Source organism: Patella vulgata, chromosome 5 (assembly GCF_932274485.2).
Source record: "Patella vulgata chromosome 5, xgPatVulg1.2, whole genome shotgun sequence".
NCBI classification, from domain to species: Eukaryota; Metazoa; Mollusca; class Gastropoda; family Patellidae; genus Patella; species Patella vulgata.
The window spans coordinates 59396058-59957302 of NC_065883.2; the positions used below are offsets into that span (position 1 = coordinate 59396058).

Below are 561245 nucleotides of genomic sequence, written 5' to 3' on the forward strand. Positions count from 1 at the left end.
CACAGCTGTTTAGTGACATGATTACAATAACTTGCGTCAACGTAAATGTCCCTGTTGCTCGCTCACACACGCAAGAGTGTATAGAACGAGGAACTGTGTACTTCAATATACGGTGAGCAAAAATATGTTTTAGTTTTATTTAGAACACACGATTAAAGGGGTTCAACTCTTGTTTAATTTCCATCGAGCAACCGCAAATACCTAAAAGCATGAAATAATAATATATAAGATTTTCTGTTTTTCGAAGATGGCAGACAAAAATCAACTTTTATTATTTTCATTGGAAAATAGACTCACTGACATACTAATGGAAGTTGGTATTGGTGGCATAGTACATGTTACTTCGAAAGTCAGCCTTTGAAACAAATACTTCATCTGCAAAACTGCATTAAATCAACGGAGCTGGGTGGTGGTTAACCTTTATATTTGAGGATCAGTTTTGCATTGATTCAAATAAAGAAAGTAGCTACTGATATTTTCATTTTTAATTTTTTTATTTGCATTTTATATATATTTATATACCGGTATATCAAATGAATAAAACATTTGACATGATAATAATAACTACATAATTCACTTATAAACAACATATTGTGTGCATCCATATAATACCTATATATAGTGCATATAGTATTAAATATGTACATATCTACATAACAAGATTATATTAAACTCACTTTCTTTATATACAATCACATTTTATTAAAAAAGATATACACTTTAATAATAAAACAAAAACACTGACAACACTGCAAACAGCAATATCAAAAAATATAGAACCTCAATATTTAATCTTCCATTGGAAAATGGAAGGTCAACACAATCTTACTGAATACTCAGTACAATTTAAAAATTGGACAACTTTTCTTAATATTTCAATTAACTATATATAAGAGAGAGAGAGAAATGGGGTTTAACATCCTCGACACAAACTAGGTCATTTCGGGACTAACATATGGTTTAATTTTATTTCAATAATTCGCTTGCGCATAGGGGTCTTTATCAGTGGGAGGAAACTGGAGGACCCGGAGAAAACCAACGAGGTTGGACAGGTAACCCTACTCCTTGTCACGTACAACCGGGGATAACGATATATGACCTCATTAACTGCTAACTCTGGTCTAAATATATGAATCATAAATGATCTATTTGTTTGAAATTGTAAGAAAGAAAGAAATTTAAAATGTACTAAAGTATTCTAACAAATGATTTATATAGAGTTATAAGGACAATAGCGTTAAAATTTTTAAATTGATTCAGTTTGAGGTATTTTTCTTGGTTTGAAATAAGGTGTCATTAAGTGGAATATAACCTCATCTAGACAATTAGGAGCAGATATGAATTGGGTTTTCATAAAATAAGAAATTTAGACATCATAAAATCATGAAAGGTTCATATCACTGAAGTGCCAGACTTATTTTATGTTTAAAATATTAGTAAAGAATTTATATTCGAATAAACAGGTATACATTGCTAAAATAAATTGACTGTAATTTGTTTGTGAACAGTATTTTGTATACAGTTATACCCATGGTCCCATTTTTCTTTGCAGTGCTAGATTTCACATTTCTCTAATAAAATTAGAGCGTTGTCTGAAATCACACACAAAGTAATATACTCAGCAGTTTTGATAATAAAATCACCTCAAATAGATATTAGTACCAGGGATCAACATTGAAAGACCCTCTTGTTTGAAAGACTAAAATTGTTTCGATCAATTGTGCTATTAAAGTTCAAGACTAAAGAAAACATGCTGCATAGCATAATACTCCCTGAATCATATTATCAGCATTTTACATCAAATTACCATATTGCATATGAAAACCAACCATTTTTACACAAGTAGCATAACAAATTAATTGAAAACCAGCATCAATTTTTAAGTACGGTAGAATATATGTGTATAATACAGCTGATGGCATAGCACTCTCTTAGCTAAAAGTACTATTCAAAGTGCTTAAAGCCACTGATCGTTAATTGAAGGATTTAAATCCCTTGCGAACTAAAGGAATATCCTGGTTCAATTCCATTCAGTATTTACAAATACATGTATATGATGCAATGAAAATTTCACATCTGACATCCTCTGAATACAATATAAACAAGCCACTGTCAACTTAAGTGTTTGGTAAAATGTTTTGAGGAACCTTTTTTTAATCCAAGCTGGGAGATTATTCATAACTGATATTTTGTTTTCATAATGAAATGTGAAATAATCAATTTGAGTATATTTTAGTGTCAAATAACTGAATAATAAGAAACTGTCTGAAAAAAAAGCAAATGACATAAATTGTATGACTTTGTAATTATTGTTATATAACTGATAATGTACTTGTAACAATATAATGGATAATGAGAATATTTCAATACAAAACTGTTTAAAAATATTAATAAATTTGAACATTTTATAAATAATATTAATAGCAGTGGTGGCAAGAAAAGACTGGACAAATTAGACTGTAGGTGTAGTACGTCCAGATGGTGGTAAAGAACCTGAAGCTCTAGGTGAATTACTCGTACCTGAAATAGAATTAAATAATAAGCATAACCAAATGAATACTTAAATAAATAAATAAATCAATAGTTAAATATCTATGTTGTATATACAACAAATATAAAGTGTTTCCCACGTAATAATTTACCACCGAAAAAGGAAAATCGACATTGAAACACAAAATAAGGCAAACAAGAAATACAGTGAACATGACAAACACTCACAGTTACTTTTATTTCATAATTTTATAGACAGTCTAACATAATAATAAAGAATTTTGCAAATGTGAACTAATTTTTGCTGTGGAGTAATATTCTATACTGTTTTATCTATGGTTTGACAAGAGATGAATACACCAATCTAAAGTTTTGGTGCTTATCGGGCTAGCAATTTTGCAAATGGCTATCTTTTCTTCAGTAAACTTACCTGTCCCAGTAAAGTTATAACCATAAGCTGCATAGGCTGCTGTTAAACCAGCTTGAGCTCCTGCTATCTCTGCTGCAGTCATAGCTTTCTTTCCCCCACGGCCTCGAGGTTTCCTCCCAACACCAGAACCCTTTGGTCGTCCTCTACCTCGTCCTTTCTTTGGTATCGGTGTTGGCGTGGAAACTGAAATAAATCAGGAACATTATTTAAAATAACTGCAGAAATACATTATTTGAAATACTAATAAACATTCTGTGATTCCGTTCACAAATAATAACCCCCCAATAAATTAAACTGGGAAAATAACATTCAAAAGTTAGAACAGTACATTAAATTTTAGGTTTTTTTTTAGTTTAAACAATATGAATCCAACAAACACTTAATTTTACTTTTTGTGTTCCATATTGTATGAAATTCATTCTATTACAAACATTATAAAAACAAGAAATAGGGTACGGCTAAACATCACAATAGCTCGGTCATTTTCAGGTTTGCAAACAATGTAAGAGGAGGATTTTGATGAGGAGCAAAATTTCAGTATAAATTTTCATCTGATGCAAGTCATAGAGATGCTTATTTCTAGATCCTTTTAACAGATACAAATGGTGTGTATAAAAGTTACCTGGTGAATAAGAAGAATGAGCATCATCCACTATAACAAGACCACCATCATTACTACTATCATCTAATATAGCTGTAGATATAACTGATGGTGTTAATTCACTTCCTACAGACATCTAGAATATATAACATTACCATTAATACAAATAACATTGTTTTGTGTAACAGCTTCACAGAACAGAAGTATTTTTTAGCTATTAAGCAATGCATCTTATTTTAGGAATAAGACAAAGGTACGAGCGTATCACTAATGTTTTAAAGCCCAGATATGCAAGCACAGACTGAGTATTAAACTCCCTCTAACTACCCTAAATCATTGGTAAAACCATCATACTATTACACAAACTATGAGTTGTCTATCTGTATTTACTTGTTGATTGGATAGCTCAACCGATATATTATTTATAAGTATACTAACCACACTTTGAGGACTAGCTGGTATAGAAATAGAATCTACACTAGCTACAGATTCATTATCAATAGCTGGTACAGTTACATTATTCTCTTCTAATTTTGATTTTTTCCCTTCTCTTTTCTGAAATATAAACAGAAACCATTTAATATGATGTATTATTGGTAATAATATAAATCTAAATGATTTCATCCAATCTTAATATCAAAATACAAAACTCACATTAATTGCATGTTGCATAATGTCAATGATATACGGTGTATATGAGCTGAAGAACCGTTTAGACATTGATCTTGAATGACATTTATCTAAATTTTAAAGAATTACCTTATATTCCCGTTTTCTTTTACGATCATCTTTGTATGTTCTCTTGATTTTCTTCTCTGTTTGACGAACTTTCACTACAAACATTAAAAGCACTCCTTAAGGAAATTGCAGTCAAACCTTGTTAATGTGTACATTTTTGTTCCCATAAGGAAATTCTGAATCATATACAATTTTAACAAGGGTTATTTCCCTTTTTGGCTGGAATATTTTTGAATGTTGACCTATAAAATAAAAGATAAGCAGTTCCATCTATAGGAATCACATGTATGACAACCCTCAACTAACAATAACAAATAGTACTACTTACATTTATGCTCCATTTCGTCATCATCTATAAGAAGTGAAACTACTTCTTTGGGTTTAAGAGTATCTGGTTTAAAATTACCCCCAGATATAACCATTCGCTGAATCTCACTTTTTTCTTTGGCTCTTTGTACAATTCTCTCTTCTATAGTACCTTTACAGATGAGTCTATATACTGTTACTTGCTTAGTTTGACCTAAACGATGTGCTCTATCCATAGCTTGTTGATCTACTGTAGGATTCCAATCACTATCATAAAATATTACCTACAATAAATATAAAACATTGATCATTAGAAAACCAAATCAAATACAGATTATTAATAAAGTAATAGTTACTGTAGTAATAATAATGCTACTTTATTGCCTTCTGTTTACTGAACAATTTTAATTATCTCTATCAAGTAGAACAGCTTTTACGTTTGTCTGGATGGTTTTGTTTCACAATTTTTAATTTACATCCAGTTACATCCAGATTTAAAGAGATCATCTAACCTAATCATCATACAATATAAATAATACTTTGTATCCCTTATCTCTCGAGAAAAATGTATGGCCCATTTGCTTTGTCTAGAATTTACATAATTTAAACAGTATGGTGTATTTGTTTTGTCTAAAAATTATATACTTTAAACTGTATGGCCCATTTACTTTGTCTAGAATACTTTAAACTGTATATCCCATTTTTTTTGTATAAAAATTAAATACTTTAAACTGTACAGCCCATTTGCTTTGTCTAGAAAAATTTAAACTGTATGACCCATTTGTTTCGCCTACAATTTAAATAATTTGAACTGTATGACCCATTTGTTTCGCCTACAATTTAAATAATTTGAACTGTATGACCCATTTGTTTTGTCTAAAAATTAAATACTTTAAACTGTATAGAACATTCGCTTTGTCTAGAATAATTCAAACGGTGTGACCCATTTTATTTGTCTAGAATTTAATTCAAACTGTTTAGTGCATTTGTCTAGAATTTGATTAATTCAAATTGTATAGTGCATTTTTTTTTGTCTAGAAATTTAAACTGTATAGTGCATTTTTTTTGTCTAGATTTTAAATAACTGAAACTGTATGATGCATTTGTTTTGTCTGTTGAAATTAAAGAGGAATACTTACAGTATCAGCAGCTGTAAGATTAATACCTAATCCACCAGCTCTTGTACTCAACAAGAAAGCAAATATGTCAGCTTTAGTTTGGAAGTCTGCTACCATATCTCTACGTTCAGATATCTTTGATGATCCATCTAATCTCATATATGTATGTTTTCTGTGCCACATGTACTCCTACAATATATATTACATTCATTAAAAAGAATTTCTAAATAGATGCAGATTTGGGTTCCATTTCAGAAAGGCAAGTAAAACTTACAAGTAAATTAAAGATTTTACTACATAGCTCTATTGTAACTTTCAGGGCTATCAAATTTGATGTCAAAATGACATAAGATTCATCACAAGCAGAACAATGATATTGTCTCTTACCTCTAATAAGTCAATCATTCTTGTCATCTGTGAATAAATTAAAACTCTATGACCTTCGCGCTTTAACTTCTGTAGCAGAGAATCTAATACAAACAGTTTACCAGCATCTGTTACCAAACTTTCTTTATCTGAAAAAAAAAAACAGTTTTAACTTTAAGCCATAAGCTCTTAGAGCAGCTGAATCTACTGCTACTTCTAACCACCTAAGTCAACTGAATATATGTAAACTAGTTCCAGTTCTATTAAATGAAATGAAATCGGTTTAATGTCCTACTGTTCTGCTCCAATCTGGGCATAGGCCATACAGTGTGCTATGAGGTAAATTTTGCCTGGACAGCGGCACTACGCTTATATCGAATTCCAACAGTCAAGGGATCTTTTAGGTGCACACCAATGTGTACACGGGACCTCCGTCCTGCAATGCTGACAAGGGGGAACCACAATGAAAAATCTGGATGAACTTTCTCGGCCAATGCAGGGATCGAACACCCGACCTCCAGGATAGCGAGCCTTGTCTTACCTACTTAGCCAGCGTGACCCCCTCTAGTGCTATTTACTCCAGCAGTTTAAGCGGTCTAGTTTTGGGTGGTTCCAAAAATGAGTGACAAAAACTCAATATAAAAAACACATCTTTTCTCTTATTTTTTTTACTGATTATTTACATTTACCAAGTGCAAACGGGTTGAACAAAACATTATTACCCAAAGTAATAACATCACTAATAACACAATAAAAAACATTAATAACACCAATCATTACTCAGAACTTGCATGTTGCGTATTATTGTAGCTTTTTAAGCGAGTAACCTTTATAAAAAAATAAAGATCACTGAATCTATAAAGCTGGTTTTAATCTTCCAGAACATAATTATAGATGAACTTTAAATATTTTCATCCATACTCAATGTCTGGTTATGCTTACAGGAAAGAAAAAATTAATTACTTGTCCTATGTTTGTGAATACTTCAAATACCTCTGGAAATTAGGCTTAGAAATAATGATTTTAATTGTGTCTGAGAAAATGACAAGCACTGATCAACTAGAAACTGGTGTTTTCATCTTTGTGTCCGATGTGTAATAACGGTATCAATAAAAGACAAATCAGTTCCAGAGAGAATTTCGGTCCCCAGATTTCACAATTGCTGGAAATATTTTAAAGATTGTAGTTTATAATATATATTTGTACCTGGTATAAAGATGCCTGACCAACCATGTTTAGGTTTAACACTATGTATACCACCTAGAGTAGGACTGGTAAAATAGTAGTTAGACCATTTAACTTCTTCTCTTATTTCTGGTGTACCATACCATAAACTATTTCTACCATCTAATGTACCACATAGATTAGCTTTCATTATCTGCCATGCTGCACTTCTATCTTCACACCACCATGAACTAGAAGCAGCTTGAACCTTTAGTAATGAGAGTAGTCAAAATAATTTCAATTGTTAAATTTTATACAGAATCAAGTCAAAATGAGTAACAGTATTTTTTTTAATCAAAAGTATAAAATACTATAACTCAGAAGAATTACCAAAAAATACAAATAATTTGTTTATAAATCATTTACTGGTACATATGTTTAATTACAGAGACAGTAAGCCTATGCAAGCCAGAATAAAATGTCATTATCAATCTGTTTTTAATCATGCTGATTGCTAAATATACATATTAATTTAGAGTCTTGAGTAATACCTCTATTTTGTCTCTCAATAAGGTCACAATTAATAATGTAGGAACATACTAAAAACGTACAGTGATAATATCAAATTGATATTTACCTTAGGTATACAGTTATATAGAAAAGGTGGATAATCTGTAGGTTGTAGTGTAAAATATCGTTCTGGTCGTAACCTATGATGATGTATAGGTAGAGAGATTTCTTCCATAGGAGTTATAGGGTGTCCAACTTTCTTAGGTGAATGTGAAAGACTCTGCAAAAAAACGTTAATTTGATTTAAAGATATATTTCTAAATACAAAACCATCATTTGGAAAATAAATCTGATGTAAAAACATATTTCAAAAGATACTTCAAGTGAAGCTCAGAAAGATGTGAGTCAATCTGATTAGAATACAGATCTATATTTACTTTGGTTTTTTTTTATACTTTTGATGGCCTCTACTACATGAAGATCTGACCAGTTGTAGAGGGAGGTCGTGTCAGGTCACACAAGTGGCTTTTGACCCTATGAAGGTAGACAATTAATTAACCAATCAGCGCTGATGTTTCTAGTGGGTTACCACAGTTCCGTGCAACTCACACCAAAAACTTGCCGTAACAGACCGTTTCATTGGCTAATCCCTCACATAAATGCAGAACGCTGGTTATGTAACAACTCTTCCAGATCCTAATGTAGTAAAGACAAGTAGACTGAAATTTTGAACTATAAAAAAATAAAACAAAATAGGATCTGTGTTTTAATCAGATTGGAAGCGAGTCAACATTTTTTACTTCTCCACGTCATTAGAAATATACTGATATAATTTTGATTGGTGTCTTAATCAACTCTGCCTATAATTTCAACTACCAATTTTTAAAAGGGACCTGTTATTGTCCGAACAACTAGTCACACTTTCCATTGGTGTTAACCCTGTCAAGTCTAACATGCTAACCACATGGTTACAATGGCCGTAATGGCCTCTATATTAATTATAATGTTAACTTACTTTAGTAGGAGATTTTGGTGGACTCATCAATTGCCGTGTAGCTGCCATATGATCTCGTTTGTTTTTTAATCTGACTTGTCGATGTGCTATTGTTTCTGGTATATAATGTAAGATATGCTCATCATGTGCTCGGAATGAGGAACAAGGATTTATGAACACCATTTTTTTTAAATTCCGACTCTCTGCTACATTAGGAAAATAGGTGACTTGAATAGGATTCATTAGAAAGCACTTGTTGGAGCTAGGGCTAAAAAAAATAGAAAAATAAAATATTAAAGTGACAGTAAGTCAGAATGATTTCTCATTTAACAGCCTTTAATTGTACTAATCATTGAATATGTTGCAGAGAATTTCTAACAGTTAAAGCTCTGTTGCTTGCAATATTATCTAATTATATCCATTGTTTATCGCTGATTTTGGTAGCCAACTAATTTAGGAATGACCATAATATACCGGTAGTATATTTTGGTAGCCAACTAATTTAGGAATGAAGTTGTAATATACCGGTAGTATATGTTAACTCTGGACATGCAGAAACTGAACCTTGTTTGTTTTAATAAATTAATATCAATATTGCTACTTTAATGATCAGGTTTGCTGAATTAACTCTTATCACAATGCAATGATCGGGTGAAAAATCTGTCTGCTAAATATATGTTTATTCTCACAGCTGTCATAACTTGGCTATCTGAATGATTATTAAATTGTTAAAGATATCCACCTACTAAAGACATATCACCACCTGATGAAAATGGCAATCTCCTGTGTGACATGCAAATGTGAAATTAACCACAAACGTACGTCAAAATAGTTAGCCGGTGAGAACACACTCTCCTGGTTTAAAATCACCAATGAGTTGCAGCTAACAAATCTTTAACCATGTTTTCCCCATCAGAGACTGAAGATCTCGACAAGCATGGTCCCCAGTGTATAAATTAAACTATATCTTACCTGTGAGAATCTTCTCTCCATACAATATCATGGTGTATCCGATATGCCATCTTTAACCATAAAAATAAACCTAACCATCTACAATACAAAAATTATACAGTTTGACAATAGATCAGATTCATAAAGTTATCATCCTCTGCTAGTTTTCTTTACAATTTATAACAAAAGTCTAAAACAAAGGAGGCTTTTTTTATGGCAATAATGTGGTCAGACCTTGCTTTACATTGTCTTAAGAAAATAGATCAAGATCAAAGGACTGTACCTCTCAACATTGTATTTTACGATGAGTATCACACACTACACAGTATATAGTTTATACACTAGCCACAGACTTAACAAGACCCAAGTCGAGACAAGTGAATGGATGCTATAATATTTCAATATCTAAGTGAATTTATGTCACAGCCAGTTATTCCACGGGGTATTATAAAGAAGATGTATATTACCTTACTAAAAGTCCACCAAACATGTAAGAATACATCTCAGCTGGTGACATATCAATAAAACGTAGAAAAGAGAAAGCACTATTTACATGACCATCTGAAATAAAAACAAATAAAACTATAATCATCTAAACATACAAAACCAACTCAATCAAGATTTTAAATCACAGTATTTATGAACTTGAAAATAAACGATATGAAATGAAATGGGGTTTAATGTCCTAATGTTCTGCTCCGAACTAGGCTAATGAAGACGGGCATACGCCATACAATGTACTATGTGGGAAATTTTGCCTTGACAGCGGCACCACAGCCTACTCATATCAATTTCCAACTGTCAAGGGATCTTTTACATGCATGCCAATGTGTACACGGGACGGTTTTTCGTCCTATCCTAACGACTATACAGCTGTCCTTGTCAGGCCCTCCGTCCTGCATCACTGACAAGAGGGAACCACGCCGGAAAATCTGGATGAACTTTTTCAACTTTCTAGGCCAATGCAGAGATTGAACACCTGACCTCCAGGCTAGCGAGCCAGTGTCTTTCCCACTTATCCACAGTGACCTCTGAACTTGAAAATAAATTAGGATTTTAAATCATAGTATTTGTGTTGTTCTTAATTCAGATTCAATTTTTAAGCTATGACATTTTAAACAAAACACTGTTCACCACGGACTCGAGTGACTGTTTATCGAGACTCCACAGAACTAAACATTATATTGCTATAGACTTGAAATATATTATTACAATTAATCAAAATTGTGCATATTCCATGACAGGTATTGATAAAATGTCTTGAGTGTACATACTTGTTTGTGAAGTGAGAGAAGAGTGTATATGATGAGGTGAATGAATATACAACAGATTGTAGATTATCTTAGCTTTACTAGGTAACGCATGTTCTAATATACCTGAAAAACATTAAAATAGCTCAAGTCATTACAGCAAATATGTATAAATGATACAGTTAGCACAAAACAAATAAATTTTCTTTCAATAATATTTTACTCTGAAGTCAAGCATTAACCTTACACTCTGCATCAAATTATACATGTATATAGAAGAAGGTGTAAAAAAAAAATTTTTAAAAAAAATTAACATTTCTCTTAAACTATCGCCTAAATCCATCAGGGCTCGATTCCTAGAAAATTCTTAAGCACGTTCTTGTGCTTAGATTTAAGTAGACTTTGCATTTAAGTAAACTTACCTTATTTTGCGTTCCCAGAAAATTCTTAAGAACGTTCATGTGCTTAGATTTTAAGTAGACTTCATTGTAAGCACAAGAACGTTATTATGCGTTCCAAGAAAAAACTTAAGCACAACTTCGTTCTTAAACATAGTCAATCTAAGCACAAGTCCCAAGCAAGGTATACGGCTTGCTTACCAACCTTAAGTCTGTTTCCACTTCAAAAAGATGGCTGACCGTAGAGTTATTCGACGGCATTTCCGACAACTTTTGATACCAATGAGACAATTACAAGGCAGAGAAAATCCTTCTCCAGAAGAAATTAAGAATGCTATAGAAAATTTCGCTTCTACCCTGAAACCATTTTATTTTTTCGCCAATTAGTAAACAATAGGCTACAAACACACGGGCTACTTAAGATCAGGCGCTCTCACAATTATTCAGTTAGTTTGTATGTGACTGCGGTTTTTTTATCTTGTGTCACATTTTGTATGTGTATAGGGGACATGTCAAATGCATATAAATCAACCATATTATATATACTATTCAAAAAAAGTAGGGGATATTTGATTTTGGGGGCATAATACTAAAATATGCAAATGACTACGAAAAAAGTCACTATAGAACCTAACAGAAGAAACATTTCCAGTTACATGTGACGCCCAAACGCACCAATAGCTACCGCATGGAATGCAGGTGATGCTTGGGATCATCATGGGGGTCCAACCCAAGATTTGCACGACTCTGACTTTGAATGTTACAGTCATTGTGGCATTGAATTCCAGGGTGGAAACATCAGTTTAATTGTTTTAGTGACCAGAAAACAAATTTTGATATGCGTCGGCTTACCCAAGGTTACATGCCCTTGGCATGCTACAGATCGGCACAACACAGGCGGTTGTGGCGCGGACGATGAATGTTTCTCAGTCTGTCATAAGCAGGCTATGGTCCAGATACCGTGATACACAATCTGTACAGGACAGACCACGCTCAGGTCGACCAAGGGCGACAACTCAAGCCCAGGATCGATTTATCCGTACCTTGGCCTTGAGAAATCGTGTCATCACAGCAAATCAGATCAGCGCTCGTCTTCAAACAGACACTGGTGTGAGAGTGAGTGGCCAGACGATTCGGAATCGACTGCATAGGGGTCACCTTCGCGCCCGACGTCCTCGCGTGATCCCTTGTTTGAGAGATCATCACATTCAGGCAAGACGTCGTTGGTGTAGGGATCGTCAACACTGGGATAATCGACGCTGGAGCAATGTGATGTTTTCAGATGAGTCAAGGTTCACTGTTGATTTTTGGGACAGACGTAGGAGGGTGTGGCGTCGTCGAAACGAGCGCTTCCAAGACGTTAACGTCATCAGACATGATCGATTTGGGGGTGGATCTGTTATGGTGTGGGGAGGCATCACTGTTGCTGGAAGAACGGCTTTACATGTTGTTGCAGGGCGTGTTACAGGCCAGTACTACCGGGACAACATCTTGGCAGTCCATGTTGTGCCGTTCGCACGACGTCATGGCCGCCGTTTCATCTTCCAGGATGACAACGCAAGATGTCACAGGGCCAGGATCGTTACAGGTTACCTCCAACAACAGAACATCACCACATTACCTTGGCCAGCACTGAGTCCCGACCTCTCCCCCATCGAGCATGTCTGGGACATGCTTGGACAGAGGTTACGTCAACGTCAACAACGTCCTGCCAATGTCCAAGAACTTGCTGCTGCGTTGCAACAGGAATGGGACAATCTGGACCAAAATGACCTTAGACGTCTCATTAGGAGTATGCCACGTCGGATCAATGCTTGTTTGGCAAACAGAGGAGGATTTACCCGTTACTGACTTGGTTGTGATGCTGTGGTAACTTTGCTGTTTGACCCCGGGTATCATTTTACCCTTATAATGGTCAGTATGTGCCTTACTTAGTCTAACGATCATTTGGAATAAATCGATGAATGTGAACTTCATTTCATTTTGTCATTTGTTTCTTCGTCAGTTTCATTAGGTGACTTTAATAACACTTAAAAATCAAATATCCCCTACTTTTTTTGAATAGTATATATATGACGTCAATGAAGCAGACGACAAATTTATGACGTAGCCTAATTCGCATACCAAAGTTGTTTTTGTGACGTTAAAGAGCATCGCAGTGTCAGTTTATGGTAAACTTTACCAGTCACAATGTGCTTAGACTTATACTTGACTTGTGCTTACGTAAGAATGGTCTTGAGAATTTTCTAGGGACGGTATTTTTATAAGTTTCTTACGTAAGAAAAAGTGAAGCATGCTTACTTTAAGAATTTTCTAGGAACCGGGCCCTGGTGACAAAGTCAACCCACACTTTATGTCTTAAAAATCGTAATACATTTAAACTTATACCCAGTAATATATGGTAAATTGTATCAAAAAGCAGCTCTCCAGGTTATGTGAATCAATAAAACAGTACTAATGCTTACCACATCTGTAAATATGTTTAGGAACATAATATGGTTCCATCTTCATAAAGAAAGGAGATTTGGGTTCATGCCTTTCAAATAAATCTGGATGGTTACACACCTACAACAAAGATGAATTTCATTTGTACAAATGTTTATTAACACCATTTTGTATCTTTCACCGACATAAATTTTAAGTTAATCTAGAGTATCAGACTGCAACAAACTGTCAAATTCTAATGTAAAATACAAATTGATTGGTACATGAATGATAAAACTTTAAGTATAAATATGTTTTACCTTTCTAAACTGCATAACCAGATTCATAAGACTACTAGTAGTAGATTGAGCTTGTGTATTATTATCCATAGCTGTATGTAATAAATCTTCTATAGATATCTTATTCTTAATACCCTGATATAACATCTTCTGTCTTCTAGTTAACGGACAATATACCAGAATCTCTATCTATAAAAAAAAACCAATATATATTCTTAGGTCATGTAAATATTTTGTTTCTTTGATACAGCCAAGACACATAAAAAGGGCCACATGATGCAATTTTATTTCAAAATAAACTTTATTCAGCTTATCATGAAGTGACATTTTAGATAATGCAATACAAGAATTATTAATTATGTAAATGGGATGTTTGGGGAAAGTCATTTGGCCACATGATCCTTTGGCAAAATAAAAACACAAAAGTTAGGCAAGTATTAAGGTAACCACTTACTCTACTACTTGTCACTTAAAATCACTAAACTCAAGATAGATAACAGATACAAAATCTCAAATCGACTTCAGTAAAATATTTCTAGGTACCTTATCTGAGAGTTCATTCTCCACATCCTTCTTTACTCTTCTTAACATGAAGGGTTTTAATATCATATGAAGTCTCGACAACTGATCTATAATAAAAAATAAACAATAAATATAAGAACCAATTCCTACAGTAAAGTAAACATTTCTGGTATTTTGTAAAATAAAATTGAACAGGGTCCTTTATTTTCTGCTATATATAATTTGACAGGGTATAAGTTATGCAAAGAAACAAATGACTTACTTTCATCTATACCAGACTGTTTTTCTATATGACTTTCTATATCTTTAGAGAACCATTCATTAAACTCATCATGAGAATCAAACATAGTTGGCATAATAAAATGAAGGAGGGCCCATAACTGTAAGAAAGTAGTAATAAGTAATTTTTTGAGTCACCACATTGATCATCCTCCTCGCAATGTTTCGTTTGATTAAAAATAATCACACTCAAACACTGCCATACTTTGAGTATATTACATATGTTGCTAATCTGATCAGTCACGTTAATGAAAAAATCAAGCACAATTGACAATGACTGAATTCCAATTGACTATTTTGGCAAACTTCACTAAAAGAATAGCAAGAGATGTGCATCCCATGAAAAAAAATAATACTAGGTGTTCATAAATGGTAAGCATGTCCCGCATCTCGTGTGGAGTATTAACTATTGAAGTAATATAAAGCAGTTTTAATAATATTTTGGGGTTTTATTTAAAAGATTGCAACATTCAGACTTTTGTATTTTATAATATTAAGCTTGATCTACCTACCTCTGCCATACTGTTCTGTATTGGTGTACCAGTAAGTAAAAGACGATTTCTACAGTTAAAACCTAATAATATCTTCCATCGTACACTGTAAATCAAATAAAAATTTACTAAATCAAAAATAGAAACTATTTTTCAAATAGGCCAATAACTATTCATTTATTCACAGAAACTTGACTCTTCACTAATGGACAAAATCGAGGTACAAATCAAAAATATATTGAAAGCTTGAGAATTTATTAAGCAGTAAGTGCTCTATCAAAAAAGCTTGCAGTTTGTATCAAGACCAAGAGGGTACATTTTATTACCTTGTACTACTTTTAAGAGCCTGAGCTTCATCTAACACCATGTATTGCCATTTTATTCTTTGGAAATATTTAACATCCTGAATAACCAGTTGATAACTGGTAATGACAACATGAAAAGATGCCTCAGCAGTATGCAAACACTTCTGGTCCCAGAATTTTCGAAGAATTTTTCGATCCTGAGCATTTCCCCAATATGGCACAACTTTAAATTTAGGTAGAAATCTTTGACATTCCTGCTGCCAGTTGTGTAAGGTAGATGCTGGAGCTATGATTAGAAAAGGGCCCCAGATACCTTGTGCCTGTAAAAATATAATAATTTGTCTTAATACAAATTTTCCATTCCTGTATATTTATGTACCTAATAAAATATATCAGAAATCGTATTATGCCGATAAAAGATAAAATTAATATTCCCAATTTAGAAATGAAAAGGAGAAAAATAAAAATGTCTCGAGATCTAGACACTCATACAAAGGCAAAAAGGTGATCCTCCATTCAAAATTTAATTATACAGAATAGTACTTATAGAAATTACCTCTGCTAAATGTGCCAGGAATGCTATTGTCTGCACTGTTTTACCTAATCCCATTTCATCAGCTAGGATACCATTTATACCTTGATTATATAGATTAGCCAACCAATTCATACCCTTTAATTGGTAACCCTTTAATTTACCAATAAATATAGAAGGTTGGGGTTTTTCAGCATCAGTACTTATAGCTGGGTTAGCCAAACTAGAACCTACAAAAAAATATCAGTAAGTAAAAATTAAAATCTCAACATGCCAGAATAAAAGTTCATAAGCCAACAAGTGAATCTAATTTCTCCTGCCCCAATTTCAAAATAATCAGATGCCACATATGCACTACTTGCATATTTATCTTTTTACAAAGCATCAAGCAATCAAATTGTTTATCACACTGCTAACTGGAGCATAAATTGTTCATTATCGAATTTAGTCAAAGTGCACATGTAATGAAACCATACACCAAGTTTTATCAATCTCCTTCAGTTAGAATTAAAATTATCGCATTCCAAAGCATCAACAAAACAAATTGTTCATCTTGTCTAACTCCCAGAAAAGTTATTGGCCCCTGAATTTGATTATCTTGCTTATATGAACATGATCATCGACTTAACGCATACTAAGTAGCCTCAACTTCCTGTAATTTTTTAAAGAGATTTTCCATGTTACGAGCGCCTGTAAATACATACAATTTATACATCTGAATATAAAAGACCATCACAAAGAATGGGCTGGTTTATACAGAAAAGATATTACTTGTTTTGTTTATCCTACATATAAATCATCATGACGATGCATGAATTTTATAGAATTTAAAAAAGTTCTTTGATTACGTACCAGCAAATAATCCTGTTGCTCGATCAAACTCATGTCTCTGAAAACATTATAATTGTGTCATTAATAATCAATTAAGATTTGAACAGTTAAGCTGCTTATCAATTGGATTTAAATCAGATGCTAATTACATTTCATTGTATTTTTAAATAGATATTGTATAAAGTTGGCGTTTAGATCACAAACATTTCTGGACTAATCAAATTGTTTCTATAGGTATACAGGATGCATATTGACCCATTAAATCTTGAAAGCAATAGTATAACTGGCTTACTTTTGTTTCATGGGTTTTGTAAGCACCTTCAGCATTTTTACACACTAATCTACGTATTTCAGCACTATCTGTAAAAAGAAATAAAACCTACTTTAATACCATAATTATATTACTGCAATTATCTCGATAATAATCCTTTAATTTTACTTAAAGTTCCACAAGCGTTATGAAAGACAGAATATGACAAGGGCAATGGTAATAATGGTTCTGTGCAGAGTCATTTCTTTTAGTTCAACCACCAATGTGTGTAAATGAAACCCACATTTTGTAAAATTTCAACATGCCTTATCAAGTTACACAATTTGAAAACTCCTGACCAACATTTTGGAATTAAATTAAAAGGCAAAAAAATATTTAAACCATTCAAAACTGAGCGATAATTACCATAATCATCATCTTCTATATCATACAACATTCCACCACTAACACGTTTTTCTGATTTCTCTATACAACTCTCTTCATCTAATCTATGTAATATCTTCTCTTTAGCTGCTTCAGATTCACCAGTTATTTTACGTGCCACAAAGTGAGCAAACAGTTCAGTTTGAGTAATGAGAAAGTTCAGTTTCCTTTGCTGTCTTTTAGCCTGGATAATAATCAAATTTTACAATATATATTATTCAATGAGTTATAACAAATCTAAGTTTCGAAACTCAAATATCTAGATCTATATTTATCTTAATGTGTAGTGGTAAGAAAGAAGGCTGGTATAATTCCTTGGGTTTCAGCAATTATTACTTGAAATAAATAATTAAACATACCTCGCGTAATTCCATATCTAGTTTTCGTTGTTCAAGAGCTTCTTTCTCAGCTCGTTTTCGATGTTCTTTTTCCACTTTATCAAATCTTTTCCAGTAGATTAACATTTCTCTTGTTAATCTTCTAGCACGGGATGGTATTTCTTTTGTTGTTTTCTGGGAGTGAAGAGCAGCCCTACGACTGTCTTTCATACATTGTGTAGCTAACTATAAATTCAATGAATATCAATTCAAACTTGTGCATGTTCGTATTTTTTCATGTTAATTTTTTTCGCCCCACAACAAAACTCATTAAAATTGATTGTGAGAAAAATAAAACGTATGTCATTAATATTTAGACATAAACACCTACAAGGAATTGTTCAGTTGCTTTTGTAAAATTGACACTCGACAGTAAACATTAAGATCTAACGAAACAAAATTAATATCTCAATTCCTTACTTACTTTTTTAGCATTATTCAACATTTCTTTTCTGGCTGAAGCCCTTTGTTTCTGTACCTGAAATCATAAAGTGATACTGTACAATAACTAGACAAATACTGACTTTGCTGGTTGGCATGTTATTCAACAGCCAAGACTTCTCCATTTTACACTCTTCACATAACAGTTTTATGTTGTTTCTGTTGGCATAATAATAATATATTCATTAGATTTACATACTCGAAAAACTTATGTACAGATGTGAAATAGGTCTAGGATAAGTAACATATTCCAAATAGGTCTAGGATAAGTAACATATTCCAAGTGTTTTATATATATAATCATTCAAATATTGGGTGGGTTTTTTTTGCAATTCTTCAAAAATCAATCTTACTTTGATAATTATTTCATAATTATTTCACTTTGATCAGTTCCAAACATAAATATAGGCCTATTTTCTTACCTTTGGTATTTCTTTTTTTACTATCGACATCCAGATCTTTTTACGTTTAACATCTGCTTGTTCTGGCGTTAGTTTCTTTGACTTGCCAGATTTACCAGCACGTTGATGATGCTCTATTATTGCCTTTAACACCTCAGGATCAATCTCATCACATTCCTTGAATATAATAAAAACTTATAAATATTTTCTATTTTTCTAATCTCAATGTAAATAATTATAGACAAAGTATTATTAAATCTAGTACCAGCTATGCCAATTTATATCTAAAGAGAAATATTCATGACTATGGAAAAGTTTATTAATATAAATAGTTAACAGATCCAAATACCTCTTGATCACCATTTTCAATTTTCTTCTCTCTTTTCAGTTTTTTTAATTTTGCTGTAAAAAAACAAAAAAATCAAAGCGATAAAGTTAAGATTTTATTGCATCAATAAGCCCATTAAGAGCAGCATACATAATAATATTTGGGGGTTCTGGGTGACTGTGAGTGATTTAACACATCAGATTGTAAGGAGTCACAGTAGCTCTGCGAAAAAGGTGCTGGCTCATAAACAGGCACAGAAGATCAAGAGGCCAATACAGACAGGTGTGGGCTGAGAAAGTTCTTTTCAATTTTTTAGCATGGTTTCCTCTTGTCAGTGGTGCAGGACAAAAGTCTGACAAGTAATATTGGGACAGAAAACTGAAGTGCTGTGTAAACATTGCCATGCACAGAAAAGAACACTTGACAGATGGAGTTGGCAGAAACCAGAAACACCTGTCTAAGCAAAAATTCCCTCATAGAATGCTGCATGGCACATGCCCTTCTTCGTCAGCCCAGAAAATCCAATTTTTCCATCTGTGTATAAAGACTGGTACTGGTATATGAACTAAGTAGTAAAATATTATTAGGACAACTAGTGTAATTAACAGTTCTGTTCAATTCACTTGAGTTGTATTTACAAAAAGGAAGAAATGTGTTTTAATGTCGCAATTGGAAAATAAGATACTAACCCTTCACTTTACGTTCTAGTTTTTTCTGTTCTTTAGAAATTTTCTTCTTTGGCCCACCAAATGCTTTACTATGTTCAGGATATTTATCATGATTAGAAAGCAAACCAGTACTGTAATACTGATACTGATGTAGCTGCAACAGATAAACAATGAGACAGAATTAAAACAAATAAGCTTTAAACCTATCAAATAAAAATTTAGGATGTATTGCAACTATTATATAATGCTAAAGAATTGGATAAAATTCTTACATAATTCAGATATTATTACCGGTAGGCCTACTGCCATTAGTGGCTGACCTAATTCTAAGATGGTTCTATCACTGCACAAGAGTCTGAGCTATTTTCCTATTGTGTAATTCCAACTGTACGGGAGTATAATTGTTTGTTTTGAAATGTAATACCGTATATTGCAAGTGAATATTCAATACTTTAAATTAAGTATGAGTAATTCGGATAGCAGAGTATTTGAACTACACATCAAATTTAATAATAGCAATAGCTGGGATAAAATATAAACTAACCTCTGGGTCCTGATAAAAATGAAGTTGATGTTTTTTCTCATATTTATGGACTTTAATCATCATCTGTAAATCTTCATTAGTGATTGGCCGCTCTTCATCTTCATCAGATGAACTATCACTCAATAGTATGTTCTAGAAGATAAACAAATGTATCTTTTATTAATCTATATACAAATATCTAAACTGAACTACAATTACTGTGGTTCAACACCATTCACCATAAGTAAAATCAGTGTCCCTGTTACAGATACATTGGGTATTTTGTCTTGCAATAAAACCAATTATTATTGTACTTTGTGGAGCAAAGAAATTTAATATATCCTATCCTTTACTCGATGGCATGTCTTCTTTCATCTCTGCCACCTTCCCAATTCATTCCATATTGGCAGACGAGGGAAATTAGAGTAAAGGGAAATAACTCCATTTTAATGCAATTTCTCACCTTGAGCCATCTTCTACTTTTCTTGACCTTACCAAAATTGAATAATCTGGTTTTATCAGCTTTTCTCTCTGTAACACAGTATTCAAAATATGTATCCTGTGTTTAATTATATTAGCCCGATTTAAACTATGATTACCAGCATGAAAGAAGTCAAAGTTAACAGACTTTTGGAGTCAATATATTGTATAGAAATTACTTCTTCCGAGGGCCCAATTACATAACCATTGGGCTCAAAATACAAACTATTCAGATACATATACATGTATTTGTTCCTAAAACCATATCTTGAGAGATTTTAGCTCAAGCAAATATTATATAATACCAAACGTAGGGGTCATTATGAATGATTAGTCCCTCTTTTTGTAAGACAAGTGAATAAATGTCCTGAGTATGAGCATATAGTTACTATGTGAGATGCTACCACAATTAAAATATGCTTTGATATTTTAGTTTATTAATTTATTGTCACTAATTCTTCAATTTGTATCTGTAATTTTATTTTTCTGGGTCATTAGAAATATTATACTTTCAGATAACCAGCGGATGCCAGGCAAGATATGCCCACATTTTTCGTACAATCAGGGGCTATAATCCAGGAAGTTATGGTCTAAAGTGCATGAATATCAAATGCGACTAAGATATTTCAAGGGATATAAAGATATATTTTAAGTTTCATCACAATCGGTAAAAATTGTGACAATCAGAGACCATAATCCAGGAAGTTACAGTCCGATATGAGAAATTTCAAAAGGAACCAAGATCTCTTGATTATAATCATACATTTCAAGTTTCATCACAATCAGATAAAAATTGTGACCTGTAGAGTGTCCACAAACAAACTGTGGACGGACGTCCAGATAGACAGACGGACAGGGGCGACGGCATAATTAGAAAACATGAAAATGTGGGCATAAAATAAAATAAGGTTGAAGAGAGTAAGTCATACAACTGATGAATTAAATTTCTTAAATGAGTCATTTATCCCAGTTGTGCAAATTTGGTGATCACTTCTGAATGGCTCAATATTGTTTTTTTTCTAAATTATTACATTTTGGTGTTTTGTTTACATAGTTAACCCACTGTGAAATCTGGGAAAACCCCTTTATGATAACCTTATAAAGTATGAGACACCATGTTCCAAGTTAAACTTACCAGCTTTGGTAATCGTAATACCATTAAGTATTTTATTTTCCTCGTCATCTTTTACACAAGGTTTTAGATAGTCTTCTGTTTCTGTATCCGTAAAATCACTATAAGAAATTAATACATTTAAAACATCATTTATCAAAACTGAAAGGAGAAGTCACAAACTATTGCAGATTTTTTTTATATTCTATTCATTGTCTAGTATAGAAATAGTTTCAAAATAACAACCAAGCTGTGACTTTGATGGCAGCTAGCTGTTATCTTCAGTGTAAGTGTAAACAGTGATGGGCTATAACACTCTTCAATGTAACAACTTTCTTGTTTTAAAAGAGAAATGGGGTTTAACGTCCACTCGACACAAACTAGGTTTTTTCGGGATTAACATATGGTTTAATTTTATTTCAATAATTCGCTTGCATGTAGGGGTCTTTAGCAGTGGAAGGAAACCGGAGGACCCGGAGAAATCCCACGAGGTTCGACACGTACAATCCGGGATTCGAAACCACGCCAGTTGACTCAATGACAGGCATTATGATACAGCTCTCACGTGCTAACCATTCGGCCATCCAACCCCCCTGTTTTAGAAGAGCAGCTATTATAGCACACGAATATAGTTTAGTATATAAACTCAACTGTGATTACTGTTACCCTGTGACATTACACCCTTATCTTTATATGTTAATTAAAATCAAAATCAATTGCATTTCAAGCTCTGCATTATGATAATATTGGATAAGCAATCAAATTTAAAGAGTCTGTAATGGCTGGAACTTTCATTTAATGTAAAAGTCACTCTCTTATAAAATCAAATATAGGCATTTTCTTTCCCTCTTTTTAAAGAATCTTGGCCATTGACACATTTAGCACTGTACATGAAGCTCACAATAAAAGATTACTAAAAAAATAATAATTCATAATTTAGGCATAACATTTTTCTTCATAAGCATTCTTATTGAACCTCTATTGTTTGCATTAAGGGGGGTTGGATGAACGAATGGTTAGCACATGCCCACTGTATCATAAGGTCTGTCATTGAGTCATCGGGTGTGGTTTTGATTCCCTGGTTGTACGAGACAAGGAGTAGGGTCGCCCGTCCACCCTTGTGGGTTTTCTCTGGGTCCTCTGGTTTCAACTCACTGCTAAAGACCCAAATGCGTAAGCGAATTATTGAAATAAAATTGAACCATGTGTTCCTCCAGAAATGACCTGGTTTGTGTCGAGTGGACGTTAACCCCACTTCTTTATCTCTCTGCTTGCATTAATTTCAAAACACTTAAACTTTGTTTTAGAATTTTTTTTATACACTTGACATCATTCATACCTTTCAGCTATAGGTTCAGTTATAATTTTTTCAACGTAACCCAATAACGGTTCAAGATAGAGGGCATGCTCTAATCTCTGTATATGAGCTGGTTCTGCTAACTGCTGCCCATAGTTGTGTTCCAGGTTGGTGACCGTCGACATTTTACATGATTCTATAAAATAGAAAATGAATAAATGAAATGGAGTTTAACGTCATACGAAGGATGAAAAAAAAGAGAAAAAATAAAAGCCTGTTTATAAGAATTTTACTCCATTCAAACTCAAACATTCACTAATTGGCTAATATGATTATCGAAAATACAAACAAAACACATATGGTCAAAATTATACAATTTTGTTTCCAATGTGTATTTTTGCAAAACATTTAAGCCTGGGCACATTATGCGACGACATAGCCAATTTCTGTCGCCGACGATGAAAAATCTAAAAATCGCCTAGTGTGTGCACTCAGTCGCTAGTGATATATTGTTACAAATGAAATGAAATGAAATGGGGTTTAACGTCCTACTGTTTTGCTCCGAACTGGGCTAATGAAGACGGGCATACGCCATACAGTGTGCTATGAGGGAAATTTTGCCCGGACAGCGGCACTACGGCCTACTCTTATATCGAATTCCAACTGTCAAGGGATCTTTTACGTGCACGCCAATGTGTACACGGGACCTCGGTTTTTCGTCTCATCCGAATGACTAGACAGCTGTCCTTGTCAGGCCCTCCGTCCTGCATCACTGACAAGGGGGAACCACACCGGAAAATCTGGATGAACTTTCTCGGCCAATGCATATATTGTGATGAAGTGACGACTTGAGCAATCATATCAAACATGTCAGATATCTGTATATTGTTACAGATATCTGACATGTTTGATATGATTGCTCAAGTCGTCACTTCATCGACAACAAATCGTATAATGAGCTCACCTCGGTAACAACCAAAGAAATCAAATCTCCTATTAAACCAATCATATTTGGTTATTTTCCTCAAGTGACATTAAACATAACAGGTTTCTCAGATATTTTGTCTGTTGCAATTTGCATATAAATGGCTCAGGTACTGTAAATTAGGCCTAGCTGACTTATTGAAATTTAACTAAACGTGGGAACTGTAAACTTCATTTTGTTAGACTACCATAAAAAAAGAAACATGTCCGATACATATGGTAGGCCTAGTGGACTGTTCTTTCTATATAACAATCATACGTTACAAATGCTCGAAAACTATATGATACATGTAGCTAGCTGGGTTTTTTTCTCTTCTCTGCAGGTACATGTCGTGTCTGTTGTTCAGATTGTATAGCAATATATGCAATAATAATATAGTTAGGATTTTTAGATGGTTATGAGAAGTAGCATTGTTTTTTCCATGCCTGTAGACAGAAAACAAAAAGTGACAGCCAATCGCTCTCGTGGCCTTCTTGATTCTACCATTTTGGCTGTTTTGTTTGGTAATGAGAGGCCTAATTATATTTACGACATTCTGGAACATTTCTGGGGTTATCCTCATGTAGTTTATGAATACATACAAGAATTGGGTTCATTAATTCATACAGGTACTAAGACAACTACGCCGCCGCCTCATGCACAAAAAACGATATTTATTGAAGTATTCGATATGCTGACCACGAAAATGCATTTTGAGGTGTCATATGATGAAATTTAACATGTGACAGTTTTAATTTTGTGTGATCGGCAAAGTCGTTGTATAGTGTGCTCACTCCCCCTCAATTGCCCAGACATTTGTCGCCAAACTTGTCGCTTAAAAAGTTGTCGCGTAGTGTTCACCGGGCTTTTTCATTTGGAAGCAACTAGTCAACTACCGTGCCTAACAACAAGCTATGAGCTTGGTCATTCCACTTGAATAATAGCCTAACAGAAAACTTTACTACTATATGTTGGGTTGTTAGTATAAACTTAATTATTGTTACAGTTGTTTCTTTTCCTTTAAAGGTCTATGCCAAACCCTTCCTTAAGAGTTGTGAGGACCAAGATTTGATTCGACAATGATCCACAATGGTTGCTCAATTAATTCAATAATTGGCATCAATTATCAATGACAATCTATATAATTTTTTAAGCAAGAATTGGATTTTTATGTTTTTGGGTTTTATTATCTTTTCTGGACAACAACTTGCATTGTACTTTATTAATAACTAGACCTGGCATAATTTCGTGCAATTTCAGATTCACGAGACAATACTGTGTGCTGATCCTAAACCACGTGTTTTTAGTTGCCGACGTCAATTAATACATTAAAAATGTAAACAATGCGATTTACAATAATTTCTGATCACGGATAAAATGGCAAACACACACTGTCTATAAAACAGGCCCTATGAATACTGTGCCTAGACTGACTCGCCTGCCTTCTCATCGAACAATTTGCATGCATAGTTTCGGTTGCGTTTTAAAGGTTGTTGAAAGTTTTCCTCAAGAAATATGACATCGAAATGCTGCGACAGCAGACGAAATAAATTCCATGGAGGGACTGGGAGGGGTAACTGAGCATAAAAATATACCTTTTGAGATATTTTCCCCAAACAAATATTCAACGCATCCCGACCAAAGTCCTCGTTACAAGAATTAACAAGATGGCGAATACTAAGCAATCGCGGGCTATGGCTGGCAGCCGCAAATAAAACCGGAGTCATGACTTTCCTCTCACGATGCAGGGGGTCTCCCGCCATTATTCGTTTACATCTCAAAACCAAATTGGTTATAAACGTATTTTGAAAAATAGCCGGTCTTTATCAATATCATAGAAATGACAGGTCCGCTGGTTCAATATATTGTCTGAAAACTATTTAACTTTGTCACATCAATCAGGAATAATGACACATCATATTTATTTTAATTGTGTTATTGGAGGCTAAGTTCTACTTTCGGTTTTACGGAAATTAACGAACTTTATTAATTCGTAATACTTTTCTAAGAAATTTTTATTATTACATATAAAACACGGTTTTCATTATTTCTTTATTTGCTTATCTCGTATAAATTGTAAAAACAAAAAAACAAAATTTGTTTTGAAATCCAGTGTGTAAACCCCGTAGCGAGAAGTGCGCGTGCCATTTCAGATTTGCACGAGGTAAACGAAAGAGGTTAATAATAATGTAGGTGTATTACTATTGCAGTATTGGCGTACACAAAGATTAAGAACTAGATTCCTAGACTGACGTCAGTGGCGATTCTTTTTTGATTACAATAATTACTTATACTATCGCCATAGCGTTGGGGTATGTAGGGGTCAGAGATTGGCTAACGATGGCAATTTTTTTTCTTGGGTGTCAGACGCAGTTGTCGGTTAGGATTTCTATCGTGATATCGCAGCGCTGTGGAGTGGACGCTTACTTACGGCTGGCCCCCGGATCCATTCACTTGATTTGTTTGTTGCTTGCTATTATTTCTGTGTAATTTATGGCCTGTTCACAGGTTTACCTTATCGGATTTGTTTGTAATTCTTTGATGAATAAGACTATTTGAGTATATTCATACAAATTTTTCTATCAAAAGTTTGTTTCAACTTCAATTCAAATCCCTCTGTTGAAACAGTTTAATCGGATGGAAACTACCCAATGCCCTAGTTACTTTAGTAAGGAAGTCTTAGAGACCCCTAGTGCATTCTCTTCGTTACTGGGGCATCCTTAATGACAACTAATATGAAAATAAGTCTTTTTCCTTAGGTTATTTTGGGATCCTTAGAGGCCTTACCGGGGCTTAGGCCTACCGTCTATTTTTGCAAGTGATTCTTCTTGGATATCCAAATGGAATTATTTCTTGCCACATCTGACACAAATAATAATCCAACACTATTTTCATGTAGAATTGTGCGCCACAAAAACATAAACAACATTCATTTGAATCGGTCGGCCATTATCAAATTGATGCCTGCGCAGACTGGTTCATATCTGCGCTCAGCCAATATTCCAAATTTATAAATGGAATTTTACCGTTATTGAAAATTCTGGCTGTACTTAATTACATATTAATCAAGTTTATGTATGTTGAATACGTCAATTTTAGTGGTATCGCCATTGACAGTACAGCAAGAATTTTCGTTTACGGTAACATTGCATTCTTAAATTTGGAATATTGGCTGCGCTCAGACGTGACTTTCACAATGGCGGATCATTTCATATTAATTCTGATTGTGTTTTTGGATCACTAAGTTCTACACTCGATGCCAAATTCAAAGTTTATTTACTGCAAAAACAAATGTACATAACAATTGACAAAATTGAGATAACAATCATCTGTGGATAATTTCATGAAAGAATTCACTACAAATGCACAAAACTGAAACATCAGAACCATGAAACAAAGCAGGCGTCAGTTGAAGTCAATATCGGGTTTGTCCAACCTGAGCTCTTACACATGCCTGAAGTTGCTTTGGCATGGACTGGCACAGATGTCTCGCTACACGCTGTGGGATTGTTTGCCAATGATTTTCGAGTGCCTGTGCCAACTCTGCAACAGTTCATGGTGGCATGGCTCGAGTTCGAACCCGTCCAAGTTCATCCCAAAGGTTCATGTCGGGATCGAGGCTAGGCCCAAAATTCTCGGTTAAGATTGGACCAATTTGACTTAAATTTTCAGCAAATTCCCTTTACATTATCTAGTAGGAACTGCCAGCTCTTATCTAATCTCCCATAATGTATCTTTAAATTGTTTGATGAATATAGACAAAATAACAGTATTTATATTTATAATACCATGTTCCGATGGGGTCAAAGTTGAAGACAATTACAAGGGAAGCGAACACGTGTGTAGTAAATTCCTATGAAATTGCGGACATTAGTGACATGTTAAGTAATCTAACTTATTTTGCATTTAAATTTTGCATTTAAAAATCCAAAGGTTTAGTGTTCAATATTTACATGTATGTCAGAACAATTTATCAACCTGATTGGAACAGTTCATTTGATGACCTGTCAAAGTAGGGAAAAATGAAGTAAAGAAATGGCATGAATGAATGTTAACTTAAAAGCATATCACTAATAATTTAGACCTTTTATTATGATCAAGTCTCAAGATGCCTGGCTATTGTTCAACAAATATTTTAAACTATAAAAATTTATTAAATGTGAATAAATCACAGATGCATTATATTGCTGAAATAGAAATGGCATTAAACTCAAAAAAATATTCCATCTCAATAATTAACAATTACCTCCTGTATATTTCACAAACACAGGTCACAAGAAAGTTCATTAACCGCTGCCTAATCCCCACAACCTCCCCATCCATGAAAGGGCACCAGTATTATCATTTCTATATGGTTATTGCTAGGTCATCATTTGTTCTGCCACAGGTTGTTTGTTTAAAGGTCAAATACATTCAGTGCAATTTCCGGAATTGTTAACCCAAACTTTATGAACAGCAAGAAATAAAACTCGAAGTTGGCCATAAACCTCAGTTTTTGAAAATGAAGTAATATTAATAATATAGTGTGAAAATGCATAAGAGAATTTTGCCTTAATGGTAATGTTTTATTTAATGGTATTTAAAATATTTGCCACCTCGGTTACCACTGATTGCTGTCAATACCAGTTAATATAATTATCTATAGATATACTGCATTTTAATCTTTCAGAAATATGGGAACCAGAATATATATTGGAAGGTTGTCATATCACGCAAGGGAGAAAGATGTTGAAAGATTTTTCAGGTCTTATGGAAGAATTCGGGATGTAATGCTTAAAAATGGATACGGTTTTGTGGTAAGTTTAATTTTGATTTGTATCTAAGAAATATAAAAAAAAAAACTTTAATGCTATTAGTAGGCTATGCATAATATTTTTATTAATTAATTTTGATGCCATAAATATGTGTCTTGATTTTACAATGAGTAAATGTTGCGGCAGAGATTTGTATGGGGCGCTAAATTCGGTTAATCATTTATTTTACAGACCCTAGTATCTAGTCTAAATCTGTACCAGGTACATCATATAATATATTTTCAGGAATTTGAAGATCATAGAGATGCTGATGATGCTGTTTATGAACTGAACGGAAAGGAGTTGTGTGGAGAAAGGTAAGAATCGGATGACCATAAATGAAAGATTTTTGTGCTATTTTTAGAAATAGATGAGATGTTAGTGAGTGGTCAGATGTGATGCTAGACGATGATGTAATTAAAGATGATGGTCGAAGTAAACCAATAATGAGTAAGATTATTTCATACTGGTAAAAGCAAGTACCTAATATTTTTTTCCAGGGTATTTCTTGAAATTGCTCGTGGATCTCGGCGATCAAGTAGTAGCAGCAGCCATAGCCATAGTTACCACGGAAGTGGAGGTGGTGGTGGTGGAGGCGGCGGTGGTGGTTATCGAAGAAATAATACGCCATCCTGGTTGACCAAGTAAGATACATACCTTATGCTTTAATGTCATTTTATTTCAGGGTGACACTAGAGCATGCTAGAGGTGTGAGAGGGGAACAACAACACCGGGACAGCTACAGTAGGGACAACCGCAGAGGGGGATATTCAAGAGGTAGAGGTGGAAGGGGAGGATATGCTGACAGAGCACGTTATGCTGAACGTATACAAAATAGAAATGAAAAGTAAGGTGCTCTAGAGTAGAATGCTCTGATTAACAGGTTTATAACAATCTTAAAACTTCAATATATTAACTGGTTTAAAATCTTAAATTTTACCATTTCATGTAAAGTATATACAGTCTAGACTCTTTATCATAATGTCTATCAACGAATTGCTTTCTTCTGTTCAAATGTGGTTGATTTTTGTGCCTTGTTAGAGAAAGCAGGGGTCTTTTAAAATGTTTGTCTATTGCCACTTTTGGAACACAATATTTTGCTCGGGTTAAGCAAATTGATTGCTTGATACATAAGAAAAGATTACCGGGTAATGTGCAAGTAATTGATTTTGAGTTTGAGGCGGAAGACATAAGCCTTGCTGTTTTGTAAGTAAAATTTATTGATGGAATAAATTGATCTTATGTTATTAGATATGGTCCACCTACAAGAACTGAGAATAGAGTTATCGTTGAAAATTTATCATCAAGAGTGAGCTGGCAGGTATGTGTGGCCAAGTTATTGTTTAGATTAGTTGTAAAGTAATTATTTGTACATGATGCATAAATTCACTTCCTTAACCATTGCTTTAGATTCATTATAATCATAATTTCATGTAGTAATAGTATTATAGTATTTTATCAGAAAATAAATGTAATATATTTGTTGTCTTCTTGAAAGATATTGAGAGATGAAACAGGTGTTGAGGGAATCCAAGTTGACCTGTGGTCCTTAGACGATAATTATATGCACAGATGAGGTACATAGCCCACCTACTGTGTATGGTCCTCTGATGACTCCTCCTTTACGGACGGCACTTAGATGTCCATAGTAGTTTGGTTTATTCTCGAACACCAGATGTTCTCTGAAGTCAGACGATCTGTTTTTGGCACAAGTTTTGCAAGCTTAGAAAATCTTACTGAAGTCTGGCTGTTAACATGAGAAAAGAAATCGGATGATAGATTTGAGATGTCACAGGCTTTAGAGTAGATGCTATCTCAATGATGCCCTAGTTATGGTTATTTCTGGAATTGGCCAGCCTTTCAACTAATAGAGACCACTGTCTCAAAATGGGTTAATGTTGCTGGTTGTTGAAGCTAGCGATGATGTACTCGATGTTAAGATGTAGGCAATAAATGGGTCGCTCCACCCCCCTGACCCTCCCTTGAGGATGATCATGAGTAATAAAGAACCATTGTAAGAGGTAATTCGATATGTAGTGATTTTATAGGAAAATTTATAAGCGGTCTTTTATTAATTCTTGCAGTTACACGATAAACATATTTAGAATGGTATGGTTTTTCACTCCCAAGACACAAAATTTGAAGATGATATACACTTATCAATTATTTTGAACATAATCTTGTAACATAATTTCATTTGTCTCGAATGATTTGTATTAAATTGACAAGTTCAATGTTTGTGGTGTAGGGAGGCTGATATATGCCCAATCGAAGGAATGAATGCATTTTGCAGTTAGTAGTAAGCATTTTATTTTACAGCAAGTGGTAAGTTCTTAATCTTGAACTTATATTTTGAAAGGTTGTTTTTTTTATCAGCATTGTATTATCTACATTATAGGATCTGAAAGATTATATGAGACAAGCTGGTGAAGTAACTTATGCTGATGCTCACAAGAAACATAAAAATGAAGGGTAAGTAAACAATACTTCGTATTTTATAGGCGTTTTTACGAGAAACCAATTAGGGCTAATCGATTTGCATTTCCTTTCCAAACACATTTACGACAAAAATTAGCCTAATCGGTTTCACCTAATTGTCGTATTTACCACGACGATTTGCCAAATCGATTATGCAAATGTTCCAACTTGCTCGCCTGCCAGATTGACGATTCGATTTCCAAGATGGCGTCCCCAACAAGGTATACGACGTGCCCGACGTTAGATCATTTTCTTTTGAAATTCACGTTAAAATATGAATATTATGAACATTCCTAATAAAAATACGGGGCATTTGGGGACAGTCAACTGGTACAACTTTTCGTTTTTATTTTTGGGCGGTGTCGCCAAGAACATAAAGAAAAGTGAATTTTTTTAACATTTTTCCTCAAATTCTTCAGGCTTCAGCCATCTTGCGAGGTAACTCATCGCGTTTACGAGAACCAATTCGAATACCAACTCGAAACCTATGTCTTTGTACAAAATGAGATAGGTAATCGAAACCAATTTGTTTTCTCGTAAAAACGCCTTATGTCTTGTTCCGGACATTAACATAGTCTTGGTAAAAAAATAAAAAAAAAATATGCATAGTTGAAAGTCAAATGCTTGATATAAATTTGAGAATATTGCCAATTTCAAAATAATTCAATGAATACAATTGCACCAGTATTTTGTTTGTTAACTGTCAAGCTTGTATCACATTTTTCTACCAATACTAATAATGCTTCATATTTTTTTTTCTTTTTGGTCATGGCAGAATTGTGGAATTTGCTTCCTCAACAGATATGCGTAATGCTATTGAGAAATTGGATGGTACAGAAATAAATGGCAGAAAGATACGAATTATAGAAGACAGACCAAAGAGAAGAAGGTATGTTATAGCTTGGGTGGAAGGGGGGGGGGGTGAGTTAATGAGATTTGGTGTTATGATGTTCTAATATCATCTTTCGGGTCTGAAGACCTTGATGACAACATAACCATTGCTGAACACCATTTCATACCCGTCTATATGAACCCAGAATTGCTTCAATTTTAAATTTAAGGTGAAGCCACCATTGAGACAACATAAATTATAATTAATTTTAGTGACTGAGTTGGATTCACCTATTTAGGCAGTGTTGGATTCACCTATTTAGGCAGATCTTTTAGTATTGTGGGAATCCCAGAAAGATTGATTTGGTCTTGATTGTCCCCCACCTTTCGATGAAAGCAGGGGACTATTAAAATGGGTCCATCCGTCTGTCTGTCCGTCAGACTTTTTGGGACAAAATAACTTTCTAATTGAGCTAGAATGTTCAAACTTGGTGTAGGTGTTTATTAGGTTAATGCCTTGGATTTCAAAGATGAGCATTTTCTACTTAGGGTCAGCAAAGATGAGCAATTTGATTGGTTGATGCTTTGGGACACGATAACTTTAGTTCTAAGTGAGTGATGAAACTTGAAGGTATAGTTTCATTACATCAATACCTTGACTAAGTTCGATGATGAGCATTTTCTGCTCATGGTAAGCCGAGTGATAAGCAATTTGATTGGCTGAGACTTCGGAACACATAACTCTCCTAATTGAGCTAGAATGTTCAAACTTGGTGTAGGTGTTTATTAGATCAATGCCATATGGAGTTCGAAGATAAGCATTTTCTGCTTAGGGTAAGCAATTTGATTGGTTGATGCTTTGGGACACGATAATTTTAGTTCTAATTAAGTGAGAGTGATGAAACTTGGTGTATAGTTTCATTACATTAATGCCTTGACTAAGTTCGATAATGAGCATTTTCTGCGTTAAGCAATTTGATTAGTTGAGACTTTGGAACATAACTCTCATTCTAATTAGGTGAATGTCTTGATGAAGTTTGAAGATGAGAATTTTCTGCTTAGGGTAAGCAGAGATAAGCAATTTGATTGGTTGATGATTTGAGACACTTTAGTTCTAATTGAGTGGGGACACTTGGTGTATAGCTTTATTACATCAATACCTTGACCAAGTTTGATAATGAAAATTTTCTGCTGAGGGTAAGCATAACGATAAACAATTTGATTGGTTAAGACTTTGGAACACAATAACTCTCCTAATTGAGGTAGACTGTTCAAACTTGGTGTAGATGTTCATTAGGTGAATGCCTTGATGGAGTTCGATGATGTACATGGTCTGCTTAAGGTAAGCAGACACGAGCAATCTGATTGGTTGATGCTTTGGGGCACGATAACTTTGGTTATAATAAAGCGAGAGCGATGAAACTCTGAATATAGATTCAAAGAGCAGCTTCGGTTGGATTTTAGGACATTATGGTGATGGTGAGAATTTTCTGCTTAGGCTAAGGAGCGATAAGCAATTTGATTAATCAAGACTTTGGAACATAACAACTCGGCTTTTAATTGAGGTAGAATGCTTAAACTTGATGTATGAATGTCTTGACTAAGTTCAATGATTAACATTTCGAGGTGAAGCTGAGCAGAGCTAATCAATTTCATTGGTCGATGCTTTGGACAAGATAATCTTGATTCTACCTGATAGTGATGAAACTTAAGAGTATAGTTCGATTGCTCGATACTTTTGAAAAAATAAATGTGCTATTAATGTGTCATCTATTTATTTTGGGATTTCGGCGGGGGACATCAGCCTTACTGTTGGCTTGTTTCAAATACAAGGGCACTGACTTAACAAGAATAAAGTAAATTTTCAGTATTTATATTTAGCCTAACTTTTGTTCCGGTGGGATTTATTGAGCATTATGACGTTGTGATGTTCTAATATCATCTTTCGGGTCTGAAGACCTTGATGACAACATAATTTTTGCTGAACGTCGCTTAAAATATTTATATATGTGTATATGAAATTAACGTTTTCTACTATCAATTTAATTGGCTTATTAATTTGATTTTTACAGCAGGAGCAGGAGTCGTAGCCGATCTCGGTCTAGAAGAAGTCGCTCGCGCAGTCGATCCCGGTCTAGGAGTCGTTCAAGGAGCAGAAGCAGGAGTCATAGTAAATCCAGAAGCAGAAGTGGGAGTAGAAATGGCAAAAGAGATTCAAGATCGCATTCAAAAAGCCCACCTAGGGAAAAGTCTAAATCAAGATCACGATCTAGATCACGTTCTTATTCACGTTCCAAGTCTAGAACTCCTGCTAAAACAAACGGTGAAGAAAATGCTACTATTCATGAACAAGATGATTAAATTTTATGTTTTTAAATATATTAATATACACATTATACAATATGTGGATAAAATAAGTTACTACTTGTACATAAATTGTGCCACATGTAATGAAACTAGACATTTGCTTACATTGAAAACCTAAGCAATTGGTAGTGAATTTAATATTGTATGAGTAAATGGTTGCTGGTGCAATCTGTTATGTTAAAACTAATTTTGAATGTATATACTAAACATCCCCATTGTCACCATTTCACTTTTATGTAAATAAAATCATATGAAATACTTAGCTTTTCACAGTGATACTGACCATATTTATCAACGCCAGGCAATATGTCAATTCTTCATTAAAAATGCAGTATGTAAGATTTATAGGAAGAGCTGGCTGTTCTTGCTATAATAACCGTAATTGAAAAATTCATTCAATTTACTTTTATAATCTGAGTAGTTTGGACAAGATCCTAGCATAGATTATTGATCATTATGAACAGTATTTGATTTTTTATTTTATCCTCCAATTTTTAAATCTCGACCTTCCAATGTCCTAGAGAGTTGATTATGGGATTGTCATTAAGTAAATGTTTAAATAGTTTTTATAACATTGAGGCAAGAAAAGACCAGCAATAAGCAGATTTAGCGCTTACATAGGAAAAAATATAACCTACAAAGGGTAGCTTTCTTAACTGAAATACTGATGTCACTTCTTATGGGGTAGGGGAGCTTTTGTTGGACTTGCGTCTTCTGCATGATCATTCACCTGAAATGGTACATCTTCTGGTGCATCCAACTACAGGACAAGGCCATACTTAAATTGCATCCAAATGGCAAGTCAATATATCATTTCCAGTCAAAAATCTTTTTATTTAGGGGCCTGAACAAAGTTCCGTATACATGTATATTCTTGACATTTTGGGAAAGGTAGATGGTCTCGTGTTCATGGGAGCATTCATTCACAAGACACTTAAAACTCAGAAGTTTTCAGGTATTCCCAGATTTGTCAGAATTCTTGGCAGCAAAAAAATGTCCGTTCGATAACATCAACGAAGACGATAGTAGCGCATCCAGAAGCTGGGGGAGGTTGACACATCCAGAATCACACCTGCAATGAATGTTCACAAAATACTGGCAATATAACCTGAACGTCCCGTTAAAACAGATCGTAATGATAGTTGTTCACCGGAAAGCAGTTTTTTCAAGTTGGCATAAAGTGAAGTCATGATTTTATTTTATTAAATTTTTGTTAACCTTTGGGGCCAGTGACAACCATGAGCAATCAGAAGTGGGGGGGGGGTCTCTTCCCTAAGAGAATTTTGAAAAATTGAGTCGATATTCTGCCATTTGAAGTCATTGCTGGGAGCAAATTGTGAACGTAAGGGATATAAATGAGGTCATTGCTGAGAGCAAATCATTGTGAACGTGAGGGACAGAATCGCCGCGCCCTAGGCATTTGCCTCTGTTGCCCTCGCCATGGTCCGTCACTGGACCACAGAGGAGTGAAGGAAGGTGCTATAAACGGAATCCAGCGCCGTAGGCATAACATAAAAATTATGGCAAATTCTAGTAAACGAGAGGATAAGAAATGGTACAGAATCTCGAGGCCCGTTTTCTGAGAGTTGCCATAAAATCTGTAATCTGTCGATCTACTCACTAGCGGTACTACTGAGCTACGGTATTAACTGTGACCGTGAATATGATAGTGGTGGTATGATAGACTACTAAGACAGAGGAGTGGAGGCGACGAGGGAATTTCAGATAGGCTAACTGCATGCATGAGCGTCTCAATTTTTGGGACTGGGCTTGAGGGGACTTTGTTTCATGGTGGGGTCGCTTACTAATTGGTCTCATGGGGCCCTTGCCTTTACGCCTACCTTCCGCGCCCGGCGGGAGGGGCTGGGGACGATCGGAACGCCTATCCAATTTTCTGGTTTTCAGTCAAATTTGATATGGGCCTCCTCTTGTCAGTTAATGATTATTAATGTCTGTGAACTATCGGGTGGAATAGATCAATGGTGCTGTTATTAAAATATTGTTTTGTTGAAACAGTTAACTTTTCCGAGGAAATGTTTAGCCTGTGGATTAAGTTTTGAATAGGATTCATATTACTCCATTAAGTTGGTACCATTCAACAGTTGGTAACATTGATTCGTGATCCCATGGTTGACTTATTTAAAAAATACCAAGCTCCAGGGCTCTACTCGTGTAGCTCGGTTTCGCTCATAAATCAATAAATGTGGATTAACCACCAATTTAATATTTTGATTTAGGTTCTAATCGCTGAGATGATCAAAACGTCGCCCAAATAATAACCCCCGTGACGTATATTAATTATTATACTATTTGTAGGGGACAGTCTTCACACTGATCCGCAGTGAATATTTGCTTGGCCGCGACAATCACTGATAAGGATGACATTGATGCGGCTTAATGAGCTAGAAATATTAACTTTTTTCCTGCGACAAATTAAATTCTAAAACATTTTTTGTATGTATTGAAAAAATTAATAAAGGCGTTTGACGTATTTGTAGGTAAAAATTATTTCCGATTTAGTGTAAATGGGTATTAAATTGACTAAAATGCAGCATTCTCTCCGAAGCAGTTATGTCTTATGTAAACAATGCACGCGCCATTCAGCCAATGATTCACACCGCGTGCTGTGACAGCACGTGTTAAGGCAGTCATCTATGACAGAGATATTATACGAGACTCGTAATTCTCTGTGAAACAGATTGGACAGTCTTGTCTTTCAATTATAACCTACGTTCCCGAATCTTAAGGTATAGGGGAACATTTCATTACGAAAAAGGGCAGGGTATGTCAAGAAATAAATTGTGCTTTTTATACGGCTATAGATTATAGGCTAATATAAATTATGAATATTTTCAATATTAAATACAACACAACGTCACAAGTCAATGACTGAATGAGAATGATTATGATAATCATTTTATTTTTCTCGCCACTTCCCATCCCATTTAAAAGTGCCAACGTCCACTACAATCCACAAGTGTGATATCTCAGACAAGGTAAATTTGGAATGCAAAAATTAGTAAGTACATAGGGATTGACGTCCGCTTCTCACTCGGACATGGAAGTTGAATTTCTACCCCGAAGATGCAATTAACGGAGTCTGCAACAACGAACAGGTGTGACGTCAAACAGCGCACGCGCTAATATTACTTCCTTTAGGCACGATTAACTAGTTCTTGCAACTCCTGTTCATCACCATCATTAAAAGCGTCCTGTTGATTCTGACTCTATTGCTTCGTGTAGCATTTACAGTGTTCCATTTGTCGATTAGGAAGTCTTCACATACAAATTTTGTAAGTTTAACAAAGGCTAAGTATTAACTCTTTGCTGTTTTTAGACGAAATTAAACCGTACATGGTGTATTAATTAGTATTATGTCTTGCTTAAAACAGCATGTTGATGTCTGTGCTAGAAAATGATACACATTTATTTAGCCGAGACCCTACCGCATGACCCAATTTCTTGGATAAGCCGCCATTGTTAATGTTTCTGGATAAATCTATGAAAGACTGTTAGAATCGTTATCTAGAAGTGTTGAATCGAAGATAGGGCTAAGTAAAATCAGGGAGTTTTTCATCGAAAAAAAAGAAATGTCGCTTGAATGGTCATACTCGGTCAACTCGATGAGTAATTTAATTAATATTATTTTAATAATCATATAAAATAATTTCTTGCCAGTCACGAATCGGATTTTTTTTCCCGTCATTCACTTTGAGACGAAATTTATTAAATGCTATTCCTTGCCCTTGGAGCTATCCTCTAATTCTATTTTTAGCGAAATATATGATATACAATTAGCCATTAAAAATAACTGGTACCATATTTGATTAACAAAGATTTATTCAAGTTCAAGTTATTAATTATTTCAATCCCTGTGGATATTTGTCCATCAGATCTAAATCACTAAATGTCCCTATAACCAGTTGGTCCATGGTTTGCCAAAATTGCTAACCCGAACCTCACTATCATTAATATATAAAACAGTGAAAAAGTTTTACGCGATAGACGATACTCGATGCATGAAAACCTGGATTGAACCAGGACTTCTTAGTTAGTGAATCATTTCCTGGTCAACGTAGCATTGTGACTTTGTGTTAAAAACAAGTCAAAAAGGAAGTATTATATTTGATATGAAATAGGCATGGCCTAGAAGTACATTGTAGAAGTTTGCTAATGTTGGTAAAGCCAAAGGGAATGATTGTTAAAATTTGTTGGGGTTTAACATTGCTACGCATACTGGTACCCTTTTCCTATTCTTCATATTCATTTTCTTTAATTATTTTATAGGAAAATGGGAACTAGAGTTTATATTGGTAGATTATCCCATCATGCTCGAGAGAAAGATGTTGAAAGATTTTTCAGGTCTTATGGCAGAATTCGGGATGTTATGCTGAAAAATGGCTATGGATTTGTTGTAAGTACATTTAAAAGAAATAATTTCTTGTTTAGAATATAGATTTAAAGCAGCTAAATCGCTAATATTCCTAACCTAGAAATTGACACATATGGGTCGCAGCGCATATTATAATGTAATATGAATGTATATGAACTGATTTACATTCAATCGTTTCCGTTTTTACTCTTGTTTCAAATCAGTTATGTTCGGCGAAATACGTCAGAAGTCTAAATTGAATTGCAATCTCTACCGTCTGGTTATTCCAGTCTACACTGATAGTATTTATTGCACATACTCTCCAGATAACAATATGGTGTCACTGTTTGACATGAATTGTGAAATATGTCTAGCCTTCGTTCTTCGAGTCCCTTGTTACAAATAGTGCTGAAATGCATTATGGTACACGGTTCGTGTACCAATGGTAAAATGGTTATTTTGTCTAAAATATTGGATATCAGAAGCCCATCTTTTCCTGGTAAGATCACAACATCAATTTTTGATTTAAATTGACAATTAATTTGTGTTTTCAATGTCAAAGACTTTGGATGATATTGATTTAGAGACTTAGCTACTTTAAAATTAACAGCCAGACATTGATTTTGGCACAGCATTGTATATAAATTTTCTTTACAAAATTTGTTCTCACATTGAAACAAAATTCCAATCTTTTCAGGAATTTGATGACCATAGAGATGCAGATGATGCTGTTTATGAATTAAATGGAAAGGATTTGTGTGGAGAAAGGTAAAAACATTTTTGTGGTGAAACCAGATTTGGATACATCCAGAACCTGAATATGGGAATTCTGTGAAATGTGACTTTGATAATAACTGTCAACTCTGTTAATGTAGCTTCTTTATCTTTCAGAGTTATAGTCAATCATGCTAGAGGACCAAGGGGAGGTGATGATTATAATCGTAGAGGAGGAGGAGGGGGTGGTGGGAGTTATTCCCGTGGAAGAGGTGGTCGTGGATTTGGAGGAGGATATGGTGATAGAAGGGGTGGTGGAGGAGGAATGAGGAATGATAAGTAAGACTGATTGATTCCAATGCTATTCAGATTATATTTTAAAGTTTTAATGTTTTTCTGTGGCTTGATGCACTTACAGGTCAGGTATGTTAACATCATTTAATTATATAGGAAGAATACTTAACCTGAGAGTGAGATAGAAGTGTCGTAATTAAATAATATTTTGATTAGCAAAGAAATAATGAAATTTTGTATGGAATAGGTACGGACCACCAACCCGAACTGGTTACAGAGTCTTAGTTGAAAACCTTTCATCACGAGTTAGTTGGCAGGTATGTTTGATGTTGATATATTGATTATTGTTTGACTTGGATATTCTTAATTATGGCACCCTTTTTTTCCATGAGATATTTCTATATTTCAATCTTGTTCATTTGCTTCATATTCATGCCATAATAATATCATGATTATTTTATTTTGTAGCATATATGAATTCTAATTAAATGATACATATGTTATGAAAGGAATTAGAGAGAGGAAAGGGTGATTTGCGGCTCTAGCTTGGAGTCTTTAAGGTCCCGAAATCTGGGTTCTTCCTGTTTCAAATCTGAAGGTTGAATATTTCACTGGCAATATTGATGTCCATCCTACTCCTAGCTTGGTTCATTTCGAACATCGGATGTTCCCCAAGATCACAAGGTTTTGAGAAAAAAAATACCAGATCAGAATTATTGAAATAGGAGAAGCCGGGCCATGTTTTCTTGTAAAGAATTGGTGTTATTTCTTGTGATGTCCTACTCGTCTTTGACTTGGTTTGGTCTGCTCTTGTATCATGAAGTGGCTTAAAAATCACTGGTCTTAAGGAGAGTTAACTATGAGTGGCTAGATGTTTGGAAGTATTATTGGGCATTATAAAGGGGTCAATCCACTCTCTGACCCTTCAATTGAGGATCTAAATTTGAATTAAACAGGCTATTGTAGAGGTAAATTGATCATAGACAAATTTATATTTACATACTTAGTAATATAAATCATAGCTTAAATAATTTGATTTAGTTAAGAAAAAACTCACCATGCTGTACAAATTTATGGTAATTAAAGAAAATTTACAAAATGAACATGAGGATGAGGACTAGATTATATAATTACATTATATGCAAATGTTATATTTTGAGACACAGATTTGAACAATTTTACGTAACTAAATCATAATTTATGTTATATTTTGAGACTATGATCAGAAATATTTATTTGTTGAAAACCTTGGACAATAATGAAAGTGTAAACTTGTTTATAGCTCTATAGAAGTGCAGAAGATATTTTGTAAAGTACTTTATTTTACAGCAGTCACAGTGTAAAGTTTAAAATCTGAATCGACAAGTTTTTTTCCACTTCTTTAATATTATCTTATCTACATTATAGGATCTGAAAGATTATATGAGACAAGCTGGTGAAGTAACATATGCTGATGCTCACAAGAAACAGAAGAATGAAGGGTAAGCATTTGTGCATGAAATATTTTGCACATAGGCACTACTGTGAATGTATGCACAGCTACTTTCGGTATTAGTATTTGCAACAAACAAAAACTGCTTTTCCAATTTTGTGAAGTTGTCATTGAAATAAAATGGGGTTTTATTTTACCACTGCACGTTCTGAACCAACTAGGCTAAACCACAGTTTTTAATCCCATCCGATCGATTAGACACCGTTTCTTGCCAGGCCCTCCTCCCTTCCTGCACCATGGAAAAGTCTGTAGAGCTTTCTTGACCAACACTGGATAGAACCCAGAACCTCTTTGACACTGAGCAACCATGACTCCCACTCCCAGTTTTCTTGGAACGCGAGCTATTGCTTGACCGGCTATAGGTTGATTGATTGCTTCTCCCCAAATTACTAAATGATGAAAGGCATTAACTATTTGTCCTTTTATGTCTAACATAATTTGTATTGCAGTGTTGTAGAGTTTGCCACATCTTCAGATATGAGAAATGCCTTGGAGAAACTAGACGGTACAGAGATCAATGGTAGAAAGATCAGACTCGTTGAAGATGGTCCTAAGAGGTATTTAAATAAATTCATTTTATTCCGTAGTAGTTATGTCTTTATAGAATTGTTATTGTACAACATATTTCATAACTGTTCAAGGATATACAAATAGAATTTATTCCAGTAAATTTGTTAATGTATCAAAGTTACTATCCTGAAGATAAAGAAGTGTGTAATTTGTTGGGCATTTAAAACAAAGTGCTGTTCAATATACAAAAAAAAATTAATTCCTATTGCAGGGGTAGCAGAAGTCGTTCCAGGGACAGGCGAAGTCCTTCAAGGAGTAGATCTCGAAGTGATAGTCGTAGCAAATCCAGGAGTCGAAGTGGCAGTAGAACTGGTAAACTGGACTCCAGATCTCGTTCAAAGAGCCCTGTGTAATAATCCTTATCATTGACTTTAAAGGAGTATATTTTTTAACTACCGTTGAAAAGTATTAACAAATTGCTATGAATAACAAGTGTAAATATTCATTGTCCTCACGTTTTTTTTTTTATTATCAATGTTTGTTTCACCTTTGAAATAGAATATTAAATTAACAACCAACACTCGGTTGGTAATTATATATTGATGATTAAATATAAATGACCAAATACAAGGTCTTTGATAATTAATCTTCCTTAATCAAATGTAGTAAATATATGTAAATGACTGCTTGAAGAGACGATCATGTAACTTTAATATATTTGTTTTTATTTTAGTTTTGTTATATACCTTGTCTAGTAAATCTTGCTGTTCATTTTATTTTTACATGCAATTTCTTCATTGAATTTTGATCATCTTTTTTCTTTTGTTTAGTCCATTGTCATTGTATGAGTATGTTGTCTGTGTTGAAAAAGGAGCGTGTATAAAATGAGATTTCAGTGCTGAGACAAAAGGTGTATAACTATTTGTATACATTTTGTAGTATTTATGTCTTATAGAAATAAACGTTTGTTTGGACAAAATGTTGTTTTTTTTTTTACTGGTGTTAGATTGCATAAGAAAAAAAAAAGTCATAAGTCCTTTCTGTAAATATTTTGGATATATTATGAATGCAAAGTAATTTTTTTCAACTAGCAAATAATACATCATCATCGAGTGAGAGAGCAAGAAATTGGGTTTAATGTCCGCTCAACAGAAACTAAGTCATTTCAGTACTAACATGGTAATGTTTATTTCAATAATTTGTTTGCGTATCTTTAGCAGTGGGGGGTGTGGGGGGATGAATTGGGATTTATCGTGCTACTGTTCTGCTCCGACTTGCCTATTGATGACGGGAATATGTTATACAGTGTGCTATGAGGGAAATTTTGCCCTCGGCAGCACTACCGCCTACTCTTAAATGGAATTCCAACAGTCATGGGTTTTTTTATGTACATGCCAAGGTGTCATGGGACCTTGGTTTTTCATCCATTGTCCCTTGCCATTCGCCCTGCGATGCAGCACTGACAAGAGGGACCCATGCTGAAAAATCGTGATAACCTTTCTGATTGAACACATGATCTCCAGTCCAGGTTAATGAGCCGTCTTACTTACTGAGCCACCATGGCCCCAGTGAAAGGAAACTGAAGGACCCACAAAGTCAGGCAGGGATCTCTACTCCTTAACCTGTACAAGTGTGTGATCTAAACCATGCCACTTTATTCAATGGCGGATCTTATGATCTAAAAGTCGACAGTCCTACAGTCATCTGTCTCCAGTAGTTAATAGCAACACAGGCATAACAACACCGATCGTGTTACTGTGAGAAGTTTAAATGAAAGGTTATGGGTAACAAGTGCTTTTCGCCACACTTTGGGTGTATATACAATGTTTCATAATGTCATGTTTTGAAATAAAATATAGGATTTATGGGTTACTTTAAATTAAGTTTATCTCCCTTTCCTTTTGGACAATATTACAATCATTAGCTGGGTTGAAGCAGAAAAGTTGGATGTTAAACATGTGCCATGTGAGGGCGAAAAAAATTTCCCCTAAGCAGAATTTCAACCTACTCTTCTTTTTTCTTACCAGGACAATGCTGTAATGATCCTGAAGATTATTTTTGGTTCACACCAAGCACAGTACCTGGGGTCATGACATATAATAGTAACCTCCGCTTCCCAAACATTGCCCCCATCCCTTAAAATGTTTCAATGTCATACCTTCTACTCAATAGATTCAACCTGAGCCTTTGACTTCAACTTCCGAAATATAAATCCAAACCATTGCACCGATTAGCAGTAGGCTAAGTAGTGTCAGTGTTAAGGCAGGAGCTCAAGTGCTGATATAACTTCCAAGGAGTTTTTCAGTAAGCCAAATTTTTAGTCATAAATGTGCTGCAGTTTGTTACACTGGTGGTTCTACCAAATCCAACAGAAATACAGCTAAATCCTTAAACTGAGCGAATATGGTAATTCACGGTAGGAAGAATCTAACCAGACAAATTTTTCTTCATAAAGCCAATTTATTCAATGAGGCTGTCATAAAAGCTACACTAATACAACATAAATTTAAAATACATGATAAATTAATTCTTACAAACTGCAAGAAAGTATGTACAAAATGAAGTCTTTAAAAGCAATACTATATCAATATTTTAAAATTGTATATATGTTTTAATACGGTACTAAAAATGCTTTTACAGATATACAAATAGTTATAATAAATTTACTACTAAAATATTGAACTCAAATGATATCAACAAATAATATACTCATTGATTATCAATTTAACATTGCTGCTGCAGCATTAAGATAGATGTATTTCACTGACACATTTCTTTCTACTTGTAAGATTTTAAGGTTTTTTGTTCACAAAGCCATACAAATAATTATATAACACACCTTTACAGTAAAATGTCAATAATTTTTATATAAAAACTGTCAGTTTTATTTTTATTGGGAAACCAGTGTTGCCATTCATTTATTTGATTTACTCTCTAGCGAATAGTTAGTTCTCACAATACAATCTAACAAAATACAGTTTATTAGACCTAATTTATTTAAATCTTGTTGATATTGATGCAATAATATTATCTAAAAAGTGGAGGGGGGGAGATTGGATCAATCTCACACTTATATATGACAAGTATTAAAGTTGCCAGTCTTATCTCATGAGGCTTACCCCTCTTCTAAAGCTTTCTACAGAAAAGTGTTCATTACGTTTGCTCAGAAATTACCCAGTTTACCAAAGTTTCTCTCTCTTGCTCGCATTATTTGAATTTGTATTGGTTGAACTTACTATATGAAACTATATGAGAAATCAATGAATTTTGTTCCTGTTAATGTTTGCAGATATATTGTGTAAGTTTCGCATTTATTTACATTTATTGGTTTTCAAGTATTAGCAAGTATCTTTATAAATTAAATAGCAATGACAAATGACAATCTGATTAAAACACAGATTATTTTCGTTTCGTTTTTTATAGTTCAAAATTTCGTTTCACTTGTCTTCACTACATTAGGATCTGGAAGAGTTGTTATATTACAGGCGTTTTGGTTAAAGTGAGGGATTAGCCAATGAAAGGGTTTGTTACAGTGACTTCTTGGTGTGCCATGCACAGAGCTGTGGGTAAACCACTAGAAACGTCAATGCTGATTGATTAATCAAAATCTGACGGCATAAGGTCATCTTCCAGTCATCTTCATTCATGTAGTGTAGGCCATCGAAAGTATAAAAAAATGAAATGAAATATAGATCTGTATTTAAATCCGATTGTGACAAATGACAACTTGTAAAACCTAGTATTTTAACTACAAATAAGCTTAAAACTATTATGCAATAAATGTTTACAAATATCATAAATTGGCAAGCTAAGTATGTATATCAAGAATTAATCTAATATAAAAGTAATAAGTAAACATTAGATTTTCTAAATAATATCATTCCGGATTTCCCTCAGATCAAAAAAATCTGAATTTTCCAACAATATCCTCTGAATTTTCCAACAATATCCTTGTCAAGATTAACCTTATTTTATTTTACAATATTGAAAAGAAATATTTATATAAATATTTAATGCAGATGAGTATGTTTTAATTCAATTATCAATTGTTCTTTCAAAATTGGTGTCTCTATTTAATTTTTTTCCCCATAATCATTCGTTTTAGTGTTTTAACTATCATTTTGTTAATTTTTAAATCTGTTTTACACAACAAAGTTTTATATACAAGTCTATAGAATTACATACAACAAAAGCAATTATACATATGACCAGTAACAAGTGACTATATTTATGCATTATTATATTGTGCTGCCAATAATCATAATATACAAAGCATTATATCTTTAATTATAATAATTTCAATATTTCTTTATAGTTAATAATATCTTTAAATAAGTATTATTTACAAATAAACAAGAAGTGAATATCACTGTTGTTATTAATATTCATACTTCTAATTCATATATTCGGTAAACAATGATTGGAATATGTTCCGATTTGAATTTGATTGAATTTCTGTTTATCCGAGATTCTCCCAGAATAGTGGATACAATGATTATTGGCTCTTTTTTTTCTAAATGTATCACTAAAAGATCATTAATTTAAATACATTTGATTCATTTATTTGATTACCTATTATATTTTCTTACTGATTACTATGAGTGTTCTCAGATGTGATTAGTTTGGAAATTATTTTTGATGGTTTCTTTGATCTTTGATTTTCTTTCCATTATAATTTTGATTGAGAATTCTATTTTTGATGTTAAATAATGTTATGTTATTTTCTTTAGGGTTTTTTTTTTGTTTTTTTTTTAATTTTATTTATTTTTTTACAGATAATTATACCCATCTAATAAATGCAAATTTACACAGAAACTGCAGTTTGATATTTCTAAATGAAACTTTGACTATTAATATCAGTTATAAAATGCTAAATATAAATCATCAAATCTAATAATATTAGTTTTAATATTTGATCACTAATAGCCTATCTTTACAACTAGTAGTGTATCTTCAATTTTGTATGAATTTTATTGGGTTTTATTAATCCTCAAATATTTCACAAAACTAAGGTTGAAAGACAAACTGGACTTTGGGGTCAGTGAGTCATTTCATGTCCTGCATACAATTAATTATTGAATTAATAACATTATAAATGTGCAGATGAAAAGCATGATTCTATATAGGTTTTAATGAAACACTTTATTTATACACCTAAAACAAATCAATACTGACCATATTCCTTTATTTGAAAGAGTTTCATTATGCTTTATCTATAGTGTATAACCACACATTGTTCATTACTATATCATACTAACAACAACACATTTGTATATTATATTGATTTTAACAGTTAGGTTATTATATTTGCACATTGCCCTTACACTAAATTATCACTATATATATTGATAAGCCATTATAGAATTGAGACATTGTTAAACAGCTTCACACACACAAGTGTTCACATGCTAAAAACATTAGTGTCTGATACTGGATACATGGAAATTTCTATCATTAAATAAATGAAATTATAGTTCTAGCCAGACATTTTATCCTAGATATTGCTTACCACTGACGAGTCAGTTGTAAATTGACTGACTACCAAACAGGCCTTTATAACATCATCAATTAACCATATCTTTGGCCGCTATTCTCAATATTCACTGATTTCTACAGATGTAAGTAATTAAATGCGTGTAAGTTTAAAACCATTTCTGCAATTATTTACACACTGACATATATTCCTTAAAATATACACCTAGTAGACATATACACAATTTAAAGCTTTTCTAATACTTTTAATATCAACATTGGAATAGATAATCCATTCTATTCCAGAGTAAAAGTCTAACATTACTGGAAGCAGCATGGTGTATTTAAAATATTATATATATGCACAATGGTTTTGCGGGTCATATTTTGTGGTTTTCAATAACTAAAATATGTAACACTTAATGATAAAGTACTTAATTTAACAACGACAAGCTATATATATATATATATATATATATATATATATATATATATGATAGAGAAACTTAAGTTATGAGTTTTCTGTTGTCAACCTTTATGACTTTCAAACCTTTATGACTTTCACATCTTTTTTATTCTACTAAATCAAGTTTACTATACTTTCTAATTTTATCCTCAAAGAGTAATCTTCAACAGACTATTTATGAATGTTACAGTTTGGCAATTTGATCCATTATTTGCAATTCAGATTTTGTACTAATTTCTATAATTATTGTGCTCCTACATATATATTTCTTATGATTACCTAAGCTAGAGTTTATAATACAAATATACAAACAATATATCTCACTAGATTTCACAATAATTTATACCATCATTTACAAATAACATATCCGAATCCAGTGTCATAAAAAAAATTTTTCATTCAACTTAATTACTCAATTTGTTACTCACCCTAAAATAGCTTCAGCACATTTTTTTGATCTGTGTTTATGCAATTTGTCGAAAGAAAATGATCAATACTGTTTTCAATTGTAAATTTTAAGGTGATCACTATTATCAAGTGATTTAAATTTGAGTTGAAACTTAAGTTGAGTAAAAACAAATGTTTAAGGTAAAAAGGTGGGGGAGTTATTATTCCCCTAGTAATTTGTAGCAATCTTGCATTGCTCCTAATATGAATTGTGTAATAATAATAATAGAATCATCATATTGGTTATTAATATTTAAGCCATGCTATATAATATGCACTATGGAGAAAATTTTCAGAAACAACCAACCACATATTACTGTTTATATACTCAAGTATACTGTAATTATACAACAATTAAAAGAAAATTGACATAGATTTTTTTACAGATAACCTTAAGAGAACTGATTTCATCATTTCAAATTTATTAACTCATTAATAAGATAAGATAAATTCATCATGACCTGGTGTTTTCATTCCATCAGTTATCCAAGATAAGTATGTAGATATCTTTCAATATTTCAGACGTGAATCTCTGTGATAAAATACCCTTCACAAAATTAAACATCAACCATACATCTACACTGAAACACTTACAAACCCATTAAGTATTGTATCAAATAAAAAATGAATTATGTAGGTAGATAAATAGAATGGTATGTACAAAAAAAATTGATGAAATTGTAAAAATTTTCATGAAAACAGATGATAAATGAAAACATTTATAAATTTACATGCAAATTTTGATATTATGTTTTAAAATTTAGTTTAATATTTTTTTTTTTTTTTTTTTAAATTATATTTAGATTGGTAAATAATGACTCATGAGTGATATTTTTTTTTTCTTTTAGAAAATCAAACAATTTTTCATATCAAATACATTTAAGCAGTATTAGTCCTGACCACAACACACCCTTTGACAGTTGTACAAAACATCTATAGAATTTGAAACACAATGAGACAATAAGCAGGGGTCTGGTTTATATGTAGAAAAAGCTAGATCACTACTGTATCATTAAGCACTTTCAAATGTCTTAATGTCTTGATTAACACTGACATCACATTGGCACCCATAATGTAGTCACATTTTCATATTACTACAGTTATAATAAATCTTCTCATTACGTGGGACATAGAACTGAAATATAAATTTCAACAATTATTAAACTAGTTAGTTTGCTATTTCTGCTACTCTAATTTAAACATTAACAATTTATCAAAGATAATAAAGACTTAAAAGCTTGTGGTGTAGTTTATTCAACGAGAGATGGGGGTGTAACTTCTAATCTAGACCAATTAGGCCGTTTTGGAACGAACATGGCATTTTCTTATCTCAAATGGAGATTCTAAATAATTTATTAGGAAACAATAAATGTATGCAGACAAAGATTGTGCCTTGACTTTATAGAAGGATCAAGATATCTTCCTTTTTCAATCTAAACAACAAGACAAACTTTCTTTACGAATTTCAACAAGCCAACAGTGAGGCTGATGTTCCACGCCGAAATCCCAAAATAAATAGATGACACATATTAATTAATCGCACATTTATTTTTTTCAAAAGTATCGAGCAATCAAACTACACACTAAGTTTCATCACTCTCTATCAGATAGAATCAAGATTATCTTATCCCAAATCATCGACCAATGAAATTGATTAGTTATGCTTAGCTTTAGCTCGAAATGCTAATCATTGAACTCAGTGAAGACATTCACCTAATGAACATCTACATCAATTTTAAACATTCTACCTCAATTAAAAGCAGAGTTGTTATGTTCCAAAGTCTTGACCAATCAAATTGCTTATCGCTCTTTAGCCTAAGCAGAAAATTCTCACCATCGAACTTATTCAAGGTAATGATATAATGAAACTATACACCAAGTTTCATCACTCACTTAATTAGAAGTAAAGTTATCGTGTCCCAAAGCATCAACCAATCAAATTGCTTATCTCTGCTTACCCTAAACAGAAAATGCTCATCTTCGAACTCCATCAAGGCATTGACCTAATAAATACCTACACCAAGTTTGAACATTCTAGCTCAATTAGAAAAAGAGTTATTGTTTCCCAAAAAGTCTGACGTACAGACAGACAGACAGACGGACGGACGAACCCATTTTAATAGTACCCTGCTTTCTTCGAAAGGCGGGGGACAAAAATGGAAACTGGGAGACATTCCTCTACCAATACCATAAGTTTCGTTGCCATTGATCTTTCATGTTTCTGAAGCAATGACAACTTCTAGCCGTTGCTAGTTTGGTAAAATTCACAAACTTTAAGGTACATTATATCCCTTTACAGCAAACATGTGAACAATAATGGGATACAAACACAAAGGAATAGAATTATTTTTTTTAAGTTGGAAAAACTTTCCAACTCGATTATCACAGGTAGACATTTCAGTTGGAAAGTGCAAGACCTAGAAGGCCTTTTAGAGATGATATTTTCTATAGAGGAATCTGAGAGGTCTAAGGCTGTGTCCTAGAACAATCGAAATTAGTAACAAAAAATGTAGAGTATTACTTGAAGGCCTTGATAAGATGCATCAGGCCAAAGTGAGATCAAGCCTTCTATTGAAGATCTTGTTATTTGTCAATTATGTTAATAAATTATGGATAGTCAATATTAATTGTAATTTCACCTTTTAGAATGTAGTCAGTAAGAAGTGTGGGTACTGTTGAACTATCTTCATTTATTGCCTGTAGTACTAGAAACACAAAGAAAATAATGTTTACAGTTAAATAATTTATTGCATGTAGTACAAAAATAAGTTCAATTTGCAGGCAATTTCAAGAAATTCAACGAAAAATATTTACAAGAAGTTTGCATTCATGGTTCTATGAATGTTTTATTACTATTTGGTCAAAAGACAGATTTCACAAATTTATAGATATTTGGTCACCGCCCAAGTTAGCCAAATTAAATAATGTTAAGTAATAAAATTTAATACACTTGTAGAGTGCCTGAATGATGTGCTACTCAGTGGCACTAAAAGAACTAAAGAACAATTCACATTATTTCAAAGTTAACTTTTTTTACTGTGACAATCAATGTTTATTTATCTCTTCTCAGTACTTACTTTTAATATATATCTGTAATTGTTCAGAAGTTGGGGGACCTTGGTTAGGATGATATGGAATCACTGTGGTTAGATGCTGAAATGTAAGAGTCACAATTATTATACAACATCTATAATTTAGAATACATCAAGAACATTTATTGAGGTTTTAAAATGAGTTGAAATACAAAGACTATCATCACACCCTATAATAATTAAACCAGATGAGAACCAGAAACAGAGTGCATAGGTGTGACCCACTCTATCTGTCTGCCAAGTTCCTAGTGAATTACAGGCACTATTCACTTATACTATTATAGAAACATGCCTTGTGATTAACTTGTGAAACAAATTTTAGAATATGTAAACTAATGTACCAATGACTCAGTCCTGATTATTTTCCGGTCTTATCTAACCATAATGAATTATTAACACCTGTCTTAAAGGGAAAGGGCTCTAGAGGAATGGGGTTTAGTATCTATTTGACACAAAATACAGTTCAATTTTATTTCAATAATTTGCTTGCATGTACGGGTCTTTAGCAGTGGGAGGAAACTCAAGGAACCAGAGAAAACCCACAAGGTTAGACAGGCGACCCTACTTTTGTAATGTACAAACAGGGAGTATAAACCACGCCACTTACTTAATGACAGTATTGACAGATCTTGTGTTTCAACGTGCATGCTTTAAGCCATTCAGGCCACCCAAACCCCCTGTCATAAAGGGCATGTATCAGTAGTGTCAATAGTGAATGGCACCTACAATACTGCACCCCTGATTTCAAAATCTATTTGTACACCCAGATTCTTCATATTTTATTTTTTACCTGTGTTGGCAAAAAGTTTTAGACATGCAAGAAAAAACCTAACAATTTTCTATCATTGATATTCTATTTTTATGAAAAGAACTGGACTCATAATAAATAAACTTACTGCATTTACAGGTGATTCAACTGCTCCATTATTGTTGTTATTACTAAAAGTTTTAGATCGTCGTTTTTTCTTATCCACATTATTGTCTCGTCGTTTTTTCTGTATGGTCAGCAGTAACGATATAAACTGATTCTTTAATTCCTTGTCATACTCCAGTTCATCCCTTAGTGCCAATTCATGGACCAACATTCCTGATAATTCTTTGATTGTTAGCTCATACTCTGTTAAAACTTCATTTATCTGACTACTTGTCATGTCTTTCATTTCTGAAAAAATATTAAGATTTATTGATCCTAGAAGTATTTTTATTCAAAGAGTGTAATTGCCATCATCTCTGCAAGTCTAATGTAAAGAAAAGTTTGTTTAAACAAGTGAAGAATGTGTTTTCAGTGTTAAGTTCTGAACATTTAAAGCAATATTGAGCACTTCAAGCACAAAAATTAAACACGATGAAGATATTTCAATATCATCAAGTGTTTTAGAGTTTTTGAGTACTGGATTATCTTGTGTCATTTCATCTTTGTACGCTTATACACAGGGCTTGTTCACCAAGGGTGGAATGTGGACATGTGATGTGAAATCATGATTCTATAGTCACATAAAATTTCTGGTGTTTTTGCATTTTATAAATGTTTTGTAGCATATCTTTTTCTAAATAATATTTATGATTACCCGGCTAGTTTTAAATCGGACCCATACAATGGCATTGAGAGTTGATTATGGTCTTGTCATGTTAATAAATGTTTAATTAAAAGTTTATATAACATTTAAGGCCTAAAGAAAGACCTGCAATAGGCAGATTTAGCTCTTGCATAATGACTGTTTAACTAGCTGTTTGACTCTTCGAATATACAGTTCATTCAATGACTTATGGGAAATGTTCGATCAATTCAATACCCCAGTTATCCTTTTAGCAGTTAGACTGCCCCAAAGCACCCAAACTATGACTTCTTAGACCATCCCATGCTGCCCTGTCAAGTGCACAGATGTGGCACCCTAGTAAATGGTCCTAAAATACGAAAAGCCATTCCTTGACAACTGAGGCTGTCAAGGAACAACAGTTTCAGACTTTTTCGGTTTATCCAGGGATGGACCGGTATTAATCATATTTCTCCAAGTACTAAAGGGTTAACAATGCATTCTGCATACGTTAAGCTCAATGAGAAGGTCATTTATGCTAATAACAAATCATAGGATGTAAGCCTTACATAACATTGTAAGGACATTTCTGTATTACACAATATAGACAATTCATGCTATTTTGAAGACCTGGCTAAGACAATTTGGTCTGCAGTGATTTAGACTATTAGGACATAGTCTGTAAGGATATGGTCTGTAAGTTCATTTCGGAAGTGATAAAAGTATATAAAATTTCATGGTGAAAGTATCATTTTCTCTTTAATAATCAATATCCTTAAACATGATGTCTTATTACCATCATATAAAAAAATACAAATATCAATTTGATATCTTCATAAAATGATGCCTAAAGGCCATAATGAATGATTATGAATATTACCGAAATTGATAGCTAAACATATCAAAAGAAAATTCCTGATATTTAATAAGCTAGTCAAAGAAGACACTTTTTGCACAATTAATTGAAACAGAATTTCTGTAGTCATGTAATATGAGTACATGTAATAACTGATAGCATTAAAATTGAAGATTATGTTCTTTATTTGTTGATTATCATGTGAAACCACTTCAAGAATTTTCTCGAAGCAATTTGCAAAAAATATTGGCATCACATGAGATTAACATATTTACAGGATACTGAGATTACTGCAACTTTTTGGTTTGGAAATTGGAGCATTAATTTTTTTTTTCTATTTCATTTTTCAAAATTATGACTACAAAAAATAATACAATGACATTTTAATGCCATTTGTAATGCACTAAATAGACAGAGCTTGCTCAAAGAGCCAGGCTCATCCTAACATACAAAGTTTCATACACCACAATTTATACTAATATCTAGTCCAATATTTATCAGAACTGCCAGTTGGAACAACACCTTCAGCCAAAAGTGTAAATCTATTACATAAAACCATAATATTGAGATCATGTTATGGCTAGCTTTATGTTTTATCAATACTAATGATATTTATAACCATCATAAACTCTGATGTCTGAAAAATAAGAACTGTTGGCTGCTGGGGAATATATTTCATTACTGATTTAATATCTTGTCATTTATTGGTATACGAACTGACAAGAAAACTTATTAATAATTCAAATACAGGCTTATATACGATAAAATTGGGACTTGGCTACAGAAAGACTAAGATTATATTTTAAATATCAGTAATGTAAGAAAATAGGTTGCCAGGCAACAACACATACACCCACAGAAGCTGAGTCATAAAAATCTGTCATAATCATCTCTTTGTGATTAATTATTTGACTATTGGGAGTTGGCCCTAACACCAAATAATGGCACAGTTCTATAAATTTATCATGGTGTATACTATTGTCTTATATGATTTTTAGATTTTGATGTAATTTAGGTCAATGTGCTAAGTGGGGACAATCCTTTTACAAAAAAATGCTCATAATGATACCCCACTTTCTTCTTTCAAATTGGCATCTAGTATATTTACTGTCTGGAAGTATAAAGTATTGACTAAAGAACCAGTAGTTATTCTATACATGTGTCTATTTCCGGTATAGACAACAGCTGACATTGTTTAAGTGAAATCTATTAGGTTTCATCTAACTCCTGTTATATTATGTCTAGTTACATTAGGAATCGGTGCCCAAATAAGATTTTGTAAATTATTCTGATTACTTGTATAAACACCTGTCATTTAGGACTCTATTCCTGAATACTAATAAGGGTTGTCAGTGTTAAGATGTTCTAGAATAATTTTGTTTTTAGGCTATAATAAATGTTTTAGAATTTAAAGGCTAATATTCATATCTACATGAATATAATGGAATGAAAATGATGATTTAATTCTTTTAATGACTAATGATTTACTTAAAAGCAACAAAATGCCAAAACTGTATTATTGTGTCATTTTCCATTTTATGGATGCAAATACTGATAGTACTATTACACAGTACCAACATTGTAATGATCGGTAAAACAATTGTCTACCTAACTAATAAATATCAATAGAGTTAACAGATGCCATCTGTATGTATTTGGTAACCTAATAACTTCAAAGGCTATAAAAGTAAAAACAAAGACATGACCCATGGTGGAAGCGAACGTAAAACCACAAAAACGAACACATCAGTACTGCTGTGACACTTTAATCCGAGAAGATGAATGGGTCCAGTGCACACTATTTTGAACTTTTTCTAAAAATTTATCAATATCAAAGTTGCTCACCTGCTTCAGAATACTGTGGAAGTTTTGCAAGATTTTCTTTGAATTCAGCATAATGTAAATCTTCTGGTGTCTCTTCTAATTCAACAGGTCCATCTTCAATATTAGTTTCCTATAAAATAGAAATGTACGTAAATTATGATAATTATTACATTACCAAAACATACATACATGTACAAACATGGCACCAAAATCTTTTTTTTTTAATTTGACTTTGAACATCTGTTGTGGTAGGGGCAACTTTTATTACCTGTGTGTGTAAAGTTTTCAATACAATGAAATGATATCTAGACCAATAACTATCTGAATCAGTTATTATCTGAAATCATTGAAAATCCTTCATCTGATGAACATAAACACTGTGTATGAATTAACAAGCAATTGTGGACAACGAACCGACAGTGATAATAATAATACAGCCATATATGCATGTTATGAAAATTAACCGAGATCTCTTCACTTATTTTTGTTAGGCAGACATTAATGTATTACAGATAGAAGATAAATAAGACCTTATATTCTCCTACATGAATCTCATTTCAATGTTTGGACGAACATGACTGACAATATAATTTATTTATTGTTATTATCAGCCTTGCAGCAAATCTCAGACTAATTTATCACAACTTACAACCTTAGAACACAAGAACATGTTCAGTACACAATATTCCTGCAAACAAATCATAAAGAGTAGAACGATGACCTCATCGCCAATAGTTACAACCTTTATAGGAAGCCGGTCATCCAATCAATAATCAATTGGGAATGATTGGAGAGCAGGATTTTAATGGCTAATATCTCTCCTATATATGGAATATTTATCATCCATAGTATTACTGTAACTGTATAGTGATTTCATAATTTAATATGAAATTTATATGATTTGTCAAAAGACAGTTTTCTTTTTCATCTGAAAGCTGACAAATGCACGAGTCATTAATTCAAATGAATCACAATTCTATACTTTTACATGTTTTGTCATGCACACAGAGTTATTTGATTTTCTGAAACCTGACAAAGGAAGCTGACAAATTGATTCATCTTGGCGGATCTTCGTTTTTATTAGGCCTCATTCTACTAAATACATTTTGAAAGTTTGAAAGTGTTATAGAATTTTGCTCCATATTCTGGAAATAAATTCTGAATTTACCTGCATCATTGTTTCAATCTCACTGATGACCTGGTCAGCGGATATAATGGTGTCATCATCCGACAGTCTGTTGATAATTAGAGAATGCATATCAAATGCTTGGGCTAGTTCTTCATCATCAGATAGATCTAAGTCTTGACACTCTTGTTCCTGAAGAACATCAAATATGAAAACATTTAAAATCATTTCTTAATCATAACAATGAAGAAATAATAAAGCATTGACACATAAATTAAAATTCATAAAATACAACTAGCATGCAAATCTGGGTCAAATACACCCACCCCTTCATGAACATTTTACTTAAAATTGTGGAAGGGTTCGCAAATCCTCATTGGTCAGTTCATAGTTTCTGAACTAAAAGGACAATTTCTAATCAACTGGAGTGATTCCAACAACTTGCTATCATGAAACCAATCTAATAGGGACCGGCAACAATTTATCTGACCACTATAAAACACTCATGATTAATGTATGGATATAGCAATAAATCTGAGAATAAGTTCTAACCAACAAGAAAATAATCCCAGAGAAACCGATCCAATAGAAGCCTGTTTCAATTCATCAAACCAATGGAAATCTTGTCATAGCAGCCATGATCAGTGCATGAGTGTAATTAAGATGGTAGTCTTTTTTAAGAAATCCAAAAATTTAAGATTCAAAAATACTTATTTAAAGACTAAAGTTTACACGTGGTGTTTAAAGCCTATTGACTTTTACAATTTCTGATTTAACTAGAATAGTTATTGTTATGATCTGATTACTGGTACATGTTTTCTATACCAAATATTAATTAGTTCATGTTTTGTTATTCTTGATCATATTTCAGGGTCTTTTACCTACATAAGGATAATGTGACAACATTTGCAGGAGAGAAGGGGGAGCAGGGGAGGTGGTTTTGGAATGACCTAATTGTAATGCCCCTAAATCTAGATAGCCGGTGATCCTCTGTTTTTCCAGTTGTGGTTTCGATACCTGGTGTGAACATACATGGCTTAGTAGGCATGGGGGTTGGGGTGTGTGAGTGGGGGGGGGTGTTACTTCTCAACCTTGTAGATTTACTCTGGTTTCCTCCCACAGGAAAGATCCCTGCACATACACTAAACATACTAAAACAAGACAATCTGTTTGTGACATCACCTTCGGTGGAAGTGGAAGTAAAACCTAACAAACAACAACAACCTTCGTGAACGGCTGAAACAACTTAGCTTCTGTGGGTGTACATTTTGTTGCCTGTAACCCATCCTCATATATTATTTAATCTGGTGTCCAAATAGCCCATGTTTATAATTATCTGTAAAACCTATTTTGAATCTGTTTTAATAAGCCAGTCTGGGACCATGTGAATAAAAGAAACATTTATTTACATCTTCTACCAGTGTGTTTGAGTCAAATTCAACCATCAAAATCGATTAAGTATTCGTCTTGAGTTCTAGAATTAACTGTCTACAATGTAAAGCTGTCTATTCTGTCAAGTATTTCTACCAAAGGTCTAGAAATTAATAGACTTGGGTCAGTTTGGTTTAACCTGAAGCAAGAGTCACGACACCGGTCATTCTGACTTTGGCTTAATTCCATCATAATATATAAATGAAGTTTTCATGTCATTGATAACAGGTATGATAAATATAGCACATGCATTAATATTTAACATGGTTTGTGTTTTTAACAACGAAATCTGACATTTTTTATAAAATAAGCAAGAGCGTACTATGGAACAGAAACCTAGCATGGCATTATCGCAGCCATCTTGTAACTGTGACTTTGTATCAAAAATCAAAGTCTGTCAATTGATGTGCAATTATCCAAGGAACGTGCATGCCAAGTTTCATGTCGATTATACTTTAATTACTTTGGGTCAGGAGGGGGGGGGGGGGTCAAAGAGCATTGCTTCCAAGAAGAACAAAAATAACTTCTAACCTTTTGCTCACAACAAAGCAGACTGGCTTCCACGATTCCCCATTTTTGCCTGCGAAATGTGTAAATTCTGCAAGGTTCTACTTATAATTTGACACACTATATACACCTTCTTTAGAACATTAAAGCCGTGTTTACACCAAGAAATAATGCATCACTAAGCATTTACACTACAATAAAATACACCTCCAAACAAAGATATACAGCACTACATAAGTCTGGACCAAACAAGCATGGCCAGTTTAGTGCTCCAAATGTTTCTGTGCATTTAAACCACCCTGGTATATTCTAGACTTTAAAGTCTCGTATTGTATGTAGTGTTAACACAATAAGCACCAAACTGGCATCAAGTAGTTCAGTTACACAGCAAAAATTTCCACTGTGTCATTGCATTTGTTAATAATTTTGCAGTTAATTTAGAAGATGACGCACCACTTGTTCATTTAGATCCATATTGCAGTGTAAACATTTGGTGCCGAATACAACACCCAATTGCCAAAATAAGCTGTTAAACAAATATGACACCAATCTAGCTTTTATAAGGTTTATACTCACAGCACCTTCCATATAATACATACAAAAAAATTGTGCTTAAATATCATGAGAAAACATTCCTAAATAAAACAAAATATTTATCTTCTGGCACTTTAACAAAACCTAATCTTCTAATAGCATGTGAATAATGTTAGTTTATACCTGCAGAATTCTTACTTGAGATTATTATAAAGACATTTCTACAGTTGATTCATTCATGTACTACGAAGATCAAAGATTGTTTGCAACCTCTTGGGTATCATAGGTGACAATGTCAATGGACACAATTCATAAACTACATTGACTGAGGATGAATTCATTATTAATCAACTGTCAATAAAGCATCTTTTCTTTATAATTTTGTTACCTTTTTCAAAATGAACAAAGTGTTGTGTGGACAAGAGGTGTACCATATTTTCTTGACTCAATGACAGACATTATGATCTAAAGAGCATTCGTTAAACCATTTCCATTGTTTTGGGTGCTTTTTTTCAGATCTCTAGAGATTGTAAATTATTAAAATCGATATATTTTTTATGCCTTTTTATTTATTTTTGAATGTTAGTTGATTACACTGAATTAATATTATTAAATATTTACTACATAAAGACTTTTAATTGTCATTGAATAACAAATACCAATAAAATAGGGGGATCACGGTGGCTAAGTGGGTAAGACACTGGCTCGCTAGCTTGGAGGTCGAGTGTTACATCCATGCATTGGCCAAGAAAGTTCATACAGATTTTCCGGCGTGCTTCCCCCTTGTAAGTGATGCAGGATGGAGGGACTTACAAGAACAGCTGTCTAGTTGTTTGGATGGTACGAAAAACCGAGGTCCCATATACACATTGGCGTGCACGTAAACGATCCCTTGACAGTTGGAATTCGATATAAGAATAGGCCGTAGTGCCGCTGTCCAGGCAAAATTTCCCTCATAGCACACTGTATGGCGTATGCCCGTCGTCATTATCCCAGTTCGAAGCAGAACAGTAGAACGTTAAACCCCATTTCATTTCATTTCCAATAAAATAGCCTTGAAAAACTAGTTGAATGCAAATATTCTAATTAAATGTGGGTTTTAAGAATCATCATATTGTTTGGTTTTTGGCCTTTCAAAAATACCCTAACCCTTTTATAACTCAAAAACGGTCATTAAAATTATAGACAATTATATAGAATGTACAAGTTGTTTTTGCGGAACTTTAAATGGAACTATTATCTTTCATTTACCCCAATATAAATTAGGAACACGATGAACTATATAATCAATACTGATAGCTATTTATTAGTTATACGTTCAATGCTGATGAACATCTGCCAAGGCTTACAGACCCAAAATCTCCAACATACGTAAGAATACCAAAATATGAATAGAAGCTAGTTCCAGGGTTTAGTGATGCCATCTTAATGCCAACTCACGTTCTTTACACCAAGCTAATTTACTCCAATTACCTAGAGATGAAGACTTCGTAACATTGAAACACGATATAAATAACATAAATTACACAAATTCATTCTTTGACACCTTTTAACACATGCCCTAAGTATCCAAGTTAATTTGTCCAATTATCATGGGATTTTATTGCCCAACAGTTGGTTCTAATAGACCTGATTCCACCACTGTACAATAGAGACTCTGAAAAGTACATCCATTACTAGCCATCACGATAATGACTTATGCAACATTTCCAAACACTTTTTTTAATTCCCACTGCCATGAAAAAATGTGCTCACTATCTGTCAGTTGAATATTGACAGACCACCTCTCTTTCTAACTGTGGCATGTGGCCAACCAATTATGTCGCAAAAATACTCTAAACATACATGGAGTAGATAGATTACATTAAATTCTAGGTTAACAAGAAAAATTTTAAGCTATGAAAAAATAATGACATCTGGACCACAAAGGAATTTAAAGAGTTAAAACAGATAAAAAGACAGACATACCGTTAATACAATTAAGAGATAAAAAAATCTATGTTTTCAAATCACAGGGAGATTATTGACATTCATTCATTATTAGGATCCAAGAAGCATTGTATGTGGTCAAAAAATTGCAAGAGGTTTCATTGTCACTGAACTTCCTCTGACTGGCCAATTAAATATCAGGAAATTTTATTTCTGCGCTACAGTTTTGCGACCTAACTGGTTGTGGCTGTATAAGAGGCGTTAGCACTTCAGAGATCTTCACCTGTTTGTTAGAAAATAATTTTAGATTTTATGTGATTTAACTTAAAAGTAAGTTATACTGAACATATTCGAATTAGAATTATAAGACAAATGCATCATTTCCGCTAAGATATACGTTTTAACTTTGTAATTTTTAGTGTATTCATGAAATTTAAGCAGATCTTAGTTTGGATAATTAGTTAAGTCCAAGTTTTCTCTGAATATCATATTCAAAAATCTATGTATTTCATGGTGAGAATAATAATGCCTCTTTAACAACTTTCTTTGTTTACTGTGTTTGTATTAACAGTAAAACATGGTGAAATAATTTTTTCTCTGTGATTGGTGAGAATTGCACACAAGAGATATTGATTTGTAGTATTATAATACCATAAATTAGCAATCTATAATTAGTTCTATCTATACAACTTATAATATGGTATTGATTTACTACATGTAAATAACAATTAAACTGAACTTATTATTAGTTCTTCATCTTTTTACTTTCCACATACATGTATATGACAATTTTGTGAATAATGATCAACACAAAATTATAGAATTCCTATTTACCAAAATAATTAAATTCTTTCATTTTAATTCATGATAGACTGTATGTCATGTGGATAACGAAACTCACAGAAATTTAAACCAGACAAATATTATAATTCAAATTAGACAATACTTTTCGTTGAAATTCAAATTAGAAACTCAGTCGATTATTAACTAAAATTCAAACTAGGTATTATTCACAGAAACTCAAACAATATACTTATATCTGCAGAAATTCAAACTATGGTAAGTAAAGTTAATAAAAGAAATTCGCAAATCATCATTCCATGATATTTTCTCACTTTATTTTGTATGCCCAAGGTATCTGAATTGCATTGCTGGAAAATTTTTTTTGCATTACTACCTTACTATAACTTATTTGAAAAAGAGAGAGAGAAATGGGGTTAAATGTCCACTTGACACAAACTAGGTCATTTTGGGACTAACATATGATTCAATTATATTTCAATAATTTACTTGCACCTAGCGGTCTTTAGGAGTGGGAGGAAACCAGAGGACCCGGGGAAAGCCCATGAAGTTGGACAGGCACCCCCTACTTCTTGTCACGTACAACCGGAGAATCAAAACCACGCCGGTTGATTCAATGACAGACCTTGATACAGCGTGCACGCGTTAACCATTCGGCCATCCAACCCCCAATTTATTTGAAAGGATAATGGATTGATCTAATGGTCTTCCTGATGTATGTAGCTCTGAGTTGCTCTTTTCAGACGAAAATAAACATCTTGACTTCTGTTTGAGTGGTATCAGCCTATGATAAATTCTTTATTCAATTTCCTCCCTGGTAAACTTATCAGTTGATTCTTGATACACAGTCCCTATAAGGGAGTCTCAATCGTGATAGTAGTAAACCGTCAGATTATAATCTAGTGACAGTCAAGGTAATCATCATCCAAGAGATTAATGTAGCTTGTATCCCCGGATGAGAAAAAAGCAAAGGATTGCAGAATGTTGTGCTGAAACGATTCACTTGTGTATCTGTAAATGGGTAAACCAACGAACACTGTTTAACAGGATAAAAGTAGGCTCATTGATCGATCTGTTTGAAAATAAAAAACAAAACTTGTCTTCCAGCATCTTATTTCCATCTAAGCTTCTTCGATTTCTGACCCACAAGAGATTTTTTATTAAATTATATACAGGCTCGGACAAAAGGCACCTGTCACAGCCTTTGTCAGACACAATTAATGCATGCACGACTGGATCTTGTTTTTCTGGGGGGTTGGATGGCCGAATGGTTAGCAAGTGTGATATCATAAGGTCTGTCATTAAGTCAACTAGCAGGGTTTCGATTCCCCGGTTGTACGTGACAAGGAGCAGCCTGTCCAACCTCAAGGGTTTTCTCCAGGTCCTCGAGTTTCCTTCCACTGCTAAAGACACCTAAGCGCAAGCAAATTATTGAAATAAAATTGAACCATGTGTTAGTCCCGAAATGGCCTAGTTTATGTCGAGTGGATGTTAAACCCCATTTTTCTCTGTCTCTCCTATCTAAGTGACTAGACATACTTTTCTTGTCAGTCATCCATAATAAATGAAGACAGGCTTGAAAAATCCTGGGGATTATTTTTGGCCCATGCTGGGATTTAAAACCAGGACATTTTGGTTGAGAGTACAGGGCCCTGACCACTTGATTACCATGGCCCCGCCCAATACTGTGGATTGATCATCAGAATTGTTGCAGCTAAACATTTTTTAAATATGAATTTTGAATTTCTGGAATTTTTTATCATTCTGATATAAGCATATATGAAGACCTTCACATTAATGATTCATTAAACAATTGATATTTTCAAATTAATCCTCACATAATAATCTATCATTAAACAACTGGTATATTCAAATTCTAGCACAAAATACTACCGGACTAAAGAATACCTGAAATAAAAGGTGTTTTCAGATGTTTTAGATAGATGATGAACCTGAACAGATAGATATCTGCATCAAAATTGCAAATGGTTTTGTTTCTTACAATTTGAATATGAAACAAGCCCATTGGAAATTAAACTACATCAAACATATTGGTGAAATTGCCACTTTTTAAATTAACCAAATAATATTCACATTTAATTTGAATCAGCCTAAACAGTTAAAAGTAGTCTTACAAGAGAACTTGTAGAACAGAAAAACTAATTATATTGTAGATGTTAGAATTCGAAGATTGATTCGCCCAGACCAGAAACTTCATAACCACAGCAGAATGGAATTATGTAGCACCAGGAATTGAATTGAATGAGAATAGATTAATCTATTGCAGAAATTCTCACTGTCTTGAGTTGATAAGTGACTTAATGTGAGAGAATTGAAAGGAAATAAGGGATTTTTACTTAATTGCAACCAGGAAATCACCTTCAGTCTAATTGTTGATATAATTGAAGCCGATTGATATCTCTGAATTCAAAATAGGTTTTCTTCACACATTCTGTCTAATAATCTATATATGTATTTTAAAATAAGTAGAAATTGAAAGTTGTATAAATTGGAAGTTAGGACCTGTATATCTCAGCAATGGCTTGAAAGTTTTGGCTACAATGTTACATACGATTCTTTGGAATAAGCTGATGTAACCATATTAAAAACTCACGCTATTTCTAATCCAGAATGGCATCTGCATATTTGGGGAGTTGACAAAATAGATATGGTAATTTAGTATAAATGCGTCTAGTTAAATGGTCCTGAACATTTATATATTGTTCATGTCTGATCTTCCATGCATAAAATAAATGCATCTGTGAATAAATTCGAAGCACAATCAAACAAAATAGCATTTAAATTCTTCTGCTATACACAACATTCCACATTGAAAAGTCCTACAGTATCTATAAAAGAATGAATCCTACGTATTCAAAATAACTACCTTTTGATTATTTTTATTTTGAATCCGAAGTAGAATGTAAGATCTAAAGCAGTGGACCAATGAATCTTCAATAGTTACATTTATGTCATAATTTTTGCAATACTAAAATAAACTCCTTAAACCATCATTTGAAGTTTTAACACCGCAACTATAAAATCAGAAATAGAAAACTTACTGATGCTTAATATCAATAACTCAAGTAATGCTCAAGTCAAAATAGATAAAGCACTGGATCATTTATTCCTATAAATTTATTAACAAAATTAAATTCGATAGAATATAACTTTTTAAATATGGTAAATTGCAATATGTAGGACCTATCATGTGATAGAATAAAATCAACAGCCATGGTCCCAGGTGTCTTTTGTCATATCTAATATTCTGACTTCGATGACTGGTAATGAGCAATATTAAAATACAGGTTGTTAGTATATCATATCCATTTACAAGATCCGATAACAAGCAAATTATTGATCAAATAAATTCAAGATCTTAGAAACTGATACCTCATCAACAACAGACTGCCACCATTTTTGTTTTTTTTATCCTTTTTCTTTTTTCTTCTACTTAAAGCATAGAACCCAGCAACAGACATTAAGTCACATAATCATACATTACAACACTTACCATATATGGATCCTTGTAACTTTAAATTCCATTCAAAGAGACGAAAAGGGATTTCACCTATCTAGATAATCACGAGCATGCGATATGTTGTTTTGAAAATAGCCCTGCGTGACGTCAGCCATATTGTTATTGCGCTAACATGGCGTCAATACTATGTATGTTGAAGCTAGAGTCGTATAGTTGGCATGGCATGGTCCGAACGATCAGCACCGACAAAAAATCAATACATTGGTGGAACTCTACAATTTTTACTACGCAGAAACTGTGAAGAACCACTCAGATATGACAATTAACAACCCTCCAATCTTATTAAATATTACCTCAGCGCTTCAATCAATGTTTATTTTAGATTTTCACTAAGAATCTATATTCGTTCTTAACAAAACATAAAGGGACACAGTTTTATCAAGAATAAAGAAGGGATTAAGAAACTTATCCCAAAAATCTTTTATTGGCATGAAGCCCAACATCAATTTAAAAATCATTTATAACACAAAAAATATTTTAATTATAAATCTAAATTTGAATATCTACCCTTTATGAAAAGTAAAATTATGTTTTAGATACTGAACTATAAAATAATATTTGTTGATTAGAGATAAGGATTAAAAGGTGTATTGGAACCTACACAGCAAGATGTTTTTAAAGAGACATTAGTGCTATTGGGGGTTCATAGATTCTTTATTAATAGCTTTTGATTTGACATAATTTGACAACAATTTATACTTGCTTTTTGGTTATAAGGAGTCTAGTATATTTTCAATAAGGCACCATTCAATATTTAGTGTATTTATTTTCTTGGTAATAGTGATAATGCTTCTTAAAACCCTCATCCTCTACCCCTTCCCTACCCACTAAGAATAAATAGCCTATATAAGTTATAACACAACACATTTTATTTTTAATTGCACAAAATATTTTATCTTTCTTACTGGTACTAGACACAATATTCTAGATAAATAAATTTGTTTTGAAATCAGTTATTGGTGTCAGAAGTGCCAATAGTGATGCCAATTAAGCCAACCCAAAATACTTTATATTTCATCTTGAAGGCATATTATCATCATTGATTGCTGACATTGCACTCGACTTTGAGCTACAAGATTTATCTTCTTCCTGTCATTATGGTTGGCGAAAAGCACGGAAAATTATAGCTTATCAACTCAAAAACGTCTCAAACACTGAAAATTATATGCAAATCATAGCCTGATACATATGATACACTACCATTCCGTAATCCAGAAATCTCGAAATACATAGAAAGGACACCTTTATATAAATATTTAAAAAGAGGAAATAAAATATCACCAAGAAAAAAAAATGCATTTAGTTCTAAATATCATAACAAAATAACCTTCGAACCACTGTAATCACTTATTATTGAACATCTAAAGGGGGGGGGGGGGCCTCTATGTCCTAAATAGGCCACTGTTCTCCAATTTCAATGATCATCTTCTGTTCCAATTTACTGACTGATATAATAATCAGGATATCAAGGTAATGAATACTTGTATAAGCTACATAAATTGTTCCACTCTTTTGGGGTTTTTTTTTCACATGATTTAAAGTGGATGCGAGCTAGAAGATGTTTAAAATTTGACACGGCTTATATAATATTAACACTGATCTTGAACCAGGCAGGATATTTTTTAAACAGAATTTTAAATACTTATTATATGCACCTGAAAAAAGATAACGGTATGTTAAATTTACCTTAGCAGTTGATATAAACGGTTGCTAACATATGTCTCACATTCTTGATGCTATAAACACTGCATATGTTAAAACATTCCATCTGCTATGGACAAATTTGCCTAAAGACTGAGACTTGTTGGGGCCCATACATACAAACCATTAGCAAAGTCGTCCATGCTAAATCAACAAGCGGTTGCCATGCAATATACGCCCAAATTTTGCAAGATATGGATAGAGAAGCTAAAAAAATAAATGTGATTTTTCGTACCATCAGGGGCCATAATCCAGTAAGGAACGCTCTGAAATGTGCGAATACGGAAAGGAACTGAGATAATTGGGATATAAACAAATATTTTAATTTCCATTCAAAATCGGACAAAAATTGTGACCTCTAGATGGTCCACAACCTTCATATTACATACTTTCACACTATTTGCGTACAAGGAGCGGCCATTTTGTCGTGCAGTTTCGTTTTGATTTTCCCGAAATTCGAACGCAACCTTCATTACGGTGCAAAGGTTATATATTTAAAAGGTTTTTAAAATTGAATAAAAATTGTGACCTCTAGAGGCTTCACTAGCTAAAAATGTGATTTTTCATACAATCAGGGGCCATAATCAATGAAGTTATGGCCTGATGTGCCCGAAGATCGAAAGAAACCAAGATATTTGGGATATAAACATATTTTTTAAGTTTCATCAAAATTTGATAAAAATTGTGACCTCTAGAGGGTCCACAACCTTGGTATTACATACTTTTACACTATTTTCATTCAAGAAGCGGCCTTTGTGTTGGGCAGTTTTGGTCCAATTTTTACGAACTTCAAACTCAACCATCATCAGGGTGTAACAATGATACATCTAAACAATTTTTAAAATTGGATAACAAGCAGTTGCTATGTAAGATATGCCCAAATTTTACAAGAGATGGATAGAGAACAAGCTAAAAAATGTAACTTTTGGTAAAATCAGGGGCCTTAATCCAGGAAATTACGGTCCGATATGCACGAATATCGACAGGAGGCAACATATTTGGGTTATAAACATACATGTCAAGTCTCATCAAAATTGGATCAAAATTGTGACCTCTAGAGGATCCATAACCTTGATATACCATACTTTTACACTATTTGCATACAAGGACCGGACAATCTGTCTGGCAGTTTCGGTCCTATTCTGACAAAATTCGTACACAACCGTCATTATGGTGTATCAGTGATATAATCGAACATTTTTTATGAATCGGAGCTAAAAATGCAATTTTTCACACAATCAGGGGCCATAATGCAGGAAGGTACAATTCGATATGTGTGAATATCGAAAGGAACCAAGATCTTTGGGTTATAAACATAAATTTCAAGTTTCATCAAAATCAGATTAAAAGTGTGGTCCAATAAAATAAATTCTATAAAGAACCTTGTAATGCATCGTGTAAGATTTCATAATGGGGATATAACTCTTGACATTTGCCTTCGAAAAATTCTATATTTCTGTATCTGGTTCTTAATTATAGGCATCCCAAAACATTTCAAACAAACCCCGTTCAGAGCAACTGGCAGTCTCGATAAACACATCAATCAAAAATATACAAATAACCATAGTTAAACAAGCAAGCAATCTCATAATTCTCTTAAATTATAGATTGGAAAAGGAAAAAAGACATTCACTAATACCTTTGTGAAGTATTTAATATGTCAGCAAAAGGTGATTTTGAATCAGCACACTTATAAATATACTCTTCACAAAAAGTAGGGGATATTGAAATGCAAATACCTATGCCGGTTGTGATATGATAAATAGTCATGGACACTTGACATGCTTTGAGAGTATGTTCACAGATGAAGAACTTATCGCTCCAATAGAACCACTTAGCGGTACGTGCGACATGAATAGTGCTTTACACGTGGGTGGGGTTCATTGTCAAATTTGACACTTCAAGGAAGGGTTTGTTTAGCGTATCTTTGCTTTAGTGTGTTACGTTTAATTTGCAATGAGACATCTTCAACATGATGAACATCTACGTGCTATTGGCAAGCTTCAAATGGGTTCTACACAGCGAGCAGTAGCCAACATGCTTAATGAGGATTTTACCGATAGGTGTGCTCGCGTTTGGAGGCGTGTAAATGAGCGTCATGCCAACGTTAATGTCAGACAGCATGACAGGTTCAGGCGTGGGTCTGTTATGGTGTGGGGAGGAATCACCATGACTGGCAGAACGGACTTGCATATTGTTCAAGGAAGGGTCACTGGTGTATAATACAGTAACCACATCCTGGCACCGATGGTTCTGCCCTTTGCTCAATGTGCAGGTCGACGTTTCATCTTTCAAGATGATAATGCCCGTGCCCACCACGCTCGTGTCGTGAATGGCTACCTCCAGTGTCACCATATTGTCCATACGCCTTGGCCAGCCATGAGTCCTGACCTTTCCCCTATACAGCATGTCTGAGACATGATCAGGATACGTGTTTGTTGATGTCAATGTCAACCGACAACACTGAAAGAATTGGCCGTGGCACTGCAACAAGAGTGGGTCATATTGCCACAAATCATGATTGGATGGTTGATTATGAGCATGCCACGACAAATTGCTGAATGTCTGAGGATTGGTGGACCAATTACTCATTATTAAGACAAAACTCAAAAATGTCCATTTTCACTTTCTACAGTGTACCTCTTTGCGAGTGAAATGGGGCTGTCAGATAAGCTGCCCATATGAACTGTTTATGTTCATGTGTAGGCAATTGGCCTGTTATTAACATACACTGGTTACCTCTAATAAAAACAGCAGTGCATTTCCGCATTTTTCTATTGTTTCTGAATATCCCCTACTTTTTTTAAAGAGTATAATAATGAGGAGTAGTTAAACATGGATAAAATACATGTTTCTTGTCTGTCAAGATTTTACAATGTATCTTATAACAAAAGCTGGACAAATCAATATTCATAACATCACTCGACCGACCTATCATAAAATTTCTATTACAAAACCTCTTTGATTGTTCTCTGCATACAATGTCACTGTCCGTTTGTTTTACATACAGTTATCTCTTCATAGTAAACCCCTCCAATAACTAGTCACTCATGATGAAATTGGGGAAGAATTTTAGTTTATTTAGAGATATCCACTTAACCTATCACCAGCAACTTTAGGTGCAGAAGTTGGTGGAAATGGTGCTAAATGGCACATTTGTCTGTTAGTTATGTAAATTATACACCACACAAGTTGAAATTTAAAGAGTATGTATTGTTAATTTTATAACTCTTGCTCGAGATGTCTCTTTATAAGCCTATTGGCACCCAAAGATTATAACAGTCAAGGCCATTCTTCATTAAGGCAATTAGTTTATAGACTTTTAATTCAAACTACTAACATATAAAAGTAATGACAGGCAAGCTGATAATCTTAAAGTCAGCCATATTGTCTGTATATGTGAATATAGAGTTAAGAAATAAATTATGCATTCTTTAAATAAAATTTGAAAAAGAAATTAAAATTAGTATCACTATTCCATAATAAAATTATCAATTATTATATGACCCAAGTCAAAGAAGCTATGTAACAACAACAGGATGTTCACATTAAATGGCTTCTTTAATTATTTCTTGAGATTTAGATTCTAGTTAGTTACATTTCAATATTCCTCTTTCTATTCACCCTTACCCCCCTATCTCATGAACTTATTCGCTTCTGAATTCCATTTCAAAGATCTGTAGTAAACTCACTTACAAGATAATATTATGACTGGCTGAAGGGGTTTCCTTATAATGTCCATTACACAGCTGTGTCAAACTGCCATTATTTTTTAAATTGTATGAATCACCCAATAACACATTAACATCGAAAAGTTCATGCCACACTAAGGCTGCGATCACACTGACAAAACAAAAATAGATTACCCAAATCAAATAAATTCAGAACAATGTTTGAGTTTACACTGTCACGATTAGAATTCAAGTTAGCACACGGTACTGCAAACACTTCATCTGGCACAGGTGTAATGAGAAGAGATACACTTTTGATATCCTACTTTCTACCTAAAGCATCTGCATTCACATACACCAGAGAACTGGTAATGGAATGGGGTTTAATGTCTCATCAATGCAATATTTGGGTCATTTTGTGACAAACATGTTGTGACTTATTTCTAATGTACAATGAGGTCGAGGTAAGTGAAATTTGTCCAGTTATTTATCAACTTCTCTTTACCAATTTCCAACTATCAAGGGATCTTTTACATTTGCATCAATGCCTAACAGGCAGCATCCGTGACAACTTGAGGCCAGGCTTGAAATATTTATACCCTTCTTCTCAGCTCGGCTTTAAACCAAGGACATTTTAGTCACAAGTCCAGTGCTCTCACTGCTCGACTATCAGTAACCAAAGTAACAAAATCCCAATGTGAACGCAGCTTTAGACTTAAATTTCTGAATTATCACTGCCTATATTTTCAAACTTTGAACATGATTTTATAGATTTTCTGATTTGATTTATAGATAATGTAGGAGGATTGTTTTAGTAGGAATAATATAGTTTCATGTCAGTATGACTTGATAGTGTTCTATGTAATGATATAAGAATAGACATTGATCAATAGGTAACTTAGTAAAAAAAAGGATGACACGGTACAGAAGGTAACAGGTACAATATGGATTATTATAAATACAAACTAAATGTCAATCATAATGAGCAAGAAATGTTTGACGTATATTTCAATTTGTTTTAATAATAAATAATTTAGTAACGCACATCTAGTGTATTCACATATAATTCTACTATAACCATGGGCGTACGGGCTCGATGAATGTTAGGGGTGGGGGTAGAACCTGAAATGAACGGAAAAATTTGGTGATAGAAGTGATAGAAGTTTCAATATTGCTGCACCTCACCTTTGGAAACAGTTACGATAAACATAAGAAAATCCCAAACTTTCACTGTTTTCAAGTCGCAGCTAAAATTTTGTTTCTTACATATCCAGAGTAAGACTTTTGTTTGCATTTTAAATTGTATAGAGATTTGCTTACCTTAGTGCTTTGAGCATTTGTAAATTGATAGCCTATGACTACTCCAGAAATATACAAAAAATCTTTTTACAGTGATGATAGGAAAGGGGAACTTCATTAAGATGCAATAAAGCATGACCATTCTTAATCTTTCAACTTTCCACAATAATGAAATAAGAGGAAATTGTACAATATCTTGTTCTGTTTCACTGTTTGTCTTTCTGCTACGGGAGGTAATGACAAAAAAATTGCAGAATAAATATTCAATGTGGATTTAATTCAATCTATCCATTCCTAAAAACTAAATCATGTGGCTAATGTAGCAAAAAATATTAGAGGAAATTGTCAAATGAATTTAACAGTTGCCGCAGATTACTTTATCTAGGACTAGAGATTAGTTTTAGATCATGTTAAAAGCATAAAAACAATATTTCGCAGAAACTGACTTTTCATCCAATTTCCAATTGATTAAAAAATGTTGTTCAAAATTTGTAGCAACGATTGTCCATGACAGATTTTGTCAGCTTAGTCACAAAATGTAGAGAGTTACATATTAGGGTAAAAACAATATATAAACCTTGGTTAAAACTGAAACTAATATAACTGCTGAATAGAAAGCATTCGCTCCTAAATCTTTAGAAAACATAGTCTGGGATAATTTACCTCCAAGTGTTTTAGACATGCTATTGTCATTAAACCTATCTGAATGTATTAGTAGCCTCCATGTGAGACAAAAATTGATTCCTGTAATTCTGTGGCATCAAATTCATGAATATCCAATATCATGTCTTATAAAACACAAGAATGGAAAAGGTCACAGCAATTCTATTTTACTTGATTTATTTAATGATGTCTGAGAAAGGATAAGGATATTCACTTCAGTAAATTTCCTGGTCAGCATTTTATTACTGATTGAGATTCACAATAAAAAAAAAGTTACTTCCAATCATTAATGAATTATAGAACCTAGCAACTTTGTTAAAATTTATCCTTTTGGCTTTTGTTCTGGAACCATAGATGCTAAAATGTTTTTTTTTTCCCTATTGTCACTTCCTATTTCTAGATTTTCAAACAGGATCTTTAATCTAAACCAAAAGTTTATAACAATTTCCGGAAGAATCCTGAAAAGTCTCATGCATTAATTTCATACTGATGTAAATCTATTAACAAGAATTTAAAATCTACCTATTTAAAATGTTTCTTTAGATCTTGACTAAAAGAATACCAGTACCTCCAATAGTGCAGATCATTTTATAAAATGGAAGCCAGAATTTCCTGTCAATAAACCATATCACTAACCAATCCACAAGCTTTAATTAAAGGCTTTTAAACAAAAACTAAGAAAATCGATCATTGCTTATTTGATGGCAGAAGAAAATAAGAAGATTCCAATAGATTCCGAGTATAAAAACACCATCCAAGATCCAACCTTCTATTGGCATATTAAAAGGTATTGACCAAAGTCTTTAAGATTTATATTCTATAAAATTTGTAAAAATGGTATGCTCCAATACTATTTCCGACTATTTTGGACCGCATATATTTTCAAGTTTTCACATTTCCATGATTCTTATCCTATAAATAAATACATGAAATAAATTATAAATGGCTTGAGCAGCTAATATGGTCTGTATGTCTTTATACAGAACGTAAAGTCTATTTCAAACTAATGACGCACAAAATCTGCTCACAGCAAAAACAACACTCAAATCCAATTAATTTTGCTCTTGTAAGTGAAAGATGGCTTTGATGCTTGAGGCTAACATATTTCCATCATCAAATGTATTAAATCAGGATTTCATGCCCAAGCTTAGTTCTTCATGACATCAAACAGTTTGTTCTTGGACAGAATGGGTCGTTTTATTTATTAAACTCATACAATTTTCTGAGTTTATATGACAAAGTCAAAAGTCTTTTATAAGATATTTTTCTATACATAAACGTAAAATTCAAGAAATTCACCTTCAACTTTCCCACAGCTACTAGTAATCAACAAGAGTGCATTTATACAGAATTCTTGCACCCTTTTGACTTTCAATTTCAGATCCAAACTTTTCAAACTATTTTCAACAAGCGGTTGCCATGCAAGATACGCCCACATTTTGCAAAAGATGGATAGAGAACAAGCTAAAAGGTAGGTTTCCAGGCAAGGAAACATACACCCACAGCAATTAAATCGCCCGAGCGGTCGAAAAGGGTTGTCACATATTTTTTTTTTCTTTTTGTAGGTAATTTGGGGCATTAAAAGACAATTTCATACAGATCAAATTATAATTTTTATCATTTGAGGATTCACAAGGTTCTACAAACTAAAACAAGGGCCTTAACTCTGGAAACAATTTACAGAAAATTTAGAAATCTGACAGGCTTTTTCTTTTTGCTAATTTAAATAATGAATATAAATTTCATACAGATCGAATGACAACTTTTGTCATTCGAATGTTTACAACGTTCAACAAAGTGAAACAAGGGCATAACTCTAGACGTAATAAACATAAATTATTGAAAATAAATAGTCTTTTTCATCCCATTAATGTAAACAACATATATCAATTTTAAAACAATCAGATGATAACTTTTGGCGTTAGTGCCTTCACAAGAAATTGTGGACGACCGACAGGGGCGATAGGAATATATTCATACAATCAGGGGACATAATCCAGGATGTTACAGTCTGACATGCGACAATATTGAAAGAAACCGCGATCTTTGGAATCTAAACATATATATTTAAGTTTCATCAAAATCTGACAAAAATTGTGAACTCTAGAGGGTCCACTACCTTCGTATTACAAGCTTATTATATTACTTGTGTAATTAGAAGTGGTCATTTTGTTAGACAGTTTTGGTCACAAAATTCAAACTCAACCGTAATTATCGGATACAAATTGTGACCTCTAGAGTGTTCACAGGCTAAAAATAAAACAGGAGCCAAGATCTTTGGGATATAAACCTTTATTTCAAGCTTTATCAAAATTGGAAAATGAATTATTTTGAAGCATTTATCAAAATCAAAATCATGGGCTATATTTTTGTATTTTAACTACAACATGAATTTATCTAAATTATAAGCAGAACAGTAGGCCGTTAAACCCATTTCATTTCATTTCTATATTATTAGAATGACAAAGACAGACTGGATGAGTTAAGAAGATTATCTTCGAATTTGAACTAAAGACTGGAATGGAATAATAAAGGGTTTAATAGTTTAATACCTTGTCAACATAATACTTCAATCATTTTAAGACTAACATCTGGTAGGGAGCCTACCTTTAATTTCTATACTGATGTATGAGGTAGATGAATTTTACCTGGACAATGACATTTTGGCCTACTCTTCTTTGAATTCTAAATGCCAAGTTTTTCTTTTACATGTACATAGGTGGACCTCAGTTTTCAGCCCCATTTAAACAATATGAGACACACTTGGCAATTGGGAACACTGAGCATTTAAGTCAAATGTGCAGTCCCCTACCTATTCAACTACCACAGCCCCTTTAGCCAAACAGAAATAAGGACTTTTCCTATTGTATGGCAGGTGTTCAATATCTGAGCATATTGGATAGTGTTATCACGTCTTCAATAAATCAACTCGTATCTCATAAAATTAACCATAGGCCTACTAGAAGTCAATAATAATGATGGAGATGAGTAATCTTGTACTGACCACTTCCAACACATCACTGACCATTACTAAACTCATCTTCAACCTAACTAGATTCACTAAGTCACCTTCCGCAAGCCTGTGTATAACACCTACAGGATTTGATCAATAATGGTAGAATTACCATAGAGAAGACAAACTTAATTCCTGGTGAAATGACCAATTTGCTAACTGAATGGTACTGTACTGAAAATATTTCACAACAGTCAGAGTCAATCTATGGATGATTCAAAAGAGACTGATGAAATTATGATACCAATATACAACAATACATGCTATACTTTAACCTAAAATAACAAATCAAGTCTTTAACAATAAGGCCGCCCATATACATATTTATTAATACATGAACACATAAATCAAAGTTTTTGTGGTACATATCTGGTTATCTTTGGTAAGGAATGATTGATCAGTTCCTTTGGTACATGTTTCTCTATCTTGAAGATCCTGGCTACAGACTATACATGCCAGAATCAATATTTACATGAATATTAAGCTGATACAACATGTCAAAATATAATAAAAAATATTTATTCTAGCTTTAGCATTCATTTGCATACAGATGTACATAAACATAGATGGAGGTTTTCCAAACAATTTGTATATTATACACCCACAACCAGCTAAGTCGTCCTGTCTACCAGCACCTATAATTCTGTATTTTGTTATTAAAAAAGTATAATTTTTGATATGGGTCAACCCCAGACATGCTCCATCAGAAGGAAAGTGGCCTTTTGTTGTTTGAAAACAGGGACTGTTTCACGAAATTGTTTATCCAAATTTTAGTAATTTGATTGGATAATATTAGATTGATTTTAATGCTTAGCCAATCAAAACTGAAGTATCTACTAAAATTTGGATATCATCTTTTGTTAAAATTTCGAGAAACAGGGCCCAGCTCTTTTGTAATAAGGAATAAAATATGTTGCAAGATGCTGAAGATGGGTCATAATAAAAGAACATAGAGAGTTTTATGTTTCATAAAAAAAAAACATATACATTTACATTATTCAATCCAGCACAAAATCGATGTAAATCATAAATGTAGAAATTGTCCTCACTATAAGGAAGATTAAAGTATAATGTGGGTGAATTATAGTGAACTTATGTAGAACTTAAATTTGATTGACAAAACTAAAAGAAATCTTGATTCCTGGAAGGAATTCAGGTCATTTTAACATAATCAGATGTGAAATATATAAACATTAAAAAGCATCTTATATATTATTCAAACATGCTTGGAGATTGTATTCGGACTGTAGTCGCATCAAGGCCATTGACTAGACACGCCTTTGGTTTTACTCCATGCACTAACCTTTACCCCGTAGGGACTTCGTTAAAATGGTCAAATCAATTTGGTTAGCCAATGTTTGCATGCATATTGAAATTGGCAAGTCCTCTATTAAACTGACATGTACATTGTATATCTAACCATCTAATCTCTACAAAACCCTATCTTCAGTACCATTCATGTAAGAAAAATCTGGATACAGGAAAAAGCTTATAAAAGTTGGATTTAAGCCAAAAGCCCAAGTTCCTATATACATCTAGTTTCCATGCCTGTTTATTATCAATAATTAACAAAGGAAATCTTCAATAAGTGTAACATGGAGTTGTTTTAATAATTAACCAATCACGGCACCATTAAACAACAAACAGTTCTATGTCCGTGGGTAAATTTAAGTGAGCACCAAAATATCAATCTTCTAAAGACTGATATAGAGAAATTTAGCTGTGAATATTTTTACCAAAATCCCATGATTAATAGTGCAACACACCTACGAAAAAATTAAACAAATTGAGTGGGTAATTTCTATAAACTACATGTACTTTGATTATTGGAAAAAATCCAACTTTGGTGGAACGACAGACATAGTTCTACAGATTACCACAATTCACCAAGAAAGATAGAGGCAAAGCAAGAGAGAGTATTGTTTAATGTTATATTTACTTGTACACATAGAGGGGCCTTCTTCTTGCTAGCCTGAGGTCGAGGCCCATTCATTCTCGATGTGGGACCAGGGCGGTAATCCCATAAGTTTGAAGGTGAAGGACGAACAGTGTCCTTTCCCTTAAATAACAAGTGAAATACCCATAAAACATTATTTGTAATAATGCACTACCAAAGCACGTACACCACAAACAACATTAAACATCATAACGGAACATAGCAGGATAAATTAATTTTATCGGTGTTATTGTCTGTTATTGTCTTCAGCTAAAAATAGATAGAAACCAACAAATTTCTGAGAATCATGCTTAAAATGTCTTGTTTCTCAGATTTCCATGGCTGTCATCTAGGTCATGTTTTGCTATTAAAATCTTGGTAATATTTTTCCCCCAATGTGTTTTAACAAATTGTGATATCAATTTGGAACTCCTCTTTAAAGGTTTCAGGTGACTTGAAGTGCATCTGGGATTAACATTCTATTTTAGTGCATTAATCTGTTTGACAGCACTTTTAAAATCTAATTTATAACGGTCTACCATTAGGAAGTTATTTGGGTTAATACTGTGCTTGTACTTAAAACTAAAACACTAAGGATTATGTTTGTGTAGTATTCAAAGCAAATAATGGTTTCCGTTTAAAGGTTTGATCTTTTCAAGCCTTAGAATAGACAACCTGTTGATAAATATGCTTAGAGGGGGGAAAAATGACATAGCAAACACTTAAAATCGGCTTACATTTAATTTTGTATTTATTTTTTAGACCTGAGGCTGAGATGAGAGAGAAGTTCAAAAAGGATGCGATTTGTTCATCCATAATCTTTCTTGGCCATCTTGTTTGCTGGCTACTTTTGGAGGGAACAAATTTAATTTAGTTGAATACCAAAGCAAAATATTTTTTCTGATTTTCAAAATTAGCTCATTCTGCTTTTATTTCTACAGAGATGCACCCAACTACTAGAAAAAGATTAGCTGCATCCAATCAAAGACCTTAATTAATTATGCTAGATTCGATTCATGTAGTATCTATAGAAATTACAAGTTTTAAACTTGAAAACAACACTTCATGTTTCAAGTTGTTATCTTTATTTGCACAATTGCATAACTTAAATTCCATGTTAAATATGACCATTTTTATGTCACAAACATGGAAAGAAATGAAATAGCGTGTGCAATAAGAGAAGTTCTCCAAGAAGGCTGTTTCTGCCTGATCTTCAAATTCGTTTTAGTATAGGCCAACAAGTACCAAAGTGTACCTCAGTTTTTTGTCCCATCTAAACAACTAGATGAAATTTCAATGCAGGCCCTTAATCCCACACTACTGACAACTGGCAACCACCCTGGAAAATCTGGAGAAACTTTCTCGGCTGACACCAGGATCGAACCTTGCACATCCTGGTTAGTGAGCCAACAACTTACTAACTGAACCACTTTGGCTGCCCATATCTGTATGGTGCATTACACATAAGAACTAAATGAGACACCTATGATCCACCCACAAACTTGTAATTACCATAAATATAACATGATTCGAATGCAGCAATACGCCAATAGTGGTATACTGAGCTATACACAACTAACCTTAGAATAATCATATAATTATATCCCATTTAGTGATTAACAACAGAAAAGCATAGATACTGACTGAAAAAAATTGTAAGTTTTTGTGTTAAAAGAGAAAGATGGTTAAATAAATTGTATTTGGTACCTACCCTTTTCTCTCCCAGGTTAAGAACTTTGGTATGAAGCTGCCGTGTATACGAGGTTGACCAATCAATTGGAAGCAAATTACCAAAATTACCAGTAATTGTCCACCACATTCTGCAAAAATAAAACAAAAGTTCTTGACAATAACCAGAAACTATTTATGTAGTGCTACCCAATATTCATCCTACTGTTGCAAAAAATTTACGATTTAACACTTTAAAGATGTATCATGGTAGATTTAGATAAAGAGCTTGCCATTCTTGCGATACTACAGTAGAATCTGTAGGAGCAGCCACTCCTATTCAGTGGCATCTCCTTGTAAGTGGTCACAATAAATTCCCGCCCCCCCCTACAAATTCTTTTGTTTCATCTCTTTAATCAACAGTCACTCCTCCAACGCGGCCAGCGGTCACTATTTTACTAATAAATTTAGCAAAATAGCGCTTATTCAATGGCCATTGTTCAAGTTTCAACTTCGTAGCACCTCCTCTAATCCTGTGATTAATAGTTAACTATCTGAGAGATGATATTAGGCTTGCCATGTGAATAAATGTCTAAATAATAATTTATGTAAGATTTGAAGCCAGACAAAAAGACCTGCAATAGGCACATTTAGCTCTTACATATTGCATCTTTAAACAACTACACACCATACCATTATTATCTGACCAAATAATTTAGTCAGAACTAAATCATGTAAGTAACGATAAAGTAAATAATGTATGTAAATTATTAACATATATATAAATCAATAAAGTATAGAAGTGTAATAATGTAATATAACAGGTGGTATTGACAAACATAAAACCTGATAAAATGTATCAATAAAATAACAATAACAACACAATTATTGCTTTGACTTCAACTGAAATTTTCAGTCATAATAATTAAACAAATGAATGCCCTTCCTTCGATATTAAAATATAAACGTAGGTGTGTTTTCTATTTGATGGATACATGTGGTTTTAGTGGGTCACCTTCTACTTGAAAAATCTGAACCACAATAAACTGACTGGACTTTTTGATGGACTGGTAACTTCATTTGAATCCCAGTCATGTTTACTCTGTAGAAGATAGATGACACAACAACGGTAGTCTAGATTAACCCTACATAGAACTACTAAAATCAACATTGCTTTCATGAACATCTAAAATTGGCAATGCATTAATGGAAACTTGTTTCCTGTGTTTACCAGCTTCTAATATGTATTTCACATCTGTATGGTGACAGGGGGAAAGCAGACTGGATAATCTAAAGGAACTTTCTCAGTGGGGTATAAGTTTGATATATAGCATTATTTTCCTATAAAATTTTATTTCCCAGAAGCCACAAGCTTAAATGATAAAAAAAATAAATGAAAGGCCTCCAATCGTAGCCAAAAACACATTCATCCAATAGACAAATGCTTTTAGCACATTCTCACTAAGCTCAGTCAACCACTGCTTTATTCAATATGCTGAATTCAAAGTTCATAAATTTAAAATCAGTTCTGTAGACAGCTGTAAGTGCGAATTGAGTATGCATTAATTTCATATCTGTACAATTGTACAATCAGATATTTGGTATATTTGAAAATTATGCTTATAAAGAGATTTGTAAAGAAGGTATTATGTACAAGATGTGCCATCTCTGCATGCAACATTTTACTCAAACCTGGAATTATTCAAAACAAGCATCAGGCGAATACCATTAAAGATACATTATGGGAGATTCGATAATGAGTTAACAGTTCTCACTATAATAGTTAGAAACTAGATAATGTAAAGGCAATTTGGTGAAAATTTCGTTCAAATTGATCCACTATGAACCGAGAACAAAGCGATTGAATTTCCGCCTAGCCTTGATCATCATTACTAAAGTCATTACGATAAACAGCATAGTCTCGATTATCCATTTAATCGTTAAATCGTGGAGGAAAGTTATGCAGTAAATCGGCTCACAATCCACTAAAGATCGCAGGCAAGCAATGCCATCTAGAGTTGATTATGGTCTGGATAGGTTAATTAATTTCTAATTAATAATGTAGATAACATTTCAGGCCTAAAGAAAAACCTGCAATAGACAGATTTACATGTAGTTCTTGCATAATGTATGTTAAATATTCTTTAGTAATTCATTATTAATGTAATAAACTTTTTTGCACAAAGAAAATTAGACAGTTTAATACATGTGTGAATACTGTTAACGCCTACTATATCTGGTTAAATCCATTGATTAGTTTGAATATAACATTTTATTATTGAGCTTGGAAACGTTATTCATAGAATTTTCAATTTATATATAAATGTGTCCTACAGTTAACTAGTCAAAGGTAATAAAGAATTTTATAGCCTGCATACTATTCAAAAAAAGTAGGGGATATTTGATTTTGGGGGCATAATACTAAAATATGCAAATGACTACGAAAAAAGTCACTATAGAACCTAACAGAAGAAACATTTCCAGTTACATGTGACGCCCAAACGCACCAATAGCTACCGCATGGAATGCAGGTGATGCTTGGGATCATCATGGGGGTCCAACCCAAGATTTGCACGACTCTGACTTTGAATGTTACAGTCATTGTGGCATTGAATTCCAGGGTGGAAACATCAGTTTAATTGTTTTAGTGACCAGAAAACAAATTGTGATATGCGTCGGCTTACCCAAAATGAAAGGTTACGTGCCCTTGGCATGCTACAGATCGGCACAACACAGGCGGTTGTGGCGTGGACGATGAATGTTTCTCAGTCTGTCATAAGCCGGCTATGGTCCAGATACCGTGATACACAATCTGTACAGGACAGACCACGCTCAGGTCGACCAAGGGCGACAACTCAAGCCCAGGATCGATTTATCCGTACCTTGGCCTTGAGAAATCGTGTCAGATCAGCGCTCGTCTTCAAACATACACTGGTGTGAAAGTGAGTGGCCAGACGATTCAGAATCGACTGCATAGGGGTCACCTTCGCGCCCGACGTCCTCGCGTGATCCCTTGTTTGAGAGATCATCACATTCAGGCAAGACGTCGTTGGTGTAGGGATCGTCAACACTGGGATAATCGACGCTGGAGCAATGTGATGTTTTCAGATGAGTCAAGGTTCACTGTTGATTTTTTGGACAGACGTAGGAGGGTGTGGCGTCGTCGAAACGAGCGCTTCCAAGACGTTAACGTCATCAGACATGATCGATTTGGGGGTGGTTCTGTTATGGTGTGGGGAGGCATCACTGTTGCTGGAAGAACGGCTTTACATGTTGTTGCAGGGCGTGTTACAGGCCAGTACTACCGGGAGAACATCTTGGCAGTCCATGTTGTGCCGTTCGCACAACGTCATGGCCGCCGTTTTATCTTCCAGGATGACAACGCAAGATGTCACAGGGTCAGGATCGTTACAGGTTACCTCCAACAACAGAACATCACCACATTACCTTGGCCAGCACTGAGTCCCGACCTCTCCCCCATCGAGCATGTCTGGGACATGCTTGGACAGAGGTTACGTTAACGTCAACAACGTCCTGCCAATGTCCAAGAACTTGCTGCCTCGTTGCAACAGGAATGGGACAATCTGGACCAAAATGACCTTAGACGTCTCATTAGGAGTATGCCACGTCGGATCAATGCTTGTTTGGCAAACAGAGGAGGATTTACCCGTTACTGACTTGGTTGTGATGCTGTGGTAACTTTGCTGTTTGACCCCGGGTATCATTTTACCCTTATAATGGTCAGTCTGTGCCTTACTTAGTCTAACGATCATTTGGAATAAATCGATGAATGTGAACTTCATTTCATTTTGTCATTTGTTTCTTCGTCAGTTTCATTAGGTGACTTTAATAACACTTAAAAATCAAATATCCCCTACTTTTTTTGTATAGTATATGTCACTGCAGAAAATTTAATACAAAAGCACAATAGATAGATGATAGATTCACATTTGTGCTGATAAGAATAAGCAAATTTAAAATAATAATGTAAGGAAAGTGTCCTTATTGTTCGCAAAACAGCAGTGTTACATTACCCAATGTTAATTTAATACCTTGATTGATGATTCATGTGACTAAATACGAGGAGACAGAATGATATATAGAATGTGGCTAATGTCTTGATTAGTGGAATATTCGCTGACTGGTGAGAAAATGCAAGACTGTTTTAAATGAGATTCAAGGATTTTTTTGAGGGATGAAATTAAATAACGAGCTTTGAATTAAGTTCAATGTTCCAATGAAAGTACATGATTATATAACAATGTATATCATATATTTTATAAACCATGGTTATGAGCATTATGAGCACCAATGGAAAGTGGTGTTTCTGATTAGCTATAGTTCCAATTCCTATGGATAAACACGATATACAGTATTCTGTCAGCAAACCTAGTAGACCAATGAAAACAATTGCCAACAATAACTCCCAATAATGCTTTGAGATTATACATACTAACAATTGGGTTTAGGTAATTAAATAATCCAGAAGGTAGAATATTATTAATGATAATATTTTTGAATAATTTATATCATACAGTACAGTACTTTATTAATAGAACTTTTAAGTGACACCATTTTATTGATCTATCATAAAGGTTAAGTTATATGGAGCAACAAAATAAAGTTTAAGATCGATAATAGCTTTGTTTACTAGTTTTCTTGTGGTATATACAATAATGTATATTTTATGTATTAGATGAGATACCATTAGCTTTAAACCAATCAAAAGAATCAACTGTAGTCACTCAGTATTGATCTTCTATTTGGACATGGCAAAGCAAATTATTTTGTCAAACTCTCAGCAATCACTTTATAAAATAGGTTTTTGGTCAAGTATAGAAATTCATTATAATAACCCTTTGATAGAGAGAGAGAGAGAGAGAGAGAGAGGGAAGGTTTAACAGCTACTCGACACTTTGGGATTAACATATGGTCCAATTTTATTTCATTAATTCGCTTGCACCTATGGAATTTTACCATTGCAACGAAACCAGGGGACCCAGAGAAAACCCATAAGGTTGGACGCGATCCTACTCCTTGTCACGTTCAAGTGAGGAATCTTTGGCAAAAAGATTGATAATGATTAACAATTACCAGCAACATATCCAAGTTACATGTATCTAATGTGGTGTGCATTTAGTTCTTGTGATTTGACACGCATGCGTTAAATCACTAGAACCCCCCCCCCCTCCCTTTCAAAGATTGCATGTTTAGTGATTCTAGGTATTCAGATAAACTTAATAACGCTACACTGTTATTGACATGAGATTTTGAAAGTAAGGAAGATCTTTGAATTAAAGACAAAATCTAACATCAGTACACACTGTAGATGTAATAATCTATCATTTTATCGAAACAAAACATCAGATCGACCCAAATGAAACAGATACATGTAATAAATGCTAGAACCAAAGAAATTCTATTTATCTAATTCATGAAAACTTATATTCCCAAAATCCATTAAATGAAAACCAGTTTATAGGGATAGTGATAGAAAACTTGCCTGTTCATTAGCCTAATAGCCTTTAGCCTAGTACCCTACTAGTAATAAAAGACAGATGGATCAATATAACAGTAGAATTTATAAGAACTACCTCCCAATACTATCAACTGGTTCTGATTTACATCCCTCTTCAACTAATTCTAGAAGGTAAATTTCCAACAATTTGCCTTTAATCTTTAAAAGTAAAGAACAGGCTGGCACAATAAAAAAAATATTAGACAAAACTTTATGGATTTACTACTTATTCTATTGGGGGGGGGGGGGATGGATGGCCGAATGGTTAGCATGTGCGCACTTCGATTCTGAAATGACCTAGTTTGTGTCGAGTGGACGTTAAACCCCATCTCTCTCTCTCGCTATTGATTTACTACTTCAATACACATTACACTGGTACAGTAATCTTGATCTTGCTTGATAAAGAATGATGTAAGGGTATTGAAATGTTTCGTGAAATAAAATAAGAAGTACTGACAGTAAATACATTGTAGAGATCTAAGAACATTCTTACTGATATGACTCCCAAATTTCCAATCTCCAGTGTACCTTGACTTAGCTGAGAAAACTAAAACTGGATAACCTATATCAAAGAACATGGTGGCATCTCCAAAGCATGAAATTCATTGAAAACAAACAGAACATAACCATATACCTTATTGTGTAGGTTACATGAGTTAATCCTTCTCAATGTGGGTGGCAAGCAGACATATTTTAAAAGCGGGTTATTTGCGTCATTCATTCTTTAAATTATTTAGTAATTTTAGCGACATTTAACCGAAATTTATCATATGCTGTCTGATTCAGGTATACAGACAAAAAATTTATATAAACTGCCTTTTAAACAGCCTAAGGTTACATCTTCCAGACTTTCATAATAAATAATTGGGATAGGAAGTGTTGAACAGTTTAAAGAGCTAGTAAATTTGCTGGAAATTGATTTCAGGTTGAGGTCGCACATAAGTCTACAAAGGACTAGTGAATAAAGAATAACCTGCTATTGGCGAGTACATGTAAGTTAATCGAAATGAGATGCAGAACTACTTTAGCATGAGATAAATCAATCAATGACTCATGATGAAATATAAAGAGAGACAGAGTTGTTATATATGGACATTACATCATAGAATACAATTTTATATCTTTATTTAATGATACAGAAGTCTCTAGGCCCTATGTCACATTCTGACATCATGGACAGTAAAGAAAGGAATTTAGCATCTTGTACACATAAAAAGACACTTGGTACTAACTATAGAACTGAGAATTTTTCCAGATAGTGGAACAACAGAACATTCATTCATGGCCAAATAATTTTTGAATAAATTTAACTAAAATGCTGTTCAGATGCTCATATTAAGTTGTTTTAAAAGCACTTCAAATGTTAAAATATATAACCAACCAATGGGTGTACAGTGTATACGAGCTTACATTTTGGGGGACTTGTAAACTAATGTACCCACCGGACTTGTCTTTGTCCAATTATGATAAATTATTAACATTAGTCTTAAACAGCAACATATCATGAGTTAAAAGGTTCACCTTCAACATGTAACTGACTTCTGAAATGCAGCTTACAATTTCTGTTCTGCATTTAGTAATTAATTTAACTTGATCGTTTATCAAAGGGAAACAAATTTAGGCTGCTTTTAGTTACGCAAGTCAACAGCTACATGAGCATACAAAAGCCTATAACAAATTCTCTCTTGGTAACAATAAGCTTTATTATCACATCAATGCCACTACCAGTATATACATGTATACCAAGCTAATAAATTATTCAACATACTTCATGACAATACATATTGCATGTACAATAATAATAGTCAAGCCAAAAAAATATCAACAAAGTTTAATACAGCTGATAGTTAATCCAAAACATACAGTAAACAAGAAAAGCAAACAAATACTACAAATTTCACAACCTTTATGTACACTTTTAGAAATTCAATTGTATTGAATTTGAATAACAACTATTTTAACAGATACTCAAAGTCAACCAATGGCAAATAGCACAAATAGAATGTTAAATCGACAATTTCCTCAAATAGGGAGGTTCACATAAGGTCATTTGGTAAAAGTTATTCAAACTGTCTAGACTCCTTTAACCAGGTGAAATGAAATGAAATGGGGCTTAAGGCTTACTGTTCTGCTCCGAATGGGCTAATGAAGACAGGGACTGCTTTAACAGTCATTTTTTGATGAAAATCACTTATCCATGAATATTATCAAATGATTGGTCATTGGATATATTTTGTTTTTATAAAATCAATCTAAAAATAGAATACCACGCACTGATAATTTGGGAAAATTTTTTGGGCCACTCAAATGTTTCCATGCTATTACATTTATTAAGAACTAAATGCACACCACATTAGATACATGTAACTTCGATATGTTGCTGGTAATTGTTAATCATTATCAATCTTTTTGCCAAAGATATATAGAGTACCTGTATGAACTAAATTAATCAATACATGAACATCTGTGTTTAGCACACCTGCTATAGTGTACCATGTTGACCAGAAGAAATAAAGTGTGTGTTAACTGTATTTTAGTCTGATTGGGTTTGTTACATAATTATCATCTGCTGGCTTTTCAGGTCGAAATCGTGGAATAAATTTTATTTTGAGGGTTTTGATGTTTAATGATAGAAAACCAATGTTGACATTTTTTCTGAGTAGGTCTTCATAGTATGGGAGGCCACTATTGGTTTAAAAACTGTTCTGACATACAATTGATCAGATTCACAGTAAAGAAATAATTGGTAAGTAGACAAGTATGTATCCAGGAAGTATTGGATGGGGGACCAATACAAGAAGGGCATACTAGCTGTATTTTCACCAGACTATGACAACAAATTTACCCTTAATATTGGCAAATATCTCATTACTTTTTTCAATTAGTTAATTTCATTTTTAAATGTAGATAAAAATGGGAATTTGATTTTTTTAAGGTGAGACGTCTGTCTATGGTAAAGATACAGGCAGAACATCATTAAATCTTTTTCTAAACAAGCATTTCATTTATTTTCATATCAATACCTTTACAGAGTGTACAAAAATAAGACTATTGATTGTTTGGACCAAACATAATGTCCTTCACACGCCCACAACAATTATTAATCATTAGACTAATCAGTGTAAACAGATGGTCATACCTAATAAATAATTGCATAATCTGTACATAAGTGAACAAAGTACCCTTCTAAATATATATCATATTGAAAAGAACTAGACAACTGAGATAAATACTGGTACTTTTGTTGGGGTTAATAACAGTTATTATTATAGTTTGTAAATGGAGAAATAAAATATTTCTGGACAATTTAAGAACATTTACTCTGTAATGATTATTGTAATGGAAGATAGAAATGTTGATATATTATAGAGAATCTCATAGTCTTTTTTTATTTCAAATATACTATTCAAAAAAAGTAGGGGATATTTGATTTTGGGGGCATAATACTAAAATATGCAAATGACTACGAAAAAAGTCACTATAGAACCTAACAGAAGAAACATTTCCAGTTACATGTGACGCCCAAACGCACCAATAGCTACCGCATGGAATGCAGGTGATGCTTGGGATCATCATGGGGGTCCAACCCAAGATTTGCACGACTCTGACTTTGAATGTTACAGTCATTGTGGCATTGAATTCCAGGGTGGAAACATCAGTTTAATTGTTTTAGTGACCAGAAAACAAATTTTGATATGCGTCGGCTTACCCAAAATGAAAGGTTACGTGCCCTTGGCATGCTACAGATCGGCACAACACAGGCGGTTGTGGCACGGACGATGAATGTTTCTCAGTCTGTCATAAGCAGGCTATGGTCCAGATACCGTGATACACAATCTGTACAGGACAGACCACGCTCAGGTCGACCAAGGGCGACAACTCAAGCCCAGGATCGATTTATCCGTACCTTGGCCTTGAGAAATCGTGTCATCACAGCAAATCAGATCAGCGCTCGTCTTCAAACAGACACTGGTGTGAGAGTGAGTGGCCAGACGATTCGGAATCGACTGCATAGGGGTCACCTTCGCGCCCGACGTCTTCGCGTGATCCCTTGTTTGAGAGATCATCACATTCAGGCAAGACGTCGTTGGTGTAGGGATCGTCAACACTGGGATAATCGACGCTGGAGCAATGTGATGTTTTCAGATGAGTCAAGGTTCACTGTTGATTTTTTGGACAGACGTAGGAGGGTGTGGCATCGTCGAAACGAGCGCTTCCAAGACGTTAACGTCATCAGACATGATCGATTTGGGGGTGGTTCTGTTATGGTGTGGGGAGGCATCACTGTTGATGGAAGAACGGCTTTACATGTTGTTGCAGGGCGTGTTACAGGCCAGTACTACCGGGACAACATCTTGGCAGTCCATGTTGTGCCGTTCGCACGACGTCATGGCCGCCGTTTCATCTTCCAGGATGACAACACAAGATGTCACAGGGCCAGGATCGTTACAGGTTACCTCCAACAACAGAACATCACCACATTACCTTGGCCAGCACTGAGTCCCGACCTCTCCCCCATCGAGCATGTCTGGGACATGCTTGGACAGAGGTTACGTCAACGTCAACAACGTCCTGCCAATGTCCAAGAACTTGCTGCTGCGTTGCAACAGGAATGGGACAATCTGGACCAAAATGACCTTAGACGTCTCATTAGGAGTATGCCACGTCGGATCAATGCTTGTTTGGCAAACAGAGGAGGATTTACCCGTTACTGACTTGGTTGTGATGCTGTGGTAACTTTGCTGTTTGACCCCAGGTATCATTTTACCCTTATAATGGTCAGTCTGTGCCTTACTTAGTCTAACGATCATTTGGAATAAATCGATGAATGTGAACTTCATTTCATTTTGTCATTTGTTTCTTCGTCAGTTTCATTAGGTGACTTTAATAACACTTAAAAATCAAATATCCCCTACTTTTTTTGAATAGTATATAACAAAATCCGAATAACAAATTCAGACAACAAATGTTGAACTGGTTTAAAATCCCAGGTGATCGTTAAACCAGTTCAACTTGCGCATCTGAACACAAAGGCAGGGCATGTAAACAAGTTTAAAAACCCCAGCTCTAGTCGGTCTTAAAATCCCAGGATATTTTGAGAGAGAGAGAGAGAGATAGAAACTAGGTCATTTCTTGACTAACATATGGTACAATTTTATTTCAGTAATTCGCGTAGGGGTCTTTAGCTGTGGGAGGAAAACGGAGGGACCCAGAGAAAACCAATGAGGTTGGACAGGCGACCCTACTCCTTGTCACGTAGAACAGGGGAATGGAAACCACGCCAGTTGACTCAATGACAGACCTTATGATGCTAACCATTCGGCCATCCAACACCCCAGATGATTTGAACTACATGTAACTGGGTGATAAAGTAATATTCTTGACAAGCCCAAAAACATTTTAATATCAAGAACCCAGGATTGGTTAAGAAACAGCCATATTCCATCATATTAGGAATAATGTATGTGTGGTTGACAAGGAAAGTATGTCAATTAATCAAGACTACTGGTGGAATGAAATGAAATGAAATGGGGTTTAACGTCCTACTGTCCTGCTCCTATACTGGGCTAATGAAGACGGGCATATGCCATACAGTGTGCTATGAGGGAAATTTTGACCGGGCAGTGGCACCATCACCTACTCTTATATCGAATTCCAACTGCCAAGGGATCTTTTACGTGCATGCCAATGTATACACAGTACCTCGGTTTTCGTATCATCCAAAGGACTAGACAGCAGTCCTTGTCAGGTCCTCCGTCCTGCATCACTGACAAGGGGGAACCACGCCGGATAATCCAGATGAACTTTCTCGGACAATGCAGGGATCAAACACCCAACCTCCAGGCTAGCGAGCTAGCATCTCACCCACTGAGCCATTGTGATCCCCAAGACTACTGGTACATTTATTTTGGGAATAAGACATTTCAGAGGAAACACAAGTCATTCAGCAATTTTGTTAGAGAAAATTAATATGAAACATGAAGTCCAACAAATATTGTCTGTATGGAATCCAACTCAATCCATTTGCTGTTGTTTCGTTTTGTAATTATACATATATAACTGTAATAAAAATATTACCTTACAAACAACATTTTTATTAATTTCTCAAAGCCTGCAAAACCTTTAAATATTTTGGCAGCAGCAGATATAACAGTGACATATCAACACATATTCAATAAATTCAGGATATATGACAGTAATTCTATTCTACAGGGGTTTAGACCAAAAGGTTTTATCTAAATCATTTCAGAGTAATGTTGATAGATGTATGTTGATATTGATCTATAATTCAGAAAAGCATGAACTTGTCTTCCACAGATAGAGCCAAGTAAATATTTAATGTATGAATATAGAATAAAGGATGTTGACAATTATGATTATTGTTCGATCTATGTACTATAGATAAGATATCCAATTCTCTGAAAGACAATGAGATCAAATACATCTGTACCTGCTACTACATGTACATGTATATGTAAGTTTGTTGTTATGGTACATGCCTCTATCAATCAGTTTATCTAGTACAATAATAGCTGTCTGATACAATCTAATGTACATGTAAGTTGTTTGTTCTCTTGTACCAAGATTGTCAATAAATGTGAATTCCATGTCTCAACAAATTGTTGATTGTAAAGACATTTTGGTGTAGTGATTTTATTTGTCATTTCAAAATTCGATTTTTTAAAAAAATTATTTAGTTACCTATAGTGGTATATAATGGACTAATATTAGCCCTGGGTTATTCCTCAATTCCTATTAATTCAATGCTTTTATGAATATACAAAAATAGAAATAAAAGCTCACTTCGACACAGAGTGGGTCCAACAATAGTAGGCTATCTGCTATCTATATTCTTGTTACATGCCCAAGACAATTACAAACCTTCCAGCACATTCCAAACCAATTTGACCTTTCAAATAGGTTTCTTAAAGTGGCTATCCAGATTTTAAAGGATTTCCAAAATAAAAGATGTACTGCAATGATATATAAAACAGAAGTCGGGAGGGAGAGAGGGGGAGGGGGGATCCAACCTTTCTGAAGTGGGAAATTTGAAATACGATATCGTAATAATAATTTGATTCTTTTTTTTTGTCTTTTGCAGAATTATTCATGGTCATTGACATCTCAAAACATCATTTAATGATGTGATCTGAATAGAGACTGTTTTCCTTACCAATGGCAACAGAGTCAACCAAGAGCATATTTTGGACCAGATCTGGATATCAAATTCCATCACTGTGCAAAAGGAAGAGTCATGATAAAGTTTGAACGTAAAAACAGAATGAAAAAAAAAAACACAAAAAAAAAACCCTGAAAAGATGTATTAATAAGATATGTAACAACTGTATACATTCTAATATAAGGGCTAATGAATATAATATGCAATATGAATAAACAAAATGTATGAAAAACAAAAATCAATGAGATGAAAGGTTTTGAGTGGGAATCTATTCAGCTAAATTGAGTAGGGTCATAAAACAGATGCTCACTATCTACAAACCCATGATGGTTTCACATCTACACAACAATCAGATAAGACTAAGTAATACAATCTATATTTTGACCTATCAGTCATGCTAAAGTGACCAGATAACATTATGGCTCTGAAAGAAGAATTTGTTGGAGAATCTCACACATGATTCATTGTTTGTAGTAGATCCCATGTAACAATGCTAGCAATTTGTGGTAGATTTGCATCTAACAATGATTGATCATCAATACCATTAGTTGCTGTTTTTCCTCTATCAATGTTAAACGGAACAACAGACCAGCTAATTCTGTTGGATTTCTTTTCAACAACAACACATTATTAAACAAATCTTTTCGTCATTCATCCAAAAAAGGAATTACTGGCACAAATCGTTTCTAATAATATAAGGCGCTAGTAGTCCACTTGTTTAACTTGGCATTAGGAATTTGAAAATGTCTTGAGGAGTAATTGCCACCATCCAGGAAAACTTGCTTCCTTGCACTGCATACTTATCATTAGAAATGATAATTACCTCAAGCTTGTCTCAAAAAGATAAAACTATTCTGTTAATGAGACATCAAATCTCATTGCATTTCAGTCACAAGATAGTGGAAATACATGAGTATAGTGAAAAGTGGTTTAACACAAAATGTAGATTTGTTAGATTTTAAAATGATGAAAATTTTAAACTGATCGAACAGTCAACTAATATAAACATATCAAAGCCCACAAACGATACTAATAGATTTATAAAGATGACAATAGGATTATATATCAGTGAAATACATGTTAATAATTAGTTTTATTTTCTCTTGAGTACATGGACCGTGTACCTCAGTCTGTTTTTATTCACAATATGGAAAATCAATAATAGAGAAACCTGTCTAGGCTGTGGTGTCTCAACATCACATCCCTTTTTCACTTATTATTCATATGGAGATTGATGTTGTTCCAGTGGCAGAAAGTAAAGAGCTAGAGACATGTACCCATGACCTCAACATAATACACTCTGTGGTTTTTAATAGTCTACAATTACCTAGTCTGATCCTGACCCTTCATTGTCTATTTTTTCATGTAGAGTAATATGACCAAGCATAATGACCAGTCAGTTTTAGATAGTATTTGAATTCTCATGGTTAATATAAATCAGGATAGAAGCTAATTAGTTAAGTATTTAATCCATTATTGTTTATTTATGTTAATGTCTCTAGTGATAATCCTGTATAGTATATGTTTTGATGTCAACACGTGAGCTTATCCAATTATAGTTAGAATATAAAAAGGCTAATGTACATCAATAGGGGGTCATTAGGTCACCCGACTTAGTAGCAGCTACCTCGGCCATCCACTGTGCTGTAAGTGTACATTGTATGTATTGAATTATTGTCATTTGTAAGAGATAAGTTCCAGTAATTAAAGGATTGAAGAACCATTCCAGACTTATTAGTTATTGAAGAACCTAGCGGTTATAGTAATATAAGATAGGAATGGAACTGAATGAATGAATACTGTCTGGTCCACACAATATTTTGAACATAATACAGTTTATTCTTTGTATGGTCATGTGCCATGAATTCGAGAAAGGGCAATTCTGCTCAGTTTCCACCTACTGATCAATAAATCCCAACTATTAAGGTGTTTTTTCCCACATGCATGCCAATATGTACAAGGTGGACCTCCGTTTTTCAATTAAATTATTTCACAAATGGGGCATGAAAACATTTCTTGTGCAAAAATACAAAACAAATTAATAACAAATATGTAAAGTTTTCAAATGAGAAGTGGTATCAATTATCAAGTCATCTAGTAAGTTAATGAGTGGGAATTAACCTCTGGGTCAAAGGCTATCGGCATACCAGTATCCATACAATTAAAGCACAGCGCAGTGGACGGAGTAGTTTGTCGTGTCAGCAGGTTTATCTTGTCAGTTTAGTTTTGCGTGTCCTCCTGCACTTACTATTAGAGAAGAGTTTTAGCCCTTCTACTGCAGAATGTTCTCATTAATGGGCTTTGCGCTCCTGTTTGCTCACTACTCTTTATTATTTTATTTTTTGGCATTTTCAGAGATTCTATCTGGATTATTGCCATTATTGTTAAATTTGTTTGACGTTGTAACTAATGACGTCAACCAACAGACTATCCTCATTCAAGAGACAGCCACCTTCAAAATCGATCACATTATTTTTGTTTTGTCTCTCTCGTAAATAGTTGGTGGTTTTTTATTGTCATTTTGAGTGTAGCCTGCATGGTTACAGGCCCGGGACTTTACAGCACAGTGGACACTTACGGCTGGCCCCCAGATCCATTCACTTGATTTGATATTTGTTGTTTATTTCTTGCAATGTCTATACATGTAGTTTGTCTTGTCCGCAGGTTTATCTTGTCAGTTTAATTTTGCGTGTAGTGCGGTCCTCCTGAACTTACTATTAGAGAAAAGTGTTTATTTAGTTTTATCAATATTGTCTATGAACAGAATGTTTGTAATGGATTTATCCCATTTTGGAAAGAAACCCCTCATCAAAATACTCTTGAGATTGAACATTTGGTTTGGGTGTAACTTGAAAATATTTGTCTTCAGTTAAGTCTTTTTATTCCAGTGATTCTCACATGTGTTTCACCAAGTGACTTTAAGATGACAGTTTCAACAAACGCATTCTTTAATTTAGTTATTCTGCTGCATGCACTTTTGGCATAATTATACTGTATATTGTCCACTACCTCTTGACTATCTAGGCACTTTAATCTCTCAACAAGGAGAGACACAATTAACATCAATCACCTCAGAATGGAGAATGCTAAATCATAAATTTCAAAACACAAAGGTTATTGGCACAAATCGATTATAATATTAAAGATACATTATGGAAGATTAGATAAAGAGCTGGCAGTTGACACTATAACAATTAAAATTAGATGATGTAAAGAGAATATGCTGAAAATTTCAGTCAAATTACTTCCCTCTAAACCAAGTTGACTATGGTCTTTTCATGTTCATAAATGTCTAATTAATGGTTTATATAACATTTCAGACCTAAAGAAACCGCCTGTAATAGACAGATTTACCTCTTACATAATGCATGTTTAAGTATTAGTGTTGTTTTCAGCAGTCAACAAGAAAAATGCACTTTAGAAAGCCTTGTAGATTCTGCCTTATAAACCTTGCAGTTACTAGGTCACTATGTACAGACAGCAAGTTGTAAAAGAAATATGAAATGTTTCACCTTCTTTTATAATTGTTATGTATCAGCCAGACAAAGAGATATGTTTCCTGATCATTTATTATGTTGATGAAACTTCCTAATGGTATAAATATTAACATACATATTATTAGGTTTTGGCAACATGTATCTTTATATGAAATATGTACCATTGTAATTACCAATACTTTAAAATATATAAAAACTGTGCTTTAATAAATGTCATACTGCAAAGTGCAAACTATTTTTTCTTCCACTGTAAATGTTACAGCAGATTTCAAAGTTGCAATATCTAAAAAAACATTTTTGTTACAGATATGTTTGTACTTCATTTGTGACATAATAGCAATGCTACTATTGACCCTTCTTCATACACACTAGTATTTTGAAATAATTTGTCAAACATTTTAAATGTAAAATAAAAAAAAGTTAATTTATAACTGTGGATTTATTGCAACACGTCATTTTGTAGAGCAATGAATGCAATCTGAATTTTCCAACTTTTTCCTTCGTGTCCTATATCACTATACATGTACATGTTAGGTTCTTATATGCCTACAATTTTGCAGGCAAAAGAGAGAGAGAGAAATGGGGTTTAACGTCCACTCAACACAAACTAGGTCATTTCGGGATTAACATATGGTTTAATTTTATTTCAACAATTCACTTGCTCGTAGGGGTTTTTAGCAGTGGGAGGAAACCGGAGGACCCGGAGAAAACCCACGAGGTTGGACAGGCGACCCTACTCCTTGTCACATACAACCGGGGATTCGAAACCACGCCAGTCCACTCAATGACAGACTTTATGATACAGCGCGCGCACGCTAACCATTCAGCCATCCAACTCCCCAATTTTGCAGGCAAATCTGTAAGATGAAAGAAAAAATTGTTAGTCTCTGTCATTTATGGGAAATTTAATGTCTCTCAAACTACAATAATTTGAATGTTGAATAAAAGGAATATCAGTGTAGAAATGCTTCAATTCGATTCAATATTTGCAATATTGAAAATTTGTCAATACTTGGCATCCATTGCAGATAATAGAAACAGGATATTGTATAAACATCCCAGCACCACCTATAGGAATCCAAGCTTGATTTAATTTCCTTAATCAAATGTTAGATAATATATTTGGGTACATTTTGGCATGGTTTAAGCAGTGAAAATGCAAATGATGATCAGTGGCCAACAAATCTTCCACAAATGGAACAGGCATGTTCGTACATGTATGAAATATTAGATTATGCAAAAATACATGTACAGCTTTCCGAATATGCTGTTTCAGGGATGTGGAAGAAACTTAAATCCCCCGTCCTTCAAGGGATTGGAAAATTGCTCAAAACTGAAGTCTTATTTCTCTGATTCTAACCTGACAGATCTCACTGCTCTTCATGGTTGTACATAGTACAAGAAATACTTTATTTAGAATTTCAATAGTCTAAAGCAGATCATCTATTATAAATGATTCTATCATACATCTATATTGATATAATACTACCATAGTAGATGCGAGCATTGCAGTGAACGTGAATAAATATATTATGCATGTCTATAGCCAACAGCTGGTGTCATGTGGACATTATAAATATTCATATATAAATGACCAGTGTCTGCTACAGTAAAATACACTCAACACATTGCATGGATAAAATAATGTCTTTAGTGTTTTTATTTCATGTATTATAACATTTTAAGGCATCCCTGAATACAAAAAGTAAGGGGCATAAAGCCTCTATCCCTTGCATAAATATTCTTAACAATGGTTCATCTTACAACACAGATATTACAAAATATCTCCAAGTTCCTCATTCTAGCACATATATAAGGAATGCCCTCAAATCAATGTGAAAATATCATATAAACACATAATTACCTACATAAATAGATTTTTATTACACCGATCAATAAATAGGAGTTAATGTTAGGTTTATTTTATATTCTGTAGTAATTTAACCTTCTGGTTGTAGTTTATAAATTTTTACAAATTATTTACATTAATAACAACTTATTTTGTTGCACTTTACAGCAGAACATAAAACAGAATATTTATTTTTAATATTTAAATAGATAAATATAATATATTGATCCTTATAAAATGGCATCTATAGTGTTTTTAATGTAAGAAGGAAAGTAAAATATTCATAAAAGAAAGAAATAAATCAAGCAGAAGTAAAATACAAACACAATGGTCAAATGTTAACAAGAGCGTATGCAACTCTTTGAATTTTAATAATTTTGCTAAGATAATTCATACATATATCATTAAATTTTGTACTGAAACAAAATACTACGGAGATCCTAATGAAACCTAATTCTTCACAAATGTCTGATAGATGAATCTTTCGCATCATTTGGTTTTGATATGTTGAACTTGAATTCAGATAAAATTGACATATTGTTGTAGTACTATAGATTTTGTGATGTTATTATGTCTGTGGTAAAGACAACAGGATTATTATAAGTAAAATCAATACTATACTCTGTTATACATGAATACATTAGGTAGACTACTATTATTTTCTGTTCTTTTACAATGTAGTTCTATAACCATAATAATATTATGTACATGTAGACTGCATGAATAGTTTTACTATCATTGTTTATTATTTAAAAGATATGTTTATTCCAGCATATGTAGGTCATCTGTCCGACCCTCTGCACATATTTTTCTTCATCTGTGTAAGTATAGTATTTGTAATGACTACCCAACGAAAAATAAGATTATAGATGGATCCAAATTTCCCAATAAACCCACAATAAATTTTAAAAATTCACTATACGGAGTGTTTACCACGTTGTCTGCATGCAGTTGTCAATTTAGTGTACAATATTCACAGAATCCCTGGTAAGGGCAGTATGCTCCCATTCATCATCTAGCAAATGTACTAACCTCTACTAAGGCTAAATTTGTAAAAGAGCTTCCCTTAAAGTATCTTGAATTTGTTTGGTAAGAAATATATTTCCCAACAGACAGAATACCTCAATCGAACTGAACTCTTTGAAATGTATACATACTGCATCCTAAATCATCTATACTACGGTATAATCTCATCTCAGGAATGGATCAACTGATCTGTCTAAATTTTGCATACAATTAATTTGAACACCCCCACTGTAAGTTTCCAGTAAAATCAAATAATTAAGCTTAGTATGGGTGTGTGAATTTGGCTATGGCAGGACAGACAATTTATTCTATATCAATAATATTAAAAATGTTCCACTCAAAGACAAAATCATTAATATATCAAATTTCTCTTCTTGACCTTATAGCCCCTTTGTCACCACCCCTCTACCTATTCCTAAAACAACCCCTGCTATAAACCATCATATTACAGTTCATGATTAATCTTGACCCCATGGCCCCTTTGTCCCTTCCCCTCTACATCTCCCACCTATAAACTATCATTTATTAAAGTTTAATGCTCTAAAAAGAACTTTACATGTGGTAATAATTTGACTAGAAAATCTATATTTCAATACATCAAGTCTTCCTATTATCTAAGAACGCAATCTATACATAAAAGAGAATGAATAATTAGTCTTAACCAAAGTGTAGTATATGACTACAAGTACTGTAAGCTTATTTCAGAAAGTATGTAAAGAACTATTAATATTCATCTACCTAAATGTAAACATAGTGTGATTCATAAACATTAAAAGAAAATGATTTAGTCTTATTTCCTTAAAATAAATGAAAGGATTCAGTTTATAATTATAATCACTGTTGTGGCTGGTTGTGGCATGGGTAATATGATTTATTATAACTTGTGTTTACATTAGAATTAATTCTCTTTTCTTTATCCTACTGATGTCATTAGATGAGAACTAAACCTTATTTTGTTGGCATCAAATCTTAGTCATTAATAGCAGCCTGTCCATAACATTTTACAAGTCAAAATATAAATTGATACAAGCATTCATTTTTTGATGTTAAAAAAAATAAGCTTGAATCATAATGAATCATCTCATTTAAAATGAAGATGAGGGAAAGAACACATTTCAATATTCACTGAAAATAATTTTCAAAGGGAAATAAACTGTTTATAATATATGGTATAAAAAATAAACAAGTTGATTATGACACCATACCTCATATTTTTCACTGGGGAATATTTATGTATTTTTATATGTAATATGCATGTAGATATCCATAACATGGTAATACACACACATGAATGGCTACTATTATACCACAGTGTGAATTACAGTAGTAATCCCTACCAAATAATACACACCTTTAACAAATATTTCACAGTCATGATGAACAATGTGTATTTTAGAAGCAGCAATAATATTTTATGAGTAATTAAAGCAAAATATGTTGGATTCTAATATCTCATAAAGTATTGATTATATGGATAAAGAAATCAAAAGATGAAAATAGGACAGATGTACAGTATACACGAAAATCAAATTGTAGCTTAGATATAACCATTTGTTATAAATAATTAATAGCACTGACACTGAAAGAGTACCACGGTAATATCCGTGGGCGTGCATGACATAAGTTTGTGAATGGGTCGAACTTTGACATTATACTTTGTGAGAAACAGGCTTGTAAAATGAAAATGCCTATATCAGGAATATGAAAACTCTAAAACAACATTACAATGCCACGAAACCACACAGAGATATGTAATGAATTATATTACAAACAGTTGGAAGTAAGGTACAGCATTATGTTTCCACTTGACACATGTTAATGTAATGAAAATGGCATCGCCTGATTCTGACAGTCTTTGAATGTAATTATCATTTGCCTTCGAGTTTATATTATGAATGATGTACGTATAATATTATAGGTTTACTTACTGACAATCGCTCATTATTTCCTCTTGTGTGCGAATTTGAACTGGGGCAAATTTATCCGTTTGTTCTTCTAAATTACAAAAACAATTGTTAATTTTTTCATCAAACGAATTGACCAAGTCTTCCAGTGAGCCAGTGAACGTTTCGGCGAAATTTTCTGGCTGGCTATTTACATTTTTGTCTGAACACACACTGGCAGAGGTAGAATTATCCATTTCAGAATTGTTCTCGCCTTTATTGGCCGTCTGAAACTCGTTATACTCGTTCCATTCCTCGTTCTCAAACGATGCCAATGGAGCCTCAAACTGCAGCTCCGCCATTTTCGGAACTATCATTCTGTCTGCTCTGACAACCTTCACCTTGAACTTTAACCTTTGAACGTCAAGTTGATTTGACTCAGTCTTCGATAAACTTCTACTTCTATAGTAACTGTATGATGCACCACCAATCGATGGACGTGTTAGTACCGGAATCAATCCACTGCGTTGTTGTAATGTATCGGTTGCAATTTCATTCTGGACTATAATACAATGTATATTTTTATTAAAGGGACACAATCCCAATTTTTATGAAAATATTTTTGGTTGCCTCCCTTAAATATTGAAGCTCGCACGAGAGAGAGAGAGGATGGGGTTTAACGTCCACTCGACACAAACTAGGTCATTTCGGGACTAAAATATGGTTCAGTTTTATTTCAATAATTCGCTTGCGAGTAGGGGTCTTTAGCAGTGGGAGAAAACCGGAGGACCTGGAGAAAACCCACGAGATAGGGCAGGCGACCCTACTCCTTGTCACGTACAACCGGAGAATCGAATGGACCTTATAATACAGCACACAAACTAGCTAGGCGCTAACCACTCAGCCATGTAACCCCCCGAAGCTCGCCTAGACGATTTATTAGCGCATGGAAAAATAAATATATACTCCAATTAAAGCTATTGAATTTAGTACTAGATCTAGTTGGGGGTGGGGGCCAACGAGGGGAAATAATTGTCCCCATAGGCCCCACATTTTCGTTTGAGTACAAGATCATTGGATGACCTACAGATTCTAATTTAGAGTTGAAAATATGAAGGTCATAATGTGGGCCCTCATTTGGTCCATAATCTGCGCCCCATTTTAACACCTGGCTGTTGCATTCGATAGGGCCTGTTTTACACCAAAGGGCCCCTTTTACACGAAGTCTGGAGGAGATTCCCACCCTGCTTGGGGGGGGGGGGGGGCTTCGCGCCTAGCTCACTGGACCTTACGTCCCGAACCCCAGCCCGGTTAATCCATGCCTGGCTATATAGATGGACAGGAAACATTCTCTGCCCCCCCCCCCCACTCCCACCACAAACACCTTTCGTAGCCAGCGCCCCCAAAAAGCGGGGTTATAATGTGGCCATCAATTGCATGACTTATATGCTATGAGTATGAGTTTCACCATTTACAATCGCCTTAAAGTAGGTCCGGACACGCCTAAGAAATGGTGCATGTTACATGACTGGGGCCTGTTTCACGAAATTTTAACTAAGATAAAATCCAAATTTTAGTAATTTGATTGGATAATATTAGATTGATTTTAGTGCTTCGCCAATCAAAATTGAAGTATCTACTAAAATTTTGATTTTATCTTTAGTTACGATTTCGTGAAACAGGCCCCCGATAAGATGTGGTTTTTGAAAATCGAACCAAGGAAGCCCTATTGAACTTTATAGAAGAAGAAGAAGAATTGTTTTATTTATGTGTCACACATTGTACAATAACATTAAAAATACAATTTAAAAAAATAAAAGAGTACAGTACAATGTCCGGCCTTTAAGGCCCACGAGACACAACAAGAATGATGAATCATTTAAATATCTCAGCCACACTCCACGTCATCCCTATGCAAAGCTTATATATTCTTCAAAAAAAGTAGGAGATATTCAGAAACAATACAAAACTGCGGAAATGCACTGCTGTTTTTATTAGAGGTAACCAGTGTATGTTAATAACAGCCCAATTGCCTACACATGAACATAAACAGTTAATATGGGCGGCTTATCTGACGGCCCCATTTTACTAGCAAAGAGATACACCGTCAAAAGTGAAAATGGACGTTTTTGAATTTTGTCTTAATAATGAGTAATTGCTCCACCAATCCTCAGACATTCAGCAATTCGTCGTGGCATGCTCCTAATCAACCGCCCAATCACGACTTGGGGCAATCTGACCCACTCCTCTTGCAGTGCCATGGCCAGTGGCGGCGTCAGCCGTCGGTGGTTGGAGGGGCAAAGCTAGGGCAAAGTCCAAGGTTAAGGGGGTAAAGGCACGAGCTTCAACTAGGGGTAGGGAGGTCTCCCACAGACAATTTTGAAAAACAGGCTGCCGGAAATGCAGCCTGGCAGTATTTCATGCACTGATCGTTTAGGTTTTTAGTGTCAAACTAACGAACTTGCGAACTGCGACAAAGCCCAATCACGAGCGCCAAATTGGGAGACCTTCCACAGACAATTTTGAAAAACAGACTGCGGGAAATGCTCTGACAGTATTCAGTTCGGCACCGATCGTCGTGATAAATAGATCTGACCAGATACCGTCCGTCGCCTGATCACTAGTTTATCTGACCAGAGAACAAAATATCAACGAAGTCCCCTTGTGAGCGCCAAAGTAGCGAGTCCTTGTGGGGGTATTGGGGACTCCCCCCCCCCCCCCCAAAAAAAAAAAAAAAAAAAAAAAAAATTTTTTTTTTGTAAAAATAAACTGTCGGAAATGCATTCTGAACATCTGAGACACGCTACCTGCGGAGAAGTATCTCAGACCCAGTCAGTAGCCATGATATCCATATCACGTGATCTACACATCACAGGTCATGACATTGGCGTCGACAATGGGTCATGAGGTCAACATTGTAAACAATAGGTTTATCTTCAGCATCGTGTCCGTTGCACCCATAAAGACTATATAATTCGTACAGTCCCAACATGTTCTCTCTTCTTCCAATGATTTTTCACAAAAATAACATCTACAACTCATAGAATTGACGTTGTCTTCAATGACAGCGTCTGCGAGGGTTGTTCAAAGAGGCCGCCATATTGCACTATTTTGTGCGTCGGTCGGGTCTATTTCAGATATACACAATCAATTCTGTTGATGTTTTTAGCGTTGGGATTGACTAATAGTTAATGTGTTTCAGTTCTAAAACAAATATTTTAAACTTTAACGCAAATTTAGAAAATAGCCAAATTCTGGCTGGGATTACTGAGCAAAATGGCCATTCACTGTATACGTGCGAAAAAAAAGCTAGCCGCCAATTAATTTTCGTACGTTAGTTATGTACGTCGGAAATGCTGTCTGACAGTATTCATGCACCGATTGTAGAGATAAATAGAGCTGATCAGATGCAGTCTGTCGCCTGATCACTAGTCTATCCGACCCCAGAGAGGAAATTGTCAAATGAACGGACTTGCGAACCTCAAAGAAGCCCCCGAAAATTTTGAAAAATTGAATGTCGGAAATGCAGTCTCTCAGTATTTCAGGCATTGATCGTCGAGATAAATAGAGCTTACCCGATACCGCCTGTCGCCAACTACTTTATCCGACGGACGGAGTGAGTGACTTAAAGTGGATGAATATTTTCGCCACGATATTTTGTGACATAGACTGCCGGAAATGCAGCATTTCAGACACTGGTCGTCGAGATAAATAGAGCTGACCAGATACTGTTCGTCGCCAAATCACCAGCTTATCCGAATAGAGAGGGTTGTGTCAAACGAACGGAGTGAGTGTATCAAGTGTATGCATATTTTCGCAGCGTTGACCTATAAACTATAACCAAAAAAAGCACTTCCCAAGTGATTCACGTGTTATTGTTTATAGTAGGTCTACAGCAGGATGAGCTTGGTAAGAAATCACTCCGACTCTACAACATGCAAGTCTATGACTGAGTGGGAATGTGGGGTTTAATCACTGTAGAAGGTATTGATTACCGAAACCTATCACAAATACTTTTTTTTATTTTCTAAAATTATTGGGGGGGGGGGTGGACAAACAGAGGGCAGACCAGATTTATGGGGGTGCCGCCACTGGCCATGGCCAATTTTTGCAGTGCTGTCGGTTAAAGTTGACGTCGACGAACACGTCTCCCGATCAAATTAAACGTAACGCACTAAAGCAAAGATACGCTAAACAGTAAATCTTATGCAAGAACCCATAGGAAAGCAAACATGGATAGATAAACTAGCACGCGGCAGTTTTCATCAACCCTTCCTTGAAGTGTCAAATTTGACAATGAACCCCTTCCACGTGTATGGCGCTATTGCGTGTCGCATGTACAGTTGAGTGGTTCTGTTGGGCGATAAGTTCTTCATCTGTGAACATACTCTCAAAGCATGTCAAGTGTCCATGACTATTTATCATATCACAACCTGCATAGGTATTTGCATTTCAATGTCCCCTACTTTTTTTGGGAAGAGTATATTAGAGTCCGGTTTAGTGCAGACAAGTAGGACGTTAAACTCTATTTCATTTCAATTTAAACATTGTGACAATTTGACTAAAAATAGCGTATTTAGTTTTGAAAAATAATTCATGCAAAACTTTTAAATTTTGACAGCATCACACTGAATAAACGTGTCTCAGGTTTAAAAAAAAACCCAATATTTATCGTGTACAGTACACACGAAATTTTTTGGGGAAAATAAAACGACCATGCGTCTTTGTTTGCAACATCCTTGGTGTACCTTTATAACCACAAGCGTTTTTCATGATATGAATACTGATGTTTTTCTGTGAAATATCTCCATTATTTACAAAAAGTATATCATTTCAAATTCACTCATTCCTCTTTCTGCCTTGACGCACACGTCAATGCTTCTGATTTGCTGAGAAATGTTATATATTACAACAAAAGGGGCGAAGTAAATACGGTGGCTGGTTTATACGGTGGCTGATTTAGGACACGCAAAATTAATTCAAGCGCCGAGATACTAAGTCAATAAGCGCACGAGATAATACAATCGAACACGTCTCAACTGATGTTTTAAGTTCTATAAGTTTGTGCATTATTTAATGATAAACTTGCAGAATAAAGATATTCATTTGTTCGTTTTTACAGCCCATCCAAAGCTGCAGTGACGGAGCGGAATATTTAGCAACAGGAATATATGTGGTGCCAGGGATAATTTGCAAATTTATTAATAATGACACATTTCATTAAAGAGCGTTCTAAGGTTTCCTCGGGTCACACCTGTTTTAATAGTGCTTTTAAAAATCTGTGATTGAGGGCAGGACCGCCAACTCATCATACATACTGTATTTATTATCCGGTTTTCTTTCATTGCTGTTTTGTTTAGCATATTGCTTTGGTATTCGCGAACTGAATTACAAATATTATATGTACATAGGCGTACGGGTCCAATGCATGTTAGGTGGGCAGACCTGAAATGCCCGAAAAAAATCTCCGTCAAGGGTCTTCAGACGGAGCTTACCTTGTGTATAGCCCCCCCCCCCCCCCCAAGAAATTTTATAAAAATTGTGACGGTTGCAAACGCGTTTTTCTGCTATTCCAGCCCATAAATACAGAAACTTCAATGTGGTCCAGTGTAGCTGAACTTGCTGAGCAGAACTTAAGTGGCTGACCTGAATCCCAAACTCGCCCTTTGCCAAAAACCTTGTGAGCGCGATAGATGCCTTAGTTTTTAATGAATTTCTGTTCAAATTGGTTAGAAAACGTTGGGGTTTTGAGAGGATGAACCCTGTCGATATTCAGTGTTCTGCAATATTTCGTCTCGGAGTTATCCTCCCTTTTAACGGATTTCTTTCAAATTAGGTGGGAAGAATTGGGGTCATGAGAGCATGGAGCCTATCGATAAGAAGCGTTCTGCGACTTTCAGTTCCAGTCGTCAAATTTGATCAACATCCACGTTTTCTTTTCGGATAGCTGTTTAGTTGAGACAAAGCTGCTGTGCAGGCGTATTTCGACGCTTTGCATAACTATCTTTATTCAAATGATGGTATAAGTTCTACGGGAATATAACTGAATTATTATATAAAAGCAATAGATAGAATTGATCTATTAATAGAATTTTGGGCCATACTTTTAAAAAAACCAAAAAAAAAACAACCAATACATCAGTAGTAAAAAGGTGTCCCAGTTAAGAAGTCTGCGTTTGATTGTTTATGGTTTTATAATAATATAGGCTTACTTTATATTATTTAACTTTTATTCTGCGATGTACGTGCTTAACTCTATATTTAGCTTTTATTCTTACATGATGGGGCTTTAAGGGGTGGCTATTTCGAATAAGACGTAACAAAGCAGTTTGTAGCTTCTTTTTAATTTTTCGAGGATATTATTTGTTATGCAAAGAAAACAAAGGGATATTATTATGGTGTTGAAATATGGAGTTATGTCCCTTTAATTGATTCATTCGCGTTGTATTTTCTGCACTATTTTCGGGTTGTGGCTCTTGATCTCGATCCGAAATGAATAAATTAGCAAGCTTTAGAATTGTGGCACCACATCCATCACAATTTCGCTTCAAATATCCTGATATCCCATACATAACATTAAATGCCCCATTCTCTTTACCATGTTTTGTAAATAATGTATGTTGGTCAGTTTAAGTAGGCCGTACCAAAGATTTCACATATTTATGTAATATATTTTTGCGTATTTGGAATTCTACGTAATCACGAGTGTTTTTGTAATTAGAGAGACAAATACGCACTGAATTATGTTCATTTTGCGTAAACAAAATAACAGTTCTTAAATAAATCAGTCAATAAGTATTCTTTTATCCAAAAAAAAAAGAAAGAATAACATAGGGCCTACCCCAAACTGACTTCACTTGTGTATAGATGTTTTAAGAATCATGAAATGTAGGAATTGTGTAGCTTTTTGTGCTACAGTGCCAAGATGGGTTTCAACATGTTTCCGCATGCTTAGCAATATATCTAATGACCGTTTTACCTTATAAAGGTAGACTTTTCCCTCCTTCTCTGGATAATTAACAGTTTCTGCTGTATAATTTTTGAAACTATATTAATAAAAGAATATTAGAAAAAATTACTGTATACAAGAAGCGGATGGATGGTTTATATTAACATGATAAGCAAAGTTAAATCAAGTCTAGGAACTTTAATCATATCTGTAACTCCGATTTTGTTTGTGTTAAAATCAGATAAATATTGCATTGAGTTCGAGAATGTTCTAGCCGTAAACGTCCCAGTAAAGGAGACGAGGCGTTTCAACTGAATTTTGCTGGATAAAATCAATAGATGGTGGCTAATTTAGAACGGCTGTTGACTCGATGAAGATTATAACTATAGAGAGATCAACCGTTACACACACAAAATCAATCGATAAAACCAGAGACATATAACTCTAGTTTAACTACACATAGAACATAGAATAGGTTCTAATACCACGCTTGTTTGTCTCATCTCCACTCTCAACTATGCACGGCTGATTTTCTGATATAAATGTTTATACATATCCGTGTGAAGCAAAACATTTTTTTAAATAGATATAACTTTTTTTTATGATTGGTGAATAACATGTAACAATATATAGATTGTAAACTTTCCTTTCAAACAATAAAAAAAAATACGTCATTATAATAGGATGCTACTATATTGTCCAAAGGTTGGTTGTGTTTCGATACAAAACGTCGAAATCACCTCTCTTTGAAGCGAAGAAGGTACTAAACAGATTTCAATTTGTGCTGAAGATGTTACTCTTTTTTATACACTTAATTAGGTTTCTAATCGCAATGTATCCCCCCCCCCCCAACTCCCTTCTCCCATGTGGCTCAGTCTGTAAGGCGCTAGCTCACTAACCAGGAGGTCCCGCGCGGTTTCCCCTTGTCAGTTGTCCAGGACGGGTGGTCTGGCAATGAACAGCGTCTAATTATTCGAGTGGGACGAAAACCCGCGATCCAGTGTACATGTTGTCGAGCATGTAAAAGAACCCTTGTGGGGAAGGGGAGACGGAGATAAAAAAAAATGTATTTTGTAAAAGTGTGAGGTGAGAATACCAGCTTTTGGTGAAGTTCGGTGTACCAGGCATTTCAACAGATCGTTTGACCGTCTTTCTCTCCATCCAGTATGATTAATAATCTGAAGGACCAAGATTATAAATACGTTTCCTATTCCAAGTAACTCTCATTATATATTCAACCCAAATATTTCAACCTCAACTTGTCCTTGTACGACTGATGCCACTGCTGTATTTGACCTTGCGGCCACGCGTTTAGTAAGATTATGACATGTGATGGAAAGTATGGGAATGTCCTAAAGTGAAATATCCTTCTTTGCGAACGAAGCCTTTTACGAATTGTTAGATAAAAATGGTAAACAGAACGATATGCATAATCCCATTCGAATGTTCAGAAATATACAAAGCTGTGTTGTACTGGTTTTCGTTTGTTTTCCTCTATGGAAATGTGGGTGGGTGTGGGTGCGTGTTTTGGCGTGGGGCGGGGTATATGGCAACTCTGTATTGTTGAATTCCTATACAACCTTTATTTGCTTGCATCTTACATTTTCATATATATATATATATAATCATTCCATTCGGACTTTTACCTTTAAATGAAAGAGCAATCATATGATAACTCCCACACTCTATAGTCCGGTAGCACTTACATTTGTTTGTATACATACATTTTCATTTCGATCTTTTTTTCAATACTTTTAGTCGGTTCGTTTATGTTTTTTACCCGAATCAAATGTCATCATTCTTCTGAAGAAATATTTATTGTCTATATGTATCTCACAAGTGGTAATAAAGCCTTGGTTCTTTAAGACCTACGCGCGTTTTATTTATGATCTTGTTTCTATAGTAATAACAAATATGGAAAGATTACGTATAATGCAGACTTGAACGCCCCTCAGCAAATCAATACATTCCAACGATTTCAGATATTATGTAACGGTTGCTCTTATAATTACATCAATTGTGCAATGATATGAGCTTTAATTTGTGATTAGACGCGCCAAAAGGAGATAACCGTTGTTAAATTCCATTTATTTTGAAAGATTGCTTTGAGGATGCAGCTTGAAAGTAAATTGTCTTTGAATCTTCTAATACCAACAGTTGCCCACGGTAAATAAAACACAAAATTCATGCATTAAGAAACAACTTGACAGAGATAAATTACAATTAATATGAATTGAAAAGAAATTGAAAAGGGGTTTTAACGTATAGACTATACTGTTTTGCACCAATCGGATTAATGATCAAGAAAACGTTTTATGGTTGTTTCCTGTAGTATATTGTTCAGACAACAACATATCAAAAGTTGGCTGAAATTGAGCTACCGCAAAGAGTCTACGTCAAAAAAAATGGGCGCCATTTGACCAAATCCATTTTTTCTGCTTATATTCTATTCAGTGCTGTTGTTTTAAAAGGTTTAGGTTTAAAACAATTATGAGTGTTGTGTAGTGTGTCCAAGTGACGTCATGGCGTCATAAGGAGTCGGTATGACGTCATGACGAAAAAATTTCCTTTTTGATGGTTTGTTAGCCATTTCATTTGAGGTTGTAGATGGATGGGTAGCATAAGCATGGACAGTTGCTGCAATAGAAATGCCGACCACAATTTATGGTCTGTCTAGACCTGTATTATCACAAAAAAAAGTCTCAATCCGTGCCCAAATGGGTCAAATTGGCTAGTAAATTCCAATTCCCACCCAATTATCATATGATCGAGTTTGGTATTAAAATATACGTTTTCGGGGTAACTGAATCCATTTCCATACACACTTTTGTGACAAGTGTTACTGCTGAGTCAATATTTCTATTTTTCTCGTGTTCTCTTATCTAATGACATTCAATTAGACTACTTCATTGAATTGTCAGGTATCCTCTTACAGTCCCATATAGGCTAAAAACTTTTGGTCTTCGAAGAAATTATTAATAAGCAGAAATACGGACGTGTATCTTTTATCACTCGTCACATCAGTCAGTTATATAGAGGTATGACTCGTGTTTTCCTTTGGCGTTCGTCACTTCCGATTCAGGAAACGTGTATTACTCAGCTATCGTAGCAATGATCTCTGTGTTAAAATTATATTTGGAATGTGTTTAACCAGCTCTATCACATATGTGATAATGACTGGCACCAATATTGTCCTTTAAGGTCTAAACGATCCGTGGTGCCAAAATTCATTTTTGCGTACCGTTGTCGTTACATGGCCTGTAAGAAAGACTATAGCAGACTGTCCATTTCAAGAGATATAATAGGTGATCGCTGGACATGCCAAGACAGGACATTAAACTAGTTGTATTTACAAATCAACTTTGAGGCTGGTGTACCTAAATAGATGATACTCATTAATTACTTGCACATCTAGCATATTTATAAAGCATCTAGCATGAAATTGTTCATCACTTTGTGTAACCTAAGCAAAAAATCTCATTGCAGAGGCGTACTGGGCAGGTAGTCAATCGCCTAACATGCCCTCATAAATGCTAAAACTGGAAATGGTTGATAACGCTCGAATCCGATAAGATTTCTTACCACTTTAAATACTCATGGAAATGCCCACCATGAAGAAATCTGCTGCCCTTCCCTTGTTCCAACTACATCCAACTAAAAAACAATCGCACTCAATTTACGTACAGAATATATCCGTTTTTCATACATGCCCCATACAAGCTCAATCAGACCCTGATTTGCACGGATGACTTCCAGAATAGATATCACAGCCGGATTAATATTTCCATAATATGCAGAATCAATTAATTTGTCTTAGTTGTATTTATTTATCTAAATGACCCCTTGTCAGTGATGCAGGACACGGAAAGCTGTCTAGTCATTCGGATAATACGAAAAACCGAGGTCCCGTGTACACATTGGCGTGCACGTAAAAGATCCCTTGACAGTTGGAATTCGAAATAAGAGTAGGCCGTAGTGCCGCTGTCCGGGCAAAATTTCCCTCATAGCACACTGAATGGCGTATGCCCGTCTTCATTAGCCCAGTTCGGAGCAAAACAGTAGGACGTTAAACTCCATTTCATTTCATTTCATTTATCTAAATGAATGTTGGAAAATTCCAACACGGGCGAAGGAAACGCTTTTGCCGGTTAGCATACTCTAGGCCAATACGCTAACCGTCCCCACGAACTCTATTGACATTTAATCAGTCACCAGTAAATTCCTTGGCCTGACTTAAATTGTATTTTGATCGTCTTCTCGTTCTTGGGGTGGTCAGGCTATTTTCAATTCTTCCCCTTACCCCTCCCCTCATTGGGGAACAGAATCGAATGAAACTTGACAGGTACCCTTCGTAAGGAATACCAGTCCCTGTTGATTCTTGTTTTTCTTTACTCACAGGTCGATTTCTTGATTTCAGCTAACTATGTTCATGTTCATAACTTTAGAACGTAATCATAATCCCTTAACCGAATGTCAATGTCTGGTATGTCATGGCTCACATAGACACCAAATCGATTCTACCATGTGGCACAGAACTCAAATTTTCCAGATCCTTGCCCCTCTCCTCCTAATTCGGAATCCCCCTAGCACGCCCTTGGCTCATTGTCGAACTTTGTCATGACTTTATACCAATTTCCATTATGTCCTAAATTTTCTATTAAAACTATCTCTGCTCAGGGATCTTAATCGGCTCATTATTGTCGGCCTCCGACATCCGTTGTCTTTCCGTCATTTTCGGAATGACAGTAGGCAGTTCATTATCAAATAGTTCACTGCATATCGGGATCAATCTGTGTCTCATCATTTGAATCATTTTGTGAAATAAATTCGCTATGCGCTTCAATAGGTTTGGCCATCTTGGCTCAATTTTCGAGGTTGGTGATCGAAATCGGACACAGTGAGCTGAGAGAGGTCCCTTTCTATACGCTGCTTCCACAGTGAGCAGTGGTCGGCCAGAGAGTCTAAATGAAATTTAGTTGATGCTGGATGAATGCAATAGTATTAGATATGTGGCATACTCGATTACTCTTACTCTTAATCCCCAAATCTCCAATGGGATTTCCACATAATTTGAAAAGGGGGAAAACGTATATTTTGACACCAGATGTGGTTATTTTGTAAAATTCGAATTTTCCCGCCAAAACTGACCGCCATCTGGAATTATTTCCCAATATTGACCCAGCGGTATAACTAATCACCAAAATGTGTATGGAAATGGATTCAGCTACCCCGAAATGATATAATTTGATACCAAACTCGATCATATTAGGATAAATGGACAAAAATTGGCATTTTCCAGTCAAAACTGGCGGTCATTTTGGATTTTTGCCAATTAATCATATTTGGGCACGGATTTCGGACTGGGACTTTTTTGGGGTGATAATATACGTCTAGACTGACCATAAATCTTGGTCGGCATTTCTATTGCAGCGACTGTCAGAAATGGTGCGAAATTGAGTTAAAATGCCTGGACAAATTGGGGATTTTGGTCAAATGGCAGCCATTTTTGTACGTCATAATTTGACCTCTTGTGGTTTTTCTATTTCAGCCAACTTTTGACATCTTGTTCTTTTGACCAAATACTATAGGAAAATGCAATAAAACGTTTTCTTGCAATTTCTTTCTTCTTTTTTTGAGGGGTGTGGAGGGGGGGGGGTATTCTGCAATTTGACGCTACTAACTACCCAGGGCTCGTTTACGTGCACCCCAACGTGTACACGGGACATCGGTTTTCGACCCATCCTGCTCCTCTGACAAGGTGAAATCACGCTGGAAAACCCCTTGGAACTTTCTAGACCAACACCGGGATCGAACCCCGGACTTCCTAATTAGTTAGTCAATCACGGATACGACGAAAAACCAATATCCACTCATATACACGTTATCGTGAACGTAAAAGAATCCATGACATTTGGCATTGTAAACGTGACCATAAACAACAAATTAATGTATGCTAGTCACAAAACGACTGAGGTATGTTGACGAGACGTTAAACCCATTCCATTCTATATTTCTTTTTTTTTAAACGTCGTTTTATACCCTCTCGATTTCTCACTTGTGGATTTAGTATAGCTACTGTGTTATAGTAACATTGCGGAAGATAATCGTATTGAAAGTTTCGAGTACTTCGGACGTATTTCGTGACATTACTTGCATAAAAGATTATTCAGCAGAATATTGTTGAGGTGTTGACATTAAAATATATCTATAGCATGTAGGGTATGAGTATACAATATGTGACTCATGGATACATAGATAAAATAAATACATATTTAGGCTATGAACTGTACAATGAATCATCTTTGACTAAATTAAATCATTCCACATGAATCTCTTATTTGTCATTATGAAATTAAATGAGATTTAACGTCCTACACCAAGCGGGTATTAAGATACAAACGGGCATACACGCATGCAGTGTGCTGTGGCGGATATTTTGTCGGACAGCGGCGTTTCCGTCTATAAGGTTATTTTACGTGCACACGGGACCTCGATTTTCAGTCCCATGAACGACTAGACGGTGTTTCTTACTAGGCCATGGATCAGGACTGTTATAGCGGAAGCAAATTCTAAAAATATCTAGAATTGAATCGATTTATCTGGTTAGCACGTGCGCGCTGTATCATAAGGTCTACCATTCAGTCAACTGGCGTGGTTTCGATTCTCTGACAAAGAGTAGGGTCGCCTGCCCAGCCTCGTGGGTTTTCTCCGGTTTCCTTCCACTGCTAAAGACCCCTGCGCGCAAGCGAATTATTGAAATAAAATTGAACCATGTGTTAGTTCCGAAATGACCTAGTTTGTGTCGTGTTGACGCTAAACTAACTCTCTCTCTCTCTCTCTCTCTCTCGCGTCTCACAACGTTTGGATTTATAAGTCTAGATTTGAGATCTGTTAAACTCTACTAAAATGCAAAATCAGTTATTTAGGTTTGGTTCTAGACTTTTACGTTTATCGTAAAATCTAGGTTATAAACTTATAAGGTATTTATTGCAAGCATAAAACTTTGACATTCCCATATTTTTTTTAAAATAAATTATTGGCAGTAATGAAAAATGTACTTTTTTTTTATGAAATTTTTAATATCATCAACTTTTTTCCAGTTTAACATAATATCTTATATTGTGTAATTTAGTGGGTATTAAAATTAAAAGATGAGTTTACACCGGAATCAAAAATTAAAGACCACTTAATATAAAGGTGAAAGAACCTGTAAACGAAGAAAACTATACAAATATAAAGACGGCTAAATGTTGTAGCCTACATATATCTAACATAGTCATAAACTATGTACCGGATGGCCCGAATTCTCCATGTACCAAGTCGGTTCTAAAAATACAATGTAAGTATGTAGGTTGTATATGTGGGCTGATCACTGACTTACTCGCTCTTTGTATGGTGTATTATACGTTATAAGTTTATAAGACATGATATTAACTCCAACATTTCACCATGTAGTAATTATATACTTACAATAATGGCTAGTTTATAGGAAAACAAAGAAAACAATGCGAACATTGTTACATATAAAATAAAGGCTACCATTAATGTGTTGAAATTTACACAATCATAAAGTTGAGAAATTGTAAATAATAATGAAATAGAACGTTATGTTATACTCATCCGTCATTTTTGAAATAGATTAACAATGCGCATTATAATTTATCACAACGATCTTGGTGTATTCTGAATTTTTATTTCGATTTTAAAAAATAGATACTTTTTCGCAGATGTATTTTACCTAAGACATGTTTAACTTTAAGGAGATTAAAGAAAATTGAATATTGTGCATATTGCAGGTAACTTTTTTCATTCATATAGCAAGACAAGAACCTAAATACGTGTGACACCCCAAGGTAAACATTTTGCCTCCTAATTTTAGACCGCTTAGAATCATAATATATGAAACACCGCTGCCCTGACAGTCCAACAATTCGTGTATAAAGGATGCGGTGGGCCCTTATGTCTGTGGGCTTTTGCCCGAATTTATCTTTGCACATTCTCCAAATATCCCACTTTTGCCTGAAAAATGTTTACATATTGGCCGAAAATAGTAATAACCGGGAACTATTGATCAGCAGTTTTCACGTTGTAACAAATCAACTCGCCCAATTTCGTCTCAGTCTCAAACTGAAATTTTGTCCAAATAAAAAAAAAAGATTTGCCTTAGACTTTTCGGTTATTTTAATTTTTTTCTGTTTTGAAATTCCTACTATAAGATTACGTGCTCCATGTCTTTAATATTCCTCTGATCAAACTATATACTAGAAGGCTATTAATATATCAAATAAATTGTCCGGTGTATTATCGCCTTCCTCAAAACGACAGCGTTTAATACAAATAAAGACAAACCTGCTATGATAAATACCTAGAATAGCTGTGTTATCTTGTATTGTTTAACCTCAAATCTAATCAAAGCCTATCATTATTATAATGAAAGTTTGTAAAAAAATAAATAACATCAAATAGATGTCATTTTTTGTTTCTTTATCAGATTAAATTATGTAAAAAACAAATATAATTGGAGCGCATTACATTTTTTTTTTTAAATATATCTAATATTAACCCAATGTTTGTATATTTAAAATGTGGTATATAATATAACTATACTATTTGACAAATTATAAACGCACCCTACAAAAAAAACCCCTTAAACAAATGTGTCAAGGCGACCGGTTTGTGGGCCTAATAAAAGAAAATTAAACCGGAAATTGATCAGTGGGTGTGATTAAAATCTGATGCCATTTACGTTTCATTTTATTATGCTGTACTCCAGCAACATGTGAGATACTTTCTTTGAAGTCGGTGTTCAGATCGCCTGAACGTTCTTGACGAATCAAAAGTCTGTAATGAAATATATAGCTGCGTATTGTGGTGAATTCTGGGGAAGCGTGAGAATGATTTTAAGTGGTTTTGGGGTTGCATTGTTACAACCATTTTGAATATGATTGTATATAGTGTGTTGGTTATTTACAATTTAGTGTAAAAAAATCAGCAAAACGAATTGAAACTCTAATCAAATTTTAATTAGATGGGTTGCGGTTCCTTCAGCTAAATTAAAATATGTGTATTCAGTGTGGTAATCGTAAAACAATATAAAATCTATAGGATAAAGGATACTGTGACAAAGATTCCGTTTAACAAATCACACTTTACTTACTCGTTCGTTCGTTTGTTCTTGGAGGTTTACGTCCACTTCCGCAACACAATTACTTACTCGTGGAACATTTTACTATACCACTCTAACCTTATGTCAGATGCGTGAAAGGGGCAATTAAAAGCGATAGTAACTCGTCGATTAATCGTCGCACTAACCCAACACTTCTACAGGTATATTGACTAATCCATGGTTATTGTCTTGGTCATCAAATCATTTGACAAGGGCAATAACTTTGTGATTAATCAACGCACGACTCTGTTCTGTATTTTGACAGTTTTAACTTTATCCAACTCATTCAAGTAGCAGGGTGTGCTCAAGTGAACTGACGGGCGTGATTTTGATGACAAGGGCAACTAGATAAATGACACGTGTATTTTCTTAAATCTTAAAAATCAATGCTATTAGCCTACAGTGTTTGAAAGTTTCGGTGATAGGCTACCTTCGCGATTAATCTTCAAATTTCGATATCATATGGGTTTTAGCCATAACTCATCGATCACGGTAATGAATCAACTAAAGAGGATTACAATAACCTTCTTCAACAATTCGAGCTTCATCCCAGGTCATCCCAAAAATACCTGTGATTACTGTTGTCCAGCCAACTCCTTTCTTTTTTTAGCCGGGGGATCACGGTGGCTAAGTGGGTAAGACGCTGGCTCTCTAGCCTTGAGGTCGGCTGTTCGATCCCTGCATTGGCCGAGAAAGTTCATCCAGATTTCCCGGCGTGGTTCCCCCTTGTCAGTGGCCTGACAAGGACAGCTGTCTCGTCGTTCGGATGGTACGAAAAACCGAGGTCCCGTGTACACATTGACGTGCACGTAAAAGATCCCTTGACAGTTGGAATTCGATAGAAGAGTTGGCCGTAGTGCCGCTGTTCGGGAAAAATTTCCCTCATAGCACACTGTATGGCGTATGCCCGTCTTCATTAGTCCAGTTCGGAGCAGAACAGTATGACGTTAAACCCCATTTAGCCCAAATCGCCGACTCTAAACTTTCTTTTCTCATTTCTCAGGGCCTATTATTTTTTGGTCTTGGTGTGGTTTTCTGCAGACACGGAAATTTTGGCACACTTTGTGTTTTGTTCTGCAGTGAAAATACCCCCAAATTAGCCCGATCAATCGAAATAGGCCAACTGTCAATTGATATTAATTATTTAAGCCTATATATATACCGGTATAGGATCTATTGAGATGTACTGTATATGACTAGCCACGAATCTTATAACTTTCAAGGATTTAGAAAATTCCATGACTTTTTTTAAAGACTGGGGGTAGTAGGAGGGAGAAGGGGCGTAAAAGGACCAAAAAGACACTTTATTCAATGTCTAAAGCATTTTACCCGACCGAAACAAATGTCCTTCCTTGTCGGCCTATTATGAAACACTTCTAAAATAATCACTGAGTTGACTGAGATTATCGCAGCATCTAAAAAATATGTTTTGTTTTTGCTTTCTTTCGAAAAATAGGTTTACAATGTTATATTATTTTTTGGTATCTTTGTCTCGCTTATTTATGTGTTCGATGTAACCGAACGGAAAATAACAATTCTATTGACATTGAGGTCAGTCTCAATGTTGGCCAATGAGCTACATTGTTTGTCAGCTGTTTTGTCCAACAGGTACATGGCGACAACTTCCGTTATACCGCATAAATTAAATATTTTACAGATATTATACGTTAAAGAACTAAATTCTGTATTGGAAAGTTGTGATTTTATCTGTTGATGTTGCATAAATTTCTTAATTCTATTATTTAGATTTTTTAGATTAAAATGAGTTAAACATTATTTATTTATAGCCAATGATAATTCTACAAATTCTAAAGCAGGTCTTGTGACGTCAGCCTGCTTCAGCTTTCAATGTCCGGGAGAAGTTCGTCGCTTCAGGAAGGATTGCCTTGTATTACCAAGAAAGTTTGAATTATGATCATAAAGTAGATTCTGGAAGATTAGCTGTAGATTTGATATCATCAGGTCTTGAAATGAGTATCGATAATCGGATGAACTGAGCCCATCTTTCTTTTGATTTGAGGTAAGAATTAAGTTAACTTGACCCGTTATAAAACCGGGGACTCCCGAGAACGCACACTTGTATCGCATCTATATTATCTAGGTCACCGATGTAGAAATAAAACCATTTATTTACCGTAGAATATTTGACTGAAGTCTGATGTTTTCAATTTAGAAAATAACTCGAACATGCATTTTGGTGTTGTTTATTTCACTGATATGAATTGTTAGTTATTTTGTGGTTTTATAAATGTAAAACAGGCAGAGCTCAATGGAGCGTTTTTCCCGTTATATGGACAAAATGGCCGTAGTTTATGCTGGGTCAATTTTCAGAATCGATTTTTAGGGGTCAGCCGTGTTTTTGTTATTTTTTTCGTTTTAGTTTAGACTTCTCTGAAAATATTGAGACAAGAACAAGCCCACGCCATGTTACATGTATGATACAAGTTTTCGTTTCGATTTCCTCAATCGTGACAAATCAAACTGACAAATGAAATCACCACCTTGGCTCGGCTTTGTGTCAGTGCGTGGTTTATTCGCCATTCACTAGCGCGTAGGGCTATTTATAGTAACAATTGCAACGAGGGAGATTCCCAAATTTGTGTTCGTTTAAGGATCTAGATCTATTGTCCAACGAATCAGATGTCGACACTTGTTGCAATTAATACGTAAGATTATAAATTTAATGATTACGATCACAAATATTTATGATTAAACTCTTCCACGTCGTATTCTCAAGACCCATTGTATTTCAGATAGCCAAAATGACCCGGTCAGTGGCGAAGCATAAATGCGCGCCAGAAGTGACAGGAGGTCATCAAAGTTGAACTGAAGCTTGATAAAATGTAAGATCGGTAATGAAGTCTGTGACAACTAATTAGTTAAAATAAATATTTGTTTTAAGTCTTAGAAAAATGTAAATTAGTTTAGATCTAGATGTAGAATTTTATCGAATTTTAATAGTTAAAATTTATAATTAGTTTGTTTTAATGCTTTCGTAATCAACATGATCATTGATTAAGGACAATGTTTTAGTAATATTTAGTATTAGTAGCAATCCATCAATATTTAAAAATAAAAATTAGGACATTTTTATAGGTCCACATAAAAATGTGATTGTATATTGCTGTCATGTCCTTCCTAGTCCACAGTTTCTTGTGAACTCTCCACGACTACATTTATCATCTGATTGTTTTGAAATTGATATATATTATATATATGTTGTTTACATGAGATGAAGAATCCTATATAATTTCCATTAAGTTCTTTTGGAGTTATGGCCCTTGCTTCATGTTACAACCCCTTGTGGACGCTCTAAGTCTAACGACAAATTTTATCATCCGGTCTGTATGAAATTTATATGCATCCTTTAAATTAGGAAAACGAGGTACGCTATTGAGTTTGAGCAATTTCCGTTAATTACATCTCTATAGTTATGGCCCTTGTTTGACTTTGTTGAAAGCTGTAAACACCCCAACGACGAAAGTGAAAGGAAGAATTGTGTTGAATTTCAGTCTTTTCCGTTAATTATGTCTGAAGTTATGGCCCTTGTTTCACTTTGTTGGACCTTTTGAATGCTCAGATGACAAAAGTTGTCATCCGATCTGTATAAAATTTATCTGCATTATTTAAATTAGTGAAACGAAGAAGTGTATTGATTTTCAGCAATTTTCATCTATTGCTTCTAGAGTTATGGCCCTTGTTCTACTTTGTTGAACATTGTGAACCCTCAAATGACAAAAGTCATCATCCGATCTGTGTGAAATTTATATGAATTATTTAAATTAGTAAAATGGAAAAGGCTGTCGAATTTCAACAATTTTTGTATATTACTTCCAGTGTTAAGGCCCTTGTTTCAGTTTGTAGCACCCTGTGAACCCTCAAAGGACGAAAATTATAATCTGATCTGTATGCAATTGTCTTGTTAATGCCCCCCCCCCCCATTACCTAAAAAAGATTAAATATGTCACTTGACAACCCTTGTTGACCACTTGCATGATTTAGCTGCTATGGGCGTATGATTCATTGCCTGGCAACCTATATTTAGTTATCTGTTATAGAAAGCAAATTAGAAAAAACTAGGATTTATAATCTTACTAATTATTTATTAAATCTATAATGTGATTATTTTATTCTTGAGGAGCGAAGTTGAGGAAAATTGAAATAGTTAAGCTTTTAATGATTTCAAGTAGTGTTATTATTTATTACAAAATGATAAAGCATACACAATAATGTATTTAAAAAAAAATACTGATTTTCTTTCAGATAATGCCACCACATGCACCGTTAGCAATGAAGCGGAAACTTGATGATTTTATAGAGGATGAAACGTATGGGACGCAGAGACAGTCAGTTTTACACATGTCTGTAAGCAAGTTGAAAGGTCCAAGAATAAACAGAGTTGATCCTGGATTGCGAAGATGGGTCCTTATTTTAAACACCTTAAAGCACATCGAAAATGAACTTCAAACTGAAGGAGTAGTTTACCATCCACCTCAAGATTCTAATTTTATTTCAAACACAGCATTGAATGAGTTAACACTGGATCCTTTACCCGAAGCGAACTCCAATCATTCTCCGGTTGTTTCTCGGATGGACATTGTCACCTTGCCAAAATGTGTACCGGTGTCAAAAGATGTAGAGATGTCCCCTGTGGAGGAAAAAGAAGAAAGAACTGTATTAGATTTATTACCATGTCGCCTACCATCAGAATATAGTAATAACCAATCTGAGCTCAAAACCAATCAAGATTCGAACAATAACCTAGTGCCATTGTCATCCCCTTCAGCAACATCATCAGATCTTGGCTGGGATCATGATCCCCTACATGACATCGATATCTCTGTGTGTGACTTTGATTTTTCAACTTTTGCAAATTCTGTCAAATTAGCCCCATTAAGTGCAGAAGATGTTTTACATACCTTTCCCTGTCCTCCTCACGATAGTGCTTCATCTATAATTAACTCACAGTGTGGCTCTTTCTGTAAAACAGACCATTTTGAAGACTTAGACAATATCATTCAAATATTAGTCGGTATGTGACAGGCTGAATGATAGAACAGATATTTATATTATATTTATATATTGAGAATATGCGGAGAGAGTGAAAAAGCCATAAAGACTTAATATTAATTAAGAATAGACTATTAATTATTTAAGTTTTATATAATGCATATATTTATTATTACATTATTACCAAAAATACATATTCATATGTACATTTACTCTGGCCATATAATGGCTGTATATTATTTTATTTATTGAAGGTGAAAAAACTATTTATACATTAATTTGTAACATTTTACTTGACTTACAAAAAGAAATTGTTACCTCCATGGTATCCCTAGAGGTTGTGACCTACAGGAAGTGCAATGTTCCAAAGAAAATATATTGTGGTCCAAAGGATTTTATTCAATGTGCTATGACATACAAAATATTATTTTAAGTCATCACTAACCTGTCATCAACCATTGAAATATTAATATCAACCAAGTAGGTCTGATTTCAGATATGAACTGAAAATGCACCAGTACATACTAGATGTACAATTTGTATACATGCTAATAATGGTACTGTAGCCTACAAGTAAGTACATGGGCCCCACCGGTAGTCAAGAATATGAACATTCTGTCTCTGCTCTCAACTTTTGCAAGTATTGTATCATCACACCATTCCTTTTAAAATAAAAGTTGTATATTGGGGATTTACCCACACTTTTAGAACTTGTGGACAATATTTATAATACCAGTACTGGTAATTGGTTTGCTTACATTTTAAGAAATTAATTTTGTAGCATGTGAATGTTTTTGAAATCTGCATAATTCTGAATAATGCATACATTAAATTTGTGGTTTGGTACCATGTGGAAAAAGCAAACTACTTCAGTAGTAATGAAATAAACTTTTTCTTAATGCATGAAACCACATTATGAAAATGTATTATCCATTATGCTAGTACTCTAGTAGTTATACAAACAATATCAATGTATTAATTGATATAATCAAAATGTTTCAACCAAAAATGTGCATTTAATAACTGCTGAACTTGAACAGAGGTAACAGGTAGCAAAATATGCATCTGCATGTCAACCTAATGAAGAAAGAATTAGTTGAATTATGCAGTGTATTTGTATGATCAAAACAGTTCAAGGATTTATGAACTGTTGAATTTAAAATTTCAGCAAAAAAAAAGGTTATGAGGTTTCTCTAGGTATATAGCTAGTTTCATGTGTAAATAAAGAAACAATTGATTGAATTTTGTTTATAGCCTTGATTTACACAGTATAGCGAGAGAAAAATGTATACTTCCACAAAATGTGTAAAACATATATTACTGTTTTATTTAATTAACAAAGGAAAAAAAAATCTTTTAAAACTGATTGTGACTTATAAAATTATATCATTATTTAAAGAAAGACAAATTAGTTACTTACTACCGCAACATTATGATTTTAAGAGAAATGAGTTTTCATGATTAAGGGGCCTGAAATCTCCAATAATTTGTTTTCACATACAAGTGGTATGTATTGCCTTTTTGTTTGAAATGTGCCTTTTTGCAGCCCAAGTATTTATGAAACACTGGATGAATCATAGTCATATCTTTCTATCATGTTGTCTTCTCATCATGATATATATATTTATGATACATACAGTAAAAGATTTAAACTTTATTTAAATGTTTATAAATTAAAGGCACTGTTTATTGAGGACACTTAAGACAAAATTGTTCAATCAAAGCTTGAATAACATAAAATAAAAATAATTTGGATTGATTTTGTAAATAAATTGTCGAAGATTTTCATTTAAGGTGCATTTTTACCTTTTCAAACATTAATTTTTGTGACGGACCAGTGGAACCCACCAAAAAATACACTATATTTTTAATATTGTGTGTCATCATGTAAATATTCTTTTAAATCATGTGTTAAATGGCATGTACACATTTCTAATAACTTCTCATAAATACCATATTAATCATTTTGATAAATTGACATTATACAGCTTTGATTGAATATATTCAACAATTTCATTACGAAAGTGAAAACCATTTGTTATAATAAACTTATATTATTTTCACAATAAACCATATTATGGGATTCTAAAACTTGTAAATATTTTGAAATGTTTTTAAAAATATCAGACTTCTCTTATAAATAGCCACTTGTTGGGCTAAAATTACTCTTAGACAGTTCAACATTTATTTGTCACATTTGTTTCTTACAATTATTTGCCCCTTTTGTTTCGTAAGCAAGTTTGAACAATGAAATGAATTGTTTGTGCACTGTACTATTAAAATATTATTGGTTTCATTTACATGTATCAAGATAATCACATAGTCAGAATTCAAGCCATGTCAGTGAAATATAATTATTTACCTATTTTTTTACACTGTATCCTATATTATTTAATACTTCTGTACGTAAACCAGAGATCTCTTAAGACCGTAGCTCCTTAAAGTCTCTGTGCGGCATTTGCATTTTACGTAAAATATCAAATTTTCCAAAGCTAACTTCCATGCTAAAATACACTCCGATTGATTCTTTAACATTTAAATAAGAAAACAAAATCGAAATATCAAGGGTAGATAATCTCTGGGCTTGGATTCACTTGGATTAAAAAGAGGCCCATTTTGGAATGATATTCACTTCAGAGACTCAACTTTTCCAATATTGTAGTTTGCAAGGGATTCAAATCACTCAAATGACCTGGAGAGACTTCATTAATAAAGTAACATTTAAACAGATGCATGGTTATATTAAAAAATATGCATATATGTATATGATATTATTTAAATATGATATAATTTATATACTCTTTGTATCTATCTTGTCTGAACCTATCCAATTTATACACCACTACTTGATTACATATTTAAGTAGGGATGTCATTGTGACATGACCTATATTATTGATATAACTATTATGTCATAGACAACATGGCTATCTGTCTACAACTCTAGACTTTGTTTAATCAACAGATCAAGCTTATATTTTAATATATTGTGTAATGCATCAGATTTATTCAAAACAACAGTAATGATGATTCAAGAATCCCTCAGTTTATTAAATTTAAGTTATTTTATAGAATATTCTCTTTCATATTTCAATATTCAAAAGTATGAAAAGTAAAAAAAAAAACATGTTATGGTCTGCTATCATCATTTATGTTATATTTTACAATACAATATGTTTTTTTTACAAAGGCAAGAAAAATAAACTACCAAAATCACAACAATATTGAACTTTATATACCTTATTTATTACCGCCCCAATTATAAATTATGTTATTTATTTTAGAGAAATTGACTAGTCATATCATTGTCACCGTGGAATTTTCTTAAGATAAGACTAGGTTTGTCGAACATTTAACTATTTAAAGATATATTTCTTCATCAACTTAGACTGATTTTTGTGTTGTAATCCATTGAAGATTCTACATAACAAATTTGATAGAAATACATTTTTGGATCTAATACCATTGAGGAAATCAATTTTTAAATAAATGAATTTTAAAACTATGAATATCAAAATAATGACATCTTATTGAAACTCGGTCATTTTACATATGCTACTGTACATGTAAGCTATAATCATGCCTTTTAAAGCTACTCAATGAAGAACAGATCTCAAACATTGTCATATTTATAGATATATTTATTTATATATGTAATATATTAATAAAATATTTATTCATAGTGAAATCTGTCCACTATTTAGGGAGACTGTAGAGAAAGTTAGTATTAATTAGGTATACCGGTAGTTGTTTTAACTTGGCATTTAGATCAAAATGAACATCACGCCAAAAAAGCCAATATTTTTTTACTTAGGCTAAACTTTGAAGGTGTTGCCTTATTAATTCATTAATATTCAAGAGAAATCAAAGAATAAAATAGAGGAGTATTTAATCAATTTTTTATTATTTATTATTTGAAATTGTATCTTGCCAATGTTAGTCTCTGTTCATTTCATTTACCGGTAAACATGTACAGAGATTTATTTGAAATTATATCTTGCCAATGTCAGTCTCTGTTTATTTTATTTACCGGTAAAAACATGTAGGATAGTTTGGAAATGCAGGATTATTTTTTCCAATAGCTATGCTTGGCTTGCTATTTAGCATTTCTTAATTGAATAAATTAGCCTATAGAGAAATTTTCCAGGCCAAAATTTGATACTTGCTTAGCATTGATAAGAACCAAGGTTTTTCTTTATAGATCAAACTGTTTGGTTGATTGTGTATAAATCCTTTGTAATTAGATAAACTTGTTATCGAAAAGTGCAATGGAGTAATACTTCCATAAAAGTTCTAAGCAATACCCAAAGGCAATATTTTGTTAAATTGATGAAAATGTTAATTGTACAATAGTTTTGTGTTTTTATTTTGTGTAAATAGCTTAAAGCCACGGTTATTTAGTTCCCATTTCATATTTTCAGTATTTCCACGAAATATGTTCGGGAAACTTTATCCGGTTTTAATATTCATGTATATGTATCAATAACTAGTATATGTTTTACATATTCTGATATATCAAGATTTGTATATCAAAATTTAAGTTAAATTGATTTTGATTGATTCAGGTGAAACAAATGAATAAATGATAACGGTTTGCTTTTTAGCTTTCAAAAATATATTCTTCTATCAGGAGATTTAAATTAATTTCAGTGGTTTCAGGTAAAAAGCATATTTCTTTTTAAATACTACTATCATGCCAGAAAAGAGCAATGTAATTTAAGAAATAAAACCAAAATACAGATCTTGAAATTTATATTTAATTGGGATAAATTAACTGGTTAAAAGAAAAAAATAATAATTTATAGGTATTTAGATAACAGGTTAAAATATTGATATCAGCTGAAGGTTAGATGGTAATTATTTCACAATATTCAGATATAAAAAAAAAATAGTTGAACCTTTGTTGATAAATGACATAACAATAATTTATGGGTCATACATATATATGTACTCAGTAATAAAGCTTTGTTAGTATATGCTAAATGTAGAATAATAGCATTTACTAAATAAATATCATTACTTTCAACTATACAGCCTTACAACTACATTATACCTTAAGTTTGAATCTATGCAACTTTAGTTTTGATATAGTATTAGGAATTGGAATGTAGTATTAGGGAATAAAACATGTTATGTCAGTTTTAATGCACTTTACATGTATCTCGAAAACTACATAATTATTAAGAACTTTCGGAAATATCATTGTCATTTTAATCGATTTTGACACTTTGAAACTGCACTCGGCATTATAAAGCCAACAGCATTCTTTATCTGAAAGTATTATGTAGGCCTAATGTGAATTTAAATTATAAAAAAAACTGTACAAATAATGCTGTATAGTTTTAATTGCGGTTTTAGGTGGAGTCGAATGTTTTATTTAAAAAATAGATTTAAGAACGGTTTCTACGAGACGAAACTGGCAGTTAACAACCACAAAATTTTTGCGTCTTTTACTCTTTGGCTGAACTTGTTTTCAATACATCGACAATGACCAACTTACAGCTTCGTCTGGGCACGTGGCGTGATCGTGATTAAGTAGTCATGGCAACTGTGTAAATCGGCTGTGTTGAGAACACTCCTATGTTATGTAGGTCATGTGACGTTAGCTCGAAGTAGGGCGCCTTTGCTCAAGTCTGGGCAGATATGTTTCATCTGAATTATTTTTGTCAAACATAAAATTAGTTCAGTATATTTCCTATTAAACCATAATCGTGTATAATTCCATCTCAGATTGTTATGTTTGTTATAAATGCTCAAGTATAAATAGTTCATCGAAAAATTACGTACTGTATTATATATTATTAAAACCGTTTCAAAAATTAATTTAAAAAATATATTTGATTTTTTTTATGGTTGGTTATTTCAGTTCGTAATCAATTGAAGTCAAAGCCCCCCCCCCCCCAAAAAAAACAAAAGAAAAAAACAAACTAAGAAGTGGAAACTTACGTGGAATACCGAATGTGTACAATTAAGTACCTTATAATATTACTTGACCTTGTTTTTATTTGAAAATGATGTATATATAATTCTTCAATTTATTTTGTTGTATACCTAAAAATCACAAAATGTTAAATAAATGTGTCTTAATGAAAGGCCTACTTATATATTGTTAATATGTTGAATATTTTATGTTATAGATTTAGTCAGTGGTAGACCATTATATAAAAATATATATCAATGTAGAATACTTACTATATATATCAAGACATATACATTTTGTACAGACCAAGTAAATCCTTATTTTCATAAGAATTATGCATCTTGTACTTTTTATAGTATTTTCCCGCCATTTCTGTGAATTTCCTTCTCAGACTATTTCTATTACTTTCCGATATACATTGTAGGTAATCAAATATTTATAAAATATACATATATCATATTTAAAAACAATGCAATTAGTTGTGTTTACTTTTCTTTGACCCCACGCCAAGTACATATCTTTTGCAATGGCTGTGCCAGGATTTTCCGGAGGTTGGGGGTGGGGGATGTCCAAGAAATCTTTTTAGGGAGTGTGTTTATTCTTCCCGTTCAATCAAATCTATCCCTAGTACAGCAACATGACAGCCCTTCGTTTAATCTGGGGTCTTCCCTAAAAAAAACGGCGAAAGTCTTGTTCGTCTACATACAGTATTGTTTACATTGTATACGTATTGATAGCCTCGTTTGTCACGCAATTAGTTTTTCTGCAATATTCTGTTATGCACTGGTTAATTGGGGATAATGAAATCGTGAGTCATGACGTAACGTTATGTAAACACATTTGGTCCAATTTGGAGCTTTGTTTAAAGCGTAATTATATTGTTACGCAGTTAGCTATTGGTTGCTAATCGGACTATTGACCAGTCATAATTTGAAACAGAAATTTGCTTCCATTAAAACAGTGTTTAGTGGGATTAGCTCTAATCAAACGAAACACTGCGGGGGGGGGGGGGTGCTGTCCGGACGTCCGTCCATTATTTGTTTGTGAACACTACACAGGTCACAATTTTTATACGCCCACATTTTCATGTGGACGTATATTGTCGTCGCCCTTGTCCGTCCGGACGTCCGTCCACAATTTGTTTGTGGACTCTCTACAGGTCCCAATTCTTGTCCGATTTTGACGAAACTTAAAATATAGCTTTATCCCAAAAAAATCTCGGCTGCTTTCGATATTGGTATGTATCGGATCGAAACTTCATGGATTATGGCCCCTGTTTGTACGAAAAATCATGTTTTTAGCTTTTGGACCCTATAGAGGTCACAATTTTTATCCGATTTTGTTGAAACTTGAAATGTAAGTTTATAACCCAAAGATCTCAGTTCCTTTCGATATTCGCGCATATCGGACTGTAACTTCCTGAATTGTGGCCCCTGTTTGTACGAAAAATTGCGTTTTTAGCTTGTGGACCCTATAGAAGTCATAATTTTTATCCGATTTAAAAAAACCGTATTATTATATCACCGTTACACCCTAAGGACGACTGAGTTCGAATTTCGTGAAAATCGGCCCAAAATTGACAGACAAAATGGCCGCCGTTCGTTCTCAAATAGCGTAAAAATATGGTATATCAAGGTTGTGGACCCTATAGAGGTCACAATTTTTATCCGATTTTGTTGAAACTTGAAATGTAAGTTTATAACCCAAAGATCTCGGTTCCTTTCGATATTCGCGCATATCGGACTGTAACTTCCTGAATTATGGCCCCTGATTGTACGAAAAATCGCGTTTTTAGCTTGTGTACCCTGTAGAAATCATAATTTTTATCCGATTTAAAAAAACCGTATTATTATATCACCGTTACACCCTAAGGACGACTGAGTTCGAATTTCGTGAAAATCGGCCCAAAATTGACAGACAAAATGGCCGCCGTTCGTTCTCAAATAGCGTAAAAATATGGTATATCAAGGTTGTGGACCCTATAGAGGTCACAATTTTTATCCGATTTTGTTGAAACTTGAAATGTAAGTTTATAACCCAAAGATCTCGGTTCCTTTCGATATTCGCGCATATCGGACTGTAACTTCCTGAATTATGGCCCCTGATTGTACGAAAAATCGCGTTTTTAGCTTGTGTACCCTGTAGAAATCATAATTTTTATCCGATTTAAAAACCGTTATTATTATATCACCGTTACACCCTAAGGACGACTGAGTTCGAATTTTGTGAAAATCGGCCCAAAATTGACAGACAAAATGGCTGCCGTTCGTTCTCAAATAGCGTAAAAATATGGTATATCAAGGTTGTGGACCCTATAGAGGTCACAATTTTGATCCGATTTGATGAAACTTGAAATACATATTTATAACCCAAAGATCTTGGTTCCTTTCTATATTCGCACATATTGGATCATAACTTCCTGAATTATGGCCCTTGATTGTACGAAAAAATCACTTCTTTTTTTTGAGCTTGTTCTCTGTCCATCTCTTGCAAAATGTGGGCGTATCTTGCATGGCAACCGCTTGTTAACTGATTTTGACGAAACTTGGAATATAGGTCTATCTCCCAAAGATCTCAGTTCCCTTCGACATTGGCGTGTATCGGACCATAACTTCGCGGAATATGGCCCCTGATTGTACGAAAAATCACGTTTTTAGCTTGTGGCCACTTTAGAGGTCACAATTTTCATCTGATTTTGACAAAACTTTGATGAAAAAGCGCGTTTTTTTTTAGCTTGTGGTCCCTCGAGAGTTCACAATTATTTTCCGATTTAAAAAAGAATGTTCGAATATATCACCGTTATACCGTAATGTCGGTTGAGTACAAATTTCGTGAAAATCGGGCCAAAACTGCCGGACAAAATGGCCGGCCCTCGTACTCACATAGTGTAAAAAAATATATGGTATAACAAGGTTGTGGACCCTCTAGATGTCACAATTTTCATCTGATTTTGATGAAACTTAAACATGCATTATGCAAGAGCTAAATCTGCCTATTGCAGGTCTTTCTTTAGGCCTGAAATGCTTTATAAACTATTAATTAAGACATTTATTAACAAAACAAGATCATAATCAACTCTCGATGGCATCGGATACTCGGGATTTTAACTAGATTCGAACGTTGCGCCATTTAAAAATTTAATTTAAAAATGGGAAAGCGAGGCTAAGTCGCGAATATACCAGTGCCCTGGTTACCACTATGCACACATCTAGTCCAAACTTCCAACAGTGACAACTCCGTTCAGAAAAAAGTAATTTGACTAAAATTTTCAATATTTTCTTTTTTTTATCATCTACTTTAGAATTATTATAGCAAGAGTGACCAACTCTTTATTAAACTCTTAACTAATGTATCTTTAATATGCATGTGGGCGTATCTTGCCTGGCAACCGCTGTTGTTTTTTTTCTTCATAGTACCACTGACATTGTTATCAACGCTAATTATAGTCTATTCTTTGAAACTGTTATACATATGTACAGCTCTCTCTGTTACGAAACTATCCTGTCCTGGGTATTTTCACTGCACTACTTTGAGAACGTTTTTTGTTGATTCGCTTCATAAAATATTAATGGGACAATAAATACATAGTGAGTTTGCAGCTCTAACGAAATGGTGCTCTATATTTGCAGAACTGATGATGTCGGAGATAAAGTAGGGAGGGTGACACAACTTAAGTTTTAAACGGTCCCCATATATAAATCTATATGGTTTTGCAAACAAAAGTATTAAAATATATATATTCCCAACATTGTTATACATTGAAGAAGCAGAAATAGTGTTAAAGTCAACATTTTTGGACAAAGGCAGCGCAGGACACTGAAGATAAGGTTGTGGGGCTCTTTCGGATTTTCTACTAGGCCAACTTGCATTTTGGTTTCCGTGTTTGGGGCCTTCTGTTAAAGAACTATAACGGGAATTTGTCAGACCACCAACGGCGAAGTCTTCCGAATTGCATTCACAAAATTTGGAATCACTCGGAATAAATAAAATGGGGCTTAGCGTCCTACTTTTCTGCAATACTGTACTAATGAAGATTGATTGGCGTCGCAGTGTGCTATGAGAGAAATTTTGTCCAGACGCAGCAGCGTTTCCACCTGCCTTCTTTCGAATTCCAACTATCAAGTCATTTTAATACGCCCAAATGGAAATGTGTTCGTATATTGCCGTCGTCCACAATTTGTTGTGAACACTCTACAGACTACATTTATCACCTGATAGTTTTAAAATTGATATTATGTTGTTTACATTAGTGAGATGAAGAATCCTATTTAATTTCAATTATTTATGTTAATTTCTTCTTTAGTTATGGTCCTTGTTTCACTCTTTTGGACCTTGTGAACGCTCAAACGACAAAAGTTATCACCCGATTTGTGACACGAAGAAGCCTATTTAATTTCCGCAATTACTACTAGAGTTATGGCCCCTGATTTACTTTGTTGAACCGTGTGAACGCTCGAACGACAAAAGTTATCACCCGATCGGTGTGAAATTTTTATATATTTTTTATATTAGTAAAATGAAAAAAGCCTGTCGAATTTTAACAATTCTGTAAATTACTTCCAGAATTAAGGCCCTGGTTTCAATTTGTAGAACCTTGTAAACCCTCAAACGAAAATTATAATCCGATCGGTATGAAATTGTCTTGTAAATGCCCCCCCCCCCCCCATTGTCTACAAAAGAATACATTAAACATGCATAATGCAAGAGCAAAATCTGCTTATTACAAGTCTTTCTTTAGCCCTGAAATGTTATCTAAATTATCAATTCGACATTAATTAACTTATCCAGACCATAATAAACTCTCGATGTCAAGGCTAGCCTTCGATGTTGGCTGGATTAGATTCCTATATGCCGTTTAACGGCCATTGATAATAAAATCAAAACACTGGATAATCGAGACTATGCTGTTTATATTAATGATTTTACTAATGATGACCGAGACTGTGCGAAAATTTCACCCGCTTCGTTCTCGGCTCATAGTGGATCAATTTGACTGAAATTTTCAGCAAATTACCTTTACACTATCTAGTTTTTAACTATTATAGCGAGAACTGCCATCTCTTTATCTTATCTCCTATAATGTATCTTTAATATCCGACAACCCTTGTAGATCGTCCGGACAGCTGTTGTGGGCGTATGTTTCGTTGCCCGACAACCTATCTTTTTATGTTTACACCAATATTTAACCTACACGGCCCCACCCGATCGACTAGCCACTCCTCCTTACATGGTAAAACACGCTGATAAATTCCGTCAAACACACACGCACTCTCAAATCTCATTTGAAATATTTGGAGCGGGGGGGGGGGGGGCGTCTGTGGGTTGAAAAAATGTCCATAGCTAACCCCGGATTTATAAATGAACGGTTTATTTTTTCCGAAAATAAGCCCCAACATTATTTTGAGGTGGGACGCATAATATGGGTTCTTCCATATGCATTAATAAACAATCCTATGAATTTACATCGATACAGTCACTAATTATTTTCCGCGCCTAGCTGCTAGGCGATATATTGCCAGTACTTCAAACCATGGTCCCAACGCTCAAAATGGTTACCACGAGTCTGCCTACCACCGGGAAACTAGCTGGACAAGAAAATGAAATGGATTTTAACGTCCTACTTTTATGAAGCATGTGGGCCAACGAAGAGCAGAATTTTCTTGTCAGGCCCCCCGTTCTGCACCACTAGCAAGGTCAAATCCCGATCGGGACCCCCTGGTTGTAGTGAGTCAGCGCCTTACTCAATAAACCACGACGTCCCACTGTTACGAAGCAAGTGGGGCAACGAAGGGCAGCATTTTCTTGTCAGCCCCCCCCCCCCCCAATCTGCACTTGCTCTGCCAAGATCGACATCGAACCTCGGGAACCCCTGGCTGTTGTGAACCAGCGCCTTACTCATTAAGCCACGGCCACCAAAAGAAATGTAACGAAAATAAATTCGTCTGCAGGGAGAAACGAATAAAGGGGGGAAACTCCATTGAAGAATAATCTTATTTGAAATAGCATCACGAGCCAAATAAAAAATAAAGCAGTTTGGAATGAATAAATAATTCTACATTCAGACGAGAGAGCGAGAGCCCCAACAAGAGAGAGAGAGAGAGAGAGAGAGATGGGTGTAACGTCCACTCGACACAAACTAGGCCGTTTCGGGACTAACGTTCAATTTTATTTCAATTAATTCGCTTGCTTATAGCAGTGGGAGGAAACTGGAGGATCCGGTGAAAACCCACGAGGTTGGACAGGCGACCCTACTCCTTGCCACGTACAACCAGGGAATCGAAACCACGCCAGTTGACAAAATGACAGACCCTATGATCCAACGCTCACGCGCTAACCATTCGGCCATCAAAACCCCCATATTTAGACGAAGTAGGCCGATTGTCACGTCATCTAAGCTCACATTTTCATATCGACACTGGTCCGATTGATTAGAAATTGCGATGTATGGTGACTAAACCCATTTGCAGACTGTCGGCATCGTGTCGTCTACCAAAAAGCATACCGCGGGTGACCGATTATTGTCTGTTCACTCAGACTTTCCATATGAAATGTTTTGACACGTTTGTATAGATATGTATAAGATTTGTGCCATAACCTAAATATCATTCCAACTAAATCCTGGCGACAGATATAACCCGAATATTACTTATCCATATCCTTATATAGTTTATAATTTAAAAGAATTTCAGACGTAATTTGTTATCTATAAATACTATTGTGGGAACAGTCTAGAATGCACATGTTCTGAGAGTAATTAATTTATGAATGTCTCAAAACTTAATAAACTGAGACGCAATTAAAACGGTCCAGTTTTTAAATAGATTATTTTAACAACCTCAGATCACCACGATAACAGGTGAAAATGATGTATTCTTGATCAAGGAAATGCACCCCAGATCAGTTCTTTCAAACAGAAAAAAATAAGTTGCCAACCAACGAAACATACGCCCACAGCATCTAAGTCGCCCAGTCAGTCCAGAGGGTTTGTCGCATATACTAATATACAAAAAGCTGATTTAAGAGTAACAATCCATTCAATAATTATCAAAAATCATTAGAATTTGATAATAGCTTTTTGGTCTCTTGAGCATCCACAATATTTTTCAAATTGATCAAGGGTGACAACTCTGACAGTTATCAAAAATTATTGAAATTCAATGTGGTTCTTTGTGTCATGACCTTAAACACTGTATAAATTTATTGTGAATCGGATGACAACTTTAGTCCACAAGATTTTGATCTTTAGTCCACAAGATTTTAAATGATGATTAGCCATAAATATCAGAAATCAATAAGCTTCTTCGTCTCATGACCGTAAACACTGTGTATAAATTTAGGCTCTAGAGTGTCCACAAGTATTTTTTAAGAGATCAAGGGGGCCATCATTCTGGTAGTAAGAATTCATTAGGCTTCTTTATAATCAATTGGATGATAATTTTAACCAACAGTGTGTACACTAGCAATGAACTGACACAATATCAATGTGGGCATATTAAAATTGAATTTGCCAAAATTAGAATTCTGATAATCACAATTTTATGGTGCAGACATGTGGTTCAAAATGTGGTTTTTAAAATATTAGGATCAGTACCAGAGCTGTAGCTCGATAATTTTGATGCCATTTCACTACTATCCTCCGAAAGCCAGGGAATGGACGGCAAAGACCAGCACATATTTTCCAGCAATCTTGTCTTGTATAATCCAATCTGGCTATCAAGTACACTCATCTCCATATTAAAATTGAAACAAAACTACACAGCGCTTTAGAATGCTTTAATGAAATTAACCAACCTTTACTTTCTATGATGAAAATGCATTATATATGGTGGTGTTAATATTAAACCAACAGACAAACGATATTTAAACTAATATCTATATACAAATGGTAAATATCTCCTTAAATAGCTAACAAAATTTACACAAAGATTTTAAGATCTTTTACAGCCTAATTCATTAAATCAAATCTTGTATATATATGTATACACATATACATAAACAGTGTTCAATTTCAAATTCTTCTATCCAATTTACACAAAATGACGCTTTCATGAAATGACCAAATAAATAAATATTGAGAAAGTGAATGATTTAATCTTCTGGGTGTAACTGCTCAACAAAACTGTATATCATAAGTTGGATATTTTAATCATTGTTCAATATTCCTTCTAGAAAGTTAATACTCTGAAAGTATTCTCATTCCTTCAAAGTTTTAAAACCTTACTTACACTAACATGCATCCTTATAACATTAATAAACAATAGCCAAGAGACTAATTTAAACATTGATACTATATTACAATATTGAGAAGTAAAACATGTCAAAAATAAAATACGACATTGATATAAGAAACTTATTAAAAGTTGAAATACTGCCAACCCTAAAATTCTCTGTAGACAAAAATAATTTGGTATCTGATCACTGTAAAACGATAAATTAATGAAATAGCTACCTAAATAGGGTTGACTGAAGGGTGGCTACTTCAACGAAAAAGTAGGACACCATTTATGAAAACAGAATCCACTAAATGCACTCATGGATTACCGATTATGAGATACCAAAGACAGTGGTTAGCCCAATATCAATGTACCATCTGTTATTATTTTATTGTTTGGATAGGGTGTTTGACAATAGCTATCATTTATGGGGGTAACTATCAACATCTTATTTTGTTGTTTTATAGAAGAGAAATTCTTCTAAGCATCAATCTCCTTTTTAACACATTCATTTTTTGTCTCATGTTTATGATGCTATCATCTCAATAGTTGAGATAGTGCAGATGGAGAAGAAAAAGTAGAATGTCAAACCCCATTTCATTTCATTTAAAATGTCATGCATTAACATTTTAATGGATTTGATTTCCAATAATCACCCAAAAATAGTTGAAGAGAATTTGTACAAAACAAATTTTTCTATGGGTAGTTTTCCAAGATTTGATAAGTACTTATATCCATCAATATAAAGTAATAACGAATCTTCATAGCACTATGATGTGTACAATATTTCCAAATTAACTACTGAAAAAAACATTCGTAGATTTCATATTCATGATTAAAAATAAAAAACACAAACCATATGAACATGAATATTGCAAATGACTTAAATAACACTTTTCATTTTAATATACATGTACCTCAAGACACTCCATGGCAATTTATTCTTGTCATTCAACTTGCTCCAAACAATAAAATAAACAAGTAAAGATGGCTGAAAGAAGCTAAGTCCAATAACAAATCATTAGTTTCAATAAGTATATATTTACAGTGTTTTATTTAAAAACTAATTACATATTTAACAATAAGAATACTTTTTTACTTCTGTCTAGTTTAAAAATCTGCTCTTATAAAGTCTTCTCCCTTTTGTTATATTCTAAAAATACTCTCCCATTCTCTGTGTAAAATGTGTCAGAGCTTTAAGAGCGAGCCATATAGTGGGGTTTAATCTATTTTAAATACACCACAATAACCTGTATTCATTATCAGTATTTAAAGCTCCAGTTTTACTCTGATCTCATAATAGACAAAAATGGTCTCTATTATGATTATGTATTTCTATGGAAATGCATCATCGCCCATTCAGTTGAATATACAGGTTGTTAAAATTGGACATAAAACAGGTCTGTTCTATTTTCTATCACCCACAAATATTCATCATCAAGTATGGAAATTGACAAGTATGATTTTCCAGTGTGAAATGAAACTCAGAAATGTGCCTTTAAACTCGACATGTCAAGTAAGATAGGTGGTCAGTTGTAATTTTAAAAGATAAAATTTCAACAGAATTTGAATGTCTTATTTTCAACTTATCAATTGGCAAATGCTGTAAACGGTACATGTAATTTATTGTTAATGCAGAATCTACGTACTACATATTCTACATGCATAGGTAAATGTGGACTGTCAGAATAATAAATAAATTAAAATAGCTGCAACTGGAGGGAATCCTTATTTGTAAATGACAACAGTGTAAGAAACAAGGAACAAACCTTCACACCTCCCATCTCATCTTGACAGATTTTCTGAATTACCTAGATTATGAACATGATAACAATTCATAAGCCAGGTCAATCAAAATATATTTAACAACAATTAAAACATATTTTCATGTAAAATATCTACATCAAACAAAATATTCCATAACAATATACATATGATGTAGATCAAATTCATTTGAGTTAATTACTGAAATAAAACTAGTGAATGTATTAGGCGGTGGATGCTTACATACAATCACTTTTATTTTCTAATTTATAGTTAATCTGAATCACTTCCTTTTGTTCTAATTGTACTTGTACTACATACATGAAGTAAGAGATACATTTTTCAAAAAACAATGCTTATGTTCACCTGTTAGTATGACTTGCGGAATCTTTATGTTTTATTCATTGTCTACTATCAATAATAAACTCTACAATGCAACTCGTATCATCTTTACATAACAAATTAAAATTCCAGAGTTATGACATCAGGGTAACTGTAATTCATTTTTTATAAAGAAAAACATTTTCTTATACTAAAATAGCTACTCTTTCTATTCTGTGAACATGTGGCTGTAGTTGAATGTACTATGATATTGATGGTTCAAGAGAGAGAGAAATTGGGTCTAATGTCCTCTCAACACACACTAGCTCATTTCGGGACTAACACATGGTTCAATTTTATTTCAACAATTCGCTTGCACGTAGGGGTCTTTAAAGGTGTGGTAAAACCCACAAGGTTGACAGGTGACCCTACTCCTTGTCATGTACAACCAGGAATCGAAACCATGCCAGTTGACTCAATGACAGACCTTATACTAACCATTCGGCCATCCAATCCCCCTTGATGAATCAGAGACTATTTATAACATTTACTTTAGCATTTGCACCACCTTGTTTCTTTACAGTGGAATATAAATACATTCATAATGTGATAATCACCTTTTTAATTTGTTAATTAAAGTGCACGGTTGAAATAGTTCAATATTAACTAATGAATTAAATCTGAAATAGTTGGACCTCTCCTCAAGAACAATATGGGAGATATTAATGTATAGTCATAATCCATAGAATATATAAATACTCATATTGTAAGCCTCTGAACTATATCAAAGTGTCAACAAGACCCAGTAGGCCTATTACTTCTGAACTTGATCAAAATCCTTGATAATATTCTAACATACATGTATATAGCATCCAGTGTTCATTTGAGTTATTAATTTAGTCTGGTATTCATAGCACTATTTTTTTTTTCTTATTTGAAAGGTGGATGAATTATGGTTGGTGAGTTTCTATAATAGATGTCTAATACATAATGTATATAAAATAAGATCAATCATTAAAGAAACTAAATAAAACAAATAATTTAGTTTTAAATTACCAAAATATATCTGTGTTAATACTTTAATTTCTATAATTAAATGAGGATTTGAGACAGCTCAAGGTCCATATTAATGATCACATCAAATCTATGAAAACAGATAAATAAATAAATGTCATAATTTCTGAATATAACAACAGATGCTGGTCAATAAATGAGAAAAATTTCATGTAAACAAATATCAGTCTGTATATCAATAACTATTTTTAGCTCATTAAAACTAAACCAAAAAATGGATTAATATTATTTTATTTGTCAATATATGTATTTATTCATAATGTGGAAGGCTTTTAGAACCTTTTATTCTAGGCCCATGCAACTATCTAAATCTCTGTGATAAGTTTTCAAAGAAATAACAAAGGCCTATTGTCCAATGGAATTGAATGTGTCATTCTTGCCTGGTTAACCCTGTCAATAATTCAGACAAGTGTACAGTTAAAAATTTCCACTATACTTTCGTTTTTGTTAATTTTTTCTCCAATACCAGTAAGCAATAAAAGTTGCAGGACATTGCTATGCTTGAATTCACCAAAATTCATGTGTGGTGATCTGTGAAACCAACAGTCAGTTCTCATCATGTGTAATGAATCTTGGTGTGCTACTGGATTCCTCATTAACCATGGAGATACAGGTTGAACAACTTTATTGCACATGTTACTACCGCCCCCATGTATTGGCAATATTCGACACTTCTTGACATTGCAATAGTGCTTTGATTGGAATTCCCCAAAACCTATGTGCAAAACTCAATTTTTTTTTTAAAAACGTCGCTAGAATAATAACAAGAACACAAAAGTACTCTTACAATCTCACATCTTAAAATCACTACATTGGTTACCAATCCATAGAAGACCTGATAACTTTCAAGATTCTAACATTGGTCTAAATGTGTCAACACGATCCTTCACCATCTCACGGCACAAACCTCATTCAGTCAACCAAATCGACCATTTCGCTCACAAAATAAGCCCTCATTGATTGTGCTGCAAGCTAAACTGAATCCTATGGGGATAAAGCCTTCAGTGTCTGTGGAATAACTTACCATTGGAGATACAGATAGCTTAGTTAAATCCAAACTCAAAACCAATTTGTTTGTTACTTATTATTAGAATTAGCTATTATTTACCATGCACTTAGAGCATGCAATATGGATGGAGTGAGCGCAATTATAAATGTACATTATTATTATCATTATTAATAATCTCTTGGCAAAGTCAGGTTTATCAGGTCACTAATGGAAATTTGGAAGTGGTCGCTTATAAACCCTATAAACTGTTTTGACAATCATTTCCAAATGGTAAATAACCTATTTCTTCTCATTTTGACCTTACTTAAAGAAAATAATTTGTTCAGTGCAAACTGGGAACTCTCCTTTAATGAATTACAAGTAATCAGAATTCTAAAGATTGACTTAATAAACTAGAACAATGATAACTGTAAAAGTCAGTAAACATACAGTACACCGGGCAATTTAAATACATGATTAAATTTAATGACTAAAGTTTCAAAAATAAAATACAAGCACCTTTAGAAAGTCATCCAAAAATAAAACCAATCTGTTAAAAGAAATGATGATGAATGAAGTATGTTAAATAACAACTGATTAATCAAGCAAGTTAAAGTGGTGGTATGATTTGTGAAAACAATGACGAATAAAATATTTAAACCCTCTTCAGTACAAACATTAAAATGAACTATACACTAGTGTACTAAATTAACCATTTTTCACATAGTGAAAAAAGCTCACAATTTTTCACATAGTAAAATGTTTAAACAATTTTTAATAGTGACAAAGAAAGGTGACTGACTATGTCCGAGATAAAACTATTTACATCAAAATTTAAGTCCCAATTTCAAAATGTAGTTTTTCTCCTGTCTGGGAAGTGAAATTTGTTAGATGATATTTATGTACTACTAATATAAATATTACCTATATTAAGCTGTACAGTACTAAACATACATGTAGTTGAACTATTTACAAGTGGCAGGATTCATTTTAATAACAAGATTGATTGAATTAGGACTTGTGGTTGGTGACTTAAAAACAAGAACACAACAAAAAATATAATAATGGAGAAAAACAAAACAAAATTAACAGTCTATAACAGTGTGGTGTTTTATGTCACTTTACTCGCGTCGTGTCCGCTTTCGTACGGTGCTTGATATATCTCCCTCCCCTCCTCGTTTAGAATGTTTCATATGTACTTGAGACTGAGCTGTAAGTTGCAGCTTGATTGCACTCGCGTTCAGTTTTGCTGAGGTGAAGATTTTTTTCAGTCCTTTCATTTTCTCGCTGCGTAACACAAGGGTCACAGGTTTGGCCCCTGCTAAATAATCTGTGTTGGTCCCGTTGTCAGTAGCGGCGACAACATCAGAATCTTTACGACATAACATCATGTCTGCCGGACTGTCAGCTTTTAACATAGAGTCCATTGTCAAGCCAATGAATGGTGTACCATTTGATTTCGTGCTCAAGAAATCTTCAATGTCCACACTACGTGAATCAGTAGTAGTATTGTTTATAGTGCTAGATGTAGCAGTGGTGAACGGCTCACCACTACCCAATAAATAATCTTTATTTAATATAGATTCTCCACATGCCTGGGATAAAGCTTGTATGTTTGGATTTGGAGCATCATTTTTACCCCCCTCCCCTACTTTAGAAACTATATCTTTGATCGCAGATTGGATTTGGTCTTCTTTTGAGTCTCCATTTAGTTTAGAATCTACCCCATCATTATCACCGTTTTCGTTTTGATTCTTAACTTTATCTGTCAATTGTGATTTACGTCGACCGCGAAGGGATGTTCGAGATTTAGAATCACTCTGAGATCCTCGTCTTGTTTCCTTTTCATCTGTTTGATCATCAGAATCATCATCATTATCCTCACTATCTCCACCTTCTGAGGTAACAGTTACAAATTCACGAACATGAGAATCAAACTTTGATAATGAGAAAACCATGTGATGTGCCCATGTGATATGTAAAACTGGTGTAGAACTACCTTCCTCCCATTCACAAATACCATCGTAAAATTGTAGAAGCTTCACATAAACTTCAGGATCGCGTAAAAATGGTAATTTCAAGGGATCCGAGCTATTCTCATTGGAGACAGCTTTCACTATATTAGGAATAAAATCATTAGCTATTTCTAGAAACTCTTTGTAGATTTCTTCATCTTGACGATTATAGTTGAAACTGAAATAAAATATTCAAATGAAATTAGTGATCTTTTAAAAGATGTTAAAATTTCAAAATTTGTATGAGGGCATAAAACTGAGAATACCTTGAGCCTAGATCGCTTACTATGTTAAAGGGGTATTTGTGCTTTGGAGATCATCACAGATTATTAACTGCGATTGTCCACGAGTTAACTAATAAGCATTTACATCAGGTTTAAAAAAATTAGATTGTATAAAAAATTTGAGACAGAATTGCCTATCCAATGAAATATAGATCTAAGGTTATTTGAACATGATATATTAAAGATACATTATGGGAGATTAGATACAGGGCTGGTAGTTCTCTCTATAATAGTTAAAGGCTAGAAAATGTAAAGGGAATTTGCTGAAATATTCAGTCAAATTGATTCACCCTGAAACTAGTATTTAGCGATTAAATTTTGGGCCTAGCCTCGATCATCATTACTAAAGTTGGTATGATAAAAAACATAGCCACGATTATCCATTTTTTGATTTAATCAGAAGCAGCAGACCAGGTTCTAATCCAGTAAATATTGCAGGCTAGCGATGCCATCGAGAGTTGATTATGGTCTGGATAAGTTAATTAATGTGTAATTAATAATTTAGAAAACATTTCAGGCCCAAAGAAATACCTGCAATACGCAGATTTAGCTCTTGCATAATGTATGTTTAACAGAGTCATATAAATTCTTGCTTTTAGTGCAAATATGGAAATGGAGCGAGAGAGAGACAGAAACATATGGTTCAATTTTATTTCAATAATTCACTTGCACGTATGGGTCTTTAGCAGTGGGAGGAAACCGGAGAAAACCCACAAGGTTGGACAGGCGACACTACTCCTTGTCACATACAACTGGGGAATCGAAACCATGCCATCTGACTCAATGACAGACCTTATGATGCAGCACGCACACGCTAACCATTCGGCCATCCAACCCCCCATTTTGTTGACAATGCTGCACATACATGTACCAGCAACTGGGAGCATTTTTCATTGTATTTTCATTTGTATTGTCTATGCCATATTCTCTTACCATTTCTATCAGCACAGTTTAGTATATCAACTATTACAGAGTGCCGGATTGATTAGTATCTGAGCCCGGGTTAGTTTATTTTTTATTACAGAATACAGTGAATAATCTGGGATTCAATTTCAAATTTATCGACAAATCAAACAATCTGATTAAAACACAGATCCTATTTCGTTTTGTTTTTTATAGTTCAAAATTTTGTTTTACATGGGTTTACTACATTAGAATCTGGAAGAATTGTTATATAACCGGCGTTATGGTTGATGTGAGGGATTAGCCAATGAAATGGTCTGTTGCATCGAGTTCTTGGCATACCCATGCTCGGAACTATGGGTATCCTACTAGAAACATCAACGTTGATTTATTAATCAAATGTCTGACATCATAGGGTCACGAGCCGCTGGTATGACCCCTGAAGAGACCTCCCACTACAACTGGTCAGATTTCATGTAGTAGAGACCATCACAAGTATAAAAAATGAAATGAAATATAGATCTCTGTATTTTAATCAGATTGCAAATCAATCAAGATATTCAACTGCCTCTTTATGTCAAAAAATAGAAGTGTTGATTTATTTAAATTTGATGAGTTGATTTGTTTTGTGAAGAAAGGTATCTTAACTATGCTTAAAACATTTGGCCTGCAGATAGTCGTGACAGTTGTGACATATATGATGTTTAAGCCAAAATCTATACTGCAGTTAATATACAAACTGAGTTTCAAAACAAGAACTGAATCTTGTATATGAGACAAAACCAATATTTTACTTTTACCTAGATAAAAGAGGTGTAACAATTTAAATTTGGAATGTTTAAATCCAAAATAACTGAGATTGTCTCTCATCAAACACACCTTATGACTAAAAGGATTTTTGTAATATGAAAGAATAATATTACCCGCTAACTACAGCTGCTGCTTCAGCCCAGGCCATGACAGCTGCCTTATATTGATGTTTACGATATAGATAACCTCCTAAATATGTATATGGATACACATGTTGATTGTTGTAATATTTCTTTGAAGCTTCTATAGCTTCGGCGTATAATACTTTACACGGTTTTCTGTTTGGAATGGGGTTTACCTCTTCCAAGTCTCCCAAATTACCAAGAGCCATTGGATACCTGAAATTGAATATCTGAGTATTAAAGACACTGATTGTCTTTGCATTGTCTCTAATTTTTCACAGCTTAAAATGTGCTCAAATTGCTTATGTAACATTTAATGAAGAAAGCATAACAAAAATATCAACAGTAGATCATCTACGTTCTTGGATTCAATCGATTTAAAAACAGGCCCATCAAAAGATTTAACCATATTCTATATATAATTGGCAGTGGATGCCAAATTTTGAAAAGTTTTCAATTGATCATATATTCCTTTTTGAGATTAAACTCTCACAATATTGTAGTATGCAAGGAATTCAAAATCAATCTATTGACGATCACTGACTTACATCTGCTCACAGCAGAACATAGAGCATACCAATCTTAATTGCTAAATCCCTAGTCCCAACTAGTGTCTTATTTATCCCACATGCAATACAGTAGATATTTTGAAAAGATGGTCTAAACTAAACCTAGCAAAAATTGGAATGCCCTATGAAAAGTAAGTGTTGCTAACAGACAATTATAAACACTGATCTGGATCTTCCCCCCGCATTCACAAAAAGCTGATTTGTCGACAAAGCCTAAAACATTTATACTTGGCATGGACAGCATGCAATGGTCATTGTAGGGTAATACATGTAAGTGTCTTTTTGTCTACAGAAAAGAACCAAAAGTGGCATAAGCATATATCAAATAACAAAATTTTACAAATCTTCATCTTACTTTTTCAAATGTTGTTTGTCATATAATGCCCACAAAAGATCCTAAAAAATAAATATAGAATAATATATATACACTGTAAATCGTGTAGTAAGAAAAGCTATAGACCAGTGAGAGTCAAGACTATTGTTTGTTGTTCAGTACTACGCACAATTCAGAAAAGTAACTCAGGTTGAATTTCAGAAAGATTTTTTTTACTCCTGTCAACGTAATCAAATTGTAGTCAATGCATCTTTCCTGCGGCCATTCTTATACAACACATCAAAACTCTTACTTTTTTTTTAATCAGTCACAATGTTTAATTATGAACAGTAGACAGTCCTATAATCATCATTTTATACATGATTTATCAAATCATTGATTAATTAATAATGAGTTGTACATAATCAATCCTCTATCTACAATAATTTCATTTTTAAAAAAAATTCTCTATTTTAACAATCTTTACAAACATTGTTTTTTAACAATCACTATCTATAACAATCATTTTATAATAAATTTAAGAATGTTGTGACATCACGATCATTGTCTATATAAAGACGTCACAAGATCATTAAAATCATTCATCTAAAGGGTGTCTCGACCCAAAACGTTTGAATTAACCATCTCAAAACTTACTGCTGTTGAGTGGGAATTTTTATAAAAATCTACTTGTATAACATTTCTAATGATTGCTGACAGTACGGTATTTGTATAATGTTATTTTTAAAGAATGTGCAACCCTAGTTCAGAAGATAACAATAACCACGCAAAGTGTGGAATACGCCCATACAGCAGCTTTGTCTTCAAAAAAGATTGTAGCATCTATCATGTTCACAAGCTATTCGAAAAATTTGAAATACCCCTAAAAAAGAAGTGTGTGAAACACTGAATATTATACTGGTTCGATCTCTTATAACCTCAATGCTTCAAACCTGATTTGAAAAAAATCTGTTAATTTATATAGACTCTATCACGTTCACAAGGTTTTCGGAAAGGTTTGACGAAAAGATATAGGCAGCGGTGCACAATTCCCGTCGCCCGGGACAGGTTAATCATTTTGTTGGACAGCTGATATTTCGCATTCCGCCCGCCAGCTGACAGGATGATTTTCTCTGACAAATTCTTTGAAATTGAACAATACTTTGCAATCATTTAAAGCATTTTAGTTCCTGTTGGCACAATAATAATAGCCGAATAGACTAACTTCAGTTACAACTAACTTACTAAGCACATGATAGTCCTACCGGTAATAGCTTCCGGTACTAAAAATAACTTTTCTAAAATAAACGAGCATTGTCGAATGACAACATTCCTTACCGAAGATACCGCAATTGTTTTTACTCTATTTTGTGAAAATATGTCCTCCTTTCAATGTCATTCACAGCATTTTATTGTTGAATGATAAATAAACAGCAAAAAATAATGTTATAAGTGTTCATTTCACAAAGATTTCAAAAGCCGTATAGCGTTTTTACATCACATGACTTCTCGCTCACTTTTCCTCACGATCGATGGTACTGTTAGAATTATCCCTGTTTCTTCACGAATTGTGTATACCCACACTTTGATTTTTCAAAGGAATCATTGATTTTCTGATTAAAATATATTTTATGTAGGCAGAAATGTGAATAAAGCTAACTATACTGAGAGGTACCGGTAGACTGATTATCAATGACAATGTGTCATGGTGGTCCGTAAATTGCATGATCCGATAAACTGCTATTTATTTGACTTGGTTAATGGGCAGTTTTTGAGACAGCACTAATATTGTATAACTTAATTTACATGTAGCATTCTTGTATTGTAATATTTCATTTCCAATACGGCATACGCTTGAATGAGAAAAAACGAGTTTGCAAGGGTAAATTATGAATATCTTCCTGTATCGAACCCGGCCATAGCTATCAAAACGGCCGATAGAACAACACAAACTTTTTCTGATGCTTTTTCCTTTTTATCCCTCCATTTATGGTTCTTATTGTCTATTACAATTATAACGTCCTATACATTATTGAAACAGAATTGGAACATTTGGATGCTTAAATATATGTTAGGCTACACAAAATAAATGTCTTGTTTCTCGGGCAACTGACAGCTGTAACTGTAGGGTGGGAGGGTGGTTTATTTTTTTTTTTACCTCATTTCTGGCTAGAGGATGGTGCGAAATAAAATTTGGCTATTGTTGAAAATTGTTGGGGCGGGAGGGTGGCCTTGTATTTTTTTTTTTTTTAACGAGAAAGTCATTACTTGTCTACGGTTTTGCTTTCAGTTATATATTATATACTATTCAAAAAAAGTAGGGGATATTTGATTTTGGGGGCATAATACTAAAATATGCAAATGACTACGAAAAGAGTCACTATAGAACCTAACAGAAGAAACATTTCCAGTTACATGTGACGCCCAAACGCACCAATAGCTACCGCATGGAATGCAGGTGATGCTTGGGATCATCATGGGGGTCCAACCCAAGATTTGCACGACTCTGACTTTGAATGTTACAGTCATTGTGGCATTGAATTCCAGGGTGGAAACATCAGTTTAATTGTTTTAGTGACCAGAAAACCAATTTTGATATGCGTCGGCTTACCCAAAATGAAAGGTTACGTGCCCTTGGCATGCTACAGATCGGCACAACACAGGCGGTTGTGGCGCGGACGATGAATGTTTCTCAGTCTGTCATAAGCAGGCTATGGTCCAGATACCGTGATACACAATCTGTACAGGACAGACCACGCTCAGGTCGACCAAGGGCGACAACTCAAGCCCAGGATCGATTTATCCGTACCTTGGCCTTGAGAAATCGTGTCATCACAGCAAATCAGATCAGCGCTCGTCTTCAAACAGACACTGGTGTGAGAGTGAGTGGCCAGACGATTCGGAATCGACTGCATAGGGGTCACCTTCGCGCCCGACGTCCTCGCGTGATCCCTTGTTTGAGAGATCATCACATTCAGGCAAGACGTCGTTGGTGTAGGGATCGTCAACACTGGGATAATCGACGCTGGAGCAATGTGATGTTTTCAGATGAGTCAAGGTTCACTGTTGATTTTTTGGACAGACGTAGGAGGGTGTGGCGTCGTCGAAACGAGCGCTTCCAAGACGTTAACGTCATCAGACATGATCGATTTGGGGGTGGTTCTGTTATGGTGTGGGGAGGCATCACTGTTGCTGGAAAAACGGCTTTACATGTTGTTGCAGGGCGTGTTACAGGCCAGTACTACCGGGACAACATCTTGGCAGTCCATGTTGTGCCGTTCGCCTGACGTCATGGCCGCCGTTTCATCTTCCAGGATGACAACGCAAGATGTCACAGGGCCAGGATCGTTACAGGTTACCTCCAACAACAGAACATCACCACATTACCTTGGCCAGCACTGAGTCCCGACCTCTCCCCCATCGAGCATGTCTGGGACATGCTTGGACAGAGGTTACGTCAACGTCAACAACGTCCTGCCAATGTCCAAGAACTTGCTGCTGCGTTGCAACAGGAATGGGACAATCTGGACCAAAATGACCTTAGACGTCTCATTAGGAGTATGCCACGTCGGATCAATGCTTGTTTGGCAAACAGAGGAGGATTTACCCGTTACTGACTTGGTTGTGATGCTGTGGTAACTTTGCTGTTTGACCCCGGGTATCATTTTACCCTTATAATGGTCAGTCTGTGTCTTACTTAGTCTAACGATCATTTGGAATAAATCGATGAATGTGAACTTCATTTCATTTTGTCATTTGTTTCTTCGTCAGTTTCATTAGGTGACTTTAATAACACTTAAAAATCAAATATCCCCTACTTTTTTTGAATAGTATACATACTTAGAACATAAACCCAAAAATCAAGTCTACTCAAACACTGAACACTGACTGAAAGGAAAATAATTTTCCATATTTAATTCACGTAATGTAGCTTACTAATGGTAATGGTGACAACCATAATTGAAATTGGTTTAAAATAAAATTCCGTACGACTATTAATAGCCGTCCATAATAACGACAATATTATAAAGAGTAAGCCTCTGTCAGCATGTGTATCAAAAATAATCATCACGGTAAACGACACTTAGATCTAAATCTAGTATCTCTGGTTTATAATGATTGACCTAATTCCAACCAATGCATGTCACGTGTCATCGGGCTTCAGGAAATGACTGTTTCCCAGGATATTCGGTTTGTTTCTCAGGATATTCGGTGTTCTATCTGGGGTTTATATCGAATGACTATTTAAATTTAACTAACAACTCGTCAGTAAAACCATCAAATGTGTAATCCAATTATTATTTTCCGGATTATCAAAACTACCGTTAAATGTGCTAATGACCCAGATTCTGACTAAGGTATGGTGACTATCATCGTATATTTTTCGTAGCCACAAGTTATAATATTAACCTGTTCTACGATTCATTGTTTTATAAGTAGGATTTTTTCAAACATGGACCGACTGAAGCCGGCAATAATGAGCCGATTAAGATCGAATGATTGAAATACATTGCATTGTTGTCAATGACTTTCGGTGTTTAACACGAATCAAATTCTAGTTCACAATGAGAGGTAATTAAAATCATGTGATACAAAAATAGAGGTTCTTTCGATATCAATAAAAAAGACCCGTAAATGAGCGTTTACATCTGAATCAGTTTAATACATTTGAATGGATATTCACGTATGGGGCATGTAGATACATGCGGCATATTCTTTTTATGACTTGCTTATCGATGTTCGGGCGGACGTTACATATTTTTTATTTTTCATCAAGACTAATAAATAGGCCACATGCGCAACCAATTTTGCGGGCGGGCGGTGCCCGAGAAACAACTTATTTTATTTGTGTTGCCTTACTTTGTTATTATTTGTATGTCATTAAAATAAAGTAAAAACAAAAGACCTTATTTTTATATTGAGGGCAGGTGTATTTTTCTGTAGGGCTAGCAAATTTTGGCATGACACCTGCCCATGGGCTAGTTTCGGTAAAAAAGGGGCATAACTCTAAACTCTAAAAATATTAATCCGATTTGATAAAAAGAAATAGAGATCCTTGTCTTATCATAATACAAGTTTCCTAAAAGTTTCAGTAAAATGTAATCAAAATTCTGGCCTATATTTTGCTGATAAGCATTGTAAGCAGTTTGGACAGGTTTTGGCAAAGATAGGTTGCCAGGCTAAGAAACATACACCCACAGCAGCTAAGTTGTCCTGGCAGTCAGCAAGAGTTTTCAAATATTTTTTCTTTTGTCGGTAATGGAACATTTATAATACACTAAAATCTGATTAAGAGAAACAACTCATTAAGTAAATATCAGAACATCATTAGAATTTGTTTGGAATCTTATTCTGCCCCATGCCAATGTCAGCATACAAAACATTTAATATCATGGATTTATCTGTTCAAGTTAACAAAAATCATTGAAAATCAATATACTTGTTCGTCTCGAAACCGGTAACACTAAGTAAGAATTTAAAGTCAATCGGGCATTAATTTTAGCCTCTAGAGCATCCACAAGATATTTCAAAGTGATCAAGCGTCAGAAATCGTTCTAAATCAAAAAGCTTCTTTGTCTTATGACCTTTTAAACACTGTGTATAAATTTAAAGTCAATCGGATATTAACTTTAGCCTCTAGAGCATCCACAAGATATTTCAAAGTGATCGAGGGCCATAACTCTGGCAGTAATTATCGGAAATTTCAATGCAAGTGTATAAAAAGGGGCATAGCTCAAAAAATATTAATCTAATTTTGATGAAAAGAAAGAGGGAAACTTGGCTCATCATAATACAAGTTTCCTAAAGTTGGCAGAAATCAATATAAAACTGTAGCCTCTAGAAGACTGACAAGAGTGGAAAGGTTGGGGGTATAAAAAGTGAGTGTTATGGTTAGTACCCTCCAAAACATGTAAAACTGTTACAATCCCATTTTATGACATGATTAGTGAACATGAAACGATTTTCACTCTGCTATTTTATAATGGGATTTCATTCATTTATGAAACACTGTATTAAAATCTTTGTCTTCTCTGTATCTTTATGAGTTCTACAAACATTCTGTTGACATACTTTATGCATTACAGTTAACAATTTACCTGTTGAAGATTTCCCATTTCTGAACTATCTAATGTAACTGTAATTGATGGATTTATACCAGATACCATAGCTGATACTTCCATTTCTCTTGTACATATAACAGCTTGACCACATAGATATAACCAACTTTTCTCTGTTACTTCTAAACCTACAGGTTGTCCACGTTTATCTTCATTACCTTTACCTATTATATACAAATATACAAAACTATAAATAATATTTACATACATTAGCCCTATTGAATACACAACTCAGATATTAAATTGTTTGTCAATGACACCTGTTCATATTGCATGACCATGGCATTCGCTTGCAAAGGAAAAGTCTCTCTAGTTAAGCATATGTTATTGTTTGCTATGATATGGAAACGATGTAGCATTATTTATACAGTGCAGACTTGATTGCTGGCTTAGTTCTGGTTTGCATAGTCACATCTCGTATTTAATTTTGTTTGTCCTATTACAATAACAGTCTGCCATTTTGTATTTGCAACTCCAGTTCAGGTCTATATCCAATGTTTAGTAATTGGATTAATACGTTTGTTGTTTATTGCTTAAATGCAATGTCTGTGTCTTGTTGCAAGATGGTTTTATGGGTTTTGTTTGTGTGTGGTGCAGTCCGCCTGTACTCAGTACTAGAAAGGTATATACTGTATTAGTCTATTTGAGATTTCAAACAATCTTATTCACTTCTTATTAATTTAATTCATTCACTTGTTTACGCACTTGTACGATAATGATGTTAAATGTTCCATGTCCATCATAACAATGGGAAAGCAATATAAGCCTGAGGGACAAAATATTAAACTAATTATACTTTATACACAAAATTCTTGTCAACTACGTTGATTTCTATTCGAAAATCGTAGATTATCATCCTCGATTATTCAAATTTAGTAATCATGTGAGTATTAGGCTTTATGTCCTCCATCCATACACGGTATTGTGTGGATTTTTGTTTAACTCTTATGGCTATGTATTCATTAAAACTACATAATTATGCTATGCTTTTACCGTGCCAAGTTACTTCTGCTGTTTCACTTCCATTCTCTCCAAACACAACCCAGGCATGATCTTCTGATAAAGCTAAATGAACATCATTATACCCAAGGACTTGAAAAGCTGCAACAACTGCAAAAGCTACCCCAAAACAATCAAGTTTGTTTCCTGAAAAATTTTAAAATTTCGTTAACAGTTACATTATGTCATGTACTATGTTAATTTGTAGTAAATAATCATTCACAACCACATAAAGTACATGTAACCCGTGGCAAATTAAGGGGGATGACTGATAGACTGAAGTCACTGGAGGTCCACAAAATTAGTTAACAGAACAAAAAAGTTTGTGTGTGAACAAATATCATAGCTAGATAAATCAGATGAGGAGGGGGGGGGGGATTCCGACTGTCAATCATGCAATATGTGGGGGATAACTACATGTAGAACTCTCCTGAGATCTTAGTGGGGCTACAGTGTGACAAAGTTTTCCTGAAGTCACACTAAAGAGAGGAGAGAGAGAAATGGGGTTTAATGTCCACTCAACACAACTTTGTCATTTTGGAACTAACATATTGTTCAATTTTATTTCAATAATTCGTTTGCGCGTAGGGGTCCTTAGCAGTGGGAGGAAGCCAGTGGACTGGAGAAAACCCACAAAGTTGGACTGGCGACCCTACTCCTTGTCACATACAACCGGGGAATCAAAACCATGCCACTTGACTCAATGACAGACCTTATGATACAACACTCAGTTACTAACCATTCAGCCATCCAACCCCCCTAAAATTTACTAAAATTAGAAGATGTCAGATTAAAAGTATCATTTTGATGGAATGGCCACTGTTTGAATTAGCTAGACCATCTTGGCATGTACCAGGTATTTTCCCCAAAAATTGAAAAAAATAAAGAAACAAATTCACAGTAGGAGTAATGGATATGGATAAATTTTCATAATAAACTAAATGTACAATGCATTATAGTACACATGTCATATTAATATAAAATGTAAAAAGGAATCTGTTATACACCTGTCTTTGTTTAGACAACAGCCCATTGTCATATAATTCAAATATTTGAATTCTGTCCTAGAAACACAAAGAAATTCTTGATGCGTCACATGCTTTTTATTTAATGAGCAACCTTTTAAAAAAAACATAAAATTACAAAACGGAAACCCCCTTATAGACTTTTTAGATGGCCCACACATACTTTTACTAAAAATAAAACTAACCCTAGCTTCCTGGATCATAAATAAGTATACAACAAGCTTTACTTTTTTTTTTTACAAAAATTTCACCAGCTTTGAAATATTACAATCAGAACTGTGCTTAATGTCAGCAGTAAATCTGACAAAATTGAAATAAACTTGTGTCAGGTTGACATAAGGTCACAACATTTAAATGAAAGGCAGCCCTTTGCACCCAATGACCCAACCCAAAATACATAAATTCTTAACAAAATAAAGTGACCCACTAACATAGTCAAGGAGTTACTGTTCGCCTTCGACAGATTCGCACGTGCAACACGTGGTATACGTCATGACAAGCACGCGCCTACCGGTGCCAGTCTTCAGTTTATGTCATGTGTAATCATTGCTGCTGCGATACCGCTTTTTGACTCACCTGTGAGATAACTGTATAACGACTGGAGATGAGCTTTATCTTTGTAATAACTCCTCGTTAGTCGACTCCAAATAATGTCTGACACTCTTTTGACTAGTTCCCGTGTAGCAATATCTTTTCGGTATAATGACAAGTCAACCCCACTCTTGACATCCGTGACAAATTTTGTATACAAAGCTTCAACCATCGACAATTCGATCACGGGGAAGATGGGTTCTAGTATTCTTGAACGGTCCGTGGTCGCTGACACGTTTCTGTTGACTGTCAACTTGTTTTCTACTGCTCCTATAACTATAGATAACAGTGCTAAATTAGGTCCATCACTATTCTCGAGTTGGTCTATGAATAAATCGACCACAGCTTGACTACTTTCAAGCGGGAAATGTTGTTTTTCACGATCTCTAAAGCCCGCCATCTTGTTGCATTTCTCACGTCAAAGTTAACTAACCTTCAAACAAAGCGGATTTCAAGTGGTTTTTGATATTAAACCCGTTTTTACGTGTTATTACTATACCACCCAACTGCAGTACTAAATGGCGATTTTTTCCTGGCAATAAGAGGACGTAGAACTTGATGATTCAGAATCTTATCAAGATTGTGTCAAGTGCGCAGTTATTTGAGGCTATTTTTACTTATCCAACATGGCTGACGAAAGTTCTGTAAATGAATCGGCTAACGCTGTTTCTACAACTACAGACAATGGAAGTGTCGTACAAGAACAAAATGGAACTCAAGATAATCAGGTGCATACTCCACTTTATTGTAAATTTAAAAAATAGTGATAGTTTACACGCGGAAACGGTAGTTGGTGTCCTTATAACACTGGAAAATCCACGTGTAAAAATAATTTAAACGGCTCAGTTATCATGAAATAATGAGATTCAAGACTTGATGCGCTGAAGCCATTACAGAATAATTTCATGGGTGAAGCCATGATGTGAGGAATAATGATTATGACTGTTCTGATATCCCAGACGTCTATCCAATATTTTTAATATCAAGGAAAAGTGGTTGAATCACTGACTGTTTATCTACTATCTAGGCCTAATCTAGTTGGTGAACTTGGCCCTGATGACTGACTCGGGGACAAGGAAACGATTTGACACTTAACATATGAGGCAAGATTTCACTTCATCTCCTGAATTTCTATGAATTTTAAATTTTAAAAGTTAATGAGCTAAATCAATGTTAGCAGTAGTTACAGTTTTTATTAGACGAAAATTGCATTCCTTTAACACTATATATCCAGGAAATCTTGTATAAATTTATAAAACCAGTATGACCTTGCTAAAAAAAAAAAGGTACGAATCCATTGCGTTAATAAAATCACGTCGTCACAGCACAAACAAAGAAGGGGGGTTGGATGGTCGAATGGTTAGCACGTGCATGCTGTATCATAAGGCCTGTCATTGAGTCAACTGGCGTGGTTTCGAATCCCCGGTTGTACGTGACAAGGAGTAGGGTCGCCTGTCCAACCTCGTGGGTTTTCTCCGGGTCCCCCGGTTTCCTACCACTGCTAAAGACCCCTACGCGCAAGCGAATTATTGAAATAAAATTAAACCGTATTTTAGTCCCGAAATGACCTAGTTTGTGTTGAGTGGATGTTAAACCCCATCTCTCTCTCTCTCTCTCTCTCTCACAAACAAAGAATTGACAGGACAACAATTTTTTCCATTTGGTAAATAATGGGTAGGTCCTACAAACACATGAATAATGTGTTATAATTAATAAGTGAAATAAGTCTTAATTTGAAAATATTTATAATGACCCTACATATCCTTTTTGCAACATATTTCATCTATGCCATATAGGGTATTTCATTCTCCAAAATAAGTACAAATATGTCAACTGGAAAAAGTTATCGTTCTGTATTCTGGACAATCACACCGGCTGCATATTGTCTGTGTGACGTACATGTAGTGCTAGCTAATTTTAGGTGAAAAATAAAATAATTTTTGACCTGAAATGACCCAGTTGAGTTAGTGATGTTAAACTCTTTCTGAAGAGTTTGAAAAAATATCTTACCACCCCCCCCTCCCCTGCGAAATAAAAATAAAATGAATACGTCATTCATTTCATTTTCACTAGTAATGTTATTTGTTTATATATAACTACTACTTGCATAATTTCATTGAAAATAATTTCAGGTTGAAGGCACTCCAGCTCAACCCGCACCACCACAGGGTTTCAATCTTTGGACAACTGTTAAAACTTTGCTGGTTCGAATGCTATTCATTTACATGATTTCAAGCTTTTTCCGTAGATCACCAACCAACCCTGCACCAGATACAACTGGAGAGAAGAAGGTTGCTGGGATTTCAGTTCCAGCAACAAATCTCTTTTCTAAAGGAACTGTCCTGGTAATTTATTCATTCCACATTTATAGATATATTCAGATGCCCTACATATCCAAGCTACAGTGAAAGCTAGAAGCATTTTTAACGACATCTTTAATCATTTTCGATTTTCTTTTAAAGATACTCAAGATTATGTTCACAATATTGAAAATGTTACATGTAGGTGATTATCCAGTAGTACTAGATAAACATGCTTTTACTAGCAATCTGATTACCTTGAAACAAGGCTGCTCAAATTTAATAACATATATGCAGCTTACCACATGACTAATAATTATCACACATCAGATCAACTTAATTCAATGCTTTATTTTAACTTACATCAAACTAGTTTAGCTTCATTCAATTTTTCATGTAGTTTGATTAGATATAGAGTTGCGAGGAATTGTATTATATGGTTTAGAGATGTTCATGTTGGTCAAGATGTTCCTATATATTTCAGGATTTGTATGTATATTTATCAGAACAAGAGGATTTTACGGATTTCAAAAATGAAGCTGCTTTATTCTGGCGGAAAAAGAATTTGATATATGGTGATTGGGATGCTGGAGAAAATGGGGATGGTTCTTTTATTCAACAGAGTAAAGTCACAGCTTCTCATGTATGTCTTAATCTACATTGTTAGTCTACACAAGAAAATTATCATATCTTGTCATATGTGAGCTGCTCCCACAAAACTAGGCTCTTGGTCATTTTTATAAAAATAGAGCTGGCAGCATATTTGAATAGTCCACAGCCTAAGCTTTCCAAAAATGCAATTCCATTTAAATTTGTCGTATCATCTGGAGTTGAGTTCGGCTCATTCACAGCAACAAGAAGGCATACAGTTTATGCTTTTGTGCCTGTAGTACAAAATGAAGTTGTGCGACAAGCACCTGGTTTTGTGGGAGCGGGTCACATATAGGTTACACTATGAATATCAAATGTGTCATAGGCACATATTTGGAGTATCTAAAGAAAATTTCCTTAATAAGAACCTTGAAATTAATCATCCTAATTTGTGTGAAAACAGAGCCATATGTTGTATGGTGAAGTACTAATTTTACAGTAATGTAATAATTCACAAGAGAATATTTATAGGAAGATGTTAATTTCTATTTCAGGCTGTACAGAACAATGGATCATTATATTTACATGTTTATTTTGTGAAAGAAGGAAGATCACCTGATCCAGCAGATAAAGGAAGATATAGTAAAAAGAATACAGTTTCTAGATCTAAGCGTAAGTTTTATATCCTTCCCTCTAATAATCCTTAACACAAAATATAAACCAGGAAGTTTCTATGTAATTCACATATTAATAATCATACAAAATAAATACTGATAGATCACTTCCTTTTATGTTAAACTAGCTGTCGACCCATTGTAGCACAGGTATAGCCATGAAACGGAAGTAGCATAACTCCGAAACCGGAAGGGGTAATCCATCGCCACCAGACCTATGTTACTCCCTGGTCCAAGCTACCCCATTAAACCAAATGTCAGTCTTGAGACAGCCCTAATGTAGCCACCAATCCTGAACAGAGAGACGAAAGTCACTAGTATAGATTCTTATTGTAAAAGAAAACATTAGTAGTGTCTCTAATTTTCTTAAATTCAATCCAATATTATCCCAATGTTGAATTCATTTAAAACAATTTTCTAGGTTTAATTTTTTGAACAGGATAATAGATCGCTATTTTAATGGGGTTCCCCTTTATCATAAGATGTCATTGATATCTAAGAACGGACAGAAATTCACTTGGAAAAAAACAATTGTTTGTTAGCTGGAATTCAATTGTTCACTTTAAAATGTTTTATACTGAGCTATGAACATCCTTCAGATTAAGTCAAACTTGTCACATTTTAATATTTTGTAACATGCACACTGTGGATCATAAGGTCTGTAATCTATGCAGATGATGGATTTAATTCCACAAGAGTTAAGGATACCTGTCTTAGCTTGTGGGTACTCTGGTTATCTCACACTTCTAAAAGGATCCATGTATACAACTGAATTATTAAATAAAATTTACCACATGTTCATCCCAAAATGACTTTATTACGGTTATGTGAACTTTAAACCCATTTCTACCTCTTACCTTTTTTCTTCAATTACTGAACTGATTTAATCATATTAAATTAGAATAAACATAACAACCAAAGTTATTATTATCCTTTAATTTCGATAAAATAGATAAAGTTATTTTCAGATATTCATATTTATTTTTAGGTCTTAATAAATTTAAGAAGAGAGTATTCCACAAATCTGTAAACCTATTAACAGGTGAAACAGATGTACATCCAGATCTTATTATGGTTTGTAGTATATATTATAAATTCTAATTTCATTAACAAAAACAAAAGAAATACATCTCCCCAAAAGTAAGAAGGAACTATGAAAACAATGTGATAAAGAACCTTATATTGTTGGTTAGTCATTGTAACATATTTTATTCTATTTCTTTCATCACTTTTCAGAGGGATAATTCATCTTCATTTGAAATTCTTTCTCACTGGCATCCTAATTTAACCTTGAATCTCCTTGATGATCACTCTCCATGGATGAGAGGGTCGGTACCACCTCCACTTGATGAATGTAAGTACATATAGTTTATTCTCTTCTGTAAACATACGTCAATGGGGTATAACCATATTAAAACAAAATAAATTTAAATGAAAATACGATACCTGTGTACCATCCTTATTCCTTAGGCTACATCTGTATACATCATCTCACGAAGCAAGATACTCATACCATATTAATCAAATGCAGTAACATAATAAACAATATAAAAAAGTCAACTATTGAATATTGGTATCAGCACGCCATCTATATGACTAAAACAGTTATTCCCCTTAACTAGTCTACACTTGAATTGTCACTATTATGTTTGGGAAATTGTATAAAAAAAACTGAGAAAATATTTCTGTGTAATATCACAATATTTTATAACAAAAATATTAATTGTATAAATTTTCCTTTTGTCTTTCAGTTATTGATTTTGTACCTGATAGTAATGAGTATTATCCTGTTGTATATTTCAATGATTATTGGAATCTACAAAGAGATTATCTGCCAGTAAATGAAACAACAAAGTAAGGAAATTATTTATTTCCATGCATTTGTTTATTATTCAACTTAAATCAAAATTACTAGTCATGCCAGGGGAAACCGGAATACAGCCTTGTCCTACGTTCAAAGAGATTTAGAGGTTTTTTTCCCCCGATGTAAAATCAAGAAGGGGGCATCTTTCTTTAGATTGAGTTGATCATTCCTATGGAATGAAAACATTCAATTGCCCATTTATGTCTTTGCAATTTAACAGCTACATTAAACATACACTATGCAAGAGCTAAATCTGTCTATTGCAGGTCTTTCTTTAGGCCATAAATGTTATCTAAATTATTAGACATTAATTAGCTTATCAAGACCATAATCAGCTCTCAGTGCCATCGTTAGCCTGCGATTTTTAGTGGATTTGAATACGTTTTATGATAGATGATTTAATGTAAAAATGGATAATTGAGACTTTGTTTATTATCGTTCGAACGGTAGTAATGACGATCGAGACTAGGCTAAAATTGAATCACTAATATCTTGGTTCAGAATTAAGCAATTTGACACTAATTTTCTGCGTATTCTGTTTTCATTATAGTGAGAACTGTCGTCTCTTTTATCCAATCTTACCTAATACTCCTTTAACTTTTCAAGCTGAATAATGTGTACGCTTTAATATTTTACTGGTAGGCTCATCCCATATTACTTTACTATAATTTTGCTATTTGTTTTTTTTGTAGAGTTTTAAACTTTACACTAACCTATTCACCAATCTCCTTGTTCAAATGGCAAATGTATGCTGCTCAAAGTATGAGAAATAAATGGTATAACTTTATGGGAAGCGATTTAATGGAAGAATCTGATCAAGATCAGGATTCTTTGAAGGTACTTTTATATATTATCTAAATATTTCATATTTGGTTAGAAACATCCATTTCTAATTCTATATTTTATGGCAGAACAGTATCTAGGAGTAAAAGCGTATTGGACTGAAAAAACTTCTCTTCATATGTAATTAATAATTCCTTTTTTTGGCATTATTAGCATTTTATTTTATTGATATATATATATATATCAATCTTTAATTTTTTCAGACAGCATTTTTAGAGACGAATCCTTATCTTTTGGGTATGACGATTGTTGTTTCTATTTTACATAGTGTATTTGAGTTTCTGGCATTTAAGAATGGTAAGTCTCATTGAAATATATTCAGATTATTCATATTTATTGCAGTAAAATCTACTGTGCTAGTAAAACTGATAAAGGATTTTAGTGATACATACAAGTGATTCCATGCTCAACCCAAGTTTTAAACAGTGTTCGGGATTTGTTCTCTTTGTCTTCAGTTTCAAAGTCTGTCATTGAGTCGACTGGCATGGTTTCTAATCCCCGGTTGTACGTGACAAGGAGTAGAGACACCTGTCCAACCTCGTGGGTTTTCTCCGGGTCCTCCGGTTTCCTCCCACTGCTAAAGACCCCTATGCGCAAGCGAATTATTGAAATAAAATTAAACCATATGTTAGTCCCGAAATGATCTAGTTGTGTCGAGTGGACGTTAAACCCCATTTCTCTCTCTCTCTCTCTAATGTGATTTGATATACTGTATACGCTTATTGAATCATTGTATACATGTTTTAAACAGTGTTTGTGATTTGTTCTCTTTGTCTCCAGTTTCAATGATTTGATATACTGTGTACGCTTATTGAGTCATTGTATACTTGTTTCTGTTTTCAGATATTCAATTTTGGAAGAGTCGTAAATCCTTGGAAGGTTTATCTGTCAGATCTGTGTTCTTCAATGTCTTCCAGTCTCTTATTGTACTGTTATACGTGATGGACAATGAAACTAATACTGTTGTTAGAATCAGTATCTTTGTAGGACTGGGTATCGAAATCTGGAAAATACACAAAGTCATGGATGTCAAGGTAGGATACTGTAGAAATGCTGGAGTTTTATTTTAACCTTCTTTTGAATAAATTAATACACTGTGAAACTGAAAACTTTCATCTATAACCTAGGCCTTTTACTAATAAAGGCATTAAATTATACAAGTTGTCATTACGGTACTCTAAACTAATGTTTAGTATTTGTAGAAAGTGGTATAATTCAATTAGCAGGCGTGTAACTAGCTGTAAAAGCATGACTATTTCTCTTATGTATATATACACCACTATGGTCTATAACACTTATTAGCCACAGTTTTAACATCTTCGTTAAATAACACCTACTTTGACTACTGTCTTATTACTATTTTAACATTATGCATATAACATGACAACTTAGATCTGTTTGTAGCAGATATTTACATTAATAAAAGTGATTTGTTCATAAGTGAGAAATATCAACTTTGCAGTGTGAGCTTATGTAATGATTATCTACTTTTGATAAGCCCCACATTCTAATAACAATAGAATAAAGTGCAAATCAAGGTTTCTGTCTTCTGTTCATCAGATTCCAAACCCCAGATTTCTTTAACATGGACACCAACATGTACATGGAACCTCATTTTTTTAAAATCTCATGGAAATGTTCCATGCTAGCCCATCCATTATGCACCAATGACAAGGGGAAACCAGGCTGGAACTTTTTTATGCCAACAAATGGGGATTGGACCCCGCACCTCCAGGTTTGTGATCAACAAAATTAAAACATTAATTCCATGACATATTTATAGTATTATTAGAATTAAATATTTCTGTTCTTTTTATAGTTGGATCGAGAGCGTAAATTATTTGGATTTTTACCAAGAATAACTATAAAAGATAAATCAAGTTATACACAGTCTAATACTAAACAGTATGATATGGTTAGTTTAAATTTTTATTCAAGTATATTGACCTATAAATTTTAATGTTTACATTCTGAATAGTAATGTTAACGTGCAGTTATGAAATATCCTCAATATATGTTATTTTTACTCCCTATAGTTGTTAATATACCACATATTAAGCTGTTAAAATGTAAAATTATGTTCTTCAATAATGAAATATCCATTAGATTCTTCGAAAGACAGGGGGCTATTAAAATGGGTCTGTCTGTCAAACTTTTTGGGACACAATAACTCTCATACAAATTGAACAAGAATGTTCAAACTTAGGCTTTTTTATCGAATTGCCAAATCGATTTGAATTTAGTGGAGATGTCATGTGACAGTATAGTCGATTTCAAAGTACTTTGGCGAGTTCGTTAAATGCTCCGATTAGCTGTAAACAATCTTGTGGCTGGCCACAGTTGAAAAAAACATGTGATCACCCGATCAAATCGTTAAATCGCACCCTGAAGTGATTTGGCGATTTGATGTAATCGCTTTGGAAATCGGTGTCGATAAATTCGTTGATTAGGGTAACCAATTTGAATTAGATGGACGTTAAAGATGAAAATTTGATTGAATGCAGATCACTTTGGCTAATCGGTGGTCGATAAAAACGCCTTTGGTGTAGGTATATATTAGGACACAATAACTTTAGTTATAATTGGGTGAGGGTGACACACTCAGGGTAAGCAGAGCGATGAGCAATTTCATTGGTCGAGACTTTGGAACACAATACCTATCCTTCTAATTGAGGTGGAATGTTCAAATTTGATGTAGGCATTCATTTGGTGTGTGCCTTGATGGAGTTCGAAGATGAGCATTTTCTGTTTAGGCTAAGCACTTTGATTGGTTCATGCTTTGGGACACGATAACTTTGGTTCTAGTTAAGTAATAGTATTAAACTCAGTGTATAGTTTCATCACATCTATACCTTGACTAAGTTCGATAATGAGCATTTTCGGCTCAGGGTAAGCAGTTTGGAGCTTGTTTCATTACATCAATACCTTAACAAAATTTGATGCTGGGCGTATTCTGCTTAGACAAAGTAGTGACTTCAATCTGATTGGTCGAGAATTTGGAACACAATAACTCTCCTTCTAATTGGGGCAGAATGTTTAAATTTGGTGTAGGTGTCTATTATGTGAATGCCTTGACAAAGTTAGATCATCCGCATTTTTCATGAAGGCTAAGAGAGATAAGCAATTTGATTGGTTGAGACTTTGGAACATGATAACTTTGGTTCTAATTCTGAGAGAGTGGTGAAACTCCAAGTATAGATTGATTATATCAATACCTTGACTTATGTTGGATGATGAAAATTTTCTGTTTAGGCTAAGTAGCAATAAGCAATTCGATTGGTCAAGATTTTGGAACATAACAGCTCTGCTTTTAATTGAGGTAGAATGTTTAAACTTGTTGTAAGTGTTCATTAGGTGAATGGATTGCCTGAATTCAATGATTAACATTTCCTGCTAAAGCTAAGCAGAGCTAAGCAATTTCATTAGTCGATCCTTTGGGACAAGGTAACTATGAATCTAATTGATGGAGATTGATGAAACTTAATGTATAGTTTGACTAACAGGTACTTCAAAGCCTTGACTGCGTTTGGTTGTGAACATTTTCTGCTTAGACTAAGTATAGGTAATAAGTTTGATTGCCCGACACTTTTGAAAAATATAAATGTGCAATTAATTAATGTATCATCTATTTATTTTGGGATTTTGGTGGGGGACATCAGCTTGTTTTAATAGGCTTCTTGTTTAAATATATTTTGTTATGCAATAGTTCAGTTTTTTCTAATTTCAGCTCGCATTTAAATATTTATCATGGTTATTGTATCCATTAATCCTGTGTTATGCTGTCTATTCGTTATTATATCAAGAACATAAAGGCTGGTATTCATGGGTATTAGGAATGATGTATGGTTTCTTACTTACATTTGGTAAGTTTCTGTATGCAGATCTCCATTTCTTCTGGTCAGAACTGAATGGAGAAAAAATAGCCCAAATTTAAAGGAGCCATCCTAAATTCCACAAGGTGGCGTAAATGAAATTGGGTTTAAGTGATGATGTAGCCAATTTACAATTGTACACAAATGGATTATTAAAAAAAAATGGATTTAGAAAAGTTAACCAAATTTATCAATGGTAGATTTTTTCCCAACATAGGTGACACTGTCTTGTTTATATTTTCTGCAGAGGAAGTTGAATATTGCAATATCATATCATATATCATTGATCATATCATAAGGTCTGTATTGAGTCAACAGGCGTGGTTTCGATTCTCCAGTTGTACGTGACAAGAAGTAGGATGGCCTGTCCGACCTCGTGGGTTTTATCCAGGTCCTCCCACTGCTAAAGACCCCTACGCGCCAGCGAATTATTGAAATAAAATGGAACCATGTGTTAGTCTCAAAATGACCTAGTTTGTGTCTAGTGGACATTACACCCAGTTTCTCTCCTTTTAGAAATTCACAATAATGTTTGCAAGGGATTCAAAATCCCTCGAATCACATTGATCAACTTTTATTTATTTACCATTCTAGGTTTCATTATGATGACACCACAGTTATTTATAAACTATAAACTGAAATCAGTGGCACATCTACCTTGGAGAATGTTAACTTATAAAGCTCTCAACACCTTTATAGATGATATATTTGCCTTTGTTATTAAGATGCCAACATTATATAGGTTAGGTTGTCTTCGAGATGGTAAGTAAATGAATTCTATTCTCGTATATAATATAGAGAGGGTTAATTCTTTGCATGTAGTCTAATTAAATTGTCTTTCGTTTTTACATTCCATAATTTATATTTTAACAGCTCTCAGTCTTACTTAACATCTGACAAGTTCTATCATTGTTTTTACTTGTTTACCATAAACAGCCAATGAAAATGCAACCATGGACACTATTTTACCTATAAAATCTCACTTTGACAAAAATGGAAAGTTTTACAGAAATAAAAAACTTGGTTTCTTTGTATATTTCATTTGTATATCATTACAGGTAACTATTTATTGTATAATCATGTACCTATTTATTGTATATTACAGATGTGATATTCTTTATTTATTTGTATCAACGATGGGTTTATCGAGTTGATCCTACTCGAGTTAATGAGTTTGGGGTGAGTGGAGAGATGCTAGATCAAAATGGAGATGCCAAAAGTTTGGAGGATAAACCAGATGAGGCTACGCAAGCTATCACTGATTCTGATCCAAAAACAAAGCAAGAGAAGAAAGATGATTAAAAATAGATATAAATGCTTATAAATTATAATATAAAACTTTTCATCAGAACATTTTATTTGGATGGTGATCTCAGAGTATTAGAATTTAATGCACCAACGATTTTGTGTTCATTTACTTCATCAAAGGGATGTTAAAATTCTGACACTCGAGTCTACTAATTGTTTTATATATATTGTTTTGTAAAGATAGTTCAGTGTGTGATGTGGTCGTATAGTTGATTAGAGTTTGTATGATCTGTGTGTTTACATATTTTATATATAACATTGATCCATATATATTATGCTATGAATGATCATGTGGATTGATCTGATATTGTAAATGATTGTTGAACTGATATCAGTTAATGTATTTTTGAGAAAAGCAAAATTCTTCCATGCAACAAAATTGTGTGAAAGCCATGTGTAACAACAGAATTTGTGATTATTACTTAGTCTATGTTAGAGAACAATTATAGCTTGATGAATAAATTCATTGTATATAATAATTTGATAGATTTCTGATTTATATTTATTGTGAATATTACTGAATCCAAAAAAAAAGTTTGTCTAAAATTATTGACTGCAATGCTGTTTTTTTTATTATTATTTTATTAGCTTTATAAAACTTTATTAGCCATACAAAAAGTTACTATTTACACTCTTGTCAAAAAAATTAAAACAGAATATTATTATTGCTAATTCAGAGTATTATGAATCATTCAAATATATAATCATGATTTGATCATTATTATTTCTTTATAAATCTATTTAATAATTCATTGAATTTTTTTTAATCATGAAAGATTTAATTACATTGTTACATAAATCAATAAATTTTGTGTCCATTTAATGTAAATACTGAGCCATAAAAACCCACCTTTCCTTATATCCTGCATGTTTACCCTGGAGATTAGAATTTGGTAGTAGTATTTATTGAAGGGGAAAAAAAGAAAGCAATGCTCTCTGATCAAGTATGTGGTACACTAAAGTATACATTAACAACTACAATAAAACCACACTCCATACTACATTGTACTTTTGAAATCCACATTTGTATTTATTTGCCAGTCTTATCAAAATTGTGTAATTGAGATTCATTTTTAGAAATATTAAATTAAAATTTTTATTTGAGGTGGGTTTTTTTCTTTGTGGAAAAAATTTAAATTACCTGACAAGATTAATCAGTGTATCATATACTTCTACACACCCGAAAAACCAAGGTCTTTGTACACATAAAAGAGTCCTTGACAGATGGAATTCATTATCCCAGTTGGTGCAGCAAAGTAGCACTTTAAATTTCCCTGCATTGTAAGGCCCTCCCACCCACCCAGACTGGGAAATTCAGAGAAACTTTCTTAGCCAACACCTACAGGTAAGCAAGCCAAAAAGATTATATAAGTGTGGTTGAGAGCATATATTGATACTGCATAAGGGAGTATCCTGTGTGTTGTATTGTACCAATGTATTACATAATGTCGTGTGCGAGGCAATTACTCTATCCTACTTATAAGTTCATTATAATTAAAATACAGATGTTGGCGTACCATTCTTTCCAATGTATGGGGGGCAACTTGCCAATCGTACATTATCTATACTAGATGAAATATTTGACTCGCGTGACATATTCCATTGAAAAGCATGTGCAGGATAGTGTCTGTATTTTAAGCTGTTTAATGGTCTCCAGCTAAAGACATTGCCTCGTGCAGTATCATTATATTACTTAATGTCATGCTCTCGACCATTAAACCATACATAATGTAGGCTACTATTGGTATGTTGATCCCTAAATTGACTAATAGTCATAGAATTGTTTTTGGCTTACTGCCCTACTAAGCCTATAACGAAACATCAGATTGATTTTGAGAAAAAATGAGTTTATAAAGAGATTTTCACTTTGGCAAAAAGATCTGTTGGTGAAGGGATAAGCTGAGCATTTAGTTTATTGACAAGATCTGTAATTTGAACGTAGTTGAGTGCATTAAAGAGACTATCCCGATTTGAACAGAGTCTACAAAATGAAAGTCTGAGTACGTATGAAATTTAAACGCCAAAATATAGAGGAATGTTGTATATACCCTTTCTCAAAATTTTAGCTCAAAATATTGAATCGTTTGGACGTGAACTTCAAAACTGCTTATCCGGACACGTAACCCTTTTAAAATTTCGGGTCAATTTTTCGACAGGTGACCTGATAATCGATTCCCATTCCTTTTGAGGTTTATACAGTGAATGACCCATGTGCTATACTTGATAACGAAAGGTAAATTTCACCGACACATTATTTTTATAAAATAAAAGTCTTGGTTTTATCCAGACACCGCATAATACAGCTTGGGACGCTGGTTTCCATTTCCAGATGAAGATGGACGGGTTTAAGTTGTTTGAAAATGTATCACATATATTGCGTTAGTTGCTCGGCCCTAAGGTAGAGGCTTTAATGGGATTTTAACCCAAAATTAAGCAGTTTTATTCTCCAAAATATTATCGGGATTGGCCCTTTAAACAAATTGCAAAAACTAAACACTGGTAGATAATGGATCAGGATTTTAATAGTTTTTGATTTGTGTAAATTAACCCAATGTACATTAGGCTTATGTCTTGGAGTAAGTAGCTGTGTTTTATTGCCCATATATGGCTGTAAAACTTGTGGTATATCAACACTTCCATCCTGAAATAAAATATAATCCATCTATTATTTCTCTTGATATTAAGTTAAATAAGACGGATCATTTCAAGAAATTCCCAAAAAAAAATTCAATCTCATTAGTTTTAATAGGATTTTCTTATACCAGTAACAAACACATCAAAATATAGTGTGATGTATTGTACAATACTGCCCGTCTTAATTAGCCCAGTTGAAGCAGACTAGTAGGACATTAAACCCCATTTCAATTTATCTGTAAAATACCATATCTTGTGAATAGTATCTCACTCAATACTAATAATATTTCTAATGGCTATAATAATAGAATACTAAGATATTAGCGTATTGGTTATTTCTGAAACAACTGCTTCCTAGACTGCCTGAGTCACAGAACTGATATACAGTCATTAATAGTTCACAGCTATTTATCATGTGATTTATGCAACTTGGGGCACCAGAGGGAGCAGTAGTTTCTTGTAAAAGAGAAGAAAAAAACTTACTTTCCGTTGATAGTTTTCCAAGATAGCCATTATCATTCTCGGCACAGCACATGCTGTTCCATTAATCTACATTATATATATATTCAGTTTAAAAGAGCTAAACCGCTAACGCAATATTTTCAATAATATTAAAAACTAACAAGCCAACAGTGAGGCTGATGTCCCCCGCCGAAATTGCAAAATAAATAGATGACACATATTAATTAATCGCACATTTATTTTTTTCACTAAGTTTCATCACTCTCTATCAGATAGAATCAAGATTATCGTGTCCCAAACCATCAACAAATGAAATTGATTAGCTCTGCTTAGCTTCAGCTCGAAATGTTAATTATTGAACTCAGTCAAGACATTCACCTAATGAACATCTACATATACATCAAGTTTAAACATTCACCTAATAGACACCTATGCCAAGTTTGAACATTCTACCTCAATTAGAAGGAGAGTTATTGTGTTCCAAAGTTTCTACCAATCAAATTGCTTATCACTCTGCTTACCCTCAGCAAAAAATGTTCATTATCGAACTTAGTTAAGGTATTCATATAATAAATCTATACACCAAGTTTCATCAATCTCACTTAATTAGAACTAAAGTTATCGTGTCCCAAAGCATCAACCAATCAAATTGCTTATCTCTGCTTACCCTACGCGGAAAATGCTCATCTTCGAACTCCATCAAGGCATTGACCTAATCAACACATACACCAAGTTTGAACATTCTAGCTCAATTAGGAAGAGAGTTATCGTGCCCCAAAGTATCAACCAATCAAATTGCTTATCTCTGCTTACCCTAAGCGGAAAATGCTCATCTTCGAACTCCATCAAGGCATTGACCTAATAAACACATACACCAAGTTTGAACATTCTAGCTCAATTAAAAGTTATCGTGTCCCAAAGCATCAACCAATCAAATTGCTTATCTCTGCTTACCCTAAGCGGAAAATGCTCATCTTCGAACTCCATCAAGGCATTGACCTAATCAACACATACACCAAGTTTGAACATTCTAGCCCAATTAGGAAGAGAGTTATCGTGTCCCAAAGCATCAACCAATCAAATTGCTTATCTCTGCTTACCCTAAGCGGAAAATGCTCATCTTCGAACTCCATCAAGGCATTGACCTAATAAACACATACACCAAGTTTGAACATTCTAGCTCAATTAGGAAGAGAGTTATTGTGTCCCAAAAAGTGTGACGGACAGACAGACAGACGGACAGACAGAAGGACAGACAGATGGACAGACAGACAGACAGACAGACGGACGAACCCATTTTAATAGTCCCCTGCTTTCTTCGAAAGGCGGGGGACAAAAACACAAATTAGAACATTTCAATCAATATTGATGTTATCTGGCAGTTAAAATATGGAATCCTTATATCCAATATTTAAGACACAATCAACATGTATAATGATTAATCGGTACACAAGTTGTGTCTTCTATGGTTTCAGGTGCCATTTGTAATGAACAAAAGAAAAAAAATCCTACAAGATAACGCAGAAGTAATTAGTAGTGGCTGATTCACAAACGACAAAATATTAATAAAAATAGGTGTAGACTAAGTAGTTGTAAACAACTGTCATTTAATTTGAACTGTTAACATATTTCACCGAACATAATTGATTAGAAATTACGATAAATATTTTTTAAATTTAATATAAATGACTTCATATACATTAATATGTGCTTTTGCACCAATTTTCATGTATATAAAGATTCCAAAGAATAGAGCCATACGTCCTTTAAATAAGAAGATAGCTGAAGCATACAGACTACTTACAGTATGGACATGTCTATTTTCATGCTTCTTGTCTGTATATTTTATTCCTAGACGTCTACTTTGATAATCTGTACAATTTGAAGCACTGGAGATCTGAATGATGAGATTTTTATAAGTTAGCCATCATAGTTTATATACTATTTTGAAATGTTCACATTATCATCCCCATCAATATTAACTTGTGAAAATACTGACCTATACATTTATCATCTGATATTTAGATCCTTGAGATTTAAATTAATTATGTTTACGTAGTTATTGCACATGAAATTGACTATGTAATCAATAATAGCTTGCAAATTCATCGGGTTACTTGGTATGAAACTTTATCTATGACATATTGGATCATTATTTCAATTACTCAGTGTGTTCTTGCCTATAACAAAGCATAAAAATCTAAAAAATATACATATATACACTGGAGTCTTTAATTTCTTTTATGTTCAAATGGTTGCATTTACACTGAAAATCAAACATGCTTTTGCTGCCCAAACGAAGTAGTCATACCTGCAATGGCAGACACTTGTTTACATATTATCTTTCAGATTTTTGCGGTTCTACTATTTCATAAAATGAGTAAATACCAGTATTTAGATTTAAGCCTACTGGTACTTGATAATAAAAGGTTTAAATTGTCTGACTTCTCCACAATAATAAACAAAGCTTCACTTGCATACCTCTCCCCAGAATTGTTTAGCTGGCATCCAGGCTTCCATATCATATTTTCTATAAGCTGGAGCTCCTAAACACTGTGTCGGCATCTCCAATATCCTTAAATAATAAATTTAATTTTATCAATGTACATCTTCTATATGCAAGGATGACAGTCTTTATAAATTATAAATGTTGGTTTAAACAATATCTGATTCTCAACCTCATCATTAGTAAATATATTATGTCAACTATATGGGATGAAATGTAGTACAGGATCTACACTTGTGTGTACTTGGTCAGCAGGTTGGACATTACATTTGTTTTCCATACTAGAGGTTTGAATTCCCTGCAAAACTTATCTTATCACTTATTTCAATGCCTTCTTTGTATTTCAGTTTATTAATGTATTTAATTTTTGTACTATATTAGTCGCGGTAGTTGTGCGCTATAAAATGTACAATAATATTGGTAGTCTGGATACAATTAACCAGTCTGGATATACAGACTGCACATAATTCACATATATAAAGCGGACGTAAAATACAACTAACACACACATACCGGTATACCGCTGGACAGACCAAAACTTGGCTGTTATTCCTTGGACCACATTTGAAGGAGGGTGGGGGTGTACAGCTGTTCATGTGACCCACCCAGGTGGTTTAAGGGGGGACTAAGGAGTCCTAGTTAGGACAGTTTCAGGTGGTCTAAGTGCTAAAGGGTCTATACAAGCGTTAATGATGATAGTAAGTTAAAAGTAGCCAAATCTGTATCATACACAGTCTTTGACATTGCAAACATGACTTATTGGTCAATTTACATCAACATTGATGTTGTTATCTTAACATGAAACAATGGGGCTTCTTGTATCCAATATTTAAGACACATTGAAAATTTTAAACTTGGCTTGCAAGTGCCATTTGTAAAAGGTTAAACATATCCCACAAGGGAAGACAACCGGAGTAGACTGGAATAACCAGACACCAAAGACTGCCGTTGCGACCCATTTGTGTCCATTTCTAGTTGCCAAAGAATAGCAATTTAGCTCCATTAACATTACCTAAAGTGAAGTCCTAATTGAGTAAAAAGATTTTTCTCTATTTGTAGGAAATGTTGTAAAAGTTGATCACTTTCTTCACCAGTTTTATTTTCTGTTACACCAAACATTTCTATCTATAATATATAATAACTTGCATTTTATCACAATAATTAATAAATAATAATGTTTGTAATTTTAATATATTAAATTTAGTATTTAGAAGACTGCTCACTGATTTACAGATTTTTGTTCCTATTTATGGATACTCGTCAAGTTTTATTACCTCTGATAGTGATTGTACAGCAGTCTTTGTTGTTTGTATTTTAGAGTAGAGCCGAAAAAAGCTCCCCTTAATGAACAAATTGAAAAAATTGCTCCCCTAAAAAAGCTCTCCCAGTTTCAATAAAAAGAGTGATTTAGAAATTAAGGAGAGTGATCTGATATTAAGGAGAGTGATTAGTTATATGTTAGGCGGGTCAAAGTAACATTTGACGTAGAACAAATTGCAACAAAAGGTTTTTTGATTTCTATTGACCCATTATGATGTCCAAAGTAAGGAAAAGAAAGTTTACCAAAATCGAAGTCCAAATAAGGCCAGGGGGCATGGCCAAATCCAAGATGGCGGTTGTCGATCAAAAATTGCAAATATCTCTAAAGCTATTGGATTTAGACACCATAAATGTATTGCGGACAGATAGGAAGTCGGTATCAGCGAGTCCAAAAATTGCTACGTTATGTCTCTATGACGTCACAACAGCATACCAGACGTCGCATTTCTTCCAAAATTAGTTCATTTACGCATCCTAACAGCAGAAACGAATGCTGATGCAGAAAAGAGTGTGTCCCCATTACGTTGGGTTGATAAAGGAGAACAATATGTTACAAGTACGGAGAGGGGGGCTAAAAGAACTACTGCTGGATTGCCGATATGTGATACTATTAGAGTAGCTGCAGGAACACAGATTCATTTCAATTGTTGAAGAAATGAAATGAAATGAGGTTATACATCCTATTGTTCTGCTCCGATTTGGCTTCCTTAGTTTACTATGAGGGAAAATTTGCCCTGCAATGGCGCAACAGCCTTCTCGTATATAGAAATTCATCCGCCAAGAGGTCTTTTACTGGAGAAGTAGTGCACCAAAGGGTGAATGGGTGGGGCTGATCAATTTTGACATTTGGCCCAAAAATCATCAGAGAGATTTATATTTTGACACCGGTTTCGTAGATGTACCCGAGATGTGTTACAAAACCAATTTTCGCGGTAATGTGAACAGCACCCCCTGGCGGTGTCCCCAAAAGCATTACTTTATATGTGGACAGATAGGAACTCGATACCAGGGAGTCCAAAAAGGTGAAAATCGGTCTGCCCTGTCCATGCAACATTCAATGCACTTCCACAGTACAAGCACAAAATGGGTGTCAAACATTGAGTCCCTGAGCTCCTTAATGTTGCTCCTTCATGGCCTGTGACAGCGAGATCCAGGCCCTGGGACAAGCGTCACTTGGCGTATATCTGGGGTAACTGGAGGTCACTTTGCTAAAACACATTGGTGTGAAAAGGGTCCTCAATTTGCAAAAATGTCGAAAAACCTCGAGATTTTTAGCACCTAACAAAACGAAGACGAAAGTAGAAATTTCGCTTTCAGTTTCGTTCTTAATGATCGGATACCAGTCAGCCGACCTAGAGCGATCATTCATTCATTGTAGCGTTCTACAGACCCGGATACCCTGACGATGACGATAGCTTCAAACGAAACGAGAACGGGTCGGGGCTCCAGGGCACTAAGGCTGGGGCAGGTGATTTATAGTTTTAAATTTACCAATTTTTCCAAAAAAGTAGAAATGACAAAATCCGATTCTAATCTTCCCCATGAAACTAGATACCTACATTCAGAAAAGTTACCTGTTTTCTTCTGCTTTACAATCAAGTAACAGTGTGTTTTTTTTATTACTTTATACCAACAAATGTATTTTTTTTAAACATTACCATTACGCGGCATACCTCCGGGACCCTGGACAAATGTCGCAGTTGCCCCCACCCCCTCTCTTACGGGCCCTGCTTTATTTCCATTGCAAGGCTTAACCTGGTGTTTGACTACCGGACTAGTACCATTAGCCTGGCTCATCAGGAAAAATACATCCCAACAGACTTTCAGCTAGAGCCTGTGGCAAAACATAAAATGTCGGGTAGACTGGTTTTCATCTTTTTGTACGTATTGACTTCCTGTCTGTCCACATATACGGGGCCCCCAAAACTTAATTCTTTAAGTGATGCTTTAAGGAACACTGCCAGGGGGCGCTGGTCGCATTACAGCCAAAAATTTTTATTTTTTGTAACACATCTCGAATACGCCTGTGTCAAAATATAAATCCTTCTGATGATTTTGTGGATTAACCTACTTCTGAGTGGCCCAAATGTCAAAACTGGTCAGCCCCGCCCATTCAACCTTTAATGCACTTCTCCAGTAAAAGAACCTTTTGCATTTGGAATTCGATATAAGAGTGCCTTTGCGCCACTGCACGGCAAAACTCCCCTCATAGCACACTGATAGAGCCCAGTTGGAGCAGAACAGTAGGACATATATGTATCACCCCATTTCATTTTATTTCTTTTTATTGATGCAGGCTATTTTTGTCGACAATTGAAATGAATCCGTGTTCCTACGACCTACGGTTACTGTAATAGTATCACCTTTCGACAATGCAGCAATATTCATATACTATTAGCTTCCTTCTACATTATTTTAACACATTGTTCTTGTTTATCAACCCATAATGGGCATACCCTCTTCTCTGAATCAGCATTCATTTTTACTGTTAACATGCATAAATGGACTAATTTTGGAAGAATGCGATATCTGATATGCCGTTGTGACGTCACAGTAACGTCATGACATCGTAGAGACATAACGTCGCCATTTTTGGACTCGCTGGTACCGACTTCCTATCTGTTCGCAATACATTTATGGTGTCTAAATCCAATAGTTTTAGAGATATTTGCAATTTTTCATCGACAGCCGCCATCTTGGATTTGGCCACGCCCCCTGTCCTTATTTGGACTCCGATTTTGGTAAACTTTCTTTTCCTTACTTAGGACATCATAATGAATCAATAGAAAACAAAAAACCTTTTGTTGCAATTTGTTCTACGTACGACATCATTTAGCCGTCGTTTGACCCGCCTATGTATAGAAAATGGTTCTGAAGATCAATAACTGCATGTAAGGGGTCATTACCTAAATGATAATAAACATCCTCTGCTAAATAATAGCACTCGTAGTCGTACGGTCAAGTCAAACTTTTGTTACCGTCTAAAACTACTTACTGTATTCCAATAGAAATACTTGTCGACATTTCTAAATATTTATAGCTTGTATAAATTTGGTTTAAAAACATAACCCATATTCAAAATATAATCATAAACACTCAAAAATTCCATCAAAATATAATATATTTTTTCCGGAATTATTCTCATTAGAAATTTTCATGTGCAATCTCTCGTAATTTGTAACGTCTCATGAGAGTTCAACTGTACATTTCAGTTAAATTAACCAATGATGCATAGGTGCCATCTTTTTTTAGCAACATGTTCATCAGAATTTTATTAGGGTGCGATCACATTATACACTAATCGAATACACCAAATAAATGTTCACAATGACAGCACGGCCGCGATGGGAATGTGAGTCTTTTACACTCTTTTTAAAAAAAAAGGTGATTTACAAATAAGGAGAACGATTTTCAATTTTAAGGCGAGGGAGAAAAACAATGACTTTTGTACAGGGGATTTCTGCTCATTTACAGGATAATTATTCCTTGTTTTATTTTCTAACGGTATTTCCTATTTTATCGGTTGAGCAAAAACAATTTATGGAATGTCAACTGTCATGTGCACACCAATGAGTACACAGGATGCCCTTGTTTCTCTGTTCCGTCCGAGTAGCTAGATGCTATTCTTTGCCAAACCTTCCCACAGGGTGTCCTTGGGAAAATTGAAGATCTTATGTTTCAGAAGTACACTTCTTCTGATAGAAGCAAACATTGCTGGCCCCCAGTAAGAAGCAGATGCCAATATATATATCTATACGAATATTTGTGACTGTCGTTTGTCTGTCTGTTTGTCTGTCAGTTCGGGGTTGGCGGCTACACTAGGTCTGACCCGAGTCTGAAATTTGGGGTATAGGGGTAGCTCGGACCGGGGAGTAACATAGGCCAGGTGGCGTTAGTCTACCACTTCCGGTTTCGGGGTTATGACCCCCGAGAGAAGCGGGCATTCTTCTAGTATACATATAAATTATACACACCTTAGTAAATTGATGAACTCTATAAATACCCTTTTCTTCATAACTATCAGACCCTTCTCTTCTATAACATCTACTAACAGCTGTTAATCTAAATAACATATATCACAATTTTAATAATAACAGTTCTTATAAATTAACATATATACATGACTAGAACCAGAGAGAGAAATGCAGGTTACCAGGTATTTAGGTCGTTACAATATTAACACGTGGTGTATTTGCAAAAGAGTAGGAATCTTTGCCAGTGGAAAGAAACCAGAGAAGGTAAGGTAGACGACCCTACCCTTTGCCACAAACACACATGGGATCATAACCAAAGCACTTGCATTTGTTATTCATACTGCATGTTTGACCATTTAGACTACCTAGCACTATATGTATTACACTACAACCACATTTTAAACATTATATAGGCAAAGTAAGGAAAATTTTTAAAGAAAACATAATATATCAGATAAATCAATCAAAAAATGTTTTATTTCCGTATATGAATGTTGAAGTTGAAGCCCTTTCCTGTGTTCAATCATCTGTTGAGAATCAAGTGATCAGGGGCAGAAGTTCTCCGCAGAACACCAGGCATGTAGTATCTGGTTATTAATTGATAACTTTCCTAGCATGATCATCAAGTTATCTAATATTAACTCCACTTACTTTTTTGGCATATCTTGAGACGTTAAGCACTCATCAGCCATATAGCCTAAAATAAGCATTTATTAGGTTATAAATTGAAAATATTTCATAAATAGAACGCAGATCATTATTCCATACTTAACATCGTAAAAGTACACCAAATAGATCAGCAGCATCCGATCGAATTTACCATAAGCTTTACAGACTATAGGCTCTCTACTACAAGGCATAATATGTTGAACTGTCCTGATATTGATAAATATCAACTCATTTACTAATAAACAAGCCAACAGTGAGGCTGATGTCCCCCGCCGAAATAGGAAAATAATTAGAGGACACATATAAATTTATCACAAATTATCTTTTACAAAGTATTGAACAATCAAACAGTATATCTTTACTTATAGTCTAACAATCAAAGTAGGAGAGTTATTGTTTTCCAAAGTCTCGACCAATCAAATTGCGTATCGCTCTGCTTACCCTGAGCAGAAAATGCTCATTATCAAACTTAGTCAAGGTATTACTGTAATGAAACTATACACCAAGTTTCATCAATCTCACTTAATTAGAACTAAAGTTATCGTGTCCCAAAGCATCAACCAATCAAATTGCTTATCTCTGCTTACCCTAAGCGGAAAATGCTCATCTTCGAACTCCATCAAGGCATTGACCTAATCAACACATACACCAAGTTTGAACATTCTAGCTCAATTAGGAAGAGAGTTATCGTGCCCCAAAGTATCAACCAATCAAATTGCTGCTTACCCTGAGCAGAAAATGCTCATTATCAAACTTAGTCAAGGTATTACTGTAATGAAACTATACACCAAGTTTCATCAATCTCACTTAATTAGAACTAAAGTTATCGTGTCCCAAAGCATCAACCAATCAAATTGCTTATCTCTGCTTACCCTAAGCGGAAAATGCTCATCTTCGAACTCCATCAAGGCATTGACCTAATCAACACATACACCAAGTTTGAACATTCTAGCTCAATTAGGAAGAGAGTTATCGTGCCCCAAAGTATCAACCAATCAAATTGCTTATCTCTGCTTACCCTAAGCGGAAAATGCTCATCTTCGAACTCCATCAAGGCATTGACCTAATAAACACATACACCAAGTTTGAACATTCTAGCTCAATTAAAAGTTATCGTGTCCCAAAGCATCAACCAATCAAATTGCTTATCTCTGCTTACCCTAAGCGGAAAATGCTCATCTTCGAACTCCATCAAGGCATTGACCTAATCAACACATACACCAAGTTTGAACATTCAAGCCCAATTAGGAAGAGAGTTATCGTGTCCCAAAGCATCAACCAATCAAATTGCTTATCTCTGCTTACCCTAAGCGGAAAATGCTCATCTTCGAACTCCATCAAGGCATTGACCTAATAAACACATACACCAAGTTTGAACATTCTAGCTCAATTAGGAAGAGAGTTATTGTGTCCCAAAAAGTGTGACGGACAGACAGACGGACAGACAGACGGACGGACAGACGGACAGACAGACGGACAGACAGACGGACAGACAGATGGACGAACCCATTTTAATAGTCCCCTGCTTTCTTCGAAAGGCGGGGGACAATAAAAATATCAGTAATATATACAGCATACAATGTATGAGAGAGAGAGATGGGGTTTAACGTCCACTCGATACAAATTAGGTCATTTCGGGACTAACATATGGTTTAATTTTATTTCAATAATTCGCTTGTGCATAGGGGTCTTTAGCAGTGGGAGGAAACCGGAGGACCCACAGAAAACCCACAAGGTTGGACAGGCGACCCTACTCCTTGTCACGTACAACCAGAGATTCGAAACCATGCCAGTTGACTCAATGACAGGCGTTATGATACAGCACGCACGTGCTAACCATTCGGCCATCCCATCCCCCCATACAATGTATGAAGATGAATCTACCTGCTAATGACATTTCTGAGGTTCCAGCTAAACAAACATCATTATAGGCTGTATTATCTATCTTATAAACCTGATTCCTTTCACCACTGGTTTTAAAACCACATGCTTCCTGCAACAAATTTTATTACATGAATTAACTGCAATAAATAATTTCATTCAAGGAGTTAAATTCTCTTCGATGAGAATAAATAATCCAATATAGCATTGTCTGAGCTTTTCCATTTGGCAACCAAACTTATAACTGTGCTCCAAAAAATCTAAATCAAAACCTTAAATGTATCCAATCCAAAATGAGTTACTACTGATATTTCAAAAACATGCCCATTTTAAGGTGTAAATAAGGTGTAAGTATGGTTTATTCCACTTAATACTCCACATTTTAACATCTTGATTATCAAACCTATTCTTATATTTTAGGAACACCACTTTATTTTACTGATCATACTTGTAAATTGTCATTAGTAGTAAAAAAAATATGGAAAACTTACAATTACTGGAGAATAAATTAGATCTGGTACAGAGACTAATGTAAAACCCTACAAATACAAACAATAAAAAAACCGTTCAATTATTGTATATTAAACAAATTTTGTTGAATTTTTTATATTTTGGTAGAATCTTCAAAGATGCAGATGGTTAGATCTGTAAGAATATTCACAGAATTACCAATCTGAGTTCATCATTTAGATCATGAAAATTTAATCTCTAATATGAATATCGGCCCAAAATTTGTTCATTTCAGTTTAGTATTTAATAAACTTTGATAAATAGAAATATCATCAATCTATAGCGGAGGAACCTGATGGGGCTAGTTTAAATCCGATTGAATCCAAGCAGGGAGATCATCTGGTGTTGGTATTTTGATTTTGTTTTCTTAATTAACTGTTGAATAACCAATCTGAGGACATTTAGCAAAAATGCAAATAATGCACTGAGCCTTTAAGAAATTTAAAACAGTTCAACTGAATATGTGATATTCGTACCTGTTGTTGTAAATACTCTAATGTAAACTGTATTAATGCATCTTCTAAATTAACTAAATCATCCATAAAATAATAGGTTCTATGTCCAGTTGCTGCCGTTACATTGCTGAAACAAAAACAACTCTTGTATAATATAATTTTGTTATAGGTTAATAGCAGACTATTACTGATTAACCTGCTGTCATAAATTATTTTCTTACAGTGAAACATATCATATGTTTGGTATTTCTTAGCTCTTGTAAAATTAATTTTATTATAAATAAAATGAAATGGGGTTTAACGTCTTACCGTTCTGCTCCGACTGGGCTAATGACGACAGGTTGTATATGAATATGTTTGGAATGTTAAACAAATATTGTAGATGCATTAAATTTTACACTGCTAATTTATTGTAGTGTTAATTTGAACTACTTGATTGTACTTACTCTGTTCTAAGTATGTGTAAATCTTCACCTAATTCAACAACCGTCTTTGGTTGAAATTCAAATTCTGCAAAAAAGCATAAAAAACATTATTTCAAAGAAAATTTCTTATTTGCAGTTCAACATGAGCTCAATATTACATTTGGAAGGGGGTGTGGGAGGTGTGGAAGTGAGAGACAAACTCTATTGCACACGAAACAACAGCCAACTTGTCAGAAGAGTTGTAGACATACTCTGAACTGTGGCAGACCACAAGTTTTTTTAAAAGATGAAATGTAAATTGACGTAACTCTTCATTTTATGGTGAATTTTGATGGGGATCATATTTTTATAAACTATACCTAGTGTCTTTATAAAATATATTGCCCTACCTTTTAACATTCCTACAGTTTCTACTAGTCTGGCATTACTTTCTTCTCCTATAGGCTGAAATATAGCATATTCAATAATAACATCAATTTGACAATTCTATAAATATTGATATACAGTGATTGAAACAATCTGGTTAAAACACAGATCCTATTTCGTTTCGTTTTTATAGTTCAAAATTTCGTTTTACTTGTCTTTACTACACTTGGATCTGGAAGAGTTGTTATTTAACTCGTATTCTGAATGGTGTCGGGGATAAGCCAATGAAACGGTCTGTTACGGCGAGCTTTAGGTGTGTTTTCCACAGAACTGTGGGTAATCCACTAGTAACATCAATGCTGATTGGTTAATCAAATGTCTGACATCATAGGGTCATAAGTCGGTCTTTTGACCCCTGACGTGACCTATCGCTATAACTTGTCAGATCTTCATGTAGTGTAGGCCATCAAAAGTATAAAAAAACGAAACGAAATATAGATCTGTATTTTAATCAGATTGTGACTGAAATGACTTTAGAACAAATCTGAAAGATCTACCAAAAAGAATAAACAGCGTTAAAAGGTCAGTGAACAATAACCACCATATTATATAATCAAGTGTTGCTACAGACTAGTGAGAAGTGTGCTTAAAAAATCTAGAAGATACTCTTTATTTCATGCTAAGGCTTGACCCGGGATATTAAGTCTACAGTTCAGTTGCTCAAATACCACAGCCTCTTGTTCTTCTATAACTGACTTGACTTCTGCCAAAAAAAACCCTAGGAAACAGGTGACATACACATAAGTAATGGTAATTAGCATATTGACTATTATATGAATCATATAACTTACTGTTGATGTATGATGTGTATTTGGTAAATCAGCAGCAGCTTTTATTAAATCTTTCCACACTACTTCTTTATTTGCAACCTGGAAAAGAAAATGTATAATTAAAATTAATCAATAATAAAAATTACTTAAACTGGGAAAGAAATCGTCACCTTATAAGTTAACACATCAATAAGTTCATATCACTGTTTCAATGGCATTTAGTAATTGAACTAGAGTATACAGGTCACAATTCTATGGAATACAATTACTGCTTATTACTCAGCGACGTTTCGACTAGGTTTCTCTACATGTAATTAAAGGGAGATCTCTGGTTTGTCATCATTAACTAAGTATTGTTGCGTACATGTATATATTGTCCTGTCATATTATCATTTTTTATCATAGCTTGATAATGACTAGAGAGAAGCCTAGTCGAAATGTCGCTCAGTAATAAGCAGTAATTGTATTCCATAGAATTGTGACCTGTAAGTTCATATCACATTGATTTTTAACAGAAATCAGTTAAACAAGCTAATAAATTTTTTTACCATAATCTCTTTGTTGTATCTATCCCACAAATATAGCTGAAAAAAATAAAACATATTGTATCAATGGAAATTCACACAGTTTATCATATTTATTGTGTCTCTCCCTTGCTGTACATTATTGTTAACTCAGTTCTTGACAGAATTTTTTAGTCACCAGGAAGAACTATGTTGAAATTATCTTTCCTTTTTTATTAAAATTTATAAAAGCATGGAAATACAATAGAGAACTAAGTTCTAGACCAAATTTCATTTGGGTACAAGGAATTTGACATTATATGTCCTAATACAGGATCAAGTTCTCTGTGGGATTTTGCAACACTTGGTGGAAATGTACTTTTCGACCCTATAAATTTCCAGATGCTAGGTTTGAAACACCAAGCAATCCTTTAATCATCGATGTTGAAAATTTGTTAATGTTTTCTCACTGGGTCATAAATAATTATTAGACCATGATATTTAGATCTAGAATGGACAACTTTACTGCTAGTGGGTTCATCAGATATACATACCACTTTTTGAATATCTCCAACACCTTTTCTATTCTGGATATTATTCTCAATAAAAGATAAATTTTTAGAATTACATAAAAAATCCCAATCAAATTCTGGATTAGTCGATTCAAACTTAGTCTGCCATTCTTTTGGATTTTCTGGTACTTTTCTCCTCTTTGCTGACAAGGAGAAGTACCTACAATCTTTACATGGTTGAAAGTGTGGTGCTTGATCAATAGATCGTTTCATCACAGTGGTAAGCGATTTTCGTAAAGATTTAAAGAACATTTGTCTGGCAGGAAGTGTCATTATGATTTCTGTCAACAACATCTTTACAGGAAAAGTTTGGTTATGATGTGTAGACTGACCTGGAACAACAACCATTATAAAAATTTGACCTGGATGCTTGTCCATAGGAATAGATTTAAAAATCATCAGGTATGTATGTATTTGGTTCAATTTTATATGATAAATTTTAAAGATATTTCATCAAAATGAAATGGGATTTCACATCTTACTTATCTGCACCAACTCAGCTAATGGAGTTTGGCATACAACATAAAATGTGTGTGCTATGAGGTAAATTTCAAAGACATCAGTCTTTCCACCAGATCTTCAAATTCCAACTGCCTAGGGATCTTTGTGTAGGCTACACACCAATGTGTATATGGGACCGCAGTTTTATCATGTCATCCAAATGAAGTTCCTTGCCCAGCACTGACTGATCACTCCATTCTGAACCACAGACAATTGGACAGAGAGAGAGAGAGGGAGGGAGGGAGAGAGAGATGGGGGTTAAGGTCCACTGGACACAAACTAGGTCATTTATTCCAATAATTCCCTTGCGCGTAGGGGTCTTTAAAAGTGGGAGGAAACCGGAGGGCCCAGAGAAAACCTGCGAGGTTGGGCAGACGACCCTACTCCTTGTCACATACAACTGGCGAATCGAAACCACGCCAGGTTGACTCAATGACGGACCTTATATGATTCGGCTATCCGAATCCCCACCCCACAGACAACTGGAAACTCGGCTTAAAGATCAGAAGGACAATTTCCTGGTATAATGGTTTTAAATTTTGATATGTATTTCTATTAATTCAAAACGGTAGTCCTATATTACATGGAATAGCTCAGTTAAAGACATCACCATTGTAATGGTCGAATGTTTCATATTGGACTGACTCTTCATGCTGACAAAGCATATTATCATCCAATGTTGGCATACCTCAATTGGTTCTAAAAATTAATATAAGACTCCGTGAGTACAAGTATGTGTTCATTTGGCCATGCCCTTGGTGCATCTGCAAATGACATTTTGATAACATAATATTTTTATATACTATAATATAGTAAAAAATGGAACTACTGTAGCCTACTTAGTACTACATAGTACATGTATGTAGTAAATCAAAATGAAATGTGCCAATGTGGGGGTTGACTGGAGCGTCTTTCATGACATTAGCAAGACGTGTTTCTCATATTTTATCCCCAGTGGCTAACCTTACGTGTAGGCTTTCTAAAAATTGTCCAATTACCGAAATATCTACTTGTCTTGTGTTATGAAAAATTCTTGCACATGGAGGCTGACATCTTGTAATTCAGTGCCCTCTACCTCAAGGGAGATAACTTCAAAGATATCTTCTGATTCACTTATTTTCAGAATTTATTTCAAAAGATGGTTTGTTTCTCGATTAATCTAGATACACAATGTCAATAAAGTTTTTTTCAAAATGCACCTTGTTAAAGTCTTTGAAAAGCATGGATTTGAAATACACGAATTAAAAATCAACTGCAGAAGTATCTTCAATAAATGTCAGTGGTGTGATGTAATCTTTGGAAGAAAAAAAACAAAACTCAAAACATCAGGCTAAAAACTTTCAAACCCATGGAAGGGCTAACATTTTATTTCACATCCATTACATATATATTATCTTTTAACACTCATATTGAAACAAATTTGTACCAAATGTCCCTGCAGCCTTGGTAGCCTACTTCTCTTCATATAAAATTATGAAATATTATTGCATCTTCAAAAAGGTTTTTAAAATTTTACTGAAAATAAAATTCAATTAATCTTTTGTCAATTGCTAGGGCGGGTACAAATATTGTTCAAATTGTCGACTCATTCACTTTGCTCATTAAAATCAATACAGTTTATTTTCTTTAAAATGAGCTCAAGCTCTTATAGATAGCCTCACAAGTTACAATTAAATTCTGCGAAAAATACTGTAAAAAAAAAGGGCAATATGAATGTGTATTGAAATTAATGTGATCCTTTTTATGTCATCAAAAACTTCAATGTCTGTGTGTTATATGTGTGATGTGTTTTGTCCGCCGGTTTTTCTTATTTAACTTCATTTCATGCTCAGATTTAATTTCTTTCTTACAAACTACATAACGACTTTTGTTTGTAACAATGAAACGTTTATGCTAGGTTCCCATTACCACCATTCGAGCTGCGATTGAAATCGTGGTTTTAATCATGGTGATCCTATCAGTCGCAGCAGTTGTGTTGATCATATCTAAACTTATCCGTACGTATCTGCATGTACCAGTTCGTGGACTCAATAGGCACAATTCTATCGTAACGCATTGCACGACAGTGGGAAAATAGCATTACACTTTCCTTTCACGGAAATTTAAATATTAGTTTATTAAAACAATGCCCTCAATCAATGTATGACTCCATACACACAGTGTTACCATAATCTTTTTTATTCTGTACATAAAACAACAGGTACAGGTTATAATTTTCCCTCCCGTTGTTTCATACTACATTGAATGAACCTCTTTAATTTTGCATAAAAATGAAATGGTTGGTTTCAATGGATTCTATATCTTGATGTGACAAAATTTAACCTAAAATTAATAAATAAGAAACAAAATTGAATTGTATAAAGCTCCATCACAAATCGAAATAACACATCAGATCAATCCAATTCTGTACTTCATTTTGGCCTAAAGAGGTTTCGCTCCTTTAAATTAAAATCTGGATTCAAGAAAACATTTTCTTTAGAGTTCAATGGGCTAATATCTATACAGGGAAGATTGACAATGAATATGATGAGGTTATGTGAAGATGTATAAGATATAATGTTTTTCTCTCATTCTCTTCTTTTCTTTTTCTCATAATCTCGACTAGATCTAGAATCATTCTCTTCTTTTCTTTTTCTCATAATCTCGACTAGATCTAGAATCATCATTTGATCGTTTTTGTCCAGTTTTTGCTTCTTTAAAGAATTTATCAAGACCAAACAAATCCTCCTCCACATCTCGTTCAAACTGAACAGGACCCTCTCTTCGCCGACTTCGATCTGTTCCTTCAAACTCTTTGTCTGGAACAAACCTGAAAAAGAAAGAAAATGCCAGCATTTTTATTGTTCAGACATAAAAATTCTTCAAACCTGAACTGTCATGGTGCTAACTGTGCTCCGAATCACAGATTCTGGGGTTTTGTACTATTCTTGTCAGACATTCAAAATTGGATACAACAACATCCTTTAGGGAAATTTCTTTGCTTGTGTTCTTCAGTGAATGTAATTTAAATTTTGATGTTGTCTGATAAATATGGAAGTTAAAATTCAATGACAGATAAATTCCTTGAAAGTCATGCATATTGGTTGCCCGAACAACATATATAACAAGTTACAATTGGGGAATCCTATTCAATTTAAAAAATACTGCCAATGCAATCGTAACAACTAACTTGTAAGCATAATAGTACAAACAGGTGTCCGTAAAATAGCAAGTCTATTTCTTAAGAAATACCATATTGTGCTAGATGATCTAATTAACCATGAGTAAATATATCTTTAATATGGGGTATAACATTTATTCTGACCTTCTGTTCTTCATCAAAGAATCCAGATCACCACCATATGTATCTTTGTCCAGATTTTTAGATGGTTTGTAAATTGAGTTACCAATTTTATTTTCATCTCTCCAAGCTTTATCATAAACATTATAGGCTTCATCATCAGCAAAACCACTGTCCATTCCCTGAAAAATAAACAAGAGTTTATTATCCAAGCAAAATATAAATATTAAAACCATTCATTTGTTGATTTTCTGTCAGCATTCTTTATACTTTCAACCGGTTTCACTGAAGGGAAACAATATTTGAACAATCAATTCCTACTTGCCTACAGTGTGCAGATTTGGCATTAAGAGATCGTACATAAGCTCTCCTCAAATGAACAAGGTGTCTTAAACTAAAATAATTGGAGGATGCTGCCTTTCGATTTGCTAACAGCTAAAAATTTGACTACGATTCCAGTTCTTGGCCAATGGAAATGATGCAGCCAGCTTAAACATTGGGACAAAGTGTCTCTTTCACGGAGACAAGGATTCAACACCAAAGCAGTGGGGAATGAATATGCATCCATGTGGGTTTAGTTCTATCTAGCTAACTGTTATATCTTCAGATCTATATTAAATTACCTTAGATTGATTGAACAATCTTTGATCAAACTGTGTTTCTTGTGAACCTCCAGCATTTGGTAAACCAAGAGCTATTAATTCACTGACATCCCTATCTTTTTCTCTCTGAAGACGATTCCTTAAATAAACAAAGTTTATATATGGTAATCTGTCTGTGTATAAGTCACCATAAAACTAATTCAACTATATGCAAATGTTCTTGCTTTTCATGGATAATGTTTTCATTAAAAAAAAAGAAGTATTTGGTACCACTGAATAGTTTCTACAAAAATCTTTGAAAAATATTGTTGTTTGAATTGGTCTAGAATTAAATATAACTATGTTAGAACATATAATCTTCTTATTCTGTCTACCTACCTCTTATCTGGTGCAGCTCTTGCCAAATTTCTGTCTCTCTGTCTTTCTTTTTGTCTGTCTCTCCTAACTTCATCTCTTTCTCCAACATCTTCATCTTTATCTGAAATAACACACACATTTAAACAAACAATCTGCAACATACATAAAGTTTTTATTCTTCTGGACCAATTTTTCTTTCGATTGAAAAATTATCAGGTAAACATCATAATGATTTGTAACAATCAGATTTCATGCATACTGGAGATAAAGATTTTATTAAGTTTTTATAGCATGGAATTTTCAATATCAATTTTAAACTTACAAAAAAGTAGGACGTTGATCCCCATTTCATTTCATTTAATTTCATTTCAAACTTACAAGAAAGAAGTATTTTCTAAGAAACTAACTTCAACACTCGAAATTAATCCAAACAATTGGCTAATGACATTGTGCTGTAGCAGCTACAACATTTTTTTCATTTTTGGTGTCACAGTAGAATCCTTGGACTCTTGTTTCTTTAACCATTAAAATAACCAGAGACACATCCTTTTCTGACTTGCAGATGTTACAAATTACAACTGTACTTTAAAATTTGTATTAGGACTATAACATTAGACACCCCAGCTATAAGACCACTGTTCCGAATTCTTTAGGGCAATAGTTTATCTTAATTCAGCTAAAACAAAAGTGAGGATACTTTTTTACTCGTTCAAAACTTCTTTCACTGAAATAATAATAAATCATAACCTACCATCTCTATGTCTAATACCAGCTCGTTCTTCCCTAGCTTTAGCAGCCAACATACGTAAACCATCCTCTCTCTTTTCTTTCTCTTTTTGAGCCATTTTCTTCTCTATTTGAGCTCTCATTTCTACAGCTTCTCGAGCCTAAATATAAAAAAATACTTCTAAAAGACACAAATAATGATGTAATTCTTCAATCATGTCTTACAATTAATAACGATGCTGCACAAATAGGTCTGCCAGAGTGAAAACATTTCAAACATCGGCTTCCATCTAAGTAACAAAGGAATATCAGATGAACAACGTGCATTTATAGAAGAATTAAAGAAGAAATTTACATTGGCAAGTTTCCTTCTTCATATTCCAGCTTCTTGAGAATCTCTTAAGCTTATCACACACAAAAACAAGCCTAGAAATCATTTTCCAAAATATTCCTAAACTTTCTGTCTTAGGCCCTCTATATTCAAAGATAACATGAAAAATTCAACTTACTTTTCTATCAGCAATATATAAAGCTTCAGCTAATTTAGCAAAGTTCTCATTAACATGTACACCTTGTAAACCACGCCCATCAGCAGCTAATCTTTTAGCTAAGGGAATTGTATAACCCTAAAAACAGAAAACAATTTCTACAAGACACAAAAATAGATTATTTATTCTCTTTTATCTTTCTAATATTGATAATCTAAATTAACAAATATCTAAATCCATGTACTTTACAGTAAAATGACATTTAAACAGTATATTATAGAATAAATTTCAATACATATGGCAGATTCCATAAAATTTGTTTAACATGACTATTTACTATTGCTCATTTTTTTATTTATCAACAGCCACTGCTGTATTAGGAGTGCCATATTATATGCAATTTTAGAAATAAAAATTTCTGGTTGAACAGAGAGAGAGAGAGAAATGGGGTTTAATGTCCACTCCACACAAACTAGGTCATTTCGGGACTAACACATGGTTCAATTTTATTTCAATAATTCGCTTGCGCGTAGGGGTCTTTAGCAGTGGGAGGAAACCGGGGGACCTGGAGAAAACCCACGAGGTTGGACAGGCGACCCTACTCCTTGTCACTTACAACCGGGAATCGAAACCCCGCCAGCTGACTCAATGACAGACCATATGATACATGCTATGCCATGTATTTAATACTTACTCTGTTGTTTTTCCAGTTTGATATACATGGTGGAATCTTCCATTCCTGTTGTTCTTTAACTGTAACCTTTAATAAAATACAATATCTAAATTTGTAAAACATTATTATGTTGAGTGTAAAACTACTAATTGGCTTGTTTACTAATTTTTTTTTTTTTTTTGGCTCACTGTTTCGAGAGCAGAGAACCCAATTGCTTATATTTCATCTTGTCAATTATCACCCATTTCATACTATTGGCTAATAATAAGTAAATCAGCGGAGGGCATTGGTGATCGGTTCATCACTTAAAGAAACTTACTTTTCTATTTGGTGAATGCATAACTGGAGCAGGTGGAGAGGGTGGACCACGGGGTATTTTTTTGTTTGTCCTGAAATAAACAAACATGATCAATTATTTAATCTTTCAAATAAAGTTCAGTCTACTTTCAATCATTGTATAATATGCCCTTTTCCTGATTTACAGAGAATGAAATGGGGTTTAACGTCCACTTGACACAAACTAGGCTATTTTGGGACTAACATATGGTTCAATTTTATTTCATTAATTCATTTGCGCGAAGGGGTCTTTTGCAGTGCGAGGAAACCGGAAAATCCAGAGAAAAAACACGAGGTTGGATAGGCGACCCTACTCCTTGTCACGTACAAGTGGGGAATCAAAACCACACTACTTGATTCAGTGACAGACCTTATGATGCAACCATTTGGCCACCCAATCCCCGATTTAGATACAGTAACTGCTTGACAAATATTATTTTGTATAATTTGAGTTAAATAGCACTTCAGAGATCTTTGTCGGTCATTAAAAATCACATTTTCAATATAGTGTGATTTGACTAAACAATAACACACAGGCAATTTGATATTCATTAAGATTTGTACACTACATACTCTCAGCCTGTAGCAGCCTTTCAGAAAAATTGAGTTACGTTTAACATGGCATTATGTAAAATTAATTATACTGTATTTTATTTTCTTGATGAAAGTGACAGTTAAAAATTCACTTCAATGTAATGTATGCTTACTTAAATCGTGGCGGTTCCATGGGATCTTTTTGTGCTTCTACCATTCTAATCACCCTCTGTTTAGCACCAGAATTAAATGCTACTCCTTGTTGAGAAGGAGTGTATCTGAAATAAACAAACTCATTATTTGTAACATCTTATTGTAACACTTTAACTAAATCTTGAAGGACATTTTTTTGATAAATACAAGAATCACATTATTGTTATAAAACCTGTTGTAAAGACTCCTGACCTCAAATTTATCAATACCCATAATGAATGTAACTTTGGTACATGTTCTTACCACCTTCAAAGGACTCAACAGCATTACCGTAAGTACTATATTAGACCTTTATTGTTCTACCATCAGACATTCATCATTAATTATCAACACAACACTCAGTATAATCTGTTAACAACTATGTATACAACTCTATATATAAGAGCAATCATCAGATTATGTGGTTTCTTATTCTATATGTGTGCATTATTCTGTACAGGCCGTAGAATTTTATAGTTACTTGACGAAGGTGGATCATACCCATGTCTGAAAATTGGGTTTGAAAAACTCGCCATTTTTCTGACGTACAAAATGACCGATGGTCAGATTAAGTTTCAGCCCTCAGTCTTGACCGGCATATACGGCCAACATGGAACCCATGATTTAAATACAAGGAAAGGGAATGCTAGAAACTTAATCAAGTATTATACATGTATATTAAATGTAAAATTACCTGATGTATTGAGCAGGAGCTTGTTTTTCTGCCATTCTAACTGGCATAGCTGCTGCTATTTTACTGTTTGTTAATTTTTCTAAAGCTAATCTAGTTTTCTCTGTAGTATCTGCTATTGCATCGTCATCTGGTCTCTGTAGATCTGGATCAGCCTCATCCATAACTTTAGGAACCAAATCTTGGGGTCGGGAATGAACAATCTAAAAACAACAGAAATTTATGTATTTTAAATATATTATCAAAGTGATTCTAATCATTGTATTAAATCTTTTAAAAACGTTTTAGGAAAATATTTAAAACAAATGAATTTCTACTGTCAAAGCCCCTTGCCCTGCACTCCATACTGAAACCAGTCACTGACGTGGTGAAAGCATGCCAGAAAGCACTGAGGAACTCTCTCGAGCTCCGAACCTCCTGGTTTGTGATCCAGCAATGCGGCTCCCCAAAACCAATGCCTCAATATAAAAGCACAAAGTAAGTGTCTCACCTTGTCCTTGTAATGTCCCTGTCTGGCAATAGCATCATATTTAATCTTTCCTTTCTCATCTAGAGATACAGCTAAGGAATTGGAAGTAGTCTTTTTTAATCCCATACTCAATGGATACTGAGCTATGTGAACTTCTGGGAAGGCTCCACCATCCCCAAAATCCTGAAAGAAAGTGCAAGTAAAAACCATTATGGCAGGAGAAGAATACAGGATCTGCAATTAATGTATCAATAATTAATGTCTGAAACAGACAAGACCTCTTTCATTTGGGTTAAAAATATAATTGTCAATCAATTTGTTTTGTGGGATGACAACCTTTGTTCAAAACTGGAGATAAAGCCAGTATTGATTAATCAACTTTACATTTCTGTGTCAATCCAGTAAACCAAAAATCAAAATAAATGAACCTGAATTCTACTTTATCTTTCAAATGAAAAATTGTATAATATGGAGCTTGTCTCTCTCCTCCCCCACTCTAATCAAAATAACACATCAGATCAACCCAATCAAATACTTCATTTTGGTCAGGTCAATTATAACACAAAACTTAAATATGTTGTTTTCCTTAATTAAAGAGGCATTATGGAAGTTTAGATAAAGAGTTGAAAGTTTTCGCTATAATAGTTAAAAAATAGATAACGTAAATAGAATATGCTGAAAATTTCAGTCAAATTGCTTCACCCTGAACTGAGATATTAGCTTTTGATTTTTAGGATAGCCCCAATCATCATTACTAAAGTCGGTATGATATCATTATCAAACGAAGTCACGATTATCCATTTTTACATTTTATTATTTTTCAAAAAATGTATTCCAGTCGCAGGTTGATTATAGTCTGGATAAGTTGATACATGTCTAATTAATCATTTAGAAAACATTTCAGGCCTAAAGAAAGCTTGGCAATATACAGATTCAGCTCTTGCATATAATGTATGTTTAAATGTAACCCAGATAAAACTAATAAAAGTATGACAGAATTTTAATTGAAGGTGGACTTATCACAGATTAACAATGGTAAAAGCATGATCAAAAGTAATGCATAATAATTGATTAGGGGATTACATCATTATTTTTATTACCTCTTGGGTTCTTGGAATCCATCCTTTTCTATGTCCATATGGAGGTGCTGTTCTTTTACTAGAAACAGGTGCGACCTAAGCAATAATAAAAAAATATTTTTTTCTACAATTTTCTCAAGGAAACATAAAATGCACCAACATTTTTTTTTTATCTTTTTATATTTTATAATATTCTCAAAAGATAGGGTTGGCATCACAGAGATACTTTAGGGGGGCTTTATTTTGTAAATGGAAGCTTCTCTATGTTAAGAATAATTGTAAATCTCACCTGAAGTTGAGATCTATATTGTTGTTCATCTTCTCCTCTGTCATAAAATTTCTGCGACGGTGCAGGAAGTATACTATGAAATAAAAATGTTTTTAAATTGTAAAAAAAGTATCAGCAGAATTAATAAAGTAAAAACAGCAATACAAATACAGTTTGCTATGATGATAGAAATATTGCCCAGACAACATTTCCATCTACCAGGTACTCTTCACTGAATTTAAAAGAAGCTATTAAATTTTCCATTAAACCAATCCCATCTCTCCCTATATGATGGAGAGATTTCCAAGCTACGAGAAGATGATTGGTCTGATGAGAAAACAATCTCATTTTCATCAATGTCAACATTCGCTGCAAGTATGGATCAGGGTAAACACCCAGAAATTGCTATAAGTACATTATAATCGAAGACCGATTGTTGGACTTGAAAAGGCGACTCACACAAGAAAAGTTGGGCATGATGGAGTATGCGGATGCCGCTTCCTACTTTTAGCACAAGGACTAATTTGCATATAATACATGTACGATATGTGTTGTAAATTATTATAATAAAATGTACAGCAAATGATTATATATAATCCTTTAAAGTGGAGGCAAACGATAATTGGGTATAATTGGATTAAAGTACTTATAAGTACACATAAGCTTACTAATCCTATTGTTAGTTTCAATTCCTTAACTCACAATTTTGCAGGAAGAAGTAACACATTTTTAGATTTTAGATCATCACTAAAAAATGACTTTATGGTTTATGCTAAGTTAACAAAGTATTATACGGTACGATTTGTTCTTTGTCAAGAAAGTCATCTGAAACTAATGTAAATGATGCCAAGTGAAATATACAGAGAAACGTTAAGTATCACATATCAGCAGTTATGCTAGTCATCCAAAATTAACTATTAGGCCTACACATAGTTTTTTTAATGGGAATTATTGGAGTGCTGAACTGAAGTTTTATATTAATTTATAGATTTTTTTTGTATACTTTTGTATATTTTATACAATAAAATTCCAATATATTCTTTGAGTGAGTTAAATTTTACAGTGTTTTTAATTTTAATATCCAATGACATGAAATCATGACTTTTTTTCTCCAGTCCTGTTGTACCGTAGGCCTATTAGCTTGCAAAATACCATTTTTAACAAGGCATAATGCACATAATATAATATGAAAAACAATTAAATGGTAAAATATTACACTAGTATAATTTATTACTATATTTATTTTTTATATTGCAGTTAGATCTACTATATTATAATTTAGTAGGCCTACAAAGGCTACATTAGTACATTAACATACATTCATAAAAAAAAGCAATCTTGATTTTACTCAAATCAAGTGCTTGTTATTGAAGTCATATATTGACAATTGGGGTAGGCCTACTTCGTTTAAAACAATACATATTGCTACCGATCATTGATCTCTCGATTCCAAAACACGTCACGGTCAAGACTTTAGTTTAGCTTTAACATAATGACTACCGGTGGCGGTGTTTTATCCGACAGGACGTGAAGACGGTGAAGCATGAAACGTAACGGTGTCTGTTTTTGTTTTATCCTGGCTAATCTAACGTATGGATTTTGAACATGAAATATGAAGAATCATATACTATACTCTTTATTAATGGGGATAGACTTAGGTGCAAATGGGCACTATGTTCCAGACAATTGTAATTTTGTTACAGATATTTTCAACTTACTGAGATAACGACGCCATATTGGTTCCCTCGTCGGATTTTCTTTTTCGATTATCCAGTCCTTATTCGTCATGGATACATTCGGGTGGTGAAAAGTAGATGTGGAATCATAGATCGTACCTGATTGGTATGCGGGTATGTTGGATGGGTGTTTCGCTACATTTTATCTTAAAGGCTCAATACCACTCTTGTTGTAACTGAATAATATGTCCCAATCTTTATTCTGGTCAACAAATTGCACTATTTTACAATATTCCAATTAATTGATGATACAAATTTCATCTGAACACACCTAATTAAAAAAATTGGAAAAATTCAACTAAATGATTTGAAAAGCCTGACGTAAATTAGTCCAGTTCTGAACGTAAGTCTCATTACACTCACGTGTAGAGGTGAGTGTAATGAGACCTACGTTCAGAGCTGGACTAGACGTAAATAAAAGCTTTTCAAATGTGACTTGGATTTAAAAATATTTTTGAACCCTCTGGACAAGTAAAATATGATTTAATGGATAATTTACACTACAGGTAGGACACTAACACATCTAGTACTTGGAATAAGGCTATTTTTTTATTTTCTGGAGCTGTCAAGCCAGCAAACGTGTTATTGTCCCTTTAAGACACCCAATGACAACGGATTACTTACAGATCAAAATTCTCAGAGTAAATAATGTATAGCCCTTGGCAAGCTCGAAATCAGGATGGTAGTGCATGCCTATGGCTTATTTACACAAATGACGTTACATTGTTAATGCGAAATATTTGTATTTGGTCCACTGGCACTGTTTTTATCATAGACAGCAGACAGGCACATAAATGAAAACAACCAAAAGAGCGCCCGAAGTTAAGCAGCACAAATTGTATCCCTGTTATCCAGACCATGGACATTACAATAAATCAATAAATTAGACAGTAGAAAAATAACAAAATTCTTTTAACCAAATATTCAAATTAAATTAATTATCACATGTTATGTAAGTCTATTTCAGAAGCTTTGCTCTATTGGTTGTGGTTGTTGTCATTATTTATTAAGGATTGAAATGATATCATTTGGACACCAAAATAAGATTATATACTGCCCATCTTAATCATTGCCATTAATTAATGTGTGGTTTAAAGGACAATATTGGTGTCAGCCATTATCAAGATAGATGCTTAACGCAGATTTGAAGAAACGAAAGTGACAAACGCAAAAGGAAAACATGAGTTACAGTATCCTTCTTGATAACTGACTGAAGTATATATATAATGAGCAACATAGCCTACACGGGCAAATTTCTGCTCACTAATAATTCCTTCGAAGAACAAAAGTTGTTATACATGTATGAGACTGTGAGCTGAGGATATCTGACAATTTAAAAAATTAATTGAATGTCACTAGATTCAAAACGAGAAAAAAAGAAAAAGCCCGTACATTCCCTTGTTTTTATTCATTCTATTAATAAAAACATGGTAATGCACAGACTTTTTCTATTTTTCTCGTTTTCTCCTATCTTATGACAGTCAGTTCTTTTTATAAATTGTCAGATATCCTTTCACAGTCTCATATAACAATTTTTGGTCTTTGAAGGAATTAGAGCGAGCAGAAATTCACCTGTGTATCTGTTACCACTCGTTACTTCAGTCAGTTATATAAAAGGATGACTCATGTTTTTCTTCAAATCTTCGTTACACATTTATCATAGCAATGATATCTGTGTTAAAATAATATTTGGAACTTGTTTAACCAGTTCTATCACCTATGTGATAATGGCTGACACTAGTGTTGTCCTTTAATTGTCGAGTTCGAGACATTAGATACTATATTGAAGATACATTGTCTCAGATACCGGGCAAACTCCCCCCTGCAAAAATTCCTGGATCTGCCCCTGGCACGAGGACATTACTCCAAGGGCTGTTTCAATGCTCAAGGCCATTAAACAACAGATTACTATCCCGCACATGCATTTCAATGAAATCATCAAGCAATCCATCATCTAGTATAAATTAATGTACTGTTGGCACAACCCACCCACCCTACCATTATTTCAAATAATGGTACCCCAACATCAAAGGATGATGTTACATCTGTATTTTGATAACAGATACTACCACCAGATGGCCCCTGTTCACTGTGTAGAATCTTGCATTGACTCTTTCAGAGGCAAATTTCATCATGTCCAAGCAATTGCCCTTGGTTTTTTGTTAGAATCTTTTTAACACTCCAGTAATGTTTTTTCATAAAGTGATTTTCATACTTAAAGAATTACAAAATGACAACCATGATGAACTGCTTGGATGACTTAACTGCGGCTGGTGTATGCTTGGTTTTATTAATCCGTTAAAATGATAAAAATATCCCTCAGTTATATGATGAAACAACAGGATTAACACAGTCACATGCATTACTGCATGGATTTTACAACAGAAGTTAGAAGGTATTGACACAATGTTTATTAGTGAAAAACACATCATTTTAAGTTGCTTAATTTAAGCCTTTCCATTTTACATATTATATTTTATATAGATTGATGCAAAATGGAAGCAGGAGATAGTTTGAACAGCACACTTCCAGTAGAATCACTGATTGATGATAGTGATGACGATAATGATGCTAATAATGATTGCAGCAAGCTATCTAGAAAGAAAACTATTTTATTGAAGGAATTTCCTTTAAATCGTCATGGGTCTTCTGCAGAATCACAGTACATTGTGCTATCACAAAATGATGAGGTTGTAGATCAAGCATCATTAAATTACAGAGTGGAGGATTTCCTCAGTGAAGATGATAATGATGAGGAGGACATTGAAGATGATAATAATGAGGACGCTGATGATGATAATAATAAGAAAGACACTGATGATGATGATGATAATGATTGTGGCAAGCTTTCAAGAAAAAAAACAATTTTAAAGAAGGAATTTCCTTTAAATCGCCAAGGGTCTTCAGTAGACTCACAATATGTTGTGTTATCACAGAATGATGAGGTTGTAGACCAAGCAACATTAGACTACACCATGGAGGATTTTCTCAGTGAAGATGATATTAAGGATGATGATGATGATAATGCACACAATGACAAAGACACTGATGAAGTGAATAAGTGTACAAAAAATGATGAGTTGTCTAATACTGAAGAATTGATCAACGATGATGATGAAGATACTGATGTTGATTGGGATACAGAAATAAATGACGAAAGTGTGAAGAAACCTAATAATAATGAAGATAATAATAAAAGAGAAGATAAAGATGCCACAAACAAAGTTTCACCAATTTCACCAAGTTCTTCTAAAACAACCGAAGCTGTTAGTTCCAATAATAATGGAAAGACAGATACTCCGGGTTTATCAAAGTTTGAATCTTGTTACAGAGATGCTAAGATTATCAACAATATTGTTCCTAAAGATATTGATACAATTTATGATAAATTAGTAGAGAAACGGTCCAACCCTAATCGTATGGATATTGTAACAGCAACACTTTTAGATGAACCGGACTCCACCACTAGTGATGATATATTTAAAGATGTGAAAACAGTCATTAAAAATGTTCAAGATAAATCAAATGATAAACTAAATGAGGCATATATTTTATCTTTACTGCGATTAAATGAAAAAAAGAAAAATCGAGTAGATGTGGTTACTGGACAATTACTTGTATCTCTACAAGATACAATTCCAAGCAGAGATTCTCCAGATGAAAATACTCCAAAACTCAAGAAATTTGATACTGATTCAGATGATCCATTGGTTAAAAATGATCCAATATTTCAAGATATGAGAGTAATTTCTAAAATGTTTCCAGATATAGATAGAAATGAGATATATGCTTATCTCGAGGCACATCACCATAAAAGAGATCGTATCCAAGTTGTGATTGAAGAACTTTTAAAAACTGGCAACAGTCAAGGTAGTCTTGATGAAACTGACCACTCTAATCCTACCAGTAATCCTCTTACAAACAGAAGTCGGGGGGAGTTTGAAAATCTCTGTGATATCTTCCCAGATTGCGATCCAAATTATATTTTTGAACAATTAGAACTTAATGCAAAAGATACTGACAGAATGAATAACCTAGCAGCTAAAATGTTCGAGTCGCGAGACTATCCAAAACTAAAAGATGTTCTTGATAAACAATCTAAATATTCCATTAAAAGAAAGATTCAGAATATGGAGTTTAATTTAAAACAGTTCGTGGCGAAGATTCCTGATCCTAAATCAGTGTTTGAACTGAACGATAAAGCAGTGAGTGCAGGCTATAAGGAACATGTTCTCATTCATCTGAAGAATGATTTTCATCAGTTTAAAGATGGCTATGTCAAAGAAGTTTTGGAAAGAAATAACCATTCATTAATTAAGTGTCATAGAGAATTGAATGAAGAATTAGCTGCATTATTAGGTTAGTTGATTACCAGTACTTTTTTTGAGAATCAGATGGCTATATACATAGTTTTTTTCCCAAAAGTCAAGGGTACCTATTGCAGAAGTGACAAAGAAATTATGTCGGGTCATTGAGGGGATATAGAAAAGTGAGGTCCAATACACAAATTGTTAGCGCACGTAAAAAATCTTTACAGAACTTGGAATTCGAAGGTGAGTAAGTAAACATGTTGTTGTCGAAGGAAAACCCCCTTCTTCGCGTTCCATAGCAATAATAAACAAAAAAGAAATTAGTATTTAGTCTCAAAATGACTAAAGTATTAGGTTGGCAAAATGGCTTTGCCTTTTGATAAATGATTAATGTAAAGACCTGCCAGAAAAGATAATTATTCCCATGTAATATTTTATGATGTTTTTCAGGAACTGGAAGGCGTTCTAAGAAGATGCGTGTAAATCCAAGAATGACAATGATACCATATCCAGACAATCCTGATGAATTCTTTTTTAATGAGCTGCTTTACATGAATCATGAGTTGGAAATCAAAAGTAAGATTAAGTTGTAAATTGGCAAATACTGTTTATATGTAACATTTTACTATAAATAAATTGAATTGCCAAATCCATCCACAGTGTTACATAAGCCAATAATTAGACCTAGTTGTTTTAATATCTATAAGTACTCAGTTTGTTTAGACCACCTTATCTAATTACTCGCTATTATTCTCTATTTTTCAAGTGGATTAAAATGGTGGGGACATGATGGATGGGGACATGTAGCTGGGAGGAGAAATGGGGTTTAACGTCCACTCGACACAAACTAGGTCATTTCAGGATTAACATGTGGTTCAATTTTTACTTCAATAATTCGCTTCGGCGTAGGGGTCTTTAGCAGTGGGAGGAAACTGTAGGACCCTGAGAAAACCCACGGGGTTGGACAGGCGACCCTACTCCTTGTCACTTACAATCAGGTAATCGAAACTACGCCAGTTGTCTCAATGACAGGTAGTAGGTGGTCTTGGGTGTGGGTCACTCACAATTTCAATGGATTTTATGTATTGTTTTTTTTTTGTGGGGTGACAATCTGTCTATGTTTAAAAAAAATCGTATCTATAGAAAAAGGCTTGTGTTAAGATATATCTGATTTTTTCCCACTGCTGACACAGTAAGCCAAAAATGAAACTAGACTTTAGCTTTATCTTTCGAATGTATAGAGCTTGATTACCCCATTAGTAGCAGTAATCAAACCAGCTACTTTAATACTTTATATAGACCTACATGAAGGTTCAGTTGCTTTAAGTTTAATATCTATTTTACGTTTTATTTAAGTGCACTTAAAGAAGTTAGAAGATGAGAAGAAAAAAAAGATAGAAGAAGCTAAGAGTAATGGAGAACTGTATGAATGTAGTTGTTGTTTTGATGATGAAGTTTTGTTTGAGGATATGGCAACATGTGCAGATGGACATTTATTCTGTAAAGAATGTGTTAAACGTTCCACAGAGGCAGCCTTTGGAGATGCCAAGACCAAATTCCCATGTTTAACTGGCACCTGCGAACATGATATTCCACTGTCAGTTCTACAGTCAATTGTTCCTCCAAATCTCTTTTCAAATATTATACGAAAGTTACAAGAAGAAGAACTTCGACTCGCAGATATTCCTGATCTTGTTTCCTGTCCATTTTGTAGTTTTGCTACAGTTATGCCCGATCCAAATGACAAAGTATTTAAGTGTCTAAATCCTGAATGTTTGAAAGAAACGTGTAGGTAAGATGCATTGTCTGGAATTATTAATTTTATTGTCATAATTGCAATTTGTTTCAGATTCAAATATCATCATTTTAATTTATGTGCAGTGCTTAATGGAAAATGCATTGGCTTTTGGAATTAAATGTAATTTTAACATTTAAGTTCTTTGATAAAATAACCTTTCTTTAGATTAAAGGTCGTAAGGTCTGAGTCAAGTGACATTGTATTAATCCTTAGCTTGTATGTGACAAGGAAAGGGATTGTCTGCCCAATAAAATTTACCAAAATGACTTAATTTTTGTCTTGTGGACACTAAACCCAGTTCTCTCTCTCTCTACGGTATTTTAGTGCTATATTAAATCTAACTTGCACTATCTCATCAGTACGCAGATATAGCTGGCTAGATTGTAATACAGTGGTAAAGTATCTTATTCAAGTGGACAACACAAAGATTCGACATTCAGATAAAACATTGAGTCGTATGGTTACAGATCTAGCTTGTTAACCATTTTTCTGCTTCCTAGAACATTATGTGAAAAGAGTTTACTATCTCAAGACAAGATGTTCTCTTTCATTGTACATGTAGTCAAGTATTATTCTCAGCGAACAATATTAACAAAACATTAAATCCATGTTCATTACAAATGTTTTAATGGTGTGTCTGTAGATTGATTTATTTTATTTCAGATTCTGTCAAGAACTAAATCATGTTCCTTTGAAATGCAGTGAAGTTGAAAAGAAAACTGAAACTGATATGAGAACATATATAGAAAATAAAATATCTGAGGCCATGTTGAGAACTTGTTCAAACTGTAAAAAAAGATTTTTTAAAGATTTTGGATGTAATAAGATGACATGTACATGTGGTACTACTATGTGTTATGTTTGTAGAGCACCCAATATAGATTATGACCATTTTAATGATGCAGGCGGGTAAATATATATTTAAAATATTCAAATATGGTTAATTTTAAAGGGGAAGACCAACGATTTTCAACAAGGTTTCCATCAATCTTATATATTCAGAAATAATCTCCTCTGTAAGCGAGAAATTAATTTTTATACGCCCACATTTTCATGTGGACGTATATTGTTGTCGCCCCTGTCCGTCAGTCCACAATTTGTTTGTGGACACTCTACAGGTCACAATTCTTATCCGATTTTGACGAAACTTGAAATATAGGTTTATCTCCAAAAGATCTAGGCTGCTTTCGATATTGGCATGTATCGGATCGAAACTTCATGGATTATGGCCCCTGTTTGTACGAAAAATTCTGTTTTTAGCCTGTGGACCCTATAGAGGGCACAATGTTTATCCGATTTTGTTGAAACTTGAAATGTAAGTTTATAACCAAAAGATCTCGGTTCCTTTCGATATTCGCGCATATCGGACCGTAACTTCCTGTATTATGGCTCCTGATTGTACGAAAAATAGCGTAAAAATATGGTATATCAAAGTTGTGGACTCCATAGAGATCACAATGTTTATCCGATTTTGTTGAAACTTGAAATGTAAGTTTATAACCCAAAGATCTCGGTTCCTTTCGATATTTGCATATATCGAATTGTAATTTCCTGAACTATGGCCCTTGATTGTAGGAAAAATCACTTTCTTTTTAGCTTGTTCTCTATCCATCTCTCGAAAATGTGGGCGTATCCTGCCTGGCACCCAGTGGTTATTAAAACCGGAAGTGATGTTGTTGGTTCAACATGCTCGCTGGTCTCTGTAAGAAACATACATAATTGGCATATGTTTAGCCATGTATTATGTTCACAAATCGTCGTTTGAATGTGAATCCGACCAAAAGGACTGTTTATTTGGATATTTTCAATATGAAATTATGTGTTTCTTTACATTTACTTCACAAATCCGACATGTAAATTCACTCATACTGAACAGTACATTGCGGCCCAATTCACGCCACATGGCTAATTGTTTACATCACATGGTTTGTTTGAAACCCGGCAAGTGAGAGATATTTCATCTGTTTGAACATTTTTGCTAAAGTGCACTATATTATATGTCTCACATTCCAATAATTTTGGTCTGTTTAAGTTGAAAAACACTGCCAGGAAGCACAAAAACATTGAAGCAGACGAAATAGATGTCACTTACAAGCTGTCAAACAAACCACATAGATTGGATCGCAGCGTACTGTTCGGTATGAGTGAACTTACTGACGACTTTGTGTACTAACCGTTTAAAAAACATAAATTTGTGTTTATAACATCCTAATAAACAGCCCATTTGATCAGATTTTTGGCCAAAAGACAACACATGAACAAAATACAGCAGAAAACTTATGCCAAATCTGTATGCTTACTATAGGGACCAGTCCTAGGTTTCATAGATTGTAATTAAATTATCATCTATGAAACCATGGACATTTTTTTCCAGTACCTGTACCGAGAAAACAGAGGGTGACAGTCAATCGCTGTCCTGAGCTTATTGGTTGTCTCAACTTGGTTGTTTGTTTGTTAATATTTAGGATACTCTGGAATATTTCTGGACTCATCCTCATGTACATAATTTGAACTTGTAACCTAGATTACTATAAACACACTGCACTCTACCGGCTTTGTACTAAGACGACTACGCAACCACCCGATCATCAAGTACAAAACAACATTAATTGAAGTGTTCAATGCGATGACGACTAAAATGCATTTAGAGGTGTCACAGTGTTTGTTTAGTGATCGCCAAAGTTGTCGTGTAGTGTACTCATTCCACTTATATTGCGGCGATATTTGTCGCCAAACTATTCACTTATATGAATATGAATGTAATAGACTTTTAGCATATATACTTAGCCTGTTACCTTGAAAGAAATTTTCGATTTTACAAGTGCCTGTGCCCAGTGGTATTTAATCCATGACATTCTTTTGTATGGAATTCTGTGATTTTCAATTTTGATATCCAAAACCAATATAGACGTCATAAAGACATAGCCAATGTTTACAATTTGTTTGGTTTTTATGTATATAGTGCTCCAAATATTCTAATTAAAGATACTTCCCAGAGTACAAATTAATCTATCAAAAATTTGCTTCAAATCAAATCCCTGACAAAACATTGTATTTGGGAAGAGATACTCCAAGCTATAAAAAAATCTATTTTTAAAAGTCCATTTTTCAGAACATACGAGTGTTTGTCATTACTTACTGTTCATTTACCATATATATTGAGGCCTATGTAAATTCTGGAATTATTTTCTGCCAACTTCTTTTTCCGCCTATGATACATTTACACCCCTCAATGTTTCCAAAACCAACTAACTATTCGATCAAGAAATAACAACCACTCCCTAAGTTGAGCTGACAGACAATAAGCCATCGGGTTACCAGTTAGTGATACCCTGACATTTTTGCTGAGTGCTTGCCCCATGGTTTTTTTTTTGGATAATTCAGTATTTCTCTAGTAAGATTGGGAATCTATACTTTCAATATATACTAAATTTGCCATACTTTTATTGGAAATAACCACCCGATAAATACTTTTGTGAGAATGTAACTTTAATGTTGAAATTGCAAAAATCGAAAAAAAAACTATTATTAGGATTCCCTAATTATTGGTCAATCCCTAATATTTTCATTTACATTATATGTTGACATTTTGATTATCTGCAAACTATTTTTTTTTTTTAGTTGTTCAAATGCAGAGGACGCAAATAATTTACATATGAAGGAAATGGAAGAAGCTGCTGTGACTGCCAAGAGGAAATATTTAGAAGACCATCCTGAAGCTGCCAACATTGAAATGAAATATGATCCACAAAGACTAGTGGATGAAAGTAAGTATATTTATACATATTTTTTCAGTAAATCGTTGTTTAAATATACAGATAAATAGTCAAAACAGTACCTTTTGTGTATTGTTTATTCAGTTACTAATTTCATCAATTTTCAAATAATTCAGGATTCAATCAAGCACTTGCCATGCAAGATACGCACACATTTTGCAAGTAATGGACAGAGAACAAGCTAAAAATGTGATTATTCGTACAATCAGGGGCCATTCCAGGATTTTACGGTCCGACATGCGTCAATATCAAAAGACACTGGCTGTTATCTTTGAGATATAAACATCTATTTTAAGTTTCATCAAAACCGGATAAAAATTGTGACCACTAGAGGGGTCAACCGTTATTATGGTGTAACTGTTATATGTATGGAGGCTTTTAAAATCAATTTAAATTGTGCCCTCTAGATGTTCCAGAAACCTCTAGATGGTCGATAGTTCGATATGCGCCAGTATCGAAAGGAACCAAGATCATTGGGATATAAAACATATATTTTAAGTTTCATTAAAATCGGATAAAAATTGTGACCTTTAGAGTGTCCACAAACCAAATGTGAATGGAGACAGGGGCTAGGCATAATGGTTCCACATGGAAATGTGGGCGTATTAAAAATAATGACCAGGCTATCTGAATAGATAGTTAATCTAGAATATATTTGTTAGACTGGAAAAGTGTTCTGGGAATGTCAACTTACCAATCAGGAATTTTAAGTATCTTTTATACTTGATATATTATGTTTCATCATAGAATGTTTTTTTGTTTCAGTGAATCAGAATGTAAAACGTCCAAGGTAAATATGTTTTGAGAAGCCTACATTTAATGTTGTGTCCTTTTTCTATTATTGTCTGCTGATAAACTTTTAATAAACATAAGATTTGAATTTTTATCCAAAAAATATTTGTAATGATCCAGAAAAACAAAATCATATAGTCAGAATGAATACCTCTTAACTATTAATTTATTTAGAACTCTGTGAATGCTGATTTTTTGTTACGAAATCTAAGAAAGTACTTAAATAAATCACAGATTTTTATACGCTCACATTTTCATGTGGACGTAGGCCTATATTGTCGTCGCCCCTGTCTGTCCGTCCACATTTTGACGAAACTTAAAACATATCTTTATATGCCAAAGATCTCGGTTGCTTTCGATATTGGCATGTATCAGACCATAACCTCATGGATTATGGCCCCTGACTGTACGAGGTTCCAATTTTGATCCGATTTTGATGAAACTTGAAATGCATGTTTATAACCCAAAGATATTGGTTCCTTTCGATATTTGCGCATATCAGATCGTAACTTCCTGAATTATGGCCCCAGATTTACAAAAAATCACGTTTTTAGCTTATGGTCCCTCTAGATGTCACTATTAATATCCCATTTAAAAAACCATTTGAAGATATCACCATTACACTGTAACGACGCTTGAGTCAGACAAAATGGCCGCCCCTCGTACGCCAAATAAGGTAAAAATATGGTATATCAAGGTTGTTGACTCTCTAGAGGCCACAATTTTGATCCGATTTTGATGAAACTTGAAATATACCTTTATAAACCAAAGATTGTAACATCCTAAATTATGGCCCTTGATTGTATGAAAAATTGCTTTTTGTTTAGCTTGTTCTCTATCCATCTTTTGCAAAATGTGGGCGTATCCTGCTTGGCAGCCGCTGGTTTAAAACTTTGTATCTTTGTAGACTTGAACATGGTGATTCTGATGATGGTTATGATGATGAAGATGAATATCGTGATGATGACGAGGATGATGAATATATATAACTGTACTTCTTGGAAAATTTTCACACATATTTATTCTTGGAACTACGATTGTGATAACATTAATGTTATTAAATCAGCAAAACACGTCAGAAATATATGTAGAAACATAGATAAAACATTCATTTATTTAAAGCATTTATTTTGCAAGTGTACTGTGACTACTGTCAATGCAAAAGTGTCTTCAGAAATAAGTATAATTTTACTAGAATATAAGGCATTTATATATTTGAATGGAAGAGGAGCAATGTATTCTTAAATATAGTAAAAGAGAAGTTAGTGGCACAATGAGGATCAATTCTGATTAACCATCAATTCAAATTCAGTTCCATTTGATATTAAAACATTATTATATTGTTATTACTGTCTGTCAACAGTTTCTTACAAAAATCTATAAGTCAAATATTTTCATAATTACAGGGATTTTAGATTGGATGATTTCAATCATAGGGAACCTTAGACAATTTCAGAATTGTTCAATCTCAAATCCCAGGGTTATCTCCATGTTTACTTTCAAACATGAAACAAAATCAAGTTGTTATAAGGAAGAAACCTATTGAATTTTAAAGTATTTAATTTGAGACAGTTATTTTTCTGTTGACATTTTACTTTTGAAGCTGGTATAAGTAATGTACAAGAGACCCCCCTGGTTCACTTTTAATGAATTGTTCATTTGTGTTTAAGAAGGAACCCTATTGACCACCATTAAATTCCACCATCATGATACCCACAAATGAAGTTCCTTCTATTAACAGTCTCTCTCTCTCTCAATCTCTTTTCTCCCATTTTGCATGACATTTTATATACCCAAATTGAAATGTGGTTATTGTCACCCTAAGCAATTGCTCTAGAGGCTAAAGTAAATCGATAGATCTTAAATTTATACAGTTTTTATGGTCATAAAACGTAGAATCCTATTGATTTTCAACGATTTCCGATATTTACTGCCATGGTTATGGCCCTTGATCACTTTTTAAAAATTTTGTGTACACTCTAGAGGTTAAGGTTATCATTCGATTGACTATAAATTTATCCACAGTGTTTTGGTCATGAAATGAAAAAGCTTATTGATAATTACTGCCATAGTTATCACACTTGATAACTTTGAACAATCTTGTAGATGCTCAAGATTATAAATTTATTTTTTGAGTGCCTTTATTTTTACACAAATGATGAAATCTAGAATTGCTTTCTGTGGTTATTACCATTGATCAGTTTTTAAAATATTGTGGTTTCCCTAGCAGTTAAAATTATTTTGTTATTGATAAGAATATAATACACAGTGTTTATGTGATATTCTCAACTATTTCCAATAACTCGAACCACTAAATTTATCATCATTCCGTACATTTTTTGTATTATAATTAGCATCTTAAAGAAATAGTAGACAATCACATTTTAATTATTTTTGATAATTACTTGGGTTGTTACTCTTGATCACTTTTAATGTCTTGTAAATGCTCATATTACCTTCAAAACAATAAATATTCGTCAATCTTTGTGGACTGCTCCGACGACTTAGCTGCTGTGGGTGTATGTTTCGTTGGTAACCTATCTTTTCTTGACCTTTTGGTTATAGTAAGCTTCAAGTTTTGTATCTTTAGATTGCAGTGGTCAACCTCATACAAACTTTGTGCATATAACCACCAGGTCTTTTCAAAATTAGTGGCTATAGTGTTCAAGCATAGGCCTAAGGGGCTTGGACAGTGGACTCTCGACTAGAATGCCCAGGGTTCAAATCCCAGGATGAGCTAAGAAGAATCTTCAGGATTTTTCCTGGTTCCATCTCGAAAGAGGTAGCACCTGCTGGACTGACATGGAAAGTGTGCCTATAGACCAGTAATTCTCAACCAGTGTGCTGCGAAATTTTGAACAGCACACTCAGAAAATGTGAAAAAAAAAACACCACTGATAAGTTCATAGCCTATTTTTTCTTATTTAGTTTGTCATTCTATGTGTCTATGACTAGTCTCTATCTCCGGTTGTATTCCGTCTGACTTACCATGTTGTTATTTTGAAAAATTCAAATAGTGTCATATATATATAGCCAGGTGTGCCGCTATTTTTTCATGTGTTCCAAGGTGTGCCGTTGGCAAAAAAGGTTGAGAACCACTGCTATAGACATTTAAATGTGACAAGAATTCAAAGTTTGGCTGCTGAACTTTAACAGTCATTAGCATGCTTAAAGCCTACACATATCAAGAATTAGTTGTTACAGAGTCTAATTTTTTGTCAGCACACTAATATTCTGTTACCAACCCTTCGTTGGTAAATGTACAATGTACTGTTTCTTAATTGTTCCCCAAATCAGTTATTTATCCAAAGCTCGCAAAAGCTTAAAGAAACCATCTTTGCTATCAATCTGTTCACTTTATTTAGCCATGTGGATTGTATGTTGGAGACCAAATATCTGTCAGTAGTAGCGCACATACAGCACATACAATATGTCGCACATACAGCACATACAATATGTCGAGCTGTATAATTTACAGCAGCCCAATAGTTATTCATCAGGCCTTTAAGCTCATTATTTACACTATATTAATATCTCTATTTTGATAACACTAGCACTTTATAATAGTAATAATTTTTCAATAAATATACATAAATCAATAATTAAAAGTCTTTAACAATAATAACAGTTATTATTACTTTAAAAAGTTATTATTACTTTAAAAAGTTATTATTACTTTAAAAAGTTATTATTATTTTAAAAAGTTTTTATAAAAAGTTCAGTTTTAAGTTTTGGTGTTGTCTGTTCCACAGAATTGGGGCTGCCAAAAGCAATTGCCAATTAAGTTCTTGGTGTTACAAGCATTATAACACAATTTCATTATGTTGTATCCATCATTTCCATACTCTCATGGTTCATCAAATCAGAACATTCTGATATTTTTGATACACCCTGTTGGATATCAAACACGCTAGTATACAATACGGGCCTTACTCCCCAAGGGTTATTTCTATATATTCCCATATAAGTATATGCATCTGGTTTATAGCACATCTGTGTTTTGATGCCAATATTTCGAATAGCATTTTCAGTTATATAAACTTCATCTTTATCAGCAAAATTACTGTTATATATTAACACAACATGGCGACCAGTACCATCAGCGGCTGAAACCTTTGCAGATATTGCTGGATGCAATGCTCCAGATGCAATATTGGTAGCTACTTTTTCCCATAGATAGTCCACTTTTGCTCCTGTATCAGTAAAAAACATCCATTTTCCTACACAAACATTGAACATTTGTGCCAATTCAGTCAATGTTTGTGTATTAATAGGTCGACCAGAGGCCTGTAAACAATCAAATGACTCTATTAATCCATCTAAATTACTTTCATCATCTTCACTTTCATCATCTTCACTTTCATCTAGTCCACATTCCTGGGTTGTTGGACATCGAAGAGAAAGCCAGCGAATACCACTATCTCTGAAATATTAAAACATTATAATAATTAAAATAGCCATTTCCAAATACCAATAAAGCATTTTAAAACAGATTTAAAGATACATTCCCGCATACAAACTGGGTGATTTAATGGTATATATGGACTAAAAACATATTCAAACAAAACAAATTAATTTGTCATAATTTTGCTTTAAATCCTTCGCAAACATTGTAATAGAGAAGAAATGCCCGGCTATAAAAATTCGATCAAACCAGGTCATCTTTACGTCACGTGACTTATCTCTCTTGGAAGTCAGAGGAGAATTCATTGCATACATAAGACGATGTTGTCTTTAATCGCTTACTATTTATTACAAATATCGAATCCTAATTAAATTCTCGGATTATCCACTACCCGCGTCTTTTTTATCTCAGAAAGTGTTGTACGTCTAACTCTTCATAAAGTTTATCAACTTGTACATCAAGCACTCAATCAACACCATAATCAACACTTGATGCAATCGGATGGCTCCGATTTTAAATAGATTAGAATGTTTCAGCCATTTAATGATTTAATTTTAAAAGGCGAGGCTAAGACTAGAAAGAAATGGGGTTTAATGTCCACTCACACAAATTAGGTCATTTCGGGACTAACATATGGTTTAATTATATTTCAATAAATCGCTTGCGTGTAGGGGTCTTTACCAGTGGGAGAAAACCGGACGACCCGGAGAAAACCCACAAGGTTGGACAGGCGACCCTAATCCTTGTCACGTACAACCGGGAATTCGAAACCACACCAGTTGACTAAATGACAGGCCTTATGATACAGCACGCACGTGCTAACCATTCAGCCATTCAACCCTCCCAAGACTAGAAAGACAAGTGCGGTGGTTACAATCAATGCACACACCTTGTCAAAACTACAACCATTGATAACTTCACTCAAAATAAAGTAATTTGAATGAAATTTCCAATATATTCATTTTGCATTATCTATTTTTGAAATATTGTAGCGAGAATGGCCAGCTCTTTATTTAAATCTTACATAATGCCCCTTTAAGCCATGACAAAGACAAATCTGTGTCAGGCAAAATGACAGAAACTACAGTAATTGTGTCTTAAAGGGGCTTTATGTCGACTTTGCAACTAGTTCCAGTCAGTTGCAGATGTGGTTATGTCCATCATATAAGCAAATGAGGACAACTGAGAGCTACTGAATTTGAAACGATAACACTTAACACATGACTTAATTTATTTATCATGTGATCAACAAAATGGTAAATACCTTAGAAGAAGCACCCCAAAGGCATGGTCAGTCCTTCCACAATTCTATTCATGCATTATTGTCGACATCATCAACATTTGAAAAGTGGGTGTCTTCGTTCACTTCCATTTTTGTTATTTATAAAGTCACATGTCTCTTATCATGAGATGTTGTTTCGATGGAAATGAGTTGACACCAGTTGTACAAGCGCTCATGTCAACGGCAACTAAGTGCCGCTAGTTGAAGCGAGTTGCAGAAAGTTAAACATGGGCAATTGACTGGAACTAGTTGAAGTGGGTTGTAAGAGGCAGTTGCTCCCAGTTGCCGAAATGCCAGATGCTTTCAATTGTAAGGTCGACATAAGCCCCCCATTATATCCAGGCTTGGTGACAGCTTTATCACGAAGCACTCTGGTCTATGATAGTTATTTCTATAATCAAAACTTTTAAAATGGATGAAAACAATAACAATAAAACTACATGTATTTATCAAGGGTCTTTGATTAAGGGCCCAAATCTGGGTTCACATGGTACAACAAGGAAACAATTAAATACCAAGGCCATATAATTTCAACAAATAAAAGCCCACGGCAGCTAAGTCATCCAAGCTGTACATAAAGGTGTCAAACCACGAATCTTTATACTGAATAATATCATTGCCATGTTGACAAGATTCTGTCATAATCAAGGGCAATAACTCTACAAGTAAAAATAAGAAATTATTGTAATTGTTATTCATTGCAACAATCGAAACAAAGAACATAAATTTAAACTATGGTGTAGATTATAGTGAAACAAGGGGTATAAATCCGGGAATAATTGAAAGTGAAACAAGGGGTATAAATCCAGGAATAATTGAAAGTAAATTAAACAAGGGGTATAAATCCAAAAGTATTTGAAAGTAATGTGAAATCAATTGGCTTAGTCGCTAATTTTTTTTTACTGTTTATCAGAAAGAGAGAGATATAGATAGAAATGGGGTTTAACTACTACTTGATACAAACTAGGTCAATTTGGGACTAACATAATTTTATTTCAATAATTCACTTGCACATAGCAGTCTTTAGCAGTGGGAGGACCCAGAGAAAACCCACAAGGTTGGACAGGCGACCCTAGTCCTTGTAGTAAGATGAGATGAATTACTGATTAATCTGTGATGGTCTGAATTCCTCCAACCATGTATGGATACTTCCTGTATAATTATTTGGGTTGTACACTATCCATCCTGTTAAAAGATCATCAGCCATGGAGTGGATTATTGCAGTAAATATACATATAATTCTAGATTTATTTTATCTGAAAAAAAAAAAAAAAGAATATTACAATATTGGAGGACATAAGCGTAAAAATGAAAATATACTCTTAATCTGTGGTGGCGAAACAAGTGGCTGAATTGTGATTATTGGCATGCTTGTAGACTGGAATTTAGTGACAAGAAAATTGACAGCAACTGTAGCAATATTTGTAGAATTTTTGCTCTTTAAATTAATGATATATTTAATAAGTAATTTAGTTAACACATTGTATAGAAGTTATATTGTCTTATATGTACTTAAATCATATTAGTGAATGAATTTGTAAACAATATTTTATTTCATTTGAAAATCGATTGGACTGGAGCCAGGCCATAATTCAGGAAGTTACGGTCCGATATGTGCGAATATCAAAAGGAACCGAGATTTTTGGGTTATAAACTTATATGAATATGAAAATACGGTAAAATACTGCTATTCTCAGGCTCTTTTAGAACCCTAACCTTCAATTTTTCACCCTGATTCTTTATTTTCTGCCAAAAGGAATCATTTCTCACTATATTTGACACAAATTTATAATAATTCAACACCATTTTCAAGTAGAATTTAGCAATGAAATAAACATGCGGTTTGCACATGTTTGAGTCTGGCAATGGCTGATCAATTCAAAAGTATTTTGTGTATGTTTTTAAACGCAGAATTCTACTTCAAAATAGTGTTGAATCATTATAAATGTGTGTCGGCTGTGGCGAATACAGTAGAATCAAGGTCAAAAATAGAAATGGTTCCAGTACTGATGTCTTCCTTCTTGCTCCAGCCACAGTAATGGTCCATCCTAAGGCCTTCCATTGAGCAAGTTTTGTAGTCATCTGACTACAAAAAAGTTACTGACCTATAACTCCTTAATTTCCAATTACACTCACGCCAAACAGTACTGTACATAACTTAAACATACATTATGCAACAGCTAAATCTGATTATTGCAAGTCTTTATTTAGGCTTCAGATGTCATAGAAATTATAAATTAGATATTTATTTACACAACAAGCACAAAATCAACTCTGTAGACCCACGGATTCGGCTTTGATTTAAACAGGATTTCATTGATTGATTAAATTTTTAAATGGCGTCGTAAGCGGAGATGTTGACGTCATACTTCCAGAAATTTTAGATCGAGGCTAAATGATTGAGTGAGGCCGCATGTCAGTCAATTTGATTGAAAGTTCGATATATACGGCCTTGATATTATGTTTAGTTGTGGTTAAAATGAGAGTTTCGATGTCGGTAGTATACGCTCTTTTGTCACTTGTGTTTACGGAAAAATTATGGAAATTGATAAACATCGTAGCTAACATCACCCCAGTTGAATTGCAGCCCCAGTGGATCACTGTTTGCTATTTATAATAGCAAACAGGGAGTTACAGGCCTACCAGTTACAGTACAAGAGTACCCCCAGGCTAACAAGAAGTCAGCAATAATTATGCCTCATTGATTTGGTCCATTCCTTTCAAACTTTCGCTTCTTATCTATAAACCGGATTACAGCGCATGCGCCAAATGAACCATGACCTTTTCCCCCGCAAACTTTGACAGTTCTGTCATCAGTTCTGTCAAAATGGCTGCTCAAACTAAATCAACCATCATAATTGTTTTCATCTGGATAATTTGTATAGGGACTGAAATTAACTTTTCTGTGAAGAGTTCCACATTTTGCGTGCTTGGCATGGTTCTGAGACTGGTTATTTTAGAGTAATGTAAACGGGTCAATCTCTTGAAATTTATCGCGGCCTGGTACCGTGCCCAGAACGACACGCTTATCGCGGCCAAGTGTAAACGGGGCTTTAATATTAAAAGTCTCATTTTTAATTTGTAGTAAAAATAATTGTCATATGAATTGAATTGCAACCCTGTCTCAAACCAAATAGGCTAACGGTACCACAGCTATTGAAAACGTTACTTGATAATCGAGATTATGTGGGTGGAGTTAACGCCTATCAATCAACCGATCGATACAAAACTATTCGTTAAGATGAGATTAGGATTTCAGTGTTCCACCTTCACTATTTGTGACATAATTACTTGTTTCCATGCAAACTGTGATGATATGTGTTGAATTGTGTGTCAATTGTAGCCGTGAATAAGAATTATCACTGTTAATAAATATTGCAGCTAAGTGAAAAATAGTAGGTAAGGATTCCAAAATAGCCTTAGAACAGAGGTGGGGAAGAATGGTATTTTCATATTGCAACTATAGGAAGTATAGTCTTCTAATGGTAGCACGTCATTTCGGACTTAACACAAACGTTGTTTCAGACTCAATACAAACGTCGTTTCGGACTCAGTTTGACGACTTTTCGGTCCCCGTCTGGGACTTTTCAGACTCGGACTGGTGACATTTCAGACTCAATAAAAGTTTAAAGACTCTTTATGTATATATTAGTAATAACTGTTTTTTCTTTCGTTTTATGTGAGGCTCAAGACAGATATCATTCATGTGTTTTATTTATCCCATAGAGACCTTATGATGCAACTTGAAGTAAAACCAATGTTACTTGCCTTTTGTTTTATTTAATTGATTTTGTTGTTTATTAAAGATTTAACATCCTATATTATACATTACTAGCAGGATACCCGGCTTCGCTCGGGGGTCATAACTCCCCAGTCCGAGCTACCCCTATACCCCAAATTTCAGACTCTGGGCAGACCTAGTGTAGCCGCCAACCCCGTACAGACCGGCTTCGCTCGGGGGTCATAACTCCGAAACCGGAACGCCATCTGGCCTATGTTACTCCCCGGTCCGAGCTACCCCTATACCCCAAATTTCAGACTCGGGGCAGACCTAGTGTAGCCGCCAACCCCGAACAGACCGACTTCGCTCGGGGGTCATAACTCCGAAACCGGAAGTGGTAGACTAACGCCACCTGGCCTATGTTACTCCCCGGTCCGAGCTACCCCTATACCCCAAATTTCAGACTGGGGGCAGATGTAGCCGCCAACCCTGAACAGACAGACTTCGCTCGGGGTCATAACTCCGAAACCGGAAGTGGTAGACTAACGCCACCTGGCCTATGTTACTCCCCGGTCCGAGCTACCCCTATACCCCAAATTTCAGACTCGGGGCAGACCTAGAGTAGCCGCCAACCCCGAACAGACAGACAGACAGACAAACGACAGTCACAAATATATATATATAGATGGACAGGTTGATTTAATTAAATGATGTCAGAGGGTTCGCTCAGACGGCACCAGCGAAGCAGGTATCGACATATAGAGGGCCAACTGTTGAAAATTTGGGACGAATATAACCACCATGAAATTAGATCAGTCATTGTATAGCCCACCTGTTCAGTAAAGAAAAACCTGTATCAAAATATTTTTTTTTAAATAATTCTGATTAGAATTAAAATAATTGGAAAATTTGGAATGTGTCCGTTTCTAAATGATAAAATAAATGTATGTTCAATGATAAAATAAATATATGTATGTTTGATAAAATAAATGCATGTATGTTTGATAAAATAAACATCGAGGGGCATATTATTATATTTTGGAGTCCGAAACGACATGTAATCCTTCTAAGTTTGTTGAGACTGAACTGAGTTAGTTCAGCTCTGAACAATGAGACCTACGTTCAGAGCTGAACTAGAACTGAGTGAGAGTCAGTAATTGTTCATGATTTTAAAGAAGATGTAATAATCCAATTACATCAGCATACAAATTTCTAAACTTCTTCTTTGTTGCCACAGCTGACAGTTCGTGACGTATAGTTTCTGGAGTTCATCGCACACTTCCGCCAAGGGTAATATGGTAATCGACTCGTTCGATTCGATCCGATCTCGCGTTCTCCGGAAAGATAACTCTATAATATTTATATTGACGTGATGATCCGTTGGAAAAATATTGGAGAGGGAATTCTTTCATTTATTTCTCTGTATTACTTCCACAAACAATAAGTAAGAGTTTAGATATTGTTTATTTAATGATCTTACGCGGATTAAAATAGGCGTTTATTTAAAGTTGATAATATTTGGGATGTACGCTTAGTGGTTGAGTTGGGTGGATCATCACATGAAATGTTTTGGGCGTCCTCATCAACAACGATCAATTATGAAGATGTTAAGAGTTTACAGTTCAGAATCCAAAGAAAATGCCTTGAAAACTTCACAGTTGCGCTCATAAAATTATTTAATTGATATACATATGAATCATACAAAGTATCACTATTAAATATGGCTCATGTTAGAGAGACTATAAAATTGCTTTCCAAAATACTGCTGCAAAATGGAACGAGTGAAATTTCTCCAGAAATGTTCAGACAGGCAAAATTCAACAAAAAAGAGGCTGTTAGTTTTGGTCATTTTATTTCCCTTTTATTTTTAAAGAGACTTTAGAACTTTGGGGATCTCTGCTGGTCGGTAAAAAAAAAACAAATCAGACCATCCGAGTTTCCAAGCTAATCTTAAGAAGGTCACCATTGATTTTGATGAATTGATGGTTTTCAGCTTTTCTCAAAATTAGTTCCTGACTTGAGTTATTGCCTCTGAATTTCATGATTGTTGATAAATACATTATGTACCATACAAACTATCTCTCAACTCTGGCTTTATGATTTATCTAGCTATGGACATAGATTTTCAACTTTTAGCTAGTATAGATTACTGTAATCTATAAAATCCAATACAATCAACAATTGCTTTTTCTTATAAATCAATAGCCTTAGCATTATAATAGCCTAGAGTAGTTTTCAAAATTGAATTACATTTATTTTCTTGTTGAAAGCTCAAATGTCTCTTTGAAGTTCTTTCTTTTTTCCATAAAGATAAAGACGCCACTTATTGTCTGAAGTGAACCATCGTAAATTTTAAAAGGATTTCTTCGATTATGAACAAGCTACTTAACTTTGGTTTTTATAAATTTACCTGTGTGTTTGAAATCAACTCCTGTTCAATCAAATCCATTGCACAACTAAATATCCCAACGAATAAAAAAGTTCTATTCATAACAAAACACAACACAAGGTATATATGGATGTAACTACTTCTCTATTATTTAATAACAACATTTCGTAACATATAAAGGTCATGTTTTCAAGTTAATGATAAACATCCATCTAGTCAGCCTATTTATACATATTAAAGCTTACACCAGTTTAATTCCAAAAACCAAAAGAAACCATTAACATAATTAGCAGTACCTAAACCAACAATACATAATACAAACAGTAATAATGAAACTAACTGACCCTTAGTAGGATCATAACAGGTAATCAGTACTAAAGATCAAAGACCACATTGATAGGGTTTCACCAAAAAAATATATGATGCAAACATTAATAATAATAACTGACCCTTTAGTAGGTTAATAACAGGTAATCAGTGCTAAAGGTCAAAGACCAGCCTTAATAGGGTTTCACTAATAACATGTTAATCAGACCAACCTTACTAATCACAACTTAATAACTGTTAATTTAGATATAGGCAGTAATAACGAAAAACTAATATGTTACAAATACTAGAGACAGCTCCTTCAACCCATCATTCCAACTTAATAGGGTTATACAAATTACAATCAATTATAAGCATTTAATCATATAACAGACCACACTTTTCCAATTTGATATTTGATTGAGTCCTATGTGTTTATGTTTTTTATGTTATTTAATTACTAAAAATAATGATAATATCGTCATTTATAAAGCATGTTAATACTGAGAGATACAGTTTCTAAGGCGCTGTTGGTTTTTATATTCACTGATTATTTACAGATCAGGGTTTTGAAATAACAACGTTTTGAGTTGAGATTTGAAATGGCCCACAGACGGTGATTGTTTTATTGATTGTGGTAGTCTATTCCATAGAAAAGGACCAGCATAGGAAAAGACACGTTTTCCAAGTTGTAAGTTAATGGCTGGAGATTTTAGAAGATATTTTTTCTAAATACAGATTACACCAGGAGAAAGTAAACTCTCCCATATTATTAATTTATCACTAGGCATATTAAGCCTTAAAAGTCGCTATTAACTTGTTAAAGTATACTAGTAAATAAACCGTTAATGAAGTGCAAAGTTCTAACAACACATAGCACACAATCTTTAAACTATCACATCATCCCAAGCCTTAGATATAAACAGACCATTTCTCTCTTGACAAATTTGACATACCGCGATAGTTTGAGTTTGGGCAATGAAAAATATAAACTGAAGGCAATTACATAGGAGATTTATATTGAAACAATTGATCGCCAGTCTATCAAATTTATTCAAAAAGAAAATATCACTGATTGCACGGATACTCACAAAAATAAAGTCATATATAAACTAAAAATATCCTATCTTCTTTATGTTATAAATAATTTAACAAGGATCATGAAGCTGGCCTCAGAAGTTTCCGAGTGTATTGTTAATTTGATTGCATTCTTTCGATCAAAATAACCGCATCAAATGATTAAAACAAAATATTTCAAAAGGTAAAGTTATGAAATTTGCAGAGATTTTACTAGAATGTAAAAGACCGTAACAAAATAAAAGAATACAGACAGATTAAGAGCTGTCAGTTCTCACTATTATAGTTAAAAACTCAATGTCGAGCCGAGACTTATAGCTAATTCTTAAACCAAACATGATATGTTGTAAAAGTAGCGAAAACCGCTTCAATTTGCTATGCTGTCACCCCCTTTTACGAAATAATATCTCCCAAAGAGTGACGTAATCAGCTTCCATATTGGTATTTTTCTGTGTCAGAACTTTGTGGGATTTCAATTTTTCAAGAGAGAACTTTTCTATTCGTTGGGATAATTAATTGTGCAATGGATTTTATTTAATGGGAGTTGATTTCAAACACACAGGTAAGTTTATAATAACCAAAGTCAAGTAGTTTGTTTATAATCGAAGAAATCCGTTCAAAATTTACGATGGTTCAGACAGTAAGTGCATTTCAGTTGAATAAAACTGGTTTAATTCCCAGAAAGAATTTCTGGCTCTTTATGTGCTTTTTCGTAAATGATTTTGATGCAGGTATTGGCAACCAGTAGATGGTCAGAAGGATTAAGTCTAAAATATTAAAATTCTACCAAATTCCATTTCATTTTTGGGTTGTTTAAACCACTTCATCTTGGTCTAAAGACATTTATTGATAGGGTGCTATCACTATTTAAAAGATTCTGAATGTAAACCTCCATATACTCGACCTAGTGTCAAGTGTAAGGAGGTCTACGTTCAGAGCTGAACTGGGGGTTTGGATGGCTGAATGGTTAGCGTGTGCGCGCTGTATCATAAAGTCTGTCATTGAGTCAACTGGCGTGGTTTCGAATCCCCGGTTGTACGTGACAAGGAGTAGGGTCGCCTGTCCAACCTCGTGGGTTTTCTCCGGGTCCTCAGGTTTCCTCCCACTGCTAAAGACCCCTACGCGCAAGCGAATTATTGAAATAAAATTACACCATATGTTAGTCCCAAAATGACCTAGTTTGTGTCGAGTGGACGTTAAACCCCATTTCTCTCTCTCTCTCAGAGCTGAACTATGTCAACACCCGATTAACTTATCAAATAAAACCTGTGATACAGAAATATCCAGAAAATGTTTTGAAAACCAGGATTATATGTTAATGGGACTGACCATCTGATGAAATGAACAAAAAATTACATCTTTTTTTTAATTAGATTGAACATTGGGTCAATTGGGTGCATGATAATTGATATCGAACTATGTGCAGTTTGAGACCAGCTTGTCAGAGTTAAAACATGTAGGGCTAACAGTGAAAGTTATTCTGGTTGTTTAGATGAGATCAAATTGGTTGTGTGGTGTGCTGTTTGATTGTGTCTATGGAGATGGACACAAAGACTTACTATCTTGCAGATACATTATGGGAGATTAGATTAAGAGCAATTGAATTTTCGGCCTAGCCTCGATCATCATTACCGAAGGCGGTACAATAAAAAACATAGTCTTGATTATCCATTTCATGATTAAATCGTGAATGAAAGTTGAGCAGCAAATCCGATCCTAATCGCAGGCATAGAGAGTTGATTATGGTCTGGATCAGTTAATTAGTGTCTAATTAATAATTTAGATAACATTTCAGGCCTAAAGAAAGACCTGCAATAGGCAGATTTAGCTCTTGCATAATGTATTTTGAATTGATCTAATTTTTTTGTTTTATGGTGTTCTTTATTCATAATTTGTTTTCCTTCATACAGGCACCAGTGTTATGGAAATTAATGTTCCAGTTGGTATATTTTTGTAACTTTGGAATTATTGATGAATCCGCAGTCAAAGCTGAAACAGAGTTAACACAGGGTTAGTACAACTTTAAGCTATTGTACTATATTGCCCTCTCCTGTCGGTTCGATAGACTTTAAATTTATCATGAGACAAAGAAGCCTATATATTTTCAACAATTTCTGATAAATACTGCCAGAGTTATGGCCTTTGAACTTTGATCACTTTGAAAAATCTTGTAGATGCTCTAGAGTCTAGAGGCTAAAATTAATATCCGATTGACTTTAAATTTATACACAATGTAATGTTTGAGGTCATGAGATGAAGAATCCTATTGATTTTCAACAATTTCCGATAATTACTGCCAGAGTTATGGCCCTTGATCACTTTGAAATATCTTGTGGATGCTCTACAGACTAAAGTTAATATCCCATTGACGTTAAATTTATACACAGTGTTATAGGTCTCATTGTTCATACTATTCGGCAGTCAAACCCTTCATATGGCCGCAGAATGATCTAACAGCCATTTGTTATAAGTTGAGTCTCAAGACAAGTTATAGTTGGTCAATTTCAGACTATTATAAATTTATATGAATGTGCCTATCGGGTCATATTCAAAATACTAAAGATAAATCTATCTGTTTATTTGTTTATTTATCTCAGAGGAAAGGTGTGTGTATGTAAAACAAGAATTACAAAAATGGGGATATCTATTACCAGATTTTGCATGTTTATCACCAGACGGCAATACTGGAAGTCGTGAGCTATTATTAGCTCTAGCCTGGTTGATCTGTAAGGAAGATATTATGGAGAAATTTATGAACAACTGTACTTCACCAATAGAGTATGATTCTAATTTACTATTTGAGGTATGTAGGATATACATGTATCTTAGTTTTTGAGGAATGGACCATGGTTTGAACATACTGATAATCTAAAGTTTGGTTGGTCATAAAAATTGTATTCTGAATTTTTATAGAAAATACCCACTGTAGTCAGCTACAGTAATAAACAATAAAATAGATTATACAGAAAAAATTAGGCCCATTAGAAATGTGATTGGATGATCTGGAGGCTGGTTGTATTTCAAACTCTGCAACAGACCAACTCGCCTTCCAAAAATGTTTTATTGCTTAGACACTTAACACCTGTATCATGTTCATGTTAAATTATGTAGTCTACCATTTGAATATATGTATATAATATGTTTTTTAAGCTGATTGATAGGTTTATATTTTATTTGAGCAATAAAAAAAATGGTATTCAGAACATTATTTTAGTGCTAATATCAAATCATAGTTTCATCTTTTCCAAAACACAAAGGTCGGAAGTGTCTATGTTAAATATTTTCTGTCCTCAGCCCGGTTGGTGCAGAAAAGTAGGACTTAAATGCCATTTTATTCATTTTAATTTTATTTATTTTTTTATACTGATCAAAAGGAGGAAATGAAATTAGCACCGTCTGTTAAGAAATGTGATATAAAAGAACCAAGTTGTAAAGTACAAAAGCTGCTGATGTTAAATGGTAAACTACAGTTAAATCTGAGAAGATTATATTCTTTACAGATTCAAGATGTTAATCTTAGCCACAAGGTGAGAACTCTTTTGCTCTCCCTATTCCCTCTCTAATAACTAAAGTTTACAAATCTCTGTTCATTGTGGTGTAATTCATTTTGCAGTAATCTTGAGTAAATTTTAAAGGGAATTCAGCTTTGAAGGTCATAATTATTTGAAGAACTGATGGGATAATGAGCTTTTTATCAATTTGGAAGTATATATTCATCACTTGCACTCATTTGTCCACAATTCTTGTAAATGCTCTACAGGTCAATGTCTTTTAGGTTCCTTTTCAAACTCACTAGGGTTGTTCAACTAGTCCCGAGGATAAATCCTGTTGAAGTTCATAGTTGCATGATTATTTTTCACGGAGTTCAGGCTCCTGTCAGCAAAACCTTGGCTTGTAAATGTTCTTGCTGGGATTGTTTGGCCTGTAATGCTATGTTTCAAAGATTCGATTAACATACCTAAATATTTCATTATTTACAGGTTCATGAATCTACACAGGGTGTATCAATGACATCTTATAGAAACCATTTAACACCTATGGAAGTTCGACTACTCAGACATCCAGCTCACTTAAAAAAGGTATTATACAAATATTAGTAACAAACAATAATAGTATATACCATCTGAAGTTGGGATGGGAGAGGTGATTATTCATAGGATCTGTCTGCTATCTAAGAACAGGGTTTGATCCCAAGCTTGTAACATTACAAGTAGTAGGTTGCCTTCCTAACCGTGTGGATTTCCTCCACATACTCTATTTTCCTCTCTCCTACTTCCAGCACATTGTTTGGAATATTTTTTATATGCCCACATAATTTATGTTGGATTTTTTTTTTCAAATTTGCTGGGATTTTGCTAAGGAGGTTCCTATCAGAATTCAGAGTTCTGCAACATATTTTTCAGTGTTATTGCCCTAACCACTGAGTCCTATATAAAAACAAACTACAGTTCAGAGTTTTGGAATTGTCTGTGATATCACAAACGGTGGAATCAGACGTTAAACACTAATAGAAAAAAAAAGAGTTTTGGAACAATTGTTATAAACTTGATTGGATTGTCATGTCAGCTTTAATGTTTATTGTTTTTCAGAGTAATTGCATGTGCTATTTAAACCTTTCTTAAGGTTATTGCTACTTTGACAATTATTAACAACAAACAATGACGATATTTGTCTCCATTTATTCAAAACAGCTGGTGGGCATATATTCTTTCAATGTAGCTATCATTTAACATGTTTCAGATGCTGCATTTATTAGAAAAAGACAATGAAAGAATACAGAATTTATTATTATGGAAAGATCAGGAACATATATTTTGGCATTGGATGGTAATTATCTTTTATTTTATAATAGACAAACAGTATTCTTAGTTCACTGGACTTCTGTTATTGAATAGAAACTCTACTTCAGTTTATAAATACCAGTTAGAACTATTCTAAATGGAGTTGGTTTGTATTAGGTTTCATAATGCAGTTTATTTGATGAAAATTAGTGTATGTTAGCCTTGCACTAGCTGCTATAATCTTGTGTTCCCAAAATGATTGCATTTGTGATTTAGCATACGGTTGCTGTTGCTCTAAAAACGTAAGACTTTGATCACTGAAAAATTTTCCATTTTAAAATATTGCATTCAGTTATCTTTAGAGAATATAACTTTTTCCATCTATCCTAATATGTGTTTGAATTGCATTACCAATCAGCTGACAGATCAAGTGAAATGAATTAAAATAATGATTTGTGCAAAATATCAGTATTGATTTGATTAAATTTGATTAAGCCTAAAACTAGTAAACAAAATGACCTCCACTTTAATCATGTCCCATGACTAATCAAAGTAACACATCAATCCAATTCATCACTTTTATTTAGACCAAATTCAAAAAGTTTTAGGTCATTTTAGTGAGATGTATAATTGAATTATATCTTGTTTGTTTTGTAAACTGGTTCCTAGACAGTCATTCAGATCTACATGAAATTGTTTAATCAAAATCAACAATAGTAATACATGGTTATTTGTTCGGTCTGTTTTGAAGGAAAGTGTACTTGAATTAAAACTAAGTGAAGAAGATATCTCTACATCGCATAGAGGAATACCTGTATATTTAAATCTACCATCTGATTGTAATGAAAGAATAAACAGTACAAGACAACATTTAGTAGAAACTATTTTACAATATGAAGATATAATAGATCAATTAGAAAATCTATGGACAAGAAAGGTTTGTACACTATATTAATTTTGTTTACCACCCACAACCAGTTTTGTTCATTGAGTATTTTTGTGACCCCCAGTACATGTGACTCTGGGTATAAAGAGCATTTTATTCAACGTACTTTTCCTATTGAGAAGGGTTGTGTGGCCGAATGGTTTAAAGTGTGCTTATTATATCACAAGGTCTGTCATTGAGTCAATTGGCACGGTTGACAAGGAGTAGGGTCGCCTGTCTAACCTTGTGGGTTTTCTCCAGGTCCTCCAATATCATCCCACTGCTAAAGACCTTATTGAATAAGATTGAACTATGTGTTAGTTCCAAAATGACCTAGTTTTGTTGAGTGTATGTTAAACCCCTCTTCCTATTGGATAGATGACACAGTTGGCTATTGATTTTGAAGGTTAAAGTTCAAGATCATCATTATGTTTTGTTTAAATGTAAAGTTAAAAACTCTAGGGAGAGCTCGATTGTCGTGTAACAGTTCTTAAAACAGATATGGTGTGTGTAGAATCATGAAGTGATCAAACATTTCAGCTATAATGATTGCTTGAGATAGTATCATATACAGTTAGAGCATGTCTTGTTATCCTAAATTATTCTGTTTACTCAATCGACACCTTTCCTGGGATTGAGAAAATTCGATTCCGGAACATTCATTTGAGCATCCTCTAATGAATGAAAACTTTCTGATCTATTTCAAACTTGCATTCTTATTAGACACAATACGAATGCAGATGTTCCAAGGTGAACGTTTGTTCAGAAACTTAAATTTAATTGGATTATTATGTCGCAATTATCTCCTTAAATCTCTCGTATATTGTAGCATGAAGATATCAGTGAACAAGATTTAGATAATTTATTGACATCCATCAATATGGAAATAGCACTACAACGAGCTAACTTATCACTATCTGCTACTGAAACTATGTTAAAACCTCCAAAAGAAACCAGATTTATTCTACAAGACAGAACAAAGAAAACTGCTGCCAGACAATCCAAACATCTGGCTCCTGCTTTTTCAATTGGACAAGGAGATGGTCAAAGTGTTGATATTAATGTAGCTATTGTTGATATTGAGAGACGTATAGAAAATTTAGAACATGATTTATTGGTTGATCAAGGTATTTGTAAAACAGAAGTGGAAAATCTGGCCAGTAAAATACCAGATACTATCTGTATTCCACCTCTAGCATTTAAAAGACGGGTTTGAATCTCAATTTTTTAATTGGAAAACCTTACATTCCTCAACATGATTACTCTATTTTACAAAAATCAAAATGTATAATTTTTAATTTATTTGTTTCTTGTCCATTGTTGTTGTTGAAATATTTTAGGTTTTTTAAACATTAAATGAAATTTAATATTGTAGATAATATTTTCATGTAATAATATGGAAGTTGCATTAATTTAATTTCACAACCTAGTTAGTTATTTAAATGAAATGAATAGTAGTATGTCAACCATAGAATTCACATTTTATTAAATTCATGGTTCAAGTCTCTGAATGTCATTTAAAGAATCCTTTGCAAACTACATATTGTGAAAATTGAATCTCTAAAAAGAATGTAAACCTAAAAAAACAGTCAGTATTCGCTATCATCGGCAGAAGATATAAAATGGGATATGGTAAAAAGTGAGCACCACCTGCTATTGTTTTTATGGCCGTCTTATTAATCCATTTGAAACCAAGTTGGAAGATTATCAAGTGTTGATGTTTTGATTTGTTAATTAAATGTTAAATAATCATTTTAAGTACATTTTAAAATGGATTAATCTGTGAAATATATATTTATATATATACATGTATATATATTTTTTTTTCTAAAAATGCAAATGATGTATAGAGACTTTCCATATTTTTCTGTATATGTTTTAGATTTTAATTACGAATAGAATTAAATATTTTAACAATTTAGGTAGATATTGCTTTGGATTAAAGATACATTATGTAAGATTTAGATCAAGAGCTGACCATTCTTGCTATAATAATTAAAAAATGGATAATGTAAAATGAAAATATTACAAATTTCATTCAAATTACTTCATTCTGAGCCAAGTTTGTAGCTTTGGCAAGATGTGTGCATAGTGGCAACCAGGGCACTGGTATATTCGAAACTTGACCTCGCTTTCCCATTTTTTAATTAAGTTTTAAAATGGTGAACCGTTCTAATCTACTTAAAATCTTGAGTATCCGATGCCAACGAGAGTTGATTATGGTCTTGTTTTGTTAATCAATGTCTAATTAATAGTTTATATATCATTTCAGGCCTAAAGAAAGACCTGCAATAGGCAGATTTAGCTCTTGCATAATGTATGTTTAATTATCATACACATTTGTATCATTCACTTTTGGTTTTGTACATAATCTAGTCAGCATTTTGCTCAACATAATTCTCACAGGAGTGTTAATATATTGTGAGGTTTTAAATGATGATTTTAAAGAATTCTTTTTGCAAAGAGTTTTCCATGTACCAGTTAGCATAAACCTTGATGAATATCCGTCCATGCACTCTTATTCATTGTAGTATGCCTTACACAGCCGTAAATGAACACTAATATCAGTTGAACTTACTTAAAGGGGCATTATGGCAGATTAGATAAAGAGTTGAAAGTTCTTGCTGTAATAGTTACAAAATAGAAAACATAAAGAGAATATGCTGAAAATTATTTCAGTCAAATTGCTTCACTCTGAACCGAGATATTAGCGATTGAATTTTAGGCCTAGTCTTTATCATCATTACTAAAGTCGGTACAATAAAAAACTAAAGTCTTGATTATCCATTTTGAGGTTAGTCATTCATCACAAAATGTATTCAAATCCAGTAAATATATCAGGCTAGCGATGACATAGAGAGTGGATTATGATCTGGATAAGTTAATTAATGTCTAATTAATAATTTAGAAAAGATTATAGGTCTAAAGAAAGACTTGCAATAGGCAGATTTAGCACTGGCATAATGTATGTTTATGTGAATGTTCAACCTCAAATGAGTATGTAACAGCTATCATTTATGTGCTAGTATTTGATTATAAATAGTCATGAATGTAATGTTCTCTTTTTATCTATCAAATAATGAAGCTCTTTAAAAAATCTGAATTGTAGTAATATTTATCTCAAGTATTAAAATGATCAAAAAACACAAAACTTTTTTGGGGGATGCCCCGCCAATCTATTTTAGCCATCTACAGCTCTGTCTGTAGTTGCCATGAGTCACAATTGTTTTTGTTATTATTATTGTTATATTTATTGTATTTGTTTTATGGAATATTATTTTGAACAATAAACATTCCAAAAAAATTGCAAAGTTATTCTCTTTTAGATAATGTTTGTCTTTTTTTTATTATAAAGCCCTGTTGTTACTGATATGCCATTAAACTCTGTCAATTCATTATAATTCTTAAGAAAATGAAGTCTAAAACTACAATCATGATGTTTATATGTCAGAAATCGTATCTATATTCAAGTTATATGGGAGGTTTAGAGAACAATTTTCTTATGAAAAAAAGGATTGTGTGATTTACAGAAAAATTCAACTAATTCATGTGGTGGAGACAGTAGGTTCAATTGCTAAAAAAATCCTTTGATTATAATTGTCAAAGATTATAGTAGGCAATTGATAGGGAATTATAACACCTCCATTCTTCCTAATGGATAACTTAATGTAAATCAGACATCTCATTAAAGAAAGTCCCATGCAAATGCCAATGGAATACAGTATTTCTATCTCACTTTTAATGTTCTTGTGACTTTAAACTCACCTAAAAGTCTTCTTCCTTGAGCATATATTCATTTTGATCTCTTTCTTGCTAAACACAAAGCAGCAGCAAAGAAATTTACATTCAAATAGAAAAGTCTAAGATTAAACTATATGTAGTTTCTCAATATTATGTCAGGTACACAAGGACTCGTTTTAACTATGGCATTATTGATGTAAAGGACACCTTGACAATTATAGGAAGTTCACTATACAAGCATTCAATTACGGTAAGCAGATTTCAGCTTCCCTTGCATTTTGATATGCTTGGTTGACTGAACAAGTATTAGCTGTTAGTTGAAATTTGAATATATTTAATGCACTTTCTGGATTAAATGGGCTAGTATAATGATGAATCCAATGGAGATATCCTGAAAATGACACAGATTGCAACATTACACAGATTTGTGGTTTGTCTTCTGGGTATCTGTTTCTTGAGTGTGGTGTTTTTCTCATGCACTTACTAGCAGAAGAAATGGACAAAATTTACTAATGCATATAAACATTTATGTCTTAAGAAAATAGCTGTTTATTATATAGATATATTCCATGTAGAATTTTGGTCAAATAATACATACATAAATATTATGAATTAAATAACAGACAAGTACTCTAATAAATAGTGTTTGTATCAAAAACATGTTTGCTTTTTGGCCATATTTAGGGTATAGGAGATTACTGAAAGTAAAACAAATTGGACATTAAAATCAAGCTAAAGAACAAATCAGAAATGTAATTCAAAAATGACAGCAGTTATAAAATACATGAGCAAATCATATATAAATGGGTTGGTGTAAAAGGCTTTCCTGCCCTCTGCTGTTCCCAAGCTCTGAACTAATAAATTTACAGGGTTTGGACTAAGACTGTCAAAAAAGATAAATCCTATCACAGTACAGGTTGTTTGCAATAAGTATTACAATACAAAATTTGGCATATTAATTGCTTAATTATAATATTTTCTGTTTGATTTTTAAAAATAATTTAATTGTATGGAAACAACTTTCTTTTACTTTCTTCATTAAATTTCATCAGCACAATGGTATAATAAAAGGATTTTGATAATAGACATCTTTTTTCTGTATTTTAATTTTAGTTTCATATTTTATTACACCATTCATTAATCTAATTCCAAAATTTTTAAAAAGTCCCCAGTCTTCATAGCCCAGTAGGAGCAAAACAGTAGGATGTTAAACCCCATTTCATTTAAAAAGTCCATAAATACATGCAGAATTGTTCCCATTCTAGGCTGATCTAATCAAAATAATGTTTTTCTTCCAGAAATGAATTTCATAATAGGCCTTCATGTTGCTGATCTAATCAAAATAATGTTTTTCTTCCAGAAATGGATTTCATAATAGGCCTTCATGTTGCAATACACCTGGTTATATTGCAATAATATATTGCAATACAATTCTGGGCTGCAATACACAGTTCAACAGCTTGGGGGTACTCGATTGAACATTCCGGAATTGAATTCCTTCAATTCCAAAAATAGTGACAATCGAGTGAAAAGGTGGATTTCGGGCTACAGTGCATGCGTCGACTGAATAAGTAAATATCTCAACCAACCGTGCAGCCGAAACCTTTTAATTACGTCATGATTCTACTCACACCACTTCCGTTGTTGGGACTGACAGAACTGTGACAGAACTGAATTCCGCGTTACTCGATTGCAATTCTGTCAATTCAGGACGTTCTTGACTGTGAATCGAGCATCCCCCTAGTAAAGGTTTGAGATTTGATCATCCAGTAAATAAAGGACCTACAGATGGATAGGAAATAAATGACCTAGTAGCCAGTTGGAAAGGAAATAAATAATCTACTGGATAGGAAAGTATTTTACACCAACCAGATATAAAACTATTACATTTTCCCCAAAATTTTGTTTGTATATACATTTACATATGCTTTTGATTATAAATCAACATTTATATAGAGATATAAAAGACATCTTTTGATAAAATCTGTAAACATTTCAACGAGAAAAAACAAAATATAACAATGACAAGTTATCTGTATACAAATAAATAATTATGAATATTCTCATTAATAACAAATTTTAGATTTCATAAATATAAAGCTGTAACATGATTTAAATATATGAATCATAGTATTTTGCGAAGTTAAGAGGTCTGTTTCATTCAATGAAGAGAACATGAAAATATCTCTTGCATTGTAAAACTATGGTTGAAAATTTATTACTAACTCTTTAAATTCTAGCTGAGGTATACCACAAACCTATTTTAGCATTGTAAGACAAAATAAGCCTCTTATCTCTTAACTTTGCATAATATATTGAAACCACCGGCACACATCATTGACAATGAATGCATGTCTGTAATATTTATATAAAGCTTCATGACAATTAAATGGAAGGTTTTATTGAAACAAAATGAACACAGAAGTGGTTCACAAGTTAAACATAACAAAAATGTTTTGTTTCTGAACTGCAAAATGATTTTACAACAGAATAATAACCTTTGAACTGGGGGTTTTCAGTTGATTTTATTTTTTTTTATTTTTTTTTTTTAACAAAAATTGCATATATATTTTCTCATCACATGACCACATACACTAAATTGCAAACCAACTTACACATATCACAATTCATTTAGAAAAATATATTACAAAAATATTTCATTTTTTACAATTTGAAAGGCATGACTTAATTGTTATCAATCCTTGGTGAGTTAGTAAAAAAAGAATTATTGGTTGCCAAGCATTAAAACTGGGCATTTTTATTCTTTTGTAGCCACTAGAGTCATTTAAAAGACACTAAAAACTAATCAAGGGCAACAAATAAGTAAAATTTGATAGGGTTCCTCGTAACACTATCAGAAACAAAATATGTACCGATGATAATCAAATATTGACGTCAACTATTCACATAATCAGATGTCATTGAAAATTAAAGGCTTTTAGGTCTCATGAACATAAACACAGCATAAATTCCAAGCAACTGTGGACAGACAGACAGACACAAAGTGGTGGCAACAATATCAGACCATATTTCTATAATTAGGATACATACATAGGCCAAGATATACATACATTGGTAGATTAAATTGAAAAAAACCCAAGATTTCCAGCTATAAAAATCTAATAGATCTACTACCAACAATACGCTATAAACAGTAAACATTGTAAAACGTTATAACTAAACCCTTACCAATAATATCTACATAAAATAAAATTAATATTGCCCTATAAACCTAGTTTATTTACATGTACATAATGTATTAAAAATCACTTTGACTTAAAGCCACAAATCAACATTTGCATTTTTCAAACACTATCTAATTTTTCGTAGCTTAAACGATTATGCTTAATCCAAGCTCAAATGTATTCAAATTGATTAATTATTTAATTATAACATCTAAATAAAATCCGAGTCAGATTGGATTCAATCATATTATGCTGTTTATTATGCTGAAGTTGCAAAATGTTCAATTGATCATAGTTCTGAAAGCAGAATTGAACCATTTTTGGTCTGATATTCCTTTCAGAGACTCAGCTTTCACAGTATTGTAGTTTGCAACGGATTCAAAATCCCTCAAATGACGATCGGTCGCTTTAATAATATTATTGTTATTATGAGGAATTTCTGAGGAGATATAAACCTGAGACTTAACTACTGCATCCAGTACAGTCTTTTGTTGTAGTAAGAGATATATTTCCATATCCTTTCAAAATTAAAATTGAGCCAAAATACTGTCAGAAATTCTACAAAAATAGTGACTGAAAAGAAGAAATTAATGAGGTCAGTTTTTATATATGAAGGATTATTCAAAACGTACATTAATATAATGTAATATTATTTTAAAAAACAGCAGATTAAACTTCAACTTGCAAAAGCAATAAAACATATTATGGCTGCATGAAGCAGAAGATAATATATGGCATTAATGTACATAAAGGCTGCGACATCCATTAAGTGAATTATTTTGAATAATCACCTTGGATCATGATTATTCAACCATATCAATAGAAAATTATTATTATTACAGATGCAAATATTGAAACTGATTCCTGCAATATTTTTGTATTGGTTTAAGGAATAAAGCCATGAAAACAACTTTTCTACTCCTGTAACATCTACTTTGGATCTTCTGTTGATCATCATGTAGGTTACACAGACAACACTCAAAAGATTTTGAGGTGAGAAAATTCACTAACTGGACAGTGGTCTAATAGGAAAGTATTTGACCTTACTTAATGCCATTAATAACAAGTAATGAGATGAAAACTGAACACACTTTCTATTGTGACTCAACCTATACAAGAATAATTGTGGGACGACATCTAACAGCACTAACAAAGGAGAATTCAGACTTTATCAGTATTGTTTCAATAGCATTTAGTAATTGAACAGGAATACATAGGTCATAATTCTATATCGAATACAATTACTGCCCATTATTGAGCGACATTGATAAAGATTAGAGAAGTCTAACCGAAACGTAATAAGCAGTAATTGTATTCCATATCATTGTGACCTGTGTATTATCAGTATAGATTGGGGCTTTTCGCATCAAAATTTTGCCAGGTGGTCAATTTTTGATGTATTTTGTTTAGAAAGATATTTATCATAGATTTTGGCAATTTTAGCATTATTCCAATTTTCTAATATAAATTTTTAAGTGTTTGTTCGCATAAAAACTATAAATTTAACTGTATTTATTGTATTTTAAGGTTAATTGACTGACAGGTAAGTTCTCCTGCTGGTCAATTTTGTTGCCGGTCAGTCAAGACTGACAAATATGACTTTGTCACTAAGAATTATGGCAAAGGTACCGTGAACGGATAATATGCACCAAAATATAAATGGATTAATAAAACAATGGAAGAGATTATATGAGGAAAAACAAATTTTTATAAACTATAATTCATCTTTCATTGGTTCTGTTTTATCTGCTGGATGTTGAGTTGTTTTATCTGCTGGATGTTCTTCTGTTGGTGTTTTATCTGTTATTGTGTCATCTGATTTCCTATCTTTAGCTGTATGATACAGACGTGAGTTACCCAACTGTATTAATTCAGCTCTAGCTTCTAATTCTTCAGTTTCCACTTCTTCAGGTCTGGCTTCTTGATCTCCCTCATAAGCTAAAAAATACAGGATTATATTTTATAGCCACATGTCAAATATTATAGATTTCTTCTTTTTTTTTCGTGATATACAGGAGATAAATGACATGTTTAAATATGACATTTTTCTCTTGTATATCAACCCGAAAAATGAAATCTAATTAATAGAAACAAAGCTAAATTCTTATATTTTCTTTTTAGATGAGAATATTTTTAAGGATTACAGTAAAAAGCCATTTATTAGTTCCTTTTTAGGTCCCAATTTCAGAAGTAAACTGTCAGACAACATCAACTGAAGATTATTTTTAATACATTGTGGGCCAATGGAACTGCATAACGCAGTGACTCTCATAAATTTTGGTTACTTCATAACTACACCCCACAACCACTGTCACCGATCAGATATTGTTTGCTGTGATTTCTACTTCCTTTGGAGGATTATCTCTACTTCCATTTCTACTTCCTTCAGAGGGGATAATATTACTTCAGGACATTGTAGGTCTTTCATAACTAAGATACCATATCAATTTAAAACCATAATGGCTATCCGTTTTCAATCTGATCGATTAGATATTTCCCACTTGCAAATATTTGAAGAAATTAGGAGGGATTCTGTGGTTTTCTTGTACAAAGTGAATTGTATATATTGGTATTTACCAGCATCTGATTAAGACTTCCAAATTAACTATGTATCTTGAAATAAAATCTTGCATAATAAAACCCTAAAGGGGAATCACATTCAAAAAGTCCAAAATACAGCATGACTTAGCAATATAATTGTAGGTGGACTTTACCAGTGTTTTAGAAAGAGTAAGTATAACTGCCATCACTATAAATGTAGATTATGAAAGAGAAACTTGGGTTTGATAGACTTACCATACCCTTAAAGTGCACATAAGATGGTCCCGGAAGATTTGAGATACGTGTAGCCAATGGTTACTATATCCACTTTACGGCAAGTTCACGCCAATCTGGTTGAAATTAATTCAGTTATCTTCATTCAAAGTCGTAAAAATAGACCTTCTGTAAAAACGGCTTTGCCAATTATCGAAAACACTCTTAATCCCCTCAGACGCCAGTGACGTCACAGTGACGGCGTGTGTATTCTTTAACGCCTGAACGATTCCTTAATCCCCCTAATTAAATAAAACAATTGACTACGGAATAATTTGTTTTGTAATTCATTTTAATTTAAGATCCAATTTAGAGTGCCTACAACTTTTAAACTTTGAAGTCCTGAACTCTTAATTAATTTTTTACAATATGGAACTTATTGGACGAACTTTTCCACATAAAGTGTAGTGTCGTTAATATCTGTCATTAATTAATCAATCCGACTATAAAAGTTATACAGGCATGGGTCATAAATAAATTTCAAGTTGGTGTTAGCAGTGAGTGTTAGTGGGATTAAGAATGTTGATTAGGTAATTATCTTTTTTTACGCCGGCCAGATCAAAGACATCACTCTCAGTGGAACGTGTGCGTAATACCTCACGAACGAACTAATGGTAGAATCATACACACACACATTAATTGTATAAAATAAATTAAGTTTTACTAATAAGTTGTTTAAAATTACAAAATACCCAATAATTATTGCTCACCGGTGTTTTTGTAATCAAGTAGCCTCGTATTGTTTGTTGATTGGCGTTTAAACAACATTTAATTGATGGATGGATTAACGTTTTTGATACGATTAGGTTATAATGTCTAACATCGGTTATCTTCTTTATAATAAAAGTATTTTACAATTGCATCTCCTATTTTAACTTTCATTATGACAAAGTGAGAAGATGACCCGCCCTCTCTTCCCACGACAACGATTTTCAAGCCATTTTTAAAACCGTGTTTTAAAGTGATTTTTAGATATACAAGAACTTTTAATTATTTTAAATCTGTTTTAAAGTGACGTTTAGATAAACAAGAACTTTTTATTATTTAGTGTTTTTACCTAACTTCTATTTTTTATTTAAGTAAATAACTTAATCAAATCAACCTGTCCATAATATCATGCATTATGTATTGGACGTTAAATTTGTAATAAACAACAACAACAACAGCATTGACAGTTTAATCACTCACCAAACGGCACCAGGAACTCCACGAATAATCCCGTGCAATTTTCGCGGCGAAGTTTAACCTCATTTACTACACCCGTAGTACATGGAACGGTACATGATAATAAGATACCAAGCGTTGATTGGCAGAGAAATGAGTGCGATCTATTGTACATGTTATGCATGGTCATCGGAAAATTCCATATTCACTGTAGTTGTTCTTTATGTATAGAAATGGTTATTATTATTATATATAGCTAATAATCAATATATCGACAAATGACTGGCACCATTTGTATTTCTGTACTTAAGTTTGGGATATCAAGTATTACGGGGTTATCCAAATTACCGGTAAATGCGCTAATTTCTTGAGTCATCTTCATTTGACACGTGGCCTTTTTAAACAAAGGCAGCTTAAATTGATCTACGGCATGATACGGCATTTTAAATTCACTCTAAAATATTCCAATCACAAATGTCTAATCTATACCAATGAAAGACGATAATTCGGTGATTATGATTAGGCCAGTCACGTGGTAATTGGACCGTCAATAGACGCTTGCCCAGTTGCCGTGTGTATTGATAGTGCTATATTGTACATACGGTGAGATATTGTATAGATAATGTATATCCAATGTGTAGTGCCTGTGACGTCATCAGCCAATCAACCGGATTAAGGTCGTAATTGAAAAATCGAAAAGCGTTTTGGCGTGTCGGATACTTAAACGTTAACAGCGGACTTAATTTTAATCAGATTGGTGTGAACTTGCCGTAAAGTTGATATAGTATCCATGGGCTATACATACATGAAATTTAGATTTTTGATCTTAAGTGGTCTTTAAGTAATGTCCTAGGATGCCCTGGTGACAACCGACCGTAAAACTTTTTAAATGAAAATTTAAGCCTGTTTGGTAAATAACCAAGTATCAGTAATTTAAATGTCAACAGAGTCCCCTCTACTTATAGAAAGTCCACGAAGAATGTACAAGCTCTAGCATAAGGATGAGCTCAGAAATATAAATATAAGCTGGCAACTGCACTTATTGGGGTATGTTACTGGCATACATCACATATATTACAGTAATTGTGTTAATAATGCTGTGTTTACACTGCCAACTTGTTATCAGTAAATTGGGTCCAACTTCCTGATTTGATCTGGTGGTGAAATGTTTCTCTGTCGATGACTTAGATTATTGACATTTAGTCGGAAAATACGACAACTTTAAAATCATACCAATTTACTGACAACAATTTATAGTCTAAACCTAGTAGAACCCAGACATCTTAAAGAGGCTTAATCTATATCTTACATATTTCTTCATTGTTAATGAGTTCAGGAGGTTGACCATGTTCAGCTTCATAATCCATCATAGATAAAAAGTCATAACTACGACCAGATGGTTTCCAGTCTCCATTTGGTAATGTTTCTAAAATATACAAATAAAAGCCTGTCTCACTTAGTTCTGTAATTTATGGTCTTGGGTGCCAGGCAGCAAAAGATACATTCACAAGTGTTATAAAAATATAGTTGCATCTCTACTTCCCCAAAAATTGGTTCATAATATTCAAGCTTCTGTTACAATGACAAGATTTCAAAACAGGAATCATAATTCCGGATGTAATCATTTAAAATCATTGAAAAGTATCAGGTTTGTTTCTCTCAATACCATTGATACGTATTCATTCCTTGTTTGTCTTGAGAGCTCTGCAATGAACATTGGTCGGGACAAAATAGCAAACATTGAGTAAGTGGTTGTCTGTTTATGCATACTGTTTCCCTTAAGAACTTCTAGAAAATATTATTTGAGTCTATCCGTTAACAATACATTCTGCATATTTCGATGCAATATAAAGGTTATTTTTGTCTCAACCAATAGTAAACTCAGTATGACTCTTCTGACTGTATAAGCAAAGGGCACTATTTTGTTCATCTCAATATACATTGTAGTCGAAGTGGAGATAATTTTAGATGGAAAGATCAAGACAATACAACCACAGATTTATGATGATAAGGGGAAGATGAGTTAGTTATGAAAACTTTTCAATCAAACTAGAATCAAGTTTTGACTAGCACTTACTTGATGGTTCAACCATTTTTGATAAAACTTCATTAAACCATTTTATTAATTTACTCTCTGAAAACTCAGTGCTGGCACCAGGATAATTATATACATCACCCTGTTTCATTGAAAAATTATATCTTTTATATGTTTTAAAGAAAAAAAAAGAAATATTACTCCTTGAATGCTTATATAGCTATCTGAATATTGTAACTCATTATTCAAATGTTATTCCAATATTCATTTCAATTCAAATGATCAAACATTTCTTAAGCATTTTTCAGATGTCTAGAAATTGTGTTTCATTCAAATCAATGTAACTATTATTTGATTATTTATTTATATTATTAAGTTTGAATGAATAACAAATATTTCTTTAAGATAACAACAACAACAACATCATAAGATTATCATTACTTTTATGTGCCACAGAATAAATTAAAAATAAATTCAAAACCAAAATATCTACTTGAATTTTGAATATTCATACACAAAATGATTAATATATTTTTTTTTATTTAGCAAAAAAAATTACACAGTAGCTTACATAATCTTTTACAATTAAGAGAAATATCAAATGAATATAATATTATTATTACCTTTTTATTATTTACAATAGATATAGCAGGTACTCTACTAGATTGTGTATATGAATTTAATATCTTTTCTCCTATACCACGATTTGATGTTCTGCAAAATAAAAACATATCTCATAAAATAGTACTAACTATAAATAAAGCATGGAAATTAGAAACTAGTTGAAAATCTTAAAACAACATATTTACAGAAACAGAGAATGACATCGTCGCCACTATCTTGGTATTGTGACATCAAATCAAAAATTAAAGTTTGTCAATCAATGTGCAATTGTCCAAGGAATAAGCATGCCTAGTTTCATGTTGATTGTGCTTGCACTAGTGGAGCCTTAGGCATTTTTCGAAAGAGCATTGCCCCCAAGAACAACAACAGCGAGTTAAGTAGCACTTGGGACCTAGTTCCAGGACCAAAAATCTTTATACAGAAATGACAGAAATTTGATTTCTTATGATTATTGAATCTTAATTGATGGTTTATACTTACATATCCATCCAGCAGAAAGTAAATTGCGTGAATTTACGAGATTTAGCTATATTGGCTAATGTTTCTTTTATATCACTACTAACTGGTTCATCTAAAAATAAAATAACTAATGGCTTTCCTCTTTTAAATAAATCTGGGAATCTGTATGCTGTTAATTCTGGCTGAAATAAGAAACCAAGTCACATTTAGTAGTATATACATCAACAATATGTAGAATAAAGTCAGTAATCTTAAAATGATTGATCTTTGTCAGGTTAATTCTCTATCCTAACCTATTTGTACTAAAAACAAATTTTTCAAATTTAATATATTATATGGACATAAATACATCTATATATATATATAAATACGGTATATAGCTTGTATGTATGGGTCTTTAGCAGAGGTAGAAAACCAGGGGAACCGGAGAAAACCTACGAGATTAGATATACGACTCTATTCCTTGTTACATACAAATGTGGTTAGACCTAAGAAAGAAACTTATTGTGTTGGGGGATATTTCTGAAAATACATACAGACAGAGAATTTATGATCACATGATGTTTACCTTTTACAAAAATTGCCTCACTTCCACATAATGTTTCCTATATCTTAAATATATCTTAAAGACGCATTATGATGTAAGAGCTAAATTTTCCTATTTCAGGGCTCTTTATTTCGACAATTGTTCTCATGATAAGCCCATAATCAACTCTCTAGGCCATTTGATGGTTTATATATTGAATGGATTAGAACCCACTCGTCATTTAATAATTTAACAATTGAGACATTGTTTATTTTCGGAACAATGTTACTATTTTGTCCAAACTTCAAACACTCATAACTTCGCACAACATCAAGTAATTTGATTGAAATTTTCAATATATTCATTTCTAATCATCTATTTTTTAACTATTATGGCAACAACGGCCAGTTCTTTATCTGAATCTTACATAATGTATCTTTAACAACTAATAATTTCAAACTTCCCTTTAATGTTTGATATTAAATATCTTTTAACTTACCAAAACAGGTAATCTATTATTTTCTATAAATTCTGCTATACTATCTGTACTAAAGTCTGATGTAAGACTGGAATCTTTTTGGAATGGGTCATTATGTCTAATAATAATAATAGCTGGAGATTTGGTTTTAGCTGTAGTACTATCAGTCACTCCAAATACAATAGTTTTCATGTATTGTTTGGCTATTTTAGAAAAGGCACTTAATTCTGAAATTAAAGGAGAATATCTTTTAAAATATATTTGGCTTTGGGGTGGCTGGCTACAAAATTTGGAAATCAATTAAATCAATTTTAAAAACTATATGGGGTGGGGAGGCCACAACTCTCCAGCAAAAAAATATCTTTGGAGTTAAATTTTGGTTGACTAATTCATATATTGGGTGAGCCTAGTAACAAATTAAAACAGTTTGTATGACAGCCCACAAGGTTATATCAATATTTTACATCAAAAGTTTCAATCGATACATCAAAAAGGATTGAACAGCCTTTAAATGTTGTTTTGTCGAACTTTGTATTCATCTTGACATTTGGGTTAAAATTGTCCTTCTTTTATTTCTTTATAATAGGCTTTCCACTAACTTTGATATTTTTTATATTTCTCCTTTTTATTGATAGACAGTTCTGTTCAATAATTTGATACATATTCAAATGTTTTCAAATGGTAAGTGGCAGTAGACTAGTTCCCGAAGAGATTAAATGAATAGAGATATTCAAAGTGTGTACACAGCTTTCTCCATCGCAAAATCTTGGCTATATCACTGTTTAAGGATATAACTTTGCATAAAATATTAAGATTCACAAAAAAATTCACTGCTAGAAAAGTACAAATACAAATTAGATAGTTCAATGAAACAAAATTCAATGAAAGAATAAAAACCATTTATACATGTAGATTAACTATTTAGTAGGACTGGAAAACGTGGAGGGGTACGGCAACACTCCCTTGAATAAGTAGAAAAGCTGGACAGGCTGGTACATCTGCGTAGGATCTGGATCAACAAGCCAACAGTGAGGCTGATGTCCCCCGCCGAAATAGGAAAATAATTAGAGGACACATATAAATTTATCACAAATTATCTTTTACAAAGTATTGAACAATCAAACAGTATATCTTTACTTATAGTCTAAGCATACAATGTTTTTGATGGAATAATTATAGCATATTAAGGGGAAAACATGCTCTATGCCTACAGATCTAGAGTTTGGTTGTATCAACGGGTCTATTTTCCATCTTGCTGCAAGTTGTGCAAAGTTCACTGTTTTCTTTCTGTCATTAAATGTCAATTCATTATTGCATACTACATATTTAATTAATTTATAATAGTTTCTTTTTCAATTTGTTTTTTCCATTTATTTGTTTATTTACCTTGCCTATATTCATTGTATTGGATTGTATTGGAATTGCTCAATTGATGCTTTTATCAATACCTGGTTATAATAATTTTGAACATTATAACTCAATTCGAAGGAGTGTGACGGACAGACAGACAAACAGACGACGGACGAACCCATTTTAATAGTCCCCTGCTTTCTTCGAAAGGCGGGGGACAATAAGCATACACACCAATTTTGAACATTTTAACTCAATTCGAAGGAGAGTTATTGTGTTCCAAAGTCTCAGCAAATCAAATTGCTTATCGCTCTGCTTAATCTGAGCAGAAAATGCTCATTATCGATCTTAGTCAAGGTATTACTGTAATGAAACTATACACCAAGTTTCATCACTCTCACTTAATTAGAACTAAAGTTATAGTGTCCCAAAGCATCAACCAATCAAATTGTTTATCTACTTAATTAGAACTAAAGTTATAGTGTCCCAAAGCATCAACCAATCAAATTGTTTATCTCTGCTTACCCTAAGCGGAACGGACAGACAAACAGACAGACGGACGAACCCATTTTAATAGTTCCCTGCTTTCTTCGAAAGGCGGGGGACAATAAGCATGAACATTTACTCAATTCGAAGATCAACCAATCAAATTGTTTATCTCTGCTTACCATAAGCGGAATGGACAGACAGACAAACAGACAGACAGACGGACGAACCCATTTTAATAGTTCCCTGCTTTCTTCGAAAGGCGGGGGACAATCAAAGTAGGAGAGTTATTGTTTTCCAAAGTCTCGACCAATCAAATTGCGTATCGCTCTGCTTACCCTGAGCAGAAAATGCTCATTATCAAACTTAGTCAAGGTATTACTGTAATGAAACTATACACCAAGTTTCATCAATCTCACTTAATTAGAACTAAAGTTATCGTGTCCCAAAGCATCAACCAATCAAATTGCTTATCTCTGCTTACCCTAAGCGGAAAATGCTCATCTTCGAACTCCATCAAGGCATTGACCTAATCAACACATACACCAAGTTTGAACATTCTAGCTCAATTAGGAAGAGAGTTATCGTGCCCCAAAGTATCAACCAATCAAATTGCTTATCTCTGCTTACCCTAAGCGGAAAATGCTCATCTCCGAACTCCATCAAGGCATTGACCTAATAAACACATACACCAAGTTTGAACATTCTAGCTCAATTAAAAGTTATCGTGTCCCAAAGCATCAACCAATCAAATTGCTTATCTCTGCTTACCCTAAGCGGAAAATGCTCATCTTCACACTCCATCAAGGCACTGACCAAATCAACACATACACCAAGTTTGAACATTCTAGCCCAATTAGGAAGAGAGTTATCGTGTCCCAAAGCATCAACCAATCAAATTGCTTATCTCTTACCCTAAGCGGAAAATGCTCATCTTCTAACTCCATCAAGGCATTGACCTAATAAACACATACACCAAGTTTGAACATTCTAGCTCAATTAGGAAGAGAGTTATTGTGTCCCAAAAAGTGTGACGGACAGACAGACGGACAGACAGACAGACGGACGAACCCATTTTAATAGTCCCCTGCTTTCTTCGAAAGGCGGGGGACAAAAAATGATGCCGGCGGGGCGGAGTAGTAGAATATTTTCCCTCCAAATATCTTATACTTTGGGAAGCCGCACATCAAGATTTCGGAAAAGCACTCACGAGAATCCTATCCAACTATTGGAAAGAAAGAAAAACCGACTTTTCCCTCCAAACAACTTATACTCTGGAAAGCCGCACATCAAGAATTCTGAAAAGTACTAACTAGAATCCTCGCCAATTATTGAAAGGAAGATAAATCAACACACACTTGGATTTTATTTAGAAAACCTATTTTCCTCCCGAAGAAGAATAAATATCACCAATACGTACCAGATTGAGGAATATCTATATAAAACCTAATCGACACCCTAATTCTACAGCATTCATTTTATACGCTAGATTCTAGATAAACTGTTTTTCGTACAACCTCGCCTTTAAGCCTCAACTACCTTATCTTCACTTAGTATATCCTTCTCCCGTGGCCCTCTAACTACAGAAACTATATTTCATAGAGGTGACCAACAACCCATCTATTTAACCTGAATACGATCCACCACTCATCATTATCACCGATTTCACGATCCAAAAACTACATAATTACTCCTTTTAACTCTATACTCCGCTAACCACACAACCTTCAGTCCAATCGTAGCAAACCCCTTACGTATTCTAGTCTTTTATTCCTCCTCTGCACGTTTGAAGACTAGGAGGTTCCGGATGACCGAGACTATACGTATCAACTTATCCTATCAATACAGAAGAAGATGAAACAACCACCGCCTCAGCCATCCTGGAGTACATTATCTACTATTCATTTTAAATCGCTCCATAATTAGCAAAGAAAAAGAAGAAGAAACAGCCGTAGCCACAGCCATCCTAGAAGACATCAATGATAATTATTTTATTTAAATCCGCGATAATCGACCTATTCTTTGTTATTTTAAAATATTAAATCTTTACTTATTTTTATAATTATATTAATAATTTTACTTATTTAACAATCTTTAATTTAATTTTTAAAAATCCTTTTTGTACATACAAATAAATTTAACGATCCTCGTTTTTAACAATCCTTAATTTTAACGATCCTTTTCTTTCAAACCAATCATTGTACATTTATAAATTTAAAAATCCTGTGATGTCATCTCTTTTGTTTGTATATAAGGCGTCACAGGATTCACAAAAAATCATTCTCGAAAAAGGGTATTGCACCCGAAACGTTGGATTGATATAAAGATCTTTTAAATCTACAAGTCTGTTGCTGGTTCTGTTTGGCGGGGATTCTTTAATTTTATCTATTTAGTAGGACATGCGGGGGATAGGGGAAGGAGAGAAATATTTTGATTGTAATAATACCTACCTGTTTTATGAGAAGAATCAAAGACACCCAATATACTAGTATTAGTTAGTTGACTTATGTTTGCTGGTAATCTACCGTCTATAAAATCCATCACCTTTTCAGATGAATGCAGTTTTATTGGACTACCAATTTGCAATCTGCAAAGAGAAAGTTCGACATTTCAAAAACATTTCCAAATATAAATTCCAAGTTGTCTTGATCTATCCTAAAACTTGATATGACTGGACCTCTTTAATTTTGGTCAAATATAAAATTATCAACTTCACTTCATTCGTTTTGTAGGATGACAATTAGTCTTTGTTGAAAAATCTACATCTATTGATAAAACCAGTGTATAAATATAACCAATTTTATGTTCCACTATCATAGGTTTGCAGTCAAAGAAACATGCACCCACAGCAGTTAGTTCATCCATGCAGTCCACAAGGGCTGTCACATATTTATTGTTTTGTAGGTAATGGGAGCATTTAAAAGGCATTCAAAAAGAGTAACAATCCATTAAGTAATATTGCAAGAAATAATTACAATTTGATTGGCTGCTAGTTCTTCAAGATGATAAAATTTATCATACAAAACATTCACTGGCAATGATGATAAATCTAGCTGTTTGATTTGACAGAAATCATTGAAAATAAGAGGTCTGAGTATTAATTTCAAATCAATCAGAAAATAACACCACTAGAAGGCCCATAAGATTTTAAAAACTGATAAAGGGTTATAACTCTGAAAGTAATTCTAAACTTTTTATTTCTTAAAAATATATTTATAATCTTTGGTATCTGCAAGTTTTTTCAAGGTGGTCAAAGGCAATAACTCTGGAAGTAATTAATGTAATGATCACTGTCGGATAAAAATAACATCTATCCACAAGATTTTTTAAAGTGATCAAGGGTCGTAAGTCTGGCAAAAAGTATCAGAAATCGCTGAAAATCAATGGGAGTCTTCTGCCTATGTCCTTAAACAGTGGGTATCAATATTACGGTAGTTATCAAGATTTTTCAAAGTAATCAAGGATCATAACTCTGGCAGTAATTATTGGAAATCGTTGAAAATAAGTAGGATTCTTAGTCTCCTGGCCTATAAATTAAAGGTCAATCGGATCATAACTTGATCCGACAGAGCGAGAACAAGCAAATGTGAACAGGGTGACGACAGTATACGACCACATTTCAAAATTATCTTTAATTCAGATTCAATACAATGCAAAAGAATAGCAAATAACTGAGAGGTGGTATAAAAGGTTCTAGAAAAAAGTAAGCATACTCTGCTTCATCAACAACACCAGTCACTACAGCCAAATGAAGCAACAGTTTAGACTTGAATATATACAATTAAGAGAGAAGTAAAGTATGTATTTCAGTGCTAATTGATTCCTATAAACTTCAGGCAATTCTCTGCTGAATACAAGATATTATTTTTTATGACTGACTGGTCAATTGGATGTTTAGGAAATATGAATATCAGAAATGGACAGTTCACTTATAAAACTAATATCACTTGGTAGTAAAATTTGTTGAAGAGTTAGATAGCTAGGATAATACACCCACCCTAATATTTCTACTTTTAATAATTAAATAAAATGTATATGAGCATTAATATATCATATATTCCATATATAAAACAAAACATGGTTAGTCATTTATCTATAACACAAAAGAATTTGTGAGGCAAGCAAAAATATTTGCATCTAATGAATTCATATGGTATTGTAGGTACAATTTAATAGCTTTCGTTTTACTTTTTATTTTGTGCTATATTAAAATTTGACATACTTGTTTAAAGTCGCCATACAGATGATGTGAACTTCTTTAAATATGGTATTGTCTGTATTGGTTTATTGTAGTAAATTATAGGAAAGAATATATGGGAATGTTTTTGTTCGGTTTTGGAATATGCTTTTTTGATAGACATGTTACTCTTGTAGGAAGAGAATCGTTTCAGTAGAAAATTAGTTAGATAAAAATGCTGTGTCAAAAACAAAAACCTCAATTTAATTTTTAATAGTTATAAGCAAACTTTGTATATTTATTAATTTATGGATCCAGACCATGTACTTTATCTTTTTTAATTTATATATTTCAAGGCTTCAATTCATTTGTGTTGTACTTTGCATTCTAAATTTTGTTTGGACAGTGTTGCCTCCATAAACACTGGCCAGTTTTGACCATATAGCTGTGATGGGTGTCATGAACAAATTAATGTATGCTTATTCTTTCCCAAAACCAGCGGCTGCCAGGCAGGATATGCCCACATTTTCGAGAGATGGATAGAAAACAAGCTAAAACGAAAGTGATTTTTCCTACAATCAAGGGCCATAATTCAGGAAATTACAATTCGATATGCGCAAATATCGAAAGGAACCAAGATCTTTGAGTTATAAACTTACATTTCAAATTTCAACAAAATCAGATAAAAATTGTGACCTCTATAGGGTCCACAACCTTAATATACCATATGTTTACGCAATTTGAGAACGAGGGGCGGCCATTTTGTCTGTCAGTTTTGGGCCGATTTTTACGAAATTTGAACTCAGTCGTCCTTAGGGTGTAACAGTGATATAATAATACGTTTTTTTAAATCGGATAAAAATTATGACCTCTATAGGGTCCACAAGCTAAAAACGCGATTTTTCGTACAATCAGGGGCCATAATTCAGTAAGTTACGTTCAGATTTGCACGAATATCGAAAGGAACCAAGATCTTTGGGTTATAAACTTACATTTCAATTTTCAACAAAATCGGATAAAAATTGTAACCTCTGATATACCATATTTTTACGCTATTTGAGAACGAAGGGCGGCCATTTTATCTGTCAGTTTTTGGATGATTTTCACGAAATTCGAACTCAGTCGTCCTTAGGGTGTAACGGTGATATAATAATATGATTTTTTTAATCGGATAATAATTATGACCTCTATAGGGTCCACAAGCTAAAAACGTGATTTTTCGTACAATCAGGGGCCATAATTCAGGAAGTTACGGTCCCATATGCGCGAATATCGAAAGGAACCAAGATCTTTGGGTTATAAACTTACATTTCAAGTTTCAACAAAATCGGATAAATATTGTGACCTCTATAGGGTCCACAACCTTGATATACCATATTTTTACGCTATTTAACAACGAACGGCGGCCATTTTGTCTGTCAATTTTGGGCCGATTTTCACGAAATTCCAACTCAGCCGTCCTTAGGATATAACGGTGATATAATAATAAGTTTTTTTAAATCGGATAAAAATTATGACCTCTATAGGGTCCACAAGCTAAAAACGTTATTTTTCATACAATCAGGGGCCATAATTCAGGAAGTTACGGTCCGATATGCGCGAATATCGAAAGGGACCAAGATCTTTGTGTTATAAACTTACATTTCAAGTTTCAACAAAATCGGATAAAAATTGTGACCTCTATAGGGTCCACAACCTTGATATACCATATTTTTACGCTATTTGAGAACGAACGGCGGCCATTTTGTCTGTCAGTTTTGGGCCGATTTTAACGAAATACGAACTCAGCCGTCCTTAGGGTGTAACGGTGATATATTAACACCGTTTTTTAAATCGGATAAAAATTATGACCTCTTTAGGGTCCACATGCCAGAAAACGCGTTTTTGCGTACAATCAGGGGCCATAATTCATGAAGTTACGGTCAGATATGCGCGAATATCGAAAGGAATCAAGATCTTTGTGTTATAAACTTACATTTTAAGTTTCAACAAAATCGGATAAAAGTTGTGACCTCTATAGGGTCCACAACCTTGATATACCATATTTTTACGCTATTTGAGAACGAATGGCGGCCATTTTGTCTGTCAGTTTGGGGCTGATGTTCACGAAATTCGAACTCAACCGTCCTTAGGGTTTAACGGTGATATAATAATACGTTTTTTTAAATCGGATAAAAATTATGACCTCTATAGGGTTTAACGGTGATATAATAATACGTTTTTTTAAATCGGATAAAAATTATGACCTCTATAGGGTCCACAAGCCAAAAAACGCGTTTTTACGTACAATCAGGGGCCATAATTCAGGAAGTTACGGTCCGATATGCGCGAATATCGAAAGGAACCGAGATCTTTGGGCTATAAACTTACATTTCAAGTTTCAACAAATTGGATAAAAATTGTGACCTCTACAGTGTTCACAGGCCAAAAACGTGATTTTTCGTGACCTGTAGACTGTTCACAAACAATTGTGGACGGACGGACGGGGGCGACGACAATATACGTCCACATGAAAATGTGGGCGTATAAAAACTAATACCACTTGCCACTAGGATTATCTGTGAGAGAGATGTCCTGTGACATGTTTGTCTGACTGATAGATTTGTATTTGTTTATTCTGGTATTTTGGTAACAGTTTTCTGTTCTGTATATTTGTTAATACTAGGGTGGGTGGTGGGGTAATTTCAGTCATACATTTGTACAAAGTAAAGTAAAAACTACATATCTTCGGCGAGGAATTAAAAGGTTGTACCTTCAGAACCAGAATTTTTTTGCGCATCTTTCAACATAGAAATACAACATTTTGACATGATGATTTAATTTGATATCATGTATCTTAAAAGCTGTTTGGTTTTTGGTTCTCCTATACAAATTGACAAAATTCAGATCCACATATTGACTCTGCAGTAACGATTTATTTCTTTTACTTACAATCTTATAGTTCTGACAACAGCTTGTGTGTCTAATAACCCATTATAGTCTTCTATGTATTTTCCCTTTTTAAATACACGTATAGTAGGGTAGGTAAATACATTCTCTTTACCACAAACATCTGTCCAATCATAACAATTCATTCTAGCTAATACATTCGGTGTAGAATTGTCAACTAATAATTCAGAGGCTTCTCCATAAGCTCTTAAAAAAGCCATACTTTTAGCATCAACTAAAAAATAAAATAAAAGATAAGCTGTCACAGCTGCAGGACAGAGAACCTGACAAGAAAAAGTACCTAGTTTTAAGGATGGAATGAGAAAACAAGGTCACTTGTATACCATTGACAGCAGTGGCTGCCCTCTGTTTGTCCCCCCCCCCCCCCCAATAACTTTAGAAAATAAAAAAAAGTATTTGTGGTACGTTTCGGTAATCAATACCTTCTATGGTGAATAAATCTCACATCCCCACTCAGTCATAGACTTGCAGATTGTAGAGCATTTCCGACAGTCAATTTTTCAAAATTTTCTTGGGGAGGTCCCCAATACCCCACACAAGGACTCGCTACTTTGGCGCTCATAAAGGGAATTCGTTGAGGTTCGCATATCTGTTCGTTTGACATTTTGTTCTCTGGTCAGATAAACTAGTGATCAGGCGACGGACGGTATTTGGTCAGATCTATTTATCTCGACGATTGGTGCCTCCGTAAAGACTCCATACTTTGATGCTCGTGAGTGGGCTTCGTCGAGGTTCGCAAGTCTGTTCGATTGACACTTTAACTCAACTATCAGTGCCTGAAATACTGAGGCTGCATTTTCGGCAACCTGTTTTTCAAAATTTTCCTGGGAGAGCCCCCCCCCCCTCTAGTTGAAGCTCGTGCCTTCGCCCCCTTAAACTTGGACTTTGCCCCAGCTTTGCCCCTCCAACCATCGACGGCTGGCACTGATTGACAGTACATTAAAGATCCCCTTTATATGATTGATAACGACTTGTGAAATCTTGTTGAAACATCGCAGTGAAATAAACCATAGTAATTGTTATCCATAAATAGTGTGTTATTTGATTATGTTCCAATTACTAAATGCCATTTAAAGAATGGATTTTGTAGGTTGATTTGATTTGTGAGACATGTGCAGATAAAGCCAGTGTTGAGATATAATTGATTCTGTGTTCCACTACAATAATATTGTATAAACTGTTGAAGCAAAAGTTGAATTCTATAAAGCTCTATCACTAATGTAAACCAGCAGCTGCCAGGCAAGATATGCTCACATTTTGCAAGAGATGGATAGAGAACAAGCTAAAAACAAAAGCGATTTTTTGTACGCCGTACAATCAGGGGCCATAATCCATAAGTTATGATCTGAAATGCACAAATAGCAAAAGAGAGAGAGAGAGAAATGGGGTTTAACGTCAACTCGACACAAACTAGGTCATTTCGGGACTAACATATGGTTTAATTTTATTTACATAATTCGCTTGCGTGTAGGGTTCTTTTAGCAGTGGGAGGAAACCGGAGGACCTGGAGAAAACCCACGAGGTTGGACAGGCGACCCTACTCCTTGCCACGTACAACCGGGGATTCAAAACCACGCCAGTCAACTCAATGACAGACTTTATTATACAGCGCGCGCACGCTAACCATTCAGCCATCCAACCCCCCAAATAGCAAAAGAGACTGAGATCTTTGGGATATAAAGATGTTTTAGGTTTCATCAAAATCGGATAAAAATTGTGTCCTCTAGAGGGTCCACAACCTTCGTATTACATACTTTTACACAATTTGCATACAAAGTGCGGTCATTTTATCAGGCAGTTTCATTTCGATTTTCCCGAAATTCGAATTCAACCTTCATTATGGTGGAATGGTGATAATAATACACTTAAACGGTTTTTAACATCGAACAATAAATTATGACCTCTAGAGAATCCACAAGCTAAAAATGTGATTTTTCGAACAATCAGGGGCAATAATCCAGTAGACGTGGCGAACTGGATGTATGAGATGTGTTGTTGACGTTTGGGAAAGTAGGACGAGGGGAAATGTGTAGGGAGTGAAGTGCTGTAAAGGGATAGTTAGATGTATTATGAATGGTTAGAGTGGCTGTGGTGTTACGGTGAAATACTATGCCGCCACCGTAACACCACAGCTTTATGATTTGTTAGACAGGAGTGATGTAATGGGTGTCAACAACTGGGTATGCTGGTACCGTCGCAACGTAGCCGTGAAATATATATTGTGGGGGGGGAAGGGCGGAAACGGAAAAATATACAATGTTGACAGTATGTGCCAGGCATGAGGCTGCGCAGACCGAGCGGCAGCTCGATAGGGAGTGTGTGGGAGGGTCACCCTCATAAAAAATTTTTTTTTTAAATTTCAGTTTTCTGTAAGCAGTGAAAACACTATTTTGGCATTGTTTGCGGGGTTAAACCTAAAAATCACATTAATACACCTATTGCACGATATTGTGAAACTAGCTGACGAAGACAGCTCGGGCGGCGATTGTTCGACTCGGGGCTGCTCTGTCAGTATCTAACAAACGCATTTAGTTCGCGTATTTCTCACATAATTGGTTATCGCAAAAACAGAGTAAACTGAAAGCGAGTAATCTCGACTCAAACCTATAGTCTATAGCCTACTTACTACACTCGTCACTAGGCTTCCTATATTATTGTTTGTGGACGGTTTACTACTCAGTGATAAGCCTGCGCCGCAAAAAGAGGTCTCGCCTTTTATTATTAGTATAATGACTTCCTCATGTGCGGCAGGTTAGTTTGCTTCTAAAAACACTGTTTTCCGTTCCCAAAAATACAAAAGTAATTTTCTACCAGATGACCATGGTTCTTTTCACCGAGACTAGATAATTTCTCTTGGTGTAAGGATATAGCTATGGATAAGTTCATACAAGGTCAATAAATCCGCGGTCACTTCGGGTCACACTGTTGAGAAAATAAACCGATGGGTTTGTTTAGTAGCAAATCGAGCGTGAATCAACTGAGTTTGTACTGAAAAATTTTTGAGTGATATGTATGAACTGTCTTCACATATTCGGTTTATAATTAGCGATACACAGGTACAGTGGCAAGTGTTGTACTTCACAGACTGTTTACCTCCGAACTACCTCCGCACGAAATCCCCGATTTGGGTACTTGTTAAAAGAAAAAGAAATAGTACCTGTGCGCATGCCAGTAAAAAAAACCCAAGAGTTCGCGCATAAAATGCCCGAACGTACCAGGCGCCAGGTCATCTAGGACGTTACATTTGGAAATGCTCGATTATTTAAAGGAACCAAGATCTTAGTGTGTAACTGTGATATTTTTACACATATTTTTAAATGAGATAAAAATTGTAACCTCTACAGGGACCACAAGCTAAAAACATGATTTTTCCTGCAATCAACAGCCATAATTCAAGAAGTTACGATCCGATATGCGCGAATATCAACAGGAAGCAAGATCGTTGGGTTATAAACATGTGTTTCAAGTTTCATCAAAATCGGATCAATATTGTGATCTCTAGAGGGTCCACAAACTTGATATACCACATGTTTACATTATTTGCATACGAGGGGCGACCATTTTGTCTGGCAGTTTTGGTCCGATTTTCACGAAATTCAAACTCAACCAACATTACGATGTAACAGTAATATATTCAAACATTTTTTTTTAAATCGAATAATAATTGTGACCTCTAGAGGGACCACACGCTAAAAACACGATTTTTCATACAATCAAGGGCCATAATTCAGAAAGTTACGATCCGATATGCGCGAATATCGAAAGGAACCAAGATCTTTGTGTTATAAACATGCATTTCAAGTTGTATCAAAATCGGGTAAAAATTGTGACCTCTTGAGTGTCCACAAGCTAAAAACGTGATTTTTCGTACTATCATGGGTGATAATCCATGAAGTTATGGTCTGATACATGGCAATATCGGAAGAGACTGAGATCTTTGGGAGATAGACCTATATTTCAAGTTTCAGTAAAATTGGATAAAAATTGTGACCGGACAGACGGATGGACGGACAGGGGCGACGGCATAATACATCCACATGACAATGTGGCCGTATAAAAACACATCTGATCAATCTAATTCAGAATTTTATTTTTACCTAAATTGAAGAAGTTGAGCTCATTTAAAAACCCATATTAATAAAGATAAATGCAACAACTGTTGTAGACCTACAGTTTGTTGTAGTAGTAAAAAAAGTGTTCATAGTTAAAAGGGACATAGACCAAAAATATTAGTGTTCGACACTTCATGTTCTTCTGTGCCATCAACAATTTATTTTGGAGAAATTATATATATACTTACATGGTATATAAAATAGAACCATAAGTAGGCTAGAGTTTGTTATTGTTTGAGAATAAGTTTGATCTGTTAATGTTGATACAGTATTTAAAGACATAGCTTGTTTTGCTAATCTAAATACAGAATCCGCAACTTGATCATCTTGGGTTTCCACTGAAAATAAATCAAAACAATAGAATTTTTTATTGATTGCATGAATTTACCATTTGTGAACTATCATCATTTCAAATAATGGGTATTTCTACATGTATTTTTACAGGACTCCTTTATATAATGTAAAACACACAGAAAAAAAAAGTTAAATCAAATAATGGAATTTGTTACTGATTGTATAGTACTATCTTGTACCAGCAATGAATTCACCATTTCTGATCTTTTCTTAATAAAAATGTTTAACTATATCAATTTGTTAAATAATAGTTATTTCTATTTTCTAATGTCACCTTTTTTATCACTAATGTTAAACATAGACAAGCTAAATCAAAATAACAGGATTTTGTATTGATTGCATTATACTATCTAGTAGCAGTACTAAATTTACAATTTCTGGACTGTCATTACTTTTGATGAAAATTCTAAACTATATCAATTTATTAAACAATGGTTATTTCTATTTTTTTATGATTCCTATTTTAAATTTCACGCAAACGAAGAATGTTCAATGCAACAGACCAACATTTGTTCAAAAGAGACAGACGATGATGTCACATGATTGACCCAAACATCATGTGCTCACAAAATGGCCACGTCAGCCATTTCTGTACAACGTGATTGCAAACATTGTTCGGCCAACAAGTGTTTGTGATGAGATCCAACGCACACTGACGTCAGAAAACATTGTTTGGTCAAAAGATGTTAGCTGTTCTGTGGTGAGCTAAATGTTACACACAGAAAAAAAAATCCAATAAAGCAAAATAAAAATAATACAATTTTTTTTTGATTGTACTGTCTAGTACTGATACTAAATTTACCATTTCTGAACTATGATTATTTCAAAAGAAAATAACATTTTATTTTTTTATTTTTACATGACTCCTTGTGTACTATGAAAGTTAAACACAGAAAAAAAATCCAATAAAGCTATATCAAAATGATGGAATTGTTTATTGATTGTATTGTACTGTCTAGTATTGGAACTAAATTAATTACCATGAATATCAATTATTTCTATTTTTATATGACTCCTTTTTTATTACAAATGTTAAACACAGCTTTATGAATATAATGATTAATATAAAAAACTTGTGTAGTCTGTACACATTTTTTAAAAAATTTCATTGATATATTTCACTGCCACAGATTCTGTATTTATCGTACACTTTTCTTCATAAAGCAGATAATTTTATCATTATTGTGCTCAGCAGTGTAGTAAATAACTGTTTTGAATTAGATGAAACATTTCAAATTGCATGCTTGCCTATGGTGACATATTGCCAAATCTCTTTTATGAAAGATTAATCAGACTTATAGACATGATAATATTGACATTTTTATCAGTAGTAATGACTAAAATGAGAAATTAACCACAGAAAAGAAAAACTTAAGAAAGCTTTGCACACCTTTAAACTACCAGTAGCCATCTTCAAGTATGTGCTGACTTGGTGATTCCAAAGGCTATTACATGAATTTGTACATACTGTTTTAGAACAAAGTCAAACACTTTACAGTTCAAAATAAGGATGATAGTACTATATGGTCCAGGAATCGAGAATGACATCTTGGAATTGTGACTTCATATCAAAAATGAAAGTCTGTCAATCATTTCGATCCTACATGAATTGGTAGGGGCTAAGGTTTTATTTTGAAATACGTTGCCTCTAAGATGAACAACATGGTAAGTAAATTCTGGTCCAAAAATCCAGAATAATAGTGCAACAACTTTGTATAAAATTGGATTATTCTCATACAATATAATAAAATGTCTCTCTAAAACTAATAATTAAAACTGACCATCTTCAATTGACGGTAGATTATATTTTGTTCTATCATTATTATCATCATTTTTCATATCAATATATTCTGTATCTGATGGTGGAACACTTGCTTCACCATTAAACTCAGGTTTTGTATAAAGTATATTTTCTGTTATAAATTCAGCCACTGTGTGACCTGACCATTCACTTGCCATAAATCCTACATCATCCTGAAAATAAAGATGAAAGAAAAATACATATATACTAATAATACGTGCAAGTATACCTGTAGTAAAAAGTCTTGTTAGGAAACCATTTTGGGCCGCCAAATGATATATTTTCAAATCAATTCAAGAAAATGTTGACCATAATAAAATAACATTCCGTAATAGACACTGTGGGGAAATTACACATTGTTGGGGTTTGTTTTGTAGCCAAAATGCAAGATTTGGGTGACGTTATTATTTATTTTATTCTCAGTAATCTACATTTTATTACCAGTCTAAGAATACCAATCTGTCCTGTATCACCTTCATAAGTTTCAATTTAAACTGGGAGTTATCTTAAAATTGGTTGTTTTTGATTGTAAACTTTTTATTTTGCTTGCATTCTAAGGGCCTGTAGAGCTTTCACAAGACCCAATGGATTGCAGAGAGATGTGGTTACAACATAATGCCAATATTAGATTTGAGTCACAATCTGATTAAAACACAGATCCTATTTCGTTTCGTTTCTTATAGTTCAAAATTTCATTTTACCTGTCTTTACCACACTAGGATCTGGAAAAGTTGTTAGATAAACTATGTTCTGGTTGATGTGAGGGATTAGCCAATCAACCGGTTTGTTGTGGTAAGTTCTTGGCATGCTGTGCACAGTTCTGTGGGTATCCCACTAGAAACATCAACGCTGATTGGTTAATCAAATGTCTGACATCATAGGGTCAAAAGCCACTTGTATGACCCTTGATGTGACCTCCCACTACAACCGGTCAGATCTTCATGTAGTGGAGGCTGTCGAAAGTGTAAAGAAACGTAACGAAATATAGATCTATATTTTAATCAGCTTGATTTGAGTCACTGCATGATTTATCTTGGTAAATAAAGAGAAATGTTTCTAGTACAATGTCCATATTTGATGTTATTGTGGGTTTCTGCATTATTTATCTTGGTAAATAAAGAGAAATATTTCTAGTATCTAATACTCACTTCGTCTGCTCTTTTCAAACCAATACCAGGTAATGTCACATGACTATATTTATTTTTAACCGGTTCTTGGACAGAATTCCTAAGAACAACAAAATTTTAATAACACTATATAATAGAAAAACGATAGAGGCCTGTGTTATGGTAATCTTTCTAAGTTTTTTTTTTCAAAAGTTCAATATCAAAACGGTTACACCAATCACACCTGGAACAATTCTAATCTTTCAAACAGAAAACAACTATAAAATCTAATTGCCAAGCTAAAATAAAATGGATATTTGTGCGCTTACTAGTGATTAAAATATAAATTTTGTGTTTGAAGACAAAAATCACCCCAGCTGATATATAAAAACTAATCTTAAACATTTAACCATTTTTATGCAAGCAAAATAAAAATTATTTTGTGTACTAGTATTTTTACTTACATGTTTACAAGTACTATTCCTACTATACCATGAAAGAAATACTTATAGTTTTGTAATACTCCGTCTATTTCTTTTTGTGTGGCTGTATCATATACCAAATAAAGACAGTCTAAATTTTCTTTTGCATATGGTATCATCTCATAACCATTGTTTATAGTAATCTACAAACAAACATGTATCAATATCAATATCAATCAACAAACCAACATATATGAGTATTAATATTGATCTACAAACCAATCATGGGTTTCCCTATCAAAGAAATCATAACAAATAGTATTTTGACTACGAAATAAATAACTAACGATAAGACAGAATAAATTCTTAAATAGTGTGATAATATTTAAATAGCATAAGCTATGACCCATTTTGATAGAAAATTGTGACTAACGATTCATGCCCCCAATATGAGAATGAAGCTGGTGTATGGTCTGTCGACTGGCAACCTATTTTTAAAAAGCTATACAAGCACAAAATAAACTTACAAATTTAGGAAGAGTCATGGATCGTAAATATTTAGCTAACGATGGTAAATCCATTTTGCCTTTATATTTAACATCTATACAATTTCCATAGCTTTCTGTTATATCCTTACAATGTAATGCCCAAATAGCTGCCATAGATGACTGACTTATTTGGTCAGATTCTCTGTAAAAACAATAGTACATTTGAAAATAGATCTGTTTATAACATTTTTACTACCCTTGCTTTGTTCCTGGATCAGTGCCGTATTATCCTAAAGGCTGACTATTGAAATATTTTTTCAAACAGGTGGAGCCATGTTGGCTCAGTGAATATTGCGCTGGCTCAGGTGCTCCTAGGTTCCCCCTTCTCAGTGGTGCTGGACAGGAGCAAGGAAAAGGTAAGACGTTTCATATATATGAATATGGTGGCATCATTATTGATATGTTTGAAGATTTGTGGTATAGTTGGCAACCTTAGTTCTGGGTATATGTTATAGATTCTTTTTAAAACAAGCCAACAGTGAGGCTGATGTCCCCCACTGAAATCCCAAAATAAATAGATGACACATATTAATTAATAGCACATTTATTTTTTTCAAAAGTATCAAGCAATCAAACTGATTATCAACTATTGATGTAATAAAACTATACACCAAGTTTCATCACTCTCACTTAATTAGAACTAAAGTTATCGTGTCCCAAGGCATCAACCAATCAAATTGCTTATCTCTGCTGACCCTAAGCAGAACATGCTCATCTTCGAACCCCATCAAGGCATTGACCTAATAAACACCTACACCAAGTTTGAACATTCTAGCTCAATTAGAAAGAGAGTTATTGTGTATCAAAAAGTGTGACAGACAGACCGACGGACGTCCGGACAGATGGACCAACAGACCGTAGGCAGACGGACCCATTTTAATTTCAAAGAAAGCCGGGGGACAAAAAGTACTAAACGATATTACGCAATACACATGATATTTTGCGGGGGAAATCATGTTTAAAGCTTGTTGACAAGAACTAAAATGGTGTGTACTATTATATCCACACCTCCAATTTATATTAACAACACAGGTAATGGTTATATTCAACAATAACACACAGAGGTCAAAGATACAATGATGTAAAAGTTTAAAAACAAATCTAATTGATCATGAATAACCATAAATATCCTATTACCAATAAAAGAACCATTATTTCTTTGTGAGTGATATTCAATACTATAAACAAACCAATTAAGAACTGTCAAACAGAAATCCTACACAAACAATAATTTCCTACTCTGTGATTTTTTAAAATAATTTATTGTTTGGATTTTTTTTTAGCAAATCCTGAATAAACATGTCTTCCCACATCTGTTTTTTTAAGTTTATTTCAGGAACATTCTAATTAAATCAATAGTGACTATTTGTCTTCTCATATTAGATTTGATTTAACAATTGTTTACGGTCAATAAAATACAATGGAGGACGGAGTCAGCCTAGCGACCCGGTCTGGTTATCACAACTGTTCATTATTTAGTCGTGAGATTGGAACTAACCATGGTAATTGAGATCTACTGGAATAAATGTTACATGAAACAACCTGGTTTTATCACAGGGCTACTTAGAAAATCTGATTATCAGACAAATTGTGCAATAATTTGATAATCCCCAAACACGAACAAAACAAAGATATTAGATTTTTCCAATCAATAGCAGCCTAGAGAATTGTAGTTCCAACTATATTATCATATACATCATTAAACTAAAGTATGATCAGTTGTGAACACTATCTGCCGAGGGTTGTAGGAACTGATATCAGATAAAGTCTGATAGATCATTGTGTCTAAGCGAGCATAACTAAAACCTCATTTCCTTGATAACGAAGCTAATGTAATAATTATACTTGATAATGCAAAGATCAGAAGGAAATTACATGTGATTATAGAGAATTAACATCTAGTTCACCTTTCGTTTATAGGTACAATATAAATAGACCATTTATCATTTTCAAAATAAGTGAAAAGCCTTTGCATTTTTAAAACCCCAGTGTCTTAAAAGAACATTAATTCAATGTCCAAGTTAACGAGTGGGTGAATTACTTCTCTTAAGACAGAAATAAAATTCATTTTCTTATGACGGTAAACGTGCAGTTATATCCTAATGATGCGACAAAAGAATCAGTCACAGGCTAACATAATACATATAGTTTGTTCTCGGAATAGATACAAATGAGGTACATGTGAAATTTTTAACACCAAAGATTGATGAAGTGCTAATAGCTCTAACTACGTATTGGTATCATATACTAGGTATATTAAAGACATATATTCCTGAACATATTATGATTTGACCAAACTAAGTGTGTCAAATAAACTGTCGAAATTGTACAATTATCTAAAAATAATTTTTTTTATAGTTATTGTTTTAAGAATGAAGACCAAGAAATACTTTTATTTATCATTCAGTCTCTGACAAGTTAATGACTTTTATTTTAGGAGAAGTCCAAAGCTGCTGGTCTCTTGGTACTTTTCCCGATACGCGTATTCCCTAAGGTACTGTCTGTTGAATAAGAAACCTATTGTCAGACGCTATTGGAATTCAATAACTCTTGGAATGATTAACAATAAGTGCTACACCCCGGGACAAACAAACTAAATAATTAAATACTATATCATTAATTACTGATGCCTCTACAAATTAATGGGTTTATCGTGGGCTCTAACTTATTCGCCCACAATGTTCTGTTTAAATGTTCTGTTTAATCAGAATCATTTTAGCCGCAGACGCATGAAAACGTTTAAGCGTAAATCAGATGACTTCTAACAGTAATAGAATTGTTCTTAATGGTTGAAGTATATCTGTCACATGTGATAAATTGCATTACAATTTATACAGCTAACCAGAATATATCATTTCACAGTGGAGACGTGCTTTTGCTTAAAGGGACATTTCTATTTTACATAACTGACACTAAATTTCTTTGAAATACCTAATTTTCTGGCATATACATTTAATGATAGTTAATAACGTCCTCAGTTTTTGCCTATTTTACTAAGCCGATATGTGATCATAAAAATACAGAATCTAGGATGAAGTATTTTCTAAATTAGTTTAATAGACTATATTATAATACTGACCGAAGACTTTCCACTGCATCTCTTTCAGTTGTTACTGCAAAGGCATATTTGTCTTGATAAGCAAAGGCAACTTCCATAAAAATTCTATGTTCTAGAAATATAATATACATACATACAACTTTGATATTGATTAAAGGAGCTCAATCGCTAATATTTTGGACCTGGAAATTGGCACAAATGGGTCGCAACACATATAATAATGTAATATGAATTTATATAAACTGTTTTACATTCAATCGTGTCCGTTTTACTATGAATTGTCATCAGTTATGTTCAGCGAAATACGCCAGAAGTCTTAACCGCAAGCCAGTTTCTAGCGTCTGGTTATTCCAGTCAACACCGATATTATTTATTGCGCATGCTCTCCAAATAAGAACAAGATATCACCGTTTGACATGACTTGTGGAATATGTCTAGCCTCATTCTTTGAGCACCTTGTTACAAATGGCGCTGAAACGCATTATGGTACACGATTCGTGTACCAATGGTAAAATGTTTATTTTGTCTTAATTATTGGATATCAGAAGCCCATCATTTCCAGGTAAGATCACAACACCAATGCTGATTTAAATTGCAAAAAAATTTGTGTTTTCGATGTCGAAGAATTTGGATGATATTAAGTTACAGACTTAGCTCCTTTAAATGATTTAATAATAATTCAATTTTAGGAAATTATATTTAGCCAAAGTTGTGATACAAAATGAACACTTATGTATGTGAATTTTAGACTATGACAATGTATATTTCAAGGAAATATCATCACTTTATCTTCTTTGCACCAAAGGAGCTTTGCGCTAGACAGTACTTCAATGCCAAAGGCTGGAGATTGCCCCTATAGGCATGTCTGACCAAATAGATGCTACCTTTTCCTATTACCATGCTGTCATTGACATAGCCTTTCGATCAAAGACAGCGGATAATATGGCGTATTACAGTTTATATGTTCTTTTTACCATAGACACAAATCTGTCTCCCTGGAGCCAACTTGTAACAGAAGAGATAGTTTTTTTTAAGTATTATTGATATCTCAAATACCATTAATCATGAACTGAATCTCCAATATTTGCTAAAGTGAGATTAGCTTTTGTTTTAATTTCATTTATAACCAATAATCAATTTGATAGTTCTGTTTCTTTCACCAATTTTATTTCACGCCATAGAGATTCACAGAATGATATTTAATTAAAGTTTTAACACAATGTGGTAGGTGCAGATCTTATTGTGAGAAAATAATTTGCAATGTGTAAAACAAATGATGAAAAATGGAAACTTGTGAAACATCTGTGTCTGTAGGTGGACATTTTCACTGCTAATCTCTTTGGTGCGATGTTCGAGTTTTGGATGTTAACTAGATATACCGGTATGCCCACTGGCAGCAATTGTCTGCACAGTCAAGCTGGTGCAATGTTCTCATGGAAGATTATCCACTGATCAACTATATAATTAAACTACCCAAGGTTTGAAAAGATAGGTTGCCAGGCAACAAAACATACGCCCACGGCTGCTAAATCGTCCGAGCGGTCAACAAGTGTTGTCGCATTTAATCTTTTGTAGGTAATGGGGGGAATTTACAAGATAATTTCATACAGATCAGATTATAATTTTCATCCTTTGAGGATTCACAAGGTGCTAGAAACTGAAACTATGGAAGGAATATAAACAAATTTTTGAAATTCAACAGTCTTTTTCGTTTTATTAATCTAATGCATATAAATTTCATACAGATCGGATGATGACGTTCGTCGTTTTAGTGTTTACAAGTGCATTTCCGCAGTTTTGTATTGTTTCTGAATATCCCCTACTTTTTTTAAGAGTATATATAAAAGGTATTCATAGATAATGTATCTTTGATATGTGATTGTAAACATTGTGAATTTAATGGGTATTGGTTACTAACTTGCTACCCTGTATTGAATGAACATTAGCCAATATTGTGTTTTTACTGGTTTCCCTAGTGTATTTAACAGCTACTAACTGATATTGTGTATTTAATAGCCATTAGCTAATATTATGTATTTAATGGGTATTGGTTGCTATTGTGTACTTGCAGATAATGTGCATTGAATGTGTATTAGCATATATTGTGTATTCAATTGTTGCTATGGTGTATTTGATGTGTATCAGCATATATTGTGTATTTAATATTTGCTATTATTATTATTATTATTATTATTGTTCGATTTATATAGCGCTTCATTACACGTGAAGTGTTTCTAAGACATATCACAAACATATACTTCAAACACACAGAAACAATCAAAATCAGGAGAACATAATTAAACACAGCTATTGTGTATTTAATGTGTATTAGCAAATATTGTACATTTAATGTATATTAGAAGATATTGTGTACTAATGGGTATTAGCAGTTATTTTGTATTTAGCAGTCATTAGCAGATATTGTGTATATAATGGGTATTTGTTGCTATGGGTATTTAATGGGTATTGAATGCTTTTGTTTATTTAAAGGGTATTGTTCTCTACTGTGTATTTAATGGGTATTAGCATATATATTTGTGTATTTAATGGGTATTGGTTGCTATTGTGTATTTACTAGTTAAGAGTTATTGACCAATATTGTGGTTCCACTAGGTATCGGTTTCTATCATGGGTAGGTATTAGCTGATATTGTGTATTTAGTGGTTTTTGTCGTCAGAGGTTCATATATACTTATAATAGTATAGGCACGGAAGTTATGGGTATCGGTAGTGATTGTTATATGATTTTGTTATTGTGTACACAATGGGAACTGATTAATAACTTAATTAGCCAAAAAACTTGAGGATATCTGACATAAAGATATATTGCTGAATATTTACTGTTAAAATAACACAGATAACATAAAGGACATACCATATGTTCCAATTGCTTTTTGATAAGAGAAAATAACATCTGTTTTGCCTTTGTTTTTGTCTATCATTTCCTCCATATCTGCTCTATTCTGAATAATGGGCACTTCATGTAGTAATACAAGCCTATAACGTACAAAAATAACATATCATTAATTCATTTATAGACACATGTAACTAAATATTCAAATCATATGTGTAATTCATTTCTGAAATAAAAGGAAATTAAATATAAAATAGACCAACTGGGAATTCTGAATGTATATAATTAATCTGAAAAAAAAGAAGCCAGTTTTTATAACACAGTTACAGGATAAACTGTAAACGATACTCAGTGTGACGCCAAAGAATATCCAATCTGTTAATAAAAGTTAATCTTTATTAGATGTTGGTTTGAAAATTACATATGGCTGTCTCTGGATTCCTAGTAAGCTGTCTTATAATTATGAATATATTTTATTACAAATAAAATATTGTTTCAGTCAGATATGCATTACAAAATAAATCAAATTTAAAAACAATATCAATATGGTATAGTGAATGTTTCAATTTGCAACAACTAAATAAACAGATTAACGATTAGACATTTTAGCATGCATTTTGTACATGTAACAGATCATTAATCAACAATAATAATTGACTGTATATTACAGTAAATAACAACATTGTTTTGCGACTAAAGCTTAAATTACACCGAAAAACTAGAATATACCCTTTTCACATTAACAAAGTTTGCCTTGCCATGGTATACATACCAATATAAGCTGAAATTAAGAGCATATTAAAATCATTTTTTTTTTAATTTTGACCATCCTCGAATTCAGACATGTTTTGACACTAATCTAATATTTAAGAGAGTTCAAACTGTAACTACTATAACGAAACAAAAAATCAATTTTGAAAACATTGATGAAAAATAAGGGAAAAAAAACATTTAAAAAATGGAATTAAGTATTGTGCAGATTGTTCAACTGAATTGGTGGTTCCCCCTTGTCAGTGATGCGGGACGGAGGGTCTGACAAGGACAGCTGTCTAGTCGTTTGGATGGAACGAAAAACCGAGGTCCTGTGTATACATTGGAATGCACGTAAAAGATCCCTTGGCAGTTGGAATTCGATTTAAGAGTAGGCAATAGTGCTGCTGCCCGGGCAAAATTTCCCTCATAGCACACTGTATGCCGTATGCCCGTCTTCATTAGCCCAGTATAGGAGCAGAACAGTAGGACGTTAAAGCCCATTTCATTTCATTTCATTTCAACTGAATTGGGATATTTTGCAGAAAATGTTATATAATTGGCTTATTACCAGGAGTTTTATTTGGCATGGGTAAACATTTTTATTATCCATGTATTATAATGTATCATCAAAACAAAATTGTATAAATACTAAGCACAGATGCTGGACCCACATGGGAATCTGTTACTTAACACTATAGAGCAAGAGAGCAAGGGCAGACAGTTGGACATGGGTTAGTGAAGCAGTGGAACCCTTTGTTATAAAAGTCTTAATTTAATTTAATAATTGTGTCTAGTCAGTTATCAATAGATCCAAATTCATCTATTTATTTAAATGTCATTAACTGTTACTTTATATAATTTAAATCGTAGAATTACATCCTAATAGCTACAGTGAGTCTCTCTACGAACTAGTTACACTGGTTTCAAATATAGTGCATCTGAATATAACTTTGGTTGTTTTAGCTTATTTGGGATCAAGAAATACTGTGTACAGGCGAATGACTATTTTTACCACTCGAAAATGCTACCAAGCACTTCTTCAAACTTTCATTTATTCAGAATTTTATTATCATTTGTGAAAAATACCACAAGCCAATTATGCTAAAGGACATATATTTGAATGATTGTGAAATCTACAAACAAAAAAAATTGCTTGATAATAAAGTAATCTGCAATACACTAAAATTATACTTTTGAAGAAAAGTAGTAGACATGGAAGATCTATGTTTCTTAAATATGCCCCCAAAACAAAAACCCAGGTGCCCTATCAGATATGACCAATCTATGCCCGATAGTACTTTGAGTTGTTGTTAGTTAGTTGTATTTTACGTCCCGCTTCCACCGAGGTGATATCGCAGACAAGTACTTTGAGTAAGAAATAATAAATATATAGATCAAGAAGTAAGTTCACCATACTGATCATATCTAAATATTTAATGTTAATCTGATACGGATCAATTTTCTAGACAAATTTAAAGTACTTCTTAATCAGCTTTTATATCTCTCAAATTTCTTTGACCTATATTTTGATTATCTGTTAATCAAATAAATCTGTATTGTAAAGGTCAGCATATTATGACATATTATACATATGTATAGATATAGTATTAAAATTCTATGAATATTTTATTAATATAGCCCGAACAGTGTTTACTACATGTGGCAAATAATAAAATTCATATTTTACAAGGTTTTCTGATTTGTCCTTGGCACAGATCATAATATAAATAATAAAGATTAGTGCAGTCTTCTGGTAGAGAAAATAAAAAACTACATTTGATATCGATACATTCCGGTCATAATAACAAGCTTTGGTACATGAGTTAATGTCTGATAGTGTAACAGTTGTTTAATCTGATTCAGTTAAACATACATTATGCAAGATCCAAATCTGCCTATTGCAGATCTTTCTTTAGGCCTGAAATGTTATCTAAATTATTAATTAGACATTTATTAACTTATCCAGACCATATTCAACTCTCGATACCATCGCTTGCCGGCGATATTTAGCGGATTGGAATACATTTTTAGAAAAATAATTAAATCAATAAATGGATATTCGAGACTTTGTTTTGTATCTTACCGACTTTAGTAATGATGATCGAGGCTAGCCTAAAATCTAAAAGCTAATATCTTGGTTCAGAGTGGAGCAATTTGACTGAAATTTTCAGCATATTCTATTTACATTATCTATTTTTTAACTATTATAGCGAGAACAGTCAACTCTTTATCTAATCTCCCATAATTCCCTTTTAATTAAATAAAATATCGCTTGAATCAAAGTGGCACCAGATGTTATGAATAGGGTAAACATTCTTTGAGTGACAATCAATGACTAATAATAAGAAAATGAAAGAACACTAGCAAAGTTGATGGTGAAAAACTTGTTCAAGTTTAGTTTTACCAATGAATATTTTATTCTACAAAAAACAAATGGCCAACACAATGCTAATAAATTCTATTGCAATCATTATTAATTAATGTATCATTTACAACCATAAAACAGTTCCCTTTTGTTTGCAAGGGGGCACCCCTGATTCCTTCACAAGTGATCAAATTTCAAAATTGACCTGTACAGACTTCCACTAATCTTTGAATGTGAGAAAATAGAATGTATAGAGGTAATGATCCAGGACAAAATCGAAATTGACCTACCCCCCACTCCCCCTATGGTTTGGTTATACAAAATGCTCTTTTTAATGCAAAACATGTGATATTCACATTTGATATTCAGAATATCTTTGCTACCATGAAAATACAATCTGAATATATCTAAATGACTTAGGTGTCAACATAGACACCATAATTCCCATCATAAAAGGATGAGTAGTGTTTTATTTGACCATGTATTTTTAGCCAGAGGTGGTTTTCTCAGATACCAACAGGTAAACTTAGTGTTAGACCTTTTTCAGACAATAACTTTTTTCCATGTCTGTGCTGTATTGAAATAACCTGACCATCCCAATTTCCTATAAGTATTGTCATTTGTATTATGTAATACAATAAAATAACTACCATATTATCTTATAATGAAGATATTGTAATATAATATATTGAAGGAATCTATAGTTTACTTACTGTAAGACATTAGACATAATAGAATTAACATCAAACATTGTCTCAAGGTCCAATATAAGTAATTCTTCTCCATCTCTGAAATGATATTGTTACAAATATATATTTTTTTTTTATAGAATTAAGATTTAAAAAAAATCAAATCTAAAGTCATTCACCCTGTGTATTGAATTATATTTATTGTACATATTTCATATAGTGTGTGTGTGTGTGCCTCTAATGTGTATTTATTGAATATTTTGTAGATATCTTGTGTATTTGAATCTTGTGTACCTACACACAGATCAGCAGTGAATATGCTATAATCACTGATAGGGATGACATTGGTGTGGCTTGACAAACTCTCAATATTAACTTTTTTCCTTCTGCAAATTAAATTTTCAAACATTTTTTTCAAGTATTAAAAAAATTAATAAAGGTGTTTTAAGTATATCCAGATAAAAAAATATTTCCTATTTAGTGTAAATTGGTATATAAAATGAGTAAAAGGCGCCATTCTGCCCAAACCAATTTACATTACAACCATGAAGCCAATGATTGATGCCTCATGATCTGACGTCACATGTTGAACTTATAAAGTCAGTCATCTTATACAGAGTTATTGACAAGGTTTACATTAATCATCCTTAAAACCAAATTTAGCAAACTCATCACGAGACTTAAAACAATAGATGTAGTCAAAGACTACGCCTATACACCAATCAAATGCCCGTGTGGACATATTACAAATTGATAGGAAGGGGAAGAACACTCTGTCTCAATTCTCTCCTTTCTCCACCGCCAGATGATAGATACTGGACATCTCAGCTCGTCTGGGATTTCATTGAGGATATAGGTATGACCAAACACATATAATGATAAAACTAATCAATTAAAATACACTCAGTAGGGCGGAGCGCAAAAAGGTCCCCTAGAGGGTAACGCCAATCGCCCAACACTACTAATAACATTGTACGCAACAATGTCTCCTAGAGAGAAGAGTGACCCATTTTGGTAACCAAACTAATTAATTAAAAACAGAGAGCAGGCGGGACGCAAAACGGTCCCCACGAGGGAAATGTTCTACCCTGCACAAACCAATTAAATTAACCTAAGCAGGGTGGTGCGCAATAATGTCCCCAAAAGAGGGTAACGCAAAGCACCTTGCACCCCATATTATTATATTATATCAAATATATACTTAAATAATGATTGATTTTACATCCATGTCATTTTTTATAATGTTGTATTGTACTTACAAATGAAATTGAAATAAAGAACTTTTTTTTTAACTATTTTTATATACACGATCGACCGTATGAATTTACAATTAAGAATGCCATATTGAATTTAGTACTTTACTTTACTTTACCCTATTTTTATTTTATTTTTACTTTACTATTTTTTTTTTTACCTAATTAGTTTATTATTAGTTTCTACCCCACTCCTCCCCCCCCCCCCCCTTACTAGACGAAACATAACCATTATAAGACCAGATACTCTCTTTCTTCTTTCTCTCTTTTCAGGTGCTGGATTCTTCCTTCAGAGAAACAATAAACAAAAGGAACGAATAACAAAATGAAGACGAAATCAACCACATACCATGTCTAAATGTTCGTCTGCTTTGTCAAATGTCGGTATTGCGTGCATGTCTGTAAATGTTTGTGCTTGTCTAAATGTTTGTCCATATTCATGTCTGTTTTGTCACAAATTCGTCTGTTGTCAATGTCTACTGGCACTTCTTTATTCTTTGCACCACTTATCTCATGTCTCGTCCTGTTATCTATTGTCTTCTGTATATACAGTGCACTCTGTCACATCCGACATCGTACGGGATCGTTACAATATGTCGGATTACGCAGAGTGTCGGAATACCCAGTTTTCTCAAAACCGGAAAAATTGGAACTTATAATGTAGCCTTCGAATATAGAACTTCGAATCACCAGAATGTTATTCCCTTTAAAAATGATAAACCTTTCTGTACATTCAAAATTTTATTACATTACTTTTTATTTCATTTAATATGCGTAGGCATTTTGAATAGGTCAAATCTGTCATTAATTTGTCTTCTTCGCCATCTTAAGTTGATCGCACGCTTGTCTTTGCTATCACGTGTTCATTGATAATTGGGCGTACTCAATTGAACGTTCCGGAATTGAATTCTCTCAATCCCAAAAATATTGACAATCGAGTGAAAATGGGTACTTCGGGCTACAACGCATGCATCGACTGGATATATAAATATCTCATCCAACCATGCAGCCGAAACCTGTTCGTCGTGTTTAATTACGTCAGAATTCTACTCACACCACCTCCGTCGTCGGGACTAACAGAACTGTGACAGGACTGACTTCCGCGTCACTCGATTGCAATTCTGTCAATTTGGGACGTTCCGGACTGTGAATCAAGCATCGTCACACGGTTCGAAGACATCTGTAGGGTGACCAAACTTATAGGTTATTCAGGTTCAATCGGCATGCGCAACGAATGTTTCCAACAGGTGCGAGGAATATTTTTACGACTGTGAATTCGGGGGAAAATTCGTGGATATTCTTGAGTATTTGTCACAACTGTCGTACAAGAGATAAAAATTATCAAAGTAATCAACAAAGACCCACGGTAGCGTATATATATATAAACCTAACTATCCTTTTTCCACTAATCACAATGTAAATATTTCACTATGTATATATAACATGTAATTGTCTGCGATATCACCTCGGTGGAAGCGGACGTTAAATAAAGCTATTTCACACATACAGAGTTATTAGAAGGCTTTTGTAATACGTCTGTGAAACAGATTGGCGTAACTAATGTGTATCTTGTTTACCAGATATTTTTATATTTTGTTTATATGACGTTTATTTTGTTTATCTAATGTGTATCTTGTGTACCACATATGTATTTTGTTTATCTAATGTGTATCTTGTTTATCTAATGTGTATCTTGTTTATCTGATGAGTATTTATTTCATCTAAATGTGTATCTTGTTTATCTGATGAGTATTTAGTTCATCTAAATGTGTATCTTGTTTATCACATTTCTCAATGATTTATGAAAAGGAGCATTGTCTTGGTGGAACAGGACGCCTTTAATGAGCATTCCCCCGTCGCTTAGCTTTGATAGCTTCACGCAACTGTCTCAGTAGGTCACCATAATATCTTCCATTGATAGTCTGGCTCTTTTCAAGATAGTCAATCAGCAGAATACCATTGCAATCCCAAATGACTAAAGTCATCACCCTCTCAGCAGAAGGAACTGACTTGGCTGGTTGAAAGTGATGAATCCAGGTCTCATCCATGGTTACAAATCTGTCCCAAAATTTATCAGCATCGATTTAAAATGGCACAGATTGTCACGTGAAGTCGGGAATCTGACATATTTCTGATCCGGAGTCAAGAGCTTTGGCACCCATCTTGCAGAAACCTTTGTCATTCCCAACTTGTTGGAGATAATGTGGTCAACCCTCTCATGAGAGATGCCCACAACACTGGCAATATGTGAGTGGTCAATAGCCAGTTTTGTCCATTTCTGGTGATTTCAATGGGTAGGTTCACAAGACGGTCTGTTAGGAAGACAATAAAAACACTACATTTGCAGTTCTTATGTCTATGATTCATTCATTCATTGAACTTGTTGGTGGTAACAGTTTGTTTCAATCTAATTGATTTATCCTTTTTAGTTTAGACTTAAAACTTTCCAGCAAGCCCTCATAATTGAAAAACAAAACTGTTATCTATAACTTGAAGAGAACTCAAAAACAATAATTTTTCTTACTGATGGGCAAGGTTATTGTATAAGCCTTCCTGCTCTTATTAATGAAAAACAACAAACCAAAAGATAGCTTGCCAGCCATCCATAAAGTTTGTTGCATTGCAAACTTTAGGAGAGTGAAAAGTAAAATTTTTATACTGTATAACATCATTGACGTGTTGGCCTGGAAGTAATCCACAGAAATTGTTGAAGTTCGTTAAGATTCTTCTTAACAATAATCGAAACAAAGCAATCAAATGAATGGGGTTTAACATCCTTCTTTTCCAATGCTGACTTGACTAATGAAGATGCACCTCATACAGTGTGCCATTAGTGACATTTTGCCTAGACAGAAGAACTACTGCCTACTCTTATTTCGAATTCCAATTGTCAAAGGCTCTTGACGAACATTCTCAGCCAAAACAGGGAGCGATCCAAAGACCTCTTGGTTAGTTAACCAGCTAGTGGCTCTCTTGATACCAAGAGCATATATTTAAAAGAGATAAAATGAAATGAAATGTGCTTTAATGTCCTACTGTTTTGCTCCGACTGGAACAGTCATAACATATTACAAAGAGATGTAAACCGGATGATAACTTTTGTCGTTAGACAATTCACATGATTCTACAAAGTGATCAAGGGCAATAACTATGGCAATTATTATATACAATCATTGAAATTCAAGAGGCTTCTTCATTACATTAATGAAATGAAATAAATGAAATAAATTTTAAAATTTCAAATGATAATTGTATTCTGTAGATTGTACACAAGAATTGTGGATGTTGGACGTACAGGGACAATGTATGACCGCATTTCCATGTGGGCGTATAAAAATTATATACCATTAGATTCTCACTGCAGAAACAATGTATCAATTTACTCTTCATACTAAATTGGAAAATTGTGAATTTTCATGATATATTATTTTTTTGTGAATGAACGTGATCAGACCATAATTGAACAGGCTGTCATGTGAAAAGTAATTACCAAAGCTGACAATTCCCCAATGGCCTCTATAGTTACTACGTGGAAAATCATTTAAAATGGAAATCACAGCAAAGGTCACGAAGCATCATCAATAACCATTTATGAAAAGACACTTTTGCTAATGTGGAAAAAAAGGACAAGAAAATTAATGTGATCGGCTAAAAATGGTAATAGATTGTGTACCATGTGGGTTAAATGCCTTTTCTGTCGTAATCCTTTTAATCATCTCAATCTTATTAGAAGGACACTCCATGCTTTATATTTAATCTCTGAATGCTATATCATTAAACCACTTCAAATAAAATGTTTATTACCCAAGAAGGAAATACTCGGTTCTAATAGAGAAGCAATAAAATGCAGATGAACATGATGTAAATATTGATTGACTAAATCAATTTGTTCATAGAAAAATTTAAGCTTTACTGTCCACCTAATCCCCACCCTGCTACTCAAAAATTTCAATATTTTAAAAACTAATATGGACACTAACAATTGGAAATACATAAAATGGTAAATTAACTTTCTAAATCTAATTGTCAATTATGTCATTTCATGATGAAAAGGTTCTTTTACTGGCTTGAATTTATGTGGGAGAATGAGACTTTCAAATTCAGTTCACTTTAATCCATTATTTGACATACCATGATCAGAGGCTTGAAAGTCACAAAGAGAAATGCCTGTAGAAGGATGACTTAGCACTTGAGAGATGTATAGAGAGAGTACAATTAGTTAGAAGAATAGCTACTGAATGCTTTGAATTGAACATTTATTTCCTCAGTAGCCATACTAGTGTCAGTACTTCATCTTTAATGTTAGAGTGTACTTAATCTGTAACTATTATGGGCTAATGCTTTTTATCATGATCATGCATTGTTTAATTTGTATATGAACTTGGTTTAGGAGCTTGAGACTAATTCATCTAATTCTTGTTAACTGTACTCATATCATAGTTCCCATTTAGAAATTATTCTACCCATGTAAAAAGCAGATACTACTGAAATTATTACAGATGAGAAATTTATTCACGACACTAACGAAATTCGTTTAATATTGGTCTAATAGAGCTACTATAAGGTTTGATTTGTGTTTTAAGGTAAAACAATCTGTATTTCAGGTCAGGCAGTTTTGAGAACATTTCACTATTAAATAAGGGAAAAAAAATGTTCTTTAATCTCCTGTATCAAAGTCCTGAATTTTGACCACATTAAAGATATATTATGTAATATTTAGATAAAAAAAATGACCATTATAGTTTAAAAATAGATAATGAATATATTTAAAATTTCATTCAAATTACTTTATTCTGTGTGAAGTTATGACTTTTTGAAGATGTACTTGACAATCCAGGCTAAGTCTTGATTATCCAATTTATTATTAATTCTTTAAATTTCACGGATGTTCTAATTCAGCCATCGATAGTCTAGAGTCATGTCATACATTGAATAAATGTCTAAATATTAGTTTATATAATATTTGAAACCAAATAAAGACCTGCAATAGGCAGATTTAGTTCTTACATAATGCATGTTTAAGTAGACATTTATTTAATCTCGTATCACTTTACTTTATCCAACTATTTTACTGCTCAACTTCCAAATATCCGTAATTGATCTATTTGTGACAAACTTTGAAAGATGAGGCTTATAAAAATCTTTTGGTCTAAAAACACACCTATCTATTATCTCCATAAACGAGATTTTAATATCACACATAATTTAATATCATAAATATTTGATGATTAAGGATATTGATTTCCATCCAACAAACCTATTAAATTTTCTGCTTTGCATCTAATATCATCTATTATAGTATATATGCATGGTGCCATGTAACTCTATATGACGCACTAATCAGATATATGCTTATAATCAGTGTATGGGGATTTGTAAGGCAATGTTCCCTCCATGGCATTTTGTCCAGCATATAATTCTCTTTTATTAGGGTTTTTAAAATAAATTATAAATGTCAGTTACTGACATTTTGTCGGGTTACTCGGGTACATCTGATTATCAGATTATGAAACATTATTTTGTCATTGCATAAAACATTATTTTGTCATTTGCATAAAACATAATATTTTACAACATAATATTAGGTATTTTAATGACAAGTGATATGTCTAGAAATAGTAAGCCTGTATCCTCGTGTTTGTTGTTGTACCTTACCTGTACGTATAAATAGAGTGTTCAATGCCATTTTTTTGACATATTGTTGGTAAATTGGTGCCATCGACTCTACAATCCACCTGGAATTGACATAAATAAGAATCAATAAATTATTTTAATATATTATGATTTGTAAATGGCAGAAACATAGCCAAATATCTCTCCTACATTAATTTTATCCATAAAAATTGAATAAACAATGCCTGGGGCATAATGGACTGTCGGATTATTGACAATTAATGTAACAAAATAGATAAACACAACAAAGAACAACATGACAGATCACTGAAGCATAAAAACGGTTTCAATCACTTACTATTCCAGACACAACACCATATACAGCTAAATATTCGGCAGATTTATCAAATTCTTTAAAAAAGTGACGTATTCTTGCTACTTCTGAAACCCAAAATTAAACATAATTAAACCAATTGTATTTTAACAATGCACTACAATTTCATGATAAACAAGCCAACAGTGAGGCTACTTCCCCCTGTCGCAATCCCAAAATAAATAGATGACACCGATTAATTAATTGCACATTTATCTTTTTCAAAAGTATCGAGCAATCAAACTGATATCTGTACTTAGTCTAAGCCAAAAATGTTTCCCGATCAAACTCAATCAAGGTTTTGATGTACCTGGTAGTGAAACTATATACTAAGTTTCGTCACTCTCCATCAGCTAGAATCAAAGTTATTTTGTCCCAAAGCATCGACCAATGAAATTGCTTAGCTCTGCTTGACTTTAGCGGAAAATGTTAATTATTGAACTCAGTCAAGACATTCACCTAATGAACATCTACATCAAGTTCAAACATTCTACTTCAATTGTTATGGTCCAAAGTCTTGTCCAATCAGATTGAAGTCTCTACCTAGCCTAAACAGAAAGTGCTCATCATCGAACTTAGTCAAAGTATTGATATAATGACTCTATACTCTGAGCTTCATCACACTCACCCAATTAGAACCAAAGTCATTGCGTCCCAAAGCATCACCCATTCAAATTGCTTATCTCTGCTTACCCTAAGCAGAACTCCATCAAGGCATTCACCTAATAAACACCTACACCAAGTTTGAATATTCTAGCTCAATTAGGAGAAGAGTTATTGGGTCCCTGACAGACAGACTGACAAACGGACGGACATACCCATTTTAATAGTCCCATGCCTAATCTGGAATAGATAATGACTGAGGATGTTTTCTTAATCTTTAACAATTGCACAAAAAAAGATTTAATCACGATTCATAAGCCTATGATAGAACGTTATTGGAACTATGACATTTTATAAAAAATTGAAGTTTGTTGATTGGTGCACAGTTGTCTACAGAACATGCAAACCATGTTTTATGCCTATTGTACTTGCATTGGCAGAGTCTTAAGCTTTTTGCACAGAGCATCTCCCCCAAGAAGAAGAATAACAACAACAACAGGATGAGTTCCTCGTCCAGAAATGAATTTCGACAAAATTGTTTGGATGTTACATTGCAGATGCTAATGAGGTGGTAGTTGTAATGGTTTAACAATATCAAATTTATGCTATAAATGTGGGTGTAGTTTGTTCATTCCAATATCAATCCTACAGAGAACCAATGTATATTCTCAACCCTACCATTGCAAATTAATAGGATTCATAATATTGAGAAATGTATATACCCCAAAAGCTATTTATTCCCTTATTAATATTCAAATACTTTGAATAATTGTCTCAATCTTTATTTCTGTTTCTGATTTGTTGTTTTTTTCATTGCATGAATAACTTAAGAAATCTAAATCTCTTGATACACAAATGATTAATGCAACATCTTTATCTTATGAATATTTCATATTTTTACAATACATGTGCATGTACAATCATATTTTGTCACAGGGAATTAGTTTTTATTTTCTAAATAAATATCTGGTTCTGAAAAGTCTTAAGTGGCTAGAATTTTGGTAGAGGAGTGGAAGCAGCCACATATGTTAGGGGAATAGAAGTTCTTGTGACAAACAAGTTAGGATATTTTTGGTTCTTTACGGCCTTGAATTTCAGTTTGGCAAAAACTTGTTAAGCAATTGTTCTCATTTTTATTAAATTTTCAACACACTTCTCATGGATCAAGCACACAGAACATTGAATCTTGATTATCCAAAAATAATTAAAACAAAGTTCAGTGAAATTAAGTAAAAAAAAAAAGAGCAAATGTTTTTAAATTATCAATATCCAATGAAACGAATGTTCAAAAACATAAGACAACTACAAATAATGCCATTTTTCAAATGACAATCACCAATTGTTGGGCCTAATTTTGTAACAGATTCGATCACAGTCAACAGATCTTAAAAGAAAACAGACAGAGTGGGCAAAGAAACTGTAGAGAAAGAGAAATGTCATTTAACGTCAATGCCAAGATTAACATATGGTACAATATTATTTCAATACTTTGCTTGAGCATACAGGTCTTTACAGGTGGGTGGAAAGCAGAGGATGTAGCAAAAACCAATGAGGTTGGGCAGACAAACCTACTCCTCTTTACGTCCAAGCGTGGAATCAAAATCATACCACTTGACTCAATGACAGACCTTATGATCTAAAGGACACTCGTTCAAAGAAACTGGAGACTACAGACCACAAGCTAACAATATCTCAGACTATCAATCTGTCATAGTTTGCCTATAAGAACCAATAATAACAATGCTCCGACTATTTCTCATAATGAAATAAAAGCTTGCCTCAATTCTTTCAATTCTTAAGATGAGAAAAATAATGGAAACTATTTTTTATTATCTCATATCTATTTTGAATAATCAATTTTGCAATTTTCTTATTTTCTTTAAGACTCTCATAGAGTTCATCCATCAACATCAATATTTATTGTGAAACATATCCCAAAAACTTTTGGTAAAGCAACAATTTTGTCACACAACAATTGCATTTAAGTGGACATTAACAAATATAAATGTATGCTTTTCTTGAGAGGAACTAAAGAAGGAAAAGTATTAAATTAAATAGACTTGGATAGTTTGACTTGATTTAGATGGAGATCAATGTTTGCTTGTGGAGATTTAAACCTATATATCAAGATAAATGACCTGGAAGTACATTAATCTGACTATCATTGCTCTTCCTTGTGTTTTTTCAATTCTTATTTGACAGACTCAATAACAGATTCAATTTCAAATCTCATTTCAAGATGAAAGTTTAGATGGTCATTCATTATAAGCCGACATAATAGATTGGGAACACACATGTTGGAGTGAACTTTTTGTCTCAATAAATCACGCAAGTTATTAAGTAATCATTAAGTTTTGCCTCTTCACCAAATATGGGGTAAACACCAACTGTTACCGTGAAAAACATTCTATTCTATGGTAATAAATTGATAAATTGCATTTATTCCCCTATGAGTTAGATAAAAGGCAACAAAAAATGATTACATCAATTAAATGTGAGGACTTATTCAAATATCATTTATAATATCATCAAATGTCATTCTTATTGAGGGAAGTGGCGGAAACTCAGTGAGCAAGATGTTGTTGTCTTGTTAACCTGGAGGTCCATTGTTCATTCCCGGTGTTGGCTGACACAGTTCATCATGATTTTCCAGCGTGGTTCCCCCTTGTCAATGGTGCAGGATGGGGAGGGCCTGGTGCAGAACAACATATAGTTGTTCAAATGGGACAAAGAACAAGAGTCCCATGTACACATTGGTGTGCTCATAACATAACCCTTGACATAGTAGGCTGTAGGACCACTGTCTCGGCAAAGTTTCCCTCATAGCACACTGTATGGTAAATATATTATTCCCATTGACTATTTTTCTCATTATTTTGATATCATGGTGTCAAATATAGCAATTTCATTCTGCTTCATAGATAAGACAGTGTTCACAGGCGTATAATGAAAAAAACTGATAAAACTGATCAAGTTATGCCAGTCTTCAGTTACCTTAGTGATTTAAAAACACGTCAGAATTAGAAGTAATCAATTCTACTAATCCCTCTCCAATCTCTTGTCATAAGATAACTGTAACAATATGAAAGACGATGATTCATTGCATGTCAGTTTTGTTTGAAACAGAAAGGGACCTGTTGTAGTTAGTATGTGTAGTAGCGTAGTAACGTAAAACAATTTTTCACGCAATATATAACTTGTATACAAGACAAAAGAAACTGTCAATGGCCATAGTGTTGCTTATCTTAAAGCCTACACAGTCATGTTATCCTATAATAGATCTTGACTACCTCTGGCAAATAAAGCTCTGCTAATTGTACTACACAAGCGTGGTTATATTGATTGGGCTATTTTCAATAATTAACAGATTTCTTAAAGGAGGGGGCTAAGGATACCTAAAGGCTCCGAAATTTACTGTCTGTATATGTATATTCCGGGTGTATATATCAATTGACCTTATATTGTACAGAAAATAATACCTCCACAGAATAAATGTTCATATTCCTATTTATTTATAATGATTGAAAATTTTTCTTTTAAATTGACTTTCTGTTTTCCGGCTAACCTATTAAATCATCTCAAAAGAAACTGTGTAACAATGCTTGTTCAAGATGTAGAATAATTTTGCCAGAGAGTGTCAGTCAATTATTTGTCACCGACTTTCGTCTTTATTGATAAAATCAGGATTGGCAACAATGCATTTTTATAGTCAGAGATACTTTTCTGTAACTTAATTGGGTGTTTAATGTACAAATGCCTAATACAGTAAAGACAGGTTGCCAGGCAACGAAACATACGCCCACAGCAGCTAAGTCGTCCAGACAGTCAACAAGTGTTGTCTCATAATTTTTCTTTAGTGTTTACAACACATGAAAATCTGATTACGAGCAATAACCCATAAAGTAATTATCAGAAAACATTAGAATTTGTTTCGATTGTTTGTCTCATGACCTTAAACAATTTATATTAACTATAGTCTCTAAAGTGAATGAATGAATGAAATGGAGTTTTAGCCTCTAGAGCGGCCACAAGTTTTTTTTTAAAGTGATCAATAAGGGCCTTAATCTGGCAGTAATTATTGGAATTCATTGAAAATGAATAGATTCTTTGTCTCATGACCTTAAACACAGTGTGTAAGTTTAAAGTAAATGAGATATTAACTTTAGCCTAAAAGTTTCTTCAAGATATTTCAAAGTGATCAAGAGCCATAACTCTGACAGTGATTATCAGAAATCGCTGCAAATCAATAGGCTTCTTCGTATCATGACCATAAACACTGTGCATAAATTTAAAGCCTCTAAAGCGTCAAAAAGCAGACGGACGGACGGACGGACAGGGAGCAAGGACATCACAGGATGGTGCTTAATTAAAGAAGCAATAACACCTTCTGAATGCAGAGCAATAAATTTGTATAAAATTAATGAATGACTCTGAATTTTTATTGGATTCCTCCTTATGACTTAACAAATAATTCTTGCAAAACCCCTCAAAAACACTGACCAGCAAAACATTCTGAATGGACCGACAGATTGAATGGGGTGATGACAATATACTCCGACATTAATGATAGCTTATAAAATGCCTTGGGAAAGAGACATTTCCAACTAATTATTAACAAAACAGGATGGGTTTCGTAGTTATGACAATGTACAGGCAATAAAATGTTTCTCTTATTTATTGTTTTATAATGCTCTGTATCTGGTTTTAAATTGAATACAATATTATAGCTCTGTTGGTGCACAAAAGTAGGGAGTATAACCCCATTTCATTTCATTTCATTTCAATAAATGAAATCTGATACACTGTACATCTAATGAAATTTATTATCATATCAAAACATTCAACCAAAAATTATTACTCTTTATAATAAATGAATTATGTGAGTGAAAAATTGAATTGCTCTCCCAGCAAGCAATTAAATGAAAATATCACTCTGTACAGTAGAAACAAAAAGAAGGGGTTAAACAGCATTTTAAATAATTAAATAATATATTTTGCTTTTTGGTTAGATTTTGTGGAGAATGATAATAAGATAAACAATCAGTGAACATTAATTCCCTTTCAAATTATGAACAATACACCATGAATGTGATGTCTGAGTGTCATTCTACTTTCTTAATGAAGAGAAACAGAATTTGTGAAATTTGATTATTTCACTCAAAAATTGACAAAACAGTAATACCTTATTGTTAACCATCAAATTAGTATAAAAATGACTGGGGGGAAATCTGACATTTTAAACTAGTTAAAGATAAGTTGCCAGGCAATAAAACTTAAGCCTACAGCAGCTAAGTTGTATCAGAAGTCCACGAAGGTTGTGGAATTGTGAATCTTTATGTAAATTAAATGCAAAATCCTTATACTGTATGATATCACTGGTGCGTTGACAAGATTATATGACATAATCAAGTGAAATAACTAAATACCGGTAAGTAATTATTATAAATCGTTGAAATTTGATAGAATTCTTCATTTCAATAGTCTGAACAATAAATCTCACTAAATTTTACAAAGTGAACAATTGAAATCATTGGAATTCAAGAAGATTTTTCATTGCTCTAATCTAAACAATGTGTGTGAATTTTAAACAGGATGATATTTTTTGTCAGTAGCGAGTTCACAAGGGCCACAGCCAAAATTTGATATTCTTTTTCATTTCACAGCTAACCTTGAATTCCAAACAGATTGGATGACAACTTTTGTTCTTGGATCGTCCAGGATTAAAGGGAAAAACTCTATAGACTTTGTTATCAGAAATCATCATCTTATTAATGTTAACATCATATAAAAATTTTAAAAGATTAGATGATAAATAGTCTGTACAGTTTTCACAAGAAATTGTGGACTACATACAGAAAGGCTGATGGAGGTGGGGTGACAACAATATACTAAAATATTTCAGATATTCTGGGTGATGATTGAAAAAATGTCTTATGTGTACTGGTCTACAATCATTACAGTATTGTTATACTGTGGACGACAGACCAAGAGGCCAAATATTTCAGTGAATCTGTGTGATGACTGAAAAATCATCTTATATGTGTACCAGTCTACAATCACTACAGTATTGTAATATTTGGGTTTTTTGGTTTTTTTGTTTAAGTATATAACGAGAGAGAGAAAAGAGAAAGACAGAGAGAGGGTCATTTCAGTTTCAGGACTAAAATACAGGTCAATTTTATTTCAATAATTCACTGGCATGTAGCAGTGAGAGGAAACCAGTGAGAGAATTAAAACCAGAGAAAGGTGACACAATGTCACATACAAGCTGGGAATCAAAATCCCGCCACTTGACTCAATGACTGATGCACACACTCTAGACATTCGGCCACCCAACCCTCCTTAAATTAATAAAACAAAGATAGGTTGCCAGGCAACGAAACATACGCCCACAACAGCTAAATCGTCCGAGCGGTCAACAAGGCTTGTCGCATATTTATTCCTTTGTAGGTAATTGGGGGCCTTTACAAGACTGTTCCATACAGATCAGATTATAATTTTTGCCGTTTCTACAAACTGAAACAAGGGTCACAACTCTGGAAGTAATCTACAGAAATTATTAAAATTTGACAGGCTTTTTCGTTTTACTAATTTAAATAATGCATATAAATTTCATACAGATTAGATGATCACTTTTGTAATTCAAACGTTCACAAGGTTCACAACCACCATAACTCTTGAAATTATTGACGGAAATTGCTGAAATTCAATAGACCTCTGTTTCACAAATCTAAATGATGCATATAAATTTCATACATATCGGATGATAACTTTCATCAATCAAGCATTAACAAGGTTGAACAAAGTGAATAACTCTAGAAGTAATAAATGGAAATTGCTGAAATCCAATAGGATTCTTCTCTTTACTAATCTAAATGACGCATGTAAATTTCATACAGATCGGCAGATAACTTTTGATGTTAAGAGTGTTCACAAGGTTCAATAAAGTGAAACAAGGGTCATCACTCTAGACATAATAAACAGAAATTGCTGAAATTCAATAAGCTTCTTCGTTTCACTAATTTAAATAATGCATATAAATTTCATACAGATTGGATGATAACTTTTGGCGTTAGATTGTTCTCAAGGTTCAATAAAGTGAAACAAGGTCCATAACTCTTAGACGTAATGAACAGAAATTATTGAAATTAAATAGGATTCTTCGTTTCACTAATATAGATCATGCATATAAATTTCACAAAGATTGGGTGATAACTTTTGGCGTTAGAGCACTGACAAGGTTCAAAAAGTGAAACAAGGGCCATAACTCTAGACGTAATAATCGGAAATTATTGAAATTAAATTGGCTTCTTCATCTCAATAATGTAAACAACATATATCAATTTTAAAACAACTGGATGATAACTTTTGGCGTTAGAGCGTTCACAAGAAATTGTGGACGACGGACAGGCGGACGCGACGGCAATATACGTGCACATTTCTATGTGGGCGTATGAAAACATACTGTAATCCATCACAAATTTTGATCTAGAAAGACTTAAGAACTTATTGAGCATTTAACATAACTCTTTGTCCTTTATGATTACAGAGGTTAACTGGGATGGTATGTTAGTGACAGACAATGGGTTTCCAAAAATAGTATATAATAAATTAATTACTGTCTGAGCCAACTATCGGTTCTTCTGATGTTCCCTAACTATAAATCTTAAAGTCTTGGAATCTAATTATAACAATAATGTGGATTTCTCAATGAACAATTGTATCTGGTGTCTTAAGGTGGTTTTGGTCAACATTGCAACAAAAAGCAACTAGTTCCCATCATGTGTGCTTTTGTTGATCATATCAGCAACTGAGGAAAACTGAGAGCAACTGAATTCGGAGCTAACTCACTTCAATAAATTATAATTTGAAACTCAAATTAATATATTTTCTGTGACTTTTTTGGAAAGGATATAAATTAATGCTTATAGAACATGTCCTATAATAAATTTTGGTAGTTGAATTATACAAATAGACATTCTATTAAGGGAGTTATGACTAGATTAGAAAAACATGTTTTTCTGTCAAATTTTCAGAATCACGGTAGACATGCGCATCAAAAGCACTGAAAACTTACACAATAAAAATGTGATCTTTAGAAATATTATATTACTTTTCAATGTGCAATTCTAAAATCTAAAATATTTTTCATTCATTTGAATTTGAAGTTAATTTTTTCACTTTTTAAAGGTTACGGACACTACATGTTTAGTGTCCATAACCAATAAGTGACCATACAGTGACCCATACTTAAAAAGCTTCACAAAAGTATATTTGTAACAGCTGCTAAAGAGAAAAAAGTATAAATTTTAATGACCAAAATATTGAACTATTGATACTTAGAATTGCAAGGCAATTAGCCATTTGTTTATCTACAAATCATCTGTTCCAGTTTGTATCTAAACCCACAGGAAAGTGCTCCAAATCTCATCTACGGAGATGTCATTTTCAAAATTTTCTGACTGGAACTAGTTGCTTAGGTCGACTTTTTACAATTGCATTCAGTTGCATTATTCATCACATTAGTAAAATGTACAGCTAAATAATAGTTTATTGTAAAAAGTGCCGACTATTCATAAGCTGAAGTGAAAGCGAAGCATAAAATCGAGTATCCAGCCTTTAAATTATCAAAATTTGTATTCAATTCAAACATCTTATACCGGTAGGCATTATTTGAAATTGAGTTTCCATAAAAAAGGCATATATAAAGCATGTTGTAGGTATGAAGGTAACTTTCGTTATCAATAAATAATTTGAAGGAGCATTAATATCATATATTGGAGGTGAATATGATTATAAATAAAGCCGGATTTAAAGTGTAGGAGCAGAAGCATTCAACAAATATACAGGGGTCATGATATCAACAACAATATGTGTAGGCCTACACATTTATCATAAGAAAGTGCTGACCCATGAAGATTCTAGTGTAGATTAAGTATGCATAGAAGTCTACTTCAGAAATATTCAAATATTTTGCTAGGTTATCACTAAATCAAAATGTTAATATAGTAAAGAAATCAAGAGATATATATTTTGATCAATTTTCACTACAAATAACAGTTATTTTTAATAAGAATTCAATCAATAATATATTTGGCTATCACAAATATATATATATATATATATCTACTTATGTAAAACATCTTCTGTTGTTCTTTTAAAACTGAACTAGGAATATAATTTTTTTTGAAAACAGACATACTAATCAGTCTTGGGCGTTTTTTTTTCACATAAAAAAATCCAACCAAAGTAAGCTTATTTCTCCATAATTTTGAGCTTTCAATTTGCCTTCTAAAATTGTAGATATCTAATTAAATTGTATGTTTAATGAAGGAAATTATTCATTTTTCGATCAGTTAAAAACGCTCATTTGATTTATTTAGGTTTTCTCTTAATCAATAAATCTATTTTTTAGATAATGAAAATTTTTTTTATAAAATATACACTATTTGAAGGTCAATATTGTAGTAATAGGTATAATAAACTGTCTAAAGTTTAAACAATATACAAGTGGATTAGTAAACAGATCCTTTAGATACTGTCATATAATAGGGATTTAACATAACTTACGTGACATACCACATGTATCCTCAGTAATTAATATAGCAACAATGTATATCATGTCCCCCCCCCTCCTTCTATATATGTTGTCTATTTTCTGTTACTTACCTCTTTTATAATAATATACTACTGCAACATGTTTAGTGTTTATAAGGTTTTCAAACTCTTCCTGGTTTTGTAGTACCATAACTTTGTTAAAATCATGTGGAATTTCTGTCAGGACATTTACTACAAGACTGGTAAAAACTACCAACACTAACCAGGAAACAATGTTCCTATCCATTATTTTTTTGTTATTTTTAACTTGTCCTCGGAAAATCCGGTATACTATTTCATTGAATATCGGCTTAGGCAAGTTCTTCTCAACTCCACACACACAACTGGCATCTGGATACGTTTATACGACTTATTTATTTCAATATTTGTGGCAAAGACACTGATAGGCCCGACCACCGTTGTTGACCTTATCTATATCCGGGTTGTATTATAATTTATTAAATGTACTGTGTTATCTTTTGTGGAGTAGTCACAGATTTAGGTCTCTCTACGCCAACACAACTGTTTCATTTTTTGACACATTCCTTTGTCATTGTTAATTGCATCCTGTTAGAAACTCTTCGTTTCTGATTATATTTCCCACATTTGTATTGATTTTATTTACCCAATTGGAATCGTCTGCTAGAAAACTGATCAAAATGGCCATTATTGATTGTTTCGGTAATTTCAATAGATTCTTACTCCGGTGGTACATACTGATAATATAATTTTACAGTCAGTTTGTTCGAAACCAGGCCTACCATTTCTAAAAAGGCCCCTTTTGAGAGACTGTTTCCATAATAAAATATGAAACCTGTTATTAAAATAGTTCAGACGAAACGTGTAAAGTTGACCGATATCAGCGAATTTTTACAGCAGATTGTGGTATAAGGGAGGTAACTTGTCTCGACGAGAAAAATATATATCCAAGGTAGACAACTCTCTTTTGAATCAGGAATCAGACTAGTAATTCTCTCTCGTGTAAATCAATATTTCTTGGGCTATAACATTTTTTTCAACGATAAAAATATTAAAAGGGGGTAACCATTTCGATTTTTTTGCTAGGCCTGTTTAAAGAAATCTATATGCATTGATGTTATTTTAGTAGGCAATTTCCTCATTTCATTTCTCTTTACTTCCTGACCCCTTTGCCTCAAAATAATGAATATTTACCAATTCATGGCAGAGAAATGTAAATATAAACACTCTTCTTTGATTCTTACGAAGGCCCATTTGTGCCAAACCAAAAAAAATATATTAATCCATTTGAACGAGTTAGTATCTTGTTTGAAAGAGTTAGTATGAGTCACACGTTGGATATGGGGAGTTTTTGGCTTATGGGCTTCCCAAATCTACCCAGCGACTCATAGAACCCATAGTGTTACATATATAACATTGGTGTCCAAAAGAAAAATCTGCAATAGGCAGATTTAGCTCTTACAAAATGCATCTTTAACTATTCCCTGAACAAACCCATGCTCCATTTTACTACCAAATGATTTCTGATCAGCCCAATCTACTTATTGATCTTAATCAGACAAACGCTAGAGAAAAATCAGTCTGCTAATGCACAAAAGAAAACTAAAATTACATTCTTGGGAAGAATTTATTTACTTCATTATCAATATTTTCTGAGTTAAAACAAATATACATTAGACAAAATTATACAAGAATAGACTACATGTCCATAATTACAGAAACATGATAGACAAGTGTAAATAAACAGAATTCTATTTATTATATCATGTCATGAACATTTTATAGAATTACAGAAATACAGCTGTTTGGTCTCTACCTAATTATGCTTAAAATAGCTGCAAGTGCAATATAGAAAAACAAAATTAAATCTTTATTAATAAAGATACAAATCCACAAAAAACAATATCAAAAATTCTATACCATAAAGTGTATGGCTTAGCCTAGCTATAAAATATAACTTTTGTTATAAACAAAACCTGTGTTGCACATAAAATAGCATGAAATAATTGCTTAATACACATTCACTATTATGTTGCTTCAGACTAAAAATATATCGGTTAACTAACATAAATAAAGACATCACAGAAAAAAAAAAAAATTTGAGCAAGCGCACTAAATACAAAATATGCACATAAAACATTACAGCTTCAAAAGCATTATAAATAGATAGAAATAAAATTGTGAGTATTTACAGAATACCTAATAAAAGACTAGTTTAAACCAAAATCATCAAGAAATATTTTTTACAAAAATGTTCTATTTGCATTTTGTGATTTGAATTCTTTTATTTCAATTTATTCCAAATTTGGAGATAAGAGTTATACAATGATTTGTATAAACAGTCATATTAAACATACAAAAATAAAAATCTGATATATAATATTTTATACAAACAATGCTCATATTAATTATTTCCCTTCTCAAACTTTTCTTTTTCAGTCATCAACAACAGTTGCATATTATTTGTAAAATACTTAAACTTACAGATTATTATTATTATTATACCAAAAGAATATTAACAAAATTGTTTATTAAAGAAAACCTATAAATAATTCAAGATAATCAATGTCTATGTTATTGTATAAAACTACTTTGAATATGGCAGTAATAAAAGTTGAATGTCATTGAATAAACACACAGTTTCTCAGTTAAATGGAAACACATAGCAGTTGTATATCATTATCTCCACATACGATATAATGTGGGTGGCTGTAAAACTGTAACCGGTACTAAGCAAATACTGTAACATTAATTGAAATTTTTCAGATTGTGATTGCGTCAATCAAATAGAGTCTAATACTAATATATTAACGAGTACAACTAAAATATGTTTGCAAAGAGACTGAAATTTGTTTTTATTTAAATATTTGAAGAATCAATTATGTAAAGAAATTGGCTATCTGAATTCTGAATATAGGCTATAATCTCCACAAAGTGCCAATTGGCTGGATGTTATTTGAATATATCTATTACACAAACCCATGCGTATATAAACAAATAATACTTAAATTACAATTATAGTAAATATATGATCGCCATTCAAGTAAAAAAAACAAATAATAAGGTTATAGGCTGACTAGTCCAAGTTTTAACAATTTTTTTTGTGTATTGTAGTATATATATACACTTTCAAAATAATCCCCTGATTGCGTAATCCAAAACATGAATAAATATGGAGATATATGATTTATAACAATAACAGCACTAGATGACTTAAATGATGGTTATTATAGTAAAGTATTAAATATGGAGGGGGAAAAATTCAAGTAATATATGAAATAGTACATGTATATTTCAATCCATTTCCCGAAATAGATTCTATGTGGTTAGAAGTTAAGATTACAAAATCTAAAGTTTGAAAAAAAAAAAATGAGAAAGTTTTTTAAGATTGTCAAATTCTATGATTACTGTGATATAATTCTGTCTGGCATAAACAGATCTGTAATATGCAATTATCAACTTTAGACTTAGATTAATTCCCACTGCATAATTGCCATGTCACGACCTCCAGCTGTTATCAATCTTGAATCATCAAACAGGAAGTTGACGGCAGTCACATGGCTACTATGTGCTTTATAACTATGACAGGAAGACTGAAATAAAACAAAAGCATTTTGTATGAATTTTGATGAAAGCCAACGATATAACATTACTTATAATAGGAACAATGGGGGACTCAATCCTGAGTTGTCAACTGCTTGAAAAATACATGTAACTTATCGCTATTGGGATTATTTATCATTATCTATTAAAAAACAGAAACCAGGTGTACCTTCGTCTTCAAGTTTGCTCATCCTAGTTTTCGTATCATTGTAAAACATTTCAAAATACAAAGAAATAAAATGAAATACATACCCTAGGTTTACAACAAGGATACTTATACAAATTAACTTTTCCAAAATCGTCTCCAGATGCAATAACGGTGTGGTTTTTTGTTCGTCCACATGTATTTACATCTGTTCCATCAGCACCTTCTGGCCATATTCCTACAAGTAAAAACAATACTCATATCTGAATCTGTTGAAAATATATCCATGTCATCATAAATCTGGAATAAAACTATACAAATAATAAACTTGTATAAGTTTATTCAGAGTCTAATCATGTAAAACAATGGTTTCTTATTTAATAAAATTACAAGAAGCCATTGCATGCTAGACTAGAGTAGGATAGTCTGGTTGCATTAACTTAAATATGCATCTATGTTCCTTATCTTAGAATATTTGACAACATTAAGGTACTCTCCTTTCCACACTTGTTTACCTAAATATCTGCTTTTCTAAGAAATGTATGCATATTTGTTCTACCTTTATGGTAGTTGATATTTGTATGATAACCATATCTTACCTGCTACATTAAAACCTAATGTACATGTTTGTGTTGCCCACTGAACATTTCTAACATTATCTGGTGATGTAACTTGTCTACAGTTTGTTGTCCCTGTATAAAAAAACATGCAAATTTATTCAGCTATTACTCTAGATAATTTTATTGATTTAAATGTACGCAAATACAAAATTATTATTAATTTACATAAGAAATAATGACTGAAAAGTGTTATTTATATAATGTCAAGACCTTGCTGTTAGTAGATACTGCTTGACAGCTTGAAAATAATAGAAACAAAGTAAACTTGATTTGAATAATTTTTGGAAAGATGTGAAATTTTGATAAAGTACATGGTCTTAAACTCAATCTTTGCTTATAAAATTTAATAAATGAAAGACTCAACTTACAATATAATACTTCGTAATCACCCGAATTACTGACCAAATACTGACCATCTTCTGACCAATCAACATGTGTTATAAAACTTGAGTGACCCTGTAATAAGAAACAACAATATTTTAATATTCATCAATGTCGCAGAAACAGTTTTATCTGCATCAAAAAGACAAATATTGTTATTTTATTTTTGTGTAAATCTTTATTCTACATATGCAATCATTTGTTTAATGTCACAAGTTTCTTGTAATCAGATACTTAAATCTCTAGGATTTATATTAAGAAAATACTGTAAAATGTTGGATATCTAGAAGCTTAAACATGCATTATGCAAGAGCTAAATCTGCCTATTGCAGGTCTTTTTTTTTGGCCTGAAATGTTATCTAAATTATCAAGACCATAATCAACTCTCGATGCCATCGATAGCCTGTAATATTTTGTGGTAGTAATGACGATCCAGACTAGGCTAAAATTTAATCACTAATATCTTGGTTCAGAGTGAAGCTATTTGACTGAAATTTTCAGCATATTGTGTTTCTATTATCTATTTTTTTAACTATTATTTCGAGTACTGTCAGCTCTTTATCTAATCTTATATAATGCCTCTTTAATGTATTATAATTATATAATAAATACTTACAGAGCATCTACCAACTTTGGTATATTTAGTTCCTCCATCACTAACTTGATATAAATAAATATAATTATCTCTTGATCCAACAGCTAAATATTTACCATCTGTTAATAAAAACAATATTACACAATGATGTAACAATAAATAAATGATTAATAAATGATGCCAAAGAAAAAACAAAAAATCTTCAACAAATATCAGCAAATACTAAAACCAATGGCAGAGATTTTGAAGTAATAAACATAATTCCAGTCATTATGGCTTACAATTTATAGCTATGAATAAAAAATGAAACCAACCCTTTCACTTTTCATGGGAATGACCATATCCATGGAATTGATTTGATAATGCTTTTATGACTTAGTATGTCTATGTTTTTGGTCTTGTCTGGCTTCTAGCTCCTGCACTTACCATAAGTAAAAATTTTAAACATTGTTGTATGAACTTACCAGGAGAAAATTGCAAACATTCAATCTGCTCATTACCATCTGTATGAGCTGTAATGATGTCATGAGTATTCAGATCTATCACCAACCAACGTGCGTTATGTGTTCCAACAACTGCTATATTCCCTTCTGGATGGAAACAACAACTGTGGGCTGGATCCTGTAATGCACAAATATTTAATTTTAGAATTACCAAGCCAACAGTGAGACTGATGTCTCCCAGACCTAATCTCAAAACAAATATATCAAACATGCACATTTATCCTTTTATAAAGCATTGAACAATCAAGTTGTGTAGAGTTATTGATTTCCAAAATCCTAACCTATCAAATTGTTTATTGTGTGAATGACGGACAGCTCATTGCATATGCAAGTAATGCCCATCATAAAGCTTTGTTAAGACTTTCACCTAACGAACATCTACACCATGTTTGATGAGGTCGTTAAGCCCCACAAGTGAACAAACAAACCAACGAAGTTTCAATATTCTACCTCAATGATTAGCAGAGTTATTGTGTTCAACCAAAAAGTGAGATACAGACGGATGAACACGACAGATACACTTTTTCGGCTAAATACAATATATTGTTTCTTACCGTTATTTCTTTACTCCACACTACAGAGTGTGACATACTGTCCCATAAATAAACATGTTTATCAGATCCACATGACATAAACTGATGCTGGGATGGATGGGGTGCCAGACCCCATAGTTCATCAAGATGACCCTATAAAGTATTTTAAAATAATTAATATGGATCCTCAATTAATTCAGAAACTACTTTGTATGATCAATGCTAAATGAAATTTCATCAATTGTTCCAGGAATGATGTTTGAATTGTGAGATTTTTGATGCCATAACGAAATACAAGTTGGTTTTTCCTGGATATAACAGTCAAATAAAAGTGGGAGCAAAATAAATGTAACTGCAAGAATTATTTGTTTTGCGAAATTACTGCAAATGTACTGATGTGTACAAAGCGTGACAACATATTACATAAAACTTTATAGAAAACAATAATGTTCCATAATGGTCTGTGTTTTATCTAATATGACCAATTACTTAAATGCCACTTGAACAACTTGTGAAATAACATTGCTTCTACTATAGTTCTAAACTTGCATCTTGAATCCAAATTCTACATAAAATTGAGCACAAAGGAGTCATTAAGAATTTGTAAAACATAACTTTATTGCTTTCTACACAGCAATAACAACACTCAGTGACTAAAACCTTCTCAATATCATCAATTTCCAATATATAAAACCGCTAACAATGGTCTGTTCATTTTAAAACTCAATTTTTTTAAATCCTAACAGTTTTCAACCCCTTTATTAACATACAAGCATGTTACTTGCCTTAGAAAAACAAGTATTTGGCTGAGAAAAGTGTATGTATTTGTAAAAATATAGGGTACCACTAATGAAAACTGAAATGGGGTTCAACGTCCTACTTACCAATATTGCAGATATGTGCAGATGTGCATATATAAATAATTGCATAAAATGGTAGAATTTGGTGGTGTGAAAAGGGGAAGAAAAAATAAAAATCTAAGTCCACTTATAACAGTCAGAAATTATAAATAAATTTCAACCTAAAACCAAAGTTGATATCTAAAGGAAACAAGTCCCAAGGATCTTAATAGCACAACGGCTAAAAGTATGTGTGCATTGAAGATTTTACTAAGTGAAAATACGATTTGTCAATTGGTGGGAATTTTATGAAATAGGCAATGATCAATGTGTGTCGCCAATTTGATTTGATAACTTCCAAAAAATAAAAGTTTAAATTAAACTTCACTACTCATTAAAAATATGTTCACCTGATCTGTACAGCTAAGACAATGATTCTATGAAAATATATAATTTCTATATTATAAGCTAGTTTCATATGTATCTTTATAATAGAATCCTATGAGAGCAATTTTCCTATGAGCCAATTCTGAATGTGGAACAATGTTCAACTCGATATATAATATTCAAAACAGGGAGATTATTCTAAGCTTTATAATTCATAAAAATATCTAAAACTCTCCTCTCTTTTTAAGGAAAAAAAAGGGGTGGTTTATTCTGCAATTACAATTCATCTGCAACGGAAATATTACTGTTAAGGCTCAACCGAGCAAAATATGAGATGAATTGCAGATGATCAGTCTGCACTAACACATGGGGCATGTAGAATGTGACCATATTGGCTATAACAATACAAATATACAGTACATGCAAGCATGCCCACAGATTATATATATCAATTCATATTTAGGATATTGATAATAAAATATATATAACTTACATAAACAATAGGATTAAGTTTAAGATCTAGAGTTCCTTGTAAAATTGAGTTTCTGGTTGTTCCAACTAAAATCAGATTTCCATGACCTTGACTCAGGGTTCGAACAGGACCAAACTCCTCTGATATCTAGAAATAAAAAAACAAACACTATTCTAGAAACCTTAGGTATATATTATGATAATCAATTAACCAGTAATCACGCCAACAGTTAAGTTTTCATTATCTATTCTCATTTTTTTTCAAACACAACCAAATTTAACTTCTTACTAATCTTAAATGTGAGACAATTTTACAAACAAAATTTTTTTTGATATAAAAACTCACTTCTGTTTCTAATCCAGTTCTCTTATAATTCTCATCAAACTGGTACACTTTTCTATCTTTACCACCACCAGACAGAATAGTTCCATCCTTCATTACACAAAGGGAGAAAACTCCACCATCGTGTGCACCATTAACAGCATGAGAAATTCGGTTTGTGCCTACAAACAAGACAAAAAATAATACCAAAGTAGTTATGATCAACATTTGTCGATGCCAATAGTATAAAATATTAAAGTCATGGATCTTGATTGGGGTCTCTTCCTTCAACCTGTGGATGTTCATAATAAAGTTTATCTGTCAAGGAGTGGAAAGTGCAAAACATTTGAAAATTTAAGCAAAATAAACCTATACCTGTCTGCTGAGGATGCCGAATGTTGTGAAATTCAAAATATTTTTGTAAATACTGAACAAAAATAAAACAGTCCTTTTAGAATATTCTAAATGAAATGATATGAGCCACTGACAAACTATGCGAGAAAATCCTGAGGAACTTTCGTTGCCAACACCAGGATTGAATCAAACCTGTAACCTCCAGGTTAGTCTTCAAGCACCTACTCGCTGAGCCACTTGGGCTCCCTTTAGAATATGTAGTTGGTGAGGGATTACATATGCTCAAATGATGATCAGCAGCATTAAATAACTACCTTCATTTTTATAGATAGATATACATTAAAACATTTTTTATGCACGTACCTCTTCCCCACACAAAAATATTTCCATTTGAATCACCTGACAGGACATCCCCATTTTCAGCAAAAGCTAAACACAACACAAATTTGGGTTTCTCCATTTTCTGTTGGAAATAGAATATTTTTTTATATTAGAATCAAATTTCTATGTCGTTAGTACAAATTTCACAACCTGCTCTGTAATGCCGTTACATTTGACTATTCTGTGTGTAGATCCTCAGACAAAAATTTCAAGAATGCTAATACTTTTAACAGTATCTTACTGATAATTCTTTCTATCACATTAAAATACCTCATATATTCCCTGCTTCTTTGTCAATGTTCCACTTTCTAATGTCCAAAATGATATCTGTCCTTTACCACACATTACTATCTGGTTGTTTTCATACGGATGATATTCTGCGGCCAGCACAGGTTCAGTTGAACTCTAAAATAATAAAAATTGGGGATCAAAATATGTGTAGCTTCAAATTACTTTGTAGACCCATTTTCAGCTTAATTTCAGTAAATTCCACCAAATCTTATATAACTTCCGATATATTTGTTGGAATGATGTTCTTAGTACGCAAGACTACTTGTATGTCCTATTCCATCAACCTCCATGAAGAAATTAATTGATGTATTTTCTACAGAATAGAATAAACTAACATCTGAAGCCGACACTGGTCAATAATAATAATATCAAGTTAAGACCAGTTTTACGTTTCCAAATCAGAAATAAATCTTCAAGAACAAGAATTAGGATGCCAACTTTCTGGAAATAAACGTATATGTATTCTTACCTTAGTTTCCGTTACTTTATGTGGTTTATCACGACTAATATCCCACACAGATATCACATGTTCATTAGCATCATCAACACAAACCAACTGTTGTCCTCCATCCTATTCAAATACACAAACATAAGGTTATACAACATCAGCTGTAATATCATTAAAGAACATCTTTATATTTTGTCTACTTTGGGTTTCTTTTATGTATTGCTTTAAAATTAAATTTTGGTGCAGAATGTCAGGGCCATGCCTTTCAATTCAAAATTTTGCCAGCTGGTAGATTTTGAAATATTTTGTTTACCTCAGGTTAACAAGATATCTTTTCAAAAGAATATGACAACTTTTAGCATTATCCACTTTGAATATATCTTTTTAACTGATACACATAAAAACCATCAAATTTGCAGTATTTATTGTTTGAAATTCTAATTATCTGATATTTTTAAGTGATACATATAAAAGCTATCAAATTAATGGTATTTCTTTGAAATTCTAATTTTTGATATTTTTAAAGGAAACACATAAATTCTATCAAATTAACAGTATATATTGTTTGAAATTCTAAGTGATACACATAAAAAGTAAAAACTATCAAATTAATGGTATTTATTGTCTGAAATTCTAATTTTATGCATGTAAACTGACTGACAGGTAAATTCTACAATTTATCTGCCAGTCAATCAAGCAATAGCCATGGTCAGGACAAATAAATGGCTGATTTTGCCATAAAAATTTAATCTTTAAAATTCCATACTTACCAGCTTTGAGAAGGATACACAACAGACAGCTCTTTCAAAATCTCCTAATCCAATGATATGTAATGTGTTCAGACTAACAGAATCCCAGATTCGTACATGGGGCTAAAATAATAAAAGAGTACAAAAATAAGTAAATTCCATACAACAACACATACATATACATCAATTTTAACCATAACCATAACCATAACCAGGAATCCTTCCATTATACATAAAACAAAACAACAACCCAGAATACACACAATCATTTACAATCAGTAAAAACACAAACAAATTCACAGTTTCAGAAATAAAACATAACATTAATTGATTCCATCCCTTATACCTAAAACAAAATTATAAGCCTAAATACACACAATAACACTGAATACCAGGATTCCCAAAAAATACACTGCTGAAAACGAACATTTTAAATCAATCAAATAAAAAATGAACAACAGTTATTTTACACTTCAGGAAGTGATAATTTATAGAATCTATCCAGGGAATTGCTTTACTATTCAATTGCCAATCAATTTCAGACAGCATTGACATTTAAAACAGATAAAATCCTACAAATATTTCTCATTCTATATAGTTAAGAAATTAGCTTTAAATTATAAATTACATACAAAGCAATTCTTAAAGTATCTTGGTTATTACAAATTTTGTCTATTTTTTTTAAAAGATGAAATACAGTGTTATATGAATAATTATTAAATAATCTTTGAAAACTTATTTCAAAGTAATTCAGGGCAATCTATTTCACACGTATATATATAGGGGAAAATGTATAACTGTCACCAACTAATCTTAAAACAAATGTACAAGAAATTGTTTAAAACAAAACCGGGACAAAACATAGAATAAAACACACTTTAAAATCTTTAGAAGCTCATTCTACTATTAAAATGATGATTTTAATAAGTTGTTGTTAATGTTTTAAAATATGGTACTAAACAAGCTTACAGTTTTTTAATTAGCTTTCCTGTAATATCTCTCTTACTCCACCACTTACGTTAATAAGGGTTTTATTAAAGCTATAATTAGCAGGATTATTTATTTATTAAATAGCTGGATTATGGTAATTAATAGTTCTGTTAGTTAGTTTATAATAACAATTAGAAAACCATCCACTTTATTATCTTACCAAATGATCATCAATTTCAGCCACATCATTACGCTTATTCTGTTTGTGCATATATAATAAAATTATTGGAAGGATTTAATTTCATAACATAAACTATCAAGGCAACAATCATTAATTAGTTACTATAAATATGTAATAAGCTCTAAATATCATAGTTATTCATTAACATAATAATTATCATGTATCCTGGTTCACTTTGATTAGAACACGATTCATGAAAAATCCAAACAGAAAAATGCCATAATATTCCAATAAAAGCATAAAAAGCCTGTTTAAAATCTATGCAGTTAATATAAATCAGATAATTAAATTTGGTTTATTATGCTTTCAATACTCTCCTTATATTGATCAAAAGTGAAACTGAATCTGAACAGATTAACAAATGAATCTTTTGTTTTTTCAGTTAAATTGATTAATCTAATGCTGAGAATAAGCCAAAAAGTCTATGGAAAAATTGTACATGAACTTACCCTGCCCTCTTTTTTCTCATGACCAGCAACCTGGCCAGTTGCTATCTTAACTTTATCTGGATGTATAGCTATACTGTAAAACCACAAACATTCATATTTAATTGAAGAGGGACAATTCTTATCGAGTTAACCAAAATTTGACACATAAACAGTAACAACTTATTAAACCAAAAATTGTACCTTAAGTGTGTAATATATATATTAAATGCTCTTGCAAATTCGTCCGTAAAACTGCAGGAAACCTTTTCCATTACTACACAATTTAGAAATTATTTACTATGTGGTATCAAACTGAGAATGAAAGATGGTTAGCTTTATAATTTTGGAACATGCAGATTTCTTTAGTGAAACCCTTCAATGCAGACAGTAACTTCTTTGATCGACATTTAACATTTGACACATATAATAAACAAAAACATAATATGGAATACAATTACTATTTTAATTAAAGCACCATTTCGTTGAAGGTTCTCTCAATGTCATAAAGCAAATGACAGTAACATTAACAGTTATCAACACTGATCACCAGATTTCACAATTACATACATACCATTTAACGTCATCTGTATGTTGATTGTAATGTCTCTGCATGCCCTCTTCCACATTGTATAATACAACCGTTGCTGCTATAAAATAGATTATCTCCCCTGTTGGTAGGTGGTATAAGTTGGAGCGACAATCTCTTCCACGATATCCATATCTTACACAGTTAAAGAAAGGTATTTGAAAAAAAATGTATAAAAAAGTAATCAAAAGAAATCAATAAATTATTTTATGAAGTAGTCTGTACCTGGAACTTTCCTTCAAAAATTTTAAATAGTGAAAACTAGTTGCACAAAACTCACTTATTGCCAATGCAAGATGACCTCAATCTAGGAACGAGTTTGGTTCAGTTAAAAATTTTATTGCGTAAATGTAAACCAAATGTAATAGTTCTTTAACATTTTATTCAGGCATTCCAGGTTGAATGTCAATTATCCCTTTGGTTAACAGCTTTCTCGCAGGTTTGAAAATATTACAATATAAAGCCTCACATCTTATATTGTATTTTAATAGTAATCAAGCTTAGTCATCAAGACCATCCATGTAAAATGTATGTAGTCTTCTTATTCTTAAATTATTTTAGTAAAAAGGATACACCCATTCTAACTGCAGTTTTTCGTTAGGTGCTTCACCAACAGTACCAACATCAAAGTCTGTTAAATCTGACGGTGCATAAAGAGCTACACCTCTACCCTTTAGAAATACCTTTAGGTAACCTTCAGCTGGAAAAAAAATAAAAATAAAAATTTAAAATAAGAAATATATATATTCAATAAGCATGTCAGAAGTTGAACTTATAAGTTGAAGATATAACAAATAACATAAATGCATTCTACAATGACTCATACACTTGAATTATTTATACATGAAGATAGGAGAAAAACAAATAAAAATATAAAAAATCATAAGTGTGCAAATATATAAATTTGTACAACAAGTGATGAACCCTAGCAGGGGCATCAATCGGGGGATACAGTGGAAAGGACCCCGAACAGAGTACACAAAGAATTCACCAAGGCATCTCCTTCATAATAACGGATCAATGCCCCATGGCCATAGTGATTTGGGTCAAATACAAAAACAAACTGGAAAGTTATAAAGTAAGAAGAGTTTTTGAAAAGTGTCGTCGGTGAAGAATTGATGAAAATATGCCCTATTTTTCAACAATCTCAGAACAAATTTAGAATTTTAGTTTTAGTTGGTATTAAATTAAAATGTAGAATTCTTGTTGTTATACAAACGTTATAAATTAAGAAATGTCTTTGAAAAGAATGGTCAGTAAAAACTGAACAAATTGAATTACATTTCAACAATCTCAGAACAAAACAGAATTATAGTTTGAATTAATTTTAAATTAAAGACAATACAACTGTAAGGTATAACCAGAATAAGGTATTACCAGAGATTTGGTTTAACAATTTAATGCATAAGTAAAATAAAATCACATCTTTTAAATATTAAGAAGAAATATCATACACCCGTGCTGAAAGTGAATTATCAATGTTTTGTTGGGGTGGGGTAAGGCAAAATCTTATAACTTGCAAACCAGATCTATCTTCTGTGACTTACCAAACACTATATATGTAAGCAGAAATAAACAATATACAATATAGTACATATAACAACTACTTAATAAGAACACAATTATTCAATAGAAATAACAATTAAAGGATGCAATGGAAGCATAGTGGTGCAATATGCTACACACAATAAAATACAAAAATTCTTCTGAAGTTATTATTACATTGAAACTTTGACTTAAGTTACAATTACACTTGGGCCTCTTTCTGATGCTGTTGTTGGGGTCCACTGATATAACCTGCACTATAGAGAGTTCCCTTATACTAATACCAGCCTTATAAATTATAACAAACTGCCTCAGAATCAAGTGCCAGTATAGTAGTATATGATCAACTACAAAAAAGTTACTGAATTTGTTGACAGCTGGATCAAAATTAGTCAGACCTAAAAAATTTGCATTATTTTATGCACTCATTCTAATGGCATCCTAACACTGGTAGATCATAGATATTTTCATAATACGAATAATGTACTATCTCATATATAATACCCAAAGGCAATCATTTGTCATAACAAATTATCTGATCGCTTCATTTGCTATTACTGCTTGAATACGATTCCCGGAACTAATTAGCCTACACATCCATTTTATTATCCATGTCTTATCTCAACATCACCAATCAACTCTTGTTAATGCACAGATTCTAGATATGTAACAGTGAAATTATTCATTTTTCCTTCTGACTTCTGAACAGAGGCTTATACAATGTGCCGTGTTGCTGTATATTTTCTTTTGTAGCACTGAGCTCCAATCAGGATTCTAAATCCTGTCCTCTGTTGGCGTGATCACTTTTCAATCAGACGAAAAGGTGCTCTACTGGCTAATGCTAATAGTTTATGCATGATAACATAAGCAAAACAAAAGTATACATGTAATGTCTTCAGTTCCAAATTTAAATTGAGAATAAAACCTAACTATCCACATTATTCCCAACAAATGTCAACAGGAAAGAGAAAAGAAAAACAAATGAGTTAAAACAACTTATCAACATTATACTTTGGTCTATGGTGAGAAATTTTCTTGTTGAAAATTACTCTTTATTGAATTTCTACTATAAAGGATTCTTTTACACAAATGTGAATGTGAGTGGATCATAGTTTTTTTGTCACATCCAAATGCCCAGACACTGCTATTGACAAGAAGGAAAAGCAGAACAATTTGCATGACTGTCACTATAAGTCTTTAAGTATATGTGAGATACAATGGAATTTTAGGGTAATTTTGATCATTGGTAAATATACAGTATAATTAAATATACAAACCTTGATTCCAGTTAGGTTCTCTAGAACTGAAAATAAAAGAGGAAAAAAAGTCAGTCATTAAAATGTACATTGCCATGAAAACATCTCTGGGAAAGCAATAAAAGAATGTGATGCAAAATAAAATTGTAAAGATTACAATGCTTTAAACTTTTGACTAATTTCATGCTCAGAAAAACTACATAACACATAAGAATTGAATACATATTCTCAATATTTACTATTTTTTATTACAAAAATTCAATATAAAATAAAATTTACATTAATCATTCAATAATTCCAATTAAGAAATAACATAAAAGGAATATATGGTGGTCAAGAAAAGCATATAGGTTTGAGACAAGACTATAGGTATAGATATAAGAATAAATGCACAAACATGCATGATCGAACATGCATATGATCAATCATGCTAATGTGTGACATGAAAAACAAATGATATCTATGTAAAGTTTATTTATTGCTATTCTGAAATCAAATCTACAATGACAAATAAATAGTTTGAAAAAAAATTTAACAAAAGATTGATAATGAAAATAGATTCAAAATAAAACTTTTCTAATTAACCAGAACTAATTAAAATTTAATGCAAGCGCTATACAGTGAAAGACTAAACCGCTCTTAAAAGAAGATACAAAAGAAAGAAGAAATCTGTAAAGAAGAAAGAGTTTGTAAACATATTTCTACATTTATATAAAATGAAACTAAAAGATCATTACAATAAGTCATTTCCCCTTCCATTGAATCATTAAAACTTAAACCGAATCCTCTATCACTACATTTATATGAGAAAGTCACGCATGATCATCATATCATATATTCATCAATTCATTCTCTTCCATCAACCCAGTTCGTCAAACCAACCAAACTAAGCATATAATTCACTGAGGTAGATTGCTCTTCATGTTGAGCAAAAATACATTATGCAGGAAAGGGAAACAGTAAATTATCACTGCTTAAAGACCTGACAAATTCTACTTACAGAAAGCAAGTCAGTGCTCATGTAACGCAATTAAAAGCATACTTTCATATCTGTATTCTATTAAAAGCATGATGTGTACTTAATAGCCACAATGTGTTAATTAAATTCCATCTTCTCCAATAAAGATTCTGATGTAATTGTAAAACCAAAAGCTGTGATGAGAAATACTGAAGATTTATAATTTTGAATAATATAGCAGATCAAATATATATAATTTTGAAATAGATGGACTTTAATATGAAAAGATGATATATGATATGAAATTTTTAACATTTCACATTAACATGATATGACCATGATCGATGTTTCATGCTAAATATAATATACCCCCTATGGCTGGTAGGCCGTTGCGACAAGTTACTGTGGGAAAAACTACGTCTAAAAGAAAATACATGTGAAAAAAATCAGATTTATAATAATTATATTAACAGGTGTTGTGTACAATGCAGGGTATGACTGCTTTTTTTGAAGCATCTGAAGTCACATCTCATTTATCTGTAAAGTCCACAGGGTCAGCAAATTAATGGTGCTGTTTGTAGACAATGACAGACCTATTAAGAATCTGTAATTCACAGGTAGTGACTTTTTTGTACCCATAAGCCAAGACTAAAAAACACCTGATAATAATAGTATTCAATGTTAAGGCTACAATAAAACAAAAATTCCTCAGGCTCTATTAAATCACTGGAGAGTGACAAACTATTTGATGTTCGTTTTTAGACAACAGGGAAATAGATTGTGAACTATATACTAACTACAACATGAACACAACCAGTAAATATCACAAGGTCTTATATTCTTAACCACCTCTACAATTGACATTTCCGATGACCTAGAGAGTTGATTATGGGCTAGTTATCTGAATACATGTCTAAATAATAATTTATATAACATATGAAGCCAGAATAAAGATCTGCAAAAGGCAGATTTAGCACATTTACAATCCAGTGCAATAAATTATCAATCAACCAATGATCAACTATTACTGCCAACTTTGTATAAATACTTGTTGAACACAAATTATAGATAAATACATCAAAAACCTATATAATATGCATTATATACTATTCAAAAAAAGTAGGGGATATTTGATTTTTAAGTGTTATTAAAGTCACCTAATGAAACTGACGAAGAAACAAATGACAAAATGAAATGAAGTTCACATTCATCGATTTATTCCAAATGATCGTTAGACTAAGTAAGGCACAGACTGACCATTATAAGGGTTAAATGATACCCGGGGTCAAACAGCAAAGTTACCACAGCATCACAACCAAGTCAGTAACGGGTAAATCCTCCTCTGTTTGCCAAACAAGCATTGATCCGACGTGGCATAATCCTAATGAGACGTCTAAGGTCATTTTGGTCCAGATTGTCCCATTCCTGTTGCAACGCAGCAGCAAGTTCTTGGACATTGGCAGGACGTTGTTGACGTTGACGTAACCTCTGTCCAAGCATGTCCCAGACATGCTCGATGGGGGAGAGGGTGGGACTCAGTGCTGGCCAAGGTAATGTGGTGATGTTCTGTTGTTGGAGGTAACCTGTAACGATCCTGGCCCTGTGACATCTTGCGTTGTCATCCTGGAAGATGAAACGGCGGCCATGACGTCGTGCGAACGGCACAACATGGACTGCCAAGATGTTGTCCCGGTAGTACTGGCCTGTAACACGCCCTGCAACAACATGTAAAGCCGTTCTTCCAGCAACAGTGATGCCTCCCCACACAATAACAGAACCACCCCCAAATCGATCATGTCTGATGACGTTAACGTCTTGGAAGCGCTCGTTTCGACGACGCCACACCCTCCTACGTCTGTATAAAAAATCAACAGTGAACCTTGACTCATCTGAAAACATCACATTGCTCCAGCGTCGATTATCCCAGTGTTGGCGATCCCTACACCAACGACGTCTTGCCTGAATGTGATGATCTCTCAAACAAGGGATCACGCGAGGACGTCGGGCGCGAAGGTGACCCCTATGCAGTCGATTCCGAATCGTCTGGCCACTCACTCTCACACCAGTGTCTGTTTGAAGACGAGCGCTGATCTGATTTGCTGTGATGACACGATTTCTCAAGGCCAAGGTACGGATCAATCGATCCTGGCCTTGAGTTGTCGCCCTTGGTCGACCTGAGCGTGGTCTGTCCTGTACAGATTGTGTATCACGGTATCTGGACCATAGCCTGCTTATGACAGACTGAGAAACATTCATCGTCCGCGCCACAACCGCCTGTGTTGTGCCGATCTGTAGCATGCCAAGGGCACGTAACCTTTCATTTTGGGTAAGCCGACGCATATCAAAATTTGTTTTCTGGTCACTAAAACAATTAAACTGATGTTTCCACCCTGGAATTCAATGCCACAATGACTGTAACATTCAAAGTCAGAGTCGTGCAAATCTTGGGTTGGACCCCCATGATGATCCCAAGCATCACCTGCATTCCATGCGGTAGCTATTGGTGCGTTTGGGCGTCACATGTAACTGGAAATGTTTCTTCTGTTAGGTTCTATAGTGACTTTTTTCGTAGTCATTTGCATATTTTAGTATTATGCCCCCAAAATCAAATATCCCCTACTTTTTTTGAATAGTATAATTTAGTGCACTCATGAAAGGTTACAATCAACAAAATTAAACTAGTATTAGTCACTGCCTATCTAGCTTATTCAAACTCAGTCAAATACACTAAAAAAACTGACTCACCAGTAAAAGTTGTTATGTTAAAAAGAAATAAAAAAAAGCTTAGTAAAGAAAGATCACCATAATGCTACATGCAAGCAGGGTCTAAACACACAGTATAATTACTGGTATGTGACATCAATGATACCTTTTAGAAGCCATGATTCTCTTCACAAAGAACTTCCAAATGAAAATGATACTTTCTCCAGACAAGTCACTGCTGTGAATCAGTGCAAACTATTTGAGACCTATATAAAGTTTGAAACTAGCCTTGACTGCTGTGTTGGTGGGCGGGACCAGGATATTCATGAGTTGTTTTGAGGTCAACATGACTAGTGATCGACAAGAAATGTAATCAACAGCTATTACAACAATAACAACACACTTATCTAAAGCTATTTTTCCATCTATTATTTTATACTATAATCTGTGTATTTGATATGTAACAATACATTCCATTTCTATGTCAAGGGTATACTATGCTTATTTTTTTGTCATGCATTCAATAATAGATCATTTTCACAACATATATCAACAAATATCCATGGCAAGGTATAAGACAGGGATCACAACTTTCCTTTATTCTATTGGTACATATTTCTAATCAAAACAGAACTGTATTATTCTCATTAATATAATATTTTAAAAACTGAAATTATGTTTGAAACAGACCATTAATCATTAGATGAGTATTATGTTATATTCTAGAAAATAATAATAATAGTAACAGTTTGCAGTATGTATTGATTAAAGTACCATGAAGAGTGTTAATGTTAAATTGTTATTGATTTTTCTTCTATTAAAATACACATACCATAATCTAACTCATTATCAAACATCTGTACCACTCTACTATTTTAGGTTTTAAGTTTTATATCATATTTAATCACAGAATTTAGAAGAAGTATAATGCCCATCTCACACAGACATCACTGGAGCAGATCACTCTTAGCATTGGTGGGTCTTAATGAGGTCTATGATTATGAAGATATATTTCTAGAAATGTTAAAACAAATTTTAACTGCTCACTCCTTCATCAATAAACTTTTATTTATGAACTGACTATAATCAACATTCAACAGGTTAAGCTGAGGGGCCATGTCCAGATAACCCTATTCTGCCCACACAACATTCTAGTATGTACTTATTTCATGCCCATATATAAGATATATTCGGATATGTATACAGTATTTATTTCAAATCTTTAAATATCTATTTTAACTTACCAACAAATACAAAACCTGCATTTAATCCTGTTAGTAAATACAGTTTATATTATAATGTCTAAAAATATTCAACCTACTAGTGGCATATAAGTTAGTTAATCACGATCATCTAAGTAATATTGAAGATGGACCTATTTGCAACTGCAAAACTGTTACAATGACATAATTTACTTTCAATCATTGCTTTGATAACCACCTATTTAATCAATACTTAAACATACATTATGCAAGAGCTAAATCTGTCTATTGCAGGTCTTTCTTTAGGCCTGAAATGTTATCTAAATTATTAATTAGACATTAATTAACTTATCCAGACCATAATCAACTCCAGATGGCATCGCTAGCCTGCGATCTTAAGTGGATTGTGAGCCTATTTACTGTATAACTTTTCTTCTCGATTTAACGATTAAATGGATAATCAAGACTGCTGTTTATCGTACTGACTTTAGTAATGATGACCGAGGCTAGGCAGAAATTTCATTCCCTTAGTTCTTGGTTCATAGTGGATCAATTTTAATGAAATTTTCAGTAAATTGCCTTTACGTTATCTAGTTTTTAACCATTATAGTGAGAACTGCCAACTCATTATCGAATCTCCCATAATGTATCTTTAAGTTGGGTTTCTCCTCACTACAATCCAAAATGTAAAATCAGTCAAATTTTGATGCAAACAAAAATCTGTTGAAAAGATGTAATGATCAATCTATAGCACTATTCGAATGTTAAATAACCAAGCAATTACTAGTAAACAAAACAGAAACAATATTCTAATCTATTTTAATTGTATAAATTACATCACTCAATCTCAGGTTATTTCCAATCCAATTTAAATATTGCATGCAATTCAATAACTATAATAAAATTACCGAGTTGGTGACCTACAACAGTACAGAAAATGCAATAATATTATTTTTTTCTTTAACTATGTTGACTTTATATTTCTTATAAAAATAATCAGAAATATATTTTTAATAACTGTAATTAAGTCTTAAAAATCATTGCAATCGCTAAAATTTAATGCAATTTCTATCATAAAGCAAAACTTCTATGGTCTCAAAATGCATTAAAGGGAGACGACCCTGAAAACTTTAATTCAACTAATTTCTTTTCAAACCATTCCAGTACATTTTGTATCTATTACACACAACATAGATTTTTCATAAAAATATTAACCAAAAGGTTTATGTGTAATCATAATATTTCACATAAGTCATGCACTGTTCATACGTACAGCAATATAAAATTTGCTGTATCTTTACTATATATTGTAATTCAAAATTCAGGCACCAATATGCCTTACCGGGAAGAAAAATGTCTGAATGAGACACATTGTACTCTAAAATTATAATTTCTACTTAACTAAGACCATATTCTGATTCACAAGATATTAACACCTTTGTTGTGTTACCAACAACATTTATTAGTCTACTATATTAATCAATTTTAACAATTCTATTATATTTAGTGAATTTAGGCTTTAATAATGCAAAAATTGATCTTGAAAATTGATATCTGTTCGTTTGCAGTTTTCTTAGAAATAACATGAATTAATAAAACATAGTTACCTTGAAGATGTTAAAGATGTGTTAGATAAATCGGCTGAATTAGATAATGACCCCCACTTCTTTAAGTGATTACTTGACTTGTGATGTGGTCGTGGAGAGCTGCTAGATGACCCTCGGTGAGGAACTAAATTAACATTTTCTAAAGCATTTAAATGAGATTTTCTATCTGTGGAAGGATAAGATTTTCTGTTTATTTTATACGGTTTTGTCTTGGAAGGTAAAATATTATTTTGTGAAGCTGAAAAAAAGAGACAAGACATCCATATATTACAACAAATGTAATATATTAAATATTTATAAATTGCTTGTATAAGATGAAAATATAGCAGACTAAGATAGCGTAAATACAGCCGGTCAGTTTAGATAATACACAGAAACTGTTTAGCTAAAGATCTTTTATAATCAAAATTTTTTCTTTTGTTTTAAAATTTAAAGTACTGACTTGTTAAACAGTTATTATTGTGATTCAGCAAAACATGGGAGGTCAAAAGATATTGAACATGCATTGCAGATAATTAATAATGCATCAAGGGTTTGTATTTTGTTATATGACAAATCTTTGACTCAAAACCTGGGGCAGTGCCTCTCTCCTATCGTATTTTGAAAGACACATTACCTTCTAAGACACCCAGTCTACGAATAACATCTGATAAAGCTGTTTTTAAACATATAATTTCATCTTCTTGTTTCCGTACTTTTTTTTCTAAATATGCAACTCTGTCAACTAATTCTTCTTGTTCTTGGCTCAAAAGTCCATCTGCAAAAAAATAGGAAAATAGTGTGAAAACCGAAAAGTTACATCATTCATGCTAATAGGTCTGGTTTTGCTACAAATAGAAAAGATGAAATGTCTGACATGATTTTTTTCTTTTTTCAAGTTAATAATTAAGTGTATGAAGTCAACTACATATATTCTCATTATTTTTAGACTAACCCTTCTCATCCATTGGACTGGATCAAAGAAGCTAATAGCTACGTTGCCAAGTTATAGCTATTTTCCAGACTTATTTGTATTCCTGTAGGCAGAATAATCAGACATGATTTATGATTATTTAATTTAAATCGCAGGTGGAGATCTGTGCTGGGACCTTGCCAAATATAACATTGATTAAGGTTGTGTTATTTTATTCCGTAATTAGCTTTGTCCTACATGTACATACAACCAGCTTTCATGGTATTGTTTTAGAGGAAAGGAATAAATAAAAGTTAAACCTAAAAATCAAGAATTTAGAGTGGTACAACAGACAAGCATGTGCAAAATGTGGCACATTGGATGTTTAGAAGTGGCAGCAGTGGTGCATTGCATCCCTGTGATAATAATAAAGTAAGATAGTAAGCCTACTCATTATTATTAGCAATTTTATTTTTTTGTGCACATCTGTTTAAGATAATGGTTTTTTTTCACATTAATTTGTTTTCATTTAAAAATGTGTGTAAGGAAAAAAACTAGGAAATGTGAACTTTTGTTCTGCCATCATCCCGCTTGTCAAAGGTTGTCCACCCCTGTCTTACACCACCCATTCAGATGCCCACTTGCTGAAACAAATTGCTCTGAAAATTACTCAAATCTGTAAATTTTAAGTAGGTTATACAATAGTAAAAATTTCATAAGTTAGAATCGATTGATTTGAATACTGTCTGGAACAAGATGTTTTTTCAACTTTTGATTGTGTATAATATCAAACTTATTGAAACTTGCAATGTAATAACCCATAGTAATTATCATGCATTATTTAATACATATATTAATTTCATTGATCATGTTTATATGTCAAGATACAACAATTAATCACCATATTAAACAGCGGATTTATTAATCATACAACACAGAGGTCAAATTTCCTTTACAATTAGGCACCAATAACATTTTTCTTGACTGATGATAAATTGGTCTTATAACCTTTAGTCCTTGTTATAAGTTTTAATAAAATATATAACATATAATGTTGTTTCAATGGCATTTAGTAATTGAACTGGAACATACAGGTCACAATTCTATGGAATACAATAATTAATTACTGAGGGACTTTCGACTAGGCTTTTGTAGTCATTATCAAGCAACGATAAAATATGAAATAACAAGACAATATACACATGTACACAACATCACTTGGGCCAATTCAACTTCATTTCAACAAATCTGAATGAGCATCACCAAAGCAACATACCAACCATGAAATTGATAATGTTGTTTCAAAGAGAGAGAGAGAGAAACCGGGTTTAACGTCCACTCAACACAAACTAGGTCATTTCGGGACAAACATATGGTTTAATTTATTTCAATAATTCGCTTGCACGTAGGGGTCTTTTAGCAGTGGGAGGAAACCGGAGGAAACCCACAAGGTTGGACAGGCGACCCTATTCCTTGTCACGTACAACCGTGGATTAGAAACCATGCCAGTTGACACAATGACAGGCTTTATGATACAGCGCGCATGTGCTAACCATCTATATTATGTATTATGTATATTCACATATCTTCTAATGAAGATTTTGAATAAAGATTATTATATTATATCCCATGGGATCTTTTTAAGTGGTAATTTTGTCATCCACAAGTTCAGAAATGCTGTATACCACTGGTTGTACTAGTTGACATTATAGCACCAACTTAGCTCAGTATCAATTTGTAGTTTAATGAGAACACAGAATATATTTCATGCTAATATGTCTATAGTTTATCAATAATTCATAACATTAATCTCTGTAGATTTGATAACTAAAATACCAGATTAAGTATGATATGACTATTATTGATCTCTTTACCAGAATAGTTTCCCATTACTAACTATTTTTTACTCTTATTATTATACGTTCACTCTATGTTAAAATCTAAATCGTTACCAAATGGTGTAGATGCTTTCACAATGAAGAGTTCAATACGAACGAATTAGTCAAACAAGAAATTGGAATAACTGGAAGAATTGCCCATTTCTACCTACCATATTTAAAGGGTTAAACTGATTTATAGCTTTCACACTATAGCTAGCAGCGAAGTAATTTTAGTTATCCAAGTTCACTGTCCCCAATATTTTTGCAAAAGCGAGGAGCTATTAAATTCGGTGTTTCTATGAAATGGATTTTTCTAAAACTTAAAAGTATTTTTGTATTATTACAGTCACTCACATAAGTTCAAACATCAATGCCACCTGTTAATAATTGGCTGAGTATGTAACAAAAGAGTTTGGTTTGTTCATAGAAACTTCGCCACCAATGTTGACACTTCTTTTGAGCCAAAAAATTGATGATATAATGTAGTCTGACTCTGAGAAGATGAATTATAAATGGTCAGATATTCATCCACATAGTTTGACATGAAAATATAAAATGACCAATGTCACAAAGCAAACAGCAGCCACTAACTTCATTTTGTATTTAGTGGTCACATCATGATGTTTATACTTTTAAACTACAGAGAAAAAAACGTCATAATCGATTAACCTTTAGGGCTTTTTTGTTCTTACCCTGATAACTTTTACAAAATTCTGCACAAAATTCACATCTGGTATCAGATCAAACTGAACGATTACAAATGATTAAACTATAACTGATTTACTTTGGTAGTCTGAAAGGGGTATTAGTAGTACTAAATTCTATGGATCTAAAATCCTGTCAATTGCCATTACGTTTTTGTAGTCTGAGAGAAATGGGGTTTAACCCCACTTGACACAAACAAGGTCATTTTGGGACTAACATATGGTTCAATTTTTAAGGACTGGGAGAAAACCCACAAGGTTGGACAGGCGACCCTACTTCTTGTCATGTACAAGCGTAGAATCGAAAACACGCCACTTGACTTAATGACAGACCTTATGATACAACGAGCACGCTATCATATGGCCACTCAACCTCCCTGACTGAAGAAAGGATTATTAGAATAAAAATGCTTAAGCATCAATTGATATTATGTTTTAGGTCGTTTTTTTCTTATGACTGTTTGGTGGTTAAACATTTGCTATACTATAGATCACAGTTCTGTCATCAAATTTGATTTATAGAATACACATAAGGCGTTTTCTCAAGGTTCTCTTTTCTTTCCATTACCAAAGAGCTCTGATTTTAAGCAATATAATTCATAAAATAAAGATCCACAGTAAGCTGGGCTTAAAGATGGGTTCCTGTGTACAAACTGGGTGATTTAATGGTATATATGGACCAAAAACATATTCAAATTAATTAATTTGTCATAATTATGCTTCAAATCCTTCTCAAACATTGTAATTGCGAAGGAATGCCCTGCTATTAAAATTCAAACAAACCAGGTCATGTTTACGTCACGTCTTGGGAGTCAGAGGAGAATTCATTGTTGTATTTAATCGCTTACTATTTATTACAAATATCGAATCCTAATTATATTCTCGGATTATCCACTACCTGCGTCTTTTTCCATCATTTTTATCTCAGAAAGTATTGTACGTCTAACTCTTCATAAAGTTTATCAACTTGTACATCAAGCGCTCAATGTTCGCTTGTGACCTTTGACATCACGCGTGCAGAAGTTCCTAATCGTCGGGCTGTTGATTAGGGGAACCCTTACATTTTTGTCATGTATACGCTCCATGAGTGTTTTTCTGGGAATCCAGTATTTTTCTAGTAAGATTGGATATCTCTACTTTCCATATATACCAAAATTGCCATACTTTTATTGGAAATAACCACCCGATAAATACTTTTCTGGGAACCCATCTTTAAAATGAACCACAAGTAGTTGTGTTGAGTGGTAATTTTTAGGTCCACATTTTACAGTCAATGTTGAGATTTTGTGTTCCACTGTCAAGAATCAAACTAAAATTACGGTAGTAAAAAAAGTTCTGCTTAATAATATATGAAAAAATGTATATGTATAGATTTTATCCCACAACAAATTGAAATAACTCAATTCAACACTTTATTTTGACCTAAATCAAAGAGGTTTTGCAATTAAATACAAATGAATCTTTTGGAACCAGTTAATAAACATGTAGTAATTAGGCTAACATAAAATTGTTCTATTTTTATATTCAGTACTAGCTATAGGACTGTGACTATACCTCCAACAAACACATTCACAATGGCCATGCCAGAAATTTCAAATGGCAAAAGAATTAACCATCTTGAATTGAACTTACCGGTAGAAAGAATGTCAGATACTGATGTACCATTATTTACAACTAAAGACTCCTCACTCTCTCTTTCTATGTCAGCCATATTATTTTTGACACTGACAGTTTCCCAGACACAAACAAATGCAAAAGATTTGTGCAGTTAGTTTATCCACCTTAGAACTAATCTAAGAACAATCCTATCACAAAACCATCTAATCTCCTCCAAATAAACAAGAAAACTGTCCTGCTAATCCTACAAATTCCTCTTTAGAAGCTGTGTAATTATACAGTCAATGATTACCGTCTGCTCTCCTATATACTTGGTACTACACACAGTGGTAATAAGCTGGCATTGATCAATACCACTTCATCAACCTGCTCTGTTCTACATTTATACAGAATGTCAAATACACCTTCATATCAGTACCTTTTTGTTTCCAGGAGGTTATTTTTATTACAAACAAAATTCTAGTTTACGCTACCCAAAGATTAAACACATTTTGACACATTCATTACTCCGGATGTTTGTAATCGATAATTATTGTTTAAAACACTATTAACCTATTGACTTTATTCTACCATGGTATTACTTTCGGGCATTTAGCAATCTGATTAAAATCAGATGTTAATTAAGGTTATTACATTTTGTTTTAGGAACTGAGTATTCCTTAATGAATATGATGTTATCTGAATTAATTGACATTATATAGTCAAGGAAATTAAATGTAGTCTGGAATGCAAAGAAATTGAATCAAGTTTAGAATGCAAGGAAATTAAATATACACTCAAAGCCATTAAAAACGCAATGCCTAATTCGTGAAATGTTTCTGGTCAACGTTTTCTTGGGCTTTCCTATCTTATGGCACATAGGTGAAACTTGTGATGAGTCTCTTTTTGTGGAGTTCTGGGTTTGAACCCAATATCAGTTTTCGGTAAGAACTTTGTCCGTGCAAACGCAACACTTGTCTTTTTTCACGATTTTAAGCAGTCCCATGTCACACGTTTTGCACGTGCATTTCCTGCACTCTGGCCCTTTAAATACAGATCAAAATTTCCGACATTCATCACTTCGGAAAAATTCCACGCCTTAGACAAGAAAACAGGAACAGAACTATTGGCATGCTGGATCAGGGGGCTTCACAGGTAGCCGTCGCCAGACACTTTAATGTCCACCCATCGACCATTGCTCGCCTCAGACAACGCTTCCACGCCACCGTAAGAGTTGCCGATCGACCCTGACCTGGAACGCCACCAGTAACAACCGCTGCTCAAGATCGCCACATCAGACTACAGCATCTGTGCAACAGGTTCCAGTCAGCTACTGCTACTGCCAGGGGAACTGTTGGAACACGGCAATGTTAGATCAGCCCTCAAACAGTCTGAAGGTGTCGGGCTGCTTTTGGGTTACGCTGCTGTCGACCATACCAAGGTCAAATCCTTTTGCATCGTCATCGACTTGCCAGACAGCAATGGGCCGCAAATCAGGGGAATCTGCACAACACCCCATGGCGAAATATCTTCTTGGATGAATCCTGATTCACCCTCAGTTTTCCTGATGGATGTCACTGTATCTACCAATGTCGACATGAACGCTTTGCTCGTAACTGCGTGCTGGAAAGGGATTGTTTCATCATGGTTTGGGCCGCTATCAACGTCAACTTTCGGTCCCAGATGGTGGTGGTCCAAGGCAATCTCAACGCTCAAAATTATGTTGACGCCATCCATCGTCTGGTGTTGCTTCCATGGCTGGCTCAACAATACGTCCGTTGACAGATGGTTTTCCAACATGACAACGCCCGACCCCACACTGCCAGGTTGACAAGAGACTTTCTGAACAATCACCATGTCCATGTTATGGATTGGCTCGCTATGTCTCCCAACATGAACCCGATCGAACACCTTTGGGATGAACTTGGACGACGTGTTCGAATTCAAGCCGTGCCACAACGAACTGTTGCAGAGTTGGCACAGGCACTCCAAAATCATTGGCAAACAATCCAACAGCGTGTAGTGAGACATCTGTGCCAGTCTATGCCACGGCGACTTCAGGCATGTGTAAGAGTTCAGGGTGGACATACCCGATATTGACTTCAGCTGACCCCTGCTTTGTTTCATGGTTCTTCGACGTTTCGGTTTTGTGCATTTGTAGTGAATTCTTTCATGAAATTATCCACAGATGCTTGGCATCTCGATTTTGTCAATTGTTATGTACATTTGTTAAAAGTTGTTGCAGTAAATAAACTTTGAATTTGGCATTGCGTTTTTAATGGCTTTGAGGGTACTTCTGTGTTTGGATTCATAATTGAATGTTTTGCTTGAAACTGGCATGTATCTAGGCTTTGGGGTGGTAATTAAACTTTTAAAATTAAATTGATACCAGAACAACAGAATAAAAGATAGGTTGCCAGGCAACGAAACATACACCCACAGCAGCTAACTCGTCCGGGCAGTCTACAAGAGTTGTCACATATTTTTACTTTTTTCGGTAATGAAACATTTATAATACATTCAAATCTGATTAAGAGTAACAACTCATTAAGTAATTATCAGAAAACCAATAGAATTTGTTTGGTTTTTATAAAGTTTTGCCCCATGCTAACGTTTAGTATAGGAAACTTTTAACATCATGGATTTAGCTGTTCAAGTCATAAGAATTCATTGAAAATCAGCATACTGGTTTGTCTCAAGACCTTACACTCTGTGTATGAATCTGAAGTCAATCGGATGATAACTTTAGCTTCTAGAGGGTCACAAGGTTTTTAAACGTGATCAAGGGCCATAACTTTGGCAGTAATTATTGGAAATCGCTGAAAATCAATAGGCTTCTTCGTCTCATGATCTCAAACACTCTGTATCAATTTAATGTCAATTGGATATTAACTTTAGCCTCTAGAGCATTTACAAGATTTTTTGAAGTAATCAAGGGCCATAACTCTGGCAGTAATTATCAAAAATCTCCCGAAAATGAAATAAACTTCTTCGTCTCATGACCTTAAACACTGTGTATAAATTTAAACTCAATCGGATATTAACTTTAGCCTCTAGAGCGTCCACAAGATTTTTCAAAGTGATCAAGGGCCATAACTCTGGCAGTTATTATTGGAAATCGCTGAAAATCAATAGGCTTCTTCGTCTAATGACCTTAAACACTGTGTACAAATTTAAAGTCAATCGGATATTAACTTTAGCCTATAGAGCATTTACAAGATTTTTTGAAGTGATCAAGGGCCATAACTCTGGCAGTAATTATTGAAAATCGCTGAAAATGAATAAACTTCTTCGTCTCATGACCTTAAACACTGTGTATAAATTTAAACTCAATCGGATATTAACTTTAGCCTCTCGAGTGTCCACAAGATTTTTCAAAGTGATCAAGGGCCATAACTCTGGCAGTAATTATCGGAAATCGCTGAAAATCAATAGCATTCTAAATCTCATGACCTTAAACACTGTGTATAAATTTAAAGTCAATCGGATATTAACTTTAGCCTATAGAGCATTTACAAGATTTTTTTAAGTGATCAAGGGCCATAACTCTGGCAGTAATTATTGAAAATCGCTGAAAATGAATAAACTTCTTCGTCTCATGACCTTAAACACTGTGTATAAATTTAAACTTAATCGGATATTAACTTTAGCCTCTCGAGTGTCCACAAGATTTTTCAAAGTGATCAAGGGCCATAACTCTGGCAGTAATTATCGGAAATCGCTGAAAATCAATAGCATTCTAAATCTCATGACCTTAAACACTGTGTATAAATTTAAAATCAATCGGATATTAACTTTGACCTCTAGAGCGTCCATAAGATTTTTTGAAGTGATCAAGGGCCATAACTCTGGAAGTAATTATTGGAAATCGCTGAAAATCAAAAGGCTTCTTCGTCTCATGACCTTAAACACTGTGTATAAATTTAAAGTCAATCGGATATTAACTCTGACCTCTAGAGCGTCCACAAGATTTTTTGAAGCGATCAAGGGCCATAACTCTGGCAGTAATTATCAGAAATCGCTGAAAATCAACAGGCTTCTTCGTCTCATGACCTTAAACATTGTGTATAAATTTAAAGTCAATCGGATATTAACTTTAGCCTCTAGAGCGTCCACAAGCAATTGTGAACGCGGGACCGCCGGGCGGACAGGGGCGACGACAATATACGACCACATTTCAACGTGGGCGTATAAAAATGTACTTCTTAGAAGGTAACCACCAGAAATTAATAAATTGATAAAACAAAGATCAGAATTGTTATTTCGAAAACTATGGAGGTCTTTGCAGGTATATCAATGTTCAAAATTCATAATAATTGCAGGCGCATGAAACAAGGAATTGTGTTTAACCTTGAACTACCCTGGGAGCCATGTGCTTGTATTCGATCTGTGATATTGTTATAAAGGTGGGCGTGATGGACAGTAATTGTTTGATGTCAACAGTACCACTGTCAGAATGTTTAAAATAAATATTACCCTGTTTGGTACGTACCTTGTAAATATGCAAGGCATGACAATTTTAACAAAGATCTGTGTACATAGATCACTAGATCAGTCATTATTGTTTTCACAATGTATTAAAAGCGTTTCAGAAATTCCAAGTTTGTAATGTTAAATTTTATAACTTTGTCTCACTCTATTGAAAATGTAATAATTTCAAGATCCATATAATCAATTCATATCAATACATAATTATGTAAGTCTTACAGTATTGTATAAAATATTAGAATAATATTTAAAGTAGTTGGAACACCTAATACTATATACATAATATATATATAACAATAAATACATGTAGATGACAGTGACAGCTACACATGGCTCAATTGTCTCAAATACCACACTAAATTATTGTTCATTTGAAATGGTAGAAACATGTCTCATGTTACTTGAGTAAGAATTAATTTTGGCTTACAATTTCCAGTCTTAAACTTGGAGATGCCATATTGAAAGACCTGTCAATAATATAACAGCTTTTAATTGTAGCACTTGAATGGCGGAGGGAAGGGGGTACCAAGGATTTGTGCAGGTTGATCCAAGTAGCCTTCATCACCATCAATATTTTGTTAGAATACAGAGACTGATGATCCATCTCCTTAAATAAATCCAATAGCCGCAGGTGAACTATGGCTCTTTGCACAGTAATGTGACATATTACTCCCACCAGGAAAATTAAAAGAAATGTAATTATATGCCATTTATCTATTTTGATTCATACCAAGGGACCATTTTATGAATTTAAAATTCATATATTGGGATAGCTTAGCTGGTTTGCTCCTTCATATGAGTGTTTACGTAACAGTACCCAAAGATAGCAAAAAAAGAACCACTGATATTGCATAATAAATAACGACCATTTGAGGTTTAGAAATTACTGTTCGACTTTGTTAAAGGTAATAGTATGTCATTTCCACCTTATAATAACTTTGAATGGACTGTTTATTCCCATTACTTTTAAAATTATAGATGAATTAACAGTTCGCATAAATCGGATGGAAAATAACAACATTTATTTTCTTGATTTAATTATTTACAATTTTTATTCAATCTGTGAATTATGTATTAAACAAACAAATAACAAAATAATCCTCTTTCATTATGCATCTTTATTTAATGATTGTGTAGAGTTCTAAAGATTTTTTAAACATCCATTATGCAAGAGCTAAATCTGCATATTGCAGGTCTTTCTTTAACTTTAAGCCTTAAATGTTATCTAAATTTTTAATTAGACATTAATTAACTTATCCAGACCATAATCAACTCTCGATGCCATTGCTAGCCTGCGATATTTAGCAGATTGGAATACATTTTTTGAAACGCAAAAATGGATAATTTAGATTTTAGACTTTGTTTATTATCGCAGTAATGATTATTATCAGTAGTAATGACTATCGAGGCTAGCCTAAAATTTAATCGCCAATATCCTGGTTCAGAGTGAAACAATAAGACTGAAATTTTCAGAATATTCTGTTTTCATTATCTATTTTTTAACTATTATAGTAAGAACTGTCATCTCTTTATCTAATCTTACCTTATGCCCCTTTAAATTCCAAAAACTTGCACTAAAACATGCACTAAAACTTGCAACACAAAAAAAATCAGTCAACAACAAAAAATTAAGTATAACTATGTCAAATATCAATATTACATCTTTAAGATAATAAAGCTGTATGTCAAATATCACTACACTACTACAAATATTTGTTTAAATATAAATTTTTCAAAAACATGCACCACAAACTTAACATTGGTTAAATCTGTCTACAAAAATATGAATCAAACAAAAATTTGTAAGAAAACTAATTTGAACAACAGCATTCCTCTTTCATATGCAACTGTCAGCCAAATATTATTAGCTAACTTTACAAATATTAATTGTAGAGTTACAACATTTTTAAAACACTGCAAAAGAACTTTGATGTGTTGATATCAGTACAAATAAAAAACACTGAGAAACAAAATGAAATGAAATTTAACGTCCTACTATTCTGGACCAACTGGGCTAATGAAGACGCGCATATGCCATGCAGTGTGCTATGAGCGAAATTTTGTCTGAACGGCAGAGCTACTGCCTACACTTATTTCGAGTTTCAATTGTGAAGGGTTCTTTTACATGCACTCCAACATGTACACAGGACTGCAATTTTTCGTTCCATACAGAGAGAGAGAGAAATGGGTTTCACGTCCACTCAAAACAAACTAGGTCATTTCGGGACTAACAAATGGTTGATTTTACTTCAATAATTCGCTTACACATAAGGGTCTTTAGCAGTGGGAGGAAACCGGATGACCAAGAGAAAACCCACAAGGTTGGACAGGCGACCTTACTCCTTGTCATTTACAAACTCCATACAAACAAATATTCACTGTTGTTCCATGCCAGGCCCTCTGTCCTGCCCCACTGACAAGGGAAAACCACACTGGAAAATCCTGAGGAACTTCTGACCTCCTGGTTAGCAAACAAGTGTCTAATTCACTGAGCCATCGCGGCTACCAGAATAAAAGATATAAACACGAAGAAATAAACATGGACAGAGTAATAACAGTAAAATACCTTCTCAAAATGTGGGGTGTATGACAAATATTATTACAACCAGATTGTTTATGTCTAATGTTCTGTTTTGGGTATGTAAATTGGCCGTTCTTAAATTGTGGATATTATATTTATAAATCTGACCAAATTTACAGATAAAACATAGTTATAGGGATAACCAAGCAAGATATGCTTCTGTGTCTTGGTTTATTCACCCTATATAATATAATTTAATTGTTATAGTAGTTTCCTTACATTACAAAATGATACTGCTATCAGTGAAGCATATGAAGGGAGATTACTGCATTTTACATATTCAGATAGATTTATTTGAAAAATATATGTACATGTATCAAAGCCTCCGCACAATCATACATTTTCAAGTCCAATAAGTTTAGTTTGTTATCTAATTTTCCGAGATAATTAACTGTTGATTATTTTGAACCCAACTGGATATCTGGCAGACTTTAAATTCTAAGAGCAGGATGGGTGTTTTTTGGGGGGGTTTTGTCATGTTATTTGGGTTTGTTGGAGACTACTCACATAGCGGCGGGACGATACCCAATACCACCCGAATACCACTCCAATATCACCACATACTACACAATACTACAACATAATGGTGCAAAATTACCATATTACTTGATTTTTTTCAAAAATAGTGAGATATATCATGGGAAATGTACTTCAAATGTGATAAATGATGTCTGGCTGTTCCATTTGCCTCTCCTTATCACACAAATCAAGCAAATAATAACCCAATACTACCAAATACTTATCAAATACTACCCAATATTATAAAATACAAACCTAATATCGCCAATTAGCAGCACATCAGTATAATAATTGCAACGAATATTCGATAATTTGCAGAAAATTGAAATATTTACGCAGTTATCTCCCTTTACAACCGATAAAAGATTTTAGATTGCTATTCAGATTAATCATCTTGTTGGGCTTTGCAGTTTGTTTCCAAGACGACGAAGTTAAAATAAGGGAAACAAGTTATTATAGATGCCCCCCCCTATAGTGTATTCATACAATATTACATGTTAAAAGCATACCAAAATATAATATAACATAAAATAAAAAGAGTTTTAAAAGAAATTAACAAAGATTTAAAAATGCATTAAAATTAAATCAGTTTATAAAATAAACAGCCAAATAAAAGAGTATTTTAGAGGTTGATTTAAAAATGTTCCTTTAACGGTCTCTTAGCCAACTCAAAAGTCTTCTTATACTCTATTTCTTCATCCTGGTGACTTTAGTATGAGAACATGCTGTCTACAATCATTTGGGTATAATATGTCAGGAAAGCACACAAATTTATCTTTATATCTGTCTTTTAATAACTTATTAACGCTTTTCCTTTGTCTTTTAAATGATTCCGGTTCCAAACCAGATGCCTTTGAAAAACCCTCTCTTGTCAAAATTTTACCGATTCTTTTAATATTGTCACTATTGAACAAATTCTAGTTATTCTACGGTATATATCCACAGGCTGCGATGTCACCTCGATGTCATTACCACCTATGCGAATTATTGAAATATATCTCTCTCTCTCTCTCTCTCTCAAAACATTAAAGATGGGTTCCGGGTACAAACTGGGTGATTTAATGGTATATATGGACCAAAAACATATTCAAACTAATTAATTTGTCATAATTATACTTCAAATCCTTTTCAAACATTGTAATTGCGAAGGAATGCCCTGCTATTAAAATTCGATCAAACCAGGTCATGTTTACGTCATGTCTTGGGAGTCAGAGGAGAATTCATTGCATACATAAGAATATGTTGTCTTTAATCGCTTACTATTTATTACAAATATCGAATCTTAATTAAATTCTCGGATTATCCACTACCCGCGTCTTTTTCCGTCATTTTTATCTCAGAAAGTATTGTACATCTAACTCTTCATAAAGTTTATCAACTTGTACATCAAGCGCTCAATGTTAGCTTGTGACCTTTGACATCACGTGTGCAGAAGTTCCTAATCGTCGGGCTGTTGATTAGGGGAACCCTTACATTTTTGTCCTCTATATACGCTCCATGAGTGTTTTTCTGGGAATCCAGTATTTTTCAAGTAAGATTGGATATCTCTACTTTCCATATATACCAAAATTGCCATACTTTTATTGGAAATAACCACCCGATAAATACTTTTCTGGGAACCCATCTTTAAAATTAAGGAATCTGTTTTAATACACTAAATTGCATATGTTTGTAATTATCTTAAATTGCACATGTTTATATTCATATTTTCATGTCAACTATTTGTATATATTTGTATTTATTTTAAAATTAAGTAATAGTATGTGCTTTAACAAAAAAATGATTTTGAAGAAATAAAATGAAATGGGGTTTAACGTCCTACTGTTCTGCTCCGACTGGGCTAATGAAGACAGTGTATTATGAAGAAGGCAAAATTACCTATGCACATGTATACTTTAATTTGTGAGTTGGTGAATCTACAGGTGTCAAGTGACCAGTGATGAATGAGATGAGAACATACGTCAAAAAGATCACTGGAGAAATGTAGGTTGGCAAAATATACCTTTTTACCAACCACCTGTAAATACTGGTCGTCGAAAACACCGACCCAAATGACAGGGTTCCCATGTCACTGATGACTGGATGTCCTTTACATTGTTCTCACGCTTAAATAAGAGTCAATAATCAATAACAAAGGATATAATATCCCATGCACAAAATACAGTGTTCAATAATGAGAAAATATTTCAGTCATACTGTTCTAGGCATGATAGCAAGGCTCAAATATTAGTTGTTTTTTTTTCCAGAAGTTTTTAAAATTGGATATGTACCGCCGAAAAACAAGAATACTGAAAGAATTAGTAAATCATATCACTCAATAAAATAACAATTATTACCCAGGGCCCTATTTGTTCTCTTCCAATTAACTTTCCATCTGTCATCCATAATAATATTATAACATATGAATTATTCAATCCAAATCACAATAATATTAATTTAATGATACTGATCACATTATACAGCCCCACACCTCCACAATCATATGCCTATTAAATAACATAAGTTATTGAGCATAAACTTATAAAACCTGTTTAATATTCACACCATAAATACCTGTAGTCTCACAGGTAATAATTACTAATCAATCACTATCACCTGTGTCTGTCAAACTGTTAATAATAAACATAAGATCTATTTTAAGTCGTTGACAGACTGTCCACATCTACAATAAATTAGTCAAACCAAATTATGCAACATCATGCACTAATTACACTGATAAAATGAAAGATATGTCTGACAGACTTATTTTAATATTGTCTTATTCGAAGTTGTATTCAAACAACATACCACGATGTGGTCTCAAGAAAGACCACAAAATGATTGGCAGTGGAAACTGAGAGTGAATTTTAAAAAAAAATACATTGTCTCATAATAGCTAAAGGGATGGACTTACGGTGCATGGAATTGTAAGATTCATTTTATTATGAAATAGTCTCTCTCCAAACTGATATCTCAGCCACTAGCTAAGATCTCTGATAATCACTTTTGACTATAACTCTGGCAAATATATAGACCAGGCAAGTAATTTGGGAACTTGGGCCAATCCTACATAGAAACTGAAGGTAAGGTGCCAGGCAACAAAACATACGCCCACAGTAGCTAAATCGTCCAAGCGGTCGACAAGGGTTGTCGCATATATATCCTTTTTAAAGTAATTAGGGGCATTTAATAGACAATTTCATACAGATGACATTATAATTATCGTCGTTTGAGGTTTCACAAGGTTCTAAAAACTAAAACAAGGGCCATAACACTTGAAATAATCTACAGAAATTGTTGAAATTCGACAGGATTTTTCGTTTTACTAAGTCAAATAATGCATATAAATTTTATACAGATCGGATGATAACTTTTGTCGTTCGAACGTTCACAAGGTTCAACAAAGTAAAACAAAGGTCATAACTCTAGAAGTAATTGACGGAAATTGCTGACACTCAATATTCTTTTTCATTTCACTAATTTAAATGATGCATATGAATTTCATACAGATTGGGTGATAACTTTTGTTGTTCGAGCGTTCGCAAGATTCAACAAAGTGTAATTAACGGAAATTTGCTGAAACTCAATTGGCTTGTTCGTTTTACTAATTTAAACGATACATATAAATTTCATACAGATGGGATAATATCTTTTGTCTTCAGAGCATCCACAAGGTACAACAAAGTGAAACAAAGGCCATAACTCACGGTGTAATTAACGAAAATTGCTGACATTCAATAGGCTTCTTCGTTTCACTTATTTAAATGATGCATATAAATTTCAAACAGATCAGATGAAACAAGGGCCATAACTCTAGATGTAATTAACTGACATTGCTTAAATTCAATAGGACTCTTTGTTTTGCTAATTTAAATGATGCATATAAATTTCATACAGATCGGTTGATAACTTTTGTCGTTAAAGCGTTCACACGGTGCAACAAAGTGAAACAAGGGCCATAACTCCAGAAGAAATTAACGGAAGTTATTGAAATTAAATAGGCTTCTTCATCTCACTAATGCAAACAACATATATAAATTTCAAAACAATCAGATGATAAATGTAGTCTGTAGAGTGTTCACAAGAAATTGTGGATGACAGATGGACCGACGGACGGGGGTGACGGCAATATACGACCACATTTCCATCATGTGGGCGTATAAAAATTGATATTTCTTTGAAAAAGTTTTCCACAGCTTCCCATAGTTGCACAAGACTATGATATGGGGCTATAACGAGGCTTCCACACAAAAAATAACAGAGACAACTCTTTTTTTTTAAAACAGAACATCAAAATAAAGCAATCAGAGGCTGATTTTTATTAACAGGTTTGGTGTTTACATAAGACTCTTGATTCAGCATTGTCTTGTAAACTGAGCTAAGCAATGAACATTCTGAAGGATGGCTTTCCATCTGTCAGGGTCAGAGCAATATCTATGCATAAACTTGATAGCCAATTTTCAATTTCAATGGGGTGTCTCCTTGGACAAAAGTTCAAAGTAAAAAAATTCCCCAATCTTTGACCTATGAAATGTTTTCATGGTTTTTGTGACAGTGGCAAATAACTCTGTAAAAACATGTTGTGTCCCCTTAAATTTTGATATGCCCCAAAAAAGCTAGCAAGCAGTGTGGTGCACAGAGTGGGAGGAAGGTGTGACAGCCCTGGGGATCCAATCCAGGAGTGAGATTTTTACATTTTAAATTATTGCAGGTTGCCCTATCTAATTTAAATTAAAAGTTTCCTTCATCTGTTTTGACAAATTTCCTTTCTTATATTTCTGCATACAAGGCTTTATACTCAAGTTTTGGGGGATAGAATCAAGGGGTTGGCCTCTGACACAACTCTTAAACTCTTTATCTCATGAACACAAACACTATGTATAATGTCAAGTCAATCGGCAAGAGGGATCCACAGGAATTTAGAAAGTAATCAAGGGCAATAACTCCACAAGTAATAACTGTTGAAAATCAATGAGCTTCTTTGTCTCATGGACATAAAAACTGTGCATAAATTTCAAGCCTCAGAGCAACAACAATCCACAATGCCAAGACTACAATATGCAATTTACGTACAGCCACATTTCTATGTAGACCTATATAAAAACTATACAGTGTTTACAGGGTTTCGGTGACAACACCAGTAACTCTACGAAAAATTGTTGCACAAACCTGAATTTCAACATGGTTCTTGCATACGAGTAGTCGACTAGTTACAGAAAGTTTTACCTCAAAATAATTGCAAAATCTGACATGTACAGTGTTGAGAGGGTTCCAGTGATATGGGTAGTAACTCTGCAAAATGAAGGTTTACCAGAATTGTGGACAAACCGCTGGGTGATGACAAAATACTTTTACATAAAATGTTGGCATATACAAATTTGAAAAAGAATTGAAAATAATCGTAAGTAAAAATGGCTGTTACATGCCAAAGTCAGATCACCTGTAACACTCATCTGTAAAGAGGGATATGCTTCATAACATTATAATTTTCTTTGATGTTTTGTTCCATATCTATCTATATGTAGGCCAACAGACTACATTGTCTATAAGCTTGTTACTGTTTACCAGAGAGACATAAAGAAATGGGGTTTAACAGCCATTTGATTAAGTTTTATTTTAATAATTTGCTTGCGCATACAGTCTTTAGCAGTGGGAGGAACCTGGAGGACCCAGAAAAACCCAACAAGGACAATCGAAACCACACCACTCAATAACAGATCTTTTGATGTAAAGAACACACATTGGACCATTTGGTCACCCAACTCCCACTGTTTTACCCATCCCAAACTTAGGCTGCCTGTCTACAGTTAGCTCCGCCTGAGAACAGGCCCTAACCTGATTAACTGACATTTTAATTCCTACATCGACAATTTTAGTCGAAAACACTGAGTATGCGTGTAGAAATTTTTAGAAGTATTTATTTCTCTTCTATTTTCATATTGAATGAAATTTAATATGTTTATTTAGCTGTTGTGTGTATGAAAGATGTCAAACGGATTAGAGCCGAAGCACGAAATAGTCCACTAATTATTCAATATGGCGTCGCCCATGAAAAGATACATTCACAGAAGCAGCTTTGTTTTCAAAGAAAAATTTAGAAGTATCTAACCTTGTTTTGAAAGATAAACAGATTGAAACTCTAAAGGCAGTTTACAATGATAGAGATTGTATTGCAATATCACCTATTGGCACATATTATATATCGCTTTTACCGGAGTAGCAGAAGTCGACATTTTTCTAACTGGACATATTTGTTTACATAAACCACATGCTTCGGATATAAATGGCAGAATATATACGTCCTTGACAGTACAAGTCGATAAGTCCCGCCCCAAAATGATCACGTGAGCGTTTTAAATGGACGGCATTTAGCGCAGTGATGTATTCTCGAGGTATGAAGTGGATGCATCGCTGTGTGCAGTATGCTGTATTACCAAAACTATGTTTTACTAACAGTGACCGACACTGTGAGTGAAATTATATATATATATAATCACATTTATTATAAGTCCTGTGTTTAAACCATTGATAGTTATGTATTCTCCCATTTATCAAGAAAAATTTGGTATATATTATTTTTCATTGTTATTCATAATTTTCATATACAGCGTAAATCATGACAAATAGTTAATATGACAGAATAATCAATATTTTATATATAGGTATGATATTGACAAATTTGCAACGTAAGTAATATACTATAATAATACAGAGACTGTATACAAATAATACAGATATATTTAAAATATACCAAAACTATCTCAAGAAAGATAGTCATGTTTATTTAAATGATAAAATTTTGCTGTTTCATGCATTATCTTTTTTTTTAAATGAAAATATATTTTATTGTGTAGATTTATGGCAGGTTATGGAATAGTTCAGCCTTTGAAGATTTGTTATATTTTGTTCATTACCTAGTAGCAGTAAGGAAATGTTTTCAACAAAGCTCAGCTCAACAGAAAGTACTAATCATTTTGACTTTATTCAAAACGGACATGCAACCAGTGACATCATGACGGTAACTGTCATACTCAATAGAAATAAAGCAGCTCCCATGCTGTAACAGTCTTCAATACAATGCCTTTTTTTAGTGTATTCAACTGAAGCCATGATCGCATTATTTTGTTTATAAACAGTGAGTGATAGTTACCCTGATGATGTCACACACTCACAGCCAGCATCTTAATCTGTGAAGTAAAGGTAAAATGGGCTGTACTTCCAAATTTAGCATTGTGCAAACTAGATAATGAACAAAATATAAAGTATTTGTAACTACTGTTCTTCTCCTTTAATAATGCTAAAATCAAGAGTGTCCCTTATTAAGTTGGCCTGTTTTGTCTGCTATAATTAATTGGGGTAGCCTTATTTTATGCATTCTAATGAAATGACACAAAATATATGCAGAATTAGTATAAGTATGACACTTAAAGTTACAATTTCATATTTTCTAAGAAAATCAAAACATAATTATTTCTATGTCTTTTGCTCAATAAGTTGTCAACTCACTATTTTACGATCATAGGTTATCTTTCTCACACTTAAAAATCTTCACACCGGAAATAATAACACAATTACCCCCAATTACCTCCCTTGTTTTCCTATTCCCCACCATGGAATAGCTATCTTCAAATGCTTGAATTTGAAGTTGAAAATGATATTTTTGCCAATTTCTCAACTGGCAATAATGAATTATAGGATTAATAGGATTATTCTTTAACAAGGTAGGACTGTTTATAGATACCATCTATTTTAGGGCTTTATTTTAATACATTTTATAAATATAACTTAAAAATATGAAATTGTAACTTTAACGATGATATGTAAAGTTGTTTTTCTAGAATTAGTATACGCATGACACTTAAGATGATATGTAACATGATAAAATCAACTGCACATGCACACATAGTAATGACATTCTGATTGCTAAGCTTATATATGTTGATTCTTTACAAACACTCATTTTTTAAACGAAGATTTACCTGTGGAAATGATTAGCTCACTGATAAAGAAAAATTAATGTTTTTCTGAAGACAAGGTCAGAATATAATAATCATGATATTGAATATATCTGTGGTCTACTTTTTAATGCTTAAAAAAAGTTGGATTATAATCAGAGATAGTCTGTATCTGGCCACCAATGTTGAGTGCAAGATACAGTATAACCAACAAGTGTTTTAGAAGAGATGTGTTTTAATTAGACAACCGTTTTATCTTAAGGCTTCCAGAACCACTCACCCAGTCATTTATGATTCCTTTGATAGTCAAAGTTCCAGACCAGTAACAGCGGGAGAGATAAAAAATAAAAATATTCATGGAAGATGTCTTATAACATGTATCATAAAGTACGGGTAGTACCAAAATAAAACGTTATAAATATTCTATCCTTCCAGGCGTTAAGATTAAATCTTTATATGGGTTCTAACTGTGTTGTATCTGGATGAGAATCTGTTTATATGGAGATTAGAGACATTAAGTTGATAATATATTTCCACATGATAAGAATATTTTACAGATGGAGATTTGATAAATGTTTACATAAATACAAAAATATTAGGATTCATCTTTGACCAAATCACTCAGAACTATGGTAGTTGAGCAGTCTCATTTTTTAATCAATAGGATTTTTCAAGCCGGTTTCCCAGCACTAGTCTGGGTACACATTGGAATATACGTAAAAAAAAAACCCACTGACAATTGAAATACGGTGAAGAGTAGGCAGAAACGCCACTGTCTGAGCAAAATCTCCTCTATGGCAGTGCATGCATGACCATAGAAAAACAAATATTTGTCTCCTTGTGATAAGGTTAAAGATACATTATGGGAGATTAGATAAAGAGCTAGCAGCTCTCACTATGATAGTTAAAAACTAGATAATGTAAAGGGAATTTGCTGAAAATTTCAGTCAAACTGATGCACTCTGAACCAAGAATTTAGCGATTGAATTTTCAGCCTAGCCTCGATCATCATTACCAAAGTCAGTATGATAAAAAACGTAGTCTCGATTATCCATTTCATGATTTAATTATGAATGAAAGTAGTGCAGCAAATCGGTTCCTAATCCAGTAAATATCGCAGGCTAGCGATGACATCGAGAGTTGATTATGGTCTGGATAAGTTAATTAATGTCTAATTGATAATTTAGATAACATTTCAGGCCTAAAGAAAGACCTGCAATAGGCAGATTTGGCTCTTGCATAATGCATGTTTAATCTAGTGCTTGTAATTGTTTTGGCAAAATTAATTGTATCCCTATTTGAATAAGAACTCTGATAGGTTCATTATGCCCTTCAATTTCAATCCATATTCCAATTAAAAAATCATTAGTTTAATTATCATGAGACATTTTCATAATATTATGTGATAAATACTTTAAAGGGAACTAAAACCTGGCTACCAGAACTAATTAGAACTAATTCATAAAATTTGTGTGACAGCTTATGGTTGTCTTACTTGATCTATTTCAAAGAAGGTGTAAGAAGTGACATTTATCCCTTGATTAACATGGAAGTAATGGGGTGAGCAAGAAACATGGTGAAAGTATTAATCAGCTTGTAATAGCTGCTCCAGGCATTAATGACACCATTTAAATAGAAAGGGAGATCAACACCAGAGGGATTTATCACACCTAAATTGTGTCATTTTAGATAATATTTACACCTTCAAATGAATAAATCCACAAGATTAAGATAAAGTAATTCAAATAGATCAGAAAAAGATACACCTTTATACTAAATATAGATTACACCTCTTTCCTACGTAATATACCTACAATCAGCTTTAATTTAAACCTGGAGTCAGTAAAAAAGATTTTCACATTACAGATAAGAAAAAGAAATTTACATCACAAAGGACATTAGTCATAAAGTCTTTATATGTTCTTAAAGTAAAAATGTGCAAACATTTATCTACCACTGTCTCTAAACTCAATAACACTTTTATAATTTATTTATGTTATTACAGTGTTTTAATATGAACTATTGTTTCAATCTAAGGATAGCATGCATTTATTATTAAGTGAGCCACAGTGACTCAGTGGGTAAACTGGGATTCAGATCTTAATCTTAGTGTTGGCTGAGAAATTTTCCTGAAATTTTTCCACATGGTTACCCTTTGTCAGTAGTATAGTTTGAAGGGACTGGCAAATACAGAGTCTAGACATTGGGATGGTATGAAAAACTGGCGTCAACATTAAATAGTAGGAATGTGCCTCATTAGCCTGGTTGGTCCAGATAAGTAGGACAAGAAACCCCATTTCATTTATCATAAAATTATATCATGGATCTCTTTTTGTTGAATAGTGTAGTTCTGTTGTTTAGTATTAGGAATTACTACACAATGCATAAATCATACAGACTTCCACATGATTGATTCTTGTCATATTTATCACAAAACATTAAAGAAAACCCATTTCATCACATCAATCTTATTTTGTAACATTTCTACACAATGGTTATTTCACGTTAATAAAACCTAATGAAATTGAATAAAATCAATAACAACCTGACTTTTAAAGATGTTTGTAGCAAACACTAAAGATTATTTGATGTAGGGCAGGACAATAATGAATGGATCATATTTGAAATGTTATAATTACATTTACCAGAACTGACCTAACTTTTTGAAGTCTAATTGACGAAATGTATTCGCTACATGTGTGCACTAATCAAATTCATTTGAAACATGGGCATTATAAAAATATGATTGGATGTTTTTAATCAAAATTATTTTCCTAATTCAACTTATCAAATAAAGCCTGCTCTTTTAATATGAATGACAAATGTAGCCTATATTTCTTAATACCAGACTTAAGACTTTAGAAAACTATTTTGAGTTTATTATCTGAGAAAGGTAAGAAACTACACAGCTGGTTGACATAAGGTGTACCCACATATGTCACTTTTAACAAATGTGACCAATTGATTTCGTCTCTTTAACTGGACATTTCAATCATTTTCACTCAACAAAACCAGAAATACAAATATATGAGAAATAAAATTTGGTTGCTGTTTATAAATGTAAAATCAATAGAAAACTAGGTTGAATATACAGTAATAGATATTGACATGATCACATAGAATATTGCAATACATACAATGATATATGTCAATTCAACTTTCTATATTTATATACACTGAAATCTTATCCTAGCTCTTTACTCATATTAGTCAGGAAATGTCATTTAATACTAGATGAAAGAAGTATAAATAAAGTATATATATATGATATCATAAAAGAATATGCATAGTATATACACGTAATGTCAATGTCAACTGGTCATCATAGTATTAGAGCTTTCAAAATAAATAAACCAATTAAGAAATATAATATACATGTCTCTGTATCAAGAATGGATGGTGTTAAATCTCCTTGGATGCATGCAAAAAAGATATTTTGTTATTATTAATAAATGTGACCTGTCAACTGTTAGGAATAGCAATACTAACCTAACACTTCCATACAATGTTGATTTTGTACTGTAGTATTTTCCTCTATAGGCCACATTGTCTATTAATCCAATAAATAAAGATCCGAAAGTAAAATCCCCGAAATTGTCACAACGTAATCCCTGTAAACATCACCTCGTTTCCTTTTTGCCTGTACTTCCCATACATACAGAGATCAATATGTTGCCTTCTAACGGTTGCAGGTAGTCTACTAATCAATATCTACCACACAGTGTTTTCAACTACCTTCATTATAATACTACGTCTACTGCCTCTGGCACTTAATACTATCAATGAAAAGGGACACAACTCCCCTTAGTTGGGTGGAGACTCCAGAGATGGACTTTTGGGTTTCTTACAAGTAAGCTCAGTAAGGAAATACTAAGACAAAGGATATTATATAGGAAAAGAAACAATTAATAATTTGTAATTCTTAGTAACTACAAGCTTTTTCCTTTATTAAAATTACTCATAGAATAAAGATTTTTATTAAGAAATGTAAGTATCCACCCACCACCTACACATAGGGGTATTTCCAAAACCTAATCTCAGAAATAATTGAAAATTAGTATATTCTTTCTCTTGTATACTACCACGTATATAGAGAACCTACAAAATGCTCTGATTAAATTTTGATCTCCATAGTTTTAACAAGGGTGCTGCATTACAATGGGGAATAATGCTGGTGGCTCAGTGACTGAAATTCTGGCTCGCTAACCAGGACGTCAATGGATTGATCCCATTTTTTGCAGAGAAAGTTCATCAGGATTTTTCCAGTCTGTTTTTCCAGTTGTTTGGATGGTATGAAAAATCAAAGTCCCATGTATACATTGGCGTGCACATAAAAGAACCCAAGTTGGGGGTTGGAATTCGATCATGGCACACTGCATTGCATATGATTGTCTTCATTAGCCCAGTTGTCTTCATTAGCCCAGTTTATTTCTACATAAACATTGTCCGAGAACAATTGTAGCTTTCAGAGGGTTAACAGGAATTGTGGACAGACACCCCGGGTTAACAACAATACATGTGAATGTATAGAAATAACATTCTTTTAACTGTTACAAGTTACATTTATATTTAGTTCAAAGTTTGTAAAAGCTAACTGCCTTTTCTAGTAATATTTAACAGCTAACACCTGAAGATTCAACAAAACATAAGCAAGCTATCTTTGTTAACAGTGTCAATAAAACAGTACAATGTTATTTCATTCTTTGGGTAAGCTTTATTATTTTGAGTCTAAAAGGCACAGTAAAAATTCTATTGTTTAAAAACAACTTCTATTTTGCTACTTAGTAAACAAGAGATAAATTAAAACACAAAATGATAGGACAATACTAGGTCATAACAACTTAATTATGGATAGAAAACAAGCTAAAAACAAACACGATTTTTTGTACAATCAGGGGCAATAATCCAGAAAGTTAATACCTGAAATGTGCAAATATCAATAAGGAATGAGATCTTTGGGATATAAAGATATGTTTTAAGTTTCATAAAAATCGGATAAATTCAACCTTCAATATCGTGGAATGGTAATGTATTTAAATGTTTTTTAAAATCGGAAGAAAATTGTGACCTCTAGAGAATCCACAAACTAAAAATCGAACCATCAGGGGCCATAATCCAGGAAGTTAAGTACAGGTATCCGCGATTATCAAAAGGAACCAAGATCTTAGTGTGTAATGGTGATATATTCACACGTTTTTTTTTAAATCGGATAAAAATTGTGACCACAAGCTTAAAACGTTATTTTTTGTTCAAAATACAATCCGATACGCGCGAATATCAAAAGGAACCAACTTCAGGAAGTTACAATCTGATATGTGCGAATAACGAAAGGAACCAATATTTTTGGGTTATAAACATGTACAAGTTTCATCAAAATCAGATCAAAATTGTGACCTCTTAGAGGGTCCACTACCTTGATTTACCAGATGTTTACACTATTTGCGTACGAGGGGCAGCCATTTTCCCTGGCAGTTTTGGCTTGATTTTCACCAAATTTAAAACTCAACAAACATTACGGTGTAACGGTGATATATTGGAACGTTTTTTTTTTAATTGGATAATAAATGTGACCTCTATAAGAACCACAAGCTAAAAACATGTTTTTTCGTACAATCAGTGGCCATTATTCAGGAAGTTACGATCCGATATGTGCGAATATTGAAAGGAACCGAGATCTTTGAGTTATAAACTTGCATTTCAAGATTCATCAAAATCGGATCAAAATTGTGGCCTCTAGAGGATCCACAACTTCGATATACCAGATGTTTACACTATTTGTGTACGAGAGGCGGTCATTTTGTCCGGCAGTTTTGGTCCGATTTTCATGAAATTCAAACTCAGACAAAATTACTGTAACAGTGATACATATGAAAGGTTAGTAGATACTTCAATTTTGATTGGCTAAGCACTAAAATCAATCTAATATTATCCAATCAAATTACTAAAATTTGGATTTTATGTTAGTTAAAATTTTGTGAAACAGGCCCCAGGTGTTCACACTATTTGCGTACCAGGGGCGGCCATTTTGTCCGACAGTTTTGGTCCGATTTTCACGAAATTCAAACACAATCATCATTAGGGTGCAACGGTGATAATAAAACGTTTTTTTAAATCAGATAAAAATTGTGACCTCTAGAGGGACCACAAGCTAAATGTGCGCACTTTTTCGTACAGAGGCCATGAAAATGTGGGCGTATAACAAATCCAATAATTGCAATCACTAAATAAGAATTTGTTAAATGGGGGTAGAATTGGCATAATGTACACCCAAATTGAAATGCATGTGTGATTTGCAGAGATTAACAAGTACAAGCCTGCTATATGAACCAGGAATGGACCATAATGCCAACGGTGCAATCTTATAATTGTGATATCCCATAAAAAAAAAAATGTGCATCGTTCCAAAGAACAATCGGACCCAATTTCAGGTCGATTTTAAGAGCATTGCCCCTAGAATAACAATGTTAAGTGTATGGGACCAGATACTGGTTCAAAAATGAGCAATCTTAACATAAGGCCATGAACCTACTACTCGAACATAAGACGAATTGTCAAGAGTTTAAGACACAGGTATCAAAATGTAACAAATTGTATGTTTCGTGTGCAAAATGTTATAAAAGAGATTTGTTTGAGAAATTAGTGTCACATTGATTGCAATATCTAGCTGGAGACCCAGTTGAACTTAATATAACATACTGCATTATCAATATCATGTATGTTTAATTTGTATTAATTTACCTTTGTTTGTATTTAAAATGTAGTCTGATATACATTGGTGTGCAAGTAAAAGAACTTTAAAATGCTAATGAATCATAAATTTTAAAACTAAGGATTCTTTAAACACAGCCAGGTACCCAATTATGCTAAGTGATTCTTGGTAAAAGAATACTCAGCACAAACTTATGTGTCACAGCATTTAAAGTTACTAGGTCACTGTCCTAATTCAAAAAAGTTGTCTGGGCTTCTTGCATTAATTTCTCTGTTGATATGTATTTATCAGACACAAGACTATTTTTCATAATAATACATTTTAGATTCATATGTGGTTTTGGTATCATTATTGAAGTATATAGAAAAGGGAATCTCTGTCATAATTTAGTTTTGACATTGTGTATGTACAGTTTCATATTAACCTAAACAGAAAATTTGAACTCTGATGTATCAAGTTGTAACATACTTGTTGTTCTTAGCGTTTAACGTCCGCTTCCACCGAAGGTGATATCGCAGACAAATTTGTAACATACATGGGAGACAATCTTATCAGGGGATGATTACTAATCATAAACATCACTTTTCCATAGCAAGGGTATTGTATCAATGGTTAACAATGCTTGTTACCATTGCTTCAAGGATATGACCCCAATCTAAAAAAAAATAAGCATTCAAAAGCTTTGTACTACCGTTCCATTTCATGCACACTTCAATAAAATAAAAACAACAAAAAATTCAGGAATCTTCTTTCTTTTTATTACCAGAAACACACTTGATTTACTGTTTAGTCAAGATGATTAAAAATGAATATCAAAGACATGCAGTAGATATTTGATAGATATATATACATATTTTAGTATTTAAAAGATTAAACCTACAATCTATGTTTATACAAGTTATAGCCATTCCAGATAAGCAATATCTATAAATAATGAATCCAGAGATCAATTAAATGCTTGTTATGTGCTATTGTCTATCATGCAGTATCTATCATATCATATCATATATAGTGCTATAATTTCAACAAAAATTTTAAGAAGCCATTGTGATTTTTGTAAATAAAAGTAGAAATTTCTGAATGAAATGGTCAAACAGGTTAATTCTTACATTACACCTGTTTTTGAAAAGAATAATTAAATATATGAGAGTATAGCAGTCCAAAGTCAAATTAATTTAACCTAACTTACTACCTGTCAAATCGATAAAATTAAACAGTCACTGGTGGAGACAGATGCAACTTTCTAGTCCTGTCACATGCAACTATCTGATACTTTGTGATAAATTTCAGACGAAATACAAGAATCAGTTTTCAAGTTTGATTTCCAAAACTGAAAATGGAAGTTGTGTCCATGGATAATCATCTACACAACCTTGCCAGAGTATTTTGTAAACAGCAAATTTTTTATTTCAGTCATTCAACTTTATTACATTTTGTCATATGTTATGAGTTAACATAATTAATTTACATCACTTGTATCAGCAAACACAATGTAAAATATTGGACCTCCGTTAACTGTGGTGTAATTTAAATTCACACGCATTCTATTCCCTATCTATTGTTAAAAAGCAGACAATGCAATATAGTAAGCATTAGCACCATCATGATTCAGCAGTCCTACTGACTTGTGAAACTAAAGTCATTCAAATGTGAGGTAAGCATCTTATTCACTTTATTGGTTGTCAAATATGAAAGACTCAAAGAGTTGTCATTCCAATAATAGAGGACTGTTGTCTTTTTGACTTTAAAACTGTCAGAAAATATAGATAATATCTCATTAACAATAAACAGACTGTGAGTTGCATGCGTTAAAAAAATCAACCGGTTACTTAAATAAAAATGCGATTTAAATGTCACCGGTTCCGCCACTGAACCAAGCGAAGCTGGAGACAGACAAACGAAACTAAATCCGATAAGAACAGGTGCGTGTGTCAATGTCATCTCTTTGTTTTTCATAAACATACGTCTAACATTAAGAATTGAAGGGATTAAATACTGGAAAAAAAGAGATTATAAAGCATGCGCATATATAAAATGAAGTAATTAATGATTAGCATGGACAGACGATTACATACCAACACCATTTGTGTGAGAATAAGATGATTCAGATTCTTCCATCATGCAGTTTTAGTGATGGCGTGCGTAATACGTCAGCATTTTCCGTGTTTTGGTTTTGTTCGGTAATCTCCGGCTACTATCCAAATATTTCGGGTTATTTCGACAATCTCCGTAAACATGGGTTATTCGTCGGGTTTATACGAAATTCTCGTATCGTGACATGTTTTACATTTGTAATACACAGTTTTTGTGAAATCTAGTCGGACGATTTTCATCACATTGCATGCCAATATAGTGTTCCATCACGATAAATTATAAAAACAAGTTCAAAGAATGTCACGTGTCTGAGCACTTAAGACAAGGCGGGAATGTACGAAGATTAAAATTATATCATAATCTTTGGCGGGGGCTGAAAGCCTAGTTTGTATAAAATTGGAGGTAATATTACGCAAATAACAATTTCATAATAATATAACGTATCATAGTCATTGCGGAATAGAAAACACGCTTTGTTTGAATTGTTTTGTATAATTTTAAAAAGATGGAAATACGCTATCTAAGTAAATTTATCGAAATAGGACGTCATTTTCTAGGCTTGTAAAGCGAGGCTTTGGATTCGTTATTTAGGACAGGGGGAGAAAACCCATTAACATCTCTCTGACCATGAGAAAACTTTACGAAGACGAAGAGTGAGGGAGTGTGATTAAATCCTATATTACTTTTATTAGAGTTAGGCCATATTGATTAGTTATTGGTGACATTAGAATTTAACTATTGAGTATTTCTAGTCATCCTATATATAATTTATCTATCTACATTTTATCTATCTATGTGCATCTTATCTTTATAATTTTTATTAGATGACAGCCAGGTTTACCTATCATCCTGTATTTGACTTCCGGCATAATTCAGAAGAAACTGATTTTAATAAAGAAGAGGATTTAGAAGAAACTGATTTTAATAAAGAAGAGGATTTAGAAGACTTAAAGATGATGGAATATGATGACCACTCTTTTTCATTCTTTAATATTCATGCGGAACCAAGCCCTAATGATGCTTCCACCCAAACAGAACTAAAGAAGATTACATTAAAAACTTTACTTAATGATCCTGCTTTAAATACTAGCCTTGGCAGCGATAATAATACTGGTCATCAGGTATGAATTAAATAAAATTGGCTTGGTACTGTTCACCACTCATGTCTTAACCTTGTCACCACCCTTTCTGTCCAGCCAATTAGTCGGTGCAGAACAGTAGGATGTTAAACCCCATTTCAATTCATTCCTCTCCAGCCATGTAACTCACATAAGTGAATACCTTTAAAACAAGATGAGAAATTTCATGGGATAATATATTTTCATGATAAATAATACTATTCACATGGGATATGTGGTACTTACAGCTAGTAAGTAAGCACTTATTCCTTTTATGCTAAACCCTAAATACTATATCTAATAATTATATGGATTAGAATACACCGAATATGTTTTATTTCAGACTGATTATCTGTTTTAGGCAATGGAAAAGAGCTATGTTCGAAGCACAAGACCTTATACCATGGGGCATACGAATTCAACTATCTCCAGAAAGAAAACTAATGTATGTACAGGGAAAAAAGAACATTCCCCAAGAACCTTGATGAAATTAATGGAGAGACATAGACATAATGAAAGGTAGAACAACAAACTTACAAGACACTATGTTTTCTGTTTGTTGCCTTCCCATGGAACATGTTGTATGTTTCATGATGTACATAGATATAAAATATAACTGAATAAAAAGAACTTACATTTTTATCTTTTGAAATTTTTATTCTGAAGGCAATATTTATTTAACATGGTATGTATTATTTTACAGGTGGGTTGATAAACTTTTGTTTATGAACCAGTAGGTGACAAGATATCTCTCACTGACATAATGTAAAAGTTGCACAGTACTGTTGGTTGCAGCCAAACATATCAAGAGATAAAGAATACTCAAATTTATGAAAGAAATAATCTGGTCTTTTCTGTAATTCTAGGTTGAGACATCATACTTTAAATGAAAGACTAAGAGCAATATGTAGACATGTTCCAGGCTCTGGAGAAGATGGTAGAGAAACTAAGGTACTCCTTAACTCTTGTTTCAGACAAACACAGATACTTTCATATATATTTTTAAGTACATGTATTATGGGGTTTTTTTTCTATAAAATAGGTTGTTATGATGCAAAGAATCATCAGTTACATAGCATATTTAGAAAATACTGTGGCTCAAGTGACCTCTGGACTAGGATTGGAACCAGATCCTAAATTGGCACCTTTAACAACAAAACTAAGAAAACAGATAGGTAGGTATTTTATTTTTAGTAATTTTATTCTTATTAATGATTTCCAATAATTGTTACTTTCAGAGTTACGAGCCTTGATATTAATTAAAATTATCATAACCGGTACATGTTTTAGTATCTTGTAAATACTCCTGTTACCTACAAATAATAACAAATGTGATATCCTTTATGAACAACTAAGCTACTGTGGGTGCAGTCTACTTTTCATCTATTTAAAGTTTATTGCCTTAAAGTTGCAATTTCTTATTTTTACGTTATATTTTTAAAATTTATTAAAATAAAGCCTTAAAATAGATGATATCTATAAACAGCCCTACCTTGTTAAAGAATAATCCTATATTTCACTATTGCCAGTTGAGAAATTGGCAAAAATATCATTTTCCTCTTCAAATTCAAACGTTTGAAGATAGCAAATCTGTGATGGTGAATAGAAAACAAGGGAGGTAATTGGGAGGTAATTGTGTTATTATTTCCGGTGTAAATGAGTTGTAAGTGTGAAAATGACACCTATGATCGTATAATTGCGAGTTGACAACCTATTGAGCAAAAGACATAGAAATAATTATGTTTTGACTTTCTTAGAAAATATGAAATTGTAACTTTAAGTGTCATACTCTCACTTAATACTACTAAATCAAAATATATTCCTGTGTGTTTGATTGTCATTTCCATGAGGGAGGGCGTATGGCTTTGGAACCTTAAAAAAAAAAAAAAAGATGAAAAGGAGTCTAAAAGCACATATAAATGTAATATGAATGTATATAAAGTGATTTATATTGAAATTTAAAATTTTTTACTGTGATTTCTAAACAGTTATGTTCTGTGAAATATGTGAAGTCCAAATTTAAGGGCAGTTGTTTACGCCTGCTTAGTCCATTCAACACGTTTTATTTTATTATTATTTAGATGTTTGTGAATCAGTCATTACTAATTACATGTACTTCTGCATTGTCTTGTAAAATCTGTTTTTCTTTGTTCATTACAAATGGCGCACGAAGCCATAGGATACGTACGGCTCGTGTACTGATTTTTAAATGTTCATGACATTAAGATCCCATATTTTTAGGCAAGATAACATCAGTGTTGATTGAAATGGACCAATTTTGATTTTTTATTCGATTTTTAATTTTATGGAAGATATTGAGTTAGGGGTTTAGCTTCTTTAATACTATATAGATTTCACAACTAAGATATTTCAATAATTTTTTTTTGAGCAGCGACCTTTATTTATACATGGGAGGAAACTGGAGTACCAGTAGAAACCGCATAGGTCATTTCCATTTCGTATTCCTGGATTAGAGATGCAGTTAAGTCCTGTTTGACACTCATCTATAGGCCTAGATTTATGTTAATAAACTCAAAGCTTTGGTTAATGCTGATTTAAGAGACATGCTTTTTCATTGGTGAAAAAAAAAAGCGACCCTAACTTCTATGGCTTATATTGTTGACATGGTCTGATCGTTTTATGTTGACTTTTTGATTTAAGTATATATCTATAGATGGATTTGTTATTTTTTTCTTTGATAATATATAGAAGATTGTGCTAATATGGCAGTTGTTCCGGATGTAGATGGTTTCCAACATGAACCATCGATTAGTAAAAAACCTCCATCTTCTACCTGTCATAATGAGGTATGGTGTTGATCAAAATTTGTTCCATTACAATGTTTTGTACAGATGTCACCATATTCATTGGCATCTAAAAGATAGTTTAGATATCAGTAAGAAAAAAGAATAAATTCTTTAATAAGAATAGGAGAAATCTTTTTCAATAAATTAATCTTTACTGTACATCAAGCCAGATCAAATCATTGAGGTATTTTAATGAAAGACTACTGTTTTAAACTTATGAAATTAAACACATCCATGCTGGAAGAATTATTATTACTTTATTTGTCTAAGACATAAATTAGCAGTTTGAAATCATTGTAAAATGGCTATAATTCATATAACTTAAGTCAGAGCTTATGATTTGAATACTTTTTGGACCAAAACATTTCTTAATATAAGTACTTTTTATCTTGTATGGTTTGAAACTCTTGATATTTGGTAAACATTATTCACATGACAAGCCCATAATCAACTCTGGATTGAAACATAATTGCCATTGAATAATTTAATTGAAAAATGGATAATCAAGACTTTGTGTTATATCATAACAATAGTACTTGACAATAGACACTATATTGGAAAAACTTCAAAGCCTGATCATTTGAGTAAAATTTTCAATATAATATATTCATTTTTCAAGTCTAATTTTGAACTAAAGCAAGAACAGCCAGCTCTTTATTTAAATCTTACACAATGCATCTTTAAACTTTAATCTTAGTAAGAAATTGTGATTTCTTTGAGAAGAAATTTTGATAGAATACTTAACAGAAATCTGAATTCCATTCAATACATTTTTCATTTAAAATCGTTTTAAAATATTTTTTTGTGTTTAAATAATGAATGGTATTATATGTAAAAAAGGAATTTCTTTTGTAGACATGTTTACCAGAAAGTTTAATAGATCGAAGATATAAACTGTCATCACCTACAATAGACTCTACAACAGATAGAATAGTACCAGATATTCAAGACCTTTATCCTAATAGTCTGGAATCATCTCAAGACTCTATGGCACCATCCTCAACTTTCTTACCTTATATGGCTAATGATTCTTCTCTTGCACCATGGCTTGTTGATGAATCTATGATTCCACCAAATGGGGGTAAAAAAATTAGTCCTTATTGTTCTTTGAATTGATAACACTTCTTGATGCCCCTCATGAATGTAACAAAATGTTCATACACACATTTAAATGTGGTCATATATTGTTGACAACTTGTTGTCAACTATCTCTCCAACTATCACCAATAATTCCTTGCGGATGCTCTAGCCGCTAAATCAATAAACTGATTGACTTTTTAGTGTTGGCAAATAAATACTATAGTCACCTATGAAAGAATGAAAATGCGACCACCGTTATGAATGAACTACCATGGGACTGGGCATATATATATGTTTCCGATTTCATTGTCTTGAAAATTTCTTGGCATATTTCTTTCAATAATTTCAATTTAATTTTATACTGAACATGTGGTAAAGTAGCTACAGATTTTTTACTATGTATTTAATAATTAGGTTATTTGAAATAATAGATGTTCAATTTTTTGTAAAAATAATATTTCAGATGAATTTGGCTTTTTTGATTCAATTATTCAAGACTCTTCACCTGACTTCTGTACTATTCCTTCAGAATCATTTATTGTAAGTATATTTACCATACCGGTACTGATAGTGTGTGTAGTGTTTCATGAAGTGTTGGTTATGTGCTCTTTGTCTTTATCAGCTATTAAAATACAGATGTGACATTGTTGTTATTTATACAAGATGAAATATTGAAATGTAGGTATGGGATTGTGTCTGTGTTTTAAGTTTTTTATTGGTCTGGAGCAAGACATTGTGTATTATTGCCCCATGCAATATCAACGTATAAACCATACATAATTACATAGATGTGAAAAAAGTACACCATTGAGTCCAGTAAAGATTTATAATTGTAACAAACAAAATTACTGAGATTAAATACACCACAAAATGGGCCAGTATATCCCTCCTCCATTTATGATGTAGTTGTTTCCTCCCATAATTTTCTTGCCATATTCTACCTGTTTTCTTACTTTATATTTCAGAATGATGGTTCCACACCTATTGATATATCTAGTCAGAGTAATACCTCATTACAGGAGTCTTTATCATTGTTTCCTAGTCCCTGTATAGCTTTCAGTAATGAGGATAGTCCAGATTATTTGGTGGGTATAACTTATTTTTTTACACAAATTCAAACATAAATATAAAAGTGTGTTATCTATGAGAATTGTTATAGTCTAACCAATTTTGGCCTTGTTGACAACTGATGACAACTCAGTGTTGTTTATATAAGGATAGCTAAGGTTTTTCTTTATGGAACTTCTGTCGATACTACTTTGGGAGTGTATTTAACCATGATATTTTGGTTATGTGTGCAGTATTCATACACTGTTTGTCATGCTCTATGCATTTTTAAGCAGTTAGGCTGGATTGTTTGTTTAAACCTTAGTGCTGTCCAATTAAAATCGTAGCAACATTAACAGATGTTATTGTACCTGTTAGTTTTCTCATTGACTTTCAGGGAGATAATATGAATGACACCTTTGGATTACAATTCCACGGTTTATTAGAAAATGATCATGATTTGATGAATACCATAGCTGTTTCACCTAATAAAATTTTACCATCCAATCCAGACATTATAGAGATATTACCTAACGACACGGACACCTTTGCGATATCACCTACAAAATATTTATCAGAACATAAAGAGCATGTAGCCATATCTCCAGTTAAAATATTATCAATCCAAGACGATATGATACATATACCTAACACCATGGATGAAATTGAAATGGATCTGGACATGAACGAATCAGTCTTTATTAATAACAGTGTTTGGTCTCCTCAAAAAAATAAACGCAAACAGTATACTCCTTCTAAACGCCAGCCATTAGAGAACATGACCAACAATTCCTCACCATTTTCTAGTGATGAGATCAGTGAACCAGCAGTACATGCAACTATTACTATTTCTGATTCCATGCCTAATAAGATTTGTGTTTCAAAAGGTGAAGGTAAAGATAGATTTAACATTAATTTAAACCTGATTTTGGACAAATTTATTTACTAAAAAAGATTTCTATAATCAAATAAATAGTACTTTTATGGCCAAGATCAATACAGTAGAGACTTAGAGTAACTTTTGGCTAGGGCTGGACAATAATTTCAATGAATCAATATATTGCAATATGTAAATTTTATTCACAATAATTTTTTGACTGTTAAAAATAACCCAATGTTTGACCCGAGACTATTGCTATTTTTTCAATAATATTCTGTGAAAGATCACTCTATTTTATTGAAACATTGTAAATCAGATCTGTCATATATATGAATTTATACTTGATAAATCCACATTCAACACTACTGTACTAATGCAAAAATCTTGTGTCATAACAAGGGTTGGACAATAATTTCAATACATTGCAATATGTAAAGTTTATTGACAATATTTTTTACTTTCAAGATAACATAATAATCCAATATATTGTTTGAATTTATCTTCTTTTCCCTAATAATATCCTCTGAATTATTATTTTATTGAAAAATAGCATAAGCATGAACGTACAATAATTCAAATTTACTTGCTTCTCAGAGAATTTATTGTGATAGGTTCACCATCTTATTTCAAGTTTCCTTGCTCAAAGCACTATGATATTGCAATAATGGCAATATATTGTGGATTTTTATATCGTTATCATCTTTATCGCAATAATGAAAATTTCAAATATGGTCCAACTCTACTTTTGGCCAATCAGCTATTGCCAGTAAATAACAAACTGTGTATGTATGTATGTATGTATTTCTGTTTGTTTAGAAAAGACAGAGGAACAAGTTGTTATTCGTACAGTACCCTATACTTGGACATTTCACTCAATGAATGAACCTATCAGTAAACTGGTCCATAGTACAAAGTCGGACATAGAAAAAAATAAAACTCCAAAGTATAAACAGAAGTAAGTAATTTGTATATGATATAGTATATACCATCAAATAATCGATACTATTGTGCATCACATTGGTTATCAAAAAAATTACAAAATATGGGTGGATGGGAATATTTATGTGGTATTTATCTCTGAATCAAAATAACTAAAAGTAAAATTATTGTTTTTTCCCATTCAGTCCTACCTATAGAGAGATGTATTTAAAGCCACAGAAAGTTGATCACAGAAAGACATCATGGATGAATGGATTTATGATGTACAGTCGACTCAATCGTAGACAGTTTATAACGTACGTATCATATAGTTTAAATATCTTGATTTTCATATATTGAGTACCATATTACCTTTTTCTAACATTCCTTTTCTAGCCACTGTATGGTCATTTTATTTTATTAGCTCTGTAGAAAAGTAGGTTTAACCCCATTTAGTTTGTGTTAATGAAAAAATATTGATAAATCTTCACCATTTTCTGGATATTTACACTATGTTTGTAATAACGACTGAAGCATCATATTGAAGCTATACAATTGACTGAAAATATTCAAATAAATTCAAATTTCAACCAAACATGTATAGCTAATATATTAGTCTAGTTCTACCAAACACATGATGGGAATGCTGAAATCTGATTAATTGAATGCTTGTATGGTGAACTACCTCTGATGGATAAAGTGTCCTATGTATGGGTCTGTCAGATTGGAGTCAACACAAGTGATATTACAGATCAATACACAATAAATACAAATCAATCAGATTAAATGTAATTTAATAATAATTGTATGATCCTAATGAAAATTATTATCTATTTTATAGTGCCAATCCTGGTGTTCATACCTCTCATATAAGTAAAATGATGGGTCAGACTTGGCGAAGTATGTCTAGTGAATGTCAACAACCCTACAAGTTAGTTAGATAATATATTTCAGCAGCAGATAGGTTAATCTTTTGGCCGATCTGAAATACCCACTAGAAGAGTAAACAGACATGGCATATTATTTTATCATCTTAAAAAATTAAAATAATATTTTATGGATTCACAAGCACTCTTCTTATGAGAACTATTTGTCCCAATTGTTGTTAGGGTTGTTTTTGACTTTGCTTGATTTAACTATAAATATGGTGTGCAGAAGAGGGCAGAGTATGTATTCACTCTGGAAGATCAGATACCATTTATCATTATTTAAAAGAAAATATCTGATGATATATAAGTTATATTATCTCTCTATTTTTAGAGACAAAGCTAAACTGTATTTGAAAGACATGCAGAAAACACAGGATTTTCAATTTGAAGAAGACATGTCTTTCTGTGAAGGTAAAGAAAATGATCTTAGCACCACTACTGATGAGAGCTTTCAAGTTGTACCTAAAAGTGTTACACCTATTGCCACACCCACTAGACCTTCATCTACATGTACCTCTACCTCAACACACCCTATCTATAATTCTCAAAGATGGACATATCTATAAAAAATTTTTTACAATAAACTTAAGAATTTATCATATGTGCACAGATGTCCATAACAGAATTTTTGAGAAAGACAACAGAATTTTGAAACTATCTAGTTATGATAGGCTAGCTGTTCCACTAGAGCAAATATTGCCTGTTCACAATTATCTGTACATTGATGTACAGTTGTACACATAATTGTTTTGGGCTCTCTATGCAGTAAAGTATTATCTGTGAAGAAATTGTTTGATATTATATGCTACCTATACTATACATTCTACCTATCCTATAAAAGTTCAACAGCTACTGTTAATAGGATTCGTTTTGAAGCTAACAAATGCTAGCTAAAATAATTGTTTTGTTTTAAGATCTATCTATTAATTGTAGCCATCTTTATTTTGGAACCATTGTTATTCTTTTGTTTGTATGTAAAAACTATGACTAGATCTATATAATGTTGTTATTTAATTTATTTAAATTATGTTAATGTAAATATGTTACAGAGTTGTTAAGAGGTTTATGGCATAGTGATTCCAGAAAGGAAATCATGATTGGCCCTTTGTTAATTTTTTAGTTATTTTGATGCCACACAAATTTTGTTGGAAAAATTATTTCTCTGTGTCGGACAATTCTTATTTTGTGATGGTAATTGTCAATGTGACCTTGCTTAATTTACTTCTAAATTATTATAATCCCTTTCAAATTATACTATTTTCTTTTGAATCAATTTTCTAATAAATCTAGCCAAACTGACACCTGTTGAATATCTTATGTGAAAATCATATATAATTTACTTTAATTATTTACAGTTTAATATATTCCCATTTAGATGGTACTATTTTCTTTCAAATCAGTTTTCTAATAAACCTGGTCAAACAACTAGTGAAAATCAAGTACTTTCAAAAAGTGAATAATAATTCAAAGTGTTGGTTTAGTTAGGTTTTAATTTGATTTACAAACTCTTGTATTTTCTTTCTTTTTGAAGTATGTGTTTTATCTATCATCTGTTGTTAAATGCTGTCACAGAGAAATATCCAAATATAACATCTTTCTGAGAATAAAGATGACTTACCATCAGTGGACAAATTTTTTTTGATCAAATATTCATTATGATAATTATTTCGATATTATGTATTGCTGTTTGTCAGTCAACATGGAAACGTTTTATGTGTGATCATTATTGTGTTTCGAATACACCCACCCTAATTTGTAAGACCCTGTATGAATGAGTATGTATATGTGACATAGTTGTCGCCCTTTAAATTTTGTGTACTAGTATTACAACATTTAGATGGATAAGATATCAGTATAAGAAATAAAAACTTCAGAAGTAAGAATGTAATGTGTTTACTTATCTCAAAAATGATTGATAAATGGAGTGTATCTAGCACCACAGAGAGGTGTCTGTATAGGCTTTGCTTGTTTCCTAATCCACAAATTTATTAAAAGGAATATTATTCATGTAAAAAAAGTGACTAACCAATGGTGTTGGACTATATTCATTTTTTGTTGTCTGTCATTGCTCAAACCCCAGGTTCTCTTATAGCATAACATTTTTCCAGCTTGAAGGCGCCAATACATTGAAGAAGTATAAAAATCTGCTCTGCACTGTGGGACTCTTATGTCTTTCTGAATTCTAACAGTGAAGAGATGAAAATAGTAGCAGATACACATATCGAAGAGCTGTCACACAATATTATTTTTCAAATGAAAATGTCCTCCTCATATGAAAGTTTTCAGCATTGTATTATGGTATCATAACTACCTATCTAGTAGAGGAAAACCCTCTGCTTCTTGCTCTACTATTATCCTCATGGATGTAAGATTGAGATAAAGGGATGAATGAACTAGAACCAGCGGCTGCCAGGCAGGATACGCCCACATTTTCGAGAGATGGATAGAGAACAAGCTAACAAGAAAGTGATTTTTCCTACAATCAAGGGCCATAATTCAGGAAATTACAATTCGATATGCGCATATATCGAAAGGAACTGAGATCTTTGTGTTATAAACTTACATTTCAAAATTGTGACCTCTATAGGGTCCACAACCGTGATATACCATATTTTTACGCTATTTGAGAACGAACGGCGGCCATTTTGTCTGTCAATTTTGGGGCGATTTTCACAAAATTCAAACTCAACTGTCCTTAGGGTGGAACGGTAATATAATAATACGGTTTTTTAAATCGGATAAAAATTATGACCTCTAATGGGTCCACAAGCTAAAAACATGATTTTTCGTACAATCAGGGGCCATAATTCAGGAAGTTACGGTCCGATATGGGCGAATATCGAAAGGAACCGAGATCTTTGGGTTATAGACTTACATTTCAAGTTTCAACAAAATCGGATAAAAATTGTGACCTCTATAGGGTCCACAACCTTGATATACCATTTTCTTGCGCGATTTGAGAACGAACGACGGCCATTTTGGGCCGATTTTCACGAAATTCGAATTCAGTCGTCCCTAGGGTATAATGGTGATATAATAATATGTTTTTTTAAATCGGGTAAAAATTATGACTTCTATAGGGTCCATAAGCTAAAAAAGTGATTTTTCGTACAATCAGGGGTCATAATTCAGGAAGTTACGATCCGATATGCACGAATATCGAAGGAAACCGAGATCTTTGGGTTATAAACTTACATTTCAAGTTTCAACAAAATCAGATAAAAATTGTGACCCCTATAGGGTCCACAACCTTGATATACCATATTCTTACGATTTTTGGGCACGAATGGCGGCCATTTTGTCTGTCAATTTTGGGCCGATTTTCACGAAATTTGAATTCAGTCATCCTTAGGGTGTAACGGTGATATAATAGAACGGTTTTTTAAATCGTATAAAAATTATGACTTCTATAGGGTCCACAAGCTAAAAACGTGATTTTTCGTACAATCAGGGGCCATAATTCAGGAAGTTACGGTCCGATATGCACGAATATCGAAAGGAACCGAGATCTTTGGGTTATAAACTTACATTTCAAGTTTCAACAAAATCGGACAAAAATTGTGACCTGTATAGGGTCCACAAGCTAAAAACGTGATTTTTCGTACAAACAGGGGCCATAATCCATGAAGTTTCGATCCGATACATGCCAATATCGAAAGCAGCCGAGATCTTTTGGGGATAAACCTATATTTCAAGTTTCGTCGAAATCGGATAAGATTTGTGACCTGTAGACAGTCCACAAACAATTGTGGACGGACGGACAGGGGCGACGGCATAATACGTCCACATGAAAATGTGGGCGTATAAAAATATATATTAATGCCTGGACAAAACAATTGATATTTATTTGTAGGCAAGGGGAGACAAATGTTCATTTGGACCTTAACTCCATATTATCTCCCCTAAGACCACAAAACTGATCAATTGAGCCAAAAACAACATCTGAATCAACATCAGTTCAAAATATAATTATATTTTTATGTGTCGAAATTTCATTCATATTTACATAAGATAACAAACTTAACAGTCATTACTGAGATTTCAAACAACCAATTCGAACTTTAATTTTTATTCTTTCACTTTTCATCTATTTCGTCTTCACTTTGAGTAGTTTATTATCCACATTTTATAGAAACCAATCCTCATTTCACATGTTGTATGACCAGACAGCTAACTTGTAGTGCCATGTGAGCAATGCACCATATTCAGTTATTATTTTACTAAAAAATCCCATTGGAGGTATTATACAAGTTTCACTTCCATGATTTTTTTGACCTCCAATCAAAAAAGTCATTAATATCGTCTTCATCAAGTTCATCGGAACTATTGTCATTATTTTTCACATCTTTTACACATTTCATAATTGCTTCTTTTTTATTTTGTAGATCATTAACTTCTTGTAATTTTTGTCTGGAATTAGAATATGGCATGTTTTAATTTCAATGATTTACATAAACACCCTAAAGTTAGCAAAAGATTTGTAAACTCACTACGTTCACATATAATATGCTACTGGGGACAGTTATTTTATGACATTTAAAGATACGTTCTCATGAAAGTATATATCGGGTAGTTATTTCCAATAAAAGTATGTCAAATTTTGTATATATGGAAAGTATAGATGTCCAATCTTACTAGAAAAATACAGGATTACCCCAAAACACCCATGGGGCAAGAGAGAGAGAGACATGGGGTTTAACGTCCACTCAACACAAACTAGGTCATTTTGGGACTAAAACATGGTTCAATTTGATTTCAAGAATTCGCTTGCAGTTGGAGAACCCGGAGAAAACCCAAGAGGTTGGACAGGCTACCCTACTCCTTTTCACGTACAACTGGGGAATCAAAACCACGCCAGTTGACTCAATGACAGACCTTATGACACAGTGCGCACTTGCTAACCATTAGGCTCCTAAAAATATAATTTTTATAGCTTGGAGTATCTCCTCGCGAATATAACTTTTGACAGGGATTTGAAGCAAACTTTTTATAGATTAATTAGTTTGAATATGTTTTTAGTCCAAATATATCATCAAATCACACAGTTTGTATGTCAAAACTGCGACTAATCTCAGTCTGGTTGTCTAGCAGGTTTTTCCATCTTGTTAGATCAACCCAAATGAAATTTCTACGTACCGGTAATATAAGTGGGATTAAGTATTATCACTGATGCAGGTCATTACATTGTAATATATTCTATATTACAAGAATCCACCTTGTTATTGATGTATATTTAACTTACATTTGTTCATCTATTTCATCAATATTTCTATCAAAATTAGCCAGTTCATCATCTTCTTCTACAATTACCTCAGATACCTTAAACAATTAAACAATGTATAAATAAATAGAATATAGATGAAAGAAACAAAGTCTTAATCCCCCCCCCACCCCCCAACACAAAAATAAAATAGATCACATTCATTTATTACTAACACATTGATCTTTAAGCATCAAACAATCAAATTGCTTTTCACACTGCTTAAAGGGTGTATGACACTATTCTTTTGAACCTTAAAATAAACAAAAATGGGACTAAAGCCAATATTAATGTAAAGCAATTTATATTCAATTATTAAAAAATCTATTGTAATTTCTAATCAATTATGTTCAGTGAAATGTGTGAACAGTCCATATTGAACCACAGTCGTTTATGCCTGCTTAGTCCATTCTACACATGTTTTTGTTATTATTTGTCGTTTGTGAATCGGCCATTACTAATAAATTCCGTATTGTCTTGGTAGGATTAATTTTTCTTTTTTTATTACAAATGGCATCCGAAACCATAGAATACACGACTTGTGTACTGAATATAAAATGTTTATTGTGTCTTAAATATTGGATATTTGGATCACATATTTTCGCGACAAGATAACAACATCAATATTGATTGAAATGGACCAATATTTAATTTTATTTCAGGTTTTTAATTTAGAAAATATTGAGTTAGAGGTTTAGCTCCTTTAACCTGAGTAGAAATTCTCATTATCAAACTTAAAGGGCGCATTGCACTATTCTTTGGAAACTTGAAATAGACGAAAATTGGTCTAAATAAAGGCACATATTAATGTAATATGAATATATGTAAAGCGACATATTAAATTTTATTGTACAGTAATTTCTCATTAACAATGTTCAATGAAATATGTGAATAGTCCATATTAAACGGCAATCATTTACACTTGTTTAGTCCATTTTACACCTTTTTTTATTATTATTATTATTTTGTTGTTTGTGAAACAGCTATTACTAATTACTTCTGTATTGTTTTGTAGGATATTTTTATCTGCGTTCATTACAAATTGCGCCCAAAACCATTGAATACACCACTTATGTACTGATTTTAAAATGTTTATTGTGTCTTAAATATTGGATATTATAATCCCATATTTTCACAGCAAGATAACAACATCACTATTCATTGAAATGGACTAATATTGAATTCTAATTTTTGTTTTTAATTTCAAAAAATATTATGGAAAATATTGAGTTAGAGATTTAGTCCCTTTAAAGCAATACTGTGTGATTTGCATTTTTCTGAAAATATCAAATTTCTCACGCTAATCCACACTAATATGTACTCAGATTGATTATTTAACATTTAATTAAGAAAACAAAATTAAAGTACCAACGCTATATAATCTCCCATCTAGGATTCAATTGGATTTAAAACAGGTCCGTCAATTTGGTTCATGCTAAATACAGATGGCGGTGAGGTCATATAGGCAGCGCAGAGATAGATGGAATTTTTAATTTTTCATATCTTTGTAAATACTGAATGGAATTGAATCATGTTGGACTGATATTCACAATATTGTTGTTTGCAAGTGATTCTATAGAGCTAATATCACTCTCATAGTCTTTAAGTCAAGGTATTCATGTTGTAATGTCATGAAACTATGCACAAAGTTTCATCACTCTCACTCAATTAGAATCAAAGTTATTGTGTTCCAAAGCATAGACAAATCAAATGACTAATAGATATGTATATTATATTTCAGGAAGACAATTGTCAAATGCTGAAATTTTTACACGAAAATCCACCTTATAGGAAACAGAATATGTAGATAACTTACATGAGCTTCCTCCTTCATAGACTTTTGAAACATTTCCCATTCTTCTTCCATTTTATCTTTATATTCTACTTTTCTAACCTAAAATTAATAAAGCATGAAGAGAGCATGAGTTCGTATTCGGCAACTGACAACAGCCAAAATATATATGCCGTGGCTGAACCAGTTGAGAGTGCAATGACGATCAGCGGCTTAATCCAAACTTGAGATGTAACAAAAGATCGGTTTTCTGTAAAATTCACTTATCAAATATCATACTGTGACAATTTTACATGAAAAGATTATGTTTACTGAATCACAAACCCTTTTATAATCTGGTTATATTGAACAAAGATTACCAACAGACCTTAGCATCCATTTTAGGATCATCAAAAAAGCCTTCTGGTAATACATCAGATATCTTCTTTGGTTCTTCTATCTCTGCTGCCTCTGTCATTTGTGCAGAATCAAAAAAATCTGATGGAATAGATAGAATATTACCCTTGATATGCTTTTCTCACAAATACTAAAGTGGCTATGTGAACTCTTAAATTAATAGGTCACGAAGAACATGTCACTACTTATGACTAAATTGGGTGAGCATGAAATCATAGTTTATAAAACAATAAGGATATTACATATAATATAGTCAGTGATGACAATACATAGAGAACCAATGATGAAATCATAGAAATGATCTAATAAACAATTTAGTATCAGCTAAAATTTCCAGTAACAGTAGACTTATGCAAAACCAAGAATGTTTTGTTTAAAAAAATACTTTACCTGTTGGTAAACCAGAAGGCAGAGAAGGTGTTTTCTGTGGTGGTTTTTCATCTTCATCTTCAGAAGAAGAATAAGCAGCTAATGCAGTGCTATTCTGGTGATTGGTTTTGGCTGCTTTATTATCAAAAAAATCTGGAGGTAACCTAAAACAAATAACAAAATGCAAAAGCGATCCAAATCTCAATTATTGAAATTTTGAATTCTGCTTAAGTACAAGAAAGTGTGGCTAGGAAGATGGGGGCTGTGGCTATGTGTCCACATTAACATGTTAGAATATAATAAAATCAACCCTAAACATTATTTTGGGTACGGTACTGAACTATTAATAGAATATATTGATCTAAATTCCTTTTATCCTTTATACATGCATAAAAATGTGTTAATTTAACTTACCCTGATGATGTACTTTTACTGCCTTTCGAATCTGTCAACAAATTAGAATTTATTGAAATTTAGTACATGTACCCATAGTTATATTTTTCTCTTTTCCAAATGACATCTAACAAACAGATTACTTACTAGGGACAGATTTTTCTGTGGTCTATTCTTTACAAAACAGTACATGCAAATACATAACAAATACTGAATACAAAAATTAACTTCCAAACTAAACAAGAAGTGGTATCAGGTGTTATAGAAAGACTACCCTGCCTTTTAGCATGACACCCTTCATTAGAGCTAATATAAGGTTCTGATTTTATATGTTAAAGTTACTTCAGTAGATGGTAATAACCAGTTGGGACAATTTCCACAATAAGAGTCACAAATCTATTTGTTTAAATACAAAATACAGTGGAAATTGTTGCTATTCCAACCTTCAAAATAAATGAATAGTGGTATCCTAACATACCATGTCATGTGAAAATATTAATTCTGTGTGGCAAATAAAGATGATGATCAAATATTTTCTATCAAGCAAGCAAAATAAAACAAAATTCAAAATACCTTTAGATTTTTTGGAATGTGGTTCATCAGCCGATTCTGCTATAGGTCGTTTTATAGAATTGGTCTTAGATTTAGATATTATAACAAACTGTTGAAGACAAAATGGTTTTATTTAGATTAAGAGACATACACATGTATTGGAAATTAAGGAATGAAATGATATGGTGTTTAACATCATACTTTCCTGCTCCATCTGGGCTAATGAAGACGTTCATATGCCATATAGTGTGCTATGACTGAGGAATTTTGCCCTGAAAGCAGCACTAAGGCCTACTCTTGTTTCAAATTCTAACTGTCACAGCTCCTTTTATGTGCACGCTAAGGTGTACACAGAGCCTTGTTGTTTCGTCTACAAGGCCATCCTTCCTGCTTCACTTACAGCAGTTAAATTGTCTAAGTCATCAACAAATGCTGTCACACTGATTCTTCAGGTAAACAGAAGTGAAAACATTTCTATTTCAAGTAGGTAAGATGATGGCAATTGTCGTTATAGTGTACAAATTTTAAAATCATTGGAAGTAGGCCTATGTAAACAGAATAAAATATCTAAAGTTCACAGACATAATATAATACTGACATTGTAACAATGACATGAGTAAATGGTTAATGTTGGGTTCAGATCTAAATTACATACAAGTTAATTGTATGTCAGCACCACTGTATGTTTTATGAAGTACTATTATTATTTATTAATGACAGGTCAAACAGAAAAGTTACAAATATACTTTTTTTACACAATACACACATAACCATGGTCATAAACTGTAAAGTCTGCAATGTATTCCACAAATAAAAAGATAACAGTGAACCTATATTGACAATAAATATTACGTGTACCTCTTTATGAGATTTACTTTGCAAGTGGGTAGGCCATATTAATTCACTTTTGATATTTGTTCCACATAAAGTACATAACAACTGACCCAGGCTATTATATCTGAACAGGTTGTCAAGGAATTCGAATAAGTTTATAAATCATACAATTAGAAAAATAGTCTTAATATATTACCCATCCACTTTGCTTTTTTGCAATACCAATTTATTTTTGAAGCAGACTTTATTCCCCTCACCTCCACATCACATATAATTAATTATGTATTTGATAAAATAAGTCATTTATAGTTAAAATAGTAATATCTCAAGGCATAAATGAAAATTATTTTGATAAGTCTGCTGATTGGCAACTAACATCAAAGCCATATCATCCAATAGACAATTGCAATATTGACTACAAACTTTAAACAGGTGCCTTGAAAATGGCTCAACAGAATTTATCAAATTCTGCACTCAATTAAATAGTATTGGACTGGATGCACCTGTCGGGAATCTAACCCATGACCGCAGGCTTGGAATCCATACAACATTACCAAGAGAGCCAAAAGGAATGCCCCATGACCAAGACAGAAGAAAGCATATTTAAACTTGAGACTCAATATTACAGAATAATCTAGCCCTAGCTTAGGCATCCCCAGATATACGAACACAAAGAATACCACATCTACATCCATGGTACAATACACTGGTATAGTCAAATCATGTTAAATTCATGCATATGCCATGCAGAACCATATAAAGACTACCATTATCAACCAAAACTTAGACCTCTTAAATCGTCTGTGTTGAACGTTAACTTTTTCTAATTCAGACATTCAGACTACTTATCTACTAGTCACTAGTACGGTATAGGTGAGAGCTAAACACAGCGACTAACTACTTTTGCTTGCAACGAAAAGGATACTTTGCATATTGATGTTCTATGCGTTTTATTTCCTTTTTAGAACTAGATTTAGTTTGTTTCATTAACCGGCGAAGTTCGTCTTTGGATATTGTTTTCTTCTTCTTGCTGGGCGCAGACATCTTGAATTTGTTATTAGTGAAACAGCCGCAGATAGAATTTGATACTTTTTTTTATATTTTTCATTTAATAAAAGATATTCGGATTGTTAAAATTTAGATGTGTAGAATCCGGTAAGCTTACATATAATTAAAATAATAAAATATAATTACAGTATAATGCAATGTTGATGTCCGAAAGCTGTAACTGTAAATGCGAAACTAAAGTTAGGGTTAAGTTTAAGGCTAAATCTATTTGTTAAGGCCAGTTCAATTTTTGTCAAGGTCGCTGAGATGTAAATAAGGTTAGGGCACGTGATTGGCGAGATTGTAGGTGAGGGTTAGGGTAAGCATTGGGGCTAGGTCCAAGGTTAGGTTTAGGGTTGGGATTAGCACTAGCCCTGTGAAGAAAAATTAAGTTGGTCTTAGCATTTAGCACAGTAACAGTAACAACACCACGTGAGTTATATTTACATTTTTCAAAGCTGAATATCACCAGACTCCAGAGTCTCGGGTTGTCAAATATGCGGTAATGATTGTAAGGTAAAGGAAGACATTGTTCTACTTTGATCACGTAGCTTCTGCACTTAATCAGTAACGGAAGGAAACCATGGTGGTTCTGACCAAAGTAACTTAGTAAACTTAGTTAGCATCTCTTGTCTTTACCGAAGGATTAGGTGTTACCATTAAGGTCCATAGTGTTACTCTGTCAAAATTCAGCAGCCTGCAGAAAATAAATACCCAGTGAAGTCATAAATTCTATCCTTGAATCTGCACTCCATGTTAGAGGAAATCAGTGCTGGATTAACCATAAGGCAAATAAGGCACGTGCCTTAGGGCCAGCCAAAAATCCAGGTCACAAAATAATGAAGTAAAACTTTTTTGATAATTATCAGGTGGTGACAAAAATGCTTGCCTTTATTTTTATGTAAATAAATTGCATCCTTTTTGATCTATGCGTTTGTCGTAATCTAGCTAGGGAGTGAATGGGAATATGTAGGCTACTTATAGTAAATACAGTACTGTCAATGTTCTGAATTTGTTTATAATAAATTTTCTGTTGCTAAATTTAACTTAATTCCTTTTGACAATGAGCCCAACATATCTGTGTTTTCGGGCCACCTATCAAAATGTGCCTTAGGGCCAGCAGAGCATTAAAGATACTTTTCCACAAAAGTATTTATCGGGTGGTTATTTCCAATAAAGGTATGGCAATTTTGGTATATATGGAAAATAGAAACATCAAATCTTACTAGAAAAATACTGGATTCCCTGAAAAACACTCATGCCCTGAATGTCATGATAATCGATGTAGATGTATGTCATTGTTAGTTTAGGAAATGCCTGGTACTATTTGAAGGAATAATTGTGTCACACTTCCTACACAGTCAAAAATACACACTATTATTGTGAACTTTATTTTTTGGTGTGAGATTATCAGTTTTTATTATAATATTAAATGTTAATTATGATATAATTCCCTAAATTGATTGGCACCTGTGTATATCTTTAATAGATGTCAGAATGGTTCATGCCATAATGATACGACATCAAAGCGATAGCTTCCCTTCTGTCAACAATAGCAATCATGTGACATTCTCACGCCATTTCTATAACTTGAGTTGAAAATAAAACCATCTACAGTGTATTGAGAACTTAACTTATGTGTTCGTATTATTATGAATTAATAAAGTATGATCTATATTATGAGTTATTAAATGTCGATGAAACTGAGCTAACAATAATTTAACTATGTTTGAATTTTCTTTCATTATACAGTAAAAGGACATCCAGGATGCATTTAGTCTCCAAACAGTTTTGATTAATTTTATTGAAACTTAATGTGCAATATGAACCTAACAAGAACTATTAATCAAAGGATTTTACAATGTGTATCACTGAAACCAGTTTGTTTGCTCTGCATGAAGACTTTACCTATACGCTTTAAAACATCCAAACCATCAAGGAGTGATTTAGCCAAGCTTATATTTATGGACAAAGAACTTAACTCCTTATATGGGCCAAAAATTGAATCGAAAAACAAAGTAGGTACAAAATCTAGAAAAACAACAAAAATAAATAAGAAGGTAGCCAGCTTAGGAATTATTGGTGAAAGTCTCCAAGATGTAGATATGTCTTCGAAAAATCACTATGATGAAGGTATCCTAATCGATAATAGCTATCTTAATGTAAATGCAAACTCAAACTGTAGATCTGAAAATCAAAGAAATTCTGTTTTCAACTCATTATTGAGCATACAAGTGGACCCAGGAATTAAATCATACAAAGAAATTAACAAAGCACTAAACTCTAAAAAAGAAGGTATATTACCAAAGGTGATTGATCCAAATGACCCACTGAACTTTGTCCTTAATTATCCCTTGATTCCTAACACGCCTGAGGGGAGTGTAGAATTTGAAAGGTTTAATACAGAAGTGGACAAATTTTGTCTTCAATATCCCCCATCGGTCAGCAAAATCTTAAACAAAACAATGTCCGCAAAGAATCGCTACTTCTTGGAGAGATGGAAGAAAAAGATGATAGAGGAAATGGGTGAAGAGGGCTTCAAGCAACATCAAGAAGGTAGAATTTCATAATGCATTTTTTTTACATCCACATTTAACCTGGATGTACATGTTTATTGTTATTACCCCTACTCTTTTGTCCAGTCATTAGCCTGCACTTGCATGTGCACATGTATACACGATCGTGTCTGAATTCTAATTTTAATGAAGATTGGTTTATGTAAAGGGATTAGGACAATTTATAGAAATTATGAACATTTTCCCAGTGATTATATGTATAAATAATATAATATGTTGATGGCAAAACAAACATTTAACAAACTTTACAATATATACACGTATATTTAATTTCCTATTTATTGTGTTTACATAGTTTTGATATAAAATAACCAAAGTTAAAGGAGCTAAGTCGCTAATATTTGGGATCTAGAAATTGACACAAATGGGTCGCAACACATATAATAATGTAATATGAGTGTATATAAACTGATTTACATTCAATCGTTTCTGTTTTTACTGTAATTTCTAATCAGTTATATTCGGCGAAATATGCCAGAAGTCTTGATCGAATGGCAATCTCTAGGGTTTGGTTATTCCAGTCTTCACCAATAGTATTTATTGCGCATGCGCTCCAGATAAGAATATGACGTTACCATTTGAAATGACTTGTGTAATATGCCTAGCCTTGTTCTTCGTGTCCCTTGTTACAATTGATGCTAAAACGCTGTGAAATGTTTATTTTGTCTTAAATATTGGATATCAGAATCCCATCTTTTCCCAGTAAGATGACAACATCAATGTTGATTTAAATTGACAAATAATTTGTGTTTTCAATGTCAAAGACTTTGGATGATATTGAGTTAGAGATTTAGCTACTTTAAATCATTGTTATTTTAATCAATTTATGAATCTAATATAAGTTCATTATTATTAAGTATCTAAACAAAATGATAAATATTAATCAATAAAAAAAAAACCAGAGTTATAATTTGCTATTAAAACATTTTGTGCTGAAAATATAATGTTGAACTGCAAGAAATATTTTCTTGTTGAAAACGCTGGGTAAAACAGGACTCCCATTTAGTAAGATATTTAATAATTTGTCAAAAGGAACATTATCAAGATATTTAATATCAGACATTAGCACGGTATACGCAATCGATTCTGTATTCTAATTTTAATGAAGCTTGGTATATGTAAGCAGAATTCCACAAAGATTTTGTAGGGGGTAAAATTTGAATTTGAACTGTATAAAAGGGACTTGTAAAAAAGTAATGGTATATATTTTCTACTTACATATTACAAGAACATAGCGGAGTGTCAATAATTTTTGATGGAAATAGGTCATTATTAAGGCTACTTGATGAATGACGGAGTCGGTTATGAAGAATTGTTAGTTTATGTATGCCACTGCCAGTGTTTCTGTCTTGTGGTGTTGGATATTTAATGGAAATAGATTTCTTGAAATTGACATATGAATTGACATTCTTTTTATTAGTTGATAGTTATTATATTCAAAAATGTTTGTTGGAAAAAAAAGATTGTTTTTTAAGACAGTCTACAAAAAGGAATCGGTATATTATCTTGTCTTAGCTTATATGTTGATTTGAATTGACAAATCTTTTGCGTTTTCAACGTGTAAGACTTTGGGTGATATTGAGTTAGAGACTTAGCTACTTTAACATATTATCAATTTGAAAATTCTACTTTGAAAAAGTACCCCTAAATGTTTATGAAAATAACTAACTATTAAGGTTTTATGAAATTTAATATTTAATGGATAACAAATGCTTTTATTTGTAAATATAAGTATGGATGTTTTTTCAGGATTAAAAGTTATCAACCATTTCCTTGACCATGTATACAAAATATCTAAATCTGAATTTAAGTTATTTTCAATGTTGTTGATAGATATATTAGTGGAAATAAGTGACATATCGTCTGCAAATAATCTAGATGTGGTTATTAGACCTTCATATATGTCATGTATATAGATTAAAAAAAAGTAGCCGACCAAGTACAGAACCTTATGGGACCCCAGCGTTGGGATATGTAATACAAGAATGACCGTTTTCAAGTATAACTTGTTGTTTTCTATTTGATATACATGTATAATTTGAAACTAGCTCAAGTAATTTGCCTTTAATTCCATAATTAGACTTTATGAAGTAAACCGTTATTTTGGGATTTCGGCAGAGGACATCAGCCTCACTGTTGGCTTGTTTTACTATATATGCAAAAGTTATAAATGAATTGGTTTATAAATTTATAATTACAACAACATTGCTATTTTAAGCTGTTAAATGTCTCTCTGGCAATGAAAGTTACCAGAGGCAAGACATAGCACTTCCACTTTTTGAAAACCCCTCAGGACAAACTTTTTGGTAAAAACTTAAATGAGTTGATCTTTGTGGTTCAGCCTTTGCTCATATACAAATAATGCAAAGGGCTTTTTAAATTTTCTGTTGTTTTTTTTATTTTAATTTAATTTTGATAAATTCATCTAATCTTCGGTGTTTACACATATGATACAGGTGTGTGTGGGGTGGGGGTGCAAATTGTTAAATCCAGATTACCCCCCGCCCATTGAGAGCTTATTTGTAAATAGAAACCTTTTTTCCGCAATTAAAAGGATTATTAGAATGGTTCCACTCCCCTGGGTGTTTCAAGTAATTGTTAATGTTTTGTGAAGAAGAGTGATTTGATTCATTTCAGAAACTCTAAGAAAAGGTATAAATTTCCATGCCTGTGTACAACAGTTATTAGCTGGTGAATCAGAATCAGATATTCAGATACAACCTAATGTTGAAGCTTTCTGGAGGAGTATACAGCCTATATTTAATGAGGTTACAGAAGTTAAAGCATTAGAATGTTCGATAACACATCCTTATCTTCTTTATAAAGGTGTATTTGATTGTGTGGCACTCTATAGGTAAGCAGTCGTTTCCACTTTAATTACATCTTAAACTTCAAGCTAATCGTGATTGGTTTGTAGATAGGTGTTCATATGGCTGAAAAGGTCATTGTCGGCTATAATGCTATATAAAAGGACTTTAAGTACCCATCAGACTCGCAATGGCCCTCCACAGCCAACAAACTGGCTACAAGCCTGAGCCTGGTACCCATTTGTATACAGACAAGTACCCGATCAACTAAAAAACACTAACAACAGTGTCTGAATTCTCGTAAGGGTATATGAACAATGACTGTGGCCTGATCCTGCTTTAATCAACGAGATTAAGGGAATCATGAAGTTGGTTATTATTACTGCCATTAGGCTGCAGATTCCTGCGAATGTGGAAATTTTTCCCCAAAATTCCGAAGTCATACGGAGGTGGCAGTAATTTGTATGACAATATCATGTAAGATTTTACAATGTCTGGTACCCTTATCTAAGACCAACTATACAGTGCCCTGGAGTATAACTTAGTTTTAAAACAAAGGTTTAGCTATGAGTTGTTAATTTCAATTTATGTGTGAAGAATTGTTCTTTTAGACAGCAATAGTAGTTTATTTCATTCAGTGCTTACCAAACCAAACCGGAGTTACTCCCCTTGTAATGTTACTGTTTTTCAGCATTATCCTATTATTTTTGGTTGTGGGTTTTTTTTATAGTGAAAGAAGAATTTAAAAGAGCTTTTGATTGATGTTTAGTAACAGAATAAGGATATCATTGGAAATTTTGCACTCTCTATTTCTGACTTGCTTCTAATTTACTCAGAAAAATAGTGCATTAAATGTTCGTAAAAAGTGGATTTTGGCAAAGAGGTGCTTTTTTTTAATCCAGTAATTACTCAAGTTGCTATGTATTGCGATAAATTACAAGTTTCTGAGTCATTTTAGATTTTTGATGTTTTTTTAGTCAGCTAATTTCCACAGCAGGTGGATCACAAACAGTGTATCAGTGCCCCATCACACTGTAAAAGTGAGTGTGTATTGTTAGTCTGTCCATGGGTTTTTAATGAAAGTTAGTTAAACTTATTTTTTTTTACTGTATTATTAAAAAATGATTAATACTCTACAGAGTATTGATGATTAAGAAAAACCCATTAAAGATGCATTATTTAAACATACATTATGCAAGAACTAAATCTGCCTATAGGCCTGAAATGTTATCTAAATTATTAATTAGACATTAATTAACTTATCCAGACCATAATCAACTCTCGATGTCATCGCTAGCCTGCGATATTTACTGGATTAGGATCTGATTTGCTGCTCAACTTTAATTCATGATTTAATCATGAAATGGATAATCAAGACTATGTTTTTTATCGTACTGACTTTAGTAATGATGATCGAGGCTAGGCCGAAAATTCTATCGCTAAATTCTCAGTTCAGAGTGGATCAATTTGACTGAAATTTTCAGCAAATTCCCTATACATTATCTAGTTTTTAACTATTATGGTGAGAACTGCCAGCTCTTTATCTTATCTCCCATAATGTATCTTTAATGTTTATTTAGATAAAGAGATGACTATTCTTGCTATAATAGTTCAAAAATAGATCTTGAAAGTTTTGACAATATAGTCTTGATTGTCAAGTACCATTGCTACAATTATAAAAAAAAGTCTTAATTGTTAATTTTTATACACCCACATTTAATAGGTCGTTACCCATGTTCGTTGGTCAACAGTTGGCTTGTTAATGTAAAAAAGGCAACAGTTTTTGTTTTAAAATATGGTGTGAACGACCCCTATAGATTTTAAGCGTTCCTGAGTTATCCCCCCTTTGCCGAAAACCTTTGCTGAAAACAGTATTTCACAGAGTCTTTTCAAATTTAGTGCAAAACATTGTTATCACGCGAGAATGAAATCCTATCGATTTACATCCTCCTTGCCGAAAATCTTGTTAAGGCGATAGAGGGGGAGCGATCGATGTTCTGTTCCAGAGTTACCTCCCTTTTGTCTAAACCTTAACGCTATAGAGACTACAGATTTTAACAGATTTTCTTCCAATTTTTTGTGAAGCATTCACAAACCTTATGGATATTCAGCAGTCAGCACTCTTCAACATTCTGTGGAGCCACGGTGGCTAAGTGAATAAGATGCTGGCTCACTAGCCTGGATGTCATGGGTTCAATCCCGGTGTTGATTGAGGAAGTTCATCAGGATTTTTCCGGTGCACGGTTTCCCCTTGTCAGTGGTGCAGGAAGGAGGGTCTGACAAGGACTACTGTCTACTCATTCGAATGGGATGTAAAACTGAGGCATGCATGTGAAAGATCCCTTGACAGTTGGAATTTGATATAAGAGTAGACGAACGTAGTGCCAAATTTTAAAATTTGGTCAACATCCAAGTTTTTTTTTTGTGGATAAGCTGCTATCAATGGCTATATTTTTTCTCGATACAAAGCTGCTACATGGGCATATTTTCACACTTTGTGTGGCTATCTTAATGATAAACTATTAAATGGTGCATGTGTTTTAAACTATTCTGGTCTAGAGAGTTGATTATTGCCTTCTTATAAGAATAAATCCATGAAGCCAAAAGAAAGACATGCAATAGGCAGATTTAGCTCTTAACATAAAAACATGTTTCTAGATAGAGCTGTTATTTTGACATTCTGTTTTATACAATGGATCCTCTGGGTCCTAGGCTGTGCTCTTACTTCAGATGAGATAATGTAAGTCAAATATCAAGTTTAGAAGCTGAACGAAAATACATGTAGATACGTACATAAGGAGGCATTATTCAAGAGCTGAATCTGCCTATTGTAGGTCTTTCATTAGGCCTTAAATATTATATAAATTATTAATTAGACATAAAATGACAAAACCATAATCAACTCTTTAGGCCATTGCATGACTCCAATTTTAAGCAGATTAGAATAGTCAGACCATTTAATGATTTAATTTAAAGATGGAGAAGAGAGGTTTAGTCTCGAACAACCAGTACGGTGGTTACGATAATAAACAATTAATGCACAGACATTAATAACTTTGCTCAGAATAAAGTCACTTGAATGAAATTTTCAGTATATTCATTTTGCATTATCTATTTTTGGACTATTATAGCAAGAACGACCAGCTCTTTATCTAAATCTAAATCTTACATAATATATCTTAAAATAATCACTGAGTTTTAAATATTTAATTTACAATGTTTAAGTATGCCACAAGTTGCCCACAAGGACTATTGTGTATGAAAATTTATGTTTACTTGAAAGTATAGACATGACATGTTTTTAAGATGAAGTTAATGTGATTTATGATTAGAAAATAAAATTTAGTCCAAGGCATGTGAGGTATTTTAGCAATAAATAAAATGGTATTGTCAGAGTTTATCACATACATGTAACTACAAAACTGCCCCTACAGAAAATTTGTATCAAATAAAAAAATGTACGCTCCAAAAAGAATGCCATATTTAATCTGAAATAGACATTCACAGTTTCCATAATTTTTATTTTTATTAAAGTGATATTAAGAGTATGAATTAATCAAAGTACTCTTTTTTTTCTATTCAACTCTTTTTATAATTTTGAAAAGGATCATTTTAATGCAAATAGTTAAATTGTCATATTTGCATTTCTTCAGACAATATCAAATTTTCCATGACTTAAAGGATAATATTGGTGCCAGTCATTATCACATATATGATAGAGCTGGTTAAACACATTCCAAATATAATTTTAACACAGAGATCATTGCTACAATTCCTGAATCGGAAGTGACGAACCCAAAGAAAAACACGATTGGAAGGGATTATTAGTGAGCAGAAATTCGGCCGTGTATCTGTTATCACTCGTCACATCAGTCAGTTGTATAGAGTATGACTCGTGTTTTCCTTTGGCGTTCGTCACTTCCGATTCAGGAAACCTGTATTACTCAGCTATCGTAGCAATGATCTCTGTGTTAAAATTATATTTGGAACGTGTTTAATTAGTTCTATCACATATGTGATAATGACTGACACCAATATTGTCCTTTAATCTACACCAGGGGTGTCAAAATCATTTCAATTCAGGGACCATATCAACTAAAATTTTACATCAAGTGGGCTGGAGATATACAAAAAAAATTAAGTTAAAGAAAATTTTATTGATTTATTGGACTAAAATCGTTACATATTATAATGCTATACACTACTTTTAAATGGACCAAATTTGCCATGCCTACAACTTAGACATCTATGACATACAGTACTGAAACTGGAACACAATAATACATGTCACTGATTTCCACCGCTAGCTTCTAAGAATTATCGACATGTCAGTTTGTTGAAATTTGTTCTACAGGCCACATTTAAACCCGGATCTGGCCTGCGGCTCGCACAATTGACACCCCTGATCTACACTAAATATGCGCAGATTGGTTGTTTAAAATTTAATTACTAGTAAATAAATCAAAATATTAACGATAGATTATCTTCCGGCTTGGATTCAGTCAGAGTAAAAAGATGTCAAAAAATTTACAGTCTATCTTATCTTACTAAATACTGAGCAGAATTGAATAATTTGAGTCTGATTTTCCCTTATAGGTGTTCAACTTGCACAATTTTAGAGTAAAAATCCTCAAATATATCATCAGAGATTTTAAATCTGTGCATATGTAAATTGCCTTATTTGTCTTTAACAGGAAATATTAAATTCTCAATGGGGTGCACAGTTTGAAAAATAACAATGATACTGTTATTGATAAACATCCAGATAAACAGCCATAGTTTGGTACTATTACATTACAATTGATAGAATCTTGCTGATATTTTAATACAATATTTATGTAGGCTCTGTTAGTAATTGTTTAAAATGAAAAGTGACACTTGGTACAAGCAGTGGTCAGAAGTTCATGAACTATATAACTCTGGGGATTTTCTGATTGCCTTCTTGTAGAAGTCTTCAGATTTAAGTTGTGTCCTCAGGGTACATGTAGGAACTTTGGTGCTGTTAAGGTAACTCAATATGTTTCTAATTTATTCATATATGAACAATTAGGAATATTGTTGACTTTTATAATAAACTAATGAATAAAACCTGTGACATTTCTGCCATGTTTGTTTTACATTTTACACAGTAAATGTGGGAACTTGTGTGACCCTGAACGGTATGCAGTACATGTATATTTTATTCCATTTAGTATGATACTAGTCTTGTAAAAAAAAAAAATATTTAGATTTCAATATGAATATGACTTTGTAAAGGCATACCAGATAATATTAGATTTCAATTTGTCAAAATCTAAATTCAAAATACCATTCTCAACCAATAAGTGTCAGTGTACGTTAAAGTTAAAATTGAACTTATTGTAGTCATTAAAGTGATGTTGGTTTACAGTCTTATTGTTATAGAAACACCAAATGTCGGCTCATTAGGGAATACTGTAAAATTTTGTCTTGAAACATAGTTAGAATGTTAAAAAAATCTCTCTAGCAGAGTTTTACACAAAGAAATGAAAATAAAAATGAAGCAACATCATAAATTCTCAGATGTCATAAAATATGTTCTATATGAAGGGAACCAAATATATATGAATACCCTGAAAAAGGAATCTGTTATTCAAATAAGTTGCAATAAACAAAATTATGTTTTGAAATTCTTTTCGTATTCTTTTCCAGAGACACATTATGTGTAATAGATTGGAAGACATCTAGGAAACCTAAACCGTTACTAACAAATACCTATGATAATCCTTTACAAGTAGCGGCTTATCTGGGTGCTATTAATGCCTGTACAGATCCTCTTCTAAAGGTAGGTACATGTTGACTGTATTTTATAGTTTGGATATTTTTTCTTTTGACTATTTCATTCCTAATTCTGTTTTATTAAAAAAATCAAATCACTAAAAGTCAGCAGTAAGTATTTCAAGTATATTTTATTAGTAGTTGATCTTCTTTTTATCAATTTTCAAAATTATATTACCTGGTGTTCTTATTAAATGCAGTAGTACACAAAAGATTCCATCTTTTATTCTGGTAACAATTGAGTAGAAGGAGACACTCTTGAAAGTTAGCAAATAATTTGATGTTTTTGATATAGAAAATTAACTGCAGTATGGAGAGTGTTCATAGCAGTAGAGGAATACATTTTTATTAAGATCAGACTTTGCCTAGGCATGTTTACAGATTTTAAAAACTAACACACATATTGCATAGTATCAAAAATATGCTATGATGTCTTAAATAGATTATATAGTAGCTTATAAAGATATATCTAAATATTTGAAAAGCAAGTTGGTTTCGAAATCAAATGATTACAAAGAGAAGATCAAAGCACCGAAGAATAAGAAAAAATTGAAAGAACCATTGATTTTTTGTGAAAGATTATAAAATTTGTAACATTATTGTTAAAAGGTTATGTCTATATTCTACTTTGTACAATCAAAGAGATCAAAGGCATATGTAGGTGTATTCATTAGATAAATATGATATACATGCCGACATAGTACATACTGCTATATATATATATATTGCATACATGATTTATATATACCTGCCAACTTACACAATACTTAATTATTTCTTACATATATCTTACATAGAAATCATTACTAATCTTTTCTACATGATTAACTTTATTATCACATTTTAATATCCCCACAACTCTACATTAAATTAGCAGTCTTGTATTATACATTAGTATAACTCACATTATTACCATTTATATTCAAATGTTGACAATAGCGACTCATATTTTTTACATTACCAATACCTTTTTGTATTTTTAACATTCCTCACTTAAAGAAATATTGTGCTAAAGTTGGATATGTCCTACATTTTATATAAATATTATATAAATCATTGTAAGATATTTATATTATGGGATATAAAGCCGTATTTATTCTCTCCTGTTGAAACTAAGTATGAAGATATATGACAGGCTACACTTGTGAAGCTCATTTAGCTTTATATAAATTAAATCCATTTTATCTTTTTTATGTATTTTCTCAAGCACTAAGATATTCATGCATTTATAAAAATCTTTTTAATATGTAGTATTTACTTAGGCAGTGATTCAGCCGACTTTGTTGAATTCGAATCCTTTACTATTGAAGTTTTTTATTAACTACCTGTATAAAGAAATTTGATATGTTGACTTTGAATGGTTTCCATCTGGTTTTAGTTCTGTCAAAAAGTTGAAGATTTAAATCTACACTTATTAAATTTTTTTCTCTTGTAGTTGTATTGCATAGAGACTAGATCTTTATTAAATATGCAGTGGTTGCACTTCTACGATAAATCACAATTAGCGTAGCTTTTTAAGCTCAATGTTTTTTGTTCAGTTGCTGAACATATCTGGAATCTAAGATTATCTAACTATAAATGAGTCACTTAAGATTAATGCAGTTTTACGACCAATGTCTACAGATAAAGATTCTTTTTTAATGTTGTATGACTGGACATTTGAGTGCATTCCTTGTTTTATTATGGTGCATTGAACTGCAATGGAATTTGCATATTGCTTTTACGCTTATCTGGGATATAAACAACTTCTTTGTTTTTTCTTTACTTACATGTAAAGGAATTTTAAGGTGATAAAAAATGATTTGTAAGATAAATGAATTTTCATCAGAATTTACTGAGAAACTAATTTAATATAAGCTTGTAATTGTGCAAGTATTATTTATGTATACTACATATTCTGTATCTTGCCCTGTTTTAGCTATAGTGACAGATGTCATGCACATGACAGAATATGTTTATTCTGTCTAGAACACCTTGAGATGTTAACTTAGCTAACAGTTATATTTTAGTGTTTGTATGTGTTGTATAAGCTTACATATAAAACTATTAAGGATTTAGTTGTCCGAGCGGATGATTTTTTTATACCCAAATTGAAAAAAAGTCACTTTCTTGTCATTTTTAAGTTGTATGTGGGGAAGACCAACAATATTATACCCAAGTACAAATTTTAATTAGATTGCTGCTGTCTGTAACTCCCCCTTTAACAAACCCTTGTGAACTATTTGGAATCTAAATTTTTCTTCTAACTTGACATTTATGTACAGTGAGACAAGGATGGTATAGTGGCTTAAGCTAAGTACAAATTTATCTATGTTCTTTTTGTCAGCGCTATGAATTTTATTAATTTCTGATTATGGGTTGCAAAGGAACAGTTTTAGTGTCTTGTAAATGCTTAAACATACATTATTCAAGAGCTAAATCTGCCTATTGCTGGTCTTTCTTTAGGCCTGAAATGTTTTCTAAATTATTAATTAAACATTAATTAACTTATCCAGGCCATAATCAACTCTCGATGGCATCGTTTTTCACCAATATTAAATAGATTAGAACAGTTCAGCCATATTTTGATTTAAGGAGCAAGACTTAGATTCGAACGACTAGTACGGTGGTTGAAATTATTGCACACGTCTTGTCAAACCTTCAAAGGCTAATATCTTCGCTCGCAATAGAGTAACTTGAATTAAATTTTCAAATTATTCATTTTGCATTATCTATTTTCGAATTATTATAGCAAGAATGGCTAGCTCTTTATCTAAATCTTACATAATGTATCTTTAATTCAGTAATGAGAAAATCACAATGTGGCATGCCTTTTAGATAGCTTTGCCAATTCATCAAGGTGGATGTGGGTTTCATTGCCTGGAATCCTATATTTTTGATGAGGAAATAGGATTTTAAGGATACTAAACATACATCTTTAACTAAGGTCAAAAAGAGAATGGAATTTTCAGTTCTGTAACCTCATGTGATAAATTCTTCCTCATGGTTCGGCACTAAGCAGTATTTGGTTTGTTGGCACATGTTCACCACAATGTTCATTTCTGGCACTTTATTTGATTAATTCTTAACACCATGGTTCCAACCAAACTCAACATATTCTATTTACATTGAGACTTGTACTAATCCCTCACACTAAAATGTTTTCGATTTATTAAGTTGCTGGGAAATCAATTCTGCTATAGATTGACAAATAGATAATCAAACCCCTTAAAGGATCAATATATGAATTTAAGGGATTTCTTCTAAGTTTAAACTTTGACCTTTTGTTTGATATTTATTGATCACTGACCTAATTGTGTAATGATAATCTCTTCAATTGTCAACATCAAAGAAACTGTAGATTTATTGTCTTTAAGACTTTAATCAAGTGTATATTTGTTTACGTCAAGTGAAAATTGAAGTTCAAGTGCATCACATAACACTTGTAATTTTGTTAGAAATTTCGAAGTCTTTGAAATATTTTACCAACAACTTTACTGTATTGGCTTAATATTTAAAAATCTCTGTGTAAGATATCCAAAATATTTTTACAAGAATATATCTTTCAAGTTTAGAGACAGATTTACAAAAAATACACTATAGATTTTTGAAGAAAGTCTTAATACATAAAATAACTGTTAAATTTAAATTGTGTTTTTATCAAAGTGTTGCAAGAATTGTCTAGTATCTGACATCAAATTATGAAGAAAATTAACAAAGAATCGGGACCAGAAAGCCATGTTGTCGTACTGTAAGTAAAGACTAGAAATTTCGGGATACATTACACTTATTCATAATATAGGTAGAAGAGTACATCGTCAATAAAGATATTAAAGTTTTCAAATTTATACAATCCTGTGTATACTAATCCATTTATACGATCCTGTGTATACTAATCCATTTATACGATCCTGTGTATACTAATCCATTTTTTTGCCATTGCTCTCAATCTGAATATACTTGTTTCTTAACAGGATTCTTTCATACCTTTTTTTAGCAACTTGAAAATATTTACAAAGCATGTGTAGTTCTTGTTCATGTCAGGAAATTTCTAATGGATAATTTATAATTCAACAATGAGCTTTTATAAATAAATGTGATGGAAAATATTGCTTTATTATAATCTTACTGATGAGTACTTTATTTAGAAGATCAAGTTGCAGACTTCTTTATGTGAAAATTGATGCCTTAATGTTTAGTTTATTTGGGTGAAGTGGTAGTACTCAGCAAGATTCAATCAGTCTGGAACACAATGGAGTCATAATAAACCATTGGAGTTTAAAGTGCTTATCTAAAATCCATAATGCCCCTTCCATACTTGTGGTATGTGTCAGTCGTAGTTCAATATGTGGCCGTTGGGTAGGGTTTGTTTAATTTAATATCCCTATTATCGATTACTGTTGTGTTAAGTAGATTGAATAACCCGGTAAAATATCTTGTCCAAACTGGCGAGTATGGTCAGTGTTTGGAGAGCGTGTCAAATTGAAGTCCACACTTCTAGACTTATTGTGAGGAAGAATGGGGGTGATTAATTTCTGATCAATAGTGTGTGTCAATTGATATCCCTCAATTGACTTTAGAATGACCCATTGTCACCTATTGAATTTCTCAAGTGCTTTTGTTGGGAGGTTTGAGTGAATATTGGGGCAAATCGGCCTTTATGTCTTTCTCACTTGTCCACTAATAGTCTTAAATCCTGATTAACTTGTTGACTGTCAGTAGTTATTTGATCATGTGTGAAGCAACAAATCTATTAACATGTCCACTTCTTTTTATCTGGCATCTGTTTCTGTGACAGATTACCAAAACATATAGTCTTACCTGCCATAAGCATCCCTCATTTGTCTTCATTGATGCTGAATCAAGGAATATCTATTGGAGATTTTAAAGCAATTGAACAACCAAACCAAAGCTTTTCCATAGGAGTTTAAATGTTTTTGTACTTTATATATACCTGATAATACACAACCAAATCTTACACCAAAATTTAGAAAATTTTGTTTAGTTTTGAAATAAAGCCAATTAGTGCAACCATTGAAACACATTCCATTTTTAAAAAAATATATAAATTCAAATTCCCATTTGTTAACCTTTAAGGTACTGTTGTTAAATTTACAGTTATTAACATTTGCCAAAAAAAAAGGAACTAATTTAAAGTATGAATAATTTGGAATTTTTTTAGATTGAAAAATTGGTTCTTTAATTAGAAAATGGACTGAAATTTATGATAGAAACTTGTAGAATGTAGTTAGAGTTTTAAAACAAATAGAGGTGAAGTTGTTATAAAATAAAGGTTGAAAAGTAATCAAACTGGCAGATTTCCATTATTTAGGACACTGTTTTTAATTTGTACACAGTTTTTTCAGAAGAACATGGAATCTATCTTGATTTTAAAGTATCAGCTTGGTGTACATATAACATGGTTATAAACAAGAAGATAGTCTTGATTTATCATGACTGACTTCTATTTATAACGACAGATTGATGCAGAACATAGTTTTTACCTTGATTTTTTAAAACTTTTATTAAAGGTAAGAAAGTTTGATGAAGTAGAACCACCAACAACAATCTGTAAATACCATATGACTTGTCACTCATATCCTACATGTTGATTTCTATTTCCTATCCACTCTTTTTTACTTCAGCCCATCTGTCACTAACCTAACATGCTGCCATGTTTTTTTTAACATTGGTTGAAGTGATATACCAGTTTGTCTGCAAATCTTGGTTCATATTTCTGACATGGTCTACAGCATTGTAACTAATCTATCATTGGTATCAAATATCAATCATAAATACATAAAGGTAACTTCAGCTATTCCTTTATGCATTTTTAACTCAAAGACATTTTTGATAGTTGTTGTTTTTTCCGAGGGGAATTATCTTAACATGCATTCCAAGTATACATACACCTGTACTCTAGATCTTGAACAAATCAGTATAATATTTTTTATTATTTCAACAGTTTAGTTATCCATTTTTATCGAGTTTATGTAGAATGCAGTAACAGCTTTGACTTTTTTTTGAAGGTCCAAGCAACATTTAATCTAAAAAAAACTATATTCAGCAGACTTAGTAACACTTAACATTATTTTATTCACTTAGTAAATGTAGTTTTTAAGAGCAGTGTTATATAAAACTTATGTTTTTCAAAGGTTATATGGTGTACAAAATAGGTGCACTTGATGTGTGGCCACCCTAGTAAACAGATTTTATTTTGTGGAAAGGCTTAGAAAAAAGGAAACATTGAAGAGGGAAGACTCAGAATACATCAAAGAAAAGAAGTGCTGCAAAGAGTGGAGCTCTTAAATTTTGGCTAACAAAAACATTGTTTATTATTGTATTGTGTAATATTTCTTATTTGAAGAGACATTGCCAGTTTTCTTTTTATTAGATATATAGAATCAGAAGATAGAATCGTATGGTTCTTTTTAAATAGGTTTATTGTATTTACTGCTTGCTATGTCAACATTATTTACTAGATCAATATAAATATTTCAAAAGATTTGAAATGAAAGTAGTGATTTACAAATTTAATTTCATGCATCTACATGTCGTAAAATCAAATCACACCTTGAATGAAAGGTGATCTGATTTAAAAGAAATTGTAATAAATTAATCAATCATTAATGATCTCAGAACAGGTAGGCATATAAGATCACAAAGGGCTTAGATTAGCGCAGACTAATCACAAGTGTGTTAATTCCCAGCAGTGGCAGTTTGCTTTCATTAAGTTTAATTAAAAAACTTCGCAAATTTTTATTAAAACCCTTTATTCTATTTTGAACTTCACAAATACACAGGTTAATGCACCATAAAGTTTTTAAATTTGGTTTATTTTTTAGCAGAGCATATAGCTGCATTTACACTAAAAATTGGTATGGCATTAATCATTTACACTACACTAAAAAATATGAGGCTAATTGAAGGAATGCAGCACTAGATAAGCCTGAATCAAACAAAGATGAGGACCGTTTTGTGCTGCAAGTGTTTCTGTTATTACTGTAACTGGCCTCATATGCTGTAGACTTTAATAGATATTTTATGAATCCCAACACAACACAGCAGTTATAGACTTCTATAGCCCCATTTTAAACAGTTGGGTCATTCCTTTGCATAGCAGTGTTTCATTTCCAGATCTGTCTTCTCCATGCTTCATTAGATTGCATTGCCTTTATACTCCCAATGCAACAACAGTGCTGTTTTCATATTGATTAAATGCATTGTAAAACTAAATATTGATGGGCAAGACTTGAGAATTAATCAAGAGTGAGTATCCCAGGTGATCTGAAGTTCATTTTATCACACAGTCTGTTCTCCAACACTAAACATTTTGGGTACCATTTTAATACAAATAAAACATGTGTAAAACATTATCATGGCTACTTTAAATTAATTACATGGAATAAGTGATGAGGAGACAATATACCAAATATAATTAATACTGATAGGTCATTGTCTACTGGCAATTATTTTTGGACTGCATGACCTTTAAGATAAAAGGAACATTCTGTAAATCATAAGGCTTGTGTAAAACTATCACTTGCTTAGGTCAACAATAATGTTATGGTGTCTGCCTTTGAACTGTCAATAACTGTCACTGAAACAATGTCATCATTTAGATAGAGGGAAATTTCATCAATGTGTTTTGTCCTGGAAATGATATTGTTTACTTTCTTAATCTGAAAAACACAATACCATGCTGCTTTTAATAATGCTAATTTACCTTAGAAATTAATAATGTTAACTTTCAATAAAAGTTAATAATATTACTTAGAAGTTGATAATGTTAACTTATGTTAGAAGTTAATAAAGTTAACTAAAACCATTTTGATTATGGGTTGACAAGGAAAGTTTTGCCTAGTCTTTCAGTCCACCCTTGTATAGAACCCCGGATAGTTGGAATTCAATCCAGAGTAGGTGCAAAAGCCACTATGGGCACAATTCTCCATTCTAGCATTGTACATGTCACCTTAAGTCCGGCCCACACCGCCACGACTTGCCCAGACTCTACCCAACGCAACGTCATGTCTCAGATAATCAGTGCAGTGTGGACAGTCCCACGACCACGATTCAATCGATTTCCGTTGCGTCGTGGCCCGTCGGCCCGACTGAGCATGTTCAGTCCGAATCAGTCGTAGTTGGATGCAGTCGTAACCCATCGTGTTTGTGTGGACACTCACACGACACGATCAATTGTCTTACTGTTGTTTAGCCAATCAGAGAGTAGCATTTAGTCATGTGACTGTGCAGGTCATGTGCTCCTTGTTTTACCGGGAAAATTCAAGATGTCACTTTTATGCTTCCGGTTTACTTTTGGAATCACTCGCTAGGGGGAAGTGGCTAACTCACGATGTATAATCGGGCCTGTCGGGTTGTGTGTAGTCGTAGCTGTATGGGCCGGGCTTAAGAGTAAAGTAGCTATATATTAGACTCAAAGTAATCTGTTTGATGGGACATTGAACTCTATTCTTTATTGTCTAAACCTTATTTTAAAAATAAGTAATTTTACCATGAAATAATAACCCCGGGTACCATATTTACACTAATAAATTGTATGGTACAAATATCTTTGACACAAAATAAACAATATAGTGTATGTAAGCAGAGAAATATGAGAATGAGCTGTCATCTAGAATACAATTAAAAAGTATGAATGGGGTCGAATTTTGTTGTAACATTAGGTCAAACAAGTGTAACATGGTTTCTATATAAATTAAACTAATCCTCCTGGATTTACACCAAATCCCCATTATAAGAACATAAGCTTTATTTATTGTTATATTATTTAGTAGGTAAAAAAAAGTAATTTTCCTAATCGTAACTGATACTATCTGTATCTTATATTGGTAATTTATGATGTTTGGATATTGTAAAATTACTTATTCTTTCTATGTGAAAATCGGCAATGTCATTGAATGTGATAGAAAGGACATTGGGGCAAAAATTGGGTACTTGAAAAATCTCAGTTTGTAAATTATTAGGCAAATTATTGCATATTAAAACCATTATCTTCAGATCTGCAAAAGTTGAATAATGGCTGATAATAGAGTTCATGAAATATAAATCCTGTTTGAGTGAAATTGTATAGAATGATGTGGATGAGTAAAACTTTGTTGATTACAATCTTATAACGCTGTTACAAAACTGTGTACTTCAAGTTTTGAAAAAGTCTTTGTAGTATTTTATAAATTAATGTATGATACAACTTTTAGGTAGGTAATCTGTTTAAAGTTCATATGATATAGCAGATAAAATTATCTTGTCTAGAGGTTAAACTTATTTATTTGCAGAATTATTTTTGGAGTATGTTTTTGACACACCCAGGTATATTTAATTTTATTAAAGTTACATGTACTTTTATACTTCTCAAAAACAGGTAACCCCGAGCGTAAACTTCCTTCTTGAACACCATGATTCAACTTACAGATTATTTAAGCTCACATAGGTTATGGGCATTGGCTCAAAGGTTACTCTTAGACCACTATCTTTAGCTTCTGAAATTTAATAAAATGAACAATAATCATTCTCTATATCATTGAATATTCAATTAGTTTGCTATGAAAAAGGCATACAAGAATCTAGCTGGAACCTGCAATTTTGATTTGACCTATTCAGACAGCTGATATAACTCCGCTTAGAAATTAAGCCTTTTCGAACACGGATAACAAGCTGGAGTCTATTTGCAACACTATTGTGTTAGCCAAAAAAATTAAGCTAGCTTAACGATCGCTGGCATATTAAAACTCCATTTAGTCTATGTCTTCTGGACGTCGTCAATGCCTGAAGAGAGAAAATGAAAGTGTTAACAAGTTCACCTTTAAGATTAGGTCATAACTTTATCAGTCAACTTGTCTTTAATGGGGTTAATTCCACTTCTCTTTGATAAATTGTATAATTGACACAAAGTAGATTTTGTATTATCTATTTAAACCAAGATAATGGTACTCATCAGGTGAGATTGCCTTGTCAAAATCCACAATAAATGGAACCTTAACAGCTGTAGGGATTAGTAGTCGCACTGCTCTATTAATGACCAAATATATTTGTTACATTCCAAGGGATTAAGGACTAAGGTGTTGTGTCGCTATCATATATATTAAACCTTGAAGATAAACTTGCTGTGTGTTTTTACAAGCTAACATGACACTTAGTTCAGTAAATCAAACCGACAAATTCAACACGATTTTTTACTTATTTAACACTCTTGCCATTTTCTACTACAGTCGTGTGAAGAGTACATTTAGAAAGTACCAAGTGTGCTGGTACCTGCTATAGACTAGAGATGGCCAGAAATTTCCTTTTTTAAAAAAAAAATAAAAAAAATTAATTTTATATAAAAACATTTTGATCTAATGCTAACACAAAGATCCAACTTTTTGATATTTTTTTAATGAAATTTCATACAGTTTTTGTCTCCTTAAGAAATATTTATCGCTTTCCCTAACACGAGTGGCTTTGTTTTTCATCAGTTGGGCCAATAAACCCAAGATTCAGCATCTGATCATTAATTGATTTTGAAAGCTAAGCAGATCTTATCGATTGAAAAACAATATATTTTTAATCCTTGTGACATGTCAAAAAAATTTCTTTAAGTATAAAGATGACTAGACCAGATTTTTTTTTTACAATGTTAATTTGATATGGACACATGGGTTTATAGATTTGTATCTCATTATATAATAGGAAAAATTTGACATTTTTTACTTACAAAACCGTAATTTTAAGTGTATCAGGTTTTACAGGATTTTTTTTAGATAAAGCCCAATGGTGAATGCCGTAGAGGTCAACTACCTGTGTCACAGTAACCTTGAGGTTTTAGTAAATTACCAGGTTGTTTCTAACCAAATAATCAAATTCTTTAATCAGTATTTACATGTTGACAAGAAGTGCCAAAAGTGAACTAATCAGACCTTGTAACAAAATTTGATAAAGAAACTGGATTTCAGATTATTCTGTCTGGAACAAGATAGATCAAGCTATTTAGTGAAGTGCCCCAAAAATATTATGTGTAATAATGATATGCAATGCAATGAATATGCAATATTTTTTTTCAGTACAGTATTGCATCTATATACATTACCACAAAACAAAATCATCATGAAGATGGAATTTGTCTTTGTCTTGTTTAAACTTATCAGGTCATTGGCCCAAAGGTCTGATGTCATCTCTTTGACCGGTGCAAACAGACATTTGCCACTGTTTCCCTAGAAGTGTTTTCTAGAAAGAATTTGATAAATGTTGATAGGGTTGTACTGGGATTATTTTGATTTTTTTTAAAAAGAAGTTGCTTCTCAAAATACTGGCTCGGCACCTTAAAGGGGCAAGTTATTAGATGTTAAAGATACAAATTTGTCAAATTTATGTATTTTCAACCAAATTTGATGTATATGTTGATTGGTTGATGCTTTGGTTGATCCTTTGATGCTTTGGTTGATCCTTTGATGTTTAAATAAAGTTACTTGGCAGCAAAGGGACAGGGCAGTCGCACCTTGACCGGGCAAATGTAGACATTTTCAACTTCTAATTGTGTCCCACTCAGTTGTTTACAGCCAAAATTGGTATACATGTTGCCTTGGTGTACTGGTACTTATTCGGATTTGTTCAAAAAATTGTTGCTCTACCAAATACAGGTGCAGAGACACCTTGGATGGACAAATTTATGTATGTTATCATTAATCAGTGGTAAGTGGTAAAGTAAGGCCCTGAGCCTCTTATTAACAAAAGACATTATTATACCAATAAGTCTGAAATAACTACTGGTGATAATGTAAAATTTTTGATTAAGTTTTAAGGGGTTAACTATTTGTATATGGATGAATGCAGATACAGTTAGATAGTTACATTGGCCCAACATTTTGTTACCAAGAAAGTTAGACAAAACACAACCACTTTCTAAAATACATAAGAGAATTTGATTAATTGTTTTCTATTGAAAATCTTATTTTTCTTACTGTTTAAATACTAAGTTCTCCAAGTGCTATGACATACAGAGTATTGTCCATGTTACCTCTCAAATCTTTTCTTGTCCCAGAAATTAATTTTCCAATAAAAAAAGTGATTAATGAATTGAGTAGATGAAAGAAGTTCGTGTAAATTTAGCTAACAGGTTTGTAATTCTTATACAAATAGGCAGGTATACATGTGTATTGACCATTTGTTAGGGATCAGCTGGACTAGGACCGTCAAATTAGTTTTTATATGGTCCAACCCAGTGGGTGGAGTGTTTGCTTTTTCTTTTGCAAAGCAATCTGAGAATCAATTGAATTGAACCATCGTCTACATGTAATATAGAGGTTACTTTACCAAGTTTTTTAAACGTTCAAAATTATTTTAGTTAAAAACAACATTGTACCAGACAGGATTATGTCTTTTAGAGTTTAGATATTAGTTTGATGGCAATTTAGGCTTAAATTCAGTTGATATTTTTTGTTGCACAATATTGATAAGATTTTACCTCAAGTGATTAAAGGGGACATACACTATTGTATCAGCATTTATCTCTAGAAAACATTTAAACAGATATTCCTTTTTATAGCACACGTTGACATGTGATCTGTCTGTCAGTTATCCATAATTTCTTGTAAATACTCTACAGACTACATTTATCATCTGATTGTTTTAAATGGATATATTATGTTGTTTACATTAGTGAGATGAAGATTTGATTTCATCAATTTCTGTTAATTTATTATAGAGTTTTGACCTTGTTTCACTTTGTAGAACCTTCTGAACAAAAGTTATCAACTGATCTGTATGAAATTTATATGCATTATTTAAATTAGTCAGTCGAAAAACTGATCAAATTTCAACAATTCCCGCTAATTATTTCTAGAGTCATTTCCCTTGTTTCACTTTATAGAACCTTGTGAATGCTCAAACGATAATAGTTATCATCCGATTATAGGAAATTGATATCAGTGTCTTGTGAATGCTCCCATTACAAATAAAAGAATAGATGTGAGACAACCATTGTCGACTGTTCGGACCATTTAGCTGCTGTGGGGCAGATATTTCATTGCCAGGCAACCTATCTTTGTTTTCCTAATACACTCGGAATTTAAACCATTTGACATCCATGGATGATCTGTTACAAATAGAAATTACTCAGAAAGTGACTCAGTGGTACTGACATGCTTATTTAACTGACCATTTTCCTTGTGCGTTTTGGTGGAAATTATATGTATTCAGGAGGCATTTAAACTGCTTTTAGATATCAGTTTGTTGCATCACTTTTCTTTACGCCTATGTAAATAATAGTAAGATAGAAAACCAAGATTATAAATATGATTCCCTGTTGTTGTACAGTTGTTCATGTCAAATAATATAAAATATCTATCTTTGTTTGTAGTCTAATTATACCAAAAAAAGGTGGACCTTTAGAGATAGGTTTGCCCAGGGGAAAACAGTGTCAATGGGGCTGATTCCTTTTGCTTTTGTATCTTTCACACCAAACTCTTTGTAAAGAAATGCCCCAAACTGATGCTGAAATCTGAGGTGCTCTCTCCCCCCCTCCCCCATGTACATTGTAAAATGCAATGCTGGCATATATTCGCCTTGGCACATGCTGAGACTTCAAAGGTTAATGACTACCCAAGAAGAAAGAACAATTTATTTAAAAGGATATGTATTTTAATCTGTGTGTATTCATAGCTATTTATTTTTCTTTTATTTATTCAATTATTTTGGTCTGTACACAATATTATCTTTGTTATATTCTTCTAAACTATCTGGTAGAAGAAGAAATGTTTATTTGAGTAAGATATATAAAAAGGAAGAAGGATTTGAAGTAGATACTTGTAGAAGGTGCATATCATGATCCTGACATCTCTGAACTAGAGAAACTAAACAAACAGTTGTCACTTGTTCAAAACAAAAAAGGAAAAAGTAAATTTCTAGAGTATTTTAAGGATAAACTCAAACTAGTTAAGAGGATATATAATTATAGAGAATAACTTGTGGTCTGTCACAATATTTACCTACGATGACACTTACCAATAAGATGATAGATAAACAAGAATGACTCCATACTTTCATTTGTTTCTTCAATCGTCAACTAAACCCACTTCTTTTAAGAATTTAAATACTATTTACTTTTAAGGTAGAAAGGTATGTCCCCAATTCTCTTTTGAATTTAAACTCAGTTATTTTTTCTAATCTGTCGAGGCAGTTTTTTTTTTTATTAACCAAAGCAAACTAGTGCCAGCCCAGAGTCTTTGTACCCCTTCCCTATTATAAAATGTTGCTAAGGGCATATAAGGTTATTTGTTAAAATTGGTAATTGCTTGTGTTACCAAACTGAAAGGGGGGAAGAAAAGGTAGAGATGAAGAAAAAATGTTGAGAGTTTTTTTTTTCATAATGAGTACCGTAACAGGGTAGTCACTAGTCAGATGTCAAACTATTGTAAAAAGTAAAGTTGTTTTTCACAAAGATGATTTAATTAAACATGTAAAATGAATGATGTTTTTATGACCATGTTAAATACATAAGAGGTCAAAGGTGATAAAAGGTGCTGTCACCTATTGAAAAGTCTATAGAATGTTAAATAAGCTCCGACATTCCAATCCCTTTTTCAACAGGTTTTCTTTTTATTTAATATGCATTAGTAGATTTTAAGAAGGAAAAAATGTAGTTAAAGCAAACTTACTTGTCATGCAAATAGAAATTTAATTTCAAAAGTTTATATGTGTGTATATACATGTATATATATACATACATGTATATGAATTGAGTAACTTAAACAGTTAGGGCAAGACCTACTGTCATTTTTTTTACACATATGTGGTTATATATATATTGCTGTCCATCGTCCATAATTTCTTGTGAATAATCTACAGGCAACATTTAGCAATCAATCGTTTCAAAATTCATATTATTATTTAATGCTTCAAATCAATTATTGTCCTTGCTCACCTTCCAGAATCTTGTAAACATTTGAATAACAAAAGTTATCATCCAATTTCCTTGAAATTTATATCCATTGTTCAGACTAATGAAACAAAGAATTCTCTTACAACAGTTCTGGAGATTGGATAACCTGCTCAGTAGTGAACTCAGAGGACATAGTCCACTGCGGAACCAGATTGCTATTTCTATTTGGATTTAGTGAAAATGTATAAAACACTTACTCCAAACCCTTTCCTCCCCAAAAACAAAAATAATATAATGTAGCTTACAACTAAGAGTGAGAGTCCTAATAAATGACAAAAATTACTGGCAATGGATGTGGGGCGCGGCGGAGGATCTCATCACTCCATATGTTTATGGATTTATAGATATACAGCAGATCGTGTTAAATGTAACAGGACTTTTTTTTAACAATATGGACTTATATTTTATTTTGAATACAAAACTACTGTTAGCTGTATGATAATACCTTACCCTATACATGACACCTGTCACATTTTATTGCCAGTTTAGACATGGACAGCTAAACCTATGGTTACTTACTAAAAGGTAACTTTGAGGCGAAGGCCACCAGCCAAGTTAGAATGATTTCTAAAACCAGCAAAAACATCACTAAAAAAGATTGTGTTCAGATTATAAAGTACCGGTAGTGTATTATTTTTGAAGTGATATGATAAAATAAATCTGTAATGACAGAAGATGTATAGCGGTCAGATAAACAGATATCTCTACAACAGTCAATAGTTTGATCACAGAAAACACTTCATCTTGTCAATACTACAACTTCATATTGACCCTTTGAGGGGGCAGCAAGCTACAGGGGGGATATGCTTCTTCTAAATATGACTTGGACAACAATGGCTTATGGATATTGTTAAGACTTGTGTTTATTTACATAAGTAATAGTTGGATTAGAGGTTCAATGACATTATTGTCTTCTTAAGAAGGTAATTGAACAATCTGGATAAAAAAAGAGTCTTGGGGGTGTATGAACAGGTTGTCTCTAAGACCTTACAAAATATTTACTAAACATTTGAGCTAGAAATAGCTTAATAATAGACTCATATTTCATGATTCAGGTGGTATCCACAATTGACTTTACCCTCTTGGATGGTTAGAATCAAATACAATCTCATGTATTTTGCTAAAAGTTGAAAATTCAGGGACTTGATTTTCCTGTGAAATTGTTGTTTATCATGTTGATTTTGCACTTTTGATCTGTTCATAATTCAAAGATATTTGATGGAACTTAGATTGGAATTTCATTTTAAAATATTAGAAATTGAAATAATAATAAGTTTCAAAGTTATCTGAATAACCTATTTTAGATGGTTTACAGGCGACAAAGATTCCATTTTACAAGAAAATTGTGTATACATTTGATCGACTTCCATAATCATCACTTCTGAAGTTTTTAGATTAATATTTTAACATGTACAAAGTTTCAATGTTCTGCGATAAAACTATTTTTGATTAGCAGAATTGTTCAGATTAAACTATAGTTATTTGTGACTGTTAATTTTAGATTCAACTTTTTAATGATGATTGATACTCTCATCTTTATCAAGCAAATGATTGCTTAATAAAGACGAGACTCTACGGTGTATGTTAATAAACCAGTAATAGTTATTCCTTAAATAGTTTTTAGTGTGTTACTGTTAAATTACTAAATGCCAGTCAAAGAAGATTCAACTTTTTGTTAGTTACCTAAAAAATAGACCTGACTTACTTTTTAATTTGTCAAAAAACCATTAAGCTTTTACAAATATAAATCTCCTATTGATGAAGGTACTCTCTTGATCGTGACAGCCAGTTTCTATTGCAGTCATTACCCTTTTTATGATTTTTATCCAAATATTATTCATTTGAAGGTCAATGTATCAGTTTCAATTTGGTAAGAATGGTGTTTTTGTTAAGAAAACTTCCATTTTATTTGCTCAGGTTTAAATGGCTTAATGTAAGCAAACATGTTTTGCTAGCAGACAGTGAGTAAAATTGAACTATTGAAACGTGGAATCCACTTCGCTTGCACAAACACAGGTTTGTGGGAAAAGTAGAATTTAGTATAGTAGTATTTGAATGATTTCTATAAAGTGATTGGCAGATGGGTACATGCTCTATGATGTCATCAAAGACATTGAAACTGATAGGTGTATCTGATAAGTTCTATATTCAAGGTAGATGTAACAGAGATTGAGTCAATATTATTTCACAAAATTAGCCATCAGAAGAAATGACAGTCTACCATAATAGATACAGGGTCAAAATAACATCAGGTGTTATGATGTGATAGTAGAGCGTTTAAGTAGACAGTATTGTAACATTTTTTGTGGATACTTAAAGACAAATCCATATTTTTTTTTTACCTGAGATAGAGTTTGCACTGAGATCGACACTACTGCCTACTCTTATATCTATTTTCAACTGTCAGTGGAACTTTTAATGTGCTGCCAGTGGTATACAGGGGACCTCGGTATTTTGTCCCATTGGACAGACTAGACACCTTGTCAGCCCCTCCTTCGTGTACCAGTGACAAAAGGTAAACCAGCTGTGATTCAAGGAACTTTCTAAGCCTACACCGGGATCAAATCCAGGACCTAGTTAATGAGTCAGTGTTATATACTGAGCCTCAATGGATCCATCGTTGAAACAAAAAATTTATTCACTTATAGGCTGTCAATTACTTACAATTTGTTTTGACCTAAATCAAAGTTTAAAGGAGCTAAATATTTGGGACCTAGAAATTGAAACAAATGGGTCGCAACTCGCAACACATATAATAATGTAATATGAATGTATATAAACTGATTTACATTCAATCGTTTCTTTTGTTACTGTAATTTCTAATCAGTTATGTTCGGAAAAATACATTAGAAGTCTCATTCGAATGGCAATCTCTATCGTCTGGTTATTCCAGTCTACACCGATAGTGTTTATTGTGCATGCTCTCCTGAAAAGAATATGACATCATTGTTAGACATGACTTGTGGAATATGTCTAGCCTCATTCTTTGAGTTCCTTGTTACAAATGGCGCTGAAATGCGTTATGGTACACGATTTTGTCCTAAATATTGGATATCAGTGGATAATATTGAGTTAGAGACTTAGCTACTGTAACCAGCTTAGGTTATTATTACTGTTGACAGTTCATCATACAGGGTTCTTCTTATTCAAAATTATAACACTTGATCCAGTTAATTATAGAACTTTATATTGATACAGTATATAACAATCATAACAGACAATATTCAGAATGTTATAATAACTACAGACTTATGTTCAACTAAAGAAGTATAAAATCAAGAATTTACATAAGTGTAACCTATTATCTGTACCTGTATTTCTAATCTAATTGCCCTTCTTGGGCTCATATTTATATTCTTGAAGATGTAACCCCTACATACCTATATTACAATTAACATAAACACAACAATTTAGACATAAATTAAAATATTAAAAGAATACAAAGAAGATTATAGAAATAGAAAATAGGCTTATAATATTAAATATATATTTGTATTAAAATATTACCATTAAGACACATTATTCTATTCAGTATCATTTTTATTAGACTACTAGTTAAGAGGTCTATGCTCTAAGATGTCATATCAATGTAAAGGTAACCCATAATTAATTCAACCCTAGAAAGGTAATTATCAACCCTAAAAGGTAATAATTATAAGTTCTTGATAGACTGTGGTGACACTACTCTAAGCACCTTGAAGTTTGGAGGAGGAACAAAAAAGAGATATATGAAAGAAACACAGTACTTGGTTTTAATTTGAGGACCCACTGCACACAGCCCACACATTTACATATATATAAATCAGACATATATTGTATATAGAAATATAATATATTACCTTGGTACCTAACTTGTTTCCAGCTTATGAAATTTTATTTAAATAGACGTAAAATAAATTATTTTCTACTTGTAGATTGGACCTGTATCTAATGCTGTGATAGTTGTAGCCTATTCCTGGGGTGATCCAGCACATGTTCATTTCCTCAACTCAGAAAAATGTCATCGATATTGGTCTCAATGGTTAGAAAGACTGGATTTGTACTGGAGAACTCTTGATGCTCCTGCTCCCGAATAACAAAGTTTAGAATATTCTAGCCACATTGTGTTCATAAACAGATTCTATTTATTGACAATAGGATTGCATGTTTTCTGGACCAAACTGCTCAACCTCAAATTTGTTATCCTAGAATGTTTTTGTGTGTAAAAATACCAAAATAAGATGTATGTATCTAATACCAATCTTTTGATTAATTTTTACTATCATGATAGCAGGTCCAATTGATAAAATAAAGATGGATTTTCCAATGCTCAGAGAGTTGATTTTCAGTTGCAGAACTGAATGTTTTGATGAGTTCCACATTCTTATCTCCATGAAAGTGTTATCTATCCATAAGTAATCCAGTATACTTTGATAGCACTAGGATAAAGTTCAGATGCAAAGGGAGATAATCTCAACCTGTTTCCCAAAAACCAGTGTCCATTATTAATAAACCTGTCCCTTTAAGTTGTATGGTGATGAATGTGTTAAAAATGTTCACATTAATTGAAATAAGTATTAAAATGTAAAAGTGCTCCACCCAGGTTATTAAATATTATAAATAACCACATTATAATTCAATTTCTCCTTAAATAAATATTGATAATACAGGTGAGATGGAATGATTCATTGTAAACATGCATTTAAAATTTTATGTCAACTTATTTGCATTTGTGTAATATTTACCATTTTTTGTATTTCACATTAAAATTTGCATTTATAAGCTTTATATAACCTATATTAGTGGATTTTACGGCATATAAGGATATCATTACTGGTAATTTGATTTACGTTGTGTCACTAATGATTAAAGTAATGTCAGTATATAAGATATAAGGTAAAACGAGCATGTAAATTGTGTTTTTTATGTATGGCAGGTGTTAGAACAAGACCAGTTTGTATCTCATTACTTTCTACATATACTTGAGAAAACTAGCATTTACTTCTATTTACCACTTAACATTTCATACTATAAATAAAATACTTTTTAATGACTTTGTTTATAAGATTATGTTTTTGACCGTTTGTTATTGAAAAAAAAAAATTACATAAGAGCAATCATTTTTGTGTTGGTTTGTATAATGATGATAACCAGGGAGTAAAGAAATAATTTAATAGGACAAGGTGAATGTAAACGTTGAAAAATTCTCCAATGTCAAATGAGAATGGGCAAGTAATTCAATAAACCAATTGGATGAAGGGTAAGCATATTCTTCCCCACACACCACATGTCAAGAATATTAGATGTTGGCAAAATAGATCTAGATCTAGAATAAAAGATGTTTCTGAGTATGCATATTCTACATAGATCCTAAGGGGTAACAAATTTAACAATCCATTAAATAATTCTGGAAAATTTAGACAACTGTCTGGAATTTCCCAAAAATATAATCGATAGAAGAGTATTATCAGGTTATCAAGGATGACACTCTTAAGATTGCAAATTGTGAATTACCATGAATGTCCAGCATCTAAATCATGTCACACTCATAATCAGCTGAAATACTTCATTTATATCCAAATAATATCCACTGTTCTGGCCATGCGGTGCACACACCTATCAAACATTGAAATTCATCCAGCAATTTTAGGGAAAATTTGTCACTTTAAAATATGCCCCTGTCCTTCCCCTATGGATCAAAGCAAATTTATTTGAATCAGTCTAATGAAGCAAATACCATCTGACCAACCTACCAATGAAATTTTGTTGAATTTTGTTAATTGACTCAAGTGAAATGTCCTGCCACAGCCAAATTGGGCTTATCATGCAATCAAATCTGAATAAACACCCCAAAAGTAACATACCTCCCAAATTTGTTTGAAATCCATTAAAACTTTTGAGAGCATATCTTGAAGATAATGTCTAAAAATGTTCCTTCATGGGGTCATGCAGGCTATACTGTCAGAAGAAATACAAAAATTGGACGGCAGTGCCGCAAAATTGGTGGCCATATCAAGTACCAGTCACTTGCCTAAAATATACTAATATATTCTTTTTAAATTGACTCAAATGGGATTCAACGCATATAATAATGTATTATGAATGTATATAAACTGATTTACATTCAATCGTTTCTATTTTTACTGTTATTTCTAAACAGTTATGTTCCGCGAAATACCCAGAAGTCTTAATCCAATGGCTATATCTGGCGTCTGGTTATTCCAGTCTACACCGATAGTATTTATTGCGCATGCTCTCCAGATCAGAATATGGAGTTACCATTTGACATGACTTGTGGAATATGTCTAGCTTCGTTCTTCGAGTCCCTTGTTACAAATGGCGCTGAAACACATTATGGTACACAATTCGTGTACCAATGGTAAAATGTTTATTTTGTCTTAAATATTGGATATCAGAAGCCCATCTTTTCCCAGTAAGATCACAACATCAATGTTGATTTAAATTGACAAATAATTCATGTTTTCAATGTCGATGACTTTGAATGATATTGAGTTAGAGACTAAGAAAGTCAAAACATAATTATTTCTATGTCTTTTGCTCAATAGGTTGTCAACGCACTATTATACAATCATAGGTTATCTTTCTCACACTTAAAAATCTTCACACCGGAAATAACACAATTACCCCCCTTGTTTTCCTATTCCCCACCATGGAATAGCTATCTTCAAACGTTTGAATTTGAAGTTGAAAATGATATTTTTGCCAATTTCTCAACTGGCAATAGTGAATTATAGGATTAATAGGACTATTCTTTAACAAGGTAGGACTGTTTATAGATACCATCTATTTTAGGGCTTTATTTTAATACATTTTAAAAATATAACTTTAAAATATGAAATTGTAACTTTAAACATTTTTGTTGGGTGTTTTCTGGACACAAATTCCTTTTCAGTCAACAGCGTCTTCAGGAATATAGCCACTGTTATGTTCCTTTTACCTTTAACCGATTTGTGGAATGTAGGTAATGTGTAGACTTTACTTATACAATATGTTTATAGTAAAATACATGTAGAAACTATTTGACATTATTACCCTTACTTTACACCTCTTATTTTCCCCCAGCGTTTATATTGTCAATATTATGCCATAGTCATGTAGCTTTTCACACTGACACTGACACTAATGATACTTCAGTGTATTTTTATAGGTCTCCTATCATGGACAAGGCTGTTTAAATGCTATGTATTTTGTCATGTGATACCACTGAATGCCTACGTGTGGAAATTTAACGTGCCAAATTGCCATGTTCAGATGGGAAAGTTTTTTTTTTGACGATGTTTGACAAATTGCTGCCAATTATGAACTGTCATTATGAAAGGTCATATTGGACAGCTATTTTTGTCATGCTGACGTATGTCTGTATGTTTGTTGATATATGAAGATACTAACCATTACATCAACAATATTGGAGATAAAATGGGGTTTAACATCTTACTTTTCTGCACCAACAGGGCTAATGAATAATAGCCGGAAATTCATGATATTTAAGTACGATTATCGAAAATAGGCAAGTCTATGTCCAAAACAAAACTGACCAAGAGATTATCTAATAGGTACCCCGTTCTATTGGCATTTTTGAGGAATATGGTTTCACTACAATAGGAACAGCACAGGGCTTAACATTGAATATTATATATGAACGTTTGATTTGAAGTCAATGTGATTGGAAAGTAATTGAAATTGCGTGTTTTAGACTGCAATTAATTACATTTCCATTACCTTTGAAATATTACTGGGTTTCTGAGTAATAAAACAAAAATCCACAATTGATATGCTTAGAACATCGCGTTTCCCTCAATTTTTAAAAGAGACATAGCGCATTCGGAGTCTTCGCAGGTTGTAAACTCTCAAACAACCCCTAATCAATAACATTAGGTATATGTGAATTAGATCAACCATTTACATCAACCATGCACGTATTCCAATACATACGGGGAAGTGTTTTGGAAACTTCACTAGATCATTTACTCAGCTAAGATGGTGTTTACAATTATACACGAGTTAATCCGGATTACAATTAGATTTGGATTAAAATAATGGTGTTGATTTGGCTATATTTTATATGCTGATTTGAGATGAAAACCTTTTGTTAAAGAATAGATCAGGATCATTATTGATTCACTGAATTTAAGCATAGTTTAAATGTTCAAAAATAATTATGCACCTCTATGATTATCTATATTGATGGTTTGTCCAATAATATTGTTATGTACAAGATAACATTTAAAAACGTGTTTTTCTATGGTTTCAAAAGAAAACCTGAATGGACATGGTTTAGTTAAGAATACAAGTTAGTTTCAACATTAATAAATAGAATTAATAATAGCAGTTGAAATGATATGTATATTCAAGCTCGGGCAAGTTTTCTCGTTGGGGGTAACACAAATAATCCGATTAAAGTACATGTGACAGCATACTATTTGAATGCAATTGAAAAGGCTATAAATTTCAAGCATCATATGACAAGGATGTAGAGGTACATGTAAATAAATTGTTATCCTTAAATCCCTCACTTCATTCATATGGCGACATATTACAGTTTCTAATCATTTTAACTAGATTCTGAACACATTTAGCTGATGACCCGAGACGTCCTGTCGCAGTTTATCCCATCTAAACGTTTAACCTGTGTTAAACGGCGGCACTATAACCTTTAAGACGCCCCACAACCTTATGTTAATAGATTATAAAGAATACATTATGTCATTCTGGAATGTTTGAATAATGATCGGGGTTTCAGCTTTTAGAAGTAAAAAGAAATATAGTTTGCAATACCTTCATTCACAAATTGTTTATTTTGGCAAATATTTCTGACTGTGGCGAAACAATAGTACAAATTTCCTTTCCTGCATTGCCGCCTTAAAAAGATCGTGTATTTCTTGGCCAAATATTAATGCAATACAGGTTTTCTTTATAAAAGCATCCATTCATGTTCTTTCAACAATCCATTCAATCATATATTCAATTCAAAAAGCCAAGGGTTAAAACATCGTTGACGTCAGTGTGGTGCCAACAGAATCAGACACAATTTGTTTAAATGAAAATGTCAAACACAAGACTATTTTTTTTTTTAATACAATCTCTTCTTGATTGTGTAGGAGTCCTCATTCAACCTGTATCCTACTTAACATCACCAGGGTGGAGCAGCATAAGTGTACGGTGTCGGCTTTCCATCTCGTAGATTCCTTGCCATGCAATTGTTGACCGCTTTTCATCACCTCCCCCACTCACCTCTACCTGCCGAGCGTCAGAATCGTTTGAACGGAGCCTGGAATTCTAGCTATGTTTTGTATCTATTCAATCAAATCAAAGGTCACTTTCTTTTTTTTCTTGACTTGTGTTATGTTTGCAAATGTCGTATTTTGGCTGTTCGTATAGATTAGATTTCTTCCAACGTTTAACTGATAGACAATAAATGCTTGGGTCAATAGATCATTACATACCTGCGTGGCATCATTTATTTTCCAAACTTAAAGACACAGCACCCCAAAAACATGTACATATATATTACTAATAGATTGTATATACAGTAGTAGCTAGGCATCTGTCTAGGTTGGGTTGGGTAATGCTAACATCATTTTGTATTGGGCGTTATTGAATCTCGAATAACTTACAATTTGGCATAGATTCTATCCTTTATCTCGAAATCAACAGAATGCTATGGCTAACGAATCGTACAAAATTAGTGGTTCATCTTAAAATCTCCGTATTCCATTTCCCTGTTTGTTTAGTCGTATAATTCAGTCATTTATTTTGTTCAATAAGAATTGGATTTGATAGACGATCTTCGTTTAAGGAGCTGCGAACAAATATTTGATCAAAATGATTTATGTGTCAGCTAAGAAGAATCCATAAATCTTTCAAGAAGTCTTTAAGAATGTCAATCTGGACATGGCATAATTATGTATTGCACTAAGTGCTATTCTTTAGTGAAAGTATCATGGGATTCCTCAAAATCAGGAAAACCATTAAGCCCAATATGCAAATTGCAGTGTATATTTGATCTCTAACAGACAGTCCAGTACGACTAACTGCGCAAAAGACCAACACAGGCAACCCAAAATAAGGGGTGTAAAGCCTGCGCTTTTGATCGTAAGCTCTGTCCCTCTGAGCCATCGATCCCAAGTTTGTACATGACAAGTAGTAAGGTCTCCGATCCTAAGGTTGTACGTGACAAGTAGTAGGGTCGATCCTCCAAAGTTCGTACGTGCATGGCTAGTGGTAGGGTCGCCTGTTAACCTGCCCCCCCCCCCCGCCCCACGCACTGCTAAAGAGCCCTACGCAAGCGAATTATTGAAAAATAATTGCTCGATGTTAATCCCGAAATGGCATAGTTTCTCTCTCTACAACCCAAAATGTCAAAGTGAGTGACAAGGCCTTTCAAAACAACATTTAAAAAAGCACAATCCACAAAGTACAGGAATAATCCGGAATTCAAGATAAATACAAAACTGTATTTGGCATAGGTTTTGGTCAGTAATTTAAAAATCGCTTACTCTTCACACAATAATGGTATTTATTTTAGAGAAAAAAATTACTCCCAAACGATAACGTGCAGAATTTAAGTTAAAAGTTCAGAAAACCACGCATTACTTTTTTGTGCAGAACATGTGTTTTAAGCATTTTGCCAAATTCTACCTAAAGAAGGTGGGTTTATTTCCTAGACATCAGAATTCCAAACTATCTAGGGGAATATTATGACTCAAAACCTGATTCTAAAAATGAACAGTATCGGAGGTTAAATCACAATATTTTGACTAGTTTTTTTTTGTTTTATTAAGAAGGCATGTTCCTTGTCAGAAATTTTGACACGATTCCTTCTGACAAGCTACTTTCTGCCTCATTATCCGAACTACCTGTTAGAAACTATTAAGTATTTAAATTTTCTTTTTAAAAAAGTTATATTTCTATCATCGTTATGTTGTACATTAGTTTATCAGTTTATGAGGGTAATAGAGTTGTTAACCTATAGATTATATTTCTACTTCCAGACTCAAAGCAGACGAGTTTAGATTTTGATTATCTTGACACAAACAGCATCAGGTCAGAAGCATCTGCCAAGCATATCGTCAATAATTTTTACGTGATGACCCCCAACTTCCATGCTGCTACCTGGTACATTGAACAGAAGTTGTCTTAGTCAAAATCCCAAAACACACGTAAAATACCGATAAAACTATCTATGCACATCATTTAAATTTAACCCTCTTGGACATTTACCAACGGAATTTTGGCAAAAATATCTCAAAATGCTATAAATATATAATGTTGTTAAATTAGGCAAGGTATGTTACTCTCCTTGCAGTGATGATTAAGACTTCATGCAGTGAGTAGTTAGACTACTGTCTAATTAAACACTCGTCTGTCTTTTATTAAAACTAAAAAAAAATGTCCCGAAAAAACTCATCAACAACCCACCCCAGGCGTACTGATTAATTTTACATAAACTTTATAAAAATAAAAGTCGCATTATTTCTGCATACTTCGGATGACTAGTATAGGAAATTAACCGATGACAGAGCTAACGGTGTGTTGGTTTTGGAAACGTTAAGCTGCATAAATACAGTTTATGGAGCGAATAAAACCTGTTGAGAGAAACCAGAGGAATGGATTTGGGTACGTGAGGTGATGATGTTGTTGTCCAAGTTAGGTGATGTTGACGACTGATAGGGGTCGATCTGGAATTCAAACGATTCCACACCTTTTACATGTCAAGACCAAAAGGGACAATGGCATGCTACAACTTTCAACAACCACTTATCAAAATTTGCTGCAAATGACTTTTACAGACACGGACATCTAGCCTGCCGGTTTGCACCCCAATCATAAAGTTGACCTAAACGTAGAAAACTACACGAAACAAAACCTCAAAAGGCATTGCTTGGTGGTTTTTAAGCTTTGTAGATTTTTTTACTAGAAACTTCACACGTGACAAATGCTTGGATATCGCTTTATCATTTACTTAACTATCACGGTGTTTAGTTTCTTCAAACAATTATAATGAAGCAAATAAGCATGTGAAATAGTAACCAATGGATAGGTCGAACTTTAACATTTGAGACGAAATGAAAACATCCTTTGTCGTTGATTGTTATTTGAGGGCTGGACACATTCCGACCCTAACTCAAGTCGTTTTTGTGATGTGCAGAAAAGACAAAGGTAAAGGCTATCGATATTTTGACACACCTTTGCCTTAGTTTGGTTTCTTTAATGCTGGTTTAACCTCTAAAGTTTACTCTTCGACCAATATTAATGTCACAGTTCATCCTGTTTCAGGTACAAACCAGAAAACAAAAAACGTTTTGAGAGATAGTAAGTAGTCATGTGGTTTAACGTCCATTTAACACATCTCACATTGAAATAGATTATTATGAGACTAACATATAGCAAAGTTTTATTTTAATTGCTAGCGGTGCTTTTGAACGTTGTGTAGAGCTTTATGTGGGATTCTTTGGCAGTGGTGTGGAGAAACTGCTCCCCTTGTCCAATCGCGGGATTGCAATTAGCAATGGCAAAAAAAGGATGTCACTCTTCATTCAGATTGTCTAAATTTATAGTTTGAAGGCTTTTTGGATTTTGTGTTGGTCAACTAATTGTACCGTGTGTTTGTCAGGTTTTCTTCTCTTATGCTCGGTGGATGTGTACTACGACGTAGTACGGCGATGACTTTTCAAAATTCAAATGAAGAACAGGCCATGATGTCCCCTACATGAACTATTAATCATAAAACCATGTTACGGAGATTTAGTGTTGCCTTTAAAACATATAAAATTTCATCTGTATAACCATACGTTGCGATAATTAAAACAGCAGGATGACGTTGAAATGTTAGAAACCATGCAGGAATATCGCCTCTAACCCTCACCTCATCAATTCTAATGTCATAAGGTATTGTCTTGTCCACGCGTCGGTTTTCATCTTAATTCGCAAAAGCTTGTTTCTGGGCGGGTCGCATATGAGCTCGATGAAATTGATATATGGTGATGGATTGAGATGAAAGTCTCAAAACATATCTAGCATATCTAAAAACATTGTTCATGGGATACTCTCAAGTAATTCCATACGAGTATGAAAATGTTATACTGGAATACCAGAAAGTTGGTTGTCGCCATATTGTTAAAAAGGAAGTCTATTGTAGACTACTCAAAGAATGAAAAATCGTATTTTATATGAAAAATATGATATTTATATGATATTACTACAGAGAGAGGAATTTGTCACCCACATAAGAAATATGTGGTACCCCAGTTTCTCAAATTCACAGAATTTGTATGTTATTTAAGTCGGTCAGTGTTACAGTTAATCTTGAATAACGCATTTGTCTTTTAGTGTCAACGAATTTATTAAACATTTATTTACACAAGGTGTACATTTTATCATAATTATTGAAAAATATATCTGGTGAAAATTTTTTACACCTGCATGCACGAGCAAGAAACAGTACCAAGTTACTTTTCTTAAATAAAACACTTAAATATCAGTAGGCGGTATTACCAATTACGAATCCTTTCAGCCTATTTAAGGGAAAGGAACTTAAAGATATTTTTAAAAAAATATATACATAGATGTCTACTAAAATTGGCTATATTATAAGCATATTGCCAGCTTATCAATAAAATATCTACTCTGATTTAAAATATTGATATGTTGGCGTAATGTCATAATTGATAACACAAGACTTATCACGGCGTCTGGCGGCACTTACCGATATCCTATCATTAGTAGTTGTGCTCGCCGTACTCCAAAGCTGCCAATCACTTTAATTACCAATAACGATAACTGTGTATATTACATACATAAAACTAATTGTCTCAGTAGGTATTCATTATATTAGGCTGATAGACGACAGCAAGGAACTAGAGGGTAGAACACGTTTATATATAACGAGTTTGTGTACGTAAGGATTATTAACAGTATATCAGCTTTAAGAAAGAATCCATTTAGTCTATCGTTTGTATATATAATAAAAAGGACTGGAAAAATGGTATATCCTTGTCGCAGACAAATTTTATTTTTCACGACCCATTTTCCATCATCTTAAGTGCTAGGTCCAGAGAAAGTTAAGTACACAAAAGAACCCGAGTGCAGTGGGTTGACCATAAGTTCTGAATGAAGATTCGTCTGGCAGTTTGAGCAATTTTAATATTCTTACTGAATTTCGACGATGACGTGTCATTTTTTAGTCGAAGAACTAAATCAGTATAAACCCTTCAATGTTAATGACGTCTTTCGTCCTATATCAGTGGTACGGTCATAATATAGTCTAGAGATACCGACATAAAATTTTCGGGTTGGGTGACGTTATAATTTTTAGGGCAGGATTATTTTTGGTCATAAGCGCCAAAAGTATTGCAAAATTACAAGGAAATATATCTTATAGCTACTTACATTCTACGCATCATATAAAAAATTTACATGATTTCATAAAAAAAAACCCCATATATAATTATAGATAATTGAAATTTTGACAAAGCGACGTAATACGGACAAAGTATAGCTTACACTGGATAAACTTATTATAATAAACGGATAGGGGATTAAAAGGTTCCGACTGGAATACCACCGACTGGTTTAAATCCGAAAAAACGCACGACCTTTACTATCAGCAAAGTCACTGGATATTGTAATGTAAACAGGTCTCGTATCGTGTAACCTTTTTGGACTGTTAAAAAGCTCGTCCCATGGTCGGTAAAATTACAGTTACTACTTTTATTCTTTCATAAGCTTAACACCATAATGTTAATATACATCTTATTTAGGAGTGTAAGAGGTTAAAGATCAAGGGTTAGTTATGAGTTGTCCATTTCCATTCAAAAAGAACACGACAGTGTAATAAAATATAAACCCAGTTTAACTACTGGCAATAAAGAATAAACGTTATGAATCGCTTACATAGTCCAACTGCTATACAATGTTTCTACCGTACACGATTCGTTTATTCCATCAATACACATCCCTATAATTTGTGGAAATAAGCAAAGGTACATCATTCTATGCACATTTTGATAAGCTTGAGCTATTGGGATTGTGTTTGTTTGGTGCTGTAATTATGTAGCGTTGAGATTTTGTGATTTTGGATTATGTAGGAATGAATTGCAACAGCATGAAGTTTTGTTTCGTTATTGAACTATGAATGTTGTGTTTTCCAATGGGCCAACGACTCAACGGTAGTATGTTATACACCCATGTTGTTGTCCGCCTGGCTACCAACTTTATACTCTTTCGGTTTCTTCTCTAAAACCCTTGATGAATAACAGGCGACTTGAATATTTTGGTCACTGATATTCGATTAAGATCACTTAAGCAGTGGTTTAAGATGATAGTTTACATTTTCGTAAACTTTATTTAAGTATGCTGCATTTCTTTTTGAAATTTTGTCGACACTATGAGTGTTGTGAGAAAATTAAACAAGTTTGTGAATAAGGACATTGTATACTTGACACCGAATATATTATATGGGACGTTGATTAGACATATATAAATATGAACATTATTAAGACAGTTGTTGATTTACCTGTACTTAATACACATAACAATGTAGTTGGGCTGCATAATGATAATATTAAGTAGCCACATTAAAGTTTCTAATTTATCTAATATGTTGACGCAGTCGTCGTATGACAACTATTAGACACGTTTCCGTTATAATATCTGTCTCGATCGTGCGTTACATATTAATTTTCTTAGGCGAGTCAAAATTATCTTTAAACATGCTATATCTATAATTGTTATTCATATCCAGAAAAACCCCTCATTGTCGCCAGTACCGTTAAAAATACTTGTGTGAATAATGTACTCGACCCGTTCCAGGTACAACATAACATTTAAATTTATTCGTGATCAAACTAGTACATATACTGTTTGCTTTTCAAAACGCTTTAAATTTGATTAAGAATATTGTTCAGTACGTCTTTGTGGGAGCTAAGCTTAACAGTACCTCAAATTGAACACATCTGGCTTTCCCAGTGAATGGACGTTTCCTATCTGCCAAGCTTGATCTTTCGCCAAGATCATCGCCATCGTCTCCATTTCCCCTTTTGAGAATTGCCACCCAAAATTTAATTTCTGTTACGGATATTGTTTAATGTAAATGCTGAATTATCTACGTTACACTGGGTATATATGCAACGTATACATTTATTGGAGTATGTAATATACATACTGACACCATTGTTCTCTAACCATATTACCTTTGTTATTTCCTGTATATATTTATATTGAGTTACCCCACCTTAGTTAACCTCAATATTGGAGATACGGATCTTTTTTCTGTAGCAGTCATACGCTGGAACGAGACGTTTAACTTTTTACCAACATATAAAACACTTTTAACATTAAGTCAAAAGGGTGAAACTTTTGACAGCAATTTGTTTCAACAGGCATAAGTCTAGACGATAGGTATAAACATCCCTTTATCTTAATTTATCACATTTAATTGTGTAAAGGTAAACCCATATTTGTAATATTTCCAATTTTTATTCAGGTTGGGTTTTTTTTATAGCCAGGGATATGCAATGTATCTAAGAGAGCTGGGTCAGATATGTCCAATTCCCCGTGGTGGTATTCCAAAGGATTAAATCGGGGCCCATTGGGGGCGTTGGATGGCGCGCTGTATCATGAGGTCTGTCATTGAGTCAACTGGCGTGGTTTCGATTCCCCGGTTGTACGTGACGAGGACTAGGGTCGCCTGTCCAACCTCGTGGGTTTACTCCGGGTCCTCAGGCTCTCTCTCTCTCTCTCTCTCTCTCTCTCTGGGCTCAGTGCTATTCTTACATTGTACTAATTTAATAATGATGTCAACCTGAATGAATAAAGTAAAATAACATAATACCATGGATCCAAAGTCTATAAATACTAAATGATGAATTGTCCAATATTAGTGTAATTCATTTATACGCCATTCCTGCCTGGACGTTATCTACCGAACACATCCCTGTAGAAGTATTACCGACATTAATTCAAGTCATTAAAACTAATTAAGGAATATACCCAAAACTACCTTCGTATGGTGTTTGAATTGTTGTTGGGATGTTTTATACCATTTTCCTTATTAAATAAAGGTCATAAAATAAACTACTCTACTTAATATGCTGTTAAAACCAATCCTTGGTATTTTTTGTTGTACATACTTTTATAGCTAGAACTTGCGATACAGTCGCATTCATGTATGATACTGTTAAACTTTTATCATAGCATAAAATACATGACAAAGCTTAGTGTTATTATTTAGTCATCTGATCAGTAAGGTTTATCAGGTCAAGTAACGGGGGTGGTTTTAAGGTTCCAAGGCTCTGTGAATTAAGCTACTGTGTCTGTACTGTCTTCCAGACGTGCATTGCAATACGTAATAATATATGATCGTAACAATATCTATGTAAATATTTTAAGAGGGTCGGTCTAGGATGTTTGTTATATTGATCAGAAGCGCGTTCAAGTCCAGAGTAAAGTAGGGAAAATCACGAAGCAAATGTCAGTTTTTATAATTTTCAAATTAAAGTGACACAAACTTTAACATGGTTTTCTGACTATTGTAATCACGTTTTAACAAACGTGATTATAATAGTTATGAACACAATCGAGGGTAATTCAGGAGTTTAAAATGGATCAGAATTTTGAATTGGTGTTTTAACAATACAATACCCAATATAGTCAAATTAACAAATATCGTATAATGCAACCATGTAAGATATTCGAATGAATTCTGCCAAAGTAGCAACTATTTTAAAGATCTCATAATGCAATCATGTAATATGTTATTCGAAAGCCACGGTGGCTCAGTGTATAACGTACTGGAGTTCCGGGTTTCCAGAAAGTTACATGGCCTTTTTTCAGCTTGGTTTCCCAATGTCAGTGATACTGGACGAAGAGACTGCCAAAAAAATTGCGTGTAGTCGTTTGGATAGGATGACAAACAAAGGTCTCGTGTATATGTTGGCGTACACATAAAAGAATCCTTCGCAGTTGGAATTCGACGACAAGTAGGCTGAAACTCCACTGTACGGGCGCAGTTTCCGTCATAGAAAATTACATGGCGTTTGCCCTTCTTTATCAGACCAGTTGATGTTGGGAATCGGGACGTTAAACCCCATATCATTTCATGTAATACATTCCTGCAAATGTTTAGCTAAATCCAAGTACAATGCTTACAAGTGTGTTGTATTCTATTTAACACTTTACAAGTACAGATCGTATTTACGCCATGGTTCCAAGACAAACATTACCCAAGAAACCTTAAGGTTAATTTTAATGTAGTGTTACATTGATAGAGGTGACGTGCGTGGGACTAACTAAGACAGCTTGTTTAGAATCGTGTATTTTACTTGAATGCGCCACAAGTTGGGCATCTTGATAAGATTATCTGGAACTCTATCTGTCGAAAGCCGCCAAACTGAATTTCTGATTCTGAAATTGTAACCAGGATCCTGTCTTAATGCAAGGTCTATTTACGTGATTTTTAAATCACGTTTTTTGGTTATTCTTTTTTTTTACAATTTACAAGAACTGTTTATACACAGTTTGGTTGCTGTCCGTTTTTGATGACAAGAATGGGGTTTCAGGATACGAGAGACATTATGTGTTTGTTCCAGGAGTATAACTGAAGTTATGGTGGGATCCACACGCTGCAGATTGTGCTCTAATAAACACCCATGTAAGTGTTTGTGATAAAAGGGCAAACTTTTTGCGGAAACAAGTTTCTTCATGTTATGCCCTGGTAATATATATAACTGAATGTATTGCCTTCCTAGAAACAATTACACAGTTGGTGTGAAACGTCTTCCTGTACACATGCCTTATAGGTAATTTAAGTTCTCGATGATCGAAGCCCTAACCCTAACCCTAGAATGTCATTAGCCCAGAGCCTACACTCCCCAAAAACAAATTGTTAACTGCAAGTTAGAACTAATGTCAGGTGTTCTGACAAAAAAAAGGAAGAATAGCCCGGTTTTACGCACGATTAATCATTATATGCGCACCATCAGAAATAACAAAACGAGTTGTCCAGGTAAGAAGATGAGTATGAAGAAATACCTACCACCAACATTAGGCGGTGTTATTTGTTTCTGGATTAAGGGATTCAGAAGGAAAGGTTTCGTGGGATTTTACAGGATCGCTATTCAACAAAACATTGAAGATATAGAGCTCATCGTCCATCATCTGATTGATGGCATGCCAGAACTAAAAGCAACAAACTTGAGCTTTTTATCCTCACAGTGATTCCCGTTAATAACCTGCTCATCCGATCTGTTGTCGGTCAGTCGGTTTCAGTCACATAGTTGACTGATTTATTAAGAATGGTGCGGGTCAGTAAAACACTGCCAATTACTTAAACAAACAAATTTAAACAATACAATGTCATAATCGTATAGTGGTCTGTAAATAGCAGATAAATTATTGATACCAATTAACAATTTCTACATTTGATGTTAGTACAAGCACATGATGACAACTTAATCCAAATTTAATGGACAACCTTTATCCTCACATGGTCATGAACGCTCAGAACAAACACACACAATACTATCAGATACGATTTGTAATCGGAAAACGTGCGACTTGGGTAAAACGACTGGTTGTTATTTAGGTGGTAGTCACGTACAACACTAATAGAAAAGGTTTCGGGCAGAGCTGTAGACAGGGTATTTTGTATCTACATGTCATGTTTAGTAGTCAATACAATAAGATATCCGTCCATAATGGTATCGATCAGTTAAAAGAACTAATAGGTCTGTCTAATGTCCTTTCCAATAGTTACTTATTGATAAAATAATATTTTCTATGCTACTCATAGATATCATTTCAGTGTGTTGGTTTACCTTTGCTTTTAATCTCCTATCTAGAAAAAGACCAAAAGGGAAATACAAAGAATGCAATCATATGGCACTAGCAGGCGATATTTGATGCCAGCCTTTATCTCTGTAGACCACTTATTTTCTCAATCGATTGGTGTCAGCATAAACGGGCTCGGTGAATGTTTTAGGGGGCGGGGGTGGGGGCAGAACGTGAAATGCCCGAAACACATTCGGGTTACAGACGGCGGAGCCGGTCTCTGGAAAATGTGACGGTCGCAAACGTATTTTGCTGCTATTCCAGCCCGTGAATACAACTTCATAGTGGTCTAATATTGCCTTATTTAGGTGGCTGATTCGAATTCCAATCAACCAATCGATCGTTTACATTCCACGGACACGAGACCGTCGATAGAAAATTTAGAAAATTTAACTGCCCGAAAAATGTCCCACAAAGTAGAGTGGCTCCTGCAGCCAAGTTGTTTTAATCCAGTCAATTAAGTACAAATTCGTGGTATTCAATTAAAAGAAAAGTAAAATTAGTGTTTTATTAGATTTCGGGCACTTTATTTTGCCAACTAGATGGAATAATATTTTTTTTTGTTTTCGCTTTACTTGTCTGCGCTAAAAGTTAAATTGCTCGAAAGTTAGGGGGCAGCCTATAATGGGTATCAGAAGAAAGCCAAACCTATGATCCGTAGTCGTTGTAGTTTGTAGCTTTATTGCTCACCATTCCGTTGGTTCCAATCTTTATATGCACATAGTGGACCGCATTTGGCACTCTCCTAATCACAAAGTTGTGGGGGTGGGGGTGGGGGCGTTTAGATTTTTTGCTGGGGTCAAAATGTCACTTGTGACAAAATGATTCTTTCCACAAAGACACTTTACACCCCCTATCCCTCCGCTATAATATCATCAGTATTGGCCAGAACTACTATGAAATTGCATATTTGAACCCTTTTCTCCAATTCTAGACCGAAACGTTAACCAAAAAATGCAGGAAAAGGGGAGAACAAAATTAAGGGAAAATTGTCATCATGAAATAAAGGAAAATAATTACTAGTCTTAATCCAGATGGTTAGAGGAACTCCTGGTTTGTGAGCCAGCTCCATACTCATCAAACCATAGAGTATTCTCTAATCGTTGAAATCATGTACCGTGTAATATTTCTATGAGCTAATCGCTCAGCGCCATTATCTAACTACGGTATAATCATAAATCTTCTCAACCAATGTAAGTAAATAAATAAACTGAAGAGGAATTTCTCTTATGGTTGCGTGTGGTTTATGTATCAAAATACTATATGAAATAGTTTTCTATATACAATCTAATAAATGCTAAAATAACTCCATGCCGCAATACTGGTTAATGGAGATGAGTGTACCAGTCGATGATGAGTTTTCCAGTCCTACACGCCCTGTATTTACTATATTACCTCATTTACAATCTGTATGAAAACATATGGTTGAAATTTTTAGGTTGTTGTACTTCTCCAGGACATAGTAAACTACATATATATTTTAATGGGTATTAATTTGGGTGAAATGAACCATTGAAAGTATAAACCCGTACGTTGTTGTAAATAAGCGTAAATATAGTCTGATCGATTTGCCATATATGGTGTTTCAAAAGGATCCGTTTTGGGGCTTCTGCTGTTTACTAGTTGTAGAGCTCCCCCGCTCCTGTAGGCATTTCGTAACTGCTTAAAATTATCCAAATCTACCCAGACATATGAAACAAAAGTTTTACACATGGAGGTATTACACACGTGTTACTTCGATTCGTTCATCAACCCTGGCGCATGGCATAACTGTTGTATTTCCCCAAATATATGTACAGTAACAAAAAGCCTCTTGTTTTTTTCCCTGCACCTGCCTATGGAATCTCAAGTCTTTAAATCCACACGTTTTATTTTTATATACTGCAATAAAATCAAATAATCTCGTATAAATACAACAATGTAACATAAATATTTAGCTCCAATTAATAAGAGAGAGAGAAATGGGGTTTAGTGTCCACTCGACACAAACTAGGTCATTTCGGGACTAACATATGGTTTAATATTATTTCAATAATTCGCTTGCGCGTAGGGGTCTTTAGCGGTGGGAGGGAACCGGAGGACCCGGAGAAAACCCACGAGGTTGGACAGGCAACCCTACTCCTTGTCACGTACAACTGGGGATTCGAAACCTCTCCAGTCGACTCTATGACGCACGCTAACCATTCAGCCATCCAACCCCCCTCCAATTAATAAGACTAAAGTTTCCGATTGTTAGAACTCGTCCCAATGAAGCACTAGGCTAAAGTTCTTAAACCCAAAGATGCATGTAATTTTGTATTTTTGTGTTTCAGTGTGTAACCTTTTAGATATGTCATTAAGAATCAGTGTAAAAAAACCCCAGATGTTTATATTTAAAGTAAGAACTTGAATAGTTATTATCACAAAAAAACATGACATAGCAAACGAAAGTGTTTTGTTTTAATGTTCAGCTTTATATTGTCAGTAATGAATTGCCTGCCAAGAATGTGAACAATCGCCATATCCTTCAAAGAAAAATGCTAAAAATTGGAACTCAGTAGAGTGGTGCCAAGGGTTTCCGGAATGTATGGTTTTCTGACGATTTCAAATACATTCTCACAATCTCTCGCGGGAGTGATGAACCCGGCCGAACGTGTTTAATGCACTGCAGACGAGTGTTAACTTCCGGTCGCAGAGGCGTTGCAAATGTTGTTATCCCGAGTCCCTGACAAAAAAAGGTTTGATAAGTATTGATGGGGATGGTGTAAATATGTAAAATATAGTACATGTACTAAAAAGTGTACTACGACCTTATACCACCTACCTTGTTGTGACCCTATATTAATTGCACGCGCCAATGAAACCCGGGTTGTGCTTTGGTCTGTCAATCATATGTTGTTTTTTTTAACCTGTGATCTGAACTACATGACTGAAAGATCAGACATGATGTCAACATGTTTAACTTTTGTCGATGTTTCAAACGATATAATTTCTTGTAGAAATATTCTAAAGTTCTTGCCCATGAAACATCATATTCTTAGGACGAGTTCTTCCGGGGAGGTAAAGGTGTAGAGGGTGGATTTCAGAACTGGCAGATTTACCACCAACTACAACAATTTTCACATATTCATGCCTGTTCATCATGCGTGCTACTGTAGCAGATATTTAATGTACATGAAGTAACCCATGCTTTGAATTAGTTCAGTGTCCTAAATTCTAGGTTGGGTATGGATTTGTATGACATATAGTTTTATCATGACGTGAACACATTTAACACCAGATGATGCCTCATGCGCTCCTATCCCGTGTTTAGCTAATATCTCGTTATTTCAATATGTTCCTATTTGAGAATATCACTGAGCTAACAATTATACTTGTATTGTACCCGAATATCCCTTCTTCTACTTCTTGGTGAAGATGTATAATTCAAGAACTAAATGATCAACCACCCTGAAACCCACCCAGGTTGATTCTGAACGACATTTATGGTAGTATAAAATTGGCAAACGTCCATTGGGGCTTCCCACCCTCGTCAAATATAAAAAGAGTGTGTCCATTTGCATTTCAAAAATAGAATATTACGCACAACGGGCCTGGGACATTAAGTATTCTAAACGGGTCAAACCGTACCCAGTCAGGATCAAAACTGACCAACCTAATGTTAGATTTTGGTAATGTGAATGGTCACTGGCCAGATCATTTCAGAACATATTGTCACGCCATTAAAAATGACGTATTCGTCATAGACCGCACAATTTACCCTTTCTGCATAAGGAACTTTTAGAAAACAGCGTAAATTTGTACAACTTCCATTTTACGGTGCGCTTTATCGGGTCCAAGTCCGTGCCGATAGAAACCCTAAAAGATCTGCCACCGATTATACAAACAATCCTTCAGAGTAAGTAAACATACACATGCATCACAGCCTCGCGATCGATACTTGCCTAATATATTATACATTTAATCACTAAAGCTATAAAAACTCGTTTATACCAAATCTTTGTAAAGATAACCATCTATCTAACATTTCTATATTAACGATTCATGGAGCTGATATGGCTGCATTTTGACGTGTTAAAGCCTACAGGTGTAGTAAACTCCACTATTTCTATTTTATTTACCTGCAGATTCTTTCATAATTTAAACACACATCATCTTATAACAAATATCATACCTGAGTTATTGATACATTGCACTTAGCACTATACACAATCACTGTATATACGATACATCTATTTATTTACCATACTCATTATTATGATATAATAAGAGAACAGATATATCAGCATATTTGATATGGCAACACAAAAACAGCATTCTCGGTCGATATTGTTTAGGAATCCCAGCCAAGCTATGTAAAATATACTCTAAACTAACTCTACATGTGGGTCTCTCTCTCCAGGTATGGTTTTCGTATTACTTTCTACATATTTCCGTTCAATATATAAACAGATTTTATTGTGAAAATTCTTGCAGCATCTGTTTATAAATCATCATATAGTCAAATAACTTCTTGAATCAAATAAACAGACGTTGTAACTTGAATAATAGACATTGGATAGAGGTTGGATTATCAACTGAACGACACAAAACAGCGCATTTAAAGGGCGTATGGCTCTATTTTTTGGATCCATGAAATAGACAAAAATGGTTCTAAAAGCACATAATTATTAATGTAATATGAATGTATGTAAATTGATTTATGTGTATTCAATTTTTAAATTCTAATCAATTATGTTCGGTGAAATACGTGAACAGTTCAAATTGAACGGCAGTCGTTTTCTCCAGTTTATTAGTGCATTCTACACGTTTTTAAAATTATTATTTTGTCGTTTGTTAACCAGCCTTTACTAATTACTTCCACTTTGTGTTGTAGGATATGTTTTTATTTGTTCGTTACAAAATGGCACCCGAAACCATAGGGTACACGACTCGTGTACAGGTTATAAAATGTTAATTGTATCTTAAATATTGGATATTGGGATCCTATTACGGCAAAATAACAACACCAATTTGATTGAAATTGATCACTATTGAATTCTAATTCGTGTTTTTTATTTCGAATATTATGGAAAATATTGAGCTAGACTTAACTCCTTTAAACAAATTTATCGAAAACATTTCTAAAGCTTAGTTTATATCCGTAGCTACTGCTCTAATTGAACCGCGTGACTCCACCCTATGTCGGCTTGGTAGACTCATGGAGTTCAACTATCGGACCAGCGAGCCTCTCCCCTGCCAGGAAATTATCTCTAAAACTTGTAACCCCATTGATGAAGGTAAACATGCAGTGTTGTTTAAGTGGGGAGATTAGCTCGTCAATCTCTCAACCCCCACTAAACACTTCATTATCAAGTAGACTTCAAGTATATACTGTATAAACATTATTTTAAAAAGCATGGTTAGCTCTCTGGAAAGCCTATATTTTTGGAAGGTGTAAAACACAGAATCACGTTTATTTAAATGAGGGCAATAATTGTTTCGAATTAAAGCAACTACTGTTTTAATTCCGAGGGTTATATTATAAAGATTAAAGTTTAAACGGCCGTCTTTTGATGTAAATTGTCCTACAATGACAATCTGTAGTTCTTGTTCCTAAACTTTGCCATGGTATTTCAGTGATCCACAGCTTTGACTCTGGATGTCAAGTGACTCACGAGCGTATTTTGCACCAACTTTTCCATATTAGACCAAACTCTTTGAAGCATGGGGCCAAATCATAAGATAACAATCTGAGATTGACTGGTTTGAGAACTTTTTTCTGTTGCATGGTGTTAGCCAAATAACCGGACAATCTTCGATAAAACCAAATAATCACATGTATGCATGTTAGACGCCAGGACAGGAAACAAGGGACCCTGTAGGGAGTCCATGAGAAAACAACATGACCGAGTTCTTACTCTACTATATTATAATTGTGCCCGATTTGGATTTAGTATTCCAAGAAGGATTATTTTTGTTAGAAAGATCTAAAGTATGGGTGGGACGTTTGAGGAGAAACTGTAAACCCCGAAGTAGACTACCTCTGCTTCTCTGTGCACGTGCTTTTTATCTATGAGAATATAAAACACGTCAAGTGCAAATCTCTTCTGTTCTCTTATGTTGGGTGGATTACGAGTGTTTTTACCACCCCAGTTCGTCCACTGCAGCGGATAATGAACCTGTTTCGTTTCACCTGCACCATAAATCACAAGCTGAGTGCTGCCAGTACGTGAAACCATCAAGATAGTTTAATACCAAGTGATGTCTGGAGAGAACTGTGCTATCTTTAAGATGTATACTATATGTAGATACATTGGTGATAGATATTGATAGCTGAATACATAAACAAAGTCCGTGGAATTCCATTGATAACATATATCAAACACTTATATACCCTGTAATGAGCTTAGTTACGATAGGGCGTGCTATTCGGTCCTTCCCTTTCGTGCCTGCGCTTGTGTATAAAAGCGGGAGGATACGTTTACACGTGCGTGCACGATGTGGCGTATAATATTTCAGCATTGATAGGCCTTAGATTAAATAACTTGCGTCAAAGCAGTTGCTTCCACTTTATTCTATTTCTCCCAATGGGTAACCAAGTGCTTGGAAGTCAGTTCACATGATGTGTGAACATGGCATTTTTAGGGTATTATTGAAATTCTGAAAGACTTCCAGGAATATCTTAAGAATATTAGAAGATTATTTACCAAAAATATTTATTTCACACAATGTTTCTTTGTTTGTAAATCTCTGTCGATAAATGACCTTAAATGATGCCGGTTTATGGCAGGCGTTTTATCTGAGTGAATAAAGCTAACGATGTGTTTTATCGCTATTGTGGGAAGAATAGAAAGGGACAGATGCATGATAAATGTGTGTTTATGGTGTACTAACTACAAGTAGGTATTGATATTAATCTCTATAAACCACCTTCTATAGATAATACCTTTATCTGACCTGCGGTCAGCTGGTGGTAAAGCTCTTTTGGTCACAAATCCATCCATTCTGACCAATTATCGCCGTACTGAAACCCTAATCAGACTGCTCTAATATAATGAGAGGGTTAATAGCGATAATACCGCCTATTTATCACTTTAAAACCCATAGTTGAACTTCAAATTATCTTAATGTCTCTTTCTAGTGACACTTGGTCAACACGTGGGCAACTGAACAACAGTCCAGTATGTCATTAAAAAACAAAGATGTTTTCCTTACTACATTCCCAACATTATATATATCTTATAAATCACTTGGGTAGTCTTGGCAGTACAACACAATCTCGCTTTATAGATAGCACTTAATAAAAAAAACCCTGGAGTATAATAAATAATCATATATAAATATTTAGTAAGTTGAATATAAGTATATTAATATATTATATAATGATTTACAGGCCATCTCACCGTTTTGTTTGTATTGGATAATAAAAATTTATGATTTGTAAAACTGACTAAAATTTACTTTGAAGGGTACCTTCATTATGTACAACTCCTTAGGCAATACATTGATATATTTGAAGAAATAGTCATTAGTACCAGAAAGGTTCTGGATATGTTTTCTGCGCCATTACTGATAGTTATTTATGGTCTTTCAAATATCATTAATGGTCATTGTTAATTATATTTTACCAGTACACACTCAGTGTGCAGTAACATAGCTCAGGTAACAATTTACGATGTAAATACGGTATGTAATACTAAGAGATAATCATGTTCCAAAAATATGAGGCTAAATCGCGATTATTTATAGAAAATGGACTAACTTCCTGGTCAACGATAACCAATTGCCTACCCCAGTAAGAAAGTAGTAAGTCTATACTAGAACCTTTATGATCGTTCATCGCATTTGTTATCTCTTTTGACGCATTTTAAAATTCACCAATGCGCTAGACACTGCCGACTGCATGAATACCTGGAATCGGTAGCACCATTCTCTCAGTGACCGTTAAATAGCTGAGAAAGTTTTATGAACAAGGGATTCCAAACATGCTTTCTGGGTGTTCATCAAACACGTCTTGTTCAGATTAACACAACTGACAGGAGACCACCGAAATGTTTTCTGGAATTTCATCAAAAGATTTGATTAGACTTTGTGTTCGTTTAGGCGATTGCTGAATACGTATAATTATAGAAACTTTGAACGTAACCGGCGCCAAATGTTTTCCGTTACTGAAACTTCAAGGCTTTGCTACTCGACCATGGTGCCATTTACTCGTTAAGAATAATTATCGTAAACTTACTACTGTCGCCAGTGAGCATTAGTAAAATTTTACTTCAATTAAAGGAGATCGGGTTACGTCAGTATTTAGTTGTCAATGACTTCAGGGGGATTTACTAACAAAAGTAAAGGTGACCTCGATTAGTCTAATTGCCTTATTACATACGTTTCCGCCCCGAGACTTCACACAAGTTGAGCAGACCTTGAAAGGGTGTTACCGTTTAATTGGCCAAACTTTGGTAACCGTGGATTTATTGTGTAATGATCAATTATTGACATAAAGAGTTTACATTTCACGGTAAATATGCTAGGAAAATATTAAAGTTCGTGGCTAGGTCAGTGTTATATCTTAAACTAGCCAAATAATTTAAGTATTTCAGTAGTCCTCTCCACCGTTTCTATTATTCTCTAGTAAGTTTTAACATTAATATCGGGGATCACGGTGGCTAAGTGGGTAAGGCGCTGGCTCGCTAGCCTGGAGGTCGGGTGTTCGATCCCTGCATTGGCCGAGAAAGTTCATCCAGATTTTCCGGCGTGGTTTCCCCTTGTCAGTGATGCAGGACAGCTGTCTAGTCATTCGGATGAGACGAAAAACCGAGGTCCCGTGTACACATTGGCGTGCACGTAAAAGATCCCTTGACAGTTGGAATTCGATATAAGAGTAGGCCGTAGTGCCGCTGTCCGGGCAAAATTTCCCTCATAGCACACTGTATGGCGTATGCCCGTCTTCATTAGCCCAGTTCGGAGCAAAACAGTAGGACGTTAAACCCCATTTCATTTCATTTCATTTTAACATTAATATCACCCATTTGAAAAGAAAAAAGAATTATTTGCATAAAGCTTTATTACTAAAACAATCTTTCAAAAAGATTAATAGCTTAATATGGCATACATCAGAATATATTTTGAGCCATGGGTGATTTTTTTTTTAAAAAAAAATAGAAATTTTAAGATATGCAAGTAAGGGCGGTTCACGTAATACATATAAAGGTACTTAGAAAATACTAGTTATGGGAACGCGTTTTGACGTACAGTCTTCTATACACCGAAAACTTAATTGACTTCAAAAATGTTCTGAAATAAATTTGCATATTAATTGAAAATTATATAAAACCGTGTGAAGATTTGAGGCTTGATTTTGTCTCTCTCTGTATTATGGATGTTGGTTGTGTCACTGAATGAACAGTGGACTTTAATAATAAAAGTATTGTAATAAAACTGACTATTACCGAGAAGGTGGTCCTATTAATATTGATAGAAATAAGGACAAAACGTATAAAGAGAGGTTATGACGTCTGTAACGGATGGCTTATTGGCAAGATGAAAGAAATTGTTGATGACATTTTGGACATTTAAGATGGGAGTTGACAAACGAGCGCATAATTATGTCCAGAGTTAAATGTTGGTAACTAGATCATGAATACGAAAATATTTCTCTTTAATTTATGATCCTATTTTTTCTTCCGACATTTTTTCGATTTAGGAATTCAATTACCACACGGAGTCATATTGCTTTATCTATTAATAATTTTAAAAAACCCGGTGAGAATGGATTGACCGAGACAATCGTTTAGAGTCGTCTATTAAAAGATGGCTTACACTAAAAAAAAGAATAATAAATCGTGTTTATATACGCCCCTCAAAATACCTACACCCTTCAAGAAATAAGGAAACAATGGCTTAAATAATGTTTTATGAGTTGTCAACTGCAGTTTGCGTCACACATCATAAGATGATTAATGTATCAGCTGTCCTGCTTACCAGTAGAACTTACATTCTTGTCCATTCTCCAAACCTTCTAAAGAAAGGTGACAGCATTTGCCTGTTTCGCTTATTCTACCAAAACCGAGCCTTGTCCATTGACCAAAAATCTGTCAAGTAACTAGAATGATCTGTTCAAAATGTCCATACAAATGTCAACATTCAGTGCTCTTGGAGAAGTCACCACCACAAGCAGCAGCTTCCGTTCAGTTGCGGATACAGCTAATTCTATTAGAATCTCGTTTATGAAGAAGTATGACATGGAGGTATGACAGTTTCAAAGAACCAACGAATTAAAGCATATGCGTGCCATCTGATTTACCATGTGCAAGAGAGTTGTTTTGAATGTGCCATAGAACTGAAGCAGTTAGGTGTTGTCATAATAAAGTATCTCTGTTACATACTTCCATTCTGAGGACTTTTGTAAATCTGTCAGCGCATTTCTCTGACAGACCTTTAGTGATATCTAACATTAGTGAAGAAGGTGATAAAATGTGACGAGACTAATAATAGTTATTATAATAAATCACTCAATTCTACCATATAATCGTCGGGTGTCCCATAATAGCCAGCCATGTCTTTCGACATTGTGGTCAGCTCTGATGATGTGTTGTGGTCAGTTTTAATCGTGACGTGATCAAGACACTGATGTTATACGCCCCTAACACCTTATCTGGCACGTGTCACAATCTTAAGGTGGAAAAAAATAACCCCCTAAAATCATCGTGTATCTAAGGTAAACAAGGTGACCAGTAAACCAGATTATACGCAAGTGATATAATAGAATGCCAGTATTTTGACGAAGATAGCATGTTTTGTTTTGAAATGTCCAGTGAGTGAAGAAAGAGGGTGGTAAATCGCACCACTTTATCCCTTTATATTAGTGTTGCGGAGTGAGAATGATATGACAATGGTCACGTCAGAGTCATTTTTTCAATCCGTATTCCAAAGGTAATTCATGTCATGGATTTTTACAATTCTTTCAGCACGCCTTTATGATGGTGTTAGTTTTGCCGTTCAAAAGATCGAAAAACCCCTGGTCCGATTCCACGATGGTCACTTTGTCAGAATCTACAGGTCTAATTAGCTACGGTACAGGTGTTGTACTCAGTAAATGTAGTTTACTAAGCAATAAAATTATACTGTAATGGAATAAAGACAGAAACCTTTGGAACGTCATGGACAGTAGAACTGATCCATCTCCTCATTTATACATTTTGTGTACCATAATTATATGCTCTAGAAGCAAATAGTCTTTGGTGGAACATCCCGTTTGTAGATTTAGCAACTGCTTAGCCATCTTGTCAAGCGGATATAGCTAAGATTTGATTTTTGACTATCGGAGAATTCGGACATTAATTGAGTTATGACAATTTCAACAAAGAACTTTGTAGGCCGAAGTTGTCTGTGACCGATCTCAATTAATATTCCCGACCATATGTCTGACAGTCAAATAAATGCATGTTTATAGCCTGAACTGAAAATATTTTCCAGCGATGATGAAGCAATGCTTTTTTTTATTGACTCCCGTTTTATTTGCGCGTCAAACCCTAATCATACTGTGCCGATATTGAGGGATGTTGTGTTACCTTTGTCCCAGTCCTCGAATGCAGCTATGTACAGGGGAGTTGAATCTTTTAGTACTGTGCAATGATTGAATTGTAGAAAATAGGGCTCATAAATTGGAATTGATGGGTGTTCCAATCATGTGTAATTTCTGGGCTATTACTTTATCTATACATACAAATGCATGTTCTGTTGTTTATAGGGAGCATTCGACTAAAGCCCAGTTCGACATCTTCAATCTAAACTGTTATATCATTACACAAAAATCAGTAGTACATATAGCCTCTGTCCAAATTCATGAGAAAGAATTATAGGGAACACGGTATTTGTTTTTGCCATCACGTTAATTGCTGAAATATAAGATGATCTGTTAAATAAGCTTAAATTTTTATCATCAGATCAGCACACGTCTGTCATCCGCTATTTATGTCTACCGTTTATCCAGTGCTCTTTTCTTGATAACGTTGTCAGATAAACCTAATGAAGATTTCACATAGCAAAACAAAAAAACCCCAGAAAAACAATCTACCTAGCTGAAAAAACGACTACATTCCAAACAAACGAATAGATTGAGCTCACTACAAAACAAGGATATAAATCTACGAATCCGTTGTGTTGGCGTTTTTTTTTCTAAATTAATTATTTCTCAAGGCGCAGGCGTGTATATAACATATACATAAGCGAGTGAAACAAGGTTGCCATCTTTTGTGCATGAATGGGTCTGACTGTTATGTTGACCGAGTAAGATACCAAACGACTTTGCAATATCTTCTTTAGTTTCGTACTTACCTCTATCAAATTTTTATATTCAAATAGATGGGTATAAAGAAGTATGCAAAACATCTGTTATTTCGATCTATACAATAAGTTGCTGCCAAATACCATTGTTAGGAATGAACGTCAACAAGAAATTCTCCCGGTGTTGTTGTTGATGCGGTTGTCTTGTGTTATGATCAGCTTCTGTTGGTAAATCTGCGATTTTACAGGCAACCACCACATGATTAATCTCTAACAGACTGATACTAGTATATTTTCCTTTCCTTCAAACCAACATATCTTCTCTAATATTCCACAGTATCAATTAATCAGAAGGCTTCTTCGGTGTGGGTTTGAAATTAGTGCATTCATCATTATAGCTCAACTGCATCCAGAAAAAAACACTTTTCACAGTCCCTTTCATTGACCCTGAAATCCGAAGGGAACCGAAAAACATTTACAATAACACGGGGGTGTGTAATGCTGAGTCTACACAACGGCGGCAACATAACCAATCGACATTGGTGTACATCCATAGCCAACCCAATGTACGAAGTTTCGGTCACATACGTTTAAACCCTAACTTCAACCATAACCATTGGATCAGATTAGCACGTTAGCGCCCAGTTAGCTCCTATGGTCTTAACCAATGTGCTCGACACGTAGATCCCCGGGCAAAATCGGAACATTCTTTAAGTGCCCGACTCAGTTTTTAGATAAAAATTTGAAAAAATAGTCCCCGAAAGTCCAATTTCGAACTTGGCCACAGTCTAGCCTAAACGCATTTCCTGTGCACTAAGCAAAGATCTGGCCAAAATAGAAACAGAAACATTTCCAGAGGGGTTTTAAGAGATAAAATAAAACAGTTTCAAAATACCTAGTTTTGAACTTGAAGAAAACATGTGTTGCGCAATAATTTTATTTACAAATAGGTAAAATTTTCCCATATAAAATATGATTTATGTTTCCTGTATAGAACAATGTGAACGGAAACAAAATATCGTACAAGTACAATGTTTGTATATTGTGATAGAACAGTCTGGTATACCGGTTCATAAAGTAAGAGTACCACCTGTTATTTCCCATACATTTATGACACATTCTTGTTAGCACACCGCGGCCCCCATAAATATGTAAAAATTAATCATGAGATTGCTAATACATGAAAACTTTGGACTAACGAAAGGTTATTTGAAGAGGAAGGAATGTGTCATATGGTAATGTTTACTCGCGCTCACAGGTGAACAAATATTTTGATATGGACTTTTTACTCCAGGTAATTCACATCTAATATCCAGATTACACAATAAACCCAGCTTCACCAGCAAAATGATACATGTACAAACATACAGAAATTATAAGAAAATAAATAGAGAAATACTCATATGTCGGTGACAGATGTTTTGCCGTCTTCGCGAAGAAGATTTTACACATTTACAGGTGGAAATTTCGCATTCAGAAACCAGTTAACTCACTCTATCTGAATCAAAGATATTCTTCAAAGAATTTTGTTTGTGTAATAAAATTTTGTTGACTTTGATCATGAAGATAATCTTCTTTGTTGGCATATTGGTCTTAAAGATACGCCATTTTATGTTGTTTGTTAATCTTTAGATGATAAATAAACGTTCGCCGCACTATTATTCAATATTTCTAATGATTTTTTATTTGAATAAATTAAGGGTACCCAATACCTCCAGCCCATCGATGGCATATCGGAGGAATATCAAATTTTTAGCGAATTCTTAACCAAAACTCTGTGACTTCTGTTTGCCTGTTTCTACTAATGGTCGATCTTTAATTTGATTGAATTGACTTGTGACGTGTGGAGATGCATGTCGAGTTGATAGCAACTTCGCCCAATTTTTATTTTGCTTACTGCTTTTGGAAATATGTCGTGCGCAATTTTTCGTGGGAAAGGGTGGACAATATCTGAATTTAACAGTGTCAGAGCGACTTACGTTTCCATCATTAGGTCAAATTAAACAATATATAACCATAATATCATATAAACCTGAGGCAATCCCAGGGTACTCAAGATTTACAGCCAATATAATCATAAATTTCCTGTGGGCTCTAAGTTGTGTAATAGGGGTAGTTCGTATGTAAACATGGAAAGAGCTGGTAGTCGAGTTTGTGGCGACAACACCACCGTTCACTTAATAAATCAGTTATTGGCAGGAAGGCAGCACTTGACTATAACTAGGTTTTTCTTTGATTGTGTTGCGTTGTATCATTGCCAGGTGGGGGAGCACAAGTACCACCATATCTAGGCTACGCCTACATTTTTACATTTATTTTCTTGGATAATACCCTTTTCCCAGTGTCAACGCCGCAATTGAATGGTAAATAACATTTTTATGTTTACACCGACGGTGAAATGAGCTGTCTAGAAGCCAGCGAATTAATGGTGACTTTCGATAATAGAAAAAATACCATGTCTTATTTATCTTCAGCTTGATTTATGATCTTGTTATTGAGCAAAAGGGTAGTTATTAATCGTCAGTCCGTCTGTTAAATTATTACCTAAGGTTAGATCCAGGGACAGTATTTCGAGACAAGAGACCTCGGTGGTCTAAGAAAACCAGTGACACTGCGGTGTAGTGAAATTTTAAAGATTAAAGTAACAAAAACAAACCCCCAAAAGCTATCCAACACTTGCATGATTGATCATGATGGAGTACATATTGAATCGTCAATAACCCACCAGGAATCAATTTTTATGTAACAAGACTTCACTTTTCAGTGTTTTCTGTGGGAAACGGGATTTTTTTTTATATAAAAAGGTCAATTAAAGTGATCACTTATTCAATTGGTCTAGACAATTTAGTCCAAGTCTGATCCTGATTTTTCCCGGCTACTGATAGCTATGAAAGCTTTATCGAGAAACTATGTTCTGGGGGACTTCCACATCCACTGAGAGATTTTCAGTCCGTCTCTCATCCGGAAGTACTAAATTGGAACATTTTCAAATGGCCTAATTATTTTATAAATTAGTCATACAATTCTTCTAGAAGGTATCTTTCTACTCATAATGACTATATCACCAAATTACAAATTAGCTTTGTTCTGAAATTCCTTCTACAAAACTTTTTGGCTTGTATCTATAAATAATGGACTTAATTTTTAGATTGTTGAAAGATTCAGAAGGAGTGGGACTATGTCCAGTCAACTTTCTTGAATAAGTGCTGATCAGGTATCGCCAAATTTTCTTTCGTACTTTGAAGGACAATATTAACATTATCTTACTAGGTTCATCATACGTTATAGATTTGATCAGACGGAAGAGGGCGGAAGAGGTCATGAAATAACACCTCCCACCAGAGAGTGTCGACGTAATACCCAGCAGAAACAGCTTTCAGTTTCAGAAGCAGCATGACAAGAAATAACAATGGTGGCCGTCATAAAAAAAAACAAGAAACCTAATGCTGCCAATTGTTGTTATACGTTAAAAACAATATCACACTCGACCCTCTAATTTAGAAATCATGGTAGAGCTAACCTGAAGATCAGACCGAGGACAGCCGAATGGCTTACGTTTCTTGTAGAAGGTATCGGGCTCACTATTACAGATTACTGATGAACTAAACGTCACTCTCCGTGATAGTTTGTACCACATGAATAAACAAAGATAAAACAAGGAATACAAATGTTCATAACTTTAAACAAATGTTTGTAGAATCATTAGGAGCTTATGCTGTAAAAAATGTCTTTCAAGCGAGGACAAGGGTAATATGTATGTTGGGGGGTATAGTGTTGCCCAACAGATGTTTGATATATTGTAGTTTAAATTAAAACCACTAATCTCTTGACCTCCATGCCTTTGTTAGAAACTAGATTTACAAGGAGTGTCACGTATTATTATACAACCGACGTATTAATTTGACATCTAATGTTATCTATTCCTATATTTTTATCACCTTATTCATTCTTTCTTTTTAAAGATATGGCGAAACCCTTCCTAAAACTAATCTATTTAGTTCTGACAGTTTCAATTTATCTGCTGGTTGTATCACTAACGCTCAACTAATGTTACCTACTGTTGTAACTAATACAATGAGATAACACATAGATAACTAGTTTTTACTCTACCAAATAATATATCTTATTTGCTTTACACACATGATGCCCTTCGAACTCTAAATTATTTTCAGAATTAGCATTTTGCATACTGGAATTTACATTTCCGGAAACATATAAACTTATTTTTTCAAAAAAATTCATTTTCGTGTAGGGTCGTTTTCTCTGTGTTCAACCCTAATTAGTTCTACAACTTTGCATGCTTAGATTAAATTTCTCGGAAACACACAATCTTATTTTTTCGATATCTTTCCTTTCTTTTAGGGTTGTTTTATCGAGTTACACGGTGTTTAACTCTAGTCTGTTTTCGAGAATACGGGGTTAACTTTTTTTGTGAATATATCGAGAGTCTTTGGATGTCAGAAGCGGAAGATAAAACCACCAGCATTTACATGTACGACATGTATGTATAGTTAAATGTGGAATGAGAAGAGGTATCTTGTGTTCTAAAAAAAGTAAGAATATTTTGTCTAACGGAGTAATTATAGTTGGATTTGGTATAATGACTAATGAATATTTCCCAAATACTAGTAGTTGAGCTTTATTTTCATTTCAAAGATATAAATTCGTTAGTGTCCAACCTGTTGTGTAAATTATCCATTAAATCCTATTTTACTTGTCCAAAGGGTTCAAAAATATTGTTAAATCCAAGTCACATTTGTAAAGCTTTACGTCAGGCTTTTCAAATCATTTAGTTGAATTTTTCCAATTTTTTAAATTAGGTGTGTTAAGATGAAATTTATATCATCAATTAATTGGAATATTGTAAAATAGTACATTTTGTTGACCAGAATAAAGATTCGGACATATTATTCAGTTACAACAAGAGTGGTATTGAGCCTTTAATTACCAAATCCAGGGCAGGGAATTAATATAGTCAGACAACAGGTATTTATTTACTAAATACACCCCCATAGTGTTAGAATGTAAGACTTTAATGTTGAAGGTTCGAATGCCAAAGTTTTTATTTTATTTTTTAAGACATCAACAGGCGCCCTAAGACTGATAGACTTGCTCGACGTATTGTGTTATCTTATTGCCAAATAAATTGACATGTCTACTACAATATAAGATGTATATCTGAAACTAGACTCTTGTTTATTTATATCTAATAAATTAGAATAATATGCGTCGCCATGTACAAAAATCAAAGGTAATATAAGCGTATTGCGTGGGAGTTAGGTGGTGGTATATTTTTACTATCATATAGTGGGTTGATTTGGTTTAAAAACGAAAGCAGCACGATCCTACACGAAGGTATAGTATTTAACAACTTTAGACCAAACGCGGCGGTATTGAACGACTTGTTTAGGAGAACATGGTAATTGTATTCATATTAGAAGTAATTAATGTTGTCTACCTTAGTACTGCTGCTTTGTTCCTGTCGGTGCCTGAATATACGTCATTTTTACTTCCACATAATGTTCATCTACATAGGGTTTACTTCAAAAATTTATTGATTTATTCTGTAAATAAAGATTTTTTAAAACTTACTTATTGGGAAAGCCACACCGAACAGTCTGGCTCTTTCCATGGATTTGTTAGGGAAGACTCAAAAAGACAATACTCTGTTTTGTCTGTGTTTTCCGAATGCATTCATATTCGACGGGTTCTTCTTCTTGGTTGTGACGCTCCTCGAAAAAAAACCCCCTAAGAGCCCGCCAATTCAAGTACGATCGACATGTAACAGGGCATGCATGTTTCTTAGACAATTGCGCATCGATTGGCTAACTTAGATTTTTGATATTCCATGACGATGGCGATGACCTTATGCTCGCCCCCCCCCCCCGGATCCCCCACCCCCTGCCACCACCCGTCTAACCCTTTGTTTTGGATGAAGTATGTTTAGGAATATATTGTCTGCAGATTAAGTTTATTTCCTGCATGTGCTATTTTATTATAACAGAAAGTGCAGTTAAGCTATTCCATCTCTAACGTGTATTTAGCCAAATAAAAAAAGGCAAGCACTGAAAAAAAAAAAAATCTCATAGATTTTCCACTCAAAAACATTAAAACAAACTTGCATAATAAATAAAAGTGGTTGGTACACTTTGAGTTTCTTTAATTTCCTTAAATATATTATATGGAAGTCTGTTTCATATATTTCATGTTACAAAAGTAAAAAAGAGAAAATGGATGGATGGGTTACGAAATTGGTTTGATGAATCATTCTGGCAATGTCACAATCAAATTACATGACCACCCTTGCCAAATTGTTCTGGGTTAAAAAAAAAATTATGTATACCATTTTAATACTTAACATTTAACCACGTTTTTTTGTGTTCGAATAAAAAAAAACATTTTTAACCTAAATCTCGCCCTGTAATATCTATATTCTCTTAAATTAAGAACCAGAGAACCCAACACGAGCCAGAAGCAATCAAATCCCTGTCAAGTGGTAGTGTAAAAGTAGTTAACAAATAGATTCTCTTTTAAAACTAATAGTCGAAATGGGCGCTTTTGGCTAACAACAATTACGGTACGTGCCCAACTCTTTTGCTGAAGGAGCCACGGTGGCTAGGTGGTTAAGACGCTGGCTCGCTAGCCTGGTGGTCGGATGTTCGATCCCTGCATTGACAGAGGAAATTCATCGGGATTTTCCGACATGGATCCCCTTGTCAGTGGTGCAGAACGGAGGGCCTGACAAGGACAGCTGTCTAGTCCTTCGGATGAGACGAATAACCGAGGTCCCGTGTATATATTGGAATGCACGTAAAAGATCCCCTGGCAGTTGGAATTCGATATAAGAGTAGGCGATAGTGCCGCTGCCCGGGCAAAATTTCCCTCATAGCACACTGTATGGCGTATGCCCGTCTTCATTAGCTCAGTATAGGAGCAGAACAGTAGGACGTTAAATCCCATTTCATTTCATTTCTTTTCTTGAAATCTTCACTATTTTTACCGCTAGTTAACAAGATATTGTGGATAATCGAGTCAAAAACATGCGCATCATACCATAAGATACGCATATTCTGGAAAGTGGACCATTATGTCCATATGATGTATGCCATACATTTATCGACAGTAAAAACGGGTTGCCGTTTACCGCCTTATAGGCCGATTTATTTCGTTAGTATTATCTCCTTCTAGGCGGTAATAATATTGGGTAGGGTGCACGTGAAGATTTCAACATTATATGTGAGAATCAGTCGGATGTATAATGTTTGTAAAACTTTTGTGCTGTGAAAAGTTCAGACAAGGGCTTATTACCGTAAATTACCGTAAAATGACCTCTGTTTCACATCGAGTAGAATCATAACGTTAGATCACACTTAAAGCCATATTAACACCTGCTAATCTATTTTAAAGCCACCAAAGGAAATGGATTTTATTTGGACCAGGGTATGCAGTCTTAAGACCAACTAGAAATCAGCCATATTTCTTCAAGTTTGGGAATGTGACCTCAAAGATTTGTTGAAGAGAATCCTGTCATCAACCCCTCAAAGACAATAAATTGTCGCCCAATTATTATCTATTCAGATGGTGTATTGTATGAGTGTCATATTACACTGCTCTATATTTAGAATGTAAAACTAAAGCTAGATGGGTTTGGAATCAGATTCTATGAGATTTGAATAAGAGAATAAGAAAAACTAATCAAATTAAACATAGAAATAAACAAATTTAATAACAGTTTAATATAATAAAAAAAATTTGATTCAAATATTACATAATGTAATAATAAGCTTATTAATTAGATGTAATATCTACAGCAGCTTGTCTAAGCCAGGGTATAAAATATCTTACATTATTTTACTCATATTTGACATTGACCAATTTGATGTTAACCAATTAAATGATTTTGGAACTTTTTCCTGTGGAGATTAATATTCATAAAACAAGGGTTGTTGAGCACATTACAATTGTATAACTTTTGCCAATATTTATTTCTATAGAAATGGTTCAATATCGAAATATTAATGGCCTATTGAGCCATCGTACAGTACTATTTACGAACTTATCAATTATCATTAAAAGAAAATTTCATCCAAAATTATCTATGTTGGTGCAAAAATATGAACATTTACTGATTATTTACATACAGGGAAAAGGTCACCCCAAAACAATCTACATGTACACGTATTTGTTATTTAAAGGAGCTAAATCGCTAATATTTAGGACCTAGAAATTGACACAAATGGTTCGCAACACAAATTGATAATGTAATATGAATGTACATAAACTGATTTAGTATTTATTGCGCATGCTCTCCAGATAGGAATATGACGTAACCGTTTGAATGACTTGTGGAATATGTATAGCCTCGTCCTTCGAGTACCTTGTTACAAATGGCGCTGAAAGGCATTCGTGAACCAATGGTAAAATGTTTATTTTGTCTTACAATTTTATGGAAGCCTATAACTATCATTCATAATTTCTACTTTTCGCCCCTTCAAAACACGAAAGTCGAAAAGTGACCTTGAAAGTAGAGACTACATCAACTTCCGAGGCGAAAAGGCGACAGTACGACAGCAAGCCAAAATCATAGGTCGCTAATATCGCCATCAATACTAGACTTTATCATACAGACTATTTTGTTGACGCGAATTGTATGTATCCTAATGTGACCTGGTAAATTGAGACTACAACAACTTCCGAGGCGAAAGTCGACAGTTCGACAGCAAGCCAAAATGATATGTCGCTTATAGCGCGTTGTGTTTATTTGCTAAATTCTACTTTTCGAGTTGCATAATGGCTTTGTATGCGTGTTGGCGCCTTTTTACTGAAATCAATAAAGACAAAAATATGATTTAAGACAAGAGGGTACACAAGCCAAAGCGCAAGTCGAAAATAAGAAATTAGGAAAAAACGAGGGGAGCTATCATCGCAGTGTATTAGTTCTTAATTTCCTATTTTTGAGTTCATTTTGGCTGTATAGCATGCTGTCGCCTCACATTTTGTCGTAACTTCTACTTTTCGACTTTCGTGTTTTGAAGAGACGAAAAGTAGAGATTATGAACGGTAGTTATATGCTTCTATACAATTTGGATATCATAAGCATAGGCCTATCTTTTCTCGGTAAAATCACAACATCAACGTTCATTTAAATTGACAAATGATTCGTGTTTTCAATGCCGGAAGACTGCGGATGATATTTAAGTTTTTTTCAAAACCGGATACAAATCGTTAAAGGGACCACAGCCTTCGGTCCGATTATCACGAAATTCGAACCCAGGGTGTAACAGTGATATATTTAAACGGTTTTTAAAATCCGGTATAAACTGTAATTTTTGGTACAACCAAGGTCCATAATCTAGGAGGTTACGGACCGATGTGTGCGAATATGGAAAGAAGACAAAATCCGTGGAATATAGACATATATTTTAAGTTTGATAAAAATCGGATTAAAAAAAATTGTGACCTCTACGGTGTCCACAACCTTGGTATTACATACTTTTACACTATTTGCGAACGAGGAGCGAGCAGTTGCAATCCGATTTTCATGAAATTCGAACTCAACCATCATAAGGGTGGAATGGTTTGTGTTTGAATAATATGTATAACCTTTGATTTTTATGACAACTGCCAGTGGTGAATTCAGGTAAATTCTTTCCCTGGGATACTGTCCAATCAATTGCTTTAAACGATAGTTCAAAACTTCAAGAAGCATAATGGCATGCTTTTGTGCTACACTTTTCTTCACAGATAAAAGAATCCTTCGTTGGTACATGTATTTAGTAGACACTCTTTTCGAAGCATAATGGTATAAGAAGCATAATAGTGTGCCTTCTTACTACACTTTTCTTAACAGATAAAAGAACCCTTCGTTGGTATTTAGTAGACACTCTTTTTGGAAGCCCCGTGATTCTATTCCGGTAGGTCACATTTAATCATACGAAAAGATTGTGTTTTTAAAAGTCTACCAGATGACCGTGTTAAACTCTTACAGGCAACTACCTTGCACCTTACCAGAAAACATTGGTAAGCCATACTAGAAGGGAGTAGAATCCTTTGTACAGGCCATATCAAAACCCTACCAGAAATATCTGTAAAACCCTACCACATTAAACCCTATCAAACGCCGGCATTAAACCCTGTTAGAAGACCTCGATGTACATGTACCCTAAAACCTGGATTCGTGGGGGACTACTCTGAAACTTTTGACAAAATGGCTATGTTTTCATGAAAAGCATATAAATCTCTGACCTATACACCTCTTGCCACATTGCCATTCGTCTTTCTTCTCTCACGCTCACGATTTGTTTCCTCAATCTCTCATTAAAAATAATGATGATGTTTTATAGTAAAAGATGACTTTGTTCTTCGAGCGGTCGCGATCAGATGATGGTTTCTGGAATGCGGTCGCAACCAACAAAAGGTTGGGAACAACTGCCCTAAAAGAATATCATGCTGACCAACAGCAATAAGAAGACTTAACTTCTAGCAGGAAAAGCTTTCGCTCCGTATTAGAAGACCTCAATGTAGCCTACAAGAATACCATGCTGACCTTTGGTAATATAAGAAAATTTATGTTAGCTTTTGGGCTCGCATTAGAAGACCTTGTTAAACTCTACCAGACGACTGTGCTACAAAAATATAATCCTTTCTGGAGATCTTGTAACTTTATCTTGCTAAGGATTTTTTGTCTGTAATAGAAGGGATTTCGTTTTCAAACAGAAAAGCAAATTATTAATATTTTCTAGAATAGTGATGGTATGTATTCTTCTCCTCCATTTTCCGATAATATACTAGTACAGTAATTCGAGAAAAAAAATATTCCATATGAGTAATAGCTTGGGAGATTTTCTTGAGAACTGGAAAAAGAGGCGCCATATTTTGGCAGACATCAAAGTGTTACTTAACATGGGCAAACTTTTTCTACAATCCATGACCGACATGAAAAACAAAATTATCGTATCAGTATGTTGTAGACATGAACTGTTAACATGGTCTATTATTAGTATATAAATCTTACATAAATACCTCTTTATACTTATAATATACGTGTTAAATAGAAAACACACATCGCCATATGCTTAAATAAATAAAGCTAATTAGTCTAGTAGACATTTTTACAATAATAGTATTATGGTAAGACTTATTGGTAACCTATATAATAATTGCTAATATAGACCGCCGAAAATATAATGCTTCATTATTGACATTAGTCCTGCTTCTGTATTTACCAAAATCATATCAAATACGGAAAATAGGTTTTCTTTAGATGTTTAGAGGCTATGGTCAATATCCAGAACACCATTAAGACCACTAGCTTTCTTTCAGACCAAACCTTTGTAAACTTCCTTTAACATGAGTTTTTAATTGTGTCTGGTACCTAACGTGTACTTTACCTAACCTTGGTTCAGTTTAAGCATGAAAGTTCCCATTGATATTGGAACCCCAACATCTACATATTAACACGCCACCTGCTCTAGAGAAAAGAAGAACCCAAACTAAACGAACACACCCCATCGTTGGCATTTCTGGAAGGACAAAAATATCCAGTGAGTACTATATACAAACGCTTTTATACGAAACTAAGGTACAATAAGAAATTTATGTCTCTATCCTGTAAATACCAGTTGATAAGAAACTTTGGTTTGTCTCTATAATTATGTCCTTAATGAGAATTAACTTGGAGTTCTTCAGGTCAGATTTTCATTTGATTTATATATATGAACACATTTAATATACGAGTCTAAACTCTTTAAAACCTGGGGAATAAATCCTCTTGTATAAAGTTTATGACCACGACACCAGTGACCCTGGGTTACCTTTGCTATGAAAACTACCTACCGAGTTTAACTGTTTCTTGAACTGCTTTTACTCTCAAAAGAATTTCATTAAGGGTTAAGATTTTGGATAGTTGCCGAGACTTCTTGCTTTAAGTAACGTCAACTAAATGGTTAAACCTGGGACGATTATGTTATATTGCCAATAATTATTTATTGAAATGTGTGTTTGGAGAAGTCAAACATGTACACCCGAATCAAACGGATATTTCCGGGTGTTCCGTGAGCCCCATTCTGATTTTCTTTCAGAATAAAAATATGGATTACCTAAAATGCATCAGGGATTCGGGCCATTGAAATTATTTTGATGTGTAATGATCGTTGAGATGTTTGATAATTAACAGTTGTGACCGCTTCGTGTCTCCATATTATTTTTTTAAATGGTGCTTCATATTTTAACATAAGCCAAGAAAATGTGCAACGAGTGTAGGTTCTATAAATAGTTTATACGCAATTAAGCGTAACGATTTTATTATTGGAAATTCCAGAAGCCCAATGACCTTTATGTTGGCAAATTTAATATGTGTCAAAATTGGACACCATGGGTCTATCAAGTTTGATATGTATACAAGATATCTGTACTTGACACATAGATTAGTTTTATTCTTATGCGAGGGCTGTATCCTCATAGCAAAAGTTATAGCTGTCACTTTTACATTTTTGTATTCAAATGTCAATCATATTTCATTTATTCTTAGATTGCATTTATACTGTTTCTTACAATGCTTTACAAATCTTGTATTCAATATATTTGCTAGTACGGGTGTACTATGGGTGTATACAATGGTCGTGCACTTGGCTCAGTTCTTCGATACAATTTATATTCGTTGTCATAAATTAAAGGAAAGGGTTATACTTCATGGACATGCAAATATTTTTCAAGCGGGGACCACCGACTTCATGATTAGAATTAGAAACAAACATAACATTTTGAAGAAAAATCAATGTTACTTTTACGTCAGGATTTAGTAAAGCGTTTTATTCAAAATCAATGTCAGTTGTAATTTATTGGATGTGTTAAACAAACTCTCCGGTTACGCCTTCCACTACAGGTTGTATTATAACTGTTATTTTGCCTGTGTGGTCAGTTTATTGATAGAAAAAGAATTCTACATGTGTTAATAATACATGGCCAGTTAGCTGCCATTATCGGACGAGCTACAGGTACTTAACCCGAGTATTGTCATTATTTATTCATCAACACTACAATAGTTGTACAGCATTAACATCAGGAAATTGCTCACTGCTAACTATATATCAATTTACTTGTTAATGTAGGAGAATAAATGATACCCATCAGTAAATCTTTTCTAATGTAATTGAGTTATATTCCGTGATTGTTCTTTCAAGAAGCTAAACCTAGCTCCTTGATTTGAGGCATTGTAAGGGGATCTTGCTAATCACCGACGTATTGGGTGTTTTTGTTAAAAGTGACCGAAAATGAAAAATATGTTGTAAATATGGATATTCCGCACATCATATCTTAAATTTAAATTGACAAAATTATTTATAACTGAAATTTTGACAAGTATACTAATACCCGTATACAAGGCACGATTATACATGGAATACAATTTATTGTTTAATACAATTGATTGTTCGTTCAAAGAGCTGGGTCAACAATTTCTTGGGGGATCCCTTAGCAAACTCACAACTGTTTCGCTTCATGACCTTCAAGCATTCGAACCCCAGTACCCCCTTGGCAAATTCCTGGCTATACGCCACTGGATCAATCAACACATTAGACTTCATTAAATCGACACTTTTATTTTTTTACACAAATTAAAGACGTCTAGTTATATTAACAGGCACTTGAGAAAAAAAAACGTTCACAAACCAAACAAATGAAATGAAATGAGTTTAACGTCCTACTGTTCTGCTCCTACTGGGCTAATGAAGATGGGCAAACGCCATACATTCAGTGCCCCCCTCCCCCATAAATCTGATCTGCCCTCTGTCTGCCCCCCCCCCCAATAATTTAAAAAAAAATGTAGTGTGCTATGAGGGAAATTTTACCCGGACAGCGGCACTATGACCTCTTATATCGAATTCCAACTGCCGAGGGATCTTTTACGTGCACGTCAATGTATACACGGGTCCTCGGTTTTTCATTCCCATCCAAACGACTAGACAGCTGTCCTTGTCAGACCCTCCGTTCTGCATCACACAGGAGGAAACCACGCCGGAAAGTCCCGATGAACTTTCTCGGCTAATGCAGGGATCGAACACGCGACCTCCAGGCTAGCAAGCCAGCGTCTTACCCACTTAGCCACCGTGGCTCCCCAGAAACCAAACATCGTCCAAACTACCGCTCTAGCTGTAAGTAGTAACTGGTTTCCCTTTGAAGAAAATGTGGTATTTTTTGTTTAAGAAGTTCGCATGGCTAACAGTTTCGGTTATACTACTTTTGATTACAAAGACTTTAAAATTAAAAACATGTATTTGAAATTTGAGTTCTTGAAAGATACATAACCTATTAAGGCTTATTGTTCTTTTCTGAAACTGACGCTATTACATGCCTTGAAATGTCGGAAGTCTTAAATAGAAAAATATTCTGTAAAACTTAAATTGTATATTCTTATTCGTCTTTGTGAACACCAATAAAACAATGGAATTCAGTTAATGTGTGAATGAAGGACAGTGTCCTCAGATGTCATTGTATCAAGTAGGGTTGATAGAAATCCTGTGAATGCTAAGTATGTGGAAACGTTATAAAAGAACTAACAGATTTAACGTAAGGTACCAATAGGTAAAATATTCCCAACTTGTGGAAACAAACACGTATTATAGGATGGTAGGAACTCGCAGAAAGAAAAGCAAAGAATGCGGCCAACCAGCAGTGTAAGGTTATTCTGGTCAGACGTACAACATATGTGGCCAACCTATATAAACCCCTTCATGTCAACTATTCATAATTCAAATACTTCAAATCTGGCCTTCATTTATGTCTTATATCTAAAACAAGTGCTTATAAATCTAACGCCCCACTATCAAGCTTATTCAATATTATCGCAAGTCTTGCATAATTTAATAAACCGTGTTATTGTAAAATATTTCCGTTATTTGGTAGTCTAAAATAGAATTCTCGGAAATGAAATTTATGACTAAATGTTAATCTTGAATAGGTTTGTTAAACAATGATTTCATCGGATGTATTCAACTTGTACAAACATTATCCGGAATTAGAAACTATAATAAATGGAATAAAATTCAGTTACGTGACGAATAGCACATACATTGCATTGTCTTTTTTTTTTTAAATTTGATGTTTAATTTTATGATTTGTTATCTTAAAAGAGCTCCAAATATATATTAAGATAACTAAATTGATTATAAGTTATCAGACAAATGAGAAATGGTATCATGTGTTCTGGAAAGAATAATCATACACTGCCTTGCACAGGACACACGTAATTATATACTAAGTGGGTGTGATAACAAAATGGTTTCTTGTCATCAATATAACGTAGGTGGAAGCGGACGTTTTACCCCCATCTATAGTACAGTGGGCTTGGATTAAGAAGCCAGGGCTATAATATCTGTTGACTTGGAGCTATGGACATCGTCAGATTCCAAGTAGTATAAATACGTAAGAAAATAGATATTCTTAAATAGTACGCATAACCAGCCCCGTGTACTATGCATGGGGAGAGTTAGTTTGGAATATGATTTCTAAGCAATCATATGTAAAGGTAACGTCATAGATAGGAATTGGATTTGTAAAGATAACATCGTGAAAATGGCCAACATTAGCCTGCCAAGTTGTTTAAATACGTATTCATTCAAACTACCCAAATCATTAGATATATACCAGCTAAAATTGTAGACCCATTCCAAAAAGAATGGCATTTCGACGTATGTTTATCGTAACGGAAATGTCATAAAGTATATTAGTATATAAATACATTTTACACTTCAGTATTTGGTTCAAGGATTTGTAGTTTATTAGTACATATACATGATGTGCTGTGTGTGGTGATCCCACGTCTGATATATCAACCGACAAGCTGGTCAAGCGGGAATACCGAAAGAACTTTCAACCCACACCTCAACGCCAAAAAATGTTAAGACTTCTCCCAACCCTTCCGTTTGCTCTAATAAAACGATGTTTATACATCATTCCATTCGATATAAACAAACATATGTCCACCAGTAGATATAGATCTACATTATATTATATTATATACTATACTTACTTCTTACTGTGTTTTAGTATAGGGTTATCATTGTGGAAAATGTACCTAATAGTAGATATTGCAAATGCTATAAGATTTTAATATGCATGACAAGTAACAAAATATATTATTCATTCAGGAAGTTTCTTTCAGTTTTTGCCTTAACATCACATTTTATAGCGTTAAAAAATGAAAGCTGTTGTTTTTTTTTTAAATAAAGTGTTTCTTTTTAACATCCTCATACGGATTTCGTCAGTTTGGTTATTTGTTTATAACAATTTACAGTCGATAAAACACCGTGTCTTGAGAGCTTTATCTGTGTGTGTTTTATTGATAAAATGATGTATTACCCAATTATAGTTTAACTCAAATATTATAATATATGTCTTGTCAAGAATTCGTGGGGTATTCGGTATAAATTGGACGACTACCTTAAATCCAATATGCAGAATGAAATAAAACGGGGCTTAACGTCCTACTTGTCTGCATCAGCTGGGCTAACGAAGAGGGCATGCGTCAGGCAGTGTGCTAGATAGAAATTATTTTGCCGATGCGCGGCGATATTACGACTTAACTTTTATTTCTATTTCCAACTGTCAGGTGATCTTTAATGGGACCTTGATTTTTCGTACCACCCAAACGACTCGACTTTTGTTTTCTTGCCAGGCCCTCCATGCTGTATCACTGCCAAAGGGGTATCCAGGATATCTAGCAGGGGCGGGGGATTCCATACTGAAGTGTTATAGTGACAATTCGCGAATAATGGAACGCTATTTCGGGCCAGATTTCCTGGATCCACGCCTGGTAACATGGAATAGCCCTTTCTGGGTCAGCACGTGAATCGAAATAACATGGCGTTTAACGACTTGGACTGTTCTGATCCGACTGGGCTCATGAAGACTGACATACGCCATATACAGGGTTCTATCCGGACAGCATCACTACGGTCTACTCTTATATCGAATACAACTGCCAATGGATCTTTTACATGTACGCTAACGTGTGCACGATTTTTCGTCCCATCCGATCTAATACACGTTGTCCCTTGCCAGTCTCTTGGTCCTGCACCACTGGCAAGGTGGAACAACGCCGGAAAATCCAGATGAGCTTTCTCTGCCAACGCTTGTATCGAACACGAGACCTCCAGCTTGGCGAACCAACGTCTTACTCACTGAGCCACCGTGGTTCATTTGGGTTCAATATTTTGATTAAATTTCACTGGGCTCCCGGGTTATGACATTATTGAACAGGACGAGAAACTGATCGGGTGTTAAAATCTTATTAAATGTTTGCTTCTACCTGTTCGTCATGCTGTGTATTTTATGGTTTTGTTAGCATGGCTTGTGATTGCTTATATCGTGTGACATATGTGGACGGTAAAATTTAATCAAATTGTGTTCTGTATTATACATTCAGTTCGTGTTTTCCAAATGTTCCATTACTAAAGGCCAATTTGATTTCTTTATTTTATCGTCCCTATTCGGCGTTTTTTGTATAAATTAAATGAAAACGGCAGATGTTACAAAAAATAAAACTGTCAAGTCCACGAAGCACGTGAGAGATCAACTTTCTACAAAACCAATGGGTTAATCAGACACTGTAAGGAAATTCTCGGTTGCAATTAGACGTCGACACAATAATATGTTTTATCTCTTAACTTCCGTCTGGTTCCTTGGGTCGTGTGCTGACAAACAATTATACGCGTGATCAGAGAGACGGTAACTGGCACCTTTGACCATGGGACATTTGACAATAAACTTTAAATGGGGGTTTTATTTGAAGGAGTTACTCGTATCATCCCCCACCGTTTCACACTCGATTAATAATTTCTTTCATGCTTCAAAATACATGTTATAAATCTAACAATAGATTTGCGTTGCATTTACCTTCTTCAAAGTAAAAGAAATACTGCGCACAATGAAGCAAATAATAAGAAGTATAACAAATACCAGTTATATCTCTTATCATATCCCAACCATTTTGATGTATTGTCATAATTTTGTAATATTTCACCTCATGTAACATCTACAGAGACATAATGTCTGCAATTTTTTTAAAAATAATTTTAACTCAGTTAACGAGCATATGTACTGGAGAGAAAAAACATACCATTTTTAGTTTAAATATAATATTAATATTACTGAATGTGACCACAAAGGTCTACTAATCTTATTAATATCATAATTTCATATCTAAAACAGAGAAGATGATCTAATATATTTGTAACAAGCATCAGTGTAATTTTGTGCAGCGTAGACTTTCGTCTGTCTTTGCAATTGTTCTCTTTCACAATGATCATTTTCCCAACTTAATAGCCCGATATCATCTTTAACATATACATAGATAAGCAGTTGTTTATAATTGTCGATTGGCCTATATTGTTGTACATGTTATGACACAAATGTGCCACGGCACATTCCGAGTAAACTATGGTCTGATAAAGGGTCATTTGATATCATAAATAAATGTACAGCGCTAATATGAATTTGATATGTTTTGTATGGACATCAATGGCAATTCACAAAAATATCCGCGCTCTTGTTTTTTGGGGGTTATTTTAATCAAAATTGATAAGAGTCTCTTCTAAAAAATACCACGCTGTGAGTTAGAAATCGAAACGAAAGGTTAGGAAACTGACGCAACTGTATTTACGCAAAAAGAGAAAGTGATTGCAAAACTTTTTGTAATACACAATTAGGTATTCTGTATGCTTTTGAATTTTTTACCACGCGTAGCTTACACATGAAAATGTCACATGACTGGGCTAGATACAAGGGCGGCGAATATAATGTATTGCCTTCACACCTGTCATTCATGGATTACAGGTAAGCGGTCGGTGCGTATTATTTGTTCGATGAACACAAGTCACTGTATATAGCCTAACATTCGGCTAGATAACACTGCTCTGAGTACACTATATGCGATCGTTAAAAGCTGCTGTGTTCGGTTAATATAAGGTTCGTTCGCTGTTAGACTGAATGTTAGACTGAAATTTCACTTCGACATCTACCTGTCAACTAAACTTTCAGGGGCGTTACTTTCTCTTGGCAGGCAACTCACGAAGCATTGAGACCCCTAGCGGTAGCGCGCGCCTAAACTAGTTACCCGGATGACTTCTCAAACACCGGAAACAAAATTAGTTGTGCGAGCAGACAGCATTTTGTTTTCAAGATAAGCTCAGTGAATTTAGTTGTGATGTCGCACCGGTGGAAAATGTTGGTTGTAAGGTGCGTCCTGTTTAAGTTTTCAGAATTTCGTGCTGGATAAAGGTTTTTAGTCCGTTTCAATTTAGATGACGGCATGATCACTCAAAGTTCGAGCGGGTTACTTGTTCTGTTAAGTGTAGGACTGTCACTAATACTTCGCAATTATTCTGTCAGTGCTTTGAGTTGTGGAGTTTGCGATCCGGAGTTATGCTCACCCGACCCCAAGGATTGCCCAGGCGGGTTTACCAAAGGAATTTGTAATTGCTGTAATGTGTGTGCTAAATTAGTCAATGAAAGTTGTGGTGGAAATTTTGGATTGCTAGGCAAGTGTGCTGATAATTTGCGATGTTATATTTCGCCCAAAGTTGGACAGGCCATTACGGGGCAAGAAGAAGGTATTTGCAAAGGTAAGAAATAGAATATAATGTTTTACTGTGGTCTATTTTACGTAATGACATGTCTCACTTCTCATAACGCCCAGGTAAAAGTTAAGTGGATGGGTGATATTTCACGGCAATTGATGAACGCTCGGGTAAATTCTTGGATCGGTCGACAAGTTTCAGCGTTATTTTTACACAATGTATCTCTAGTGATGTTCCACAATATAAAGCAGGGGAAACGAGGGTATACAGTATTAGAACATACACCTACACAACGTTAAAATTGTCCTAAATAATGGAGTAAAATAGTTTTTGACATGGTTTCCGTTTTTATATCATTTTCCATTTAGATAATTGAAGTTAAAATGTACACATATAAATGTCATTGAACATATTTGTGGAACTTCGTATTGTACTTGTAAAATTTGATTTACTTGAATGTCTTCACGCGTTGTCAAAATCATACCTGATGTGTTAATGGCAAGGCGCTGCGTGAAAATAACATTTTTTCCCCAAAACGTTTCGGCGTGACTGAAGTATTTTTGTTAGTTTGACCAAGATATAACATTTTGTTGATGGAAGTGTGAGTTATAGCCCAGAAAATGAACAAGTTAGCACGTTATTCCTGTTATAATGTAAGATTATAAATAAAAGTGTAATTTCTTAGCCGTCTGTTAACCACTTGTTTCGTATCTCTTCGCTGACCAAATCTTTTGGGAAATTGCCAAACTGCGTACTTGGAGGGATGTCATTCAAACATGAAAGACGTTTCAGTTATGAAAATGGAGATTTTTTGTTCATTTTTCTCCATTAAGAACTATTTCTAACATGACAGGCTTAATGCATTTTATGCTTACTTTTATTGATGATAACCGGATATATTTGGAATTATTTTTGCCAATGAAATTTCCTGAATAACCGAAAAAAATGTCAGCTAATAAGAATGATGCCATGAAAATTTAAGATAATTGCTAAATAAGTAAGAATAACCAGTCAGGTGCTACCATTAAATGTGGATATTCCAGCCAAATAGGCAATAGGAATAAACAATGATGAATAAGTATTCACTGAGAATATGTTGTACATGTAGGTGTATGTTATTTTTAGATACTTATTTATCGCTTATTCAAATCTAATTCAATGATGATTTCACTATATAATTATACTGAAATTGCATATTGAAATATATTTCAAAGGAGAGCGTCTTGACTTTTCAGTGCATTCACTATTTGAGGCGCTGCACCCTTTCTCCCCAAGAACAACTGGATATTTCAGCTTAACAGAAACATAAAGTAGTTAATTAATAAGTTGTTAATGAAAGTGTTTATGGTTTCTTTGCCCTATCAATATTGCATAAAAGCCCACAAATTACATCCGTCAAAGTAGTTATCATTACATTTATTAACCATCAATGATGAAGTGATTGGGGTTGTTCTAACTAGTTAATATAATATAATGATTACATCAGTCAATAAATGGCATGTATTAAAGGGGTTAAGGGGCTATTGAAAGAGGAGAATGCAGCACTCACATATTAGATCCTTGGGTTGTCAGTTGTGTGTTTGATAAACATCTAAATTGGCCATAAAATCAATGAGGAGTGTGATAGGGCAATTGCCTGAAGGAATTAAAATGGCAGTTTACAAACTCCCAGTTGCACAAAAGTGATTAGACTGTAATCACATATCTCACAGTGACTAATCAACTTTTGTTTGATTAACTGTAATGCTATATAGTGTTCAATCATTTTCACATAATTGGAATGGTTTCTGCAAATGTTAGTGGAATCATCTTTATGATTGTTACTGGTAACTTTGTCAAGACAAACGCTAAAGATTAATTATTATTTTTATTTCTAAATTTACTGCATAGCCATTAGCCAGCATACTTCGAAGTTATTTCAATACAAATTACTTTTTTAGTTAAGTTTCATTTATTTTCTAAAGGAATGCAATTAGTTTAAACAATATTTTGTTATGAGAACATTTATAGAAAGCAAATACAGCTGTTTTTTTGCAATACTGCACATTTTGCTTGAAGATAAAGTTTTACCCCCAAAAATAAAGCCCCAACACAATTCTATACTGGATTTATGTAAGAAAAACACTTCAAATGTATATTGTACTCATGTTTGTGCTGTACTTTTATTGACTAATATAAGTCTAAGCAGAAGATATTGTATTTATTTTTTGATAACCCATTTTTGATACATTGATTATTATTAGAACAGGATATGAAAAGATGAGATAAGTCGATAAGCAAAATGTCACTTTTAAAATAAAATGATTCTGTCTTTCATTTAACTGCTGTAATGTATATTATATTTGACATTGATTATTTGATGTGAATAACTATGGATATATTTGATAGGTCTACTCATATAAGCTATAGGCATGTAGGAGAGTCGTGGGTGATATGTGAATCTGTCCATAAATTTTTTCCAACACTATACCTTACTTGAAGTACTGGATGTACCTACTTTAATATAGTTTTTATTGGTGGTGGATAGATTCTAAAGACTAGCCACATCTGTCCATCACTCACATTACTGTACCTGTATTGCATGCTGAGAAAAAGGGTCAGAGTTCTGGTATGGAATGATGTTAGTCACCAGTCGAAAATGATTTGATAGTTCTTTTTACCCTTATTTGAGTAATATTCACACCAGTTTGTATTTTTATATTGATACAGTAGCGGATTTGAACAACTTTCTACTAAAATAAGTGCTTTATATTTTGTGTATTAACTCAGATAAAATTGGGTTGCAATAACATTCATGCTAAAATTGAATATGAAGTACATGTATATTGTATACAATAATATTGTTTACTTTAACTATGCTACATGTAGAGTTAGAAAAAAAATCCATATTTGGTAAGCATATCCTATAGACTTTCATATTGCTGTATTTTGTCACACCCAGTTATGTCATGGTTAGATTGGTTCATTACATATATTATGTACTTTATGTACATATATACAGGTGGTTTTGGCTAGACATATTTTTAAACAAATTGAATTTATATTTCAAACAGGCCAAACTTCTGTTTTAATACTTTGGTGCATATGTTACCATTTACTAAACTGTAGGTTCCTGATAATGTTTTACGTTTGTCCTTTTGTATAATACATTTGTTTGTAAATATCAAACAAGCCTCATACAGTCCTTCAGATAGTACTGAGCCTCTGTGGGAAATTCAGAAAGACAAGATTTAGCTCCACAGAAAAAGCCAGTGTTAAGATATACATGTATATACATATAGCTGAGTTTATTTTCACCATCAACAAATTGGGCCAAAAAGAATCTATAATTAGTAAAAAACTGCTGCAATTATGCTATTCTATACTTTATTTTTTATGTTAATCAGTTATCAATTCTCTTTTTGTACACTGGACCAAAAATAGCACATTATGACACTGTCATCTAATTATTGTCCTTTATGGATTATGGCTTTTTGATAAAAAAAAAATTATAAGTACATATTTAATATGTGTATTATACATGTAATATACATGTTTGAGTAATTAAAAGGCAATGGTTTCTGGCAATACATGTATAGAAATTAATTTAAGTTAGCGATAACTATAATTAATTTTGAATCAGCTGTCAATGTTTACAGATTAGTCATATACCAATCTGATTCAGTAATTTTGTCATGGTGCCAAATTCATATCAATAAAACTAGATAGTTGTCAACTAGTTACATATTTTTTTTTCGTTGCTAATGTTGACTATTCATAGAAATGTGAATCCTAAACTCGTTTGTATGAATCATTGTTTATTATTAGATGAATTGTGTTGTTAAAATTCTAATTTAAAATATTGGTATATTAAATTGTCTTATGATTTCTTCACAAATAAAGAAAAGGTCATTTTTTTTAAAAAAAATGTATCAAAGACAATATCTTAATTAAAATTAAACATTCCTTGCCCCCTCCCGAATTCTAATCTAGTTGGATCTATTATTCAGTAATTGCTTTAAAAAGTTGTCCTTTTACTAAAGGTATGTTAAGATAAACATAGTTGAACACCAGCAATAACAATGTACCCATCAGGTGTATAACCTAAATACAACACTCTAAACACCTTAAATACTATACAATATAACATAACATACAATATCATGTCATTGAAGCACAGCTGACTAAAACATAATACCCAACACAATACTTACAGTAATGGCAAGAATTTCAACTATGTCCACACGAAAACTCATTTTCAAAAAAGGGGCCTGTAAACACAGTTTTGATTTTGTTATGCCATACATGTACTTGAGTCGTCTTTGTGTCAGTGTCAATTACACAGCTGTATCTACATCATAACCTCTATAATCATCTCAACATCTATTAAGAAATTTGCTGCTCTTTGAACAAAAAATTAGGTCTTCTATTAAAAGGATTTTTGGAGTGTTCATTTACCATTATTAGATGCTTATTGACCCAAGAACATTTTGAAAGTGCACTGTCCTATGTTTGAAGTGCTGGGCTCATTACATTGGTGTTAACATGTATAGTAATTTAATTCTTATCTTATTACATGCTGTACATGTAGTTTGTGATGGTAGGTTAGGTTTTGTGTGTTATCATAGGTTACTGACCAAAAAGGAGACTTTTTTGATGGATTGGATTAATCAGAACAGCTATTAACCGGCCAAATGATCCTCGCTCATCTTCTTTGGCACCCATACATACATGACGTTGGTCTACCAATTGAAATTTCTAATAAATATAAAGATGTATTTCCTCTTCCTTCACAATTGCATTGCTAAACACAGAACCATCTATTAGAAAACATACTCAAACTGCCAGAAAAAATATATTTGTTACAATGGAAACTCTTTTAACAATCTACAAATTTAATGTATTGCACTTAAGGTGGCTCAAACAGTTGACCCAATTATGCTTGAGGGAACATATCTTTAAACAGACACAATAATGTAGAACATAAGGAATATATTGTAGAGAAAGTAATTTTGATTGATCAGGGATATCTAGTACGTTTGTGTTGTATAAGCATTTAGAATAAGTAAGTGGCTTATTAATGAGTGTTGTTTCTTATGTTCTCATGGACAATATCTTGTAAATTTTCAAAACAAGTTTGTTATTGCGCCATCTGACATTGACAAGTGCTAATAAGATGGAATACATGTTCATTTGATTTAAATAAGTAGACTAATTCATAGTAATCATGACAATAAGAAAAACAAGTTTTTCTAGCTTCCTACAGTGCCTATCCATAATATACAAGTATAGTTTTGTACAATTTTAAAACAATTAAAAACCTCAACATATATAGAACATGAGTTAACTAATGTTTTGATTGTTTGGCAGCTTTTAAAACTCTTATTTGTTAAAAAAGTTGACTAAATGACTGTTATCAGAAATCTTGGCAGTAAAGTATAAGTGGCGAATTGCTTACATTATAAAAAGATCAGTTGGTTGTATTCTTATCAATTATTAGCTAAGTATATATTATAACAATTGGCACACCTACACAGGGCCGGTGTATGGGGTAGGGGGGAACAGCTGGGATACTTGTCCAGGGGCCCGAAGCCTAGAGGGGCCCAGAGGTATGCAGAGTAATGTTTTTAAAAATAAATATAGATCAATAAAAACAATACACTGTTACTTGACCGTAAAGTAGAAGAGAACTGGGACTTTTCTGAATGTGGGTAAGTGGTGTGGGTACATGTAGAGTTAGAATCGGATTTGTTTGAATATGAAAATACAAGATACACAGCACAGATATGTAAAAAATGTTCATTGTAAATACTGAAGATAGAAATTTACCCAAATGATTTAAATACAAGAAGAGTTTGTTATTATTCCATTGATTCAATATCCACTTCTTATTTTAACTATATGAATAACCCTTTTCACATTTAGTAACATTATGTGTAAACATTCCTTTCCTGGACTAGATGATCATATTGCCTTTGGTCATATTTTCTCATTAAAATACTTTTTTTTTGAATTTGTGAATACAATTTTCATCTGTAAAAAGAATCAGTGAAAACCTGAAGAGGTTGATGATCCCTGGAATTCCTTTTAACACTTTCCAACTAAATGTAGTATACATTGTATAATACCTGACAAAGCATATACTACAGAGGTCAAGTTCGTGAATTTCTGATTTGGAAAGACAAGTTTAGTCAAAATTTGCAGCTACGGTTATTCAGATAAGTTTACAAGTAGGCCTAAACCTTTTTCAGAATGTGGTCATTGTACCCTTTTATTAGTATCTTATTAAAGAATTAAAAATGTATAGAATCTCAAATGATGTAGGTAATGAAGTATGTAAATAATTATCAGATGATGTACTAGCATGTGCTCTAAATATCATTCTATCACTTATATTAATATAAGATATACTTAAGTTATGACAGATAACTATGTGAAACTGATGAATTAGCTTAATTTTTTTAGACCAAATCCATCATTATTTGACAACTTCAAGTACGAACAATAATTGATCTGATAAAAAAAATCACTTAAAAAATCTTCCAGCTACAAATTTTTTATTTGGTATATGAGAATTGATTGATTATGTACCTGTAATGATGTTGACATGTGGTTGATTGTTACTTTAATTATTCAGTTTAAAAGTCAATTTTGATATTAATATCAACAGGTAACACAGCCACTTAATATTTAAGTTCAACTATGAGAATACAATTGAAAAAACAACTTAAGAAGAATGTCAACTGAATTATTCAGCTTGATTTTATCATCTATAAAGTAGTGTTGCCTTCTAACTGTCACTCCAATTAGCTCTGATAAGTGTCTTGCATGAGGCAACATTGACTTATTCTTATTTGAACACCAGATACCAGTTTTCATTTATTTGGAAAGTTCACTTTACTAAGCTAAACAAAATATTTGTAATTGAATATCTTATGACTGTTAATAATTTCTGCTGTACTTTGACTTTTAATTTAAAAGCAGATGATATGTATCTGTATCAAATGAAAGATTAAGAGATTAAAGTAATCAACAAGAATGACATCTTGTGTAAACTAAAGATACATGTTCAGCTGTTTATTTATCATGGCTACAGAAAAAATGGACAGACTGTACTTACTTTGGGTGATTTCCAAATCAGAATATCTGACTTAACAGAATACTGTGACTTTGGCAGCCAAATAAATGCTAAATGTCACACAATAGTAAAGGCTTTGTTCTTGTTCTATTGTTTTGTGTATTACTTCAATCACAGATTACAATAAAAATGCAATACAGGTGGTAGAACGGGGATTATTATTGGTCATGGGGAGGGGTGCGGTGAGACGTAGTAGTTATATTATTTCTTTGAAAAACGGTGGGGGATCATACGCTAACCTCCAAAATGTAATAGAGGTCACCAGTTAATTAACCTTATCCAGCCCAATTCATTCATTAGTCACCTAGATTTCGGGATCGTGACAGGTAGCAGGCATTACCTGGTGTTTTTTAAGAGGCTGACCCAGTGGTCGGATGTACTTGACATAATAACTACCAGTGTTAAACATCTCAAACAAGATCTTTATCAGCTTCTTGCCTTTCATTACCACATTACAAATACTTTTAATACAACTCCTTTACACAGCTTGCCCAATTAATGAGGTTTACTTTGTCCAGTCTCAATGCTACAAACTATCTCAGTATGTATCCGACAACATATCTTCCTCCTCCTCCTATTGACCTAGTTAAATCTTATTATTTGGACAAAAAGGTTATTTCTAATGGTCAAAAGGTGGTCATTTAATGTATGACTTCAATTTCAGACCTAATAGTGTCATGGTGAGCAATGTCTACGCTCACCATCTTGTACCTGAATTAGAAGTGTTTTATTCAGCTTGGTCTTAGTTTTTATTTTGTGATCAGCTGTCATTCGAAATCGGAACAATATTTCATTGTGAAAAAATTTATACTGAAAACCATCTCATTCTTTAAAAAATATGCATTGCAAATAATCGTGCAAGCATGGCAACTGCCATTGTCAAAGACAACAATACAGAATGTTGTTTGATTGTTAGTAAATATAGCTTTCTGAAAGGGAATTGATCGATGATAATTATTTATGATGTCAAGTTACTTTAACAAGCTAAATCTGCCAATTGCAGGTTTTTCTTTAGGCCTGAAATGTTATCTAAATTATTAATTAGACATTAATTAACTTATCCAGACCATAATCAACTCTCGATGGCATCGCAAGCCTGCGATATTTACTGGATTAGAACCCGGTCTGCTGCTTCTGATTAAATCAAAAAATGGATAATTGAGACCATGTTTTTTATCTTATTGAATTTAGTAATGATGATCGAGGCAAGGCCCAAAATTCAATCAGCAAATTCCCTTTACATTATCTAGTTTTTAATTAATAGTGAGAACTACCAGCTCTTTATCTAATCCCCATAATGTATCTTTTAGTTAAACAGTCATCCTCTTAATAAAGAAATGTCGTTTATGGTGATTTGCATACATGTAGATATGGACTAAGCATGTTGTTGATTTTATTTGTCGGTATGAAACATGATATGGGTGGCCAAAAATTGATATGTCTGATCTTGTATGTAAAAAAATGTATATTATGACAGCTGTCATTCTTATCACTAATTTTATTTCTTTTGTTAAAAACTGACATGTATGATTTGTTTACTTTTATATAAATAAAAAGTACTTTGCCTGATATGGATCTCAATAAGTTGGTGATAACAAGATTGTAGATATTTTCATTGTTGAATACTGATGATCAGAATACATGTACCTGTAATAAATTTTCGATTTGCCAGTATGATGTTAAAACTTGATAGCCTCTTGGAGATTGCAGTGAAGGGAGCCAATTTGTTCAGTTGTCTGGAAAGTTATGTGAATTACACTTCTAAGATATCTGGATAGTTCAAATTCATTTTCTTTCAAATTAAATTTCAAGAAAGAAAATGAATTTAAAATTCTCAACATTGCAAATATTCAAGCCTTAGTATATGCCTTTAGTAGCGTTTCCACTCGGGACAAAATGTAGCTTCAAGATACGTGTAGCTCCAAACCAGGACTGAATGGTTCATAAATTTTTCTGGGACGAGAATGAAGCCTTTTCAAGCCAGAAATGATTGGACCTGGCTTTATCTTATTCGGCATTTACTCAATGCTTTATTAAATGTCTGATTTATCGAGGCAATATGTGATTCTGGAACAAGACATTTCCGTCGAAACACAAGTCATTCGACAATAAAGCAAGGTAAAAGCTATGTCATTGCTGTATTTTGACCTCACATTTTCAGTGGAAATTGGACCTCTATCTGTAACGTGTCAGGTTTATGAGAAATGGACCAATTTGTCGTCCAACCATATAAATCAATGACTGGACACCTGCTAGAAATAAGAATGTCAGTGAACAAATTAACAGCTAATGCAAATCAGCTTATTGTTCTATAATCTTTATAAGCATGAATAAATCTATTGACAAAAAGAGACTGACATCGCATTATGATTTATTTTCCTGACTCTTTATTTCTACTTCTGTATTTAGTCTCCATAATAAGATTTGTTACCGGTTCAAGTCAATTAAATGGGCATTAAATAGGACTCAGCTGATTGAAGCAATTATTGTTCATAAATCAAATAGCTTATGGTTGTACTTGTAGAGGGGCTAAGATCCTGTAATCCCTGGTGACACCAAGCGGGTTTGTGTTGACCAGTAAACCTGTCAACAATATAGAAAAGAAAACATAATATAACCATCAGATATAGAATGTCTTATTGACCACTTGTCAAATGGTCATTCTCACATCTACATATGGTATTGAAGCATACTATCAGTTTTATGTTGTCCATTGGGCTAATAATAAAAACAGATAAAGGGTTGACTTTAACCTGTATTTATGTTTTGACGTTTACAATTCAATAATTCTCTGTGATAAGATCAAGTTATTTGGCCTATGGCTAGCTGTGTCTACTTAAACCATACTTACTTAACAAATCGTGTATGTTTTAACCTCATTTTAACAATCTGTCCAACTAAATATATGTAGGAGGGGGTCTTCTTGCCAGAGTTTGTTGTATTCATTGTAAATGAAAATGAATGTTTAAAGAAAGCTAGAGCTTATTGTATGTGTCATTAAAAAAAAATGTAATTTTTTGATCTTTTTTTTGGTATGTGAAATGGTGAAGATCATCAAAGTGTGGTTAATTAGCCCATGGTCCAAAATGGCTCAGTACATCATGTAATATGTACCACCCACAAGTAAACTGTTGACAGATTAGAGACAATAGTCAATACAACTATCAAAATTTGATGGTAGTACAAACATTGCTGAAAGAAATACCTGCCATCAAACAAATATTGATCTTTCATCTATTTATCCCTCATATGTTGTACTCTGTCCATGATGATATGTTTAAACTGACTCTAGGACAACACATCCCTAAGGACAATTCATCCCTACACAACTCATCCCTAAGGACAATTCATCCCCGGACAGTTCGTCCAAGGACTATTAGTCCCCTAGGGCTTTTCATTCCCGAACAACTCATCCCCATGGACAATTGTCCCCAGACAACAATAATGGTAGATCCATTATCAAAAACTGAATAACCGGGTAATCTTTACTTTTTATCCTAAAACTCAGTTTTGATGCTAGTTTTACATTGGTTTTAACATGTTGTGATAATAGAAGACATAGCATCTGCATGGTTATTGTTCCATCCTGGTGGCTTCATCACGTTTTTGTCACTCAAAACACCAGTGGATAGCTTTTGCCAAACGCCTTACAGTTCTATAAAAAGGATCATATGTTTAAATGGTTTTCCACTATGAATTCAATTGATCTATGATGGAATATTGAAAGGATTGGGGTTAAATAGAATGCACGCACCCAGCCCCCACACAACCTCCACCGAAGGGTTTTTGAATTGGCAGAAAATAGTAGCCTTCAGGCAGGAAGAGTGGGGACTACTAATTTCTTCCTCCATTTGTCCTAGGGGGCAAATTTACCGGGAATGAATGTCCTCGGGAACGAATTATCCAGTGTTGAATAGTCCCATGGTACAAATTGTCAGAGTACGAATATTCTCAGGGGATGAATTGTCATGTACCCTTTTAAATTGTGATCAATTTACCTTAACTGATGAAGTCAACAATGACTCGATCTAAGGTACATGTACCATTCTGAGTATGTAGCCCCCTTCTTATTCATTATTTTGTTCCAAACCTGTAGTGTTGATTGTTAAAATCAATTGATATGTTTAAGCTGAGATCAGTTTTACTAACAGTAACTGATGAAAGTCAATAATCATTCTATGCAGTCTAGGGTACCATTATCATAGCCCCATTCTTATTCAATGTAGTGTTTATTATACAAATCAGTCTCCATATGCACCTTCAGTTGACTTTCAATTTGTCAAGAAGTTACATTTAGTGCACATAGGGTACATATAATGTAACCTTCAAAATCTAAATGTCATCACAAAGTACTGGTAGTGCTTTTTGTAGTATTTATCTTATAAGGTTTCAATAGGATACAAATATATTCAAATTTCTTCACCTACAAATGCCGATATTTTGACATTTGCTGATTTAGACCCCAATTTCCCAAGCTGTCATGTGTTTTTTTAAATAAAAGAATACCTTTTCAGTTTAAGTGAAAAAAAATTGAAATTTATAGCTGTGACCCAACTTTCTCAGTCAGTAATTGTTAGCAACAGTAATTATTTTTCTTCTTTATTTGAATGTTATTTTCTAGGACTTTTTAATTACAAGAAAGCGGATACAGGGTTTGGAGTGTTTTGTGATTGTTTGACCCTGTGAAGAGTTTAAATTTGAACATTATTTACCTGAACTTTGAAGAAGTTTTTTGTTTGGGTGGTGTTATCTTGTTGATTGTTTCTGGGAATGTATCAAGTGGTCTAGAAATTCTAGATACACATTACAAATACTTGTGAAATCATTTCATTATCTACTGTTTCTAAAATCTCCTTTAAATTTGCATGTAATCTTAGAAACAATAGTGATGTGACAGTACCTTGTGAACGGGATATAGAACAAGTAGATTTTGAAGCAGGTTTACTATGTGAAGCTGATTGCTGATACTGATATTTGCTTTCACAAAGAAGAAGAAAATGTAAATCCTGAAGACTACTCAAGTAGTTTACTTTCATTATTCCAAGACACTTATTTAAGTTTTTTTTACCTCAGAAATAACACTAATTTAAAGCATCACAATACCTGAATGATTTACTAATTGTTCCATGGTCTGTTTTAATGCTGAATTGCTAACAGAATTATTCAATAGGTACTTTAATTCTGATCAAAATCAAATTGGAATCTTAAAACCTTTCTAAGTTAGCTTTGCCACGATACTAAAAGAAGTGAAACCAAACTTTTGTTTTATTCCTTTGAAAACTACAATATTGTGAAAGATGAACTTTCTGAAAGAAATATCCGTCCAAAATGGTTCAATTCCGTTTAGTATTTACAAAGTTATGATGAATTGAAAATTAAGTTTTCTTATGTTATACCAATTGGAGTACATTTCGATATTGTAAGAAAAATACAAATGATTATCAGCAACTGTAAGAAGGATTTTTTTTAAGCAATTAGGAATACCATATCTGTGAATCATAAATCTCTTATGTTTTACTATGTAATATTAATATGGAGGTATGTATCAATAAACTAGGTTTCCAATCCTTTATTTAAATAGATAAGATTGTTTACTTGTACATTGTATATGTTTATATATTATCTAATCAGTATCGATCATGTACTTATCTATATTAAAACATGTCTACAGAATTTCAGATATGTCATTTTATATCAGATTATAATCTCCAACTGCCCAAACTGTTTCACTTCTTATCTCGGTAAAATCAACTCATGTAGATTGTCTCAAAGGATATGCTAAGATTTATTCCCTATTTTCAACACTGGATTTTGTTTTCCTAATTTTATTGTTGTTGTTGTTAAACTCGTCCAGTTTTAAATACCGCCTTCACACTACCAGGATGAAACCTGCGGATTCATTCCGCAAATTTTTAGTAGTGTAAACTGATATTGCCGAGACATGCCCAGACATGCGCATGCGTTAAATACTAATGATAACCTTACATGTTATTCATGCATGACAAATGAACTTTTCTCTGAACAGTTCCACACCATGCCGAGAACAGATACTGCTAGTGTAAATGAGTACAACTTTTTGAGTCCCAATGGGGCCAGAGCCAAACCTAATATTACGCTTTCTTTGGTTAAAGTCTGAATTAATGTCATTTGAAGGGGGAGCAGAGAACTTTAGTACAAAAATGGCTGTCAAGACAGAATTGATCAAATATAACACTAACCATACACTAAGTAAGAATTCAGCTCATACACAAAAATACTAATTGGTCAAACATCTGTGTTGTAAATACTTGATAATACCATATTTACAAAATTATTAAATGTTTTAGATTATTGATCAATTAGATTTAGGTAAATTAAAGAGCAAATTCCATTCATGACTGGTTGTTATCAACATGTTCAACTAGAATGTGACATTTGATTGACAAGTTATCATCTGATGGAGATATGAACAATATAGGTGACTGGACAGGTGTTAATGAAGAAGCTGGGAGAGGTGATAAAATGACAAATTTCTACACCTGTACAATCAAACATTATCACTGCTCATTTTTTATTTATCAATTAATGAGATTGCTTTGTTAGCATTGCTGATAGACTGACTTCATACAGACTACGAAACTGCTCGATTCAAATTACGTCTGTTTTAAATATTTATGACTATTTTATAAGTTTCTCATTCCAATCTATGATTGAAATCCAAGATTCATTTTGTGGAATATGTATTGAATAGCTTATCAATATCATGTAATAGAAACAGAATTTGATAGGACACATTTAGGAGCTTAATAAATTTTGAACTTATTCACTTTACATAAAAGTTGTCCCTGTTGACGCCTTAATAAAGTGTAGGGGCCTACTACTCTCTGTATTACTATCACATTTACTTTTTCTATGTGGTGGTCTTGAAAATAGATTTCATAATCAAGATAAGAATTCTTTTTTACACCCTTAACTAATATGAATTGAAAAAAGCCATTGCTCGCCCTTAGTTTGGATGGCTTGAATTAATCTCAATAATAATAGACTGGATCAAGAGATTCACATATTATCTTTATGATCTTAATACAGGTAACTCCAGGTGGCAGTTTGATTGTTTCGGTATAGCGCCTGATGTAACTAATCTACATAATTTAGAAAAGACTATAACATGTCAACCATACCCACTAAAGATATTTTAAGGATGATTTTATCTATGTTAAAATCATGCATTCAAATTATAAATAATAATAGGTCTGAATATTATCATCTGTTTACATGAACCCCTTCATCTGTAATGATTATCTGGAGGTCAGTAATATTATATAGCATAATAACACCAGGAGACAAAGAAGCTTTGTGAAACCCTACACAAGGACCCTCCTCACACCACCCTACAGTTAATAATCAACAGTCAATTTTCTATCATTAAATCTATGTATGTACTATTTGATCAAGGCCGTTAATGTTATTATATCTATAGTACATCATATACCCCCTGTGATAAACTCTTTGTTTCTGGGTATTCAGAAAGGTTAGAGGACACCCTATCATTACCAAAAAGTTATAATTTGTATATATCAATAGCTTCCTGAACTTGGTACATGTAATTGCTGAATATATATACAGGCTTATCAGTTTCAGTTTGTGACTCTTTTGAAAGTTTAAAAGAAAGAAACGTTTTGATTTTCGAAATGCAGGTGTTCGTTCATGTGTTGACTAGTATTAGATTTCTTGCTCAGTTTTATCATGGACCGTACATAGTCCATGGTTTTTTCTTTCTAGAATATGTTAGTCTGCAATAGTCAAGTTTTACGTCAAGACTGCACCAAGTACAATACAATAGATTATAAAACTATTATACATGTATGTATCAAAGGTTATTAGAAATTCTAGCTAAGCTCTTCAGAATGGGGGTATCAAAGAACACATAAAATAAACACCATCCGCACAATTGATTGCTTGATCTACTTCAAAATCATTACATCAGAGAACACAGTAGGGCCATAATGTTAGGCAATTTTTTGGTTTGAACATTATGAATGAAGTGCTGAAGATTGAACTACATGAATTATTTACAAGCTCTTATTCTCATCCTTGATCTGCTTTTGTTGAATACTGTAAAATAGGACAAATAAACTCAAAATGAAATCTGATATAACAAAGCACCTACTAATATCTTTAGTGCTGTAATGGGTGGTCTAGGGGTAAACCACACACAGATATTATAATATGAATTCTATTTTGTGGGTCTACAATCCACATAAGGGGCCAATATTCACAAGCAACCTAGTGTGTAATTTAATTGTGAATGATATCAGAAGTATTGTGATTTTCTTGTGGGCTTTGTTCAGTTACAAAGCAATCACTTTCCTCAATGCTAATGTGTATATTAAAAAGCTTGTATGGGACAGTAATGGATAATGGACAAAGTCATTGGGGAGGTGTGTAATCCTCTTGATGGTTATATTTTTTCAGATGTGTGCTGCAAACGTTTTGTTGATTCATATATGTGACCAACTCTGCAAAAATCAATCTGATTAAAATACACATCTATATTGGGTTTTATATTTTTATACTTGATGGTCTCCACTACATGAAGATTTGACCAGATGAAGTGGGAGGTCGTGTCAGGGGTCATACAAGCGCCTTTTGACCCTATGACGTCAGACATTTGACTAACAAATCAGCTTTGATGTTTCTAGTAGGATGCTCACAGTTCGGTGCAACGCACGGGAAGAACTTACCGCAATAGATCGTTTCATTGGCTAATCCCATCAACCAGATCCTAGTGTAGTTGAACTATAAAAATTGAAACGAAATAGGATCTGTGTTTTAATCTGTGTTTGAAATACAGTACAGAACAATTTGAGTTTTTAGGATATTTGTCTTAAATTTTTAATTCCCCAAAGCTAAAGGCCAAAACTTAAATTGCTTTAACTAAATGAGACACATGTCACAATTTATGCATGAAATTTACAGATTTGGGTTGTTATGGAGTCTTGCTTTGGTCAATTTTGTTAACTTTTTTCTGGAAATCCATACCATAGTAAACTGTATATCAACTAAATAATTTACATACCGGTTTAAAGGTCTCTGCATATGGAATTAAAATTGACACAATTGTGTTTTGATTTTTGATGCATATGTTTTGACAAAATATTGGAAAATGAATTGCTCTAGTTTATGTTTTCTTTCAATGAATGTATATATATATATATATATATATATATATAAGTATGATATATAATCAATAGGTTTATATGTTGACCACTTTATTGACCAATGACCTTATTTTGGATAATATTAGGAATATTAATATTGGAGGTCACGAAACAGAGTACTTCAGGCCAAACATGCATACATGTTATGACCAAGTAATTGTTCAGAAATGGAAACAAGACATTCTGGTGTGAAATATATCATATAAATGGCTGTATTACAGTAGATAATACCTGGTTTTATAATATTAATGTATGGGAGGACCTGTTTTGCCCATATTATTTAGATAAAAGAAGTAAGATGTAATTTCTTTCTACACATCTGATAAGGGTAATAAACTAGAAATATTTCATTAAGTTATATATGGAACAAATTTTGAAAGGACTGTCTGCTTTTTGTAACTGCTTTTAATCTATATGTATTCTATTGATTAAGGGGTACTCAGCTCATCAATGGGAATCTCTTGTTAAACTACAAATTTCCAGACGATGTTTTGAGTGAGTGCCTGAGAAAATCTGAGTTAGGAGATGTACATGAAAGAATGAGTCACTTTCTTGCAGGTTTCATAAAATGAAAATCATGAGTTATTATTGACAATCAGTTATTAATTTAAAAAATTTATTATGTAACAAATGTCTAAATAATTTACCGCCCATCTAGACAACTTCATGTAAGATCTTTATCAGATGGGTTATTGCTTCGTCAACAGTGACCTTCTTTTTATTTTAAGACCAGATTATATGGAATAAGCTCCCACTTTTTATTAGACAAAGGAATACTGTATCTCTCACTTTTTAAATCATGTGTAAAAACCCAATTATTTCTATCTGCTTTTAAAAAATTTGTTCCCCAGTAAATGTTATCTTTATATTATTTATTATTAAGTGTCTTTTTACAACTTTTGAAGTTGAATTTATGCACTTTTTATGAATCTTACAAATTTGTATGTTTCTATTGTAAAGAATATAAAGTGACATCAGAATGCTATTGTGAATGATGTGCTATATAAGTGTTTGATAATAATAATGATTCTTAGCTTGCAATGTATTTGGGTGTGGAATGTCATTTAACTGATAAATCTTCTAAAGCATTCATTGCTATTCAATGTGATATTGGTTCAGGTATGGTATCAAAAATAGTGTTTTGAGTCTCCCCAAATGACGAATTTTGACTTTTGATATTCGGTACATGTACATACATAGATATGTACCTTGAATTCAATATTCCTTATTAAATGTTAAAGCGATAATTTCATATTTTCTACGAAAGTCAAAACATAATTATTTCTATGTCTTTTGCTCAATAGGTTGTCAACTCACTATAATACGATCATAAGTATTATTCTCCTACTAAAAAATCCTTTGACCCCGGAAATAATAACACAATTACCTCCCTTGTTTTTCTATCCCCCCCCCCCCCCATGGAATAGCTATCTTCAAACGTTTGAATTTGAAGTTGAAAATGATATTTTCGCCAATTTCTCAACTGGCAATAGTGAATTAATTATAGGATTAATAGGGTTATTCTTTAACAAGGTAGGACTGTTTATAGATACCATCTATTTTAAGGCTTTATTTTAATAAATTTTAAAAATATAACTTAAAAATATGAAATTGCAACTTTAATATATTTATATTCCTGCTCAGTTGATTGACAAATAGATTCATATCACAAGTCAATTACCTGGTAATGGAACTGGGTCAGGTAGCAAATAGAATATTTGTTGACATGAATTGTGTGAATTGTTGTCCTTTGTTAAGACAAGAAAGTTGTATCGATAAGTTTTTCTGTTGAGTATTATTTCTGTTAACCACATGAATGAATGAAATGAGCCAATCTACAGATGGTTTGTGTATTTAACACTAGAAAGGAATGTTAAACATCTTGTTTTCTACAAGCTTCACTATTGATTAAGGAGATATCAAAACAAGATTTGAGAATCTATTAGGCGTTTGACCCAAGGTTTTCTGTAAACATTTATAACTTACCAAGTAAACTTTATATCTCCATGTAAAATCATACTGTACATGTTAATGTAATCCCTTTTTTTGGACACACAAAAGTAATATTTCATATGTGTACTATAAATAGTCATTGTGAATACCAAAAGAAAGTGTCTTTTTAAGCTTGTTTTAAATGAACACCCTCCTACTTGTAACTTTCTTCTTATAATTTCTCTTCCTTGAAAGAAATGAATTTTGTTTAAACTAATTTTATTTTAGTTTGTTTATTACAAAACATAAATTTATTTTCAGGAAGCACATTTGCTAGAATTAAAATTCATATTTAAAACTCTGTGATGAGCTTATACACCTGACCCTGGCCCATTAGGTTATAGTTATCATATTATTTTAGATCGTAATTTAAATATATAGTTGTTATTAATAAATATATTTAAAGGAGCAGTTCCAGAAGTGACAAAGTATTTGTTCATACATGTGGGTTATACATGTAATGTAAAAGTCAAACATGAAAATGTAAAGAAAGTGCGTCTTTTCTTCTATAGTTTCAGCTTAAAATATTGGGACTGCATTAAATGATCATATCACTGAAATAGAATATTGTATGCTGCTGATGATTTTCAAATTTGATTTTTGGCCATTTGCTTACATAAAGTGACATATGAATGCGACAAAAAAGCTCTGTACATGTTTTTCCTGACAGTTTCAGACTTGTACACATTATAAATGTATCTGAAAGGCTTTCTTTACAGTTTTAATTACTAAAATCTGTCACCTCTCCTTTAGGTGTGTAGGTTTTTCTACATGTATGGGAACTTCACCCAGCCACCAATTTATGAGACCTAGTATCCATTGACAGTTTTCAGTATCTAGTCTTTCATACATACATACATGATATCACCTTTGACATATTTAAATGTCAGTCAAAATCTATTGAACATGTCAGCTACAGTTGACTTTTTGCATTAAGTGTTTACTAAGGGCAACATTAATACCTTTTATCTCTGTCTAAATTGTTCAGTTTAATGTAGCACATTGGTGCAGAAAAATTAATAACTGAAAAAGTGGGAAGACAAATCACGTCCTGTCATTGTATGAAATCATGAAGATTGATCATTGCACTGTGTTTAATGGTTAATAGAAACACCATGTTAAACAAAATTGTACATGATAAGGACACCTAAAAAAACACAAATACACCATGGTCCATTATTTTAAAGAAAAAAATACCTGAATAAGCGTTTTGTTAAGATATCTACTTTAGTTTAATGGATGGCTACAGTTGATCAGAAAAGTCATCAGGAGAAGACTTTAAAGATATGATGGTTTGGCATTTTTTATTATCAGTTTGTTTTTATGAGATATACTGTATTAAAGGATTTTGATTTCCTACTGAGAATTGACAGGTTACTAGGCAGGGAAAAATAGACCTGCTTATATTTGATAGATCAAGCAACAGACATACATGTACATGTAGTACTTAATACTGCAGTGTACCCAGTAGTGAGAGATATTCTATTCATAAAGATGTATTATCCTTTAATAGATTCATAGAATGTGATCTTTCCGTTTCACTGATTTCTTACTGACCATTATAATATGCAAGGGCCATCAGGTGTTTTCTTTAAGAAATGGTTAACCGTATGTATGCACAATAATTATTCATGTACTAAGCAGATATATAAGGATAGTATTGTTCAAAAGATCTTAATGGGACTATAGAGATTAAATTTTTGTATGAGAAAGTTGGAATTGATATTTATCTACTTATAAGTATTAACATGATATATATCTATCAATCAGCTGTTCAATATAAATAATACTGTGTTAATCAAGTGTTAACACCATCAATATAGCACCTTAACATTCAAATTGTAATCCCTACTTCTACACATCATTAATTACTTTATTATCAAGCTGTGGGAAAATGGATCTCCTAATACATATCCATATCCTACCAGTAGCAGTATATTAGTGATGTAACACACAGTGTTAATTAATTGGCTTGTCAAGTGGGTGTTACAGTCTAATTGTTTACAGCTAAAGACACAATTTACAAGTAGTTAACACCTTTAATACACATTCAGATCTTATCCAATATACATACAAACTACAACATGACCTCAATGTCATGTTCAATGCCATTTAGCAACCCTCTTAATAATGGTTTTAGAATATATTAGAGTGTTATTACTTGTAGCAGACAGTATTTATCCATTTGAAATCAACAACAAAATAATTTTATTGCAGTAACATTTCTACTCACCTGAAAAAAATTTGAAGCAATCTTAATATTGTAAATAATGTGGGGGTGTTCATTAGGAATCTGTTTCTACTAGGAATTGTAATATCAGGGCTTTTTGCCAAAAGTTTGTAGATTTAGGATATTATGTATGTTAAAATCCTATTGACTTACAATCAACTTATCTTTATGTAGATACATTAACTAACAATCATCTTATTATAATGTAAACTTTCTGGCAACTGGCCTGAGGTTTCACTATAATATTAATAAGTAGATATAGAGTCTAGGTTGTTGTACTCTCATCTTCTCAAGACAGAATTTAAAGATGCCACACTAACACTTGCAGTTGTCAACACTTTGATTTAGTTATTGTGTTTTGATGAACGCATTTAATGTGGCAACTTTAACCATTTGTATCGAAAGTTGTATTTTATTATGTCGACTTTAAAAAACCACAATATGTAATGCACAGCATTTACTGCATTTATTTGTATTGTAAGATTTTATTGGCTGGCTGACGGGAATCAGTTATTGAAATGAAAATATTGCTAATGAGGTTCAATCGGCATTAAACAAGTCATGATATTATTTCCCTTTAGGTCTTTTGGGTAAATTAAGCTGGGCACTCGTAATTTGCAACTCTAAATGGAAATACATCATGATTGAAAATATTATTGTAAATATAAATTTTTTCCATGACTTTTGAAAATCATGTACTCTATCTTAATGGTATCAGTATAGTAATTAAAGGATTTAATGACATTTTGTGGGATTGGTGTCCTTACAATGGTGAATCTTTTAGTCACCTCACTTCCCATGTTTAAAAACAGTTTAACCTTTGTAGACTACATATCTATACCAACAGTACATCAGATATGATAGTCAAGAGTGATCGTGGTTGCTGTGTTTTATATAATACTGAACATGTTCAGTGTAACAAGTCAGTGTTTGTAGGTAGATATAAGATAGATTTATGAGGGTGTCATTAAAGAAGGTTAGGTTAATACTGACTATGTCATCCACTTAAAATATATAATATCTATCTAATAACTTGGTCACCTTAGTTCAGGTCTATTCTCTCAGTTAATCACCCTATTTTCAATAGGGGCCCTTTCATTTTTATCTGGCTTAGTTTAGTGAAAGGAGAAGCATGTTACAGATGAGCTAACAATGAAAGTGAGAAAGTTGGGATGATTCCAGATTTTCAGAACCTTTCAAAGCAAACAAAAAAACTAATAAGAACATTTTTCATTCAATAATTTGTACTTCAGGGATCCCACATTTTAAATAAATTTGGTTTTTAATAGATTAGAAATTAGATATGTTACAAACCAGTAATTTAAAATTTTGAATAATGTTTTTTTCCCTGTTATTTTGTCATGTGAAATGTGACATTTCTGACACCTATTAATCTATAGATATTTTCATCTTTGATGATTTTGAAAGGAGTGATATATAGATGTATGTAGCAGTTTGTAGCCTATAGATCTTTTCACTCTATTATGTAAAGTATGCTGAAAAAATATTATCATTTTCAGTTGTTTGTTCCAGCTTGTTGGCTTCAAGTCTGACAACAAAATTTGATTTTCTTTTGTTTGTATGTTTGATCCTAACTACCATAATGATTACTTGATGTCTCAGAATTTGTGTGTTCCTTATAACGCCAGGTCAGATCATGACCTTAGAGCAAAAATAAAAAGTGATTTTAGATGAAATGTATATGTCATAGCCAGACAAAGTAAACATATCGCTTGGATTTATTTCAATCATGTTTATACCAGCATTACTGAGATTCAACAACCTGGGGCCAAATCAAAGCCTACCTGCATTCAATTTGAAGACAGTAATTTTATTTGAATTGTCTTCATGTTTGTAGTGAATTTATATCCTTGATTGTTGGGAAATTGGGAAAAAATGTTAACCTGAGGTTCCTTATTGGTATACAGACTGACACAATTTATGGCACAGATGAAGCTTATTTTAAGCCAGGAAATCGTGGGGAAGCAAAACAAACATTCAACAGCCTGTAAGAAACACACAAAACTATTTTGTCAAAGAAACAAGCAAACACAACACATGGGTCTAAACAAAGCCACACTTTGATCAGTGGCATGTATGCTTGCATTCTGATCGACTAAACAAACAAAAGGGAGTTTTTGTGATTAACGTACATCTTTGGTTAAACCAGGAAACTTTCCGGCGCTGTTATTCAAATTCTCTTTCCCTGAAAACGTAAACATGCAATTTCTCTTGTTTTAAGATAATCATAAAAATTTCACTCGTATCTAATAATTTTCATCAATAGATAATTGACATTGTTAGTGTTTTTGTTAAATATCAGATTACATTAGACGCTTTGAATAAGTTAAGATAGTCTTCGTATGTGGCCTTTTATTCCTCAGGCCATAGATACACCTGCATTCATGTTTTAAGCATGATGCATGAATAATACATGAAACAGGGCTCCCACTTCAAAATTTTACTAACAAGTCAATTTATTGCACATCCTTTTTTTCTACGGTAATCCTTAACATTATCTAAATTTATAATTCAATTTTAAAGTATTTATTGTGTTCATGTAGATTGACTAACAGTTAATTCTCCATCCGGACAATTTCAGTACATGCCAGTCAAGACTGGTGAAATGACAGAAACTAGAGCCCTGCTGATCTATATACTACATAAAAACAAGTCAATTTGGATCCAATCAAAAACAACATTGGCACCAGTTTAATAACTAGTGGTGTCATTGTGGTTTTATGCTATAATTTGTGCAGTTTGCAATATGAGAATCACGTGACTTATATTAGTAGTCTTCAGGGAGGTGAAATTCCATTTCTAGCCTTCGAGACCAGATATGTGAAACCTTCTACCCACACATTTTATAAGCCCACATTTTCATGTGGACCTATAATTGTTGTACGAGGATCCATCTACTGGATTTTGTTCTGCCTCACTGTTAAGAGATAATCAAATTGATAATATTTTGAGTGAATTTCTGATTATTTTAATATTTTGTATTTTCAGAAATAAGTACCGGGACAAATAATGCAGTAGAACCAGAAACAGCAGCTCTTAACTCTACCAAAGTTCTGGTGCCTTCACCAATTTCCAACACAACAACACCAGTTCCTCCCAGTAATTTTATTGATAATATTCCAGCGAACTCCGTTCCGGATAAAAACTGTACAAGCAGTAACTGTGATAATGACGTGACTGTAATATGCCCTCCAGATTCTAAATTAATACAAAATTCCACATCTCTGGATAAAAGAATAAAGTGTCAGTGTAGACCCGCATATTGTAACCAAACTTTGTGTGCTCCAGGGTTTTATGCCGCTGTATTAAATAAAGGGAAAGGAATTCCTGGTTCGTGTTGTGATGAACTGGTGTGTAAACGATCAGGTAAACAAAGTTTTTACAAATACAACTACATCTTTTACATCGATTCTTTCTTTTCTTTAAATCCATTACTTTCTACTTCTGACTTAATAAAAAAAAAAGATTCTGTTGGCAACATCGGTGATTCGTTAACAGAAGGTAACAGTAGCAGTAGAACCTTAAAAAAAGCAGACATTTCAAGAACAATTTTTAAACCAGATCAATATTTCATCTCGCTATTGTAGAATGGCCAACTGTCTGAGAGTTCTGCAAATATGTTTAATTGATTGCTCTACATGTAAATACCATCCAAGTTACAAAGCCATGATAATATACTTAGCTACCATCGTTCACAGGTAAATGTAGCATGACTTTACAGGAATTCCACAGAGAAGAATGTTTGGGTAATCTAAGTGTGAGAACAAATGTACAGTACATGCATTGTTAACATAGCCTCAAGTATACATGATAAGAGAAATATACAAACATGTAATTCTTATACATAAATTCTATTTCTTGATTGTGTAACTATAAACACACATGTAGTTCATCCAGATTCGCTTCTTTAACATTAAAACTAAACAGTACTTGAGATAGTTTAAACATATACTGTAATATATATACTCATTAATTACTTATGGGTATTTGTTATGATCAAGTTGAACATCTTTCACAGTGAAGTTTATTATTTTCATGTTATCACTAGCCATCAATTATCTAAATTACCAGGCCAATTGCTTCTCAACTTATCCAACGAAAGGCTTGAATAGTTGACATTCTTTTCTCCATTAATACATACTTGGATGCCTCATTTGTAAGTCTTAATCTGTCTGTCAAGTACTACTACTGGTAAAATGTGTTTTTCTACACAGCCATTGTTCACTCATAAAAACTGAAGTGTTCTAAAGGAATGTGTGATCTGTTTCTTATCTTTTCCATTTAAAATAACCATGACATGATATGGACTATATATATATCTCACACTTTCCTTCTGGACTTTGATATAAGTAAATATCTGACATGTTCAGATTTAAACAAGTGATAAAAACTTCATATTGTTTTCTAGGCTATTTTGAGCCAGCGACTAGCATATATATATATATGCCTCTTTATTTCAATTCTTTTATTTTAACTTTTTTTTCAATTGTTAAATGTTAACTGATAAAAACCTACACACCCAAAGGCCAAACAAACTTTTATTTCATTCATTAATTTCAGTTTTTGCTGTTGGTGATTTAGAACAATCATTTATCTTTTCTTATTTCCATTTGTAAACCACAAGACAGATGCACTAACAGAACACACCTTTAAATTTGTTACATTTCTGAAAAAAAACGAAGAAATAATTAACTCCTGAGGAGATGACATCTCATAAAATATATTTTTTATATCTTTCCACTCTGCATGTCTGTCCCTGGGACGCCAAAGATAAACTATAAAGTGATAAAAATAGAAAAAGATCATAGACACCAACAGATTAATGTATGCATATAGATGCTAAAATATGTATGACATATACACTATATTTTATGCAGTGATGCACAAAAGTTTAAAAGTTTAGTCACTTGCGGTGTTGGGATTCATACCTTAGATTTTTTAGGCTAACTATAAACAGCTGGACATTCTTGTAAAATTTAAAAGAGGTGCATTACGAATAAAAGCGATGTCATTTAATTTTCTAATCAAATAAAAGGTATACTACATCATTATGTGTAGAAAAATGTTTACATGGATTTTTTTTGATTCAGGTCTTAATGAATTTTTTTACTAATAGTGCAGAAGCTTAATAGCATTGGTTATATAGCTTATAACTACATGTAGTGAAATAGTGTGAAGTCAAACCAAAGAAATTGCAGAGATAACAGCTAATAGCTAATATATGATCTACAGTGCATGAGAGGATTTCGATTTAAATTTTCCATATTTGTAGTAAATTTATTCATAGCTGAATAAGAGTTGATTAAAAATCGCCCATAGGTTGCAGCTTAGACACCACGCCATAATAAGTATAGTTGTAACCAGTATGTTATATACTGGTATCAAAAATATAAACCCACACAAAGCATGCACATGTCTAGCATGTTCAGTGATGTTACTTTTACATGTTTATATAGTTTGTCATTTCCGCTATAGGGATATGGTTTAAGAATACCTCACGGATGTGATGTGCCAATTCAGATGATTTATGGGAGAGAAAAAAAAAACATCTGTAAAGTGAATAATTATATCATGAATTAGTCATCTTTCACTACAGCAAAATACAAGGAGGCTTGATTGACACATCAGGCATGTAATTGACATAGGAAATTGACTTAAAGATGCGATGTCAAATGATCTTTTTGAAAAATTTGCTAAGCATATGGCAATAAAGTATGTCTATTTACAGACCTACCTACTTACTTAATGTATTGTAAAAATTATATAGGTTTTTGACTGATTTTTCTAATATCGTGTAATTTAATCATATGAACAGGCTATTTCATCCTATTTGGAAATTGGATCACATATGTCCATATAAGTTATCATCAATCTAGTTTTAAACACAATAAAATTCTTCTCATACCCCAGGATAAAATATCTTTTATTTTCTACTTGGATGAAATTGTCGCTAATCATACATTTCAAAACTAAGATTCTCCACCAAGCTGCCCACAGGGATATCCAACTGTGTAATTTTACACATATTTGTCTGATCATAGATTAGGGTTCAATTAAGATATAATATAACAGAGCATTAAGGAATCAGTCAGGCTATTAAAATAACACTTGAGAAATAATGCTTCTATGTGAGCTCATTATGTATTTCAGGAATTATTGTTTCGCATGGTTTCAGTCTCACTATGAATAATCAGAGCACCTGTTAAAGGATACAAAAACACTATCATTAACCCATAATTACCTCTCAATTATGGAGTGCAGGGAAATATATAGGAGTATACATAATTTAATAGCAGGTGGAACTTATATGTCAACTTATTAAGGTGATGGATGACTTTTATCCATATATACATACATGTACATTTATAGCACACATTAACCCAGTACATTAACAAAGGCACAATCCTAGATTTTTATTAACCCTTTGTCAACATTCAGTAATTTTTTGTCCTTTATTCTAACTTTCAGTTTTTGTTGATGAACTTGTATAAATATATATATAAGCTTTAAAGTTAAAGGAAAATATTTCAGAACTAGTGGAAATTTGAAGCTTTTTTTTCGTGTTCAGAAATTGACCCAGAACAAATTTGCAGAAACCATCATTTTTTTATGCCTTTCATCAGTATACATATGCGAGTGCAAATTATCAAAATTTTCCTAAAAAAAAAGTCAGACCTTTAGGCTTATTACCGTTTTGAATGGCATGGTTGTGAATTTAGAATTCATAGAATCTATCTCTTGAACTCCACCCAGTATTTAATACCTTTGTTTCCTTTTTGTATGATATTGTATCTGACTTCACCCACAGATAGAAAAACAAAGACTTCCTGTAGAAATGGTTTAGAAAACACAAGTGGCTTAATTGATGTTATCTTCAAGAATTAAATAGATTGTGTTGACACTTGACCTTGTTTGATTATTGAAATAGTATTAAATGATTTATATTGTTTATTTTTCTTTCTTCTTTACTAGCCGTCTGTAAATCTGTGATATGTCCTGCAATTGAAGCTAAAATCTGCCCTGATGACAGTTTCCAACTTCCTAATATATTAACAGAAGATGGCTGCTGTTACATACAACAAGGGTAAGTACAAAAAGTTTGATATCATAATGTTGTTACACAATTCCTTGAGATATTTCAATATTGATTTCATCCTCCACGGTACAATGGAAATGACAATAAGATATGTTTGAATTTTGTTTCAAAACATTATCCCTTTCAAAAGTTACAGGCTAAAGAATTAATTTGGGCTATATTATGTCTTAAATTTAGTATTGTTACCAGTACCTCATTTAACCAGACATAAACAAATTGCTTGCGGGAATGGGCTTCAATTAGAATAATGATACAAAAACTAACAGATATGCTGGTTTGGGAGCATTGACAGCTTAGAATGTCATCTTTTGCCTCACTGTCAAATCACATAATTGTAATAAATACATGTATATGTTGTGGAAATAGCCACAGTCTCCCTTTAATTTTAAAATTCATGATAAAAAAAAAGACGCCTTAATTTTTATTTCAAGCAACTTGGTGTTGTATACAGATAGGTTAGACATTGATATAATAGTGGATATACCTGTGTATTATTGTGTGTAACATGTTTTGATGAAAGGGATATAAAACTTTTTATGTGAAAAAGTAATTGAAAGGAGTATACATACATGGATATTCTATTTATAAAATTAAATAACATAGTCTAATGTTGAAAAGCTATAAAATGAAAACCAGAAATAATTGTCTACCAGCTAGGTCTTCAAGTACTTTTGAAGTACCGGTAGTGGTCTATAGTCATTGACCTCAAGATCATTTTCTTTCATCATAGGTGGTCTTTAATCAATCTTTAAGGTTCAGTTACTAAAAAGTATGTTTTTTTATTTGTTTACTTAAAAGAACAGTTGGCTAAAACACAGTATTTGTGACAAAAGTGCCTTATCACTCATTAGGTTGAACAAATAAATTTTCTTGCAGTGCCTTGCAATTCCAAATATCAATAGTTCAATATTTTAAAAAGCATTTTAATCACTGTATTGTTATGGACACTACAACAATTTTGGTGATAATTTGTAAACAGCTAAATATTCTGAACCGAAGCTTTCAGACAAGGTAAACCACCTATTTCTTTACATTTTAAAAACCACATGTATCAAAGTATACCTAGAGCAATGTGGGGTTGCCCATTTAATTTGGTAGTTAATTTAAGAAGCAACAGAATTGATATTGTTATTATTAATGTACTAATTCATAAAAATTATAATTTTGATGCATTTTGTAAACTGTTAAATAAACTATGGAATTATGAGCTTGATCAAAATGACAAAATCAACTTCAAATTCAAATGAATAAAAAATTGGCAGATTTAGCTCTTGCATAATGTATGGTTAAGGTACAACCCTATGGTTACGGACACTACAGATTAGTCATCTTGCACTTTTGAGCTTTTAAATGTCCTAACTTTTAAACATGTGATTCATGAATGCCATGATGCTACAATATTTCAAACATTGATCAAAAGTGAGTCTTAGAAAAATAATAGCCATTTGTAAACTGAAAAGTTTTCAAATGTTTTTCATGCACGTAACAAAACATGTCCAATGTGATTCTGATAATTTGAAAGCACATTTTTGTAATTTAGTCATAACTCCCTTAATACAGTGTCTATTTGTATAGTTAAACTACCAAAACTTATTATAGGAAATGTTCTATAAGCATGCATTTGTATCCTTTCCAAAAAAAGTCACAAAAAATATATTATTGCCAAGGAATGGCTATTTTTGGGACATGTTTATTGCCATAACTCAACAATGAAGATATTGATTTGAAATCTGGTGGTCATTAGGAGAGGTCATTATTACAAATGTTGAATATAAGAAGTGGTCTGTAAATGCTGGAAATCTTTTCCAAACTGTATGTTACCCGAGTAGCTTGTATTTTGATCAAGCTCATAATTCCATAGTTTATTTAACAGTTTACAAAATGCATCAAAATTATAATTTTTATGAATTAGTACATTAATAATAACAATATCAATTCTGTTGCTTCTTAAATTAACTACCAAATTAAATGGGCAACCCCACATTGCTCTAGGTATACATTGATACATGTGGTTTTAAATGTAAAGAAATAGGTGGTTTACCTTGTCTGAAAGCTTCGGTTCAGAATATTAAGCTGTTTACAAATTATCACCAAAATTACTCAGATAACAAATTTTGACAATTGTTTACCTGCATTGTATGCCCTAAAAACAAGACAACCATGCTACAGAAAGTTTGTGGACCTGTTTATCCAGACAGTACTATAGGGGTAAGGTTGGGAATTTGTCACCTTAAATGGGTTATGTAATCATGCAAATGCAATCATCGTTGAAGGGCTGAATATTTAGATTTGAAGATTTCAGACATGATAATTCGACATTCTGGCATTCAATCTACATACTTGAACCCATCTTTAGTTTACCAATGGCTAATCTGAGAAGTATCAGACTGCTTCACAACTATTCAGCAGCACAGCATTACTCTTTATGTTTAGGCTATTATGTCTAACTCTGAATGGAAATTTGGTACTATTCCTTTAAATTTGTAGTACTATGGAGTGGGCCATGTGACTGTAATTGACTGGTCACACCTGCGTTTCTCTCTGTGTATACATGTATATTTTATTTTTTGTAAACATCTTGGACACGGACACATTACTAATATGTGGTCAAACACGTGTGTAAGCATGTAAACTGTGTTTCTTTGTCAAACATAAGTTGTGTTGTTTTGTTGACATTTCTTGTTTTGCCATATTCTTCAAACTGTTTATCAAACAAACATAGTTTTAAAGGTTCTTTTTGACTCATTTTCCATTTCTCTGCTATTTTTTCAAACCATCATAAAGGTTCTGTTCACACCATGCATATCCACGCTTCACACTGTTACAACACTTTATTTATTATCTTATCGTCTTGCACGTTGAAAACAAACATTTTACAATGTCAAACATGCATAGTATGTTTATTTTTTTTAAAGACAATGGCCCAAAAAAAGAAAGTGGTATGGAAATTGATATTTACCGGTACATGGAATTTTGGAATACTGACATTTGTATTGTTAATTGTTACAGTTCTTCTGAAACAACCGTTGATTTTAAGATGGAGACATAAAGTCATTGTGTGTTGTGAGATGATCGAAAGAGATCGAAATAGCAATAAGATCACTATAAACCATCAAATATTGGGTTTACCATTTAATAGAATTCTACAGTTTGTTTAGAATTTTGAGGGAATTGTAGTACCTGTGGTTCAGGTAAAAGCATATAAAGGATTTAACAAGAAATTAAAATCGTACAACATAAAATAAATGTCTAGAGCTTACAATAGACTTATAACCGTCTTTATGTGATGTATACAAATGAGTTTTTCTTAAGCCAATAAAACCCATAATCATTAGTATTCTTATATGTATATGTCAAGTACTTTTCAAGGATTAATTAAAATTCTTGTTTTCCACATTTTTTGGCAACATTTGTAAGTTAGTGTCTTTACCATTTTAACATGTTCTTCTGTAAGCTTCAGAAAAAGAAAGATAGCTATTTTATCTTAATAGGTAGGTGTAAAAAATAGTTGACTTTTAACTACTTACAAATATATTGGTTTACCATTTAAACGAGATGTTAAAAAGTACATATAACATGTTAAAAACTTCAGTTTATAGGTACATGCTGACTGTAAATGAACTTTCAGCCTAATTTTTTGAGGGAGAGATGCAGTTGACCTTTGCAAAAAATTAGCCTATTTCAAAGCATGGTCTAGTCAGCAATTTTGAATGAATTATTTTTATTTGAAAATTAATATTAAGTAATCATTAGATTAATTTTGAAGAAATACATTTTGAACAGAATAGAATTATCTGAAATCATAAAACATTTATAAAACATATATTTACATGTACTTTATAAAATATTTTAGCACTAAACAGCTATTTTTCAGAAAAAGAATTTATAATTAATTATGTGTATTGATGAGTAGTTTAAGGGATTATTAAACTTCAAACATTAAAGACAAAAGAAGGATGCATGTCAAAGCTACTGAATAGTTTTAGCTAGGACCACTCTCCTTATGAATAATGCAACACTATTTGCCAGATGTACCTTAATTATAAAACATCAATATTTGATTAAGCAAACATTTAAAAAGAACAATCTTTTGCCCTTTAAAAGTGCACTACTGAATGCATTAACTTCTAGTTGCTCCAGTGTGGTTATATATTCTAGTTAACCTTATGGAAATAGCAAAAAATGATGTGTCACTCAACAGTTGTGCATTTAATTGATAAAATATATTACAGCAATATGCCAGGAAAACCATTTACCTAGCACTTGTGTTGAAAAAACAACCACACCTCAATACATTGTATGTGCACATTTTATATGATAAACTAAGGTTGATGATGAAATGCTAAAGTTGAGAAAAGGTGCTAATTTGAATATCAATTGTATACACATGTTAATTATTATTCATATATTTTACAAATGAATTGGATGTTGCTAATTTTGATTTTTGTTATGAAATGTATTTTGTGAATATTAAAACTGTCCATGTGTAAAATTGTTATGGCTTTGTATATGTTTGCCAAAACAGCACATGATACACATAATTATTGTTGATTGTATTATTAACTGTACTTGATTATATTATTAAATGAACAACAAATTCATTAATCTCAAATATTGGTTTCCTCACATGCTATAGCCACTAGTTAAATACAAGCATGTGGTACAAATAGAATTAGGTTTCACAAGATAAAAAAATGGACAAACTTATAAAGCATTCTTACCAAAGCACGTAATTGTATGATAAAAACATAGATCTTTATCAACGTCTTTTTCATGCCTTAAATATCACCTGCTGCTCATGTGACTTCAAGTTTAAATTTACAGTGTACAATCAACATACATGTAATGTAAAAGGAGGAATGACTTCATTGCATATTGTCTTATTATTGTCTTAGAGCCATCATACTTCTGTTTTATTATTAGGTTGAAAATGAAAAAAAGCACTTTCTGTGTGATACATTGCACATCCTCTGACAAAACAGAACATCCCTCTGGCCTGTGTAATGCTTCATGTCTATTAAACATACATTATGCAAGAGCTAAATCTGTCTATTGCAGGTCTTTCTTTAGTCCTTCACGATTTATGGATAATCGAGACTATGCTGTTTATCGTACTGACTTTAGTAATGATGATCAAGGCTAGACGGAACTTTCAACCGCTTAGTTCTCGGTTTATTACTTAGTGGATCAATTTGAATGAAATTTTCAGCAAATTGCCTTTACATTATCTAGTTTTGAACTATTATAGTGAGAACTGCCAACTCGTTATCGAATCTCCCATAATGTATCTTTAAGGAAATGATACATTCATGGGAGTGAGGTGTCACTACTTCAAATTGTAACTATACATAGAAATTGTTTTATTAAATATACATCAATACTAATGCCTATCAAAGCTGTGATTTTTATTATATGGTGATATTTACTAATTATTTATTTCTTGTATAATTTTAGATGTAAATGCAAAAGAATAGATACCTGTCCTGCTGTCACCTGTCACGAAGGATATCAGATACAGGTGATTTCCAAAGCATCAAGACTACCAGGTTCTTGTTGTGACAAGTTCCAGTGTGTTAATGGTAAGATTTTATTTACAGTATTTTCTTGAATTTTTGCATTCATTAGCCCTGTTTACATTACAAATTATTAGCGTGACAGGAATGGTTCCGAGCTCAGAATGGTTAATTTTTTTGTAGTGTAAACAGGTCAAACATAAGCGTTTCGCTCTGAGACCGTTCCATTTTGGAACAGTTAAGTTTTCATAAAGTAAATGCTATCTGGTCTGAAAACGGTTGTCAGTACGGATTATTGCGCATGCGTCAAATAAACTAGGACATTTTTTTTACCTCAGGTAGCGTGATATCATTGAGTAACTTGATGAGACTGCTAACTCATTCAAAATCGCATCAGATCACTTAAAAAATGACCATAAAATAAAACGAATTGGCCAAATGTAAATAAATTACCCGCTATAATTTGCATAGGGACTGAAATAAACTTTTCTGTGAAGAGTTCCACAGACTAGTTATTGTAGAGTAATGTAAAAGGGTAATTTTCTTGAAATTTACCCCGGTCTGGAACGGTTCTGAGAACGGAATGCTTATCATGGCCATGTGTAAATGTAACATGCGTCACAGAAAATTATTGATTTACTAATGGTGGATTTGAGGTCATACAGGACCAGTAAAACAACTGGTTCATTCAATCTGTTAGTCCCAAAATGTCCTGGTTTGTGTCGAGTGGACATTAAACCCCATTCTCTAAAATGAATATCTGATTGACTTTAAATTTATATACAGTATTTAAAGTCACTAGACGAAGAAGCCATTTGATTTTCAAGGATTTTCGATAATTACTGTCAGATTTATGGCCCTTGATCACTTTGAAAAATCTTGTGGACACTCTTGAGACTAAAGTTAATATCTGATTAACTTTAAAGTTTAAGGTTATGAGATGAAGACGTCTATTGATTTTCAGGGATTTACGATAATTACTGCCATTAATCCAATGATTACTTCAAAAAATCTTGCAGATGCTCTACGGGCCAAAGTTATCATTCGACTTATTTTAATTTTATACAATACACAGATTTTAAGGTACTGTGACGAACAAGTATATTGATTTTTAATGATTTTCGATAACTTGAACAGCTAAATGATATTAAATGTTTTGTAACGTTTAAACGTTAGCATGGAGAAGAACTAGAAACCAAACAAATTCTAATGATTTCTTATAATTACTTCATGAGTTGTTACTCTTAATCAGATTTTAGTGTATTGTAAATGTTGCCTGGCAACCTATCTTTTTCAGATAATATCTAACTTTTCATGATTTTAGACACTTATTCACATAATCAGTATTCTCGAAAATTGGATGGCTGAGATATTTAATGTATTAGCCTATCTGTGCCATATTATCAGTTAACATTGAAATGCACATCACTTAATAAAAACTGACAATCAAAGACTTCTTTTATTGTCATAGCAACACTCATAACTTCACTTAGAATAATGTAATTTGTTGAAATTTTTAATTTTTAATCTATTTATTTTTCATTATCTATTTTTGAACTATTACAGCAAGAACAGCCATAATGCATCTTTCAATGACATTCAGAGACTTAATGTATAAGAGCATGTTTTAGTAGAAAATTCTTAGATTCTAAATAACTTTTATCAAAATAAACAACTCTATCATGTGTATAAGCTAATGTGTATATCTACATGTACTAAGATATCATAAACACAAGTGTGATTGTTATATATTTACATATTACCTATGTGTTGAGCAGAACTTTAGCAACATCCAGTTCAATGACATTTAAAGGTGTTAAAAGTTTTAACTTCTAACAAGGTTTCTCACCTAAATCATCTTAAGTGTCTCTATCAGCAAATAACACAAATGTGCAGATATTGCAACCTTTTCTGCTTACCATTTGGTTTTAATTTACAAAGTGCATAATTGAAATCTGGCTAAGTTTAGATGTCTGGTTTTCTTTAAATCCAATCCTTTTGACAATACAGTGCATATCAAGGTTTTCAAACATTTATTACAAGTCTGGGGATAATTGGCTTGTCTTGCTTTATATTATAAAGTAGGGCATGACAAATGTTAAGATGTAGATAGCAATCTGTGTTTGTATAATAATTTTTGAGTTATTATACAAGTTTTATGTAAAGAGATATAAATCATGGACAAAGATTAAAATGGAAATTTTTATAAAGTAGTGTAAAGTTAAATGTACATTGTTATTGAAGTTTCAAGTGAATTATTTGTAACTTCTAACTCCGATCAAAAATCAATCAGGTGAACAGTTTTTAAATGTTCTTCTGCTAAAATAGAACCACAAATGGATTGGAAATTAGTGTTTTCCCGAACACTTTAATTTTGTTTGTCCTGTCTTCATGGATGGGAGGTTTAGAATTTGTTTAGGCAGCATTTGTTGCAGCAGGAGCACAATGAAAACTGCAAATATTAAGATAAACAAAACCAAGCTGACAATGTACACATTAATGTGAGATGAGAGATTATCAGAAAGAAACTGAATCATAAGAATGTTTGTGGTAGTCAAATTACTGTCTGCAATAATTACTATAATTTATAGACAATCATAAGGTACATAAATTTCAGTGGACCTAGTATGAAATGACATTAAATTGTTGAAAGATGGTAACATTACCCACCTCAAAAGTTGTCTTGTCACTAATGTGTAAGCTACTTTTTTTTTCTATGCCTTTATGACATGCATGTGAAAGTTTAAGTAGTAACGTTCTCACCCAGTTTTTGTGTTGTATAAGAAATATGTAACTGACTTTATGTATGTGTGATGGTTATTATACACCATACATTTTATCACCAATCTAACTTCATTCAATATGTTATCTATAATTTATGTCAGACAAGAGGTTTATCATCTTATAATTGCCCCCTTTTCGAAACATTTCATTTGAAGAGAAAACTGTCTACCCAACCAAGCATACTTCCATTTACACCATGCTTCATTGCCTTGTTTATTAGTCACAGAAAAAGATTCTTCAAACCTGAGCTTTATACAATAAATCTATTGAAATGTTAATTAAGTAAGAGATTATTTTGTGATTTTATTAGCATAAGTATGGTAATTTCCTAAGTTACTAGTGTGTAGAATTTAAGTATTTTTTTAATATTACGGTTGAAAATTAACATATTTATAAAGTACATGTATTAAATTGTATCAAATCAGTTCCCAAAAATATAAAGACATTTCACATCAGATTGATGTTTTGAATATAAATGTAGAGCTTGAGGGACTCTTATCATAATTTGGTGTAATAAGTAGATAGCGGTAATTAAATTCAAAGAAAAAATGAATGCTTTCCTGTGTAGAAAAATATGCCCGTAGGTGATCTGAATGAGCCCCTTGTTGTAAATATTAATAACTTTGGGGCAGCTAATAATGATTGTCTAGTCACTTGATTTGAAAATTCAGTAAAAAATTGCAATTTGTGTGCATTTACAGACACCTATAGACTGATCAGATTTGTATGTTGTATGAAATTCAATAACTGCATAAGACTTGGACAGTATCTCAGTACTGACATAAAAAAGAAGAATTAATTCATATTAGTTTTATAGTTTCAAACATTCAACCTTGAATTTCCCTGCATACTTCCATCTTCTGAAGCCTGTTTGGTGCAGCAAAGTAGGATGTTGAATCCCTTTTCATTCTTTCATTCCCTAGACACCAAAACTGTTGCATATCTCATCATGTGAGTGTTTTAATATTATATCAAGTTAAATTAGGTGAGTCTAATGAGCATAACCAGTTACTATGGTCAGTAAGTAATGACTTATTTACGCTGCTACAGATTTAACCTACATTTTAATTACAAACTTTTCTTTTGATGAACTGATTTATGCTCTTATATCATTGCAAATTAAAGGAAATTTTTTTTCTAGGTGAGCATGTTGGTTAGTGGTTAATCAGGTGCCGCCCTTCCCAATATTAATTAACATTCTTGATAGGTTTAACCTTGACCAAAAACACTGGCTTCATCTATTTGATTGCTTCATGATAGGTTTAGATTATTGAATTATTTTTATACGCCCACATTTTCATGTGGACGTATATTGTCGTCGCCCCTGTCCGTCCGGACGTCCGTCCGTCCGTCCACAATTTGTTTGTGGACTCTCTACAGGTCACAATTGTTGTCCGATTTTGACGAAACTTGAAATATAGCTTTATCCCCAAAAAATCTCGGCTGCTTTCGATATTGGCATGTATCGGATCGAAACTTCATGGATTATGGCCCCTGTTTGTACGAAAAGTCACGTTTTTAGCTTGTGGACCCTATAGAGGTCACAATTTTTATCCGATTTTGTTGAAACTTGAAATGTAAGTTTATAACCCAAAGATCTCAGTTCCTTTCGATATTCGCACATATCGGACTGTAACTTCCTGAATTATGGCCCCTGTTTGTACGAAAAATCGCGTTTTTAGCTTGTGGACCCTATAGAAGTCATAATTTTTATCCGATTTAAAAAACCGTAGTATTATATCACCGTTACACCCTAAGGACGACTGAGTTCGAATTTCGTGAAAATCGGCCCAAAATTGACAGACAAAATGGCCGCCGTTCGTTCTCAAATAGCGTAAGAATATGGTATATCAAGGTTGTGGACCCTATAGAGCTCACAATTTTTCTTCCGATTTTGATGAAACTTGAAATACATATTTATAACCCAAATTTCTTGGTTTCTTTCGATATTCGCACATATTGGATAACTTCCTGAATTATGGCCCTTGATTGTTCGAAAAAATCACTTCTTTTTTTGTGCTTGTTCTCTGTCCATCTCTTGCAAAATGTGGGCGTATCTTGCATGGCAACCGCTTGTTGTAGATATTTGGACCAAAATATAATTGTCAAATTGATAACACTGTCCCTTTGTGATCTCTATAAATCTAGACAAATATTCATTTAAGTAGTGAAGTTTTGCTTTGCTCTTTTGGAGTGTAGGGGCTTTGAAATTTGAGTAAAATTTTGATAAAAACTTAAAAAAACACAACAACACTGCATAAACTGAAATTTTTAGTTCAGAAAGGCAAAAGTGTACTCCCTGTAACTAGTATATATTATTATAAGAGAAGTCATACAGTTTAGATGTCATGTAAGTAGCAATGTGTATGATAGGATTATATACTATTCAAAAAAAGTAGGGGATATTTGATTTTTAAGTGTTATTAAAGTCACCTAATGAAACTGACGAAGAAACAAATGACAAAATGAAATGAAGTTCACATTCATCGATTTATTCCAAATGATCGTTAGACTAAGTAAGGCACAGACTGACCATTATAAGGGTAAAATGATACCCGGGGTCAAACAGCAAAGTTACCACTGCATCACAACCAAGTCAGTAACGGGTAAATCCTCCTCTGTTTGCCAAACAAGCATTGATCCGACGTGGCATACTCCTAATGAGACGTCTAAGGTCATTTTGGTCCAGATTGTCCCATTCCTGTTGCAACGCAGCAGCAAGTTCTTGGACATTGGCAGGACGTTGTTGACGTTGAAGTTGACGTAACCTCTGTCCAAGCATGTCCCAGACATGCTCGATGGGGGAGAGGTCGGGACTCAGTGCTGGCCAAGGTAATGTGGTGATGTTCTGTTGTTGGAGGTAACCTGTAACGATCCTGGCCCTGTGACATCTTGCGTTGTCATCCTGGAAGATGAAAGGGCGGCCATGACGTCGTGCGAACGGCACAACATGGACTGCCAAGATGTTGTCCCGGTAGTACTGGCCTGTAACACGCCCTGCAACAACATGTAAAGCCGTTCTTCCAGCAACAGTGATGCCTCCCCACACCATAACAGAACCACCCCCAAATCGATCATGTCTGATGACGTTAACGTCTTGGAAGCGCTCGTTTCGACGACGCCACACCCTCCTACGTCTGTCCAAAAAATCAACAGTGAACCTTGACTCATCTGAAAACATCACATTGCTCCAGCGTCGATTATCCCAGTGTTGACGATCCCTACACCAACGACGTCTTGCCTGAATGTGATGATCTCTCAAACAAGGGATCACGCGAGGACGTCGGGCGCGAAGGTGACCCCTATGCAGTCGATTCCGAATCGTCTGGCCACTCACTCTCACACCAGTGTCTGTTTGAAGACGAGCGCTGATCTGATTTGCTGTGATGACACGATTTCTCAAGGCCAAGGTACGGATAAATCGATCCTGGGCTTGAGTTGTCGCCCTTGGTCGACCTGAGCGTGGTCTGTCCTGTACAGATTGTGTAGCACGGTATCTGGACCATAGCCTGCTTATGACAGACTGAGAAACATTCATCGTCCGCGCCACAACCGCCTGTGTTGTGCCGATCTGTAGCATGCCAAGGGCACGTAACCTTTCAATTTTTGGTAAGCCGACGCATATCAAAATTTGTTTTCTGGTCACTAAAACAATTAAACTGATGTTTCCACCCTGGAATTCAATGCCACAATGACTGTAACATTCAAAGTCAGAGTCGTGCAAATCTTGGGTTGGACCCCCATGATGATCCCAAGCATCACCTGCATTCCATGCGGTAGCTATTGGTGCGTTTGGGCGTCACATGTAACTGGAAATGTTTCTTCTGTTAGGTTCTATAGTGACTTTTTTCGTAGTCATTTGCATATTTTAGTATTATGCCCCCAAAATCAAATATCCCCTACTTTTTTTGAATAGTATATGCTAATATCATTTACACATGAGCTAAAATCTGCATACTTTATTTCAAATGACTGATTTTTCAGTAATTCTGTGAAGTGAATGGTTATAAGTTTATTACTTTACAGTAAATCTACTATGAAAATGCAATAGCTGTTAAATTTGTAAAAAAAAAATGTCTAATGTCCTTAATATGCAGCATCAAATGTGGAAAATCTATTTTGTCACACAACCAGCTGTAAGACTTGTGCTTGATTAAAGAACAGTAACTTAACAAAAATTTTCAAAGGCAACATATAACAAAATGTTTTAAACTCCTTTGAATCTGGCATTCCAGAAAGAATGCACATATACCAGCCTCATGCATGACACTTGCCACTTTTTGTAGCTAAATGGAGAGGGATAGTTTGGACTTGTATTTCTAAAAAATTTACCTCATTGTAAAATGCTGATATCTCTATTTGTGATAAGGATAAAATCTATTAGAATATGAATTATGCTTTACATCCCTATAATTGTCTGATGTACTTTATGTTTTGGATACATGTATATTATGGCCGACTTGCTGATATATTATGGCCGACTTGTTGAGGGGTACCACTTATTTGTACAGTCTAATTGCTTACATCTTACATATGGAGAAAACTTTGATAATTGCATGCCAAGAGTATATATTAAAGATGAATAACTTACCAGTGACTTAATGTTATAAACAGAAGAAAAATTAAAATTAATGTGGAAAGCAAATGGTGGCCTCTATCACATCCATGTGTTATTACGATGTGATGCTATTGTTAGTGTATGCAAAATATAAGATAAAAGAGAGATAAATTACATAACTAACAAAGTGCCAAATGTGTAGGAAGGAGGTATTCAATATTGAGAACAGTTTTTGTATGTTTTGGTATTTGGTTACCAACTTTATACATAATGCATGAAAATTATTATTTTTGAACCAGGAACTGGTTCCATACAATTGACAATCTTGTTATTGCCATTGTTGTTCTTAAAAAAAAAAGAGTCTAAAACTTCACCATTTCAATTACAATCAACATGAAACTTGTTCTTAAGACGTCACTATTCCAGGATGGCTGTAATAATGATCAGTTACTGGTTCTTATTGTATGTTCATCTTATTTTATTTATGTACTATTAATGTCTTACCTGTAATTACTAAACACTGACACATAATTTTCTGTAATGAGAGAAACATTTCTTACTGGGAGTGCTCTGATAACACAGTAGAAAGACATCTTAATAGGATGTTAAACTCCATTTCATTTCTAATTTAGTTGTTAAAAAAGACATCTTGGTAGGATGTTAAACTCCCTTTCATTTCTAATTTAGTTGAGCATCCATAAAATTGATGGACATGTTGTTATAAAGTCGCAGATCTCCATACTGCATCTTTCGAACAACATTTACTTGATTATATAACATTTAATTATTAAAATAACCAAAAGATCATTGGTAGATAACATCACGGTTTGGATTCAATTGCAGAGGATGCCGAATATTATGAATTTTGAATTCATCATATCTTAGTAAATACCAAACTGAATTTAAACCTATTTGGACTGATATTCCTTTTTGAGATTCAACTTTTGAAATATTTGTAGTTTGCAGAGGATTCAAAATGCCTCTGTTTCATTCTGTTCATCCATTCTGTTCATCCAATATGTTGAACTGTCATATTTTGTACCAGTAGGTAGTACTGTTGGCATTGGACAAAATTATATGAAAATGCACATTCTTGGTCTACAAATAGAGATACGGTAAAACCATACTGAATCAGTGATATTATATCCCTTAAATATTGTTGATCGTGAACTCTTGGTCACAGTTTTGGGGGTGGGGGGTCACTTGGTCTGGCACTACCTTGAGCTTTATTGAATATGAAATGAGACAATATTTTGAAATTTTATCTGGTGAGCATAAATGCTAATTTGTTAATCTGTACATGTATGTACATGTATATTTAGAGTTAGCATATGTTGACTGTTTGTTCAGTGAAGACGAGCAATATCACCTTGCAAACTATAGAAAAGACTCTTATTTCCTGTTTGGCTGCAACATGAACTTTTATTTAATACAAGGAGTTAATTCCATGTGTTTTGTTTATCCTGTGTACAAACACCCAAACTTCACCTAGATGGCCACAAAACCTCCAACCCTTCATTTGAGGTTTTAATGAAAAACCTGCAGCTGCATATAATATCCATTGTTGATCTTTGGTATTCATATTTCCTCAAGATGTTGGACCGGAGAAATAATAGCTCAGTTATTTTCTCTTCTTATCAAGTTTCTTATCCCTTCGTCAACGTCATATATGGTCAACATAATCTCTGAATTTACAGAATAGTGAAAATATTCCGGGAAAATGTCCTGTCGTTTTACTCACACCCTCTTAATTCTAGTGTGTGAGATAAATGTTTTCATAAGCAGCTCTATGATTATGTAATAGAACAATTTAGTAATCTTTCTGGAACTGTAGCATATTGTTTCAGACCTGGTTAAACCTGTCTGTAACTTTATCTGAAAGAAATTTAAATTCACCTTTTAAAACCACAGGAAGCATAACAGGAATTATTCTTTATCACTTGACAGTTAAGATATTTCATGTATTCAGAATCTGGTTGAGTTTGCCATTACCAGACTCTTTAAGAAGATTCCACAGCATATTGTTACAATACCATCATGTCACTTTCAAAATACTAGAATGCTTAGCAGAGTTGTTTAAAATATAGTTTTATGAAAACTGATAATATGAAATCATGAGGGAAATGAATAGAGTTTTGGGTGGAACTGGTATAAAGGTTTGATAAATATTCTACTGATGCGGAGTGGGCTACATCTGGTCACAAGTTATCCGATGTCTACTTCCACTAGTCTATATACCGGTATACATATCTTGAAAAGATTGCCAACAACGCCAATACATACCAACCCTTTCAACATTTCTTGTAAATATAATAATGCATTTAGTTCTTAAGTAGAAATGGAAAAAATAAGAAAACAGAACCTTATGAACTGTAGATATGGGTGGTACAAAAACTTCTTTGCTTTTATTTTAGGTATAAAAACTAATACTACCTTTAGTGAGCACAGTGAAATTTTAGAAAGTCATGATAAAAGTATTACTGGAAAAGATTACTGGTATATGGTTCTTATTTCTTCTATTTGTGAACTCATTGCTGAATCTAGGAAATATATGGGTGGCCATTTTTATCCTTTAAATGTGATATCATTAAGCAGGTTGAAAATATTACTACAATAGCATTGAAAGGAGAGTCAATTATGGCGTCATCCATACATTTTTTACCACGATTAGATTTGTTCTTTGTTATTTTAAATGTCTTTGGCTTTTGGTTCTGCTGGTGGTCATTGTTCAGGGATTACCTTCTGGCTAAAGTTTATGAAACTCAAGCAGACACTGTTGTGCCAGTTTGCCTTATGTAGTCACAAAAGTTTACACAAGGAAGGGTATGCTTAATCTTTTTTGCACACCTGATACTTTTTCTAATTTTTCGGAAAGTTTATATTGTCAACAATATTGAAATCAATTTTGCAATATTTGTGGAGAATGTTGTTGAAGACAATTCTTTTTAATGTCTAGTTACTAGCAATTAATGTTATATCTGTACATGTAGGTTTGTGTTTGGTTCTGATTTGATAATGTATGTATTTATGCTAACATATGTAGAACACCGACTTATTATATTAACCAAACATAGAGTTTGTGGTTAGACCACTTGTTAATCTAATAAAAGATGGCTAAACTATAAGTATATCAATTGACATATAGGTGTAATAATGGAAGGTTTATGTTGATATTTACTCAGATGGCTAGGTCAAGTTTAGTCTCCTAAAAGTCAAGACAATATAATCTTCTGATATAATTCTAACACACAGTTCTCTCAAGTACTCTATGTCTAGAGAAATTATATTGTTCACTAACACTGAGTTTATAGCTATGATAGATTAGTACAGGTCACTTACCTTATACAATGTTGAGTTAATCGGTTTGTTTGTCATTGAAATGAGTGTTGTACATGAGGTGGGATATGCCTATACTTTCTACAACAGGATATGTCATCTTTTATTCGTGAATCTCACAAAGATAGTAATTGTTGCAACTGTTAACTCACATCAAAATTATGTATAATGTGTTGTACATGTAGATTAGCATATTAAATAGCTTAACAGAATGACACAGTTGACACAAAATTATGACCTATGAAAATCTGTTCAACTGATCACTTTACTGTATTCCATAATGGTGATCTGCTCGATCAGAACTTCCATTTCATTTCAGTTCTGTGTGTGTAATAGATTTATTTAATGACCACTTCACTGAGATTATATCATGTACAAGCCATTCAATTTTATAGTTTCGTAAGACAAATTGTCAAGACTGTTACATATGCAATCATATGGCTAAGTTGGCACCAATGGATTTACATATCTGTGAACATAACTGGAAAATTTGAATTCTATTTTTAGCACCACTTTAACAAAATCATATTTATATAGTTTTGAACATAATGTATTTCATCAATTGATGCTTGAAAGTAACCTTTATGTTAATACTTAAATAAATACTGTCACAAAAATTTTAAGGAATATTTCATTTTTTACAGATACTGGATTAACATGTTATTATGAAGGTGAAGATTATAAAGATGGGCAGAGTTGGCAGCTAGATAAATGTACAACATGTACATGTAAAGATGGTTTAACATTCTGTAAAACTAAAACGTGTAATGAAACATTATGTGGCTGGATGGTGATACCGGATGGTGAATGTTGTCCAGTCTGTCGAGGTGATTTAAGTTTTCATACCATTATTCAAATTTAGCATGCTATCTTTCAAATTTATGATTCTAGTAAACTAGAACGTAAGAATGATGTAGGATTTGGACAGGGAGATTTTAAAAGAACATCATTTGAAATTAAATTTATATACATTTATAGAATGAATGATTGCAATTTCTTAAGGGCCCAACCCTTTGTAGGCAAAATATAATCATAAAAAATAGTCAAAAAGAATGAATTAAATTGTGTAATATTAGTCATCAGTGTAGAAGGCCAGACCTTAATAGCGACTAACTGAAAATCTAGACAAACACAGAGAAATTGTGACAAAACTCAGACATTGTAAGTCGTCACATAATTATTAAATGAAGTGAATGGTTATGGGAGCCAGCTGTAAGGGTTGTGGTAGAGTACTGTTGTGAGTGAATTATAAGTTCTGTTTGTTGAAGGGTAATAGATACTATTGTTACATCTTTACATTTTGTCTAATATCAGGTTGTGTATCTGAATCTGGTCAACTTTATAATAATACTGAAGTATGGAAGGAGAATAGTTGTGTATCATGTCATTGTGACATGGGCCAGGTGTTATGTCAAGCTGAAATGTGTGCTGTCCAATGTTCTTATCCAAGACAGGTTGCTGGTCAATGCTGTCCAGTTTGTGATGGTCAGTATGAATTACTAGTACTTTATAAATATTTAAAAAAATCTGGCCATCCTGAAAGTTACCGGTAGTTAAATCTGTTACAACTGCTGAACCATTACCAACCCTGTGTTTTAAACAGACTTACCAGAACTGGTAACTTATGTATGGTTTCTTGAAAGGGGTGTATGTGCTGATTGATATACTATTTATGTTGAACTGATGGTTGAATAGATCTGAAGTGCTATTCAAAGTTCACTATGATTTGAATAGATGGATGTGCAATTCATGTTCTGCTGGTGAATTGAATAGATCTGATATGAAATTCAAAGTCCCTAGGTGTGATATTCAAGTTTCTGCTGATGATTTGAAAAGGTGTCTGATGTGTTTTACATATTTGACATATGTCAAAATGCAAATGTCTGTAGTATCTTATATCACAGCCCCTAAACATCTGAATTACTTATCTGGTTTGTAATCCAATATCAAAGACCCAGTTCGAGTGAACTTTATAATTTTTATATGCCCACATTTTCGTGCGGACGTATATTGTCGTCGCCCCTGTCTGTCCATGTGTCCGTCCGTTAACATTTTGTTTGTGGACACTCTACAGGTCACAATTTTTATCCGTTTTTAATGAAACTAGAAATATAGGTGTATCTCACAAAGATCTTGGTTCCTTTTGAAATTGGCATGACGGACAAAATGGCCACTTCTTGTATGCAAATAGTCTAAAAGTATGTAATACCAAGGTTGTGGACCCTCTAGAAGTCACAGTTTTTATTTGATTTTGAGGAAACTTAAAATATATGTTTATATCCAAAAGATCTGGGTTCCTTTCGATATTCATGCATATGGGACCGTAACCTGATTATAGCCCCTGATTGTACAACAAATCGTGTTTTTGTTTAGCTTGTTCTCTGTCCATCTCTTGCAAAATGTGGGTGTATCTTGCCTAGCAGCCGCTGGTTTAATTCTGTCTTAAATCCCCATCTTATCATAAATCTCAACCTGTCTACATTTAAACTATAAAAGAATATGAAAATCATACTATATGATGATTTACATATTTGTCTACTCAGATTTCAATTTTGATGGAGTATGATAAAACATATAAAGAATTCCACTATTTGATGAGGACAATTGATTGTAATGATAGTATTTTGTCGTCGTTAACCCTGTGATATAATATTAAAGTTAACAAGATTGTGTCGTTATTTGCTGGGGTTATAAAATAAATCCAACCTTGGATACTTGGTATTTCGTCTCTTCAGGTGTACCTTTGTCCTTCTAAAGACTGCTGTGTTTAAGATTTTACAGTAGATATAGGATACCTGATCTTTCTAATATATTATATAAGCCAGATATACACCTACACAAAATATTTTATGATATACAATAGACCTAAACCTCTGAACACTGATCGTTATGATAGAAGATTATATCTTAAAGCTTCTATAGAGTTTAAGATTTTGCACTTTAAAATTGATGACTTACTTATTTTAATACCAAATAGTTTTTGTGATGTAAAATGTCTGCATTCCATCCAATTGCTGCAGTATTAGCTAACTTTTGTCAAAAATCGTGACATATTATTTTAAAATAGACAACAACTAATGTGCTCCTTTTCGTGTTGCAAAAGCAATTACCTGTATTGTGAACCAAATGATCTTATATGGACTGAACCCATCTAGTATAATAGCAAAAAATAGAATATATTGAATCCTGACAATAAGGTTACCCAAATAGAACCATAACACTAGTCTTAAAATGCCATTTCATTTTACTATATATTTTGATTGTGTATATTTATAGATGATAGTTTGATATATCCACCCAAACTATGTACAGAAACAGAAAATTGTAGTTTAGATTGTCCTCTTGGTCTACAGAAAACCGATAAAGGTTGTTTTCTCTGTAAATGTAAAGAAGGTAATTATAGTTCTCTTATTTTATAAAACAAATAGAAATAGAAAGATCAGTATCACAGTCAGACAAAATACACCAGACAAATTCAACCAAAATAAAACACTGTCTGACAAAGTATACCAGATTCTTCAACCATAAAAAAACATTCTCAGAATTTATACAACTGAGAAGAAAATAGTTGACCATTGTGAGGGCATACAAATGTTAAAATTTATAATGGAATGGGGCTAAAATTCTTGAGTCTGTACTCATTTCAACATTTGAGACTAACATTAAGTAATTTCTATTTGTGCAAATGAGTGAATTTTGCCAGGGCAACCAGATTTCCACTTACTCTTCTTCAAGTTCCAACAGCCAAGGGTTCAATTATGTGAACTAAAAATTTGTATTTGGGACAGTTGTATTTCATCCCATTGAAAGCAATGAACATGATTCTATTGTCAGCATTGCATCACTGAGAACCTGATTTGAATAATGCTGAATGTTCTTCATGACTCATGCTGGGAGTTATACTACAGAGATTTTGTTTGGTTTTGAGTCCTATATGAACAGTTTTCACACAATGAATGCAGATTGCAGACCCTCTCAAAATAGTCAAAGATATAAATCTCCATATTTTTATCAATGAACCAGATCTATAACTTTTGCAAATTTTATCCATTGTTTTTCAGAAATCTGTAATATTGAATGTAAATTTGGAAAGAAGATAAATGAGAAAGGAGAAGAAATATGTGAATGTGTTGAGTTATTGGAACATTGTCCTGGTATGGATGATTGTAATAAACAGTGCACTTATGGTTTTCGTAAGAATCGTAATGGGTGTTTAAAGTGTCGTTGTAAGAGTTGTCCACCATTCAACTGTACCAAGCGATGCCTCCATGGATACACCTTCAATGATCAGGGTTGTCAGTTGTGTAAATGTTCAGGTATGGTCATTTTAATTTTAAAAATAATTCACTTTCACAACTCTTGGATGGTCTTTCAATATAAGTCTTCATGAAAACAGTTGAATTTAGTTCCACTATTGTACATGATAACAATTAGGAGCGTCATGTATACCTACCCTCATTGGTTTTCTTCAAATTATGATTTCTCTTACTGATTCTTTATGTTATTCCCAAAATGACCCAGTTCCTTGAACTTTTATACACATTGCTCTTTCAAAATATTGTATTTAATAATAGATGAAAAGAAATGAAACTATTTTATTTTATTTTATTTTATTTTTTTATTTTATTTTTTCTTATTTTTTCTTTATTTTATTTTATTTTTATTTGGAAAAAAGCCAAAATAAATATTATCAAATTGATTTTCAAGAGAGATATGTTAAATTCAACTGGTCGTCGGTCATATCAAATGCTTGTGGACGCTCTAGAGGCTAAAGTTAATATCCGATTGACTTTAAATTTATATACAGTGTTTAAGGCCATGAGACGAAGAAGCCTATTGATTTTCAGCAATTTCTGATAATTACTGACAGAGTTATGGCCCTTGATCACTTCAAAAAATCTTGTGGACGCTCTAGAGGCCAAAGTTAATATCCGATTGACTCTAAATTTCTACACAGTGTTTAAGGTCATGAGACGAAAAAGCCTATTGATTTTCAGCGATTTCTGATAATTACTGCCAGAGTTATGGCCCTTGATCACTTCAAAATATCTTGTGGACGCTCTAGAGGTTAAAGTTAATATCCGATTGACTTTTAATTTATACACAGTGTTTAAGGTCATGAGACGAAGAAGCCTATTGATTTTCAGCAATTTCTGATAATTACTGACAGAGTTATGGCCCTTGATCACTTCAAAAAATCTTGTGGACGCTCTAGAGGCCAAAGTTAATATCCGATTGACTCTAAATTTCTACACAGTGTTTAAGGTCATGAGACGAAAAAGCCTATTGATTTTCAGCGATTTCTGATAATTACTGCCAGAGTTATGGCCCTTGATCACTTCAAAATATCTTGTGGACGCTCTAGAGGTTAAAGTTAATATCCGATTGACTTTAAATTTATACACAGTGTTTAAGGTCATGAGACGAAGAAGCCTATTGATTTTCAGCAATTTTCGATAATTACTGCCAGAGTTATGGCCCTTGATCACTTCAAAAAATCTTGTGGACGCTCTAGAGGCTAAAGTTAATATCCGATTGACTTTAAATTTATACACAGTGTTTAAGGTCATGAGACGAAGAAGCCTATTGATTTTCAGCGATTTTCGATAATTATTTCCAGAGTTATGGCCCTTGATCACTCCAAAAAATCTTGTGGACGCTCTAGAGGCTAAAGTTAATATCCGATTGACTTTAAATTTATACACAGTGTTTAAGACGCCTAGTGATTTTCAGCGATTTCTCATAATTACTGCCAGAGTTATGGCCCTTGATCACTTTGAAAAATCTTGTGGACGCTCTAGAGGCTAAAGTTAATATCCGATTGACTTTAAATTGATACACAGTGTTTAAGGTAACGAGACGAAGAAGCCTATTGATTTTCAGCAATTTCCGATAATTACTGCCAGAGTTATGGCCCTTGATCACTTTGAAAAATCTTGTGGACGCTCTAGAGGCTAAAGTTAATATCCGATTGACTTTAAATTGATACACAGTGTTTAAGGTCTTGAGACGAACAATATACTGATTTTCAATGAATCTTTATGACTTAAACAGCTAAATCCATGATGTTAAAAGTTTTGTATACTAAACGTTAGCATGGGGCAGAACTTTATAAAAACCAAACAAATTCTAATGGTTTTCTGATAATTACTTAATGAGTTGTTACTCTTAATCAGATTTTAATGTGTTATAAATGTTCCATTAGCGAAAAAAGTAAAAATATGCGACAACTCTTATTGACTGCCCGGACGATATAGCTGCTGTGGGCGTATGTTTCGTTGTCTGGCAACCTATCTTTCTTTATTTTATTTTATTTTTCTTTATTTTATTTTTTTTTTCTTTATTTTATTTTTTTAATTTATTTATTTATTTTAGAAGCACCACCATTACCTACTCTACCTTCCTACTTCAATCTAAGTAGAACTGGAGAAGAAGGTAAATCGTGTATGTCTCAAACTGGTCAACGTCATGAAGATGGTGAATCATGGCATGATGGTTGTGGTCTATGTTATTGTTTATCAGGACAAGAAATGTGTTCATTAATATCTTGTCCTGTGCCTAAATGTGCTAACCCGGTGTTTAGAATTGGAGATTGTTGCCCATCTTGCCCAGGTAGGTGGAAATTGATTTTAGAATATTTTCACTCAGACATATAACTTGAGAAATGTAACACCACAAACATGACCAGCACATTTGTCTGGCTGGATTGATTTCCCTATAGATTTACTGTGTGGTCTTTCAATTGGAACAGAAATTTAAACCAGATAGGAATGTGTATGTGGTCATGAAGACAGTGTTGAACACATTATGGATTTCAAAAAGCTGTGCCATTTACATAGGAAGGTTTAAAAAAAAAACTCTACATGTTGCATTGCATTTTACCCAATGTCATTTAATGATTGAAGGGAAGACCTTAACTGAAACTCTGTATTAGAATTAATTAACATTTTGAGTGTGTGGGAATGTAGCCGTTAAATCAAGGAACATTGTCATAATGGAGAAAAAAATAAAGAGAGATTGCAAAATCTACCATTTTCTTTTATCGGTCATTATGTTTTATGACAGTGTCATTTTATTTTTACAGGTGTTTCTGTTTTACCTAGTGTTGGTAAGAAGGAATCCTGTCAGAGTGTATCTGGTCACTATTTTGTCGAAGGAGAGATCTGGAAGATGGATGAATGTACTCAGTGTATTTGTCATGATGGAACTGTTTTATGTGAATCCCACACATGCCCTCCTGTTTTATGTCATCATCCAGTCAAACCAGCATCACATTGCTGTGCCGTCTGCAGAGGTATAAACCACTCCTGCCAATTTATTTTATTGTAGAAATTAAATTTTTCCTAATCAATATGTTGGTGGCTCTGCAAATATAGTCAAATTAAAAAAACCCAAAGGCTTATGGTTGTAGATCAAAGAACACTTCGGTACACCAAAAATACTTGATGTAATTAATTACACTTAGATTAGTATACCATGAAAAAAATCTAAACCAAAATTAAAAGCACAGACTCTTGGTCATAGATTAAACAACATAATTGGTACACTAAAAATACTTAATGTAATTGTACATAAAACAGTATACCATGAAAAAAAAAATATACAGCTACAGTGGTCCGAGACTAATTCAATAATACAAACCGGTTTCTCTAACTTCATTCAAAATAGAACGGTAAATATTTGCTTTGTGCTAAATTAAATCAATATGTGGTTAATTCTATTTATTTTAACTAAAGTTCTTTTTACAATATATTCAGGTTTCTAAAATTATCTCTCAAAACTTTGTTCTTCGGGCCAAATGAAATAGGTTTTCAAAGAGCTTTTGTGTTCAAAGTCCGTACACATCTGACATGTGGTTCAAGGCATATACTTTATATCTTTTAAAGAACAGTATGTAATACTTATGTTATATACATTAGAGCGTAGTTCACATGTAAAGTTAAATTTAAGTATATCCTGGACATCACATGGTTATAATACTACCTTTAATCAGATAAAAAAACATGGCTTTTTACAAGAGAAAACATGTAAAAGATGAAAGATACATGCCAGAAAAAAAGTCTCAAGGCAATAAAATAAAAGAAATAGTCAGGCTATTTGATGCATTTGATATGACCGACGACCAGTTGAATTTAACATATCTCTCTTGAAAATCAATTTGATAATATTTATTTTGGCTTTTTTCCAAATAAAAATAAAGTAGTATTGCACCTTTAAATCAAATACAAGTCTGCCTTAATATAAACAATAAAATTTGATAAATTAATTATAGACAGTACAGTTAATATAATTATGAATTTATTCGACATATTTATGAAACCTAGTTTCCTTTTAATTTATTTGATTTCTGTGTTTTTAGTAGGCTGAGATATATATTTACCCTAGCAGTTATAGTAGGCATTACTGGCGCTTGTCTATTTTGTACAAATACATCTTTGATATAAAATTAAAACCATAATATACCAAATAAATGCCCATTTCCATCACTTAACCTCTTGGTGCTATGGTGTCTTCGCTAATGTTAAATGTAGTTACCAACAGATATGCTCTTATCAATAATTCAATTAATAACACTTCCACTCTTGGAGATTTTTTGAATGATGTTTTCTTTCTCAAATTTAGGATTCATTGGGTTGTTATTTAGTCAAATACGGTATGAATTTCATCTAAATCTTTACTTTGTGCCTCCCACCATAGTGGATGCTTTGTCCATGTAAAGTGCTTAGATTTTTTCAAGATCAAAACTGACTCAAAATAATGAGAAGTGCCAGTGTTTCTTTTTTGGTTTATGCTAATAATATCCACCTGTTTGTGTTAAGTAAACCATTATATAAAAATACATCTATTTTAATAAAGTTTAGGCATGTTATTATTCATCCATATGTTATCATGTGAAGTGTTTCTTCTAAATTGAATCCACAAATATGTTTATTTTGTGAATCTATTTCAACTTTAAAGTAAATTTGCATGTTTTAAGTCGAATTTGGCACAAACATTTGGCTTTTTCTTTTCAAAATAGAAAATAGAATTAGATGTATTTTAAAACAAATATGATGAGAGCACACACGAAAATGCAAGGTTTATACAAGATATAAAAAAAGATTTGTGTTCACTATGATTTTTAAAAGATTTGTGTTCACTATGATTTTTAAAAGATTTGTGTTCACTATGATTTTTAAAAGATTTGTCACTGACAGCCTGATTTCTCAGGCAAAACACACACTACGTACACATCATTTTAGTTTTAAGTTTTTCATGATTGATTTCTCAGGCCGTGCATAATAAATAATCTGTTTCTCAGATACTCTTGCATCAAAAAATAGAAACAATCTCATTAATGTCCTCAGTTAAAGGAAGCAAAAATTTGAAGTTTGTGCAAACCTGATTCTTCTCATAGGATTGTCTGAGAACCAGAATATTTTTTTTGTATGGCCTTATTAAAGATTTTTCATGACCTATGTTTTATATTGTTTATATGTTTTGTCGGCGACAGTATTGAATTTTGATGTGATTCAAAATTAAAAACCAATATCAAATTTATTTTGTAGATGTTGATGGTGATCCAATTATACCAGTATTAACTCCTAGACCATGTAAAACCCAGTCTGGCATGATACATAAGCATGAAGCTGTCTGGCAGAAAACACCATGTCAGAGCTGTGTTTGTAAACATGGTCAAATACATTGTTACTCCCAGACTTGTCCAATACTAGACTGTACTAAAACTTTTCTTAGAAAGGGTCAGTGCTGTCCTTCCTGCATAGGTAAGATTTTAATATTTTGTATATACAAAGAAAATTTGCATGGATTTTGAGCAAACAGCAGCATTTCTGTCTACACACTTCATTGAATTCTTACTGCCATGGGTTATTTTGCACATAATGTCATGGACCTCGATTTTTCGGTGCTAGCACCTCTGACCAGTGAGAACCAAGATTGAAAAGTCACAAAGATTCTTCTTAATCCATGTAGGGATCTCAACCCAGGAAATTCTGGTCAAGAGTCGAATGCCCTATCTCTGGATTGCCAGGGTCCAAATCTGTGTCAAAGTTGAAGCTATTTAAGGAATGTTTATTGTTATTGTAGATGTAAATCAGTATGAAGTATGTAGAGCTAATGATATAGCATATAGTTCAGGTGAACAGTGGTTATCTGATAACTGTACAGAATGTTCTTGTACTAATGGCAAGGTAGCCTGTATACCTTTACCCTGCACACCATTGGATTGTACTGTTATGATCCGTAAACCTGGACAGTGCTGTCCATCATGTCTTGGTAAGTGTATGATTTTATTTGCAAATCTACAAACTTGAACAGATTTTTCAAAATGCCTTATAGCTGCGAAATGATATAATAGTCTATGCCAATGATACTTGCTTATTAACTAATAGACTGTGTCTGCTTTTGTTTCACAATGGCAGAGATGGGAGTCGTGCAAGAGGCAAGATACACTAACCCTTTTTGGAACATCTGGTACCACTTTCCAGTAGGATTATAAGTTAGGATTGTTTACTTGAATTTGATCCCGGTCTTTGAATATAGGTATTGTAACATCCCATCAAATTTTTTAAATGTTAGTCCATTATCATTGCTAGAATTTGATATTTTTTATTTCAGAAGACATTCATTCAACTCCAGGTATATTAGATTTGTTTCCAGTTCTAACTACCAGACCTTCTCCTACCACTACTTTAGCTATGGATGGTACGTTTTTCACTCATTATGTATTTGCCAAACGTATCTATGTAAAAACTACTTGATTGAAAAAGAAAGTGTATGCTATGCAAGAAAGAATAATGTCTTGCCATTCATATTTCTTGTTTTAACATTTGATTCTTCTTGTGATGGGCACTTTAATAGTAGAGTAGTATCAGGTGTACCAGAAGAGGAAGAATCCTCTACTTTGTACATGCTATCTGCCACCAATATGACATGTTTATAGTTGCATTCATTTATAAATGCAAATACCCTGGGACATGCCCAACGCGATAGTGACATATCAAATCGCAAAAATTAATTTCTTTACACATTTTAGTTCACGATAGATTATATTTATTAATTTCAAGCACCAAATAATTTTCACTTTACAGTATTTGTCTTTGTATTACTTTCAGGACCAACAGAAGATTTAGTATCAAAAGAAAAATATGTGTTGACAATATCAGCTCTAGTGGGTATTCTATTGATAGCATTGCTTGCGCTGTTAGTCTTATTCTTGGTAATATTACGTCGGCGTCATACTGGAAAGTTCAAGATGAAACATGATTCGACAATAATGACAGACATTAAAATACGACCCAAATCAACCAATTTAGACTATCAGGGTCAAATGCCATTTTTGATGGATTCTCCAAGTAAATCCAACAAAGAAAATTATGTGCTGGAGAAATCGTACAGATCGTTGAGTCCTGTTATTAGCCCGGAAAAAGTGCGTTTAACGGAAAAGACGGAAAATCATTATGTGGACACAGACCAATTTGTGGCACCGAATGAAAAGTGCATTTCAAATAAAACTTTTAATCAAGTGTAAACAACATGTAGACAATGAAAGCAGTTAATAGATGGAAGAAGTATGATGCATATTGGAAATAAAACGGCAAAATTGTACCTCTGAAAATTCAGATAACGAATAGTTGTTCCTAATTATTTTATTTAAGATTAAACATTTGACATGACTATTATTGTATATTAATATATTTAAACTGAAATATGGCAAAATTTATGGAATATTTGAATCACCTATGCAGTTAAAATGTACAGGGATATTTATATTCATATCTACTAGTATATACATACTTACACAAACAATCTATGATATATTTTTGACAACCAGCTGTCTTTCATACCTATAAAATAAGCCATTCAAATGCAGTAATCAATCTATAATTTGTGTAATTAAATCTTCAACACAATAAATGTATTCTTCCACTATGGGAGCATTCCCTTGTTACCTGAAGACTTGGTAGAGGCAGAAAACTTACATTGTAGAATAGAATGTGTCTATATGGAATATAATGTGTCTATATAGATTATAATGTGTTGATACATAGATTATAATGTGTCTATATGTTTCATCAAAAGATTTAGTCATTAATTTTGTTGCAAAGATGTATATTAAGCTTATTTGAGTCAACATGTTTAATTGTGTTGTGTTCGTGTAAAGTATATTAAGAGAAGATAGTATGAAAGGTATATATATTATATATATATATTGTGGTAAATATGTTTTTGTATGGTAATGTTTGTATATTTAATGGTTGGTATAGAGTGCAATGTAATAATTTAAGAAATGATTAGAATTTCAAATTAAAATCTTTATGGCCTTCTAGAACTTGAAACCAATCTAATTTTCAAGAATTAAAACTTTACTATTAGTAAAAAATACATGTATTTTATGCATCCATACCTAATGAACTTGCTATGTTTTGACATGTAGCATCAATTCTGTAGATAAATTTACACCTGGGCAAAAGTATTTTGACACTCATTATTTGAGGGTAGGATATATTTACTACTCACAAAAGAAATTTCAGCTTGAGAAACATCTTGGATTGATCTTGATCATGGCAAGACCTGATGATTAAATGTATTAAGCATTTGTAAAATCTGTACAATGATTGTGTCATTCAGAATAATTGTAATATCAATAAAGAGCAATATTTTTAATTTATCTGTACACTGATGTTATTGGGTTTTATATTGAAATACATATATATTAAGTTTCATATTAAAAAATTATTTGTAGAAATTAATTTAAATTAAATTTGGAAAATTTTAGAGATAACTTCTAAATTTATATTATGTCATACAATATACATTTAGTATAAATGTAAAACTCAAGTTGAGTTAGTTTTGAAATTCCATCAGGAACCTAGACGTGATACAGGTCATGATACAATTCGCACATGGTCAAGAGTCTACCATACACCTGCTTAATAAACTTTGATGTTTTTAAGTATGTGAACTTTTTGCTTACTTACATGTACTTATCTCTCTTCTCCACTGATAATGAATATTGAAAGAAAGGAGATTCACCTAACCAAAAATAATTATTTGGCTATTTTCTTATGCAGAAAATGTGTTAACGCTAGTTGCTCTCTAATTGAAATATAAGCAAACTTCAAGGCTTCTTAGATATATCTTTTCTATTCAGTCTATTGTATGTTGGAAGTTGAGTTAAATTGAGACGAAATGACTAAATCTCTTCTCAGGAACAAAATCTATTTATTAAATAAACGATTGATAAATTATTTTGATTTTAAATTTATGGTTATTTTTTTTGTCACAAATTTAATAGATGTTTATTGTTGATTTCTTCAAAATCTGGGTCAAAGTTACACATTTCTGTGATAAAAATGGCAAATAAATCAAATATTTTTCTATTCAATGAGGGCAAAAAGTGAAATTTTGTTGAACAATTTCTTGATTTAATTGTTTTTTGATTAGTACGATATCACAAAAAGATGTAGACAATTTAATAGAAGTATCATTTTGCTAGAAAGGTTGTGACTGTATAAACTATAATTTTGTTAATATAAAGATTTTATTGAAGATAGATGCATTCCAGTGTTATGTAAGATAATAAAAAAAAATAATGCTTTAATTTGGCAGAAGAATCTCAGTTATTATATAGGCATATCATTGCTTTTTGTGTATTTGTTGTATGTCTGATGTTTTGTATTGTAATTGTATGTTTAATACATATTTCTATTCTTGAATAGGAATGTATCTTGTGGAATTAGCTTTTTCGATCTTGCATTTAATCCTTGACTGGTTTCTGTTTTCTTTGGTGCTGCTATCTTGCTTTTTTGTTGAAATTATGAATAAGAACAAATCTCTTTCACATCAAATAAATTAATTACTTTTGATGTAGTATAATTTGCGATTGACACATATTATATTATTAGATTAATTTTTTGAAAACTTTTTTTTTTTTCGTGATTTTGTTTCTATTATTGTAATTGTAGATATTCACATGTTTTTGGTGCATTATATATTATTTGGTTATTATTGTTGTATATGTATATATATATACTGTTGTGTTAAAGATGTCATATAATTGTATTTTTGCCTTTCCGTGCATGTGTATATACCGCATCTAGTCTGTAGTTAGCTCATTTTGGGAACAAAACTCGAAAGGTTAATATATAGGCAGTTATTTTAGCGCTTGTGCTTCACTTTGAATCCAGCCGAATCTGGCACCCATTTTAGTTTGAATAGACCTCCAAATTCCATTATGAAAAATGTTTGTTCAATGACAAGCACATGTTACACACATGAAGAGAATTAAAATTGTTTTCTATGAATCATGAGTTCTGACTAAACTGGTCGTCTATTGTGTGTTAAAACAATGGTGCCAGTCGATACATTATGACAACCTTGTCAAATAGCCTGTGTTAACTTACAGCTGTTTTCTATGTCCATATAAGGATATAAGAGAAAACAATTTCGAGAATATGGGGTTCGCAGTGCAAACTCACAACACAAGGTCATGAAAAAAAAAAACAAGTTCGTAACTAAAAGCATTAAGACAATTTAGTTTGATATATTACAAATTTGACATCTAATGTACTCTTTGTTGAAAAAGCATTGCTTAATGTAGACCGGTTTAAGTTTTATTTTTCTTAACAAGTTGGTTACCGTATATAAAATTTGTTGCATCTGTTGCAGTTAAGTACAGCAGTGAAGTAACTTTGTAAAATTTATTTATAAAATATATTAAGTGCTAGCATGAATGGTAACCATCACCTATTATGTTAACGTTATTTAAGGGCTTAATGTAAAATCATGTCATTCTGGTTATGTATATGTATGTGGTTACTATACTATATATCGTAAAGAGACATGAAAAAATATGTATATATTTATTATAATATTATTAATATTATTATATTATTTTCATTTGTGTATATTCATTTTAAATAAAGAGCAGAGCAAATTGTTCAAATATCATCATTTCTCATTTTGATATGTACATGTAATTAAATGTTGTTATAATTGTGAGCATTCCTTTAATCAACATCCATGTGTCTGCCTGCATTTGCCATCTGTATAATGTTTGATATATAATTAATTTGTATATTATTAAAGTTCATGTGCTGCATTCTGTTTTTCTGCCAGTAGATATGTAACAAATCTCTATTGCTTTGTCTCTTTGAAAAGCAGCACAATAAAATGCTGAAGAAACAACATGGGTAGAGCGTTGTATGTTGTGTTATTTTTACCCCCATTTGGGGATTGGCTGCTCTCAAAGGATCACACTGACTAGACAATTTATACCACATTTTGGTAGTAAAAACAAGCTATCAGCAGTAGAATATCAACCCATCTGGAAACAGCTATTAACAGAGACATTATATTGCCTGTGCAAGGCAGTCTTAAGAATATTTGAGAGCATCCCACCAGAAAAAGTAATAAATATAGTGGGGACCTTACCTCAGATCGTCTTTTAAGAATATTTGAATATTAAAAGAATATTTGACTCCTTCTCAGACAAAGCAATTATTATAGTGGGGACCCTACCCCACTAAAAAGTTATGAACATGATTCTATACGCCCACATTTTCATGTGGACATATATTGTCGTCGCCCCTGTCCGTCCGTCATTTGTTTGTGGACACTCTCAGGTCACAATTCTTATCCAATTTTGACGAAACTTGAAATATAGGTTTATCTCCAAAAGATCTCGGTTGCTTTCGATATTGGCATGTATCGGATCGAAAATTCATGGATTATGGCCCCTGATTGTACGAAAAATCACGTTTATATCCGATTTTGTTGAAACTTGAAATGTTAAGTTTATATCCCAAAGATCTCAGTTCCTTTCGATATTCGTGCATATCGAAAGGAACCAAATTCTCTGGGTTATAAACTTACATCTCAAGTTTCATCAAAATAGGATTAAAATTGTGACCTCTATAGGGTCCACAAGCTAAAAATGTGATTTTTCATGCAATCAGGGGCCATAATCCATGAAGTTTGGTCTGATACATGCCAATATTTTGGAGATAAACCTAAATTTCAATTTCCGTCAAAATCAGATAAGAATTGTGACCTGTAGAGTGTCCACAAACAATTGTCTGGATGGACAGGGGCGACGGCAATATACATCCACATGCAAAACGTGGGCGTATAAAAAGAAAATCTTTTGCAGCTGATTGTACATTCGTTAATTTTTTTCACACCTTTTCTCCCATTATTCTTTGTACAGTTTGTAAAAAGAACTGTGCAAAATGAATACAGAACTGATAAATGAAGTGATGAAGACAATATAATAATGTAATCTCACTGAAGTGCAAATACACACCTATTGTAGTGAAGACATGAAAAAATTGCTCTATCTGCAAATTGTCCATCTGGGTTGTAGAAAGCTTTGCTCTCCAATCCCCCCCCCCCCCCTCAAATTTAGGCAGGCGCTAGTGCTTTGGAGAAAAATTATTTCCATTTGCCTACACGGGCGGGCACCTTAGAGGTGTTCGTATCGCGTTCATCTGGAACAGTTGTTGTAGCAAGTATATAACATTTTATTTAACTTTAATGACCAAAAAACGTCAACTATTTCCAACCAGTGTAGGCCTATGGTTCGAATTTGAAACACAGGGGTCAATCCACTGCAGAGGCATAACTGTTTTAACAATCACAAGGGCGGATCTAGTAGGGGGTGCACCCGCGCACGCCCTCTCTATCTGGATTGCTGACTGAAAAAGTCCCATTATAATTCATTAGTTTATTACCAGGTCCTTGTATCAGATCACTAGAAATGGCATTTCCGGACTTCTAGCTGCGTTCGGGGTCTCCCCTGGGCGTCTTCTATATCCATGGTCCCTGGATCTGCCCTTGAATCAATAGTATTTTTAAAAACGGTTTGGTTCAATTATGTTCATGGTGACAGTGATCAAACTGAGCAATAGGAGTTTTGACAAGTAATTTTTGGGTCCTTCACATCTGAGTATAAATTTCCTTTGGAGTTTAATGAACGCTTGCATTCATACAATAGTAGTTCGACCCAAAGTTTGTTGGACAGGGCTAGGATATTCAATGATAGGTATATTATAGCAATTTCAAAAACAGTTTTGTTCAAAATTTATTTGATTTATTTTTAGGGTGATAAGCCTCTACAAGTTAATAAAATAATAACTACCTTGATGATGTACATAACGTATTTTAAAAACATATTTTGAAAAGATTTTACAACGAAAAAAATATAGGCGTCATCCACCTTTCTGTTTTTATTGATTGGAGATCGTTCTATAGCAAGAGAAGATTATTTTTTTCTACTGTCAATGAAAGTTTTTATTTTGTATCCCATCGACACGCACTAACACATTTCTGCGATATAAGGGGAATAACTACATTAAAAGTTGACGCCGTTTCGTCTCCATTTTTGGAGAGAAAATTGTCTAAATTTTCAATGTTGTTCGGTGTTGTATTTAAGATGGGAGTTAACTTGTAGGCCACATCATTTTTTATATAGCCAATAAAGTCCCATTTTCCAAATTTCAGCAGTCGGTGATCCTACGCCCTAGCCTACACTGAATTGATAACATTTTCGAGGCACGGCTATACAAAGGGCAGGTGCAAACTCCTATCTTTAGTCAATTTATATTTCACTATGTGTCTCCACTCCAATCTTACTCTTCCTGAGATTAACACTTTTTAAATATTATCATTATGTTCAAACTATGTTGTCTTAAGGCCTTTCAGTTCTTTTCTTATTTCTGTATTTACCTTCCAATTATGTCTCTGTTCCACATTTATTTATCCACCTTTACAGTTCTTCTAACACTGTAACAAGACCTACCACACTTTCCCAAACTAATCTTGACTGTTCCAACGGTGATGGATTTTTTGTTGGCTTTGGACGATCTTAAGTAAGACTGAAAAAGATTCCGGACACAGATAGTGTAATTATTATTTTTTTCGCCTGGTGGTCATTTAAATTACAGGTAGGCTATCTATAAAATGCATTTGTAAGCAGTTTAATTGTCTTGTAGCCAAAGCCTAGGCCCTACTAGTTTAGACAAGAACTTTATATTATAGAATAAAAACACTGGATATGAGTTTTTTCAGACAAGGGACTTGAAATTCACTACATTTAAATAGGCCAAGATGGTACATTTAACCTTGAGACTTTATTGAAACTAAAAAACCTACAAAACACTGTTAATTTTCAAATCATGGATTTTTCCACAAAATTATATGAAGATTGATAATTACTTTTGGGGTGAAAAATTCATAATTTGTTTGAACTTTGGTTAACCTGTAAGCTATATTTAACTCAGCTCCTGTGATAAGCAAAATCTAACATGTATTGTGCTAACATTCATATCCTTACTTATTATTGCCATGGACTATGTTCACCTATATTAATAAACAAGCATTATTAATTGATAGAAATTTACATGGTTGAATAACTTGGACACTGATTATATTTGTGATTTATTCAGATGTTAGCTTTTCTGGTTAATGGTTGTATGTGATGTTATATTTTAGCCTTAGCTAGCTAGGTGAGTTCCTATTATCTAGTTTTTATATAATTTGTGCAAGCCTTGAATCCCTGGCAAACTACAATAGTATGAAAGATCATTTTCTAAACTGAAAATATATGCCCAAAAATGGTTCAGTTCTGTTCAGTATTTGCAAAATTAAGATGAATTGAAAATTACAGACAATACAAAAGACATCAACAATTAGAAGTTGGTTGAAATCTTTTGATGTTCCTCTTGAATCCTGTTGTTTTCTTATTAAATATTAAGCAGCAGTAATAAATTTGAGTACATTTTAGGGTTGATTAAACTGTGAAAAGTTAGAAATTTTCTGAAAAATTCACAATTAGGAACTGTGACTTATTAAATACAAATTTATACATAAGTAGAATAGTAGATGTTCTACAAATTTAAAATATTAAGAGTTGTGCTTTTCCTCCCAATTTAATTTAATTTTGAAAGGAATAATCTTCAATCTAAACATGTTGTAATCAGGATTTTTGTAAGGGGCTGGTCGGGTTGAAGAAGGCATCATGTGAGCACTGTAGGTGCGAGCAACCTGAGGGCTGTGGGGGAGGAATGGGGTCTAGAGATCTGCCTGTCAATTCAATCTGTTTTGTGAGAGTTATTATAAGACCGACCAGAGCAGAGTGGAAGAATGATGATAGCAACTCATAATATGTAATATACTGAGACTTTTATGGGGAGGGGGGATATGGGGATGGGGACGTTTGGGGCTGTTGCCACTGTCGCCCCCTTCACTACGCCACTGGTTGTAACTCATTCTATTTAATTGACAGAAAATGGATTACTACATGGACATATGGACAAGGTGATAAGCTTAGATGTATTGTTTTCTTTGTCTAGATTTTGTTTCAATATTTTCCTGCCTTTTCTATTTGATATTTAGCTTCTAATGAGTTTAGAATATTTAGCAAACAAACCATTTTGTGTAGTATTTATACTCTTTTTAATTTCAGGGAATCAATATCATGGAGAAGATTAAGAAATATGAAGGTCCTGAGGAAATAGACTGGGCTGGTTCATCAATTAAAGAAGATTCAGATGAAAACACCCCTTTAATCGACCAACAGAATCAATCTTTACAAGAATCAGGAACATTAGTTGCTTTCAGAATTGATTTATGGTCATGTCAGGGTATACGACAATATGTTCTGATAGAGGTTGTTGTTTTCTTATATTTTTTATCGATAGTGACCAGTGTCTCCATCACACAATATTTCCTTTTCGATAAAATTGCGGAAAAATATTCAGCAGTAAATATAAGTGGCATGCATCCATGTGAAGATATCCCAAAGATACGTAACTCTACAGCCAGTCATATTGAGAGAAAAATACAAAAGGAAACAACCCACATGCTGTTGTATTTAACTTGTGCTACTGCCTTTCCTGCAATTCTTCCGACATTATTTATGGGAGGATTATCAGATAGATATGGCCGCAAGTTGGTGTTACTTATAGCTTTAAGTGGAAGTTTAATACGGGCTGTTGTTTATGCAGTTGTAATTCATTTGAAGCTGAATATAAACTATTTATTTATTGGTAACTGTATTGAAGGAGCAACTGGGAGTTATGGGACTTGTCTGATGGCTATGTTTAGCCTTATAGCTGATATCACCCAACCGGGCAAAAGTCGTGCAATAAGAATCACTGCATTGGAGGCCATGTTAGCCACATCATCTGCGACTGCTCTTTTGATAGCAGGATTCTGGATTCCAATAGCAGGATTTTTTGTGCCGATGTTGTTTTCTACTATGTTACTTGTTATGGCATTCCTATTTACATCATTTTGCATTCCAGAAACTCTAAAACCTCACAACAGGGTTCCATTTAACCTAGCTACGTTGAAAAGATGTGTCCAACTTTATACAAAGGATACAGCAAATCGTCGAAGATGGAAATTGTGGATTTGTATGATCTCATTCTTTGTCATAATATCCGTTGGTCTTTCAAAAATGTTGTTAATGACATTATTTTTGTTGAATAAACCTTTTTGTTGGCAGCAGACAAAAATCAACCTAGTCAGTGCTGTGCAAGTTCTAGTGAATTGGGTGATCATATTAGGATTTTTGAAATGTTTTGGACATCGAATATCTGAAAGAATGCCAGGAATACTAGGCTGTATATCCAATACTGGTTCGTTAATATTGTGGGGTCTGGCCACGAAAGATGTTTACATATATGCATGTAAGTAGTTTTGTTATTTTTGGTATAAAGTGGTGGTATATTCTGGTCAGCCATGTCTATCCATTCATCCATCCATGAACTCACTCTATGTCTAGGAGTCTAGACTGAACTAACGGTAACTTTGATCAAATTTTCAAGAATAATTAGTATCGGGATCAATTTTAAGTTTTTAACGAAAGTAGGCCTGCTTAGACCTGCTACAGATTTGAGTTCTTAATCAGTTTTCACAAATATTGATCATCATCTTTATTAACATACAGGCACCGAATGTCCGAATCCCATAACTGTCTGAACACTAAAGTAAACTCAACTTTCGTGAAAGACAACACTTTTATCAAGCTAACTTACATCCAAGTAAAAATGTCTAACTGTTAAAAAAGGAATCTAGTTGTATATGAATGGAAATGTTTCTTTTTAAATAACATCAATTTTTGTTCTATACAGCCAGTGCAGTAGGTATATTGGCAGATGTAACAACACCAGTTTTACGTTCTATGATGTCACATCAAGTATCAGCTGATGAACAAGGTAAGAGATTAATATACGTAAAACTATTCATCAAAGATTTGGAGCAATTGTGACTTGGTGAATATTATGCTGACTCACTAACCAAGAAGTCTTAGGTTTGATCCTGGTGCTGTCAGACAAACTTCCTCAGTCTCCCCATCATCTCAGTGATGCAAGACAGAGAGTCTGGGAAGGAAAAACATCTAATTATTTGGGTGGAATGAAAAACTGAGGTCCATTCTTCAATGATTAGGCAAAATTTCCCTCAAAACACATTGCACTTACATGGTGTATGCCTGCTTTTATTAGCCTAGTTTGGGGGGGGGGGGGAAGAAGGATATTTAATCTCATTTGATTAAATTTTATTTCACGAAAAATTATGGAAATGTCAGGTTTTTATGTGCTTGCTGTGGGTAGATGTTTTGTTGCCTGGCAGCCTGTCTTTGTGTTTGTATTTTCCAGGTATATTGTTTGCTAGTGTTGGAGTGATAGAATTGACCTGTACAGCTATAATGGGATTAGTGGCTACTATAGTTTACAATTTAACTCTAGATTTCTTTAGTGGTTTTGTTTTCTTATGTATGGCCATTCTTGTTGGATTTGTTCTAATCCTGTTAATGTAAGTGCTTGTTAATTTTTGTGAGAATGATATTTACTCTTTATAACTGATTTGTGTGTCAAGTGGACGTTAAACCCCATTTCTCTCTCTCTCTGATTTGTGTCTCTAACTTAATTCAGTCAATTATTATACAATTTATTATTCCAAGCCATATGCAAATTATTAATTCTCTGAATTATGCAATCAATTTATCATTTCAATCAGCTATTAGGCCGTACAAAAAAATTTTGGTTTTCAGATACTCATGCATCACTTCATTTAAAAAATTATAAACAATCTCATTAATTACCTGATGTAAATATTTTTCCCCCGTTTACAGGTAGGAATGCTATATCAAAATTATACAACCCTGATAAATGTAACTGGCAATCACTGGATAAAACTACATTCCTATAAACAGCATGATGACATAAATATATAGTGCTCAGTAGAGATTCTTTGACAAAAATAAAAATGCGAAAATAAAAAACTCAGGGTCGCTTCAGATTTTTTGAAAGAATTGTCTGAGATTCAGAATGTTTTTTTTGTATTTTGCATGGCCTTAATTACTTGAATTATTATTACTTTGAATTATTGAATCACTTACTGTTATGGTACATATATATGGTACATATGAATTTATCTTTTTACTTTTCAGAATATTGGATGTAGGAATGAAAAGACAGTTAGGATCCTCCGTTATAAGAACGGTCAATATTGAACAACATCAGGACTAATAATAACTTCTCCTTATATTTTATCATAGATTTCTAACATTTTTTTTTTATTTTGCATACTCTTTGCTCTTAACAGAATTGACATTTTCTTCAAAAGTTTTCATGAATAGTTATGAGGTGGTATACACAGATGAGTTAGTGATTCTTTGTGAAATTGGACTTTTTTATTAAATATAATAATATACGCAGTTGGCTTCATGTATTGAAAGATTGAGACAATCAACATCGTTCAAAATTTTACTTAGCTGGGCCGTAAGTATGGCCTGTAAATAAATGCATGTCTGATTCTGTAAAGATTAATACTGTGTTATCTCCCTTACAATCACCTGTTTTGTATGTTTGCTTTTTTTTTTATCTTCCGACATACAGTGTGGATTTATATTGATGTCACCTAAGTTGGTTGTCAATTTACTAATTGTAAATTTCCATTGTGTTTTGTGGTGTTATGGTTGACTATTCTGAATGGAATTTATTAAAACTTGGTTGGATTGTTCATAACGGCAGAATGTCGAACCCCATTGGAATTCAGAATATTTAGATGGTAGATTTTGCATTTACCCCCACGTTTATTTTCAGATTTATGATATCTTGTGAACACGATACAAGACACAGTTCTGTACAGAATTTTTAAAAATTCTCTGAGATTGCTATTTGTGATATAAGAAAAATCATATAAATCATATTGAATTTCACAATTTTAGATTGTAAATATCAAGCACGTTTTGTGATCTTATTTTATAGCAAAACTAATGAATCAGGGATTTATTAATCAAGCGGTTTTCGAGTCATTTAACTTTCTAGAACAGTGTCTCAACTTCCTGGTAAAAGACATGATATAAAATTGACCTAGATAAGTATTCAACTGTCAACAACATTTCACACAATTGGACTTCTTTTTCAGCAATTTATGCTGTCACATTGTGAGAAATCGGTTGTTCAGTGCCATAGCCAGAAATTTGCGAAGAAGTGGGGTTAGGGGGCATGCTACCTTGCAAAAGATTTGAAATTCGGAGCAATCGCAAATGAGAGAGAGAGAGAGAGAGAGAGAGAGAGAGAGAATTGTGTGTGTGTGTGTGGTTGGGAGGGGGGGGGGTTTGGGTTTGGCAACCATGCCTCCCCCACCTACACAGAAAACCTAGCTATGCCACTGGTTGTGGTAAAAAATAAAAGAGCATATCTCTCAACAAAAAATCTTATAGATAAGATATGTCAACATCCTTAACTGTATTTGAACTTATTAGATAATTTACTGGCCATCATAAATGTGTCAACATATAGCTTTTCTTAGGGTGCCCCACTATCAATCGCCTTGTTGGTGCAGAAAAGTTGAACACCAAACCCCTATGTTCTATATAGCTTAACATTGAAGCAAAAAAGCAAAACACCCTATCCGAACACGTAGGCTAACCTTTTTAAAATTTCCGAGAAAAACATTATATCAGGATATAAATATCATCTAATAATTCAAAATGAAAAACAATCAAAACTTGCATGTGCATTTTTAAGAGATTTTTTCCCATTTTAATTTCCCATTAGAAAATTAGCTAACTTATCGGTAAGTTAGTAACAAATTTTGTCAGGATCACTTTTTTGACATATTTAACACATGGTAACAAATGTATAGATGCAATTGATATTGCTAGATTTGGTTGATTCTGCATCTATTTGTGCAATGCTTATGTGGAAATCTGCTTAACGCTTTCATTGATACTGGAAGTGACATAAGTTCAAGGATAACGTGGCACCGGGAGTGACATAAGTTCAAGGGTAACGTGGCACCGGTGAAACCCGTCATTAATACTTCGCAGTTCTAGTTGTATTTACATTTAAAAATGCAAAATAATGAAGTCTCCTTATTAAGGGAATCTATAAATACAATACAGTTTTAATAAAGCATCGTGTTAAAAAGTCGACGTCGCTTTTTTAAAAAGACGATACGGGAAGTGACTGAAATAGACACCATAATTTATAGTCGGCAAATAATTTGCCGTCACTGTTAATTTCATTATCTTTCGCTCCTGAATTTCTATTCTATGAATATTTTGGTACTTACAACCATGGATATATACTGCAAATAGTTATTCCACACGAAAATGTAGAAAATCCTCTCGAACGTACTACCTACCCCCACATACATCATGCATCATGTATTATTGCGTAGATATGTCTATAAATATGAAGTATTATTTATTTATAGGTCGGGTGATATAGGTCTCAACCTTATTAAAAGTTATTATACGTCCCAACACCAATCAGATGTTTTCGTTTCGATTTCGTTCCTTATTAGTTCAAAAGCCGAAACGACCTGCTATTTACTAGAATGGCGCCGATTTGGCAAAAAATCTATAAGTACTCGATATATTATCGTCTCTGATAACCCACGCTAATAATATACATTGGGATGGCCTGGGGATTTTCAACAAAATTTCCACCCCCAGCGTAGGTTCAGGGGAGCTAACTCAATGCAGAAACATTTGCACCGCCTCGAAAACTCAATTTGCAAAATCTTTATGTTTGAAAAGTATACCCAATCCTTTATTGGAGGTTTAATTCACTTTAGTATAATGGCGTGCACCACTATCAAACATTGCACATGAATATTATAACCACAGAAAAATAACCAGTGTTATTTTAATTAAAGATTTGACTGTTAACTCAATCTATTATAATGTAGGCTACATGTATATACATAAAGCATTTATACTGAATGCACTTTAAATGAACTTGTATTTCAGAAAAAGGGAACTGAAGTAAATGGGTTTTAGTAGATTCCATTGAACTATATCGCAATGTTACCGACAGCTCTGTAATTTAAAAGCCACAACGGTGATGTCATTTCTTTACATAACTATTGTGATTCACGGGAAAGATTACGCGAAAACTTCCTGTTCGTGGAAAAGCCCACATTTTGAAAGAAAGTGCATGAAACAATGAATGTTGATTGTAGTACAGGCAGTAGCTTGTCTTTTATGTCTTAATTTGGTAAGTAATATGCTTTACTTGTTCATCGAATATTTCTTTAACCGAAAAAACAATGTTTCGTAATAATTAATTAGCCTAGCCTACTTAGGACAAAAGCACTGTCAGATACAATCAGAGCCGGTTTAAGACATGGGTGAAACAACGTACCTATACTCTAAATAATTTATTTAAAAGATTTCAAATATCTCTATTTATATTTTAAAGTAAAGAAATGTTAAGTACTAATACAATAAATTATTTATTTAGAAACAATTCATATTACTGTATTTATATCTTAATGAAATATACTTTTGCATGTACTGTAATATGGGCTATAATTTCATACTTTTGAATGTACTGTATATGGGCTGTAATTTCATGGATTCACAAAATACCCCCCCCCCCCCCAACCCCCGCACAAAAAAATAAAAAGAATAAATAAAGATATATCACCCATGTATGAAAAGCAAAAGAATAGCGAACTAAACAATCATCTTTTCCATAATATACTTGCAAAGATGTCACCCATGTAGGTTAATGTCGTAGGCGTTGAGTCTACATTTTCCCGTTCTCTATTCTTAAATATATCTCTATTTGCATATAATTATATCTTCCAGCTGGATTAGTGAATTGGCATAGCCATAGGCTATGTGTCCCTTTTTGCATGCGTGTATGCGTATTTCATTTTGAAGTGATTTGACTATATATATTTCCGTCTACAAAGGTGTTCCACTCGAGTTCTCACTTATGCTATCAGCATACACGATAAACAACAAAAAAACACATTTAACTCAACCCAAAAGTATGGTGGCTGATTGGTATCATGCCGTAATGTCGTGATGTCGCCTTTCATAACGCGACAACCCGACATCACGACATTTTTACCCGACATCACGACATTTTTACCCGACATTACGACACTAAAAAAGTCGTAATGTCGGGTAAAAATGTCGTGATGTCGGGTAAAAATGTCGTGGTGTCGGGTTGTCGGGTTGTCGTGATGTCGGGTTGTCGAGTTGTCGACTTCCATGATCAATGTTATAAGCGGCCACGATGATATTCATAACAAAAAACTGGCAAAATGGTTGATCAAGTGGAAGTTGATTCACACTCACCATAGGCGTACGAGGTGGGGGGGGGGGGGCAAATATTTTCATGAAAAAAAATAGAAATCTGAAAAGAGCTCAGAATTGTGAGATCTTGTGAGATCGGTCATTAGACGAGGAGTTGTTGAAAATGGGGTGGGGGTAGGGGTATGGCCTTGTCGGGGAAGGCTATGGTCTTGTCGGGAATGAATGCTCAGTTTGTCGGGAAGCGTCGCGCCGTCTGTCGGGTTTTGAATATTTTTAATAATATGGAAGCGGAAAGAAAGCAGTCCAGTCAATGATGAACACGTACGCCATCTGAATAGAACTAGCACGTACACATGGCCTTTCTCAGTTCTTGACTGTGTTCCTGTATACTGGCATCCAACTCCATGCACCGGACGAGCCCAGTGATAGAAGTGATCTGAAAAGCAGTATAAACTCTCTGTTTATGCCTTCCCTGATAAAAAAATGTGAAGTCTCATAAAATGAAAAATGTGGCAAAAGTAAATCGTTCGACTTGTTCTTTGTTTTCGTAGTAATAGAGCTTGTATTTTAAAGATGACTTTTACCAGTTTTTATGCTGCAACTGACAAAATTTACTACCCACTCCAAATTACTAGAAAGTATTCGAAATGCCTGGAAATCGCGTCTACGGCCGTCTGGTTTTCAAAATTTTATGGGGGAGGCCCCCCAGACCCCCCGTCGGGAAAATATGCTGGCCCCCCAAACAAGTTCGGCCACGTACGCCTATGACACTCACAGTGCAGTTTGAGTTGCATTCGTATCCATTTGTATACGTCCACATTCATAATGTGAACCGTCTTCATTAGCTCAGTCGGAGCAGAAGTAGGACGTTAAACCCTATTTCATTTCATAATGTGAACATATTATGAAGCCGCCCTTGTCTGTGTGTCTGTCATTGAGTTAAGTGGTGTAGTTTCCAGCCCAAGCTTGTACATGACAAAGAGTAGGGTCGTCTGTCTAACCTCGTGGATTTTCCCCGGGTCCCCCGGTTTCCTCCGACTGCTGAAGACCCCTACGCGCGAGCGAATTATTGAAATAAAATTGAACCATATGTTAGTCCCGAAATGACCTAGTTTGTGTCGAGTGGACGTTAAACCTCTCTCTCTCTCTCTCTCTCTCATGATCAAACTCAGAATTAGCTAGAATCAAGGTTATTGTGTCCCAAAACATCGACCAATCAAATTGCTTATCTCTGCTTAGCCTTAGGAAAATCATAAATAAACAACAAGATTATGAACATGTTAACGATTGTTAACATGATTAAATAAATGTGTTTTAGGTTGTTTTTTAAACGAATATAGAGATGTACAACATGGTCAAGATATAACGCGACAACCCGACATCACGACAACCCGACATCACGACAACATGACAACCCTACACCACGACATTTTTACCCGACATCACGACATTTTTACCCGACATTACGACATTTTTAGTGTTGTAATGTCGGGTAAAATTGTCGTGATGTCGAGTAAAAATGTCGTGGTGTCGGGTTGTCGTGTTGTCGGGTAGAAATGTCGTGATGTCGGGTTGTCGCGTTATGAAAGGCGACATCACGACATTACGACATGATACCAAACAGCCACCATACAAAAGCCAATCAAACATATTGTAGTAGAGCGAAGTTCAGTTAATTCTAAATATTTATTTTTCTCACAATTCATAAATTCGGCCCAATAGTAAATATTTAATATGTCGTGCTAATACGTATAGTGTTGATTCTAACTCACCTTAATTACCCCAATGTATTGTATCTTATTGTATTTCATTTTTTCTCCAGTATTCTTTGTTTTACACTTTTCATATCTTATAAATAATAATTAAGGTCTACAAGCTAAACCGTTTTAGTTATCATATTGTTTAGATTATGGGATTAATGCCATAGGTAACGCATAGTGATATATAGACTCAAATGACTCAGTCAGGTCAGAGAACTATCAGTCTGAAATGAAATGACTGCTCCTAAACTGGGCTAATGAAGACGGGCATACGCCATACAGTGTGCTATGAGGGAAATTTTGCCCGGGCAGCGGCGCTACGGCCTATACTCTTATATCGAAATCCAACTGCCAAGGGATCTTTTACGTGCACGCCAATGTGTACACGGGGCCTCGATTTTTCGTCCCATCCGAACGACTAGACTGCTGTCCTTGTCAGGCCCTCCGTCCTGCATCACTGACAAGGGGAAAACCACGCCGGTAAATCTGGATGAACTTTCTCGGCCAATGCAGGGATCGAACTCCCGACCCGCAGGATAGCGAGCCAGCGTCTTACCCACTTAGCCACGTGATCCCCTGGATTATTTGTTAACCGATGAATATAGAAATATTAACAATCAACAAGACCCCTGTTTTAATTTATTCATCCACGAGCATTCGAGAAACTATACAAGAATTGTACTAGTACAATATTCATATCCACAATGTCTCTGAAGAATAAAACCGCAAAGGATTGTATCCGAATACCCGTAGGCTATACATCGTGAATGGCAATTTTATTTAATGGTCCAGAGTAAAAACCCTGTGCTGAATTTATGATTTGCGTGTCGATACATTTTAAAAGTAACAAAACCAAATCAAAAAGGTAACAAAACATATTCACAGATTGCGAAACTAGTTCCAAATTTATATAGTTCCTAGATGAACAAAGGTACGACACGCTGATGAATATATTGTGTAGCCCATATCATTAAAAATGTTTAGGTGCTGCGGCCCAGGAACTGAACATGAAGAGCCACAACGCATCTTCTGTTCCGTGCATACATTAATTTTCTTTAACAGGGTCGAAATATAAGGCAAATAGTAAATTACTATGGTACATTGCATATGGAAACGATTGACATTCTATGAAAGTGTATAACTTAGGCGATGCTAGAAAAATAAAGAAACTTGTTTAATTTGTTTTTGCCGATTTTTGGTCTGAAATATCAAGTATAGTCCCTTTAAAAAATATTTTTGTTTATGTATGGATATTAATTCTGTTTGTGACATTTAATATTGACCCGGTGGATTTTCCAGCTCACCTTAAACTCAAATCCATTCTCCCTAGAATAATGATCTAAATAACATGTTAGTTAAAACGAGTATTCAAAACAAGGGAGCGTGATCTGCTACTCCCAAATATGATCCGTTACTACCGTAACAAAACCCGGAACAAAGTTCAATTTTCCCGTTGAAATAATAAGTTCCGTCATGTAATTGTTAGGGGAGGTTTTTCCTGAAAAAAATGACCGGGTATTCCTTAAAACTGTATCTACTAACAGTAGGCTTCATGATTTTGGGGATGTGTTACAAAAGCAACAAGGAAGTAAATAGCTGGTGCAATAATCGTGAAAACCAATACGTATAAATTAGGACATGACGAATTGCACCGAGAGCATCCTGTTTTCAAAACAATCCAGATAATGATAAATTATTTATTTGCACGCAAATCTGGAAACGTTTGACATTTGAGGTGTGAATAAAACTGAGCAGATTTTAATGATAAGAGTTAAGTTTTTTTTTTATACGCCCACATTTTTATGTGGACGTATATTGTCGTCGCCCCTGTCCGTTCGTCCGTCCGTCCGTCCTCAATTGTTTGTGAACAGTCTACAGGTCACAATTTTTATCCGATTTCAATGAAACTTGAAATATAGCTTTATCACCCTAAGATCTTGGTTCGTTTCGATATTGGCATGTATCGGACTGTAACTTCATGGATTATGGCCCCTGATTGTACGAAAAATCACGTTTTTAGCTTGTGAACACTGTAGAGGTCACAATTTTTATCCTATTTGGTTTAAACTTGAAATGTATGCTTATAACCCAAAGATCTCGGTTCCTTTCGGTATTCGCGCATACCGGAAAGTAACTTCCTGAATTATGGCCCCTGATTGTATGAAAAATCGTGTTTTTAGCTTGTGGACCCTATAGAGATCATAATTTTTATCCGATTTTAAAAAACGGATTATTATATCACCGTTACACCCTAAGGTCGGCTGAGTTCGAATTTCGTGAAAATCGGCCCAAAACTGACAGACAAAATGGCCGACGTTCGTTCTCAAATAGCGTCAAAATATGGTATATCAAGGTTGTGGACCCTATAGAGGTCTCAATTTTTATCAGATTTTGTTGAAACTTGAAATGTAAGTTTATAACCCAAAGATCTCGGTTCCTTTTGATATTCGCGCATATCGTACCGTAACTTCCTGAATTATGTCTCCTGATTGTACGAAAAATTGCGTTTTTAGCTTGTGGACCCTATAGAGGTCATCATTTTTATCCGATTTTTAAAAAAAACGTATTATTATACCACCGTTACACCCTAAGGACAGCTGAGTTCGAATTTCGTGAAAATCGGCCCAAAACTGACAGACAAAATTGCCGCCCCTCGTTCTCAAATAGCGTAAAAATATGGTATATCAAGGTTGTGGACCCTATAGAGGTCACAATTTTTATCCGATTTTGTTGAAACTTGAAATGTAAGTTTATAACCCAAAGATCGTGGTTCATTTCGATATTCGCGATTATCCGACCTTAACTTCCTGAATTATGGCCCCCGATTGTACGAAAAATCGCGTTTTTAGCTTGTTCTCTATCAATCTCTCGAAAATGTGGGCTTATCCTGCCTGGCAGCCGCTGGTTTCTGAATAACATATAGTCCGGGTTGTGTCATGCTCATGACCAAGACATTTCTCTTTTTTTTAAAATGTCCGGTAATTTTTTCGAATAAAAGATACTAGAACTGTTTGTGTCTTTAAATAATTAATTGCCCGGGATACGTTTTTTCTTGTTACGAACATCGCTGTCTTTTCCGTTGGTGGAATCTTTCAGACACCCACTATGGCAGAAAGCTAAATTGTAGTGAATCCTCTACGGTTTTCAATTTAGCACACGCTAATTTTTCATAATATCATCTTACTAGTTTTTCATACTATGTCACCGCTGTATTAATTATGACTGCTTTTAATTTCATGTTGCATTTGTATTAAACGTCACCTTTGGTGGGCTTTTCAATTTCATAGCTGTTGGATTCATAAGAATAGAGGAATTTACAGTGTAAACTATACAAATAAATGTTTATTTTTACAGGTCACGAAAAGATCATCAATTAAGAAAAAATTGACGTAACTCGTCGGTCTACTTTTTCCATAAAAAGATGGCTACGGACGTTGGTAGCGAATACAGGTCACTACTTAGACACACATCTGACGATGGACTGCATAATCAATCGGAAAGGAATGTTGGCCGTCTGAGATGCCTTGTCATTGAAACTGTTGTGTTCTTGTTTTTTGTCGCTCATGGGATTGCTATTCCTATTAACGTGTTCTACGCTCACAGTCGTCTCCAGACTCAGCGACATGGTAAAAATTACACCTGTGAACTATTCGGAAACCACACGTCAGTTTCGAACGACACAAAAGGAGAGCAAGATGAAATGACGCAATTTATGATGTATAATAAAGTAGTTAACGTCATTGGAATCATCCCTGCAATATTCTTTGGACCCATCGTGGACAAAGTCGGAAGAAAAGTGGGCATTTTGATACCAACGATAGGTATATTAGGTAAAGCCATCTTCTTTTACCTATTTATAAGTCTCGATTTAAGTATGTATTATCTTTTGATTGGTTGCGGAATTGAAAACATCTCTGGTGGATATGCAGTGATGTTACTTTCGTGTTTCGGGATCATAGCAGACATAACGCCCCCAGGAAAGGTGAGAACGTATCGTATAGCAGTTATAGAAGCTTTACAAGCCGTCACCACATCGGTAGCTATAGTTACAACAGGATTCTGGATTCAAAACCACGACTTCAGAAACCCCATGATTCTGTCTGCTGCAGCAAGTGTCTGTCTTCTGTGTCTGGTGCTGACCGTTGTTCCAGAAACCTTGGAGATAACTTCGGGATTAACGTGCTCCCCGGGTTTGTTTCTACGTTGCTGTTCCGTGTATATGAAGAGTAAGTACTTCAAGGAAAGAAGATGGATGATGGTGGCCGCGCTCGTCTGTTTTATTCTAACTGTATCTGTAAACTTTACCAAATCCAATATCCAGCAGATGGTTTTAATGTATGCCCCGTTCTGTTGGGGTGAGGTCAAATTAACTCTTTACGTGTCCGCTGGATTAATAGTCTGCTGGTTTGCGATTTTAGTTGTCTCCAAGTTATTACAAACACTCTTCAATTTACAGGACTTATCATTGGGCATCGTTGGCTGTATCTCCTCTATTGCCTCGCTCTTCATTTTCTCGTTTGCTTCAACAGACACGTTTGCCTATGCAGGTAAGTCATTGATATTGATAATTAAACTGTGAATAATACAAGATTAATTAAAGTTTTGTATCAAGAGCTTTTATTAACGACTGTCTGGTTAACTATTTATATTTCTTACTTCCTATTAAAAATCGGTATAAACCGATACATATGTGTGATTTAATAATGGCTGATCCTTGTAGCAATATACGTTGTCGGAAGCAGTGCCACCAAATCGTTTACCACATTTGACGTCCGATATAATCTCTTGCTACACATCTTCTTTGCCGGTGATCGTCTAGATTTGTCTCTGGCTCAGATATTAATTTACTCTAGTTGCTAGACCTTCTCACGTTTGTTTATCACTCATGAGGAACAACTGCACACAGTTCGTTTCAACATTTTTCGTAAAGCACAAGATACACGAGTTACATGCATAGACTACCCCCGCAAATAATAACATGTCTCTTATTCTATCTCAAAACCCCACTAAACTCACAAAGCGAGTTACTGACGGATCCCACTACATCATGGCTCTCCTGTGAATTAACGAGGTATTCTGAATCCAGATGGTGTCTCTTGAACCTCAACGGTCTCTCCTACATAATCTACATGGCATCTGATCTCTAAAGAATCCAATGCTTCTCTGATCTCTAAAGAATCTGACGCGTATCTGCCCTGACGTGCATAAATCTTATGTTTTATATGACTAGATTTCTGCTATTAGTATTAATTGTTGAATTTGCCAAATGTATGTAATTAATTATGTGATTGGTTATTTATGCCTAATGACGTCATTGGTAACTTTCCCTCACGAGTGTTTTGAACAATACCAAACTAGCCTTGACTGTTTGGCTGTAGACCTGATCCTATTTTTCTCACAGTATATTGAAAACAAATTAACTGTGTTTCAAATAAACTCATGCTTAATGTTATTAAGCAAGACATGTCCGTTGGTGCACTGATATCTAAGTCATAAAATTCTTATATTCGGGTAATGTAATTATTCATATAGATAGCATAAATCTCCCAATATTAATACATCCTTTCCATTCTTTTTAAATAGTTGGATCATCCCCAAAAACTGATCTCAAAACCAAGAAGCAGACCATTCATTGTGTTCTTTTTTGTTTCATTACAGCGACAGGAGCAGGAGTGTTTATTAGATTGATCATACCCATGATTAGATCTTTTTCATCTCGACATGTTTTATTGAAAGAACAAGGTCAGTTTTAAAAACAATTGATTCAAAATTACGAATCGCTGACTGTGAGTGGATGGAAACGTTCATGCAAATTTTAATCTACATATATTTCCTTTGGAGCTCAATAAGGAATTTGTTGTTAAGTTGTATATGCAATACTAACATATATTGAGCATTATTTCGAAAATCAATAAATGCCCAAAATATGGCTTAAAAGATCCAAAATGAGGTGCGCGGCATTGTAAGAATTTAGAACACATGGTGATTTTATTTGCGCGTGTCTCTATACTAGTAGGAAATTTGAATTCAGATTCGCCTAGTTCGTAAATGAATTCATTAATTTCGAATTTGAGGAACCCTACATTCAACATATTCCATTTTGTTAAGAACATTGGATGAATGAATGAATGAATGAATGCAGTGGATCGACTTTGATTGACTGAGAAATTTATCATGAAATTTCTATTCTAGGAGCCCTGTTTGCTGGTTTTGCAGCTGTTGAAGTAGTAACAGCAGCGGTGGCAGGAAGTCTTTCTGATTACATTTATTCCAAAACCTTTTCCTTTTTTAGAGGTTTTATCTTTGTCTGTATGGCGGTATTTATGATCGTAACGCTGGGCCTCTTAGTGTAAGTTGTTCTCTGAAATATTTGACGTTATATATTTATGTAATGCGGGGTAATTGAATATAGTTAGTTACCCCATGGTTTATGTACTTAAAACGACAAATGTCCAAATTTTATGACACTGTAAAGCGTAATAATATGATTATAAAATGGGGGAGTCTGTTATGTCGAGGATAACGGGGTACGTGTAAAGCGATGAGGTTATTGTGGCACTCTTTTTCTGTTTTTGGCCACGAAATGGTGTAGCGGTTTGGTAGTGTGGGGAATTCTGCTACAGTGCTTGCTCAGGACCCACACCCCGGTAATTTCTCTGTCAGTAGTGATCTATCGGCCGACCACAGGCCGTTTAAAGTAGAGCCTCTTCAGAGAAGAGGCCGGGCTAGCTAAAAGGTAGTTGTGCTATGTTCGGCTCTCTCTGTTCGAACAAACGGAACAAAGCTGTATAAAACTATCAAGTTTTATTATGCATTAAAACATATATACAGTAAGTTTTGATGAACTGGGAAAACTCTTTTTATGCTATTTACAAAGAGATGACCTGGCCCAGGTCAAGCCGTTCTGTGTAATAGCTTAAAGTTAAAGGATGTATCTGTTCATTACATCCCGCTTCTACTCGTTGCCACTGGCAACCTTTGATAAAACTGTCCTGTTTATTTGCAATACATGCTTAAAAGTATCCGTGTTTCAGAAATGTACAGAAAGAGTACTGATCATTTCTGATACACGGATACTTTTATACCGTTTTAGATATCTATCAAGCAATAAGTAGCGGACGTTTAGTCCGACCCAGATCGCAATTGATAACGAGGCTCTAACCAATGTACATGAAACAACTAATCAAAATCATAGTAACAAAACAAAATGGGGGGAACTACATGGCAGTTCAAAAACATATACAATGACATTAACTTAACATAACAACATATTACAAAAATCAATTATTATACATACCAATTGGCATCTATTTCATAATTTGGTTTGATTTATATTAATATGCAAAATATATAAATTAGAATATTGAATAATTATTTTAATTAATTGTGATGATAGAAGGCGCAGTTCTCTTGCTGGACACTTCACAGGCTTTGAAAATAAGCAGGATGAAAAAAATACGCCTATAAAGTCATAAACTTTATTACAAATAAATTTCAACGGAAGAACCATCCGCCGATGCATACTTTCACCAGGAATGACCCACGTTTCGCATTTCCTTTACAATACATTTAATAATATCGCAGTCTCTACGCCATATAGACATTGTTTTGACGATGTGGTCTAAACAAACACGTGATTGTTTTACGCTCAGAGTATCATAGCAAGACGCACGTGTGAATACTACTCATGTCGTCTCTCCACTGCGAAATCATTCTACCATGAAATGTAACGTGAGGCTCAGAAAGGGATAAATAATGAATGAACAGAAAGTATTTGTCACTATTCGGTTGAAACGACTCGATAATAAATATTATTTTTCACATTTTGCTTCACAAAACTCGATAGAAATGTGATGTAAGTAACTTATTAGCACCTTTCCTCGGTGTATCGGTGAATATCAGGACAGTTTTGGTCGGGAGCCGTCTCGGCTGGGCCCCTCCACCAAAACTGTCCTGATATTCACCGATACACCTCGGAAAGTGTGCTAATAACTACTACTTAAATGCAAGCGTAACGGTTCATTAAATGCAAGCACCTAAATAAGGCTGTGCGCTCAGAGAGCATTTCTCAAGAACTATTGGTGTATTAACTATAGTTTCGTTTCTAGTGCAGGATAACACGTTCGTTTGGCCGTCTCGACAGGATGGCATCAATTCTGAGATTCAATAGGTCATGCAAAATTATAAACTATACGCGGAATTCAACATTATTTAACAGGTGGACACAATGTGATTTATGATAAAGTTGACATACAAAAGTAAAATTTAGTAACGTTAAATAAGTCATAGGATATGTATATAAATTATAATTGCATGCTATATATTCAAATTCAGCTATTTAAACATGCATTATGCAAGAGCAAAATCTGCTTATTGCAATTCTTTCTTTAGGCCTAAAATGTTATCTAAATTATCAATTAGACATTAATTAACTTATCCAGACCATAATAAACTCTCGATGTCAAGGCTAGCCTTCGATGTAGGCTGGATTAGATTCCTATATGCTAACGGCCAAAGATAATTAAATCAGAAAAAGTGGATAATCGAGACTATGCTGTTTATATTAAAGATTTTAGTAATGATAACCGAGACAATGCAAAAATTTCACCGGCTTCTTTCTCGGCTCATAGTGGATCAATTTGACTGAAATTTTCAGCAAATTACCTTTACACTATCTAGTTTTTAACTATTATAGCGAGAACTGCCATCTCTTTATCTAATCTCCCATAATGTATCTTGAAGTAAAGGGAGATAATAATACTCAATAAGCACATTTCCAACAAAATATATTAGCCTGTATTACTTTTTAAATTTAAAGTTTTTACAGACTGCAGCGCCAGGAAACGAAAACATATAAGTTGTATTTTTTCCTGGTTGTGCAAAGTTGTCAGCAATGCTTAAATTCACTATATACCTTGGGATATGGATATAAATTCAATAATAGTATGATAAATAACAAGACATGCGTTTCTATTAAATTATAAAATTAAACATAATATATGACAGATAGCAATATTATTATACTTAGAAAGAGTCTGTCAACACACTATTCATACAGTAGGGTCGCCTGTCCAACCTCGTGGGTTTTCTCCATGTCCTCCGGTTTCCTCCCACTGCTAAAGACCCCTACGCGCAAGCGAATTATGTAAATAAAATTTAAAAAAAACATATGTTAGTCCCGAAATGACCTAGTTTGTGTCGAGTGGACGTTAAACCCCATTTCTCTCTCTCTCTCATCCAGTTATCAAATATCCAGTCTCTCACTATAATATAAATAACAGTGACCTAAATCTAAATATAGCGTTTATTAGTCTCGACTACTTAGGCGTCTACAGACTATAAATAAAACAATACTAACAAAATGAAACTAGCTTTGCCACATTATTAAAAATCGTTTTAATGCACAGAATCTTGACCGACTTCAAGGTCACTTCACGATGCGGTTCGAACCAGGGTCTGTCCTCATCTAGAAGTAAAGATTCGGTCTTTGGATATCAAATACATGTAGTTGGTTTGCATTATAATATATACCCGTAATTTGGATTTTCAGATTGTTAAGAGTTAAAACAAAGGACGAAGTGGCATCGGGATATCGAAGACTACCAGAAGATGAGTGTCCGTATGAAAGAATAAACTAGCGAAACCTCCGACAGCCGAGAAGCAAAAGCATTTAGAAACTGGATTATATTTCATCTTTGATAACTTTTTTTTATCAGTATTCTTGAATGAAAACAAATAATTTTATAATGGTAATGGTCAACCAGTCCGCAATTATGAAAAAAACAAAACAACAAAAAACACCGTCACTGTTAATGGACAAACTGCATTTATTAATCGCCCGGGTGATCGACTGCCATTTATTTGTTCAAGTTCTTGACGGTTATTGATATAAATTCAGTCGAAATTCCGAATATTTAGACGAAAGGCGCAACGTCACCTTGTTTTCGCTTGACTACACCATGATAAGGTGTTTATGCTTTAAATGGTGTAAATTGCTTTAAAACTTTCTTGGCGTAGGGCCAAATCAATTTGCATTTCACGGTCTTTACTTATATAATAATATAATATTGCATTTTGTAGATCTGATCGTCACGAGATTATTTAAATTATTGTCTATGTATTGCTTTTATATGTATTATAATTTATTATTTTATATGAAAAATATTCTCATATCACAATTTTTTTGATCTTCTGAGGATTGTTTTAATTAAAATCTATATATAATATCGATTGTTTAATGCTTTTAAATGTATTATTATCTATTATTTTAAATGGAGATTAATTGAGTTACATATTCCCTGTCAGCAAACAAGGTGATTGCTTCTACTTTTTCTATCAGCGGATAACCCACGAAATCTGGAACCCCTCCCTTAATGGGTCGGGTATTGTTAAAACGCTAACCAATGTGAAGTACCAAAACCCAGCAGCAAGGTACCAGTGTATTCGACTTGCATTGTTCACGGCGTTTACAAAAAAACATTCCAGTGCAATTGGTGACAACTGCCACATTTCAAATTCAACGATGATGACACAAGAGTTAGCATCGGGCTATACGGTTTTCTGAGGGTAGAATGTTTCAAATGACATACATGAGGACAGCTATTGAAATGGAATGCTTCTTCTCATAGCTTTGAAAATATGACCTGTTCACACATTCTTTTAGTCGATGAGCAAATGCATAGACCCGCCTGCATTAGCAACAAAATGATGCTTTATATAAATTAGATCATCCAATATGATTATCCAAAATGCAAAGATTTTAAAAAGACAATATTTTGTGACCCGATTCTCTCGGAATTGCTCGGCATTGTAACTAACATTGTACCATGGATGGGAAACCTTCCTTTGTTCTTTTCGTTGAATAAGCAGATTGTTTTCCCTCTAGTAGATTTGGTGGAGCTTAAAGATGGGTTCCCGCGTACAAACCGGGTGATTTAATGGTATATATGGACTAAAAACATATTCAAACTAAACAATTTGTCATAATTATGCTTCAAATCCTTCTCAAACATTGTAAATGCCCTGCTATTAATATTCGATCAAACCAGGTCATGTTTACGTCACGTCTTGGAAATCAGAGGAGAATTCATTGCATACACAAGACGATGTTGTCTTTAATCGCTTACTATTTATTACAAATATCGAATCCTAATTAAATTCTCGGATTATCCACTACCCGCGCCTTTTCCCGTCATTTTTATCTCAGAAAGTGTTGTACGTCTAACTCTTCATAAAGTTTATCAACTTATAGATCAAGCGCTCAATGTTCGCGTGTGACCTTTGACATCACGCGTGCAGAAATTCTTAATCGTCGGGCTGTTGAATAGGGGAACCCTTACATTTTTGTCCTGTATACGCTCCATGAGTGTTTTTCGGGGAATCCAGTATTTTTGTAGTAAGATTGGATATCTCTACTTTCCATATATACCAAAATTGCCATACTTTGGAAATAACCACCCGATTTAGTAGAAATCATATAGAGAAGTGGGGTGCAATAACAATAAGCATCTTGAGCAGTTGTCAATGTTACAAGTGATTTATAGCACGGCTTTCATGAGTTAACAGGTTTAATGAAACTTAATGTTGTTAAAGAAAGAAAATTCTTGAAATTTTAGCTGCTTGCTCTGCTTACTATGAATGATTATATAAATGTTTAAACAAATAAGATCTAAATTCTTATGTCTACAGCGCACACATTGTGACTTTTGGGGAAATCGAAATTTCAACGGACTTTCCTTCGCGGTCTACACTTGTTAGTGGTGCAGAACGGAGGGCCTGCAAAGGACAGTGTCGTTCAGGTGAGACGAAAAACCGAGTTACCGTCTACACATTGGCGTGCACGTAAAAGAACCACCGAAAGTTTAAATTCGAAATAAGAGTAGGCCGTAGTGCCGATGTCCGGAAAAAATTTCACTCATAGCAACCTGGATGGTGCATGTCGGACTTCATTTCATTTGTGACGTTTGCCCCAGACGCCTCCACCCTTACTACGCAACTCACCAAATATATTTTAATCGAGTCACATTCATAAAGACAAGTCAAACCGTGGCAGACGTAAAAATAGAAAACGTATCTCACAAAACGATCTCGATCACAAGGTATATTCATAGTCACCTTATGTTATGTACACATTAATAGGTGTGTAATGTTTGAATAATAAGATATGGTGGTTAGGAAGTTCGTATTCAACATAACATCTGTGTATACCGCCCGATTCCACACTCCATGATATCGTAAAAGTGAACGTGAACAAGTAAGTATAAATATCAATAATTTATGTTTTATTCTGCTTCAAAGTCACTATTCGGTGAATGTTGAGATAAAGAAGTTTTATAGGTCAATAATGAAACTTCCTCGGTCACTGTTTATATTACACGTTTGGTATTAAAAGGAAAGCTATATTAAACACGGAGATGAATCAGCACTTTTACATGGTAGTTCTGTGGTGGTAGTTCAAAGGTAAATCGAATCAAAATTATGGACTATGGACTCGGACCCGACACAACCGCAACCATTTTGGAATTGTTTAAATACTAAAGGAATAGATGCGTCATGAGGACGAAGCCACACCTTACAGAAAAAAACACAATACATGTGTTGATGATTCGGAATTTAGATTCGGAGAGATCAGTAACTCTGACTGATTCCTAGCTATGTGCACGTGCAGCATACTTTTATCCAGATAGTATAGTTTATACTACATGAATACTGCATTGTGCTTTGTGATGTACACCCAAAACAGTAATAGCCTAAGTCTTTGCGAGGCCGTTTACTATATATACGAAACGTTTAAGCCCCTGTACTTCCAATATTCTTGAATAAGGTCCCTTGTTTCTCTCTCTATAACGTCACTTACTGTATACATAGGTTATTTGGGTAGTAAATCGATTAAAGAGTTTTCAAACCTAGTATTTGTTAGTTCAATAAGTTTGTGCAAATACTGATTGGATTTTATAAACTAATAATAACCACGATGCTAATAGTTAACGTGAATTTGAAAAGGCAGTATAACGAAACTGCTGAATATTTGTGTTAAACAACATTAAAATTTAATGTGTAATCCATTAACCGAATGTATTATAAATAATCCTTTTTTTAAATTTCTGTTATATTTCAGTTTTACGATTAATTTTTATGATAATTTATATCAATTAGGAATTGTCCTTTGCGAAAAACGAAACTTTTTTTTTTTTGATTTACTCAAATTGAAATTGGCTCCTTTTAAAAGTAGCCCAGATTAAATAAAGTGCTTTTGAACTGATGAACAGTATCGATCCACATACGTATGTTATATATATTATTTTATCTTATCTAGAATTCGGATATGCGACACCCACTTGCATTTCTTTTAACCTCCTTTTTACGATTGACATCTTTGCACTGTCATTTAAAGGAGCTAAACCTGTAATTCAGTGTTTTCCATAATAATAATCGAAATTAAAACCACGAACAAGAATTCAATATTGGCCCATTCCAATCAATACTAATATTGTTATCCTGCCGTGAAAATATGGGCTCCTAATGTCAAATATTAAATAGGATACAATGAACATTTTAAAATCAGAACATGGGTCGTGTACAAGACAATGCGGAAGTAGTTAGAAATGGCTGCTTCAAAAAAGCGAAACAAAATGATAAAAAGAACGTTTGCCTTTTCACGTATTTCACCAGCATAATTGATTAAAAATTACCATAAACATTTTAAAATTTGAATATAAATCACTTTATATACATTCATATTATCTGACTTAAAGTAGCTATGTCTCTAACTCAATATCATCCAAACTCTTCGACATTGAAAACACGATTTATTTGTCCGTTTAAATCAACAGTGATGTTGTCATCTTACCGGGAAAAGATGGCCTTCTGATGTCCAATATTTAAGACAAAATAAGCATTTTACCATTGGTACACGAATCGTGTACCATAATGCGTTTCATCGCTATTTGTAATAAGGGACTCGAAAAACGAGGTTAGGCATATTCCACAAGTCATGTCAAACGGTGACGCTATATTCTTATCTGGAGAGCAAGCCCAATAAATAATATCGGCGTAGACTGGAATAACCAGACGCTAGAGATTGAAATTCGATTGAGTATACTGGCGTATTTCGCCGAACCTAACTGATTAAAAATTACAGTAAAAACCGAAACGATTGAATGTCAATCAATTTATATACATTCATATTACATTATTGTTTGCGTTGCGACCCATTTGTGTCAATTTCTAGGTCCCAAATATTAGCGACTTGGCTCCTTTAAGACCCATGTTCGTCTATTTTAAGGTTTGAAAGATAATAGCCATATGGCCTTTGATGGTCATGATTTAATATTATTAATTTATACACGTATCAAAAGGGAGACCGCATTACATTAAATGCCCAGTAAGATTAAATGCAAAGATAATGCAAAAAGCAGTGATATGACTTTAAAATGCTGTCCATAAAAATGGATAGATTGATAGGGTAGGCCGATGTGCTTCGTATGTTGTGGTATACACATGGTAAAAAATCTGTCCCTTAATACTGATCGGGACCGTATGCATATAACAATACATTAACAGATTGATTTGCATAATTATATATATGCATATGTATATATATATATATCGGTTAGAATATATAATAATTCAATTTCTCAAGCTGATTACATTTGCGTAGGAATCTTACCTTGTATTGCATAGATTAATACATTTTTGACCTGAGAATGTAGGTAAGTGGGCTAATTATTATCTTACAAACAATTCATATAATATTTCATGTAATATTTATATATTTAAACCTCTTAAGGAGTTTATAATCTCAAACGCGATGCCACTGTTATGATGACCGACCTACTATAAATCGAAGATCCGACCCACTATACCAGGACAAAGAGAGTGAGAAATGGGGTTTAAAGTCCACTCGACACAAACTAGGTCAGTTTGGGACTAACACACGGTTCAATTGTATTTCAATAATTAGCTTTTGCGTAGTAGTCTTTAACAGTGGGAGGAAACCGGAGGACCCGGAGATGACAGCTACCGTATTCATAAGATTGGTTGCCGGAATGTGTGTGTGTGAGAGAGAGAGAGAGAGAGAGAGAGAGAGAGAGAGAGGTGGGATTTAACGTCCACTCAACACAAACTAGGTCATTTCGGGACTAACACATGGTTCCAATTTTATTTCAAAAATTCGCTTGCGCGTAGGGGTCTTTAGCAGTGGGAGGAAACCGGAGGACCCAGAGAAAACCCACGAGGTTGGACAGGCGACCCTACTCCTTGTCACGTACAACCGGGGAATCGATTGCCGGAATGTAAGACGTTAAACCTCATTTCATTTCATTTCTGGGAGATCGATGGATAAAGAGGGGGGACATAGACAACTTGAAGGAGTAATTTCTTCTCTTAAAATTTAGAACCTATTGTCAGGATTGTGCTTATTTAGATTTGTTTAAATAAAGACGTGTTGGTCTATGCGGGCAATAATGGGTCAGCTGTTAAATGAAACAATTTTGACATTTTTTTTTATTCTAAATATTTCAACAAACGATCATTGTGCCTTTTTGTGGTGTTTTTGGTAACATTGATTGCCTCTCTATTTGATAAATCAAGGAAGTATAAATTATAAAAGGGTATTTTGCTGTAAGTAGTTTTATTCTCGCAAAAATGAATTCCAGAATGCACATACACTTCTAAACGATGGCTTTATTTAATATGTTTTAAATGTTTCAGATACACGCAGAGAAGGATAGTCGTTGAAGAATTGCTGAATTGGATAAAAGCGTGAACTAAGAAAAGTCAGCCATGACGCAGGAATGCGTATTAATTTCAACATCACGTCCATTTTAATCAGTAATTATCAGGTGACACAGGGAGGATAATAATTTAAGTCGAGTTTAACAATTCGTGTCATATGAAGATGTTGCATTCAGCATCACCGGAAAAGTGAACAGGAGATAAACTTATCAGCAGAAAATTGGCCACTGTTTTAAGCTTTCATTGATCGACAAAATGGAGCAACAAGATGACGAGAAGACGAGTCTACTAAACAGAAAATCCGAAGGAAGTTTACCTCCAAATTTCCCTATTGTCAGAGCATGGATAGTTTCAGGTGTATCAGTTGTATTTTACATGATGGCAGCCGTGTCTTTGACACCAGTTATGTCCCAGTACGTGGTCCAAAGATTAAAGGAGGCAAAATTCAATGCAACATTTTTAAATATCACAGATAATGATATTTCAAGTCCTTGTGGAAACCATTCAAATCTTACCGAATTTGGTCGTGTGGAGCAAGAAGTCCAGAAGGAGGCGTCAATGTTGACCCTGTATTATTCACTTACAGCGGGTTCTTCTGCAATACTCATTAACATCTTCATGGGACCACTCTCCGATTCAATCGGTAGAAAGACCATTTATTTGATTCCCGTGATGGGGGTTTTATGTAAAAATTTAATTATAATGTTTATCGTTTACTATAACATGAATTTGAATTATTTCTATTTGGCATATGGAATTGATGGTTTATGTGGGTCGTATTATGCTGTGTTAGTAGCTATGTTTTCTTACAGTGCCGATATTACAGTTCCTGGGAATTCAAGAACCATTGCCATAGCAGTCTTAGAAGGATGTTTAGCTGTAGCTGCTTCAGTAGGACAACTTGCTACCGGATATCTCATAAAATCTACCGGATTCTTTTATCCCATGGTTATGGTAGTTTGTATAAGTGCTTTGGATATAGTGATTGTATTTTTTTTATTACCCGAAACACTCACAGTCAAAAGGAAAGCAGAAAAATCGCCTTTGAAAAGTATAAAAAAGGTGTTTGGATTTTACTTTACCGAAGGAAGTAGGATTAAAAGATGTGCTTACCAAACTGCATTGGGTGTATTCTTTTTTAGTGTCGTTACAACGCTGGGGCGAACTTCCTTAGAAACTATATATCAGCTTGGAGTACCATTTTGCTGGGACTCTATCAAAATTGGATATTACGGTGCAGCCAGGTTGACAATATCGTTCATTTGTGGTGTTTTGGCATTGAAAATATTACAAAAATTTTTACGAGAAGAGATTATCAGTATTATTAGCTGTTTATCAGCTATAGCAGGCTTTTTGTTGGAAGGAATGGCTGACACAAGTTTGCTAATGTACTTAGGTAAATATGTATTGATATGGTTATAATAATATCTTTTCTTCTAATTGTTGGTGCGAGTTATACTATGCAGTACTGCATTTCCTTTAAAAAAGACTATATCCAATCCGAGATGAATTTCTGAGGATCGTGCAATGATCATTGACTTATTTTTTATTTAGAGGCAACACGTTGCGAGTATTGCTATGGGCACAAATGGCGCTCCTTAAAATATGTGATTACTCAGCATCTCAAGGTATCTTCCGGTTTCTTTCAAATTGTGTTAAGTAGCCAAGTCTCTAACTCAATATCATCCAAAGTCTTCGACATTGAAAACACGAATTATTTGTCAATTTAAATCAGCATTGATGTTGTGATTTTACCGGGAAAAGATGGGCTTCTGATATCCAATATTTAAGACAAAATAAACGTTTTACCTTTGGTACACGAATCGTGTACCATAATGCGTTTCGGTGTCATTTGTAACAAGGGACTCGAAAAACGAGGCTAGACGTATTCCACGATTCATGTCAGACGGTGACGCCATATTCTTATCTGAAGAGCATGTTTAATAAATACTATCGGTGTAGACTGGAATAACCACACGCTAGTGACCTCTGGATTATTTCTGACTTAAAATTAGAGTAAAAACAGAAACGATTGAACGTAAATCAGTTTATATACATTCATATTACATTATTAAATGCGCGCGATCCATTTATATCAATTTCTAGGTCCCAAATATTAGCGATTTAGCTCCTTTAATCAATGAAATTTGGTAATTAAATTGGAAATACACGATAGCTGGTTAGTAACAACGCTTCCCTGTCCTGCTCTCAAAGCCATAGACGAGGTGTCTGAACTATACATACGTACAAAATTACGTCTTGAATTTAGTCTATCGGAAAACAAACATTGTCGTAGTTATGCTATTATTTTATATATTCTATTGACATATTGTAGTGCCCTTGGTATCACTAATTGGAGCTGCTTCTATACCAATAGCTAGATCTATTTTGTCTAAAATGGCCTTACCGTCACAGCAAGGTAAATAGTATAGATCTATCATGTTTCACTACTATTGTAATGTAAGTCGCTTAAGCAATATCATCTTCAGTCTTCGACGTTGCAAACACAACTTATCGATAAACTTAAATCAATATTGATGTTATTATCTTATCGTGAAAAGATGGGCTCTGATATCCAATATTGAAGACAAAATGAACATTTTGAAATTGGCACACGAATCGCGTGCAAGAATAATTTCGAGCGCAATTTATAATGAAGCGACTCGATCAACGAGGCTTAACATATCCCACAGGAGAATACAACCGGTGTAGACTGCCATTCAATTTGGACTTTTGGCGCATTTCGCCTCTCATAACTGATCAGAAATTACAGTAAAAACAGAAACGTTTTAATGTAAATCAGTTTATATACACTCATATTACATTATTATATGCGTTGTGACCCATTTGTGTCCATGTCTAAGTGCCAAAAAATAGCGATTTAGATCCTTTAAGACAGCAGAATTGTTATTATGATGATTGGAAACCGAGGTTATCTTTAATTAGCCACAGCTTCTGTTAAAACGTATCTATTTTATTAGTTTTGGTCTCTTTTTTATATATATATAACCTTTATTATCGCATATAACAAAATTCGCCATTCACTTTTTTAACCGATTAGAATCGATATTCGCAATTTTGATATTTGTTAATTTGCAAGTATTTGCAACCGATATGTTTTTCGCCTTAAAAAAGAGGCCGTGGAATATCATATGGGACTTTCCAAGGCTGGTTCCCCCTTTCCTCCCATCAGAACGTGACTGAAAAATTAAATACAATTAATCTTTAGTCTCAAATAACCGACGTATTTGTTCACGAAATACTTAACCCCATCATTCCCTTCCTTTCCTCTTAACCTGCGCAGATACCTGACTAACTGAACTTATATTGATGATAAATAAATGCAGTCAGCGATATTTACTGTGTTCTTTGAACTGTGTATTCAAATATATATTTTCAGGGTCATTATTTGCTAGTATAGCAATCGTTGAAACTATATGTAATAGCACATCTAATTTACTGTATAGTGCTGTATATAATGCTACTGTAGAATATTATAAAGGAATTGTTTGGTTTATGATGGCTGGTATGGCTTTGATAGATATAATATTCTTAATGTAAGTGAAATTACTATACGGTGATTTTTTGAATATTTTTGGTTAAAGATGCATTCCCACGAAAGTATTTATAGAGTAGTTATTTCTTATAAAAGTATGTCAAAATTTGTATGGAACGTAGAGACACCCAATCGTACTAGAAACAAACTGGATTCCCTTAAAACACCCATGTCGGCTTGGTATGTGTTGATCAAATGGCTAGCAGTTGTGAGAACTGTTAGAATCAGTCCCCGTGATTAAACGGCTGAGGAAAAAGTGAGCGAAGATAATGCAAGAATTTACTTACGCATCGATAGTAAAGGTAAACTGACAGCAAGTAACGACAAATACAAGCTAAATGGACCTTCACTCAATCACAAGGTTGAATAAAATATATTTTACGACTTGGGGTATAGACAGTTGTTGTTAAAAGGTTTGAGAGAGATTTGAAGCAAACGCTTGATAGATAGAATAATTAGGGTTTCACACTGCGTAGCCAGTGTGAAACACTATTGTTTTTGTTAAGATTATTCTTCTTCTTCTTATTATTATTTTATTTTTTTCCACTTGAGCATATCTCAGAAACTATTTGTCGGATCAACTCGATGTCTTCGGTTTTACTTGGAAAGTGGGTGTGACTTAGAGATTAAAGCTATTTCGAACTTTCTGTGACAATGCGAAATGTCCGAAATCACCGAAGTTGTCGTTTTTTGAAATATTGCTGTAATATTAACAATAATTGTCGGATTTTAACATTTGATACATTTTGACATAGCCCGAGACACGGCAAATAGCTACGATTGTTTAGATTTTTGATTTTCGATTAATCTTCGAAGATATTAGGCGCCAAATTTTGAAAATTTAAATTTTGACAAAAAACTTTTTTATCTATTAATATTTTTTTATGGCGCTCTACCTATAATTAAAGGGTCATGTAATTTGAGCAAAAATATGAAAAATTTTTGTATCGATAATTCACCTTGGCCGCTATTGGCTAATTCAGTTTATGGGTTCTAGGTTAATTATTTATTGCTCGATTTGTATAAAACAAAGTTCATATGCTCAATGGTGCAAAGTCTCAACTTTTTTATTACCGATAAAGCTTTCTGTCAGCAGCGGAAATCGCGTAATTTTGACCAAGACTACAATTTTGGCGGTTAGGTACGTCTTTTCGAAAGCAAATATTATTTTTTTAAAATAAGTAAAAAGAAAGAAGTTGCGCCATGTAAAGGGGCAAAAAAAGTCGGAAGCCGTTTTTTTAATTTCGATTTCATTTTTGCGCCATTTCGGTTTAAAGGTGAAAAACGGTGTAAAATTGAGCTATTTACAACCCATTCAGGCGTTTCATATTTTAAAATATTTCTTTTTGACTTTCATAAACTTGTAGCATTAATTCATACGAAAAGAATCTATCTCAAAATTAGTTTGTAATATGAGCAGTTGCCGAGAAATGGTCAATTTTGCAAGTGTCACTTTTTACTCTATTTTGCCTGTAAAAGAGTCAATCAATTATTATTGGATTATCATAAAAGTGATACCATTTGATGCGTAATGTCAATTGTGACTAGGTCAAACCAATTTAACATTTTCAATATCATCGGAAATGACGTAATTTGGGCAAAAACTATATTTATAGCTTTCGAAACAAATAATTTATTCAGGTGAGTCGTATTTGTTATTTATTTAAAATTTGGATATTTGATTCCAATCAACTAATAGAATGAAAACTGTATTTTTAGCCTCCAAAGCAGATATTTTATTCAAATGCGTCTGATTTGTAAAGTATTTAAAATTATGATATTTAATTCCAGTCAACGCATAGATTGAACCCAAACGATCATACAGATACCAAAATATGGTTTCTAACTTGTACGGTTGCAAAGAAATAAACGATTTTCTACAAGTCACTTTTTAAGGTTTTTGGTCTATAAAAGTGGCAATTATTATTCGATTTACATAGAATTTTCACCATGTGATGCCTTATGCCATTTCTGATTTCATAAAACTAATTGAACATTTTCATTATCACCGGAAGTAATGTAATTCTGTCAGGATCACTTACATGTAACACATGTATAAAATGAATTGACATTGCTGGATTTGGTTGATTCTGCTTCCATTTCATTTGATGCGTGCAAAGTTTGTGCATATCTATTTATCGGTTCCATTGGTACTGGAAGCGATGAGTTCAAGGGTAACATGGCACCAAAAGTGACGTAAGTTCAATGGTAACGTGACACCAGTGAAACCCGTCATTACTGCTTCGCAGTTCTAGTTCTTATTATTATTATTATTATTATTGTTTTTCCATTTGAGCATATCTCAGAAACTACTGGTCGGATCGATTCGATGTCTTTGGTTTTACTGAGAAAGTGGGTTTGACTTAAATTTTAAAGCTATTTCCAACGTTCTGCGACAATGCGAAATGTCCGAAATCACCGAAGTTGTCGTTTTTCGATATTTTGCCGTAATTTTATTAATAATTGTCGGATTGTAATATTTGATACATTTTGACATAGCCAGAGACAAGGCACATAGCTAAGGTTCTTTGGATTTTTTATTTTCGACGAATCTTCGGAGATATTAGGCGCCAAATTTTGAAAATTAAAATTTTTACGAAAAACTTTTTTAATGAATATTTTTATGTGGTATTTTACCAAGGGTTAAAGGGTCATCTGATTTGACAAAAAATGTCAATTTGTCACCGTATTTTTCATTGGCCCCCATTGGCTAATTCAGTTTTTCAGTCCTGGATTAATTATTTATTGTTTGATTTGTATAAACCAAAGTTCATATGCCCCGTGGTCTAAAATGTCATTTTTTTTTTGTTACCGGTACATTTTCCTTTCGGCAACGGAAGTGGTGTAAATTTAGCAAAAACTACAATTTTGACAGTTCGGTACCACTTTTTGAAAGCAAATATTATTTTTTTCAAATCTGGTATGACTGAAAGGGTGTGCCCTGTAAAGGCGCAGAAAACATCGGGCTCAGTTTTTTTAATTTCGATTTTGTTTTTGGGTCATTTCGATTTAAAGGTGAAAAAGGTGAAAAATGAGCTATTTACAACCCATTCATGTTTTAATATATTTCTTCACAACTTTCATAAACTTGTAGCAATAATCCATACGAAGAGAATGTATGTGAAAATTAGTTTGTAATATGAGCAGTTGCCGAGAAATGGGCAATTTTGCATGAGCCACAATTTCCGCTAGTTTGCCTGTAAAAGAGTCAATTTTATTGGATTTTCATAAAAGTGACACCATTTGATGCGTAATGTCAATTTTAACTACGTCAAACCAATTTAACATTTTCAAAGTCACCGGAAATGACGTAATTTGGGCAAAAACTGTATTTATAGCCTTCGAAACAAATAATTTATTCAAATGAGTCGTATTTGTTATTTGTTTAAAATTTTGATATTTGATTCAAATCAACTAATAGAATGAACCCATACGATCATGTAGATATCACAAAATGGTTTCTACCTTGCTCATTTGCGGAGAAATAAACGATTTTCAACAGGCAACTTTTCAAGGTTTTTGGTCCATAAAAGTGTCAATTATTATTCGATTTTCATACAATTTTCACCGTGTGATACCTAATGCCATTTACAATGTCATTCAAGTAATTTAAGATTTTCATTATCACCGGAAGTAACGTCATTTTGGCAAAAACTGTATTTTTAGCCTTTAAAACGGATATTTTATTCAAATGAGTCTGATTTGTAATGTTTTAAAGATTATGATATTTCATTCCAATCAACAAGTAGATTGAACCCATACGATCATACAGATACCAAAATATGGTTTCTAACTTGTATGGTTGCAGAGAAATAGACGATATTCTACAAGTCACTGTTCAAGGTTTTTGGTCTATGAAAGTGGAAATTATTATTCGATTTACATAAAATTTTCACCATGTGATGCCTTATGCCATTTCTGATTTCATAACATTTTCATTATCACCGGAAGTAATGTAATTCTGTCAGGATCACTTACATGTAACAAATGTATACAATGAATTGATATTGCTGCATTTTGTTGATTCTGCGTACATTTTATTTGATGTGTTCAATGCTTATATGGAAACCTGTTTAATGGTTTCATCGGTATGTTCAATGGTAACGGGGCACCGGTGAAACCCGTCATTACTGCGTCGCAGTTCTAGTTTGAATATGTTTTTAGTCCAGATATATCACACAGTTAGGAAGACATCTTTAAACGGTGACAGAGAAAACTTTATCATTGTTGTCGAAATGCCACCCATTAACGTGAGTGAGCAAAGAATTGGATTTTTCATGTAACGAGTAATTTTTCTTTAGAAGATATTCCTTTTTACAAATTTTATCAGTTATATTTTGTTTTTCAGAGCCTTTATATGGATATCAGGCAAAGGTGGTGATATCTATCCAACTTATGAAATCAAGGTGACCGTGAACGATGATAGCTATGGTAGCAGCGAGAAGCCTAATGTTTATTGATTGAATAGAAAAATAAATAGTTTTTAAATGGTTCCGTTTAGTCCAAATAGAATTAAGTTTCAGTTTTATATTGTTCCGAAACACAGCCATTGTTTCAATATATCGCCCATGTCAGTTGTTTTCTTTTTAAAATAAGATACTTTTCAATTCAACGTCATTTGAACAGGTTTCATAATGTTCATTGTGCCAGGTCGATATACGTAATGTATAAATTATTTGTTTGTTTATTTTTTAATTGCATTGTATATATTGTGTTATTATTGTCTTTTTCTACTATCTGTATTTTAAAACTCCTTCTCCTTGCGTGAAAACGCATTTTGGATTGAATGTTATGAGCTATTCCCATAAAACTAATACTATAATATGTCATAATAATACTAATCTCATTCAAATTATTATTATCACATTTATATTATAAAATCTGTGCATCTAGGCTGGTTTTAAACTTACTTATATGTTCTCTTGTTAATTGCGGAGACTGAACCGAATCCAGGACAAGATAGCCTTCATACAAGTAATATTACAGTTGTTCATAACAATGTATGTAGTCTACCACCTAAAGTCGATTTGATTACATCTGAATTTTCGAAGACATGGTTTAACGCATTCAAAAGATGATATGTTATATGTATATATTTTGATTGATTCTTTTAAATTCGCATTAGATACAGATCCCCCGCATCAATAGTCTGTCGTCCTTTTTGATAATCATTACTATCTGATGCATTGGACTGTGGTTGTCCATTAACAAGTGATGCTAAATTTTATAGATACACAATTACAGGATTTTGTTTTTCCCTCAGGCTCAGATATCCTCACTCCAATCTATGCCCCATGCGTTTGTAAAATAGAACTAAGGCCTGTTCTTATTTCGATTTCCGGGGTGGGGTTGGGGGGGGGGGGGGGTAATGGTGAGCGCATGGACGCTATGATTGAGTTAGCTTGGACGTTGCCACAGCTTTGCCCCTCCATCCACCGGCGGCTGTGCCGCCATTGCATACTTTGTGCTATGAGGGAAATTTTGCCCCAACAGCGGAACTACTGCCTACTCTTATTTCGAATTCCAGCGTGCACGTCAATGCTCGTCCCATCTGAACGACTGTACGTTTTCCTTTGCCAGGCCCCCTGTCCTGCACCACTGACTAGGGCGCACTACGCCGATGAACTTTCACGGCCAACACCAGGATTCCAATAAATTGGGTGCTATGGACAAAAAAATAACAAAAGCTCTTGTCGGTGATTAGTAGGAAGATTGCTTCTAATGGTAAACAAAAGTGACCTTTCAGCAACTATTATTTATCTACTGTCTATTCCAGGAGCCACCCCGACTCCAAAATTGCTTGCCATTGCCCATTTCTTCAATTTCTTATTAAAATTGTTAAAAGTGAGTTAAATACATGGAATTATCATCCCTTGACATTATTTCAATACCAATATATCTTTTTGGAGGCAAGACAATATGCATATCGTTAACATTTGATATTACTTAACCTAAAGCCCCCCTCTCCTTGATAAACTACATCTTTCGATATTTATATAATGATTTATTATCTAATCATACAGCAACGATTACAAATCAAATATAATATGGTACTTATCTACACAGTACCATTTAGACACCATTTAGACATTATTATTAATATGTTGGTTGATTAAATCTCAAACATAGTTAAAGATACGTTATGGGAGATTCGGTAACGAGTTAGCAGTTCTCACTATAATAATTAAAAACTAGATAATGTAAAGGCAATTTGGTGAAAATTTCATTCAAATTGATCCACTATGAACCGAGAACTAAGCGACTGGAATTCCCATAAGCCTCGGTCATCATAACTAAAGGCAGTACGATAAACAGCATAGTCTCGATTATCAATTTAATCGTTTAATCGAGAAGGAAAGTTATGCAGTAAATCGGCTTACAATCCACTAAAGATCGCAGGCTAGCGCTGCCATCTGGAGTTGATTATGGCCTGGATAGGTTAATTAATGTCTAATTAATAATTTAGATAACATTTCAGGCCTAAAGAAAGACCTGAAATAGACAGATTTAGCTCTTGCATAATGTATGTTTAAATAACACTACTGATTTATTAGTAAGGAGGTTAAAAATAACTTTCCTTAATTAGTATGTTCTTGAATTTGTTAAATGGGCTATTGTATGTTAATTTAAATTAATTGCATTTATTTTCTAATGTAGGAGAGTGTAACACATCTTCAGAACAGTGTTGGTTTATTAGTATGTCGGTAAATATACAAACATGACCTATGTTATCTATATCACGAGTCCTTCAAATTGATTAGTTACTATCAAGAAGCTTCTTGGTTACTATATATTTTAGAAATTGACAGGCGGTATTATCTGTTACAACCAACTCTTAAAGTAGCTAAGTCTCTAACTCAGTATCATCCAAAACCTTCGACATTGAAAACACGAATTATTTGTCAATTTTAATCAACATTGGTGTTGTGATATTACCGGGAAAAGATGGGCTTCTGATATCCAATATTTAAGACAAAATAAACATTTTACGATTGGTACACGAATCGTGTACCATAATGCGTTTCAGCGCAATTTGAAACAAGCGAACCGAAGAACGAAGTTAGACATATTGCACAAGTCATGTCAAACGGTGACCCCATATTCTTATCTGGAGAGCATGCCTAATAAATACTATCGGTATAGACTGGAAAAACCAGTCGCTAGAGATTACCATTCGATTGAGACTTCTGGCGTATTTCGCCGAACATAACTGCTTTAAAATTAGAGTAAAAATGGAAACGATTGAATGTAAATCAGTTTATTTACATTCATAATTTACATTATATACGTTGCGACCGATTTGTGTCAATTTGTAGGTCCCAAATATTAGCGATTTAGCTCCTTTAAATCAGCGCAAGGACATAAGGAAATGTCCGAATTAACCTAAAGACACATAAATTGTAACATATCAGATAATTCTAGAAAACAAAGGATATCTGAAGAATAAATAATTAATTAGTTTGATCTTGAAGTAAATGGCTATACCTACAAACTTCATCTTAAGAGTAGTTTAATGGTCGAGTGCGATATATACTGATATTGTACGAGTGCGATAGCACGAGGGCAATATCTATATATTACGCAATGTCTTGCACGAGACCATTAAACAACTTAAAATGCAGACACTATCCAACACGTGCATTTTAATGAAATACGTCACGCGGGTCCAATATTGCAACTAGTATAAATAATGTACGCTTGGCACATTGCCCGCACCATTATTTAAAATAATGGTATGCCAACATCACAGGATGACGTTACATCCGTATTTTAAAGGGAAATAATCCTCTTCGATCTGATGTGTTATTTTGATAAAAGACATCCTGTTTTTTTAGGAAGATTAAGGTGGTGCTGTCTTGTTTACTAATTTCAATTCAAATGTTGGCTTACCGGTACTGTGCCAGTGAATCATAAAATATGTTATATCTCAAAACTGGATTTATCCGATACGCAGAATTTTCAACGAAGTCCAATTGTCACCACACTAAACAAATCAGCAATATGATTTTTGATTTGAGTAAAACAGATTTAGACAATTTAACAGAAATACATTTTCATTCAGTTAATTTTAGAGCTGACTAATCAATGTTGTATAAACATTGATGATTTTGGCTACTAGTATTGTAATTTATAAACTTTTTTTTTAACTGTGCGTATTTCAATTGTTTAATGTATATTTATATTTGATAACCATCTATTTTATACTTTGACGAAGGCTATACGTTTTCGTATGTATAGTACTAATTAGATAAGAGTAAGCTATTAGATAAATGGCGTTCTTAGTCTTTACTGTAATCGGTATACGTTGAAAAAAACAATCAGGTGACAAGACAGTTACAATCTGTTTCACAGATGATTAAGAAAGTCTTTTAATATCTCTGTAAAAGATGACTACCTTCAACACGTGACGTCTCATCACGCGGCGTCAATCATGGGTTCAATGGTGCGTGTATTGTTTACATAAGACGTTACGGGTCCGGGCAGAATGGTATCTTTTACTCATTTTAATACCCATTTACACTAAATAGGAAATAATATTTACCTTTAAATACGTCAAACGTCTTTATTTATTTTTCTAATACACAAGAAAAATGTTTTAGAATTTAATTTGTCGGAGCAAAAAAGTTAATATTTGTGGCTCATTAAGTCGCATCGATGTAATCCTTATCAGTGATTGTAGCGGCCTAGCGAATATTCACTGCTGATCAGTTACATTTAACCAAGCTGTGGTGGTCACCACCTCATAGCTGAAGAGAAATGGACTGACAACTAAGATACTAACTATTAAAATGAAATCTAAGTAGATTCGGCGACGCCATTGCTAAAAAGAAGACCACAAAACAGTTTACCGCCGGATTTTCCCCTATACGTCCGTCCAGCTCTTGTTTCGGGTATATTGGTCATGTTTTATATAATGGCGGCCTTGGCGAAAGCCACCCGTAATATCACAGGTCCAAAGAATAAAATATGAACAAATCAATTTGACACATTTAAATATGACGGTCAATAAAACTACAAGTTCGTGTGGAAAAGATGACAGCCCTGGAGCAAGAAATACAAAAGGAAGCGCCAAGCCTAACTCTGTATTATTCTCTTGTTGGAGGGTCTGTTGCTGTCTTAAAGACCACTCTCTGATGCAGTAGGTAAAAAGACAATATTTCTTATTCCTGCCTTGGGCATCTTAGCTAAAGATTTGGTCATTACGTTCATCGTTTACTATAATCTAAATTTAAATCATTTTTATTTGGCGTACGGAATCGATGGTTTGGGTGGATCGTATTTCATTATGTTAGTAGCAATGTTTTCTTATAGTGCGGATGTGAGTTTCTGGAAATTCAAGAACTATTGCCATAGCAATCTAAGAAGGGTGTTCAGTTGTAGCTTCATCAGCAGGACAATATGCTACCGGATATCTTATCAAATTTTGGGGATTCCTTTATCTTGCTGTTATGTTTGTCAGTCTAAGTGGTTTGAATTTGGTGATTGTGTTCTATTTACTTCCTGAAACTGTTACCGTAAAAATGAAAGTACGCATATCACCACTGAAAGAAAGTGTTTGAATTTTACTTTTCGGGAGGAAAAACACGATAAAAAGATGCGCTTACCTGATGGTGTGTGTCCTTTTTCGTGGTCGTTACATTTTTGAGACGATCTACTTTACAAACTATATACCAACTTGGAGGCCCGTTTTGCTGGAGTCCCATCACAATTAGAAATTATGGTGCGGTAAGAATGACAGCTTATTTTATTTTTTCTCTCATAGCTCTTAAAATTTTACAATATTTTGTGAGAGAGGAAGTTGTTATGGCCAGAAAACTTTAGAAGTAATTTTTATTGTTCATTGTCAAATTTTAATATTATTTTTCATTTTTCGTCTCATTATTAATTATATCCATGATTTTTTGATTAACCAAAGAGCCATGTGACACTTATTTTTCCCGCTAAAAGAAAATCGCACCATGCAATTATAACTTTGGCAGTGATTTTGGTCTCGAGGTTGTCAGTTAATATTTTGGTGTCATTCGAGTACCAACCAGTATTTTTTTGTCAGTATATGTCATTGTCAGCCAGTTTTAGAGAGTATAGGGGCATAACACGCGGTAAGAGTTGAATGTTTTGGGCAGTTATATTAATCGTATGCTCTTTTCCATTTATATTTCATTTACCTGGTGGTTTTATACTAAATAAAGCCTTTATAGCAAATATTCCCAAGTCTTTGCATCTTGAACCCTGCCCCTTTGGCTAGAACAGTTTATTACCTGCCAGTACCAGTGCCAGTGTTAGTTGTAACTAGAATGATTCTCAGTGTAGTTTATTAGCTGAAATTTACTGTTATTTTGACAGAATTTATATTTGTATTTTTCCGTTAATCATTAGACATCGTTAGACAACTTTCATCATCATATATATCATCTTCATATTATTTTGTATAGCCTGTTCATTAAAGAATATCTATATTAACATTTCGAACTTCATTAGTCTATACTTGTCAACTCATTATGTGATGCAGTATCCCCAATGGCAGTTTACTTCCTACATTGACAATAACGTGTTTTTGAATTTTCACTAACTGTATCACTATGTATGATGTGAAAGACGGTAGCAAAAAATTGTAATCGTGTGATTGTGTCAGAAGATATAATAACTTAAACATAAAATGAGTGTCAGAAAATATCTACAGTATGATTACCAAATGGATGATGCAGCAGCTCATTCCAGTACATATTCTTCCAAATCAATATCAGTTCATCCAATACAGACATTCCTTGGGACGATTTGATGGTAGTAGATGAAATTAGTCCATCTGACAGTGCATCTCATATCAGTCTTAATACAGGTATACAAGCAAAGGAAAAACGTAGAAAATCAGAGCTTGAAGCAAGAATTGATATTTTAAAACAAAAACAGAAACTTGAACAAGCCAAGTTTAAAATACAAGTGACCAGGAAGAACGAGGCTAGACATATTCCACAACTCATGTCAAACGGTAACGCCATATCTCATCTGGAGAGCATGCACAATAGACTGGAATAACCAGACGCTAAAAATTGCCAGTCGGTTGCGACTCATGCCGTATTTCGCTAGACATAACTGATTTGAAATTAGAGTCAAAACGGAAACAATTGAATGTAAATCAGTTTATATACAATCAGATTACATTATTATATGCGTTGCGACCCATTTGGGTCAATTTCTAGGTCCCAAATAATAGTGACCCTCGCAACCAGGGGTCTCTCATCCCAGGGATCGGTATAAAGCTAAGGTTTTCTTCTGAAAGTCTAAAAGTCTCACTTCTATGTTAAAATCAGGCGTCGTTGTATCTAACCGTGTACAATAACCTGGAGAAAGAAGTATTGAACTGCCCCCGTGCCGAGTCGGGTCTTTCTCTTAAGTCTTGGATTGCGCTACGAACGAGGTTGGTGGTGTTAAGTCCTGAATTCTGCTCCCCGCTCGGTCGTTTGCAAGGAGGCGAGTGTCTTGGAATTAGTGCGTTCTCTCGTCTCGTGGTTCTCTCGCGAGCTCGTGGAGGCTAGAGCCTTATATATATACGGCTCTGGTGGAGGCTATCTGGTTGATCCAGGTCTAAGTCATGCAAGCCTAATTTTCAAACTTATTCCATTCATTTACACTCATTTACACGTCGAAAAACATTTCGGTTTGTTGATGTTATAATTTAGAGTTAATACATGCAACGCACTGTTCTTTGTCCACACCCTTTCGCTTCTCTGCAAGCGAGATAGTGACATTTATTCCCTGCACCAAATCGTCCTAGCCTGCAGAGCTATCATCAACAGTAACGACTTCGAAAAGCGAGGGGGGGGGGGGTAACTATAATAGACGTAGCGTTTTCTGGTCACTGACGCAGAAAATCACACATTCGCAAAAGTAAAAAACCCTTACTTTGATTCTAGACCAAAAGTTATTAAAAATTGTCATGCCAAAGAGGTGAAGGAGGAGATGGGGAGTAAGTATAGATGTCGATAAGTACCCCTTATCTAAGCGCGAAGCCAAGGAAGCACGAGAGATGATTCTATTCTTGATGGATTTATCCAATAGAAGAGCGGTAATCTATAGTGATGAGAAACACCGATCAATACAATGGCCTGGGATCAATTTAATTTAGAAATAAGAAAATTAAACCATATGTTAGTCCCGAAATGACCTAGTTTGTGTCGAGTGGACGTTAAACCCCATTTCTCTCTCTCTCTTTAAAGATTTCTGAGAAAAACATTGTATCAGGATATAAATATCAAATAATAATTTATAATGAAAAATTAAAAATTTGTGTATTTACATTTAAAAATGAAAAAAATAATGAAGTTTCCTTAAGGGAATCTATAAATACAATACAGTTTAAAAAAAGCATCGTGTTAAAAAGTCGACGTCGCTTTTTTAAAAGTGACTGAAATAGACACCATAATTTATAGTCGGCAAATAATTTGCCGTCATTGTTAATTTTGGTAAACTTAACTGAGGATGAGTTGACCTGAGTTGACTAGCGTCCCTTAATGATATAATAGCACTAGTTTCACGTAATATTTAATACTTTTTATACGCCCACATTTTCATGTGGACGTATATTGTCGTCGCCCCTGTCCGTCCGGACGTCCGTCCACAATCGTTTGTGAACAGTCTACAGGTCACAATTTTTTATCCGATTTCAACGAAACTTGAAATATAGGTTTATCACCCTAAGATCTCGGTTCGTGTCGATATTGGCATGTATCGGACTGTAACTTCATGGATTATGGCCCCTGATTGTACGAAAAATCACGTTTTTAGCTTGTGAACACTGTAGAGGTCACAATTTTTATCCGATTTGGTTTAAACTTGAAATGTATGCTTATAACCCAAAGATCTCGGTTTCTGTCGATATTTGCGCATATCAGACTGTAACTTCCTGAATTATGGCCCCTGATTGTACGAAAAATCGCGTTTTTAGCTTGTGGACCCTATAGAGGTCATAATTTTTATCTGATTTTAAAAACCGTATTATTATATCACCGTTAAACCCTAAGGACGGCTGAGGTCAAATTTCGTGAAAATCGGCCTAAAACTGACAGACAAAATGGCCGCCGTTCGTTCTCAAATAGCGTAAAAATATGGTATATCAAGGTTGTGGACCCTATAGAGGTCACAATTTTTATCCGATTTTGTTGAAACTTTAAAAGTAAGTTTATAACTCAAAGATCTCAGTTCCTTTCGATATTTACGCATATCGAATTGTAATTTCCTGAATTATGGCCCTTGATTGTAGGAAAAATCACTTTCTTTTTAGCTTGTTGTATATCCATCTCTCGAAAATGTGGGCGTATCCTGCCTGGCAGCCGCTGGTTTTGGCTTTATTTGTTAATATGAAATTGGTTTATGTTTTGTTGGGTATAGGGTAGACATGAATAAACAGATTTAGCTCTTACATAATGCATCTTTAATAATTAACCATAAGTGGGAAATGATACTTTTGAGGTCCTCGAATGTCGGAACAGAAATATATTTCATTTTGAAGTGATTTGACTATGTATATTTCCGTCTACAAAAGTGTTCCACTCGAGATCTCACTTATGCTATCAGCATACACGATAAACAACAAAAAACACACTTAACCAAACCCAAACATATTGTAGTAAGGCGAAATTCAGTTAATTCTAAATATTTATTATTCTTACAATTCATAAATTCGGCCCAATAGTAAATGCTTAAACATGCATTATGCAAGAGCTAAATCTGCCTATTGCAGGTCTTTCTGTAGGCCTGAAATGTTTTCTAAAGTATTAATTAGACATTAATTAACTGATTCAGGCCTTAATCAACTCTCGATGGCATCAGATTTCTCCGATATTAAATAGATTAGAATGGTTCGGCGATACTTTCATTTAATCAAATATGGAGGACCGAGACTTAGCTTCGATCAACCAGTACGGTGGTTGAAATTATTGCACACGTCTGTCAAACCTTCAAAGGCTAATGTCTTCGCTTGCAATAGAGTAATCTGAATGAAATTTTCAAATTATCCATTTTACATCATCTACTTTCGAACTATTATAGCAAGAATGGCTAGTTCTTTATCTAAATCTTACATAATGTATCTTTAGTATGTCGTCCTAATTCGTAGTGTTGATTCAGTAAGCAATATTTTAATGGATCTTAACCCACCTTAATTACCCCAATGTATTTTATCTTATTATATTTCATTTTTCTCCAGTATTCTTTGTTTTACACTTTTCATATCTTATAAATAATAATTAAGGTCTACGCATAGGTAACGCATAGTGATATATAAACTCAAATGACTCAGTTCCCCCCCCCCCCCCCAAAAAAAAAAGAACAGCAAGAACAACAAAATGGGTAGCACTTTGGGTCCAGTTACTAAACCAAAAATAATGCACCTATCTTTCTATAAGGGTCGAAATATAAGGCAAATAGTAAATTACTATGGTACATTGCATATGGACACGATTGACATTCTCTGAAAGCGTATAACTCAGGCGATGCTAGAAAAATAAAGAACACTTGATTTAACTTGTTTAATTTGTTTTTGCCGAAATATCCAGTATAGTCCCTTTAAAAAAATATTTTTTTTTATGTATGGATATTAATTCTGTTTGTGATCTAAATAACATGTTAGTTAAAACGAGTATTCAAAACAAGGGAGCGTGATCTGCTACTCCTGTATATGATCCGTTACTACCGTAACAAAACCCGATCAAATAATTAGTTCCGTCATGTAATCGTTAAGGGAGGCTTTCCTTAAAAAAATGACCGGTTATTACTTAAAAATCTGTAATTAGATAAGAGTATAGGCTTTATGATTTTGGGAATGTGTTATAAAAGCAACAAGGAAGTAAATAGCTGGTGCAATAATCGTAAAAGTCAATACGTATAAATTAGGACATGACGAATTGCACCGAGAGCATCATGGTTTCAAAACAATTCAGATAAGTCATGATAAATTATTTGTTTTATTTGCACGTAAATCTGGAAACGTTTGACATTTTGAGGTGTGAATAAAACTGAGCAGATTTAAATGGTAAGAGTTTTAAAGATTTTTTCCGAATAAAATATAGTCCGGGTTGTGTCATGACCAAGACGTTTCTCTTTTTTTAATTGATGTCCGGTAATTTTTCCGAATAAAAGATACTAGAACTGTTTGTGTCTTTAAATAATTAATTGCCTGGGATAAGTTTTTTCTTGTTACGAACATCGCTGTCTTTTCCGATGGTGGAATCTTTCAGACACCCACTATGGCAGAAAGCTAAATTGTAGTGTATCCAGTACGGTTTTCAATTTAGTACACGCTAATTTTTCATAATATCATCTTACTAGTTTTTCATACTATGTCACCGCTGTATTAATTATGACTGCTTTTAATTTAAATAAATAAAGAAAAGCGCAGCTATGAAGTTAACAGTAGACACTAGTGAATACTCAAATTGGGATCACGTGGTTTTTCGCATTTTCTTAGTATACCGTTCAAAATTTCGCGGCACACATAGGAAGATCTCGTGTGCCGCGGCACACTGGTTGAGAATCACTGCATTACATCATGGCTGTCCTGTGAATTAACGAGGTATTCTGAATCCAGATGGTGTCTCTTAAACATCAACGTTCTCTCCTACAGAGTCTACATGACATCTGATGCTTCTCTGATCTCTAAAGAATCTAACGCGTATCGGCCTAGACTTCTGCTATTAATTGTTGAATTGGCCAAATTTATGCAATTAATTATGTAATTGGTTATTTATGCCTAATGACGTAATTGGTAACTTTCCTCCACGAGTGTTTTGAACAATACCAAACTAGCTTTGACTGTTTGACTGTAGACCTGATATTAAGCAAGACGTGTCCGTTGGTGCACTGATATCTAAGTCATGAAATTCTTATATTCGGCTAATATAATTATTCATATAGATAGCATGAATCTCCCAATATTATTACATTCTTCACATCCTTTTAAAATAGTTTGATCATCCCCAAAACCTGAGCTCAAAACCAAGAAGCAGACCATTCATTGTGTGCTTTCTTGTTTCATTACAGCTACAGGAGCAGGAGTGTTTATTAGATTGATCATACCCATGATTAGATCTTTTTCATCTCGACATGTTTTATTGAAAGAACAAGGTCAGTTTTAAAAATAATCGATTCAAAATTACGAATGGCTGACTGTGCGTGGATGGAAACGTTCATGAAATTATAATCTACATATATTTCCTTTGGAGCTCAATAAGGAATTTGTTGTTAAGTTGTATATGCAATACTAACATATTGAGCATTATTTCGAAAATCAATAAATGCCCAAAATATGGCTTAAAAGATCCAAAATGAGGTGCGCGGCATTGTAAGAATTTAGAACACATGGTGATTTTATTTGCGCGTGTCTCTATACTAGTAGGAAATTTGAATTCCGATTCGCCTAGTGCGTAAATGAATTCATTAATTTCGAATTTGAGGAACCCTACATTCAACATATTCCATTTTGTTTTTACTTTATGAATTTTGGTAAGAACATTCGATGCATGAATGAATGAATGAATGAATGCAGTGGATCGACTTTGATTGACTGAACTATTAATGATGGAATTTCTATTCTAGGAGCACTGTTTGCTGGTTTTGCAGCTGTTGAAATAATAACAGCCGCGGTAGCAGGAAGTCTTTCTGATTACATTTATTCCAACACCCTTTCCTTTGATAGAGGTTTTATCTTTGTGTGTATGGCGGTATTTATGGTCGTAACCATGGGCCTCTTAGTGTAAGTTGTCCTCTGAAATATTTTACGGAAAATCTTAGATCAGTTGATTTTAGCAGAGTTGTTATCACTCTGGGACCTTATTCATGATTACGTAAACTTAAGAATTTCGACTTACTTTAAATGTAAGTGGTAGGAATGTGTTCACTTGAAACATGTCTGGGGTACAGACGACAAAATTTTAAAAAGAAGAATTTTTTTTAAAGACGACTAATAATGATGATATTTCACCAACCCTACTTGTACCAGCTCTTCCATAAGAACAAATCTGAATGACCATAATAATGGTGGTTGTTTAAGTATAATCTAACTAGAATTTGATTCATTTTAAAACATTTGTCAGTTATATATTTATGTAATGTGGGCTAATTGAACATATTTAGTTACCCCATGGATTATGTACTTAAAACGGCAAATGTCCAAATTTTATATGACACTTTATAGCGTAATAATTATGATTATGAAATGAGTGGTGTCTGTTATGGCGAGGATAAGCGATGGGGTTATTGTGGCACTCTTTTTCTGTTTTTGGCCACGAAATGGTGTAGCGGTTTGGCAGTGTGGAGAATTCTGCTGCAGTGCTTGCTCAGGACCCACACCCCGGTAATTTCTCTGCCACCGGTGATCTATCGGCCAACAACAAGCTGTTTAAAGTAGAGCCTCTTCAGAGAAGAGGCCGGATTAGCTAAAAGGTAGTTGTGCTATGTTCGGCTCTTTCTTTTCGAACAAATGAAACATAACTGTATACAACTATCAAGTTTTATTATGCATTAACACGTATATACAGGTAAGTCTTGATGGACTGGGAAAACTCTTTTTTGCTATTTATAAAGAGACAAACTGTCCCAGTTCAAGCCGTTCTGTGTAATAGATTAAGCCATTACTGTATATTAACTGCAAGCAGTTAAGGGCTGTATCTGTTCATTAAAAGAAACCGTGACTGTTCATTAAATGCAAAGCACCTAAAGAGTGTGCCCTTAAAGAGCATTTCTCAAGAACTATTGGTGTATTAACTATAGTTTCGTTTCTACCCTGGAGACGGATATCTCAGTGGGATTAAGTGACACAGGCTACTAGTGTTCGTCTGGCCGTCTCGACAGGATGACATCAATTCTGAGATTCATTCCCAGGTCATGCAAAATTATAAACTATACGCGGAATTCAACATTATTTAACAGGTGGACACAATGTGATTTATGACATACAAAAGTATTTAGTAACGTTAAATAAGTCATAGGATATGCATATAAATTACAATTGCATGTTATATATTCAAATTCAGCTGTTTAAGTAAAGGAGATAATAATACTCAATAATATGGATGCAGACCAACATTAATTTCCCCATTGACTTCAATGTTAATTCTAACCTCTTTGCCCACTTCCAACTTTTCCCCAAATTTTCGTTGGGCTGAATGCTTTTCACTACAGACCGAGGAACAAATGGTCATGTCTTTGCACTAAAATTTGTATGAGGTTGACCACCAAAATTTTGAGATACGCAAACTTGAAGAAGCATACTAAAAATATGTAACTAGTTGCCGTACATATCACTGTACCCAACCTGATAACCCCGTTATCCTACCGCCTCAAAATCATGAATATTTACCAAAACCTGGTAAAAAATGTTAATTCAAACCCTCTTCGTCCATTCTAGACCAAAAAATCAGTAAATGTGCATGCAAAAGGGGAGAAAATTGGTATAAATAGACGAACTACTATATTAGTTAATGTATTATTAGGGTGGCCCGAGCCGAAAAAAATCTCGAAAACTATTTACAGTTATGGCACTATATTTATATAAATAACAACCCTAGATGATCCTTTATTATAAACTGCCAAGAAACTGTACCTGCGTGCTATATTTCACAAGATATATCCATTCGACTGCATTGTAAAATACACTGCTTTTGTGCACCATCCGCGGACATATTTATTTTGGGTTTTCAGTGTTGACGGAGTTATGTTCTCTTGGTTATTTCAAATTATTGATTTATTTTCCGATAAGAATGAACCATCACTACCATTCGGGACTATTCGTTTAATTCGTAATTTGCTTTCTGATGAAATTGGCCCCATGCTTCGATTGAATTTAAGATTTTCGAGCATGCGCAACGCAGCTCAGTTTTGGATCGGCCATTCCCGTGTGCTTAATTTTGATGTGTGCAGTCCAATTTAAATTTAAGTTTTTGTAGATATATTAGACCAATCTATTTATATTTTCTGTATACCCATAGAAACATAGGTCTGTTTATATTGGTATTTATATGTGAATGTGCCTTTGTAAATTAATATTTGATATCCCATTTAAGAAATAATGTTCGGAAAGTATGTATATTGACGAAAAGTTTCATGGAGTAATTAGAGTATTAAATAAATAATGACAGACTATTTTAATCAATCTAAATGAAAAATATGCAATAGCTGATCAAGTTATGTACAGATTTGAGATGTACATTGACATTTTGTAGTTGGGTTTGAATAAGTGAATACAAACTAGAAGATACATAATTAAGAACAAATTCAAATTCGGGAGGACGTTCCTTCTTGTATGATAGCTTTTACACAAGAATAAATATGCTGATTATTTTAATATGTATTTCCTATAACTTTATAGGGACTGAAAGCGATCGATAACATTAACAAAAACACATCTCATCGTGACCAACGCCCTCGGAATCAACATGCCTGTATGTTAGATCAGGTGTACTCACTTTATCAAACAAAGCGTAACTCAAATCTTATCCAAAAACACGATCTGTTACGACATTTCACAAATCAATTTATAATAAATAATACATAGTCATTATTTACCAAACATAGATATGTAATTTAGAACTAATCTGTAATAAACATATATTCCAAATTGTTCCCCTTGGGACAAAATAAAAAGTTATGTTTTACTTAGAGTATCTCAAGGGCAACTTTTCAAGCACGATATCAAAGCAGATGTACAGTAGTAGGCGTATTTTGTAACATAAATTGCTATCTGAAAATCAACCGATTGGTTTAAAGAAAACAGTTATTAAATAATGAATTGTTAAAATACTGTGAGAAGTGTCGGAATGTCGGTCTGCTGGGACGCCTGGATTGACAAATAAAATGGTTTTAGAAACGAAGAATGAAGAAATTGTATTTTTTTATAACCGCTAAAAAGGGGCATTGAAAGTTTCTTCCGGTTAGGTAGGATCAGCCAGGTCAATTAATTTTTGTAAATTTTCTTTTAAAACTGAAATCGAGTGTTCCTTACCGGCGACAGAAAAATAAAATATAGACTTATTGGAAACTTGCTGATTTAAAACATACCTACGAAACCGGAGCTGTGCCTTCAGTGCCTCTTTTATTTGCCTATCTGTAAGTTGTAAAAGCCCATTTTCCATACCCTCTTTACTTTTCCAAAGACCCACCCCGATAATTTCTGTTGTTAGGCGCTCTTTTTTCCTAATCTCACGTTTCCCCTTTTGTACTAATTCATTCTTTTTTGCCAAAAGAACCGCTAGCTTTTCTTTTCGATTTCTTCCCGTCTTTGCCTAAATTTAAAAAGTTGATTTTTAGTTATCGTTTGAGCATCCATTAAGACCAAATTACGTTTATCAGGTGAAAGATTTTTTAGCCATTCATCAGATTTATTCATTTTACATAAAATGGACGCTTCGTTGCCAAAAATATTAGACGAGGGCGCGATTAATCTATCGAGATGACTGAACACGGTTTCCGGTAATTTGTTGTGAGGCATGGCAGAACTCGAACACGAAGGATTAAAGTCATCTCGATACTCAAGTAAAATTTTTGCAATGTACTTTCTAAACTCAGCAAAGAGGACTTCCAAAATATGGATCAGGGTTGAATTAAAAGTTAAATCAGAATCAAATTTCGTCAGGTTAGCAAGGACCGAATCATTTTCAATTTTAATTAGAGATTCAAATGGGTGTGATTTACCTTCAACAAAGTTTTCAATATTAGGGTTTTCCAAAAAATCATGTAATTCCTGATAAATAGTTTTCATGCCAAGTGCATTAATGCCGCTTTCTAGTATGCGCCACAGTGGAGCTGTAATTAATTTATCTATCAAGCCCAAAGCCTGGCACTCAATATGAAATAACGGAATTTTAATATCCAAAAATATGCTTTGGGTCAATCTATTTTCTGTTCCAAAATCACCAAGAAAATTTGTTATATGCTTGGCCATATAATTTACAATTGCGACAATGTGGAAAATAATATTAAACCGGTTATCATGAAATGGCGTTAGCGGTAATTTTGAAATCCCAAGGGACTTAAGATACAACTTAAAAGGCAAATAACAACCCGACTTTTCGTCCCCACCCTTTGTAAAGGCTTTACAGATGGTCCGAACCAATCGAACACACCCAGGTTCGTTTGTCAAAAATGAAGAAGCGGTTTTAAACGTTTGGGCCGAATACATTTTAAAATACATTTCCTCAAATTTCTTCAATTCAGACGCACTTTTATCGGCCAAACCAGTTAATAGATGAAGACCGCAAAAGAAATGATTTATATTTAGGTGAATATTTCGCTCTGAATCTGATAAATCAGACCAGTTTTCTACTAATTTAGAACAAATATTGCCTCTGTACTGTGTAAATAAATTGTTAAAAAGCTTTTCGGTGCTGGCTCTGTCTGACATCGTATTTCTAATTTCGAAAATTACGGATTTACTAATGGGCCCAGCTGTATCATCAAAATCTGCCAAAATTTCATTTAAAGTTGCAAGAGTAGTTTGCGCAGATTTATCAGCCATATTCCGAAGACCAATATAATTGGCGTATGAGTCGAGTCAGCGGTTAGTGCATATGTACCGAATTAGGAGCCAAATTTTGTAGTGTCGTCCATATATATAAAGTGGTGTTTTTTGCTGACTTTAAGGTTTCCGAAACATGCTTTAAAGATACACCACGCGCTCACATGATATTCTTTAAACTCTAGTTCTTTTTGGGGCATGATTAGATTTCAGTCCCGCGACAGCCAAACATGCGGTTATAACCGCGTTGACGTTCCTTTCGGAAACGTTGAGGTTTTTTAGTTGCATGACCAAATTATGGCATTCTGGAGTGTATCTTTGATTTTTGACATACAAAATTACTTCTTCGCCACGAGGTTGGGACTTACAACCAGTTTTTTTATATGCCAAAACTTTATTATTATTAGCCTTCGCGCGAATCAATTCTTTTGAGGTCTTCCTTAGTCGATTTTTTAAACGGATTTTTTTTTTGTACGTATTGACCCTTCTTAATAAATTCTTATTTTTCCTTTTTAATTTGGTCAAAGTCGCAGCATCGACAGATGTCTGTGTCTCTCTATTTATTAAATGTACCGTGCTGGTATCTGCCGATGGTGTCTTGTCCACTAACCCGGGGAAAAAAGGACTGTCGAGATAATCGTCATATAATTTTAAAGCGTTATTAGAATTATTTTTATTTTTACCCAGCTTTCTAGTCTTTGTCTTCAGTCTAGCCAGCCTACTTTGAATACCTTTGTTATCAAACGTCACGCAGTCGTCATGTAAAGCAGTAATTATAGACCGGTGCTCCGTATTGGTCGGAAATTTATTAATAATGCCTAGTACTAGCGTATTTGTAATTCTTGCGAAGTGAAGATTAGTTATTGTACTGAGATCTTAGTCATCGCCCAAACCAATGCTGGATAGTAATTCATCGTTGGACGTCATGCTTGCTAATTGAATGGGTTGACAACAAATTAAAACAAGTCAGTCGGTCAATTCCTAAACAAATTAAAAAGATTTGTTTCCCTTTAACCCTAAAAGCCAATAGTCTCGAACAGTAAATATAGTCAACCGAGACTATTGTGCGTTTCGATTAATTCCCGGTAGCAAATTTAAGATACGAAACAATTTGTTTATTTTCTAACTTGACACCAGTCGTCTTAGCGATTCCACGAAGATATTAGGAACCTTTAAAAAATTAAAAGATAACTACGGCTTTTTTTCTTATCCCGTCTAAAACAAGTTCTACGGAGATGTGAAATCGCCGAAACTAAATGACAACACTCTGTAGATAAATAGCGAATTGAAAAATAAAAACGACAATAATTTTTAGAATTTTGAACGTAGTTTGCGATCAAATAATTTCTCAAGACAAACGCGTGATGAAATAAATTTTAACTTGTCTTTATCTACCATCTGATGTTGTGACAATACCACGTGCATGGCCATATATAGTGGATATTTGCTGCGATGAATTACTCGCACGTGCTCCCAGCGGACCCGGCGCTGTTTTGTCATCATTCAGAAATTCGTCGTTGGACAGTCAACAACTCTCCAGGTAAGACCGAATTTCTTAGCGGATAATTATTGTTGCATGGGTCACCCTAGTATTATGGCACATTTCCAACAAAATATATTATATAATATGGATATAAATTCACTATGCTAAATAACAAGACATGCGTTTCTATTAAATTATAAAATCAAACATTATACATGGCAGATAGCAATATTATTATAAGTTAGAAAGACTGTCAACACACTATCCATACAGTTATCAAATATCCAGTCTCCCACTATGTATTGTTTAATGGTCGAGAGCGAGACATTAAGTAATATTGTAACAACAATATATGATGCAATGTCTCAAGCTCGATACCATTAAACGACTTAAAATACAGACACTCCGCACGTGCTTTTACAGTGAAATGCGTCACGCGAGTCTAATATTAGGAATTATTAGTGAGTAGAAATTCGGCCGTGTATCTGTTATCACTCGTCGCTTCAGTCAGTTATATAGAGCGGCGACTCATGTTTTCCTTTGGCGTTCGTCACTTCCGATACGGGAAACCTGTATTACTCAGCTATCGTAGCAATGATCTCTGTGTTAAAAATATATTTGGAATGTGTAATGTTCAAAACGGTCCACCATAGTTTTTCTGGATAAAAGAGTCTTCTTCAGTAGTATTGAAGTATTTATGCAACTGGTGTGATTGTGTCTACTTTAAATTATTATGGTATAGAAAAAGCGTGCTTAGAAACACAGTGAAAATGGCGTGAATGTGAATGTCAATACGTGTGAGGCCGTCTTCTCAAACGGCGGTCGTGATATCGGTTTTTTACCGAGACACTGTATGTAATTTAGTGTAATGTGTTAGTGAACTTTTTATCTACCTATTGTGAACAGTGAACGTTGTTTATTCTTGTGAACTCTATGTGAAATTCGACTCAATTGCCGAGTCAGCTGTGAAGTGATATCATGAACTGAGAACTGTCAAAACAGAATATGTGAAGTGTGAATGTAACTTTTGTCTTTTTTAACTTATATCATTAACATTAATCTGATTTATTATTAAACCGTTAATTCGTTCAATCAACACAGAACTCTGTTGTTTTGTTCAAGTTATTTTAAGGCTGCAATTCAGTATTATCATACTGACCTTTGACCCCTGAAGTGACCCGCTAACTATACACAGTGTCTGGCGTACGAACGGTATCGTCATAAACGCCGTGAAAGAAACGTGTAACGACGGACCCTGATCACATTGTTAGTAAAAAACCGTCAGGACATTGACAATACCAGACAATAATGTAAATTTAAAGTGAAAACAGTATATAACTTTATGGTGTGATGAAGATAAATTTTAGTGTATTATTTTTGTGCTTGTTTGTAATTTGTGAAATGGCATCCTTACCGCCAAGGTTTAGAAACCAGTTAAGAAGAACATCACGCATTTTGATGTGCAGAAGTGCAGACAACAGTGTGAACAGTGTTGACCCCGGGATTGTGCCAGTGGGCTTTCGGGTTCACAATGAGTTGGGAGGCCCAGGTGGGACTGGAGACGCCTTTGTGCCAGGTGATGGAACGGTTCCTAGTGGGGCCGGAGGCAGACGTTCAGGTGAACTTCCCAGTCGTGAGGGTGTGGATAATCCTAGGAATGTACTTCCTGACGATGATATCAGACCAATAGATAGTATCTCTAACGTACCTTCAAGAAAAACTGCCTCCACTACACTTTCAAAGTTGAAATATCAAGCTATTCAAAAAGAAATTGAATTAAAGAATCAACTGATGACTTTAACAGAAAGAAATAAATTTGAAGATGAAAGAAAAGAATTAGAGAGCCGTTTAGAATTTGAAAAAGTGGAAGAAGAGATTCGACTAGCATCTGAAAAAGCAGAACGGCTGCGTAGAGAACATGAATTAAAGGCAAGATTAACAGAAATTAACAGAAAAGAAGAAGAATTGTTATTGAGATCTAAATTATCAAGTGCTGCAGAAGTTAATAGAATGTATGTTCAGGTAGATTCTGAAATTTCCTTTAAAAGGCCTGTGCAACCTTTGAATAACACTGGCCCTGTGAACAATGCAGTGAACATATGTGATCCTGTGACACCTGCTGTGAATGCTGTAAGCATGCGTGATCCTGTGACACCTGCTGTGTACAGTAACAATTCTTTGAACATTCATGAACCCATGATTGTACAAACCCCTATAGTGAACATTAACAATCGTGTAAACAGTCCTATAAACATTAGTGAAAAAGAACATGTGGATGTGAATCGAGATACAGAAACCATCAATCATAGTATGACGAAATCTGAGCCAGAAATTTCTACTATTTTATCCAAATTAATAGACAGTCAAAGGGAACAAGCGTTACCAGCCCAAGAACTGAAACCATTTAATGGTTCAAATATATTGGACTTTCCAATATTCATGAAAAACTTTAAATATGTGGTAGAGAACAATACTGTAGACCCAAGTCGTAGACTTGAACTGTTAATAAGATACACACAGGGCGATGCCTACGAGTTGATAAAGCAATGTCCAATGATAGTGCCTGCATCAGCAGCATATATTAAAGCCAAAAACTTATTGAACCGTGATTATGGAAACCCTTTTATTTTGGCAGCTGCCTTTCGAAGTAAGGCAGAAACGTGGCCGAAAATACTTATAGGTGACAAAAGTGGACTTCGAAAGTATTCCCTTTTCTTAAATAACTGTTGTAACATAAAACATTCTAATTCAGACATGTCGTCCATGGACAGCAGTGAATTCTTAAAACTTTTAGCATCTAAGTTACCAGTTTCATTTCAACAGCAGTGGATTGGTCGTGTAGGAGATTTAAGGGAAAATGGTAACAGAGCTCCAGTGTTGGAAGATTTAGAGAACTTCGTCAGTAAGATTTCAAGAAATGAAAACGACCCCAGAGTGAGCGGTTTGGGTTATCAATTACGTACACCCACATCAACTTTCCCTCATGTTGCTAGTAACAAGATTACGCATCAGTCGCGTAAAATATTTTCGACTCAAGTCAATAAAGTTAATTTAGCAGCGCAACCTCCCTGTTTATATTGCTCGGGTATGCATTCTCTGTTCTCATGTCGTAAATTTAGTAATTTGAATAACAATGACAAATCGTTAGAAGTTAAAAAAAGGGGACTTTGTTTTGCATGTTTGAACCCTAAACATATGAAAAGTGACTGCCCAAATCCCCAGTGGGCTAAGTGTGATAAATGCATCAGAAAGCATACAACTATAATGCATGACCCTACTAGAGATGACATTTCTCGTGACAAACAAGTAAGTACGTTGATATCTGGTGAATCAAAATCCTATAACTCTAAATCATTTGTACCGAAATCAGAACATGAAAGTAAGGTATCTTCTGGCTGTGTACTAGGCAATACCAACCCCTTGATGGCCATTTTGCCTATACTTATTAAGCATAAAAACAGTGATGACTATGTAGCAACATATGCATTTGTTGACAATGGCTCAGCTGCTAGTTTCATAAATTCTGATCTTGCTCATCGTTTAAAAGTCAGTGGACGATCCACGTGTGTTACTCTCAAAACATTAAATTCTATAGAAACTCTTAAAACTGAAATTCTTGATAATTTACAAATAAGCAGTCTCGATGGTGATCAGTTTTTAGATTTACCTCCTACTTATGTGAAGAATGATATGCCTGTTGACATGTGTGATATACCCAGAAAAGATGATTTATATGCTTGGAAACATTTAAGTCACATTAATGTATCAAATATTTGTGAATTTCCTAATTTTATTCCAAAAGTTAGTCTAATGGTAGGTGTGAACATGCCTGCTGCTACAACGCCATTAGAAGTGTGCACTGGTAACATTGGTGAGCCTTATGGGATTAAATCACCATTAGGATGGTTGTTATATGGTTTACCGGGTAAACTACAAAATTCTTCTGCTTCAATTAGTATTAATTTATGCCGGATTGATGATAGTCTCGAGCAACAAGTAAAGAAATATTTTAATTTAGAATTTAGTGAAAAGCTTTGTGAAGACAAGCACTCATTGTCTATTGAAGACAAACAGTTTTTGAGCATTTTAACTAACTCTATTGAATTAAAAGACAGTCATTATCAGACTGAATTACCGTTTCGTGACAGATCAGTTATTATGCCTAATAACAAACTTCAGGCTGAAGCATTTGCCTACAGACTTAAAAATAAACTCGTGAAAGACCATTCTTTAAATGAACAGTATTGCAAATTCATGAACAATTTAGAATCCAAGAAATACTCTGAAATTGTCCCACCAAGTGAAATTGATAGGAGTGATGGCCGTGTGTGGTATGTACCGTATCATCACGTGATACACCTTAAAAAGCCAGATAAACTGCGTGTAGTCTTTAATTGCCCGCTTATCTTTCAACAGACCTCACTAAATGAGCAACTTTTACAAGGGCCAGATTTGACTAACTTATTGCTAGGTGTATTATTGCGATGGAGACAAGATTATATCGCGGTTATGGCTGATGTAGAACAAATGTTCTATCAGGTCAGAGTTGTGAAGAGAGACTGTGACATGCTTCGCTATTTATGGTGGCCCAACGGTGACATTAATGGACATCTTACTGAATATAGAATGCGAGTGCATATTTTTGGTGCAGTTAGCTCACCTAGCTGTGCAAACTTTGCTCTGAAGCAAACGGCTTTGGATAATACCAACGATTATTCCCATGAAATAATCAATGCTGTAAATTATGATTTTTACGTAGACGATTTCTTAAAGTCTATGACTACAGAAACGGAATGTGTAAAACTGATTCGTGAAATATGTGATCTCTTATCCAAAGGTGGATTTCGCCTTACCAAGTGGGTGAGCAATAGCAGAAATGTATTGTCTACTATTCCCGAAAATGATTTAGCTGAACAAGTGATGGATCTTGACATTTCTTCAGATTCTTTACCCGTGCAACGAGCCTTAGGTGTCCAGTGGAACATTGAATTAGATTTAATTGAGTTTAACATTGGTGAAGTTAACAGAACCGCAACGCGACGTAATATACTATCCGTGTTCAGTTCCATTTATGATCCCTTCGGATTAGCATCTCCGTTTGTGCTAAAATGTAAAATAATCCTCCAGCATTTATGTCGAGATAAGTTATCGTGGGATGAAATGATCCCAGTTGATTGACAAAGAGAATGGAATAACTGGCTTACTGATCTTGCGAATTTACATAATTTGTCAATTCAGAGATGTGTGAAACCCCAGAACTTTGGAAAGATTGTGAACACTCAAATACATCATTTCAGTGATGCATCGCAAGAGGGTTATGGTTCAGTTACTTATTTAAGATTTCAAAGTGATAAAAATGAGATACACATTTCATTTTTACTTGGGCGTTCTCGTGTAGCACCCATAAAGCCCCACACCATAGTTAAATTAGAGCTCGCAGCAGCTACATCGATTGTGAGAATTCATAACATGTTATCACGTGAATTGTCGATTCCTATTAATCAAGTGTATTTTTGGTCCGACAGCCAAACAGTTTTAAAGTACATACATGATGTAAAAGCACGTCACCAAGTTTTTGTCGCAAACAGACTTGCAGTAATTCATGACGGTTCTAACGTGAATCAGTGGCGTTTTGTGCCTGGAAAGCTAAATCCAGCTGACCTAGCATCTCGTGGATCGTGTGTGGAGAATATCGCAAATAACTCCATGTGGTTATGTGGACCAGAATTTCTGAAATTATCAATTAATGATTGGCCGGAGAACATAGTTCCATTGAATAATGATGAAGATATACAAGTACCTACTAATTTTGTGAGAACCAATGATTCTGTGAATGCAGTAAATACATTGATAGATAAGTACTCTGATTTTTATCGATTAAAGCGTGCGATATCATGGTGGTTAAGATTAAAGCAAATTTTAAAGTATAAAGCTCAAAAATGTTTAATTCCTGATAGTTTGTGTACTAAGTCATTATCTGTTGAGGAAATTAATAGTGCTGAAGTGGAAATCATTAAGTTTGTTCAAAATCAAGTATATTCTGATGAAATAAAGTGTCTTAGTGAAAACGGTGAAAATCCCAATAATGTGAAAAACGTCAAAAACAAAAGTGAAATTTCAAGTTTGGATCCATTTCTTAAAGATGGAATCTTGCGTGTTGGTGGAAGATTGCGCAATGCAAACGTGCCTTTTAATTTTAAGCATCAAATTATACTGCCTAAAAGTTGTCATGTTTCAAATCTCATTGCTAAATATTGTCATGTTAATGTAGCCCATATGGGTAGAAATCATACTATTAGTAATATTAGAAAAAAAATATTGGATAGTTAAATGTGGTGTATTAGTTAAGTCTATTTTAAGTAAATGTGTGATTTGTAGAAAATATCAGTCTAGAGTTAGTGAACAGAAAATGAGTGACATTCCATATTTTCGACTTAAACCTGATTTACCTGCTTTTAGTATAGTAGGAGATGATTATTTTGGTCCTTTTGAAATCAAAACAGGACGTTCTATCCGTAAGCGATACGGTGTTGTATTTACATGTATGATATCTTGTGCCACGCATATAGAAGTTTCTAATTCCTTAGACACTAGTTCGTGTGTGAATGCCCTAAGACGTTTTATTGCCCGTAGAGGTACGCCCAGTGATATATATTCAGATAATGGAACAAACTTAATTGGTGCTCAGAAAGAACTGAAACAATCATTATATGATCTGAATCAAACACAGATTGAGAACTTTTCAACTCAAGGTGGATTTAAGTGGCATTTCAACCCCCCTACAGCATCCCATTTTGGCGGATTGTGGGAGAGGCAGATAAGGACTATAAGAAAAATCCTATATGGGATTCTGTGTGAACAATTTTTGCGAACAGCACAAAGTGATGAAGAACTAATCACTTTCCTTTGTGAAGTAGAGGCTGTAATAAACAGTAGACCTCTGACTTGTGTATCCAGTGATTCCAATGACTTGGAAGTGATAACTCCTAATTCACTTCTTATGTGTCACCAAAATGTGTTATTTCCCCCTGGATTATTCAATGAACGTGATGTATATTCAAAGAGACGGTGGCGTCAAATCCAGTATTTGACTGATCTCTTTTGGAAACGTTGGACTGATGAATATTTGCATTCATTACAACGTCGTGAAAAGTGGCTCAATCCTTCTAGAAATATAAAAGTTGGTGACATTGCTCTTATAGTCGATTCAAGTGCGCCCGGTGGGTCGTGGCCCATGGGTATCGTTGAAGAAGTGTATCCAGACAAGCATGGTCTTGTACGTAGTGTAAAATTAAGGACAAAAACAAGTATTTTGACTCGTCCTATAGCTAAATTATGTTTAATCTTAGAAAGTGACAGTTAAATTTTTCAGAATTTATTTAGTTTTGATATTTACATTGCTTATGTGTATTGAAATGATATTAGATTTATTGTTTGTGTTACCATAAGTAAATTTTGTGAACTATGTAACTATAGAACTAAAATAGTTAAATACTATAAGTACATGTATGCTTAAATGTGAATCTGTGAAATAAGGTTTCAATTGTCAAATGTGAATTTATCTTAATTTTTCTATTGCATCATTGTAATAAGGTGTGAATGTTTGTATTCTGTATGGATATGATGAGGTATGAAAGCTATTTTAGTTTTATAAGACACTGATTATTTGTGTAACAGTCTATTGAATTCTGAAGTTAAGAATATTGTATATTTAGTTTGGGTTTTTGAACATATTGCGTTATTATCTCATTTACATTTCGATAGGGGCCGGTGTGTAATGTTCAAAACGGTCCACCATAGTTTTTCTGGATAAAAGAGTCTTCTTTAGTAGCATTGAAGTATTTATGCAACTGGTGTGATTGTGTCTACTTTAAATTATTATGGTATAGAAAAAGCGTGCTTAGAAACACAGTGAAAATGGCGTGAATGTGAATGTCAATACGTGTGAGGCCGTCTTCTCAAACGGCGGTCGTGATATCGGTTTTTTACCGAGACACTGTATGTAATTTAGTGTAATGTGTTAGTGAACTTTTTATCTACCTATTGTGAACAGTGAACGTTGTTTATTCTTGTGAACTCTATGTGAAATTCGACTCAATTGCCGAGTCAGCTGTGAAGTGATATCATGAACTGAGAACTGTCAAAACAGAATATGTGAAGTGTGAATGTAACTTTTGTCTTTTTTAACTTATATCATTAACATTAATCTGATTTATTATTAAACCGTTAATTCGTTCAATCAACACAGAACTCTGTTGTTTTGTTCAAGTTATTTTAAGGCTGCAATTCAGTATTATCATACTGACCTTTGACCCCTGAAGTGACCCGCTAACTATACACAGTGTCTGGCGTACGAACGGTATCGTCATAAACGCCGTGAAAGAAACGTGTAACGACGGACCCTCACAGAATGTATTTAACCAGCTCTAATACATATGTGATAATGACTGGCACCAATATTGTCCTTTAATTGGCGTTCGGGTTTCAGACGATTCAAGCCGCCATTTGTTAAAATTTTAGTTGCACATTTTCTAAGAAATTGAAAACATAAATTTTTCTATATCTATTGTTTGATAGATAGTCAAATCACTATTATATAATCATAGGCGTCATTCTAGCATTTAAAAAACATGCACACTCTACTCGCCTACGGTACATTCGTACTTAGAAATTGTATAATTTCTTTTGACTAAACTCAGTCTACATAATGGCAGTCGCAAATACGAAGTTTGTCTCGATTGTCAAGGTCTGTGGTCAAACAGTTTACCGAGAAAACCGGCAAACGTCATATTGTTCTAAAAATAACACCGCTCCATCATGCATTGGCAAACCTCTCTCAACGACAATGTTTCAATTTGAAAATCATATTATTTGCCAGTTTGTCTAATGACAATAGTGGTGTATTATGGGATTAATAATGAAAATTCTTTTAAGGCTTTATTAATGTAGTTTTAAAAAATTAAATGTCACTTTAAGTAACAATAACGTTATGTATCAGATAAGAGTAAGCATTTAGATAATGACGTTGCTATTTTTAGCGTAACCGGTCTTATGTTCTTAACCGCTTCATTAAAACAGAAACAATCAGGTGATATGTGATAGTTTATCACATTTATTCAACTTGTGTGTTCACCGCTCCATATAGTGAAATGCGTTTACTGATAATTAAGATACTAAAACTATGAAACCAGCATAGATTCGGTGCTAGTTATAGCTGAAGAGACATGGACTGACAACTAAGATACTAAAAAAATGAAACCCGAAGAAGATTCGGCGACGCCATTGCTAAAAAGAAGATCACAAAACAGTTTATCAGTGGATTTTCCTTATGTCCGAGCATGGCTTGTTTCGGGGACATTGGTCGTTTTTTATGTAATGGCAGCCTTTGCAATATTACCCGTAATATCTCAATACGTGGTCCATAGAATTGATAATAGGACGATTGATAATACTACAAGTTCGTGTGGAAAAGATGACAGCCATGAGCAGGAAATACAAAAAGTAGCTTCAAGCCTAACTCTTTATTATTCTCTTGTTGGAGGGTCTGTTGCTGTCTTAACTAATATCTATATAGGACCACTCTCTGATGCAGTAGGTAGAAAGACTATATTTCTTATTCCTGCCTTGGGCATCTTAGCTAAAGATTTAATCATTACGTTCATCGTTTACTATAACCTAAATTTGAATTATTTTTACTTGGCGTACGGAATCGATGGTTTGAGTGGATCGTATTTCGCTATCTTTGTAGCAATGTTTTCTTATAGTGCGGATGTGACAGTTCCTGGAAATTCAAGAACTATTGCCATAACAATCTTAGAAGGGTGCGTAGCTGTAGCGTCATCAGCAGGACAACTCGCGACCGGATTTCTTATCAAATTTGTTGGATTTCTTTATCCTGCTGTTATGTTTGTCAGTCTTAGTGGTTTGAATTTGGTGATTGTGTTCTTTTTACTTCCTGAAACTGTTACCGTAAAAACGAAACCAAGCATATCACCCCTGAAAAATATAAAGAAAGTATTTGGATTTTACTTTTCGGGAGCAAGCATTATTAAAAGATGCGCTTACCTGATTGCATTGGGTGTATTTTTTTTCGGTGTCGTTACAATTTTGGGACGATCTACATTAGAAACTATATATCAGCTTGGGGAACCCTTTTGCTGGGACTCCATCAAAATTGGATATTACGGTTCAATAAGATTGACAGCCGCATTTATTTTTTCTATCATAGCGCTTAAGATTTTACAATATTTTGTGAGGGAGGAGGTGATCGGTATAATTAGTTGTTTAGCATCTGTTTCCGGTTTCTTGTTAGAAGGATTTGCAGACACCAGTTTAATGATGTATTTAGGTAAAGTAGCATGTTTTAAATTGGTTTCTTCTGGAAGTTGCTGGTACTACTGGTTTCAATCTCGTAGTTGTGACTTGGCAAGAGGTACAGCAGAATTTGAAATATTAACAAATGCTTGCCGAGGAATATGAAGTTAGTCCGCTCGCACACGCGGCAATTATAGTGTTTTAAAAAAAACCTCATAAATTACAACCGAATCAGGCAGTCGTTGTGGCAATACCGTTTTTGCGAAATGGATATAATATATAACAGGATAAGTCATCTCGATCAAACGTTATCGTCAATCTTTTTTGCCGGTACTAACACACGATGGATATGTTTTTTGTTCTTATCGCAAGAGATTGGTTAAAGCAATAAAAATCTTTGCCTGTAGGCGGCAAATGTTTTTGGCAGGGGCATACGGGGAGGAATCGGCCCTAAGACAACATATTATTTTGATAGCTTGCATTCAACCCAAATTGGCTTTTTGAGGCCCGGGTAGGACCAGGTTCGATCCTGGTGTTGATTGAGAAATTTACTCGGGATATTCCAATCTGGTTTCCAGATGACAGCCATGTGTGACAAGTAAAGTGTCTAGTCTTTCGGGTGAGACGAAAAGCCAAAGACCACGTAAAGCATTGACAACATGTTAAAGATCGATTGATTCTCTTTATAAGCCCGATTGGTATAGAAAAGGGAAAAAAAGTACTCCATTTAATTCCCCGCGTCCGCTAGACGTTATAAAACTGACCGCTATATATTGAACTATAACAATGACTTGGAATTATTGGCATATCAATTAGATCTCAAAAATCAAAAAGGAAGCCCATGACACAGACATAACACAATTATTATTTCGCATTGTGCATATATTAATAATTTGATGATATCTATATTTCAGTTCCTGTTGCGTCATTATTTGCAACCGCTGTTATACCAATAACCAGGGCAACCATGTCTAAAATGACATTACCATCTCAGCAAGGTAATACTAAAAATATAAATGACGTTTTACGCTCTGTGATAGGTATTCAAACAAAATTGATACCAAAGCCTAGTTGTCAGAGAAGTGGTTGGATACGAGCCTCTGGACTGGTCATCTGTCTATAATCATTGGACAACCATGGGGTATACTTTCTAGCGTTGTTATTATTCAGCGCGTGGTAGAAATTTACATGTTATTTATGGTCAAAATGTTTATCACTTGTATTCAAAGTGACTATCATTTAAGATTTAAAATCATTTCTATGGAAAAATCCTCGCAAATTTGACTGAAATGAATCCATCAAAAAGAACACGTGTTCATGCCTTTAGCAACATAAGACAAAATTATTATTACGTTTTATGTGTGTTTTTCAGGAGCATTATTTGCTAGTATAGCTATAGTAGAGGCTATAGGTAATAGTGCTTCTTATACACTTTATAATTCTGTATATAATGCAACTGTTGAGTACTATAGAGGAATTGTATGGTTTGTGATGGCTGGACTAGCTTTGGTAACTGCTGTGTTCTTATTGTAAGTAAATAGTTATTATACACGATGACATCTACATCAACCATTTAACAACAGCAGCTTGATTCTCGGCTTTGCGTCATGGTTTTGAGTTTTTGCGCCCCCTCGCATACGGCAAAACATTTAACATTATAATCATAATCTTAATGCTTAACCAGTGTCCAACATATATCGTGGGCCAGATATACAAATCGACTCTAGCATGTTCCACACAGCTCATATTATATTACCCGGCAGCACTGGAAGGGACCCCCCTCCCCCGCATACACATATAATTATTGTTTCTCGGCTGTCAAGTACATGTACTGTTAGTGGAGCAAGCATGATGTTAGTCCAGATTAATTTTGTTTCTTCATCTTTAATATATAAGTCATTCAAATTTATGAAGGGCTATTGTTTCGGAGATGTGAAATGAACCCCAAATTCGCTGCACATATTAAGGATAAGAAAGTCCACAACAATAAATCCTTATATGTCTGTCAAAAATAGGGGTTCACGGTGGCTAAGTGGGTAAGACGCTGGCGCGCTAGCCCGGAGGTCGGTTGTTCGATCCCTGCATTGGCCGAGAAAGTTCATCCAGATTTTTCGGCGTGGTTGTCAGTGATGCAGGAAAGAGGGCCTGACAAGAACAGCTGTCTAGTCGTTCGGATGGGACGAAAAGCCGAGGTCCCGTGTACACATTGGCGTGCACGTAAAAGACCCCTTGACAGTTGGAATTTGATATAAGAGTAGGCCGTAGTGCCGCTGTCCGGGCAAAATTTCCCTCATAGCACACTATGGCGTATGCCCGTCTTCATTAGCCCAGTATAGGAGCAGAACAGTAGAAAGTTAAACCCTATTTCATTTCATTTCATTTCTGTCAAAAATAGTCACCAGAGGCAACATTCACAAACAGAGGAGTTTGAATTACTAAGAACCTATTTTTGAAATTCCAATAGAAATAATGAATTTAAGCCCGATTTATTGGCCTTACTAAATTCAATTAATGTATCTGACGTGTTGTATTGCAGGACATTTATATGGACATCAAACAAAGGTAATATCTACCCATGTTATGAAGCAGAGCTTACAATAAATGACGACAACTACGGAAACTGCGAAGATTTAGATAATGACCTAGCATAATAGTTCAAAAATAGATAATGAAAAATCAATATATTGAAAATTTCATTCAAATTACTTTATTCTGGACGAAGTTATGACTGTTTGAAGTCTCAAGTTATGACAACCTAGACCAAGTCTCGAAAATCCATTTTATCTTTAGAATTTTAAATCTCATAGTTGTTTAAATTGTTTAAAATCACGGTCATCCGATTGTCTAGAAAGTTGCTTTTAGGCCTGTTAATCGGTGGCTTTTTTTGGAGGAATTGTGTTAAAAGTGTGAATTATTTCTTCAAATTACGTGTTTTATGTACATGTATTTCTATGGAATATTCAGTATTAAACAAGGAATTACCGTAAAATTTAGGGATAAACTGTTTTATTGCCTTCTATAATGGACTTATTTTACGGAAGAAACGGTGGAATGACCAGGAATTTCCGTGAAATTTAGGTATAACATGTTTTATTCCATTCTATAATGGACTTAATTCTGTTATTTTACGGGATAAAGGTTGGAATGATCAGGAATTTACGGACTATTTCTGTTTGCAAATGCAACGATAAGTAATCGTATACATATATAATCATTCCTTATAATTATCATGTTATAGTATTCATTTCAATTTTTTAACCATAATATGAAGAATCATTATTTTGTACATTTTGGTATATTTTTGTATATCTAATTTCCATTATTCATAAGATCTATAAAGTATAATTGTTATTCATCATATGTTAATCAGATTGTGTGTTTTTTTATAAATGTATAAAAATGTGTTTTATCTTTTATCGCTGTGTGTGTTTAGGTTGTATTATCTGGTATCACGCACGCTTAAATCCGGATAGTATATACTATTCAAAAAAAGTAGGGGATATTTGATTTTTAAGTGTTATTAAAGTCACCTTATGAAACTGACGAAGAAACAAATGACAAAATGAAATGAAGTTCACATTCATCGATTTATTCCAAATGATCGTTAGACTAAGTAAGGCACAGACCGACCATTATAAGGGTAAAATGATACCCGGGGTCAAACAGCAAAGTTACCACAGCATCACAACCAAGTCAGTAACGGGTAAATCCTCCTCTGTTTGCCAAACAAGCATTGATCCGACGTGGCATACTCCTAATGAGACGTCTAAGGTCATTTTGGTCCAGATTGTCTCATTCCTGTTGCAACGCAGCAGCAAGTTCTTGGACATTGGCAGGACGTTGTTGACGTTGACGTAACCTCTGTCCAAGCATGTCCCAGACATGCTCGATGAGGGAGAGGTCGGGACTCAGTGCTGGCCAAGGTGATGTTCTGTTGTTGGAGGTAACCTGTAACGATCCTGGCCCTGTGACAACTTGCGTTGTCATCCTGGAAGATGAAACGGCGGCCATGACGTCGTGCGAACGGCACAACATGGACTGCCAAGATGTTGTCCCGGTAGTACTGGCCTGTAACACGCCCTGCAACAACATGTAAAGCCGTTCTTCCAGCAACAGTGATGCCTCCCCACACCATAACAGAACCACCCCCAAATCGATCATGTCTGATGACGTTAACGTCTTGGAAGCGCTCGTTTCGACGACGCCACATCTCCTACGTCTGTCCAAAAAATCAACAGTGAATCTTGACTCATCTGAAAACATCACATTGCTCCAGCGTCGATTATCCCAGTGTTGACGATCCCTACACCAACGACGTCTTGCCTGAATGTGATGATCTCTCAAACAAGGGATCACGCGAGGACGTCGGGCGCGAAGGTGACCCCTTTGCAGTCGATTCCGAATCGTCTGGCCACTCACTCTCACACCAGTGTCTGTTTGAAGACGAGCGCTGATCTGATTTGCTGTGATGACACGATTTCTCAAGGCCAAGGTACGGATAAATCGATCCTGGGCTTGAGTTGTCGCCCTTGGTCGACCTGAGCGTGGTCTGTCCTGTACAGATTGTGTATC

General features: G+C 33.6%; 21 protein-coding genes, 2 long non-coding RNA genes and 1 other non-coding gene across 44 annotated transcripts; 15 read left to right on the forward strand and 9 right to left on the reverse strand.

The window, feature by feature from the left end:
- Positions 1–475: 475 nt before the first annotated feature.
- Positions 476–26035, reverse strand: LOC126821108 (chromatin-remodeling ATPase INO80). Its single transcript, XM_050549433.2, has 34 exons — positions 25879–26035; positions 23362–23515; positions 22047–22144; positions 20895–20962; positions 20453–20584; positions 19930–20062; positions 19262–19314; positions 18934–19089; positions 18495–18548; positions 18053–18256; positions 17676–17877; positions 17292–17359; positions 17021–17057; positions 16193–16398; positions 15658–15956; positions 15353–15437; positions 14824–14941; positions 14583–14668; positions 14061–14228; positions 13782–13881; positions 10943–11044; positions 10136–10229; positions 9690–9767; positions 8739–8985; positions 7851–8003; positions 7256–7481; positions 6071–6198; positions 5705–5872; positions 4588–4849; positions 4281–4354; positions 3960–4076; positions 3543–3657; positions 2921–3103; positions 476–2520 (listed from the first exon to the last, which is right to left on the reverse strand). The coding sequence occupies exons 2-34, from the start codon at positions 23502–23504 to the stop codon at positions 2453–2455; spliced, it is 4425 nt and encodes a 1474-aa protein (XP_050405390.1). The 5' UTR covers positions 23505–23515; positions 25879–26035; the 3' UTR covers positions 476–2452.
- A 382-nt stretch (positions 26036–26417) lies between these two features.
- On the forward strand, positions 26418–35014 carry LOC126820342 (serine/arginine-rich splicing factor 5). Of its 3 annotated transcripts, none has more exons than XM_050548224.1 (8): positions 26418–26472; positions 28953–29079; positions 29323–29393; positions 29577–29720; positions 30328–30397; positions 31475–31548; positions 32330–32443; positions 34458–35014. In XM_050548224.1, the coding sequence occupies exons 2-8, from the start codon at positions 28957–28959 to the stop codon at positions 34744–34746; spliced, it is 885 nt and encodes a 294-aa protein (XP_050404181.1). In that variant the 5' UTR covers positions 26418–26472; positions 28953–28956; the 3' UTR covers positions 34747–35014. The 3 variants fall into 3 exon arrangements, with proteins under 3 accessions (XP_050404181.1, XP_050404177.1, XP_050404179.1); XM_050548220.1 differs by lacking the exon at positions 29577–29720 and adding an exon at positions 29762–29923; XM_050548222.2 differs by lacking the exon at positions 29577–29720 and adding an exon at positions 29762–29923 and having other exon boundaries at positions 26424–26447.
- LOC126822809 (small nucleolar RNA SNORD2) lies at positions 32492–32565 on the forward strand. The gene has a single exon (XR_007681021.1). It is a non-coding gene; the product is annotated as a small nucleolar RNA SNORD2 (small nucleolar RNA).
- A 2880-nt stretch (positions 35015–37894) lies between the features above and the next one.
- Positions 37895–43113, forward strand: LOC126820343 (serine/arginine-rich splicing factor 6). The gene is made up of 8 exons (XM_050548225.2): positions 37895–38045; positions 39040–39166; positions 39822–39892; positions 40016–40177; positions 40380–40449; positions 41540–41613; positions 42074–42181; positions 42406–43113. The coding sequence occupies exons 2-8, from the start codon at positions 39044–39046 to the stop codon at positions 42545–42547; spliced, it is 750 nt and encodes a 249-aa protein (XP_050404182.1). The 5' UTR covers positions 37895–38045; positions 39040–39043; the 3' UTR covers positions 42548–43113.
- A 3741-nt stretch (positions 43114–46854) lies between these two features.
- On the reverse strand, positions 46855–101073 carry LOC126820869 (fasciculation and elongation protein zeta-2). 2 transcript variants are annotated; one of them, XM_050549005.2, is made up of 9 exons: positions 100645–101073; positions 79690–79798; positions 77982–78101; positions 56995–57144; positions 55848–55956; positions 52508–52773; positions 51597–51672; positions 51159–51224; positions 46855–49654 (listed from the first exon to the last, which is right to left on the reverse strand). In XM_050549005.2, exons 1-9 carry the CDS (start codon positions 100974–100976, stop codon positions 49638–49640), a joined length of 1245 nt encoding a protein of 414 aa, XP_050404962.1. In that variant the 5' UTR covers positions 100977–101073; the 3' UTR covers positions 46855–49637. The 2 variants fall into 2 exon arrangements, with proteins under 2 accessions (XP_050404962.1, XP_050404963.1); XM_050549006.2 differs by lacking the exon at positions 77982–78101 and having other exon boundaries at positions 100645–101070.
- Positions 101074–120980: 19907 nt separating this feature from the next.
- Positions 120981–127669, forward strand: LOC126820912 (uncharacterized). The gene has a single exon (XM_050549087.2). The coding sequence runs from the start codon at positions 120981–120983 to the stop codon at positions 121752–121754; it is 774 nt and encodes a 257-aa protein (XP_050405044.1). The 3' UTR covers positions 121755–127669.
- Positions 127670–135401: 7732 nt separating this feature from the next.
- Positions 135402–154266, reverse strand: LOC126820478 (menin). Its single transcript, XM_050548469.2, has 6 exons — positions 153739–154266; positions 152132–152284; positions 151118–151302; positions 145062–145102; positions 144129–144353; positions 135402–142196 (listed from the first exon to the last, which is right to left on the reverse strand). The coding sequence occupies exons 1-6, from the start codon at positions 154151–154153 to the stop codon at positions 141125–141127; spliced, it is 2091 nt and encodes a 696-aa protein (XP_050404426.1). The 5' UTR covers positions 154154–154266; the 3' UTR covers positions 135402–141124.
- On the forward strand, positions 154152–166309 carry LOC126820479 (putative lipid scramblase CLPTM1). Its single transcript, XM_050548470.2, has 14 exons — positions 154152–154481; positions 155886–156098; positions 156538–156696; positions 157199–157316; positions 158307–158392; positions 158555–158672; positions 159070–159172; positions 159875–160019; positions 160229–160322; positions 160869–161059; positions 161845–161940; positions 163753–163888; positions 164492–164659; positions 165003–166309. Exons 1-14 carry the CDS (start codon positions 154380–154382, stop codon positions 165197–165199), a joined length of 1926 nt encoding a protein of 641 aa, XP_050404427.1. The 5' UTR covers positions 154152–154379; the 3' UTR covers positions 165200–166309.
- A 1280-nt stretch (positions 166310–167589) lies between these two features.
- LOC126822201 (serine--tRNA ligase, mitochondrial) lies at positions 167590–183884 on the reverse strand. The gene is made up of 16 exons (XM_050550948.2): positions 183812–183884; positions 182295–182644; positions 181786–181821; positions 181259–181336; positions 180431–180485; positions 180063–180126; positions 179638–179743; positions 179143–179190; positions 178655–178763; positions 176753–176798; positions 176102–176189; positions 171820–171932; positions 170783–170876; positions 170106–170198; positions 168323–168388; positions 167590–167846 (listed from the first exon to the last, which is right to left on the reverse strand). Exons 2-16 carry the CDS (start codon positions 182604–182606, stop codon positions 167613–167615), a joined length of 1542 nt encoding a protein of 513 aa, XP_050406905.1. The 5' UTR covers positions 182607–182644; positions 183812–183884; the 3' UTR covers positions 167590–167612.
- Positions 183885–184144: 260 nt separating this feature from the next.
- On the reverse strand, positions 184145–194295 carry LOC126822200 (SNW domain-containing protein 1). Of its 2 annotated transcripts, XM_056101195.1 has the most exons (15): positions 194227–194295; positions 192530–192602; positions 192262–192336; positions 191183–191344; positions 190696–190895; positions 189983–190087; positions 189259–189328; positions 188961–189026; positions 188288–188404; positions 187804–187939; positions 187074–187173; positions 186717–186834; positions 186118–186275; positions 185427–185622; positions 184145–185380 (listed from the first exon to the last, which is right to left on the reverse strand). In XM_056101195.1, exons 1-14 carry the CDS (start codon positions 194241–194243, stop codon positions 185427–185429), a joined length of 1593 nt encoding a protein of 530 aa, XP_055957170.1. In that variant the 5' UTR covers positions 194244–194295; the 3' UTR covers positions 184145–185380. The 2 variants fall into 2 exon arrangements, with proteins under 2 accessions (XP_055957170.1, XP_050406903.1); XM_050550946.1 differs by having other exon boundaries at positions 184145–185622.
- An 803-nt stretch (positions 194296–195098) lies between these two features.
- On the forward strand, positions 195099–207405 carry LOC126822198 (uncharacterized protein MAL13P1.304). Its single transcript, XM_050550944.1, has 8 exons — positions 195099–195196; positions 196729–198603; positions 199005–199130; positions 199911–200346; positions 201016–201261; positions 203974–204119; positions 204894–204918; positions 205828–207405. Exons 2-8 carry the CDS (start codon positions 196740–196742, stop codon positions 205907–205909), a joined length of 2925 nt encoding a protein of 974 aa, XP_050406901.1. The 5' UTR covers positions 195099–195196; positions 196729–196739; the 3' UTR covers positions 205910–207405.
- Positions 207406–209205: 1800 nt separating this feature from the next.
- Positions 209206–211841, reverse strand: LOC126822203 (uncharacterized). The gene is made up of 3 exons (XR_007680719.2): positions 211711–211841; positions 210590–210998; positions 209206–209343 (listed from the first exon to the last, which is right to left on the reverse strand). It is a non-coding gene; the product is annotated as an uncharacterized LOC126822203 (long non-coding RNA).
- Positions 211842–215906: 4065 nt separating this feature from the next.
- Positions 215907–227085, forward strand: LOC126822202 (tubulin epsilon and delta complex protein 1). Its single transcript, XM_050550949.2, has 8 exons — positions 215907–216162; positions 220011–220110; positions 220698–220903; positions 221475–221627; positions 222081–222179; positions 222841–222927; positions 223633–223818; positions 224636–227085. The coding sequence occupies exons 1-8, from the start codon at positions 216049–216051 to the stop codon at positions 225020–225022; spliced, it is 1332 nt and encodes a 443-aa protein (XP_050406906.1). The 5' UTR covers positions 215907–216048; the 3' UTR covers positions 225023–227085.
- A 967-nt stretch (positions 227086–228052) lies between these two features.
- On the reverse strand, positions 228053–284104 carry LOC126822199 (thioredoxin domain-containing protein 16). Its single transcript, XM_050550945.2, has 19 exons — positions 283367–284104; positions 273080–273162; positions 272764–272843; positions 265880–265954; positions 262070–262191; positions 259217–259307; positions 256117–256279; positions 255632–255792; positions 255210–255288; positions 254042–254234; positions 252095–252244; positions 247777–248008; positions 243119–243255; positions 238854–239059; positions 237850–238010; positions 237369–237459; positions 236788–236887; positions 236020–236136; positions 228053–232670 (listed from the first exon to the last, which is right to left on the reverse strand). The coding sequence occupies exons 1-19, from the start codon at positions 283539–283541 to the stop codon at positions 232447–232449; spliced, it is 2640 nt and encodes an 879-aa protein (XP_050406902.1). The 5' UTR covers positions 283542–284104; the 3' UTR covers positions 228053–232446.
- LOC126822204 (uncharacterized) lies at positions 252853–268771 on the forward strand. Its single transcript, XR_007680720.2, has 3 exons — positions 252853–252960; positions 256403–256493; positions 267382–268771. It is a non-coding gene; the product is annotated as an uncharacterized LOC126822204 (long non-coding RNA).
- Positions 284105–284886: 782 nt separating the features above from the next.
- On the reverse strand, positions 284887–334817 carry LOC126820344 (echinoderm microtubule-associated protein-like 2). 12 transcript variants are annotated; one of them, XM_050548233.2, is made up of 24 exons: positions 334730–334817; positions 305968–306108; positions 305352–305589; positions 304653–304664; positions 300209–300259; positions 298903–298928; positions 296654–296780; positions 296066–296215; positions 295516–295588; positions 295046–295084; positions 293917–294018; positions 293168–293269; positions 292678–292812; positions 292390–292489; positions 291697–291854; positions 291373–291498; positions 290903–290929; positions 289675–289806; positions 289082–289238; positions 288639–288736; positions 288010–288097; positions 287621–287713; positions 287129–287259; positions 284887–286866 (listed from the first exon to the last, which is right to left on the reverse strand). In XM_050548233.2, the coding sequence occupies exons 1-24, from the start codon at positions 334773–334775 to the stop codon at positions 286741–286743; spliced, it is 2478 nt and encodes an 825-aa protein (XP_050404190.1). In that variant the 5' UTR covers positions 334776–334817; the 3' UTR covers positions 284887–286740. The 12 variants fall into 12 exon arrangements, with proteins under 12 accessions (XP_050404190.1, XP_050404185.1, XP_050404183.1 ...); XM_050548228.2 differs by lacking the exon at positions 334730–334817 and adding an exon at positions 329435–329711; XM_050548226.2 differs by lacking the exon at positions 334730–334817 and adding an exon at positions 310460–310609.
- A 258-nt stretch (positions 334818–335075) lies between these two features.
- Positions 335076–345349, forward strand: LOC126821827 (uncharacterized). The gene is made up of 14 exons (XM_050550336.2): positions 335076–335150; positions 335573–335869; positions 336228–336385; positions 336733–336817; positions 336909–337041; positions 338576–338673; positions 339529–339754; positions 340217–340293; positions 340719–340838; positions 341198–341693; positions 342497–342635; positions 342805–342915; positions 343440–343529; positions 343859–345349. The coding sequence occupies exons 2-14, from the start codon at positions 335573–335575 to the stop codon at positions 344091–344093; spliced, it is 2265 nt and encodes a 754-aa protein (XP_050406293.1). The 5' UTR covers positions 335076–335150; the 3' UTR covers positions 344094–345349.
- Positions 345350–347484: 2135 nt separating this feature from the next.
- Positions 347485–354199, reverse strand: LOC126821053 (zinc finger protein 830). The gene is made up of 9 exons (XM_050549350.2): positions 354049–354199; positions 353148–353247; positions 352311–352398; positions 351759–351789; positions 351366–351508; positions 350947–351056; positions 350604–350681; positions 348770–348846; positions 347485–347937 (listed from the first exon to the last, which is right to left on the reverse strand). The coding sequence occupies exons 1-9, from the start codon at positions 354165–354167 to the stop codon at positions 347781–347783; spliced, it is 903 nt and encodes a 300-aa protein (XP_050405307.1). The 5' UTR covers positions 354168–354199; the 3' UTR covers positions 347485–347780.
- A 217-nt stretch (positions 354200–354416) lies between these two features.
- On the forward strand, positions 354417–385352 carry LOC126821051 (uncharacterized). Of its 2 annotated transcripts, none has more exons than XM_050549348.2 (5): positions 354417–354686; positions 355923–356726; positions 359384–359600; positions 365224–365356; positions 384175–385352. In XM_050549348.2, the coding sequence occupies exons 2-5, from the start codon at positions 355985–355987 to the stop codon at positions 384334–384336; spliced, it is 1254 nt and encodes a 417-aa protein (XP_050405305.1). In that variant the 5' UTR covers positions 354417–354686; positions 355923–355984; the 3' UTR covers positions 384337–385352. The 2 variants fall into 2 exon arrangements, with proteins under 2 accessions (XP_050405305.1, XP_050405304.1); XM_050549347.2 differs by having other exon boundaries at positions 354417–354602.
- Positions 385353–431194: 45842 nt separating this feature from the next.
- LOC126822010 (cysteine-rich motor neuron 1 protein) lies at positions 431195–490940 on the forward strand. The gene is made up of 14 exons (XM_050550726.2): positions 431195–431949; positions 455453–455830; positions 459437–459548; positions 465015–465139; positions 476396–476578; positions 477066–477236; positions 479028–479144; positions 479813–480067; positions 482127–482363; positions 482836–483045; positions 485300–485515; positions 485838–486026; positions 486369–486455; positions 486866–490940. Exons 1-14 carry the CDS (start codon positions 431637–431639, stop codon positions 487279–487281), a joined length of 3009 nt encoding a protein of 1002 aa, XP_050406683.1. The 5' UTR covers positions 431195–431636; the 3' UTR covers positions 487282–490940.
- Positions 490941–495220: 4280 nt separating this feature from the next.
- LOC126822012 (proton-coupled folate transporter) lies at positions 495221–498667 on the forward strand. The gene is made up of 4 exons (XM_050550728.2): positions 495221–496444; positions 496889–496972; positions 497414–497570; positions 498208–498667. Exons 1-4 carry the CDS (start codon positions 495229–495231, stop codon positions 498284–498286), a joined length of 1536 nt encoding a protein of 511 aa, XP_050406685.1. The 5' UTR covers positions 495221–495228; the 3' UTR covers positions 498287–498667.
- A 2462-nt stretch (positions 498668–501129) lies between these two features.
- LOC126822014 (proton-coupled folate transporter) lies at positions 501130–514300 on the forward strand. The gene is made up of 5 exons (XM_050550731.2): positions 501130–501268; positions 507435–508627; positions 509739–509822; positions 510273–510429; positions 513631–514300. The coding sequence occupies exons 2-5, from the start codon at positions 507502–507504 to the stop codon at positions 513716–513718; spliced, it is 1455 nt and encodes a 484-aa protein (XP_050406688.1). The 5' UTR covers positions 501130–501268; positions 507435–507501; the 3' UTR covers positions 513719–514300.
- Positions 514301–516144: 1844 nt separating this feature from the next.
- Positions 516145–528659, forward strand: LOC126822013 (solute carrier family 46 member 3). The gene is made up of 5 exons (XM_050550730.2): positions 516145–516333; positions 519792–521211; positions 522151–522234; positions 523216–523372; positions 527720–528659. Exons 2-5 carry the CDS (start codon positions 520071–520073, stop codon positions 527829–527831), a joined length of 1494 nt encoding a protein of 497 aa, XP_050406687.1. The 5' UTR covers positions 516145–516333; positions 519792–520070; the 3' UTR covers positions 527832–528659.
- Positions 528660–532997: 4338 nt separating this feature from the next.
- Positions 532998–560149, forward strand: LOC126822015 (solute carrier family 46 member 3). 5 transcript variants are annotated; one of them, XR_008788183.1, is made up of 5 exons: positions 532998–533097; positions 539407–539490; positions 539962–540118; positions 557588–557671; positions 558046–558093. XR_008788183.1 is itself a non-coding variant. In XM_050550732.2 (4 exons), exons 1-4 carry the CDS (start codon positions 555612–555614, stop codon positions 559322–559324), a joined length of 1452 nt encoding a protein of 483 aa, XP_050406689.1. In that variant the 5' UTR covers positions 554784–555611; the 3' UTR covers positions 559325–560149. The 5 variants fall into 5 exon arrangements, 3 of the variants coding, with proteins under 3 accessions (XP_055957158.1, XP_055957157.1, XP_050406689.1); XR_008788182.1 differs by lacking the exon at positions 532998–533097 and adding an exon at positions 538267–538399; XM_050550732.2 differs by lacking the exons at positions 532998–533097; positions 539407–539490; positions 539962–540118 and adding exons at positions 554784–556707; positions 559210–560149 and having other exon boundaries at positions 558046–558202.
- Positions 560150–561245: the final 1096 nt, after the last annotated feature.

Coding starts and splice junctions, on each gene's coding strand:
- LOC126821108 (XM_050549433.2), bottom strand. CDS start 23,504: ATGTCGACGGTCACCAACCTGGAACACAACTATGGGCAGCAGTTAGCA. Junction 18,549..18,933: donor TAAAAAAAGAAATACCAAAG/GTAAGAAAATAG, acceptor TTATGATTTCAG/GTACAGAAACAAAGGGCTTC. Junction 10,230..10,942: donor TTCTCTCACTTCACAAACAA/GTATGTACACTC, acceptor TTTTTATTTCAG/ATGGTCATGTAAATAGTGCT.
- LOC126820342 (XM_050548220.1), top strand. CDS start 28,957: ATGGGAACCAGAATATATATTGGAAGGTTGTCATATCACGCAAGGGAG. Junction 29,394..29,761: donor AAGGAGTTGTGTGGAGAAAG/GTAAGAATCGGA, acceptor ATTTTATTTCAG/GGTGACACTAGAGCATGCTA. Junction 30,398..31,474: donor CATCAAGAGTGAGCTGGCAG/GTATGTGTGGCC, acceptor TCTACATTATAG/GATCTGAAAGATTATATGAG.
- LOC126820343 (XM_050548225.2), top strand. CDS start 39,044: ATGGGAACTAGAGTTTATATTGGTAGATTATCCCATCATGCTCGAGAG. Junction 40,450..41,539: donor CATCACGAGTTAGTTGGCAG/GTATGTTTGATG, acceptor TCTACATTATAG/GATCTGAAAGATTATATGAG. Junction 41,614..42,073: donor AAGAAACAGAAGAATGAAGG/GTAAGCATTTGT, acceptor TTTGTATTGCAG/TGTTGTAGAGTTTGCCACAT.
- LOC126820869 (XM_050549005.2), bottom strand. CDS start 100,976: ATGATAGTTCCGAAAATGGCGGAGCTGCAGTTTGAGGCTCCATTGGCA. Junction 55,957..56,994: donor AGATTGAAACAATGATGCAG/GTAAATTCAGAA, acceptor TCTATTTTATAG/GAAACTAATATTGAAGATGG. Junction 52,774..55,847: donor TCCACAGTATTCTGAAGCAG/GTGAGCAACTTT, acceptor ATATTTTTTCAG/AAATGAAAGACATGACAAGT.
- LOC126820912 (XM_050549087.2), top strand. CDS start 120,981: ATGCCACCACATGCACCGTTAGCAATGAAGCGGAAACTTGATGATTTT.
- LOC126820478 (XM_050548469.2), bottom strand. CDS start 154,153: ATGGCGGGCTTTAGAGATCGTGAAAAACAACATTTCCCGCTTGAAAGT. Junction 151,303..152,131: donor AGCAGAAGTAACTTGGCACG/GTAAAAGCATAG, acceptor TGTATATAATAG/GTAAAGGTAATGAAGATAAA. Junction 144,354..145,061: donor GACAAACAACATTTGAAAAA/GTAAGATGAAGA, acceptor ATTCAATTTCAG/GTATCCAATGGCTCTTGGTA.
- LOC126820479 (XM_050548470.2), top strand. CDS start 154,380: ATGGCTGACGAAAGTTCTGTAAATGAATCGGCTAACGCTGTTTCTACA. Junction 156,099..156,537: donor TTTCTAAAGGAACTGTCCTG/GTAATTTATTCA, acceptor TATATATTTCAG/GATTTGTATGTATATTTATC. Junction 157,317..158,306: donor TACAGTTTCTAGATCTAAGC/GTAAGTTTTATA, acceptor ATTTATTTTTAG/GTCTTAATAAATTTAAGAAG.
- LOC126822201 (XM_050550948.2), bottom strand. CDS start 182,606: ATGTTGTTGACAGAAATCATAATGACACTTCCTGCCAGACAAATGTTC. Junction 176,799..178,654: donor CTCAGAAATGTCATTAGCAG/GTAGATTCATCT, acceptor TGCTTATTTTAG/GCTATATGGCTGATGAGTGC. Junction 171,933..176,101: donor GAGTTCATCAATTTACTAAG/GTGTGTATAATT, acceptor TATATATTATAG/ATAGAAATGTTTGGTGTAAC.
- LOC126822200 (XM_056101195.1), bottom strand. Junction 187,940..188,287: donor TATATATTGCTGATAGAAAA/GTAAGTTGAATT, acceptor TTTTATATTTAG/GCTCGAGAAGCTGTAGAAAT. Junction 185,623..186,117: donor TCTTTGATGAAGAACAGAAG/GTCAGAATAAAT, acceptor TTTCTTTTTCAG/GTTTGTTCCAGACAAAGAGT.
- LOC126822198 (XM_050550944.1), top strand. CDS start 196,740: ATGGAAGCAGGAGATAGTTTGAACAGCACACTTCCAGTAGAATCACTG. Junction 198,604..199,004: donor AGAATTAGCTGCATTATTAG/GTTAGTTGATTA, acceptor GATGTTTTTCAG/GAACTGGAAGGCGTTCTAAG. Junction 200,347..201,015: donor TGTTTGAAAGAAACGTGTAG/GTAAGATGCATT, acceptor ATTTTATTTCAG/ATTCTGTCAAGAACTAAATC.
- LOC126822202 (XM_050550949.2), top strand. CDS start 216,049: ATGGCTCATGTTAGAGAGACTATAAAATTGCTTTCCAAAATACTGCTG. Junction 222,180..222,840: donor ATCCAGCTCACTTAAAAAAG/GTATTATACAAA, acceptor AACATGTTTCAG/ATGCTGCATTTATTAGAAAA. Junction 222,928..223,632: donor ATATATTTTGGCATTGGATG/GTAATTATCTTT, acceptor TCTGTTTTGAAG/GAAAGTGTACTTGAATTAAA.
- LOC126822199 (XM_050550945.2), bottom strand. CDS start 283,541: ATGGATAGGAACATTGTTTCCTGGTTAGTGTTGGTAGTTTTTACCAGT. Junction 265,955..272,763: donor CACTCTATTTATACGTACAG/GTAAGGTACAAC, acceptor ATATCATTTCAG/AGATGGAGAAGAATTACTTA. Junction 259,308..262,069: donor AAAAGCAATTGGAACATATG/GTATGTCCTTTA, acceptor TTATATTTCTAG/AACATAGAATTTTTATGGAA.
- LOC126820344 (XM_050548226.2), bottom strand. CDS start 310,538: ATGGCTGACATAGAAAGAGAGAGTGAGGAGTCTTTAGTTGTAAATAAT. Junction 289,239..289,674: donor TGTGGAGTAAAGAAATAACG/GTAAGAAACAAT, acceptor TGTGCATTACAG/GATCCAGCCCACAGTTGTTG. Junction 287,714..288,009: donor TGATTACGAAGTATTATATT/GTAAGTTGAGTC, acceptor TTTTTTATACAG/GGACAACAAACTGTAGACAA.
- LOC126821827 (XM_050550336.2), top strand. CDS start 335,573: ATGACAGCCAGGTTTACCTATCATCCTGTATTTGACTTCCGGCATAAT. Junction 335,870..336,227: donor ATAATAATACTGGTCATCAG/GTATGAATTAAA, acceptor TATCTGTTTTAG/GCAATGGAAAAGAGCTATGT. Junction 337,042..338,575: donor AAAACTAAGAAAACAGATAG/GTAGGTATTTTA, acceptor GATAATATATAG/AAGATTGTGCTAATATGGCA.
- LOC126821053 (XM_050549350.2), bottom strand. CDS start 354,167: ATGTCTGCGCCCAGCAAGAAGAAGAAAACAATATCCAAAGACGAACTT. Junction 353,248..354,048: donor ATAGAACATCAATATGCAAA/GTATCCTTTTCG, acceptor CAACCTGTTCAG/ATATAATAGCCTGGGTCAGT. Junction 350,682..350,946: donor ATCCTAAAATGGATGCTAAG/GTCTGTTGGTAA, acceptor TATTAATTTTAG/GTTAGAAAAGTAGAATATAA.
- LOC126821051 (XM_050549348.2), top strand. CDS start 355,985: ATGTGCAATATGAACCTAACAAGAACTATTAATCAAAGGATTTTACAA. Junction 359,601..365,223: donor GATTGTGTGGCACTCTATAG/GTAAGCAGTCGT, acceptor ATTCTTTTCCAG/AGACACATTATGTGTAATAG. Junction 365,357..384,174: donor GTACAGATCCTCTTCTAAAG/GTAGGTACATGT, acceptor TTCTACTTGTAG/ATTGGACCTGTATCTAATGC.
- LOC126822010 (XM_050550726.2), top strand. CDS start 431,637: ATGATCACTCAAAGTTCGAGCGGGTTACTTGTTCTGTTAAGTGTAGGA. Junction 465,140..476,395: donor CAAGTTCCAGTGTGTTAATG/GTAAGATTTTAT, acceptor CATTTTTTACAG/ATACTGGATTAACATGTTAT. Junction 485,516..485,837: donor GTGCTGTCCTTCCTGCATAG/GTAAGATTTTAA, acceptor TTGTTATTGTAG/ATGTAAATCAGTATGAAGTA.
- LOC126822012 (XM_050550728.2), top strand. CDS start 495,229: ATGGAGAAGATTAAGAAATATGAAGGTCCTGAGGAAATAGACTGGGCT. Junction 496,445..496,888: donor AGATGTTTACATATATGCAT/GTAAGTAGTTTT, acceptor TGTTCTATACAG/CCAGTGCAGTAGGTATATTG. Junction 497,571..498,207: donor TTTGTTCTAATCCTGTTAAT/GTAAGTGCTTGT, acceptor TTTACTTTTCAG/AATATTGGATGTAGGAATGA.
- LOC126822014 (XM_050550731.2), top strand. CDS start 507,502: ATGGCTACGGACGTTGGTAGCGAATACAGGTCACTACTTAGACACACA. Junction 509,823..510,272: donor TGTTTTATTGAAAGAACAAG/GTCAGTTTTAAA, acceptor TTTCTATTCTAG/GAGCCCTGTTTGCTGGTTTT. Junction 510,430..513,630: donor GTAACGCTGGGCCTCTTAGT/GTAAGTTGTTCT, acceptor TTGGATTTTCAG/ATTGTTAAGAGTTAAAACAA.
- LOC126822013 (XM_050550730.2), top strand. CDS start 520,071: ATGGAGCAACAAGATGACGAGAAGACGAGTCTACTAAACAGAAAATCC. Junction 521,212..522,150: donor AAGTTTGCTAATGTACTTAG/GTAAATATGTAT, acceptor GACATATTGTAG/TGCCCTTGGTATCACTAATT. Junction 522,235..523,215: donor GGCCTTACCGTCACAGCAAG/GTAAATAGTATA, acceptor ATATATTTTCAG/GGTCATTATTTGCTAGTATA.
- LOC126822015 (XM_050550732.2), top strand. CDS start 555,612: ATGAAACCCGAAGAAGATTCGGCGACGCCATTGCTAAAAAGAAGATCA. Junction 556,708..557,587: donor CAGTTTAATGATGTATTTAG/GTAAAGTAGCAT, acceptor TCTATATTTCAG/TTCCTGTTGCGTCATTATTT. Junction 557,672..558,045: donor GACATTACCATCTCAGCAAG/GTAATACTAAAA, acceptor TGTGTTTTTCAG/GAGCATTATTTGCTAGTATA.